This window comes from Erythrolamprus reginae, chromosome 6 (genome assembly GCF_031021105.1).
Source record: "Erythrolamprus reginae isolate rEryReg1 chromosome 6, rEryReg1.hap1, whole genome shotgun sequence".
NCBI classification, from domain to species: domain Eukaryota; kingdom Metazoa; phylum Chordata; class Lepidosauria; order Squamata; family Dipsadidae; genus Erythrolamprus; species Erythrolamprus reginae.
Window position 1 is genome coordinate 82,804,028 of NC_091955.1, and position 576,716 is coordinate 83,380,743.

Sequence of the window (576,716 nt, forward strand, 5' to 3'; positions counted from 1 at the left end):
AAATTAAATAAAATGAGCATTAGCAATAAATATATATTAACTGGAACATAGGAACTGAAGTTACTTGTAAGTTTATTGATGTAACCACAGGCCATAACATAAGCATACTATAAAACAATAACAGAATAGTAAGATTATAAAACAAAATAATAAAAAGTGTTAGATGCCAAGAAGGTTAAAACAAGATAAAGCTAGGACTACAACTGACAGCTTAAATATTTCTCAGCAGAGCAAAATCAGCAACCTAACTGCTAGTAGTTGTAAACACATTTCACACAGCTTCATAGTTTGAGACTCAAGCCACTGAGTTTTATTTATGTATTTATTTTATTAAGAAAATGTATAGGCCCACCCCACTCATTCAGAGTGACTTTGTGCAGCTTACAGAAATAAAATCATGATAAAATTCCTTACAAACCCCAAGTAATAATAATAATAATAATAATAATAATAATAATAATAATAATAATAATAATAATCAGAATTGAGGAGAAGCAGCTAGAGAAATTAGTGAAATACGAAGATCTAAAAATCGAGCTGCAACGACTCTGGCATAAGCCAGTGAAAGTGGTCCCAGTGGTACTTGGCATGCTGGGCGCAGTGCCAAAGGATCTCAGCGGACATTTGAAAACCATCGGAATTGACAAAATCTCCATCTGTCAATTGCAAAAGGCCACTTTACTGGGATCGGCAAACATAATTCGCCACTATATCACGAAGTCCTAGGTGCTTGGGAAGCGCCCGACTGGTGATGAAATACGAAATCCAGCATAGTGATCTCATTTGCTGTGTTGTACTGACATAATAATAATAATAATAATAATAATAATAATAATAATAATAACAACAACAACAACAACAACTATTATTATTATTATTATTATTATTATTATTATTATTATTGTTATTGTTGTTGTTGTTGTAGGTGATGGGTGGCATACAAATCTAAATAATAATAATAATAATAATATTATTATTATTTAGATTTGTTTGCCACCCATCACCTACCATCCATTTATTTTATTGTTTTTTCAAGTATGTATTAGTGGTATAAAAATATATAACAATGTTTATATTCTATCTATACAGTGTTCCCTCGATTTTCGCGGGGGATGTGTTCCAAGACCGCCCGCGAAAATCGAATTTCTGCGAAGTAGAGATGCGGAAGTAAATACACCATTTTGGCTATGGACAGCATCACAAGTCATCCCTTAACACTTTAAACCCCTAAATTACCATTTCCCATTCCCTTAATAACCATTTACTCATCATTATTACTGGTACTCGCCGTTGAATAAGACACAGTGATCCTGATATTTATAAACATAATTATTTATTAACAATAATTTTTTGTTGTTATTTATTTGCAAAAATTATTAGTTAGGCAATGACGTATGATGTCATCGGTCAGGAAAATCCGTGGTATAGAAAAAAACCCGCGAAGTATTTTTTAATTAATATCTTTTTAAAAACCGTGGTATAGGCTATTCGCGAAGTTCGAGCCCGCGAAAATCGAGGGAACACTGTATTTGACCCAGAGGTGGGTTACTACCAGTTCTAACTGGTTCTTTAGAACCATTAGTAACTTGATGATGATATCACAGAGCTGTTTCTGTGGCCACCGCCATCTTGGATTTTGCTTCTGTGCATGCGCAGAAACTATTTTTTTTTATTGCTGCCCGCACAGCACAAATCTGAACCAACCTTGATCTGGTCCTTCAATAGCACCTGAAATTTAAACCATTTGGAGAACATTACTAGGTTGCTTCACCCCACAAATCTACTTCCATTGAGCCAAATTAAATCCAGCTTCTTCCCAAATGTTCAATATCAGTGAAGGCTGGGAGACACATATTTTTAGGCAAGGTAGCTACTATAGCTGAGCAACCCTTCAATATGGGAAAGTTTTAAATAATTAGGTCTGAAAGTTGCTTATCTTCTGCTGGATTACATCCCAGGTTTGCAGATAAACCTTGCCCTTTCTCAAAACGACACTATATTATTCTTCCCTACTTCGGCAGTTGAAGCCCCAGTTAAAAAAAGAAAAAGAGAGAAAAGAAATACTCAGTCTTTACAGAATATAAAAAGACTTGCATAATTGGGGCCTTAGTAGAATAGTTGATGGGGGGAAAGATCATACAGGGGTTGGGGTGGGGAACAAACTGGGAAGACTACATTACCAAAAACATTTTTTGATATGGTGGAAGAACTTAATCTTATAGATCTCTGGAGAACATTTCACCCCCAAAAATAGATAGTTTACCTTTTATTCTTATCCATACAAAACCTACACAAGAATAGATATGGCCTGGATATCATGCGAACTTAGGAAAAATGTGGGGGGAAATAGAAATTATTATTGTTATTGCTATTATTTATTATTTATTAGACTTGTATGCCGCCCTTCTCCAAAAACTCGGGGCCGACCATAATTGCAATAAAATAACATGGATAAATACAAAACAAAGCAGTGGCGGGCAGCAGCCGTTGTGCCCAGATGTGTGATTCCGGTAAGGAAATCCGGGATGGGTGCGCAGCAAGTATGTGCGAGCGAGCAAGATTTCAGCTATTTTGGCCAATTTTTCGGCTGGAAATAAAAAGAAAACATTATATTAAAACTCCAAAATGCTTGTCCACAATGGAAGCAATTATGCACTACTCAAAAAAATAAAGGGAACACTTAAACAACGCAATATAACTCCAAGTAAATCAAACTTCTGTGAAATCAAACTAAGTAGGAAGCAGCACTGATTGACAATCAATTTCAGATGCTGTTGTGTGCATTCAATTTTGTGCAGAACAAAGCATTCAATATTGCATTCATTCAAATCTAGAATGTGTTATTTGAGTGTTCCCTTTATTTTTCTTGAGCAGTATAATATCCAAATACAATTAATAGAAATAAAACGATAAAATACAAGGATATTTTAGATGGAACTAGAAAACCTAAAAGCATAGAAGAGTTATGTAAACAAAATATAAATATTGACTGGTTTGCACAAATACAATCTTGATTTAAAATAGGCATGGAAGAAAATGGGGAAAAAATGGAACTAAAAACTCTAGATAAACTTCTGACAGGCCCAGAAAACAATATTATTTCCCAATTTTATAGTTACCTATTGCAATATGAAAGAACTGAAGATGTGGTCAAAGGACCCATGGTTGCATGGGCGCAAAATATAGGACCCTGGATGATTGGGAACAGGTATGGAATAGAAATTATCCAAATCGGTATCATATAAAGAGAAATATTATAAAATGTGTTGTAGATGGCATTTATCCCCAACGAGATTAGCAAAAAATGACCCAAATTTGACCCTGATTTGTTGGAAATAAAATAAAAGACAAGGCACCTTCTTTCACATGCGGTGGCTATGTCCTGAAATGAAAAGATTTTGGACTAAACCACACAAATGGATGCACAAAATAACCAAAGTATCAATAGAATTTACACCAGAGCTCCTCTTTCTGGGAATATTAAAAAAATACTATAACAAAAGTATCAAATATTTAGTATTACATATTACCACTGCAGCCAAGTCTACAGAGAGGGGTGGCATACAAATCTAAATAATAATAATAATAATAATAATAATAATAATAATAATAATAATAATAATATAACTTGCACAATAATTATATTTTGGAAAAACCCAGAAATACCTGCAGAAAGCATAATAATAAAATTTATGAATGTGCTGAAATAAACAGACTTACAATAGAATTACGGGGCCAAAAAGATTCGGACTATTATAATATATGGGAACAATGGTATCAGTGGATTGAACTTAGAAAAAAGAAAAGCAATAGCTAAAAAAAGGACCATAATATATAAATATGTAAATACAAATATGTTTGTAATCATGATAAATGAAATGAGATTAAGTGTACAGTAGTCCCTCACCTATCGCTGGTGTTACGTTCCAGACCTGGCCGCGATAGGTGAAATCCGTGAGGGGGAATTTATCGACTGATAGTACTTATTTAAGTATTTATATTGTAATTGTTTGGTAAGTTTTCATTGTTTTAAGTGTTTATAAACCCTTCCCACACAGTATTTATTTTAGATACAGTATTTAAATACAGTATTTACAATTTTAGATATATTTTGTTTTAAAAAAAAACCTGCCGATCGAGTTCGGCGGGCTGTTTAAATCTGCCGATCGACTTCCTCAGAAACCCGCGATGAAGTGAAGCCGCAGTAGGTGAAGCGCGGTATAGCGAGGGACTACTGTAATGCGTCAATGCTTAAACAAAAACTGAACTTTGTAACAATGTAGAATTGCTCAAAGAATTAGTGTAACAGTTTATTTTAAAGAAAAAATTTGAAAATTAATAAAATTTAATTTAAAAAAATAAATACTCAGCCTTTTTCTGTAAGTCTAAAATTTATAAGAAGGGTATAAGTAAGGAGAATCTGTTATCATCATCTGTAAGATATGTGGCTGCTTGGAGAACCACTTCGTTGGAACCACTTTTATCCCTACAACCAGGGGTGGGCTGCTAGCCGGAACACTAAATTGGGCTCACCGCCACAGCTTGTGAGTGCTAGTGAGGTCAGTGCGATTTTGCTTCTGCACCTGTGGAGGTAGCAAAATCACGCATGGAGATGCAGATGCGCCCGCGTTTCAGCAAGGTTTTTTGCTTCCGCGCATGCCGAAACACGGGCACACCTGCGGCTCCGTGCACGATTTTGCTACATACACAGGTTACACCAACACTCCACAGTCTGCATTGGTTGCCGATCAGTTTCCGGGCACAATTCAAAGTGTTGGTTATGACCTATAAAGCCCTTCATGGCACCGGACCAGATTATCTCCGGGACCGCCTTCTGCTGCACGAATCCCAGTGACCAGTTAGGTCCCACAGAGTGGGTCTTCTCCGGGTCCCGTCAACTAAACAATGCCGCTTGGCGGGACCCAGGGGAAGAGCCTTCTCTGTGGCGGCCCCGGCCCTCTGGAACCAACTCCCCCCAGAGATTAGAATTGCCCCCACCCTTCTTGCCTTTCGTAAGCTACTTAAAACCCACCTCTGCCATCAGGCATGGGGGAACTGAAATACTCTTTCCCCCTAGGCCTTTACAATTTTATGCATGGTATGTCTGTATGTATGTTTGGTTTTTATATTAATGGGTTTTTAATGGTTTTTACTATTGGATTATTTTGTATACTGTTTTATTATTGTTGTTAGCCGCCCCGAGTTTCCGGAGAGGGGCGGCATACAAATCCAATAAATCAAATCAAATCAAAATCACGCTGCCCCACAGCAACGAGCCCACTTCAGCGTTCCAGGTAATAGCCCACCCCTGCCTACAACCCTTATTCTAAATTATTAGAGTCAGGGTTTCTCTACCTGTCTGATAATTACATAAAATGCCTGGCTAGTTAATCATAGGCATGATGGCTAAATAATGAAGCAAATGTCAATTGAAAGGGTGAACTAAGGACAATTTAAAATAAGAAGTGGTAAACGAAGGAGTTTCCTGAATTCCAGGTCAAGAATTCTATTTGCTTTGGAGGCAAAGAGCGCTTTAGAAAACAACTGAAATCAAAGGCAAGGTGCAGCCAATGAGAGAAGAATCATGCATGAATAAAGTCATTACAGCAGTAGGGCTAGGCTGACTTAATAATATCCGATTGGAGCCTGAATATTTTTGCTGTTGTTCTTTCCTGTTTTAAAAAAAAAATCAGAACATTCTTTTCAACCTAGCTACCTTACATACCGTATTACGTTGAGGATCAGGTTGACGAGTGGGAAGGGAGATGGCAACAATGGGGATTTTGCAGTATTCTTCCTCTGAAGTGGGGAGGGAATGGAGATTTTGCAGTATCCTTCCCCTGGAGTGGGGAGGAAATGGGGATTTTGCAGTATCCTTCCCCTGGAGTGGAGAGGGAATGGGGATTTTGCAGTATCCTTCCCCTGGAGTGGGGAGGGAATGGAGATTTTATTTATTTATTTATTATTTGGATTTGTATGCCGCCCCTCTCCTAAGACTCGGATTTTACAGTATCTTTCCCCAGGAGTGGGGAGGGAATGGAGATTTTGCAGTATCCTTCCCCTGGAGTGGAGAGGGAATGGAGATTTTGCAGTATCCTTCCCCTAGAGTGGGTAGGGAATGGAGATTTTGCAGTATTCTTCCTCTGAAGTGGGGAGGGAATGGAGATTTTGCAGTATCCTTCCCCTGGAGTGGGTAGGGAATGGAGATTTTGCAGTATCCTTCCCCTGGAGTGGAGAGGGAATGGAGATTTTGCAGTATCCTTCCCCTAGAGTGGGGAGGGAATGGAGATTTTGCAGTATTCTTCCTCTGAAGTGGGGAGGGAATGGAGATTTTGCAGTATCCTTCCCCTGGAGTGGGGAGGGAATGGAGATTTTACAGTATCCTTCCCCTGGAGTGGGGAGGGAATGGAGATTTTGCAGTATCCTTCCCCTGGAGTGGAGAGGGAATGGAGATTTTGCAGTATCCTTCCCCTAGAGTGGGGAGGGAATGGTGATTTTGCAGTATCCTTCCCCTGGAGTGGGGAGGAAATGGGGATTTTGCAGTATCCTTCCCCTGGAGTGGAGAGGGAATGGAGATTTTGCAGTATCCTTCCCCTGGAGTGGGGAGGGAATGGGGATTTTGCACTTTCCTTCCCCTGGAGTGGGGAGGGAATGGGGATTTTGCACTATCCTTCCCCTGGAGTGGGGAGGGAATGGTGATTTTGCAGTATCCTTCCCCTGGAGAGAGATGGGAATTGGGATTTTGCAGTATCCTTCCCCTGGAGTGGGGAGGAAATTGAGATTTTGCAGTATCCTTCCCCTGCTATACCCACCAAGCCATACCCACAGAAATGGAGGGGGGAAATTTGAATTTCACCCCTGTGATTAGTTCTCACGTTTTGCCACCCTTGGGATTACAGTTCAGCATATTTGAAAGGGAAATGCGGTCCTGTACATATGTTTGATATCCTAAATCAAAATGTCACACTATCACTTTCTCAGTAGCAGAACAGAAGCCATTATCAAAGACATACTGTGTTTCTTGTAATTAGCCTTTTGGGAGATGGCGGTGTTTTGGATCATTTTTGCAGCTCGGGAATTGTTCTGCAACCATGCACAGATGTTGCTAAGCAGGTAATGCTGGGGGGTGAGCCGAAAGAAATTATTCCTGGCATGCAATGCACCAGTAAACAAGAATCTCCTGAACATTGCAACCTGAAAGGAAAATGGCAGGACATCAAGATGTTTTTATTTATTTTTTATTTTATTTATTTATTTATTCATTTGTCCAATACACAATACATATGGAAGAGAATAGACATGAGATAATATATATAAAGAAAAATATAAAATAGAGGAGAAGATATATGAAAGGAAGAAAATATATATGATATATGAGATAAAGGAAAGACAATTGGACAGGGGACGAAAGGCACACTAGTGCACTTATGTACCCCCCTTACTGACCTCTTAGGAACCTGGAGAGGTCAATCGTGGATAGTCTAAGGGAGAAATGTTGGGGGTTAGGGGTTGACACTACTGAGTCCAGTAATGAGTTCCACGCTTCGACAACTCGATTGTTAAAGTCATATTTTTTATAGTCAAGTTTGTAGCGGTTAATATTAAGTTTGAATCTGTTGCATGCTCTTGTGTTGTTGCGGTTGGAGCTGAAGTAGTCATTGACAGGTAGGACGTTGCAGTATATGATCTTGTGGGCAATACTTAAATTGTGTTTTAGGCGTCGTAGTTCTAAGCTTTCTAGACCCAGCATTGTTAGTCTGTTTTCGCAGGATATTCTGTTTCGAGTAAAGGAGTGAAGGGCTCTTCTGGTGAAATATTTTTGGACGTTTTCAAGGGTGTTGATGTCCAAGATGTGGTATGGGTTCCAGACAGATGAGCTGTATTCTAGGATGGGTCTGGCAAAAGTTTTGTAGGCTCTTGTGAGTAGTGTGAGATTGCCGGAGCAGAAGCTACGTAGGATCTCTAGAAGCCTTTTTTGCGATATTGTTGCAGTGGGTTTTAGCACTTAGGCCATTTGATATTAGTATTCCAAGGTCTTTTACTGAGTGTGGGTTGTCTGTGAGAATTTGTTTATTCAATTTATATATGAGGTTATGATTCTTTTTGCCGATGTGGAGGGTAGAGTATTTGTTGGTTGATATTTGAAGTTGCCAGGAGTTAGACCAATCTGAGACTAAATCGAGGTCTTTTTGGAGAGTAAATGTGTTGTCCGTGGTGTTGAAAAGTTTTACATCGTCAGCAAAAAGAACACAGTTGCTTGTGATATGATCGCAGAAGTCGTTGATGTAGAGAATGAAAAGAGTAGGACCTAGTACACTGCCCTGGAGAACTCCACTCTTGACAGGGACGGGGGTGGAAATGGTGCTTCCAATTTTGACAACTTGTTACCTGGAGAATTATAAGCTGGGAAGGGCAAGAATTAATTTCAAATAAACTTAAGACGTCATTGGATGACAGTAGAGACGATGGAACTTTCCACTACCTTAATCCCCAAAATAGCAATCCTGGGGCCTTCTGCAAAAGGCCATTGCGATAGCAAAAGGCCACATGAGTTGAGTAGCAGGCAAGATAAGCACGGATGAAAACTATAAGTCTGCGTGTTATGTATTTCCTAGGAGATTTCCTTGAGATTTACCAACAAATGTCAAGAACATTTCTGGCAGAGGCTTATTTTAGATATGTGCCCTGTCTATTAGGATTAACGCATGACTTGCAGGAAGAATACAATGGTGCAGATCATGGCATTTCCATTTGAAAAGCTCTCTGGGGTCTTTTTGTGTGTGTGTCAACCACAAAAGATTTCTTTTAAAAACAAGTAAACATGCCCAGGCAGAATAATAACAACACAGAGCTAAACTGCAGGACATATACCACTGTAATCCCCGCTGCGTTCTGTTTTGTTTAAAATAGGGTTGCACAAGCTTTTGATGGATGCCAATCCTCCCACTCAATTGGCTATTCTTCAATGTGGTAGGGAAGCTCCCTCCCCTCCTGTTATTGGTCCCTGCCCCCCTCCATGGTCTTTTTTTTTAAATAAAAAAAATATCACTAGTGCACCAGTTGTTGTTTTTTTAAGGTGATACCAAGTGACATTTTTTAACTAAAACTATACGAGGAGGAACAAAATAAAGAATGCTGTAGTTAAAACTGGGGTAGCAGTGATATCATTACAAAAGAAGAAATTAACAAAGCCAAGGAATAATTAAAATAGATTACTTTGGAAATGATCACTAAAGAGAAGAAGCAATAAATAATAAAGTAATAAATAAAGATGAGAAAAACAACAAAAACCATCTCTTTCCTATCACACCATGATTTTCACAAATAGTGGTACCTTTATTTGTTTGTTTGTTTGTTTATTTATTTATTTATTGATTGATTGATTTGATTGATTGATTGGATTTGTATGCCGCCCCTCTCCGGAGACTCGGGGCGGCTAACAGCAATAATAAGACAGCGTATAACAATAATCCAATACCTCTACCTAAGAATGCCTCTACTTAAGAACTTTTCTAGATAAGAACCAGGTGTTCAAGATTTTTTTTGCCTCTTCTTAAGAACCGTTTTCAACTTAAGAACTCAAGCCTGTAAAAATTTCCCAGGAAATTTGAGAGCGGCACGAAGGCCCGGCCAGTTTCCTGCCATTCCCCCTGGGTTTCTCTCTCTTCACCATACCATCTCCAAACGAAAAATGAACAGGCCAATTTCAATAATTATTAGGAATTGTGAAATTAGCTTTGAGGAAAATTTGCCAAAATTTTGCAAGTGTTATAAAATACTAGATTTTTTTTTTTTTTTACATAAACAGGCTGGTGTTGGTTACAGAATGATGGATGTGATATTATTTGAAAATTTTCTGGATAGAATATGTGGTTTTCATGATTGTTTCCATGTTTCATTTGTCACAATCTCTGGTAAGATTTGCAAATGAAATCTAGGCTACATTTTCTGTTAACAAATTAGAAATGGTGTACTTATATGATTCAGCCTGTACTGCATTTTAAAGTATTTTATCATTGCTTTAAACTGATCTTATTTTGAGTCATTATGACCTTGACAAAACTTCTTAATCTTTCATTTCCCTTGCAGAGGGCCACCATACATGAGATTGCTAGTTAGTTTTCTATCCAGACACCAGAAGAGTATCCAGAGGGTACAGAAAATAATTATCTAGGATAGCACTTTGTTGGAGATGCTACATTGAAAATACTTAAACATGTTTTTACAATGTCCTATACAAAGAGGCAGGTGGTGGCTCAGTGGCTAAGATGCTGAGCTTGTCAATCAGAAAGTCGGCAGTTCAGTGGTTTGAATCCCTAGTACTGCTTAATGGAGTGAGCTCCCACCGGACCAGATTATCTCTGGGACCGCCTTCTGCTGCACGAATCCCAGCGACCAGTTAGGTCCCACAGAGTGGGCCTTCTCCGAGTCCTGTCAACTAAACAATGTCGTTTGGCGGGATCCAGGGGAAGAGCCTTCTCTGTGGTGGCCCCGGCCCTCTGGAACCAACTCCCCCCAGAAATTAGAATAGCCCCACCCTCCTTGCCTTTCATAAGCTCCTTAAAACCCACCTCTGCCGTCAGGCATGGGGGAACTGAGATATTCTTTCCCCCTAGGCTTCTACAATTTATGCATGGTATGTTTGTATGTATGTTTGGTTTTATAATAAAGGTTTTTAGTTGTTTTAGTATTGGATTGTTACATGCTGTTTTTTTATCATTGTTGTTAGCCGCCCCGAGTCTACGGAGAAGGGCGGCATACAAATCGAATTAATAATAATAATAATAATAATAATAATAATAATAATAATAATAATAATAATTTAGTTTTTGAAGATAGACTTTGCCACTCTGATGCCATCTAGATACATCAGAATTACAATTTCCATTATTTCCAGAGGGCCAGGTTTTATAATAAGGGTTTTTAGTTGTTTTAGTATTGGATTATTACATGCTGTTTTTTATCATTGTTGTTAGCCGCCCCGAGTCCACGGAGAGGGGCGGCATACAAATCCAATAGATAGATAGATAGATAGATAGATAGATAGATAGATAGATAGATAGATAGATAGATAGATAGTCCCAGCTTCTGCCAACCAAACAATTCGAAAGCATGTAAAAATTCTGCACGAATCCCAGCGGCCGATAAGGTCTCCGGGTCCTGTCGACCAAACAATGTCGTTTGGCGGGCCCCAGGGGAAGAGCCTTCTCTGTGGTGGCCCCAGCCCTCTGGAATCAACTCCCCCTGGAGATTAGAATGGCCCCCACCCTCCTTGTCTTTTGCAAGTTACTCAAGACCCACCTATATCGCCAGGCATGGGGGAATTAAGACATCTCCCCCAGGCTTTCTTATATTTTATGTTTGGTATGTATGTGTTGTATGGTTTTTAAATTGTTGGGGTTTTTTAATGTAATTTTATTATTAGATTTGTTCCATTGTTATATTGTTTTTATTGTTGTTGTGAGCCGCCCCGAGTCTTCGGAGAGGGGCGGCATACAAATCTAATAAAATAGAAATAGAAATAGAATAGAAAAATGCTAATAAAAAAATAGCGGACTCGTGGCCCACAGGCTGGATGGCCCCATTTCCTCAATGTATTGAAGACCTAATTACATGTGTTATTTGTGAGTGGATTGTCTATAGACATAGAATTTGTATAGATAAATATGAGGAATACAGCATTTAAAAAAAAGATACTCTTATAGGTATTAGAAATGTACACATGCATACAGATTTGCATTAGATAATTAAGCCTGATGGATGATGTGCCTACTTCTTTAAAAAGCTCCCAACCACCATAACAGAACCTCTTAGCATAATCTATGAAATATCCTTCAGAACCAGCTCCTTGCCTAACTTAGCCACGGACATCCCTACCTTCAAAAAGGGTGATCTCAGCCTAGCTGGGCTCCTAAGCATAGTACATAAAATTATCTGCTACAATGTCCTACCTATCAATGAATACTTCAGCTTCAACCGCAGCAATACATGAGCACATGAAAGATACAAACGTGATTGCAGAAAATGCAACTTCAGTAACGGAGTGATCAATGCCTGGAATGCTCTACCTGACTCTGTGATTTCTTCCCCAAACCTCAAAACCTTTAACCTGTCTACTGTCAACCTCACCCCATTCCTAAGAGGTCTTTAAAGGCCATGCACAAGCGCACCAGTGTACTTACCATCCCTGTCCTAATATTCCCTTTTATTCATATCCATGTCATGTATTCATAATCAGGTTGATACTCGTATCTGTTATCTAATACATGCTTGATGAAATAAATAAATAAATAAAATTATATCTAGAATTGAAACTTTTAACAGCATATTATATGATGTGTCTTATTTTTTTACATTTTCCGTTGCATTTTTAAACATATTTTGAAGCATAGTATTTGTATAGTGTGTTTTTGTGTTTTGCTTTAGCTTTGTCTATTATTTTAAAACCGATTACACACACACACACACAAAAAATCCCCTATACATGTTTTCCATGCAGACACTAAACAAACTAGTCTGCTGTAGCTTTAGCAAGATGTGTTGTGTCACAAATTCCTAGTTGAAAGCTTAGCAACACCTGGATTCCAATGGAAAAGATTATTTGTATTCTCAGGGTTGAATTGTGGAATCCTTGGTGCGCTCTGGGCTTGTTGCTTCCTTGTAAAAAAGCTCGCAAACAACCACACTCACAGAGCATCAAGGATTCCACACAAAGCCTTAATTTTTTTTGGGGGGGAACGTGTTAGGCAAGGCGTTCTCTCTTAATCTTCAACTTCTACCTGCAAAATGTAGAAAGCAGGTCCTTCAGAAATGGCTCAGCCCTGCCTCAAAGCATTCACTTTGATCTGGAAAGTTGCATTAATTGGATTCAAGGCAGATGAGACTATCAAGAATATCAAGGCGCTTTGACATCTTCATTTGAAAGTGTTGAAGCAAGTCAACCAGATCTGTCTGGGGATTTTGATCCAGTGGGAAAGGCGCAATGAGCACGTACAATTCAAGAATAGAATAGAATAGAATAGAATAGAATAGAACCTCTACTTAAGAACGCCTGTACTTAAGAACTTTTCTGGATAAGAACCAGGTGTTCAAGATTTTTTTGCCTCTACTTAAGAACCCAAGCCCGGAAAAAATTCCCAGGAAATTTGAGAGGGGCACGAAGGCCCAGACAGTTTCCTGCCATTCCCCCTTTAATCCCAGCCACTGCAGGCTTTTCTGGGCTGCCGGAGGAGCCTTTCGATGGTGCTTAAGGAGGCTTTGGCAGTCCAGAGCAAACAGAGCATTTTCCTTTCTCTGGGAGCTTGTCAGCACCCAGAGAAAAGAAACACTCCTTTCGCTCTGGGCAGCAACTGTCCTCCTCCTCCTCTTCTTCCTCCTCCCACCCAAATTCCAAGCTTTTATTTCTTCCCTAATGGTTTTGCACGCATTATTTGCTTTTACATTGATTCCTATGGGAAAATTGCTTCTACTTACAAACTTTTGAACTTAAGTTCATTAAGTTCTTAAGTAGAGGTACCACTATATGTTTATTGGTCAATATGATTGGGCACATAAGGAATTTACCTCGGTTGCATAAACTTTCATTGTACATACAAACAAAGTAATACAGTAGTCCCTCGCTATACCGCGCTTCACCTACTGCGGCTTCACTTCATCGCGGGTTTCTGAGGAAGTCGATCGGCAGATTTAAACAGCCCGCCGAACTCGATCGGCAGGTTTTTCCAAAAAAAAAAAAATATCTAAAATTGTAAATACTGTATTTAAATACTGTATCTAAAATAAATACTATGTGGGAAGGGTTTATAAACACTTAAAACAATGAAAACTTACCAAACAATTACAATATAAATACTTAAATAAGTACTATCAGTCGATAAATTCCCCATCGCGGATTTCACCTATCGCGGCCAGGTCTGGAACGTAACACCAGCGATAGGTGAGGGACTACTGTATAATCATAAGATGCCAATAGGAAAAGGTAGTAGAAAAGATGAGAAAGATAATAGTAATACAGTCATGCTACATAGACAAATATCTGAAGATATAAGATAGCACTGTGGTATTGTGGTAATGTAATGTAAACAGTGAGTGGTTTGATACTGGAATCTCTGGATAAGGAAGTTAAAAGAAGCTCAACATGAACTCTGATGGGGGGGGGATGGAAGAGTGAAGTAACAAAACTACAAATTATAAGCATGGCACCGGACCAGATTATCTCAGGGACCACCATCTGCTGCACGAATCCCAGCGACCAGTTAGTTCCCACAGAGTGGGCCTTCTCCGGGTCCCGTCAACTAAACAATGTTGTTTAGCAGGACCCAGGGGAAGAGCCTTCTCTGTGGCGGCCCCGGCCCTCTGGAACCAACTCCCCCCAGAGATTAGAATTGCCCCCACCTTCCTCGCCTTTCGTAAGCTTCTTAAAATCCACCTTTGCCGTCAGGCATGGGGGAACTGAGATACTCTTTCCCCCTAGGCCTTTACAATTTATACATGGTATGTTTGTATGTATGTTTGGTTTTATAATAAAGGTTTTTTAGTTGTTTTAATATTGGATTGTTACATGCTTTTTTTTAATCACTGTTGTTAGCCGCCCCGAGTCTACGGAGAGGGGCGGCATACAAATCCAATAAATAATAATAATGATAATGATGATGATAATAATAATAATAATAATAATAATAATAATAATAATTTAGTTTTTGAAGATAGACTTTGCCACTCTGATGCCATCTAGATACGTCAGAATTACAATTTCCATTATTTCCATCTAGGGAGTATCCATTGAAGGAAGCTTTTTTTTTTAAGCTATAAAATTGAAAGTAGTGAGGAAACATAACGTGGCCAAAAAATCTATTAGAACCAGCCAGTCCAGATGCTTAAGAAATATGTGACTGCTGGCAGGAGGCTGTGCTAAAGAGATTTTGCAATAATGATGTCAGGCAACTATGAAAAGCTATTAACTATTAATGATTAACAGCTCTCAAAAACTCCGCTACCACTTAGATTAAGTCAGAGAGACCTAAACTAGCAGCAGCTGTCCAAACAGGAGATGAGCTGTATAATAAACCAGGGCTTTAAGAGAACTGTTCAGGTGAGACTAAACTGTTTCTTAGAGTAAGCAATTTAATTCTTTCCCCACTACTGATACTCTGTCGGCCTTTTGAGTTTTAATCCCCCCTCGTAAACCAGCAAGAAGGAACCAGGATTGACAACAATGGTTCGTAAAATATGGTGGGTACTAGTTTTCTCCTTGTTCAACATAAACCCCTCGCCCTGCTACAATGCTGACACTTTTCCCCAGTCAGATGTTCTCCAGATGTACTGAATTTCAAATCCCAGATTTTCTAAGCCAGTGCTGCCTAGGTTATTCTGCAACACTGAAGCAAACAGATTCAAGAAGTCTAGCTAATTATGACAACAAGCCAAAACAAAATTTAGGAAGCGGAATGGCCTCCATAAACTTTGAAATTCTTCAGAGCCGTATTTCTCAATATTGGCAAGTTTAAAAGATGTGTGAACTTCCATTCCCAGACTTTAGCAGCTGGTCATGCTAGCTGAGGAAATCTGGGAGTTGGATGTCCACACACCTTAAAGTTGCTAAGGTTGAGAAACACTGCCTTAGAGAAGGGCTCTCCAACCTTGGCAATTTTAAGACTTGTGGACACTCCAAGACCAGGGAAGTCTTAATACCACTCTACTACGCCCTGGTCAGACCACATCTGGAGTACTGCATCCAGTTCTGGTCACCACACTTCAAAAGAGACATTGAAACTCTGGAGAAGGTGCAGAAAAGAGCAACCAAAATGTTTAGGGGACTTGAAACCAAGACTTACGAAGAGAGATTGCGGGAACTGGGCATGGATAGCCTAGAGAAAAGGAGGGCCAGAGGGGACATGATAGCTGTATACAGGTATATGAGAGGTTGCCACAGAGAAGAGGGAGCCACTCTATTCTCCAGACCACCAGAGGGCCAGACGAGGAACAACGGCTGGAAGCTGACCAAGGAGAGATTCAACCTAGAAGTAAGGAAGAACTTCCTGATGGTCAGAGCGATCAACCAGTGGAACAACCTGCCTGCGGAGGTTGTGAACTCCCCAACTCTGGACACTTTCAAGAGGAGATTGGACTGCCACTTGGCTGGGGTGCTTTAGGATTCCTGCTCAGGCAGGGGGTTGGACTTGATGACTTGCATGGTCCCTTTCAACTCTAACAATAAATGAATGAATGAATGAATGAATGAATGAATGAATAAATGAATAAACTCCCAGAATTCCTCAGCTAGCAAAGGGAGTTGAAGTCCACAAGTCTTAAAGTTGCCACGTTTGGAGACCCCTGCCTTAGAGTATTTAAACAAAAGCAGGGAGGGGGAGATGGACAAAGTCCATCTCATGTGGTATAAATCCATCTCATACTGGCATAAGTAGTAAAACAACTGTTTAGCTTAAGACTTTAAGTCATTCCTTGACAATCAACCAACAGCATTCCTTTCTAGATCTCTTCAGTCGGAGGAGATGATTGCTTAATTGCATGTCTTCCAAACATCACAAGATTGTTTTAAATTAGGGTTGTCAGCTGATAGAGGTTTTTGTGCTTGTGGTTGTTGTTGAGTTGAAATGCTCAAATGCTATTGTTGAATTGAAATTGGGTGAAATTCAGCAGGAGAACCAGTAGCTGAGATTTTGGGTAGTTCAGAGCAGTGTTTCCCAACCTTGGCAACTTGAAGATATTTGGACTTCAACACCCAGAATTCCCCAGCCAGTGAATGCTGGCTGGGGAATTCTGGGAGTTGAAGTCCAAATATCTTCAAGTTGCCAAGGTTGGGAAACACTGGTTTAGAGAACCAGCAATTACCATCTCTGGCTGGCCCCAGTGTGGGGTGAGAACGGAAATTTTGCAACATCCTTCCCCCGGGAGTGGGGAGGGAATGGAGATTTTGCAGTATCCTTTCCAGTGTTGGGCTATGAGCTGGAACGCTAAATTGCACTCGCCGCTGTGGCTCGTAAATGCTTGCGGGATTTTGCTGCTGCATCTGTGGAGGAAGCGAAATCACGCACAGAACTGCAGGTGCGCCCATGTTTCGGTGAGGGTTTTTTTTGCTTCCGTGCATGCTGAAACACGACCGCACCTGCAGTTCCGTGCGCGGTTTTTCTGCCTCCATAGGTACAGCAGCAAAATTGTGTTGGTTCTGCAAGAACATGAGCCGCGGCACCGAGCGAGTGAGGAGGGAATGGAGATTTTGCAGTATCCTTCCCCTGCCACGCCCACCAAGCCACACCCATAGAACCTGTAGGAAAACATCTCCGGGACCGCTGTCTGCCGCACGAATCCCAGCGACCAGTTAGGTCTCACAGAGTTGGCCTTCTCTGCTTCCCGTCGACTAAACAATGTCGTTTGGTGGGACCCAGGGGAAGAGCCTTCCCTGTGGCGGCCCCGACCCTCTGGAACCAACTCCCCCCAGATATCAGAGTTGCCCGCACCCTCCTTGCCTTTCGTAAGCTCCTTAAAACCCACCTCTGTCGTCAGGCATGGGGGAATTGGGATTTTCCCTTCCCCCTAGGCTTATAAAACTTATGCATGGTATATATGTATGTATGATTGGTTTCTTAAATTAGGGTTTTTAAATTAACTTAAATATTAGATTTGTTGATATTGTCTTATTATTGTTGTTAGCCGCCCCGAGTCTACGGAGAGTGACGGCATACAAATCTAATGAATAAATAAATTTTAAGTTTCACCCCTGGTTGAAATGCTTATTTCTTATCTTCAGTGTGAAAGGTGGGGCTTGGAACTGCTTTGACAGGAGTGAGGGGAACACAAAACCTATTTAAGCATCTGCATGTTTGTTTATTTATTTTATTTATTTCTTTATTCAATTTTTATGACAACCCCTCCCCTTAGACTCAGGGCAGCTTACAACATGTTAGCAATAGCACTTTTTAACAGAGACAGCCTATTGCCCCCACAATCTGGGTCCTCATTTTACCCACCTCGGAAGGATGGAAGGCTGAGTCAACCTTGAGCCGGTGATGAGATTTGAACTGCTGACTTACAGATCTACAGTCAGCTTCAGTGGCCTGCAGTACATCACTCTACCTGCTGCGCCACCCCAGCTCTATATTACCCACAGGTATATCTCATAAGCAACATGAGGAATCACACTATCCTCAATTACTATTTGTTGTGGTTAGCTCTGGCCCAGCTCCTGCCCCAAGGACTGTGGATGTGGGGGAGACATCCACATGCCGCAGGCTGTTTTGCCCCCAGTGGAATCTGCTGATGAAGGCTCCTCTGACCAAGAAGACATGAGTGACAGGGAGGAGGAGAGTGTGGCAGACAGCTCAGAAGGAGATCAATTATCTAGTTCCTCCTTGGATTCAGAACAAGACTTAATGATATAGCCACGCATGTGGAGAGCGATGCATAGGCAACAACAACTGAGAGATTATTATCAAAGAAAATGAGGCCACCTCTGGTTGGGTGGGGCTGTGGTAATTAGTGAGGCTGCTATAAATAGCAGCCTGTGGGTTTGGCCATTGTGGAGGATTATCTGATCGTTGTGTTTCGTGACTGATTTACTGACTTTGACTTGTTGTGTGCTGATTTTTCCCCGTTTTGAAACTAAACCAGAGCAAAGTGTGTTTCACTTTGTGAAAGAAGAAGGACTGTGAATTGCCTCACAGCTGCAAGCTAAGTATCACAGAACTGATAAGGGACTTGTACAAATTACCAGTTTGTTTGGAGACGAGTGCTCTTTGCTATACCAAAAGAGGGCTTAGTTTAAGTGAATTTTCATTATAAAGAACATTGTTTTGAATTTTCAAACGTGTGTGTGTCTGAAATTTGTACCTGTGAATTTTTGGGAGGATTCTACCAGAGAGCCCGACAGAACACTATTCAAGGGAAATAATAATGTCCATTCATATGTACCCACCACGTCTATCCAGCTTCTCCATTAGTCTGCTTGCTTGTCTGGGTTAAAACAAGCATTGCTTCATTGTTTCATCAGTTGCTGAACTACAGTACCAAACCCAGGTCAACAGAGCCTCTGACGGGCAGAACTGCTGAGGGTCAAAGATGCTGTACCAAATTTAGTTAACTTGACCTGATCAAGTTGCCAAGTGTTTGTTGGTTTTCTTTCTTTTCATTTCCCTTGGTGTTTGTAAAAAGAAATGCTTCAAATCCTAGAAAATTTGAGGGCACTGGGATGAAATTCAGCATGACCGAGAGTTGCAAGAGGTTGAATATGACACCAAGGGCACCTTGCCAAGGCTTTACTACTAATGTTGCAAATGGTAAATATAAAGTGAGATCCAAGAAGCTTGAGATTGAGCTGCGTCAGCAAACAATCTAGAGATCTCCCCTCGCTCTTCTCCTTACCACTGCAAAGTGGAATCAGAACATATCAGTGCTGGAAAAAATGCCTAGGAAAGAAAATTTCATTCAGACCCTGACTAGCCTTTGAAGATAAGATAAAGAAAGAAAGAAAGAAAGAAAGAAAGAAAGAAAGGTTACCTTGCGATAAATGACAGAACTGAAGAAATACAAACCTTACTCTAGAGAAGAAAGCATTTGATAGCATGTTTCATTCATTTCATTTTATTGGATTCGTATGCCGCCCCTCTCCGTAGACTCGGGGCGGCTAACAACAGTAGTAAAAAACAACATGCGACAATCCAATACTAAAGAAGCTAAAAACCCTTATTTTAAAACCAATCATACATACAACGTACCATACATAAATTGTGGAAGCCTAGGGGGAAAGAATATCTTAATTCCCCCATGCCTGACGACAGAGGTGAGCTTTAAGAAGCTTGCGAAAGGCAAGAAGGGTGGGGGCTATTCTAATCTCTGGGGGGAGTTGGTTCCAGAGGGCTGGGGCCACCACAGAGAAGGCTCTTCCCCTGGGTCCCGCCAAACGACATTGTTTAGTTGACGGGACCCGGAGAAGGCCAACTATGTGGGACCTAATTGGTCGATGAGATTTGTGCGGCAGAAGGCAGTCCCGGAGATAACCTGGCCCGGTGCCATGAAGGGCTTTATAGGTCATAACCAACACTTTGAATTGTGACCGGAAACTGATCGGCAACCAATGCAGACTGCGGAGTGTTGGTGTAACATGGGCATATTTAGGGGAGCCCATGATTGCTCTCGCAGCTGTATTCTGCACGATCTGAAGTTTCCGAACACTTTTCAAAGGTAGCCCCATGTAGAGAGCGTTACAATAGACGAGCCTCGAGGTGATGAGGGCATGAGTGACTGTGAGCAGTGACTCCTGGTCCAAATAGGGTCGCAACTGGTGCACCAGGCGAACCTGGGCAAACACGCCCCTTGCCACAGCTGAAAGATGTTTCTCTAATGTGAGCTGTGGATCGAGGAGGACACCCAAGTTGTGGACCCTCTCTGAAGGGGTTAGTAATTCTGCCCCCAGGGTAATGGATGGACAGATGGAATTGTCCTTGGGAGGCAAAACCCACAGCCACTCCGTCTTATCAGGGTTGAGTTTCAGTCTGTTGACACCCATCCAGACCCCAACAGCCTCCAGACACCAGCACATCACATGTTTCATAGGGAATTGCTTCATAGGAGCTCTCTCTCCGTTTCCTGGATGCATTAGTAGTGTCTTATATCCTTTGTTCTCTTTATTAATCTCAGAATTAAATATGGCAACAGCGCTCAAGTGAACATTATTCTATTACTGCAAACCACTATAACTCATTTATACATCACTTGGTTAAAATGGGAAAAAAAGAGCAGTATTCTTTTTCCCCCCACTAGCTTCAGGGAGTCTAGGTTAAGAAGGCTGAAAAATTAACTCATAATGAGACTGAGTGAGATGGATTCAGTATCAGCTGCCATGTGGATGTCAGCAGATGATGGCATGTATGTGTTCTGCCGGTGTGTCTCAACCGCCCATAATTACAGGGTCCAGGAAGACACATACCACATGATAAAAGGAAAACCCAAAAGTTTTTATAAACAGAAAAACAGAAACAGCTCCCTTTTTAAATGTCAAAGGGATTTTCTGGTACACACAAGGCACGGGTTAAATGCAGTCCAATTGCTCACCCAATAACTGGGAAATTGAATCCAATTCTAAAGCCCAGAGAGTCCACACACACAATCCTGAAGAGCAAAAACCACGATCTTGACGAAACAATGAATCAGATAAACTGCCATGAGGCTAAAACATCAGGCTGCACTTTTATCTGTAGCACTAATTACAGCAGCCCCACCCAACCACAGGTGGCCTCATTTTCTCTTGTAATAATCCTTCAGTTGTTGTCTCCTATGCATCACTCTACGCATGCGTGGATGTGTCATTAATTCTTGTTCAGAATCCAGGGATGATACAGATGGATTTGTATGCCGCCCCTCTCCATAGACTGATCTCCTCCTGGGCTGTCTGCCAAACTCCCCTCTTCCCTGTCACTCACACTTCCTTGGTCAGAGGAGACTTCGTCGGCAGATTCTACTGGGAGAAAAACAGGCCTGTGGCATGTGGATGTCTCTCCCACATCCACCTCCACATTCCTTTGGGGCAGGAGCTGGGGCAGAGCTAACCACAACAGTATGTAATATTAACATTTCTCAAGGCCAGACAAGGAATAATGGATGACCAAGGAGAAACTTTCTGACAGTGAGAGTAATCAACCAGTGGAACAGCTTACCTGTAGAGATTGTGACAGTTCCAACAATTGAGACTTTCATGAGGAGATGGGACTGCCATTTGTCTGAAATGGTATAGGGCAGTGATGGCGAAGCTATGACACAGGTGCCACAAGTGGCACGTGAAGCCATATCTGCTGGCACATGAGCTGTTGCCTAGCTCAGCTCCAACGTGCATGTGTGTGCTGGCCAGCTGATTTTTGGCTTTCAGAGATCCTCCAGTGGGGTGGGCAGGGCATTTTTACCCTTCCCCAGCTCCAGGGATGCGTTTGGAGCCTGGACAGGGTGAAACACAAGCCAACTGGGCCCACCAGAAGTTTGGAAATAGGCTGCTTCCTGCCTGCAGAGGGCCTCCGGGAGGCGGGGGAAGTTGTTTTCGCCCTCCCCAGGCATTGAATTATGAGTGTGGGGACTCACGCATGCGCGACAGTGCACGCCCATGCTCTTTTTGGGACCTGAGGGAAAAAAGGTTCACCATCACTGGTATAGGGCCATGATGGCGAATCTATGGCACAGGTGTCACAGGTGGCATGCAGAGCCATTTCTGAGGGCACGCGAGGTGTTGCCCTAGGTCAGCTACAGCGCACATGTTCGCACTGGTCAGAAGATTTTCAGCCTGCCTGAAGGCGGGGGAGGGGAGGCCGTTTTCACCTTCTCCAGGCTTCAGGAAAGCCTCCTGAAACCTGGAGAAGGTGAAAAACAGCATAACGGGCCTATTGAAAGTTTTGAAATGAACTTCCAGCAGGCCCATTGGGTCCATTTTTCACCATCTATAGACTCCAGAGGCTTCAGTGAGGGATACATACATGCGTGTGTGGGGGGGGGGGTTGTGTATGTATGGGTGTGTGGAGGACATTGCATTATGGGTGTGGACACATGCATCCTTTTGGCACCCGAGCAAAAAAAGGTTTGCCATCACTGGTGTGGGGACTCCTGCATGAGTGGGGGGTTGGACTAGATGACCTACAACGTCCCTTCCAACCAGTAATGGGTAGCCAAAATTTTTAATGCCACACTGTGGGTATGTCTTATTTTATAGGTGTGGCTTAATGGTCATGTGATTGGGTAGGAGCAGCTTGCCGGCCATCTGACCAGGTGGGAGTGGCTTGAACGATCATCATCATTCAAGTGAACTGTTAAGTCCTCCACTTACAACCTTACCAGTGTCGCTCACTGGGGTGACAATTTGCTTCGTGTTTCCCGCGCTCTCCTTCCTGGGTCGCCCCCCCACCTCAGACTGGGTAGCTGGCAAACGGGTGCTGCCAGAGGCATAAATGCTGCCAGCGCCATTTCCATCCACGCCTTCTGTTTGCACCTCAGGCGGAAGGTGGCCGTGTGAAGCTGGAGGAGAGCCAGGCAGGAGAAAGGGAAGCTCGTCCGAGGCCAGGAAGGAGGAAAGAGGAAAAAAGCAAGGAGCGCAGACGCAGCAGCAGGGGGAAAAAAGGAGAGTTGAGCCGAGACTGGTAATCCAGGAAGTGACAGCCACCGATCATCTGGAGCTGCGCACGCAACTTCATTTCCGCTGGTGGAACTGCTTTCCACCCGATCCTGCCTGCTGCCCACCCTTGCTTCCAATTCTAGTAATCCAATCTAATCATGCCAATGCAGCAACTAACTCTGAGTTAGTAATCCAAGCACAAGTATGTCACTGCGGCATCTGCATGGTTATATCAGAGCAGAAATGTGTTGGAAATCTCCTCCGAATAACTCTTGCATTTGCATTTGAAATGATTGGTTTCAGCTGCATCAAATGGAAAGCATCTATAAATGTTGAAATTATATTTTGGATCGGCCTTTTTTCCTTCTAAGTCCCATAAAACAATGTTTCCCAACCTTGGCCACTTGAAGATATCTGGACTTCAACTCCCAGAATTCCCCAGCCAGCGAATGCTGGCTGGGGAATTCTGGGAGTTGAAGTCCAGATATCTTCAAGTGGCCAAGGTTGGGAAACACTGCCATAAGAATCCTGGCTGGTGCAGCCACAGTACCCTGAATAAAACTCTTTGTTTTATTTCTCTTTATCTGCAAGAGTTTCACTTCACGTCACCTAGCAGACTTCAAGTGTAGTTGCCTGACACAACAATGGATTTTAATCTGCGGGATCATTTTTAGACATGCTGGGGAAAAGAAGTGGAAAGAACAAACTGTATGATCAAAGGTAAGTTACAATTTATTGCAGTTGTTATGTCTCCTGAACGCATTCCAGGGAGCTAATTCACCTTTAAGCTTAGGAATTTGCAAATTAAACCCTACCATTCCAGGTGGGTATGAGTCAGCCCAACAGTTACTGTGGGTAACATTGTGAATGGTAAATGAGATAATGCTAGTCATGATCTCTCTCTCTCTCCCACTTTAAGTACAGCATAAAGCTTGATTTATTTCATCATGTTTAGATGTGGGGCAGGGTGGGGGCATGGGAAGACTTTTGTCAGCATAATTATCTGTTCTTACCACATTGTTTTTTTTTCTGTTGTAACTTGTAAAAAAATAAAAAGAAAGACCTGAACATGTTTGCTTTTCTGGTCCAATAAAAGTTTACATGACAAATTCTATTGTAACCATTTGAATGAAGATGTTTTGCGTGGTTTAAAAAAATGGGGTGGGGTGAGGAATTTAGGAGATACAATGTTCCCTCGATTTTCACGGGGGATGCGTTCCAAGACCGCCCGCAAAAGTCAAATTTCCGCAAAGTAGAGATGCGGAAGTAAATACACCATTTTTGGCTATGAATAGTATCACAAGCCATCCCTTAACACTATAGAATAGAATAGAATAGAATAGAATAGAATTTTATTGGCCAAGTATGATTGGACACACAAGGAATTTGTCTTGGTGCAAATGCTCTCAGCGTACATAAAAGAAAAAGAAAAAAAGAAAAGAAAACCCCATAATTACCATTTCCCATTCCCTTAACAACCATTTATTTACTCACCATTATTACTGGTACTCACCATTGAATAAGACACTTAGGGATCCTGATATTTATAAACATAATTATTTATTAACAATCTTTTTTTTTTGCGATAACAATGCTGATTGGCCAAGATTTCAGCCAATCAGCAATGGCAGATGAAAGTTTGGCGATGACGTATGACATCATCGGGCGGGGAAAAACGTGGTATAGAAAAAAACCCATGAAGTATTTTTTAATTAATATTTTTTGAAAAACCGTGGTATAGGCTATTCGCGAAGTTCGAACCTGCGACAATCGAGGAAACACTGTACTTTCAAAGATATTAAAAAGAAAATGTCTTTGGGGTATGCGGAACTCGCAAAGTTGACAATCTCCTTTCCCTAACCCTAATCCCGGCCACCAGTCCCCAGCTACATTAAATAATACTGGTCAACCCTGGTCAGCACTGGTCATCAGCAAAGGTAATGTGTCTGTTTAAGGGGTTTGATGTGCTGATTCCAAAAATATACTTAGTTTTGCTCTATTACATAAAGTTTCTGATATAGAAGTATTTTTGTTACTACATTGTTTCTACAATTTCAATATACTGTATGTGGTAATTATTGTTTTCTTAATGTCGCTAGTATATTTCCTATACCTTATAAGAATGATCTCTGCTCCGTGGAAACTATACCTGCTACAGAAAAAACTATATACATTTTTGAAATCAGAACAAAAAAATGATTCTGAAAAGTACAAGGTCAACTGTGATTATTACAACAAATATTTTTTTGTAGACCAGTGTTACTGTTTTGTTAATGTGGCCAGTATATTTCCTATACCTTATAATAATGATGCTGCTCCTTGGAAACTATACCTGCTACAGAAAAACTATATACATTTTTGAAACCAGAACAAAACATTGATTCAGAAAAGTACAAGGTCAACGGTGCTGATTACAAAAAATATGTTTTTGTACACCTGTGTAATTAGACTATTGGACAACTAAGTTTTATATGGAATATTTTTAAAATATAGTTTGCTGCACTATGATTGTTAACTGATTGCCAAGAGAAGGAGTTGAAGGAAGGAATAATATGACTTTTATTCAGCATACCCACAACCTATACTCTCTGAACAATGGCATATAGCTGTAATTCATGGTCTGATATTGTGCAGAAGTTAAGATTATTAATTTAGCATGAAGAATATCCACAAAACTATGGGTAAACTTAGACAAATCTTCACCTCAACTTAGCAGTGCTCTATGATTGATTGCAGGATGTCATCAGTAGAGTAGAATAGGAATAATAGAATAATTTATTGGTCAATATGATTAGGCACATAAGGAATTTATTTCTATTGCATAAGCTCTCAGTGTACATACAAACAAAGTAATATAAAATACCAATAGGAAAAGGTAGTAGAAAAGATGAGAAAGATAATAGTAATACAGTCATGCTACATAAGTAAATATTCGTAGATGTAGTACTGTGGTACTGTGGCTATATGCATATTGTAATATATGATACATATATTATGATATGGAAAATATATATTTTCCTTGATTTAAATTGCTGTTGTTATTCTGCGCTACTTTATTGTGTGCTGCCTTAAGACTCACAACTGGGATGGTGTACAAATAGAATAAATAACACAAAATAAATAAATATCCATTTGTTTAACTGTGGCTACTCAGGATTTCACTTATTTATTTATAAACATGTTCTGTCGGGCTCTCTGGTACACTCCTCCCAAAAATTCACAGGTACAAATTTCAGACACACACACGTTTGAAAATTCAAAACAATGTTCTTTATACCAAAAATGCAAATAAACGGAGCCCTCTTTTTGTATAGCAAAGAGCACTCGTCTCCAAACAAACCGGTAATTTGTACAAGTCCCTTATCAGTTCTGTGATACTTAGCTTGCAGCTGTGAGGCAATTCACAGTCCTTCTTTCACAAAGTGAAACACACTTTGCTCTGGTTTAGTTTCAAAGCGGGGGGAAATCAGCATACAAAAGGTCAAAGTCAGTAAATCAGTCACGAAACACAACGATCAGATAATCCTCCACAATGGCCAAAACCCACAAGCTGCTATTTATAGCAGCCTCACTAATTACCACAGCCCCACCCAACCACAGGTGGCTTCATTTTCTTTGATAATAATCTCTCAGTTGTTGTTGCCTATGCATCGGTCTCCGCATGCGTGGCTGTGTCATTAACTCTTGTTCTGAATCCAAGGAGGAGCTAGATAATTGACCTCCTTCTGAGCTGTCTGCCACACTCTCCTCCTCCCTGTCACTCATGTCTTCTTGGTCAGAGGAGCCTTCATCAGCAGATTCCACCAGGGGCAAAACAGGCCTGCAGCATGTGGATGTCTCCCCCGCATCCACAGTCCTTGGGGCAGGAGCTGGGCCAGAGCTAACCACAACAAAACATATATTGAATCAATTTTTAGTAACTTATAATACAAAGAAAAGGCTTGAAACTACTGTATTTTAACTTTTGAGAAAAAAACCCCTCCCACTGGATGAGAAATATTCACTTTGCTGACATTGTGTTTCTTCTTAGACAAAATTATTTAAGAGCAGCTTCTATATTGCTAGGTCCAATTTATTTCCACAAAATGACTGCTGAGATTAAACAAAAAAGATTCCTGTAGGTAGGAAAAATTAGCTGTTCAAATACAGAACTGATGACTTCTGCATTGGCATGTGAAAATGAGCCAAACATAGAGTCAGCTGGGTAGGGCATTAACTAAAACATCTCCTTCAGTTCTAGATGGTGACAAATGAAATATCCAGGTCATAAAAAGGCAAACATAACGTTCTGTTCTGTAATTAAATTCACTGGGTTCATGATGAAATACTGTGATTTAAGAAGAGTATCAGCAAACTGGCATGGTGAAGAGTTTGGAGATCAAATCTTATGAGAAAAGATTAAAGGAGATTTATTTTCCTGAAGAAGAAATACTTAAAATAATTCACTGTCTGTAAATATCTGAAGAATTATTATACTGTAATTGGAACAATATGGGTGTTCGGTTGATCCAGGTATTTGAATCTAAACCAATATTTAGGAGATTTCCCCATTGATAGTTGCTTAAGTCTCTCTCCATTGTACAAGCCAAAACAGCTCTGCCAGTGAAGGGCTGCAAAACCTTTTTACTACCACACTGTGGGCGTGGCTTGTGTGGGTGTGGCTTAATGGTCATGTGACCAGGTTGGAGTGGCTTGACAATCATGTGATCAGGGGGTGGCTCAAACGTCATGTGACTGGGTGGGAGTGGCTTGCCGACCAAGATAAGTTTTCAAATAGGTGCTTGGAGTCTTTTTCAGTTGATTAAGTCACATTATTGGAATGGCCACAAAAAGGACAAATGATAGACAGCCTTATTTGTTGAGGAGCCCAGTAACGTTTTAAGGTTTTGTACTGAACCCACAAGGTTCAGTATGATAACAGATTAGGCAAGTAGCTCAGTTTTCTTTAATTGCTATAAAGGTTCAGTTCTAGATAATGATTAAAATGATTAAAGCATTTATGCTATTTAATTATTTCCTACTTTAAAAGTAATTAAGGATCACACTAAGGTAATAGAGAAGGAAGGACAATAAAAAACGATTAAGTATTCAATAAATAGTGCATAAACTTTAATTTTTTTAATTTTTAATTTTCAAAAGTTTTACAGACAAACATAAAAACCGAAAGCAAAGAGATAAGTACATGCAATTAAAGGGAAAAAAATAAAGAAACAAAAAACAATACAATACAATACCAATAATACGAATAATGTAAAAAGAAAAAAAAGTCTAACAATGTTAATTACTTATCGGTATTATTGGCTTCCTTGACATCAATATATCCTTTATACATTCACCGTTGCAATCTTTTATGAAATATCTCATCACAATTTTATTGTTTTTAAGTTTAGAATTTTTTTCTTTTTTCAAGCCATATGTATAGCACATAAACTTACTACCCCCACTGTGCCCACCTGCCCATCACTGAACTCTACCTCTACCTGCCATGGTGGATGAGGAGGAAGAGTATCAAATGAAGGCTATTCTGGACTCTAGACACACAGAGGAAAATGTTTGGGATGCTTGATTCAGAGGAAAGTCTAACCAGAGATCGTTGGAGAATGCAACAGATGTGTGGGGCCTACAGCAATGATGGCGAACCTATGGCACGGGTGCCACAGGTGGCACACGGAGCCATATCTGCTGGCACGCGAGCCGTTGCCCTAGCTCAGGTCCAAGGTGCATGTGTGTGCCGGGCATCTGATTTTTGGCTAGCACAGAGGCTCTGGGAGGGCATTTTTGGCTTCCAGAGAACCTCTGGAGGGATGGATGAGAGCGTTTTTAACCTACCCCAGCTCCAGGGAAGACTTTGGAGCGAGCAAAACATGAGCTTACTGGGCCCACCAGAAGTTGGGAAACAATCTGTTTCTGGCCTCCAGGGGGTGGGGGAAGCTGTTTTCGCCCTCCCCTTCCAAAGAGCGTCCAAGGAGATGAGGGAAGTAATTTTTGCCCTTCCCTCCAAAGGGAAGACTTTGGAGCCTGGGAAACGCGAAAACATGAGTCTATTGGGCCCACTAGAAGTTGAGAAACAGGCCATTTCTGGCCTCCAGAGGGCCTCTGGGGGGCGGGGGAGCCGTTTTCACCCTCCCCAGGCATTGAATTACGGGTGTGGGAACTCGTGCATGCACCGAAGCGCGCGTGCACCCTCTTTCAGCACTCGAGGAAAAAAAGTTTCACCATCACTGGCCTACAGTTTGTTCGTCAGTTTCATCTGAAATGCCCAAGAAAACCTCGTTCACATGAACTGCCACCAAATCATGAGGCTTGAGCATCTCAGTATAAACAGGTTTGTATGTTTTCCAGAGTGGCGGGAGGACTGACAAGGCTAACAAGGGAAATGGTCTGGTCCCATGATGGCGCATGAGCGCCAGAGGTGGTATGCAGTGGCATGCGAGCCGTTGCTCCAGCTCAGCGCCACCATGCATGCCTCCCACAGGCCAGCTGTTTTGGGGTCCCTGCCGTGCATGCGCAATGGGCATGCAAAACATGAGCATATATGTGTGGGGTGGGGAAGCACAGGTTGCACATACATGTGCAGGAGGGTGGGGGCAGGCTGGAGGGGCTCGTGCAGGGGGAGATTGTACACGCATTGCATTATAGGTGTTGGAGTGTACACATGCGCACCTTTGGCACATGACAACAAAAAGGTTAGTCATCCCTGATCTAGACTCTACAGCAGTAATAGCAAACCTATGGCACGGATGCCACAGGTGGCACGCAGAGCCATATCTGCTGGCACGTGAACCGTTGCCCTAGCTCAGCTCCAACATGCATGTGTGTGCCGGCCAGCTCATTTTTGGTTTGCACAGAGGTTCTGGGAGGGCGTTTTTAGCTTCCAGAGAACCTCTGGAGGGACGGATGAGAGCGTTTTTACCCTGCCCCGGCTCCAGGGAAGCCTTTGGAGCTAGCAAAACATGAGCTTACTGGGCCCACCAGAAGTTGGGAAACAAGCTGTTTCTAGCCTCCAGGGGGTGGGGGAAGCTGTTTTCACACACCCCTTATGCATTGAATTATGGGTGTTTGCACTCACGAAAGCACGATAGCGTGCACACGCACTCTTTCAGCACCAGAGAGAAAAAAGGTTCGCCATCACTGCTCTAGAGAGTAAGGAACATTATTGCAAAAGAGATATACATGCTCCATTGCCTAGATAAAAAGGACTGAACTTTAAAACAAAACAACATGTGCAAGAGACTCAAACGGATGCCTCCCTAAATTACTTTGGGATGAGGAGGAGTAGGAGCACTATCAGACATGCAAGGTTACATTATTATGGCTAATCTCAATAAAAATAGCCTTCCTGAGGAGTTGATTTCCTGTCTGGTCTCTCTAGCAGGGCTGACAATAACCAAGGTCACAAACGCAAGCGACTGACAATCCTTTCTCTGAAGGCTAGCAAAGAGCCCAGACAGCAGAGAACAGATGAAACCTTAGTTATGGTTGATAAATCAGGGCGCTCTGTCATCATCAGAATTTTCCCTTGATGGGCAGGCGCAGTATTGGGCTGCCCCCGGTACGCCTGGGATCGCTGTGCCGGTAGCGGACACGGCAATGTGTGCGCATTTGCGTGACCCCACCACGTACAAGACTTTGCTTTCGCGCATGCATGGGAGCAAAGAAATTGGCAAAAATTGCCAAAATCATGCATAAGGATGCTTGCACGAGTGAGATTTTGGCAATTTTCAGGCTTTCTTTGCTTCTTTGCAAATTTTCTTTTGGCAAAAATCGCCGAAATCACTCGCAAGGATGCTCACACTTGCGAGATTTTAGTGATTTTCGGGCTTTTTAATATTTATTTATTTATTTATTTATTTATTTATTTATTTATTTATTTATTTATTTATTTATTGTTTGTTTGTTTGTTTGTTTGTTTCTTTCTTTATTTATTTATTTATATGCCGCCCCTCTCCGCAGACTCGGGCCGGCTAACAACAATAAAAAGACAACGTAAACAAATCTAATATTAAAAAATCTAAAAACCCCAATTTAAGAGATCAGTCATACATACAGTCATACCATACATAAATTTTATAAGCCTAGGGGAAGGGAATATTTCAATTCCCCCATGCCTGACGACAGAGGTGGGTTTTTAAGAGCTTAATTAGATTTGAATGCCACCCCTCTCCGAAGACTCTGCGCATACTTCTGCGCATGCACAGAAGCAAAGAAATCGGTGAAAATTGCCAAAATCCCACATTTGTGGGGCGGCATACAAATCTAAATAATAAAATAAATAAATAAATAAAATCTCATGCAGGGCTCTTTCCGCCCGCCTCTGTCCCCCATGTGCGCCCACGCCGACCCCCAGGACCAATCCGGTAAGGAAAGGTAAGTGTGGCCCTTCACTGGGCAGGTGCTATCTGTCGGAGAGCAGGTTCTTGACTTGAGGTTCTTCTGGACTCAAGGCTCCTGTTGAAACAGCAGGTGGAATTCATGGCCAGAGGACCTTACAAATGGCTTCTGTTGGTGATTCTGTCTGCATCGGGGGTGGGTTCTAACCAAAAGAAAGATGGCAACACATGCATAGTGCCAAATGTTAGCTTCTGCGCACGCGCAGAAGGAAAAAAATGAGAAAAAATCCCCCCCCCCCAAAAAAGATGGCAGCGTGCATGGACCGGCACCAACAAAACCTGTTCTGTGACATCATTACATCACCAGTGTGAAAATTGTCATAAGTCACTTTTTTCAGTGCCCCAAATGGTCATAAGTTGCTTTTTTGAAAAATATGTGAAAAATGGTCATAAGTCACTTTTTTCAGTGCCATTGTAACTTCAAATAGTCACTAAAATATGGTTGTATATTGAGGACTATCTGTAGTGGTTCTAATGAGATAGGTAAGCAGTCTTTTCAATTGTGATGATAGAAATGTGTAAAATAAATAAAATAGCTAGTGTGACATATAAGTAGTTCAATATACTGTTTTTAAATATGGAATTGGGACATAGAGCAGGAAATATTAAGGCAGCAGCCCTTCTTTGCTTTTCAACATCACCATTTGATATTCCAAGACATGGTTTTCTCAAAAGGGAAATTATATGTAAGTATTATGGTGGGTACCAATTAGGTTCCAGGAATTTCTGGTGAAGACATTCAGAAATGAAATATTGTAAGCTGCCCATCCCTGCAATAGGATGGGGGGCCAATACATTTAACAATAAATAAATGTGTTAATTTTTTTCTACCTGGAGTCTAGTAACATTTGTTTAATTTTACCTAAAAGAATGCCAAATTTATAAAATACGATTCCCCTTTTTAAAAAAACTGATTCTCAGGTTTGGGGTTAATGTGATTTTTTGGTTGATAACCTGTCATATTATTTTTTTGAATTGTTTGTTCTTTTAGTTGGCTGTTTCAGCTATTTTACTCATTTTATTGATTTTGTAAGTCTTTCTGAATGGCTGGCCCTACTAGAGTAAATTAAATTATTAGAGATTGTTTCTAATGGTGTTATCCTGATAAGAGGAAGCACTGTAATATCGGAACATCGTAATACATTCAATAAAATGGGATCAAGAAACAGAATGTGTTGCTTTTCTTCTTATTTATTTGTGACATCTTCATTATCATCAAATCAACAAAACTTATGTGACTGAAAAATTTAGGTTGGAAATGAAAGGGAAAAATATTTTCATGCTAATTTTAATTGGAATTCTTGATGCAATACCAAATTGGTTCACTAAATACAAGTTTTAAACTTATTGAATTTGACACCATTAATTTTCCAAAAGATGAAGCCATTTGAAACAGCTTACATTAAGTCATTATCTCCATCAGACGGGCTACAAGAATGGTGGAAGGTCTTAAGCATAAAACGTATCAGGAAACACTTAATGAACTCAATCTGTATAGTCTGGAGGACAGAAGGAAAAGGGGGGAAATGATCGAAACATTTAAATATGTCAAAGGGTTAAATAAGGTTCAGGAGGGAAGTGTTTTTAATAGGAAAGTGAACACAAGAACAAGGGGACACAATCTGAAGTTAGTTGGGGGAAAGATCAAAAGCAACATGAGAAAATATTATTTTACTGAAAGAGTAGTAGATCCTTGGAACAAACTTCCAGCAGACGTGGTAGATAAATCCACAGTAACTGAATTTAAACATGCCTGGGATAAACATATATCCATTCTAAGATAAAATCCAGAAAATAGTATAAGGGCAGACTAGATGGACCATGAGGTCTTTTTCTGCCGTCAATCGTCTATGTTTCTATGTTTCTATCATTCATAGATCCCTAAATAGAACCCAAACCACTGGACTCAATATCCAATCAATTAATGGCGTAGATTATTATTTGCATCGCCAAAGAAAAATTACATAGAATGTAGAATAATAGAGTTGGATGGGACTTTGGAAGTCTTCTAGCCCAACCTCCTATTTGAGCAAAAGATCCTGTCCCTTTTCAGACAAATGGTTTTTCAATCTCTTTTTGAAAGTCTCCAATGGTGGAACAACATCCGCAACTTCTGAAAGTAAACTATTCCATTGGTTGATTGTTCTCACTGTTAGGAAATTTCTCCTCAGTTTTAGTTAGCTTCTCCTGTTGGTTAGTTTCCAACCATTGTTTCTTTTCTTGTCTTTTGGTGTTTTGGAAAAGAGCTTGACCCCTTCTTCTTTGTGGGAGACCCTTAGATATTGCAACATTGCTATCATATCACCCCAGTCCTTTTCATTAGACTAGATATGCCCAATTCATGTAACCTTTCTTTGTATGTTATAATGGTTCATCCATTTTATTCCTAGAATCGGCTCCCTTAAATATTGAATTTGAGCCAGGTCTTTATTTGCTCAGTCTGTAGTGGCTTTGATGTTTTCCTACTAGATGAATGACCTTGGTTTGTATATTTCAGCTTGTCCTATTTCACACCCAAAACAGGAAAAGAGAAGAATCTACTTCATTTCAATGTTGATTAAACTTAAGGAGCTGGGGTTGTTTGCTTTCAGGCTATAAAATCTAACTTGCAATTGCTAGCCCTAGTTTAAACAAACCATAGTCCTGTAAGTTAAGATCTGTGGCCTTTTTTAAATGGAAAGTGATACTTCCTATATTCATTTATGGTAAGAAAAGGAGCATGGAAAACATGCAATGAAGGGCTGTAAAAAAATTTACTATCACACTGTGGGCATGGCTTATTCTGTGGGTGTGGCTTGATGGTCATATGACCTGGTGGGAGTGGCTTGAAAATCATGTTACCAGAGGTGGATTAAAGGTCATATGACTGGGTGGGAGAGGCTTACCGACCAAGGTAAGTTTTCAAATAGGCCACCATTTCTTTTTGACATCTCCAGTGAAGGGCTGCAACATTTTTTACTGCCACACTGTGGGCGTGGCTTGATAGTCATGTGACTGGGTAGGAGTGGCTTGCTGCCCATGTAACCAGGTGGGAGTGGCTTGACAATCATTTGACTGGGGTGGGTGGGAGTGGCTTGCCGACCAGGATAGGTTTTCAAATAGGCGCTTGGACTCTTTTTCAGTTGATTAAGTCAGTGTTTCCCAACCTTTTTTGAGCCGCGGCACATTATTCACATTTTCAAAATCCTGGGGAACATTGAGGGGGGGGGGGCGCAAAAAAGTTTGGACAAAAAAAATCTCTCTTTCTCCCTTTCGCTCTATTTCTCTCTCCCTCCCTCTTTCTCTCCCTCCCTCTTTCTCTCTCTCTCCATCCCTTTCTTTCTCCCTTCCTTCCTCTCTCTTTTGCTCTTTCTCTCTCCCTCCTTCCCCCCTCTTGCTGTCTTTCTTTCTTTCTTTCCTTTCTTTCTCTCTCTCATTCTGTCTCTTGCTATCTCTTTCTTTCTCTCTTCCTTCCTCTCTCTTTTGCTCTTTCTCTCTCCCTCCTTCCTCCCTCTTGCTGTCTCTTTCTTTCTTTCTCTTTCTCTCTCTCTCTCATTCTGTATCTCTTGCTATCTCTTTCTTTCTCTCTTCCTTCCTTCCTATCTCTTTGGCTCTCTTTCTCTCTCCCTCCTTCCCCCCTCTTTCTGTCTCTTTCTTTCTTTCTCTTTCTCTCTCTCTCTCATTCTGTCTCTCTTGCTATCTCTTTCTCTCTCTTCCTTTCTTTCTCTCTCTTGTTCTCTCTCTTCCTTCTCTGCGGAGGCCGGCAAAGCTTTTCCGGGTAGGCTGGCTGGGGGATAGGGCGCGCGCGCGCACGCACGCACCCCCGATGTTCCAAAGAACCTTCTCCGACCTCCGCTGTGAGAAGGTTTTCTCCGAGCGCTCGCCGGAGGAGCTGGAGAAAGGGGCAGATCGAGCGGGCGGGCGGGCGTCAGCGGCGAGAAGCCAGGGGCGCGAGGGGAACGGAGGCACTGGGGGGTGGGGCAGCTGCGGCGCCGGCCTCCGCACTTTCATCGCTCCCCACCCCAAACTCCAATGACCAGCTCCTTGCGCGGCACTGGAAAAGGGTGCTGCATTGCCGGCTTCTACCTGGTGCTGCCAGGGAATCTCCAGCTGGGCAGGGCTCTCCTTAAGCTCTCCTTTTTCCCTAGGAGCTTGGCGGCACACCTGGCTGTGTCTCGCAGCACACTAGTGTGCCGCGGCACACCAGTTGGGAAATGCTGGATTAAGTCACATTATTTGAATAGCCACACAAAGGACAAATGATAGCATTATTTTTTGTTAGCCGCCCCGAGTCTACGGAGAGGGGCGGCATACAAATCCAATAAACAATAATAATAATTATTATTGGTTGAGGAGCATAGTAACATTTTAAGGCTTTAATAATAATAATAATAATAATAATAATAATAATAATAATAATAATAATAATAATTAGATTTGTATGCCGCCCCTGTCCGAGGACTTGGAGCAGCTCACAACAAAATACAATATCACACATCCAATATGATAACAGATTAGGCAAGTAGCTCGATTTTCTTTAATTGCTATAAAAGTTCAGTTCCAGATAATGATTAAAAGTGTTTATGGGCAAAATCATACTTTTTAATTATTTCCCATTTTAAAAGTAATTAAGGATCATACTAAGATACTAGAGAAGGAAGAACAATAAAAAACTATTAAATATTCAATAAATAGTGCATAAACTTACAACCCCCACTGTGCCCCCCCCCCCAACCCTTTGGGGACAGCAGCCCATCACTGTCTGTTACCATTTCAAACTGACTATATTTTTCTACACGCATAAACTATATAATCAGTCACATTAAGCTCCAAAAAAAGAACGACAATTATCTAGCCCAGCCCTGGATGAGTAGTTTTCCCATGACCTCATTTATTGGTATTCAGCTTGTATAGCACAAGCTAGTATATGAATGCTCCATTTAGCTAACGTTTTTAATTGCTACCCTGATTGTGAATAGAAGAGATTGCATATCTTGAGGGAAAGAGAGAAAACAAAATAGACTTAGGTCAAACTAGCCTACTTCTTTTCTCTCCCCTGTAATCCCTGCTGATTGATTAGCAGTTATATGGTAATTTCCCACCTAGTCCAAAACATTTTTTTTCCAGTGTGACTTCCTCACACTCACTCTCTGTCACCACACCTTTTTGAGCAAATCTCACTCCCAGAGAAACCGTCTCAAAGCTTGCTTAAGTCTGGATATTGCTACGCCTCCGTCCCTCTGTTCACTCGAGTGAAAAGGAAGATAGATTTCTCAAAGCAGAGAGAAACCATTGTTATGAACTGGAGTGAATTCAGAATAAGGCAATGAAATCAAGAAGTGAGATTTTAAGAGAATTACAAATGAGGCAAACACTTGCTATTGAAGAAGAAGATTGTGTAGGGCAGTGTTTCCCAACCTTGGCAACTTGAAGATATTTGGACTTCAACTCCCAGAAGTACCCAGCCAGAGAATGCTGGCTGGGGACTTCTGGGAGTTGAAGTCCAGATATCTTCAAGTTCCCAAGGTTGGGAAACACTGGCGTAGGGCATACACAACCTCAGGGCCAGACTATTTTTTTTTAATAAACTTTATTAAATTTTTCATTAAATAGACAAGACTAACAAACATAACATTTAACATAAAATTCGGGTTGCAATTTCCCCACTTATTCTAGAAGTCAAATTTCCATACAGAGAAAAGAATAACTTATTAATACTTCAAATCAACTTATTACTTTGAATGAAAAGAAGAAATTCTATTTAATCTTATATAAAGAAACCTTCATTTATAGACTAAATAAAACACAAAATTTAAGCCATACATTCTTCTACATTTCTCATATAAGTTTTACTTTTACTTCTTCTTCTTATTTATCCATATATACACTTTATTCCAAATCACATAAAATTCTGATTCTTCTTGGTATTTTAACCGTCTTGTCATCATATCCATTTCAGCGCAATCTAATATTTTTTTAATAACCTCTTCTTCTTTGGGGATACTTTCCCCTTTCCTATTTTGTGCATATACAATCCTGGCCGAGGGACCGTCTTTTGCCACATACCCCTCAGAGACCAATAAGAGCACAGAGTTGGCCTCCTTAAGGTCCCATCGACTAAGCAATGCAGGTTGGCGGGACCGCAGGGGAGGGCCTTCTTTGTAGCTGCCCCGGCTCTCAGGAATCAACTCCCCGCCCCCGATGTCTGTACTGCTCCCACCCTACTGGCCTTCTGTAAGTCCGCGAAGACTTGGGTTTGCCGGCAGGCCTGGGGGCCATGAATTAACAACTATCATGGCCAAATTGTATGAATGAAATGCATGCATGTTGACTGGCTAATTTAATTATGGTTTTAATAAGGTTTTATAGTTTAGATTTATATTTGGCTTCTTTTTATTGTTTTGTATTTGTAGTAAGCCGCCCTGAAGTCGAATTAAATAAACAAAGTTAAAAATATGGAAAACACAAGATTGAGTGGAATGAGTTGATTTGGATGCATACCTTTTGAGCCAAAACATTTTTTTAGTCAAGGAGGGAAAGCAATATTCGTAAGAGAGATAATAAATACAAAGGCTTTTCGACAGTGTGATCTTAAACTGGTCATTCTCTATGTATTTCTCATTTGGATATGAACTTGGCTTCAATAATTGTTTCCAGATTTCATCCCTTTCTGTGCTTTTAACACAATGATGGTGTAATGTTTTAAGGGAGGGAGGGAGGGAGGGAGGGACGAAGGAAGGAAGGAAGGAAGGAAGGAAGGAAGGAAGGAAGGTGTTGTGATTCCGTCTGAGGCCCCTCAGGGAACGGCTGATCCTCTGCCGGCTTCCTGCTCAGAGGGGGAGGATGAGGAACAGGAGGTTCAGGCAGACGGGGAGGAGGAATCTCAGGCTGAGGGAGAGGGAGGACAGCCAGAGTCCCCCGAGGGGGAGCTCTCCCCAGCAAGCAGCCTGGATTCCTTAGATGAAAATGCACAAGCAATCATCGATCTCCGGCAGAGAAGAGCAACACAACGAAGGGGACAATTAGCCAGGTACTTTCAGCACTAAAGAGGCAACAGCTGGGTTTGGGTGTGGTGCTCTCTGGAAAGGCTGAAAAGGCAGACCCACCCTTCCTGGCTTGTGGAGTATTATCTTTGGGAGTCCTGGGACCTGGCTGTGATCTTTGGCGTCTTGGAATTCTGGTTTGTGACTTTGAATACTGAAACCTTGGGGGGAAAAGGTGTGGGTCTTATTCTCTACAGTGGTGGGTGTGCCAGCAAGAAGTCTGCTGTATTGTCTGGCCGTCAGGACTCTGCTGTGAAGTCTCATAGCCTGCCTGTTGGGAAGAACAGGTTTTTCTCTGTGTTTATTTTTCAAACTATAAAGTGCCTTTGTTTGTACCAGCGTGTCTGGCTGTTTTTTCCAGTTGGTGTTGAAGTCTGGGGGCACCCAGACAGAACAGAAGGAAGGAAGGAAGGAGGGAAGGAAGGAAGGAAGGAAGGAGAGAAGGAAGGAAGGAAGGGAAAGAAACCAAACAGAACAGAATTCATGTCAAATTTAACTGTTATTCTAAAATAAGTCTATGTTTTCCTGTTTCATGAATGAACTTGACAAATGTATCATTTCAAAGCTTCATCTGTGAACTCTTTATTTTTAAGTAATGTTTCACACTTCTGTTCATGAATTTGGAGAAAAAGAAAATTCAAAGGCCATGAAAGCCAGAATCAGTGATTGGTGGAGAAAACAATCAATTGGAGAGATGTTCCCTTACAGGGAAATGAAGCGCAGCAAATTGGATCACATGACTTGAACTGTCAGAAAACTTCCCTTTCTTTTTCTTCCTTCCTTCTTCCCTCTCTCTTTCCTTTTCCTTCCTTCTTTCCTCTTCCTTCCTTCCTTTCTTTCTTTCACTCCTTCTTCGCTCAGAAGAAAAATAAAGTTGCAAGCATATTCTGCTGGATATGAATAGAGGATGATAATGTACATTCCTGGAGCTATAATTAGCTTCCTTCTTTTTATCAGACCAATTATCAATAAGAGAACTTGGTTTCTTACTGGACTACTGAATTTACCCTTGGTCTTCTCCTAATTACTTCCTCAAGAATTTACCTAATACCATCTCAACTACCCTTGTTAATGTTCTGTCGAGGTCTCTGGTAGAATCCTCCCAAAAATTCAGATACAAATTTCAGACACACACACGTTTGAAAATTCAAAACAATGTTCTTTATACCGAAAATTTAAATAAACGAAGCCCTCTTTATGTATAGCAAAGAGCACTCGTCTCCAAACAAACTGGTAATTTGTACAAGTCCCTTATCAGTTCTGTGATACTTAGCTTGCAGCTGTGAGGCAATTCACAGTCCTCTTGCTCTGGTTTAGTTTCAAAGCGGGGAAAAGTCAGCACACAAAGGTCAAAGTCAGCAAGGCAGGCACGAAACACAACGATCAGATAATCCTCCACAATGGCCAAACCCACAGGCTGCCATTTATAGCAGCCTCACTAATTACCACAGCCCCACCCAACCTCAGGTGGCCTCATTTTCTTTTATAATAATCTCTCAGTTGTTGCTGCCTATGCATCGCTGTCCGCATGCGTGGCTGTATCATTAACTCTTGTTCCGAATCCAAGGAGGAGCTAGATAATTGATCTCCTTCTGATCTGTCTGCCACACTCTCCTCCTCCCTGTCACTCATGTCTTCTTGGTCAGAGGAGCCTTCATCAGTAGATTGCACCGGGAGCAAAACAGGCCTGTGGCATGTGGATGTCTCCCCCACATCCACAGTCCTTGGGGCAGGAGCTGGGCCAGAGCTAACCACAACAGTTAATAAGTTAGATGCTCTCAAAATAGACTGTTTACTAAAACTGAAGCAGCAATCCACAGGATAATCGAAGATAAATGTTTGTGCTTAATTCACCCTTCTTCAGTTCAAGATCTACCACATGCAAGGCGCGTGCATAAGTGCACTAGCGTGCTTCCCATCCCCTGTCCTATTGTCTCTTCTATATCTCCTATATTGTATCTACTATTCTTCTATTCTCTAATTCAGTGTTTTTCAACCAGTGTGCCGTGGCACACTAGTGTGCCGCGAGACATGGTCAGGTGTGCCGCGAAGAAGGAAGCTCAGGTTCCGGTCTTGCAATTTTTTGCTGAGAGAGAGAGTGTGAGAGAAAGAGAGAAAAAGAAAGCAAGAGAGAGAGAAAGAGAGTGAGAGAGAGAGAAAGCAAGAGAGAAAGAAAAGAGAAAGAGAAAGCAAGAGTGAGAGAGAAAGAGAGAGAAAGAAAGCAAGAGAGAGAGAGAGAGAAAAGGAGAGGAAGGGAGAGAGACAGAAATGAGCAAAAAGGGGAGGAAAAAGAGAAATGAGAAAATGATTGAGACAGAGAATGAGAGGAAAGAGAGAAACAAAAGAGCGAAGTGACTCTTGATTTAAAGCATATGATAAAAAACACCCAAAGAATAAGAGAGAGAAAAAACCCAGCCCTCACCTGTTTTTGGAAATGGTTCAAGGGTGGGGAGGAGACAGGGATGGGAAAAGAGAGGAGAGTGTCTTAGGGTGCCATTTTGTGTCATTTTGGTTGGTGGTGTGCCCCAGGATTTTGTAAATGTAAAAAATGTGCCGCGGCTCAAAAAAGGTTGAAAATCACTGCTCTAATTGATATATTCTATTCCTAAATTTTCACTTCTATTCTTTCTCTAATATATTTTACTCGAGTATAACCTCTATAAACTTCATTGTGTATTATTGGGTCATCGTTCAAGTGAATTGTTAAGTCCTCGACTTACAACCTCACCAGTGTCGCTTTTTGGGGTGACAATTTGCTTCGTGTTTCCCGCGCTCTCCTTCCTGGGTCACCCCCGCACCTCAGGCTGGGTAGTTAGGCGAATGGGTGCCGATCAGCTGTTGAGAAAAGAGGGGGGAGGAAATGGGCCCCACACAACTCCTGCCGGTGCTGGTCTCCCTGCCGCTTTCCGAGGAGGAGGAAGAGGATGGGAAGGGGGGATAATCAGCTGGAGCTGGGCACACAGCTTCATTTCTGCCAGTGGAACTACTTTCCACCCCGTCCTGTCTGCTGCCCATCCCTGGTCATAAGTGTGAAAAATTGTCAAAAATCACTTTTTTCAGTGCCGTTGTAACCTCAAACAGTCACTAAACAAACTATTGCAAGTGAAGGACTACCTCTACGTTCTTTGTGTTCATAAGAAGCTTCACTTTAATCCCGGATGGCTGTACAAATTGAATATATTAATAAATACATTATTAAAGAAGATTATTTGGTTGCAAAAAGGAGAAAGAAAACTAGCCAATAGTTAACAGAATGCTTTTTATCTATTGCCCAACTTTGCTCTCATTTCTCTTAATTTTATATGAGTTAACAGTTTTCACAGCTTCTCACTCCTGTAACTGTACAATTCAGGCAGCCCAAATCACTCTCACACACGTTACTATAAAAAACCAGATGAGAATAGCTTCAGGGATGAGAAGGGAGATAAAAAGCGGTACTATGTTAATGCCAAAAATCTTTTTCCAGATTATCCCGCAGCAAAACGTCTGTTGAAAAAGGATCAAAGTGAGAAAGGAGAATCGTTTTCTACTACCGAAGTCAAAACTGCAATTTATTAAAGATGTTTTTTCCCTAATTTTCTGGGAATTAAAAAAAAATTGTATTTGAAGATGCCCAATATAGAGAAGCAGGTCTGAGCACAGTTATGTTGGTAGACTTTTTGAGAACTCCATAGGTCTATAGGTGAAACAATTAGATGTAGATTTCATGTTTGTGCAGTGGTAAGGCAACAGACAGAAATATGAATTCATGTGTAGGTACAACAATATTCATATGTATATGCATGATACATATACAGTGTCTGTTCTGTCGGGCTCTCTGGTAGACTCCTCCCAAAAATTCACAGGTACAAATTTCAGACACACACACGTTTGAAAATTCAAAACAATGTTCTTTATAATGAAAATTCACTTAAACTAAGCCCTCTTTTTGTAGAGCAAAGAGCACTGTCTCCAAACAAACTGGTAATTTGTACAAGTCCCTTATCAGTTCTGTGATACTTAGCTTGCAGCTGTGAGACAATTCACAGTCCTTCTTTCATAAAATGAAACACACTTTGCCCTGGTTTAATTTCAAAGCGGGGAAAAATCAGCACACAAAGGTCAAAGTCAGTAAAGTAGTCAGGAAACACAACCATCAGATAATCCTCCACAATGGCCAAACCCACAGTCTGCTATTTATAGTAGCCTCACTAATTACCACAGCCCCACCCAACCACAGGTGGCCTCATTTTCTTTGATAATAATCTCTCAGTTGTTGCTGCCTATGCATCGCTCTCCGCATGCATGGCTGTATCATTAACTCTTGTTCCGAATCCAAGGAGGAGCTAGATAATTGATCTCCTTCTGAGCTGTCTGCCACACTCTCCTCCTCCCTGTCACTCATGTCTTCTTGGTCAGAGGAGCCTTCATCATCAGATTCCACCGGGGGGGGCAAAACAGGCCTGCAGCATGTGGATGTCTCCCCCACATCCATAGTCCTTGGAGCAGGAGCTGCGCCAGAGCTAACCACAACAAGTGTCCTACATTTGGCATAATGTTAGCCTTGCAGACAAGAAACTATTTTATCATAAGCGGCGTGATCTTTTGAAACTCATTGTGTTTAAAATGTTAAAATGTTTACTGCATTCAGTTTTGGTCCCCACGATGCAAAAAAGGATGTTGAGACTCTAGACAGGGTGCAGAGAAGAGCAACAAAGATGATTGGGGGACTGGAGGCTAAAATATATGAAGAACGCTTGCAGGAACTGGGTATGTCTAGTTTAATGTAAAGAAGGACTAGGGGAGATATGGTAACAGTGTTCCAGTATCTCAGGGATTGCTACAAAGAAGGAGGAGTCAACCTATTCTCAAAAGCACCTGAGGGCAGGACAAGAAGCAATGGGTGGAAACTAATCAAGGAGAGAAGCAACTTAGAATTATGGAGAAATTTCCTGACAGTTAGAAAAAATTAATCAGTGGAACAACTTGCCTCCAGAAGTTGTGAATGCTCCAACACTGGAAGTTTTGAAGAAATTGGATAACCGTATGTCTGATCTATAGGGTTTCCTCCTTAAGCAGGGAATCGAACTAGAAGTCCACCAAGGTCCCTTCCAACTCTGTTATTCTATTCTATTCTATTCTATTCTACTCTATTTCATTCTATTCATTGTAATTGCTATCAAGTCCTTTAATGAGCAATTTCAATATTTCAATATTGTTGCTTGACAAGGGCAACTGCCAAGCATTGAGTGGATACTGAATGAATTTGGGTAATTGCACTTTAGGAAAACTGTTCTGGGTTTCTGTTATGTTGGGTTTCTCATTAACAGCCCCCAGTGAGAGAGGAATCCAAATCAAATTAATCAAGTCAATGAATGAATGAATGAATAAATAAATAAATAGGTGTATCCCTGTTCAGAAACATTTACGGGCCATAATTTGCTGCATGTTCATGTATGGATGTATACAGGAGACATTTAACCCATATAAAGTGGCATTTGGCTCCAAAATGTTTGCCCAACCCTAGACCAAGAGATATAATTTCATATGGTCCTTATTTCCTCCAAAGTCATTAATATTATAAGCAGTGAAGTTTATGTTTAAATCAGAATTGATAGGATTATATGATTAAAGTGTTTATGGGTAAAACATACTATTTAATTATTTCCTATTTTTAAAATAATTAAGAATCATACCAAGATACTGAGAAGGAAGGACAATAAAAAAAGTATTAAGTACTCAATAAATAGTGCATAAGCTTACTGCCCCATTGTATGTCGTTGTCGACCCCCCCCCCCCATGGTAGGGGCAGCAGCCTATCACTGGACATATTGCTAATTTTTTCTCTTTGCCCTCGGTGTGGCCAGTGCGGGACTCAGTTGGCCCGTGAGCCACAATTTGTCTGAACAAATGTAACACTTGAATTATTCCAGTATCCAAATGATTATTTAAAACATGTATATGGACTCCCCTCATATCAAATTCTGGGCAATTCCCAGATTATTCAAAGTAGGAATGTTGAGAACCACGTGCATAGCTAGATGCTTGGCTGCATAGCTAGAGGTATAACAAGCAGGAAGAAGGAGATTGTGATCCCGCTGTATAGAGCGCTGGTGACACCACAGTTGGGATACTGTGTCCAGTTCTGGAGACCTCACCTACAAAAAGATATTGATAAAATTGAACGGGTCCAAAGACGGGCTAGAAAAATGGTGGAAGGTCTTAAGCATAAAACCTATCAGGAAAGACTTCATGAACTCAATCTGTATTGTTTGGAGGACAGAAGGGAAAGGGGGGACATGATTGAAACATTAAAAAAAACCCCAGTTAAAGGGTTAAATAAGGTTCAGGAGGGAAGTGTTTTTAAGAGGAAAGTGAACCCAAGAACAAGGGAGCACAATCTGAGGTTAGTTGGGGGAAAGATCAGAAGCAACGTGAGAAAATATTATTTGACTGAAAGAGTAGTAGATGCTTGGAACAAACTTCCAGCAGACGTGGTTGGTAAATCCATAGTAACTGAATTTAAACATGCCTGGGGTAAACATATATCCATCCTAAGATAAAATACAGGAAATAGTATAAGGGCAGACTAGATAGACGTTGAGGTATTTTTCTGCCGTCAGTCTTCTATGTTTCTATGTCAGTGTTTCCCAACCTTGGCAACTTGAAGATATCTGGACTTCAACTCCCAGAATTCCCCACCCAGCATTCGCTGGCTGGGGAATTCTGGGAGTTGAAGTCCAGGTATCTTCAAGTTGCCAAGGTTGGGAAACACTGTTCTATGTGATATAGTGAGACTGGACCAGATTTCAAAATCTAAAAACACAGACTCGCCAGATGTAAAAGAAGGCAGAGTTTTGAATCTTTTCATAGGTGTATAGAAGTAGGAAATTTTGATCGTCAATATTAGAATAGGGCATGAGAATCCCGCTGGCTACTCAGCGCAAATATTAGAATAGGGCACAAAGATTTATAATCTGAATCCAGTGGGTTTTTAGAGAAATCTCCTTTTCTTGGATTTGGTTGGGTTTTTTCTTTTTTCTTTTTAATATAACAATGTTACACCTTTGGAAAGTGTATAAGAAAGTTGGAAAATTAATGATTTTATGTAAGCATTTGGAAACAAGAGTAAAAAATTGAAAAAAACTGTAATTAATAAGGACTAAAGGTTCCATGAAATTCATTGGCATTATAGATAGGTAGGAGGTGAAGTATAAGAAGAAGAATAAATTTTTACTTCTTCCTCTTTTTCCTTTTTATATTTCCTTTTCTTCCTTTTATTTCTTGGTGTGTACCTTCCTTCTTATTATTATTTCTTCTTTTCTTTTTTTACCTTTCTTTTAATTTCTTTTCTATATAAATTTTTCTTTTTTTGCTAATTTATTTCTTAATTTTAAATTTTGTTTCCTCTTTGTTAGTTAAGTTTTATTTGTTTTTAATTCATAGAAACATAGAAACATAGAAGACTGACAGCAGAAAAAGACCCCATGGTCCATCTAGTCTGCCCTTTTACTATTTCCTGTATTTTATCTTACAATGGATATATGTTTATCCCAGGCATGTTTAAATTCGGTTACTGTGGATTTACCAACCACGTCTGCTGGAAGTTTGTTCCAAGGATCTACTACTCTTTCAGTAAAATAATACTTTCTCATGTTGCCTTTGATCTTTCCCCCAACTAACTTCAGATTGTGTCCCCTTGTTCTTGTGTTCACTTTCCTGTTAAAAACACTTCCCTCCTGAACCCTATTTAACCCTTTAACATATTTAAATGTTTCGATCGTGTCCCCCCTTTTCCTTCTGTCTTCCAGACTATACAGATTGAGTTCATTAAGTCTTTCCTGATATGTTTTATACTTCAGACCTTCCACCATTCTTGTAGCCCGTCTTTGGACCCGTTCAATTTTGTCAATATCTTTTTGTAGGTGAGGTCTCCAGAACTGAACACAGTACTCCAAATGTGGTCTCACCAGCGCTCTATATAAGGGGATCACAATCTCCCTCTTCCTGCTTGTTATACCTCTAGCTATGCAGCCAAGCATCCTACTTGCCTTTCCTACTGCCCGACCACACTGCTCACCCATTTTGAGACTGTCAGAAATCACTACCCCTAAATCCTTCTCTTCTGAAGTTTTTGCTAACACAGAACTGCCAATGCAATACTCAGATTTAGGATTCCTTTTCCCCAAGTGCATTATTTTACATTTGGAAACATTAAACTGCAGTTTTCATTGCTTTGACCATTTATCTAGTAACGCTAAATCATTTACCATATTACAGACCCCTCCAGGAATATCAACCCTATTGCACACTTTAGAGTCATCGGCAAATAGGCCAACCTTCCCTACCAAACCTTCCCCTATGTCACTCACAAACATATTAAAAAGAATAGGACCCAGAACAGACCCTTGTGGCACACCGCTTGTAACCTGTCTCTGCTCAGAATACTCGCCATTAACAATAACTCTCTGATGTCTATGCTTCAGCCAGCTTGAAATCCACTGAACTATCCAGGGATTAAGTCCAATCTTCACTAATTTATAAAGGAATTATTAATTAGGTTTTGGAATTTTGTAATTTGGCTAATTGGGCACTATTAGGAGATAATACCTGTTGGGTTGGTTTTCTTTTGGTTTTTTCCCCCCTTGAATCAGTCACTGGAGGTTGCTTGGTGTTTTGTTTTTTTCCCCTAGAGGTTTCTTATTAATGGGCGATTATCATTTTAAAAGGTTTTTGAATATATGTGAAAATTGATTTAGAAGAGATATGGAGAAATTTGAAACTTTATAGCCTATTCAGCTTGAGACAACTAAAATATTAAACAGCTTCAAAGAGGTTTTAGTTTTTAGCATTTTTGTATAACATAAGAAAGTGAGCAGCTATTTTTTTTATCCAGATGTTAAAAGTCAAGGTGGCAGCACTGGTTCGCGTATACCATAATTTGTAAAATGAATTTAATACAAAGTAACTTGATGTTATTGGTATTTTTATTTTAAAAAAATATATAATTTATTAATTTAATGAAAGAGGAAGGGGAAAAAAGGAGTATAAAATCAAAAGGACGGGAGAGGAGGGGAAAGGAAAATAAATTTATACTGATTTTGAAGGTACAGATTGCGAAAAATTACAAAAATCCATTATATTCCTTAATATATATACATTATTATACAGCAATTCACATTATTACATTAGTTCTATTCATGTTTCGATCTTAATTTACATTGCAATGAGCAGCTTTGTTATCTATACCTTATGTTGCTTGATAAATCTATTCGAAACATTTAAATATAGAAACATAGAAACATAGAAGACTGACGGCAGAAAAAGACCCCATGGTCCATCTAGTCTGCCCTTTTACTATTTCCTGTATTTTATCTTACAATGGATATATGTTTATCCCAGGCATGTTTAAATTCGGTTACTGTGGATTTACCAACCACGTCTGCTGGAAGTTTGTTCCAAGGATCTACTACTCTTTCAGTAAAATAATACTTTCTCATGTTGCCTTTGATCTTTCCCCCAACTAACTTCAGATTGTGTCCCCTTGTTCTTGTGTTCACTTTCCTGTTAAAAACACTTCCCTCCTGAACCCTATTTAACCCTTTAACATATTTAAATGTTTCGATCATGTCCCCCCTTTTCCTTCTGTCTTCCAGACTATACAGATTGAGTTCATTAAGTCTTTCCTGATACGTTTTATACTTCAGACCTTCCACCATTCTTGTAGCCCGCCTTTGGACCCGTTCAATTTTGTCAATATCTTTTTGTAGGTGAGGTCTCCAGAACTGAACACAGTACTCCAAATGTGGTCTCACCAGTGCTCTATATAAGGGGATCACAATCTCCCTCTTCCTGCTTGTTATACCTCTAGCTATGCTATACCTCTAGCTATATAATTAGTCTTACTGTAATTTGTCTGGCACATAATATATTTAGGTTAGTAAGGGGTTGTAATTTTTAGAGCGTATTTAGAGGCGTAGGGATTGAATAAGAAGGAGGAAGTGGGGTAGGGAGGGATTTGTCTGCCTCAATAGCAGACCTTGAGTTTAACGACTTATTTTGAAGTGTATTGTGATTGGAGAGAAAAAATAAATTAAAAAATGGTGGGGGGGGGAGAAGTAGGAAATTTTGGAAGATTTATTTATTTATTTATTTAGTTAGTTAGTTAGTTAGTTAGTTAGTTAGTTAGTTAGTTAGTTAGTTAGTTAGTTAGTTAGTTAAGATATTTATTAATTAGATTTGTATGCCGTCCCTCTCCGAAGACTCGGGGCGGCTCGCAACAATAGTAAAAACAATGTCAAAGAACAAATCTAATATTAAAAAGAAAACCATATAAAACCCCACATTTAAAACCAACACAACACATACATACCAATCATAAAATATAAAAGCCTAGGGAGGTGTCTCAGTTCCCCCATGCCTGGCGATATTAGATTTGTATGCCGCCCCTCTCCGTAGACTGCAGTTTATCTTGCAGGAATGCAAAATATCACTTCAGCTTCAGCGAGATGCCCTCTTGTTCACAGCTACCCAAAGCAGAGGCACCCACCACACATTCTCACTGCTAAATTTAGAAGAAAAAAGGTGCTGGTAAAGGATCTAGGAGTGGTTGTTGAAAATCAAAGCAGTGCCGTGGAAAGGAATGGAAATTTGAGGCAATTATAATAGCAATTGACTTAAGAAAGGATGAGTGAACGGCATTAATAATAAATCACTGAACTGTCATCGGATCAGCATAATTTGTCTTGTACAAAAATGCTGCTGAAAACTTGCAGTGGATCAACTCCAGCAGTACAAACAAACAAAGGATGCATTCACGTGTCATGCATATCTCTATCCCAGAGGTCCATCATGGTTTATTCAACTAACCCAGTTTTTCTATATTTGCTTCAGACATGGACCGGTACACTACTGTGTTTGTTCTGTAATGTGTGCCTGCCTGTTTTGTGAAGCCGGATGTCAATCAAACACAGGGAGACTGAATGAATAAGTATTACATAACCTGGGCCTATTGATAAAGATCCGTGATCCTGTTGCTGGTGAGATTGCTTGCAATTAGCAAGGGTGGAGGGGAAGGGGAGAGATCCAGGAAAATACCAATCGTCCTACTCAAGCACCTGAAGCCAGATGGCAATCTAAAAGCATACACCCATCATTCCTTAAGAATTTTCTCTCCGCAGACAGATCTGCTACAGGCATGAATGGGCACGAGGAAGCGTCACCCAATCCAAGTTGCAATTATTAGCTGCCATGTTTGGAAAGGAAACGAGGCAGTCTTGTAATAAACACGTTCTCTTTGCCATGTTAATATAAGGTAATATATAAAAGTTTTGCCAGGAGTTTCAGTATGGTGTTGTCAAAAAAACCCCAAACCTCAGCTTCATTTCATTTCATTTCATTAATTTAATTTAATTTAATAATTTAATTTAATTTAATTTAATTCAATTCAATTTAATTTTTTATTAGATTTGTATGCCGCCCCTCTCCATAGACTCGGGGCGGCTAACAATAATAAGACAATATTTAAACAAATCTAATATTTAAGTTAAATTAAAAAACCCTAATTTAAGAAATCAATCATACATACAGACATACCAAGCATAAATTTTATAAGCCTAGGGGGAAAGGAATATCTCAATTCCCCCATGCCTGACGACAGAGGTGGGTTTTAAGGAGCTTACGAAAGGCAAGGAGGGTGGGGGCAACTCTGATTTCTGGGGGGAGTTGGTTCCAGAGGGTTGGGGCCGCCACAGAGAAGGCTCTTCCCCTGGGTCCCGCCAGACGGCATCGTTTAGTCGACGGGACCCGGAGAAGGCCAACTCTGTGGGACCTAACTGGTCGCTGGGATTCGTGCGGCAGAAGGAGGTCCCGGAGATATTCTGGTCCGATGCCATGAAGGGCTTTATAGGTCATAATCAACCATTATCATAACATCATCTTTTACCATATTCCGTGAATACTCCTGATTTACACCGGTTGGTTATCCTAGGTAAGTGGTGCATGTTACTTTAAAATAAGGTAAGCCCTTATTGCTGCCAGGGATGGAGCACCTGGCCCATTGGCCTTTCTTAAGGTGATCAAAACAATTTTATTTAGGCCTGATTTTGAGCCCCAAGGGAATATTCAGCAGCTGTTATGAGTAGGTTTTTATTTTGTGGGTTTGGCTGTTTCTGTGGCTTTATTGGATTTTTGTGATCGTTCATTGCTTTTTATTTTTGCCAATTGTGTAGAATAAGTGTTTCTCAAACTTGGCAACTTTAAGATTAACAACAACAACAACAACAAGGCCTTTATAAGGCCTTGCCCTTGGAATACTGCATTCAGTTTTGGTCGCCACCATGCAAAAAGGATATTGAGAGTCTAGAGAAAGTGCAGAGAAGAGCGATAAAGATGATTAGGGGACTGGAAACTAAAACATATGTTGCAGGAACTGGGTATGTCTAGTTTAATGAAAAGAAGGACCAAGGGAGACATGGTGTTCCAATATCTCAGGGGTTGCCAGAAAGAAGGAGGACTCAATCTATTCTCCAAAGCACCTGAGGATAGAACAAGAAGCAATGGGTGGAAACTAACAAGGAGAGAAGTAACTTAGAACTAAGGAGAAATTTCCTGACAGTTATAACAATTAATCAGTGGAACAACTTGCCTCCAGAAGTTGTGAATGCTCCAACACTGGAAGTTTTAAAGCAGATGTTGGATAACCATCTGTCTGAAGTAGTGTTGGGTTTCCTGCCTAAGCAGGGGGTTGGACTAGAAGACCTCCAAGGTCCCTTCCAACTCTGTTGTTATTATTATAAATAGCAACAACAACAGAGTTGGAACTAACCTTGGAGATCCTTCTAGTGCAACCCTTTGCTTACGCAGGAAGCCCTGCACCATTTCAGACCAATAGTTATCTAATAGTTATCTTCTTAAGTGGACTTCAACTCCCAGAATTCCCCAGAATCTGATTTTATAGTGGACCTGTATGTCTCTCTTAGAAACTGCAAAACACAGAAAGATAAGTTGGGTGTTGCTGGGCCTTGGAGCAGGCTAAATCCTGCAAGTCTTTCCATGGGTCTCCCTTGATTACTAGATGGGAAGGACAGCATGGACTTTAGCACAGGGTGCCTCAGGGTAAGCGATAGCCTTGGGAGGCTTGGGCCAAATGAATCTGGGCTTACATAGGTTTCCCACTTGAGGCACCCTGTACTAAATTAAACTATCCTCAGGTTCATTTACCAGGGAGAACAGAGGATAGGCTTGTTAAATGAGGCTGTTTTGCTGCCAATCTGCTTTCATTGAGGACCTGTATACTGCACAAGTCAAAAAGAGGGCTGTGAAAATATTTACTGACCCTTGGCATCCTGGACACAAATTGTTTCAACTCCTACCCTCAAAACGTCCCTATAGAGCACTGCACACCAAGACAAGTAGACACAAGAACAGTTCTTTCACTCTACTAAACAAATAATTCTTTCAACACTGTCAAACATTTTACTAAGTCTGCACTTCTATTTCTACTAGTTTTTTTCATCATTCCTATCACCCATTTCTTCCCACTTAGCACTGTTTCTCTGTAACTTGTTGCTTGTATCCTAAAATTTTTATTAATATTGTTTCTTCATTGCTTATTTGACCCCTATGACAATCATTAAGTGTTGTACCACATCATTCTTGTCAAATACAGTGATACCTTGTCTTACAAACGCCTCGTCATACAAACCTTTTGAGATACAAACCCGGGGTTTAAGATTTTTTTGCCTCTTCTTACAAACTATTTTCAACTTACAAACCCAAGCTGTCGCCACTGGGATGCCCCGCCTCTGGACATCTGCTGCCAGCGAAGCGCCCGTTTTTGTGCTGCTGGGATTCCCCTGAGGCTCCCCTCCATGGGAAACACCACCTCTGGACTTCCGTGTTTTTGCGATGCTGCAGGGGAATCCCAGCAGCGCAAAAAAGGGTGCTTCGCTGGCAACAGAAGTCCGGAGGTAGGGTTTGCTAGCGACGGGAGCCTCAGCGAAATCACAGCATCACAAAAACATGGAAGTCTGGAGGTGGGGTTTCGAGGACTTCCGTGTTTTTGCAATGCTGCAATTTCGCTGAGGCTCCCCTCGCTGGGAAACCCCACCTCCAGACTTCCGCTGCCAGCGAAGCACCCGTTTTTGCACTGTTGGGATTCCCCTGCAGCATCACAAAAACACGGAAGTCTGGAGGTGGGGTTTCCCATGGAGGGGAGCCTCAGGGGAATCTCAGCAGCACAAAAACGAGCGCTTCAGCTGGCAAAACGGGTGAGTTTTGGGCTTGCACGCATTAATTGCTTTTCCATTGATTCCTATGGGAAACATTGTTTCGTCTTACAAACCTTTCACCTTACAAACCTTGTCCCGGAACCAATTAAGTTAGTAAGACAAGGTATCACTGTATATATTTTCTTTTATGTACACTGAGAGCATATGCATCAAGACAAATTCCTTGTGTGTCCAATCATACTTGGCCAATAAAGAATTCTATTCTATTCTAATGGACAGATCCATTACAGTTGTATCTTGAGGGCACCCTATACTCAAGTGTTTTTTTTTTCAGATACAAGCATAATTAATAAACTAATATATATGTGCAATGAAGACTAATGCATTTTTATTGGAAAAAAACCCCAAATCAATGATGCTTCAATAAAGCATTAGTCAATGAATGAATGTAGGTATATCTCAAACATTAGGTTTATTTAACAAGTAACTTCATGTATGTTTTTTTACGCTTTAGCCTAACAAGCTCACTCTAAAGCCATGTTCCCATTTCTAGTTTAATCTTAACTGTACTTCCTAGTTAACCCCTTACAAATGCGTTAGCTAAACTCATTTACTACAAGCCTCAGATGATGAGTATTTAATACACTGCTTAAGTCCAAATGGAAGCTGGTTTACAGTTTATGTAATAAAGTATTAGACTAATAGTATAATAATGTAATAAAAGTATAAAGCAATATAACCACACAATAGAACAGAGTTCAGCTCTGAGTGGATTCAAAAGCCTTCTGCATAAGCCAGGTTTTTTTTACAACTTTATAGGAAGTCATGACATTATATGTATGTAATTTACTCATATTGTTGTTTTTATTAGTAGCTTCCAGTCTTAATGCTTCCTGGAAAAAAAATCTGCAGTTATTATAATATTTATCTCAACTCTCCTCTAAATGTGCCAAGTATTTAAGTGTTTATTCTTAGAGCTGGCTAGTATTACAAATCTAGATTTAACTGTTAAAGCTAATTGAGTAATCTAGATTGATCTAGATTAAGGACTGATAAAGCTTGTCCAAATTAGTTTATCCCCAAACAGGGACTGCAGTGAGAAGGAAATGCCAAGATATATATCTTTTCTACATGTCTATATGGGTCACATTCACTGAAAAATTCCTTGGAATGGAAAACAACACATCCTTCCAATGGTAACAAACACTCCCAAGCATACTTACCTTCAGAGGACACGTACATAGGATCAGCATGCATGCTTTCAAGACCCATGCTTGCTTGTGCAAGTCATTGTTCCCTCTAAAAACAACATGAAAATAATTCCTACATGGCTGGGAAGTAAATAAGCAAGTAGAAACTGAATCGATTGCTTTCAGATTTTCAAATGGTGGCGTATTTAAATTTGGCTCAAAACTAAAATGTCCTAACTCGTCATAAATCAGTTTCAGATGGAAGTAAATTTCTGGAGATTGATTTGACGTATGTTTGATTGGAAGGGACTTTGGAGGTCATGTAGTGAAAATGTCCAAAGATATTTCACCAGAAGAGCCCTTCACTCCTCCACTCGAAACAGAATATCCTACGAAAATAGACTAACAATCCTGGGCCTAGAAAGCCTAGAACTACGGCGCCTAAAACACGATTTGAGTATTGCCCACAAAATCATATGCTGCAACATCCTACCGGTCAATGACTACTTCAGCTTCAACCGCAACAACACAAGAACACGCAACAGATTCAAACTTAATATGAACCGCTCCAAACTTGACTGTAAAAAATATGATTTCAACAATCGAGTTATCGAAGCGTGGAACTCATTACCGGACTCAATTGTGTCAACCCCTAACCCCCAACACTTCTCCCTTAGACTCTCCACGATTGACCTCTCCAGGTTCCTAAGAGGCCAGTAAGGGGTGTACATAAGTGCACTGGTGTGCCTTTCGTCCCCTGTCCAATTGTCTTTCATTTCTCTCACTTATCATATATCTTCTTTTTCTTTCATATATCCTCTCCTTTAAGTTCACTTTTATCCTTATATATATTACTACATGTCTATTTTTCTTCCTATGTATTTGTGTATTGGACAAATGAATAAATAAATTAAATAAATAAATAAATAAATCCCCTGCACCCTCCAGAAATCTGCTACATGTCCAGTCAACGAAGCAGTGGAAGTAATGTGCCGGTGTCTGGAGGCTGTTGGGGCCTGGATGAGTGTCAACAGACTCAAACTCAACCCGGATAAGACGGAGTGGCTGTGGGTTTTGCCTCCCAAGGACAATTCCATCTGTCCTTCCATTACCCTGGGGGGGGAATTATTGACCCCCTCGGAGAGGGTCCACAACTTGGGCGTCCTCCTCAATCCACAGCTCACATTAGAGAACCATCTTTAAGCTGTGGCGAGGGGGGCGTTTGCCCAGGTTCGCCTGGTGCACCAGTTGCGACCCTATCTGGACCGGGACTCACTGCTCACAGTCACTCATGCCCTCATCACCTCGAGGTTCGACTACTGTAATGCTCTCTACATGGGGCTACCTTTGAAAAGTGTTCGGAAACTTCAGATCGTGCAGAATGCAGCTGCGAGAGCAGTCATGGGCCTATCTAGGTATGCCCATGTTTCACCAACACTCCGCAGTCTGCATTGGTTGCCGATCAACTTCCGGTCACAATTCAAAGTGTTGTTTATGACCTATAAAGCGCTTCATGGCACTGGACCAGAATATCTCCGAGACCGCCTGCTGCCGCACGAATCCCAGCGACCGATTAGGTCCCACAGAGTGGGCCTTCTCCGGGTCCTGTCAACTAAACAATGTCGGTTGGCGGGCCCCAGGGGAAGAGCCTTCTCTGTGATGGCCCCGAGCCTCTGGAACTAACTCCCCCTGGAGATTAGAACTGCCCCTACTCTCCTTGCCTTTCGTAAGCTCCTTAAGACCCACCTGTGTCGTCAGGCATGGGGGAACTGAGACATCTCCCCCGGGCATATACAATTTATGAATGGTATGTGTGTATGTATGTGTGTTTAGAAAATGGGTTTTTTTTAATGTTTTTAGTAGAAATTTAGATTTGTTGTAAATTGTTTTTTCACTTTGTTGTGAGCCGCCCCAAGTCTGCGGAGAGGGGCGGCATACAAATCTAAATAAATAAATAAATAAATAAATAAATGAATGAATGAATAAATGAATAAATAAATACTACAGCAGCCTTAACCGCAGCAGATAGTCATTTCACCCCTATTCAAGTATCTCTACCGAAAGAAACTCCACTCTCTCCTGTGGATGTCTGTTCAATTATTGAACAGATTGTAAGGATAGAATGGTTTTTCTGATGCTCAGTCAAAATGTACTGGATGGTAATTTAAACTCATTGGTTCCTGTCCTGTGGAACAATTGTGAGCAATTCTTCTCTGATCTCTACGTGACAATCCATCAGGTATTGCAATGTAAGTCTAATGACTCCCCCACAATTATCTCCTTTTCAGACTAAACACACCCAAGGCAATTGAATCACTTTTCATAAGGTCCTCTACATTCTCTACCATCAAGTTATTTTACCCTGAACTTGTTTGTTTATCAATGGTCCTAGAATACAGTGTTCAGAATTGTAACTGTTCAGAGTCACTACAGGCTGCAGAGTGTTATTTATTTGTTTATTTATTTATTCATTCATTCATTCATTCATTCATTCATTCATTCATTCATTCATTCATTCATTCAATTTTTATGCCGCCCTTCTCCTTAGATTCAGGGCGGCTTACAACATGTTAGCAATAGCACTTATTAACAGAGCTAGGCTATTGCCCCCACAATCTGGGTCCTCATTTTACCCACCTCGGAAGGATGGAAGGCTGAGTCAACCTTGAGCCGGTGATGAGATTTGAACCGCTGACCTTCAGATCTACAGTCAGCTTCAGTGACCTGCAATACATCACCCTACCTGCTGCGCCACCCCGGCTCTATAGAAATGGCAGACCTCTCAGACTTTCAAAGAGGCCAAATTGTTGGTGCTCGAATGGCAGGCGCTAATGTAAGAGAAAGTGCCCGAAAGTTTGGCGTTTCAAGAGGTAATGTCTCAAAAGTAATGACTGCTTTTGAAAGAGAAGGGAAAACGTCTTCAGCCAAGCACAGGTCTGGTCAAAAGTCGAAGTTGTCTGAGAGAGACTGTCGGACTCTAAAGTGAATTGTTAAAGCGGATCGCAAGACCGCAGCTCCTAAAATCACTGCAGAGCTCAATAGACACATTACAGAACCCAATTTCCACAAAAACTGTTCGAAGGGAGCTTCACAAATCTGGATTCCACGGAAGAGCTGCAAGGTGTTTCCATTTTTTTTGTCCACCCCCTGTACATTACAAGCAGCGTGTCGTCATTGAATTTCTCACTGCGGAGAAAGAAACTGTTGGGAACATTCACAAACGTTCCACTTCACAAGACTTCCACTTGTTTGGGCCATTAAAGGATGACATTCGCGGAAGACATTTGAGGATGACATAAGGTTTCTAAAGAGTATCCTAATGAGATAATTAAATGTAAATGTTTGTGTCCTCAAGTAGAATTATCCATATTGATGTCGCTGATGATTTTAATCAGAGGCGCGTCTTAAAACCTTTGCATTTACAGGCATTTTTATTTCTGAAACATACCCGTCTGTTCCTGATTTCTTCGTCATTCACAAATCTACTAAGAATCAGGCAACACTATATAAATGGTGAACTGAGAATTTGGGTCTTGTCTGGGGGAAAAAAAGGCAGGCTGGATTAGCTATATATCCTTGTAACTTCATCAAGCAAGAAAATATTTAATTATAAAACATGGGCTGGGTGAGCCTCTTCAAAGCCTTAAATTCTGATGAAATCGTAAAATAAAGAATGACTTCAGATCTATAATATCCTACATTCATTACAGTAACTGAGCAAATTAGTAAAAATGGAGATGTAATTATGCTATAACATTTCCACTGAGGAATCAAAATTCAAGTTTCAAAGCCAAATATTGCCTTTCCATGCAAATTCCATGGAAAAGTTATACAGTGATCTCTCGATTAGCGCGGGGGTTACGTTCCAAGACCTCCCGCGCTAATCGATTTCCGCGTTATAGTGGTGCGGAAGTAAAAAACACCATCTACGCATGCGCGCCATTTTTTTTCATGGCCGCACATGCGCAGATGGTGGAGTTTGCGTGTGGGCGGCGGGGAAGACCAAGGGAAGGTTCCTTCAGCCGCCCAACAGCTGATCTGCTCCGCAGCGCGGAAGCAGCGAGGAGCCGAAGATGGGGTAAAGGCAAAGGGGAAACCCCATCTTCGGCTCCTCGCTGCTGCCGCGCTGCGGAGCGGATCAGGTGTTGGGCAGCTGAAGGAACCTTCCCTTGGTCTTCCCGCCGCCCAGGCAAAGGGGAAACCCCAAGATCGCTTGCCGCTTGCCGCTTGCCGTATTGCAGCTTGGAGCCTTGCTTCGCCTCCTTCGCTGCAATACGGCAAGCGGCAAGCGATCTTGGGGTTTCCCCTTTGCCTGGGCGGCGCTGGGGCCATGCGGAGCCGCTCATCTAGGGGGGCGTGGACCGGCAAGGTGCCCTCCGCTCTCTCTCTTTCTCTCCCTGTTACCGGTGTGGTATAAGAGAGAGAAAGAAAGAGAAAGGAGGGCGACTTGCCAGTCCACGCCCCCCTGGATGAGCGGCCCCGCATGGCCCCAGCGCCGGACTCCGCCGTTGCCTCCGCCCTTGTTCGGCTCTGCAGCTGAGAGGCCACGTCCACCCCCTCCTCGGTGTCCCCGGCACCCAGCATCCCCACGCTGCCTCCACCTCCCGGTAATGCGCCCGACCTCTGCCTCTCTCTTTCTCTCTCATATACCACGCCGGCAACAGGGAGAGAAAGAGAGAGAGAACTAGCGCGGACTTATAGAAACATAGAAACATAGAAGACTGATTATTATTTTGATTATTTTATTATTAATTATTTTTTAATTAATATTTTTTGAAAAACCGCGTTGCAGCGTTTCGCGCTAATCGAGACCGTGCTAATCGAGGGATCACTGTATAGAAAAAAATGCTGTTAGATTTGAAAAACAAAAATGAAACAAACAAGAGTTGGCCTTCTCCGGGTCCCATCAACTAAACAATGTCGTTTGGCGGGACCCAGGGGAAGAGCCTTCTCTGTGGCGGCCCCGACCCTTTGGAACCAACTCCCCCCAGATATCAGAGTTGCCCCCACCCTCCTAGCCTTTCGTAAGCTCCTTAAAACCCACCTCTGTCGTCAGGCATGGGGGAATTGATACTTTCCCTCCCCCTAGGCTTATAAAATTTATGCATGGTATGCTAGTATGTATGATTGGTTTCTAAATTGGGGTTTTATAAATTAATTAAATATTAGATTTGTTACATTGTATCATTATTGCTGTGAGCCGCCCCGAGTCTGCGGAGAGGGGCAGCATACAAATCTGATAAATAAATAAAATAAATAATAAAATAAATTGGGGTTTTAAGTTAACTTAAATATTAGATTTGTTTACATTGTATTATTATTGCTGTGAGCCGCCCCAGTCTGCGGAGAGGGGCAGCATACAAATCTGATTAATAAATAAATAATAAATAAATGACCTATTGATACTTCATAATTAGGAATTCAGCAAAACAGTTTTTCTATAGTAGTCCTTGACTTACAATTACAATTCAGTAGTCCTTCACTTACAATCACAAAACAATTAAATGAATCATTTAGTTATTAAGTGAATCTGGCTTCCCCTATTGACTTTGCTTATCAGAAGCTGGCTGAGAAGGCTACAAGTGGTAATTACATGACCCTGAGATAGTGCAATTGTCATAAATACATGTGGCAAGCATCTGAATTTTGATTATATGGCCATGGGGATCCTACAACAGGGGTGAAAACAATCATAACTCACTTTTTTCCAGTGCCATTGCAATTTTGGATGGTCACTAAAACAAATGGTTATAAGTCAAGGCTGTTACGTGTAGATTAGATTGGCAAAAATCAGAATGAGGCGATAAGCCACCTGGGAAAGTCAAGGGAAATCATCAAAACTATAAAAAAGCAAAAGTTAGAATATTTTGGACCTGTGATGCGATACCGAGAAAAATAAGCCATACTTCACTTAATCCCCCAGGGAAAGATTGAAGGCAAACCAGGTCCAGGCAGAAGAAAAAATTCATGTCTTCAAAATCTAACTGGTATTTTGTCACACACTAACTGAGCTAAACAACTGCAGAAGTATAACACCAAATCTTAGCATAGTACAGTACTGGCAAGGCTTCATTAAACCATAGTCCTTTTCTACATTGATAGAGACAGCAGCAGGCAAAACTTGATTAGTGTAGCCAATCACTCTATTGGGAAACATTTTACGTTCCCAATGTTTAGTTACATTTTCTGTAACAGACAGGCTTACATTTGTCAATCCCCCTTTTCCAGATTTTTCTCACAAAATGAAATAGGTTGTCTCAGTTTATGTTTCCCTGAAGACTTATTAGTAAAAATGGTCAGACCAAGGGGCTTTTTTTTGGGGGGGGGGGGAGGCCCCCTAAATTTAACTCCCTAGTAGCACAAGTTATTATTGGGCATCCTGCAAGGTACTAATCCTTTTTTATTCAAATATGTTGTGGAAATAGGAAGGAATTGGTAGCACCTTTTCTAAAATAACAAATTTGATTAAGAGGCATAAGCTGTTATTGGGTTGTTTCTGATTTTGGACTACTATAGACTAAGCTCTACTGCAACAATGTTGGAATATGGTATTTATTCCAGTATTCTTGCTGTTCTTTCCTGAAGATCTTCCATTAAAAAACCCCAATATTGCTAATTCACAATTTAACATGTGAAGAAGATTAAGCAATCTAATTTGACCTTGGCTTGCTTTAACAGATTCTACCTCAAGCTTATTAAATTGCTGCCATGCGGGTTACTAAACGCCATTAACTTTGAAGTAGATTTTTTTATTCTATAAAATCCTGTGTGTTAGTACTAAAACACAAGAAAACAGTAAGGTGACCAATTTTTTTTACAATGAAGAGGACAAAAAAATTAAGAAAAAAGTATAACATAAATAAATGAAACATTTATATCATTATGAATAAATAAAATTAAAACTAAAACTTTAATAACAAAAGCGATAAAACTTTACTAAATCTAAATTCAAATTATTTTACACTTGTGTTGAAAACAGGGTTGTATAAAATTTTATTAATGAATTAATAAAACATGAATTGTACTTACCTGAGTATAATATTCACTAAGAAAGAAATAATTTCATATTTCCATTAGAAGTAAACACAAAATATAATATAGTTGTTCTCCTGTGAAGTTCTCCTGTGCCCTGTTCATGCGTTTCATAATCATGTCTTTCCAAACTGTACCGTCATATGACACGTAACAGTTCAGCGTGGCATCTCTGAATACAGAAATTAACAGATTAGTTTTAAAATATCAAAAAAGAAGACAGGTAGGAGGACTTTTCAAGGAAGGACAGAACCTACAAAATGACTTTTATAGGTTCTGTCCTCCTCTAAACTAGGATTGGTCACCTTATAGAACACTCCCTGTATACTGTACTGAAATGGCAGCTAAATTAATATTCAGATTTCAAAAATATACAAGCATGATTGAGACCTTGCTAAATAATTTTTAAAAAATCAACATAAATTATGACATTTTTACTTTGTTACAGTGAATGTAAAATTAGGTAAACTGTCAACAGATGCTCTGTCACTAATCATAAGTATCTTTTTTGTTTTAATGCTTTTATTTGTAACGCTGATCTGTTGACTGTAATGAAAATTGATTCAAATTCAATTGCAAAAATCAAATTTTTAAAAACCAATCCACCATTTTTCCTGGTATAACTATATGCACAAAAATACACTGCTCAAAAAAATAAAGGGAACACTTGAAAAACACAATATAACTCCAAGTAAATCAAACTTCTGCGAAATCAAACTGTCCCCCTAGGAAGCAACACTGATTGACAATCCATTTCACATGCTGTTGTGCACATTCAACTTTGTATAGAACAAAGTATTCAATGAGAATATGTCGTTCACTAACAACTAGGATGTATTCTTTGAGTGTCCCCTTTAATTTTTTTTGAGCAGTATACATTATTTTCCATTTTTAACGTTTGCATTCTAAATTTTTTTTAAAGGAGCGAAGCTAAGCATGATGGGAAACTCTTTGAATTTTTCAGCAATAACCCTTATTGATCATGATTTCCCCCGAAGCCGCCAATAGTCCTCTACCGGCGTCGCGCTTTCATTGCACGCAGCGCGACCAAGAGCGAAGGGGGGGGAGGGGGAGAGAAGAAGCATCAGGTGATCTCTGGGTGAAAGAAGAAAAAAACCCACAACTCGTAAGTACCACTTTCCCCATTGCGCCTTCTTCCTCAAGGCATCATGGGAACTCGCAAAAGCCGCGCCGTGGTAGCTCGAGGCGTCAGAGAGCCCAGACGAGAACTACATCTCCCAAGCAGACCCGGAGGAGGAGGAGGAGGAGCAGCAGCAGCAGCGTTGACGCAGGCGTGGTGGAGCGCGGACGGAAAAAGGGGGGCGTGGCCTCGCAGTCTATCTCTCTCGCTCTCTGGCGGACGGGGAGAGAGCGAGAGCGAGAGGGAAGAAGAGTGTCGCCGCGCGCGCGTCTTTCGGGGGCGGTCGCCATTTAGCGCGGCCAGTTTTCCGCCCCCCCCCACTTCCCTCACACGGGAGAGGTGGCAGCGTGAGGGCCCATCCCCCACTCTCCTCACGAGCGGGGAAGGAAGGACAGGCGTGAGGAAGAAGAAGCCCCGAGTGGCGCGCAGGGCTGAGTTAGGCGCGGCGCCCCTTCTTGGGTGATTTTTTTTCCTCCGCCTTTTCCTCCCACTCCCTCAGGCCAGGGGTGGCCGCCTTCTCTTCGGGGCTGTGAGAACGAAGACCCAAAGGAGGGGCGGCGGCGGCCGTCCCGGCATCGCGTGAGGGAACGAACGGAAGACGGGAAGAGGTCTCGGCGGGCCGGGGAGGAGCCTAAGCGAGCGGGCCGAGCCGGACCTTCCAACGAAGGCAAAGGAGCTGGGCGAGACGACGGAACGCGCGCGGCCGCCAAGAGCCGCGGGCCTGCCTTGACTGCGCCACCCCGCCCCACCCGCGTTGGTTCCGGGGGGCTGCCGGCCTCTTGACTGCCCCCCCTCCAACTCCACCTTCGCCGCGCTGCTCCATGTCGGCCCTGCTGTTCGGCTCCCGGCTGCAGCAGGATGGATGCGGACACTGACCGGGGAGCCACGCCGCCTCCGCCGGCCCAGCCCGCTTCACCAGTCGCCTCGCCGCCGTCCGGTTTGCTCCACGCCGCCCGGAGGTTTCGGGAGCCGCCTTTGCAGCAGCAGCAGCAACACCAAGAATCGCCGCCGCCGCTGCTGCTTCTGCCGCCTTCTTCCGAGCAGCTCTCGGGCGCGCTCGCCGCCTCGCCTTGACTGCCCTCGCGTCAGCTGCTGCAGCGGCGGCAACTGCGCCTCCCCTTCGGCACCATCATGTCAGCGGACGCTCCGGAGAGCGCGGCTCCGGCTGCTCCTCGTTTCCTCGCCCCGCCGCCTCCCCCGCCCAAGAACGGCTCGAGTTCGGACAGCTCCGTTGGCGAGAAGCTCGGCGTGGCCGCTGCGGGGACGTCGTCCTCCCCGGGAGAGGCGGAAGGTTCCGAAGGGGCCAATTGCCGTAGCGAGGAATACCGGCGACGCCGGCACACCATGGACAAGGACAGCCGCGGCGCGGCGGCCACGGAACACCGCTTTTTCCGCCGGAGCGTCATTTGCGATTCGAATGCCACCGCTCTGGACCTTCCGCGGCTGCAGCCGGCGGCGCCTCCCCCGGCTGCTGCCGCTGCTGCCTCCGCCACCGTAGCTTCTCGAGGGAGCATCCCGCCCGTGTTGGGCTCTCCTCCCGAGTTTGTCATCCAGGCGAGCGGCGCTTCCGTCACCTCCAGCCAGGCCCCCGCGTTGCTCCTGCAGCCGCCCGCGCCTCTGCCTCCGGCCGTGGAAGTGCCGCCTGGTCCGGAGCTCTTGGTGGCCAAGGAGGTCCCCCCTTTACTAGCCAAGGAGGAAGGGATCGAAGCGGCTCCACTGCCCCCTACCAGTACGGCAGGAAGCGTTGCCGCTTCGGCCCGGGATCTGCAGGAAGAGCGGACCAAGCGGCAGGAAGATATCGAAGAGCTGGAGACCAAAGCGGTGGCTGTCTCGCCAGATGGTCGTTTTTTAAAGTTTGACATTGAGATTGGCCGAGGCTCCTTCAAGACTGTCTACAAGGGACTGGACACTGAGACCACAGTGGAGGTTGCTTGGTGTGAGCTGCAGGTACTAGAGTCGGCATTAGTTCTTTGGGGGGATTTTTTGATACTGAGTTGGTAGGCCTAAGGCAAGGGTAGCATTCCTATAAGCAGAAGATAATACTTTTCCAAACTTTGATATACGTGGTAAATGATTTGGTGACCATTAATTTGAACTCTTAAGTTGGAATTCAGTTAATTTCTTTGTGGTTGATTGAAAACACCCTGTCAAAGAGGAGTAGATTTTTAGCATTTCCCTTTTTTTCCCTTCTCTCTCTGCTGTTCTGCACCTCTCCCCCTTTTGCTTCCGATATTAAGTGACCACGTGGAGCAGGTTTGAAGGACTTTAGGAAGGAAATAGAATTGCTGAAAGATCACATTCTCTTTTGCTGCTGATGGAAACCTGGCAGTTGAGAGAACCTAATTGAATTATTTCTATTGTGTATGTTAAGGCTGCACAGAAATATTTAAATCAGGAGCTGAATTTGATTTTTGATTTTTGATTTTGTTTCTAAACTATAACCATTTCAAATACAATTATGGTTTTTGATGAAGTTATTCTTCTTCCAGTAATATCACCAAGTGCTCTGCCCTTTGCTGGGGGCGGAGTGACCTCACTTTTGCTTAAGTTTCTCTAATGGGTGGGATGTATGCCAATAAAATACCACATTAAGAAAGTAGAACCTAATTTTTCAGGAAAGTGCAACTTTTCCTGGAACCAAAAAACCCTACAATCAGCAGGATCTTCAATTAAAATGTGGGAAAACTGACAACTTCTATAGCCATTTCATGATATGGGACTGGGTTATTTGAGGGGCTGCCTTCTCTGATTATAATATCTGCAGGTCACAGGAGGCAAGTCTTCACTGTTGTGGTCCCCACCTTATGAAAAATTCCCCCCTCCCCGCACAAACACATATATACAAGGGAGGTTTGCTCTATCCCTGCTAATGTTTCAGAAGTCCCTTAAGACCTGGCTATTGTTACCAGGCTGGAGAATCCCTGGGCACCAGTGAAATTGTAAGATGGCTCCATCGTTGTAGATAGTAGCCACACTCTCCTGTGCCTTTTTATTTTTAATGATTGTTTTGTATAAGTAATAATGATCACTTCTATATATTTTTCCTTCATTGTTGTATGCTGCCCAGTCTCTTTTTGAAAGCTGGCCAGCCATATAGATTCAATAAATAAATTGCCTGTACAGCTACAATTGGTTGCAAAATTGCAGGCTAAGCACAGGGTACTTTATTTTTAAACCAAAATTAATTACTGTGATGGAATTGAGATACTTGATTCAATAATAGCTTTCTGAAATTAGGGAAAGATATAATGAATCGGTATCAAGTTTCAAGGTGCAATATTTTCTTTATTCACTGATATAATTCCTAACTGAAGTCTGTGCTGCACACTTGTATGAGGAGTCTTTAAAAAGTTATATTCATCACATATAGCTTTTTAGAAAGCATCTTGCTAACCATCATTGATTGGATATATAATTCTCAGGTTGGATAAATGGTTTCAAGGTCAGTATTTGAAACAGGCAGAGTAGAACAAATGATGTAGGGGGAGGGGACAGATGGAGAGACTAATGGTTGGTGAGGCTAGCTAACAGATGCATCCGATCCAAATATAGAAATTAGAATGGCTATTCACAGGTTTCTTATATTCTGTTTCCACAACTCTGTATGGTATTTGAATTGATTTCTATCTGATTTACATATTGTAAGTCAAATGTTTAAAGTGTTCAGATACTAACATCTGACTTATGTCAAAAATTTAGTTACAAATAGGCCGCAGCATCTATTTTATAAATACTTGCTCTGTGGTAAGCAGTATAGTGGATGATGGTTTGAGGATGTGTTCTTTTTTTAAACTTTCTATATTTTTAAAGGAAAATGTATTTTGAAATGTACAATCAAGTGTACAAATTGATAATTTCTGTGGAATGCAAGTAGTCCTCGACTTACAACACTTCACTTAGTGACCATTCAAAGTTACAACAGCACTGAAAAAGTAGCCTTACGGCCAGTTTTCACACTTACAACCTTTGTAACAGTCCCATGCCCATGTGATCAAAATTCAGGCGTTTAGCAACTGGATCATACTTATGACAGTTACTGTGTCCCAAGGTCATGTGATCATCTTTTGCGACTTTCTGACAAAGTCAGTGGAGAAAAATGATTCACTTAACTGTGTTACTAACTTATCAACTGCAGTGATTCATTTAACTATGGCAAGAAAAAGAAAATGGGGCCAAACTCACAAATCTCTCACTTAACAACAGAAATTTGGGGTTCAATTGTGGTTGTAAATTGAGGACTACCTGTATCACCTAATGCCAGTTGCACACAGAGAAATTGGATGAGGGCTGGTTTGGGAAACATAAAAATTGTAGCAGTTGGATATGCACCCAGTCCTAGAATCTATGCCTTGATGTACTTGCTTTTAATAACTTGGTGAAACTACTGTTGGATCTAGTTTATCTGAAGAGCTTGCTCATGATGTAAAAAGTTTGGATTTTAAATGAAATGATATTTCAAGGTATATTAATTTATTATCAAACAATTTAAATTGATTGAAAAATAATATGGCTTATCTCCTAGGATTTGAGATTTTGTTTGAATTTTCATTTTATTTAGCAATATTAATTACTTGGTATGCACTATTAGAATTACTGCCATACCTATGAATAAAAAGAAAAAGAAAATAGATTATTTTTGTACAGACACTACAATTTTCCATTTTCAAATACTGGTACATTTGGTCTACTTGTATTCCTCTTACCATAACATTCAGCAAGTCTTATGTTGGAATGATGGAACTTTTTTTCCATAAGGTACTTTATAATGAGAATATCAAATGATAAACTTTTAATTTTGCAAGTACAAAATTATTTTCATTTCAAAGTAAACATTCTGCTGAAAACTCTGGAAGTAGAGAAGACTATTGAAGGTTTAAATTATTTGGAAATTATTTTAAAATATATATTTTAAAAATAGGCTTCAAGGTACATTTTGTAGAATGGTCTAAAATGTTTTATTTATATATTTGTATGTAAAACTGGTGCAACCCTAAGACTCTTGAATTTTAGCAGTTTGGCAGCATGCTATCCAGTTGCATCATCAATAATTGAGAACGTTGTATCAGCTTTTTGGGGATTACGTGGTATGCAAGAAAGGATGCCAGATGCAGTAGGAGAAGTGCAGTTCTGTAGGCGATTTTTGAGTAGCAATAAACCCATTCCAATCTGATCCTGGCCTCTTTTATTAGTGGCTTGTCATCCTAGCCTGTTCCCTTTCCCCCCTTTCTCTATTCTTTTTTCAATTCACCTACAATATCCTCTGTATTTGGTGATATGGTGAATAATTCTTGCCTCATAAAGCAAAACGAGAGAAATGCTTTACGCTTCTTACTGGTTCATTCATTGTTTCTATATATTTTCAGGTTAATTCCTGATTGCGTATGTATTTCTGTGAAATGAAAGTGGGTGAGTGATAAGAAGTTCTGTTCTGAAGTTTTAGTCTGTTAGCTACAATGGACAGCTTCTGAATGGGTACTAAGTGGACACACTCGGTCTTGTACCTGAACCAGAATCCATTTGAACTGGGCTATATAACAAATTTGAATAAATAAATACCACCATAAGTCCTGCCCCCTTCCCTCTTGAGTACTTTTCTCTTTGCAGCCCTGTTTCACAAAAATCATGTAGCATTGCTGCTTGTAGGTTAAGGAATCATGATTGGTACAAGTCAGCTAGTAAACACTACATCCCATCATTCGCTTGTGGGCATTCTTGCAAGAAACAGGTAAGAGGCCCTTTGCATCGCAGTTGAGGATACCAGGAGGAAGAAGACATGTAATTCTGAAAGATTATTTTCAGCCGACAAGTTGCTTTATTTTAAATTTGGAAATCTGTTGAAATATGAAGGGAATCCTTCACATCAAAAGCATTAATATTTGAATAATTTAAATTCAATGCCTTGTCTCAACCTGTTTTTCTTACCCAGCTATAACTTATCTTTTGGAATACAGTTATAGGTTATGCTGCTTAACAACTAAAATGGTCTTCAAGAATATTGTTTAGCACTGATTTTTAAAGATAATGCCATATAGAGGCAGCTTATAAAAGCTTGGGACTATAGTTTAAATCTAATACCATACTTTTATTAGAGAAGGCACTTTCTGTTGACAGAAGTGATGACAGGTACTGTATGCCATACAGCCATGTATGCAGTTTCTGAATATATCCTCAAACTCTTCCCTCAAGGTCCTGTATTGCACATCAGGATATGACATGGGGACTGATGCAGATAGAAGATGAACAGAAAATCCATTGCACTATTGGAAATTGGTTAGCTGAGAGACCAAGACATTTACGTCCTATGATGTATCTGGTTTATTATATACCAGGTTAAATTTGTAAAATGTTAAGTGGCATTTAATTGTTCAGTAATATTTTGAGACTTAACCATGACCCAAATGCATTGGGCAGAACAAACCTCAAATCTCCATTGACCTAACAGAAGCGTTTGACACTGTAAACAGGGTAACTCTCTGAACCATCCTGAGATGGATGCTTGAGGAAGTTGATTCAGCTATTCCACAACAGAATGATAGGACCAGTCTTTTATGTCAGCTTTGCCATTTCTACTGGGGAGGGGGGATTAAGCACGGTTGTGTCCTAGCCCCAGTCCTATTCAATCTGTTATTGGCTTGCAAGTTGTCACATGCTATCCAGACTCTGAAGAAAGGAGTGTACGTCATGTACTGATTAGATGGCTTTTTAATCTCTGCTTGAATGCAGGGACATTCTCCACAGTCATGCAAGAGACCCTGTTTGCTGATGACTGTGTGTCTCTGGTGCACAAAGACAGTGATATATATTTGATACTGAACAAATTGTCAGATGCTGCTATAAACAACTTGAACAAGACTAAAGTACTTTAACTGCCCATGCCATGTATCAAGCATATAAAACCATAGGATTGGGTGGCATAGAAGCCGAATCAATCAATCAAACAAACAAAACAAAAAAATCACTGTTGATGATATACAGATGACCAATACTTTGGAAGCATCATTTTAAGTGATGGATCGTCAGATAAATTAATTTCAAGATCAGCAAGGCGAGCTAGGATCGAGGGCGGTTGCATCCTGGAGTGTTCAATCAGCATAATACCTGTATTTCCACAAAGTTGAAAATCTACGGAGCTATATTATCTCTTTTTTCTTATATGGATTTATTTACCAAATCTATACGCTGCCTCTCCCACTGTGTAAGTGACTCTGTGCAGCTCTGTCTATAAATCCTGGACTCTGTACATATATCAAACAATTCTCTCTTCTCCATTCATTGGCAAGATCACGTCTTCAGGCTGTAGCTCCTGGATTGTGTGAACTCCATCAGCATTGAGTCTCTGATTATCAGAATGCAGATGCAGTGGGTGGGACAGATCATCAGACCACCACATGCCTTGCCAGTTGCTGTATGATGTATTGGAGACTGAGGAAAGATCTTGAGGTTGTCTATGCAAGCATTAAAAAGACGATGTGAAAGAAGCCCTTCACCCCAGTGACATCCAGCAAAAGGAACTAGAAACTGTAGCTGCCAAGCCCTCCATTGGCTTTGAAGACAGACATCATGAAAAACTGATAGAAAACTTGAATGGCATCACAGAATAACACCTGTAATTATCACAATGGATTTCCAATGTCCCCATTGGAACTACACTCTGCACTTCCAGTCTGGGACTGCAGAGCCACCTGAGTGTCCACAGGTGAATTGCCCAAGAGCTTGTCTTCTTTGAACCTGAATAACTACGTACAGTATATATAACATTGAGTGGTGCCTTTAATGGTAAATTTATTCCCAAAGAAAGAAGAACATGAAGTATACAGTTTATTCTTTTTTTGTGTAAATAAAACAATGGCTATAGCCAGAAGCAGCGAAGTCTGATCTTTATTTTTATTGAATACTTTTTACGTGAAGTAGAAAATTATTTTCTTAATTCCCTCATATATGTGCTTTTATATATCAACTACTACTTTTAAGATAAGCCAGTATTTTTTTTAGAAAAAGAAAATTTAACCTGCCTGTCAGAATTGAGGATTTCCATTAAAATCTAAAAATCATTTTTGACTCGCATGGTGCATTTGATACTTAACAGCTAAATGGGACCATATGAGTTCTGAAAGCACTAGTTGAACTGCTGGATCCAATTTAGTTTGTTGAAATAGCTTATAAACGTATTCACAGTTCATGTTTTATATTCATGTGTTCTTATAAGTAGTGTGCAGCCCTGCTGAAGGAAGGCTAGTATAAAATAATACGTTATAAAATGTTAAAAAGTAAAGATAAAGTAAAATGCTGAAATATTTGTTAAAAACAAATAAGCTGGTCAGATTTTCTGTACTCTGTTATTGAGCCCAATGCTGCATGTATATGGAAGTGCTACATATTTTCCTGCATGAAAAATACTGATTTGAGGAAAATATTTCAGATTTTAGTATTGAAAAATGCCTTAAACCTGTGTATGTAGTCGTTTCACTGATTCTCTAATTAGTTTCTTTTATATTTAGAAATAAAATATCGGAGGTGGTTGTATATTCCCCTTATTTGCCCATTTTTCTGACAGATCTGTTCCTTTTTCATCTCCTGTTTCATTGGTACCTTTCAATCCTTTCTTCCACTTTTCTGCATTCTTTTTCCATTTTTTGCTTCCAAAAGATAGACAAATATTTACTGTTTCTTGAGGGATCCTCCTTCTGCCCTTAATATGATAGAATAAGCCTTTATTGTTTCAACCCTTTGATAGAAATTATAATAGCTTTGCATTCTATGCCATCTGAATTTTGAAGACTAGAGCAGGATGCTATCCTTTTTGTTTATTTGTCATCATCTTTTCAGGAAACGAGGGAAATACAATATACAGTATAACCACACCATTAAACTTGTCTTGGGAGCCTACACTTATCAATTGCATACTATCCTGCCTGATATGGCGGTGATGATGGCTATGGAATCATGGGTTCTGGTGCAACCTTAGCTTGCTTGTACTTAAATAAACAGCAGTTTAAAATTAATTTGTTAGTAAAAACAAACTAACAAAGATGCAGTTTACTCACTATAATTTAATTTGTTAATTTACAAATTACGATGAATGAAAAACAGAAATTTGTAATTTGGAGGTTGTACGGAAGAAGAAGGAAAGTTTAGAGACCACAAATTTTGGTGGACTCTAGAAAAAAAGTATTGTACTGTAACTATGGTTTAGTATTGGATTTGACTGAACGCTTTGTGTTTGAGAAGTAACTACACTGGGTGGATGGAAGTCTTGTCACTATTGACAGGGAGAGTAGTTAATTACAAGCCAAAGTTACTTTAATGTGTCTTTGTTGAGTAAACAAAATTTGGCTTGACACAATTATCATCTTAAGTATCGTTCAAGATTTTAAATAATGATTTGAATCATCAAGATAAATAATTTGTAACTATTTCTTTGCCTCAGTAAGTGAGGAAAACTAGCTATTATAGTAATAAAATTTTCTTTTTAATAGTATTTATAGTACAAATGCAGTTTATTTAAAACTTCTGGTCATCAAATTAATTTGTTAATGCCTTTGTTTTGACTGCTTATATACCTGTGAAAAACACTGAGTAAGAATACTTATTGAAAAACAAGTCATCGTCCAGTGTTGGATATGTTAAAGATTTGAAAAAGGAGTTGGAAAATGTTAAGTAAAGTTGTGATTTTCTATTACCAGTATATAGCAAATAACTAGGGATGTGCACAAATAAATGCTCATGTTCGTTTAATAGAAACATAAGCATCTTATATGATTATGTGCCATCAAGTCAGCACTAACTCTTAGCGACCATATGGACGTTCTCTACAATGACCTGTCCTCTCGGGGTGACTTGATAATAGTTTTTTAACATTTGAGGGGCTGCCATAAAGACAAGTGGATCAACTTATTTTCCAAAGCAATACTAGATGGAAACTTATCAAAGAGAGATCCAACTTAGAACCAAGAAGAAATTCCCTGACAGTAAGAATAAATTATCAGTGGAATGGATTGCTTTCAGAAATTGTGGGTGTGCCATTACTGGAGATTTTAAAGAAGAAAATGGGATAGTCATTCCAGAACGTTATAGGGGTCTTTGGCTTGAGCAGGGGGTGGACTGAAAGATCTCCTAAGTTCCCTTCCACTTGTAATTCTGTTTTGTTTTGCTTTCATCTCCTTTTCAATCTAGCAGAGTTTGACTCTGCTTTTCCCAGAGATATGCTGAAAGTCTTGAAGGTTGCATCTGTGTTTAAATGCTGTTTCACTAAGCTGAACTCTGGATTTATTCAATGACCCATTTGTTAGTTATTCAGTTTTTTCAGGAGTCTTTCCCAATGTTAAAATTGCAACGAATCAGTCTCTTGATACTTCCAAAATAGGTTTGCTCCATAGAATATCACAAGGAAAACCTGCAACGGTTTGATCTTTGTATATACAGATATGACATAGATTCTGACTGTCTTTTCCAAGGCTTCATTCCTATCCTCCTAATATCTTTTCTAAGGCTTCACCTTACTTCTACCAAGTACTAGTTAGTATATTTCTTTCCCACTGCTGGCTCATTTATTGTTAATGTTTGATTCTAAAAAGCAGAAGCCATTTCAACAGCCATTTCAACTGCTAATTCTAAGACTGTTCATTATGGTTATTGTTGTTAATTTGTTTTTTAATATTTAATATTAATTTTATTTTTTTCTTTGACTTTTATTGCTAGAGTTAATAGATAATTTGCAATTTATCCACGAGATTAGTGACGTTAGCACAACATAGGTTGATGTGTTTCTTTCTCCATAGTAAAACCTTCTATCATTCATCTGGGAATGCTTATTGAGACCCTGGAGTACAAGGTTTACCTTTCCCAGGAGCGTCAGGACAGTATTAGGGACATTGTGGCATAGGTTCTACACAGCCCTACTGTTTGTATCTCCCTGCTGTCCATGCTTCTGTGAAAGATGATCTTGTGCATAGACATTGTACCGTGGGCATGTTTGCACTCCAGGGAGCTTCAGTGGTTCCTGCTACCATTCCAGAAGTCTGGCAGGGGATCCTCCCTTACCAGACTTAGGCTCCCAGAGGATGTCAGAAGGTCTCTTCGCCAGTGGCAGTCCCCTACTCTTTCCCAGGGTTCTGTTTTTATCCATCCGGATAAGGTAATAGTCACTACCGTGTCTCTGATTGGGGGTCTCATGTGAAAGGACAGTTGGCCCAGGGCCATTGGGCCGATAACAAATCCAGTTGACCAATTAATGTTTTAGAACTCAGAGCTATTTTTCTTGCTCTTAAGCAGTTTTGGATTCAGCTGGCTGAATCTCACGTTCTGATCCTAACAGATAATGTGGCCACCAAGACGCATGTTAATAGACAAGCAGGACTCATTCTCTGGCCCTGCTGAGAGAGGCTCTATGCCTGGGGTTCTGGGCTGAGACATGATTCTTGTCCCTCTTAGCAGAACATATTTCTGGGGAGACTAACAAACAAGCAGATTGGCTGAGTACAGGAGAAATTGATCAAACCGAATGGCAATTACATCCTGAGGTTTTTCAGATTATAGTGGTATTATTTGGTCAACCAGATCAAATAGTTTCACAGTTTCACAGGTTCTACTCCCGTTTTCCATCCCAGGGAGTGGAAGCCGTCAATGCCCTTCAGACATCATGGTCCCATGTCCTTTTGTATGCCTTTCTGCCCCTTCCCTTGCTTTCCAAGGTCCTGTAAAAGGTAATACAGGAGCATGCAGAGATCATACTGATAGCGCCTCACTGGCCCTGTCGGGCTTGGTTTGGTGACCTCATGTTCCTTTCCCACACTTCTCCATTCAGGCTGCCATTGCGATAAGATCCACTCAGACAAGGGGAGATTGTCCTAAGATGCTTAGATAGCAGGTGGCTACGCTATCATCGGTTCTGTCTTGTGATAATTTCCAATCCTTAGGTTATTACCCTACAATTCACCATTTTCTCAAGGGTGCCGCCAATATCAGCCCTCCAGTAATTCACAGATTCCCAACCTGGGAACTCCCTCTCATACTGGACTCACTGACTGGTCTCCCATACGAACCACTGCAAGATGCTCATCTCAGTTTCCTGTCATATAAAGTTGCCTTTTTGTTAGCCATTATGTCTGCTTGTCATATTTCTGAATTATCTATCTTGTCGGTCCGAAAGGACTTGTGTATACTTCATTCAGACAGGGTAGTACTTCGATTAGATCCTTCCTTCATACCAAAGGTTAACTCCCTGTTTCATCCTACTTAAGAACTTGTCTTACTCTCCTGTTCATATTTGAGACATCCTCGAGAGAGAGTATGGCATTCCTTGGATGTCAGGCGTGCACTTAAGATTTATATTGATAGGACATCTTCCTTTCCTAAGACGGAAGCACTCCTGGTAGGTTTCCTTCCTTTTTTAAGGAATTCAAGTCTCACAGAGACCATTCTCCCTGAGAATATATGCAGCCACATGTAAGGCATACTGCGCCTGGTGTATTAAGGCGGCCTCCCTCTGCTAAAGGTATCAATTGGTCAAATCCTGGATTTCCTCCAGGACAATGGGCTATTACCTAACACTACCCGGAAGCAAGTGGGGCCCTGTCCTCTGCTTATCTATGGGTAGGTGGAATCCTTGATTCAACATCCCAACACCCAGCACTTCATCAGGGGTGCAGCTAACCTGTGTATACCCCCCATAGATATCCCACCTGGGATCTCACCAAGGTCCTTAATTCCTTGACTGGTAACCCGTACGAGCCTTTGAGGTTGGTCAGCCTGCACCATCTAAGATATAAGGTGGCCTAGTCCATTTTCTGATCTTCTGGTTTGCCTGTTGGATGGTTTTTTTGCACTTGGGGCTTCAGGGAAGTTTCCCTGAAGTCTCCAGAAGACGAAATGGCCTTCCCCAAGGCCGAAAAATAGCTGGCCGGCTCACACATGCACACGGAAGCTGATATAGGACAGTGCCTCACCTGCCCTCTGATATGGCTCCGTGTGCTACCTGTGACACATGTTCATAGGTTCGCCATCACAGCCCTAGGCCAATTCTGCAAGGAAGTAAAGCTTGTTATTAACTACCAATTCTCTCTAATAATAATTTCTTTTTAAAATGGTAAGCTTCATAGATAACATATGTGTAAACAGTACATAGAACAATATTTCAGGTATTTAGGAGTTGTCTTCCAAGCCTCCATTATGAAATCAGCCTAAACCAGTGCTTCTCAAATAGCAGGACACCCCCCCCCGGGGGGGGGGGGCGCATGAAGTGATGCCAGGAGGGGCTTGTGTGACCCCAGGGAATATGCATGGTCCCTCTCAATTGATTCCCCTAACCGAAAACAGGCTCCACTGAGTTCTGTGGGACTCACTCCCAGGTAAGTGGGTAGAGCAGCCTTCCCTAGCCAATATTTGCTTGAAGTTTATAATAAGTAAAATAATAAATATTAACACTAAAATTCCATTGGGCCCCAGATCAGAGAGTTGGGAGCGTGTTAAATGTTTACTATTTCCTGCGGCGGGTGGGGGGGAATTGGGAAGCACTGGCCTAAACTAGCCAAGTTGTAAGAATGTTGCAGCAATTATAAGATTCCATTGGACAGAGGGAAGACTTTATTGTAATTGCTAATTTTTAATTGCAAAATTGGCAGCAAAATTACTAGATAGAGTACAATTAGGCCTATATCCCAATTTAAGACCATTTGACCTTTTTCTCCAGTGAAGTCATCCTTTATGATTCCTAGATTCAAATGTCATGTTCAGGCTAGAGCCTTGATTAATTGGAATCAAAGCCAGCTTTTGGCAAGCTAGTTTAGCTGAGGATCTCATTGGTTTCAACAGGACTGTTGCCCTTTCTAGTATCTCACCATCATAGGTCATGAAAAAAGCAACATTATGAACAGACTGACATTCTGTGCTCTCTCTCGCTCTCTCTCTCTCCAATAATTGTTATTTTAGGCTTAAATAAAGTCGAAGAAGTAATAAAGCATTGGATTCAGGGCATGCAATGGCAAAATAACTTAAGCCAAACTATAATAATATATTGGCTTCTCAGAAAAATCCAGAGAATTTCTCTTGCACCCTATCTGTTTCACTTACCTCCCTGAAGTAGTAATAGTTCATTCTTAAGTGTCTACTTTAATAAGCTCACTTCAGCTTTTCAGTATTATAAAGGATCATTAAAAAAATCCCCCTAAATATAGTTATTACTAGAATTTCTGGAACTTCAAGAGGAAGCAGATAAAAGGAAAGGCAACCAGGTGTTTGTTGTCTGTAGGAAATGTACTTTTGGAGAAAGCACTAGAAGGGAAGAATGATTTGTTTAGTCCTGAAATATTAAGCTGAATCTTGTGGGAGCATGGAGTAATCCGGGAATATGGTGAACGTGAGTAGCGAATAGAAGAAAGAGAATAGATATAGAAGTATAGTATCTCTACAGATCAGAAATACATACTTTTTAATCAGGTAGACAACAGGAGAGTGTTCAATTGCAATTTTATATTGAATTGAAATGGTCTAATTCTTTATTTTCCTGCTGGTATTAACAATTGCAATATCACTTAGATTTATATACTGCTTCACAGTGTTTTGCAGCATTCTGTAAGCACTTTTCAGAGTTAGAATATTGCCCCCAACAATATGGGTTCTCATGTCACCGACAGAAGGCTAACTCAACCTTGAGCCGTTGAGATGAAACCCCTGGTGAGAGTCAGCCTGCAATACTGCATTCTAACCCTTGCGCCACCACAGCTCACAATTCAGCACGGGTTGAACTGCATATGGATATAAATAAAAATGCAGAAGGAAAGATTGCACCAGAGTGGGGATTATGGAACAAATAAATTCACAGTGCTGGTTTAATTAAACATGGCAAGTGCAAAAGGTATAGGCAGAAGCAGTAAATTAAAGTTTATGCTTTAGCGAAAAAGAACTGAAAGTCCTAGAAGGAAAAATAGGAGGATTATTGGGAAATAAGGTTCTTTTTAAAGAGATAATTAGGGGCAGGATTTTGGAGAAGTAGAGTCAGAGTTAGCCATTAAAATGTTTTTGGTATCTGGTAAGGATTCTTGGTAATTTTATGGGTGATCACTCTTGACTGTACCTTTTTACCAGTGGGGATGGCTAAAAGAATAATTAAAGCCATCTTTTCTAAGGTGATAACCTCTTAAATTCTAACAATTGGTTGTCTCTTAGTCTCTGGTTAACTAAGGTCTACCTATCTGAAAAGTATTAATTAGAGAAACTTGGTATAGGCAAATAAGGGAGCTTCCACTTCTTGTTTTAAAGATTACCGTATATTGACATCAGGATCTTTGGCTTTTTTTCTCGTGTTAATTCTAAATGGTAAGCAAAACGTTTTGCTATTTATTATTTTGGGGTGTTAAAAATAGAAAAATCAGAGACAAATGATATCATTTAACTAACAAGCCAGAAGTAGTGTTTTTATTTATTTATCTCAATGGCTTATCGTGCTGATCTTGAGAATCTGGGTGGTGTACAATGAAGCTGGAAAATGAAAGCAGCAAAAATCAAATAGAACAAAGCATATATGCAGGGCAGAATCTTGACCTACTGTCCATCAATCAAAGCCAAAGAAAGATGTTTTATGGCAGTTAACTGCCAGGAAAACCATATCCTGGAGATTGAGCACTGTACTGTACTGTAGGTAAGGCATGCTGTCAAACCTGACTCCTATGTTGTTCCAATGAAGATGGCCATACAATTTTGACACGTATTTGGGGTCAGGTATGGGGAATGATCAAGCTGTGTTCAGTGGAATGTTTATGTCTGATAAAATAGAATAGCTGTAGCCCTTAGCACTGTGATGCTGAACCTGTGGCACATGTGGCTCGCAGAGCCATATTGGTGGGCAAGCGAGCTCAGATCTGGTGAGCTGATTTTCGGGCCTTCTGGGCCCACTGGGAATCAGAAAACAGCCTGTTTCCAGTGAGGAAGGCCATGTTTGCTTTCCCAAGGCTCCTAGAAAGGCTCTGGAGCTTGGGAAGAGTAAAAAAACAGGCCTTCTGATTCAACCAGAAGTTGGCAAATGGGCCATTTTCTGCCTACGGAGGGCCTTGGGGGCTGAGGAGGAGGCTGTTTTCGCCCTCCCCAGGCTCCTAGAAAGTTTCTGAAGCCCGGGAAGACCAAAAAATGGGTGTGCCATTCTGTGCGGGGAGCTGGAGGAGGGAATTCACACACACATGCGGGGGGGGGTGTCATGGAATTATGGGTGTGATGCACGTGACTTCCCACAACCCCCTCCCCCTTTGGCACATGAACCAAAAAAGGTTAGCCACCACTGCCCTAGAGGCAGGTAAGCAAAAATATTCTAGAAATGTTTTCTGGTATTGTAAGATAGAATACAGTAATCCCTCACTACTTCACGGTTCGTCGTTCACGGATTTGCGACTTCACGGGTTTTCAAAGGGGGCTTAAATCCATTAAATCTATTGAAAATTTAAAATTCATTAAAAATTCATAAAATTCGTCTACAGTACTACTGTACTCTATTAAAGAAACTGGTAGGATATCACATGTAGTTCCAGCTGAGAAACATTATAGAATGACTGTTTAATGCAAAGGGTGGGTTTTAAAATTCCAAATACTCGTTAAATACATAAACAAATACCTTTCCTCTACGTCACGGAAATTCGTTTTTCACGGGTGGTCTTGGAACGCATCCCCCGTGAAAAACGAGGGATCACTGTAATATTGAAACCTGTCAGAGTTTCTTTTTGTTCCATCTAGAACTAAACAAAATGAAGGTGAGGTTATTTTGAGTGTTTTTTTCATGCTTTCCTCTTGCTCAGAATGGAGTACTGTAGTCATTTTTGAAAGTCCTCCATTAGTGGATTGGTTATTCTTTCCTCACTCCCAAGGTCAGGCCTATATTCTTTTACAACTGTTTACAAACTCAGGCTTATGGTTGTAGTCAAATTAGACATGCTTGGCAGTTTTTGTAATGTTGTCTTTATGAGCATTTGGCTATAAGTACATGAATAATGAATGAAGTCATTTCTTTATGTTCACGAAATTTAACAGGTTATCATAGACGGTGTAATAGCTGTATTGCATAATAGGTGGTTTCTATATAGGCATATGTTGTTTATCCCATGAGGATATAAAGTAGATGTTGTCTTTCAAATCTTAGTATCTCTTAATTTTAGATAAGCAATTGAACATACCTCATAAAACTGGTGGGGTAGGTATTTTGATGTAAGGGTGGAAGTCAAACGAAGTGAAGCTTTAATGTCAATTTGAATTCACAGTCTTTATAAAAGATTGGTATGTGTATGTGCTTCTCCAAATAAATATATTTGTTTTATGTGCAATAAAATCCATGAATAAAAATACAGAAATATCCAACATTTGAAAACATTTTCCAATTTGCTAACCTATATAAATCAAAATAAGACATAAGTAGTTTGTCATCATATGAATATGTGAAAATGTGAAATTTGAAAAGTGTTCAAGCTTTCCTTAAAAACATCAGTTATGCAGGGAAACTTTAAATGATAACATTTGAAGAGATACCTGACCCTACAGCCTTCTCCTCAATCTTTACAAAGCCATTAGAAATAATTTCTGTACTTACCATTCATTTTTCAAAATATGAAATAACCATACATTTGTATCTAGTTTAAACAGTAAAACAATGTAAGAGTCATTATCTTATGTGGGAAAAACAACAAATTTTTAAAAATGATAGAAAGCCACATAACCTTTTAACACTAAAAGTTATCCTTCCAGTTTAAACAAGATTTTTTTCCACTGAGTATCTAAATAAAACTACTAGAATGAGAAACGATTTGGGAAATTATGAAAGAAACCTTTTCAAAAGGTATCTTTCTCTCTGAAGAAGATGTTCCTTCAGTGGGGTGTTGAGGAATAGAAGGATGCCTAAAAAAACCAGCAGGTCCAAAGCATATAAACTTTAAAAGCTTTAATAAAATAAGCTAAGGATGCAAAGCACGGCTTCTGGAATTCTTTTCAAGAATTAAGACCTGCTTTGCTTTGAATGACTTGAGTGGGTTATAGAATAGAACACAATATTTGGCAACATTCCATGCTGTTATCCAGCTGCCTTTCCCACGGGGAAGCACTGGGATTTTTTTTCTCTTTAGCTCCTGCCAAATCCAGCCCAATTTTTAAATGTCACCTTTTGCCTGTTTCTTCCTCAACAGAATATCTGCTTCAACGAGTTTTAATTTATTTATTGTATTCATTTGAATCAATAGTATATAGTTTTGTTCTTAAAGAACTTTTGTGCTAATGTAAAATCCCATCCCCCATTATATAATTTATTTCCTGTTGTATTGGGAATTATAAAGAGATACCATAACTTAGACATAAATATGTGATCATCATAAGACTGTATAAAAAGTCTTTTATCTCTATCTGGGTCTGGGTCTCTGTCCATATGTCTCGCTATCTAGTCCCACCTCCCTCCCTCCCTGTGTGCATGTGAGTGTGTGTGTATGTGTTTGTGAATCCAGTAAAACAGTTGTCCACTGACATGTATTTGGAGAAAAAGGCAGCAGCTTCTGAACAGCTAGTTGATCTGAAGAAAGAATCAGCAGCTTTAATTATTCAAAAAGGGATATTCATACATGCTTTTCTGTGCTGTGAAAACCTCATCTGAAGGATTCATATTGTTCTTGATCTGAATGTGTAATGCGCTACAGAGAAGCATTGTAAGCCAAGATAAAATTTAGTAGTTTTCTTCAGGCTGAATGGGACTCCTACTTTTGGAAAGGTATTAATATGTCTCTTGTGTTTCTTGACTTTGTAACACTTGCTAATAAAGATGAGGACATTCTGTTAGATGCAAAGAGCTAAATCGGTTGTCCATGTCTTTTAAGGATCACAGAGTTGGCCTTCTCCGGGTCCCGTCGACCAAACAATGTCGTTTGGCGGGCCCTCTGGAATCAACTCCCCCCAGAGATTAAAACGGCCCCCACCCTCCTTGTCTTTCGCAAGTTACTCAAGACACACCTGTATCGCCAGGCATGGGGGAACTAAGACACCTCCTCCAGGCTTTTATATTTTATGTTTGGTATGTATGTGCTGTATGGTTTTTAAATTGTTGAGGTTTTTATATATTTTTATTATTAGATTTGTCCCATTGTTATGCTGTTTTTTATTACTGTTGTGAGCCGCCCTGAGTCTTCAGAGAGGGGCGGCATACAAATCTAATAAATAATAATAATAATAATAATAATAATAATTATTATTATTATTATTATCAGCAACTAAAACTGATTCAACAATACCAAATACAAACTTGGCTATCAGCTTTCTTATCATTGACAATTCTGAGTCATATTTAGAAGCAAGTGATATAATTTACTGAAACCTCAGCAAAACTACTGTATTGAGCTTCTGGGAGTGCTGCAATGAGTAGGATCTAATAAAAAATTGTTTTTACTCAGAAAAAATGTTGTCTGAGAATCTATAGATACATTAGACTAGTGGAAGGAAAGATTTTATTGACATAAAATAGACAAAAGTATGGATAATGAACTAGACACTGATTCTGTCAGGTCGGTTTTATCTTCACTTCTGAGCATAAATTAAATACTAGTTCAATACTGTCAAAATGTTTTTCATTAAAAAGATAGCAGACTTGCATATACTGAATTGCATGTGATTTGCTTATTTTCAAATTTTAAATGATATATTGTCTGTGTTAAAATTACTTATTTTAAATAAGGTTGATGTTACACCACTTTGAGTAGTTCCTGTTTCATTTAGACACTTCATAATCAAAGGTTATGGACCAATTTATAAATTATTTATTCTTGCAGTGAAGGGAAAGGAAAAGCACTTTGAATCCATTAGGGAATATTCCAGAATTCCTTAGCAGTACTATCCATTCTTTCTGACTGCTAGTAAATAAGTGATAGATTAAGTGCTGCATAGGCAACTCATACAAAACATACATTTAAAAGTTGTATTTGTGAGAGAATTGCAAAATAGTTTAGAATCAAAGGACTGAATTTGCATAGCTACAAACTTGGGCACAAGTCCAAGAATTTGTCTATTCATGAGAATTGTAGGTTACTCTATAATATTATTTGAGAAGTCTTCAATAAGCATGTTTTGACAATTCAGAGTGGAGTCTGAATAACTAGAGTAATTGACATTTGTCTTTGTCATTTTGTTTATTATTACTTGTGTTGATGGAAATGCATTTCTGTTGCTTCTGACCTGTCTGCATAAAGTTCCTATGGTTTATTAATTTTTGTGTTTCCCAGAGTGGTAGATCATATTAGGGGGAGCGGTGTGTGTGTGTGTTTCATTCCAAAGTGTTGTATTTTGTGGACTGTTTGGTTTCATCATTTTGTCTATTTTTTCTTTTTGAATTGTGCTGGTAATCTGTGTTTCAGTTAGTATTCTGAATTTTTAGAAATTTTGTCATTCTAAATAGAATTAGTCATATTAGTTCAGCCTACTTATATGGAAACTAAGTTGCTGTGGTTTAGAAACAAATGGCTGTGAGGATTTTAAAAAGTACTGTATTTGATTGTAAGGATTGTCAGTTTCATTTCTCAAGGGCAGTAGCTGGCAACTTTCATACAAATTAGAGTCATCTGCAAGTCCCAACTGTTTCCATGTAGTTGCCTTTTACTGGCATTTTTTATAATGAGCCTTAGTGCTAGAATGACATAAAATTTTCCCTTGGAAAAATCATCACGACAAATAATCTAATTCATCTAATTCCTCTCCTCCACACCCCCTTCACTTTACTCAAGAACATGGGATTCTGTTATGTAGCTCACAGGTTAGGGGTCTATCTAGAAATCTTTCTTCAATCTTCTGGAGCAAAGATAACCATAAAAGTATTTTAAATCGTGGATGAAAGAAAATTGTTCTGTTTTGAATTGGAATATTTTAGTGGCTAGAACAACTTACAGCAGGTTTAAACTTGAAGATTTATCTCTTAGAATCTCTCTTCAGTGCCTTTATTCTTTTACCAAGACATGTGAAATATTAAAATATACTTAACCATATTTAGTTTACCACTGATTGACCATAAGCATTTCCTTAACATCTGGGATATGGATGAATTGTTCCTGAAGGCACAGTTTGCATTCACAGTAGGGCAGTGAGTTCCTGCACTAATCATTTTCAAGTTATTGTAGTTGAGAGATTTCAATAAGAATAAAGGCCCATTTTAATCATTTGAACATATGGAAATAAGTAACTTTTTCCTGAGATAAGGAGCACTTTTGCTAACTTCCATTCCTGTTTCAGTCACATACACGTAGGGAAAAAGTCTAGAAAATGTTGCTGGCTATTTTAATTTGCTTTGTTACATGCACTAGTGAACATGATGTGAAATTAAAAGTACCATAAAAACTTAAGTGCCAGGCAACTCTACTGAAACAGCCTTTAATGGGAGAACTAGCATGGTCATAAATCTTATTACACAGTTCTTAAAAGCAATTCAGGTATGCAGTAAAACAGGATTTTTGCTATTGAGAACTGAAATGATTAAGAAAAAAAGGAAACATACCCCTCAAACGACTAGTTTGCTATCTATTTTGTAATCTGGGAGACTTAAAATTGTGCCTGATGATTTTTTGTTTTGCTTTCTGTTTAATGAGTCTAGTAAAATATGATTCTACATTTTTCAATTATATACTAAACCATTATTAACCCATAAGATGTACAGTTCAGTGGCTTAAGATGTAGAAAAGGATACAATTCTTTTTTAAATAGTGGATGAGCAGATCACTAAAAATATTGTTTTCATAGATTGGAATCTCTCCAGAGTTCATATAACGGTTAAATACTAAGCAGGCAAAATTATTAAATGTGAATCTATTTTGTCTGTGCATTTATATATAGCAGTGATGGCTAACCTTTTTGGTGCCGAGTGCTGAAAGCATGCACGTACACACCCATAATGCACTGTGCGTGCAACCCCACCCCCATACATGCATGTGTGACCTCCTGAATGCCCCCCAACGGTGGAGCTGAGCTGGAGGTGACAACTCACGTGTCGTGTCCGCAGAGAGGCCACACGTGCCAAAGGTTCAGCATCATAGACATATAGCATGACAGAATGAAAATGTGATATATAGATATTTATAAGCAACAAATATTGATGCTACTTTTGGTACCATTTTTGTATTAAGAAAGAAATGCAATTATTATGATCAGAGGTAGGTAATCTGTAATACTGTATTGTTCATAAATTTTAAGCACAAAATCAGTGCCTAATCAAATGTAAGATTAGACATCAGATCAAATTGGAATGTATAATTAATCTGTTAATGCCAACCTTACAAGTGATGAATCCTGAGTTAGAGTGTTTAGTAGAGTATTAATTTTCATAAATACTTGTCTATGGAAGCTGCTAAATAACTAGCAATTGGAAACCTTGGATTATCTATTGCAAATTGTCTGAAAATCTATCAGTAACTTTCAAACGTCCATCGGCTTACCCTGTACTAGGATAACATGTTTCTTTTGATTGAGAATAATCTGCTCTGTGAATGTCATCCTGGAAAGAGAATTTATGGAACTGTTGCAAATTTTTGAAACAAAGTTGGAATAAGAATGTTTTGCAAAATATGTACTATTGCAAAATGTCTTGCAAAAACTACATAGAGCAGACTTCCTGGTGGACAGACTCATCTTTCATAGTTTGTATATCAGATTTATGCCTGATGGACATACTGAAAATGATAGTTCACAATATCTAGAATATCTTTTTGTTTGAAGGCACCTGAAGAATTTATAAATTAATTTATGAATTTCATAAATTAATATGAAGAAATAAAAGTAGTCCTTGATCTATGGCCACAATGGAGCTCAGAATGTCTGTTGCTAAGTAAGACAGTTGTTAAGTGAATTTTACCCCACTTATTACGTTATTTCCACAGTTGTTAGGTAATCATCGCAGTTGTTAAATTGGTAACACCATTGTTATGTGAATCTGGCTTTCCCATTGACTTTGCTTGTCAGAAAGTCACATATAGTTGTATCATTAACTTTCCGGAAAGCCTTCTGAAAAGCCCTCTGCAATCGATAATAGAGCTCTGGATCGATCCAGAGCTCTGTTATCTGCTGAACATGCCTTCTGGAAAGCCCTCTGCAGCCTATAATAAATGGGCTGCAGATGCCTTCCGGCAGGCATCTGAAGGCAAAACAGCGAATAGTGGCAAGCATCTGCAGAAGAAGCAGTCGCAGAAGAAGGCGAGTTGGGGTGTGCTCCACCCGCACATCCCCGCCCTAGCTTATTTTTTACCTGTGTGCCTCTCCTCCACCCCACTGCACCCCAGGGTGGGCGAGGTCTTAATTAGGGCTAATTTTGTGGGTGGGGCTTAATTTGATCGCATGCGCTCAAAAAGGTGATAGGGACAGTGGTTAATGCTGCTGTCATCGCCTATCACCGCCTTTGCATGCCCTGTTTTCGGCCTCTGTGTGTTCCGTTTTTGGCCTCCGCATGTCCCATTTTTAGCCCATTCCAGATGGCGATGATTGTCACTGCATATACCTGCTGCCTGGAACAGGCCAAAAATAGGATGCACGAAGGCCGAAAATGGAACATATGGAGGCCAAAAGCAGGTCATGTGAAGGCTGGAAATGGGGCGCACAGAGGGCAAAAATGGAGCATATGGAGGTGGCGATAGGCGGTGACAGCAGTGATGGGTGGCAGCAATCTTCGCAGCCTGGAACAACTGATCAGCGGTATTCCGGGAGGCAGATCCAACCGCCAATCAGCTGCTCATGCTAAATCAGGTTGTACCGAAGCCGACCAGGCTGTTTGCTCATATCCTATGATATGAGAATCATAAAGCAATAAATCCCTTCCTACCAGTATTTATAAAGGAATATAGTTGTATCATTAAACATCAAGAATATATACCTTTAGAAGAATCATGCAGAACTATCTGGGAGGGCAGCTGATGTTTTACTAATTTGTACTCATTTCCTATTCTGCTCAGCAGAATGGGAACTTGTCTGGCTATAATAGTAGTAATAGCTGCTGTTGTTTTGAACACATACTAATATTTATTTGAGGATAGCAAAACAAACAGGCCAATTGGAACAACATCCCAAACCAAAACATGACTTAGAGACAAAGGGAAAGAATGCTAATAATTATTTCTGTTATTGTCTCCAGTGACAGGAAGTGCCTAGCAAGGTATGTATAGAACCATTTAGGGTTTATTTAATGAGTCTTTGAATCAGAAATGGTGGCTTACTCCTCAATACATACAAGGAAAGGAGCCAAAAAATGTGGCTGTGAATGACAACACAAAAATTTTGGAATGTATCATTAGCTGTGCCTCTTTGTTAGAGAGATTAATGTACATAAATGTGATAAACATGTTAATTATTAAACTACCTTAATATGACTAAAAGTGTTTATTCCTGGAAACTCGAGAAACATTTTGAATAAATTTTCAAAGGTTTATGCTAACTTTCAGTCAGAATCTGCTTTTTTGAAACTTAAAGCCATTACATTTTGTTCTGCCTTTAAAATGTCAAAGTGCAGTGATACCTCGTATTACGAACTTAATTCGTTCCATGATGAGGTTCGTAAGTTCATAAGATGAAACAATGTTTCCCATAGGAATCAATGTAAAAGCAAATAATGCATGCAAACCCATTAGGAAAATCCAAACTTTAAGGCTTAAAAAAAAGTGGCAGGCGGACAAAGTGAAAGCTAACAGAGTGGAGACAGACGCGAGAAATGGAGGTCCTAATGAAGGCTAATGCCACCCCAAATTGCTCCCAAAATCACCCCTCCAGACGCTTCGTACATTTCCCCAAATTGCTCCTAAAATCACCCTCCAAAACCTTCCTATGCCGCCCCAAATCACTCCAAAAATCACCCCTCCAAAAGCTTCCTACATTGCCCCAAATCACTCCAAAAATCACCCCATCAAACGCTTCCTACGCCACCCCAAATAGCTCCCAAAATCACCCCTACAAAACCTTCCTATGTTGCCCCAAATCACTCCAAAAATCACCCCTCCAGCCGCTTCCTATACCACCCCAAATCGCTTCCAAAATCACCCCTTCACCCGCTTCCTATGCCACCCCAAATTGAGGTCCTAATGAAGGCAAATGGAGTGAAGAAAGGCAGCAAGGAGAAACGAGGCATTTTGAAAGGAGAGGCAATTTTGGAAGACTTTGGAAGTGATTTGGGGTGGTGTAGGAAGTTTTTGGAGAGGTGATTTTTGGGAGCGATTTGGGGCGGCGTAGGAAGGTTTTTGGAGGGGTGATTTTGGGAGCGATTTGGGGTGGCATAGGAAGCTTTTGTAAAGTGATTTTGGCAGCGATTTGGGGCGGAGTAGGAAGCTTTTGGACGGGTGATTTTGGCAGCGAGATGGGGCAAAGGAAGCGGTAGGCTAGGGGTGAGTTTGGCAGCGGGATGGGGCGGCTGCAGGGAGCAGAGGAAATGGAGGGCTAGAGGGGAAAGTGGCAGTGAAATGGGGCAGCTCTGGTGTTCCCGCTGCAGGTGCAAGCAAAAGGAGGCGGGGAATCCCAGCGGGGGCGGGAAGAAAATGGAAAATCACGTCACTGGCAGTCACAAGGCAGGGGAATCCCTGAGGCAGTAAGAGACCCCACGGACCCGGGTTTGGTTCGTAAGGTGAAAATGGTTCTTAAGAAGAGGCAAACAAATCTTAAACACCGGGTTCGTATCTCCAAAAGTTCGTATGAAGATGCGTTTGTAAGACGAGGTATCACTGTATATACTTTGGCTCTATTGTTTGTGACATTACTTCAAATACTTGAAAAATGCTATCATAAATCTGCCTTCAATACCTTTGTATTGTACCTTTGTATTCCGTATATGCGCGGAAGCAAAAAACCTCACTGAAACATGGGCGCACCTGAGTCTGCGCATGTGATTTTGCTCCCTGCGCAGGTTTAGTAGCATAATTGTGCTGGACTCTGCTAGCACTCAGAGCCACAGGGGCGATCACACGCCACCGTTCCACCTTAGCAGCCCACCCCTACACCTGAGACATCAGAAGATGCCCTGCGAGGAGACACAGCTGCCAATGTGCAGGAAGGGGGGGATGAGGCCAAGTGATTATTTTGGGGTTCAAAAATAAGGGTCTTATTTTTGAGGGAACATGTTATATTATTACTATTATTCTCACTTTTCATATTACCTACTCCTATAGGACTATCACTAGTTGGTTGTATCATATGACTCTATCTATCTATCTATCTATCTATCTATCTATCTATCTATCTATCTATCTATCTATCTATCTATCTATCTTTATTTATTTATTTATTTATTTATTTATTTATTTATTTATTTATTTATTTATTTATTTATTTATTTATTTATTTATATGCCGCCCTTCTCCTTAGACTCAGGGCGGCTTACAACATGCAGTATTAGCAATAGCACTTTTTAACAGAGCCAGAATTTAAACATGCCTGGGATAAACATACATTCATCCTAAGATAAAATACAGGAAATGGTATAAGGGCAGACTAGATGGACCATGAGGTCTTTTTCTGCCGTCAATCTTCTATGTTTCTATTCCCCCCACAATTCGGGTCTTCGGAAGGATGGAAGGCTGAGTCAACCTTGAGCCAGTGATGAGATTTGAACCGCTGACCTACACATCTACAGTCAGCTTCAGTGGCCTGCAGTACAGTACTCTACCTGCTGCACTACCCTGGCTCTTGTATCTGATTGTATCTAATTGTTTATGATTTATCAGTTTATTGCTTGTATGTATACTGAGAGCTTATTCACTGGAGACAAATTCCTTGTGTGATTCATCAGATTGGCTAATAACGTAACATCTATTCTATTCGCTACCCTGTACTACACACTACACCAGTGATGGCGAACCTTTTTTTCCTCGGGTGCTGAAAGAGTGTGGCCTGCGCTATCGTGCATGCGCAAGTGCCCACACCCATAATTCAATGCCTGGAGAGGATGCAAACAGCTTCCCCCAATCCCCAGAAGCCCTCTGGAGACCAGAAACAGCCTGTTTCCAACTTCTGGTGGGCCCACGAGGCTCCTGTTTTGGCCTCTCCAGGCTCCAAAGGCTTCCCTGGAGCTGGGGGAGGGTAAAACACTCTCCTCCATCCCTGGAGGCTCTCTGGAAGCCAAAAACGCTTTCCCAGAGCCTCTGTATGAGTTAAAAATCAGCTGGCTGGCACACACATGCACATTGGAGCTGAGCTAGTGCAACAGCTCGCGTGCCAGCAGATATAACTCCGCGTGCCACCTGTGGCGCCCATGCCATAGGTTCGCCAACACTGCACTACACATTATGTGCTGTGCTATGCTATGCTATGCTATACTATGCTATTTATGTAGTTTAAGCACTTTAGGTCAATATAGCACAACTAATGTGTACATTTAAACTGTTACTTTCTTTTTCTTATTATAAACTTTAGTTTAGCTCCCTGAATGCAGTCTTTGCTGGTGTCCTTATATATATTAGATTAATTTTATGAAGCAACAGAATCTAGACCCAGGTTTCTATAGTAGTATTTAAGAGGCAAAAATAAATTCCATTTATAATGCGTAGATCACTTTTTGTGGCTTGCTCCATTCACTTTGAGCCATAATACAGTCTGCTTCTTTTCAACTTTTTTATGTTCAACAAATCCATCCACTATGGTTCATAGATATACTAAGCCCAAAATGTAATGAAGTTCCTTTTTTGATATTCTAAAGTTCTGCCTAGAAACGTCAAGATCTTTTAGAAACACATATATTTGCATACGAGTGATCTCTTTTTCTCAGGAAGTGGAAGAGTCAAGGCCAACATTTTCTTACTCGTGCTTTACATATACCAGAGAAGCAAAAGGAAGCTGAACTGAGTATTTGATCTTAGAAGTGATATTTGAATTGTTGATTGCTCAAATTTTGAAAGGTTTACCATCTACTTTAACTTCATTCTCATGTACTGATAACATAGGTATTGTGTTTCCACTACGTCATTTTTGTTCAGATTGTAGGACTGTTTGCCATATGATTCTTTTTATAGAGAGACTACTTTGAAGTAGAAAAAATGCATATGTTTGCATACTAAGAAGTTGCATGTTTATGTCTGCTACATATTGTAATAATTTCCAGTAGAAAAATCATTGCATAAAACATAATTTGGGTTTTCCTTTTCCGTTATTCTCAAACTCATTTCTTCCAAGTGTGCATATACTGTATATTATCCAATGGCTGACATAATCAGTAAAATAAATTACCATCTTAATTATTTACTTAAAATTTTCAACTAACTTTGTTTTTACACATTTCTCTAACTTTGTTTTACACAGTCCTCGGAGAGGGGTGGCATACAAATCTAAAAATTATTAAATTATTAAATTATTTCAATTAACCTATACAATCTTATTTGAGAATAAACCTTAGTGAAATTAAAGGGATTTACTATTAGTACACAACAATAGGTTCATATTCTTAAAGTTCATAAATCTTTTATAAAAAAACATTTCAATAAAGGCTAATTACTATACTGTTAGTTATAGCACACGGGGATCTGGTATTTGTTTTATGTAATTTATTAAACTTATATACTGCCCTTTTTGCCTGGAAGTGCCTCTGTACTGTTTTCAGTGTATTTCCATACTTACAATTATTAGTTTATTTTTAATTAAGTCTTAGAGAGATAAATACTGGTAATAGATTGAGAATGAGGACATTAATTTATATAAGAATACAGAACAGTATTTAGAGATTCTTCATATATTTATTTAAAATGGATCCTTTTTTATTCAGGAACACTAAATTGTGTACTTTGGATTTTCTGATAAGAGGTTGTAATAAAATTAGAAAGAAATTACCAAACTTTTTTAAATAGATTTTTTTAAAAGTTCTACATAAAAAGAATGTCTAGAGCACTTTGCTTTTTAGGAGCAAAGGAAACAAATGTTTCAACATTTATTCATCTCCTACCATTTTATGATGTATTCTTCCTCTTACATAATACTTGAAATAGCCAAACCAACTATTGTTGGCAGTTTGTGCAGGAAATTGCAGATGAAGGTAATCAATAGTTTACACAAAGAATTGAGAGACTGTTAGCAAGAATAGCTTTTCATGTCTTGTAACCTGTAATCTTGATCCTTAAATATTTTACGTTTGAGGCCAGCTTTTTCTTTAATATTCATTTGGGGCTCTTTATAATACATTTTTGCTGATTTTTTTTCTTTTAGGATCGGAAGCTGTCCAAATCAGAAAGACAACGGTTTAAGGAAGAAGCTGAAATGTTGAAAGGGCTTCAGCATCCTAATATTGTTAGATTCTATGATTCCTGGGAATCTACGGTCAAGGGAAAGAAATGTATTGTTCTGGTTACAGAACTTATGACATCTGGCACATTGAAAACGTAAGTATAAGCTAGTGAAGCACAACCTGAATTATCAAAAAGAAAAGAAAAGTAATTTTCATTTTGGGCAAAAACCTCCTTAAATATGGTGTGGAGTATTTTTCTTTGCTGTTTATGAAGAGGAGGTCAAAATGTTCCTGTTTGGCTTCAAAATTATTATCATTCTGAGGCTATTGCTGTTTTGTGAGCGGAAATATTAAGAGTTTTTTAGAATTTCATTTTGCAAGCCACATCTTGACCATACTATAGCAAATGCCCGAAATTCCAGGCCAAATGAGTAGCAAGGGAGTCCCCTAGTGGTCAGTAAAGCATTGGCAAATATTCATAGTATTTCAATAACATATACAGTGATCCCTCGATTTTCGCGATCTCGTTCTTCGCGAAACGCTATATCGCGATTTTTCCCACACGATGACGTCACTCTCTTCCTTCCTTTCTCATCTTTCTTTCTCTCTCTCTTTCTCTATCTTGCTTCTTCCTCTCTCACACTTTCTTCCTCCCTCTCTCATCTCTTTCTTTCCTTCTCTCTTTCTCTATCTCTCCCCCTCTTGCTCTCGAGCGGCGGGCGGGTGGGCGAGCGGGGGCATCAGCGAGGAAGACCCAGTGAAGGTTCCTTCCGCCGCCCAGCAGCTGATCTGCTCGGCAGCGCAGCGAGGAGCCGAATCGGGGTTTCCCCTTTGCGTGGGCGGCGGGGAAACCCCGATCTTCGTCTGCTCGCTGCTGCTGCGCTGCCGAGCAGATCAGCTGCTGGGCGTCCGCAGCAGCAGCGAGCAGACGAAGATCGGGGTTTCCCCGCCGCCCACGCAAAGGGGAAACCCCGATCTTCGTCTGCTCGCTGCTGCTGCGCTGCCGAGCAGATCAGCTGCTGGGCGGCCGAAGGAACCTTCCCTGGGTCTTCCCCGCCGCCCACGCAAACTCCACCATCTGCGCATGCGCGGCCATGAAAAAAAGGGCGCGCATGCGCAGATGGTGTTTTTGCTTCCGCAACCCTACATCGCGAAAAATCGATTATCGCGAGGGGTCTTGGAACGGAACCCTCGCGATAATCGAGGGATCACTGTAGTGTTAAAATATGCTTATATAGTAAAATCAGATCTTTCTAATTCTAAGTAGTTCAGTTTAACTATTTAAAACTAGAATTTCTTAATTGGAGGCACATTTTTGAGGTGTATGCATACTTTGCGGCTCCGAATATAGATAATTCAAGAATAGATGTGCCTGAAGACAGTACTTTAAAAAAATGTTTTCAAGGACTGCAAGAAGTTCATATAATATGTGATATTATATGATGGGCAGGGCTAAATATTTTGACTAGTTTGGGGAAGGCACAGGGAGTTAAATGTTGAGCATTGAAAAATGCTAAATCGTGCATCATTCATTTTACCTCTTAATTTTGATATTTACATTCTCTGGGGTCCACAGTTGGGCCACATTTAAACTGATAGATTACATCTCTGCTAAATATTGGAAAAGAATTAATGAGAATTTCAGAGAGTACTGAGAATACTCTGAATATTCAAATTAAGAATAATCTTAATGGTTTTTTTTTAAGTTATATTTACAGGATGCGTTCCAAAAGTAATGCAATTATTATTTTTTAAGTAACTTATTGAACAGATTTGCACAGACACTTAAAATTCTTCAAAGTACTGTCCTTGGGCCTCTGCACATTTTTTCCAGCGACTCTGCCATGACCGGTACGCCCCCTGGAAGGCGTCTTCGGGGACCTCTCACAAGGTCTTCGTCACGGCTGATTGGATCTCCTCTATGGACGAAAAACGCGCCTTGCTACAACGTGCTACGAGTCCACGAATGGAACCCATAGAAGAGATCCAATCAACCGTGATGAAGCCCTTACAAGAGGTCCCCAAAGACACTTTCCAGGGCACGTACCGATAATGGCAGAGTCACTGGAAAAATGTGTAGAGGCCCAAGGACAGTACTTTGAAGAATTTTAAGTGTTTGTGCAAATCTGTTCAATAAATTACTTTTTTAAAAATTGCATCACTTTTGGAATGCACCCTGCATATTCTCCCTCCAGGGTCTTCTATGAAGATCTTAAATGTTAGAAATTTTAGAAGGGTTATAGCTGGTATTTCAATCAAATACATTAGAAAATATTCTTAGCTAGTAAATGTCTGTGTTTAAGAATGGATCAGTGATGGACAATGTGGTGAGTCAACAAGTGATTTTATTGGTACCTGCCTGGCTTTCTATCGTTACCCTCCCTTTTTAAATTTTAGGCAGATTATTTTAATTAAAAGGCAAAATAAGCAAGTTGCAATATGCCTGAAAAATTACAAAGGGAGTATACTTTAGAAAATATATTACTTTTCAAAGCAAAACTGGTTTTATCTTAATTTTTCATCATAGAAATGTTAAGAAATCTTGAGTACGTACACTGAATATAATTCCTAGTTTGTTTTATTTAAGTATGAATAATTATATCTCACCTTAATCAATACCTAGGGAACAGCCAGATCTTCAGAACCTTATGAAAGTCTAATAAGGTTGGGGTCCTCAGGATCTCTGGAGGAATGTTGTTGGGGTTTTTTTTACATGCCTGGCAAAGCCAAGGAATAGACTTGACTCCAGGGACCAACAAGATTACATTTTTTTGGTGATGGGACATAGAATACAGTCCCTTTGCTAAACCTGATGGGTTGGGCAGAGACAGTGGGGACTGGTGATCCAGCAAAGATCCTGTCTCCATGCCATGTGGGGCTTTATAAGTGGTTTTAAAGCCACAGATATATTTACTGCTTTTAGCATGGAGGAAAAAACACTCTTTAAAACGGCTGAAGTGCTTCTTTGAACCTACAAGACCACAGAATAATTATGTGCATTTTGTGACTCTGTGTCTTGGAAGATCACAACCATTTTAAACCCTTAATGTGCTCAATGTTTTCACCATCTCCTACCCAGGGGTGATATTCACTTACCTTTCCTACTTGTTTGCAAATATGAGCGAGCGCATACATGCGACCACCTGTGCATGTGCTTTGCTCCCGTATGAGGCTTCAAAACATGCAGAAATAGAACAGTATAGCGCAGGTTGCCATTACCGGTTTCTCTGAATCGGCTGAATATCACTTCTGCTCCTACCCATTGGAGAGTCCTGAATGTATAACAAATGCAATTTTGTTTATGTTTATAGGTAAGTATTTATACAATTATTTTAAGTTTAAGGCTACCAGATTTCTTAACGATTCTACATTAACAATTTACAATTTAAAAAAGAAATGGAACTAATAGAGAAGAAATTTACAACCATTCCACAGGCAACACACTAACAGCAAAAAGAAAGGGACAAGCATCTTATCCCAAGGCCTGTGAGAAAACCACATTTTTAATGATTTGATGAAAGTTAGGATGGGAGCTCGATGAATTTTTGTGATAGAATTCCTGAGGACAGGAGCAAATTTTCTGGGTCTTGTTTAATTGACAGGCACCAGGGTGCAACCCCACCAGACAGGTTGGAATAATTGGTGATAAGAGTCCTACAGTTAGCCAGGCCCTTTGCAATAATGAGCTTTATAGGTGATAACCAGACCTTGAATTGTACATAAAACCCACATCTTCCTGTGCAATTTATTTATTTCTGGTGTCTTACACATTTAGAATCCCTTAACCATGCTTATTCTGATTTTAAATCTCATTTCTGTCCTTTCAGGAGTGTGTGTGTGTGTGTGTGTGTGTGTGTGTAAAATTGTGTAAAAGTGTGTATCTTCCTTTTAGTGAATATTGAGCTGAATCAGGAATTAAATAATTGTTAACTTTTGCTGTATTTACTGATCAGCTACTGATTCTTTTTTCTTTCTTTTATTCTAAACATGTTTGAGGAAGCTCTCTTTGTTCTCTTTACCATTATTCACTAATTTTTGGCTTATTGTGAGAGGAAATCCATCATTATGTGGTTATTTTCCCCTGTTTTTCCTGCTACTTCCAATTCCTTGTTGTGGAGCTAGTGTATTTGTCCTGGAAAATTCTGGCTGGATGACCTCTACATTTTATTGTGGGTGGGGTGGGGTGTGTTCTGTCACTTACAGTTCATTGGGATTTTTGCAGCACAGTTATAGTACTACACCACAGATATAGTAATACTATTTATTGAGTAACATCAACTCAAGAATTACTGATCTTATGATCTTATGGTATTGTTCTTAATCTTTCAAAGAAAACGCTAAAGGAGAATAATTGTAGTTCAGGATTGAAATGAGGGGTCCTTGGTGCTCTCTGAGCTTGCTTGTTTTCTTGCAATTGTTTCATTACCCAAACTAGGTAATATCATCAAAGAAAACCCTGTCAGCAAGACAAGACAAGAATTTGCTGAAAGGCTCATGCTTGGCAGAATTCACCTTCAATGGATTCCAGTGGGCCTTTTTTATTATTATTACCTTTAAGCCTCTGAAAGTTCAGGAGTTTGATTTTGGACAATTTCATTTTCCTCCTGATTGGGTAATCAGTACCTGAAATATAATAGTGCTGATTTTATTCCTTCTATACTTTTCTATTATTCCTAGTTGTCCTCGGTAATATTATCAAGTTGAATTCCCTAGATTTTTCCTTCAATGATTTCAACTGATACACAATTCAACAAATCTTACATTCTGCAAGACCCAACATAAGAAGTTGTACTAAATTTTTGCCAATTTTTCTCCCATACTTAACTCTTCAAAACAATTGCCAATTCCAGTTTTGTAAAAGTTTGAGCCCCACAGTTACCCTGCTAGAACTGATGACTTTACTCTATTGTATTTTTCCCAGTAAGCCAGCATCTTGTAAACAGAGCATACAAAGATAATTATAATTATAAGTATTATTTTTGCTACAAACCAAATTGCTAAAAATGAAAAAAATACATATTTAAGTGAGAAGCTGTATTACTATGAGGGCATACTCTGTGATTGAAAAACTAATGGCTTTTTTTTTTAGAAAAACAAATATTTTAGTTTTATTTATATATAATGGCCCCAAATAGTACCATATTTTTCAGAATATAAGATGTACTTTAGTTTTGAAGGAAGAAAACAAGGGGGGGGATTCAGTCTCTGCCTCCCAGCAATTTGCCTCCCAATAAACAACAGACAATACAAATGATATACATTGTTGTGTATTTCTGTGCATAGAAATAGCAAAGAATTGGAGAAATGTACATGATGGCAGTATATTAATGCCAGAAAGTTTTCTTTAATGTAGTCACACCAATTCCTCCCAGTTATTTAAATAGATCTATTCCAAACATGATTAAGTCAGGGTTTAACTCAGCTGCCTTATCTTAATACTAAAATAGGACACTGTTACATTTCAGACTACAGTATACTTGTACAGATGCTGTTAAGATTGATGTGGCTTTCTGGAAGTATAGATTATCTGTTATTTAAAAGAAGATAAAAAGCACTGGGCCTCTTCAGATCAAGCATGTATTTTAAAAAGCCTCTTCATTGTGTTAAGTTGTCTAGAACAATAATAAAGCAGTCTTTTAAAAAATAAGTCTAATAATTTGAACATTCTGTAGACATTTATAGTTATTTACTTACCTCCTTGCAGAAAACAACAAACAGCAAGTTTCAGCACAGCCTAATTAGCAAATTTTATTAGAAAATAAAATTCTGCCTCTACCTCCCAGCAATTTTAGATTCACTTTCAATTTTAGCACAAGCAGCAAATAGTTTCAGGCTGCAGGGATTGTCGTATTGTTGCCTGCCTGCTGCCTAATTCAGCTAATGGTTGAGAGGCCGATGATCAGTAGCTTGTGCTAATCAGACTCTGTGCTGTTTGCTGCAAGGAGGCAAATTGCTGGAAGACAGAAGCCAAAGGGGGGAGGTGACTGGACGGGGCTATACTTGGTGCTTAAGATACACCAAAGTTTTCACCCACTTTTTTGGGAGGGGCGGGATGTGTCTTATACTCCAAAAATATGGTATATAGTAATTTAAAATATTTTATCTCAAAACCCCAATGTAATTATATATGGGGGAAGTAATTTTTGTAATCCCTGTTGCTTTGAATTACCTAGCACCTTTTTTTAACCTTCAGAAAAAAAGTACAGTATTTGAGTATGTCTCATCTTTGGCCAGTGTCCCCTAATGGTCAGTTCATTGAACATGACTGTTTTTTAATACCCTATTTGTTAAATATTTATAATGTTATTGTGTAAACATGAGTTTCAAGATGAAGCTTACTTATATTTGGGTTGTTCTCTCCTAGATATTTAAAAAGATTTAAAGTGATGAAAATCAAAGTGCTGCGAAGCTGGTGTCGGCAAATACTCAAAGGTTTACAGTTCTTGCACACACGCACTCCTCCCATTATCCATCGTGATTTGAAGTGTGACAACATCTTCATCACCGGCCCCACAGGATCAGTCAAGATAGGAGATCTGGGCTTGGCAACTTTAAAACGAGCTTCTTTTGCCAAAAGTGTGATAGGTAAGTTCCAGTTCCATTTTAGAAGATCTCATTTGAAACTGTAATAAAATAAAATAAAATAAGCTTGCTTCTGAGCTTTTTCCATATCTCAGCTGTAAAGTCTCTGATATAATAGACCTTGTATATTATGCATCTTTGGTATTTGGATATATTGCTGGAAGAGTGCTGATACCATAGATTGTTACAATTAGCAGAACACTCTTGCTAAAACCATAATATATGCACTCTAGTTAAATATCTGTTGCAAATGGGAAACAATGGGAAACAAAATGGTGACACAAAACATACTTTTAAAAAAAGCAATCTTACCATCTAACCTTCAGTTCCTGGGTTTTGCGTTTACTTTGGATTTGCCAGATATTTTATTGCCATAGAACTGGTTTTAACGGCTCTGTTCTGCTATTTTCTGTGTGAAGGAAGCAGGCTAACAAGGGAGAAGATTGTCCTTTTTAGTCTGCACTTGTGTGTTTTTAAGAATGCAGTTCTTGTTTTAGATCTGCAGATATCTTGTCCTTGTCACAATGAAACATTTCCTGCTTTCCAGCCAGTCTAAAAACATTAAACATTAATGGTAAAAAAATATATGTGGAAATGACCAGTTTCCTGAACACAACATTACCCTTTCCATGTGTTGTGTTCAACTTTCAATTGGAAAATTACCATATTCTCAGTTTTTGTTAACAGTTGCGTTAGTATGCAGACTTTCAATTAAGACTTAGATACTAATTACTGGAACCATGGGAGGGTGGATAGGGATTTAAAAGGTTGTCTGTGAATTTGCATAAAACCTGGTTTGCCTGCAGGAAATAATTCTTTTCTTATTGTAAATATTTCTCGCTTTAAAATATCTCTGATTACATAGTATAGTTTTCTACCACATGAGAAACTGCATTCATTTCATACCTCAGAGATAAAGCATCTGCTGCAAACTGTTTTTTTTTAAATCAAGATGTTAATCACCCACTCTGTGTCTATAACTCAATCTCTTTATATTTCTGAGTATTTTTGCCTATAGGATTTCCCTCACTATTTCCTGTATCTGTAGTAGGCCTATTAAATGTACTGCAGGTGAAATGGTAAGTATGTGAAAAGGGCTCTGGTGAGTGGCCTTTGCAGAAATTTTTTTAAAAAATCCATTTTTAAGAAGGCTTTATTCGTAGACAGGTTTTTCATTGCAAGGCTTTGTTTAAAAGTGACACTATTAAAACCTAAATAAATGGAGCACTACAGGTCAGAGACTAGCTGTGGACGCTAATCAGCATTAATTCTTTACAGCAGAGAGCAGGCAGGTATGCTGGAGCGAGCATTGCACCTCCTTTCTCAATGGGAGGGAAGGTAAGTGTGGCTAACACATATTTGGTTTTCAGCCTAACTAGTCTCTTACTTTTATTTTTCTCCATTTATTTTCACCCTAGGATTCAGCAATCAAGTTTATCAATTGCTACCAAAACTTCTTATTTTATTCCTAATTCAATCTGAATTGTAATATTGATATAAATGGTAAAATAAACATTTACCATTCTTCACTTCTTGCAAAGACCTTGCAATGGAAGACCTATGGGATTCATTGACGAAAAAGAATGACTGAGGGTATCCTCCCTTTTCTTTTTGCCTCCACTTCTTCTTTTCTCACAGGTCTCCCCATCTGCTCCGTTCAGCGGTGAGTAACGGCAGCAGCCTCTGCTCGCTTTGAGACAATTAGAGTCTGAATCGTTCTTTTAATTTAAGGTACCCCAGAGTTCATGGCACCCGAGATGTATGAGGAGAAATACGATGAGTCCGTTGATGTATATGCTTTTGGGATGTGTATGCTTGAGATGGCTACATCTGAATACCCTTATTCTGAATGTCAAAATGCTGCACAGATCTACCGTCGAGTGACCAGTGTAAGTTTTCTGTATATATTTCTCTAACAGTAAGTCCATCACCTGTCACAGATAAGCAAGAACTGTAATCTTTGGGAGTGGATAGATAACTTTCAAGAGGCATAACAAGCAGGAAGAGGGAGATTATGATTCCGCTATATAGAATGCTGGTGAGACCACATTTGGAATACCGTGTTCAGTTCTGGAGACCTCACCTACAAAAAGATATTGACAAAATTGAACGGGTCCAAAGACGGGCTACAAGAATGGTGGAAGGTCTTAAGCATAAAACGTATCAGGAAAGACTTAATGAACTCAATCTGTATAGTCTGGAGGACAGAAGGAAAAGGGGGGACATGATCAAAACATTTAAATATATTAAAGGGTTAAATAAGGTCCAGGAGGGAAGTGTTTTTAATAGGAAAGTGAACACAAGAACAAGGGGACACAATCTGAAGTTAGTTGGGGGAAAGATCAAAAGCAACATGAGAAAATATTATTTTACTGAAAGAGTAGTAGATCCTTGGAACAAACTTCCAGCAGACGTGGTAGATAAATCCACAGTAACTGAATTTAAACATGCCTGGGATAAACATATATCCATCCTAAGATAAAATACAGGAAATAGTATAAGGGCAGACTAGATGGACCATGAGGTCTTTTTCTGCCATCAGAATTCTATGTTTTTTTATTTCTAAGAGTCTAAGCTGGAAGGAAAGAAGAGTTTTCACATGCGTATGAAAGGGCTGGCTTTGGTTACCTCCCACTTTGGCTAGTGTGATATGCTACACCTGGGCAGTTCTTGAAGGCTACTTGGAAGTGGCAACAGGTCCTGAATGGAGCAATTTAGAGAGCCATGGGTGAATCAGATTCCCCCCCCCCCCAATATAATAACCTCTACCTCAGTCGTGGGTTCTAAAACCTGTTGCTACTGGTTTGCATGTGTGCTTGAGCATGCACAAGACTTCTACACATGCACAGAATCATCTCGAGTGGGTGGGTGGAGCCTTTGGCTACCCCTGCTACTGGTTCACAGAATTGGGCCGAACTGGGAGCTACCTACTAATGCTCTATCCTGAGAGGTTGCATTGGTTCCATTTTTCTTCAACTTTTTTTTTTAATTAATTTTTTTTAAATTGGTTTATTTACTAAATTAACAACAAACAAAAAATACATAAAAGAAGACGTGCCCATCACCAATAAAACCCCCACCACCATTTAGGGGGTTATATTATTTACAATAAGATTCAATTTCTTCCTTAGCTCCGGTTTACATTTCTTTACATACAAAAAGTAATTGGAATTTATTTTTCACATTGTCGTCATAAATTCTACTTAAGATATAATTTTTCCCCTTATTCCATCGTGCCATCAGCTTCTCCAATTTATTTTCATCAAAGTTATTTAATCTTATTTCCATAATTTCGAAATGAATGAGGTCCACCATGTACCAGTACCAATTCTGGATTGTCCATTTATTGCTATCTTTCCACCCTAATACAACTACTGCTTGAGCGCTTTCCAAAGCTGCTGTTTTGATTTCTTTAAATTCTCGTAATTCCCCATATTTAACTAGTACTGCTAATTCTTTTGTGAATATCCAATTAATGTTTAGCATATTATTTATTTCATTCTGTACTTCCTTCCAAAATTTTTGAACTTCCACACATTCCCAGAGCATATGCATAAAAACTCTTTTTATTTGGCAACCATGCCAGCAATTTCCTTTCCCTTTCCTCTGGAAGTGTGCTAGTTTTACTGGCGTGAAATACCATTTATGTAAAATTTTCCTTCTCATCTCTCTAATTATTGTATTCTTTATCTTGTGTATATTTTCTACTACTTCTTCCATCTCGCTTTCATTAATCCGTAATTCATTTTGCCAATATCTTGTTAGGCCTTTAATCACTTCTTCTTCCATTTGTAATAGCATGCTATAAATATTACTAGCCTGTCCTTTTGAATCATTAATCTTTTCTTTTAATATTTTCTCTAGACAGTTTTCTTCTCTCAAAAATGCTTCTTTATTCTCACTTTTATTTAAATATTTACATATTGCATTAATCTGCAACCATTTTTGTTGGCCCAACCACCATTCGAAGCGAGTCAGTTTTCTTCAACTTGCCATTCAAAATGATGGTTCTCATCTTTAAAAAGCTTCATGGCTCTGAACTTTGCCATCTTCAGGACCACATTTGTTTCTTTTCCTCTCATAAAATCAGGTAAAAGAGGCTTTCTTCAGATGCTTTCATGGACTTTCAAGGACTTTGAAGATAAATTCTTTCAGTTCTTGCCCCCCTGTCCAACTACTTGAATTCAGAATGGCCAGTAAAAACTTTTCCAGCAAGCCTCTTTTTGAAGTTTTTTTAATTTGAGATTTAATTTGTTAAAATCCCTAATGCAAAATAAGGAATCTGCTTAATATTGCATGCGCATCCCATAATATTACTGGAGCATATACGTCTCACTATTAGAATTTCCAAATTAGAAATATTTAAATAGATCTGTGTAGGGGTGAATACAAAATGTGCATTACTTCAAACTTGAAACATTCTCTTAGAAGAACTGCCAAAATATTCAAGTTGGGCGTGTGGTTTGACAGAGCTAAAAGCTGAAACATTTCAGTTCTGGATTTTGGCTGAAACAAAATCTGGAAACTCCTGACTCTTCCCCTTTCTTTGCATAGCCTGGGCTTTAACATACCAGCCAGTAATCCTTGTGGCTTCCTTTCAATATCCTTCATGCCGCAGTTGATACAGAGATAGGAGGAGAGCATGTAAGGAAAAGAAGACCTGATAAAACTAAAACGGATAGTCATTAGTTTTGCTATTCTTGAAGCCAAGGACCACAATCAGGTCTATACAGCAATTCTACCCAGTAACCTGAATCTTCCCAGTGCTTCCTTTTTCTGCCTCCACTTGCCTGGTCTGGTTCTGTGACGTATTAGAAAACATGTACTCTGTTCACATTTCCATTTGCCTTTCTACGGAGTCTGACTGTTCATGTTTTGAGCTCAATAGAATATAATTGACACTAACTATTAGAAGAGTCTTGGGGCTTTAGGTAGGGTTAGGCTTTTTCTAGTTTTATCCAAAAGTCTAGGAGTAAATTTTAGATCTCTGGTACACAATGCATGTGCTTTGTCTTTAGGCTACGGGTTTTCTGCGAAATGTGTATCAACAAAACACTAATAGAACTGCAACTATCACAAAAATATTAATGATACAAAATTGCAGTTTCTTGTGTTTTTCTATGTAATGCAATCTTCTGGCTTTTTCTCTATGCATCCAATTGCAGGCAAGTGTACTGCAGTATTTATTTTGGGTGCAATTTAATAATACAGTTAGTGTGAGGAGCGTTGTGTAAATTATGCATTTATTTCTTCCTGTAATGTCTTTAATCAGTTACCATTATTTTTTCTGAAATATTCTTTAATTTTAAATGTGAGAAATAACTTTTCTAGGTTGAAAAGTATAGCATCTTCAAGGAGACAAAAAAGAAATTGATTTGGATTTGATAGATGTAATATATGCAGTTGTTTTTCAACAAGTGTACCGTGGCACACTAGTGTGCTGCGAGACATGGTCAGGTGTGCTGCAAAGAAGGAAGTTCAGGTTCCGGTCTCGCAACTTTTTGCTGAGAGAGAGAGAGTGAGAGAGAGAGAGAGAAAAAGCAAGAGAGAGAAAAAGAAAGCAAGAAAGAGAGAAAGAGAGTGTAAGAGAGAGAAAGCAAGAGAGAGAAAGAAAAGAAAAAGAGAGAAAGCAAGAGTGAGAGAGAAAGAAAGCAAGAGAGAGAGCAAAAGAGAGAAAAAAAGAAAGCAAGAGAGAAAGAAAGCGAGAGAGAGAGAAAAAGAGAGGAAGGGAGAGAGAGAGAAAAATGAGAGAAAAAAGGGGAGGAAAAAAGAGAAATGAGAAAATGATTGAGACAGAGAATGAGAGGAAAGAGAGAGAAACAAAAGAGAGAGAGAAGTGACTCTTGATTTAAAGAATAAGAGAGAAAACCCCCCCAGCCCTCACCTGTTTTGGGAAATGGTTCAAGAGCGTGTATATATACACACACACACAGAGGGGGGGAGGAGACAGGGTTGGAAAAAGAGAGAAGAGTGTCTTAGGGTATCATTTTGTGTCATTTTGGTTGGTGGTGTGCCCCAGGATTTTGTAAATGTAAAAAAATGTGCCGGGGCTCAAAAAAGGTTGAAAATCACTGGTCTAAACCTATTTGCTTCTTCAGATGGATGATTTTAGAAAAGGGTATATCTGTTCTGCCTCAGCAGATGGCAGTGTGTAGCTAACTTAGATTGAACTCAGAAGTTCAGCAAAGCAGCCCTGGTTAGTAAGTACTTCAGCAGGGGATTGATTGCCTAGGAATGCCAAGACTGAGAAGTCAGAATGCCAGAAGAAGGCAAGGCTCTTCTTTTCATATGTAATCAATGTCTATTTGATGGCATACTTTTAAAAAAATGTATGTATGTTTGCATACTTTTTGTTTAATGGTTTTTTTCCTCTGCCTGTTATCATTCTGGCTTTCTGAAGTATACAGAAATTGCCAGCAAATCTTTTAAAGTAATCACTGCCCATTAAACTGTGCATACTCAATATCCAGTCTCCAGTCTTCCCTTTTTAAGGAAGATTGTTGAGATGGGTAATGGACCAACTTTGCAGCACTCTAAATCATGGTGTCAAACTGGCGGCACGCAAGCTGGATGCATCACATGCAGGCCACATCCACCCCAGCTCCACAAAGGCGGGGGGGGGGGGGGCATTGCAATAGGTCATGTGATGGCAACATGACATAGTGAGTTTGACATCCATGCTCTAGATGATGCCGATAACCTGGGCCCCTTTTAATCAGAGTTCAGGGCTTGGCTCAAGGCAGAGCTTGGAATTAGAGATGCTTTTGAAGGAAATTTGCTTGTTCCTAAAGGCAGTTTCAGCCAGGAGGAAGAGATGATTGGTTTGATGGCCTCTGATATGTGGGGTGTCACAGGATTTGGTCCTCTCTCCCTTACTCTTTAATATGTGTATGAAGCCTGATGTTAAAAGGGATGATCATCTGATGTTTTGAGATGTGGTATCAATATGCTTATAGTATTGAACTTCATATCACTACTCCAGGTTGCAGGGGAGATGCTATTGGCATTCTGTCCCTTTACCTGCAAGCTATGAAGGTCTGAATGAGAGAGAACCGACTAAGATGAACCCAATTAAGGCAGTGGTGGTGTTATTACATTGGGTTTTCTATAGATGTTAGTGTGATCTCTGGGCAGGCAAACCTTACCCATGAAAGAGCAGGTTTGTGATTTGACTCATATTCCTGGACTCATAGTTCCTGCTAGAAGCAGGTGGAGTTGATGACCAGAGGGCTTTGCTGAGTTTCAGCTGGTACGCCAATTATGCCCTTACTTGATGTAGAAGAACCTGGTTAAGGTAACTGATTTTCACCTGGTTGGACTATTATAGGGTTTTTTATTTCGGCTGTCTGTAAAAATTACTTGGAAAGTGCATCTTTTCAGAATGCAGCAATCAGTATACTTTATAGCAAAGGGCCCCCAGAATACTGATTTTCTGAATCGTGCCCTAATTGCTAATGTGTTTCTGGGTACATTTTAAGGTGCTGGGTTTTATCTTTATGGCTTAGCATATTTGCAAAGCTGCTTGTTCCACTCGATCTTGTAGAGCACATTTGCTTATGATTAATGATAGAGCAAGGGTATATTCCTCCCAGTTTGGAACAGTTTGCCCAATCTACTGGTGATGTCACAATGATGTCACTGAACCGGATTGGTTGATGCCGGTCTGTGAGCACTGCCATCTTTTTTTAATTTGGGGGGGAAATTTTTAATAATTTTTAATTTATTTTTCCTTCTGAGCATGCGCAGAAACCAAGTTCTGGCACTGTTCATGTGGTTGCCATCTTTTTTTCAGCTTTGTTTTTTTGCGGGGGTTGAGGCGAGGAAGTGAACCAGCAACGAGATAAGTTAGAACCCACCCCTGCTTCCAGGATTCCTACATGCACCATTATGGCTCCCCAGGGGCTGTAGGGAAGCTTGCTAGGCCCAAAAGGGAGTGCGGAGGGATTCGGTGTCCCTTCGTGCCCCTTTTGGCATTCAGGGGGGCTGTAGGGAGGCTTGCTAGGCCCAAAACAGGGTGTGGGGAGGGGGGCTCTTCAAGGGAGAAAAAAAGAAAAAAACCCTCATTGTTTGGGGGTCCCCATGTGCACTGAGTTTGAATTGAGAGCTTATTGTAAGTGGCTGCTAAACTATCCTTGCTGTGGCTAAGCTAACCAACATTGGAGCTCTAAGAATTATTATTTATTATTATTATTATTTATTGGATTTGTATGCCGCCCCTCTCTGCAGACTCGGGGCGGCTAACAACAGCAGTAAAACAGTACAACAAAATCCAATACTAAAAAACAGTTAAAAACCCATGCCAGATGATCAATGGGCATGTTCTCTGTTTCAAAACGTCTGGTTTTTCTTCTTGCTACCAAAGATCTGGCTTTCTTTACAGGGTGGTGGGTGGGAGGGAGGGAAGGGTTAACCCTTTTGCTCACACTTTACCCTCACTGTTTTAATCAATTTTACATTTTACTCAAACCATGACATTTCCTGGCTCTTAACAGTCATGTGCAAGCTAGGAAAGAACATCTGAAGGCATGTGTAATGTTCTAACGTACAGAAGTTACGGTTAAATGTGTGGCAGAAAATGGCCTCTGGGTGTGTTTTTCCAAATGCAGTAAGTGAGGTGAATATGTGGTTTTAGAAGAGAAGAGATTTGTGTATACATACACATATAGTATATAAAGTAGATATTGTATGTTTTTGTGTGCTTATGTGTAGTATGTATGTACACATAGGATATGTATGTACACATAGGATTAAATAGTATATTTAACTATTCTACTAAACAAATAATTCCCTCAACACTGTCAGACTTTCTACTAAATCTGCACTTCTATTCTACTAGTTTTTCTCATCATTCCTATCATCCATTTCCTCCCATGTTGACTGTATGACTGTAACTTGTTGCTTATATCCTAAGATTTTTATTAATATTGCTTCTTCATTGCTTATTTGACCCCTATGACTATCATTAAGTGTTGTACCACATGATTCTTGACAAATGTATATCTTATTTTATGGACTCTGAGAGCGGCGGCATACAAATCTAAATAATAATAATAATAATAATAATAATAATAATAATAATAATAATAATAATATGCACCAAGACAAATTCCTTGTGTGTCCAATCACACTTGGCCAATAAAATTCTATTCTATTCTATTCTATTCTATTCTAGATGTTCAGTAGTAATAAATAGACAGGGAAATTGTATTTCTTTGAGGCCTTTGAGGCGAGGAGAGCCCAGACAACCTAACCTTAATGCTTGACATGAGTGTCATCACTCTTTTAAATAACCTGCTTTCTATACATCAATACAACATGTCATTCTCCATTTCCCCATCTTTAACTCCATATGGCTATTATACAGTTATGCCTTCTTTTCAACATAAAATCCCTCTTTCCTGTCTTATTATCCTTTGCTGGTGAATTTTAAAATAGACTAAAACATAGTTGTCCCCTTCTTGGCCATACGACAGTAATAAAAATATCCATTGCAATAATATTTTTATTAGAACAATAACATTCAGTAATAGTTACAGATGTTTGAGTTCATTTACTCTTTTTAAAAATACTGTATTCTGATTAAAGCAAGAAAAAGAGATGTTTTAAGCTGTCTTGGTTTTCTCAAAGTTCTTAGAAATCTTATCTGCTCTTTTCTCCAAGCAAGAAGCTCCACATGGTCCCAGACAAATGAGTGTCCAAATTTTGCTTGAAAACGTCCAATTATGGAACGCCCCGTAGGAGGAGGCAAATTATTCAGCTGCTTAAAGGTTCCCACAGTCAAGAAATTCCCCCTTATTTTCCTCCTTAATTTGAGCTTGGATCTTTCTCTGTAAAATTTATCTCCATTGGTTCTTGCCCTGCCCTTGGGAACTATGAAGAATTATGAGAGCCAGTTTGGTTTAATGGCTAAGATGCTGGCCAGGAAATCAGGGGACTGTTGAGTTCTAGATTTTGGATCAGCTCCTCCCACCACAAAGCCAAATCCACCTCACAGGGTTGCTGTAGAGAAATTGGGAAAGGAGAATTAGGTATGCCCAACATCTTCAGTTTTATATAAAATGGTAGAATACATCTAATCTAATAATAGAATAGAATAGAATTTTATTGGCCAACTGTGATTGGACACACAAGGAATTTGTCTTGGTGCATATGCTCTCAGCGTACATTAAATAAAATATACATTTGTCAAGAATCATGTGGTACGATACTTAATGATTGTCATAGGGGTCAAATAAGCAATGAAGAAGCAATATTAATAAAAATCTTAGGATATAAGCAACAAGTTACAGTCATACAGTCAACATGGGAGGAAATGGGTGATAGGAATGATGAGAAAAACTAGTAGAATAGAAGTGCAGATTTAGTAGAAAGTCTGACAGGGTTGAGGGAATTATTTGTTTAGTAGAGTGATGGCGTTCAGAAAAAACCTGTTCTTGTGTCTAGTTGTCTTGGTGTGCAGTGCTCTGTAGCGACGTTTTGAGGGTAGGAGTTGAAACAGTTTGTGTCCAGGATGTGAGGGGTCAGTAAATATTTTCCCTGCCCTCTTTTTGACTCGTGCAGTATACAGGTCCTCAATGGAAGGCACACATATACACACCCTTTTCAAGTATCTGGACACTGCTACTATATTTCCTTAGCCTTCTCTTCCTTAGGTTATATTCAGTTTTTTAAATCTTTTAAAATTAATTTAAATTATTTATATTAAACCCCATTCTTCATAGGATTTAACCTCTAAGGTTCTCAACATATTTTTAATTGTTTTCTGTATTTTTGTAGTTTCTTAGCATCCTTATATCTTGGAACTGGAAACAATATTCTAGATGCAGTCTGTCTGTACAGCATAGATAGAAAGAACTGTTACTTCTCATGATCTCAGTCTTGAACTTCTGTTAATGGCCTAAGATGTTGTTAGCTTTTTTGGCAGCTGCCTCGCATTGCTAACTATGCTTAATGTAATATAATGTAATGTTTACCAGAATATCCAGATCATTTTCATGAGTACTTCTTCTGATCCAGATACCTGTTTTGCATCAGTATGTCCATTTTTTTCCTACCTAAGTGCAGCACCCTACATTTCATTTCTCCGAGCAGCATTTATTGGATGGGATCCACTGTTCATATTTTGAGCCTTGAGCTGCTGTTCTAATGTATCATTCATTCCCCTCCAACTTTGTGACACTTGCAAACTTGATGGGTATTCCTCCTGTCTTCCTTTTTATCTGTACATGTCTAAAAGTATTGCTTTGGATTACTTTAATTTTGACTGGATTCGGATAGGATATAGTACTGCAAAATAAGTGAAGAACTGTCTTTTGTAAAGTTTGTAAAGTTCATCCTTTCATTTGAATAAAATCTGTTTTTAACATCATTTCATACCAGCTGCAGCATATAGAGGGAAATTTGAGCTCAGAAAATAACTAAACATGGCCCAGAGCTATAAAGTCAAACTTTTTAAACTGGTATAACTAAATAAAGAATTAAAAATTCATGTGGTAGTTCATGTGGCTAATTTTAATCATTTTAATATGCTTTCAAAGTTCTCTGATTTGACTTCTCTTAACAAAAACAAAATATGAAATCCCGAAATAGTTAAAGATCATAGTACAATTATTTGTGAAAACAATAAATAATGAAATTCCAAACCATTTTATAACTATGCTGAATACCTGAGGCTAGGAACTCAGGTATGTTAGTCTCTTGTATTTCCATACAAATGTGTTAGATCTGAGTGTGTTATTAATTTCCTGGAGCTACACTAAGTATTTAACCACAAATGAAGACATACTGTTTCAGTTTGTTAAGGACATTCTGTCCTTGAGTCTCTTGGATTTATTTTCTATTCTTTAATCCATAATATAGAACCAATTGATGGGATTGATAGGTTTTGAGGTTTTTTTGTCCTATGGCTATTCTATTTATCAAGTTTTTATTACATTTGTCTGTAAATTCCCTTCAATTGTTATATGTGAAGCACAATTATTATATTTATATAGTTAATAGTTCAGCTCAATGTGAAAATATCTTTCCAATATTTAGCAATATTTCCAAAATTTAGCTTTATATATATGGCTGAAACAGCATCCAGATAATATGGGACTGCCTTTTACACATATTCGCATTGTCCCCACCCTCCTTGTCATTCGTAAGAATCTGAAAACGCATTTATACTGTCCGGCTTGGGGCCATTAGACCCCAGCCTCTGCCCAGTGAATGTGTAGGATGTGTTAGTATGCAGGTGAATGTTTGTTTTTTTAAATGTTTTGCTTTTTAAGATAATTTTTAAATTATTTCTATTAATTGGATTAGTAGTGTATTATATATTGTATTTTTTATTGAAATGTTGTAAGTCTCCCTGAGTCCGCGGAGAAGGGCGGCATATAAGTCCAATTAATAAATAAAATATAATAGAGTAACTTGGGAACATGTAGATAATCAAAGGTCTTAGGTAAGTGGAAATTTCAGTATTGAGACAATTGTTAGAATACATATTATCTAGAGCAGTGGTCCCCAACGTTTTTTCCACTAGGGACCAGTTTCAGCAAGACAATTTTTCTATGGCCCGGTGGGGGCGGAAAGGGGTGTGGTTGGGGGCGGGATTAAGCATGGGGGTGCTGGTCCTCCCCGTCCCTCTTTCCCGCCATCGCCCTGTGGCCGGCAGAACCTGCCTCCCAAGCCCTCTTGCCCAGCGGGGGCTAAGCGCTGGATACAGGGGGTCAGTCTGGCCCTCCTGCCTCCCCCCAGCCAAAAATGCAAAAGCGCCCCGCAGCAGAAGCCAAAAGAGGCTTGAGCCTCTCGGTCCTTCCCGCCCCTCTGTCCATCGTCCTGTGGCCGGCAGAACCTGCCTCCCGAGGCCTCTTGCCCGGCGGGAGGCGAAGCGCTGGAGGGAGGGGGTGGTGGCATGAGGGCCGGCAGCTGCTGACTCCACGGACCGGTGCAACATGCCCCGCGGCCCGGTACTGGTCCGCGGCCCGGTGGTTGGGGACCCCTGATCTAGAGCAGGGATATCAAATCTGATTTTCACGGTATTGTCACATGACGTATTGCAGTTTTTCCCTTTCCTAAACCGGGCGTGGGCTTGGCCAGCACATGACTCCAACCCAAGGGCTGCTAGTTTGACAGCCCTCCTTTTTTTTGTTTCAAGGTTTTTATTTTGTTTTATATACAGTAGTCCCTCACCTATCGCTGGTGTTACGTTCCAGACCTGGCCGCGATAGGTGAAATCCGCAATGGGGAATTTATCGACTGATAGTACTTATTTAAGTATTTATATTGTAATTGTTTGGTAAGTTTTCATTGTTTTAAGTGTTTATAAACCCTTCCCACACAGTATTTATTTTAGATACAGTATTTAAATACAGTATTTACAATTTTAGATTTTTTTTTTTTTTGAAAAACCTGCCGATCGAGTTCGGCGGGTTGTTTAAATCTGCCGATCGACTTCCTCAGAAACCCGCGATGAAGTGAAGCCGCAGTAGGTGAAGCGCGGTATAGCGAGGGACTACTGTATACATTTCAGTCCATGAACAGTGTGGCACCTGGGTGTCATACATTCTAATGCAAATAAAAATATTAAAATTAATCATAGTTATTGCATTCAACCAACTTATATATTTCTAATAATAATAATAATAATAATAATAATAATAATAATAATAATAATAATAATAATAAACATTTATATCCATTTATAGTCTTCGGAGAGGGGCGGCATACAAATCTAAGTAATAAATAAATAAAATAAATAATCCATGTTTTAATATATTGCTCTAATGCCATTCACCATATTATTTAATCATGAATAATACCACCATTCAATTTCTAAGCTTCCCTCTTATTATTGCTTTTATTTTATTATCTAAAAATGTATACACTAATATTCCCCCTTTCTCTTATTTCTGTCTCTATTTTAACTTTTAATTATGTCACCCTTTTGTTAAAAGACATTTTCTTTCTATCCAACCTAATTTCTAATCATGCCACCATTCTCAAAAAGGGAAAGAAAGAGAAGAAGAAAAGCAAATCAGAACAACAATAAAAGAGAAATCCTTTCCTTTCTATCCATCGTCTCTTTAGTTGCTATGCCTTTTTTGACTTGCCTCCCGTATTCCCTTCTTGGATCTTTATCTCTGTTTGCATCTAATTTTGTACCTTATGATTCTTGACAAACATATATTTTATTTTATGTACACTGAGAGCATATGCACCAAGACAAATTCCTTGTGTGTCCAATCACACTTTTGCCAATAAAATTTTAAAAAGCTATTATTGTTGAGTAAACAAAACAAGAACAGTAGTAGGCTATGTTTTAATTTTTGTAAATAATGATTTAACACTGTTATTTATTAGGGCACAATATAGACCCAAAAGGAAGAAATTAAATGTGCAAGCCTCCCAGACTTTGTGGCTAATAATAGGAGTTTGTGTTTCAGAAGGAGCACTGAGCAAATGAACTGCCTTGCATGTTATTGCCCTGGGGTTGGAGGGAAGCAAGGTCAACTTTGTTTTCCATTGGGATCATGGGTTCTTTTTAAAATTCCTTTAATGGTTTATAGCAGCCTTCATCTAGTTCAAACTAGCACCAAAATAGCTTGGCAAAATAGTAATATAGACTTGTAAAAGCACTTTGTTTGTGCAGCTTGACTCAGGAATTCATAGGCCAACATAATTAATGATGAAGTCTAAAAGAAGATTAAAGTAATTCTCAATAAAATTCATTTCAGACTCTGTACTTAGGTCTCTGGTTTTGAAGAAATCCTGGGCACTATCTCAACTGTTACAGGTAGCCCTCACTTTACAACAGTTCTTTTACCATTCAAAGTTACGATGATACTGAAAAAGTGATGCATGACCATTTTTATGACACATTTTGCAGCATCCCCATGGTCATGTGATGAAAATAAGGGTGCTTGGTAACTGATTCATATTTATAATGGTTGCAGTGTCCTGGAGTCCTGTGAACATTTGCAACCTTCTGACAAGGAAAGGCAATTGGGAAGCCAGATTCATTTAACAACTGTGTTACTAAGTGGTAGCAGAATAGTAAACTATAGAAGTCATCACAAAATTTAATAAAATTAGTCTAAATAAAAGCTGTACATCATGGAAAAGCAGCAGCAAACACATTTTCTGTGCCTTCTTTAAAAAATATAATATGTATACATTTTACTTTTCTGTTTGGTCAATTTTTTAATGAAACTGTCACAGTAAATTTTGTGTATGTACGAAAGGCCCTATTCCCATTAATCAGAACAAACTCTTGCTTTTTCTGTGGCTCTCTCTTCATCCAAACTTTACTCAGAGTAGGCTGAGGGCAGACTAGTGTGGAGTTCTTTGCCTAAAATGATTGAGTTCAAAGTGCTGTTAGATACAACTACTCTGTCAAGTATAAGAGTACTAGAGTGATTTAAGTTGTATTCTCTGAAAGTTAACTAGTGTGACAATTATAGTCACAAATACAACAGTAAACATAACAATAATTTGATATAATTATTAATTTCTATTCTGTTCTAGGATGGAATAAAATGTAATGTAAAATCTTGCAAAGATTGCAATGGGAACTGAATAGGAAAGGAATTCTGTGACCTGGTTTTTCCCTCCCTTGTTGTTACTAAGTATGCAAAACAACTGATAGTAATCTTTCAAGAAATAAAAATATTTCATTTTCTCTTCTGTTTTCTTTATCTTTCTGCGTGATATTACAGTATATTGAATAGCACTGGTTCAAATTTCTTACCACTTTGTAAGAAGTTACAGGAAAGCAAATGGGAGGAGCTGCAAGCAGATTTACATATTGCATGACATTGCTGATGTGTTCTCTGTCTGGAGGGTCCTAGGCTGTGAAAGCAGTGTTCTCAGCAGAGCTCTGGCTTCTACAGACTGCACAGGATGATGGAAAGTAAAATTATAAATAAAGAGGATATGTTTCCTTTAAAGTTCGATGTCTGCTTTCCTTCTGCTGTGCGTTAAGTGTAACATTTAACAGTCTTTTCCGATTAGAACAAATTTTTTGTGCAAATTTTCTATAATAGTATTTCCTGATGGATTTTTCAAAGCGAGATTTTGGTCCGGTGTTTCTCATCATAAATTCACACTGTTTCTGTTGTTCTCACAAGGAGTGTGTTAAAGAGGTAAGAATTTCAATCACACAGATATGTATTTAAATCAGGATCTACTTGAACAATTATCAGATTATATCTAGATTTAATAATGACAATGCTTACTTTAAAAATTTAGTGTTTCTATATGTTCTTATATAGGCAGACTGATTTCATAAAGATGTTATGTTTTGTGAGGATCTGGTTAATTTGGTATGTTCCCTTCATATTAGAGTGTAATAGAAGGCCTTTAATGTTCAAAGCTACAATATACAACTACCAATATCTGTACTTTTATAGCTGTTTGATCTAGCTGGATTGTTCAGAATATTTGTTCTTCTACATCAATGGTTGTTAACCTTGGAATAAAGTTAAGTTGCAATTAGTATAGATTGTATGGGTTCTAGGACAACTCACATATCATGTGAGGCAGTATGGTTAGATTCTAACTATAACTGTGTGCAATAGAAAGATTCATCTTGTACAAAAAGGAAGGGCAAAATACCTGCTAATGCCCATGTTAAATATGTAGAAGACATTTTACTGCAGAATGAATGTTCTGTTTGGTTGATCTGGTAGGAGCTCATTTTGATGGTAGATAAAACAATTTATCTGTAAGCATACTATAAACAGTTATGAAAAAAGATTTTGATGCAGTGCAGAACAATATGTTACACCAGTCTTCAACACATCCAATGGGAAAGTTAAGACCTATCCACGAGAGAAATACTTTGATTATTATGATTTTTTAAAATAAACAATGAACACCAGATAGGATTTTAAAAGCAACTGTCAGCTGACATGTTTGCAAGAAGTGAACAAATGCAATAGATGCTCAGTCTGGGGGATTATTATTTCTTAAATTTTTAATTTCATACACACACACACACACACACACACACACAAAAAGACAGATAGACATAGATGTTGAAATCTGGTTTGTATTGGAGTTTTTTTGTATTGTTCCAAGAATGCTGATAGTAGGGGATGTTTTTTTTTAAGTTGGGGTTCTTATAGATGTGGATCTGTAAAGTGTGTGTGGAGGGAACATGATGGTAAAGGGTTATTTATAGTGCCTCAGTGCATACCTGCACACTAGCACACATGTTTTCATGAAATACTATACATTTCCTTATTATGTTAAACCTGAAAAGGTGTATTTCTGTATTGCCTATTTGAAAAAGCAGCATGCCTATCTCATCTATTTCAGTCTACATCTGTGTATGTTAATCCTTGAATTTTACTAACAATGTAAACAAATCACTGATTTATATGGACTGATTCTAGATAAATAAGTAAAGGAATTGGTGGAATATGAGTTAACTGAAATTCACAAAGATATCTAATAAGACTCAGTTGGTACTCGTTTGAAGAAAATGAATCGGACCATGGAGAAGATGGTTGAATGAAGATTAGGTGGTAATTTGTTGTTTACAATTCAGTCAAATCTGACCTTCATGATACAATGGATTTTACCAGGACTATCTATCAATAATGGTTTATTGAGTTCTGGTAAGCTAAGCTTATGACATTAGTACATTGTACTTAGCCATCTTGCTTCCTCTTGTGGTTTTCTTTTTGTTTTTAATTGCTCTCAATTTTTCCAAACAAGGAAATCTTCTCCAGTGGCTCATCGCATGGCATAAACCAAATTTGTAAAACTTAACTTCATTATTTATGTGTCCAGTGAGCACAATACTTGGGTGACTAGTGGTTTTTACTTCATCTGATATTATATTATATGCACTTTTGTAATACACGTTATTCTTGAACAATAGTAACCTAGATAATTTTCTGAAAATTATCTGAACTTTGCTGTGCAACCCTGTTTATATACTAATCATTTTTTTAATTTGAAAGACTGGGTTTAAAATATTCTTTTCTGTTGCTGGGGAATCTTTGAGTTGTGGAAATAAAATTTTCATATTCTATATACGTATGTGGTTTTGAATGCTATAGCTGGGGCCACATCTTTCTCTGTTTTTCACCAGTTAGAAACTTTTTAATACATGATTAAACATGTTAAATGTAGATAAATAAAAACCATGTTAGAAAAGAAATTCTTGATTCACTGTCTGGATGAAAAAATGGTTCTTGTGTGATATTATATGTGTAGGGGCATCTTTTGAGAGCAATCACCATATTTTAGTAATATAGTATGTAGATTCAATAAATCAAAACTCATTTACTACATTTTAATTGGGGAATAGCTTTAATTTTAATTACATTTGCACATTTAATTCAAGAAATGTGCTATTGGTGTTCATGTTCTATAATGAATAAAATATATGGTCACAAGATAACAATAGCCAATAGCCTTTTAAACTTTAATTAAACTAATGCTTTGGATTCAGTTTGTAAGTAATTGTTTTGGAAAATTTGGGAATGTAATGTATTTCTAGTCAGCAATTTCACTAAAGAAACTACCTCCATATTCAGGAATGTGTAGCTGTAGGTGACGGTTTCATGATCCTGGACATGGTTGCTTTAACGATCCAGATGTTCCAAAGTACTTCTTCTGAATGGAATCTACACCATGAGCTGCTCTAGATGGGACCAGCCTCCTAATGAAGGATAGGAGGGTGATGATCATGATCAAAATGCCCTGTTCTTGCTATGAAAGCTCAATTGGGAGTTCAACTGAGGCTTGAGCCTGCCAATTTTCTGCCTGGCCACCTGTCCTCTCTTTGCTTGTGAGACACATAAAAACAATACTGGCGTGGTTTTGTCTGACCCATAAAAACAATTGCCTGTGAAAGTCTCCATTGGAAACTTTAAAGGCAAAAAAAGTTCATTCAAAGGTAAGTTAGGAGCATAAATATAGAGTACAGCATAATAGATAACAGCTCGTTTTCCTAAAACAACTACCAAGCTATCATTTTTGGGATAAGATAAGAGAGAGAGAGATAACTTATATATGATAATGATTTTTTTTTTTGGTCTTCTTTGTTTCAGGGAGTCAAGCCAGCCAGCTTTGATAAAGTAGCTATTCCTGAAGTGAAGGAAATAATTGAGGGATGCATTCGTCAAAATAAAGATGAAAGGTAAATGTTCTTCAAGCATTGAGCAGTAGAAATGGGCTGTGTTGACAGTTTTGGTTGAAAATCTTTCGGATAATCAGTAATGCATCACTAGTACAAATGTTGGCAAAGTTTTTCAGAGCGAAATCCCACCTCTGTGTGTCTGCAGGCTTAGTGCAGCTGCCATTGGGATGGTGCCAGGCTGCAAGCAAAGAATTCAGTATTTAGCCCTGTCCCTTGCCCTGGGAACCCAGCTAAAACTCTGATCTGGCGATCTCCACCTGTCTACCTGTTCTTTCTTAGCTCATTGGCTGTACAAAAACGGGCAGTATGTTGTATTTGTCCACAGGTCCTAGTCTAATGACTGCTTCTTTAGTGTGTAATCTGTGAATGTGGCACTGATTTTGCAAGCACACATTAACATTTCTTTCAATCAAGGTCAATACACCCATAGTCTTTTTTCAAGTTGCACTAATTACTTTCTTTGTAGAAAAGGCATAATTTTCCAATTTGTCCTCTCTTGTTTAAAGAATGGATGAAGCATTAAAATGTATTGACAGCTTTTCATTTAATAATTAAGTAAAGACCTGTTGCCTCATCCATTGGCTATGGTATTGTATCATAATGGTTTTTCCTTCAGATTTTTTTAAAAAAATATGTGCTTCCTTTCTTTGGAGGGCAAAGTGGCATGAATGCAATTTGTCTTTGCATAAGAATTAAGGTTTTATTTAGGAGGAAAATCAGTTTGGTTCAAATAGTAAAGTTCGAATAATCTTTGTATTTAGTAGCACTGCTTCTGTGTCCCTAAATCTCCATCTCACTCATGGATCCCCTAAATTGTAATTTGTTCTCTTCTTTCTATAATTGTCAGATACGCTATCAAGGACCTTTTGAATCATGCATTCTTCCAGGAAGAAACTGGTGTGCGTGTAGAATTAGCAGAAGAAGATGATGGAGAGAAAATTGCTATTAAGCTCTGGTTACGAATTGAAGACATTAAAAAGCTAAAAGGAAAATACAAAGATAATGAAGCAATAGAATTTTCTTTTGATTTGGAAAGAGATGTTCCTGAGGATGTAGCCCAAGAGATGGTGAGAAAAATGTAGATTTTTGAGTTTTGGGCACAGTTTGGTCCATTTGTATTTTGGTAACAAAACTACAAAACTCAATAGTTGAAAAAAGAAGTGATACAGAAAGCTGTAATTCATAAGTGAATTACGTACAAAAATTCTTAACTGAAGCCATACATCTCTCCATTTAATACAAGAATATTTTAAATAGGCAAATAGCAATTCAATTTTGCAAAACTTTGAAGTAAATACTAACTGTTACGTTCGCTAAGACCAGCCACATTTCTTAAAATTTATTTTCTCCATTTTGGACATTGCCCAGTTCTGGTGCATATGTAATGCTTCAGACATGGTTGAGATGTATTCAGGTATAATATTATGATATCTTGCTTAGTTAAAAGCAATCAAATCACTTGAATACTTAGGTTTTTTTTAAATGCAGTTTAGAATTTTTCTTATCATATTCCAGCAGAACTTTAAGCAAAATATTTTTATTTTTTTCTCCAGTTAGTAAACTTCTACCCTCAATCTATGACAGAAGTTTCTAGATGTGATTTCTAAAGTTTGCCTTAAATAAAATACTTGACATTTTAAAAAAATCCAAAGTAAATCCATCTCAAAATGATTTACAGAGCAGGAGGTATTAAACAACAGAAATATAAATAAATCTTTCATTTCAAGTTCTATGGAGATTCTTAATTATCCAGGCCATGGTTGTTCCAGTGGTGCTTTTTCCAAAAAGCAATTGGACTGTTTTGTTTTGTTTTTCTTTGAAAATGTTTCCCCTTTTCTTGAGTTGTAACTAACTGACTCAGAGATAACAATCGTCTCTAAGAAGTCTATTGAGCAGATGTCTGTAATATAAATCTTTCCATTCTCCACTAGTCAGTTAGAACGGAACAGGTTTCTTGGGTGAGTTACCTTTTGGAAAAAGCACATTTGGGGCTTTCGTTTCAAAATCTACAAATAGAAATCAGTACTTGAAACAATAGCTGGTTGAATATACACCAACACCAACATTTAATTAAAATGCATTGAAACATTCAAGTCTTAAAAGCATCATACTTAAAAGTATGAACTGTTTTTCTTTCAGGTTGAATCTGGATATGTCTGTGAAGGGGATCACAAAACAATGGCTAAAGCCATAAAGGATAGGGTATCTTTGATTAAGCGAAAGAGGGAGCAGCGCCAGTTGGTGAGAGAAGAACAGGAGAAAAGAAAGCAAGAAGAAGTCAATCAGAAACAGCAGACAGAACAGAAAACACAAACAGGGGCTGCCCAGCAAGGAACAAAACAGGCCGTGCCTACTACAAATGTCACTGCTGCTCCCACCACTTCAACTTCTGTTTCTACCCAAGTTGAACCTGAGGAGCCCGAGGCAGATCAGCACCAACAGGTTCAGTTCCAGCAACCCAGTGTTTCTGTATTATGTAAGTACTTTCTGTATGTGTTGTCCAACTTCCATTTCCCCCTCACTCTTGGATAGTGGAGCCTAAATTGTCATTAGACATTAATGGTCAATTTTTGTAACTATGGGTGCAGTTTCTGCCTTGCTATGATGTTCAGAAATAGACACTGGTTCCTGAAGGGACAAAATGATTGCAACAGAAGCCAAATCACCATTGCTGGTTTCATATCTAGCATAGATAACCACCAATTGGCAGAATCAGTTGCTTCTATTGTAATCTAACCAAAGTGGAGAAGCCACTACCTCCTTACTATCATTAATATTATTATTAAACTCCAATAGTCACACAAATTGTGGTGATGTCCTCAGACTGGGCAGGATTAAATTTCCTCTATTTAGAAGATAACTTTTAAAAAACAAACACAAAAGGTTCAAAAGACACTTATTTCACTCTTGGGGAGAACAATCACTCTACTACCTCCATTACCAAATAGTCCAGGTACATTGTTAGCAATAAAAAAAAGGCTGGGAGAAGACTTACCCAGGCAAATTGTGATCTTTCCTGTTGGGAAGCCAGCAGAGAAGGTCACAAGTGGCGATAACACGACCACAGATGCTGCAATTGATCGTAAGTGCAAACTGGTTGCCAAGTGCCCTAATTTTGTTCACGTAACTGCAGGTGCACTACAATGGCCAGAACTTCCAAGACTGGTCCTATTCTTCACAAGATGAAGCTACTAAATTATTTTCCAATGCAACCAAATACAGAATATATCGCTGTCTTACTAGTATGTAAAGGGAAAGCCGTAGCATGTGGCATATGAGTAAATGAATCTAAAGCATTTGTGACTGCCACGGCCATCCTAACATATTTGGTTAGAATCAGATCCTAAAAAAATCTCCCAAGACGGAACTGCAGCTGAGTCCAGGTTAAGGGCTAATCTCTAGACTGACTCTGTTTGCCTGTTCTAATCTTCCCAAAATTACTTTCTAACCTCACTTCAAGAAATAGTCAGCTTCCTTGATCCATATATCCAGAGAGCCAACCTGATCTACTATTGTCTGGAATTTAGAATAGAATAGCATTGCATTGCATTGAATTGAATTGAATTGAATTGAATTCTTTATTGGCTAAGTGTGATTGGACTCACAAGGAATTTGTCTTTGGTATATATGCTTTCAATATACAGTACATGAGAATAAAATGCATTCATCAGGAATAAAAAGATACAACACTTAATGACAGTCAAGGTTACTAATAAGCTATCAAATCATACTAGGAAACAAATATAGTAATGAAGAGAAGAGTAATAGCAATACACTCTTGATTTGACAATGTTGTGGGAATTAGTTATTTACATGTAATCCTCGATTTATGGCTACAATTCATCCTGAGATTTCTGTTGCTGAGTGTTAAGTGAATTTTGCCCCATTTTACAACCTTCATTGCCACAGTTGTTAAGTGAATTTGGCTTTCCCATTGACTTTGCTTATCAGAAGTTCACAAAAGGTCATCTTCACATAATTCCAGGACACTACAACCATCAAAAATACTTGCTAGTTGCCAAGCGTTTAAATTATGATCACATGACCATGAGGATGCTGCAATTGTCATGTGTATGAAAAATGGCCATAGGTCACTTTTTTCCAGTGCTGTTGTCACTTCAAATAGTTACTAAATGAACTGTTGCAAATCAGATTTTTTTTCTGGCTTTGACTTCTTGGCAATTTCCACATCCGCTGTGCTTTTTTGATTTTCGCATTCATTCTTAACAATTTCTTTACAATCATTCTACAGTTTCTCTAGTCCCTAATCTATGAGGGTCAGGACAGCAAAGGACATCAAAGTGATTCCCGGTGTTCTCCTTGAAAATGATGGGCATATGTTCAAGACCATATTATGGAAACTGGTTGGCTTTCTTCTGCTGCTAAAATTTAACTTGAATCTAACATATGAGCAATTTGTGATCTATTGCACAGTCATGTCTTTGCTATTAATAACTAGACTCTTGCATTTCCTTCTACCAGTTACACATGGTAATTTTATTTCATCTCTGTGTACTTCAACTCAAGATACCCATCTATATATTGGCAATGTTTTGATTGCTTGAAGAATGTATTAGCATTAAAATAACATTGGATTGGCAAACATTAATAATTTGGCTGGGGAATGGACACATATAGGAAAAATTAATTCCTTCCTTTTTTCTTAAGATGGTTTACCAGTCAAAGCAGTGTGTTCTTTTATAATTATGTCAGAGACACAAAAGCTATGATTTCTTTTTTGGTTTACTTGGCATCCTTCAGCAACACACAAAGGCTGGAGGAAATAGCAGGTAAATCACTAGAATTGTATAAGCAAGAAGAAGACCAAGAGGAGAAATTACACATTGATATCTCAGTTATTTTCCTCCAAATTACAATTATCTCCTCTAAATAGCCTGATACAACTTCTGATCTAAAAACTAGACTTTTACAATATAAACAAAATTGTTACTACTGTTATCTGTGAGATTCTGTCTGTTAACTCTGTGTGATTAAAGTTTACCAAAAGAAACAAAAAGAAAAAACAAAATAAAAAGGAATAGAAAAGAAAACAGGCATCATACAACCAGTTTAGAGAAACAGACATACGGTATATATATTGAGTTCCACTAATATAATGGCTCTGAGAGGGTGGAGAAGAGAAAAGGTTTAACATATTTCTTTAAGGTCAAGTCCTTGAAATACAAAAGGCACAATGTCTGGGTTTGCTCTCAAATTTGATTGGAATAAATTGTAAAAATATTTCCTAGTAAACTTGCAACTCTACCCCCTCCATAGACCATGCTGCTGTACCATCCTGTCTTCCTGCAAATCACCACCACAGCACCTGATGGCAATATTTGTAATTTTAATTATACACTGCTGAAAAAAATAAAGGGAACACTCAAAGAACACATCCTGGATCTGAATGAATGAAATATTCTCATTGAATACTTTGTTCTGTACAAAGTTGAATGTGCACAACAGCACATGAAACTGATTGTCAAACAGTGTTGCTTCCTAAGTGGACAGTTTGATTTCACAGAAGCTTGATTTACTTGGAGTTATATTGTGTTGTTTAAGTGTTCCCTTTATTTTTTTGAGCAGTATATTATTTAAAATGTTATAATTAGATAAGACTTAATAGTGTAAGCATTTCAATGTCAACATCCAGCCTGTTAATCCAAAGTCAGTTTCTATTAAGGGGGGGGGGGAGGAAAAAAATATTTTCTTTGCACTTACAAGGCTTGAACTACCATTAAATTATGAACCAGTATCTAAAAATCATATTTCTGTTGTGTTTTACAGCTGATGGCACAGTTGACAGTGGCCAGGGTTCGTCTCTTTTTAGTGAATCATGTTTGAGTAGCCAACAGACAACTTCCTTCACTTCCCAGCATGAACAGTCTCTTCCAACACTTCCAGCCTCAGGATATTCAGTTCCTGTTGGTCAGCCACAGTCACAACAGCCTGGAGGATACCAGACCTCTACTGTGGTAAGTTCAAAATTAACAGAATGGCAAGAACGTTAACATGTTGTTCTATATTCCTGGATGGGTTTAGACCTTAGGTTTTCAGTCTGAGGTTTATTTATTTTATTTATTTATTCTTTGTCCAATATACAATACATATGGAATGAAATAGACATTAAGTAGTATATATAGGGATAGTAAGTAAAAAGGAAGAGGAGTGGATGAGAGGGAGAGAGTATATAGGATATATGAGAAAAGGAAAGGTAATTGGACAGGGGACGTTAGGCACATCAGTGCACTTATGTACGCCCCTTGATGATAGGTAATATAGAAAACTGTGTGTAAGTCTGTTGCGTGCCTTTCTCTAATACTGCTTTAAAATAGGAATGTTCTGAAAGGAAGCATAGCGAACTGAATGTGAAGCATTTGCTTACTGGCAATAAATGCACACACAGAGATATTTGACACTGTAGTTATGTTCAAGCATTGTTGAATTGTGGGCGGAATAAAAAATCATGGGATGGAGTTTCTGACTAAATGATGACATTTATAAAACATATGCTATGTGAATGTGTTGCAAGTTTTTAATTGCAGCTAAACAAGGTAAGAAAAGTATTAACCACTATAGAATGCTGCATGTAACCACGTCAGTTTTAAGTGAACCTCATGTCTCCATTTATTTATACCTCCCTTTTAATTGCTTATGGGCACAGTTACCTTTCCCACTTCATGTGTTCATTTGTGTTACCCTATGATTTGTATATTTCTCTGCTGGATTTTTAGAGAGGGTTTGGGGGTCTTCTAGAAGATCTCCCCTCCTATTCTATAGTTTTATACTTTTTAATGAAAAAATGCTACTTGTGGATTCTGTACTGACAAAAATTATAACTAGCTGTAGATTTGACCCCTAGCCAAAGATTGCAACATTTGAATAATCATATATTCATTTATATCATATTGATGCAGGTAGTTAGAGAAGGTAATCCTTTGCTGGAAGAGAAACATCACCATACATTTCAAATGCACTTATGAATCTTTGTGCCCTTTTAATCCAATTGCAACATTTCAGTTTTAAGTTTGACATACATAATTTTAGTTCCTCTGATTCTATTCAAAAATATTGTTAACAATAACCCAGTAAACAGTCTTCACATGCCTCGCTTCAAGGTTTAGTAATAATAAATAATACTAATTTATGATTCAGTAATCATAAAACATACTAAGAGTATGTTAATAGTTCTTCTGAACGGGCCAGTTTCAAATGAAAAATAGATTTCCATGGGGGGGGGGATGTAATTCCATCTGTTTTGGAAGTTAAACTTTTGAGGGAATATCACTGGAGAGATGACTTGGGAAGAAATAAATTTAAAAGCCTAAAAAAAAATTTGGCAGGTAGAAAAAACACTGGCTTCTGGAAGAGCTACTACATGACTTTTTTTAAAATTCTAAGTTGGTTCAATGAACAAAATAAGTAAATTATTATCTACCTTGGGAATGTAAACAGAGTATACAATCTTTATTTTCTAATGAACTCTTTTACCATATTGCTCATTTGTGAAATTTGTTTTAATTTTAAAATCTGAACATGTGCGGGTTATAATGTGAATCATTATTTGGTGTCATATAATCTCCAGTTGAATAATGTTGCAGAGATAATGCCTGGCAAGGCGCTATACAGGAGGCCATTCCAGTTAGAAAAGAATCAACCGAAGTGAAGAAAAGTGCTATTTTTGGGTGGGTGGGGGAGATAACTAGAGACAGTTATAGTAACATTTAATTGTTAACACTTAGAAGAAAGAGCTCTTCTTCATTAAGAGCTCATTTTCTATACTTAAACCTCCAATGGATCTCTTTAACACAATGGAGAACTGAACTTGGAGCAGATGCTTATTTTCCACTGTTTAGTAGATTTAGTTTTAGTGTAATTTAATAGTCAGAGGAAAACCTGAAGGCCTCTAAGGTGCACGTATTAATTTTGTGTGTGATGTCTGTCAAGTTTCTTCGTAACCCTGTCTGTTATAATCAGTATCAGTCTTTTGCCATGATTATGTCCCTGAGTTTCAGCGCATTAGTCATGTCATTTATGCTCATTTCTTTGTCTTTGGTGTTTTTCTTTAGCTTCAACACGGCTGTAGCATGTCAGTTTGTGCTTCCACTCTTTCCCCCTTCCTTCCCTCCCCGGTCCCTGACAGTGCTCCTTCTACCCTGCCATTAGCATTGTCTGCACCTCTTTATTCTTCCTGTCTTCGGACTACCCCGCAGGAAACTTTTGGCGAAAAGCTTTCCAAAGCCCTGGAGAGTGTCCTGCCCATGCATATCACCTTTCCACACAACCAACGGCGCTCCAGCCTGCCTTCCCTCTTTGTCAGCCCTGTATGTCACTTTCCTGACACGTTAAGATAAGTTACCACTAAATACATCCTGGCTTCTATTGGATTAGGATGAAAAAGGCACTAGGGTCTGTGCTATAGGAAAGCTAATTCCTCTCCTTCCTGAAGTTAGAAATTAATTTGATTAAAGCTTTGGGGAAACTCATAGGAGCAATCTGAAAAATGATTATATTATTTCAAAAACATATGGATGTTTTCTCAGTTTGGATAATAGCTAAAGATAAACATGTGGTCAACTTTTAAACACAACAGTTGATTTTCATTATTTGTGGATTCCATAATTGCAACTTACTCGTTAGAATTTATTTATAGTTGCAAAATCAATAATTGGGCACCACCACAAGTGGTGATTCATGGACATACAGAGTAGTGAAAAATGTGAGTCACCCAATGCACACTTTTCAGGATGTGCTAATTCTATATTTATGGTGACTTTGTACAGCATAACTTCTGCAGATAATGAGGATCCTCTGTGCCATGTTTTCTGGCAACCACATGGCCAACTTTTCTTGGGATAGTATGAAATAGTTTAATTTTTCCATAATTTTTTAAAAACATCTCTGCAATCCTGGATTTCCTAGCAGCTTCTAATTAAGCACTAGCCAAGGATAGTACAACGTAACATTTTCTCAGAATTGACCTCAGTCAATTAGGTGTTTCTCTCTGTTATATGATAGTAATCCGGAAAGTAGCAAAAAAACCTCTCCAGATAATTTGCAGCCAAATATCAAAAAGAAAAGAAAATGTCAATAGAAATACAAATACATATATTTCAATAAGATTGCAAAATTAATTCACAGGGTCCGCAGACTTAACTGTTACACAGGTTTGTCTAGTGGTGTATACATGTGTACTATATGTGTGTGTGCTCCTTTTCCTAAAATGGCTTTTTAAAGATACATTTTTATTAAATTTCATTATATGATAAAAATGTAGAAGAAACAAAAATGTGAAAAATAAGAAAAAAACTGAAAAATGAAAGCGAGAGAGAAATAACTTTCAGCTTTCTTCAGTACAGTACATTGCAAACATAATATAACATCCACCTTTTGCTTCATATTTCACATTTCAAGCCAATTCTTTAATTACAAAACCATTCTAATCATCAAAACCTAAAATCAGAGTTTAATTTTTTCAGTTTCAAGCAAGATACTTGGATTTTTTAAATTAAATAATTGGGGACGCAATTAAAATGGAAAATAATAAACATTACCTCTACAGTATATCTATAACAAATAGGACCTGTAAAAAAATATTGTACCATATTATTAATTCTTTGATGTATGGTGCCTTTTCAAATCAAATAATACTTCACTTTTAACTTACTTGCATTGAAATATATTTGCTATAGTAATTTACTTACTGTATTTTTTGGAGTATAAAATGCACCTCCCCCCCCCCCCCCAAAAGAGGGTGGGAATATTGGTGCGTCTTATACACCGAATACAGCCATTTTTGACCTCCTGAAGCCGATTCCTGCATCCACTTTTTGTAAAAATTGGCCAGTTTATAGCCAAAACAGGGTGCGCCAGAGGGTTTGAGGGGCCTGCAGAGTGCTCCTGGGGGCCGGGGAGGATAAACACTTTTTTGTTCTTTGAAATCTTGGTACATCTTATACACTGGTACGTCTTATAGTCTGAAAAATACAGTACCGTGTGCATAACTTTCAGGGCCATTTGTTTAATTATCCAAATAACTTTAACCTGTAACTGTTGAATCTCTGGTGCTGTCTGAACTTGGCTGTTTGCAGATGTTCTCCACAGTGGGTGGAGCTAGCACCCAGGATGGGTTAACCTCGTCCTTCAGCCTATGGGACTGAGTCTGTCAAATTGCAAAGCTCTGCCTCTGTCTCTAAGGGCCAGCTTTTGACTCAGTCCTCAGAATGAACAGACGTGTGGTCAAGATAATACCTTCAGTGCTTTTATCTGTCACCTTGATGATTTCACTGCTCACACCTAATTTCAAGTCATTTATGAAGAAGGTTAAATTTTTATGCATTTGGCTAGAAACAGTAGTGAAGAAGCAGAGAGCTTCATGTAGGCAATGGAAAGAAGGGAGAAACAATTTCTAAGCTTCATCTGTTCACTGCTATCCTGTGGGTTAAAGAAAATTATTCTTAAGACTCATATTTATGGATTTCAGGAAGGGAAGAAGCTTCCTCTTTCTTAAGTCTTTGTGCCATATTGGGCTCCAGGCCTACTCCCCGTATTTTTACACACTGGACATTTTTAATTTTAGTTAAGAACAGTAATAGATTTCTTGTTTAACGTCTGGGTTTGCAACTGGAGGTAAAAGTAAAGCTCTCATGATTCAAATTCAATATCTTGCAGCTACATGGATATATTTTCTTGGCAACATACAGAAGGGATTGAAATTACTATTGTTTTTTAGATAAGGAGAGGAAATTAGAATCACTTTCCTACAGTACAAGAAAACATTTTCCTCCATTCCCAAAGGATATGTAAGACTAATTGTCACCCCACATTTTTCTATGTCATAGGAGAATTTGCTGCTGCTTTTCCAGAACAATTGGAATTTTGATACATGGTCTCAATTGACCCTATTAGTATAAAAAAGAAAAACTGAGCATTTCAATCATATTGGAATGTGTTTAGCTGATAATTTTATAAGAGATAACATACCCATTCTGAAATGATCAAATGCAACACTTGACAAATGTAACCCCCAAAACTAGGTTTTAGAGATATGAATACAATGAATAATCTCTAGGCTTGTTGCAGTTTAAAAGCAGATTATCTTCCCATTTAGACAACTATTTCTCAGGAGGTGTATGTACTGTATTGCAATGTATGTATGTATGTATGTATGTATGTATGTATGTATGTATGTATGTATGTATGTATGTATTGAGAAATGATGGTCTTGATGCAAATCTAACAAAATGTATTTGTCTTAATAAAAAGATGATTGGAAAAACAGCTTCTAACAAAAGCAAATATTCCTATAGACAACAGTCTGCCATGGATGTATTTAATGGATTTGCATAACACTCAAAACATTTTGTGTGTTAAATATGACCTAAGTGTAGCCATTCTATAAGGTTACTAAAGAGAGCCATTTATTGAGCTGAAATGGTGATATGTTTCTGTAATGTCTGAACTACTTGTCTTGTTCATGTCAATGCAGCCTCAGTCCATGATGCATCGGTATGGGGGAACCCCAGCATTCCTAGATTCCCAAGTATTTTTTTCTACTGTTCATGAACAGCCAGGCTCTTTCTCACCACCACCCACCTGCCCTTCGGGGGTGTCCTTTTCTCAACGGCGCAAAAGTACTTCTATCCTTGAAGCCCAATCTTGCCATTTCCAGCCCTTGTTCAAGACCAGTCAAAATCTACTTCTCCCTGGTGGTAGTCCAACAATTTGGACACCAGAGACATTAGCAACAATGAGCACAACTGCTCATAACTTCACAAGAGAACATATTCAGGCTAACACTGTATTGAACTCAACTCAAACCTTGAATGATTACAGACCTGGACAAGCAACCTCAGAAGATGCTACAAACACATTGACCCAAGAAACATTATATTTAGTGGGCATGCACTACCCGTCTCAATTAACTGAACATTATGAGACACTATCTTATAATGCTGAAGGAACTGATCCAAACCTGGTGCAAGCTCCTGAACCGAGAAGTGTACAAGGTGGCCCTCTTCAGAATTCTGCTTTTGAATATCAAACAGGCCAGACATTTTTGGCAAGACAAATTCAAAATTTGAGATTGGATTCTGGAATGAATCCATTATTGCCAGTTTCCGGCATATCAACTCCGTTGAGCGCAGATGCCATACAGATGAATTTTCATCCAGTCTTTGTTCCACATTCTGCACCTGCTATACTCTCTCACAATGGTGATGGTCAAACAAGCATGTTTGAGTTCCACGTTCAAACTCCCAATGTAACTGCAGGAGAAAGTACAACCTTATCTCAGTGTGTTTATAGAAACCGTCTCACAGATTTTAACCAGGAGGAGTCTACTCAAAGAACTTTGCAGCCGGTTCGTCTTCAGCCTGTAAAAGAGGAACAGAGTAACTATATGAGTTCTGAGTTCATGATGAGTACAGGCAGTTCTGTTCTCCAGAGCTGGCTGGAAGGTAGCCAAGGGTATTCCAGTGACTCATCACAGTTAACTTCTTCTGATACTGGTGATTTTCTGTCGCCCCCTCCATGTGGGACATCTGTATCATACGGCACAGATTTATCTTTTTCTGCTTCCCAAATGGCTCAAAAGGCATTGCCAGATTCACAGATCTTCGTGCACTTTCCACAGGGAACTTCATCTGAACAGGCCCTCTCTGCATTGGTTTCAACAAGATCATCTCCATTCTATTCTCAGGTTACCACTACAAATGCTTCCAAATTTTCTTGGGTTTTTAGTCTTATCTTGGCCCTATAGTATAAGATTCTTTTATCCCTTCCCAAGATACTCTGGTACTGAGGGACAAATTGTTTCTTCAGGAATATGTTGCCTGTTGAAACCATTTTAGTCCTACCTTTTTAGGAACATGCTCAGGGGAAATATTATGTATAGTGTGTATTGATTGTAAGCAAATATTGATGGTAGGGCGGTATAACAGGCTATGTGTTATTATTTCATTGCATTAAAGTCTTTTTACTTATCTGAAGCTGAATTTGGAAGCTCAGGTAAGTGAAATTTAGTTTCTTTTCACCATCTGAAAATGAAAAAGCTGGAAAGTTTGGATTTTTGAGATCTCTTAGAAGCACTTGAATATCCATATTCATGTTTATAAAAATTAATCCAGTGTCTCCTTATTCAGATTGTACATTATGATTGCTTAAGGTAAAATCAACAGAAATGATGGTTCATATGTATGTTGTGCTTAGACAGAACATGCAGATATTTTGAACTTCGTAAAATAAATGTGCTGTGAATCCTAAATATTTAGTTATATAGAATTCAGGTCAACAAACCACTATAAAATTAATTAGGAGTAAGTGCAAATTAATGCAATTTTAGATGCTGAGCGATACACTATGTACCTATACTCAAATATAAAATTCACCACTTCAGCAAGAAAAGTAATTTTGCCTCCCAGTTTTCCATTTTCCAAGATTCTGCCTTCCTCCCCCATCTTAAACATTTCAGGAAATTTTACACCCCAATCCGTAATTGGCACCCATTGAAGATATGTATAAGTAATAATAGTAGTGAGACATGGGAGTCTGCCCTATCCATTCATCTTTCTCTTTGATTAAACTAAATTAGTTGCTGATCAATGTGGTCAAACTGTGACAATCAGGCATCAAAATGCCACAGAACTTGCTTAAATCAGACAGTAGAGGAACTGTATCATAATAAAGTGTGTGAATTATATGTACAATCTTTAACTGTTTGAAAAACTATACATAAAACAAAGTTATAAACATAGATAATAATCCCCCCCTCCAGTCTGCGGGAAAACCTCTCACAAAACTGGCCGCTGACCTAGATAAGCTAGAATCTCCACAAATATTTCCTGCATGCATTCAGCAATTCCACTTACAATATGAAACTATTTTCTTTTTAATCTATTATATCCTTTCTATTTATTTTTGCACAAGGATTGTTCTTTATGTTCAGAAAACTGCAAAACCACAAAGTTTCAGAGCAATGTGAGTTTAAGTAGACAATCGGTCAGAGTTAATTACTCCAGTATGTGTAGGAGCCTTTCAGGCTTATAGCAACCAGTAATAACTCACAATTGGAATGTCAGAATGTCACAGAGATCCCGAGGCCAAAATGATACCACGATGCATCAATGTCTCCCTCCAAAGCTGAACGATAATCTCCCACACAGATCACTCCAACCCTCCCCTTTTCAAGGTTGCAGCAGCATCATTAAGTCTTATCACCTGTGCCTTATAATCTGTTTCTGCGTTTGCGCAGCTGCCCTTGTCTTCCCAGCATTCTCCGGACCCGCGCATTCAGAATAGGATTACTCATTAAATCTTCCCCTTCTGATTCAGATGAACCTCTGGCTGGAGAGCTGACTGAATCCATTCCCCTCTCTGTCTCTCCAGGCCCTTCCTGCTCCCTGTCTCTCCCTGTCTCTGCTTCTGGTTCACTGTCTGATTTGTCCTGTGGCCAGACTGATCTTCTGTGAACAGACGGCCCCCACTTCTCTGCGTCAAAATCAGCTACCACAGGAGCTGGCCTGAAGCCAACCACAACACCATTTACCATTTAATTCTCCACATTCCAAGCAGAAATTTTGTATATGCTATGGCAGTTGCCAGACATTTAGCTCTGCTTCCATTGTACCTTTGACCAATCATGATTTTCAGCTAACACTTTTTAATAAGATGGAGGGCATTGAGACTAGATGGCCATAGGTAGAACCAAGGGGCAGCTTTACCTCAAGCATGTAAGGTGGGATCTCTAATGTAGTATTTCTCAACCGCGGCAACTTGGGGATGTATCAATTCTAACTCCCAGAATTCCCTAGCCAGGATGGGAATTAAGTCCACATATCTTGAAATTGTCACGGTTGAGAAATACTGTTCTAATTTAAGACAACCTTACAAACTGCTACGTGGGTACAGCCAATATAAATACATATAATATATTAGTATATTCAAGTTTCACACTCAAAGGTACCTTGACCCCAAAACAATATCTGTCCCTACCTAAACACTTTGTACTATTGGTTGGTACTTTATTGCTATTTCTTGTGATTCTAATAAGATCTGTGATGGGGAGTTGGTGGGTCTAAGAATCTTGGAAAATGGAGTGAAAGTATAAACAAATTGTACTTTGAACATTTCAAGATGGTTACCTAATTATCCGGGTGTATATTGCAAGATATTTCAAGAAATAGTATTTTATCCCCCTCAGGATGACTCCAGAACTGTTTTTACATTTCCCCCTTAACATGAACTTTTGAATACTGTATGCTTGTTTAATAAAAATTCTTACTGTATAATTCCTATATTTTCATTTTAGCTAAAAAAATACTCCCCTCTTTTGTATAGCTCTCCAACCCTTTTCTCTCCTGTCACTCATGTATTAAAACATAAATTCAGTTTTTTTTTCTTTTTTGAAAACATTTGTTGTACATTATACATTGAAATTCATTCCAATACATAATTCATTATATGGGAATGATTGCAAAAGGTGGTCATTGCCATTCCAGTTTTACATCCATTCATAACTGTGTAGTTTTGATTTTGCTTGCTTACTCATTCAAAATTTTTAAATGACTAACCCTTGGCTTTGGGTGCTTTTTCTGAAAAAAAAATGGCTGATTCTTACAGGATCTTTGGGAAATTTCTAATAAGGTTCTTGTATTTGTCTAGATTTGGCTAAAAAATACCATTATTTTACCTAACTATAGTTTAGCATTTTTTCTCATTGAGTGATAGATTAGGCTGATATAAATCTTTGAAAAACTGAAGGAAATTTAAAATTTTAAAATAGAGATCAGTAGCATTTTTCCTATAGATATTGAGTGTGTGCACCTATTTCTAGTACAGGTTATTTTTATTATTATTAACAACACACACACACACACTCACAAACACATATTGCATTTTTATACTAGTAACTGAATTTGATTACTAGAAAAATGCAACTGCTTAAAAGTGTTGCAGATGGATGCACTGTGAAGTCCTTTTTAGGCAATTGGGATTACTGCACAGTCCTAATTGATAAAAATGAAGTGCTTTTCCATTTCAGGCCAATTATTACTTTAGGTCATTATAGTTTCAATGTTCCCAATACAGAAATTTATAAATAGTCTGATTCTGATTCTCTTTCCCTTCTATGCAGATGCCAGGGCAGCCATCCTCAAATGAATCATCAGTGAGTGCATCATCACAAGTTTTGCAGCAAAATCAACTGGTAATGATGAATGATTGTTAGCCGTATCATTTTGTAGATTGAGGGACATCCCTCAAAGTATTTTCCTAGCACTTTTGGTGTTTTTCCTTTGATGCTGTAGATTCAAAAATGGGTTATACTTATGGAAATACTATAAATTTAGCAACTGGTCTGATGTAACAACCAGACTTTCTAGGTTTTGCACATTTTTCTGCTATCGATGCAGAAATATTTTCCATTTAACTCCACTCTTGCTTTAGTATTTTCATTTTCCTTAGGCATAGAAGCCAACATGGTGAGTTGGTACAGCCATTTTCAGCATTTTCAGGCTTGCCATCTATCAGGTTGTGCAGATAAAACCCCTCTTTGTATCATGCAAAAATAACTGTATACTGGACAATTCAATTTAATTTATTAGATTTGTATGCCGCCCCTCTCCGAAGACTCGGGGCGGCTCACAACAATAATAAAAACAATATTCCAGCGAAAAACAAATCTAATATTAAAAAGCACATAAAACCCTATCATATTTTAAAAAGCAAACAACATATGCATACCCAAACATAAATATAAAAAAGCCTGGGGGAAAGGTGTCTCAACTCCCCCATGCCTGGCGGTATAGATGGGTCTTGAGTAATTTACGAAAGACAAGGAGTGTGGGGGCAGTTCTAATCTCCGGGGGGAGTTGATTCCAGAGGGCCAGGGCTGCCACAGGGAAGGCTTTTCCCCTGGGGGCCGCCAAACGACATTTATGATGAGCCGGGGTGGCGCAGCAGGTAGAGTGCTGTACTGCAGGCCACTGAAGCTGACTTGTAGATCTGAAGGTCAGCAGTTCAAATCTCATCACCGGCTCAAGGTTGACTCAGCCCTCCATCCTTCCGAGGTGGGTAAAATGAGGACCCGGATTGTGGGGGCAATAGCCTAGGTCTGTTAAAAAAAAAAGTGCTATTGGTAACATGTTGTAAGCCGCCATGAGTCTAAGGAGAAGGGCAGCATAAAAATTGAATGAGTGAGTGAGTGAGTGAGTGAATGAATGAATGAATGAATGAATAAATAAATAAATAAATAAATAAATGAATGAATAGTTTGGTCGACGGGACCCGGAGAAGGCCAACTCTGTGGGACCTTATCGGTCGCTGGGATTCGTGCGGTAGCAGGCGGTTCTGGAGGTATTAAGTGTTAAGTATTACCGGAGGTATTAAGTATCAAGTATTAAGAACAATAACAATTGATTTCAGCTAATCAAAAGCTGGTTAATTTGGCTAAACCTGCTCTTAAATTGAAAAAGGAGAACCTTTTCCTCCATTTCTATTTGGCTATGAATATAAGTGACCAAACAAAATTTATTGGTTAACTAAGCAAATTGTATAGCTATCCAATTTACATACAGTATTTTAAAATACTGTTAGCTATAAAAGTTGATTTATAATTCCACATATCCCCAATGTTGAAGGGACTGGTTTGGGTTGATTGTGGTTGTAGCGCAGCAGTATTTGAAAACTACGATCTGCTCATTTTATTTTCATGTCAGTATGATTCCTGTTCATAGAATCCATGCTTGCAGAAGCCACACCTATTCCAAATCGAGTATTTTTTAAATGAAATATTTCTGAATTCATTTTCGTTTTTTATTTCATTTCTTCATCTCAGACTACCCAACAGCCAACCACCCCCCAGCAGGCTGGGCAATACCAAGTTCCACAGCCACCAGCTTCCACTGGAGCTGCTCCACTACAGCCAGTAACACAACAAGCACAAGTAATGCCTATGCCTCAGGTACCTGTTGGGACACAGGTATAGTACAACTTGATATTTTTAAGCCACCCTCTAGGCTGTCTAAAAATCTAAGTTTAGATTTTTATTTTCATGTGGATAAAAAAGACAGGCCAGCAGTGGAAAAAATAATAAAGATGTATTAATGAAAGTGGATGAAAGGAACATCAATTTATGAAAGGGAAAGACTTCCCTGCATGAATTTGTACATGATCTAAAATTATGTAATAGGATGGTTTTTGAAAAAAGTAGAGTGCCTTTGGTATGTATAATTTCGAGAGTGAATTGGAAACAATAGCCTGATAATCTAATACTGAACTTTCCTTAAAATTGCTCTTTTCTATAGCCTTTCTCCTTTAATCTTGGCTAAGTAACCTTCCTGCTAGTTTTACCAAATATATTTTTATTCCCTCTTACTAAGTAAAATGTAACAATTTTTTTCTTTCTTGCACTAATGCAGTACAGAACATGCTATCTGCAACCCTGCTTCTTAAAACCCTATCTCTATTTTTCTTTACTTCCCCAGCTTCCTGTTTCCCAAACAGTGCCGATCATCCAGGGTGAATCACAGTTACCTATGGGAGCACCTTCCCTTGCTCAGCCTTCAGCTGCCCCAGTCCTGTCTCATTTCCTCCCAGTGGGGCAGCCCATACAACCACCAATTCTTCCACAGTTCTCAGCCTCTCAGATGCCCATGGCAGCACCTCATGTGTCTGTAGCTCAGCCATGCTTCCCATCTTTATCCATTTCTATGGCAGCTGGCATTAACCAGCCATTGCTTACTCTAGCTACATCTGCTACAGCAGCTGCTATTCCTGTGGGCTCAACTGTTGTCCCTAGCCAGCTTCCAACTCTCTTGCAACCTGTGGCTCAGCTGACCAGCCAAGTGCTCCCACAACTTCTTCAGCCAGGTGTTCAATCCATGGGATTGTCTTCTACTCTGGGACAAACTGCTGAAGTTCCAGTTCCAACTACAGATGCTCTGTACCAGGTATTTGGGGAGTCAAGCAAAAGTCCCTCTCTGTAATCCCATCAGTTCCTCAATGTTTTCATCCCCATGAAAAATCTTGAATATGGGAGCTCTGCTTTATATGGAAGAAGAATAAATAGGAATATATAGTTTATCACTGTACATGGGAATCTTCTGATTTAAAGCTAAATCTGTGTCTTTAAAAAATCAGAACCTTTATTTTAAAAAAGCAGTGATGCTTTTATTTTAAAAGATAGCATTTATTAGTTAATAGTGTAAAAGCAGCTACTAATGTCTAAAAAAAGTTTAAATTTCTGTTTAAATCCCATGTACTGTCTCATGCTTAGATATAAGAAGGGATGTATAATAATTCAGATACTTCCTTCGAATTGCTTTATAGTGACAAGATGATTGGGAGGGATTTTGGCTATCAGTTTTCATCTCCTTAAAATAGAAGGTACGCTCTTTTGGGAGAACAAACAAGATAATTGTTTGGTTGATATTTTTTTTATTCTTGTTCTCTAATGTTATGTTGCTTTCTACATTGTGAACATATGCTCAGCATATTCTCTCTAATTTTAGAATATGAAAATACCATTTGCTTTTTTTATTTTGCCAAACATACCTTTAGAATTAAAAAAATAATGGGAGAAGGGGGTCAGATGAAATACAGAGGTGTTTTTTTAAAAAAAACAACCCTTCACCATGAGTAGCATAGTTCACCTTGAGGTTTAAGTGTTTGCAGCCAAAGCTCTTCTTTCAAAGAGGAGTAGTTGCTAGCTACAGAGATACAGGCTACATGATGGCTTGGAAGGTAAAGTTTACCCGAAGGCTTTATAGACAAGAAATAAGGCTTCTTGTCTATAAATAATTCTTAAATAAGGCTGTCTAAATTGGTGGTTGGGCAAAGACACACTTTTAACAACCTGGCTTGCAATTTCTCCTTTCTTGTCTATTTCATACTGTTTCATACCAGTCACACTAAAATAAGCTAACATGGCTTCCTCATTTATCACAGGGCTTCCCACCTCGGCTACCAGCACAGTATATTGGAGACTCAAATATTGCTTCCTCTTCTGTGGCTTCTGCTTGCCTTCCTTCTGCAGTATTGTCCCCTCCTTTACCCACAGAAGCATTGGCTCAGCCAAGCTATCTTGCTGCGGTAGGGCAGCCTTACATGGAACAGAATGTTTTAGTTTCTTTGGGCAGTCTAGGAGGACAGGTTCAAGTGCCCCAGTCTGCTTCCACCCAGCAGACAGCATTAGAGGTAAATGGATGAACTGCATGTTGTTGGGAATGTGCTTTAGAAACAGAATTTGAAAGCGTCAGTTGTAGAGCCAGTCCCGGTTTTCAGATTCCAGCTAATATTGTATGTTAACTTTCAAATGAATTTCTCTTACAGCAGAATGTGATGCCAATGTGGAAACCTTGTTGCCCCTGGCTGTGCTGTTGGGAAGTGAGTGGGCCTCCCAGATGCAAAATTACTTGCTAGTACTTCTCTCCTGGCTAGTAATGCCCTTTAAATAAGATACAGATTCTCTGTAGTACCTCTGGAAAAAAAAAATTTTTTTCCTCAGAACTCTTCTCTGCAGCCCTGTTATTAATGGAAGAGATTTGAATTACCCCTGCATTCTTCATTGGCTTTTCTGTTGCACATTCTGCTAAGTAAGATTTTTGGTTGCATGGCAAGCTTTGATGTCACATTAATCTCATGGTTGACTTCTTGAATTTGCACGAGAAACCCTCTGAAAGTTAACAGTTCGAATTCACTTAGATGCTTTAAAAGATGTAGAGAGTGCTTTTCAAAAGCTTCTAGTTGCATAGATGATTGGACTGTGATATCAGATTAAAATAAACAGTTTAAGAAGGTACTTCAATGTTCAGTTCTCTTATTGCAGAGTACAACTCCTGGAATCAGTCAGATTGCACCTCCAGAGCCTCAACCTTCAATACAGCAGCAACCTTCACAATCAACTCCATTAGTTTCTTCAATCGACAGGTAAATATTAAGCTACTGCTTTGGAAAGACACAGCTGTGATAGGAAAGAAACTGATATTATTATTCTCAGATTTGAGAATGTTTTTAGTTAATTTTGTATGTAAGCTAAAACTATGTTTTTCAAATTGGAATACATTTTCCGAGATACTTAGAACATGCAAGAACTCAATATATTCAGCATAATCACCTAATAATAACTTTCCTTTTACTCTTGAAGAAGATAAATCTTTCTTAAAGTAGATATCATACAGTAAAAAACTGCATAGTATTTATAATTTATTAAGCTGTTGTAGATATATTCATTTTGTTGCATGCTATTCCATTCTTTAAACAAAACTCCCACTTCCTAGTCCTGGAACAAAACATTCTGATTTTGTTCTGAATGTAAAACAAAATAAGGCTGTTCCAGTATGTTCTAAGTGTCCTCATTGGTTTGTTAATTTCTGAGTCATGATTAGATCGAGGGTTTGTTTTTTCCACTTTTTAAAATATGCTTCCAAGTTGACATTGCAGATATTAGTTCTGTCCCTAATGCTCTTGGCTAAGACCAGTGGAGCAAGGAGGAAAGTTGGTTGGAGAAAATGGCAGCTGTAAAAAAAATCACATATTTAGGTGCAGAGGAAACACTGCTAATAACAATGTTGAGGTTACAAATTCTAACTTACACAAAATAGTTTCTTTATTGAATGAAGACAAATATACGTGTCGTAGAATAATTTGGCAAGATCCAATCTGGGCCGGTCACCTGGACCAGAGGTTTAGCCTTCCAAGCTTTGAGACTTATGGTGGAGCTCATCCTCAAGGAATATTTCAGCAGAATTTCTCTCTAACACATTCTGGTAAGAGAAATGCTCCAGCATGAGTCTGAAAGTTCAGGAGGGTTGTATCTAGCTCCTTTGTTACTGAGCGTTAGTATACTGTTCGGGCTAAATGCAAAGAGTATGTTGCTTTTGGCTTGCTGTTGCTTTTTGGTAGCCAGATATCTTCACGTGCTTTAAGGAGCCGGTACCAAAGCTTAGCACCTAGAGAAGGATGTACAGTGATACCTTGTCTTACAAACTTAATTGGTTCCGGGACGAGGTTCTTAAGGTGAAAAGTTTGTAAGACGAAACAATGTTTTCCATAGGAATCAATGGAAAAGCGATTAATGCGTGCAAGCCCAAAATTTACCCCTTTTGCCAGCCGAAGTGCCCGTTTTTGCACTGCTGGGATTCCCCTGAGGCTCCCCTCCATGGGAAACTACACCTCTGGACTTCCGTTGCCAGCGAAGCGCCTGTTTTTGTGCTGCTGGGATTCCCATGCTGGGAGTCCCCTGCAGCATCACAAAAATACGGAAGTCCAGAGGTGGGGTTTCCCATAGAGGGGAGCCTCAGGGGATTCCCAGCAGCACTGGCAATGGAAGTCTGGAGGCGGGGTATCCCAGTGGCGGTGGTGGGTTTGTAAGGTGAAAATAGTTTGTAAGAAGAGGCAAAAAAATCTTAAACCCCGGGTTTGTATCTTGAAAAGCTTGTATGACAAGGCGTTTGTAAGATGAGGTATCACTGTATTTTGCTGCTGTTAGGATACAAAGTTGTACTATATAGTAAATTATACTACAGTGGTACCTCAAGATACGAACCCCTCGTCTTACGAACAACTCGTGATACGAACCCGGGGTTCAGAAAAATTTTGCCTCTTCTTATGAACTTTTTTCGAGTTACGAACCGGCGTTCAGAGACTGCTGGGAAGCCGCGCGGCTGTTTTAAAAGGTGACAGCCGGGCGGCGGGGCTTCCCAGAAGCCTCCCGAACGCCGGTTCGTAACTCGAACAAAGTTCGTAAGAAGAGGCAAAATTTTGCTGAACCCCGGGTTCGGTTCAGGGGGGTGCTGGCAAGCCCCCCAGGCCGGCTGCGACCTTTTAAAACACCCGCGCCGCTTCGCAGGTGTCTCCCGAAGCCGAACGCTAAAGCCGAATTTCTGCGTTCGGCTTCAGGAGACAGCTACGAAGCGGCGCGGCTGTTTTAAAATGTCACAGCCGGCCTGGGGGGCTTGCCAGCAGCCCCCCAGGCCGGCTGTCACCTTTTAAAACAGCCGCGCGGCTTCCCAGCAGTCGCCGAAAGCCGTTTTTTTGCGGGGGGTTTTTTGGTTGCATGGATTAATTGACTTTACATTGTTTCCTATGGGAAACAATGTTTCGGCTTACGAACCTTTCGTCTTACGAACCTCCTCCTTGCACCAATTAAGTTCGTATCATGAGGTATTACTGTATATGATGCTCTTTGCTGGACTATTATAATTATAGATTGCAAAAACAATTTAAGATGTTGCTTTCCTTATTTGATACGATAGTTTTAAAGAGTAACAATATCATAGAGTCACGTATGTAAAATTTATTTATTAATAGATAAATAACAGTATTTTATGATCTCTGCCAGATTTCTGTTGATTGGGTTATTGTTGTCAGTCAGTCTAGGTTATGAACTCTAAAAAGAGGGGGGGGAGCTTATTTACAGTTCTCATTGTGCCTTTAGGTTAAATATTCAGAACATTTTGTGTTTTATTCAGTATGAAATACAAAAATCTTAAAGGATTCTTCCTCCGCCCCCCACCTCCCAAATATAAATAGTTATATGTATACCAATATAATTTTCCATTGTTTTGTTGCTTGCCTTAATGAGAATGACATGGCCTGTTAAAATTAAAATATTTTTAAAAGTTGTAGATGTTGTTGTTCTCCGTCATGGTGGATATAGCATCCAGGAATGGCTTAAATCTGTCTGATCTCTGGTTGGACTGAATCTGTCTAAGCTGTTTAGGTGATGCCCTTGTTGTATAACTTTCATTTTTTTTCACCCGGTTGCTCAGCAAGGATGGTTCTGCCACCTTTCCTCTCAGACCTGGTGAAAATTGGTTGCTATATTCATTGCGAGGGTTTTAACTTTTCTTCTGGTACTGTGAGTTTGTTTTGTCTTGTAACATCTAAGACTGAATTGTGCCTTTGGGATTTAAATTGCAGTTGAGTGGCGGCTTGGTCTTCCTCAGGCAGAGGCTTTTTTGCCTGTCGGTGTAGGACTGTTTTGAAAGACTGCCAGCCACTTTTATTTCTCTGAGGGCTCTCAGGAAGGTCGATTGATTAAAGCACTATTTAGTCGAGGAGGATCGGGGGATCTGATCCCAACTGTCAGACATCCATATGATCATCGGCGCCTTTTATCACTCCATCTGGTGAACGGGGATTACGGCAGCCATTTTTTTGACGTCTACGGAGGCAGTCTGTCCATTCAGGCAATAATTGAGCAGTTGCCCCAATTTCTTTGCAAGCAGCCCTTTCTGGGGCAGCATGAGGATGCCACTGGGGGCAAAGTGGCAGCAGCAGCTTAACTAGCCACTAATCAATTGATCGTCATAGCATTGGGACGGCCGTACAACCACAAGATAGCGGCGGCCAATTTGTTAACATGGTGGTCATTTTGAGCCCGGGATGAGCAGTAACAGCTCAGCAACCATTCAACCATCTCCTATACACATTGATACCTCTTGAGAATCAATTACCTCATTGTAAAGGGTGCAAATACCATTTGAACTAGGCTCACACCACTTCCACTACACTGGCTGTATTCAACTGCTGACCATTCATCAGAAGAGCATTTGCACCCCCGGGTCATCAACTTTCCACACCCCACCAGGACATAGCAATAGACAAATGGCAGAGCCACGCCCCACAAGAACACAAGTTCTCAATCTCAAACTACTTAACTGTTATGTCATCTATAAACAGTTCAAGATACATTCACTTTCCACTATCTTATAGAACATTAGGGAGGGCGACTTCCTCTGTTCCATTAACCTTACAGAGGCATATTTACATGTGCCTATTGTTCTGCATCATTGACAATTTCTGAAATTCTAGTTTGCTGGAACTCATTACCAATATAGAGCAATGCCGTTTGGTTTGTCTTCACCCCCTAGAGTATTTACTAAATTGTTAGAAGCTCTGGTCGTAATGTTAAGGGCCACACGTATGCGTGTCCAGTGCTACCTATTAATTTAGTCATTTTCCCCTTCCCAGGCTCATGACAACTTACAAACAACCATCCAGGCCCTGAGGCATCACGGATTCTCCATTAATCTGGAGAAGAACCACCTATCTCCAACTACTAGATTATTAAATCTGGGAGCTGTAATTGACTCAGTACAAGATAGAGTATATATTTCTCCTGACCGCTAGGCTAGTATTCAACAGTTGGTTGCTACTATTCAGAGAGACTGATCAGCTCAGATATCTGCATTGCCCAACTTACTAGGCAAGATGGTGTCCACATTTGCCATTGATCCATGTGCCCGTGTTCATTCCCGGGACCTCTAGTGGTTTCTCTTGCCTTTTCCGAAGTCCAGCAGGGGCCCTTCTCCGGCCAGGGTGCATCTTTCACCGCACATCATCGTGTCTCTCACATGGTGGGAATCTCAGGCTCTTTCCAATGGCAGCCTGTTTTGAGAACAAGATTGATTGGTCCTGGCAACAGATGTAAATTTGACAGCCTGGGGTGCCCACATTGCTTCCCATGTGGTCCAAGGTCAATGGACTGAGCAGGACTGCAAATGCAGCATAAATTGGCTGGAGCTACAATCAATACATCTGACCTTTCACCATTTTAGTCCTTTGGTGACAAACCATCATGTGTTGGTGATGACCAACGAACACGTCAACTGTCAGGGAGGCATGCGGTCCCAGCCCCTGATGATGGAGGCCCGTCAACTTGCCCTTTTGGGGAACAACATCTTATCTCCCTTTGGGCGGAGTACATCTTGGGTATCACCAATGTGCAAGATGATTGGCTCAGTCAGTCCTCGGTGGACCAAGCTGAATGGTAACTGAAATTGGTGCTATTCAAGGAGCTGACAGGCATATTTGGTATGCCAGCAGTAGACCTCTTTGCTACTCTGATCAACGCACAGCTTAGCAATTACATTACCCAATTTGCAACTCTGGGGGCAGTACGGACCAACGCTTTCTGGATCCCATTGCTATTGTTCAAACAGCATTATTTTAGAAGAGGATGGTTAAACAATATACTTAAATAAAGAAAAAGAACCATCCCACCATAACTACCTAAAATAAAGAAAATAAAAGAACTGTAAAAGCAGTTTCATTTGTAAAATGGGAAGTATTACTAACAATCCTTTTTTTTTCTTTTTTAGCGCTCATTCAGATGTTGCCTCAGGCTTAAGTGATTGCAATGAAAGTGTTTCAGCATCCAGTGGTAGACACGAAGGGAGGACTACAAAGCGGCATTATCGTAAATCCGTACGCAGCCGTTCTCGTCATGAGAAATCTACACGTCCCAAACTGAGAATTCTTAATGTGAGTCACCTGTTTGTGTAATACAGATTGTATTGATTGAAATATAGCACTAAATACTGTGTTTCCACAAAAATTAGACCCTGTCTTATATTTTTTTTTAACCCCGAAATACGCGCTTGCCCTTACTGCCTTATTTTCCCCTTAATTGTTGCCCAATTAATATATGCATGAAATGCTACTTTTTCTGAGCCCTTAAGCCTAAATCTCCTGTAGGCTTCTTGTTTTGTTAGTGTTCATTTTCGTTTTCTCCATGCACTTTAGACTGGTGGCTCTGCTTCTCTCCCGCACATTACTTTCTGAGATAGAAAGAGGAATTGTGTCCCATCTAGATGACTACTGCACACATTGGTTAATAAATACTGCACTGGATTACTGAACTCAGGATATTTGTAGTTGATCTTCTGTATTCAATTTGTATTTTGAAAATCATTCTGTTTTTCCAGGTTTCAAATAAAGGTGATCGGGTTGTGGAATGCCAGCTAGAAACACACAACAGAAAAATGGTTACTTTCAAATTTGATTTGGATGGCGACAATCCAGAGGAAATCGCTTCTATAATGGTAAAACAGCTCATATGAGGAATTGGTAGCATTAGTTTTAGTAATAACCTACCTTATCATATTTCTGTCTTCAAATTTTTAATTTTGGTACATTTCCTCCCAAAATCTGTACTGTCCAGTCTATTACAGTTTTCCACTTCTGTTAAACAGTCTGCTTTTTTGTATGAAAATGGTTAAATCAAAATTTTAATGCAAGGATTATTGCCTTTTTTTCCTAAACTATCATTTATTTGGCAAGCAGCTGCTTTAACAGCTACGGTTTAAAATTCTGAAATCAAATGGTTACTGAGTAGTTTTTCGTTTAGTGACAAGTTTTTTCCTGTCATTACTAGTGTGTGTTTGCAAAAAAGATTATAGCAATGTCTATAATAAAATTTTCATATTTTTGTATTGCTTTTCTTTTCAAACTTGTAACTCCTTAAAGGAGAAGAAATTAAAATAGTGATTTATAGTAAGCAATGAAAAGTGACAGTTAAGGATCTCTATGCCAAATATAGACATATCTGGCTCTAGGGCTGCCACTGAGCTGCAAAAATCCACATGATCACAAATGGGTAGCAAAGTGATAAGGAAAACTGTTGCCAACCCAGATGTAGTTGTCTGGATGTTTACTATTGTTCTGTTAATACTCAATTCAACTATCATTTGTACCTTTGAAAATCACTTGCCATTGTTGGGCTAGAAGATAGATGAAGAAAGTGTATTTCCTAGAATGCTGTGTAATGCATCTTTTACAGGTTTTCTAGGATAGTGTTGCTATTTGCTCCAGAGGATCATCCTCTAGCAATTCTATAATTACTGTAATCCCAATTTTATATGCAGGTGCAAAATGAATTCATACTAGCAATAGAGAGAGATTCGTTTGTTGAGCAAGTTCGAGATATTATAGAAAAGGCAGATGAAATGCTCAATGAAGATCCCAGTATGGAGGCAGAAGGCGATCAAAGTATGGATGGTATTCAGAGCCAGGTAGGGGTTGACTTTGATGTCCTAGCATTTATCTTAAATTGTTTCTTTCCTATTCTTTTCCTTTTTTCTAAGCAGTCGTGACAAAAGGTATTTATAATCTGAAATTAAACCATCATATGAATAATTGTGGGTCTCTGTTTTCACTTCCAGTAGTATTGTCCATTTTATTTCCCCCCTTTCCTTATTGAAAGTTTGATGTAAGAAAAATATTTCTCAAATGTTTCAACTTTCAAAGCAACTTCAGTTTATTGTAGATTTTATTTCCTTCCTTTCCTTAAGGTTCTTTGCTTTGTTTCCACAGGCAGGAATGTGGGCATAAATATGTTCAATGGCAAGTAGCCTCTAGTATAGAAGTGTGTAGACTTCAACTCTCAGAATTTCCAGCTACATTTTAAATTTCTGATGGGTGAAAAACACTGACATAAGAAGACATAACACAGAAAGGGGAAATTATGAGGAAGAAAGAACTACAAATTTAGTCCATGTTAAGGTTGAATAATATGTCTTAAATTGCTTACCATCTGTAAGCAATTAAGGAGAAAGAGGAATGTGATGGAACCTTACCAGTCTTTTAGCAAAGATGATCGAATGTCCCACCCTCCATCTCATTTTGTATTGCTCCAACTTTCTGAATAGCCATTTCCTTTTATTTATTGTCTGCGTTGCAAATTGAAAAAGCAAATTACCGTAAGTGCCTAGGGAGAAGGTCAGTGAGGAAACTGAAGTTGCTTTGAAAGTTGAAACATTTGAGAAATATTTTTCTTACATCAAACTTTCAATGATTAGATGATTTGTTTAAATCAGTAATTTTCACCTGCACTAGAGTTGTCCAGAACAGCAAGCTGGGCAATATATAGATTTAATATGGTAAATAAATCTAAAGATACAGTTTTCACAGATTTAATAACACTTAAAAGCAAGTTACCAAAATATCAAATAAATTAAAATATTTACAATGGAACCCATGTGTATTTCAGTGAGCAGAGTTTCTATTCTGGGGTAACATATAAGTGGATGGAATATGGAGAGTCAGGTTAGTGTAGTGGATAATTCGTTAGACTGAAGGTCAGCTGTCTTTGGACCAGTCACTTACTTTCAGCTCAGGCCACTTCCCAGGCTGCTGTTGTAGGAAAAAATTGGAGGTAGGAGCATTATGTACACCATCTTGAGCCAAACCAAGAAAAGCGAGATAGAAATCAAATACACACACACACACACAAGTTTGAATTAATCATTATGACTATAATTCTAAGACTTTCCTTTGTTACAGAAATTGGATGGAGACTTCAAGCAACCAGATCCCGTTTCTTCCATGCCACAAAAAATAGGCAAGTACCATTTAATTCTACTATGATTTGGTCCCGGTGATTTTGATTTAGGATACTGTAGGGTTTCAACTACCTATTTTATTACAGTTAGTCCTAGCTTACTGCCCTCTCAGTCAGTAACCATTTGAAGTTGCAACAAGTCCTCAAATTTCCAGCTGTTCCAGCACATGGTAACAATTTGTGACCTTCCCTGCCAGCTTCCCACAATCGAAACCAATCGGAAGTTGGCAGGGAATGACACTACGATAAGCTCCCATGGCCCCCCTGTGCTCCCATGGCACCACGACCTGTTTCCCCTGGCTCCCTAGTTTGGGCATGGACTGCCTCAACCCAACCTCCCCCATGAGCATCAACCCACAGAATAAAAAACAGGGTCTTTTGCAGTCATGACATAAGCCTAAGATTGAAAATCAGGCGTGTCAGATGTTACATCTTTTCTATCCTGCTCTACGGAGTAGAGTGTTGGTCCCTGGCAGAAAACCACTTGAAGAAACTAGAAGCATTTCAAATGTGGATTTACAGACAGCTGTTACGTATAAGCTGGGTTAACAAAATCACAAATGAGGAGGTGATAAGCTGCCTGGGAAAGCAAAGGGAAATCATCGAAGCCATTAAAAAGCAAACGTTAGAATATTTTGGGCATGTGATGCGACACGCAGAAAAACAGGGCATCCTTCACTTAATCCTCCAGGGAAAGATTGAAGGCAAACGAAGTCCAGGCAGAAGGAGAACATATGGCTTAAAAACCTAAGGGACTTGTTTGGACAAAACTCAGTGGCACTTTTTTCATGCGGTTGTTGAAAAAAAATAGAATTGCCAACCTGATCACCAATGTCCAATGACGCATATAGTACAAGAAGAAGAATGTTGCAGTCATAGGATGTTGTGTTTTATGACTGCATCATTTAGCAGTGACAATGCTAGTTCTATGAGGACTACATGTATAGCCGTCCCGAGTCTTCAGAGAGGGGCGGCATACAAATCTAATAAATAAATAAATAAATAAATAAATAAATAAATAAATAAATTGAATTAGAAATTGGATTGCATGTAATTGCACAATTATAACCAATTTCTTTCTTTCTTTCTTTCTTTCTTTCTTTCTCTCTTTCTCTCTTTCTTTCTTTCTTATTTTAGGTGTACCTCCTAATTCATTTACTCAGGTAGTCCACTCTGCTGGAAGAAGATTTATTGTCAGTCCTGTACCAGAAAGTAGATTGCGAGAACAGAAATTTTTCACTTCCATTCCATCAGAATATGAGCTTTTTGATTCAGGTAAGTTAAATAGCATTCCTACACAAAATGTTTGTTCATATTTCCTTCCTTCCTTTGGTTTAATTGGGATTTTAAAAATAAAAAAGGGTGTAGATTATCCTGAGCTAAACATCCACCTTTCACCAGATATACATATCTAGTGGTTGAGAGCATCTTCAAAGATTCTCTTTGTTTAATTATTGACATGTGAAGTGCCCTTTTTATCTATATTGAGCTTTTAATTTGTCTTGTCTAAAGCTAGCCCAAACAATTGTGTTTTTCTGTTCATGATATCACATTACATTTTAAAATTAAAAACAAAATGAGATCCTAGAAAAGATTTAAAATACTGTCTCGTGAATTTTCAACTGTTTTCCATGTTGTAAAAACACCGGCCAACTATAATAGTGTTTAATGATTTTGTTAGTGTCACATGCTCTGACTATATTTTTTTCTGTGTCTGTACACACACACACACACACAAACATGCACACACACATTCTATGTTTATATTAGAATTGGATTAATTTATCGTAAGCTATTATACTCGTTCGTTAGGAAGATGGTACAGGTGGTTCTTGATTAACGACCACTTGTTCAGCAAACCATTTGAATTTATGAGATGTCTTTGAAGTTCTATCTGTGGCAGCACTCCCATGATCATGTGGTCATGCTCTGGGGCAAGTGTGTCAAATTCGTGGTGTCACATGACATCTGGTGACTTTTTTCTATTCGCTAAACCGAAGGTGGGCGTGACCAGCAGGTGACGCATCCGGCTCACAGGCCACAAATTTGACAGCCGTGTTCCAGAGGTTCAGCAACAGACCTGGATTTTCAACCATTGCAGTGCCTGTGTCTCACGATCATAACTTTTGACCTTCCCTGCCGTGTTCTCACAAACAGAGCCAATGAAAGTTGAAAGTTGTGGTCCTCTCAAGACATCACTTAATGGTTCGCTATAATTCACTGAACAATGGTAAGGGGACTGCAAGGGACTACTGTCGCTTAGATGCAGAGTCACAGGTTGTGCTTTATGTCCTCATTGCTCTGGTTCCAAATGCTGTTGTTAAATAGGGACTACCTATAGATGTGCAAACTACATTAGCAAGCATTAGGATTACATTCAGTGCCCTTCAGCATAAGTTTTCTGAAAAGATTGACTGTGTCTTTTTGCTTCAGGTGTTTCCACATCTCATGGTCCTGGGATGAATCTCTCACATTCTGCATCGTCACTCAGTCTGCAGCAAGCTTTCTCAGAACTCAAGCATATGCAGCACACTGAAGGACCTAGCACAGCTCCCCCAGTTTTTAACCAAGCTATGCCTACCTTTCCTTCTGTAGCTTCAGATGCCAATGGGCTGCCATCTACAACTGTAACTGCTTCGTCTGTGTCCCTTCCTCCCTCCACTAGTATTTCTTTATCGGCTACTCAGTCCACAGAAACGGGGCTTCCAGAGAGTGAAGAATTGCCAGTCCCAAGCTCTCCACCACCAGTGTTGCCTGGGTCACAGCTAAATAGTGGAGTGGCTTCGAGTGTCAGCGCACCTTCATTTTTATCAACAACTGTAGTCCAGGCAGCTTCTGCTACTGGAGAAATTGTTACTAGTATTAGCACGCCTGCTTCTCTGACGTTGCCACAAGCTGCAACAACAGGGCCTAGTGTTACAGTATCGGGTGTTATGGTGCCACCAGTGCCACCCCAGCAAGTTGGTAGCGCTGTTTCAACAACATCTCAAACAGTTCCTGTATCTATGGCACAGAGCATTGTTTCACAGTCTTCTCAGTTGAACACCAGCACTTCTGTTCCCAGCCTAGCAAAAATGGTAGTGGTTAGTGTGCTGCAGCCAAGATCAGAAAGTGAACAGGCATCAGAAAACCCACAGTTGTGCCCTACAGGTGAAGTACCTGTGCATGTTTCTGTACCAATACTCTCTACAGGAGCCTCAGGTACGTCTAGCAGCAGCTCCCATCAACCTCTGGTACAGCCACTACCCGTCCCACCTATAGTTACCTCATCTAGCTTTGCAACATCGTTGGGTGCAGTTTCTACCCCAGTATTATCCCAGGTCCCTTTGCCTGGTGCCCTACCACTGGCACAGCCAGTAGCTAATATACCTGTTGTCCAGCAGACGTTAATACACAGTCAGCCTCAACCAGCTCCATTACCCAATCAACCTCATACACATTGTCTAGAAGGGGATATTGACACCCAGCCCAAAGCACCTGGCATAGATGACATAAAAACCCTGGAAGAAAAGCTACGATCCCTCTTCAGTGAACATGGTGGAATTGGAACAGCTCACCCGTCTGTGTCCATGGAAACATCTTTAGCAATGGAGGCCCAAGGCATTCCCGGCTTACCAAGTACTACGGTTGCGCCTACAAAGCCTGTGGCATCCATTGCAAGTACCAGTATGCCACCAGCAAGTTTGGTGCTTGGTCCAACGGGTCTTCCTGTCATGACACCAGTTGCCACTCCAGGACAAGCAAGCACCCCGATTAGTTCCGTCTCAATGACGTGCTGTCCTGCACCATCAACAACTAAACCAGGGACACCTCCTTCAAAACCACCTCTTAACCGGGCATCGGTAAGGAATCCGGTATTTTTTTTTATCAAACATTTAAAATCACGTCAAATGAAAAGCCTGCTCAATATTTATCTATGCTTTCCTTGTTCAACCTTCATAAGTTTCTTAGCGTTAGTTCATCCATTTAACTCTTTGCTAAATATTATAAATATCTGTGCTTTCTGTATTTCTGGTTAGAAAAGCAAAGTAGAAGAGGAATAATAGATACCAAAAGTTATGAGCGAAGTGAAAGGAGGTGGACAGAGAAAATTTGTATCCACTTGACATAATAAAATTTTGGCTGGCTCAGTGAATTGGAATGGAGGGGAATTTGATTGGATAAAAGGTATTTCACAATATCCCACATAATTAAATTATATAAATTACCACAAAACATAGTGAGACCTACCAACTTAGATGGTTTTAAACCTGATAAATTTATGGAGGGATAAGGCTGTGGTGATTAAATATCATCATAGCTGTGTACTTTGTAAAGTTATATATCTGCCTCCTCAGCTAATACAGTCTAGTGGTTAAGACACCAGAAATCTCTTGAGTTTTAGTCCTGTCTTAGACATGAAATCCAGTTGGGTGACTTTGGATCAATCCCACACACACACAGCCCAACTCACCTCATCGGGGTTATTGCTGTGGGCAAAATAGGAGGAGGAAGGTGTATTAAGTATGTTTACCACCATGACTTATTTATGAAGATAATGAAGGTGGGATAAAAATAAATAAAATCTATGTACATGATGCATAGATACAACCCAAAATAACAGCTGTTCATTGCAAATGGTTCTTGCTTAACAGCTCCGTGTTCAGGGACTATCTGAAGTTACAACGGCGCTGAACAAATGGTAGTTACGATTAGTTCTCATATTTATGGCCCTTGCAGTGTCCCACTGTCATGTGATCATAATTTGTAACTTTCCCTGGCTTCTGACAAGCAAAGTCAATGGATAACTGGAAGGAAGTTGTAAGTCGGGGGTCATTTGAGGTTCTTGCATATGACCTACAGGGTTCTCTCCGAATGATGCCGGACTGCCATAACAGCCATTGCTAACCAATCCGGTCTCTGTACTGTAGCTATAATTCTGTGGGTGATCATATGTATATTCATGTGATTGTTTCCCTGCTAAATGTGCTTGTTAATGGCACTTTTATTTATAATCACCTGGAACTGAGAAATTACCAGGAAATTGAATGCAATAGGATGGAGTCTATGTCAGGCTTCAGTAACCAAGGAAAACATGTTAAGATTCTTCTGAGCAATTTTCCTTGTTGCTTTGTACCTGTAGACAGAACTCTTGCCAAACCAATGCACTCCCTTCACCTGGGAATGTGGACAAGATTTCATCACAGTCAATCTTTGAAGCGTAGTTTTCTGCCAATAAAAACTCAGCCATAGTATGTTTCAGAATATTGGTTTGTAGTAACATACCCCATACATGTGAATCCCTAGATTTACCAGTTTAAGATCTGCAATCACAGCTGAGTAATGTGATGTCTTTATTTAAATATATTTATTTATTTATTTATTTATTTATTTATTTATTTATTTATTTATTTATTTATTTATTTATTAGATTTGTATGCCGCCCCTCTCCGAAGACTCGGGGCGGCTAACAACAATATCAAAAGACAATGTAAACAAATCTAATATTAAAAACAATCTAAAAAACCCCCAATTTTAAAAAACCACTCATACATACAAGCATACCATGTACAGTAGTACCTCTAGATACGAGCTGCTCCACATGCGAGTATTCCAAGATACGAGCCACGAGGAGAGAGAAATTTCTGTTCCAGACCCAAGCTCAAATTCGGGATACGAGCTGAGCGTCCACTAGGTGGCGCAAGAATCCTTGCTTCTGGTTATCTCGGAGGGGGAAAACAAAGGCTAAAGGCATTTGTTCCAGATACGAGTTGTTCGACATACAAGCTCCCTTCTGGAACGAATTAAACTCGTATCTAGAGGTACTACTGTATAAATTCTATAAGCCTAGGGGGAAGAGAAATTTCAATTCCCCCATGCCTGACGACAGAGGTGGGTTTTAAGGAGCTTGCGAAAGGCAAGGAGGGTGGGGGCAACTCTGATATCTGGGGGGAGCTGGTTCCAGAGGGTCGGGGCCGCCACAGAGAAGGCTCTTCTCCTGGGTCCCGCCAAACGACATTGCTTAGTATTAAGTAGTATTAATATTAAGTGGGAGAGATTATGAACCACATTTCTTTGCCAAATTAAAGAAAACATTGATGCTGTTGAACAAGGAAAACTAATAGGTTACAGAGTTTTAAAAAAAATTGGATGGAGACCGAGTTTATTTTTAAGTTTTCTGGGGGAAAAACAATGAAGATCAAATTAACTCATTCTTTTTTTACATGGTTACTTACACAATAACCTTTGTGTTTTCTTATGTAGAGTTACACATTTCCCCAAGCTATCATATATAAAGATATATTGCAACAATTTCTAATGTTTTTTCTTTTTTTAAAAAGGATAATGAGATATCATTCCAGACTAAAGGTTATACAGCTACCTATTTTTGATGGAGGAGTGGAGAGGGAGATGTTCAAAACTTCATGCCATTCTTTAGACTTACTGCTATTACGTATAATGGAATTATCCAGAACTTTGTTGTTAGGCTGATATTTTGGTGCATCTGTTTTAACAAATGTTGGTAGCATAACTTTTCCCTTCTTGAATTTGCATGCTCCAGTATCTTTTAATAGAACCACCAATTTTATGGTTTCCTTCAGCATATTTTTAAACTTTTTCTTTCATTTGCATGGTAGCTAGACCGATCTCATAAACAGTTCGAATAACTGTAACCTTCAACTGTAACCTCACTCTAGCTAATCTTGCTTTGAATGTATTTATTTTTGAGTTAAGCATGTGACAACTACTTAACCAAAGAGAGTATGTACATAATACATGTTCAAACCCCATGTAAGATACAGATGGGGTTTAAAATAATAACTATTCCCTTGGTGCTTCTTATTAAAATACTAGAGGAGTGCATTAATCATTTGGGTTTGGAGTTCATTTTGTCACATTAATAAATTTGTCCAAATTAGCTTGGACTAAGAGTTTACCCAAGGTCTCTAATCTCTAATGAGATTTTTTTGCCTTTCATTGATGAGCTTGAGAGAACCACAAATTAATATGGCTTTCTTATTTTTTAACAGAATGGGATAAAATGTTTCAACCAGTGGTTTTCAACCTGGGGGACGGGAGCCCTTTGGGGATTGAATGACTGTTTCACAGGGGTCACCTAAGACCATGGGAAAAGGCAAATTACTTATGGTGTTTAAGAACTAAAGCTTCTATTCTGGTGCCTTGGAAGATATTTTTACTATCCAACCAATCAGGTATTACAATGGGAGTGTCCCTCTGACCTTCCTGCCAACCAGCTTAAAGCTCTGTTGGGAGAATTGGCGCTGGACTTATGGTTGGGGGTCACCACAACATGAGGAACTGTATTAAGGGGTTGCGGCATTAGAAAGATTGAGAACCATTGCTTTAAAGTGATAGAAATTGCTCAGCTTTAGATGGAAAGTTAGATACTTTTTTTTTTTAAGGGAAGTGCCAATAACTGATATTTGGACAGAACTTAACTATTTTTTTCATGAAATATATTCTGCCCAATAGGTTTCAGATTATTATCTTCCCCTCCAAAAAGGGATGCACGTTTTACTTATTATGATAAAAGGTTAGGGTCTTAAAATGGTTACTTTCTTTCTTGAGGTTTTGCTCTTGGTGTATTACTGATACAAAGAATTTCAACAATTAACACCAAGTTTGACCCCCAAGGTCAAACACAAGCACAATCCTGATGCAGCCCTCAATGAAATCAAGTTTGACACCATACTCCAGAATGAAATACTTTGGTTCCATGTGAAGTTTAATTTTTTGCTTCTGTCACTAAACTTTAATTTCATGTCTATCCATAGGCACTACCAGTAGGTTCTGAACTTCCAACTGGTGCTCAACCCAGTGAGCAGCTGCCACCCTTTCCGGGACCTACACTAACTCAGGTGCTCTACGGCTATCTGCTTCTCCTGTTTTCTCTTTCAACGAGCATCCTTCAATTAAACTCTATTGCATGATAGTTCTTCCTACACCCTCTTATTAACTGGGAAACCTTTTCTTGCATAATCTCACTTAATAATAGGGAGATTTCTTATTTAAAAATATTTTTATTTTCAGTCCCTCTCTCTCCCAATACAAAATAGCTGCTGAACTTTTCTGTAAACTGGTTTAAAGATACCAAGCTTCCTTGATATCAGTGCACAGTTCCATTTAAATGTGTTCTGACATTTGACGTGTATTAGCTATTGTATTTTTCCCCTTTACAAAAAGGTACATCCAATGAACAAAGTCCCTGTGCTTCATGTTCAGTTGGTAATGAGGACCACGTCAGGGAATTGAAATGAAAATACTGTGTGCCTGGTTTTGATAAATAATCCGCTACAAAATTTTGGGGCACTTATAAGCAATGTTTTTATAGGGAGCATTTTCTTCAAAGCCTCCTGATGATATGAGCCTTTTGAGTTCTGTGGATCTGGATTATAGGAATCGGTGGGATCATAGATGAGACCGCACAGTTATCCTGATGGGATACAGAATGGTTTATTAATTGCTTCGTTATTCTTTTTTATTTTCCTGTGTAATCTACAGTTCTTGTCTCCCATCCAAGTACTAACCAGCGCTAAGCCAGCTTAGGTTTGGAAGCCCAATCAAGGTTGAACATGCACTTTCATCTGTTGAAAACCATCAGTAGATACCGTATCTACATTAACTAATGCCAGAGAGAACTGAATGGATATATCATTTTAGAGTTAGTGTGACTAAGATGTTGGGCAAGAACTAGAGAGGGTTAAAGTTCACACTGAGCAATAGAGACCAACTGAGTCACTTTGGGCAACCTACCTCGTGTGGTTGCTGCTGCACTGACAGAAATAAGGACAATTCCTATGGAAGTGGCTTCAAGCTTTTAGAAGATCTCTCCTACCCACCTCTCTCTCTCTCACAGAGAGAGAGAGAAATATAAAAAGCAAAATCATATAAACTGAAATAGTACAATTTAAGATTTATTTATATAAAGTGTCTTTACTTAGTGTCTGGTTTTTAAAAAATATTTTCAATACTATTCCTTCATTACACAGTCCTAAAAGGGTTATAAAATACAATTGGATACGCTGGAAATCTATATATAAACTTGATCTTGCAAGTACAGTTAAAAAACTTACTAAAATTGTTAGTTTGTAAACTTAGTAGTAAATGCTACTGGATTTTTAAATCCTCACTGTGCATATTGAGGATAGGGCTCTGAATAATTAGATTCTTTCTTAATAGGCCTTTGATTGAGCCCCAAATCATGAAGGTTGTTTTCCATTTTGTGAAAGAAATAGAAGGCATTGGTGCCCCACTCCCCATTTCCAATTATTCTGCTATATAGCAAGAGTTGATATGTACACGTGGATTACCAATTTACATTAACTACTTAGTGTAATAAACATGGTTCAAGTAGATGTGATTGTAATTTTACTTGTGCATTTGCCACAGATAATTTGTATTTAATATAATGTAATGTAATATACTATTGTGCAAAATATGGTTCTTGAGAAATTTCTAAATGGCAGTATGAAAAATACAAAGGAGTAGGTAGGCATATTTATATCAGCTCAGAAAAAAGAGGTTTGTATCTTAACAGTCACAATGGCTCAGTAGATTTATTAGTGTACACCTATATTCTGCTTTAGTGTTTGCAATATATATTTCCAGTAAGATTGCTATAAACAAACTGAAGCTCATAAGCAATAAATGAATATAAAATTAGAGACTTCATACATATGCCAAATGCCTTTGAATAGGTTTGAACAAAAAGCTATAGTTTTGTGAATGTAAAGATGTGACTGTTGGGCTGTTTATTGCCTGTTAAAGAACCTGTGTGTATTGGGAGGCTTTATGGAGCAAAGTCTAATTATTTCTTCCTTGTTCTAGTCCCAACAACCTCTGGAAGATCTGGATGCCCAATTGAGAAGAACCCTAAGTCCAGAGATGGTTACAACAACTGCATGTGTAGGTTTTGACCAAAAACAACTTGAATATATTCTCATGCTTGTGACCTGATGCCAATTCTCCAGAAAATTTAAGAGGCCTAAGCAGATTTGCTGGCTATGTTTTGCTTGTCTCATATTCTGGAATTCCCCATGGGCTATATATGGTCTCTTGCATGTCATTTGTACTTCTGTCAACGTTCCTTCCAGGGTTGGGGATGAAAATTTTAAAATGTATGTTTTAAGTGTGGCAGACGTTTAATGAAGCATCCCCAGTACTTTACAAATTCCAACCTTTCTCCACCAATGTCAGTTGATTCTTTCCATGGGATATTTGTTTACGTACTTCAGTTGTATTCCGCCCATTCTCAAAAGGTGGGAAATACAGTGATACCTTGTCTTACAAACTTAATTGGTTCCGGGATGAGGTTCTTAAAATGAAAAGTTTGTAAGATGAAACAATGTTTCCCATAGGAATCAATGGAAAAGTGATTAATGCGTGCAAGCCCAAAATTCACCGGTTTTGCCAGCCGAAGTGCCCGTTTTTGCGCTGCTGGGATTCCCCCGAGGCTCCCCTCCATGGGAAACCCCACCTCCGGACTTCCGTTGCCAGCGAAGCGCCCGTTTTTGCGCTGCTGGGATTCCCATGCTGGGATTCCCCTGCAGCATCACAAAAACACGTAAGTCAAGAGGTGGTGTTTCCCATGGAGGGGAGCCTCAGGAGAATCCCAGCAGCGCAAAAACGGGTGCTTTGCTGGCAACGGAAGTCTGGAGGCGGGGCATCCCAGTGGCGGCGGTGGGTTTGTAAGGTGAAAATAGCTTGTAAGAAGAGGCAAAAAAATCTTAAACCCCAGGTTTGTATCTCGAAAAATTTGTATGACGAGGCGTTTGTAAGACAAGGTATCACTGTAATAGGAATTGTAAAGATCTGCAGGGCTTAAGCCACATATCTTCCATTTAATCCTCATCCCCTCTCCCTGAAACAAAGAAAATGAGAAAATTTTGCTACTACCCCCTCCTTCTTTCTGATCATCACCATGCAGAGCAAAAACAGTGGAGAATCTTTGAGTGTTTATTTCGGGTGGTTGAATGAATATGAGGTCTGCTTTTGCAGCCAGTGAACACATTTGGGATGTTGAGAACCTGTTGTGATTTCTTTAATGAAAGGACTGCTTTGGGATTAGTGCCACATTAGGCATGGGTGCTTATAACCGAATATTAAACTGATTTTCATTAATATTAACAGATATAATGCATTAAAAATAAGTAACATTTTAAAAAAAACTTGATATAGATGTAATGTACAAAAAATAACAAAATTACAATATGAAGAATTTCATATAATTGGAGATTTTAATGATAGTAGATATCAAAAAGGACAATAAAACTAATTTAAAAACTAAGAAAACACATTACCCAGCTTTCTGAACCTGTATTAGAGTATAATTTACAAAAAGTGTAACTATTAATTTGTTAGATGTATATAGAGATGAACTTATATAGAAATGGAAAAGAAAATATGTATTAAAGAAATCCATAAAAAAGAGCAATGGCACGTATACAAAATTGACCAGAAAATAGATTATAAATAGAAAAATCAAATACAAAATATAAATTGCAAATATATTTGAAAATATTTATATTATAAGTATATAAAATTATGTGAACTGATCTTGAGGAATAATCAAAATGGGACCTAGGATTCCCACCATTGTATGTTTGTATGTTATGTAATGTTTTTATGTATATAAATTTTTTTTAAAATACAGTTTCTGCCGAAACATTGGCCACCATTTTCTAAGGAAGCTCATATAAAATCCAAGGGATTTTTGGAAGCAAAAAGTGGCAAAGTGCTTGAGCTTTGCTTTGTGGCATGGCAGTTTTCAAGTTGTTATGATCTCTAATTTTAAAAGTCAATCAGATGTACACAGAGCCTAGTCAATATCAAGAGGGCATCATCTTAACTATCTCATGTCATAACTCTGTCTAAAATGATGCAGTCCAGAATCTGTTCAGAGTTCTTTTCCCTTGACAAAGATGAGAGGTGTGAATCTTTTTTACATTCAGTATTGAACATTAGCCGAACTATTTTCCTAATGGTGTCAATCTGCTACAGTGGATATTCATAATAAGTATTTTTCTTTTGTATCTGCACCTTAAGAAAAAAGATGGGGCATTTGAATGATGACATTGATAATTGTCCCAACCTACAAAAGAATTTAAAAAAGCAAATTATTATTATTTTTTTGCTGTGTTTTTATAGTCTGTGCCACCTGTGGCAACTTCCGCAGTTACTGGAATGGTATCCACCTCAGAACAACCCACGGATTCTGGTAAGAGTTCTCTGGTTATAATAATTTCTGGAAAGTAGTAGAAAGCATGCTTCTGTCATTGCTAAAACTGAATGTTTTATTTAGAATTGTTTTCTAATAGGGTTAGAAGTCTTTGTCACAGGATTATAATTTCAAAACTCTTTTCTTTTAGGATATGCTTACATTATAAACAAACAAAAAGTTTCTTAGCTACAGTATTTAAAATGCTTGAGTGTTATAGGTAGAAAATTTTATATATATATATATACAGTGATCCCCCGATTATCGCGAGGGTTCCGTTCCAAGACCCCTCGCAATAATCGATATTTCGGGATGTAGTGATGCGGAACTAAAAACACCATCTGCGCATGCGCGCCCCTTTTTCCATGGCCGCACATGCGCAGATGGTGGAGTTTGCGTGTGGGTGGGGGAAGACCGGGGAAGGTTCCTTCGGCCGCCCAACAGCTGATCTGCTCCGCAGCGCGGCAGCAGCGAGGAGCCGAAGATGGGGTTTCCCCGTTGCCCAGGCAAAGGGGAAACCCCAAGATCGCTTGCCGCTTGCCCGTTCGCCCGCCCGCCTGCTCGCTTGCCCGTTCACCCGCCCGCCTGCCGCTTGCCCGTTCACCCGCCCGCTCGGCTGCTCGCTTGCCGCTTGCCCGCCCGCCTGCTCGCTTGCCCGTTCGCCCGCCCGCCTGCTCGCTTGCCCGTTCGCCCGCCCGCCTGCTCGCTTGCCCGTTCGCCCGCCCGCCTGCTCGCTTGCCCGTTCGCCCGCCCGCCTGCTCGCTTGCCCGTTCGCCCGCCCGCCTGCTCGCTTGCCCGTTCGCCCGCCCGCCTGCTCGCTTGCCCGTTCGCCCGCCCGCCTGCTCGCTTGCCCGTTCGCCCGCCCGCCTGCTCGCTTGCCGCTTGCCCGTTCGCCCGCCCGCCTGCTCGCTTGCCCGTTCACCCGCCCGCCTGCTCGCTTGCCGCTTGCCCGTTCGCCCGCCCGCTCGGCTGCTCGCTTGCCGCTCGAGAGCAAGAGGGGGAGAGATAGAGAAAGAGAGAGAAGGAAAGAAAGAGATGAGAGAGGGAGGAAGAGAGTGTGAGAGAGGAAGAAGCAAGATAGAGAAAGAGAGAGAGAAAGAAAGATGAGAAAGGAAGGGAGTGACGTCATCGGGTGGAAAAATCGCGATATAGCCTTTCGCAATGATCGGGATCGCGAAACTCGGGGGATCACTGTATATATATATAATAATAATATATATGTAGATTGTTCTGAGTTCGGGTTTTGCCCCATGTAATATTTTGAGTGTCTATGCCAGTGTTTCCCAACCTTGGCAACTTGAAGATATTTGGACTTCAACTCCCAGAATTCCCCAGCCAGCATTGGCTGGCTGGGGAATTCTGGGAGTTGAAGTCCAAATATCTTCAAGTTGCCAAGGTTGGGAAACACTGGTCTATGGGACGTTTCGGTGAAATCACATCCACCATCATCAGGCTGAAGTTGTAAGCTTCGTGCTGCTGTAAATAAAGTTTGTTTGCAACTGCCATTTGTTCCTTATAAATAGTGGTGGGGGTGGAGATTATATATAAATATATATACAGTGATCCCTCAAGTATCGCGAGGGTTACGTTCCAAGACCCCTCGCGATACTCGATTTTTCGCAATGTAGTGGTGCGGAAGTAAAAACACCATCTGCGCATGCGCACCCCTTTTTCCATGGCCGCGCATGCGCAGATGGTGTTTTTACTTCCGCACCTGGGAAGACCCAGGGAAGGTTCCTTCCGCTGCCAAGCAGCTGAGGAGCCGCCTGCCTGCCCGCCTGCCCGCCGCTTTTCCGTCCGCCGCTTGTCCGCCGCTTTTCCGCCCGCCGCTTTTCCGCCCGCCGCTTTTCCATCCGCCGCTTGTCCGTCGCTTATCCGGCCGCCGCTTGTCCGGCCACCGCTTGTCCGGCCGCTGCTTGTCCGCCGCTCGGTGCACGATCGGGGTTTCCCCTTTGCGTGGGCGGCGGGGAATTCTGGGAGTTGAAGACCCAGGGAAGGTTCCTTCGGCCGCCCAGCAGCTGATCTGCTCGGCAGCGCAGTAGCAGCGAGGATCCGAAGATGGGGTTTCCCCGTTGCCCACGCAAAGGGGAAACCCCATCTTCGGCTCCTCGCTGCTACTGCGCTGCCGAGCAGATCAGCTGCTGGGCGGCCGAAGGAACCTTCCCTGGGTGCCGCCCGCCGCTCGAGAGCAAGAGGGGGAGAGATAGAGAAAGAGAGAGAAGGAAAGAAAGAGATGAGAGAGGGAGGAAGAGAGTGTGAGAGAGGAAGAAGCAAGATAGAGAAAGAGAGAGAGAAAGAAAGATGAGAAAGGAAGGGAGTGACGTCATCGGGTGGAAAAATCGCGATATAGCGTTTCGCAAAGATCGAGATCGCGAAACTCGAGGGATCACTGTAATGTATAATATGTATAATGGCTATATTAGTGCATTATTTTTCAATTTAATGTGATTTTGTAGTTAGGCTTTTTTCCCTTTGCTTTAATTATGTGTTTGTAGATGCTTTGGATTCAGTTCTGAAAAAAATGTTTTGAAAGTAATGGGATCATAAATGAAGTAGCCGATAGAAATACAGAACTTTGAAAATAATTCTGGCTGTTTTAATAAATGACTCCTAAATGCTGCTTTCATATTCCACATGCTTCAAAATAAAATTTTGGAATTGAATCCAAAGAATTATTTGTGCTAATAATGCCATAATATGCTAAAACCGGTTCTCAGACTCTGGAGTAGTCTGGATAGGTTCCCTCTTCTTCCTCCTTATGGAGATTGTGTTTAGCGCTTATCTGTACCCAGCAGCTCCCTTGCGTTAATTTAGCCAGTAGGATAGGTAGTAGCCACTCCCATATAGGCAAGCTTGCCAACAGCAGGTCAGCCTATGACAGCCAGGCCTAGCACCTAACCTGTAATGAGAGCCATGAAATACAAGGCACAAGGCAATTGAGTGCCCACGGTGTCTCCAGGTTTGGATAGAAAGAGTAGTAAGTATTGGAACCTGCCACAAGCATCCCTAGACTCTTTCAGCTGACCCAATGCAAAGATGAGAAACTGGCATCTATTCTCCAGGTTCTGACTTAATTTGATATAACTAAATATTTTCAGTGGATTTTTTTTTTTGCTCGGAGAATTTATTTCCTAGTGTTAAGGGATAGAGGCCTGTGTCTCATTCTCACGTTCTCTTTCCATTTGGTGTTTCAGGTTGTCAGGATGCAGAGAGCAGTAGCACCCCAGAAGTTGCAGTTCTTAAGATGGGCCGTTTTCAGGTATTAGCATGGAGTGTTGATTACCCCTTCTTTTACCAATAAATAAATGTGTGCCATTATAGTCCATTACCACTGCCAGGAAAGTTATAATTAGGAACAAAGCCAGAAAAGGGGAAGATTTCATCCCATCTCAAACTATCTTCCAGCCTTTAGAAACCCAAGACTTTCTGCCTCCCTCAAAAACAGACCAAAAGCAGTTAAGACCTGGCTTTTCTGGCAGGCCTGGGGCCGCTGAGCTCGCGGTTATAATCGTCGAGATCCGACCAGGGAATGATATGTATGGGTTTTAATTGTTTTAATGCTTGAGATGTTTTTAAGATTTTATTCTATTGTTAAGCAGACCAGAGTCCTTTGGGAGTTGGGCGACATATACATTTTAATAATAATAATAATAATAATAATAATAATAATAATAATAATAATAATAATATCTTAAAATTGGCTGAGATTAATAGTTCAGGATTAGGAACTGTTTTGCTAAACACTTAAAATAGGAAGAACAGCCCAATACCACAGCTCTGATCAAGTATTGATTTAGTTAAATTTATGACTGGTATTGAAGAGTGATCATTTTATCAATGAATAGTCAAATGTAATAATTGGCTTTTTAGCTAAATACACGTAAAGAGAAAACTATATTTAAAATTGTCATGGATTTTTCCATTAAGCTTTTGCCACATCTCTTGGGCCCTCTATAATGGAAACAAGGAAATTCTTCTTCATTTCTCTCCCTCTCCATATTTCTTTCACAACATAAAAAATGTATATTGTCATTTTTTTCAGTTGCGGGACCTAAAACGCTATACGCTTTATGTGTTTCTACAACTAAACTGAATTAATAATATCTCTCTTGCAATTAGGTGTCAGTGGCTGTGGACGATCAGAAAGGCAGCGAAAGTAAACCCAAGCACTTTGATACAACAACCTCAGAATCCTCATCTTTGTCTAGCAGCAGTCCAGAAAGCACTCTCGTAAAGCAAACCTCCAGTGGGACAGCAGATAATATCCCTGTCACTTCCGGGGATGCAGTGGATGGTGCACAGTCTCCCACCGTTCATTTGCAACCAACCAAGGTTGGACGCTTCCAGGTGACAACAACGACAGACCAAGTTGGTCGCTTTTCTGTGTCTAGAACTCAAGATGAGGTGTCCTGCATAGAGAGAGAGGTCCCTGAAGTGGTCCCTTTGTCCATGGACTCTGAGCAAGTGTCCTCTCCACTTACAACCCCTAAATCGGAATTTGCAGAGAGAAGGCCATCTCTGCATCTGAACGGGCCGTCCTCCGAATTGGAAGCTGCTTTCCTGAGCGGTACAGCTAAAGAGTTAGATGACGGTTCAGGGAGTCCTGATCTGATGCACCTCCCTGCCTCGAAAATCAGTCTTCCAGTCCAGAGTCTCAGCAACTCATTCAACTCTTCCTACATGAGCAGCGATAATGAGTCAGACATAGAAGATGAAGATTTGAAGTGTGAGTTGCGTGAGCTGCGGGAAAGGTAAGTTCTTAGGCAGGTTTATGGTAGCCGGTGAAAAGAAATACTCCCATCTCTGAATCAATTTTCTTTATCGGTGTTCTGTCGGGCTCTCTGGTAGAATCCTCCCAAAAATTCACAGGTACAAATTTCAGACACACACACGTTTGAAAATTCAAAACAATGTTCTTTATAATGAAAATTCACTTAAACCAAGCCCTCTTTTGGTATAGCCAAGAGCACTCATCTCCAAACAAACTGGTAATTGGTACAAGTCCCTTATCAGTTCTGTGATACTTAACTTGCAGCTGTGAGGCAATTCACAGTCCTTCTTCTTTCACAAAGTGAAACACACTTTGCTCTGGTTTAGTTTCAAAGCGGGGAAAAATCAGCACACAAAAGGTCAAAGTCAGTAAAGCAGTCATGAAACACAACGATCTGATAATCCTCCACAATGGCCAAACCCACAGGCTGCTCTTTATAGCAACCTCACTAATTACCACAGCCCCACCCAACCACAGGTGGCCTCATTTTCTTTGATAATAATCTCTCAGTTGTTGTTGCCTATGCATCGCTCTCCGCATGCGTGGCTGTATCATTAACTCTTGTTCTGAATCCAAGGAGGAGCTAGATAATTGATCTCCTTCTGAGCTGTCTGGCACACTCCCCTCCTCCATGTCACTCATGTCTTCTTGGTCAGAGGAGCCTTCATCAGCAGATTCCACCGGGGGCAAAACAGGCCTGCAGCGTGTGGATGTCTCCCCCACATCCACGGTCCTTGGGGCAGGAGCAGGGCTAGAGCTAACCACAACAATCTGATGCAAGAGTAAATAAGTCTTAGGACTGAACATATTTAGAATTTTGAGTGTTTGTGAAGGGCACACTCACAAAATGGCTATCATGGGACAGTCGCCTAATTATAAAACTTCCATGATTATACCTTGGCAATTGCAAACCATTAACCAGAAGACAAGCTAGTCTGGGATGCTCATTAGCAATCCAAGAAATTTTTGCTGGGCTCACAAGAATTTCTGCAAATACAAATGATGCTGTAGTCTGATTCTTTGACTCGCAACATCTTTTAACCTTTTTAATATTTTTTAAATAGGTCAGGGGGGTATGAATCTCCTACTTATATGTCTTATAGCTAAATCTCTCCAGATTATTTTTTTGTTGGAATTATCTCTGGAGTTTTGGCCCAAGGCAAGCACTTAAAGCAGTTAACAAAACTTCAAACCAAAAATAAGCAGCACACGGTCGCATTTGTGTCAGAAGTACCTCAAATGCTTCTGGATTGAAAAGATTAACCAGGGATATCACTGGGGGATGCCCATTTGGGAGCTCCTCTCACTTCCCCGCTACTGTGCTCACTGAAGTGGTGCTTATCCAATTGCTATTACACACTTTCGAACTGCTAAGTCACAGGAACTGGAGTCCATGATGGGAACACACTCCGCCACGCAGCAGCCCTTGAGTCTTGAACAAGACTAAGAAGCTAAAGAGTTAAAATGCAAATTAAAATGCTAAAGTATATTGTATTTTATTTTATTGGATTTGTATGCCGCCCCTCTCCGTAGACTCGGGGCGGCTAACAACAGTAGTAAACAACATATGACAATCGAATATAAACAGTTAAAAACCCTTATTGTAAAACCAAGCATACATACAGACATACCATGCATAAAATTGTAAAGGCCTAGGGGGAAAGAGTACCTCAATTCCCCCATGCCTGGCGGCAGAGGTGGGTTTTAAGAAGCAAGGAGGGTTGGAGCAATTCTAATCTCTGGGGGGAGTTGGTTCCAGAGGGCCGGGGCCGCCACAGAGAAGGCTCTTCCCCTGGGTCCTGCCAAGTGACATTGTTTAGTTGACGGGACCCGGAGAAGACCCACTCTGTGGGGCTAACTGGTCGCTGGGATTCGTGCAGCAGAAGGCGGTCCCTGAGATAGTCTGGTCCAGTGCCATGAAGGGCTTTATAGGTCATAACCAACACTTTGAATTGTGACCAGAAACTGATCGGCAACCAGTGCAGACTGCGGAGTGTTGGTGTAACATGGGCATATTTAGGAAAGCCCATGATTGGTCTTGCAGCTGCATTCTGCACGACCTGAAGTTTCTGAACACTTTTCAAAGGTAGCCCCATGTAGAGCATTACAGTAGTCGAGCCTCGAGGTGATGAGGGCTTGAGTGACTGTGAGCAGTGACTCCCGGTCCAAATAGGGCCGCAACTGGTGCACCAGGCATATATTCTGCATGTGAATGCACATGTTTTATATTTTATTTGAAAATGAATTAAACCGTTGAAATTAAATAGGGGGGGGGGGCAAACAGCAGCAGATATTTTACATCCACCCCCCAGGTCTGGCCTCTTAAGTGTGTTGAAAGGGCCATGTGATTACTAATTCTTGGAATAGGGTCCCACATCTGTACATGGTGATCCATGAGTGAAGGACAGGCTGAAACATTAACAACATGAATCTCCATATAATGGAGGATATAAACTAACTAAAATTAAATGAAGAATTATATTAAAAACTAAGACCAAGGACATAGAGTCAAAATCTTCTTATTCCCCCAACCACCTCCAGCATAAGAGTGCTTTTCTAAGGGCCCCAAGCCAAACCAGGTTTCAATGACTTTCCAGAAGGCCAGATGGGTAGGGGCAGTTCCCTAAATTACTTAAGAGGTAATACAGCAGTACAAAAACATCAGTCTGGGATAATATTATGTAACAGACTCACAAATCTATAAGTATGCCATCTTTTCATTTTGCAGGCACCTTAAAGAGATCCAGGAACTTCAGAGTCGTCAAAAGCTGGAGATTGAACTCCTTTACACAAAGTTGGGCAAAGTACCTCCAGCAGTAATCATCCCTCCAGCTGCTCCTCTCACAGGCAGGAGAAGAAGACCTACTAAAGGAAAAAACAGCCGGTCCAGTCGCAGCAGTTCCCAGGGTAATAAGAGTCCACAGATTTTGGGTAAGCTTTGTAAAAATGTAGGAAAAGTTGTCGGTTTTGGTGCAGTTGATTCAACACCAAGTTGAAGGAGTTGGTGTATTGGTGTATTGGTGACCTGTTTATGTCCATTTAATTTGCTACAGTTTCAATTTTGTTTCAGCCAAGCCACTTTACATGCACATGTGTGTGCGTACACACACACCAAATTTATTAATCACTCATCTCCCTCACAGAGGGGGAATTATTTTCTTAAAATTGGCCGCTTATTTTATCATACTTCAGTAACTCACCTCCTTAACTTAGGTGTCTTGACTATCCAGAATTCTCAGTAAAGGCTTTGTTGAAGTAGCTCAACCATACCCAAGTCCTCCCCTATTTATTTTTGTGGTGTCTGTAGAGACCATGTGATTGGATTCAATTTTATGGCTGTTTTTACAGTAGTGGTTAAATCAACTGTGGTTATTAAGTGAATCACATAGTTGTTAAACAAGTTACGTGATCATAAATCACATTATCCAATGGGAAGTTTTTTGAGCCCTACCCTAATTTACTATCTTATGACAACTGGATGCTGCAACCAATTGTAAATGTGAGTCAGTTGCCAAATGCCCCCAATGTTACCATATAATCAGAGTGTTGCAGCAGTAATAATTTCAAGGACAAGTTGTGAGTAGCTTTTTTCAAGTCCATCGTAACCTCAAACAGTTGTTGAGCAATCAGTCATAAATTGAGGACTATCTGTAGGTCCTTCAATCTCACTTTCTGGATTTATGGGCTGTTCGGATATATATGCAGAGTAACGCAGGAGGACTAAATAAGATACCAGAATATATTGTGGCAATTAATGAACCAGATAAATGACAAAGATATATTTGTAGAAAACAATAGCTTTATTCTTCAGTGCAAAATATCTTCTGCTTCAGTCTTCTATATACAGGAGCTTTACATCAGCTATATTCAGCTTACTTACAAGTAGATACTCAACTGATCTAGCTTATAAGTAGATACTAAACCAATCCAGGTTTTTTCGTATCACTATTACTACTCTGCTCAATATTTAACTCATGGTAAAACTGCTCCAGCCAGCCAACTAACAACTACCACTATCAACAGCAAACAACAGCAGACAGAAAAAACAATCCTGGTGAAGTTGATTTGCATCTTAGAATGCTCTGGCCCAATCAGGTTGCAGTTCACACCCTATGACTCGGCATTAGCATGCTTACATTCTACTTTTACCTTATATTATGGCAATACAACGAAATATCACCCAGGATTGCTAATCCTGACACTCCTTCTGATATTTCATTGAACAAACATTCATTTGTTCTACCATTTTACATATTTTACATCTGGTAAGGGTTTTGTTAATCCATCAGCTATATTACATTGTGACTCTATATAATACAATTTTAACATTCCATTTTTAACCATCTCTTCTACATTTTGGAATTTCACCACAATTATGTTTAGTCCTCGCTTTCATACATTCTGCTTTAGCAAGATGAATACACGTTGGTGAATCTTCAAATACTGGTATGGGCATTTTAATTCTTTCTCCAAGGTCATTGTGCCTAAAGTGGGACTAGAATTCATGGTCTCCTTGTTTCTAGCCTGGTGCCTTAACCAGTATTGACTAATCATATGTGAACACTTGCAACCACAGCCTTCTAACTAGAGATTGATGGTTTCTCAAGGAATTTTACTCTTGTAGCTTCAGCCTCAATTGATAGCTAATGCAAACACCTGTCATTAGAGTTCATGACTGAATTTTAACATGACTTCGCTATGTTACCAATGCCTTAACTTCTGCTCTCCTCTGTCCCTGCACAGGAAACCTGTCTGCTCAGAGTGCCCCCTCAGTTCTACCCCAGCAGCAGACCCTGCACCCCCCTGGGAGCATCCCTGAAACAGGACAGAACCATCTGTTACAGCCACTGAAGCCGTCTCCGTCTAGTGAAAATCTCTATTCAGCTTTTACTAGTGATGGGGCCATTTCTGCGCCAGGCCAAGGTAAATTTTGTAGATGAGTGATCCCTAATAGGGAGTTTCAGGGGGGCTTATCTGCCCTGCATCAGAGAATGGCAAGATTCTTAGAGCCTGGCAAACCCTGACAAATAAAATTTAGGAGAGGATGATTGACCTTCTTCGATTAGATGAGGGTGGAGGAGTAAAGCTTAAAGCCGATGCTGAAGGAAGGTTTAGCCAAAATAAGATCGACTCGTCCGTCCCACTATAGGTTAGTTTGAAACCTAAGCTTTCTGGACGATTTGAACAGTGTCCTCTGATAATTGATCCCCCCCCCCTTATAAATAAATGTACAGTTTCATTGTATAAACAGATCAGGCATGTGAAATAAGGATGAAATAAGGAAGCAAGTCATTGCAGCATACTGATTTAAACCTTATACAGCTTTCAAATTGCACAATATCATGCCTTAATGTGCTGTTGCTCTAATATACATTACTTGTGGCATGCAGATGGATTAAATGCATGCAGTTGGATTAAAGTAGTTGTGTTCTGGTATCAGAAACAACATGATATCGGAGACGCGATTATCTGGGGTTGGGTGAGTGGGTGGGTCCTGGTTTCTTGTGTCTTGTGTGAAAGCTCTCAATTGGTTGAGGTTCTTTCTCCTGTGTCTTGCTAATGCATTTCACCAGTCCAGCTTAGAGTTCTCTAACATCTTGTAGTTGTGTTCTATCTCCTGTCCTTGTTCTTCGCCCCTTTTTTCCTGTTTTTTGTTTTATCACAGGCTGTGTGAAGTTTAACTGTGCATCTGAGCGGGTGACATTCAAGCCTGGTGGCAGGAGGACGCGATTTCTGAGTACGCCCTGCTTGGCTCTTTGTGTGTAACACCTTTACTCCTTCCTCGTCTTTTTGTTTTGGCTACTTGGATCTGTTATCACATGCTGTCCATTTACATCTGCCTTCTTGTATCTCTCTGACCTTAGGGCTTGGCTGAGAAGTGTAGCTTGCAGAAAAAAGTGTTCTGAAATTGTTACCCCTGCTGCTCAGCTAAAAGGTTCTGGTGGTAGTAGTGGTTTCATATGATCCTTCAGGTTACCAGGAGACAACCTTAGGATTCCCAGCCTAGGCCTTTAAACGTCTCTGAGGTGTACAGAGACAAGATATGCCAGACAGAGAGGTGCTAACCCCTTTCCTAAAGGACATGACAGTTATGTTGAACATGAGAAACTAATTCACACAACTCTGAAATGAACAGATTGTTGTTCATCTGTCTGGGCTTATTTTTGTTAACCCAGGTAAACAAGCACACACAGATGTATGAGTATAGAACTGACGGAACACAACAGCAGTTCAGCAAGATTAGGGGGATATATCTGCCCCAGGAGAAGTGGTACAAAGGTTTTTCCATTGATGTGCTTCAAATTAAGAAGATAATTTCCCCTGAACATTATGTAGCCAACTACTCACAGTTCAGTTAGAAACTAGAAAAAAACCCTGATCTTTCGCTACCATGATTTATAAAAAATCTTGGAAAGCTAGAACTGATTCTACAAGCTGCATAAAGATATGGTTGGTTTAATTTACAGATATTTACAATCCTATCTTCTCATCAATATGAGTGATGTGTGGACAGATGTTCATGCATAGAATTGGGTCAAAAATATTTCTACCCTTGAATTGATTTTAGAGGAAAGTTTCTTCAATCAGTAATTGAATTTTATATGCCTTAGTTTCTGAGCCCGGACAGGATCTGTTAAAAGGTGATTTAGCCAATATTGGGGGGAAATTATTAAAACCATACTAAATTGCAGTAAAATAAAAAAATTCAGAAAACAGTTATTGTTTTGAGGATAATTAATAGCAAGGATGTGGCTAATTCACATGTATTGTTGCTCTATGGGATTTTTGTCGGGAGTTTTTTGGTAAATAAAATAGTCTGTGAACTATGAGCCATGTGGGAGAAAGGTTTGGGGAGCCTAAAAATAATGAAAATTTATAATGCCTTCAATTTGGCATCGTTTGATTTCTGCTGACCCCTAAAACTTGGCAATGCTTGTGGAAGCATGGCTTCAATTTTTAACAGGCTTTCTGTTTTCCCGAGGCCTGTCTTTTTTGTCAATAGATTGTATAGGGAAAAGGTCCTTCCTAGCAAATATGAAGCTGATCACCTCTGTTGCAAATAACACACGTCTTTATACACCTGACATAAAAGTAGAAAAGGTTCAACAGGTTCCTTCTTAACTTTGGATGGCACTGACCTAGGAAACTTGAAATTGATTTGAGGACTAAATGTATTTAATTTTATTTTAGAAAATTTATATAGCTGCCTGTTCACCCATGGCAACTCAAGGCAGCTTTCACATGAATATAAATGGGCCAATCATAGTTTCAGTTACAATAAAAACAGCAAAATTCCCCACAAAACAGTTGTTACTCTTTTTGAAGTCAATTAAAAATATGAGGAAAGGGTACAATATTGAATTCCGTTCAGATTATCAAAAAATGAATTGAAATTGCCCTATATTATTTTTTTTTTAAAAACATCATTGCCATAGTGTACTTGAGAAATTCTAAACAAGTATGTACTTTAATTGATCTATTGTAGCTCTTGAAACTGGTCCTGCTGTAAGGTCACTCCAGAATTAAAAGCAGTGTCATCAAATGATGATAACCTGTTGTGTTTTCCTACTTTATCACCAGGTACTTTAGGCTACTTGCTAATACTGTGTTTCTCACTGTTTCTCTTTAACCAATTGCTTTCTCTTTGTGCTTTAGGGAAGATGGTGAAAAAAGTCTGCCCTTGCAACCAGCTCTGTAGTAATTATTTCATTTTTGGTTACCTCTGAATTCTGATTGCTAAGCTATGTTGTTTTGTTCAAGGCCATACAGTTTAACCTCCCTGAATCTGTCTTAAGCACAGCATCTATTCCTTCTGATACCTTTTTCCCTTCTAATAATATGCATTTCTGCATTATTGCAGAAGTAGACTTAGACACCCTGTTACTACTACAAAGGATAACTTTGATCATCACTTCTTGGAGATTAATCATGATGCTCTAATATATAACCTCTAGTCCTTGGAGAGGGGGCAGCATATAAATCTAATAAATAAATAATATTGGCTCTAGTAATTTCCATGTCATATTAGAAGGCACATTCCCTTTTTGAAAGCAATTTGGTTGCAATAATTATTCAAAAGGGAATTTCTGCAAGCACTGATTCAGCTGCATATGATTAGTATGTTGTCCATATCTTAAAGGACCACTAGCAAGCAAACAAATAGTTTCAGGGTGACCCGACCTTCAGCAGGGGTGTCAAACTCAAGGCCCACAGGCCAGATCCAGTCTGTGGGTTGCTTAAAGGTAACCCGCGAGGGTGGCCTGGAAATAGCAAAGGACCAGCCTGCGGTGCCTCTGGCAACCCAAACGGGGAGCACCCATGCCTTATTTTGGCCAGTAAAGTGCTGCAGGAGGCTATCCATGCTGAGAATGGGGTATGGTGGGGCTACTGCGCCCCCTCTCCCGCATCCCATTTTGGCCAGCAGGGTGCAGCAGGAAGCGTACATCCCATCTCACCCAACCCCAGCCAGCCTGCGAAGGAGCGTGAGAAAAAGTGTCAGTAATAAAGGTACAAGTATTTCTCGGGTTATAACCATTCATTTAGCAACCATTCAAAGTTATAATGATGCCGGAAAAAGTAACTTTGAAACGGACCTTGCTCTTACCACCATCACAGCATCCACAAAGTCACATGGTGAAAATTTGGGTGCATCTATTTTCGAGAGTTGCAGAGTCCCAGGTCCATGGGATCACCATCTATGACCTTCCCAGCCAGCTTCAGACCACAGAGTCAATGAAGGAAACCAGATTCTCTTAGTGACCGCCTGATCCATTTAACAACTGAAAGCAATTCCCTTAATAAACATGCTCCCCCAAAAGGTTGGAAAATTGGGCAAGATATGCTTAGCAACCACCTTGTTTAGCAACAGAAAGGCTGGTCCCAATGGTCATACTTTGAGGACTTCCCGTAGATGGAGTGAAGCACTTTGGCAGGATTAAGGAGGAGAGAGATTCGAGAGATTGAATGCAGTGATGTAGCCATGGAGGGAAAGAGCTCCATTTATTCTTTAAAGATAACAGCCAAAAATCCAATTCTGTAATATTTGCTGTGACTGAGCAAGATTGAGGGGAGGTTGTGTTTTTTTATTGACACTGATCCACATGCTTTTCAGACTCTTCTTGATGGCTGGTTTAACAGATTAAAAATTGGTTGCTTTTAACAATTGAGGTCATTTTTGATATGGTATAAATCCTTTTTATTTAATTATCTTAGAGCGTTTCTGAGGCAATTGGGTGCATGCTGAACAGCCAGCGACAGAGAAAGATTAGTCACACCTGAGAATTCACGCCATCAACTTATCCCCAATGTCTTGTAGGCACTGTACCTAGCAATGTATCTTTTATGGCCATCAGGAAGGGGCTGAAGAATATCTTCTAGTCCCTGCATGAAACTGATGACAATGCTTTTAGGCATGATGTGACGGTGGTTTTCTTTTCTTCACTATTGTGTGTTACCTGTGCTGGTGTGTGTCTGGCTGTTTATCAATTAGATTTATGTCTACGTTACAGCCTATGTCTCTTATTGTATCAAATATGCATGTTACACAGTGATTCAATACTACATTCATTTCTCCCACCTGGGCAAAGGATTCATTTTCTCCATTTCCTTGTTTGCATGTTTACCCCCTTCTGCCTGTTAAATTTGGGGGAGATGGTGACCTCTTACGTCATCTTAGTCACCCACCTTGCTTGCTTATACTGTATTTCACAGTGCGGTAACACCTTGCCTCACTGTTACCACAAATAAGGACTTTTATTTCTCCACTTGCATTTTTATCAGGTCTAGGGATCCAGAATCCAGTTATTTATTTATTTTATTTATTTTATTTATTTATTATTAGAGTTGAAAGGGACCTTACAGGTCATCAAGTTCAACCCCCTGCCTGACCAGGAAATCCTATAGCACCCCAGCCAAATGGTAGTCCAATCTCCTCTTGAAAATGTCCAAAGTTGGGGAGTCCACAACCTCCGCTGGCAGGCCGTTCCACTGGTTGATCGCTCTCACTGTCAGGAAATTCTTTCTTATCTCCAGGTTGAATCTTTCCTTGGTCAGTTTCCAACCATTGTTCCTCATCCAGCCCTCTGGTGCCCTGGAAAACAGTGTGTCCCCCTCCTCTCCGTGGCAACCCCTTAAGTACCTGTATACAGCTATCATGCCCCCCCTAGCCCTTCTTTTTACTAGACTATCCATGCCCAGTTCCAGCAACCTTTCCTTGTATGACCTGGTCTCTAGTCCCCATATCATTTAGTTGCTCTTTTCTGCACCCTCTCTAGAGTCTCTATATTGAAGTGTGGTGACCAGAACTGGATGCAATACTCCAGGTGTGGTCTGACCAGGGCCTTATAGAGTGGTATTATTACCTCTCTGGTCTTTGGAGTGTATCCCCCTGTTCATGCAGCTTAGGATTGTGTTGGCTTTTTTAGCTGCTGCTGCACATTGCTGGCCCATGTTTAGCTGGTTATCCACTAAGATTCCAAGATCCCTTTCACAGTCACTCATGGTGAGTGTGGTATTATTGTCTGTAACCTTTAACTATTAATTTCTAAGCAATAGGATCCAGTTGCCATAATATACAATGTCACAGAGACTAAGATTGTGCAGCAGTTTGGATCGTAGGCAAAAAATGCTTAGGAGTACACGAGGCCCGATCCCTAGCAATCCTACCCTGTTTGGATATGGAATTGCAGGCATATGTAACCCATGCCATTCACTATGACACATACACACAGTAACGTCACAGTGAAACCAGGCCTTTTTTGCTTGTGAAAGTTGCAAAGTTTAAGCGTTATACACGTTGCCTGTTTTGTCACTTTGGTCAGTCTTGCCTCCCACTGAAAGATGCATGCGACTGCTCACAGATGTAACATGTATGCCGTTGCAAGCTCCAAAACACCTCTTTGCTCTCAGATCCAAAGTGCTGCTCAAATTTTTCATGCCTTCCTGACTTTTAAAAATAAAACTTAGATTCCAGTGCTTTTTAAACAACAGTATTGGGAGTACAGTAATACCTCGTCTTACGAACTTAATTGGTTCCCGGAGGAGGTTCGTAAGGCGAAAAGTTCGTAAGACAAAACAATGTTTCCCATAGGAAACAATGTAAAATCAATTAATTTGTGCAAGAAAAATCCCCCGCAAAAACGGCGCTCCACTGGGCGCCGGCGCCCGGCTGTTGCCTTTTGAAACAGCCGGGGGGCTTCTCAGCGTTCTCCTGAACACCGAACCAGGAAGTTCAGCAAAAGTTCGGGTTCAGTGTTCGGGTTCAGGAGAACGCTGAGAAGCCCCGCCGCCCGGCTGTCAGCTTTGCAAAAGAGCCACGGAGCTGTCGGCCGGTCGGGAGGCTCAAACGGAGGTGGGGAATCCCAATAGGGAATTCCATGGGCGGAGCTTTGACATCACGAAGACGTCCTTCCTGGAGTCCACGTTTCGGCCGGCCAGGAAGGATGTCTCTGTGACATCAAAGCTCCGCCCATGGAATTCCCTATTGGGATTCCCCACCTCCGTTTGAGCCTCCTAACCGGCCGACAGCTCCGCGGCTCTTTTGCAAAGCTGACAGCCGGGCAGCGGGGCTTCTCGGCGGCCATCCAAACTTTTGCCGAACTTCCGGGTTTGGCGTTCGGGCAGCAGGTTCGTAAGATGGAAAAATTTCGGAAGAAGAGGCAAAAAAATTCCGAACCCCGGGTTCATATCTCAGAAAGTTCATATGACGAGGGGTTCGTATCACGTGGTACCACTGTATTTTCATATATTTTTCCACATTACATGTCCTGTACAAACCTATACAGTGACCTTCCTGGGTCCAGATTCTATGTTATAAATTGATGAACAGATCTCTTTTGGTTATGGGTGATTTTTTTCATAGCACACAGCACATTGAAGATTTGGGTTAGAAACATAGAAGATTGACGGCAGAAAAAGAGCTCATGTCTGCCCTTATACTATTTCCTATATTTTATCTTAGGATGGATATATGTTTATCCCAGGCATGGGATGCTGAAGGGTTTTTTTTTATTCAACTAACTATTACAAGCAATAATACTTTTCCATGTCATTTCAGCAGATTTGCCACTGGAAAGCCTTTGGCATACACCTGTGGATATATTGGACTTTTCTTTATTCTTATGATCTGATTCTAGCAAGTGCCATATTTTTTAACCAAGTAGCTCCCTGTGTTAGATGTATTGAGATCATTCCGTCCCATGGTATGAATGGTGTGAACCCTTTGGAACTAAATACGCAGGCTTCTCCAGAAGCCACCTTCTCAGTTTGAAGCAGAGGAGATTGTTTGCCATAGGTCATTTTTGGTGTTGGGATATGAATTCAGTGGGCTCTTAGTACAATTTTGTTTCGTGATTACTGCCAGTAACACAAGTATTTCTTTCCAGTAATGTGTTCTTGAGGTTTCAGATTGTCCATCTGCAGAACAGAGTGGTTATCCTGATGAATATACAATATCTTGGTATTGGACTGAGTGGGTAGACTTGGCAAATGGGTTAACGGAGCATAATGGGTGGCTTGTAGACAAACTTCCCAACAGCCTGGTTATTAATGCCCAATGTTAATCCACTTGTCTGTGGAAAACGGCAACTTTGCAGACCACCCACTGATCTGAAAAATAACATACAATTACACAATTAACTTAATAGCAGAAGAAACTGCTAGCTGAGCTCTAAAATCCTTCCTTTTTATTATGTCCAAGTAGACTTCGTATGCATGGCTTTTTAAATCCTTGCTCTTATTTTGCATTGTAACTCTTGGTGGCCTCCAGGCAATTTGGTTTCAATCAAATTTAACTGATAGCTGCTTTCCTTTTTCTAGGGACCAGCAGTACAAACACTGTTGGAGGTACAGTAAACAGCCAGACACCCCAGTCTCAGCCCCCTGCCTCTAGTCGGAAAGGAACCTTCACTGATGACCTGCACAAACTAGTGGACAACTGGGCTCGTGACGCTATGAATCTGTCTGGCAAGAAAGGAGGCAAAGGACATGGCAATTATGAGGCAAGTTTAGTGTTTTGGTTATTCTTCTATTTATAACACTGACTTTTTAGATTTCTATGTTTTATATTGGCTGTTGTTGTTTTTATTGTTATGTGCCATCCACAATTCTTGTTGAGGGAAGATGGATGGCTGTTTAAATTTGATTGATTGATTGGTTTCAATTAATCAAATTTAAATAGCCATCCATCTTCCCCAAAGAGAATTTTGGTTGCACAGCAAAGAACTATGGCAGGTGGACCAAGGCAGTCATAGAATGGACCTTCCTTGATAAAAAAAAACCCTTGAAGGAGACCTAAAACAAGACGGATCGGTGACATAAGCAAGTATTGTGGGTCCAACTGGGAAAGGGAAGCTCAGAACTGTATTGATGGGGAATATGCAGAAGAGGCCTTCATCCTGCAATGGGAAGATGATGATGGCGGAGAATAGGATTAGCATTAGCATTTAGATTTATATACCTCTTCACAGTGCTTTACAGCCATTTCTAAGCAATTTACAGAGAGTAAGCCTATCGCCCCCAATAATCTGGGTCCTCGTTTTACCGATCTTGGAAGGATGGAAGGCTGAGTCAGCCTTGAGCCTACTGAGATTCGATATGCTGGCAGCTGGTGATCAGCAGAAGTAGCTTGCAGTACTGCACTCTAACCACTGTGCCACCGAGGCTCTTTCCGAGGAAAAATTAATACTGCAATGGTGCTTAGAAGTTTGTGAACCTATTTGAATATTCAATATTACTGCATAAATATGACCTGAAGCCGTGATCTCATCTCCACTCAATTCCTAATGCTAGATAATAACATAATTAAACAAATGAGTGAAAAACATTGTATTAGTTTGATTATACAGTAATACCTCATGATACGAACTTAATTGGTGCAAGGAGGAGGTTCGTAAGACAAAACGTTCGTAAGACGAAACATTGTTTCCCATAGGAAACAATGTAAAGTCAATTAATCCGTGCAACCAAAAAAACCCCCGCAAAAAAACGGCTTTCCGGCTGTTTTAAAAGGTGACAGCCGGCCTGGGGGGCTTCCCAGCACCCCCCCGAACCCGGGGTTCGGGGGGGTGCTGGCAAGCCCCCCAGGCCGGCTGCGACCTTTTAAAACACCCGCGCCGCTTCCCATCTGTCTCCTGAAGCCGAACGGCAAAGCCGAACTTCCGCGTTCGGCTTCAGGAGACAGCTGCGAAGCGGCGCGGGTGTTTTAAAAGGTCGCAGCCGGCCTGGGGAGCTTGCCAGCACCCCCCCGAACCCCGAACCCGGAAGTTCGGCAAAAGTTCGGGGTTCGGGGGGGTGCTGGCAAGCCCCCCAGGCCGGCTGCGACCTTTTAAAACACCCGCGCCGCTTCCCATCTGTCTCCTGAAGCCGAACGGCAAAGCCGAACTTCCGCGTTCGGCTTCAGGAGACAGCTGCGAAGCGGCGCGGGTGTTTTAAAAGGTCGCAGCCGGCCTGGGGAGCTTGCCAGCACCCCCCCGAACCCCGAACCCGGAAGTTCGGCAAAAGTTCGGGGTTCGGGGGGGTGCTGGCAAGCCCCCCAGGCCGGCTGCGACCTTTTAAAACACCCGTGCCGCTTCGTAGCTGTCTCCCGAAGCCGAACGCTAAAGCCGAACTTCCGCGTTCGGCTTCGGGTGACAGCTGCGAAGCGGCGCGGGTGTTTTAAAAGGTCGCAGCCGGCCTGGGGGGCTTCCCAGCAACCTCCCGAACCGAACCCGGGGTTCAGCAAAATTTTGCCTCTTCTTACGAACTTTGTTCGAGTTACGAACCGGCGTTCGGGAGGCTTCTGGGAAGCTCCGCCGCCCGGCTGTTACCTTTTAAAACAGCCGCGCGGCTTCCCAGCAGTCTCCGAACGCAGGTTCGTAACTCGAAAAAAGTTCGTAAGAAGAGGCAAAATTTTGCTGAAGCCCGGGTTCGTATCACGAGTTGTTTGTAAGACGAGGGGTTCGTATCTTGAGGTACCACTGTATATTAAGGAGAATGATCCAAAACTACATATTTGTGTGAGATAAAAGTACATGAACCCCTAGGATTATCAATTCATTTGAAGGAGAAATTAAGAGTCAGGTCTTTCAATCTGTGTCATGATAATTAGTGTGAACATGGGAGGGTTTCCTCTATTTAAAGAACAGAATTAAAAGTATGATGTTTAGTACAGAAGGATGTAGAAGTGTGTCATGACTGGAAAAGGTTAAAAAACTATTTCCAAAGAGTTTGAACTCCCACTAGTCCTCCATCAGACAGATTGTGTACAAATAAAAGCAAGTCGGCAGTGTTGTTGCCCTTCCCAGAAGAGATCAACCAAGTTTGTACCAAGTGCAAAATATATAATATCTAAGGTACCAAAGGCCTCTCTTTCATTTGCAAATGTCAGCCTTTGTGAGACCCTCCATCAGGACAGCACTCAAGACCAGTGATATGCATGGTGGGAATATTATTATTATTATTATTATTATTATTATTATTATTATTATTATAATTAGATTTGTATGCTGCCCCTCTCCGAAGACTCGGGGCGGCTCACAATAACTAAACAATATCGCTTGGTGGGACCCAGGGGAAGAGCCTTCTCTGTAGCAGCCCCAGCCCTCTGGAACCAACTCCCCGCAGAGATTAGAATTGCCCCCATCCTCCTTGCCTTCCGTAAGCTGCTTAAAACCCACCTCTGCCGCCAGGCATGGGGGAATTGAGATATTCTTTCCCCCTAGGCCTTTACAATTTTATGCATGTATGTTTGGTTTTTATAATAATGGGTTTTTAACTGTTTTTAGTATTGGATTATTATTATATGCTGTTTCATTACTGTTGTTAGCAGACAGACAGACAGACAGACAGACAGACAATATGGTACAAATCCAATAATTAAAAACTAAATTTAAGAAACCCGCTATCATTAAAAACAATCAACTACCCAATCATAACCACACATAAATCTTACTAGCCAAAGGGGATATATCAATTTCCCCATGCCTGGCGACATAGATAGATCATAGATAGGGAATACAAGGAAAAAGCCACTATCTAAAAAGAACGCTGCTGCTAGTCTACGTTTTGTGAAAGATGATGACAATCAGCCAGAAGGCTATTGGAACAAATGTTCCATGAACAGATGAGACCATAATGTAACTTGGCTTGAATAAAAAGGGTTGTGTTTGGTGAAAGGCAGACATTGCCTTATGCATTGCCATAAGAACATTGCATAAGAACATTATCCCATCTGTGAAACACACAAGTGACAGGATTGTGGTTCGGGTCCACTTTGTTGCTTCTGGACCAGGACAGCTTGAGAGAAGTGTGAATTCTGAATTCTTCTGGCAAATTCTACAGGAAAATGTCAGGGTACCTAGCCGTGAAATGAAACTCGAGCAAGAACGAGTCACGCAGCAAGAGAGTGAGCCAAACCACACAAGTTGTAGGATCAAAGAATGGTTCAAGTAGAAGAAAGTTGAAATGTTTTGAAATGGCCAAGTCAAAAGTCCCAACTTAATCCTATAGAAATGTTGCAGAAAGAACTGAAGCACGCAATTCATACAAGGGAAGCCAACAAAATCCCTTAGTTGAAACCCTTCTGTAAAAGAGGATCAGGCTAAATTTCCTCCAGGCTGATATGCAGGATTGATCAACTGTTAGCTGAAATTATTTTGTTGCTGTTATTACAGACCAAAGAGGACACATCAGTTACTGAAAGCAAAGTTTCGTACATTTTTACCATATACAAATATTTAGCTTTGCATCATTTTCGCCAATAAATCAATGAACAAACACGTTTTCGGCTGTGTGATTATGTTCTTTTTATGTAACTTTACAACTTGCATGAATAAACAGATCACATTTGGGTCATATTTCCTCAGAAGTAATGAAAATTCAAAAGTGCTCAGAAAGATTGAAGCAGCACTGTCCAAGTGCCTTAGTTACTTTTCAGGGTCATGCTTGGATAGAGTTGATTAAAGAAATTTGTTTAGCAACTCCCAGCTTGATTTTGGATTGAGTTCCATTGTTTGTTTGTTTGTTTATTTGTTTATTTATTTGTTTGTTTATTCATTCATTCATTCATTCATTCATTTATTGGATTTGTATGCCACCCCTCTCCGTAGACTTGGGGCGGCTAACAACAATGGTAAAAACAACATGCGACAATCCAATACTAAAACAACTAAAAACCCTTATTTTAAAACCAATCATACATACAAACATACCATACATAAATTGTAGAAGTCTAGGGGGAAAGAGTATCTCAGTTCCCCCATGCCTGACGACAGAGGTGGGTTTTAAGGAGCTTACAAAAAGCGAGGAGGGTGGGGGCTATTCTAATCTCCGGGGGGAGTTGGTTCCAGAGGGCCGGGACGGCCACCGAGAAGGCTCTTCCCCTGGGTCCCGCCAAACGACATTGTTTAGTTGATGGGACCCGGAGAAGGCCCACTCTGTGGGATCGAACCGGTCGCTGGGATTCGTGCGGCAGAAGGCGGTCCCGGAGATAACCTGGCCCGGTGCCATGAAGGGCTTTATAGGTCATAACCAACACTTTGAATTGTGACCGGAAACTGATCGGCAACCAATGCAGACTGCGGAGTGTTGGTGTGACATGGGCATATTTAGGGAAGCCCATGATTGCTCTTGCAGCTGCATTCTGCACGATCTGAAGTTTCCGAACACTTTTCAGAGGTAGCCCCATGTAGAGAGCGTTACAGTAGTCGAGCCTCGAGGTGATGAGGGCATGAGTGACTGTGAGCAGTGACCCCCGATCCAAATAGGGCCGCAACTGGTGCACCAGGCGAACCTGGGCAAACGCCCCCCATCGCCACAGCTGAAAGATGTTTCTCTAATGTTTCTCTAATTTTGTTTGTTTCAGGGTCCAGGAATGGCAAGGAAGTTCTCCGCACCAAGCCAGCTCTGCATCTCGATGACATCCTCTCTTGGTGCTACCCCTATCTCTGCAGCATCAGCTACCTCCCTAGGTCCCTTCACCAAGGCCAAGTGTCCCCCTCAGCCATTTGGTTATCCAACAGTGCCCTTTGTAGCCCCCTGGAGCGGGACGGGTGGTCCAGCACAGCAGCCTTTAAACCAGTTCCAGCCTGTGGGAACGGCCTCTTTACAAAGCTTCAACATCAGCAACTTACAGAAATCTATCAGCAACCCCCCTGGCTCCAACCTGCGGACCACTTAGTGATCCCCAGCCACATTGCTGGGTAGACCTTTGGGCAGGAGCTGGGGCCTTGAATTAACTGCTAGGCTCTTTGTGCCCAAAAGGGATGGATGCCCCCCCTCTAACCATTGCTCTCTGCACTCAGTAAGTAAAGCCCCCCTTTCGGAAGATGGGGAGAACGTGATCAGGATCCTCAAAGGACGGCACATGCTTCCTCTTAATTCTTGTATGTGGCAGAATGTAATAAGGATGGAAATCACCACGCAAGTCAGCAGCCTCTGACTGTATAAAATCCACACGACTTAAGAGGCTGGATCCTGTGGGTTGGGAAGAAAGTTGTTAGCCTTCGCATGAATCTTGGTATGCCGTGTGCTTTGTTCCGAAGAACTAAGCCCAGGGGGAAAGCTGTCCATTTTTTTTCATCTTGTTCTATTCTTTCCTTCAAAGCATCACAGTTCCTGAACGAGTGAGCGCACAGATGGACATGCAGAATAGCCCATGCTTTGAGATAAGTTTTTCCTACTTTCAGGGAAAAGATATTAACAGCTTTGACAGCAGCATTAGAGCAATTTAAAATGTTTAGAAGAAAAAAAAAAGTAATAATTAAAAGTTCCCTGCGGACATGTACTTACCATCAGTTTTGATGTGGAAACACTGTGATATATAAATGTTGTTGGACAACAGTAGTTTAAAAAAAAAACGAGTGGAGTATAGAGGGTTAAACAGTCAAAAAAGAAAAAAATGGGAAAAAAGCTAGCTATATCCTGAATACTTATTGGAGACACTTTAACTTTTTTCCTTTTTTATTTTCATTGTATTAGATAAATGTGAATGTATAATTGTATAAATTAATGTACTTGAATACTTGTCTGTTCTCCCAGTATGCTTGCTGGATATTTTAGTGCCTTGGACTTTTTATTGCTTCTGCAGTTAGCATCACCCGCCCGGCAGACTTTAGTCAGACCGAGGGAAAAGGAGAGAGGGTCATTTTGGACATAGCCACTGAAATACCAAAGGCCTAAAACATGGGATGGTTATACTGTAACAGTGTCTGGAGGAGGTGTTGGAGGGGAGCTACTGCAGCTGTATGTGGAAAAGGTAAAGCTATAGAGAGGTGGGGGGGAAACCAGCAATGGATATTGGTAGAAGGTACAGAGATGATGACATGTTCTGTAACCAGAGTTAAAGCTGGGCCGAATGTGAACAGAGAGAGAGAGAGAAAAGAGAGGAAGGGGCGGGGAGGAGAAAGGCTTGTCTAAGGGCAGGCTGACTGAAAGCTACAAAGGGTTTTAGGAGGGTCAACATGTGTTCAGAAACGGGAGTTTATCATTCTGGGGAGCATGAAAAGTCTCCTGGGCTTTGCTCTCCGTAAGTCTTTTAATTCTACCTAGGAAGGGCAGAAACAGCTATTCCATGTTGCGGGTTTCATTGCCAAGGACAGATTACACTTGAAAACACTCAGAATCAAAAATAACTTTGTTTTTTGTTAAACGTCTAAAGGACTTAAAAAACTTGGTACCAAGACTGTAACTACGTTGCCTTCTAGTAAGTAGGTGGGCCGTATCGCCTACTTTCCACTCAAACTGGGTTCCTAACTTGACCTACAGGTTCTCTATTCAAATGACACTCTGCAACCAACTAGTATTACTCTGCATTGCTGCAGCAGGCTGTGAAGGGTCAAAGTCCTTCTATTTTGTATTTGGGAGTAGCTTTACTGCTGGTCTAAAAGTTTGTATACTAAGTAAAAAAAAAAAATGTCTCCCCTTTCCTCCCCCCCAAAAAAAGGTTCCTTTAAGGTTAGCAGGGAATTTGTTCTTTCTGTACTTGTTCACGCTACCCTCAAACATATGCACAGGTTTGTCTTTCCATCCCTTTGTCTCAAGTTGAAGTTTAGAATGGCTTTTGTCGGGAAGGGAGGCCTCGGCATGGTGGCTGGAAAGCGGAAGACCGGAGTCTCTAAGGTAGCTGAGCTCCAACCCCCTTTCCGACTTTAAAGTCCCCATTGTGACGGAATATATGGGGAAGCTGCGGCTTCCTACTGTTAATGGAGAAGCTTTTTACTTTCTGAGTTTGTGGCCCATTCTTCAAAACAAGAAATGAATTGATATGCAGAAAGTATAGAGAATCAGTGATGAACGGTGCCACTTCATGGTTAGAACGATCAGCTGAGTGTTACACGAGGATGGTATTTTGGTTTAATATGTTTGAGGTTGGATTTTTTCACTTGGTTATGCAAAATACTGGTTTTATTTACCATTGATTCCCCTCCTGTGGATTAAATAACTGAGGTCTAGAAGAAATAACTAATGCTACTGAACTGTTAAATTATTTTGTGTTAATATTACACTTTTGAGTACCTTTTTTTTCCACAAGATCTGTTTTCTGAATTACAGATGTTTTCTTTACATTATTTAACAATGTACACTGTAAAAAATAAAAAATAAAAGAAATTCAAACCTTGGGCTTCCCTGGCCGTAGTTAATGGTATGTTTTGCACTAAATCCAGGCATTGCGCTTCATGTACAATTGCGCTTTGTGCTGCAGTTTGTTACCTTCTTTGTAGATATTTAATGAAATCATTCAAATAAACCAAACCTGCTTTTGTTGAGCTGTGGTATTTCATTTTCAGTTGGCATTTGCTTCGTTCAGGGCCCTGAAGCTTAACTCTCGAGTGAGCTCCTGCTGCTGTCAGCAACAGTGACAGGGCAGATGGTTCATCCATTCTGAAGCCGGGGTTGCAATCTCTGGCTGGAAACCCATCTGGCTAAGGCCAAGAGGAAGAATGATTTGAGCTCAGCGAAGAACCTCGTCTCCAACCAATAGTTATATTCAGAGGTGGGCTGCTAAGGTGGAACGGTGACATGTGCTCGCCCCTGAGGTTCTGAATGCTAGCGGAGTCCAGCACAATTGTGCTACTGCGTCTGGACAGGTAGCATGTCCGCGCGCGATTTCGCAATCTGTCCAGGCGCAGTAGCACAATTGCGCTGGACTCCACTAGCACTCAGAGCCACGGGGGCGAGCACACGTCACTGTTCCACTTGAGCATCCAACCTCTGGTTATACTATTACTTGTAAGGCTTAGCTATATTGATGCAGGGCGAGGGTTGGGATTTTTTTGTTTCATTTTTGTAGACTTCAAAAGGGCATCATGAAGTTTCAAATGTATGATGTATGTAGAAGGACTGGCAAGTTGCATTAGTAAATTCAACATGGCTTAAAGTCTCATGTTTGGAAACACTATACCTGAAAGTACTGTATTTTTCGGTGTATAAGACACACCTTTTTCCTCCCTAAGAGGCTGATAATTTGGGTGCGTCTTATACGCTGAATGTAGCTTTTTTTTCCAGCCCTAACTAGCCGCTAACGATCTTCCCAGCTCTTACCTTGCAGACTCTTTCATTGTTTCTCTCTGCGAAGAATGTTTTCCTAGCCCTAAGTCTGCAGATTTTTTTCAGTTGTTCTAACTTGCTCCAGGTAAGTTTCTTTCCAGTGCTAACCAGATGCTAACAATGTCCCCAGCTCTTACTGGCTTGCAAGCACTTTCATTGTTACTCTCTGCAAAGAAGAATGTTTTCCAAATCTTTGCAGGGTTTTTCCATTGCTCTACTTGCTCCGACTGTTTCTTTTCCCACCTCTTACTGACTTGCAAGCTCTTTCATTTTTACTCTCTCTGAATAAAGTCCTAAATAATGTGCTGAAGCTGGTCAGACTAAGGACGCTAGCCAGATGAATATCTGGTAAGCAAATTCTTTTCCCTATTTTCCTCCCCAAACAAAGGTGCATCTTATGCTCTGAAAAATATAGTATATATGTGTGCCAGAATTCAGTCTGTCCATGATTCAGTGAATGGGAAGAAATGGTTTCAAAGATTGAAGTTTTTAATTTTGAAATGTAATAACCGGCAGAAACATACTGGTTAAAAACAAAAATAATTATTTCCAATATTGTCTCACGCATGTTTGCATCACCATTGAAATTTTCATTCCCTCCCAATGAAATCCATGGTTCTTCAAGATCTCTCCGTCCCTGCACATTTTTTTTAAAAAAGCTTTATTCCATAACTTTTATGCCACACCAAAGAAGAATCTACCTTTTTTTTAAACCTATCCTTGTAAAACCTTCCTTGGGACACAGTCTCTCATTCTAAGACATAACCTCACATCGAGGTGTGAAAGAAGGAACCCTGTGTAGATACTAGACAATTAATCGAAGAGCAAGCCTTAAAATTGAAGTATTCATTCAAGGTATTGAAAGGCTTTCTAATTTGCCCTGTGATCACATTTGGAATTTCACATGGTAGTTTTTCATTTTTATGGTTTACATGAACTAGTTTCCACTCTAGTAAATTAGAGTCTTAAGAGACTCTAGCATAGGGGTCACCAAACTTGGCAACTTTAAGACTTGTGGACTTCAACTCCCCAAATTCTCCAGGCAGCATAGCTATGTTGGCTTCTTCTGGGAGTTGAAGTCCACCATTATTACAGGAATGGAAGACAGTGGCCTGGGCTACAACTTAGTTTTAGTATATAATACTGTTTACCCCAAAATAAGACATCCCCTGATAATAAGCCCAATCGGGCTTTTGAGTGCATGGTAATAAGGCCAAGCACTTATTTCAAGGTTCAAAAAAATATAAGACAGGGTCTTATTTTCGGGGAAACAAGGTAGTGTACTCAAACTCCAACTTTTCTCTGATACTTTTATAATTACTGTATGGAATAGTTACTGCAGATCTTGCAAGAGTCAAATTGGGAGAATTCCTAAAGATTTCTTTTAGCCAAATAAACATTTCCGTAGCAATCTTGGCAGTGAAGAGATGAAGGAGAACAAGGCAGTTATACAAATGGCCTGTCATTTCCAGTTGCTTTTAAAGAATGAATGAATGTAACCATTTTTCCAATAGGAGCTACTGGGCACCAGTCATATTTATTGGGCTATCCCCTGCTTCAAGACTGGAAGTTGTTTCTTTGGCCAAAAATGTTCATTCTTTATAAAGTTGAGTCTTGGAATCTGGAGTGTATTTCTTGACTTGCCGTTTAGCAACTCCCATCCTTGTAAAATATAGCACATTTTCCCACTTCAATTTCTTAGGGTTTCATAAATATACCTATGTAGTTTTATTGGCAATAGTACGTTTAAAAAAACAGCTTCCAGTTTACAGCTCCTGCATTTCCAGACAATCAAGTACTGAGAAGATCCAATGTTGCTTAGCTTTTAAAAATCAGCTAAGGGGCATTTCCTTTTATCTCTTCTATTTTAAGTTGCATATTGTAAAATAGATTTATAGAGATAGGAAGCTAGATATACCGTAGCAATCATAAGGTGTCTGTCTACTATATTGTTTGCCAAGGATCCAGTGGAAAATTTCATGTGTCCACTTGGATATTTACATGAATCTTAAGCTTCCAAGAAAACGTAGACTATCTCCAGCTCACCTCCAATGCCCACTGATGTTATTCACCTGGGAAATATTAAGATTGCTCTGCAGTCCCGATCACGAACCAAAAAAATACATTTTTAAAACATCCTTAGGTTAAAATCTACTTGTGACTAGCTAACATGCACACAAATAACTGCCACAGAATAAAGATATAAACAAAAGCCTGTGTCAATAGTGATAGGAAGAAAAAAAATGTGAATGTCTCTTGAAACATTTCATGAAATATTTCAATGCATCCTGAAGCTTCATTATACACAGGATTTATAGCATTCTTGAGAGTTCAAATAATTTTGGTTTAATTTGCATATCACAACATCGTTGGAAATTAAGGAAGTTTATTTGAAAAGAAGGAGCAAGGGAAGATATATAAATGATATGTACATACATTACATAACATCTTACATGTGAGATCTTCCTAAGTCAATGACATTTGTGACATAATTAATGGGACCCTTTTCGATGTTATCTTAGATATTGGTCAAATGGTCCTACAGACAGTTGACCTGGAGATGGGGAACCTATTTCAGCCTGATGCCTCGCAGAAAAAGATGCTTTAAATATCCTTCCTTTTGCAACAGAATACTGATCCAATTTTCATGTTATATTGCAAGAATTATTAGGGGAAGAGTCACTCAATTTAATTTATTTATTTATATTTATTTATTTATTAGATTTGTATGCCGCCCCTCTCCGAAGACTCGGGGCGGCTAACAACAATGAAAAGACAATTAAAACAAATCTAATATTAAAAATAATTTTAAAAAACCCAATTTAAAGAACCACTCATACATACAAGCATACCATGTATAAATTCTATAAGCCTAGGGGGAAGGGAAATTTCAATTCCCCCATGCCTGACGACAGAGGTGGGTTTTAAGGAGTTTGCGAAAGGCAGGGAGGGTGGGGGCAACTCTGATATCTGGGGGGAGCTGTATATAAAATACATATATTTGTGCAAATCCCTTAAGAAAATATGAGTTGAATACAAAACCAATAATCTGCTATCTCTCCTCTCTACCAAGATATGGTAGAGAATCCAGAGACAGTTTACATGGCAATATTTTGCTCTTCTGTCTATTTAATGCAAGCAAGCACAATTCAGAGTACACGATTTCATGAGATACTGCATTAAATTATAGTTTGCAAAATTAATTATACTGTTCTAATGACTGATTTTTGTTTGCTCAAGACTCTGTTAATGGACTAATAAATAGACACCATAAAAATTCCAAGAGTATTTCTTTCCCCCATCCCAAACATACACTTAAAAAATCATGCTTTTCTATACTTCTAAACAGTAAACTTTCCCAATGTATTTTCAAGTTGTACTTCTTTGAGGAGATGGAAATCTTAGTTTTGCTGGTTTTGTTCGTTAAAAAAGAAAAGACAATTATAATTTAAATTAAAAATGTTTTTTCCTGATCATCAAATTCATATCCAGGTGAGACCATTATAACACATTTATATTTAGAATATATTATTACTAAAATTGCTCTCTTCTAATTGGAATGAAGTTAAGAAAGTACCTTTTTTAAATTTTAAAATAGAATTACATTAACACTTGTAATATTTAATTTTTAAAACTAGAGTTGAAGTGGAATTTCAAGCCATTAGTTAAATACTGCAAAGCAATGCACTTTTTTTTCTGTAACAAAATCTAGAAAATATACTTTGGTCTGCAATTTTATTGGACTAAAATGTATTCTGAATTAAAACCCTCATGTGCTGAAGTCTTAAGTGCTTCCTACGTAGGCTCCAGTCTTCTTTTTTTCATTCCTCGGCCTTTTTGGTAGGGGCTATGTTCAGCTGAAATAAAAAGCACTCATTCAGAAAAGGACTTCCTTTTTAAAAAATATTTTTTTTGCCTAATTTCACCTAGTTTTTGTTTATCTACAATAAAATGTGTTCTGTTTCATTTATCACCACTGCATTTTAAGCGATTTTACTTTACAGTTTTACTGACTTGCATATACAGTGATCTCTCGATTATCGCGGGGGTCACGTTCCAAGACCTCCCGCGATAATCGATTTTCCGCAGTATAGTGGTGCGGAAGTAAAAACACCATCTGCGCATGCGCGCCCTTTTTCCATGGCCGCGCATGCGCAGATGGTGAAGCCGGGGAGCGATGAAAGTGCGGAAGCCGACAAAGATTGCTTTGAATGTCGGCTGCCCCCGCCCCCCCAGCGCGTCCGGCGCCCTCGCCGCTACCGCCCGCCACTCGCCCTCCTTCCCCGCCCGCCCGCCGCTGCGCCCTCCTTCCCCGCCACCCACGCAAAGGGGAAACCCCGATCTTCGGCTCCTCGCTGCTGCTGCGCTGCCGAGCAGATCAGCTGCTGGGCGGCCAAAGAAACCTTCCCTGGGTCTTCCCCACCGCCCACGCAAAGGGGAAACCCCGATCTTCGGCTCCTCGCTGCTGCCGCGCTGCCGAGTAGATCAGCTGCTGGGCGGCCGAAGAAACCTTCCCTGGGTCTTCCCCGCCACCCATGCAAAGGGGAAACCCCGATCTTCGGTTCCTCGCTGCTGCCCGCTCGCCCGCCCGCCGCTCGAGAGCAAGAGGGGGAGAGATAGAGAAAGAGAGAGAAGAAAAGAAAGAGATGAGAGAGGGAGGAAGAGAGAGTGAGAGAGGAAGAAGCAAGATAGAGAAAGAGAGAGAGAAATAAAGATGAGAAAGGAAGGAAGAGAGTGACGTCATCGGGTGGGAAAAACCGCCGTATAGCAAAAAAACCGTGGAGTATTTTTTAATTAATATTTTTTGAAAAACCGTGGTATAGCGTTTCGCGATAATCGAGACCGCGAAAATCGAGGGATCACTGTAATGCATAGGCTGGAGTCACTGGGAAATATGAAGATTTTTTTTTCTCTGGACTCTGCAGGATTTAGACATGGTTTAGATTCCCGTCCAGTTTCATGTACTGAGCTCTCCTATTTCACATACAACATGCCTCATTTTGCCGCATTTTAGCCGCTTTTCTCAGAGGAGACAATAAGTCATTTGTTCTCCCTTATTACATGCATTCGTCATACAGCCTAATTCAGTGATGGCAAATCTTTTTTGGTTCGTGTGTCGAAAGAGGTGTGGGGGGGCCAGGGCGTCCAGGGAAAAAGCGTTTTGAAATTCCCTGATATTTCCCTGACATTTCCTTGTAAGTTGTGGTTCAGTTAAGGCGCGGTTGTAGATGACGCCATACCAAATGGCTAAGCCATGGAGAAATATCGGTAGCAAATTGTTACCACAGTTATGCTCATTTTTGCTTGACTCTGCCAGGCAGTGCGATCCATTGGGTTTTTCTCCATGATTTTTCCCTGACTTTTAAACATTTTAATACAATGGTACCTCTACTTAAGAACTTAATTCGTTGTGTGACCAGGTTCTTAAGTAGAAAAGTTTGTAAGTAGAAGCAATTTTTCCCATATGAATCAATGTAAAAGTAAATAATGTGCGCAAACCCATTAGGAAAGAAATAAAAGCTCGGAATTTGGGGGGGGGGGAGGAGGAAGAGGAGGAGGAGGACAGTCGCTGCCCAGAGCGAAGGGAGTGTTTATTTTCTCTGGGCGCTGGCAGAGATTTATTCTCTCTCCAAGCGCTCAGAGAAAGGAAAATGCTTTGTTCGCTCTGGACTGCCAAAGCCGCCTTAAGCGCCACCGAAAGGCTCCTCTGGCAGCCCAGAAAAGCCCGAGATTGCCGAGATTAAAGGGGGAATGGCAGGAAACTGGCCGGGCCTTCTTGCCGCTCTCAAATTTCCTGGGAAATTTTTCTGGGCTCAGGTTCTTAAGTAGAAAATCGTTCTTAAGAAGAGGCAAAAAAATCTTGAAAACATGTTTCTTATCTTGAAACATTCTTAAGTAGAGGCACTCTTAAGTAGAGGTACCACTGTAGTTTGGTTTTTCCCCCCTAATTTATTCTGTTTTTTTCACAAATTTCCTGATATTTCCCTGATATTTCCCAAACCATCGATTTCCCTGATAATTCTGTTTTCCAGGTTTGCTGGACATTCTGGTGGGTATGCTAGCATGCGTACACATGCCCACAACCCCTTCCCTCCGCCCCCCCGCGCTGCTCCCCTCGCATGTGCACAGGCCTTTCTGAAGCCTGGTAGGCAGTGGTGGGCTCCTACCGGTGTGGTCCAGAATGCCGCACAAGTACGAACCCATTGATGATGCAATTTCCTGGCGTATCTGTGTCAGAAGAAGCCCTCCCGCTTGTCCTCGTCTTAATGCCGACCTTTATTCTTCATTAGAAGCAGAGCTGAGAAGTTCCTTCTCAGGAGACGCCGGAAAAAAATTCTCGAAAATTGCATCAGTGGGTTCCTACCGACGTGGCACTCTGGATCGCACCAGTAGGAACCCACCACTGCTGGTAGGTGAAAAAAAATGCCCAAACGGGTAAAGCAGAAGTGCATTTTTCCAAACTTCTGGTTTCTACACTGGGGGATTTTTTTGGCTCCGGGGTTTCAGGGACACTTCCCTAAGCATCCGGAGGATGAAACGGCCTTTCCCAAGGCTGAAAATCAGCTGGCCAGCGTGCGCATGCGGACTGGGGCTGAAACATGGAAAAATCTCACATGCCCTCCCATATGACTCCATGTGCCACCTGTGGCACACATGCCATAGGTTCACCATCACGGGCCTAGTTAATATAGACAAAAGTTACTTGTTTTTGCTACCTCTTTTACAGTTTACCTGGTGCGTAAGACTTGGGACTGAAGGACAGGTGCCAAGAAGGAGGTTTTATATTTGATTGCTGGTGATTTATTCTCTGTGGGGTTCGGCTGCGAGTCATCATGGTATGCTGTGCAAGAGGTGAACGTAAGCACTGGGCCGGTACCGCCGCGGTATCGTGATCAGACCCTTCCAAAGGAAAGTCCCACAGTTCTGGATCATCTGTAACCAGTCAGGTATTAAAAATAAAAACTCAACTCTTGATCGTTCCGTTATGCGCCTGATTACCAACGGCTCTGGATTGTAATGGAAGCCGTGATACTCCGGACCAAGCTCAGACATGCAAATGTTTAATTCTTGACTGTGGAGAGTCTCAGCCCTCTACCTGGTCCCACAGGTGCTTTTTCAAGAGGCAACCAGATTTTCTGCATTTTCTTTGAAGATGTTTCGCTTATGAAAAAGATTCTGGGACGAGAAGCGAAACGTCTTCAAAGAAACTTCCAGCAGACCTGGTGGGTAAATCCACAGTAACTGAATTTAAACATGCCTGGGATAAACATATATCCCAGATATATAAGATAAAATAAGTATAGTATACAGTGTCCTCTCGATTTTCGCGGGTTCGAACTTCGCGGAAAGTCTATACCACGGTTTTTCAAAAATATTAATTAAAAAATACTTTACAGTCTCCCCCCCCCCCCCCTATACCACGGTTTTTCCCGCCTGATGACGTCACATGTCATTGCCAAACTTTCATCTGCCTTTAAAAAACATTTTTTTTAATAAACTTTAATAAATAAACATGGTGAGTAATAATCTAAATGGTTGCTAAGGGAGTGGGAAATTGTAAATTTAGGAGTTAAAAGTATTAAGGGAATAGCCAAAAATAGTGTATTTACTTCCGCATCTCTACTTCATGGAAATTCGACTTTCGTGGGCGGTCTCAGAACACATCTCCGGTGAAAATCGAGGGAACACTGTATAAGGGCAGACTAGATGGACCAGGAGGTCTTTTTCTGCTGTGAATCTTAGAAACATAGAAGTCTGACGGCAGAAAAAGACCTCATGGTCCATCTAGTCTGCCCTTATACTATTTTCTGTATTTTATCTTAGGATGGATATATGTTTATCCCAGGCATGTTTAAATTCAGTTACTGTGGATTTATCTACCACGTCTGCTGGAAGTTTGTTCCAAGGATCTACTACTCTTTCAGTAAAATAATATTTTCTCACGTTGCTTTTGATCTTTCCCCCAACTAACTTCAGATTGTGTCCCCCTGTTCTTGTGTTCACTTTCCTATTAAAAACACTTCCCTCCTGGACCTTATTTAACCCTTTAACATAGTTAAATGTTTCGATCATGTCCCCCCCTTTTCCTTCTATCTTCTATGTTTCTATGAAAAACCTACAGTTGCCTCTTGAAAAAGCACCTTTGGGAGTTTAAATCTTGAGTTTTTCTAGAAAAGGGGAATGTGGGTAGCAACTTTTCACTATAAGTGGCCCCCTGGCTATTTCTTCCTTTTGCTACAGTCCTTCCCACAGTCCGCATTCAATATCAAACCAGGTGTGTTGGGGAGGACTTGCCTGAGAAAAGGCTGCACATTGTACTGTAATAATTGGTGCTGTGAATACTGTTGTGAGTGGTCCACATCACGGATTTCGAGGACCAGGAAACAGATGAGTACTGGCATCGGAGGCCAGTGTTCTTGTCACCCAAGTCTGAGAGAGTGAAGGGGAGTTGGAGACTGGGGAACCACCAGAGACTGTAGAACCCCCAATTATGGTACTGTCTGACTCAGAGGACGATGAGGACTTTGAGGATCAGGACCCCCTATTAGATGCAAGGATAAGGAGAATGAGATCTAGACATGAATATCTCACAAGAAGGGGTTCTTGGCGTTAAATAGATCTATGGGACATTTGGCCACACCTTGGCAGTATATAAGGACAGGCTGATGGGAAAGGGGATGTGGCAAACAATGTTCCCCATCATGGAGGAAGGTGCTGAGAGCTAAGAGATGATTTCTGCTTCCTCGGAATGCCTGTTAAACTCTCTGGAATGTGAGTGTAGTTAAAAACCACAGACCCATCATTAACGGAGATTTATGACTTGATCTGGCTGGCATCCTGGACTTTCCTTAGAGGAACTGGGCCGGCATGAAAGTCCTTCCGTAAACCCCTGTATTGCAGAAATTATGTTATCAAATTGTCTATGGGTTCTTTTGAAACAACGTGTGTCTGGGTCTTTACTTCTGATAATTTATTCGGACAGGAACAAACACCATGAGAAAACCATGAGTTAATCACCTTAAAGCAATCTTACACTCACCTCGAAGGAATTCTTCATCCACAACAGATTCCGGTTGTACAGAAGAGTTGCATTCCAAGGCCGGGGGAATGGACCCACCTGTATGCAGAGAACAGAATTGCTGAAAAAGTCAAACGGTTACCCATCTTTCAAAATTTGAGGGAGGGAGACAGCAGCAAGGTAAATTGGTGGTGGCCAAAGGACATATCCTTATCTTTTCCTTATCTCATTAAAGGAAAATTGGTGGCAGCTCAACGGTGCAACTCCAACTTCTCAGAAAATAACAAATTAAGAAAAGGGATTTTATTCTGTCCCTTTCCCTTCCCAGGTTCCCCTCCCCAGCACTTAAGAACTACAGTGGAGGACCAGTCATCACTGGACATATTTGCTATTGTCTTTGTACCCTCTTTACCTTGATCTTTAGTGCTGCAAGCTGAAACATCTGACAGGGTCTGCTGCTTCTCCTGCATCTGCTCTCTGAACTTCTGTTGAAGCTGCTTCTGTCGTAGCTTCCGATGGTGAGTTGCATCGTTATCCAGGGGCAGTGAGATCCTGTGATAACAGAATATAAACCAAGGGGGATTATCTCTGTGGTTCATTAATAACATTTCCTCACGTGGGCACGTTTATGGCATATTAAGAAACATAAAAACATAGAAGACTGACGACAGAAAAAGACCTCGTGGTCCATCTAGTCTGCCCTTATACTATTTCCTGTATTTTATCTTAGGATGGATCTATGTTTATCCCAGGCAAGTTTAAATTCAGTGACTGTGGATTTACCAACCACAAAATATTAAATTTTCAATTTCATGTAGTGGTGGGCTACAGTGCAATTTTGCTGCTGCACCTGTGAAGATAGCAAAATTGCACAGGTAAAACCTCGCTTAAACACGGGTGCAGCAGCAAAATTTTGCTGGTCCCGCATGAACTTACAAGCCACGGCAGTGACTGCAATTTAGCATTCCGGCTCATAGCCCATCGCTGATTCCATGATACTTTTCTTCTAATAATAGCACTTAGCAATTGCACTTAAGACTTATGCTTAACAGCCCTCTCTAAGCGCTTTCACAGAGTCAGCATATTGCCCCCAACAATCTGGGTCCTCATATTATCGACCTTAAAAGGATGGAAGACTGAGCCAACCTTGATAACTTACTTAATAATTTACTTAAGATCCAGGAATACCAGTGTAAATTCATGAGAGAGCTATTCATGCTGGATAATAAATTCTGAAAGCAGAATGTTAATACAATCAGAACGGTAATAGTGGGTTCTAAAATAGGTTGCTACCAGTTTGTGTATATGCTTGTGCGCATGCGCAGAAGTGTCCTGGGCGGATGGGTGAAGCCTCCTGCTGCCACTGCTAGTGGTTCGCAGAACTGGGCCAAACTGGGAGCAACCCAATGCCCAATGAATCAGAGGGCATCAGACTGAACAATGCTGCCATAGAATATATATGCCGCTTGGATGTGTACTTTACCAATGTTGTATCCACTTAGGAAATAGAAAACATTTGGACCAGGGGTCTCCAAACCTTGGCAACTTTAAGACTTCTGGACTTCAACTCCCAGAATTCCTTAGCCAGCAGACCCCTGATCGTTTTTCCTGACAGAATTCACAAAAGCAATCCCGCATTACTTTTTCTTTCCCTCTTGCCAGAACAAAAGTAGAATATCTGACAACACCCAGGAATTTCTTGCTGAATTAAAGTTTGGAATACAGTGGTACCTTACGAACTTAATTCGTTCCATGACCAGGTTCTTAAGTGGAAAAGTTTGTAAGTAGAAACACTTTTTCCCATAGGAATCAATGTAAAAGCAAATAATGCGTGCAAACCCATTAGGTTGTAGATGGCGCCATACCAAATGGCTAAGCCATGGAGAAATATCGGTAGCTGAGGAAGCAAATTGTTGCCACAGCTATGCTCATTTTTGCTTGACTCTGCCAGGCAGTGCGATCCATTGGTTTTTTCTCCATGATGTTTTCCTGACTTTTAAACATTTTAATACAGTGGTACCTCTACTTAAGAACTTAATTCGTTGCGTGACCATGTTCTTAAGTAGAAAAGTTTGTAAGTAGAAGCAATTTTTCCCATATGAATCAATGTAAAAGCAAATAATGCGTGCAAACCCATTAGGAAAGAAATAAAAGCTGGGAATTTGGGTGTGAGGAAGAGGAGGAGGAAGAAGACGAGGAGGAGGAGTCGCTGCCCAGAGTGAAGGGAGCGTTTCCTTTCTCTGGGCGCTGACAGGTTTATTCCGTCTCCAAGCGCCCAGAGAAAGGGAAATGCTTTGTTTGCTCTGGACTGCCAAAGCCTCCTTAAGCGCCACCGAAAGGCTCCTCTGGCAGCCCAGAAAAGCCCGAGATGGCTGGGATTAAAGGGGGAATGGCAGGAAACTGGCTGGGCCTTCTTGCCGCTCTCAAATTTCCTGGGAAAGTTTTCTGGGCTCGGGTTCTTAAGTAGAAAATGGTTCTTAAGAAGAGGCAAAAAAATCTTGAGCACCTGTTTCTTATCTTAAAACGTTCTTAAGTAAAGGCACTCTTAAGTAGAGGTACCACTGTAGGTTCCCCCCCCCCCTAATTTATTCTGGTTTTTTCACAAATTTCTTGATAATTCCCCGATATTTCCCAAACCATCGATTTCCCTGATAATTCCGTTTTCCAGGTTTGCTGGACATCCTGGTGGGTATGTTAGCATGCATACAAATGCCCACAACTCTTAAGTAGAGGCGTTCTTAGGTAGAGGTAGCACTGTACTTTTGACAGTAACTTTCTAATATCCTGATGAAAAGTCTACAATTTCAAAATATGTCCCCAGGAGAAAAACAGCCCCTTAATTATTATGAGCCGCGCAGAAGTCCTACTGGAGTTGGGCGGCATATCAACGTCACAAATAAATAAATAAATCTAATGAAGCCTCTAACCTGCTTTGGTTTTGTTCAACAGCGTTCAAAGGAGAACCCAACTTGTCAGATTTGGTTGGGGTTGGCAAGGAGAAGGACTTCTGGTCTTCGATTCCCTTTTGCAAGCAGCTGTCATATCTTGCCTTCTCGACAGTGGGATCAAAGTCCTGCCTTTTAACTTTGCTCAAATCTAAAGCCGGAGGCATCTAGCAAAAGGTTAAAATGAAAAACAGCCATTCAAGCAGAGAAACTCAGAAAATAGTAAAAGCATTTCACAGAATTTATCAGGGGGAAGCTGCCCAGGAAATAACTCCCCACCCTAGTCCAGAAGTGAAGCTACCAGGTAAACAAGTGGTATTTGATGCAGAAGTCGCATCTCCACATCACACTTTTAAATTTAGCCAATGCTGTAAACTGCACTAATGTGGCTTTATTTATCTGTTTAAAGCAAATTACAATGATTCTTAGTTCCGTGTACCCTGTAGATCAACATTGGCGTCTTTTGATTTTTATGACATTTTACTCATTAAAAACATTTATATAGACACCCATCTTATAGCAAACTCTGGGCAGATCCTAAACAAAAATTAAAAACCATTATTCAATGTAGGAGGTGCACCAGGCTGTGCCCGAGGGAGGGGTCAAGCGCATCATCAGTCTAGAGTCCTTTTGCGCCCACATGAGGTCTAAATCCAGCCATTCTTGAATTCTGTTGACTCTTATCTACCGTCAATTTACTTTGACCTCTTGTTGAGGGTGTTAGTGTGCAATCATTTGAATTGCATTGATTCCTGATTTTCTTCGTTCAGCATTAAAACCGTGTGTTTGTGTGTGTGTGTGTGTGTGTGTGTGTGTGTGTGTGTGTGTGTTTGCTGAATTTGAAAATTATATATACATGAAGGTCTTGGCATATTCGGGTTTCTTCCCGTGTAAGTTTCAGAGATTTCTGGCGACGTTTCGACAAGGTCCCACTCGTCATCTTCTGGCTGGTGCTTTTGTCCTTGTGCTAGGGCGAACACAGCGAGACCTGAGCTGCCTTCCCTCTATAAATATTGGTGGGTGGGTGTGGAGGGCTGGCTCAGCAGCTGCAAGCTGTGTTGAAACTTCCTGGTGAGTCAGTGGGGTAACACCTGGGGCTATTGATGTTTTCGCTGGCAGAGGCACTGCGGGCTGGCCCTATTTTCCAGGGCAGCCCCGTGGGCCAGATCTGAGCACTCCGCGGACCGGATCTAGCCTATGGGCCTTGAGATTGACACCCCTGCCGTATACCAACACCAACCGGAAGGAACCAGAGAAGCACGAGGAGAACCATCTTAACCCAGTGCCTCCTGCCCAATCCAGGGTACCCTGGTTGAAGGTATCAAAACCCGCTGAGGGCCAGGAAGGGCACAATGGCTGCACCGCTTTCATTCTGAGCGCTCCGAAGGCTAATGCAACCAATGTCATTTTAGTCAGTGGTGACATCCAAATTGTTTTATTACAGGTTCTGTGGGCATGGCTTGGTGGGCGTGACTTAGCGGGTGTGGCAAGGGAAGGATACTGCAAAATCTCCATTCCCATCCCACTCTGGAGCCAACCAGAGGTGGTATTTGTCGATTCTCCGAAGTACTCCAAATTTCCCCTACTGGTTCTCCAGAACCTGCTGGATTTCACCCCTGGTTTTAGTTCTGTTTTCTGGTCCGAACTCAGACTGAAAAGGATCCAGATAATCCGCTATATCCAGGGCCATTTGTAACTGTCATCCAACAACTAAAGTGATCCAATTATAGATTTTAAAAAAGTAAATAAATTATGGTTAAAGTTGTGGCAATGACAAGGGATATTGAAAGAGGAATCTTTCGACACCTTTAGAAGCGTATAGTGTAATCTTCGAAATGATCATGCAAAAATAAATACACACTTAATTAACCTTACTTTTAGGAAAATAAATAAACCAGCCAACCACAGGCTCAAGGTAATTTATCCAAAGTGTCATAAAGTAAACACACGCTTAATTAACCTTACTTTTAGGAAAACAAACAAACAAACCACAGGCTCAAGGTAATTTATCCACAGTGTCATAAAGTAGAAAACAATATACAGTACTCTAAAGTCCACATAAAAATTACATGAAGGCACATGTGTTTTTGTGCAGGTTACAGAATCTTATTCAAAATAAGGCAAAAAAATTACTTGTTTTATAATTCTTAGAATGATGATATAATACTTTTGGTTTAGTTCTGAATAATAACGAACAAAAGAGAGAACATTTCTAGTAGAAAAAAGCCAAATGGTGAAATCTAGTGATTGTGAAAAAGAATAAATGACGCAAGTTACTATTCATTTTACAATTTGGGCTCACTCCACAATTTGGCATTTTTACTTTCTGTGAAACCTGCTCTCCCCTCCCTCCCCCCCACTCCCCCACCCCACATACCTGATGGGGAAGCTTATTCACTGAGCGCAAGTAGTCCTTATCCAAAATACAGTTCCCAAGAGCATTACCAAAGCACCTGAAGAGACAGATGGCTGCTTCTTAAAACATAATTCTCTATTTCACAACAAAAAAAATATTGTATGCCTCGGTTACTCTTACCTCATTGCCCTCTTCAATCCATCTGTGACAGCCTCTTTCCTTGCTTTTTCAAGGGACAAGGCCTTAGATTTCAAGCCTTCGCTTACTCCATAGCCAACATCTTCATGGTAAGCTCCATCCTGCAATATGGGTAGGTTATGCTACCTTCCCCCTTACTATAATTACCTTCACAATTCCTTTCTTTTTTAAGGAAAAAAAAATGAACGGATGACTGAAGTGAATTAAGTTTTTCTGGAATCTACAAGGATTTGGCTACTTAATCTGCAGTATCCCACCACTTCAACCCAGAATATCTCCGGGACCGCCTTCTGCCGCACGAATCCCAGCGACCAGTTAGGACCCACAGAGTTGGCCTTCTCCGGGTCCCGTCGACTAAACAATGTCATTTGGCGGGACCCAGGGGAAGAGCCTTCTCTGTGGCGGCCCCGACCCTATGGAACCAACTCCCTCCAGATATCAGAGTTGCCCCCACCCTCCTTGCCTTTCGTAAGCTTCTTAAAAACCCACATCTGTCGTCAGGCATGGGGGAATTGAAATATTCCCTTCCCCTAGGCTTATAAAATTTAAGTATGGTATGACTGTATGTATGACTGATCTGTTAAATTGGGGTTTTTAGATTTTTTAATATTAGATTTGTTTACGTTGTCTTTTTAGTGTTGTTAGCCGCCCCGAGTCTGTGGAGAGGGACAGCATACAAATCTAATAAATAAATAAATAAATAAATTTTAAGAACATAAGAAGAGCCCTGCTCAATCGGGCCAAAGCCCCTTGAATCCAGCATTCTGTGTCGCACAGTGGCCCATCAATTGTCCATGGGGGTTTTGAGCAGAAAGAGAAGGGAAAACCCTCCCTTTCCCTTGACCCCCAACAAATGGAACCCAAGGGAATTTTAATTCTTCAAGGCAAGTGTATCTTTGGCCTATAACAAGGGAGAAAATATGTGAAATAACTTCTTCAGCATTAAATAATCCCTTTCAACCAGTAATAGAACTGACAATAGTAACAGTTTTATATAACAACAGGGTCTCTGCACCTGACTATAAATAGAACCTTCAAGAGTTTTTATGGTGCACATTTGGGTATAATTTAACTCAGCGGTCGCCAACCTTTCTGTTTTGGCGGCCCAGCAAGGAGGAGGGATGGTTCCATTCAAATGGCAGGTGGACGCACTGTTGTGCACAGCTAATGTGCGCCACTCTCACAAACCGAGCTGCACATGGAAGCATGAGCATGTTGCTGCTTGAGCAAGTGGAGATGCATGCATACGCTCACCCACTGTTTGTATGGCCCAGTTCCGAACAGGCAGTGGTAGTAGCCCATGGTCCGGGTTTGAGAACCTCTGATTTAACTGTCTGTCCCTAAAAAACCTACCTCATTAGAATACCCACCCACATATCCATGCTTACCTTAAGCTGAATTTTCACAAAGGCACAAACACCCACATAGAATTTGCCATTATTTAGGTCAACAAAATCTGCGAGAGGAGGAAGAAAAAAGTTACACTAATGACTAAGGCAAGAGGCAGTAACAGAAATATATAAAAATGCATGAGTTGGGGGGGGGATTTAAAGAACCTATGGTAGCTTTTATTTTTGAAAAGAAAACTAAGGCTAAACATAGTATAAATTCTATAAAGAGGAAGCAAGAAAACACGCTTAAAACTAAAATTAAATTCAGTGGTGTTTGGTATTTTTTGGAGTATAAGATGCCCAGGAGTATAAGACACTGTTGTGGTTAGCTCTGGCCCAGCTCCTGCCCCAAGGAATGTGCAGGTGGATGTGGGGGGAGACATCCACATGCCGCAGGCCTGTTTTGCTCCCGATGGAATCTGCCGATGAAGCCTCCGCTGACCAAGGAAGCATGAGTGACAGGGAAGAGGGGAGTTTGGCAGACAGCCCAGGAGGAGATCAATCATCTGTATCATCCTTGGATTCTGAACAAGAATTAATGACACATCCACGCATGCGTAGAGTGATGCATAGGAGACAACAACTGAAGGATTATTACAAGAGAAAATGAGGCCACCTGTGGTTGGGTGGGGCTCCAGTAATTAGGGCTGCTGCTATAATTAGCAGCATGTGGGTTTGGCCGTTGTGGAAGAATATCTGATCGCAGTTCTTCAGGAATCCTGTGTTGCTGTTTTCTGGACTTGGTTGATTTTTCACGCCTTTGAAACCAAAGCAGAGCAACGTGTGTGTCTTAATGACTGCTTAAGGGAAATTGTACAGACTACCCGGTTGTTTTGGGACGAGTGCTCTTTGCAATACAAAAAAAGTGCTTAGTTTATTTTGAATTTTGTGATAAAGAACATTGTTTTGAATTTTCAAACGTGTGTGTGTCTGCAATTTGTACCCTTGAATTTTCGGGAGGCTGCTACCAGAGAGCCCGGCAGAACAAGACACATGGGGGGAATTCTGCCTACCAGGTATGAATCTGGCTAGTGTCCTCAATTTGGTCAGCTTCAGTGCATTCGTTTGCTATTTTTGAGCACGCACATGCACTTTTAAACTCCTGGTTGGGATAAAAAACATCTTCTAAAGCAGAACTGATATCGGAGAGAGAAGCAATGGGAAAAGCGCAAAAGATCATTTCACTCTCTAGCGCCTCATTGGGGCTGAAAAAAAGCTTCGAAAAAGCTGCATTTGGAGTATAAGACCCACCCAAATTTTCAGCCTCTTTTGGGGTGGGAGGAAGTACATCTTATACTCTGAAAAATACAGCAAGTCTAAGTGCTATTGCTATTTTATATTCAAACGAACTCAAAGAATTCTTGGCCACCTCCTACTTCAAGGACTCAAGTTGCCTAGGGAAGAGAGGCAATTCCCTAATTCCTCATTCCTACAATGGATAGAAGAGCATGATAGAAGATACACCAGGGACATCTGGGAAATAAGCAAAACTGCTTCCTGACTTTCTTTACATGAAATCTATTACCACTTAATTGAAAAAGCTTCCATGAGCAGAGCGGTATTGCAAAACTCCCAGCCTTTTCTTTTACCTTTCATTAGAGTCGCCTTTTGTTCTGCCGGTGTGTTTCAACTGCCCATAATTAAAGGGTAATTAGTCCAGGAAGACACACACCACACGATAAAAGGAAAACCCAAAAGTTTTTATAAACAGAAAAACAGAAACAGATCCCTTTTTAAATGTCAAAGGGATTTTCTGGTACACACAAGGCACAGGTTAAATGCAATCCAATTGCTCACCCAATAACCGGGAAATTGAGTCCAATTCTAAAGTCCAGAGAGTCCACACACAATCTTGAACAGCACAAAAACCACGATCTTGATGAAACAATCAGATAAACTGCCACAAGGCTAAACCAGCACGCTGTTCTTTTTATCTGTAGCACTAATTACAGCAGCCCCACCCAACCACAGGTGGCCTCATTTTCTTTTGTAATAATCCTTCAGTTGTTGGTCTCCCATACATCACTCTACGCATGCGTGGATGTGTCATTAATTCTTGTTCAGAATCCAAGGATGATTCAGATTATTGATCTCCTCCTGGGCTGTCTGCCAAACTCCCCTCTTCCCTGTCACTCACGCTTCCTTGGTCAGAGGAGGCTTCGTCGTCAGATTCCATCGGGAGCAAAACAGGCCTGCGGCATGTGGATGTTTTCCTCACATCCACCTGCACATTCCTTGGGGCAGGAGCTGGGCCAGAGTTAACAACACCTTTAGGGTGGGAATATTTTTCTCACATTTTCAACCGAAACTAGTTTTTATTGGACTCACCAACGTTCTGCTGAGTGACAGAATGAGCCCAGCCGTTATATCCAAACATTTCATTGGCCAGGCTGATGACTCTGTGTCCCTCTATGTAGCAAACCTGAGAGCAGAAAGAAAAGAAATACGTTTTGCTGCAGCCCATCAAAGATCCATTTTTATTTCCTATTCAAGAAGGATCTGTAGCTATATAATTTACCGTACTTTTCGGAGTATAAGATACAATAACAATAGCTTTTAGACTTGTATACTGCTTCATAATGCTTTTACAACCCTCTCTAATCGGTTTGCAGAATCAGCAATTGCCCCCAATAATCCGGATCCTCATTTTACCCATCTCGGAAGGATGGAAGGCTGAGTCAACCTTGAGCCGGTAGTGAGATTTGATCTGCTGAACTACAGCTAGCATTAGCTGACATAGCCTGCAGTGCTGCACTCTAACCACTGTGCCACCCTGGCCCCCCAAAAAGTGGGTGGAAATGTCTGTGCATCTTATACAGTAAATGTTGCTAAAGCCCTGCCCATCCACCTGCCCCCCCCCCTTCAGCCTCTGTCTCCCAGCAATTTTATCCTCTTGCAGCAAACAGCGGGGTCAGCTTCAGCATTCAATCATTCATTCATTCTCTGCTTCAATCATTTTCTCATTTCTCTTTTTTCTCCCTTTTTCTATCATTTTTTTCTCTCTCTACCTTCCACTCTCCCCCCTCTTGCTCTCTCTCTCTTTCTCCCTCTCCCTCTCTCTGAGAATGCCTGCCCCCACCTCTCCTGCAGCCCCCTCGTTGATAGCTGGGACGAAAGTGCTCTCAGCTAAGGGACTGTGAGAGGGGCGAGGCAGGCATTCTCAAAGCGCTCAGAGCGGCTACCGGCCGAATGAGGAGGATGAGAAGCCGTAGCCGCCAGCGCTGCTGCAGGAGGACCCATGTCCGAAGAAAGCCGGTGAGAGGGGTGGATTGGGCAGGCGGGCGGTAGCGGCGAGGGGGCCGGAGGCGCTGGGGGGGCGGGGGCAGCCGACATTCAAAGCAATCTTTGCCGGCCTCCGCACTTTCGTCGCTCCCTGCCCTAATTTCAAGCCCGGCTTCTTGCGCTGCCTTGAAAAAGGATGCGTGGGGGTAGTTTTTGGCTGTCCATAGCCAAAAATGGGGTTTTTACATCCGCACTGCTATTTCGCGGAAAATCGACTTTCGCGGGAGGTCTTGGAACGTAACCCCCGTGAAAATCGAGGGAACACTGTATCAGCTGTTCCAAGCAGCTGGGATCGCTGCCACCCATCGTCGCCACCCATCGCCACTGTCACCCATCATTGCCTCCGCGCGGCTCATTTTCGGCCTCTGTGCATCCTGTTTTCTGCCTCTGCATGTCACATTTTCGACCTCCGTGTGTCCCATTTTTGGCCCGTTCCAATGGCGGGGAGAGGTGGCAGCGGCAGGAAATGGATGGGACGCATGGAGGCCAAAAAAATGGGGCACGCAGAGACCGAAAACAGGATACACAGAGGCCAAAAATGGGGCACACGTTTGTGTTGATAGATGCCAGAGGCAATGGGTGGTGATGGTGCCAGTGGGCAGCAGCAATCCACGCAGCCTGGAACAGCTGATAGGAGATATTCTGGGAGGCAGATCCACCCGCCAATCAGCTGCTCGTGCTAAATCAGACTGTGCTGAAGTTGACTGTTTGGTGCAAGGAGGCAAATTGCTGGGAAGCAGAGGCAGATTTTTTCCCCTTGTTTTCCTTCCCAAAAATCTAGGTGCGTCCTAGCAGACCTGAGAAAGGGGTGGCCCGCAGGCCGCATCCGGCCCACCCGCTGTCTGTGACTGGCCCGCCCGCTATCTGTGACCGGTTCGCCAGAGGTCAGGGTCCGCTCCAGTGCGAGGTAGAAAGAGTTCACTGCGTCTGCCGGGACTCCTCCGGTTCCTGCTTTCCTCATGATTCATCAGGAAAGCAGGAACCGGAAGAGTCCCGGCAGGCGCGGTGATCTCTTTCATCCTTGCACTGGAGCAGACCCGACCTTCTACCGACAGCGGCCGAGCACAGAAACCACGCAAACACTCCAGCGCAGAGACTGTGGTTCACTGTGTTGCCATAAAGCAAACAATTAGGGATCTGTAGAGTGGGTCTGGGTGTTTAGGTCAGGCCAGGGTCTGGGTCTTTAGAGTGGTCAGCGCCGAAAAAATTCCCTAACAGTATGAGTTAATTATATTAGTCCGGCCCTCTAAAACCATCCCAATTTCTCATGCAAAATTAATTGTCCAGAGCATCTTATAGTCCAAAAAAATATGGAAGTTTCTAAGTGACATAACACAGCGAAAACCATAAAGAAGCAGGTAACAAAATACATTTTAACAGGGCTTATTTTTTATGTTTACCAACTTGGAGACGGACACTGTTTCCACATAAATAGCTCTCTACATAAGAGCTATGTATAAATATTAAAGTGATCGAGTGGACTCTATTTCAGGAGTAAAAACTGGTAATATCTTTGTAAAATCTAGGCCACAGTGTGGGATGGGATATGTAGGGAACAAGGGTGGGATTGGGCATTATATGCGTCATACCCCTTTAAATATAGGAAAAGTTGTTAAAGATTCAGTGTCACAGAATAAGAGATCCTTTGTACAACTAGTTTGGCAATACAGTGTTGTGGTTAGCTCTGGCCCAGCTCCTGCCCCAAGGACTGTGGATGTGGGGGAGACATCCACATGCTGGCCTGTTTTGCCCCTGGTGGAATCTGCTGATGAAGGCTCCTCTGACCAAGAAGACATGAGTGACAGGGAGGAGGAGAGTGTGGCAGACAGCTCAGAAGGAGATCAATTATCTAGCTCCTCCTTGGATTCAGAACAAGAGTTAATGATACAGCCAGGCATGCGGAGAGCGATGCATAGGCAGCAACAACTGAGAGATTATTATCAAAGAAAATGAGGCCACCTGTGGTTGGGTGGGGCTGTGGTAATTAGTGAGGCTGCTATAAAGAGCAGCCTGTGGGTTTGGCCATTGTGGAGGATTATCTGATCGTTGTGTTTCGTGACTGCTTTACTGACTTGGACCTTTTGTGTGCTGATTTTCCCCCGCTTTGAAACTAAACCAGAGCAAAGTGTGTTTCACTTGGTGAAAAAAGGACTGTGAATTGCCTCACAGCTGCAAGCTAAGTATCTCAGAACTGATAAGGGACTTGTACAAATTACCAGTTTGTTTGGAGACGAGTGCTCTTTGCTATACAAAAAGAGGGCTTAGTTTAAGTGAATTTTCATTATAAAGAACATTGTTTTGAATTTTCAAACATGTGTGTCTGAAATTTGTACCTGTGAATTTTTGGGAGGAGTCTACCAGAGAGCCCGACAGAACATACAGTCAGTCCTGGAGTTACAACAGTTTGCTTAGTGACCGTTCAAAGTTACAATGGCACTGAAAAAAGTGACTGACCTAACAGGATGGCAACAACGTGACCAACATGGCTCTGTTAATAAATCGAACCTTAGATGAGAGAATTGGACTGGAATCTGGTTTATTTCCCAGATGCTATTTGGGGCACTGACACGAAGTGCTATTGCTAGTACCGATTTTCAACAATCTGGTCTGATGATGCTAGCTGTTGACAGTTATATAGTACATGTTTTTTTTTTAAAGTGTTAAAGCATCTTAATATGCTACTGCAAGCCTGCAAGGGTCCCATCTCTGGGGTTGAAAGGATGCTTTTCAATATAAAGTAAATCTCTAATCTCTAATTTGTACCTTCTGTCCTCCTCCGGCTTGTCGGCTACTGATGTATTCCGGGCCCAGCCTCTGCCGCAAAGCAGCCTGAACAGCCTGATACTCAGCTGCTGTGTATTGGCACTTCACAAACACACACACACAAAAATCAACAGATTAAAATACCTTTCTGTCTTCCTGCCTCTTCTGGTTGTTTCCATTTCAAGATTTAATTTGCTCGCACTTAGTCTTTGTCAAGATGGAAGAATAAACTGCACTGTTTATTTATAGTCATAAATTATAAAATGATAAAAATAACGTTTTTATAGAATTCACTCCTGAACTCTCACTATCTTAATTCAAATTGAAGAGATAATTGCATCAGCATATTGCCTAGTAATCCTCACCAAGAAGCAACTTATGAATTCATCCCCCACCACCAAAGCAAAGAAGCCATCAAACTGCAAAATTGTACAAAGACTTCTTTGTAAAATAGTCTCAATAATACCCGACCTGTACTTTTTTTTGCATAGATACAAAGTACATTGGAATTATTTCAGAAAGACTGATTAACACCAACCTGATTTTCATCCTGTTGCTATTAAAAATTCTAAATAGGTTTGCTACAGATTTTTTACGATCAGTGGTGGGGTTCAATTTTTTTTACTACCGGTTCTGTGGGCGTGACTTGGTGGGCATGGCTTGATTGGTGGACATGGCAGGGGAAGAATACTATATCTCCATCTCCAATCTCCATTCCAACCCCACGCTGCTCACAGTCACTCATGCCCTCATCACCTCGAGGTTCGATTACTGCAACGCTCTCTACATGGGGCTGCCTTTGAAAAGTGTTCGATAACTTCGGATCGTGCAGAATGCAGCCGCAAGAGCCATCGTGGGGCTTCCTAGATTCGCCCACGTTTCTGCCACACTCCATGGCCTGCACTGGCTGCCGATCGGTTTCCGGTCACAATTCAAAGCGTTGGTCATGACCTTTAAAGCCCTACATGGCATTGGGCCAGAATACATCCGGAACCGCCTTCTACCGCATGAATCCCAGCGGCCGATAAGGTCTCACAGAGGTGGCCTTCTCCGGGTCCTGCCAACCAAACAATGTTGTTTGGCGGGCCCCAGGGGAAGAGCCTTCTCTGTGGCGGCCCTGGCCCTCTGGAACCAACTCCCCCCAGAGATTAGAACGGCCCCCACCCTCCTTGTCTTTCGCAAATTACTTAAGACCCACCTTTGTCGCCAGGCATGGGGGAGTTAAGTTATCCTTTCCCCCTAGGCTATTACAAGTTATGCATGGTATGCTTGTGTGTATGTTTGGTTTTTTATAATAAGGTTTTTTTAGTTGTTTTTATTAATGGGATTGTTCATGTTGTTTTACTACTGTGGTTAGCCGCCCCGAGTCTGCGGAGGGGCGGCATACAAATCCAATAAATAATAATAATAGTAATAATAATAGTAATAATAATAGTAATAGTAATAATAATAATAATAATAATAATAATAATAATAATAATAATAATAAAAAAATCCCCATTTCCTCCAGTTGGGACTCGGCAGGCAGAGAATAGATGGGGGCGGGGCCAGCCAGATGTGGTATTTACCGGTTCTCTGAACTATTCAAAATTTCCACTACCAGTTCTTTAGAACTGGTCAGAACCTACTGAAACCCACCTCTGATTACGCTGAAGTAGAAACCATATTCTTATTTTTAATAAATGTTGCACAATGCCTGAGAATCTCACATAGCTGCAGCGAGATGAGCAGCAAACTAACTAATTAAGTAACTAAAACCAATTATATACTGACCTGTCCAAACCATGTATTGGGTGTGTCACTGGCGTTGCCATTTCCATCTCTTGCCATGTCTACCCTGGACATCCCTCCAAAAAAATATGTAAAATATTGTTTATTGGCCAATAGATATGTGATTGGACACACAAGGAATTTGTCTCTGGTGCATAAGCTCTCAGTGTACATACAAACAACAAAATAATAGTTCATCATAAGTCATAGGATACAATCATGAATTGTAAAATACAAGCAGCAAGTGATAAATCATAAGATACCAATAGGATAAGGTAAGTTCCATTAATACATTTGAACCAATATTAACCCCAAATATTGCAACAAATTAATGTGAAGATATTTCTTCAGAATTAGCAGAGCAGAACATCTGCAGATTTTGTTTTTTTCTCCCAGAACTTGACTTTTCCTAATAAATGCAAAAAATAGCATTTTATTTCAGTAAGAAAATATAATGCACCTGAAACTAAGAATAGCTTTCCCCATATTCTATGGTACTAAGACTCCTTGACCATTCTCATGACTGAGATGAAAGGGAGGGTGTTTTCCTCATTATAAAAATTTATGCAAATATACATGCATCAATTAATTTCCATTAAACCAAAGCAATACATATTTCAGAAAGGAGCAGATTTGTCTATTTCAACCTAAATCTGAACAGAATTACTCTGCAACAAATGCTGAGAGAAAGACCGCCTAAGCATAACAATCTGGCATTACTGAGTATTTGCACTACATCTGCCATAAATTCTGATAGGCACAGCCTGTCAGAAGTTAAAAAGCTTTGAAAAGCACTAAGTTGCTTACTCTGAAATACATGAAAATGTCATTTTGGTTCTACATGCATACCATACATTTCTCCATCATACATACATATGTATACATATGCATACACATACACACACACATATATATATATATAAAGTGCATACATACATACATACATACATGAACAAAACGTGATCTGAGCTACCTTCCTTCTATAATTACTGATGGGTGTGAAGTGCTGGCTTGAGACTTCCTGGTTATTTGGTGTGGTAACACCTTGAGTAATTGATGCAATTGATGTATGCAGATTAGTTGATGTTTGCGGATTAGGGGTGATATCCTGAGTAGTTGTGGCAGTTGGAGCCTGTAGACTACTAGACAGCTGTTTTGTAATGTATGTCTGTGGTGTAACATCCTGGGTTTTGGTTTGGCTGCGAGTTTGTTTGTTTCGTTCATTCATTCATTCATTCAATTTTTATGCCGTCCTTCTCCTTAGACTCAGGGCAGCTTACAACATGTTAGCAATAGCACTTTTGAACAGAGCCAGCATATTGCCCCCACAATTTGGTTTATGGTCTGGTCATGTGTTTATAGTGTGTGTGTCAGTTTGCTTTGTGTGCGTGTCGGAGGGGGGTGCAGCAGTTGGAGGCGCTGTTGTGGTTTGGTTTCTGGGTGGTGGTTGTATTTTGTCTGTAAGTTGGTGTGGGTTTGGGTCTGGTGAAGGTGATTGGTGGTGGCATCCTGTGTTGTTCTGGGTCTGGAGTCAGTTTTCGTGGCTGGGATACATTTATTGATAAGGGCTAGTTTCCAGATGTCTGGTAGGCAGGAGGTATCGCCACATGTTCCAAAACTGAACACTCCAACAAAAGAATAATCATGAAAGCCATTGAAATAGAGAAACACCCCCACAATATGAATAAACATGATGATATCTCCCATCTACCAGACATCTGAAACTAGCCCTTATCAACAAACAGTCTCAAAATGGGTGAACAGTGCAGTCAGGCAGTAGGGAAAGCATGTAGAACGCTTGGCTGCATAGCTAGAGGTATAGCAAGCAGGAAGAGGGAGATTGCGATCCCACTGTATAGAGTGCTTGTGAGACCACATTTGGAATACTGTGTTCAGTTCTGGAGACCTCACCTACAAAAAGATATTGATAAAATTGAACACGTCCAAAGACGGGCGACAAAAATGGTGGAAGGTCTTAAACATAAAACTTATCAGGAAAGACTTCATGAACTCAATCTGTATAGTCTGGAGGACAGAAGGAAAAGGGGGGGACATGATCGAAACATTTAAATATGTTAAAGGGTTAAATAAGGTTGAGGAGAGAAGTGTTTTTAATAGGAAAGTGAACACAAGAACAAGGGGGCACAATCTGAGGTTATTATTATTATTATTATTATTATTAATTATTTATGAGATTTGTATGCCGCCCCTCTCCGAAGACTCAGGACAGCATACAAATTACCGACTCGGGGCGGCATACAAATTGCAGGTTAGTTGGGGGGAAAATCAGAAGCAACATGATAAAATATTATTTGACTGAAAGAGTAATAGATGCTTGGAACAAACTTCCAGCAGACATGGTTGGTAAATCCACAGTCACTGAATTTAAACATGCCTGGGATAAACATATATCCATCCTAAGATAAAATACAGGAAATAGTGTAAGGGCAGACTAGATGAACTATGAGGTCTTTTTCTGCCCTCAATCTTCTATGTTTCTATCCCAGCCACAAAAATTGACAAAATTAGAAAAGGAGGTAGCACAAGATCAATGATGTACTGTACAGTATACCAAAACAAAACAGATAAACAATTAAGAATTTTGAATGAGAATTTGGCAATTGATATTGTATTATATTGTATTCTAATTTGAAGGTATGTGAATTTGTATTTCTGTAAGGTGTGGAGGGAAAAAATAAAACATTTATACCCAAACATACCTGAAAATAGGATTATTTGGAATGCAAAGGGACCGAAGAAACTTGGAATGAGGCTGTCACGCAGCTCTGACGGAGAGGGACAACCGTTGAGCCCTTTTTTGCCCTCCGTACAAGGCAAAGGGCACCACCCCGTCCCGGAGCAAAGATAACGAAGCCCGAAGCCACCAAAGAGCCGCCTTGGTTGGACTCCCCTTAAGATTAAAAAAAAAAGGCAGGCGAACTTCCCGCTCGGGCCGACTGCGCTTGCGCTGGACCGCCTCTCGCGCTCTGGGAGGGGAGGGGGCGGAGACTGGAAGGACTGGCATAGGCTCCAGAGGTAAGCAAAGTTGGCTCTTCGATGACATATGGACTTCAACTCCCAGAATTCCTCAGCCAGCATGATCAGCTCAGGAATTCTGGGAGTTGAAGTCCACAAGTCATCGAAGAGCCACAACTTTGCCTTACCCCCTGGCATAGACTGACATGTCTGGGTGCCCCCCACCAGGCATTCTCGGAGAAGGCGGGAGAAAGTTTCGGGGAGCAAGCTTCTATTGGTTTAAAAAAAAAGGTGAGAGGGGGGAAAAGGGAGGGTGAAGGCTCTCATGATTGGCAGGAAAGGGGTGGGTGGGCCGTATGAAGCGCTACGCCGAGGTGAGTCAACGTAACGGGAAAAAGAGGAGGGGAGGTCAGGGCGTGGGCTGCCCGGGCCGCGAATTGATAGACCGTCCCAATTGACTTCCGGCCCCCCCTCCTCCCACTTCCTCCTCTTGCTCTGAAAAGGGGGGGGCGAGCCACGGCGGGGCGTCACACGCCAGCGGGCGGGGCTGGCGACGACTGGACGGGGGGGGGAGCGCGCGGAGCGGGGCGGAGCCTGCCTGTCTTCGCGACCTGCGCCGCGGGCGGGAGCCGCTGGACTGAGGCGAGGAAGGCGCTTGCTTGCCCGAGCGGCCGAGGGGTGCAAGCGGGGCGAGGAAAAAGCGGGCTTGCTCCGGGAACGCCGGCTGGACGGCTGACAGGTATAGGCGGGGGGGGGGGGGCATTTGGGGAGCAAACGGCCTGGCTCTTACCCGAGACCGAACTAGCTATGAGGCGAGGGATCCTAGCAATGGAAGGGGTGGGAGAGATGGATATGCGGGAGGGGCCTGCCCGCCTTGGTGTGGCTCCCGCCCGGCCTCCCCTCCAGCTCAGGGCCCTACGGAAGAAGAAGGTGGTGTCCCCCCCTTCAAGGCCTGCCTGGGTATCCAGGGTCCCTCCTCTTCGTCCTGGCTGCCCGCCTTGGAATCGAGTGGCCGAGCCCACCCCCGGTCCTCCCCGTCCGGGAAAGAGTTCCCTTCCGAGCCCTCGGTTTCCCCCCCCCCCCCCGCTATAAACCTTGGCAATTATAAAGAAATAAATTATAAAGAAATAAAATAAATCCGTGGAAATTATGGTCCCCACCTCTCTCTTTTAAAAATAAAATAAAATAAAACAACCGGTGGTTCTTAGGGCGAAGCTTGCCAGCCACAGCCCATCATTATTATCCCATCCTGGCGATGATTGACACAGAGCCTTGGAGGGGCGGGAGGGGGGCAAATAAAATATTGACACACCTTATCATACTTACCGCGTGCACCAGCGTGCCTTCTGTCCCTTGTCCTAATGTTTCTCTCTTACTAGTATCACGTACATAAACACTGTTATATCTTGGTATACTGTACTATCAATCCATACTTGACAAAATCAATCGGATAGAGAGATAGGGATAGATTGATAAGTAGGTAGGTAGGTAGGTAGATGATAGATAGATAGATAGATAGATAGATAGATAGATAGATAGATAGATAGATACCGTAGATAGATAGATACCATAGATAGATAGATTAGATAGCTAGAAAGAAAGAAAGAAAGAAAGAAAGAAAGAAAGAAAGAAAGAAAGAAAGAAAAAACTGTCAAGCCAGCCCTTCCATTTGTTCTCTTTGGACATTAATGCTGCTCGCTGGGATCTCTGAAGGAGATCTGGATTGGGTCTTATTGGCTGAATGGATATAACAAGTTGTGCATCACATGAGCAGTAGGATCCTTTGGAGATCCTAAGCGGGTTTAGTTTTTTGATGGGTTTATAGCAGCGGTCCCCAAACTACGGCCCGCGGGCCGGATGCGGCCCGATGAGGTCTTTTAACCGGCCCAGGGCGGCTCACGAGATTTAACTGATCAATATAATAAGCTCCCGAATCTCCTGTCCACTCACCGCGGTCGGCTGCTGAGCGAGGAGAAGGTGGAGAGGCAAGGGGGCGGGGAGGAAAGCGGGCCTGCAATTGGCCTATTTATTTCTCGCCTTTAGGGAGAGAAACTGTTGCTGCCCTATGGCAGAGCAGCAACAGTTCCTCTCCCTAAAGGCGAGAAATAAATTAGCCAATTGCAGGCCCGCTTTCCTCCCCGCCTCCTTGCCTCTCCACCTCCTCCTCCGCGGTGAGTAGACGCGAAATTCAGAAAAAGGCGATGGCAATTGAAAAACTGTCCACTGAGTGTGTGCGTGGGGGGAAGGCGGCTGCTTGAAAATCCCTGACCTCCCTCACCTCCCCCCCCCCCCACGGCACAAGGCAAGCACACCTCGCCACTGACACAGGCTGCGGGGACCGCCCTGTCCCCCTTCAGGGCCTCTTTGACAGCTCTCGGCATCAGCGGACGCCATGGCATCGTTGTTGTTGTAGCAGCCACCCTGCACTGGCCAGTAAAGTCAGCTGCCCGAGAAAGCAGCGCAGGAAAGCGGTGCATTTAAAAAGCGCAGGGCAGCCGCCGCAAAAACAACGGCCCAATGGTGGCCGCTGAAGCCGAGAGCCCGCTCTCCAGCCTCAACACCAGGCTTCGGGCGAACAGAGCTGTGCGCTGGCGGCGGGAGCTGTTGGGGAGGGCTCTGCCGGGAAGGGCTGTGTCAGCGGCGAGGTGGCCGCGCCGGCATTGTTCCTTCTAAGCTGTTTGCGCGACCACCTCGCACAGAAACATTTGCCCCTTTGCCCCGCCCCACCACCCATTCCTGCAAGTAGAGGTCGGGCGTGTTACCGGGAGGTGGAGGCGGCGTGGGGCCGGACGCTGGGTGCCGCGGGGAGGACAAAGGACTGAACGTGGTAACTGCCTCTCAGCTGCAGAGCTGAATGGGAGCAGAGGCAACAGCGGAGCCCAGCGCTGGGGACATGCGGGGCCGCTCATCCAGGGGGGCGTGGACCGGCAAGCCGCCCTCCGTTCTCTCTCTTTCTCTCTCATACACCACGCCGGCAACAAAGAGAGAAAGAGAGAGAGCGGAGGGCGGCTTGCCGGTCCACGCCCCCCTGGATGAGCGGCTCCGCATGGCCCCAGCGCCGGACTCCGCCGTTGCCTCCACCCCCGTTCCAAAGAGGGGAGGGGGGGGAAGAAAGAAAAAAGAGCTCCAACTTGGCGGAAGGCAGGAGGGCAGAACCGAGCGTGCTGCAGCAAGTTTGCTTGGCTTTCTGGGGCTTTTTTTTTCTCCCCCTCCACCACTCCACAGTCCCAGAAAGCCAAGCAAACTTGCTGCAGCACGCTTGGTTCTCCCCTCCTGCCTTCCGCCAAGTTGGAACTCTTTTTTTCTTTCTCCCCCCCCCCCTCTTTGGAGGTGCAGATTTTTTCCCCCTCTTCCCAATCAGCAAGCGCGCGTGTAGATAAGTCCAACCACTTCCACCCCACCACCCGTTCCTGCAGGAAGAGTTCGAGCACGCTACGCGGAGGCGGCGTGGGGCTGGGCGCTGGGCACCATGGAGGGCGAAGGGGTGGACGTATGTTGGTCCTTTGAAACCGCCGCCGTCTCCGTTCGGGTGAATTCAGGGGGTTAGCTGGAGAGGCGGCGGGGGCGACGGCGAAGTCCAGTGCTGGGGCCATGCAGAGCTGCTCATCCAGGGGGCCGTGGACTGGCAAGCCGCGCTCCGCTCTCTCTTTCTCTCTCTGTTGCCAGCGTGGTGTATGAGAGAGAGAGAGAGAAAAAGGAGGGGAGAGAGAGAGAAAGCAAGAGAGAGAGAAAGTGAGAGAGAGAGAAAGAGGGAGAGATAGAGAGGGAGAAAGAGGGATAGAAATCGAGGGAGAAAGAAAGAGGGAGAGGGTGGGAGGGAGAGAGGGAGAGATAGAAATAGGGAGAGAGAAAGAAAGCAAGAGAAAGAGGGCAAAAGAGGGAGAGAGAAAGAGTGAGTGAAAGAGACAGAGAAAGAAAGAGAAGAGAGAGAAAGAGGGACACAGAGAGAAAGAGTGAGAGAGAGAAAAAGAGAAAGAGAAAAATGAGAAAATTATGGAGAGGAAACGAGGGAGAGGAAAATGAAACAAATGAGAGAGAAGGAAGAAAAGAGAGGGAAGAGAGAAGTAGAGAGGAGGGAGGGAAGGAAGGAAGGAGAAATGGAATGAGTTTCTTTATTTAAGTTTAAATTTACTTGTTAATAAAAATGTATAAATTACTTTATTACTTAATTACTTCTTATTTTAAATATTGTATTTGTTCCCATTTTGTTTTTTACTTTAAATAAGATATGTGCAGTGTGCATAGGGATTTGTTCATAGGGGTTTTTTTATAGTCCGGCCCTCCAACAGTCTGAGGGACAGTAAACTGGCCCCCTGTGTAAAAAGTTTGGGGACCCCTGGTTTATAGATTCGTTCTTGCTTACGAGGCACTTGTTTTATTTTTTCTGCCACGAATAGACACTTTGAAATAGTAGATAAGATATTAAAAGTGGTGATATTTTTTTAAAAAATTACAGATTAAGGGTGCTGAAAGAGATAGGGTTACTTGGTGGGGGATTCTGACAGCTCTTGTCATTTTCCCCTTTTAAAAATCCTATTAATAAAAATCCTATTTAAAAGTTTGCCTTGATGCCTTTGCCAATTTAAATTGACAAAGGCGTCCAGAAGGAGTTGGGCAGCTTATATGTCTAATAACTTAAATAAAATAGCACCCTTATAGATACAGAAGTCATCTGTTGAGAATTATGTATGTATCTTGTTGCATAATGTCATATTAACTTTGATAGAGGTAGACATCATTTTAAAACTCGTTTGAAATCACTTTTCAAAATTGCACAGCAATTAAACTTGGAATTATATCATTCAGAATAATGAATTGGAATGTTTTAATTTGATTTGATTAATCCAAAAGAGAACCACTTTGTTAGATGTCTGTTGTTTCACCTATTTCACTTGTTTTGTATTAAGTTATATATTGTAGACCTTTGTCTCTGTTCAGATAAGATGTAGCTATTTTGGGTTAGCTATAAAGCAAAGCAAACAGTTTTCTTATTTTTTTTAAAAAGCAGACTAAATGTAGTAGGTCCTGTCATAAAAGGGAGATGTCTATTTTTACTTTACCTTCTAGAAAACAGTGTGAGTGGTTTGCTATGTTTAACATTGATTTAGGTATCATTTGTTATATTTCAGGCCAGAGAGAAACTATGAGAGGAAGGAGGGCTACCCTGAATTTAATACCTTTTTGTTCCTACTCTAACAGCACACTTCAATATGTGATAATAGCCTGCTTAAGCCACTGCTTAGAACAAGGGGTAGCTGCTGTCTAATGACTCACTGCACTTTATGAAATCCAATGCACTTGAGCCACACAAGAAACAATAAATGGCATTGCGTGTAGTATGAAATCAGCAGCTTTCTGCTCTTTGTTCACGAGGAATTGTAGTTCTGTTCGGAGTTCCTTTATTGTCTAGTGCAGTGATTTTCAACCTTTTTTGAGCTGCGGCACATTTTTTATATATACAAAATTATGGGGCACATTGAGCGGGGGGGGGAAGTGGGGGGGCTAAAAAAAGTTTGGACGAAAAAATTATATCTCTCTCTTCCTCCCTTTCGCTCTATTTCTCTCCCTCTTTCTTTCTCTTCCTTCCTTCCCCTCTCTGTCCATCCCTCTTCCTTCCTTCCTTCCTCTCTTTTTTGCTCTTTCTATCTCTCCCTCCTTCCCTGCCTCTCTTTCTCTTTCTTTCTCTCTCTTTCTCTCTTGCTTTCTCTCTCTCTCTCTCTTTCTCTCTCTCTTGCTTTCTTTTTCTCTCTCTTTCTCTCTCTTGCTGAGCTTCGCGGCACACCTGACCATGTCTCGCGGCACACTAGTGTGCCACGGCACACTGGTTGAAAAACACTGGTCTAGTGCTCCAAGGATAGCAAACAGCCACCATTTACAGTAAATGTTTCTTTGCATCTGGTCAAATTGGGGCTTGAAGAAGGAGAACAACATATGATACATGTTCCAATAATCTCAGAAGGCTCATCCTTTTTTTTAATTAATTTTTATTCAATTGTATTAAAAGGTATAATCCAAAAAAGTATATACTGTACATTAGCATACTTGCAATATTGCAATGCACAAAGAAAAAAAAAGAAACAAAACGCATACATATCAAAATGAACAAAATAGAAAAAAAATCATAAACACAATTTTTACAAATATACAAATAACATATAAGAAAAAAAAGTATCTTATCAATATCCTCTTGAGAGATTTCTTTCTTATGACAAAATTTATTTGGGCAGGGAGAAGGCTCATCCTTTTTATCTGTTTTTATTTCAAGCAGCAAATCCAGTCCTGTGACCAAAGGCTTCCTCCTCTCGCTTCAGGCCTCCACTTTGCAATTTTAGATCATCTTTTTTTTTTTTTTTTGGAGTTAACAATTTTTATCTGGTCTTTTCCTTGCTAACAGGAAAGCATTTGACAATAAGCCTCATTTTCCATTCCAATTTATGTTATGCCAGTAGAGGGGAAATGAGCCTCTACCCAAAATTAACATTCGTTTACGATATATTCTTGAGCCTCGGTTTTGTCTAGTTCCCATGATGCTTCTGTTATTTAGTAGTTTTATCCTTTAAATCAGTGGTTCTCAACTTGGGGGTCGGGACTCCTTTGAGGGTCGAATGACCGTTTCACAGGGGTTGCCTAAGACCACGGGAAAAAACAAATTTCCTATGATGTTAGGAACTAAAGCTTCTAACCTGGTACCTTGGAATATATTTTTACAATCCGTCCAATCAGGCATTTACAATTGGGGTGTCCCTCTGACCCTCCTGCCAATCATCTTAAAGCTCTGTTGGGAGAATTGGCGCTGGACTTACGGTTGAGAGTCACCACAACATGAGGAACTATATTAAGGGGTCATGGCATTAGAAAGGTTGAGAACCACTGCTTTAAATGCTTAATTGAAGGAAATTTTGTACAGCCAATGTGTTATTTTAATCACTTCTTTATTTAGTATAAAATAAAAGCATGTTCTGAGCTACAGAACAGAGTATTTTTGTCAGAAGTACCTTAAAAGTTATATTTTTGGTAAGTATTGGTTCATCCTTTGTAAAGTGGACCATGTGAAAATGAAGCCTTATTTGAAAAGAAACCATCAGAAAAACAACATATATGATAGGGGGGAAACGTGCTCTTTCTAATGAAATAAAAATGAAGATGATTGAAGGTGAGAAAACAGAGCAATTAGAAAAATATGTGCTCTTTCTAATGAAGATGATTGAAGGTGATGAAATGGCTCTCTGTTTTCTCACCTTCAATCATCTTCATTTTTATTTCATTAGAAAGAACATGTTTTTTTCTATCATGTATGTTGTTTTTCTGATGGTTTCTTTTCAAATAAGGCTGCAAATATCAGTCAAGTGGACACCTGGTCCACTTGGCAAAGAATGACCCAATAAAGAAAATGTGAAAGAATTTTATTTATTCATTCATTCATTTTATTGTATTTCTATGGCGCCCGAAGGATTCTGGTACAGAGTGGTACAGTAACTTCAAAATTAACATTAAAGAAAAGCTTGAAATCTTAACCAAGTTATGAGTCTGCATAGCAGAAATAGTAGGATTAAATAAAGTTAAGGAACCCATCTGGAATCCTATTAAGCATCAGGAAAATATTCAGTGACTTATATGATGGATAGTTCTATCATATTTTGTTTGTACTGTATTTTGTTTGTAGTGCAAAACCAATGGGAAAGCCAGATTCATTTAACAACTGTGTCAAGAAAGTTGTAAAATGAGGCAAAACTCACTCAATGTCTCACGTAGCAATGGAAATTTTAGGTTCACTTGTGGTCATAAGTCAAGGACTACCTGTAAGGGTGGGAAAGAAGATAACTATCTTTCTATTGCTTGTGAAATTACCTAATGGAATATGGATCGGTTTTCTCCGGGTCCCGTCAACTAAGCAGTGTCGTCTGGCGGGGCCCAGGGGAAGAGCCTTCTTTGTGGTGGCCCCGGCCCTCTGGAACCAAGTCCCCCTGGAGATCAGAACCGCCCCCACCCTCCTTGCCTTTCTTTCGTAAGTTGTTGAAAACTCACCTTTGTTGCCAGGCATGGGGAAATTGACACCTCCCCTAACTACTATTTTATGTATGGTTTGATTAGGGTTGTGTGACTATTTTATTAATAAGGGTTTTTAAATTGTATTTTTAGATATTGGATTTGTACTTTGTTATTATTCTTGTGAGTCATCCTGAATTCTCGGAGAGGGGTGGCATGTAAATCTAATATATTATTATTATTATTATTATTATTATTATTATTATTATTATTATTATTATTGGCAATGCCTCACTCTCAGATATGGCTCCGCGTGCCATCTGTGGCACATGTGCCATAGGTTCTCCATCACTGGTATATACAATGTTTGTGTATCAATAGTTTAATGGAAATGTTTTCACAAGGTGTTGATGATCAGAACCTGAATATGTATCAGAAAAGCCTATTTATACTTTTCATTGTTTTGCCTAACTTGTACCTAAATGACAGGATATAATTATGAGAACACTGATAGAAATATTACCGTATTTTTCAGAGTATAAGACGCAGCTTAGTTTTGGGGGAGGAAAATAGGGGGGGGGGAATCTACCTACCAGGTATTCATCTGGCTAGCATCGTTAGTCTGATCAGCTTCAGCACATTATTTTATCTCCTGGATAGGGCTTTAATAAAACCTTATTCAAAGAGAGTAACAATGAAAGAGCTGAAAATATTGTTAGCACCTGGTTAGGGCTGGAAAGAAACATTCTGAGCAAGTAGAGAAATAAAAAACCTGCAAAGACTTAGGGCTTGGAAAACATTCTTTGCAGAGAGTAACATTGAAAGAGCTTGCAAGGCAAGAGCTGGGAAGATTGTTAGCATCTAGTTAGGGCTGGGAAAACAAGCTTTGAAAAACGCTACATTCAGAGTATAAGATGCACCCAAATTTTCAGTCTCTTTTAGGGAGGAAAAAAGGTGTGTCTTATACTCCGAAAAATACAGTACATTTTCTTGCTGTTTTAATGGACCTTTAAAGCCCTACATGGCATTGGGCCAGAATACATCGGGAACCGCCTTCTACCGCACAAATCCCAGCGGCCGATAAGGCCCCACAGAGTTGGCCTTCTTCGGGTCCCGTCGACCAAACAATATCGTTTGGCGGGCCCCAGGGGAAGAGCCTTCTCTGTGGCGGCCCCGGCCCTCTGGAACCAACTCCCCCCAGAGATTAGAACGGCCCCCACCCTCCTTGTCTTTCGCAAATTACTTAGGACCCACCTTTGTCGCCAGGCATGGGGGAGTTAAGTTATCCTTTCCCCCTAGGCTATTACAAGTTATGCATGGTATGTTTGGTTTTTTATAATAAGGGTTTTTTAGTTGTTTTTATTAATTGGATTGTTCATGTTGTTTTACCACTGTTGTTAGCCGCCCCGAGTCTGCAGAGAGGGGCGGCATACAAATCCAATTATTAATAATAATAATAATAATAATAATAATAATAATAATTATTATTATTATTATTATTATTATTAGTATTATTATTATTATAATATTTCAGCCCCACGTTCTTAACAATAATCAGTTCCAAAATGCCATTAGTTTATAGAATTGCTGTTTTCATTTGAAAGTCGTAATCTTTAGTATCTGTTCAATGATGAGAGCATGCTTGCTTATGTTGTTGCTTCACATCAAAAATAAATGACACTGAATTTCCTCATGCTAAATAGTTCTGTAATAATATTTAGGATAATCTGTGTTGCCTACACCTTGTCTGTTCCTCCATGGACTCTTTGCACATAGTTTGTGTCTCTTTCCTGCTCTCCTCGCTGTGTTTTTATCAGGCTCTTGCTTTGCTTGGATGTGCTTTTAGAAAGCTCATCCTATTGCACCAAACAGCCTTGGCTTCTCCACCCACAGCGATTCTATTTTTTTAACTAGTGAGTGAGAAACAAAAAAATGCCTCTGTGACAACTCTAATTTGAATGTGCCTTGACAAACTGTATAATTAAGTATTTTTGTGTGCAGATCTTGAGAACAAACAAATCCCAGCTCCCAAGAGTTAAAGTCAGGGTCTGTTTTCCAGCACTGACTTCCAAGTGTGTATCCCCATCTGGAGAGGTGATACAGTGCAGCTTAGCCAAAGCAGAAGGAAATAGGAATCTATCTGTAATTAAGAAGGACACACAAACTACAGTGGTGCCTCTACTTACGAACTTAATTCGTTCAGTGATCGGGTTCTTAAGTAGAAACGTTTGTAAGAAGAAGCAATTTTTCCCATAGGAATCAATGTAAAAGCAAATAATGTGTGCGATTGGGGAAACCACAGGGAGGGTGGAAGCCCTGTTTCCTCCCAGGAGATTCCTAGAGAGGCCCCACAGGGGTTTCTCCCCACCTTTTCGAGCCCTGTTTCCTCCCAGGAGATTCCTAGAGAGGCCCCACAGAGGTTTCTCCCCCCTTTACAGCCCTGTTTCCTCCCAGGAGATTCCTAGAGAGGCCCCACAGAGGCTTCTCCCCGCCTTTTCCGGCCCTGTTTCTTCCCAGGAGATTCCTAAAGAGGCCCCACGGAGGCTTTTCCCCGCCTTTTCCAGTTACAGTTTTGGAGGCTTTGTAAGTGGAAAATGGTTCTTGAACACATGGTTCTTATCTAGAAAAGTTCGTAAGTAGAGGCATTCTTAGATAGAGGTACCACTGTATTTGAATAATGAGAACAATTCTCATTATAACCTCAGAATGAGGTTTTAATAATACTGAGTAATTCTAATAGTCTTAGATGTTATGTTATTGACATTCTGTCTTACTCTGCCAGTTCAGGTTCAGATTTTTAAAAAAAAAAATTGGGCTACTCTTTGAAGAAAGTATGAAATTATATATAAAGTTAAGAGGGTAACGTTTACACTCACATAATCCTGTACAGAACCTGCTCTGTTCTACACAATTGAGGAATCCTCTGATTTTCATTCCTGCTATAGATGCAGACTTTTACTGATATTATTAAACCCCGATTGTCTCTATGAAGCAGACCAGTACATAGAAATAAATTTCCTTATGCTCATTTTCTGCAGACACATAGAAGCAAAAGATAATTCTTTTCAGAATTTGAAGAAGGCAATGTTAACACTAAGTCTTAGGAGAGGGACGGCATACAAATCTAATAAACTATAACTATAAGTGTTAGCTTCAAGTTCAATATAGCATATTTCTATATCTTGCCTGCCAAAGACAATTTACCAAATTGTAATGAGTAATGGTAACCAGTGCCATTATTTTTCCTTTCCATCTTCTCTTGTACTCCAAATGTCCCTCGGGGATATGCAAACATTTGGATTCAAATAGAGCTTATTCAAAGCAGTTTGAATCAAAATATTCTGCACATCATTCCTTTCCCTTCTGACAGCCTAAATATATTATTTCAAGATCTGCTTCTATCTAAATTCCATTCTACATTCTTTCTTTAACTTCTCACCAATTAGAAATTGTACACTTTCTACACCAGGGATGTCAAACTCGATTTCATCAAGGGCCGCATCAGGGTTGTATTTAACCTCAGGCGACTGGGGTGGGCGTGGCCAACTCAATGTCACTCATGTTGACACCTTTGGTGGCCTGAGCGATCTGCCAGTGAAAACAGGCTCCTGGGCTCTGTTTCTGGCTGCATCAGCCTCCTGCAACTTTCTGCCAGCGAAAATGGAGCCCAACAGGGCCTATCACAGCCCTTGTGAGGCCTGTTTTCACTGGCAGAGGCAACACAGGCCAGTCCTTAACTGTTTCCGGGGTGGCCCTGCAAGCCAGATCTAAGCATCATGCAGACCGAATTTGGTCCTTCAGTTTGACATCCCTGTTCTACATTTTCACTTTAATTACATTTTTATACTGGTATATATTGAATAATCTGAAACAGTTGATTGGTAGATTTTCATTGAACTAAGGGCGTTGCTTTTTATCCTTAACAATGATTTCATTATTTTTTTATTTATTTGATTTCTGTAGCTACCCCTCTCAACCAGTGACTCTGAGTGACGTATATCATAAGTGGCACAATGCTATTAACCATGCAGTAGTTGTGGTTTAGATGATGTTTTTAATCTGTTAAATGTTTTGATCCTATAAAAGGAACAAATCTTTTATTTAGAGTCTTATAAACATCACTGCCATATGTCACTTCTGACATATAATTTGCACTATGGTATCTGAAATATTTCTAGCAGTCTCTCCGATAGATGGATTTTTTTTACTTCAATTTAATAACAAAATTCTAAATTTCAGCATTAAAATCTGATGACTGATGCTTAAAAAATTACAAATCTTTGTACCACAATTTTTAAAGGCATGATAATTGAATTTATGTTTCTGCCTTTATTTATCATGGTCTTCATATCCGGGCTCTTTTATTTTTATATATGTGTGCATAAGGAGCTAATTAATAAATGTTACAGTGCACAGGAGTAAAGACAGAGAGAAATAAAGTAGATAAGCTTTCGAGTATAATATGATTCATATTTTACAAATACTCCTGAGGGAGATTCAAAATAATTTTAAAATATTTAATTTCCTTTTCTAAATAATACACCATGTTTTTGAAGTCTTAGTAATATAAGAAAATTTAAAGCATATTGAATTTAATAAGCTCTGTAATAGATTGTGGGAAATGAGATATTGATATTTTTATTTCTGTTTCAGATGATTGACATCAAAAAACTATGATTTCAGGAATGAATGCTTGGACCTAATATAAAAGTAACTGGCCTTAAACAGAATCATAGAAAGAGAATCTCCAGTCCTAATCAAATTACATCCAAAATTCAATCATGTATGGAAGTGCTCGGTCAGTTGGGAAAATTGAGCCAAGTAGCCAGAGCCCTGGGCGTTCACCAAGGCTGCCACGTTCACCGCGATTGGGCCATCGCCGAACCAACAGCACAGGGGGCAGCTCTGGAGGTAATGCAGGAGGTGGAAGTGGCAAGACACTTTCAATGGAAAATATCCAGTCCTTAAATGCTGCCTATGCCACATCAGGCCCTATGTACCTAAGTGAACATGAAAATGTGGGCACAGAGACACCTAAAAGCACCATGACCCTTGGCCGATCCGGGGGTCGTTTGCCTTACGGTGTTAGAATGACTGCAATGGGAAGTAGCCCCAACATTGCCAGTAGCGGGGTTGCCAGTGATACTATTGCATTTGGAGATCACCATCTTCCTCCTGTAAGCATGGCTTCTACAGTGCCTCATTCACTACGCCAAGCTAGGGACAACACAATCATGGACCTGCAGACCCAACTGAAGGAAGTACTCCGGGAAAACGATATCTTGCGGAAGGATGTAGAAGTGAAAGAAAGCAAACTTAGCTCCTCCATGAACAGCATCAAGACATTTTGGAGTCCTGAGCTGAAGAAAGAAAGGGCCCTGAGGAAAGACGAAGCATCCAAAATCACGATTTGGAAAGAACAGTATCGGGTGGTTCAGGAAGAAAATCAGGTTAGTAAACTCAAGACTTAAGTAGGGGGCGGAGGGAGTGGGAAAATGCAGTCGTGATAGTAGCTACGTTTTGAATAATTCATCGCTGTGAAATTCCATCATGAAGATAATAATCCAATCTGACTGGTTTTTAAAAAGGCAGAAAGATTCTGTCTTAGCTTTTTCTATATTGCCTGGGAGTAATTCCATGTCAAGTGGACCAATATTAAAGATCATCCCCACCTTACCATCTCAGATTTTGATGAAATTTGGCACATAGTTTCTTTATGATATAAAACTATGCTGTGCAAAATTGTAGTTCAAAAGATTAAAAATTGAGAGTTCTGGGAGACCTCAAGTAAAAGGTTGCAAAATGCTGAGTCAGCAAAAATGACATTTTGGGCCAACTTCCAGAAGCTGTAAACGTGGCAGTTTCAGTAGTATGTTGGAGGTATTTAGAAAACCTGCACACCTTGTAAGGCTTTATAAACTGGCAAAACCCCATGTACCCAGTCCTCTTACTTTTTACATGGTTCAGGCTCAAACTTTGCAAAAAAACCCAAATTTACAGCAATCTTCAGGCTACTGTAGTTTCAAAACTACTTGGCCTTTCAGATTAATTTTTGGCAGGTGTACTAAGTACACAGCTACAAAAAGGACTTCCAATTTGCAGCACTTTCCTTCAAGTTATTGAAAAAATATAAGAGTTCAAAGTTGGTATTTAATGGGTTTTTGCCAAATTTTGGCTGTCTTTGATGCCCTGTTTGATCCTGTAGGACAGCTTCAATCCTCTTCAATTTAACACCATTAGAAAGAGCAGAGTCTCTTCTTTAAGAATATGTTGTTTTATGTTTGGTGTCTCTTCATATAAGGATTGGGAAAATGTCCTCAACTGTTTGTGGGCAGCCTGTGATTTTTCCACTGCACGCATTATTTGCTTTTACATTTATTCCTATGGGGAAAATTGCTTCTTCTTACAAACCTTTCTACTTAACAACCTGGTCACGGAACGAATTAAGTTCGTAAGTAGAGGTACCACTGTACTTACTTCAGGTTTTCAGCAAAACCACTCTGATAGGGAGCCATTGGTTCGCTGTAATGACCATGGCATTTCCTTAACAACCATGGATTCACTTAAGGACTGCTGTAGTTTTCTTAGTGACTTGCAAAAAAAGGTCTAAAAGTGAGGTTGGTCATGCGATCAACCTTTGTTACGACCTTCACAAATCATGGATCAAGCTCCATTATGCTCAGAATTTAGAATCATTAGGTCATGCTTGCTTGCGTTTGCAACAGCCAAAAATATTCAGACAGAACGGGCATTTTAAACCACCTCCAAGTGAGATTGAGATGGGAACAAGAATACTTTGCTTCTTTCTATAAAGTCCTATTAACCTCCTGATATTTGAACCGAACCTTCTGAGACAAATTTCAAAGGATTCTTGAAAAAGACCATTTTTGAAAGGGGTTTTTTTTTACGATTGAGAAAAAAGAGAGCAATGAGATGTTGAGTTTAATATGAGCTGTAAATAGAATTTATTTACATAAAAAGCCGTAAATATAATTTGTTTATGGATTTTAGATTTTTGATTAACAGCGGAGAGCTATCCTTAATAGCCTCTACAGAAGGTTAAAATTGAAGAAAGGCAAGAGTTTCAAGCAGTTTTTTGGCTTCAGCCCCGTCTTAAACTGGAGATATTAGTCCTCATTGCTCACTTCGGGAAACTATTTAAAATAAAGCTTTTCTAGAAGGAATCGGGGGAATAAATGACACAACTATGCTTTTTGTATTAAGGTAAGCTATTTGTATATGGAATGAAACCAATTGGATGTTAAGTTTTTATTATGTTTTTTATGATATAAAATGTCAGGAATCTTTTAATTCTGACAATTTATGAATGAGTGAGTGAGTGAGTGAATGAATGAATGAATGAATGATGAATGATCCTCCTTTAGTTATAAAGGATAAAATATTTCTTTTTAATTTAAAAATACATGAAAGGCTATGGTTCTTTGTTCAGCCAAATATTATTCAACAGAAGAGGATACCATGGCCTTTCTATATACTTCTGCACACCCTTTCTAATTGTTCATTTAAATCTCACTGTAATTACCACTATAATGATAGGCCTGTGGAACAATGGTCAAAAAGGAAGGGTGTTATTTAAAAGCAGGATGAAATATATAATGAGATGTGTAAGCTTGGTGTCTTAATTTGTCGGTTCATGTCTAATTGAATTGTTTTACACCCTCTATACCTCTTGCATCTAGTGATTTCTGCCCGCTATACTGAAGACCTGAATAATGAAATTTACTTTAAAGAAATAGCCCCACATAGACTTTCAATTATTTGAATATTTTTAGATGAGCTCAAGCCACGGTTATTGATGAAAGTAGTAATGTAAAGCAGTCTTGAATAAATATCTGCCCTAAAATGAATTGAACACAGTTTTCACTGTTTCTTATCAGTGTTGTCAATGTTGAACATGTAGACTGTAAATTGTTGAAGTTGTCGTTCAGCATTCCTGGTTTGGAAATCTTAATACAAAGAGTTAGTGTTTAAATATGATAGCAACATTAGATGAGATCAGGAGTTAGATGTTAGGTGCCAAACTCATGGCCCGCGGGCCGGATGCGTCACGTGCTGGCTCCGCCCCCACCCTGTTTAGCGAAGGGGGGGAAACGTGTTATCGCCGTGCCAATGCGAGTTTGATACCCCCAAATTAAATACTTTCTGCTGAAGAAACTGAGTTTGCTAACTCATAAGTTACTGTAGAATTATCAACTATTTTGGTATTGTGTTATGATCAATGTAAAGTTCCATGTTTTTATGCCTTATAAGAAAGGAAAAGAAAATTTATTTATTTTATTATTTATTATTTATTACTTAGATTTGTATGCCGCCCCTCTCCGAAGACTCGGGGCGGCTCACAACACGTGGAAACAAATCATAAATTATCAGACCAATTTCACTTTCATCTTCTTATACAAATGGTATACTTAGAATGTTCAGAAAACAGAAGTACAGTAGTACCTCTAGATACGAGTTTAATTCATTCCAGAACGGAGCTCGTATGTCGATCAACTCGTATCTGGAACAAATGGCTTTAGACTTTGTTTTTCCCCGCCGAGATAACCAGAAGCAAGGATTGTTGCGCCACCTAGTGGAAGCTCGGCTCATATCCTGAATTTGAGCCCGGGTGTCAAACAGAAATTTCGCTCCCGTCGTAACTCATAAGTTGGAATACTCGCATGTGGAGCAGCTCGTATCTAGAGGTACTACTGTATAGGTAGTCCTCGACTTGTGACCACAATTTAGGATAAAATACAGTTAATAGTATAAAGGCAGACTAGATGGACCATGAGGTCTTTTTCTGCCGTCAATCTTTTTCTATGTAATTTCTGTTGCCTAAGAAGCCTAAAGTTTCTGTTGCTAAGTGTGACAGTTACGTGACACATTTTACAACTTTTCATTGCCAGCAATAAGTGAATCACTGCCGTTGTTAAATTGGTAACATGGTTATTAAGTGAATCTGGTTTTCCCGTTGATTTTGGTTGTCGGGGGGGGGGGGCACAAAAGGTAATCACATGGCCCCAGGACATTTCAACGGTCATAAATATGAACCAGTTGCTAAGTATCTGAATTTTGATCATGTGGCCATGGGGTTTCTGCAGTGGTCATAAGTTTGAAAAACAGTCATGAATTACATTTTTCAATGAAAGGTCACTAAATGAACTGTTATAAATTGAGGACTAGCTGTATTGTAATATTAAACATTGTTTTCGCACTGGGGTTGCCCGTTTTTTAAGAATTAGAGCCCTCCTTTCCAATGCAACACTTCTACATACAGTACTTGTCTAATGTAATATCAGTATTGGTGTACTGCTTTCCATAATATCATTTATACCTGTACTTTAGCTAATAAAACTCTTTTTCTAAGTATCCAAGTGGTACAATGATATACGGCACAGCATGAAAAAAAAATAGTTATCTGACCATAATGAAGCTTTTATTTAGTGAACCTTGCTTTACCCAACTTTCCATGCAATGGACTATATTTCTGCAGTGATTTACATAGCTTGCATGATTATGTAGTGATGCAAATTATATAAATTAATGCCAGCCAGTAGGTTAGGCCATCACAATGACCCACTTCATTCATTCATTCATTCATTCATTTATTAGATTTGTATGCCGCCCCTCTCCGTAGGCTCGGGGCAGCTAACAACAATAATAAAAACAAGCATATAACAAATCTAATATTTAAATTGCTAAAAACCCTTATTAAAAACCAAACATACACACAAACATACCATGCATAAATTGCATAGGCCTAGGGGGAAGGTATATCTCAATTCCCCCATGCCTGACGACAGAGGTGGGTTTTAAGGAACTTACGAAAGGCGAGGAGGGTGGGGGCAATTCTGATCTCTGGGGGGAGTTGGTTCCAGAGGGCCAGGGCTGCCACAGAGAAGGCTCTTCTCCCGGGCCCCACCAAACAACATTGCTTAGTTGACGGGACCCAGAGAAGGCCCATTCTGTGGGACCTAACTGGTCGCTGGGATTCGTGCAGCAGAAGGAGGTCCCGGAGATATTCTGGTCCGATGCCATGAATAGGTCATAACCAACACTTTGAATTGTGACCAGAAACTGATCAGCAACCAATGCAGACTGTGGAGTGTTGGTGTAACATGGGCATATTTAGGGAAGCCCATGATTGTTCTCGCAGCTGCATTCTGCACGATCTGAAGTTTCCGAACAATCATATTTGACAATCATTTGTAAATTACAAATGTAACACTAAGATGTCGTTTCATTGTAATTCAATTTTTTTTTTGCCAACTTTAGTTCTTCCAAATTTACTATACAATTCTAAATTTAGTCCCAACGTATTTGCGTTGGAATAAAACTAAGGGGGAAAAATGGTGCGCTCTAGATGATTTAGACTATAAACTCATATGATCTCTAGCCAGGAATTGAGTTTTATTTATGAGCCAGCTGTTATTTGGTTTGCAAGCTGACCTTTTCCCCTCCTGAGTCCATAATGTAACAAAAACCCAGGTGGAATATATCAAAACATATGCCTCTCCTTTCCTTGGTTATATGCCATGTGCTTGGAGATAAACACATTTTGATTCTCCATTCTGTATAACACTATGTGTTATACACCTATGCAAGCCCTTTGTTCAGAATCTTCTACAGCCTGAGTAGATCTTTTGTTCATAATTTTAGTGCAGTTTTTAATAAACATAGTAAAAACTTAACACATAGTAAAAGTAAAAGAAAAAAGAGTCCAGAAGATTGTGGGAAAAAGGGAAAAAAAGGAAAACAAAAGAAAGGCAACAAAGGCTGTAATAAAGAAGTGGTTTCCAACTTTCATTACCTGGAGCATAAGCTAACTTTTCCTCCTATTTTAGAGTTAAAAATACAAAAAGGCTTCTCTGCATAGTGTAAATTTTAGCAATCTAGAAATCGTATCTTCTCCAGCCTAATTCAGGAAAAAAACCTATTAGGAGTTACCAGAAGTCTCAAACAAATAGTTTAGCCCTGATCAAATAGTCCAACTTTATATTCCTTATTTTTGTTCTGCTCAGTCTTGAACTTTAAATCACTCCTATGACATTTGATCTTTTATCAATCTTTGGCATTTAAAGGGAGTCCTCAAAACTTTCATCAGCCTATTTTTTAAAATCTCATAAAAAGACATCATCTTGGATTTTCTTGTTGCAGCTGTTCCGTGTCCAGATCCTTGATTTTCTATATTTTTCAGGTAACAGTTTTGTAAAATTTTTCTCATCATCTCTTTAAAAATTATCTATTGAAATCTGTATCCTTACTAAGATATTAGTTATTAATATGTCAGACAATGTTTCTAAAAACTAAGATAAGAAAAAGTTATAGTCAGCTTAGCCAGGTTAACTCTTTTCTGCCTGGGCCTTTAGTTCCCCCTAGTGTCCATTTACAACATTTATCCAGCCTCAGTTCCTAATTTAGCTTTCATTTCGTTTCAGTCATTTCCAGTGAATATATTATTTAATTATACTTCTTTTTAAAATGTTACAGCAAAAATAACCAATATTCCAAATGTCTCTGGTCTCCCAATCTATACTGATCAAAGAAATAAAGGGAAAACTTAAACAACACAATATAACTCCAAGTAATTCAAACTTCTGTGAAATCAAACTGTCCACTTAGGAAGCAACACTGATTGAATATCAATTTCATTTTGTTGACACACATTCAACTTTGTACAGAACAAAGTATTCAATGAGAATATTTCATTCATTCAGATCTAGGATGTGTCATTTGAATGTTCCCTTTATTTTTTTGACCAGTGTATTTTAAACTTTCTTAAATCAAAACCTATTTTTCCTTTTTGCTAAGGGTATATTTTAAATTCTTAAGTCTCCATTTAAAATTGTTTAAACCCAAAGAAGGTGAAGCTCACCAGGTGTCCAATGAAGCTTATCGTTTTGAAGGTCTCTAAATATCCACATGGTGGTTAAATTGAACATTTCTGAATACAATTAGAAAGTGAGTTTGGCTGCCTTAGTGTTCTTATGAATGGCTGTATCTTCTGATAACAAAGATGTCATCTCCCTTGGTTCCTGGCACTGGAAGTCTGGTTTAACCAGATTTCTCCGTACTGAAGGAGCGGGTCCAGCAGTCACATGGGTTGCTCATGTCCAATCCGGTGGAACTGAGCCTAGTATTAAAAAAGCTTGCCGGATCCGCCCCTTCCCCAGAATTCGCTCAGTTCGCATATCCTGCGGTTGTATTGTGATAGCTCGTTCAACATTCTAACACCTTCCCTTCGATCTTTCCTTCAAAAAGTAGTAAGATTTATTGTCTTTATTTAATTACTTGCACTAATTGCGCCAGCCGTTTAAAAGAAAAAAGAAAAAAACGCGGCTTGGCTTTCTTTACTTGGGAGAAGTTGCGGTTTCGTTTTCCCCCGGCGGTTTTGCCGGTTACGATTCCTGCGGCCGCTTGTGGATTCTTCTAATCCTTTGGCCTGGAGGTCCTAGTGCAAGTATTTATACATTGAAATATTGCTTATTTATTGTATATATTATATTTAAGGGCTTATAAAATACCTCCTGCGGAGTGAGACGCCTTCTAGTCTCCTGGACTTAGTCGATCGCTTTTCCCTTTAGAAATTCTCAGCAGCGATCTTTTCGGCGCGAAGGCCTTCGCGCCCTTTTTTAAAAATCTAGGCCTCTCGTGTTGGCCTTCTGCCAGCCGCGTAGGCCTCAGTCCACCGCGTGGATCCGGGAGCGGGCCTTGGGGGTCCCAGGCTAAATTCTCCACCGGCTAAGCCTCCAACCAGAGTGCCTTGGTTTACTTAATTACAAAGTTTAGGGAGGCTGGCCCCGCTGGATTTGGGGGCACGAACTCTGGGTTTGCCCAGATTGTCCTCACGTTTCAGCAGCTTCGAGGCCTCGAAGCAGGATCCATTCCTCTTGGGAAGCCCTTGAAATCTTCTCCTTATAATTCAGTTATTGGCTCAGCCTTGTCTTCTGTTAATTGTCAGACTATGGCTACCTTTCCCAAGAGAGGCACAACTAAAGGTCCCAGAGAGGCCAGGCCTACAGGCGATGAGATTACTAGTATCCCCCAGGCCTCTTCCTCCTCTTCTCCAGGGGCCCGCCCCTCGACCAAGGTCACCAGGGCCGAGAAGAGAAGGGACCTAGCCCTACAAAAGATCCATGACAAATCAGCAAAACGTTTAAAAGTGCAGGCCCAAGTAATCAGCAGCCAAGACCCACCAGAGGCCTCTAGTCTGCCTCCTTCTGGGGTCCCTGTGTTATCTCTGGATGAGCCAAACCTAGACAGACCCCAACCTAACCTATGGGGCATAGGTCCAGAGGAACCAGATATTATTGAAGATTCCCCCCAGCCAGGATCCTCCCAGGCCTTTAGGGATTCTTCTGCCATTTCTGCTGATATTTCCAGTTTACCTCCTGAGTTCCAATCTATTTTTGCTGTGTTGTCCAAAGCCATTGATGCCAAACTCTCCTCCATCAATGAGCCTCCTTTACCTCTTCCTCCTTCTCGTTCCTCCCGCCCCTTGGGTTCTTCCCCAGCGGTCAGAGCTCCTACTCAGGATGATTCAGAATCCTCCCAGGATGAATATGAGGATGTAGAGGAGGATGAAGACCCTTTTCAGGGCTTATCAGAGGATGAGGAATCCCAAATAAAAGTTCCTCCTCCAATTACTATTTTTCCCTCTCAACTATTCAAATCTCTCCTCCTCAAAGCTAGAATTTCTACGGGATTAGCGGCCCAGGAGAAACAAGCCTCCACTTCCACTGATCCCCCGGAGGAGAATTTACCTTACTTCACAGAGGAACAGGAGGATAACGAGGTAATTCCTATGCCTAAATTGTTTAAAGATGCCTTACTCAAACAGTGGGATTTTCCAGCCTCTGGCCTTAATCCCTCTACCAAGGACAGAAAGTTGTATAAACTTTCCTCTTCCTATGAAGAGCTTCTATCCTTTCCCAAACCAGATGAACCTGTCAAGATTCTTCACTCGGCAGCGGCTGTGCCAGGCGAGGCGGAGGAAGTCCTCCGCCCAGAGGACAAGCGCATCGAGCTAATGCTCAAAAGAGGATTCACCGCTGATTCCTGGTCCATTAAAAGTTCTGCAGCGGCCTCCTTCTTCTCCAGAGCCATGCTGCTGTGGCTTCGCCAACTTCAACAGCACATTCCTCCCGATGACTTGAGAGGTCAACAAGACTTCAACAAGGTCTTGGCAGCTGCCCAGTACGTGGCTGATGCCACCTTGCAATCTACTAGATTTTCTGCTAAGTCTATTGCAGCCTCTACAACAGCAAGAAGACTCCTATGGATTCGCCCTTGGCAAGCGGGAGTTCGCCAAAAGTGGCAGTTATCCCAGGGCCCCTTAAAGCGCGACCTTCTCTTCGGTGATCTTCTGGATCCACTCCTCACGGAGACCACGGACAAGAAGAAGGTTTTGGGTCCAACCACGAAAAAGGTTACCAAAACGCAGTCCTTTCGTCGCCCAGGGCGCCAGCAAGATCAAGCGGCTTCCTATCAGAGATCTCCAGGTCAGTATTCCCCCCGTTTTCGTTCCCAAGGTAGGAACTCCAGGGGTAGAGGGTTTCGTTTCCAAAGGGGAGCTTCCTCTAACAGGGCTTCAAAGAAACCTAGATGGTAATCTTGCCTCCATTCCCATAGGGGGTCGCCTAGCTCATTTCGCCTCAAATTGGCGTCTCACCTCCAAGGACCCTTGGGTCATTGACACTGTTCAAACAGGCCTTCTCTTAGAATTTATTTCTCCTCCCCCTAAACGTTTTATTTCCTGCCCTTCTCCCAGGTCATCCTCAGATTGTAACCGTATGGAGGAGGCCATTTCTCATCTTTTGTCCATCAGAGCCATTCAACCAGTCCCTGCCGGTCAGAAGGGCCTAGGTTTTTATTCCATCCTATTTATGGTTCCAAAGTCCTCCGGAGGTTGGAGAGCCATTTTGGATTTAAAGAAACTAAATCTATTCATCAAATATAGGAAGTTTAAAATGCACTCCTTGTCTTCCATTTTGGCCGCCATTCACTCAGGAGATTTCATGGTCTCCTTAGACCTCACTGAGGCCTACCTTCACATTCCTATAGCCAAATGCCACAGAAAATTTTTACGTTTTTCCTTTCAAGGCAGGCATTTCCAGTATAGAGCGATGCCTTTTGGCCTTTCCTCGGCCCCTCGGGTCTTTACAAAGCTCTTGGGGTCCCTGGCGGCCTATATCCGGGCGTCTCCCATCCACATTTTATGTTATCTTGATGATATTTTAATTCATGGGAACTCCCTAGAGAGAGTGGAAACAGACCTGGCTGTCACCATGTCAGTCCTTCAGGACCATGGATTTTCCATCAACTTTGATAAAAGTCACCTCCAACCTTCCACTTCCATTTCTCACCTGGGATCCATTATTGATTCAAAATCTTCCCAGGTTTTTCTCTCTCCCGAGAGAAAACTCAGCATAGTGGAGTTAATTTCTAACATTTTATCTAATCCTTCAGTGTCCATAGTTACTCTATCTTCCCTTTTGGGGAAGATGGTGTCATGCATAGGCATCATTCCCTGGGCTCGCCTTCATGCTAGGGAACTCCAGTGGCTACTGTTGCCTTTTCAGAGATCGGGGCACAGCAACTCAAATCGACGCATTGTCATCCCACTGAGTGTTCGCAGATCCTTCAAGTGGTGGAAGTCTCCGGCCATGGACAGAGGATCCCCGTTCAGGTGCCCGGATCAATTTGTCATCACCACAGATGCCAGTCTATCGGGATGGGGCGCCCACGCCCAGGGGATGATAGCCCAGGGCACGTGGTCCCCGGAGGAGGCTTCCAGGCCAATCAATTGGCTAGAGTTAAGAGCCGTCTCCCTGGCTCTGAAGCATTTCTCTCCTCGCATTCCCAACCGGCACGTTCTCATTCTCACCGACAACATTGCCACAAAAAGCCATATCTGCAGACAGGGGGGCACGAGATCCAAGGCTCTCATGAGGGAGGCCCTCAAGTTGGGCCTTTGGGCGGAAAAACATCTCCAGTCGCTCCTAGCCGATCACATCTCGGGGAGTCTCAACGTCCAGGCGGATTGGCTATCCCGAGCAACGATAGACCCAGGAGAGTGGAACCTCCATCAAGACCTGTTCCATCAAATCGCCCTCAGATTCGGCTTACCAGTCCTGGATCTCTTCGCGACCAATGCGAACGCCCAGCTCCCTCGCTTCTATTCCAGATTTCCATCCCCGGGAGCGGAAGCAATCAATGCCCTCCGGAGTCCATGGCCTCCAGGCCTACTCTACGCATTTCCTCCGATTCCAATCCTCCCGGACGTGATTCACAAGGTCCTCACCGAGAGGGCCCGAGTAATCTTAATCGCCCCTCATTGGCCCCGCCGGCCCTGGTTCGCGGATCTCCAACAGCTGTCCGTCCAGGACCCTTGGCGACTCCCCGTTTCGGGGGATATGCTGCGGCAGGGGGCCTCTTTCCATCCAGACCCGGAGTGGTTCCACCTCACCGCCTGGCTGTTATCAGGAGAGATTTAGAACTGCGTGGTCATGACCCCGATTCAGTGGAGGTCATTTTAAAGGCCAGGAGGGGCTCGACCAATCGAATCTACGACCACACGTGGTCCAAGTTTCACCAGTGGTGTCTACAGGAAGGTATCTCCCCTCTGTGCATCCCCATTCACAGAATTATTTCCTTCCTTATGCAAGGCTTCCATAAAGGACTTTCCACCAGCACCCTCCGGCGTCATCTGGCAGCCATTTCATCTGTCCTAGGGGGTCCCCGCAGACAGCCTCTCCGATCCTTCCCTGAAGTTCAGGAATTCCTCAAGGGCATAGCCAACCTCAGACCTTCCAAGGTCCACAGGTATCCATCCTGGGATTTGCCACGGGTTCTCCACTCCCTCACGCAGGCACCATACGAACCCCTAAAATCGGCGTCCCTCAGGTACCTATCCTTTAAGGTAGCCTTTCTGGTGGCTATTACTTCTGCCCGGCGCATTTCGGAGCTGGCTGCCCTCTCGATCAGGCAGGACCTTTGTCAATTTCATCAGGACAAGGTAGTCTTGCGACTGGACCCCACCTTCTTACCCAAGGTCAGTTCCATGTTCCACAGATCTCAGGATATTGTACTACCTTCCTTCTGCCTCCAACGAGACCATCCATTGGCAATTAGATGGCACACCCTGGATCTCACCAGAGCGCTGAGAATATATATCCAACGCACAGGACCCTTTCGGAGGTCAGAAGCACTTTTTGTAGCCTATCATCCCAGAGTCATGGGGGCCAAAGTGTCTTCAACAGTAATAGGCCGTTGGATCAGAGGGACTATATCTAAGGCCTATGAGTCGGCCTCCCTCTCAGTTCCAAGGAACATCACTGCGCATTCCACCAGGAGCGCAGCCACCTCAGCCGCTTGGGCGACTCAAGCCCCGTTGGAGGAGGTCTGCAAAGCAGCCACTTGGGCCTCGCCAAATTCCTTCATCAGGCACTACAAAATTGATTCTTACGCTTCAGCGGACGCTGCCTTCGGCAGAAGGGTACTCCAATCCGTTATCTCACACGATAGCAAGCTAATCCCACCCTAGGGACCATCTATTGGGTATGTCCCATGTGACTGCTGGACCCGCTCCTTCAGTACGGAGAATAGGCGTTGAATTGCTTACCTGAACGCCTCTTCTCGTACGGTGAGCGGGTACAGCAGTCACTTCCCGCCCTTGTATGTGTCTTCTTTACCTTTTCTATATCTTTCTTCCTCTAACAATGAGAGTTGAACACTACAGAGCTTCACAACTGAGCCTAGTCTATGGATTCGCGAATTCTGGGGAAGGGGCGGATCCGGCAAGCTTTTTTAATACTAGGCTCAGTTCCACCGGATTGGACATGAGCAACCCATGTGACTGCTGTACCCGCTCACCGTACGAGAAGAGGCGTTCAGGTAAGCAATTCAACGCCTATTTTCTTTAAAGATTTTTCTTTCTTTTCTTTATCTTCTGTTATACATATACAATTCTTTTGAGTACACTTATGTCAGGCTTTTTTTGGTAGCTGTCATGGAGCACAGGTTGCATTTCCATGTTATTTCTCAAAACTTTCATATGATCAGTAATGCTTGTCAACCCTTCAAAGTAGACTAGATCAGAAAATAGACTCTTTTAAGTTATGAACTACTAGAATTCTGTTGTTCCAGAACCTAATAATAGAATCTTTAACGCTTAGGCAGATTTTCTGACTGCCTACATGCATTTAAAACAGAATCAAGAGGGAGTAATCTTGGGGGGTGGGGGTGTTTCACTCCCACTCCCACCTGCCTTTCAGAACTCTACTGATGTTTTGTTCTTCCATCCCTTCCAGAGTGTCTCCTTCCTCTTCTACTTGTTCTTACCTTTGAATCAGTCTTGCAGGACAAAGTGAAATGATAGAAATGGCATGGAACTATAGAGCTGTTTTCTGAAATATAAGCAAATTGATTCCGGTCTTTCTTCCATTTGATTATCAGTCATATTCAGCAAAAATCTCCCTGGTAACATTTTATTTCATGGTTACTTTTGTGGTTAGCTCTGGCCCAGCTCCTGCCCCAAGGATTGTGGATGTGGGGGAGACATCCACATGCCGCAGGCCTGTTTTGCTCCCGGTGGAATCTGCTGATGAAGGCTCCTCTGACCAAGAAGACATGAATGACAGGGAGGAGGAGAGTGTGGCAGACAGCTCAGAAGGAGATCAATTATTTCTCTCCTCCTTGGATTCGGAACAAGAGTTAACGATACAGCCACGCATGTGGAGAGCGATGCATAGGCAGCAACAACTGAGAGATTATTATCAAAGAAAATGAGGCCACCTGTGGTTGGGTGGGGCTGTGGTAATTAGTGAGGCTGCTATAAAGAGCAGTGTGTGGGTTTGGCCACTGTGGAGGATTATCTGATCGTTGTGTTTCGTGCTGACTTCGACCTTGGTGTGTTTCACTTTGTGAAAGAAGAAGGACTGTGAATTGCCTCACAGCTGCAAGCTAAATATCTCAGAACTGATAAGGGACTTGTACAAATTACCAGTTTGTTTGGGGACGAGTGCTCTTTGCTATAGAAAAAGAGTGCTTAGTTTAAGTGAATTTTCGTTATAAAGAACATTCTTTTGAATTTTGAAACCTGTGTGTGTCTGAAATTTGTACCTGTGAATTTTCGGGAGGATTCTACCAGAGATCCTGACAGAACAGTTACTGTGACAGTTGGGTATGTACAACCTTTTGAAAATGGATGATTCATCTTGATGAATCTTTTTGGTTGATGGAAAATCTAACACTAGATCAATTTAATTTTATTTATTTATTTAATTGGATTTGTATGGACTCGGGGCTGTAACTCATGACAGATCTAACTAACAGTTCCCTTAATAAAAGTAAACAGGCATACCGTACACCAGAGATGGTATTCAGCAGCTTCTGACCAGTTCTGGCAAGCCAGTAGCAGAAATTTTGAGTAGTTTGGAAAACCAGCAAATATCACTTCTAGCTGGCCTCCGCCCCATCTATTTTCTGCCTTCCAAGTCCCAGCGGATTGGCTGGGTCTTCTTTCGTTGCCCTGCACAGGAGAATGGAGCTGGAAAGCAGGTTAGCGGGATGGGGAAGGAATAGAGATTTTGCAGTAACCTTCCCTAGGAGTGGGGAGAGAACGCGGATTTTGCTATATCTTTCCCCTGCCACATCCACCAAACCACACCCATGGAACCAGTAGTAAAAAAAATTAATCTCACCCCTCTTGTACGCTATGTTTCTTTTTTAACTACAGTGTTCCCTTGATTTTCGCGGGTTCAGACTTCGCGAAAAGTCTATACCACGGTTTTTCAAATATATTAATTAAAAAATACTTCGCGGTTTCCCCCCCATACCACGGTTTTTCCCGCCCAATGATGTCATATGTCATCGCCAAACTTTCGTCTGCCTTTAATAAATATTTTTTTAATAAACTTTAATAAATAAACATGGTGAGTAATAATCTAAATGGTTGCTAAGGGAATGTGAAATTGTAATTTAGGGGTTTAAAGTGTTAAGGGAAGGCTTGTGATACTGTTCATAGCCAAAAATAGTGTATTTCCTTCCGCATCTCTACTTCGGGGAAATTCGACTTTCGCAGGCGGTCTCGGAGCACATCTCCCGCGAAAATCGAGGGAACACTGTATATTCATACATGTTTTTATAATCTTCATTCAAATTTTGGATTTGCATTCAAATTTTACAATTTAGGAACGTTAGAATTTGCACTTTTGAGATGCATTCATTAGGTATAATTCCTTAGATATTAAAAAAGCTTCACGTGATTTGTCATAGCCTCACTTTTTTCGGTTCTAGTTTAAAATCTCCGTTAGTCTTTTTATTGTGGTTTTTATCCTCCAAAAGTAATTAGTTCCTAATATTCATAACAAGTTCTCAGATTCCCTATTTCAATTTGGCTGATAAAAAAATATGCTGATCGTGAATAAATGTGAAATCTGTCCAAACTTCATAGTTATCCTGACTTGCAAATGACATATTCAAGAGCATTCCTGAATGAGCAACATCAAAAATGGAAGAGAGAAGGTTTAAGCAGGGATTTATAAAGTTGAATACTAGATTGGCTGTGATCCAATAAATTATTTTCTGAAACATGTCTTTAAAAGGGAATGGAAAATGCAAGTAGAAACTGCCTATAAACAGTAGTACAGTACATCCTTTTCTTAGGCAAGTAGTGGATCCAAAACACAGCCTAAGGATTAATTATCTCAATGGATAATTGAATAAGCCACTTTTGGTAAACCCTTGCCAGTCAAGAAGGATACAGGCAATCTGTGGATGATCACTTTTTATGTCAAAACGTACTACCTAGATTGGTGATTAAATGAAACACCATATAAATATACAGTGATGCCTCGTCTTACAAACGCCTCGTCATACAAACTTTTCGAGATACAAACCCGGGGTTTAAGATTTTTTTGCCTCATCTTACAAACTATTTTCACCTTACAAACCCACTGCTGCCGTTGGGATGCCCCGCCTCCAGACCTCTGTTGCCAGCGAGGCACCCGTTTTTGCACTGCTGGGATTCCCCTGAGGCTCCCCTCCATGGGAAACCCCACCTCCAGACTCCCGTGTTTTTGTGATGCTGCAGGGGAATCCCAGCAGTGGAATCCCAGCAGTGCAAAAACGGGCGCTTTGCTGGCAACGGAAGTCCGGAGGTGGGGTTTCCCAGCGAGGGGAGCATCAGTGAAATTACAGCATCACAAAAACACAGAAGTCTGGAGGTGGGGTTTCCCATGGAGGGGAGCCTCAGGGGAATCCCAGCAGCGCAAAAGCGGGTGCTTCGGTTGGCAAAAGGGGTGAATTTTGGGCTTGCACACATTAATCGCTTTTCCATTGATTCCTATGGGAAATATTGTTTCGTCTTACAAACCTTTCACCTTAAGAACCTCATCCCGGAACCAATTAAGTTTGTAAGACAAGGTATGACTGTACATCGTGAAAATTGTAATATTAATATGACTACTCATCCTAGCAAAGCTCTCCTTCGCTTTAGGAAGTCCAGAATAATCCATTCCAGGAAGCAACTGCTGGTAGGGGAGAAGGAGAATTGACTCTTAAAAAACTATAATTATTTTTAGAGAATGGCTAAGCCCCTGCAGTCCTTTTGCCAAGTCAGTCACATATTAGTTTTCCAGACATAGTAGGAATTAATCTAAACATTTTTTTTTCTTTGAGCCCATCAGTTATGGCCTTCGCTGGAAATCTTAACTGCAGGAAATGAGTGGGAATGCTGTCTTTGCTTGCCATATGTTGATATACCGCTAAAAGAAACATGCACAATTACAAATAGTATAGGCCACTTCATTAAAACTAGGTTGCTTAGCAACATATGGAAAGGTATGCCAAGTTCTTATGCTCTCTGTAGAATCGTAGTTCCCATGTTATGGATGCAGACAAAAGATAAACTGATATTGTATGTTGGCAATGACCCCGGAACAGGAGAAGTGAACAAAGGAGTATTTATTGATTTTATCTTATTTAGAAGCTGCAGACCCATTTATTATTTGATTTGATTTGATTTGATTTGATTTGATTTGATTTGATTTGATTTGATTTGAATGCTGGTCCAAATAGGGCCGCAACTGGTGCACCAGGCGAACCTGGGCAAACGCCCCCCTCACCACAGCTGAAAGACGTTTCTCTAATGTGAGCTGTGGATCGAGGAGGATGCCCAAGTTGCGGACCCTCTCTGAGGGGGTCAATGGTTCCATCCCCCAGGGTGATGGACGGACAGATGGAATTGTCCCTGGGAGGCAAAACCCACAGCCACTCCGTCTTATCAGGGTTGAGTTTGAGTCTGTTGAAACCCATCCAGACCCCAACAGCCTCCAGGCACCGGCTCATCACATCCACTGCTTTAACTCTGGATGGCTGACAACATTAAAAAACTTGACAGACGTAGCTCCTTAAATGTTTAGTGTTGTATGTCCTTATTTGTCCTTTTGAAAATTCAATTAAAAATTTTTTTAAAAAAAAACTTGACAGGTGTACAGACAGATAGATCAATCTAGTACAGTGATGGTGAACCTTTTTGCCCTCAAGTGGTGAAAGAGCATGGGCGTATGCTATCGTGCATGTGCAAGTGCCCACAGCCATAATTCAATGACTGTGGAGGATGAAAAAGCTTCCACTGCCCCCCTCCAGACCCTCTGGAGGCCAGAAACAGCCTGTTTCCCAACTTCTGTTGGGCCCAGTAAGCTCGTGTTTTGCTCTTGCCAGGCTCCAAAGATTTCCTTGAAGCAACGCCCTCCTCCATCCTCCCCGGAGGCTCTCTGGAAGCCAAAAATGCCCTCCCAGAGCCAAAAATCAGATGACTGGCACACACGTGCATGTTGGAGCTCAACTAGGGCAATGGCTCAAATGCTAACAGATATGGCTCCGCGTGCCACCTGTGGCACCCGTGCTATAGATTCGCCATCACTGATCTAATATTTAGGCATGAAGCTGGAAGCCAGGAAGACTCTTGAGTTCTAATTCTGCCTTATGTATGAAAGTCGATTGGGTAATTTTGGACCAGGTATTCTCTCTCACTCCAACTTACTCTTTGGAGGAAAGTAGTAGCAGGAAGGTCTATTAGGTATGTCCTCCGCCTTGAGTTACATAGAAACATAGAAGTCTGACGGCAGAAAAAGAGCTCATGGTCCATCTAGTCTGCCCTTATACTATTTTCTGTATTTTATCTTAGGATGGATATATGTTTATCCCAGGCATGTTTAAATTCAGTTACTGTGGATTTATCTACCACGTCTGCTGGAAGTTTGTTCCAAGGATCTACTACTCTTTCAGTAAAATAATATTTTCTCATGTTGCTTTTGATCTTTCCCCCAACTAACTTCAGATTGTGTCCCCTTGTTCTTGTGTTCACTTTCCTATTAAAAACACTTCCCTCCTGGACCTTATTTAACCCTTTAACATATTTAAATGCTTTGATCATGTCCCCCCCTTTTCCTTCTGTCCTCCAGACTATACAGATTGAGTTCATTAAGTCTTTCCTGATATGTTTTATGCTTAAGACCTTCCACCATTCTTGTAGCCCGTCTTTGGACCCGTTCAATTTTTTCAATATCTTTTTGTAGGTGAGGTCTCCAGAACTGAACACAGTGTTCCAAATGTGGTCTCACCAGCACTCTATGTAGCGGGATCATAATCTCCCTCTTCCTGCTTGTTATACCTCTAGCTATGCAGCCAAGCATCCTACTTTCCCTACCACCTGACTGCACTGTCCACCCATTTTGAGACTGTCAGAAATCACTATCCCTAAATCCTTCTCTTCTGAAGTTTTTGCTAACACAGAACTGCCAATACAATACTCAGACTGAGGATTCCTTTTCCCCAAGTGCATTATTTTACATTTGGAAACATTAAACTGCAGTTTCCATTGCTTTGACCATTTATCTAGTAAAGCTAAACCATTTACCATATTACAAACGCTTCCAGGAATATCAACCCTATTGCACACTTTGGAGTCATCTGCAAATAGGCAAACCTTCCCTACCAAACCTTCCCCTGTGTCACTCACAAACATATTAACATAGTTAGTTATAAAAATAACAGGCAGTATATAAATAATCTCCAACACAGAGTACATCCTCCCCAACAGTAGATGTCTATAAAACGTATACTGTACTAATAAGGGTATACAGTGTTCCCTCGATTTTCACGGGTTTGAACTTCGCGGAAAGTCTATACCACGGTTTTTCAAAAATATTAATTAAAAAATACTTTGCGGATTTTTTCCCTATACCACGGTTTTTCCCACCCGATGACGTCATATGTCATCGCCAAACTTTCATCTGCCTTTAATAAATATTTTTTTAAATAAACTTTAATAAATAAACATGGTGAGTAATAATCTGAATGGTTGCTAAGGGAATGGAAAATTGCAATTTAGGAATTTAAAGTGTTAAGGGAAGGCTTGGGATACTGTTCATAGCCAAAAATAGTGTATTTACTTCCGCATCTCTACTTCGCGGAAATTCGACTTTCGCGGGCGGTCTCAGAACGCATTCCCCGCGAAAAGCGAGGGAACACTGTATTGGAGCTGTAGCCTTTTGATCATGATGTAACAATGTTCATGATCAGGGTTAATTATTTCTTATTGTTAAACATAATACAAAGCAGAAAAGTGATTCTTCTTTCTGATTAACAGAACATGACTCCCATGCCCCCCCCCCAAAAGAAAATAATCTGGAAAGTTTTACCACCAAAGAGGAAACAATGAAATATATATTCTGCATAAATGCTCACATATTCTTCACTGCAAATTAGTCAACTATTAGTAAAGAAGTTTTTAAACATTGAGCAAATTATAAAAATTAACATTTGGCTGGATGGAATGTATCCCATTGTGCATATTTTTTAAAAAATCCCTGTAGAACTAAAAGCCAACATTAAATGACAACTGAAGGCGGGGTTGAAATGAAAAGGAATAATTTGCCATATTTGACCTCCAACCACCACCAGGATATACTCAGGATGTGAATCTTCCCTGCAGGAATATGTGATCATTGAATGTGTATCTTAAATGTCAGGTCTGTAGTCTGTCTTTTATAAGGGGCAAAGGAAAACATTAGGACTATTTAATTAGTCTTTCAATAAAAATAGCCCAGAAGGAACATGGGGGAAAAAAAATAAGACATAAACCAAACCTGATGGAATAATAGGCCATAGCCTTTAACAAGGGAGCAAATAATGGAGAATAGAGGGCTGGTCACATTGCAAAAGGGCCCAGGAGCTAAATAGAAAACAGGGTTATAAAACTGTAACTAGAGCTTAGTGTTAAGGAGATGCCGAAGGCAAATAAATGTTATGCTTATCAAAATAAATCCAAAATCGAGACTTAAATCAGGGATTTCATAAGACTGCCTGAACGGGTTGAGAGAACTTTGGTTCCAAAGTTGCAGTTTCCCAGGCAAAACTGGATGTGCAAATTATTAATTTTTTTTTTGGGGGGGGGGGGAGGAAGGGGGTGTTTCCAGACACACAGCTCAAAGAACAAGTTGCAGGTGTGGTGAGGAAGATCTTTGCCCAGATTCATCTAGTGCATGGGCTATCAAACTCAACAGAGTGCTTAAAATGAGCCTGCGGGGCCATCCTGGAAACAATGAAGGACCAGCCCATGGTGCTTCTGCCAACCAAAACAGCTCAGGAGGATTGCGCACAGCCCTCCCAGGCCCTGTTTTTGGCCAGAACGGCCTCTTGCAACCGTCTGCCAGAGCTCGGGGGGAGCTCTGTTTTTGCTGGCAGAGGGCCGTAGGAGGCTGTCCTGGTCAAAAACAGGGTCCTAGGGAGTGGCATGGATAGCTCCCCCAAGCTCCATATTTGCTGCCACACCCACCTTGGCCTGGCCATCTCCCCCCCAAGGTCAAACACAACCCTGATGCATCCTTTAATGACATTGAGTTTGACACTCCTGATCTAGACTATCCATTGTCCCCTTTCCTAGATTGATAGCGCTTCCTTTGGGGACATAGAAAGTGAACCTCCTGTGTTGTGGTGCCTGCCCTCCACGACAGCATTCTGCTGGCATTTCAACCAGCCCTGATCCTATTGTCCTTCGAATGAGTCTTGAAGATTAGGGCTTTTTCTCTAAGCCCCAAAAGAGGTTGGAGTATGTGGCCATTCGGGATGAACTGGTGTGAATGTGTGTCTTGATTTTTCTTGATATGTCTTTTCTTTCATGAACTACTCAAGGCTCATTTATACCACCAGGCATGGGGGAGTTGAGATATTCTTTCCCCCTAGGCCTTTACAAGTTATGCATGGTATGTCTGTGTGTATGTTTGGTTTTATAATAAGGGTTTTTAGTTGTTTTATTATTGGATTGTCACATGCTGTTTTTATCATTGTTGTTAGCCGCCCCGAGTCTACAGAGAGGGGCAGCATACAAATCCAATAAATTATTATTATTATTATTAATTATTATTCTTTCTTTTGTTGGCCCTGTTGATTATGCTTTTGTGTTGTCCAGGGTCACTGTTGATTTGGGTGTCCATAGAAATCTAATTTAGAAATAAAACAAGCATCTAAAACCTTTGCTGAGATTTATGACTTTTGGAAAGTAATGTGATATTGGAAACAAATTTTTCTGCGTGCCTCTGTATTGAGACCAATCCCTTCAAGAGATTCTTTCAGCTTTCTTTGACTGCTGTCCCATTGTGGTTTGTGTCTGTCTTGTTGTAGCTCATATTTTCTGGAGCAGATAGGGGAGGTTTCTTTTCTTTGGAAACATATGTTTGGATAAAACCACAGAGCAAGTTGTGAGTACATCTGTGCACATGTTTTGTTTCATTGCTGTTAGAGAAAAGATTAAAATTTATTTATTTATTTATTTATTTATTTATTTATTTATTTATTTATTTATTTATTTATTTATTACTTAGATTTGTATGCCGCCCCTCTCCGAAGACTTGGGGCGGCTCACAACACGTGGAAACAAATCATAAATAATCTGACAATTTAAAATATTAAAGATTTAAAAAAGACCCCATATACTAACAGACATACACACAAGCATACCATATATAAATTAAACATGCCCAGGGGAAGATGTTTCAGTTCCCCCATGCCTGACGGCAAAGGTGGGTTTTAAGGAGTTTACGGAAGGCAGGAAGAGTAGGGGCAGTTCTAATCTCCGGGGGGAGTTGGTTCCAGAGGGCCGGTGCCGCCACAGAGAAGGCTCTTCCCCTGGGGCCCGCCAACCAACATTGTTTAGTTGACAGGACCCGGAGAAGGCCCACTCTGTGGGACCTAATCGGTCGCTGGGATTCGTGCGGCAGGGGGCGGTCTTGGAGATATTCTGGTCCAATGCCATGAAGGGCTTTAAAGGTCATAACCAACACTTTGAATTGTGACCGGAAACTGATCGGCAGCCAATGCAGACTGCGGAGTGATGGTGAAACATGGGCATACCTAGGTAAGCCCATGACTGCTCTCGCAGCTGCATTCCCAAGCTAAGAGACTACCCACCCGCCCCCTACCAAATATCTTTGTTTCCAGTCGTGATCAATACTGGGATATAAATCTCAGCTTGTTGGAAAGCTTGAATGTGATTAAAGATAGATGGAGCCAGCAGAGATTTGCTTTTAAGGTCATGCCTAGAGAGCAAATAATTGTAGAGAATCAAGTGATGAGGAAAGTATTTTAGTCATTCAACAATACAAAACACTGTTTTTTTTAAATCACACTGAACTACTTTAGTAGCCATGGTGAACCACTGCATAGAAAGAAATATGTTAATATGGAAAAAATGCAAAGCCCCGATACATTTGCATGAGTCATTTCACCAAAGAACAGTTTTTTTAAAAAAGGTTTGGCTTGTTTCAAAGTAGTGTGACCTTCCTGTATGGAAATATTAAAAGTATGCAAATTTAAGAATCACGTGGACAGATTTCAGGGAGTTTGAATAAAGTAAATGATATCGTACAAATACCTTCTATACTTGCATGCATTTCAGGGTCTGTCTACCACTTAAGGTGTAGGTCTCGTTGAAGAAAGGTAAGAGAGAGAATCATTTGTTTCTGAAAATGATATTATTATTATTATTATTATTATTATTAGTAGTAGTAGTAGTAGTAGTAGTAGTACTACTACTACTACTATAATAAGGAAATGCAAAGGAAAAAATCTCACATTGGACAGGAATTGAATAGCACGAGAATAAATTATAAGTATTAATAATACATAAATAAAGACATAGGGAAACTTTCTAGTAGCACATTTTTCCTTCTTTTTGGTAATTTTCTCCAGCCATTAACCATAACCTAGAGAGAAGGAAAGAGAGATACGGTATGTTAAACATTTACGTTAAAAATTCAATATTATTACTACATAAATTTGAATTCATATTCCAAATGCCTGAATTTGCTCTGCTGTTTAATATAATACAGTGGGGAAAAATTTTGCTCGTTAGACTTCTGTTACAGATATACATAATCGTTGAAGCCATTGCTGCATGTTAGAAACATAGAAACATAGAAGTCTGACGGCAGAAAAAGACCTCATGGTCCATCTAGTCTGCCCTTATACTATTTTCTGTATTTTATCTTAGGATGGATATACAGTGATCTCTCGGTTAGCGCGGGGGTTACGTTCCAAGACCTCCCGCGCTAACCGATTTCCGCGTTATACTGGATGCGGAAGTAAAACCACCATCTGCGCATGTGCGCCATTTTTTTCATGGCCGCACATGCGCAGATGGTGGAGTTTGCGTGTGGGCGGCGGGGAAGACCAAGGGGAGGTTCCTTCAGCTGCCCAACAGCTGATCTGCTCCGCAGCGCGGAAGCAGCGAGGAGCCGAAGATGGGGTAAAGGCAAAGGGGAAACCCCATCTTCGGCTCCTCGCTGCTGCCGCGCTGCGGAGCGGATCAGGTGTTGGGCGGCTGAAGGAACCTTCCCTTGGTCTTCCCGCCAGATCACTTGCCGCTTGCCGCTTGCCAGTCCACGCCCCCCTGGATGAGCGGCCCCGCATGGCCCCAGCGCCGGACTCCGTTGCCGAACGCCGAAACCGGAAGGGGCGAGGTGGGGGAGAACGGGAGGCTCAGCATTCCGTCAGTCGCAGCGCTGGCTGTCAACTTTTCTTTTTAGCACTGGGGAGGCAAGTCAGCTCCTGCCCAGTTTTAAAAAGAAAAGTTGACAGCCAGCGCTGCGGCTGACGGAATGCTGAGCCTCCCGTTCTCCCCCACCTCGCCCCTTCCGGTTTCGGCGGTTTCGCAGCGCTGGCTGTCAACTTTTCTTTTTAGCACTGGGGAGGCAAGTCAGCTCCTGCCCAGTTTTAAAAAGAAAAGTTGACAGCCAGTGATTGTTCCGCTGCCGCCAGCATGGCCTGGCTGGCAGCGCCCAGGATCACTCGGCTGCGGGTGGCAGGAAAGCGAATGTCACGGGGCTGGGCTCGGCTCCATCCTCGGCTCCCCTCCTACCAACCCCGCCGCGGAACGCTCCATTCTGTTCCCTGCCGGCCCGATTGAGCGGCCGGCGGTCTCCATTCAGGGAACAGAATGGAGCCTTCCGCGGCGGGGCTGGGGGAGCCGAGCCCAGCCCCGTGACATTCGCTTTCCTGCCACCCGCAGCCGAGTGATCCTGGGCTCCTTCGCAACCTCGGAGAGCTTCCTGGGCATGAAAGCTCACGAAAACCAGGAAGCTCTCTGAGGTTGCGAAGGAGCCCACGATCACTCGGCTGCAGGCGGGAGGAAGGCGAATGCCACGGGGCTGGGCTCGGTTCCATCCTCGGCTCCCCTCCTACCAGCTCCGCCGCGGAAGGCTCCATTCTGTTCCCTGAATGGAGACCGCCGGCTGCTCAATCGGGCCGGCAGGGAACAGAATGGAGCGTTCCGCGGCGGGGCTGGGGGAGCCGAGCCCAGCCCCGTGACATTCGCTTTCCTGCCACCCGCAGCCGAGTGATCCTGGGCTCCTTCGCAACCTCGGAGAGCTTCCTGGGCATGAAAGCTCACGAAAACCAGGAAGCTCTCTGAGGTTGCGAAGGAGCCCACGATCACTCGGCTGCAGGCGGGAGGAAGGCGAATGCCACGGGGCTGGGCTCGGTTCCATCCTCGGCTCCCCTCCTACCAGCCCCGCCGCGGAACGCTCCATTCTGTTCCCTGCCGGCCCGATTGAGCGGCCGGCGGTCTCCATTCAGGGAACAGAATAAAAAAAAAATTATTTTTTAATATTTTATTTTTTTAAATAATATTTTTTGAAAAACCGCGTTGCAGCGTTTCGCGCTAATCGAGAACGCGCAAGTCGAGGGACCACTGTATGTTTATCCCAGGCATGTTTAAATTCAGTTACTATGGATTTATCTACCACGTCTGCTAGAAGTTTGTTCCAAGGATCTACTACTCTTTCAGTAAAATAATATTTTCTCATGTTGCTTTTGATCTTTCCCCCATCTAACTTCAGATTGTGCTCCCTTGTTCTTGTGTTCACTTTCCTATTAAAAACACTTCCCTCCTGGACCTTATTTAACCCTTTAATATATTTAAATGTTTTGATCATGTCCCCCCTTTTCCTTCTGTCCTCCAGACTATACAGATTGAGTTCATTAAGTCTTTCCTGATACGTTTTATGCTTAAGACCTTCCACCATTCTTGTAGCCCGTCTTTGGACCCGTTCCATTTTGTCTATATCTTTTTGTAGGTGAGGTCTCCAGAACTGAACACAGTATTCCAAATGTGGTCTCACCAGCATTCTATATAGCAGGATCATAATCTCCCTCTTTCTGCTTGTTATACCTCTAGCTATGCAGCCAAGCATCCTACTTGCTTTCCCTACCACCTGACTGCACTGTTCCCCAGTTTTGGTCCTCCAGTCTGATATCTTCAGCAAAGTTTCTCTTTTCCAGTGTTGTGCCAAATTAGTTCTTGCTGCCCATCAGAATATGTTTTAATAAATTGTGCTAATATTCTTCCCCCCCCCCCCCCTGAAATTATACTTATCCAGAGGTCACATTCAGAAAGGAGAGCAAGCTGCATGACATCATCCCAGAATTGGGCATCATTTTGGAACAGCCACAATTCATTGCAGCCGGTCCCAAAATGGTGTTCAATGTCTGAGATGGTGTCAGAAGGCTGTACAGTGAATCAGCTGCTTTCTGAAGGATATCTACGGAAAAAGGTAAATCTCCAAAACATGATGGAACGGAGGATCGGGAACCAGCATGGTGAGATATAGGCCCGAGGCCTGGAAGAAGGGTGCGATGGTGGGGAAAGAGCCACAGGTGCACTGTAGCATCCCTGCAGTCGGTCATAAAGTGGGTGGATTGCCAAGTGACTAAATTTTGTTCCTGTGAGCGCAGGGATGCTGCTGTAGCAGCCGTACGTTCCAGCAGGCCCCTCGTAAGCCTCTTTGCTCAGCTCGAAAATAATTTCAAACAGCTGCTGAATGAACAATCATAAGTCGAAGATTAGTTATATTTCTTTGGAAGTTTTGCATCTGCTTTATCATACAGTTTTAATTTATCCCATCCGTTTCGTATTTCAATCAGTTTATATATATACCCTGACAAGTGATCTTGACATATTTAATATATATATATATATATTCTGCCGGTGTGTCCCAACCGCCCGTAATTACAGGGTAATTAGTCCAGGAAGACACACACCACATGATAAAAGGAAAACCCAAAAGTTTTTATAAACAGAAAAACAGAAACCAGCTCCCTTTTTAAATGTCAAAGGGATTTTCTGGTACACACAAGGCACAGGTGAAATGCAGTCCAATTGCTCACCCAATAACTGGGAAATTGAGTCCAATTCTAAAGTCCAGAGAGTCCACACACACAATCCTGAACAGCAAAAAACCACGATCTTGACGAAACAATGAATCAGATAAACTGCCATGAGGCTAACACACCAGGCTGCCTTTTTGAGACAACAAGTAAATACAAACATGTAAGAGATCCAATATCAAACACTCTAAAAAACTTAAATACTAAAAACATATAATTTAAATTCTAAGACCCCAATATATTTAAAAATCAATCATCCACATTCATCCACCCAGGCTAGGGTAGATGTTAAAATTTCACTGGCCCCAGTCCTGCTGGCAAAGGTGCATTTTTAAGGACTTATGAAAGACTGGAAGGTTGGGGGCAGTACCAATCTCCAGGGGGATTGATTCCAAAGGGCTGGGGCCGCCACAGAGAAGGCTCTTCCCCTAGGCCCCGCCAGACAGCATTGCCTGGTTGATGTGACCTGGAGAAGGCCAAATCTGTGGGCCCAGACCTGCCGCTGAGATGCATGACACAGAAGGCAGTCCCATAGATGATCTGGTCCAATGCCATGCAGGGCTTTATAGGTCATAACGAATTCTTTGAATTGCGTTCGGAGACCAATCGGCAGGCAATGCAGCTCACAGAGTGCTTGAGAAACATGGGTGTATCTAGGAAGGCCCATGACTGCTCATGTGGCTGTATTTTGCACCACCTGTAGTCTCCGAACGTTCTTCAAAGGTAGCCCCATGTAGAGAGTGTTGCAGTAGTCGAACCTTGAGTTGATAAGGGCATGAGTGACTGTGAGAAGAGACTCCCGATCCAAATAGGGCTGCAACTGGTACAATGGGTAAACCTGGGCGAACGTCCCCCTCGACACAGCTGAGAGATGGTGTTCTAAGCTCAGCTGTGGATTGAGGAGGATGCCCAAGTTGCGGACTTTCTCTGAGGGGGGCAAAAGCTTCCCCCCCTAGGGTGATGGATGGATAGGTGGGATGGTCCTTGGGAGGCAGAACCCACAGCCACTCCATCTGTATTCCTGTATCTGGTAAGACTGTCACCTGCTAAAGTTTGTTTGTTTTGTTCAGTAATTTTGTAGACTCAGCAGTTAATGTATTAACAATTTTATTACATTTTGTAATTATTACATATTGAATCTATTATTTTTTATTTTAAACTGTTCTAAGATGCTATTCATTAGAACAGTGTTTCCCAACCTTGGCAACTTGAAGATATTTGGACTTCAACTCCCAGAATTCCCCAGCCAGCGAATTCTGGGAGTTGAAGTCCTGATATCTTCAAAAAACACTGGTCTAGAACAATAATAAAGCAGTCTTTAAAAAATAAGTCTAATAATTTGAACATTCTTGTACATTCTGGGAGTTGAAGTCCAAATATCTTCAAGTTGCCAAGGTTGGGAAACACTGCATTAGAAAGACAAGACTCAAATTTCAATATCAGTAAAAAATAACATCTCCCGTTTTATCAAGTCATTGTGTGTTTTATGGTCGGTTACACTGGAAGAAATTACATCTGATCTTTCTAACATAGCTATTCGAACAGTTCCAGCATGTGAAATTGTATTTTTATTTTTTGATAGCATTGGAATATCTCTTCCTATTTGCTTTCATAAACAACAAAAAATGTTCCTGTTCTAGGAATCTAATAAAATGTGTTGATGTCAAGGTGTTTCTGTTCTTTTACTTCTGTTTCTTGCGTTTATTTTGACTATTTTCTGTTCGTGTAGACATGAACAAAATGTTCTTCACTTGACCTAATCAAGCTGAAAAATGTTCTACTGACAAGCTACTTATCTGTAAACATTTTTTAATCTCTTTTCTACTCTATTGCTTTTGAGATTATTTAGTAATAGAGTAATTTTAAAATCAACTTTTTAATGTAAGTATTTATTAGATATGTGTCCTTTTTTAGATATTCTGTTCAATTGTTCTATATTGAACACAATATGCAATAAACTTTATTGATTAAATACCTGACCGTATCAAAAAATTCTCCAAAAAATTCTCAAAATACAGTACAACATAGTTCATATTGCGTTATGGTATTTATAAAGTCGGGCAGCCCAAATATGAGGAGATATATTAAGTGCCTGTTCTTCAAAGTGCATTTTGGGTAGAAATTGCACTTATATACCACTCCATAGTGTTTTATAGCACTATCCGAGCAACTTACACTGTCAACATATTCCGAAAATCTGGGTCCTTGTTTTTCTGATTTCAGAAGGATTGAAGGCTGAGTCCACCTTGAGCTGTCCGGGATCAAACTCCAGGCTTTGGACAGATTTAGCATGCAGTACTACATTCTAACCACTACACCTCCCGTGGCTTCTATGGATGAGACAGATTAATCGCCACTCTGTGTAATCTGACACATCCATAAATAAGGTCTTCACCCAAAAGTTTGGACATTTTAATTGTGTGGTGACATTCTATTGTAAACTTGGTTCAGCCATTACTGCTGGAGTTGGCATGGATTTGCCAACCTTTAGGAAGCATTTTAGGTTGGTGTAGTATATCTTTTAAATAGGGATCATTTGTAATAATAATTATAATCATAATAATAATTATAATTATATACTGTAATAATAATAATAATAATAATAATAATAATAATTTATTAGATTTGTATGCCGCCCCTCTCTGAACAATAGTTCTGATTGTTTGCCCGATTGTTTCCAGCTACAAAAAAGGCAAGCGCAGTTCTGGGATGTATCAAACTAGAGCAAGTTCAAAGGATGGTGAGTGGTCTGGAAACCATGTCCGATGAGGAACGGTTAAAGGATCTAGGGATGTTTAGTCTGCAAAGGAGAAGACTGAGAAGAGACTTGATAGATGTCTACAATATCTGAAGGACTGTCACAGAGCAGAGGGATCAACATTATTCTCATTAGCACATGGAAGGACTAGAAACAATGGAATGAAACTGCAAGGGAGTAGATTTAGATTAGATATCAGCAAAAACTTTCTAACAGTAAGGGTGATAAACCAGTGGAACAGTTTGCCACAGGAGGTGGTGGGCTCACCTTCATTGGAGGTCTTCCAAAAGTGACTGGACAGTCATCTTTCTGGGATGGTTTAATGCAGTGTTTCCCAACCTTGGCAACTTGAAGATATCTGGACGAATTCTGGGAGTTGAAGTCCAGATATCTTCAAGTTGCCAAGGTTGGGAAACACTGGTTTAATGAATCCTGCATTGAGCAGAGGGTTGGACCGGATGACCCCGGAGGTCCCTTCCAACCCTACCCTATGATTCTATTATTGTGGTTGAAACTGAAGACGTCGTTGACAGGTAAGCCGTCGTAAATCTGTATTGTATTTCTTCTGGCTGAAACGAATATTGATCCGGATGTTTATTTCTCAGCACATGCAGATGACTATTCAAGCTCTTCAGGACGAGCTTAGGATCCAGAGGGACCTGAACCAGCTTTTCCAGCAAGACACCAGCAGTAGATCCAGTGAGCCGTTTCTGTCAGAACTCACAGAAGAAAACTTCCAGCGGCTTCACGCAGAGCACGAGCGTCAGGCCAAGGAACTCTTCTTGCTGCGCAAAACCCTGGAAGAAATGGAGCTGCGCATCGAGACTCAGAAACAGACCTTAAATGCCCGTGACGAGTCAATTAAGAAGTTGCTGGAAATGCTGCAGAGCAAAGGGTTGTCTGCAAAAGCCACCGAGGAAGATCATGAACGCACAAGGAGGTTGGCGGAGGCTGAAATGCACGTTCATCACCTGGAAACCTTACTGGAGCAAAAGGAAAAGGAGAGTAGCTTGCTCAGAGAAGTGAGTTTATTTATATATTTTTATATATATATATATATGTCACATGTTTTTTTTTGCTGAATTTGAAAATTAAGGGAGACTAGGATAGATCTATTTCGGCCTTATTTTGGCCTCATCAGCTAGCCATACCCACTGGGACTTGAGCCTGCAACCTTTGCCTTGTAAGGCAGAGAATTATCCTCTAGGCTACAGTATCCAATCCCTTCAGCTCTGCACCAGGGAAAGGTTACATATTTTTGTGTCGAATCACCCTGGTGTATTGAAGGAACATCACAGCTCCTTATTTGCCTCTCGGCCCAACCCAGGGCCATTTCCAAGGCAGTTAATTTTATTGATAGCCAACAATTCTATCTGTATATGTCACATGTTTTTTTTTTGCTGAATTTGAAAATTAAGGGAGACTAGGATAGATCTATTTCGGCCTTATTTTGACCTCATCAGCTAGCCATACCCACTGGGACTTGAACCTGCAACCTTTGCCTTGTAAGGCAGAGAATTATCCTCTAGGCTACAGTATCCAATCCCTTCAGCTCTGCACCAATATATATATATATTATTTTATGACGCTCTTCTCCTTAGACTCAGGGCGGCTTATAACAAATTAGCAATAGCACTTTTTAACAGAGCCAGCCTATTGCCTCCACAATCCTCATTTTACCCACCTCGGAAGGATGGAAGCCTGAGTCAACCTTGAGCCGGTGATGAGATTTGAACCTTTGACCTGCAGATCTAGCAATTAGCTTTAGTGGCCTGCAGTACTACACTCTACCCACTGCGCCACCTCGGCTCATTTATTCATATAAATTCATATAATCCACCTAATCCTGCACATTTTTCTTCTCTTGTTTTGTTTAGGAACAAGCACTTGCATGTTTTTCATACCCGTTGAAAGCAACATACATCTTAGTATCCAATCTGAACATTCCTGAGTGCAAATTTCTTTCTTATTCATAATTTATTCTGATCTCACATGTCATTTGTTACATTCTGTGTGTAGGAAATTGTATGTATCTGGGAATAATATCAAAAGTATTTTTTTAAAAAAGTTTGGAAGCTGAAATTTGAAGTTTTGGGTTGTGAATATCCATATATGTTTAAGCCTGGATTCAAACACGGAGGGGGTAACAGTCAAGAACAGGTCTAAAAATAAAATAAGCAATATATTTATGAACTTTACTTTTTTGTTCTTTAAACATTTATTCTTGAGCAAGAAATATTATTATTATTATTATTATTATTATTATTATTATTATTATTATTATTATGTCAATACAACACAGCAAACGAGATCACTATGCTGGATTTCGTATTTCATCACCAGTCGGGCTCTTCCCAAGCACCTAGGACTGTGTGATGTAATGGCGAATTATGTTTGCCGATCCCAGTAAAGCGGCCTTTTGCAATTGACAGATGGAGATTTTGTCAATTCCGATGGTTTCCAAATGTCCGCTGAGATCCTTTGGCACTGCGCCCAGCGTGCCAAGTACCACTGGGACCACTTTCACTGGCTTATGCCAGAGTCGTTGCAGCTCGATTTTTAGATCTTCGTATTTCACTAATTTCTCTAGCTGCTTCTCCTCAATTCTGCTGTCTCCTGGGATTGCGATGTCGATGATCCATACTTTCTTTTTCTCCACAATCAGGATGTCTGGTGTGTTATGCTTCAGAATACACCAGACATCCTGATTGTGGAGAAAAAGAAAGTATGGATATTATTATTATTATTATTATTATTATTATTATTATTATTATTTAGATTTGTATGCCGCACCTCTCCGAAGACTCGGGGCGGCATACTGGGAGCAATCAGGAATTTATCCTATCTTTATACAATAGCAAGTCTATTCTTGGTGTTTATAAATAGAGCCTACCTGAATCACCACAATCTGTACATTATTCTTTTATTTGATTTTACTGGGAAGCTGTAAATGATTGTCTACTGATATTTAGAAAACTAGAAATCTGGGCAACAACAAAAAATAAAGTTCTATAGTTTCCATAGAAACAATGACTTTACTATGAAGGATATTTGAAACCATTTGCTGTTTTGCATCATGTTTTGAGAGGAGTAAGCATATATTGTTCATTGATTTTCATATAACTTTATGATTAAATTTATAACTTTAAGGCAAAACAGCTGAATTCTTTTGGACAGAACACATTCATATAAACGAAATCAGACATCCAGGACTGCCTGATTCTTTGCCAGCCGGTTGCATAGTAGAGGGGGCTTCCTGCCCATCTGAAAGAGAGGGTTACATAATGGGGCTTCCCCTGCCCCCAGACCCTCTCTAGTGCCAGGCTCCTCTGCCCCAGGGAGCCTCAATCAGGGCCAAGCCTTTGGCAACGGATTGAGGTAAGACTGTTTTTTAAGGGGGCGCAAGACACGTGAAGCCTCCTGCTACTTTAGCAGCTCCAATCCACTGCAAAAGCAGCTACAATTCTTGCACTTATATACCAAAGTATCTTCTTCTCCCCCCCCCCCTCACTGGGCATGGCAGGGCTTCCTGCCCATCTCCCCCCCCATGTAATATGACCCCCCCCCCAAAAAAATAAGGCCAAACCCTTATTTCGGGATTCAAAAAAAAAAGATAGAATCTTATTTTCAGAAAAACACAGTAACACCAAGACTGAAAGATAGTTTTATGAGTTTGTTCAGAGGTAAAAGATGATGAGATAAATGTTTGTAACCTTAGAAGTAGCAAAGAGTCATTAAACTTGTTCATAATTGTAATTCATTTTGGAGATCACTTAGAAACATAGAAACATAGAAGACTGACGGCAGAAAAAGACCTCATTGTCCATCTAGTCTGCCCTTATACTATTTCCTGTATTTTATCTTAGGATGGATATATGTTTATCCCAGGCATGTTTAAATTCAGTTACCGTGGATTTACCAACCATGTCTGCTGGAAGTTTGTTCCAGGGATCATCTACTCTTTTAGTAAAATAATATTTTCTCACGTTGCTTTTGACCTTTCCCCCAACTAACTTCAGATTGTGCCCCCTTGTTCTTGTGTTCACTTTCCTATTAAAAACACTTCCCTCCTGAACCTTATTTAACCCTTTAACATATTTAAAGGTTTCGATCATGTCCCCCCTTTTCCTTCTGTCCTCCAGACTATACAGATTGAGTTCATGAAGTCTTTACTGATACGTTTTATGCACTTCTTTTCTCTCTTTTATTATATTTTTCTTTTCTTCTCTTTTGCTTTTCTTTCCCTTGCACATTTAACTCCTCTAGTTTTTTTCCCCTTTTCCCCTTTAGTCTTGATGCTTACACCAATATTTAATACCTTATGCTAATATTTAATGTAATTTAATATTTATGGATGTTTCATTATGAAAATCGCTATAAAAATGGGAGGAAAATGAATGCATGATTTGTTTGTCATTATTCTAATCCAAGAATAATTGTGGTCTAGTGCAAAACAGTTTCTAGTGTTTTAGTCCAGGCATTTTTTATTTTGCTCCTTCTTAACTACAGAGCACTTATGTCAGCTGCACTTTAATTGTTTTGATGAACAGTTCCTTGTTATCACTGTGGAAAGAGCTGTCGTCATCAGTAACTAGGTTGTTGCTACTCTGGGAATGTAGGAGTATTGCTGGCACAGATGCTTTATCAGCTTAAGTACATAGCAGATTGTTGCTGTTATTTATTAATCCTGTTTTTTTCAACTTATTTTGTCCTTCTGGAAGATGAAAGTTTGATAAGATCATTGCTAATAGGTATTTTAAAATTTTAAAGTTCCTTTAGCTATTACTTTTTATATGCTTTTTTGCAGAAAATTATTGGTGTGCAATTCACTATAGCTGTTTCTCGTTTGTATAAATAATAATAATAATAATAATAATAATAATAATAATAACCGTAGCCGTAAGAGGAAAGAAAATCGAATAATTTATCTACAATCCCAGAAGTCTGATGCTATTGTGTTTAAGTACCTACTTAATATTTATTCTTCTTAAACAGGAGATGCACCGTCGTTTTGAAAATGCTCCTGATTCTGCCAAAACTAAAGCTTTACAAACTGTTATAGAGATGAAGGTAAGAAAAGAAACTAATTCTATCAAATGGAATAGTTTTTTCCCTTTTATTTTTTGAATTTTCATCCTGACTTCTTGTACAACGTACTGATTCCTTTTAACATCTCTGCTATTGTCAGGAGAACTTTAGAGTATTGTTGTGTAAATGTGCAGGACTATTTATACCTGGTTTATACTATATATGTGAAATGAATCTCTACCTATTCTTACTTACCGTCATTAATTTTTTTAACCTATGCCTATTTTGTTATGAATTCTAGATAATTGTTTCATAGGAAGGACTTTAATATAAAATAGTTTCAATAACAAGGAAATAAGGGTTATATTTGAAACAGGAAAAAATTATTACAGAAAAAAATAAAGAAATAGTACATCTTTTTCTAGATGATGTTCCATTCCTTTTGAAAGGACTTGTATGTCAACATCGCTATTTTCATTGAATATACAGATAAATACTTCTGACCGTGTTGCAGAAATGTGTAAATGTTTTTCTGTTGAAGGATTTTTTTTTCTTATTTGCCTCCAAGTTCTCAGTGTATTCTCAGTGTTATTTCTGGTTTCAAAATGTCAGTTTCCATTAGCGTATATCTGTTTTCTGTTTAAATTGTAGATGTCTGGAGATTTTCAGTCATCCAGGTCATAGTTGTTCCAAAGGTGTTTTTTTCAAAAGGTAATTGAACTTTCTTGTTTCTGCCTTGAAAATGTTTTGCTTCTCATCCAAGAAGCTTCTTCAGTTTTGCTGAATGATGGAGAATCCTTCCATTCGCCACCATTCAGTCAGAATTGAAGAAACTTCATTGATGAAAATCGAAACATCTTCAAGGAAAAAACAAATAAAAGTCCAGTTGCCTTTTGAAAAAGCACCTTTGGGTTAAACTGTTGGTGCCTATTTAAAAACCACAACAGTTAAAAATTATGCATAGCACAGTGCTACATTGAGAGGTTTCTCAGATATAGTCCCTTAATTCAAATTTGATAGCAAATTATTATTATTATTATTATTATTATTATTATTATTATTAATTAGATTTGTATGCCGCCCCTCTCCGGAGACTCGGAGTGGCTTACAACAACAAAACAATACAAATCCAATAGTTTAAAAAGACAATTTAAAAACCCTTAATATAAAAAACAATCATACATCTCATACAGACCATACATGAAGCAGGGAGGGCCCATGGGAATCAATTTCCCCATGCCTGACGACAGAGGTGGGTTTTAAGAAGTTTGCGAAAGGCAAGGAGGGTGGGGGCGGTCCTAATCTCTGGGGGGAGTTGGGGCCACCATAGAGAAGGCTGTTCCCCTGGGTCCCGCCAGACGACATTGTTTCGTCGACGGGACCCGGAGAAGGCCAACTCTGTGGGACCTAACCGGTCGCTGGGATTCGTGCGGCAGAAGTTGGTCTCGGAGATATTCTGGTCCATTGCCATGAAACCAACACTTTGAATTCTGACCGGAAACTGATTGGCAACCAATGCAGACTGAGGAGTGTTGGTGTGACATGGGCATACCTAGGGAAGCCCATGATTGCTCTCGCAGCTGCATTTTGCACGATCTGAAGTTTCCGAACACTCTTCAAAGGTAGCCCCATGTAGAAAGCGTTACAGTAGTCGAACCTCGAGGGCATGAGTGTCTGGCCTTTTTTTTTTTTTGAGGAAACTAAACCAATGTTCTATGTATAACAAGAATGGTGGAAGGTCTTAAGCATAAAACGTATCAGGAAAGACTTCATGAACTCAATCTGTATAGTCTGGAGGACAGAAGGAAAAGGGGGGGACATGATCGAAACATTTAAATATGTCAAAGGGTTAAATAAGGGCCAGGAGGGAAGTGATTTTAATAGGAAAGTGAACACAAGAACAAGGGGACACAATCTGAAGTTAGTTGGGGGAAAGATCAAAAGCAACATGAGAAAATATTATTTTACTGAAAGAGTAGTAGATCCTTGGAACAAACTTCCAGCAGACGTGGTAGATAAATCCACAGTAACTGAATTTAAACATGCCTGGGATAAAGATATATCCATCCTAAGATAAAATACAGAAAATAGTATAACGGCAGACTAGATGGACCATGAGGTCTTTTTCTGCCGTCAGACTTCTATGTTTCTAAACTAACACTTTGAATTGTGACCGGAAACTGATCGGCAACCAATGCAGACTGCGGAGTGTTGGTGTAACATGGGCATACCTAGGGAAGCCCATGATTGCTCTTGCAGCTGCATTTTGCACGATCTGAAGTTTTTGAACACTCTTCAAAGGTAGCCCCATGTAGAAAGCGTTACAGTAGTCGAACCTCGAGGGGATGACTGGTCTTTTTTTGTTGTTGAGGAAACTAAACCAATGTTCTATGTATTTGAAGGATTCTAAAATTTCTTCTATGGAACGTGGACTCCGAGATTTGGAAGAAGAAATCCAAATGTTGAAATCAAATGGTGCACTCAGCACAGAGGAACGAGAAGAAGAAATTAAACAAATGGAGGTGTATCGTAGCCATTCCAAATTTATGAAAAACAAGGTAATAACTAAACAATGTATCTTAAAAAAATTGCTTACAATTCCCCAAAAAACTAATTCATTCACTGAATCACAGAATGGATTAAGGATTGGTGATCTATATTCTCTACTAGAGTTCCTTCAAATTAAGTGAAAATGCTTAAGCAAAGTCGTAAACCTATGTAACTGTAATTTAAGATTGGTGAGCCAAATTTGATTGAAGATGTAGAAATCAATTTAGGAAAATCAAATTGCATCAGCATGATGAAACAAAACTGTGTATTGTTCATACTCTGGCAAAATACCCAAGGACATTTCTTGCATAAGTTAATGTAAACAACTGTCCATGATGTAACAAAGCGTCTTGGAGAAATTGATGACTTTGAAATTTAAGACACGTAAGGGTGGAAGACTCAAAAGGTTACAAGTGGTCATTCATTGCCCAAACTATAATCAATATAAATGTTTTTAAAGTCTGCTTAATGCTAGAGAAAAAGGGAGGAAACACCCTGGGCTTTCTTTGAAAAATGCTGAAATTGGGGTCTGCATTATAAATTGTTGATTGTATGCTAATTAACTTTGGGCATTAGAATAATCAGATTAAAATGCATAGCATAGATTTGCTTGCCTTATTTATGTAGCTTCCAATCAATTCAGCATTCATTAAGATATTAAACTGAGCTGAAAACCATGAAAGGAAGTCAACTAGCAAATCCAAAAAGGGGTTTTTTTCTTTTAGAAGATTATTTATTTATTTATTTTATTTATTTATTGGATTTGTATGCCGCCCCCTCTCCACAGACTCGGGGCGGCTAACAACAGTAATAAAAACAGCATATAACAATCCAATATTAAAACAGTTAAAAACTCTTATTATAAAACCAAACATACATACAGACATACCATGCATAAAATTGCAAAGGCCTAGGGGGAAAGAGTATCTCAGTTCCCCCATGTCTGGCAGCAGAGGTGGGTTTTAAGAAGCTTACGAAAGGCAAGGAGGGTGGGGGCAATTCTAATCTCTGGGGGGAGTTGGTTCCAGAGGGCCGGGGGCCCGCCACAGAGAAGGCTCTTCTCCTGGGTCCCGCCAAGCGACCTTGTTTAGTTGACGGGACCCGGAGAAGACCCCACTCTGTGGGACCTAACTGGTCGCTGGGATTCGTACAGCAAAAGGCGGTCCCTGAGTTAGTGTGGTCCAGTGCCATGAAGGGCTTTATAGGTCATTATTGTTTATAAAACATGGGTGGATAATATGGTTACTTGATGCCACAAAGATGCATCTAAGACTCCTGAGAGGGGGCACAATTCAACAATTTGCCCTAAGTCCCAAGGGATTGGGCGGCATAGAAGTCAAATAAATAACATAAATAATTCTGTAGCTGAAGTGCTCACTGGAAGGTATCTTGTCTCACATCACTTAATAAAAACACAGTGTCCCTGAAGACATTCTAAAGGATGGTTGTACATTAAATCCAGAAATGGACTGGGTACAAATGCAGCAAATAACATGTAATATAAATTTGGGGGGGGGGGGGGGGGGGACGACACTTAGCAATCTTGTTTCCTTACCTTGGATCAACTGCAGATTCCAGTTAGTTTTCAAGAGCAGCATTGTGTAATACGCATCACTATCGTCTTATCAAAAGGAGACTCCCAGAGTCCTTTGAGAGTTGGGCAGCATATAAATTTAATAAAATAAAACTAACAAATAAATAAATTAAAGGCGATAAAAATTACCAGATCACCAGAATACCAAGGACTGAGAACCATGTTTTGGATCAGAGGTCTTCAACCTCTGACCGTCAGGAAGTTCTTCCTTACTTCTAGGTTGAAGCTGACCAAGGAGAGATTCAACCTAGAAGTAAGGAAGAACTTCCTGACGGTCAGAGCGATCAACCAGTGGAACAACCTGCCTGCGGAGGTTGTGAACTCCCCAACTCTGGACACTTTCAAGAGGAGATTGGACTGCCATTTGGCTGGGGTGCTTTAGGATTCCTGCTCAGGCAGGGGTTGGACTTGATGACCTGCATGGTCCCTTTCAACTCTAACAATAAATAAATAAATAAACCTTGACAACTTTAAGCCTGGAGAACTTCAACTCCCAGAATTCCCCAGCCAGCTGGCTGGGGAATTCTGGGAGTTGAAGTCCTCCAGGCTTAAAGTTGCCAAGATTGGAGACCCCTGTTTTAAATGATGTCATCTAAAAATGGGTGAAGTTCAATAGTTGTGGCAATACGAGTTTAGGATACGAGTTTAGGAGGAATTTGTTATTCTGAGAAACTGGGTTTTAATCACGACGGGTCTGCTAGCTGTTTATTTGTTCATCACACTTTAGTGACAGGTTAAGAGGAAAACTTGGATGCATGGATCCAAGGGATGCTTGGCTGCATAGCTAGAGGTATAACAAGCAGGAAGAGGGAGATTATGATCCCGCTATATAGAATGCTGGTGAGACCACATTTGGAATACTGTGTTCAGTTCTGGAGACCTCACCTACAAAAAGATATTGACAAAATTGAACGGGTCCAAAGACGGACTACAAGAATGGTGGAAGGTCTTAAGCATAAAACGTATCAGGAAAGACTTCATGAACTCAATCTGTATAGTCTGGAGGACAGAAGGAAAAGGGGGGACATGATCGAAACATTTAAATATATTAAAGGGTTAAATAAGGTCCAGGAGGGAAGTGTTTTTTAATAGGAAAGTGAACACAAGAACAAGGGGACACAATCTTTGGTTAGTTGGGGAAAAGATCAGAAGCAACATGAGAAAATATTATTTTACTGAAAGAGTAAGTAGATCCTTGGAACAAACTTCCAGCAGACGTGGTAGATAAATCCACAGTAACTGAATGTAAACATGCCTGGGATAAACACATATCCATCCTAAGATAAAATACAGAAAATAGTATAAGGGCAGACTAGATGGACCATGAGGTCTTTTTCTGCCGTCAGACTTCTATGTTTCTATGTTTCTAAAACATTTTTGCTCTGAATGTAAAAGAATTAACAATGTCGTGGCAGGTAGAGCAACTGAAGGAAGAGCTAAATGCCCGAGAGGTTCAAGGGGAGGAACTGAAAAAAAAAGTGGCCGATTTCCAGACAGAGATCTCTGCCGTAAGATTGAAGTTTCTTTAATACGGCGGCGCTCTGCTAGCTTTTCTGGGGTGGCTTTCCTTTCCTTCCTTTACCCTCTGCAACGCTAAAGAGCAAGAAAACTAACCGTTCTGCATCTGTCCTCATTCACACCTGGTTGATATATTACAATGTGTAATCTACTCCTTTGAGCCCCTGATATTAGTTGCCCAGCTTTAAAGATCACTACATTTGCATGAATTGTAATTTTTAGCACTTAGAATACAAAAGGTAATCGTCACAGCATGGTTTGTAGCTGAGATGCACGTACAGTGGTACCTCTACTTTTGAACTTAATTCGTTCCGTGACCAGGTTCTTAAGTAGAAAAGTTTGTAAGAAGAAACTAATTTTCCCATAGAAATCAATGTAAGAGCAAATAATGTGTGCGATTGGGGAAACCACAAGGAGGGTGGAGGTCCTGTTTCCTCCCAGGAGATTCCTAGAGAGGCCCCACAGAGGCTTCCCCCCGCCATTTCCGGCCCTGTTTCCTCCCAGGAGATTCCTAGAGAGGCCCCATAAAGGCTTCTCCTGCCTTTTCCGGTTACAGTTTCGGAGGCTCGGGTTTGTAAGTGGAAAATGGTTCTTGAGAAGAGACAAAAAAATATTGAACACCCACTTCTTATCTAGAAAAGTTCATAAGTAGAGGCATTTGTAGGTAGAGGTACCATTGTATTAAGCTTTTGAAATTAATAGTACAACCTGCCCGTTCTAATTTGAGCAAGCAGAGGTAATCTTATTTTAATAAGGTTGCATAGTTTTAATGCACTGTTGGGGGCAATAAATATGAATCTTTTGTTGCTTGAACTTCCTGGAATGATGCTTTTTTACATATCACGCATGGGCACATTTGATGTCTTTCATAGTTTTATGATTTATTCTGCGCAGAAAATTCAATTTCTAGTTCTAGTAAAATGTAATTCCCTGATGTATATTTAAAAGAGGAATTTTACCATTTTAAAATGTGTGAATTAATCTGTGGTCTTGAATCCATTCCTTTATAGGGGTGGGTGGGAGGGAAATAGATTTTTTTTTGTTTTAAATCCGACCTTTTTTATATATATAAGTAACTCAAAGCAGCAAACATACTTAATACTCCTTCCTCTTCCTATTTTCCCCAGAACAACAATCCTCTGTGTTGCGTGGGATTAATAGAGAGCAATTGGCCCAAAGTTACCCAGTTGGCTTTCATGTGTCAGGCAGGTCTAGAACTCACAGTCTTCTGGTTTCTGGACCAGCACCTTCATCAATATTCCAAAATGTGTGTGTTTGAGACGCTTGATTTGTTGATTTTCAAAGTTTCTGAACTTTGTATCCTCCTACAAATGTTATCTAGTAGTCATTTTCTATGCCACCCTGAGTTTGCGGAGAAGGATGGTATAGAAATCCAACCAAATAAATATATAAAAATAAAATGTTGTGTAGGAAATAGGAAACTATTGTATTTTTTTCATCTTCAAAAGTAGGTCTTAAGGCAAAAATAAAGTGAAGTCACACCTGTTCTTGAGGTCAGGTAATAGATAGTATTTATAACAAAGGAAGAGAAAATACTCCACTTTTTAGCATCTTGATATTACTATTAGAGCTAAAGATGTTTTTAAAGAACTTGAAGTACAGTGATCCCTCGAGTTTTGCGATCTCGATCTTCTCGAAACGCTATATCGCGATTTTTAAAAAAACATTAATTTTAAAAAAACCCACTTCCGCGTTTGGCTTCGGGAGTCAGCTGGGAAGCGGCGCGGCTGTTTTAAAAGGTCGCAGCTGGCCTGGGGGGCTTCCCAGCACCCCCCCGAACCCCCAACCTGGGTCTTCCCGGCCGCCCACGCAAAGGGGAAACCCCGGCTCCTTGCTGATGCCCGCCGCTCGCCCGCCCGCCAGCAAGAGGGGGAAGACCCAGGGAAGGTTCCTTCGGCTGCCCAGCAGCTGATCTGCTCGGTAGCACAGCAGCAGCGAGGAGCCGAATCGGGGTTTCCCCTTTGCGTGGGCAGCGGGGAACGCAAACTCCACCATCTACGCATGCGCGGCCATAGGAAAAAAAGGGCGCGCATGCGCAGATGGTGTTTTTACTTCCACAACCCTACATCGCGAAAAATCGATTATCGCGAGGGGTCTTGGAACGGAACCCTCGCGATAATAGAGGGATCACTGTATAATGAAAGATAAAAAAGACTATTTATTATTTCAATTCCTTCCAAGGGCTGGCTGGGGTCAGCAATATGATACCCACAGATATAAAAAGATATTTTGCCCTCAAAAGATTTTACCCAAAATGATGGCATGAATTGAGACTGCGAATCTTCATCCGATTTTGACTTCGTTGCTCAATTTTATTGCATGAAATGTCATAGGATTTTAATGTTCTTGTATGAAATCTAGCAAGATTTTGCCATTTTCACATAAGGTTTTAAAAGATGGCCAGACTTTAGCTACACTTCAGCTAGTAGCTAATTATCCCCAAAAGCCTTGAAAATAACCTTGGAAATGAACTGAAACTAAGTTTGCCTGTGTATGTTGCTCTGGTTTACATTTATATGTTACCCTGCGTCTCTTGAGGTCCGAGGAAGCATATACAGTGATCCCTCTATTATCGCGAGGGTTCCGTTCCAAGACCCCTCGCGATAATCGATTTTTCGCGATGTAGGGTTGCGGAAGTAAAAACACCATCTGCGCATGCGCGCCCTTTTTTTCTATGGCCGCGCATGCGTAGATGGTGGAGTTTGCGTTCCCCCGCCGCCCACGCAAAGGGGAAACCCTGGCTCCTCGCTGATGCCCGCCGCTCGCCCGCCCGCCAGCAAGAGGGGGAAGACCCAGGGAAGGTTCCTTCGGCCGCCCAGCAGCTGATCTGCTCGGCGCAGCAGCAGCGAGCAGACGAAGATCGGGGTTTCCCAGCCGCCCACGGAAAGGGGAAACCCCGGCTCCTCGCTGATGCCCCCGCTCGCCCGCCCGCCGCCCGCCACCCGCCAGCAAGAGGGGGAGAGATAGAGAAAGAGAGAGAAGGAAAGAAAGAGATGAGAGAGGAAGAGAGTGTGAGAGAGGAAGAAGCAAGATAGAGAAAGAGAGAGAGAAAGAAAGATGAGAAAGGAAGGGAGTGACGTCATCGGTGGAAAAATCGCGATATAGCGTTTCGCGAAGATCGAGATCGCGAAACTCGAGGGATCACTGTAAAGCTAAAGTGAAAAAAGATGTGAAGTAATAATAATGCAGACATTCTAGTGATAGCTTTCATCAAATCTGAACAATTTCTGCTTACTAAAAACCTGGGTTTCTTTTCCTATCTTTTCTTTTATGCTATGACTTATTCCCCTGGTATTTGGGGCTTTTTCAATTTTGGCTTTCCACAATTGTGAGGCTTAGTGGGTTATGAAGGAAGTTGTTTACTACAACTATACAGTCTTATAATCTTCTTCCTATGAAGGAGTTTTCTTTTAGGAATGCTTTATTCTCCCTTCCTCAAAAACTCTTTAAACTTACACCAAAAAAAGCATGCTTTTTTCAGGTTTATTATTCCTTTATTCAGATTCCTTGAGCTGGCTTGATGCCATACCTTTGAGATTTGCTGGAAATGTGGTGCTAAATGTGGTGCTAAAATGTGGCGGTAGGGAAAGCAAGTAGGATGCTTGGCTGCATAGCTAGAGGTATAACAAGCAGGAAGAGGGAGATTATGATCCCACTATATACAGTGCTGGTGAAACCACATTTAGAATACCATGTTCAGTTCTGGAGACCTCGCCTACAAAAAGATATTGACAAAATTGAACGGGTCCAAAGACGGGCTACAAGAATGGTGGAAGGTCTTAAGCCTAAAACGTATCAGGAAAGACTTAATGAACTCAATCTGTATAGTCTGGAGCAGTGTTTTTCAACCAGTGTGCCGGGGCACACTAGTGTGCCGTGAGACATGGTCAGGTGTGCCGCGAAGCTCAGCAAGAGAAAGAAAAAGAGGGAGAGAAAGAAAGCAAGAGAGAGAAAGAGAGAGAAAGAAAGAGAGAGAAAGAAAGAGAGAAAGAAAGAGAGAAAGAAAGAAAGAGAGAGAGAGAGAAAGAGAGGCAGGGAAGGAGGGAGAGATAGAAAGAGAGCAAAAAAGAGAGGAAGGAAGGAAGAGAGAGAGAAAGAGGGATGGAGAGAGAGGGAGAGGAAGGAAGGAAGGAAGGAAGAGCCGGGGTGGTGCAGCAGGTAGAGTGCTGTACTGCAGGCCACTGAAGCTGACTGTAGATCTGAAGGTCAGCAGTTCAAATCTCATCACCGGCTCAAGGTTGACTCAGCCTTCCATCCTTCCGAGGTGGGTCAAATGAGAACCTGGATTGTGGGGGCAATATGCTTGCTGTGTTAAAAAGTGCTATTGCTAACATGTTGTAAGCCCCCCTGAATCTCAGGAGTAGGGCGGCATAAAAATTGAATGAATAAATAAAATAAATAAGAGAGAGAAAGAGGGAGAGAAAGAGGGAGAGAAATAGGGTGAAAGGGAGGAAGAGAGAGAGAGAGAGAGAGAATTTTTTTGTCCAAACTTTTTTTAGCCCCCCCCCCCCCCATTCCCCTCCGCTCAATGTGCCCCATGATTTTGTATATGTAAAAAATGTGCCACAGCTCAAAAAAGGTTGAAAATCACTGGTCTGGAGGACAGAAGGAAAAGGGGGGACATGATCAAGACATTTAAATATATTAAAGGGTTAAATAAGGTCCAGGAGGGAAGTGTTTTTAATAGGAAAGTGAACACAAGAACAAGGGGACACAATCTGAAGTTAGTTGGGGGAAAGATCAAAAGCAACATGGGAAAATATTATTTTACTGAAAGAGTAGTAGATGCTTGGAACAAACTTCCAGCAGACGTGGTTGGTAAATCCACAGTAACTGAATTTAAACATGCCTGGGATAAACATAGATCCATCCTAAGATAAAATACAGAAAATAGTATAAGGGCAGACTAGATGGATCATGAGGTCTTTTCCTGCCGTCAATCTTCTATGTTTCTAAAGTGGATTGAAGCAATTTCCATAATGCTTCTGGATGCATTCTTGCCATTTGATAACGCATATTCTCATACTTGGTCCTTCCTATAGATTGGTCAAGTGAAACAGGAACTATCCCGGAAAGATACGGAGCTGCTGGCTTTACAGACAAAATTGGAAACTCTCACCAACCAGTTTTCTGATAGCAAGCAACATATCGATGTACTCAAGGAATCCCTCACAGCAAAAGAACAGAGAGCTGCCATCCTGCAAACAGAGGTAACGGACATATCCCTAATACCAGGGAGTTCTGCACAGTGATTTAATTATTGGGTTGGGCTGTGGAATGTGCATTCTTTCCGTTTTGGTTTCCTTCAGTTCTTCTTAAGTTAGAAGGAAAATCTGTCACTTCCTAGTTCCAAACTTGAATATCTCTTTAAATCGCAAGAAAGGGTTGAGAAAATAAACAATCTGGTTGTTTCAGCAGTGTCCACTAGTTAATCTATAAACATAGTACGAAGATAATAGTTCTCTCCCATTGTTTATCACTTGCAGCTGGTGACAAACTCTAGAATACTGATGGCGAACCTATGGCGTGGGTGCCGCAGGTGGCACGCGGAGCCATATCTGCTGGCACACTGGGCCATTGCCCTAGCTCAACTCCAACATGAATGTGTGTGCCAACCAGCTGTTTTTTGGTTCACACAGTGGCTCTGGGAGGACGTTTTTGGCTTCCAGAGAGCTTTGGGGGAATGGGGGAAAGGTTGGGGACCGCTGCTCTAGAAGATCTCTTTGATCCCTGGACATTGATAATTCTCATAGTTTTTTATTAAACTGAAATCCCAGTCTCAGTTATTGATATTTAATTAGGAATATCTCATTTGTTATCATCCATAAGCCTATCTTTCCTGATGTGATCATTTAGGTCCCAATGAGTAGAAATACACTGCTCAAAAAAAAAAAAGGGAACACTCAAATAACACATCCTGGATCTGAATGAATTGAAATATTCTCATTGAATACTTTGTTCTGTACAAAGTTGAATGTGCCCAACAGCAGGTGAAATTGATTGTCAATCAGTGTTGCTTCCTAAGTGGACAGTTTGATTTCATAGAAGTTTGATTTACTTAGAGTTATATAAGTAACTCTAAGTGTTCCCTTTATTTTTTTGAGCAGTGTAATATATTTTCATCCAGCGTCAAAACTGGCTCTCCAGTCCTACCTCTACTTTGTGTCCTTTAGTCTATGAAACACCCTGTCCTGTTTATCAGCTACTAAACATGTCTGCATCGAAATTATTTATTTACTTACTTACTTACTTACTTACTTACTTACTTACTTACTTACTTACTTACTTACTTACTTACTTACTTTATTTATTTATTTATTTATTTATTTATTTATTTATTTATTTATTTATTAGATTTGTATGCCGCCCCTCTCCGTAGACTCAGGACGGCTAACAACAATAATGAAACAACATGTAACAAATGTAATATTTAAAATAATTAAAAGACCCTTATTTAAAAACCGAACATACACACAAACATACCATGCATAAATTGTATAAGCCTAGGGGGAAGGGAATATCTCAATTCCCCCATGCCTGACGACAGAGGTGGGTTTTAAGGAGCTTACGAAAGGCAGGGAGGGTGGGGGCAATTCTGATCTCTGGGGGGAGTTGGTTCCAGAGGGCTGGGGCCGCCACAGAGAAGGCTCTTCCCCTGGGTCCCGCCAAATGAAATTGGTTAGTCGACGGGACCCGGAGAAGGCCAACTCTGTGGGACCTAACCAGTCGCTGAACCTGATTAAAGGTAGCTTCCTCTTAATCAGCGACTGTATCGTGTTCCAAATCCTCATTTCAGTTCGTAGTCGAAGACAAATGTTGCTTAATTTAAATGCTAGTATAAGACATTTAGAATTGACGCTGAATGAAATATGAGATGAATTGACATTGGGAAAGAGTTCATTTTAATTTGCAACTTGCTGTCAGTCTTGAAATTAAATATGTCAAAACTGATACAAATACAGTGTTGAACATTTGTCGGAATTGCTTTTTCAGCTCTGTGCAGCATTTTAAAAGTCTTGGCTGTATTCTGCTTTATCTTTTATTTACAAATGCAGGAAGTGCTTGATTAATGATCGCAGTTGGGACCAGAATGTGGATCACTGAATGAAGTAGAAGTTAAGCGAGTTGACACATAACTGCTTCGCTCAGTAACCACAATCCTGGCCCGCTTGGTTGTGGTTATTAAGCAATTGCAAGGGTTGTTAAGCAGCTGGAATAAGAAGCAATGGGGTTCCTTGGGGAGATCCTATAAGGCTCCACTCGGGAGATGAAAATGCAAGCAGGATTTTCAACCCGTGAGCAATGACACACTCATGTACAGCTTGCTCCCGTTCCCCCTTACCATGCTGATTGTGCTTGGATCTCATCGAACTCTTTTCTCTAGAGGCTGGAGGAAAGAGCTGCGTGCTGAAGGGATTTAGCTTCCCTCTGTACATGATAATGAACTTTTTTGGGATGCAAAAACGAAGCTGGAGGATTTCGGGCTCCGTTTCTGGACTCTACGGAAGGAGTCCAGCTCCCTTCCATGCATGGAAGCAAATTCCTTCAGTGGGATGCAGGAACTGTTTCAGTGCTTCCCCCCCCCCCCTTCTACTTGGGACGTAGCTCTTTCAGCCAGCCCCAAATTCATCTAGGCAGGAGATAAGAGCTTGCAATTTTTTCTGGCAACTCTCCCATTGACAGCTGGCAGAAAATATTGCAGTCACATGATCATTTGTAGGTGAGGACAAATTCTAGAACAGTGATGGCCATCCTTTTATTTTTTTTGCTCAGGTGCCAAAAGGGGGTGTGACAGCGTGCATACCCACATTTTATTTATTTATTTATTTATTCAATTTTTATGCCGCCCTTCTCCTTAGACTCAGGGCGGCTTACAACAGGTTAGCAATAACACTTTTTAACAGAGCCAGCCTATTGCCCCCACAATCTGGGTCCTCATTTTACCCACCTCGGAAGGATGGAAGGCTGAGTCAACCTTGAGCCGGTGATGAGACTTGAACCGCTGACCTTCAGATCTACAAGTCAGCTGCAGTGGCCTGCAGTACAGCACTCTACCTGCTGCGCCACCCTGGCTCACCCCGCCACCCCACATCCATAATGCAATACCCTCCCCCCTCACGCATGCATGCGCCAGCCCCCCCATGCTGCCCCTCCCCGCCACCACGCATGCGTGCAGGCCTCACTGAAGCCTCCGGACTTCCCATAGGCCCGTTGGGCCTTTTTTCGCCCTCCCCAGGCTTCAGGAAAGCCTTTGGAGCCTGTGGCTAGCGAAAAACAGTCTCAACGGGCCTACCGGAAGTTCTAAAACGAAATTCTGGTAGGCCCGTTGGGCAGTTTTTCGCTCTCCTCAGACTTCATTGGGCCGTTTTTCACCTTCCCCAGGCCTCTGGAGTCTATGGATGGCAAAAAACAGGCCTACCCGGAAGTTCATGTAAAACCTCTGGTAGGCTCGTTAGGCCCAGGTTTTTTGCCATCCACAGGCTCCAGAGGCTTTCTTGAAGGCTGAGGAGGGCAAAAACAACCTTCCCCCACCCTCTGGAAGGCCGAAAATCAGCTGACCAACATACACATGTGCGGTGGAGCTGACATAGGGCAATGTCTCACATACCCTCAGATATGGCTCCGCGTGCCACATAGGTTTGCTATTTATTTATTTATTTGATTTATATGCCGCCCCTCTCTGAGGACTTGGGGCGGCTTATAACATATAAAAACAACAATTACAGCAGTTAAACCCAATTAAATTAAAATTAAACAAACACAAATTAAACAATCTAAAAATCCCAGGTGTGTTAAAAATCAGTCATACCCATTCAAAGAACAATCATACAAGTATTTGTCGGCCAGTGGGCTGAGATCTAATCGCCCTAAGCCTGGCGGCATAGGTAAGTCTTAAGATTCTTGCGAAAGGTGAGGAGGGTGGGGGCAGTACGCATCTCCGGGGGGAGCTGATTCCAGAGGGCCGGGGCCCCCACAGAGAAGGCACTTCTCTTAGGTCCCACCAAGTGACATTGTCTAGTTTACGGGACCAGGAGAAGGCCGACTCTGTGGGACCTACCCGGTCACTGAGACTCATGCGACAGAAGGCGGCCCCACAATTAATCTGGCCTGATGCCATCTAGGGCTTTATACATCATTACCAACACTTTGAATTTTGTCCGGAAACCAATCGGCAGCCAATGCAGTCTGCAGAGAAACATGGGCACATCTAGCGAGGCCCATGACTGCTCACACGGCTGCATTCTGCACGATTTGTAGTGTTTCTTCAAAGGTAGCCCCATGTAGAGAGCATTGCAGTAGTTGAATCTCGAGGTGATAGGGGCATGAACCACTGGGAGTAGAGACTCCCTGTCCAAATAGGGCTGCAACTGGTGCACCAGGCGAACTGGGGCAAACGCCCCCCTTGCCACAGCCGAAAGATGATGGTCCAAAGGTGCCAAGCACCTGAATCCTAATCATATGATCTTGGGGGGGGGGGGGGGGTGTGACATTTTGCGATGGCCAGGAGTACTTTATACAGCACCCTTTCTGAGGCCATTGTAATTTAGGATCATCACTGCCTTTCGTAAGCTGCTTAAAACCCACCTCTGCCGCCAGGCATGGGGGAATTGAGATACGCTTTCACCCTAGGCCTTTACAATTTTATGCATGGTATGTCTGTATGTATGATTGGTTTTTATAATAATGGGTTTTTAACTGTTTTTAGTATTGGATTATTGTTATATGCTGTTTTATTACTGTTGTTAGCCACCCCGAGTCTGCGGAGAGGGGCGGCATACAAATCCAATAAATAATAATAATAATAATAATAATAATAATAATAATATCATCATCATCATCATCATCAGTTATAAATCAAGTTATACATGGTATGTTTGTGTGTATGCTTGCTTTTAATAATGGGGTTTTTGGTGTTTTTTAAATTATTAGATTTGTTACATTGTCTTTGTTATTGTTGTGAGCCGCCCTGAGTCTACGGAGAGGGGCAGCATACAAATCTAATAAATAATAATAATAATAATAATAATAATAATAATAATAATAATAATTGCTGGTAATGAGTAAACGGTATGCATAAAATTATCAATTACATGTTAGGATTCAAGTCTTTAAAAGAGAAAAGTTTATTTACAAAAATCCTTTAATCCTGACATTGAAAAATGAATGACAAGGAATTGGCTATTTGGTTCTATGTTTTAAATAAATAAATATCATAAATATAAGGGGGGGAAATCAGGCATTCTTGTGGCTTTTACTCAGTGGTATTGCCATTGGCTAATATGTTTCTTTGACGTGTATTTTTGGGCCATAGATTAAATATATGTCCTTGCAGACCAGGTGTTCTGAAAATAAAACATATATATGTGAGTGAAACGTCCACTGCATTTTTAAATGGGAAATGTTCGATATAAACATAAATAATAATATTTTTATATTTGTGTATGTCTCATTGCTTCCTTATGGCTAACTACAATTATGTATATTAGCCATAAGAGGGCGCCAGTATATTAGTTATTAAAATTTGCCTTTTGTTAGAATTATCAGAATAAGATTACATAGATTGCAAATTCCTAATTGGGAAACAGTTTGCAAAATACGATATGATCATTTTCATAGCTAGTTGAATTCTTTCTTATCAGTTAAATAATGCATTGCTTTGGTTCTGAAATTTGAAATATCCTAAATTGACAAAATTCTAATATTTTTGCATATTGATTTATATTATGACTCAAAATGCTTTCCCCCCCCTAAAATTAATTTGATTTTTACACAACTTACACTGTTCTTTAAATGTTTAGCCTAACAATTTGCAGTTACCTAATTTAAAGTCTTTCTAGCAGTTTCAAGAGGGGCAAGACAATCATTATATAATCTCTTGCTGAATATTTCTCCCAAGAGTCAAAAAGAGAAAACAAAAACTGTACAGATATTGTATGATTTGATTTGATTGATTTGATTTTATTGGATTTGTATGCCGCCCCTCTCCGCAGACTCGGGGCGGCTAACAACAGTAGTAAACAGCATATGGCAATCCAATATAAACAGTTAAAAACCCCTATTGTAAAACCAAGCATACATACAGACATACCATGCATAAAATTGTAAAGGCCTAGGGGGAAAGGGTATCTCAATTCCCCCATGCCTGGCAGCAGAGGTGGGTTTTAAGAAGCTTACGAAAGGCAAGGAGGGTGGGAGCAATTCTAATCTCTGGGGGGAGTTGGTTCCAGAGGGCCGGGGCCGCCACAGAGAAGGCTCTTCCCCTGGGTCCCGCCAAGCGACATTGTTTAGTTGACGGGACCCGAAGAAGACCCACTCTGTGGGACCTAACTGATCGCTGGGATTCGTGCAGCAGAATGATTTTTTATTTATTTATTTATTTATTTATTTAGATTTGCATGCCGCCCCTCTCCGCAGACTCGATGCAAGTTATATGTAGAGAGCTTCTGTAAAGCATCATAAGGGGGGAAAATTGGTCTCTAATGGTATAGGAATGGAGATGACATTTCTTAAATCTTTATTACAGATTATTCTGTGGTCCAATTTTTTCATTGGCCTTTAAAGCAGTATGGACTTCTGTTACTTAGTACATAAATATGTATCTGCAGCGAGAAACATAAATTAATAACAGCTGCCAGTATGTTTCATATTTGCCAGTGGCCAAGAAATTCAATATGTTCTCTGCATAATGAATTTCTTTGGGGTAATTAATGAATCAATGATGTGAATTACCACAGATACCATTGGATTTATAAATTTACAATTTATGTTTTCATGTGGTATGTCTATTTTGTTTTAAGTTGCCTAAAGTTGGCAGCGACTTTTGTAACTGCTTTGAAATGCAAAATGTCTTGAGCTTGTTTATTCCAAAAGGCAAACAGGTAGAGAGAATATTGTAACAAGTTTGAATTTCAAGAAAGAGGCTTTATAAATAGGCCAAAGAACTTAGGATATTTTTGCAAATAAAGCAAAATATAAATCAACATTTATTTTGGCATAAAATGCTTCATCTATATTTAATTTTATTACTGTGCACGTGATTCCTTTGGCTCACAAGAATATTGTGCCAAATAGCTTTCTTAAAATACTTTTTTGTTTGTTTTGGGATTTTTTTTTAAATGCCAGCTCTTTGGCCTACTCCTTCCGTAGAAACATGAATTCAGTGCCGAAGAAATTTATTATTTTCTCATGTGAAAATATTTAATAACATTCCACTTTTGTTTTTTCTGCAAAGTAAATCTCTGTACTTCTATTTGATATTTAAATGAACACTCACTATGATTTTGAGTTTTAATTTTGCACATACGCATGCGCGCATACTCACATTTACTTTAAAAAGTACCCCTTGGTTAATGACTTCTTGTTTAGCAATCATTTGAACTTGCCTGTATATTTGATTACAGCTTTCTAATAAATCCCTTTTCCCTGTTTGCCTAATGTACACAAAATAAACTAGAAAATAATAATTTAGTTATATTGTCTAAGAGTCTGAACTGCAGTGATAGTAGAGTACATCAGCTTGGTAGTCAAAATTCACTACTGTACCATTTAGGATAGGAAGAACATTCAAAGATATAGTTTATTCCAGTTTCTAGTATAACAAGATAATTTCCCCTCTTCTTACAAACTTATAAGAGGCCTGTGCATGGCCTCTCATTAAAAACACAAAGTACCTATGCAATACTTACTGATATATCCAAATTAATACCTGGGAGAAGAGTACAGTGGTACCTCTACTTACAAACTTAATTTGTTCCGTGACCAGGTTCTTAAGTAGAAAGGTTTGTAAGAAGAAGCCATTTTTCCCATAGGAATCAATGTAAAAGCAAATAATGCGTGCGATTGGGGAAACCACAGCGAGGGTGGAGGCTCTGTTTCCTCCAAGGAGATTTCTAGAGACCCCATAGAGGCTTCTCCCCATCTTTTCCAGCCCTGTTTCCTCCCAGGAGATTCCTAGGGAGGCCCCGCAGAGGCTTCTCCCCGCCTTTTCCGGCCCTGTTTCCTCCCAGGAGATTCCTAGGGAGGCCCCGCAGAGGCTTCTCCTTGCCTTTTCCGGTTACAGTTTCGGAGGCTCGGGTTTGTAAGTGGAAAATGGTTCTTGAGAAGAGGCAAAAAAATCTTGAACACCTAGTTCTTATCTAGAAAAGTTCGTAAGTAGAGGCATTCTTAGGTAGAGGTACCACTGTATATCATGACCTTCTGAAAACACAGTAACACTGAGATTGTCCGTGTTTCTGTGAGAAGACTTTTCCAGTATGAGCCGGGGTGGCGCAGCAGGTAGAATGCTGTACTGCAGGCCACTGAAGCTGACTAGATCTGTAGGTCAGCGGTTCAAATCTCATCACCGGCTCAAGGTTGACTCAGCCTTCCAAGGTGGGTAAAATGATGACCCGGATTGTGGGGGCAATATGCTGGCTCTGTTAAAAAGTGCTATTGCTAACATGTTGTAAGCCGCCCTGAGTCTAAGGAGAAGGGCGGCATAAAAATTGAATGAATGAATGAATGAATGAATGAATGAATGAATGAATAAATAAATAAATAAATAAATAAATAAATAAATAAATAAGCAAGCAAGCCGCTTCCTAGGACCTATCAGGGGTCAACCAGAGAACCAGGACTTTGCAGATATGTAGGCAGATGACATCCAATACCTTGAATTGCATCCAGCTGCAACCTGGTCAGCCAAAATATGATCACGGGATGGCAGTATGCAGACACAATAAGAAATAAGTATGCCTCCACATCCCCATCAAATTGCCACAAGTTGCCACCTTAATACAGACCAGTAATGGGTTGCTAGCCAGTACGCACCACACCGTATACCGGTAGCGAAAATTGAGCTCCACGCGCAGCTCCAGATGACTGACAGGCCCCGGCATGTCTGAATGAGATTTGGCTTCTGCACATGCTCAGGAAGCGAAATCTCACAAGAGGACATGTGCGCTAGAGAGATTTCGGCGATTTTTGGTGGGTTTTTTTGCTTCCACACATGCACAGAAGCAAACAAAATCCGCTTCCTTCGCATGTGCAGAAGCCAAATCTGACTTGGAGGCACACACGTGTGCGCCAATCACCCAAAGCTGCGCACACATCGCACTGGTAGCGGTGGTAAGTAGAACCCCTACCTGATACAGACCCTTATCTGTGCTTAATTTGATTGCTCCTCTTTCTCCAGCGGGTCTATGGATGACTCTTTTGTCACTTCATTCCCCATGGTATATCTGAAAATCGGAGACTTTGATTAAAGGCCAACATTGTTTGTTTATTCCAAGATTGTGGCTTCAACAGAATCATAAAGCATAGCCATAGGAACTACTCTAAACTGGGTCCATCGGTCGCCTGTCGACTGAATAAATAGGTCTTTCTCCCTATAATGGGGAACAGCAACAGAGAACCCCAAGTCCAACAGGGAGGGATCTGCCCTTTTTATTTAGTGAATCTTAGGGAGGAAGAGAAGAAGACAAATACCATACACATCAGTGGTGATATTCCACTGGTTCGCACCAGTTCAGGTGAACTGGTAGCAGCGCAGTGGGAGGCTCCGCCCACCTGCCCGGATGCTCTGCGCATCCACAGAAGCACCTCACACAAGGGAAGTAAGCCCACATACACTTTGAAAAGTGTTCGGAAACTTCAAAGCGTGCAGAATGCAGAGCAATCATGGGCTTCCCTAAATATGCCCATGTCACACCAACACTCCGCAGTCTGCATTGGTTGCCGATCAGTTTCCGGTCACAATTCAAAGTGTTGGTTATGACCTATAAAGCCCTTCATGGCACCGGGCCAGATTATCTCAGGGACCGCCTTCTGCCGCACGAATCCCAACGACCAGTTAGGTCCCATAGAGTGGGCCTTCTCCGGGTCCCGTCAACTAAACAATGTCGGTTGGCGGGGCCCAGGGGAAGAGCCTTCTCTGTGGCGGCCCCGACCCTCTGGAACCAACTCCCCCCCCAGAGATTAGAACAGCCCCCACCCTCCTTGCCTTTCGTAAGCTGCTCAAAACCCACCTCTGCCATCAGGCATGGGGGAACTGAGATAATCTTTCCCCCTAGGCTTCTACAATTTATGCATGGTATGTTTGTATGTATGGTTGGTTTTATAACAAGGATTTTTAGCTGTTTCAGTATTGGATTTTTACATTCTGTTTTTGTCACTGTTGTTAGCCGCCCTGAGTCCACGGAGAGGGGCGGCATACAAATCCAATAAATAAATAAATAGCGAAGGTAAGTGAATACCACTCCTAGTACACACGTATAAATCAGTTATTTGTTAGCAATGTTTGCTTGCTTATTAAAAGCATTATAGTGAGAAGAAACGGGGTTTGTTTGTTTGTTTCCTGTGACTGAATCCAGGTAGATGCACTTCGGCTGCGCCTGGAAGAGAAGGAGGCAATGTTGAACAAAAAGACTAAGCAAATTCAAGAGATGGCGGAGGAGAAGGGAACTCAAGCCGGAGAGATTCATGATCTCAAGGATATGCTTGATGTGAAAGAACGCAAGGTTAACATTCTTCAAAAAAAGGTAGGCTTACCAAACGTTGTTTTAAAAAACGAACTCTCTTCTTTTCACCAGAATGTAACAATAGCCTTAGCTGTAAAGTTACTTTCTGAATCTCCTGACCAGGGGTGGGCTGCTGACCCCACCCGGGGGGGCAGGGTGCACAGTGGAGGTAGAAAAAAATGGAGCTCCTTTTAAAAGAATCAAGCATACAATTTTTTTAAAAGTTTTGTAAAGAGTTTGACATGGTTTCAGACTGTTTCAATGAAGTCTGTAAAAACTTCCTGACCGCTATTCGTGTGAACTGTTTGCTAATATTAATTGAGAGAAAATAAGTAGCGTGACAGCTTGTACAAGAAATAAAATAGATTTATAGAATAAAATGTCCTACAGAGCTTGTACGTCTATGTTACAAGCTTTACTATAATTTTAATAAGTCCTCTTTAATCTTTTTCCCAGGGTGTGTAAGAGGGAGAGAGCAGACACAATAGAATTGATGAAATATGCATGCAGTCTCCATTACTTTTACATAGCTGAGACAGTTTTACATTTTAAATTGATTTAAATAGAATATTTCTCTTAGAAAGAGGTTGTATTTCTATGGGTGTACCGAATGGCATTTTTAGTTTGCCTTTTATTGGTTTCTTCATGGTTCTATTTATTTTTTAAATTCACACATACACACATGCTATTTTTTCCAGACAAACTTAAAAAGGATTATTTTTTTCTTTTGTGTAGTATTTTTCTATTTGCACTATAGCAATTTGAGGTTTCTATACTACAACCATCAGTCCTCCATCGGTGTGTACTAATTTTTCCTGTGTTTTTTAATTTTTTCTATCCACAAGAAATTAAATAGGGCAGTAATAGCTGATTAGACATTTCTCACAAGCAATTACGATAAATGCCATTCTATGAGGAATTTCCCATGTGGATTTCTGTTACAGATTTCTGAACTTTGTAATAAATCATTGACTTGGAAAATAGAATTGATGTTTCAATTAAAGTCAGTTTGGGGACATGTGTTAAAATAATAGAGATTCCTACTTACTTGCTGGCACAGATTCTAAAATTAGACTTTCTCTATATGCCTGTAAAGAGCCTTTATTTCTGATTAAAGATACATATCTTAACTTAGTCTTCCGCTTGTTTAGCTACTTAACTGAAAGGGACTTAGTAAGACTTAATTTAATTACAGTTGATTGATTGATTGATTGATTGATTGATTGATTGATTTTGTCCAATACACAATGAGGGTTTTAGTGGGTTTACACATAGTAAAATACATGATGAAGGTTATAGAGGAGATACTCATAGTAAAATATATCTAAGAAAGAATAGACGTTATAGGAATAGAACGTATCAATGAAGGAATAGAAGAAGAGATATAGGAATAGAAGAAAGTATAGGAGATATAGGAGAGCAATAGGACAGGGGACGGAAGGCACTCTAGTGCACTTGTACTCGCCCCTTACTGACCTCTTAAGAATCTGGATAGCTCAACTGTGGATAATCCAAGGGTAAAGTGTTGGGGGTTTGGGGATGACACTATGGAGTCCAGTAATTAACTGTTCGTTCAGTTGGCTCATAAAATATGGTGATAGCTGTTGGTCACATCAGGAAGATACCTTGGGACACTTTAAATTCTTGACAAATACATCATAAACTTGAATGGAAAGGAAATCCTCTAAATCCTAACCCTAACCCTATCTATCCAGGAAACTGAAAGCCATACTACTGATACCATTAGTTTCTCTAATCAGAGTGAAGCAGGACAGGACAAGACAGAATTATTTCTTTGCAAAGTGTGATTGGACACACAAGGAATTTGTCTCCGGTGCATAAGCTATCTGTGTACATAAAAGCTATAGGTGATAAATGTTTATAATAGTCATGATAAAAATACATTTATCATAAATCATAAGAGACAAACACTTAGTGACAGTAATAGGATACTAAGTAAGCAGTCAACATAAATCATACTAGGAATCTAAATTAAACAATATAAATTGTAAAGATACAAGCAACAAAGTTAGAGTTCTAAGTAGGGAAGGAGATAGGTAATGGGAAAGATGAGAATAATAGCAAAACAGCCTTATTAAATATTTTAACAGCATTATAGAAATTAGTTGTTTAGCAGAGTGATGGTATGGGTGGGAGGTGAGATGAACTGTCTTTGTGTCTATTTGTTCTGGTGTGCACTGATTAGAAAGTGCCTTCTTACTCAGGCAAGCATAGAAGATCCTAAGCGCTTCATGCTTTTGGAGGCAGAATTTAGCTTGAGACCAAATAGCTGGATTTAGTTGCACAAAGGCAGAAGAAGCCCTACAGCAGTGGTTCTCAACCTTTCTAATGCTGCGACCCCTTAATACAGTTCCTTATGTTGTGGTGACCCCCAACCATAAGTCTAGCACAATTCTCCCAACAGAGCTTTAAGCTGATTGGCAGAAGGTCAGAGGGACATCCCCCACTGTAAATGCCTGATTGGTCGGATTGTAAAAATATGTTCCAAGGTGCCAGAATAGAAGCATTAGTTCCTAACACCATGTGAAATTTGTCTTTTCCCATAATCTTAGGTGACCCTGATGAAACGGTCATACAACCCCACCAAAGGGGTCCCGACCCCCAGGTTGAGAACCACTAGAGCCTTGGGGGGGGGTGTTCCTGTGTTCCTCCTCCTTGTTGCCATTCCTCTGCCTCTAGAGCCATAAAATCTGAACTTCAAAAATCTGGATGACCACCAATTATCAACAAGGAGAACTTTCTGTATCTAGTGGCGGTCTGGATTTTTGCAGGCCAGACATTTATTTATTTATTTATTGGATTTGTATGCCGCCCCTCTCCGCAGACTTGGGGCGGCTAACAACAGTGGTAAAACAACATGAACAATCCAATTAATAAAAGCAACTAAAAAACCCTTATTATAAAAAACCAAACATACCATGCATAACTTGTAATAGCCTAGGGAGAAAGGATAACTTAACTCCCCCATGCCTGGCGACAAAGGTGGGTCTTAAGTAATTTGTGGCGGAATCATAGGACCCCAATAAAAGCAATGGCTGAAGAGACTAGTGGCCATGACATCTTTTACTACTACTCTCTACTAGAGAATACCAATTAGGATTATCGGATCCTGATAACTGTGGCCCCTGAGTTTTTTGTTCCGTATCCTTCCCTTCAGATTGAAAATCTTCAGGAGCAACTAAGAGACAAAGAGAAACAAATGAGCAGTTTGAAAGAAAGAGTAAAATCCCTGCAAGCTGATACCACCAACACTGATACGGCCTTGACTACGCTAGAGGAAGCACTTGCAGAAAAGGTAAGTCTGAAAGAAAGGAGGTAATGTTATTTAAAGATTGTGCCTTCATCACTGTAGACCAGGGGTCCCCAACCACCGGGCCGCGGACCAGTACCGGGCCGCGGGGCATGTTGCACTGGTCCGTGGAGTCAGCAGCTGCCGGCCCTCATGCCGCCACCCCCTCCCTCCAGCGCTTCGCCTCCCGCCGGGCAAGAGGCCTCGGGAGGCAGGTTCTGCCGGCCACAGGACGATGGATGGGACAGAGGGGCGAGAAGGACCGAGAGGCTCAAGCCTCTTTTGGCTTCTGCCGCGGGGCGCTTTTGCGTTTTTGGCTGGGGGGAGGCAGGAGGGCCAGCCTGACCCCCTCTCTCCAGCGCTTAGCTCCCGCTGGGCAAGAGGGCTTGGGAGGCAGGTTCTGCCGGCCACAGGACGATGGCGGGAAAGAGGGGCGGGGAGGACCAGCATCCCCATGCTTAATCCCGACCCCAACCACGCCCCTTTCCGCCCCCACTGGGCCATAGAAAAATTGTCTTGCTGAAACTGGTCCCTGGTGGAAAAAACGTTGGGGACCACTGCTGTAGACAATCTGTTTGAGAAGTAGCTCTCTGTGTCACTTTTCATTGATTTTATTGCTTGAAATGAAGAAAAATATAAATGCATACCATGGCATTAACAATATAATATGAAGTTATTAATCCTGGTAATGGTAAAAAAATTAAAGGAAAAGGAGAAAATTTATGAAACAAGCTGACCCTCTTCTTCCTCCAAGTTGAAAGGAACAAAAATGAATTGAGATAATGACATTGTCAAGGTTGCTTATTCAAGTGGAATCATGGAGTCCGTAGGATTTTGATGACCTTTAACATTGAATAATGAAAATAATCTTGTGTGACAATTTTAGTTTTTTACTAGACCAGAGGTTGGCAACTTTAAAACTTGTAGACTTCCAATTCCCAGAATTCCCAAGGCAGCATGGCTGGCTGAGGAATTCTGGGAGTTGAAGTCCACAAATCTTAAAGTTGACATGTTTGGAAATCCCTGCATAAACAACCAGTGATCTTTGGGTCATTGTTTAGAAATGTTTCCTTGCCAGATTCTGCATTATCATAAGTCATGGCAGTTTCTAATGTATTACATTCACTGGAAAATTTATTAAAAATTCAAGGAGACATTCAGATATGTATATATGCCTTGCAAGTTACCAATTGTTGACCACAGAAAATGTTTATGATACTTTGTTGAAAATTATTTATGATCAATACTCTGGTTTCTCTTCGGATCATATAAATCTTTCACCTTTTACTAAAGAAAATGATTTATGATCATTTTATGTCATAAATGTTTTATAAAATTTGCCAAATTTTAATTCCACTAGAGTCATGGGTCCCAGATATTGGACACATTCTCTAAGTTAGCCCGTTTGAGGTACCGTGGTTCCAAAGGTTTTATCCTAATTTTGCACAAAGGATACAGACACGAAAGATTTAGTAGTATATAGATTTTTCTGTAGAGAAATGATAAGTATGCTATATTAGGACTCAGTCACCTATACAGTGAACCCTCGATCATCGCGAGGGTTCCGTTCCAGGACCCCAAGCGATGATCGATTTTTCGCGAAGTAGCGGTGCGGAAGTAAAAACACCATCTGCGCGTGCGCAGATGGTGTTTTTACTTCCACTGCCGCCCGCCCTTCGCCCGCCCACCCCGTTGCTCGCGCCTGGGGTGCGCGCGCGCTTGGGGACACCCTAGCTCCGCTTCCCAGCTGGGAAGCGGAGTTGGGGTGTCCCCAAGCTTGCGCGCGCCGCCCGCCCGCCCACGCTGTTGCCGGCTCCGCTTCCCAGCTGGGAAGCGGAGTTGGGGTGTCCCCAAGCGCGCCGCCGCTGGGGTCTTACCGGGGCAAGAGGGGGAAGACCCAGGGAAGCCTCTGCCCGGCGGGGAAACTCCACCATCTACGCATGCGTGGAAGGGCATGCATGCGCAGATGGTGGAGTTTACTTCCGGGTTGAAAACTAGCGATATAGCCCTTTCGCGATGCTCGAGGACGCGAAACTCGAGGGTTCACTGTACTGCAAATTGAATTCTAACCTCTTTTGCTTTCGCTTCTCTTTACCTTAGGGAAAGAATTGCAGCTATTGACATCTTAGTGTGATTACAGTCACTCTAAAGTGAATTTATAAATTTGTAAATAGCTATTTCAAAGTAATCTTTCCATAATTTGCTTTTTTTAAATGGTTCTCATATATAACAAAGCCTGACGCCTCCGTTGTGAAGCTCCTTTCTTAGCAATTTATAGCATTATGTTGCATCCTTTGTCTTATTTGTTAACGTTAGTAATACCTTTTTTTTAGAAACAACAAGCCTTCTGTCTCAATTCTTCAGGTTCTGGACATAAAAATCCTTGCAAGTTATTTCGTAAATTCATTTATTTCAAATGTTGACCATTTAATGGTTTCAAAATAAAATGATTACAAGCATTTATTTAGAACCACATTTCTCTATATCCTTTAAAATTGAGTAAATTCAATTTACCTGTATTCTGAGTGAGATGGTAACTCTGGAATCAACCATGTTTATGTCCATTAAAAGATTATGGGTTTTTGACAATAATATTCTGTTTTTGCCAGGAGCGTACTATTGAGCGACTGAAGGAGCAGCGTGACAGAGATGAGCGAGAAAAACAAGAGGAGATTGACAGCCATAAAAAAGATATGAAAGACCTTAAAGAGAAAGTCAGCATCTTGCAAGCAGATCTTACAGAAAAGGAGGTTAATCTCAGAGATGCATATATACATTTTGGAATTGCAACATTAAAACGGGCTTAGAATAGTTTCGTACCTACCAATACTGGTTAATGATAATGGTTCAACTCTGAATTTAGATATTTCAAATGTAATCTAAAGTCTATTGAGAAAATGGACCAGAGGGAGGATAAAGATACAGGACTCTGAAAACGAATAAAGACAGCACAAAATATACTGGGCTGAGAGTCCTTGGAATGCCACTGAAATAGGCTGTTCCCAGTAGCCACTTGTTGAATGGGAGGGTACCCAAACTAGGCCCTCCAAAAACTAGCTTATTGCTCTCTTATTACATGGGGGTGGGAGGGTGGGAATCAATGGGAAGAGGTGTTCCTCCAATCCATGGAGTTTGAAAACTGATTAAGTTTCCTTGCTGAGAAAAACTTTAGAATCCGTCTGTCTGTATAGTGTGGAGGACAGAAGGAAAAGGGGGGACATGATCGAAACATTTAAATATGTTAAAGGGTTAAATAAGGTCCAGGAGGGAAGTGTTTTTAATAGGAAAGTGAACAGAAGAACAAGCGGGCACAATCTGAAGTTAGTTGGGGGAAAGATCAAAAGCAACATGAGAAAATATTATTTTACTGATAGAGTAGTAGATCCTCGGAACAAACTTCCAGCAGACATGGTAGGTAAATCCACAGTAACTGAATTTAAACATCCCTGGGATAAACATATATCCATCCTAAGATAGAATACAAAAAATAGTATAAGGGCAGACTAGATGGACCATGAGGTCTTTTTTTGCCGTCAGACTTCTATGTTTCTATGTCTGATTCTAAGCTGCCAACTAAGTTAAATGAGTTATTGCCTCATTTGCATAAATTTGTGTCAAAAGTAGGGAGGATGCAAAACATTGAAATATTTCAGTTGTTACATGTTCTAAAAGTTGTTTACAGCTCCAAACAAATCATGCTTCAGTGGTATTTTCAGTATTTCACATGGGAGCACTTTCAGTGTGTAACTTTTTTAAAAAGAAAATCCATCTAAGCCAACATAGTAGCTGTGGCCATCCATAAGCTATAACAAAACAACAGTTGCTTAAATCTATGCCTTAAGCCTGAAGAGCCCTTGTGTACTTTGCACTATTGTTAGAGACAATCAGGGCTCCACGACTGAATTGTTACAAAAGCTCCTGAGTTGCAAGTTGTAAATGCGAGGACCACTATTCTTGCAATACTGAGTTAGTATAGTTTAAGTTGCTCTATTGCGTTTTGGGCTATGTGAGCTAATGAGTTGTAAATGGATTAATGTAAAAGCTTGAAAGCATGGGTTTGGTTTGCCTTTTCCTTGTTTAAGATTAGTGATAAGCATGAAAGAGTGCAACAGCCCACAGAAAGCCAAAGTAGAACACAAGTGTGCGAAGACCAACAGAGCAGTAGTTTTTTGCAGGGCTTTAGCTTGTGAAAATGAAAGATTTTCTACTGCTTGCAGTCAGTTCTTAGTGGAATTTTTAAAATAAAAATGATTACTTGGTGATTTTTTCCTGCAGAATGGATGACAGACACTGATATCTGTGAACTTTGGATGAAAAATTAGAAAAGGAAAGACTTATTAGAAAATCCCTGAAACATTCATTCATTTATTCATTCTTTCATTCATTCATTCATTCATTCATTCATTCATTCATTCATTCATTCATTCATTATCTACCTTGTAACTTAAAACACTTCAATTTGGACTATAACAATAGTACAGTACAGTGTTCCCTCGATTTTCGCGGGTTCAAACTTTGCAAATAGCCTATACCACGGTTTTTCAAAAAATATTAATTGAAAAATACTTCCCGGGGTTTTTTTTATACCACGGTTTTTCCTGCCCGATGACGTCATATGTCATCACCAAACTAATAGTTTTTGCAAATAAATAACAAAAAAAATTTATTGTTAATAAATAATTATGTTTATAAATATCAGGATCACTAAGTGTCTTAGTCACTGGTGAGTACCAGTAATAATAATAATAATAATAATAATAATAATAACAATTATTATTATTATTATTATTATTATTTATTAGATTTGAATGCCGCCCCTCTCCGTAGACTTGGGGCAGCTCACAGCAATAATAAGAACAATATACGGTAACAAATCTAATAATTAAAAAACTAAAAAAAACACTTATTTAAAATAAAACATACACTCAAACATACCATGCATAAAATATATAGGCCGGGGAAAATGTCTCAATTCCCCCATGCCTGACGGCAGAGGTGGGTCTTAAGAAGTTTACGAAAGGCAAGGAAGGTGGATGCAATCCTAATCTCTGGGGGGAGCTGGTTCCAAAGGGTCGGGGCCACCACAGTGAAGGCTGTTCCCCTGGATCCCGCCAGCCGACATTGTTTAGTCGACGGGACCCAGAGAAGGCCAACTCTGTGAGTAAATGGTTGTTAAGGGAATGGGAAATGGTAATTTAGGGGTTTAAAGTGTTAAGGGATGGCTTGTGATACTGTCCACAGCCAAAAATGGTGTATTTGCTTCCGCATCTCTACTTCGTGGAAATTCGACTTTCGCGGGCAGTCTCGGAACACATCCCCCGCGAAAATTGAGGGAACACTGTATATATGGAATGGAACAGATTGTAGAGTCAAGTAGAGGTGAATTGAATTATTATATATTATATTATATTAATTCGACTTCTATGCCGCCTAATCCCAATGGGACTCAGGGCGGCTAGTTGAATTGAATAATCAACTAGCAGTATGATGATTCAATTCAGAATAATATTGCAGTATGGTATTCAAGTCTATGAAAGAACACAAAAAATGTTTGAGAATGAGAGCCATATCTGTTGATGCATTTATTGTCTTGTAGACTACTCTCCTGGATTTGAAGGAACACGCCTCTTCATTAGCCTCAGCAGGATTGAAAAAAGACTCTAGACTGAAAACATTAGACATTGCTTTCGAGCAAAAGAAGGAAGAGTGCCTGAAACTTGAATCTCAGCTGAAAAAGGTAAACATGATATACCTGCCTCCTGTGTCCTCATAAATGAAATTTTAATTATGGCTTTAGCCTTATTTCATGGTATCATTGTTACGCAGAATAAGATGTAAAATTATTACTGCACTTCTGTTTGGGAAGAAGTTCATTTTCATATGATTTTTAAAATCAGATAAACTTCTTTATAGTACATATAAATATTCAAAAGGTTATCAAATAAGTACTATTAAAGTAGAAGTAAATCATTTGAACATGTGTATATGTTGAATAAGGGTTGAAAGAGATTTTGATACTCTGTTTCCCCCCCAAATAAGACATCCCCTGATAATAAGCCCAATTGGGCTTTTGAGGGACAGGGTCTTATTTTCGGGGAAACATGGTAATTGAAAGTCTGCAAGTCAGAATTGTTTAAAAAACCTCATATTATGAACTAGGGAAGCTACTGAAAATCTTTATGACAATACTTCCAATCTGGAATGTGGGCGTTGGGTGAAATCACCATTTAAAAAGTTGGGGAAAAGTCCAATTCTTTCCACAACCACAGACTTCCATAACTAGAAATTAGCTTTAAAAATGTATCTTAGCTGGCAGGGGAGATAGACACCTGTCTTATACTAACTAACTTGTCAATAGTATTTCGACACTAACCAGCCAGTAAAATTTTAAGTCAATTTTAAAGACAGTAACCTCCTGGAGAATGTTTGTGGTCAGATGCGTTTCATCCATTTGTTATAATTTTCACATATCATTTGTAGACTTTATTGGGATTCCCAGGAAACCCATAAGATATTAGAGTGAAGTTGTCCAGACTAAGATCTGAATCTCTTAAGATATTCAAATGAAAGCAAAAACTGGCAGCCGTTTTCACAAAAATGTAAGAGACGCTTCAGTAGAAAATTAAGAAATATTGTAGCATAATTTATACAAATTATTTAAAAGAAACAAAAAGACTTATGTTGCTTCTAGGATAGGTGAAAATATTCAATATAAAAATATGGCTAGTATTGGACAGTGATACATTAATAACTCTAAAAAATACTTTATTATGCTGGGCTACAACCACAGCAAATATCTGATTTTATGTGAATATTCTATGAGATAAGGGTACATTTTTTTTTGTGTTCAAGAATTAATGTAACTTAGTGTAATAAGAAGTGGGCTCTATTTTTGTATGAAATGGTTCTCTTTTCTTTCTTTCTTTCTTTCTTTCTTTCTTTCTTTCTTTCTTTCTTTCTTTCTTTCTTTCTTTCTTTCTTTCTTTCTTTCTTTCTTTCTTTCTTCCAGAATAGACTATTTGGTAGTATGGATGCGCGAAATAACTCTTAGAATGTTTTTTTTCTCAAAAGGCTTACGAAGCAACCATTGAAGCCAGGGCCAATCCAGAGATGAATGACAGATATCAGCAATTCGAAAAAGAGGTGGCCCAATATCGAGAAGAATCTGCCAAGGCTCAGGCTGAAGTTGATCGCCTGCTGGAAATCCTAAAAGAGATGGAAAATGAGAAGAACGATAAAGATAGGAAGATAGCTGAACTGGAAAGGTGAGAAGGGTGTAAGAGAGTGGGGAAGGAAAGACAAATTTCGTATTTATTGAGCTTTATTTAAAAAGCTAGGCGTGGGTATACCCTAAAAACAATGTTTTTTAATGGTTGAGAAGTCTGCCATTTTTTGACTATTCTGAAAGATAAATTCAAATTTTGGGATGCGGTCTAGTAAAGTATTTATTTTATGAAATAAAATTCATTCTTTTTTTTAACTAGAGACTTCCTTAATTTACTTAATGTGGATTTGGTTATACATTTTACTCGTGGGCACAGTTTAAGATTTGGTAGGTTTTATAATTTAACTACCATCTATGGAACTACCTATCTCCGTATGAATCTTTCTGGACATTATGGTTAGTGGCACAGGTGGTCTAAATACTTTGTTTGCCAGGTACAAAGCCTTTTCCTACTGTATCCAAATTGTAAAATGCACAGAGAGCTGCACTCAATCTCCAGCCTCTTTAGCGAAGACTTTAATGTTTAAGCCAGTTTAATAGTGATTTAATCACTTTTATAGTAGTTTAATTGATTGTTTTATATTTTAATTATTGATACCTTTGATATCATATGGGCAGAAAAGCAGGCCGCAAGCCAGTAAAATTATGTAGGTCAAAGTCAAAAAGTTCCATTTTGAAATTTTGAAATCTCACTGAGTAACATTTTAAAAAAATGTTTCCACTTAATCCTTGAAATGAAATAGCTGCATGGAATTGCTATTTCTTATCTTCTGTATTATTCTTTCATTTGATATAATATTTCAGTCTGTCTACAGATTGATCCAGAAATCTAAACTTAACCCCTAGCCCTAGACCAGTGGTTCCCAACCTTTTCTTGGCCATGCCCCACCTAAGCATCTCTAAAATCCTGTGCGCCCCTCCCAAGTGATAATCAATTCTTACTATTCAAAAAGTGAACTGCTACTCACATGGAGGAAGCCTAAAAGGCCATTAACTTGGTTAAACAAGGTTCCAATTGGCCCCATTAAAAATTAAATTGCCCCCCTGTGGGGCATAGGGCCCATGTTAGGAGCCAATGCCCTAGACAACAGAAGGCAAGTATATTATAGGGCAGTGATGGTGAACCTATGGCACGGGCGCCACAGGTGGCATGCGGAGCCATATCTGCTGGCAAACAACCATTGTCATAGCTCAACTCCAACATTCAATTCAATTCAATTTATTAGATTTGTATGCCGCCCCTCTCCGAAGACACGGGGCGGCTCACAACAACAATAAAAACAATATTCTAGCGAAAACAAATCTAATATTAAAAAGCACATAAAAATCCTATCATATTTAAAAAGCAAACAACACATGCATATCCAAACATAAACATAAAAAAGCCTGGGGGAAAGGTGTCTCAACTCCACCATGCCTGGCGGTATAGGTGGGTCTTGAGTAATTTACGAAAGACAAGGAGGGTGGGGGCAGTTCTAATCTCCGGGGGGAGTTGATTCCAGAGGGCCAGGGCCGCCACAGAGAAGGCTCTTTCCCTGGGGCCTGCCAAACGACATTGTTTAGTCGACAGGACCCGGAGAAGGCCAACTGTGTGGGACCTTATCGGTCGTGGGATTCGTGCGTTAGCAGGTGGTTCTGGAGGTACTCTGGTCCAATGCCATGTAGGGCTTTAAAGGTCATAACCAACACTTTGAATTGTGACCGGAAACTGATTGGCAGCCAATGCAGGCCACGGAATGTTGCAGAGACGTGGGCGAATCTTGGAAGCCCCACGACGGCTCTCGCGGCCGCATTCTGCACGATCTGAAGTTTCCGAACACTTTTCAAAGGTAGCCCCATGTAGAGAGCGTTGCAGTAATTGAACCTGCATGCATGTGTGTGCCAGCCAGATTATTTTTGGTTCACACAGAGGCTCTAGGAGGGTGCTTCTGGCTTCCAGAGAGTCTCTGAGATATGGGGGAGGGCATTCCCCCCCCCCTCCAGGGAAGCTTTGGAGCCTGGGGAGAGCGAAACCCAAGCCTACTGGATCAACCAGAAGTTGGGAAATAGGCTATTTCGAGATTCCAGAGGGCCTCCTGGAGAGCGAGGGAAGCTGTTTTTGCCCTCCCCAGGCATTGAATTGGGCACTCGTGGATGCACAATAGCGTGAGTGCACGCTCTTTCAGCACCCAAGGTAAAAAAGGTTCACCATCACTGTTATAGGGAGAAGCTGTTTATTTAGCATTACCAATTCTCCTGTTGAGGTTGATAAGGAAGTGCAAAGTAAACATTTTATTAAGAACACATTAATAAATTCTTAGGATTGGATTACCAGCTCAGCTTTGTCTTTGGATGGTACTTATCCTACTTACAATCAAAGATAGTTTTAAGGTGCAGAGGCCTTTCTTCACCTGTTATCTTGGAAAGCACTTCATAGTGGCGGGAGAGGGGAGAGTTTTCTCATAGCTTTTTTCCCATAAGCAATAGAAAATCAGTGTGATCTCTGATATATCTATTAGAATCAACTTTTAAAATATTAATTTTTTATTATTTATTTCTTAGCATTTTTTGGCCTAATGAAACGGAAAAACAAAATAAACCCTTTTTGCTTTCAGTTTGCTTTTCCATAATCATTTTTCATTGATATTTATGTTGCATTTTTCTTTCTCCGGCTCTTGGGTTGATTTATTGTATGGTTCCTTTGGCAATGCTTTTCTCAATAAGCATATTTCATGCAATCTATCTTCCTATTCAGGGTTCGCCCCTGCATCACAGCCCGTAAGAAAGGGCTTTATGGAAGTTTGTAGGATATGGAATTTTGTTCAAGGCTAATTGTTTCTTTTCTGTGAGATGTGGTTTTTATACTAATCGGCTACAGTTTTTCTTGGGGTTTTGAGTAATTATTATGTGTATATTCATTGCGTCTTAACAAGGCAATTTTTATAATAGTCTAGTGGCAGGGAATTACAAGGTCTTCAGAATGATTTGCATTTTTTAATCTTGCCCCTTATTCGTTTGTAATATTTCTGTGAATAAAATTCCCAATAAAATTCCTATTAATTTTAAATCCATGTGCAAATAAGTACAAATAATTGAGGAAACTATTGTAAGAGCATAGTGGAGCATAGAGTATTTGCAATATCCTATTTGTATGAATCAAGGGAGGGGTGTTTTTTTTTACTATAAAAAACAAATATAAATAAAAATAAATAAATAAGGCACTGGAAATGAGAAATGGATGTCTTGAAAATGAAACATAGATTTCAGGAAATATGAAAAAGTTAGCTAGCTTTCCATGAAATGATATAGCTTTTAGTAAAGGGAATATTACAAAGTAAAGGGTTTTGCTTTATTAAAATCACTAGTTTTTATTATTGTTAAAATTTCATTATCAAAGTGATACTTTGTTATCTAGCTCATAAATTCATTTATCATTTAAGGGATTATGATAACACAGAATCTGAAAACTCCCTTGTACGGGTACATACTGCATATAATGCAGTACTTTGGAATATGTATGCACACACAATTATACCGTAGCATATATTGTATTTTTGGGACTATAAGATACTCCAGACTGTAAGACGGATATTAGCCTTAAAGGGGGGGGGGGGGATCTGCTTCTGCCGCCCATTCGCCGCCACTGCGGTCTGTTTGCCATGACCTGTTTGCCGCTGCAGCCTGTTCTCCGCCAATTGTCGTGAAAAGGCGGCGGTGATTGGCAGCAGCGGCAATCCCCACCCCCTAGAGGAGCTCCTCGGTGCTGCACCGACCGCCTCTCCCACCCGCCGCAATATTCACTCTATAAGATGCACAGACATTTCCACCCATTTGCGAGGGGGGGGTGCATTTTATAGTCCGAAAAATATGGTATTTGATTTTTAAAATATAAGGTCCGCATTTAATGTTAAAACTACAAATATAAAATTGCCGATTGTTGCAGCCTTTTTGTCATCAGGAGTGAATGATTTATCAAACAGATTCTAAGCTGTTTTGCTCTGTAATTCAACCCAAAGCCATTTCTTGACAAAGAATAAATTTAACTTTTCACAGTTTTAAAGGAAAGTAGATATATACATTTATATTATACTCTCCTTTATTATAAGCAAGTAAGTGATACATAAAAAGGAAACACTGACTGCTATCTCTGTTTTTAAATTCTTCTTGCTTAGATGTGGGAGGGGGGAGATTAAAACCTAAGTATCCCAACTAAACTGATTTCCCATGCTGATTACAACAATATTCAGGGAAAAATTGGTGATACGAGAACAGCTTTCCCAGCATAGAGGCCAAAAGATTGTCAGTCCAGTAATAATCTTCAGTGACAAGGTTTAAGTAAAAGAAACTTGACCCATGCAGATCAACTTGAGTCAAAGCTGGAATAACATGGTCTTTTTCTGTTCTACTAGAATTAAAGAGATACTAATATACAGCTTCTCTACAAAAAGTATGAAGCATATCATTGTACACAACTGTGATAGTTCAGCCAAAAGAAATGAAAGAGTATATCATTTATTCAGAATAACCTTTGTGGTGTCTTGTCGGAATCCATTGACAAATTAAAAGCTACAGGGCAGTAGGAAAATCAAGTAGGATGCTTGGCTGCATAGCTAGAGGTATAACAAGCAGGAAGAGGGAGATTGTGATCCCCTTATATAGAGCGCTGGTGAGACCACAGTGGAACCCCGACATAAGAGCTGCTCTACTTAAGAGCAACTCGAGATAAGAGCTGGGAGGGGAGAGATATTTTTGTTCTACTTACAAGCCCAAATTCGAGATACAAGCGCCAAGGAGCTGTCTCCTGAAGCCAAACGCTAACTTCCGCGTTCGGCTTCAGGAGACAGCTGCGAAGCGGCGCGCATGTTTTAAAAGGTTGCAGCCGGCCTGGGGGGCTCGGGGGGGTGCTTGCAGCTTTCTTTCTTGCTCTTTTTCTTTCTCTCTTTTACCTTCCCTTCCTCTATTTCTTCTTTTCTTTCTCCTTCCCACCTTCTTCTCTCCCTCCCTCCCTTCACTCATTCCTCTCTTACTCTCCCCTTTCATAAGTTTCCTTGCTTCCTTCCTCTGTTCCTGTCCCTTCCCCCTTTCTTTCTTTCTTTCTTTCTTTCTTTCTTTCTTTCTTTCTTTCTTGCTCTTTTTCTTTCTCTCTTTTACCTTCCCTTCCTCTATTTCTTCTTTTCTTTCTCCTTCCCACCTTCTTCCCTCCCTCCCTCCCTTCACTCATTCCTCTCTTACTCTCCCCTTTCATAAGTTTCCTTGCTTCCTTCCTCTGTTCCTGTCCCTTCCCTCTTTCCTTCCTTCCTTCCCACCCTCCGTCCATTCATTCACCCATTCCTCTCTTGATCGCTTAAAGCCGGTCCCTGGTGCAAAAAGGGTTGGGGACCTCTGTCCTACAGGATTGGGTGGCAGAGAAGTTGAACATATGTAAATTTAAAAGTTTAAGAAAGTTTACAAGTTAAGTGAAAGAAACTTCATTATTCATTTATATGTACATGTACATTTCTTCATTAAAAACATGTCTTTCTGCATAATTTAGACTAACTTTGTGAGTTTTTTGAGGGCTGGAACCAATTAAAATTATTTACATTAATTCCTATGGGGAAAAGTCGTTCGAGATAAGAGCTGCTCGACTTAAGAGCCCAGGTCCGGAACGAATTAAACTCGTATCTCGAGGTACCACTGTACTGTGTTCAGTTCTGGAGACCTCACCTACAAAAAGATATGGACAAAATTGAACGGGTCCAAAGACGGGCTACAAGAATGGTGGAAGGTCTTAAGCATAAAACTTATCAGGAAAGACTTCATGAACTCAATCTGTAAAGTCTGGAGGACAGAAGGAAAAGGGGGACATGATCGAAACATTTAAATATGTTAAAGGGTTAAATAAGGTTCAGGAGGGAAGTGTTTTTAATAGGAAAGTGAACACAAGAACAAGGGGACACAATCTGAAGTTAGTTGGGGGAAATATCAAAGGCAACATGAGAAAATATTATTTTACTGAAACAAACTTCCAGCAGACGTGGTAGATAAATCCACAGTAACTGAATTTAAACATGCTTGGGATAAACATATATCCATCCTAAGATAAAATACAGGAAATAGTATAAGGGCAGACTAGATGGACCATGAGGTCTTTTTCTGCTGTCAGTCTTCTATGTTTCTATGTTTCTAACCAGTCGTTGCTCTTTTCATGTTTTTAGGAGTTTGTACTTTATTCTTAAATCCATGGATTAATACCAAATGAGCAAAACAAACATTCAAAATTACCGCTTTAAAAATAAATGATCTAAGCAATGTGAATTTAAAATTATTTAGTTGAAATGATAAAATATCCTTATATACAGTTTTATTCTAGCTTTGTATAAAGATAAGTTTAACATCTGCCAGCTGTCATTATTATTTATAGTAATAAAAAATTGCATACAAGTTACACATTTTTGAGACTTGGAAAAGAGGTATAACATCTAGACCCTATAAGTAACCTGGAAAGTACAGATGTTTGAAGAAAAAAAAGCTTATAAAAATGATGGCATTATTTTGAAACAAGATGTTAACTAATCTTGCTTGTTTAGGCCTGCTATATTTGGGGAAAATCCTTGGATCTTTTAAAGACAAGTTTACTTACACTGGCTTTTAAAGGTGTGTTGTTTGTTTAAACATTGGTGCACAATGAGCAATTTCTTAGGAAGCAGTAAATCAAACTTCACCCTCAAAAATTGTGTATATCTTCATTACTCATGTCTGTGGAAGCAGTTAAAAAGCTAGTAAGCTCCCATTTGTGGTTTATTTAGGGTTAGAAGCAAAATCATATTTCTTGGTTTCTTTACAATTTTACCAAGCCAGAAGTGTTACTCATAAATAAATGCAGCATATGGCTCTAGATTATTATTAGAGGAAATCTCAGTTCTCACATAGTGATAAGCAGATCAGCAGTGAACAATTGAAATTTATACTTGGTTTTATCCTTGTAGAATAATCTAAATATGAGCAGATAAGCTATCTGTATAAAACACCTGCACAATCATTATTTTTTATTTCATGTTGACTACTGTCTTGCAATCATAAGTGTATTATATATACCACACTGAAATTTAGTCCAGCTTTTATTGAATTGCTGTATAACAAATTAAAATTGTTTTGTTGCCAACAATTCCGTTGGCATTAATACAGAATCTTTTAATTCATTCTTCTTTGAAATCTCCAGTATTTGTTTGAGTCAGAGATACTTTATAATTCTTCTAATTTCCACCCCCCAAAAAGCTATTTCTGCAATTGTCCAGATGAAAAGTACTAGTCTTCAGAAATCTTGAATAATAGGTAATCTGAGAATAACATGAAATACTGTACAGTGATACTTCCGGGACGAGGTGTGTAAGGTGAAATGTTTGTAAGATGAAACAATGTTTCCCATAGGAATCAATGGAAAAACGATTAATGCACGCAAGGCCAAAACTCACCCCTTTTGCCAGGCAAAACGCCAGTTTTTGCGCTGCTGGGATTCCCCTGAGGTTCCCCTCCATGTGAAAGCCCACCTCCGGACTTCCGTGTTTTTGTGATGCTGCAGGGGAATCCCAGCAGGGGAATCCCAGCAGCGCAAAACGGGTGCTTCGCTGGCAACGGAAGTCCAGAGGTGGGGTTTCCAGCAAGGGGAGCCTCAGCGAAATTGCAGCATCACAAAAACACAGAAGTCCTTGAAACCCCACCTCTGGACTTCTGTGTTTTTGTGATGCTGCGATTTCACTGAGGCTCCCCTCACTGGGAAAACCCACCTCCGGACTTCTGTTGCCAGAGAAGCACACGTTTTTGCACTGCTGGGATTCCCCTGCAGCATCGCAAAAACCCGGAAGTCCGGAGGTGGTGTTTCCCATGGAGGGGAGCCTCAGGGGAATTCCAGCAGTGCAAAAATGGGTGCTTCGCTGGCAACAGAAGTCTGGAGGCGGGGCATCCCAGTGGCGGTGGCTTGGGTTTGTAAGTTGAAAATAGTTTGGAAGAAGAGGCAAAAAAATCTTAAACCCTGGGTTTGTATCTCGAAAAGTTTGTATGACGAGGTGTTTGTAAGACGAGGTGTCACTGTATTTCTTATGAAGTCTAATATTCATATATTACTTAAGACTGTTGACTCGTTAAATATTCTAAGTTCCCCTGAAGCTTCATGAGCAACATAACGAAACCTCAATTTCAGCTAATCTCTCTCCTCTTATTAAATTTGGCTTCCTCTTTGAGATAATCTTTTCAAATAAATACCAGACTTGACTGAGGAGCAGCCAAAAGAAACTTGGTATTGTCAGGATTTTAACTTTCCTACTAAGATGTCTAAGATAAGACCAATTCCTCAGCAGTAAAATCTTAACTTTTCATTGCGATCCACACAGTGTACTGAGTATCCTTTCAGTGTTACCGGTGGGTGGCGAGCCCTGAAATAGTTTTTATTTATTTATTTTTATTTATTAAATTATCTGCTTGCTCATCTCGCTGAAGGTGACTCTTGAATCACATGTTATGCATGAAAATATATAATTTAACTAGAAAGCTCTTTCGTTCATTGAGAAACTTTCTTAAATATTGAGAATGTCTTACTTTGCTTTCTGGCTCTGCTTTCTGATGCTATGCTTTTTTTCTGTCACTTTTTCTTGATGTGTAAAGTTTGTGGAGTGTGTTTCTCATTAAATCTTTCTCTGCCTTTCTCTTTCTCATTCTCTACCTGGACTTGCTGCTTATTTCAGCCTCACTTCAAGGTCAGTATGTTAATTTAAAGATTTTATTAGACTGTTTTGTCTGAAATTTGTGATGGAAGCACTGCAGCTCTTTCTTTCTTTTTAAGAAAATCTTAAACTGACGATTTTCTACACAATAGAGCAGTGTTTCCCAACCTTGGCAACTTATTTATTTATTTATTTATTCGTTCGTTCGTTCGTTCGTTCATTCATTCATTTATTGGATTTGTATGCCGCCCCTCTCCGTGGACTCGGGGCGGCTAACAACAGTGGTAAAAACAGCATGTGACAATCCAATACTAAAACAGCTAAAAACCCTTGTTATAAAACCAAACATACATACAAACATACCATGCATAAATTGTAGAAGCCTAGGGGGAAAGAATATCTCAGTTCCCCCATGCCTGACGGCAGAGGTGGGTTTTAAGGAGCTTACGAAAGGCAAGGATGGTGGGGGCTATTCCAATCTCTGGGGGGAGTTGGTTCCAGAGGGCCGGGGCCGCCACAGAGAAGGCTCTTCCCCTGGGTCCCACCAAACAACATTGTTTAGTTGACGGGACCCGGAGAAGGCCCACTCCGTGGGACCTAACTGGTCGCAGGGATTCGTGTGGCAGAAGGCGGTCCCTGAGATAATCTGGCTGGGGAATTCTGGGAGTTGAAGTCCAAATTTCTTCAAGTTGCCAAGGTTGGGAAACACTGCAATAGAGAATAATGTGTTTTATTCATATTGGCAGTGTTCCTATTACTGTGATAAGTAGGTGAGGGTAGAACAGATAGTACATTAAGGATCAGCTTCTTCCCTCACCATCTCGTTGACATAGCTTTCATCTTACTCATATACATTTTTCTTTCTTTCTGATCACGAAGAAAAGAGGCCCATTGCAAAACCATTTGCCAGTCACTGCAGTTTTATTATTTAGTTTGATCGCTTATTATCAACGGTTTATTATTAGCTTTGGGTTCAGTGGCTTGTACAATTTCATTTCAAAAGCTGTCATACTGCAAACGTCGTAACAAACCCACCCTAATCTCCCCTACTTACAGTTTGCTATGAATTATACCTGGTAATCAGGTCTTTGAAAAAAATTACAGTGTTCCCTCGATTTTCGTGGGGGATGCGTTCCCAGACCGCCCACAAAAGTCGTATTTTGGTCTTAAGTATAAAACATATCAGGAAAGACTTAATGAACTCAATCTGTATAGTCTGGAGGACAGAAGGAAAAGGGAGGACATGATCGAAACATTTAAATATATTAAAGGGTTAAATAAGGTCCAGGAGGGAAGTGTTTTTAATAGGAAAGTGAACACAAGAACAAGGGGACACAATCTGAAGTTAGTTGGGGGAAAGATCAAAAGCAACATGAGAAAATATTATTTTACTGAAAGAGTAGTAGATCCTTGGAACAAACTTCCAGCAGACGTGGTAGATAAATCCACAGTAACTGAATTTAAACATGCCTGGGATAAACATATATCCATCCTAAGATAAAATACAGAAAATAGTATAAGGGCAGACTAGATGGACCATGAGGTCTTTTTCTGCCGTCAGACTTCTATGTTTCTATGAATTTCCGCGAAGTAGAGATGCGGAAGTAAATACACTATTTTTGGCTATGAACAGAATCACAAGCCTTCCCTTAACACTTTAAACCCCTAAAGTGCAATTTCCCATTCCGTTAGCAACCATTTAGATCATTACTCACCATGTTTATTTATTAAAGTTTATTAAAAAAACATATTTATTAAAGTCGGATGAAAGTTTGGCGATGACATATGACGTCATCGGGTGGGGAAAACCGTGGTATAGAGAAAAAACCCACAAAGTATTTTTTTAATTAATATTTTTGAAAAACCATGGTATAGACTTTTTGCGAAGTTCGAACCCGCGAAAATCGAGGGAACGCTGTATTTGGTTTAACCTTAAAAAAGAGTGCTCATTTTTATTTGCTAAAATATTTGGTGTGATCCTGTATTTGAGGGGAATGTTAGTTAATGGCTCGGTAAGTGTAATACCACAAAGTAATAAATATTTTCTGAGTCTCAATCTTTGAAAAAGCATGTGGATACAAGAAGAAAATGCTTTTATGCAGCTAATCATAACTACTCAATCAGTTGAGCATCCTTTTAAAAAGAAAGCAGGTTGGTTTAATGATGGATGTTTGCAAAATGACTCCCAAGAATATCGACTTTTTTAAAAAAAATAAAGTTTATTAATTAACAAAGGATAAATGGGGAAGGGACGGGAGGGGTATATAAATTTAAAAAGGGATGAGAGTGTTTGTTACATGGTATTGTATTTCAAAGTATATATCTTACATTGTAACAAAAATTCAATATTCACATTTGTATCTTATTACTATCAATATTTCATTTATCTAACTTATCCTATAAGGAATAAGAAAAGGAAAAGAAAAAAAAATTGTAATGAGGGAGAGAGCGGGGAAGATCTGCCTAAGTAGCAGACGTTATCAGGAGATACGACATGGTGTAATAATATATTATTGGGTGTAACAGTAATATATCAATAATAGGAATAAAAAAAGAAAACGAAAAGAAAATATATTTATATAAATATTGGAAAATAAGAAAGGTGTAACTCGGTTAGTATAGAATAAGGTAAGTAATTAAGTTATAATGTTATAGTATGAACGATTGTTTAATTAAGTTTAAAAAACAAGTAAAGGGAGTAATGTTGTCGGAATCAGGTTGTAATCAAATTTTTGGTTTTTGTTTATTTATTTATTTATTTTAAGTGTCGGTATTGAAATTGTTTTATTAATCAATGGTATTTTGAGTTCAAAACGTTGCAAGATAAGAGTAGTATATTAGGTTACAAAATAAAAGTTAGATTTTTTTTTGCAGTAATCCATTTATACCAATTGTCCCATATATTATAGTAATCGGAATATTGAATATGTTGTTGATGTGAGCCGCCCCGGGTCTATGGAGAGGGGCAGCATACAAGTCTAATACATAATAATAACGATGATAATGTTGCCACTCACATGTTTCCTCTTTGCAGGTTTCAAGAATGATTGAAAGGGTATTATTAAAATTCTACAAATATTTGTATAAGCAGGCTTACAATAAAAGTCTGTATTGAGCTATCCATCACCCTCCCTCTTGGTATTAACTCCTCTTACTCATGTATAGGGGAGGATAAAGTTGGGAAGCAAAACTAACAGTAAAACTCCCTGTTTTCGTCACATATAGTGGGAGAAAATTTTAAAACACTGTTGTGGTTATTTCATAGTCTGTGTATGCTATATACCTTCCAGATATTTAGCGTGTCGCTTTATTAATGCCATATGGAAGAGGATGGTGAAATAGGGCTGGCAAATCCCAGTCTTATACTAGGTAGATTTGTTTCAAGTCAGATCCTATAAAATGCTTTAAAGTAAAAGACCGCAAAGGAGAATGTTTTAATCCAAACAAAACAGCACCTTAATTTTCTTAATTTGTAAGAAGTGAGCAGGAAAGGGACCTAATCATATTTCACTAGCTAAATGTGAACAATGCTGAACATATATTTGCTTAAAGGCATAGTGCCAGAAGTTTCCACTGAAATTTAGTTGCTAGGGAATTTTTTGATATTTATTTATTTATTTATTTATTTATTTATTTATTTATTTTTTGATTTGATTTGATTTGATTTGATTTGATTTGATTTGATTTGATTTGATTTGTATGCCGCCCCTCTCCGGAGACTCAGGGCGGCTAACAGCAACAATAAAGCAGTGTACAATAGTAGTCTGATGTTAGAAATAATTAAAAGACCATTAATATAAAAAACCCAAACATACATACATACATACCATGCATGGAATTGTAAAGGCCTAGGGGGAAGAAGGTCTCAATTCCCCCATGCCTGACGGCAGAGGTGGGTTTTAAGCAGCTTACAAAAGGCAAGGAGGGTGGGGGCAATTCTAATCTTTGGGGGGAGTTGGTTCCAGAGGGCTGGGGCCGCCACAGAGAAGGTATGTAGTATGTAGTACATATCTAAAGATTCTGCAAAAAAACAAACAAACCTATAGTCTTATCTCTGGAAGGGAGACCTCAGCTGATTATTTGTAATTATTTTGCAAAGATAAGATAAATAACTTTTAAAAGTAAATTACATTTAGAACAAAAGCCTTTTCAACATCCTGACTGGATAAAAATGCTACTGTAAAAATAAATGAATCATAGGACTAGAAACGGTCTGATATTCATACATTTATTTACTATACAGGTCATGTTTGACTTATAACTTTTGTCTTGCTAAATGCTTCTACAGATGGTTCTTTAATTATAAATAGGATAATTGAGTACCAAAGTATTGGGACAGGGGAGATTTTTTTTTTCTATTAAATGATACTATTTTTCCTGGCATTGAAAGAAATAGAATTTCATTGAAAAGAACTTCATTAACTGTATTCTAGTTCTCGTACTGTTCGATGCTTCTACTAAGACTTTTAATTTTATCATTAATCCTAAACAATTTATTACAATTAAACTTTGCCTTCGGTACAACTTCATTGAAAACATTATTATTTGGTGTTCAACGTAGGTTTCATTCTTGGATTTCTAAAATCAGAATTAGCTTTCATAGCTTTGCTACTATAAAAATCTTAATTAATAAATAAAATATTTATAATATTTTTAAAGTAACCACTTTCTTAAAATAACTGTCCAAGAAAAAAACCCAGTGTAAGAAAAAAAAGTAAGTGTAAATAGTCATTCGCTTTACTTTGGTAAACAGTTAAAATTAAGTGTTTTACAATATATCCAAAATGTACAGATTTTAAGCCTGGTAAATCAGCATCTTATTTACACATCTCATCACGAGGAATTATAGATAGTTCTAAAAGATTTACAATCTTTTTGTTTTCTAATGCTGTAGTTCAGTGACTCCCTTCATATACAAAATTCTAAGAATTATAGAAATGAAAATGCTTGTAGATGTCTGTACCTTTGAATTTTATTACAATCCTTTTTAAGGATTAGGTGCAAAATTGTCTCTGACCATTTTCAATTCTACTTCCTTTTTCTTTCCTGTATAGTATGAAATTCGTTTTTAAGATTTGAGTTTCCTGGTTTCCGGAAATAAAATCCATCCAATCTTCTCTAAAAACCCATTTGGGACTTCTTCCTGGCACACATACAACAGGCTAGTTATAGCTTTGTGACTTTTAAAAGAACAAACATTGTTTTTATTGGCATTGGGTGCCAAGTCTTATAAATGCAATGGAAAAAAGAACATCAGCATAAGAAAATGACAAGGACTTGGGGCAAAAGTTGAGAAATAGAACTCCTGTTCGACTTACAAGTTTTCATCTTAAAAGTGCCACATTAATATTTGTCCAATGCACAGAAGCTTTTTAACGTTTAACTTTTAATATTGGAGATAGCTCAAAAGAAATGGGAGATGAATTTTAATATTCGTGCAGAATGCAGCTGCGAGAGCTATCATGGGCTTTCCTAAATATGCCCATGTTACACCAACACTCTGCAGTCTGCATTGGTTGCCGATCGATTTCCGGTCACAATTCAAATGAATTCAAAGTGTTGGTTATGACCTATAAAGCCCTTCATGGCATCGGGCCAGAATATCTCCAGGACCGTCTTCTGCCGCACGAATCCCAGCGACCGGTTAGGTCCCACAGAGTTGGCCTTCTCCGGGTCCCGTCGACTAAACAATGTCGTTTGACGGGACCCAGGGGAAGAGCCTTCTCTGTGGCGGCCCCGACCCTCTGGAACCAATTCCCCCCAGATATCAGAGTTGCCCTCCTTGCCTTTCGTAAGCTTCTTAAAACCCACCTTTGTCATCAGGCATAGGGGAATTGAGATATTCCCTTCCCCCTAGGCTTATAAAATCTATGCATGGTATGTCTGTATGTATGATTGGTTCCTTAAATTGGTTTTTTTTAAATTACTTTTAATATTAGATTTGTTTATATTGTCTTTTTACTGTTGTTAGCCGCCCCAAGTCTGCGGAGAGGGGCGGCATACAAAGCAATCAAATAAATTAATGAATAAATTAATGAATAAATTAATAAATAAATTTTAACCATATTACAAAGCAGATATTGCCATATGTTCATTTTTTAATACAGGGACATAAGCAAGGAGTTGAGAAGAATTCTGTTTCACTCTTGCAGGGATGCCTTTATTGCTGTGATCTTAAGAAAAACAAAGGCTTTTATCCTTTCTCCTCTTTTCTTTTCATCCCTGCTAAATATTTTTCCATGGTGTCTCTTAAGGGTTTGCTATCTGCACTTCGTATCTCCTGCTCTGTGCTGTGTGCTATTGTCGGTGCAAAAACCCCTCCTATTCTCTGCAGCAAAAAAAGCATGTTCCCCAGGGTCATGCCCCCCAGCATCGCTCCACGCCCCCTTCAGGGAGGGCCACTCCGCTATTTAGGAAACACTGGGGTAATGAAACCAAATGGAGGAGGAAAGAACCTCCTGTTCATTCTAGAACCCTTGGGGGGGGGGGATCAGAAACAGTGAATGCGTTCCTTCACTACGATGCATTCCTATTAAAAACAAAATGCAGGAGACTGTGTTCATATCTTCCTCACTTTTCTATTTAACCTTCCTTCCATGATACTTCCCCCTTTAAAATTTGGTGCCTTGTTTTTAATTTATTCTTCCTTGGAACGATCTATATTTCCATCTTTCAGATTGTTATTATTTTTCTGTGATTGCTAGTACAGCGTCCTTGTCCTACCTTGACAGAAATTTTGTTGTTGAATTTTGCTTTCCTGCTTTCTGCACAAATGGCACCCTATAAAGTTATAGGGCTAGACCAGTGATGGCGAACCTATGGACACGGGTGCCACAGGTGGCACGCGGAGCCATATCTGCTGACACACGAACCGTTGCCCTAGCTCAGCTCCAACATGCATGTGTGTGCTGGCCAGCTGATTTTTGACTCGCACAGAGGTTCTGGAGGGCGTTTTTGGCTTCCAGAGAGCCTCCAGGTTTTTTACCCTCCCCTGGCTCCAGGGAAGCTTTTGGAGCGTGGGGAGGGCGAAACATGACCCTACTGGGCCCACCAGAAGTTGGGAAAACAGGCCATTTCTGGCCTCCAGAGGGCCTCCGGGGGGGTTGGGGAAGCTCTTTTCGCCCTCCCCAGGCATTGAATTATGGGTGTAGGCACTCATGCATGCACGACAATGCGCACGCATGCTCTTTCGGCACCCAAAGAAAAGAAGGTTCACCATCGCTGGGCTGGACCCTATCTGAAGACATTGATTGGTTATCTTGCACCCATTTGTAGTCATCTCAGTAAACCCTCATTCCTCACAAACATATACAGTGGTACCTCATGATACGAACTTAATTGGTTCCAGGAGGAGGTTTGTAAGGTGAAAAGTTCGTAAGACGAAACAATGTTTCCCATAGGAATCAATGTAAAAGCAAATAATGCGTGCAAATCCTTCAGGAAAATCCCAAACTTTAGAAGGGAGGCGAACAGAGGGCAGGGAGGAGCAGCTAAAGGGGGCGGGTGGAAGAAGCAAGGCTAGGCTAAAGGGTGAGTGGGAAGGAAGAAAGGCAAGGGGGGCGCCCCTCCCTTTTCTTTCTTCAAAAGACACCCTTTCAGTGCCTCTGCAAGCACGCTGTTCTCTGCAAAGTCTTTCCCCCTCCAAGCCGCCCCTCCCTTTTCTTTCTTCAAAAGACACCCTTTCAGTGCCTCTGCAAGCACGCTGTTCTCCTACTTTTTTTTAATGCAAAGTCTTTCCCCCTCCAAGCTGCCCCTCCCTTTTCTTTCTTCAAAAAAGGGGAAAAAAAGAAACCCCTTGATCCCAGCAGCAGCAGCTTGGGTTCGTAAGGTGAAAATAGTTTGGAAGAAGAGGCAAAAAGATCTTAAACCCTGGGTTCGTATCTCGAAAAGTTTGTTAGAAGAGGCGTTCGTAAGATGAGGTACATATGTATTTCAGGGACTCGTTCTCCAATTTACAGAATTAGCCTCCTTCATATTTTTACTATATCAATACTCTCTTTGCAGCCACTTTGAGAATTGCGGTGCTGGAATATTGACATCATTTTACTTTTTTAACCTCTATATTTAACAGTTCTAGATGCAGAATGAAAGAATAGAAAGGCGTGGCTTCTTAAAATAGGACATATAGTGTACATGGTGTGTTTTTTTAATTTGGGTGTTAAGGAACATTCCTGAAAATACAGGAAACATGAATAAACAATAATATAAATCAATCCAAAGTTGTCCTTTAAAGCAGTGTTTTTCAACCAGTGTGCCGCGGCACACTAGTGTGCCGTGAGACATGGTCAGGTGTGCCGCGAAGCTCAGAGAGAGAAAGAAAGCAAGAGAGAGAGATAAAGAAAGCAAGAGAGAGAGAGAGAGAGCAAGAGAGAGAAAGAAAGCAAGAGAGAGAAAGAGAGGGAGGGAAGGAGAGAGAGAGAAAGACATAGAGGGAGGTAGGGAGGGAGAAAGAAAGAGAGCAAAAAAGAGAGGAAGGAAGAAAAAGAAAGGGGGATGGAGAGAGAGAAAGAAAGAGGAAGGAAGAGAGAGAAATAGAGTGAAAGGGAGGAAGAGAGAGAGAGATGTGACCCAGGGTTTCGTAAATGTAAAAAATGTGCCGCGGCTCAAAAAAGGTTGAAAACCACTGCTTTAAAGCACAATTTATCACGCTTAGCCTATCATATTTTGAACATGTCCCACTTCCTTGAGAAGTCCACAGTGCTGGGAAGAGTGGAAGGGAAGAGAAGAGGATAATTGGTAGCAACTCAAATACGTCCATCTATCTTCCTACTGATCATCCTCTTATTTTTCCTTCCATTTTTGTAATCAAGTTCAGTAATAACTTAGAGATCTAGAACAGGACTCTACAACTTTGTCAACTTTAAGACTTCTGGACTTCAACTCCCAGAATTCCTCGGCTAGCAGAGATGGCTGAGGAACTGTAGGCGTTGAAGTCCACAAGTCTTAAAGTTGCCAAGGTTGGAGACCCCTGACCTAGAAGGTGAAGCTGGGGACTAATCATCTCATAGAAAATGTATCTGTGTGGCCATTGAGAGTTGATGCTGACTTGACAGCACCTAATCAATCAATCAGGCAGGCAATCAATCAAGCCTCTTGCAAATCTTCAAATGTCTTTGCCCATCTTTCCCCTATTAGCTTCAGATTTCCTAGCTAAATCTGTAGAAATTTTTGTTAGGATTGCTAAGTGAGCTGTGAAATAATCACAAGTTCTGTACCTTCCATAAGAAACATTCCACTTATTTTCCTATCTCCAGAAGATCTGTTTCCTACTATCCTCTTTTCTGCTTTTAGTTTTTGGTTCCCTCCTGCGACGAATCACAGATATTTGAGCTGTTGGAACCAAGGGAATAAAATAATAAACAATGAAAAGAGCAGGAATCCCCAATAGCCACCTTACTGAAAAGAGTAGCAAATTCTATTGAAGATTGTAAAAATGAGTAAATTTGTCAATCACCTGCTGAAATATTGTAGTTTCCTGATTTTAAAATTTTGTATTTCTTACTAGCATATAGTTTATTTTATTTTATTTATTATTAGAGTTGAAAGGGACCTTACAGGTCATCAAGTTCAACCCCCTGCCTGAGCAGGAAATCCTACAGCACCCCAGCCAAATGGCAGTCCAATCTCCTCTTGAAAATGTCCAGAGTTGGGGAGTCCACAATCTCCGCTGGCAGGACGTTCCACTGGTTGATCGCTCTTACTGTCAGGAAATTCTTTCTTATCTCCAGGTTGAATCTTTCCTTGGTCAGTTTCCAACCGTTGTTCCTCATCCGGCCCTGGAAAACAGTGTGTCCCCCTCCTCTCCGTGGCAACCCCTTAAGTACCTGTATACAGCTATCATGTCCCCCCTAGCCCTTCTTTTTACTAGACTATCCATGCCCAGTTCCAGCAACCTTTCCTCGTATGACCTGGTCTCTAGTCCCCTTATCATTTTAGTTGCTCTTTTCTGCACCCTCTCTAGAGTCTCTATATCTTTTTTGAAGTGTGGTGACCAGAACTGGATGCAATACTCCAGGTGCGGTCTGACCAGGGCCTTATAGAGTGGTATTATTACCTCTCTGGTCTTGGAGTGTATCCCCCTGTTCATGCAGCTTAGGATTGTGTTGGCTTTTTTAGCCGCTGCTGCACATTGCTGGCCCATGTTTAGCTGGTTATCCACTAAGACTCCAAGATCCCTTTCACAGTCACTCATGGTGAGTGTGGTTTCGCCTAATTTGTATTCATGTTTTGGGTTTTTTTTGCCTAGGTGCAGGATTGTACTCTTCTCTACATTGAACTTTAAGTTAAGTTAAGTTATTAAGTTAAGTTATTGAGATAAAATCATGGGGATAAATTGTTTCTCTGGCCACTTTAGAGTTTTGTACAGCTGGTAAAAGATGTGATCTAAATATGACATTACACTTCTAGTTTCCTTCCATAGATGGCATACTTGCAAAGAGAAGAGCCTTCCATATCTTATATATGTCAAGAAACCTCTCCGGTTAATTGTCAAGAGATCAGATAGGATGCAGGCAAGACCGTAATCTTCTCTGGGTCATCGGCCAAAGCAAGCAAGGTCAAAACAATATCTAATCAAAGAATATCCAAATGTCTAATAATATACATAGCTGAATAGTCATTATTTGGGTAACGGCTTTTAAAGCCTCACTTATCTTAAAACAGCAATTCCTAAACGTTGTTATATTACAGATGACTATTCTGGTTTTCGTAAGGGGCATTCAAAAAAACTTCTCCATAGTAGGAGATTCATGATATAACACATGCACAAAGACATACAAAGACACACACACAAAGATATACACACAATCAGATAAACAAACCTGGATACTTAAGATAGCATTTTCAGGGGGGCCTGTCCCATTGCTTCTCTTCCAGTAAAAATGTTCCAGTCTTAATTGATGAAAGATCTTAAGGGCCATTGGCATAAGTAAAGTAGCATTCTTAGACACAGAGTGAGAACTTTTGTCTTCACCCTGTTCATTCATTCTTCTGGTGAGAAAACAATCAGCAATTCCATCACCATATGTTAGATTGTACTGCCGAAAAACAAATCATTTCCACATTGAATTTCTTTTAATTGCTTTTTTGCTTTCCTTGGTGGTCTCACGGATTGTCTGAAAATGACTGCGATCTACCATCTCCTTGGCTTTCAATCCAGGTTAGGAAGACCTATTATAAAGGCATTACTGCTAATGGTTTTTTTTATAATGCATTTTTCATGTCATTCTGAAGGGTTGTGGGGTTTTTTACTGCTTACTTTTTTCCATGTTATGTTTATATTAATGCAGCTGGATTTCATTGTCTTTCGGTCCTAAAAGGGCAGAAAGTTGTCATGCCCTGGTCTGTAGGAATTCCATCTCCCTGACCAGAAGATCCTTCTGAAAGTCTGAAGATTTTAATTACTTGCTGCTACATTTGTGTGGTTGAGACAGTGTAGGGATACAATCAGGATATTGTGCATCCTGCTTCACATAGTCTCTCTTGCTGGGATGGTTTGCCTTCAAACTACATCACACTTATTATCTTGGGGAAATTAAGTGATCGTTCTCATGTTGCCCAATCAAGAGTGGCCCAGAACACCCAACTGACCTGTTCCAACCCTGGATATACAGCGTGATAGAAGTTGTGTATGTTATTCTGTTCAGTTGTGTAAATCAGCGTTTCCCAACCAGTGTGTAGTGTGCTGCGAGACATGGTCAGGTGTGCCGTGAAGCTCCTAGGGAAGCTCCAGCTGGGCGGGGTGGTGCCAGTGCCGGTACCTCCGACCTGGAGCTCCCATTCGCAGCTACCCCCGGCTACTGCCCGATGCCGCTGTTGCCAGCGCTCTCCTGCTGGGCCCCAAAGAAGGAAGGCGGGAAAAAGGAGAGAGAGAGAAAGAAAGAGAGATAGCGAGAGAGAGAGAGAGAAAGAGAGAAAGAGAGACATAGCAAGAGAGGCAGAGAGAGAGAGAGAGAAAGAGAGATAGCAAGAGAGAGAGAGCAAGAGAGAGAAAAAGCAAGAGAGGGAGCAAGAGAGGGGGAAGGAGGAAGAGAGAAAGACATAGAGGGAGGGAAGGAGGGAGAGAGAAAGAGAGCAAAAAAGAGAGGAAGGAAGAAAGAAAGAGGGATGGAGAAAGAGAAAGAAGGGAAGGAAGAGAGAGAAAGAGGGAGGGAGAAATAGAGCGAAAGGGAGGAAGAGAGAGATTTTTTTTGTCCAAACTTTATTTTAGCCGCCCCCCCCCCCCCCCGCCCAATGTTCCCCAGGATTTTGAAAATATGAATAATGTGCCGTGGCTCAAAAAAGGTTGGGAAACACTGGTGTAAATAATATGGATGTTGGAGGGACTATCCGTAAATCCATTGTCTTGGAAATATTTTTTTTTCCAGTCAGGTTTGGAATGTCAGCTGTTACGAACCTCTCCAAGGGAACATGCCAGTGAAAAAGATCCAACCCAAGGTCCTTGATCGATCTGGGTTTTAGAATGTGCTTGAGGAATTCCTCCTTATCTGTTGGTGACATTTTCAAAGTCCTGACTCATTTGAGAAATTTGGAGATAGGCCAAGCAAATGATACTGCCGCTTTTTAAATGGTCAAAGGGAACTGAGAGGACATGGCAGAGGGTAAGACTACGAGTGGAGGAATTCTTGCAACAAATTGATTCAATTGATGATCAAAAGAGGTCCTATACCCATGCCTTCATTGCATCTGCAAAGAACATGACTGATGCTCCTCTACCACATTGTTTAGTATCTTCTCGATTAAGATTCTGCAAATGGCAGACCTATTACGATTAATTTTATTTGCTCTTTTCAAAGTTTATCTGATTTTCCTCAATTGGGAATCTTATAACCTTAACTGAAACAAAGTACAAGAAGCCGCCCGAGTCTACGGAGAGGGACGGCATACAAATCGAAGGAAGGAAGGAAGGAAGGAAGGAAGGAAGGAAAGAAAGAAAGAAAGAAAGAAAGAAAGAAACTTCTGTAACTTCTTGTTTGGATCTGTGCCCAAAGGATCTTTCAATCATGTAAATCCTCATCTGAAATCCAAGAACTATATATTTGGGGTTCAGGTTTAATATTCTTTTCCTTTGCTGGAAAAATACAAAAGAGCACAATATAATGTTGGAACTTAATTCCACAAATACATGTTTAGATTTAAGTTATTTCCCTGTCTAGGATTAATGTTGTTTTTTCTCTTTTTCCCTGTCTCTCTCGCTCTCTCACTCCTTTTAGTGCAGCTGCTAATGGATTTTGAAGATTAAAGGGTTCTGTAATTTGTGGTATAGGAGCTTTGTTCGTGAATAACTTCTATTCATTTCTCTTTCCCCTTTTAACCTATTGTTCTGTAAGGATACACAACACAGAAAATAAATTGCTGTTTCCTGACAGGTCATTAGAAGTTCTACCTCCCAAGTGCATAGATTTTTTTTTTAAAAAAAAGCTTGTCTTTGATCAATATTTAAACTTTACTTTTTGTATTGTGAAGGGATGCACAACTTCCATAGTTCAACTTAAAGCTCTCTGAAGTGAAGGACATACTTTTAAAAGAATTTAAAGCAGCTCTGTGTTAGTAAATCAACACAAGTACTGTATTCATTTTAAAAGAAAAATGCATTACATAGAACCGTTGACCTTAGCAGTCATCCTATTATTGAATACTAGTAGAATTCAGTATAATTAAATTCTGCAGAATCATTTAGTTTTTTATCAGACATTTAGTGTAACACAAGTGGGTTTCAGGAGAAAAGGGAGGGAAGGGGGGGGAGAAGAAATATAGTCAGGTTACAAGCGGTGTGCCACAAGGGTCTGTTCTGGGTCCTATTCTTTTTAATATGTTTGTGAGTGACATAGGGGAAGGTTTGGTAGGGAAGGTTTGCCTATTTGCCGATGACTCTAAAGTGTGCAATAGGGTTGATATTCCTGGAGGCGTCTGTAATATGGTAAATGATTTAGCTTTACTAGATAAATGGTCAAAGCAATGGAAATTGCAGTTTAATGTTTCCAAATGTAAAATAATGCACTTGGGGAAAAGGAATCCTCAATCTGAGTATTGTATTGGGCCCAGAGGGAGGAGTTCCTCTCTCTGAAATTTGCCCAGCCGGGTTTCAGATATGGCATCAACCTCGACCCCGGGGAAGGGGGGGAGGAGTGGCTATTATAGCCAGGGAGAGCCTTTGCCTGCATAGACTCGTTGCTCCGGAGATTGCGGGTTGTGAGTCCCTCCTGGTGAAGTTGGACTTAGGGGTTCAGGTGGGCTTGTTTCTCACGTACCTGCCTCCCAGCTGCGTGGCACAAGCCCTGCCTGTGCTGCTCGAGGAGGTAGCCGGGCTGGCGGTGGGGTTCCCTAGACTTATTGTCTTGGGAGACCTCAACCTGCCGTCGCTCGGCGAATCCTCTGGATTGGCACAGGAGTTCATGGCCACCATGACAGCCATGGACCTGACCCAAGTAGTTCAGGGTCCGACTCATGAGGGGGGGCACTCACCCGACATGGTATTCCTCTCTGAGCAACTGAGTAATGGTCTGAGACTAAGGGGCTTAGAAGTGTTGCCTTTGTCATGGTCAGACCATTTTCTACTGCGGCTTGACTTCCTGGCTCCAATCCTCCCCCGCAGGGAGGCGGAACCAATTAAGATGTTCCGCCCCAGACGCCTGATGGATCCAGAAGGCTTTCAGAAGGCGCTTGGGGTTCTTCCAGATACACTCGTCCGCAGTCCGGCAGAGTCTCTGGCTGAGGCCTGGAACAAGGCGGCAGCAGAGGCCCTTGACCGTATTGCGCCGTTGCGACCTCTCCGTGGCGCTAGACCCCGTAGAGCTCCATGGTTCAACGAGGAGCTCCGGGAGTTGAAGCGCCAGAAGAGACGTCTAGAGAAGCGATGGAGGAAGAGTAAGTCCGAATCCGATCGAACACTTGTAAGAGTTTTTATTAAGACTTACAAAGTGGCGCTCAAGGCGGCAAGATGCGCATATCATTCCGCCTTGATTGCATCAGCGGAATCCCGCCCGGCCGCTCTGTTTAGGGTGACCCGCTCCCTTCTTAATCAGGGGGGAGTTGGGGAGCCCTTACAGAGTAGTGCCGAGGACTTTAACACGTTTTTCGCTGATAAAATCGCTCGGATCCGGTCCGATCTCGACTCCAATTGTAAAACAGAGTCGACTGACAACGAGTCAGTCGAGGTGACTGGGGCTAAACGTCTTTGTCCATCTGTCTGGGAGGAGTTTGACTTGGTGACACCTGATGAAGTGGACAAGGCCATTGGAGCTGTGAGTTCTGCCACCTGTTCACTGGATCCGTGTCCCTCTTGGTTGGTTTCGGCCAGCCGAGAGGTGACACGGAGCTGGGCCCAGGAGATTACCAACGCTTCCTTGGGGAGGGGAGTCTTTCCAACACTCTATAAAGAAGCGCTCGTGCGCCCCCTCCTCAAGAAGCCTTCCCTGGACCCAGCCGTACTCAATAACTACCGTCCAGTCTCCAACCTTCCCTTCATGGGGAAGGTTGTCGAGAAGGTGGTGGCACTCCAGCTCCAGCGGTCCTTGGAAGAAGCCGATTATCTAGGTCCCCAGCAGTCGGGTTTCAGGCCCGGATACAGCACGGAAACTGCTTTGGTTGCGTTGATGGATGATCTCTGGCGGGCCCGGGACAGGGGCTTGTCCTCTGTCCTGGTGCTTCTTGACCTCTCAGCGGCTTTCGATACCATCGACCATGGTATCCTTCTGCGCCGGCTGGAGGGGTTGGGAGTGGGAGGCACTGTTCTCCAGTGGTTCTCCTCCTACCTCTCCGGTCGGTCGCAGTCGGTGTTAGTGGGGGGTCAGAGGTCGACCTCTAGGTTTCTCCCTTGTGGGGTGCCTCAGGGGTCGGTCCTCTCCCCCCTGCTATTTAACATCTACATGAAACCGCTGGGTGAGATCATCCAAGGGCATGGGGTGAGGTATCATCAATATGCCGATGATACCCAGTTATACATCTCCACCCCATGTCCAGTCAACGAAGCAGCGGAAGTGATGTGCCGGTGCCTGGAGGCTGTTGGGGCCTGGATGGGTGTCAACAAACTCAAACTCAATCCAGACAAGACGGAGTGGCTGTGGGTCTTGCCTCCCAAGGACAATTCCATCTGTCCGTCCATCACCCTGGGGGGAGAAACATTGACCCCCTCAGAGAGGGTTCGCAACTTGGGCGTCCTCCTCGATCCACAGCTCACATTAGAGAAACATCTTTCAGCTGTGGCGAGGGGGGCGTTTGCCCAGGTTCGCCTGGTGCATCAGTTGCGACCCTATTTGGACCGGGAGTCACTGCTCACAGTCACTCATGCCCTTATCACCTCGAGGCTCGACTACTGTAACGCTCTCTACATGGGGCTACCTTTGAAAAGTGTTCGGAAACTTCAGATCGTGCAGAATGCAGCTGCGAGAGCAATCATGGGCTTTCCCAAATATGCCCATGTTACACCAACACTCCGCAGTCTGCATTGGTTGCCGATCAGTTTCCGGTCAGAATTCAAAGTGTTGGTTATGACCTATAAAGCCCTTCATGGCACCGGACCAGATTATCTCAGGAACCGCCTTCTGCCGCACGAATCCCAGCGGCCAGTTAGGTCCCACAGAGTGGGTCTTCTCCGGGTCCCGTCAACGAAACAATGCCACTTGGCGGGACCCAGGAGAAGAGCCTTCTCTGTGGCGGCCCCGGCCCTCTGGAACCAACTCCCCCCAGAGATTAGAATTGCCCCTACCCTCCTTGCCTTTCGTAAGCTACTCAAAACCCACCTCTGCCGCCAGGCATGGGGGAATTAAGACCTCTTCTCCCCCTAGGCTGATACAACTGTATGTATGGTATGTTTGTACGTATGTTGGTTTTATACATTAGGGGGTTTTAAGTTAGTTTTTAGTATTGGATTTTTACTGTATATTGTTTATGACTGTTGTTAGCCGCCCCGAGTTTTCGGAGAGGGGCGGCATATAAATCCAATAAATGAAATGAAATGAAATGAGTTCTGTGTTAGCAAATACTTCAAAAGAAAAGGATTTAGGGGTAGTAATTTCTGACAGTCTCAAAATGGGTGAACAGTGCAGTCAGGCAGTAGGGAAAGCAAGTAGGATGCTTGGCTGGATAGCTAGAGGTATAACAATCAGGAAGAGGGAGATTATGATCCCGCTATATAGAATGCTGGTGAGACCACATTTGGAATACTGTGTTCAGTTGTGGAGACCTCACCTACAAAAAGATATTGACAAAATTGAACAGGTCCAAAGACGGGCTACAAGAATGGTGGAAGGTCTTAAGCATAAAACGTATCAGGAAAGACTTAATGAACTCAATCTCTATAGTCTGGAGGACAGAAGGAAAAGGGGGGGACATGATCGAAACATTTAAATATATTAAAGGGTTAAATAAGGTCCAGGAGGGAAGTGTTTTTAATAGAAAAGTGAACACAAGAACAAGGGGACACAATCTGAGGTTAGTTGGGGGAAAGATCAAAAGCAACATGAGAAAATATTATTTTACTGAAAGAGTAGTAGACCCTTGGAACAAACCTCCAGCAGACGTGGTAGATAAATCCACAGTAACTGAATTTAAACATGCCTGGGATAAACATATATCCATCCTAAGATAAAATACAGAAAATAGTATAAGGGCAGACTAGATGGACCATGAGGTCTTTTTCTGCCGTCAGACTTCTATGTTTCTATATGCACAGCAACATATATCTGCTCGTGTTACTAGCATGTCTCCAATTATTCTTATTCTTCTTCAACAGTAGCACCATGCTTGGACAAATATTTCCATTTTTTTTCTTTTATTGATGTGGCTTTCCAACCCATTTCTGTACTACTACTACTACTACTACTACTACTACTATTATTATTATTATTATTATTATTATTATTATTATTATTATTATGTCAATACAACACAGCAAACGAGATCACTATGCTGGATTTTGTATTTCGTCACCAGTCGGGCACTTTCCAAGCACCTAGGACTGCGTGATATAGCGGCGATCAGTAATGCTAAGCCAGCAACCAGCTGTACCACTCCTGCTGGGGTCACTTCCAGGCCATGAGACTTCTCCATCCAATTCTTTAGAACATTGCATCTGAGAACATAAACACCAAGAAATGATGGGAACTGACAGGAATTGTTAGGATTTACTACTGAAGGAGGCACACCATGATCAGAATTACTCAGACTAGTGTAAAACAGTGATTGTGAACCTTTTCTTCCTCGGGTGCCAAAAGAGCGTGCATGTGCACTATCACGCATGCGCGAGTGTCCACACCCATAATTCCAGAATATCTCCGGGACCGTCTTCCGCACGAATCCCAGCGACCAGTTAGGTCCCACAGAGTTGGCCTTCTCCGGGTCCCGTCAACTAAACAATGTCGTTTGGCGGGACCCAGGGGAAGAGCCTTCTCTGTGGCGGCCTCGACCCTCTGGTACCAACTCCCCCAAGATATCAGAGTTGCCCCCACCCCTCCTTGCCTTTCATAAGCTCCTTAAAACCCACCTCTGTCATCAGGCATGGGGGAACTAAGATATTCCCTTCCCCCTAGGCTTATAAAATGTATGCATGGTATGTCTGTATGTATGATGGTTTCTTAAATTGGGGTTTTTTACATTACTTTTAATATTAGATTTGTTCATATTGTCTTTTTACTGTTGTTAGCCGCCCCGAGTCTACGGAGAGGGGTGGCATACAAATCTAATTAATAAATAAAATAAATAAAATAATTCAATGCCTGGGGAGGGCAAAAACAGCTTCCCCGCCCTCTGGAGGCCCTCTGGAGGCTGGAAACAGCCTGTTTCCCAACTTCTGGTGGGCCCAGTAGGCTCGTGTTTCACCTTCCCCAGGCTCCAAAGGCTTCCCTGGAGCCCGGGGAGGATAAAATTGCCTTCCCTCATCTCCCGGGAGGCTCTCTGTAAATCAAAAACGTCCTTCCAGAGCCTCCGCAAGCCAAAAATCAGCTGACCAGCACAACTATGGCTACGTGTGCCACCTGTGGTACCCGTGCCATGGGTTCGCCATCACTGGTGTAAAGTCTCCTGGTATTTCAGAAGCAGTCTAGAGGATTTGCCTCCGACTGTGAAATCTGTTATAGAACCTTTCTGAAACTTGACTCGGATTGTTTCTGGTTCTCTCTGTCCTCCTAGCAAGGTGGTTTCTGTTTGAAACTTGGATTGAGTTTACAGCCTAAAGATAAACCGTATAAATTTTTAATATGATTGTAGCCCAGATAAAAGCTACTTGTGAGGCCAGGATGTCCAGGCATTGTTTTTAAATTCTCCTCCTTTACAAGTGAATGCTTCAGTGCCTCTTTGCATTCTTATATTTAGCTCATCAAAATGATGAATCAATACCACACTACCATAGCAGCATAGATAGAATGTAGAAGAGGTTGAGAGGGTTGGTACTTTTAATATCATTTAATATCATTGGGCTCCAACTACCACCCCGGACAATATTTATTTATTTATTTATTAAATTTGTATGCCGCCCCTCTCCGCAAACTCGGGGCGGCTCACAACAGCAACTGAAAAACAGTGTAAAATACAAATTCAATAATTAGAAAGCTAAAAACCCATAATTTAAAAAGCATACATACATAAACAGTATAGGCCTGGGGAAGATATTTCAGTTCCCCCATGCCTGACGACAGAGGTGGGTCTTAAGGAGTTTGCGAAAGGCAAGGAGGGTGGGGCTGTTCTAATCTCAGGGGGGAGCTGGTTCCAGAGGGTCGGGGCCGCCACAGAGAAGGCTCTTCCCCTGGGACCCGCCAAATGACATTGTTTGGTCGAAGGGACACGGAGAAGGCCAACTCTTTGGGACCTAATATCTTCACATCTCGCTGTTTTAGAAAGGTGCACAACATTCTCAAAGACTCTTCTCATCCTGCTTACAATCTTTTTGGACTGCTGCCTTCTGGCAGAAGATACAGAACAATTAAAACTCAAACCACACGTTTTTCTGAACAGTTTTTATCCCAGGGCTATAATTGCACTTAACAATGTCCTAGGGGGTCACCATCAGTGAACAGCTGGACAATACTACTTGGTCTGTTGTGTGGATGTTGGATGGTTCAGGTGGGAAATTGTGGCGGGTTTATTTATTTTATTTATTTATTCGATTTTTATGCCACCCTTCTCCTTAGACTCAGGGCGGCTTACAACATGTTAGCAATAGCACTTTTTAACAGAACCAGCCTATTGCCCACACAATCTGGGTCCTCATTTTACCCACCTCGGAAAGATGGAAGGCTGAGTCAACCTTGAGCGGGTGATCAGATTTGAACCGCTGACTTACAGATCTACAGTCCGCTTTCAGTGACCTGCAGTACAGCACTCTACCTGCTGCGCCACCCCGGCTCTCTCCAGGGTTGAGCATGTTCTTTCGGATTGTTATGTAGGTTGAGCTTGGCCTTTGGCGTCCTACGAATTTCTTTGCTTGGGTATACTGTGTATATACATACAATGACAATATAGTATTTATTTAGATCAAATTCCTGGACAGAAAGTTCTGGTAGTGGAGACTAACTCTGGTTCAGGTGCTGAACCAGATGGAGAAGGCTTGATGGCATTGCCCAGCCCTCATTTAAAGAATTGCCCTCAGATAAGGTCACAAGCATTTGCTGTCTTGGAAAACTGCCTTTTTAATTTTGGCGGCCAGTGGAGCTAGCCTATTATTCAGTGTACAGTCTATGTCATGCATGAAGGCAAGCTAATTTTGCCTCCTGAGATCTCATGTCTACCACAGACTGTCTCTCTTTCATCTGAGCCAAGGCATTCCACCCACATTACAGACACACATCCTATAGCTTGGAGCAATATTTGCACTCTCTTGATGCCTTCAGAGCACTGGCCTTTTGCTGAATAATTACCAGTTGTGGGAGAGATCAGTTCCTGTTTTGGGGACAAGAGTTATCATTGTAGCAGTTCTTAAAAGAGTTGTAACCACCATAAGGATTTGCTGTGATCTAGAAAATTAGTGGTGTCCAACTCGCATTAAGGGAGATGTTTAGACACAGCTGTGACAACCTTCTGGATTTCCTTCAGTGCAATCTTTGCCAAGATTGTTGAGCATGTACTTGGTCACAATACCCAAGCACTATGGATGTCCAGGAAGATGTGGCATTTGGGAGGAGGATCTGTTCTTCCCATACTTTGTGCTCGCTCACCCATCTCCCAGAAAGTTCACTATTCACCCATTGATGAGAATCAACTAGTGAAAGAATTTGATGGCAGCTAAGAAGATTAGTGAAAAATGTTCCTGAAGCACAAGGAAGATTCATCAAAATTCCTAAGCTTAAGAATGTTCCAAATGGAGTTTTGCACAGCTACCGTGTTTCCCCAAAAATAAGACATTGTCTTAGAAACATAGACTGACGGCAGAAAAAGACCTCATGGTCCATCTAGTCTGCCTTTATACTATTTCCTGTATTTTATCTTACAATGGATATATGTTTATCCCAGGCATGTTTAAATTCAGTTACTGTGGATTTACCAACCACGTCTGCTGGAAGTTTGTTCCAAGGATCTACTACTCTTTCAGTGAAATAATATTTTCTCATGTTGCTTTTGATCTTTACCCCAACTAACTTCAGATTGTGTCCCCTTGTTCTTGTGTTCACTTTCCTATTAAAAACACTTCCCTCCTGAACCTTATTTAACCCTTTAACATATTTAAATGTTTCGATCATGTCCCCCCTTTTCCTTCTGTCCTCCAGACTATAGAGATTGAGTTCATTTCCTGATGCTTAAGACCTTCCACCATTCTTGTAGCCCGTCTTTGGACCCGTTCAATTTGTATTAATTTTTGCTCCAAAAGTTGTGCTACGTCTTATTTTCGGGGGGTGCCTTATATTTCTCAAATAAGGCAAATTCATAGGCAGAAAAGCTGACACCCCCAAAGAAAGTGTACCATACGGTACACTGATTACGGTACAATACCTGTCAGTATGGCACACACAAACGATGGCACTTATATGGTACAACAGTATACTCCCGCTATTGCAGCTTCCAGCCACCAGAGGAACTACAGTCTACGCACTGTAGTGGAGACTGTAATGGCAGTGAGACAGCAGCAGACTGTGTCTGCTGTACTGGACGGTACAAAGCGATGGAAGGGGCCAGCAGGGGACGCCACATTATTACGGTACCGCTATGAACAGCTTTGAATGGTACCGTATGTTTTTCCACCATACCGTATGTAAACTTGACTACGCCTTATTTTCGGGGGGTGCCTTATATCAGCAAATTCTGCAAAACCTCTGACATGCCTTACTTTCGGGGTACGTCTTATTTCCGGGGAAACAGGGTAGAGAGTCCATTTGTGGGAACTCATAAGTGGCTACTCAAGAGAACCATAATATTAATCAGTAACCAATTCTTCTTCAACATGGATCCTCAAACTACAGCCCGAGGGTCGCATGCGGCCTGCCGAAGCTATTAATCCGGCATGCAGGACCACAAGGATCCCCTTTGGCTGACCGCGAGACTTACCTTCGTGACCCCCGCCGGCTGGAACTGAAATATAAAGCCAAAAATTTTGGCCTGCAGAGATGAAAAATGGGGCACACAGATTCCCCAGAAGGCCAACAAATGGGCAAAAACTGCCTGTTTTTCACCTCTCCCACCTCCAGAAGATAGATAAAGAGAGAGAGAGGGAGAGAAAGAAAGAAAGAGGGAGAGATAGAGAAAGATAAAAGAGGGAGAGACAAGGAGAGAGAGAAATAAAGATTCAAGGAGCCTGAGAATTGCTGCAAAACTGAGTTTTCTGAAATGGACCACTAGACTCCTAAACAAATGAAAAAATGATCTAGTCAAAAAAAAAAACCTATCAACCAAAAGAGCAACATGCAACCATAAGTAAATAAAATACCCCCAGGAGCAAAGCAAAATAATCTGGCTTGGATTCTTGAATAGGAATTAATTGTATAATGTGTTACATACACATGCACGTAGATTTCAGGAGTGGTCTGTATGTGTTCATTGGAATTATGATCTGGACAGCTACTGTTGAGTCAAAGTCTATAAAAGATGAATTTCCATCCTTCATAGAATTGCAAACAATTGCAAAATTTACATTTCAGGGACCAGCATTTATATGTTCAAATGGGAATAAAAATAAGCAAATTGTTTTCAGTTATAGGTCAAATCCCACATATGTAATTTATAATTTATTTATTGGATTTATATTTTATTTATTTATTTATTTATTGGATTTATATGCCGCCCCTCTCCGAAGACTCGGGGCGGCTAACAGCAATCATAAAACAGCGTACAATAATAATCCAATATTAAAAACGATTAAAAACCCATTAATATAAAAAACCAAACATACATACAGACATACCATACATGAAATTGTAAAGGCCTAGGGGGAAAGAGCATCTCAATTCCCCCATGCCTGGCGGCAGAGATGGGTTTTAAGTAGCTTACGAAAGGCAAGGAGGGTGGGGGCAACTCTAATCTCTGGGGGGAGTTGGTTCCAGAGGCCCGGGGCCGCCACAGAGAAGGCTCTTCCCCTGGGTCCCGCCAAGCGGCATTGTTTAGTTGACGGGACCCAGAGACTAATTAGAGTAGTAAAAATTATTAGACTTAGTTACTTCTAGAAAGGAGATAACAGAAAGAACTGTTAGTTATTTCTAAAACTGGAGAATCGGGTATTATTTAAGTTATCTGTGTTGAGTGAACATTTTCTTTACAGCACTTGCTATTTTCAAATATATGTGGGTTGCGCACGTGTTTGAATATTTGATTTCCTATTTGTAGGCAAATTAAAGATCAGAATAAGAAGGTAGCAAATTTAAAGCATAAAGAACAGGTGGAGAAGAAAAAGAGCGCACAAATGTTGGAAGAAGCAAGAAGGCGGGAAGACAATCTCAATGACAGTTCCCAGCAGTTACAGGTAACATCATATCATATATATATATATATGTAATGCATGAATTAAACTGCTTTGCTTTGCTTTAAAACTTACTCTGAATAAAGGATTGCTTTATATTTAAAGATGCAAGTTTGCCCTCATAAAATTCTAAACTTCTGAAAACAATAAGTCATTTGGCTGTAACATTTAATCTCTATTTCTCTTTCTCTCTCTCTCCCTCTCTCCCTCCCTCATACATACACATGGATTATTCTGTACAGTAGTCAGTTTTTAATTCAGTCAATAACCAGCCTAAAACAAAAGCATTCAAACAAGAGTTAAAAATACAAAGCGTTTCAGGTGGCTTCTTTGATAAAAGAGTAAAATATTGTGACAAAAAGTAATTTAAACAAAACTGTGATTCTAAAATAGTAGAAATAGTAGCAACACTAAAATACTAAATCTAAAACTATTGCATCTGATCAAAAGAGAAGCATACATTTCCTTGGCACAATGAAGTATTTTTTTACATATATCTTCTGAAACAGCTAACAGTAAAACATTGAGCTGAGCTAATGTTAGAGCCCTTCTCGGTTTGGAAATGGAGATAAGATTTAAAAATCTGGCAAAACAAAACAAATTTCCTGCTGAGTTATTGAGAGATACACAAACTTCAATAAATATTATCAGACTTACAGTATCTTTCTAAGCATCCTGATACTCCTTCATTTTACATTTATTCAGTATATATTTCCTCCCATTCGTCAGAATAATTACAGGTGCTATAGATGAGTTTCTGTATAATAGATGTTGTGTTCTAATGAAATCTATGTGTGTATCTAACAGTTCCATGGCAAAAATGTAGATCTGATTACTACTCCAGCAGTAATAGTTTACAGTAGCTCAAAATAGGTTGTCCTATATCTAGGCTTACTGACTGGCTCACACCAAATTCAGTAAGATTATAGGCAAAAAGCCCAAACCTTTCGCCAGAAACCTACCTAAGGGATTAATATATAACCTAGCATATGATTGATTCTTAGGTGATGATTTATTGGTAGCTAATTGTATTGTGATAACAACAGTTGTCACTTTCATTTCATTAATTTTTCCAGAGGATTTATTGAATAGTAGTGTAGGTGTTTTTGTGCGTATATTTCTAAATGTGTAATATACAGAATTGATTTAAACATCAAATTAAATGTTTATCTGATTATATTATAATATTAAGGGCCGCCAATTTTATGTGAGACAGAATTATCAATGTTCTATATATTTCACATTTTTGAAAGTGGAAATTAACCGGATTAATTTTAATTTACTGGATTAATTTTACGTACAAAAATAGTTGCTTCTTGACACCAATGCAGAGTACATGGAAATCTGCTACATAGCTTTGCTTTTTTTATTCCTCATGTTTCTACGTAATTATTCAGATGTATTGTACTTGGAGAAACAATTCTTTGCAGAATTGAAGATAACTAAAGATACTGAATGTGATAGTCTAAGGTAGACAACCTAATGAGTATTTTTCCTGTCTATGTAGTCAGAACAAACAGCATGCTATAATTTTCTAGGACTGTCTTTTACAGACTGAGTATAATTCTATGGCTTTTAGGAGCGTTACAAGAATGTAGTCAACAAAGCTGCAGAAGACATAAAAGAAATAGCATTCTTGACGCCGTACTAGTTACTCTATGAAGGTCATTCAATTGATCATCTTTGTTGATGCTCTGATATGAACACTTTTTAGCTCTTAGAACCATGTCGCATTCTGCTCTTCTCTTTCCTAATACACATCCATTAACAGTAACTAGGAAATGAACAAATCTTTCTACTTCGGTTTTACATTTTCACTGCATTCTACTTTCTTACTAGTTTCCCATTTTAAAAAAAGGACCAAATTATTATATATAGGAATGCATTTCTTCTAATGTTTGGATTTTTTTTAATATTCAATTTTGTCATAATATGTACATTTTTGTCCGATAGTTTCTCAAAGGTAATAACTAACATTTTTTATTATTTGCTGTTAATAGAAATTAAGAAACTGGTACCAGGCTTTAGTTTGCAAAATGATCAGGAATTCAGATTTGACATCCCATCATTTTCAATTCCCTTTTAATGAAAATCAAGGCTTTTCTGCTCCACTCTTTTCCCTGCAATGTTTTCCTATCTTAATACTGTGTTTTGAACATGCATATTTCACACAACTAACATCCTCACTCTTATGGACATACTGTAGGTATCTTTCATTCAGAAAAGTCTAGCGGGCCCTAATTTAAATACCATTCATGGTAATTACAATGCTCTGTAGGATTCTACAGTTAGGGAATTATTCTGTCATTCACTTGGCAGAATCCATAAGCCTTGGTAGATGATCATTTTATCATAACAGGAAATCAATCAAATCTTTTAATACAATCATAGACCAGCGTAAGGAAGGTATAACAGCTAGGAAAAAGCAACTGTTTACAAGTTCAGAAACAGAAAACGATCCAACATTTGCTATAATGCATTTCAAGTTTTCAAATTTGATTAATCATCTCTAGTTGGTTTAATGCATGAATATTTAACGTAGCATTTTAATCTGTAAACACGTGTTTTAAACATAATGTTGGTGAGAACATTATGTTCTTAGTCATATAGAACAGGATTTTTCAAATACAACTTATCTTATATCTTTGTCTTCAATTTTTAACCTTTTGAAGCGGATCAATTATCTTTACATGAAAGGGGTTGAGAAATCTCAGTATTGTGGGTATTTTTTAAAGACAGTTTTTCTTAAGCCATTTACATCTCATGCTTCTTCTGGTTTCTTACTTTTGAGCTGTCTGATTGAGGAAAGGTTAATGCTTGCTATACCTTTACATCTTCTGCCTACTAACCTGAATTGCATGTGAAGACGTGCTTTTGCACAAAAATCTACCCATCAGTCTCTAGCTGTCTTAACACTAATTGCACTGCTATTGCTCATCTCAGTTTGCTTACTTTGGTCTTGGCTATGGATTTACTCCAGCTCTTCCTTCACCTTACATCTGTGATTTTCTTCTGTATGAAAACTTAACTTTGTGGAATTTCCATTTTTGGAAACTCCCTTGTGGATGACCTAGCACTTGACATGTGCTCTAGAAGCTACTTCATCTGGTGTCCTATCATTTTCCAGGATAGTTTGCATAAGAAGGATGATCGAATTGAGGAACTAGAAGAAGCACTGAGAGAGAGTGTACAAATAACTGCAGAACGGGAAGTGATATTAGCTCAAGAAGAATCAGCCAGGACAGAAGCTGAAAAACAGGTTTGCTATGGTCAACTGGTATTGATATTTCAGGTTAACATGGGTAACACAAGTAAAGGAAATACAGTGATACCTCGTCTTACAAACGCCTCGTCATACAACTTTTCGAGATACAAACCCGGGGTTTAAGATTTTTTTTGCCTCTTCTTACAAACTATTTTCACCTTACAAACCCACCGCTGCCACTGGGATGCCCCGCCTCCGGACTTCTGTTGCCAGCGAAGCACCCGTTTTTTCACTGCTGTGATTCCTCCTCCGGACTTCCATGTTTTTGTGATGCTGCAGGGGAATCCCAACAGGAGAATCCCAGCAGCGCAAAAACGGGTGCTTTGCTGGCAACGGAAGTCCAGAGTTGGGGTTTCCCAGTGAAGGGTGCATCAGTGAAATCACAGCATCGCAAAAACACCAAAGTCCTCAAAACCCCACCTCCGGATCTCTGTGTTTTTGCGATGCTGCGATCAGGGGAATCCCAGCAGCGCAAAAACGGGCGCTTCGGCTGGCAAAAGGGGTGAATTTTGAGCTTGCATGCATTAATCGCTTTTCCATTGATTCCTATGGGAAACATTGTTTCATCTTACAAACTTTTCACCTTAAGAACCTCATCCCAGAACCAATTAAGTTAGTAAGACAAGGTATCACTGTATATTAAATAATGTGATGTATAATTATTTTTTCCCCATATATAAATCTTAGGCCTGAAAACAAGCCTTCTCAGTAATGTTATCCAATTTCACTACGTAAGAAGCATTCAGAATCAACTTTGTTTTAAAAATGTGTTAATAAATTACTCTTGAGCATTGTTAGACTGCCACTTTTATAAATGGCTAATGGCATGGTCTCAAAATATTTAAAAGCTTCCAAATTGACGACTCCTGAACTAAACCACATAAATAATATTCAAGACAGTAAGGTAGAGAGAATGAACCAAATAAATAAAGTGGAAAAATATGACAGGTACAGCTAGTATGACAAATAAACCAGGGGGTGAGGGGAGAAAGGAAGGAAGTTGTAGAATTGGTAGTGTACCATACGTTCTGTGTTAGCAAAAACTTCAGAAGAGAAGGATTTAGGGGTAGTGATTTCTGACAATCTCAAAATGGGTGAGCAGTGTGGTCGGGCGGTAAGGAAAAGCAAGTAGGATGCTTGGCTGCATAGCTACAGGTATAACAAGCAGGAAGAGGGAGATTGTGATCCCCTTATATAGAGCGCTGGTGAGACCACATTTGGAATACTGTGTTCAGTTCTGGAGACCTCACCTACAAAAAGATATTGACAAAATTGAATGGGTCCAAAGACGGGCTATAAGAATGGTGGAAGGTCTTAAGCATAAAACGTATCAGGAAAGACTTAATGAACTCAATCTGTATAGTCTGGAGGACAGAAGGAAAAGGGGGGACATGATCAAAACATTTAAATATGTTAAAGGGTTAAATAAGGTTCAGGAGGGAAGTGTTTCTAATAGGAAAGTGAACACAAGAACAAGGGGACACAGTCTGAAGTTAGTTGGGGGAAAGATCAAAAGCAACGTGAGAAAATATTATTTCACTGAAATAGTAGTAGATCCTTGGAACAAACTTCCAGCAGACGTGGTAGATAAATCCACAGTAACTGAATTTAAACATGCCTGGGATAAACATACTGTATATCCATTGTAAGATAAAATACAGGAAATAGTATAAGGGCAGACTAGATGGATCATGAGATCTTTTTCTGCCGTCAGTCTTCTATGTTTCTAGAGGACTAGGCCATTGTTTCAAAAAGTTAGAATCCGTTTGGTGCAGTAAAAACTGAAACCACAGTACAGTAGATCCAAAAACACAGTAGATCTTAAAAATTGTTATGAGGTCAGATCCCTTTCATAAATACGTTGTTTGATTTTCCCCCCCAAAAAACTATAGCTCTCAGCTATGAAAATAAATCTCACAAAGAGCATTTTCCCACATATAAATAGAATATTGTATTCGAAGAAGAAATGGGGGGGGGGGGGATTTGCTTTAATCTTGACCCCACCCCACCCCACCTCTGAAATGAAACTGTAATTCAAAGAGGATGAGGTCAGCAACTTCCCTAGCAAGCAGCTGTGTTTTGGGCCAGCTGCAGTTTTCAGGTCATCTTTGAAAGTAGCCCCATTGGGTATCTCTTTGTGTTGCCAAAGGTTTGGCTCGCTATGACATTCACCTGCTGCTCCAGAAGGAGTCATAAGTCCATGAAATACCCTGGATCACCCACTGACTCTTTTGGGGGAAGTTCAACCCCATCAAGAACTATTGATGCAATTTCCCCGGAATTAGAGTGTTTCTGTAAGCTGTTTTATTTCACCTAGTCACAGTTTCCAAGCATTGGTCAGGAGTTCCTACTCATTGATTCTTTGACCTAGAGCAGTGATGGCAAACCTTTTTTTCCTTGGGTGCCGAAAGCGCACGTGAGCACGCTATTGCGCGCATGTGAGTGCCCACACCCATAATTCAATCTTCCCCATGGGCCCCATCTCCATGCGCATAGGGGAGCCTGGGGAGGGTAAAAATGGCCTCCCCCAATCCCTGGATGCCCTCCAGAGGCTGAAAACACCCTCCCAGCGCCTCCACATGAGCCAAAAATCAGCTGGCTAGAGCGCACACGTGTACTGCAGCTGAGTTAGGTCAACGGCCTTCATGCCAGCAGACATGGCTCCGCGTGCCACCTGTGGCCCGTGTATCATAGGTTCGCCATCACAGGCCTAGAGGCATGATATAAAGTTGGGGATCCTTGGCATATTGAGGTTCCTGAAACATACTAATGTTAACGAAGGTGACTTCTCCCAATAATTTCCTGTAGTTGTTAAGTAAGTTAGAAGAGAATTTATTTATTTATTAGATTTTAGATGAATAGCTGAAATAAGGAGTTGGTTTGATATTTGTTTGTTTGTTTGATTGATTGATTGTTTGATTGATTGATTGATTTGTATGCCGCCCCTCTCCATAGACTCTGGGCGGCTAACAACAATGATAAAAACAGCATGTAACAATCCAATTAATAAAACAACTAAAAACCCTTATTATAAACCAAACATACCTTTCCTGATAATACTAATCAGATAAGTTTTTCGAGAAGGAATGAAACCTTTTCAAAATTTCCAGTCCCCAACCTGTAGAAACAATTCAGAACAATACTATGGGCATTTGTATTGAATGTGCAACATGAAATAGGCATGAATTGGTGGTGTACCATAATGTTCATAATGCCGAAAGGATGCACACGAGCACTATCATGCATGCACAAGTGCCCGTACCCATAATTCAATGCCTGGGAAGGGCAAAAACAGCTCCCTCCCACACCCCGGAAGCCCTCTGGAGGCTGGAAATGGCCTGTTTCCCAACTTCTGCTGGGCCCAGTAGGCTCATGTTTTGCCCTCCCCAGTCTCCAAAGGCTTCCCTGGAGCCGGGGAAGGATAAAAACGTCCTTCCCCCATCCCCCCCGACGCTCTCTGGAAGCCAAAAACGCCCTCCCAGAGCCTCTGTGTGAGCCAAAAATCAGCTGGCCAGCACACACATGCACACTGGAGATGAGCTAGGGCTAGGGCAAAAGTTTGCGTGCCAGCAGATATGTCTCCGCATGCCATAGGTTCTCCATCACTGGTATAGATGCATCTGTGCATGTATACAACACACATGAATGCAGCTACCGTGTTTCCCCAAAAATAAGACAGCCTCTTATATTAATTTTTGCTCCCAAAGATGTGCTGCGTCTTACTTTCAGGGGATGTCTTATTTTTCCCCCAATTAATTGTATCCTGTATCCTGCTGCAGCAAAAATGCATCCAAACACGCAGCCGCATGTTGGATGCGTATTGGATGTGTTTTAAAACTAATTGATGCAGCGTTTGGGGATGCAATTTATGGACAGCAGTGTTATATATGTTCGGTTCAGGAATGTTGCGAAACGAAAGGTCTCCTATGTCTTACTTTCAGGGGATGCCTTATATTAGGCAATTCTATGAAACCTCTCCTATGTCTTACTTTCGGAGGTGACTTATTTTTGGGGAAACAGGGTAGGTCTTTTCCCACCAAGGTGGTATCCATTTATCTATTCCTACTCACAATACTCTGTGTGTGTATGTCTCTCTCTCTCTGTATACATACATACATACATACATACATACATACATACATACATACATAATTGTCATTCTGAAGGCCTCTAATAGCTTAGAAATAATTAATGAGCAATTTCCATAAGTGATTAGAAAGTGAAGCTTGGGAACTTAGTGTCTTTTAAAAGCTAATCCCACCCTTTCTCAGTGGTCAACCCTACAGAAACCTTTGTCCCACAAAGTCTTCAGCTGTCCAGAGCACATGAGGGTGAACACGTGTGAGTGAGCATATTGTCTTCTTACCTAGAGAAGTTCCAAGAAACGGATCTTCTCACTGGTTCCTTGGTTTCTGCTGCAGTCATTGGTCCTGCTTTCGTGGAGCTGTCTTTAGTTTGTCATACCTTTCCCAGAAACCCCTGAAAAACATTTTCTTTAAACATGATTATTTGTCATCAGTACCTTATTTGTTTTTTTCTTTTTCTTTCATTTTTTTAAACATGATAATTTTTGCCATAGGGGACTAGAAAAGACACACAAAACAATATTTCTGAATGATGTGCCTTCAGTTTTAGGAGTCTTTCCTATACAGTAGTCCCTCACCTATCGCTGGTGTTACGTTCCAGATCTGGCCGCGATAGGTGAAATCCGCGATGGGGAATTTATCGACTGATAGTACTTATTTAAGTATTTATATTGTAATTGTTTGGCAAGTTTTCATTGTTTTAAGTGTTTATAAACCCTTCCCACACAGTATTTATTTTAGATACAGTATTTAAATACAGTATTTACAATTTTAGATTTTTTTTTTTAAAAAAACCCTGCCGATCGAGTTCGGCGGGCTGTTTAAATCTGCCGATCGGCTTCCTCAGAAACCCGCGATGAAGGGAAGCCGCAGTAGGTGAAGCGTGGTATAGCGAGGGACTACTGTATATATAGGCTTCAGATGTGAGAACCCATGTTCTTCGCTTTTCTGGAAAAATGGAGACCTTGTCCGCCAAAGACTTTAGCAAACCTATAACTCTTCAGCGTTCTCTTTTCCATGCTAAAAAGCTCTTGACAGCACATTCAAATTGATATGGCTGACAATACAACAGGAATAACATAAACAACTACAATATTTTTCATGAGTTTTGAATCAAAGTCTAGTTTTTATATTTAAGATTCTTTCAACAACTTTAGTTTGAATAAGCCATAGTGTAAAATTAGCTTTTTTTAAAAAATGATCTTCAAACTTATCTTCACTATTTCATTCTTCAGTGTTTAAATCCTGTTGACCTTTTTGTCACATTTCTAAGTTTTGTTCATTGATTTTTTTTAAATGATCTTCCGATATAACTCTGTCCCAAATTTTATCTAACCAAAGTATTCCAATAGTTTAATCTATGACATATGTTCCCTCTGTCTACAGTGTACTATAACATTGAGTAAACTCAAATAGTGTTATCAAATTATCATCAATATGTAAATTAATCATCTAATGCAAAAGAGGAATCTACTGGCTCAGACATGGGTGAAATCTCTGGAGAATTTTCCTGTTCTTTACACAGTAAAGAGCAGGAAGTGAACAGAGACGTCTAGAGCAGGGGTCTCCAACCTTGGCAACTTTATGACTTCTGGACTTCAATTCTCAGAATTCCGCAGCCAGCACAATTCTAGGAATTGCAGTCCACAAGTCCTAAAGTTGCCAAGGTTGGAGACCCCTGGCCTAGAGCTTTCTTCCTCTTCTTCTTCTTCTTCTTCTTCTTCTTCTTCTTCTTCTTCTTCTTCTTCTTCTTCTTCTTCTTCTTCCACTTCCTCCTCCTCCTCTTCTTCTTCTTCCTCCTCCTCTTCCACTTCTTCTTCTTCTTCCTCCTCCTCCTCCTCCTCCTCCTCCTCCTCCTCCTCCTCCTCCTCCTCCTCCTCCTCTTCTTCTTCTTCTTCTTCTTCTTCTTCTTCTTCTTCTTCTTCTTCTTCAACATATTCCAACAAATTAGGCAGGCAGGCAGTTGTACTAGAATTAGTTTTTGGGATGTGTTCTGCTGTTTTTTGGGGTGTTCTTGGTGTTTTAGGCTGTTGGTTTTTTTATTGACATTATTAAATTGATTTAGTTCTCTAAATCAAGTTTTACTCTGAAGGACTTGGGCAAATTAAGAATGGAAAATCTTTTGAAGCTCTACAATAGCCTTTTAGTTTACCAACAAAACCCATAAATCCAGTTATCAGCTTCATATCAAGTTTCTGACTTTGCATAGAGGAATTATTTTTATTTAAGTAAACGTTTCAACGTTACGAGTTAAATCAAGCAGCTGTTTTAGTTAAACAGACAGTTTTATTTAAGTAGAGGCCCAGATGCAGGGAGGGTTATATTTGGTGCCAGTTTATTGTCTTTTTCAGGTTTTTTTTATCCCTTCTTTTTTCCATTGCTTAACAAGCCACAACTGCTATTTCTTCTCTTCGAATCTGGAAAGGTAGATAGATTTGAAGAATGGTTTCTTTTTTTTTCTCCAGTGCGGAAATTTTTTTAGGGTTGTTGTTTTTTCCAGGATTCGGGCCATAGCTTTGCCGCCATATTATTTGGAACAGCAATCTTCAAACTTGGCAACTTTAAGACTTGTGGACTTCAACTCACAGAATTCTCTATGCTGGCTGGAGAATGCTGGGAGTTGAAGTCCACAAGTCTTAAAGTTGACAAGTTTGAGGACCCCTGATTTGGAAGATCACATTGAGTTCATACTTTCTGCATGCGGAGAATCAGATGCTCTCTTGGTGAACTCTTTGAGGTAGTTCAGAAAAGAAAGCAAAACCATGAATACTACTAATACTACCTTTTGTTGTGGTTAGCTCTGGCCCAGCTCCTGCCCCAAGGACTGTGGATGTGTGGGAGGCATCCACATGCTGCAGGCCTGTTTTGCCCCCGGTGGAATCTGCTGATGAAGGCTCCTCTGACCAAGAAGACATGAGTGACAGGGAAGAGGAGAGTGTGGCAGACAGCTCAGAAGGAGATTAATTATCTAGTTCCTCCTTGGATTCAGAACAAGAGTTAATGATACAGCCACGCATGCGGAGAGCGATGCATAGGCAGCAACAACTGAAAGATTATTATCAAAGAAAATGAGGCCACCTGTGGCTGGGTGGGGCTGTGGTAATTAGTGAGGCTGCTTTAAATAGCAGCCTGTGGGTTTGGCCATTGAGGAGGATTATCTGATCGTTGTGTTTCGTGCCTGCTTTGCTGCGTTTGACCTTTTGTGTGATGATTTTCCCCCACTTTGAAACTAAACCAGAGCAAAGTGTGTTTCACTTTGTGAAAGAAGAAGGACTGTGAATTGCCTCACAGCTGCAAGCTAAGTATCACAGAACTGATAAGGGACTTTTACCAATTACCAGTTTGTTTGGAGACGAGTGCTCTCTGCTATACAAAAAGAGGGCTTGGTTTAAGTGAATTTTCATTATAAAGAACATTGTTTTGAATTTTCCAACGTGTGTGTGTCTGAAATTTGTACCTGTGAATTTTTGGGAGGAGTCTACCAGAGAGCCTGACAGAACACCTTTATTGTAATATTACTATAATATACCGTATTTTTGGAGTATAAGACTCACCTTTTTCCCCTCTAAAAGAGGCTGAAAATTTGGGTGCGTCTTATACTCTGAATGTAGCTTTTCGAAACTTTTTTCCCACCCTAACTAAGTGCTAACAGAGGTGCTAACAGTGAGTGATCTTCCAGGCTTGCTAGCTAAGCAGTCTTCCCTTTGCCTGCTTTTTTCATTGCTGCTCCCTCCGACAATCTGCTGAGCCTTTTTTCAGCCCTAACAAAGTGTGTGCTAACAGTGAAGCCATCTTCTGTCCTTTGCTAGCAAGCGAAATTCTGCCTTTTTTTCACCCATAACGAGGTGTAAACAAGTGAAGCGATCTTCCCTTTGCCTGCTTTTCTCATTGTTTCTCTCTCTGAAGAGAAAGAGAAGTTAAGTGTTTTAGAAACTGTTTTTTTTATCCCCACCTAGGGGATAAAAAGCAAGCACCTGCACTCAAAACCAGCAAACTAATGTGCTGTAGATGACCATATTAAGGACTAGCCAGATAAATACCTGGTAGGCAGATTTCTCTCCCCCCCCCCCCCAAATTTTCTCAGCCAGCACAATTCTGGGAATTGCAGTCCACCAGTCCTAAAGTTGCCAAGGTTAGAGGCCCCTGGTCTAGAGCTTTCTTCCTCCTCCTCCTCCGCCTCCTCCTCCTCTTCTTCCTCTTCTTCCTCTTCTTCCTCTTCTTCTTCTTCTTCTACATATTCCAACAAACTTTCGTCCCCTAAAACTAAGGTGCGTCTTTTACTCCGAAAAATACAGCAATCTTGGAAGTCTGAAAGCACTTCCCTGTCTTTCCTTTCCTTATCAGAGAACTAGGGAAGGTCTCTTCTGAGATGCTTTCTTCACCACCATTCCTTCTATAAGCTGAGCTATCTCTTGTCATACTTGGCTGCGGCTCTTCTTCCTGTCTCCCAAGCCCATTATAGCATGTCTCTTCTTAAATAAAACTGTAAGAAGTTAGGAAATGTATCTGTTGAGGTTGCAGTACATATCACATTTAGTCTGTAAGCCCCAAAGATTAGTTTCAGTAGCCAAGTCAAACAATCTGTTTCCAAACAATGAAATGTACATTGAAAATGAGGATCATCTTCCACTCTCAAAAATATTTTCATAATAAAAAGCTTTCTTCAACTTCTCCAGATATTTGTACATTAGATTAGCATGTTTGTTTGTTTTTCATAGGAGTCCTAAAATGTTGGATATTTATGTACATTCTACCTAAGAATGCCTCTACTTACAAACTTTTTTACATGTTCAAGATGTTCAAGACTTTTTTGCCTCTTCTCAAGAACCATTTTCCACTTACAAACCCGAGCCTCTGAAACTGTAACCGGAAAAAGTAGGAGAAGCCTCCGTGGGGCCTCTCTAGGAATCTCCTGGGAGGAAACAGGGCCGGAAAAGGCAGGGAGAAGCCTCCGTGGGGCCTCTCTAGGAATCTCCTGGGAGGAAACAGGGCCTCCACTTTCCCTGCGGTTTCCCCAGTCACACACATTATTTGCTTTTACATTGATTCCTAAGGGAAAAATTGCTTCTCATAGATTTTTCTACTTAAAAACCTGGTCACGGAACGAATTAAGTTCGTAAGTAGAGGTACCACTCTATTTATTTTATTTTATTTATTACATTTGTATGCCGCCCCGCATTGTTAGTTCTGTCCATGTGACTTCTACTGCATATCTGGAAGCTGGTAATGGTTGACCTTAAAACGCATAACTGGCATTACTGACGAAACACATAACTGATATAGCTATAAGTCAAAGTCAAATAAAAATTACAACTTAAACATGTAACAGTATATTTTATGTAGATCTGAAGGAATACAATTTGATTAAACCATGTTTCAGAATATTCTCAAGTTCTGTGTCTTTAGTAGTCCATTTCTATTAAAAAGAGTTTCAACACTTGGATCTTAAATCAAGAAGCATGAATTTTTAAATATATCCAGACTCACTTATTACTCTGAAGGAATTGTATTAGATGTTATATAATATTAAGCATATGGAAGAGAGTGTTTTGGAGTTTCTTTGTCAGTTGTGCTAAAAGTATCTCATTTCTACATTGCTTCCACGAAGTGTTGGTAACTTGGTGCCTTATAAATTAATGTATTTTGCAGGGTCTGTTGAATGCCCCGGTATCTGTGGTTTTCCTTTTTAAACTAATGCATAAACATCTACTACTTCTGCTGTTAAATGCTTTATCATCTGAGAGATAATATTTCAATATGCTCTGCTTCTTATTGTTGAATAATTGCCATAATCTCAAATTGAGGCTTGTCTACTACTGGTATATGTTAAAGTTTGGGTGATGGCCAGAAGAGAAAACAAGTACTTAGCATTGGGTTTTGAGGTTTGTAAATCTTAGTCACTCATAGAACTGTTAGCAATTTTATAGGAAAATATGTTCACCAATCATTTTAAAGAAGAGAGAGTTGACTTGGCTGAATTGCATTTTTAGTTCTAATATGATTACAATTCCATTCTGAATGGCTCAAAGTTGACTCGGTCTTTCCTCCTTCCAAATTGGGTAAAATGAGAATCCATATTGTTGGGGGTAATATGCTGACTCTATAAACCGCTTAGATTATGAAGTGGCATACAATGAGGGTGCTGCTAAGTCCCTGAGTGGAACGATGTCTTCAAAGGGACTTAGAGCAACCCCAGACACGTGGGGTCACTCACGAACGCGAATCCTAGAAAGAAAACTTGGACACATTTCTCTCCGGGTGAAATGACACAGTATTGAGCCGTGCACCTCCTTTTATTGGGGGGCATATGCAAATGGGATAGATTATACGTACATGTCAAGTGATATACAAACATCCAATAACGTAACTCTAAGATATGACACAACTTCCGAGTCCTTCCCATCTCTATATGGCACGTAACTAGTTTCTACTAAGCAAATGTCTCTCATGGGCCAATTTCCTGGGACCTTTTGTTGTTAATATGGCTATCTCCTGTTTACCACAAAGCAAGGTCTTTTTATCGCAGTCTTCGTCCTGTTTACCCCAGGGAATGTAAATGGTGTCTTTTGATCACACAGTTCTTTTCCTGTTGACACATTCTTGTTATTCGAGGAGAGTCACTGAATCGTTTTATGGCCAGTCACTTCCTAAGCAGATTTTACCAGAAATCATCACCTCGTCACCTCGAGGTTTGACTACTGTAACGCTCTCTACATGGGGCTACCTTTGAAAAGTGTTCGGAAACTTCAGATCGTGCAGAATGCAGCTGCGAGAGCAGTCATGGGCTTACCTAGGTATGCCTATGTTTCACCATCACTCCGTAGTCTGCATTGGCTGCCGATCAATTTCCGGTCACAATTCAAAGTGTTGGTTATGACCTTTAAAGCCCTTCATGGCATCGGACCAGAATATCTCCGAGACCGCCTCCTGCCGCACGAATCCCAGCGACCGATTAGGTCCCACAGAGTGGGCCTTCTCCGGGTCCCGTCAACTAAACAATGTCGGTTGGTGGGTCCCAGGGGAAGAGCCTTCTCTGTGGCGGCACCGGCTCTCTGGAACCAACTCCCCCCCGGAGATTAGAACTGCCCCTACTCTTCCTGCCTTCCGTAAACTCCTTAAGACCCACCTTTGCCGTCAGGCATGGGGAAATTAAACATCGCACGTTTAATTTATACATGGTATGCTTGTGTGTGTGTCTGTTAGTATATGGTTTTTTTAAAATCTTTAAATATTTTAATTAATTGGATTATTATGATTGTTTCACTTGTTGTGAGCCGCCCCGAGTCTTCGGAGAGGGGCGGCATACAAATCCAAATAATAAATAATAATAAATAAATAAATGCAGACTCACTTTGTGACCTACGTGCAGTCCTGTTCCTGGCTAATGGAATCGGAGTGTATAAGGCATTTGTTGTTAGAAGTCCAGATATCAAATCCTATCCTAACATTATGCTATGGCAGCTACAATACAGGTCTATTGCTATATTTTGACCGGGAGGGTTGTGCTTAGAATATAGTCATAGAGCAAGAAATATTCAACTAAATTTGTTGCTATGTGAGCCAATCTCTGGAAGGTGGAGCTCATACTTTCTTTCTCTGATACTGACCCTCAAATCTATTTAGAAAGAAATCCCTCTAGAACAAATTTGCAGGACTTCAGGAAGCCAGAAGGGGCAGGATTTAAATCAACCATGTTATGGTTATATGTTCTATGGCTTAGGTCTTCAAGCATGGTTGGCTGGAGAATTCTGGAAGTTGAAGTCCACAAGTCTTAAAATTGCCAAATCTGGGGACCCCTGTTGTATGGTTTGAGCGTTTTACTGGTATTGTAAGCCACCCATAGCTGTGTTTTAAAAGGAGTGGCATACAAATCTTTTAAACGAACAAATTATTTATTTATTTATTTTATTTATTCATTTGTCCAATACACAAATACATAGGAAGAAAATAGACATGTGGTAATATATATAAGGGTAAAAGTGAACTTAGAGGAGAGGATATATGAAAGGAAGAGAATATATATGATAGGTGAAAGAAAGGAAAGACAATTGGACAGGGGACGAAAGGCACACCAGTGCACTTATGTACGCCCCTTACTGGCCTCTTAGGAACCTGGAGAGGTCAATCGTGGAGAGTCTAAGGGAGAAATGTTGGGGGTTAGGGGTTGACACAATTGAGTCTGGTAATGAGTTCCACGCTTCGATAACTCGATTGTTGAAATCATATTTTTTACAGTCAAGTTTGGAGCGAATGAGTGTATCAAGAATGAGTGAATTAGCATGCATTCCTCTAATGACATGATATTCTTACAACTAGCAATATAATTTGGCAATGCAGATCAAATTGACTTACCTTTTCTATCCACTTGTGATAATCTTGTGAGGTTTTTCATGAACCTGAGAAGGTTTTCCTTTTTCTTTCATTTTCCAGGAAAGTGAGGGCATAGACAAACAAATCTGATTGAGAGCTGTTGCTTGATTGTGCTTCAATATTGATTCTCATTCCATCCCATATTTGCCTTTCCCAATAGGACAGGGGTGTCAAAATCAAGGCCTGGGGGACTGGATTCAGACCGCAAATTGCTTAGATCTGGCCCATGTGACCACCTTGGAAACGGCAAAGGACAGGCCTGCAGTGCCTTTGCCAGCAAAAATTCCATTTCTGGAGCTCCATTTTCACTGGCAGAGGGTTGCAGGAGCCCATCACAGCCAAAAATGGAGCTCACGAGGGCCCTTCTAAGCTCCATTTTGGCTGCCAGAGGTTGCAGGAAGCCGTCACAGCAAAAAACAGAGCTCGGGAGCCTATTTTTGCTGATAGAGCCTTCAGGCCGCCACGGGCATCCCCGATACGAGTATTGAGCTGGCCACGCCCACCCCGGTACCCCATGATTAAATAAAATCTTGATGTGGCCCTCAATGAAATCGAGTTTGACAGTCCTGCAATACGAGATGGTATTTCACCAGAACTGTTGTTTCACGTTGCTGTCTGCAATGTGACATTATTTATTTATTTTATTTGTTTTTATTAGATTTGTATGCCACCCCTCTCCGTAAACTCGGGGCGGCTCACAGCATACAATGAAACAATTCATAACAAATCTAATAAATTTTTAAAAAATTTAAAAACCCCATTATTAAAACAGACATACACACAAACATACCATACATAAATTGTATAGGCCCGGGGGGGGGTCTCAATTCCCCCATGCCTGATGGCAGAGGTGGGTTTTAAGGAGTTTACGAAAGGCAAGGAGGGTGGGGGAAGTTCTAATCTCCAGAGGGAGCTCGTTCCAGAGATTCGTGGCCTCCACAGAGAAGGCTCTTCCCCTGGGACCCGCCAGACGACATTGTTTAGTCGACGGGACCCGGAGAAGTCCAACTCTGTGGGACCTAATCGGTCGCTGGGATTCGCTGGGACATTAACGAGGAAGACTCCAGGGGTATCAGTGGTTCTATCCTATTGAATTCATCCAGGCTCCAGGAAGAGGCTTGACAAATAAGTTTGCCTCTGAGTAAAACGTCTTCCATATCTATCTTTCTTTTATTGATTTTAGGTTTAGTTAGATAAAGAAGAGATCTTTTTGTCCTGTTTCTGATTTCTTCAAACTAACTTGTGCTGGTATTTTTCTCCTTTAGCAATCTACTCTTCCTTGCAATTTATTTTGACCTGCATCAGATACTCTGTCCTGATGGTCCACCAAGGTGCAAAATGGTTCAAGACCTGATAAATAAATAAAATGGCTCCGTCCACTGCCTTTAATCAAACCATAGAGATAAGCAAAATGGAATAGAATTCCAGCATCAACACAAAACTTCAATTAGTTACAGAACAACCGTCATTTCATATAAACTAAATCTTTGCTCTGAGCGAGAAAATTCTGTTCAAAAATTCTGAATATGCATAGGATAATTATTTTAATATATTTGAAAATGTGCTAGTGCAGTTTTGTTGAGATGCTGAAATTAGGAACATTGGCTTTGTAATTTTTTGTAATGTAACCTTTCTCTACATTTTAATGAAGATAGGGCATAAAAGATTTATTATCAATTATTATAAATTAAAACCCAACAGTGAATAGACACATGTGTAATAAAGAAGTGCTGCCTGTAATTTATAATAGTATCAATATATGTTATTTTAAACTAACCGTGTTATTTCAACAGGGGTAAATTGACCATTTGCAATATTTTTGTTCCATCACGCTATAACTCTGGTGAATGGCAAATACTGTTTCATAATCACATACTTTCTCTCTTCTTCCTCTTTATCATTCTTAAATTCCTTAGGTAGAAGAGTTGATGATGGCTATGGAGAAAGTAAAACAAGAACTGGAATCTATGAAAGCAAAGCTGTCCTCTACTCAGCAGTCTCTGGCTGAGAAAGAAACCCATTTAACCAACTTGCGGGCTGAACGGAGGAAGCATTTGGAGGAGGTGCTAGAGATGAAGTATGTCTTTGTTTCCATTAATATTTCATTCTCACTTCTCCTTTAAGGATGATGGGTTAACTCCTGTTCACATTATTGGTACAAAAATTACTTAAATATCTGTTGTCAATAGTAATGGCAACAGATGTTTAAGTAATGTTTTTTTTTTTTAAATAGTTTTTATTATATTACAAAGATAAAAAAGGAAGAGCAAACATATCTTATTTTACATCACTATTTCGACAATCGTACTTATCTTCTTAATTATTTTGTACAGATATTCCATGTCATTTCAAAATAAAGAGGTTATTATATCAATAATTAAGCATAAATTCTAAACTTTCTGTCTAAATGTTTTGTACATTCTTGCCCTTCCTTCACCCATACTCCCTCTCCTTGAACTGTTTCGTGACAGTTCAAAATTTCTTTAATTGTTGGTATGCGGCATATGGCGGCCGCGGTTTTAACAGATTTTATTCTGACATACACTTTATCTAAGGTCAGTTTGGATTGAGTTTGATACCAAATCAATTGAAGATTTTCAGAATCTGGTGTTTGCTCACTATCAATGTTATTTCCATGTATCATCTTGTTTTAGTTTTAAATTATTATTTTTTTCCTTGTTACCCATTCGTAAAAAAATTCCCAAATTTCATAGTATTTTGAATCTTCTTTGTTTTTGGGTAAGTCTGTCCATTTCTGCACAATCATATATTTTCTTAATGATTTCTCTTTCTGATGGTGTATCCTCTTTTTTCAGTTCTGTGCTATTGTAATTCTTGTGGCTGTGATTATATGCTGAATCAGATAGAAATAATCTTTTTTTAAGTTTTTGATCTATTATGCCCAAAAGAAACGTCTCTGGTTTTAATTTTAGTGTGATTGTAGTAATATCCCGAATCCATCCTTGAATGTTTTAATATTGTCATAGTAATGACAACTTTTTATAAATGGAGTTATATATAAAAATAGAGGATATTCTAATAAAAGGGGGTTTTTTTCGGTCTTGACACCACATGTATTCTTATACATAGATAGTGTTATTTGAATGAGTCCTTGTCTGAAATTTGAAAATACAATAGTTTATTGGTGGGTGTGCAAACACTGTTTTAATGGGAAAAATAATAGTAAATGAAAAGGAATGGAAAGAATAAAAAGAGAGAAGAAAAAGTAGGAATACAATGAAAAAGAAAATAAATGTATAAAGAAGTGACTTTCATCATAAGTATAATTTAGCAACTCTTCACTACCTTTAAGGTTACAAAGATTAACTTCTTCATCCCATATCCCAAATGTCATCTATAAACAAATCCATAAATCATTTTCTTTTTAATCCTTGGGTCAGCAGAAGATCCACTAAGGTTCTCCAGAAGTAAAGATATCTTATTTTAACTTTAACCAAATAAACCAACTTCATATTATTTCCTTTTACTTCTAATAGTCTTAATCTTTAGTTCATTCAAATATCATTGTCCAGACTCCTATTTACCAATGGCAACTCTCTTGCCTGGATTTAATTTCTGCATGTTCACACTCATACAGATTATTTTTAAACTTAATGCATTATTCAAGAATGCTGTTCACATCCTTCAAATTAGCGGGTAATGAACAATAGAGTTGGGTATCATAGTACGGAGACTTGTGTATTTCTCTACAATGATTTACAGCATTCTGTTGAGTTATTTACAGTATCAGCATATTGCTCCTAATACTCTGAGTCAGTCTTAAGGCTGTTAAGACTAGCCTTAAGTCAAACTCCATTAGTTTTACATAGATATTAAATAATATGGGGAGAAGATAGAATGGGATTTTTTAAAAAATCTTAGTGATAATTGCAAATTCCCCATCTCAATGTATCTTTTTTAACTTCATACCATATCTTAACATGGTTATTTTAAAACGATATACAATTCAAATTAGTCAAATAACACCCAAATATTTAACTTTTTTTACTTTAAAACTTTTTTACCAGATTGTCTTGATCTTGTAATCATTTTTGCTAACATCTGCTTTTAGTTTATTAATCTTAAAACTTGTTAGTGCATAAAATCTTTCAATTTTTTAATCAAAAAATTCAATCCCTTTCAGAGGGTCTTGTAAAATCAAATTCAAATCATCAACTCTGAATTTCAAATTTTAATTTTTAATATTTAGATCCACTATCTTCTCATCTTGTTTAATTTCTATGCAAAATTTCAAGAACCAAAACAAATTAACAAAAAAAAAACTTGTCTTGTCCCTTTCTGAATTTCACAGGGTTTAATCAAATCATTGAACCACATCTTCAAATGCTTTAAAGAGAAATTGCTACTTCGAATTGTCCATAATTTTCTCAGCATCTGAGATCAGTTGAAGCTTGTTTCAATATTCCACAGACTTTATATTCCCCATTTAATTTGTTGTTTGTTCTAAGTGGTTGATGAAAAACAAATTCTGAAAAATGCAACTAGTAGTTATGTTATAGAGATACCCGTGTTTCCCCGAAAATAAGACACTGTCTTATATTAATTTTTGCTCCAAAAGTTGTGCTACGTCTTATTTTCGGGGGGTGCCTTATATTTCTCAAATAAGACAAATTCACAGGCAGAAAAGCTGACACCCCCAAAGAAAGTGTACCGTACGGTACACTGATTACGGTACGGTACCTATCAGTATGGCACCCCCACACACAAACGACGGCACTTATATGGTACAACATTATACTCCCGCTATTGCAGCTTCCGGCCACCAGAGGAACTACAGTCTACGCACTGTAGTGGAGACTGTAATGGTGGTGAGACAGCAGCAGACTGTGTCTGCTGTACTGGACGGTACAAAGCGATGGAAGGGGCCAGCAGGGAACGCCATATTATTACGTTACCGCTATGAACAGCTTTGAATGGTACCGTATGTTTTTCCACCATACTGTATGTAAACTTGACTACGCCTTATTTTCGGGGGGTGCCTTACATTAGCAAATTCTGCAAAACCTCTGACATTCCTTACTTTCGGAGTACGTCTTATTTTCGGGGAAACAGGGTATTTCTTTTGCCATGAGTGTATCTCATTATGTTTTGAATTCCAAGATCCCTGAGAATGATCCTTTGGGGGGGGTGGATGTTAGTTTAGTTTAGTTTTATTGGATTTATATGCCGCCCCTCTCTGAAAACTCGGGGCGGCTAACAACAATCATTAAAATATACAATAAAATCCAATACTAAAAGCAAATTAAAACCCCTTAATATATAAAAACCAAACATACATACAAACATACCATGTATACAGTTGTAACGGCCTGGGGGGGGGAAAGTCTTAATTCCCCCATGCCTGGCGGCAGAGGTGGGTTTTAAGTAGCTTACGAAAGGCAAGGAGGGTGGGGGCAATTCTAATCTCTGGGGGGAGTTGGTTCCAGAGGGCCGGGGCCGCCACAGAGATGGCTCTTCTCCTGGGTCCCGCCAAGCGGCATTGTTTAGTTGACGGGACCCGGAGAAGACCCACTCTGTGGGACCTAACCGGCCGCTGGGATTCGTGTGGCAGAAGGCGGTCCCTGCGATAATCTGGTCCGGTGCCATGAAGGGCTTTAAAGATCATAACCAACACTTTGAATTGTGACCGGAAATTGATCGGCAACCAATGCAGACTGCGGAGTGTTGGTGAAACATGGGCATACCTAGGTAAGCCCATGATTGCTCTCGCAGCTGCATTCTGCACGATCTGAAGTTTCCGAACACTTTTCAAAGGCAGCCCCATGTAGAGAGCATTACAGTAGTCGAACCTTGAGGTGATGAGGGCATGACTGGCTGTGAGCAGTGAGTCCCAGTCCAAATAGGGCCGCAACTGTTGCACCAGGCGAACCTGGGCAAACGCCCCCCTCGCCACAGCTGAAAGATTGCTCAATATGTTAATGATGTTGGAAAATGAGATTCTTTCTGCTGTTCACTTCTTAAGATTTTGCTACTACTGTACTCTTTGTTTCCATTCTGTTTTCAGAGTCTTCTTACCACTGCCACTCTTCCTGAGTTTGTTTACAGAGTGGGTGTTATGAACAGTAAGATGGTGCTGTAAAAATTTGGTTCTCATTCTAAGGCAACCCCAGAAAAAGCTAGCACATCAATTCCAGTTGCAGGTTGTGGAGAAGAAAACCTGTCTTATATTGTTTTAATTGAGTTAAAAGCTAAATATTTATAGTGGGATGGAAGACCCCACTCAGGAAGCTTTTTAATCAGAACAGATGTCTGAATTCCAGTCGGCTATACACAACTTTGGAGTCATTTTTCCTCTGGCATTATTAGATTATAAAATGCTTATAGAAATGTAGCGTAGGGAGTAAAATCTCATGTGCTTTTTGGAACGCTACATTTGCTGCTGTTGTTAAGAAGTCTCCGAGATGCTTTCTGGATGAGCAGAAGTTCGATTCCTCGTGGTAATTTTTGCAAGAGGAAAAAAAGAGAGCTTTGGATAGGTGTTACTTGACTGCAATAGAAAATAAACATCAAGTAACTAAATAATAAGGTAGTGCCAAGAACCTGATTTGAAGACTGTAAAACTGTGATTCAGAGTATCTGTGGGTGTGCCCATAGCTCTTGTCAGGATCATCTGAAAGCAGCTACATCTTCTGGCCTCCAACAACTGCCTTCCCTTTGAATTTAAATTACTATGCAGCCCTGCCCCTGTGTGTCTGTTAGATATTTTTGTTGGTTTCTTAATACAGTAGTTGCCTGGCTAATGCTAGCAAAAAAGTATAAAACACAACGGATGCATGTTCAGAGCCAAGGCGTTTGACTTTGAACTCTTCAGTAACTTTCCAAAGAATATAGAGTAATCCCTCCTGTACGATCCAAAGACCGTAGATCAGAAGAACATTCCACTGTAGGCCAGCTTTCCATTTAGGTTATGTGTGAACTTTAAGTGAGCTGCCCCGAGTCTGCGGAGAGGGGCGGCATACAAATCTGATTAATAAATAAATAATAAAGTGCCAGGATGAAGGTTTGCCACTGCTGGTTGCTGTAATCTGACCCACTAGTTGCTCTAGCATTTAGCTAATGAACTACAACCGGTTGTGCTGTGGTTTGTTGTATCTATCATCCAAAACATGGAATTCTGTGGAGTTTTTTATGTGTGTTTGGAACAAGCCTGGGAGCTGTGCCTGGTTGCAGGAGAGAATAGCGTTTGTGGTTGTAGCCACATAGACCACCAAACTGCATTCCTACATTGAGAAGCAACAATATTCCAGTTCCTGGAGCATAAACACAATATTGCTCCCAATCTCAGGTGATATTGATAAAGGAGAATATTTGTAAATGCAGGCTTGAAATGAGGGGCTCTTGATGCGCTCTTGTTGCTTGTTTTCTTACATATTACCCAAATTAGGTAATATCAGTGCTTCTAAGGAGTACAATTTGATGTCAGTTTATATTCTAGTGTCGGGATTGTGAATCTATGGCATGCGTGCCACAGGTGGCATACAGAACCATATCTGCCAGCACGCAAGCCATTGCCCTAGTTTAGCTCCAGCTGATTTCTGGCTTGCACTGAGGTTCTGGGAGGGTGTTTTTGGCCTCCAGAGCACCTCCAGGGTGGCAGGGGAGGCCATTTTTGCCCTCCCCAGGCTCCAAGAAAAACTCTGGTGCCTGGGGAAGGTGAAAAACAAGCCTACCGGGCTAACTGGGATTCAGGAAACAGGAGCAGGGGGCTTCATGCACGGGGGGGGGGCAGTGGGGTGGTTGGGCACGCATGCAAGGTGGGGAGCAGGAGATGCCCACAGGTGCAGTAGCGCATGGGCACGTATTTTCAGCACCCAAGGAAAAAAAGATTCACCATCACTGTCCTAGTGGCTTGCCTGTCAGTGTTTTTTGTTTTTTTGTTTTACTTTTTTTTAATTTTAAAAAGTTTTTATTTACAAAGATACAATAAATACATTTAATTACAATTAACAATATAGACATGTCAAAATAGGTGAAATGGGTAGTTGGAGATTAAAACAATAGTCAGATCGAATTATAGTCTAAACAATATGCATTTGACAATAGACAGAATCAAATAACCAAAAAACTCGACAGATAGAGAGAAAAGAAGGAAAGAAAGGAAAGGGTGGGCGGGTGTAGGGTAGATCTGTATTGAAATTGTGAACTAGGTATATTTTTCAGTAGCTCATTTCCTTATAACTAATATTTTAAGATTGTAGATAAATAAGAGAAAGTGTTGAATAAATCAAGATAAAGAGGTTTTAAGAAAGCCAGTCTAATTTTAGCATATATGTCGATGTCTCATACGTCCATTTAAAAAAGAAAGATTTGATACCAGATTTGTATCCGTTTAAATACATAACAGTTCTTAACATTTATTAGGCAAGTTGTTCTTTTTTTTCTAACCAACGATAAAAGGGATCCCAGCAGTTGTTGAATGAGGACTCAGTATTATTTCTAATTTCCATAGTTAATTTGGTCATTTCTGCACAGTATTTGATTTTTCCTATTATTAAGTCATCTTGGGGTATGTCTTCGTTTTTCCACTTTGTCAGTGTTGATGGGAGTGGGATTTTTTTTAATTGGGTTGTTTGCTTCTTGGCTTCTTTGGCAGTTGTTTGATTGAAGTCTTGTTTACTTGATAGCTGGTCTAATGTTAACTTTGGAGTTAATATATACTGATCTGGGTTGCTGATTGCTGGTGGAGAAGTACTTTGGTCTTTTTGGGCTGAATGATAGTGTCTTTTGCACAGTCTATAGATGTTGTTAATATCCATGTGTCTCTATTGATGGTTGATTTGTCAGAGTATCAGGCTACCAGACATTCCCTAACATTTTTTGAACTTGGCTTGGGCTAAGATGATCATATTATCCCAATTGAAACTATGGCTAAAACGGTCTGTATGTTGTGAAATTAAATTTCAGGTGAAATAGCAGAGTGATCACACAGCATAACTCATGATTGATGGTGTTAAGCTAATTTGAAATATCAATAGATCTGTGTCGCCAACCCCTTATTAATTAACCTCTGCCTTTGGTCTCAGCAGAAACCCATTTATTTTCATAAATATTACATGAGCATGAATTTTTTGAGTCATTCCCAATATGTTCTTCTAATAATGCTTCCAATACAGTTTTTCAATTTTTTTAAAAAATGTCTTGTTTGAGAACCTTTAATTGGTTCTAGCATCTTTAGCTACTACGAGATTTTTTAAGAGAGGTGAATTACAGTGGTTTTAAATACATAAATTAAAATTGCCAGAATTGTTTCTAACTCTTTTAGAGAACCTTATAGTAAAACGTTGCAAATGTAGAAGATTATATTACTTATTCCTTGTTCTGTTGAGCTCTCTGTTAGAATCCTCCCAAAAATGCACAGATACAATTTCAGACACACACACATTTGAAAATTCAAAACAATGTTCTTTATACCAAAAATGCAAATAAACAGAGCACTCTTTTTGTATAGCAAAGAGCACTTGTCTCCAAACAAATTGGTAATTTGTACAAGTCCCTTATCAGTTCTGTGATACTTAGCTTGCAGCTGTGAGGCAATTCACAGTCCTCCTTCTTTCACAAAGTGAAACACACTTTGCGCTGGGTTAGTTTCAAAGCGGGGGGAAATCAGCACACAAAGATCAAAGTCAGCAAAGCAGTCACGAAACACCACAATCAGATAATCCTCCACAATGGCCAAATCCACAGGCTGCTATTTATAGCAGCTTCACTAATTACCACAGCCCCACCCAACCACAGGTGGCCTCATTTTCTTTGATAATAATCTTTCAGTTGTTGTTGCCTATGCATCGTGTTCCGAATCCAAGGAGGAGCTAGATAATTGATCTCCTTCTGAGCTGTCTGCCACACTCTCGTCCTCCCTGTCACTCATGTCTTCTTGGTCAGAGGAGCCTTCATCATCAGATTCCACTGGGGGCAAAACAGGCCTGCAGCATGTGGATGTCTCCCCCACATCCACAGTCCTTGGGGCAGGAGCAGGGCCAGAGCTAACCACAACATTCCTGATCTTTTTTTACGGTATATAGACACTTTCACAAAATGCAGGGTTTTTTTCCTTTGTTTTATAAAGTCTGAAAATTTATATACAGACCTTCAGGGATCCTTGAGAGAACCGACCAAATGCCAAGCCTTCCTCTGGCTACTACAATACATGGACAGAATCAGTATTATAAAAAATGATTCTGTATTTCATTACAGCAAATAGATGCTTTTGAAAATCACTCATAGTAAAGGGCTAGACTTTTATCTTCCCTGTTTTGTTTTCCTCTGTGCAACAACTGAAGGTTTATTACTAGGAAGCTTTCCTTACATCACATTTTTTCAATTACTGACAATTTCCTTTAGAGGACTTTCAAAAGGGATTTTGCACAATATGTAGCAACAGAAAGACAGACTAGCTGTAGTTACTGCACGCTTCCTTAACTTTTTGCAAAAATTCTTATGTTTACTTGTGGTCCAATTTAATCAAAAGGAAAAAGTACAAATCACCTTGGATTTTTGGCTGCATTTTTTGAGGAAGTGCAACATAAGCATGTAAATTTAAGCCCACATCAAACTAGTGCATATTTATGTAAGGGCACCACATAATACATGGACAGAATCAGTATTATTACATATATTTCACCTTCAGATGTCTTCACCCACAACTAAAATGGTCATAATACTTTAGGACTTCCATAGGCTTGCTGTAATTTTACCAGAGACATTCTTTATTAAAGAAAAACTACCTGTTCCTCGGGGTATCATTCCCTTTCCCATAAATATTCACAGCACTTACTAGCATATATAAATTATTAGTGTGCTACATATTACCCTGCACTATTTAACAGAATTTCCAAGTAAAATTAATCTCTTGGGTTAAGGCTCGTCATTATTGATTTAATGTAGAATTACAATAAATACTAGCTTTTTAGTAGTTGCCAATTCTATCCTGGAGATGTAGTCTAGTTAAAACTGGAAAGAGAAATCTCAAAGTTTGTTTTACACATATACCATATTTTTCAGAGTATAAGATGCACATTTTTACCCCCCACCAAAGAGTGTGAAAACATGGGTGCATCTTATACACTGAATATAGCCCCACCCAGCCACCCCCACCCTTTGGCCTCTGCCTTCCAGCAATTTACCTCCTTGAGCAAACAGAACAGAGCCTGTTAAACCAAGCAACTCATTATCAGCTTCCCTACCCTCAGCTGATTGAGGCTGAAGCAGGCTGAAAGTCAAAGTGAAACTAAAGCTGCAAGGAGGCAAATTCCTGGCAGGCAGAGGCAGAATTTTATTTTCTTATGCTAATCAGACTGCTGAAACTGGATGCAAGTAGGTAAATCAATAAGTATAAATGTCAAGATTTGTACAAGAATGTTCAAATTATTAGACTTATTTTTTAAAGACTGCTTTATTTATGTATTTATTTATTTATTATTTAGATTTGTATGCCGCCCCTCTCCGCAGACTCGGGGCGGCTCACAACAAAGTGAAACAATTTACAACAAATCTAAATTACAGTTTAAAAATATTTTAAAAACCCAACTTTCTAAACAAACATACATACAGACATACCATTCATAAATTGTATATGCCCGGGGGAGATGTCTCAGTTCCCCCATGCCTGACGACAAAGGTGGGTCTTGAGGAGCTTACGAAAGGCAAGGAGAGTAGGGGCAGTTCTAATCTCCGGAGGGAGTTGGTTCCAGAGGGTCGGGGCCGCCACAGAGAAGGCTCTTCCCCTGGGGCCCGCCAACCGACATTGTTTAGTTGATGGGACCCGGAGAAGGCCCACTCTGTGGGACCTAATCGGTCGCTGGGATTTGTGCGGCAGCAGGCGGTCTCGGAGATATTCTGGTCCAGTGCCATGAAGGGCTTTAAAGGTCATAACCAACACTTTGAATTGTGACCGGAAATTGAAATTTATTACTGTTCTAGACCAGTGTTTCCCAACCTTGGCAACTTGAAGATATCTGGACTTCAACTCCCAGAATTCCCCAGCCAGCATTCGCTGTCTTGTGAATTCTGGGAGTTGAAGTCCAAATATCTTCAAGTTGCCAAGGTTGGGAAACACTGTTCTAGACAACTTAATAAAATGAAGAAGCTTTTTAAAATAAGTGCTTGATCTGAAGAGGCCCAGTGCTTTTGTATCTTCTTTTAAATAGTAGATAATAATCTATACTTCCAGAAAGCCACATCAATTTTGACAGCATCTGTACAAGTATAGTCTGAAAGGTACCAGTGTCCTCTTTTAGGACTAAGATAAGGCGACTGAGTTAAACCCTGACTTAGTCATGTTTGGAGTAGATCTACTGTATTTAAATAATTGGGAGGAGTTAGTGTGACTACATTTAAGAAAACATTCTGGTATTTAATATACTGCCATAATGTACATCCTCCAATTCTTTGCTATTTCTATGGGTCAGGCACACATGCACATGAATACACAGCAAACAGTGTATATCATCTGTACTGTTTGCTGGGAGGCAGTGGCAGAATTTCTTTTCCTTGTTTTCTTCCCCCCAAACTAAGGTATGTTGTCTTATACTCCGAAAAATACAGTACAGTAGTTTGTTTTTTTTAACGAGCAAATTTGTAACAAAAAACACAACATATGCCATACCAAAATTACCTTGCAATCTGTTTTAAGTCATATATTAAGTCTATAATTTTTTTTCTAATTGATATCTATTTTCCCTTAGATTCTTTAAAAAATATGGTACTGTAGTTGATACAGATTTTGTAAAACAGAGGAAGATTAAGCCTTCTTAATAGAAATCCACAGAAGTGTTTAAAAAAAACCAATTTTGTAACGGATGATCTTTAAAACTAATATGATTGGATATACAGTGGTACCTCGTGATACGAACCCCTCGTCATACGAACTTTCCGAGATACGAACCCAGGGTTTGGCAATTTTTTGCCTCTTCTTCCGAACTTTTTCCGTCTTACGAACCTGTCGCCCAAACGCCGAAGTTCAGCAAAAGTTCGGGTTTGAGTGGCCGCCGAGAAGCCCCGCCGCCCAGCTGTCGCCTTTTGAAACAGCCGGGGGGCTTCTCGGCATCCTCCCGAACCCGAACGCCAAACCCGAACTTTTGCCGAACTTCCGAGTTCGGCGTTCAGGAGGCTGCCGAGCAGCCCCGCCGCCTGGCTGTCGCCTTTTGAAACAGCCGTGGGGCTTCTCGGCGTACTCCCGAATGCCAAACCCGGAAGTTCAGCAAAAGTCCGGGTTCAGCGTTCGGGTTCAGGAGGACGCTGAGAAGCCCCGCCGCCCGGCTGTCAGCTTTGCAAAAAGCCGCAGAGCTGTTGGGCCGGTCGGGAGGCTCAAACAGAGGTGGAGACGTCCTTCCTGGAGTCCCAATTTACAATTTTAAAATATCTTGGATATTTGCCTTAATTCTGAAAATAATAATAATCTTATCTAGCAAATATCATGAAAATTTTGCAGGCCAAAACAAAATCATTTGCTCATCCTTTCATTCAAAATGGAAGATCTTGACAGAGGATATTTGTGCTTCCTGTTCTATACGTTTACATGCCTAAATAAATTTTTCGAAGCGAATATGTGTTCAACGTACTCCTCACCATATGTCTGCCTTGTCTTCAAAGAGGTGGTCTAAAGGGCTGAGTTAGAATTAAAGGCTGCAGAAAGAGAATACTTCAACCACTGGCATCTTCACAAACTGCACACAAAATGTGCTAATTTGGAGGTCTTGGCTTTGAAAATGTAGAGCTGGTTTGGGGTATAATTTCATAGTCTTCGTGTCAAATGAGGCATGAACCAAACTGGCAAAAAAACCAGTAAAGTCGCCAATGTAGCTCATTCTGCATTTTCTGCAGACAAGTTGTCAATGAATGGTACAGCTTCAAAAACATTGGGATTAATCAGAACTGTAGTCAAGCAATATTCAATGCCTTTTTGAGCTGCAAGGCATAATAAATCGCACACTATCAAACTAAAAAGTATAATAAAATCCTGTAGCTGTATTTAAATCAGCAATATTTGCCCACAAATAAAAAAACTCCAAATCTCCATATATGGTTAATCAAGTAGCTCTACATATATGGCTTAATATTTCACAGTATGATAATGTTGACCACTATAGTTTACCGCTCCTTTGCAACCTGGAGTGTTGTAATATGTCATTTGTATAGAAAACTTAGATTTACAGTCAGTGTATTTTGAAAATCATTCTTGGCTGATAATTTATTCTTCAAGAGAACAGTTTGATAATCCCTACAAGAAAACTTATAGCTCGTCTAATCGTAGTTGGCACCATATTGTTATTTTAAAAACACACCTAAAATATGAAAGCCACTTAAAGAAGAGATTCACAGAATCAATTTTTTTTTAAAAATCTGCTTGTGGGCACTATTGCCATCACCACACTGATCCTGATCTCTCATCCCATACATTTTCTTCCAATACAATATGTTCAGAAATGAGATGTGACCCTAAATCTATACTTTAAAAACTTTAAAACTTTTTAATGAGAAGATAAGTCAAAAACTAATAGAAGAGTATTACTGGAGCTCTTTCCCCAGTTCTGAATCAATTGGCATCTGTTTGGAAGGTTGTTAATTGTCCAGGTCTGTCTGGACAAAACTGTTTCCTCTTTTTTTTTTTACACAAATACAATCATGATCATACATGCATTCTCCATGTTATAGGGATATATTTCATATTCTATGGGAATGGTCAATTTAAAAATGTTATGGGAAAATTTAAAGTCAACCTATTTATTTTCTAATACATATTATTATGCAAAAAATGTGAAGATTTAAAAACTGTAGGAAGTAATTCATCACAGTGCTGTATGCATACAGAACTTTATTCTGTTAAATGTGAAATTTTACTAACCTTAGACAAATAAGAGAAGAATGACCAACCCAACAGTAGAGCCCTCAAAGCATGTCTTTGGTTCGCAGGACCCTCAGGCCTGATAGCGTAACCAGATCTTGAGGGGCTTCCAAATATCAAAAAGCATGCAGCTAATCTAATCTTGGGAGTAGGGCCCATGGTGGAGAAGGAGCGTCTCTCTGGACTCACCAAATGTAGGTCTCTAATCCATTTAGAGCAGTGGTTCTCAATCTGGGGGTCGGTTGAGGTTGCCTAAGCCCATGGGAAAGGACAAATTTCCCATGGTGTTAGGAACTAAAGCTTCTATTCTGTTGCCTTGGAACACATTTTTACAATTGACAAATCAGGCATTTACAGTGGGGTTGTCCCTCTGATCTTCCTGCCAATGGGCTTAAAGCTATGTTAAGGGGCGTGCACCAGTGTGCCTTCCATCCCCTGTCCAATTGTTTCTCCTTATCTCATTTATCTTTTCTTCCTTTCAAATATGTTCACCTATACTTTTATATCTTTTCTTCTATTCTTTTCTTTATTTATATTATTACATATCTATTCTCTTCAATGTGCATTACGTATTGGACTAAATAAATAAGTAAGTAAATAAATAAATAAATAAATGAAATGTTGGGGGAATTGGTGCTAGACTTTTGGTTGGGGGTCACCACAACATGAGGAACTGTATTAAGGGGTCGCAGCATTAGAAAGATTGAGAACCACTGATTTAGAGTAATCAATTCAACTATCTCCGCCTTTAGAATGAATGTCTTTGGAACATAATACAGTGGTACCTCGACATACGAGTTTAATTCGTTCCAGACCAGAGCTCGTAAGTCGATCAACTCACATCTCGAACGAATGCCTTTAGACTTTGTTTTTCACGCCGAAATAACCGGAAGCAAGGAGATTCTTGCGCCACCTAGTGGAAGCTCAGCTCGTATTCCGAATTTGAGCTTGGGTGTCGAACAGAAATTTTGCTTGCGTCGCGGCTCGTAACTTGGAATACTCGCATGTGGAGCAGCTCGTATCTAGAGGTACTACTGTAGAATTCTTTATTGGCCAGGTATGGTTGGACACACAAGGAATTTGTCTTTGGTGCATTTGCTCTCAGTGTACATAAAAAGACGCCAAGCAGTCTGTTACACTTGTGTTTTTGCTCATATGCATAACACATAAAGAGAGAGACAGAAAAGGGAAGTATTCTTAATCTAGTATGCTCGTTCCTAAATTTCCTTTGCCAATTTTTCCTCTGGTGCATATATAAACTCTGTCTGTGTACGTATTCTCAGCAGAAATAAAACAAAGATTATGATAGAAACTGATAGTTTAAATAATCCACTTGAGAATGTTTTCTGTAGGGACCAAGACTGATTAGATGAAAATGATACTCATTATAGTGTGGTTATCTTTAAGTGTCCATAGATGACGTATCTGAAAACCTGTAAAATACATGTTGCCAATGAATATGGAGATGATAAAATCATAGCGAACGCTTACAATCAGCCAACTCTACCGTTATTCTGCAGATCGTTATCTATTTGCACATTTCTGTCATTTAAAATACTAGAATACCACCCTGGTTTTGTACCTCTTCAAAACAGAGAGCTATAATTTTAAGACTGGTTAAAATAAAAGCTCCACTTCAAAGCAAACCCAGAACTTACATGCCATGATGAATCACTCCATCCGAAAATATTTTGTTTTCTTGGACCGTAGGAAATTTTTATGTTCAAACTCCAGCAGCATAATAAATCCAGAACTAGGAGGTGAATTCTATTCTATTGTATTGGACATCAGAAATTGGATTTTAAAAAGTTAGAGCAATTCTATCAGAGAAAAGAAAGATGCTAATACAGTTCAAGGAATCTGATTACAAGCCTTGGTTACAACTGGGTGGAATTGGCAAGCAGGAGGCAGGGTGATGGCTCTGTTAGTAACAGTATCACTTTTGAAAAAAAAACCCTAATGTGGTTACTTGCTTCTTGGCAAGAAGCCACTGTCTGTTCTTAATTTCCCTTTTTGCTTAATTTGCTCCTTGAATTTCACATTTTTCCTAACTGCCCATCTAGTCGTCTCCACTTCTATAATGTATGTTTAAGATTTTATTTTATTTTTGTAGCAATGTTTGTTTTGGGGTGGGGTTTTTTGATATTGTTTTCGGTTACGGACAGCCATGCTTTATTACATGGATGGATGGATGGATGGATGGATGGATGGATGGATGGATGAATAGAAGAGATAGAGATATTTTACTTTCCTCGTTCCTAAATTTCCTTTGCCAATTTTTCCTCTGGTGCATATATAAACTCTGTCTGTGTATGTATTCTCAGCAGAAATAAAACAAAGATTATGATAGTTTAAATAATCCACTTGAGAATGCTTTCTGTAGGGACCAAGACTGATTAGATGAAAATGATACTCATTATAGTTTGGTTATCTTTAAGTGTCCATAGATGACACTTAAATAGAACATAAATAGAGGAACATAAATAGAATTCCCTACCAAACAACAACCCTGTGAGTAGGTTTGGCTGAAAAAGTAGGTTCACCCAGAATCAATATGTGAGTATCAATCACTTAGGATGAACTTACATTTTGATCTCCCCAGTCTTATCCAGCTTCTGTTCTTCCTAAATGAAAACTTAGTCTATATTAGAAGGGGAAGAGTGATCTGAGCCATCATAGCTTTAGTATGCAATACCTTCAGCCCCTTTCTGTATTAACACATTATTTTCAATCAATCCTCTCCTAAAAGATAAAAGAGGTGGGAACTCAGAAACAAAATTTCTTGGTAGCTGCCTTTATAACTCTTTTAAAGTTATAAAGTCTTGGCTTTTCCAGCAAACATCTGGGGGCTAACTACCTTGGAATTTACATTGCTATTTTAACCTAGAGCAAAGTTTCTGATAGGTGGCACATATGTAAAGCAGTACAGTAATGAGTGACCCAATATAGCCCAATTGATATCTATTTATTTTGTTGTGTTCTTATTCTAAAAGAAGCAATCCTGATATGTTTGTGCACCTTCCTTCTCCAAGGTGGTTATATAAATTCTGTGACTGATCATTTTCTGTTCTGAACTAAACAGTTGGATATAGAGCAGGGTTGTCCCACCTTAAACACTTTTAAGACTTGTGGACTGGTGAATTCTGGGAGTTGAAGTCCCCAAGTCTTCAAGTTGCCATGGTGGGACACTCCTGGTCTAGACCAGGGGTCTCCAACCTTGGCAACTTTAAGACTTGTAGACTTCAACTCCCAGAATTCCTCAGCCAGCCGAGTTGGCTGAGGAATTCTGGGAGTTGAAGTCATGGTAAATGATTTAGCTTTACTAGATAAATGGTCAAAGCAATGGAAACTGCAGTTTAATGTTTCCAAATGTAAAATAATGCACTTGGGGAAAAGGAATCTTCAATCTGAGTATTGCATTGGCAGTTCTGTGTTAGCAAAAACTTCAGAAGAGAAGGATTGAGGGGTAGTGATTTCTGATGTCTCAAAATGGGTGGGCAGTAGGAAAAGCAAGTAGGATGCTTGGCTGCATAGCTAGAGGTATAACAAGCAGGAAGAGGCAGATTGTGATCTCCTTATATAGAGCGCTGGTGAGACCACATTTGGAATACTGTGTTCAGTTCTGGAGACCTCACCTACAAAAAGATATTGACAAAATTGAACGGGTCCAAAGACAGGCTACAAGAATGGTGGAAGGTCTTAAGCATAAAACGTATCAGGAAAGACTTCATGAACTCAATCTGTATAGTCTGGAGGACAGAAGGAAAAGGGGGGACATGATCGAAACATTTAAATATGTTAAAGGGTTAAATAAGGTTCAGGAGGGAAGTGTTTTTAATAGGAAAGTGAACACAAGAACAAGGAGACACAGTCTGAAGTTAGTTGGGGGAAAGATCAAAAGCAACGTGAGAAAATATTATTTCACTGAAAGAGTAGTAGATCCTTGGAACAAACTTCCAGCAGACATGGTTGGTAAATCCACAGTAACTGAATTTAAACATGCCTGGGATAAACATATATCCATTGTAAGATAAAATACAGGAAATAGTATAAGGGCAGACTAGATGGACCTTGAGGTCTTTTTCTGCCGTCAGTCTTCTATGTTTCTATGTTTCTAAGTTGCCAAGGTTGGAGACCCCTGGTCTAGAGCAGGGGTAGGCAAAGTTGGCTCTTCTATGACAAGTGGACTTCAACTCCCAGAATTTCTGAGCTAGCTTGTTTGGCTCAGGAATTCCAGGATTCAAGTCCACAAGTCATAGAAGAGCCAATTTTGCCTACCCCTGGTTTAGAGGGTTAAAGAGTGTCCATCTGTTCCATAAGTGTTGCTTGAGAAGACAAAACAACGAGGAATTAGTGGATGGCTTGGTCTTTTGTCTCACCATTGGCAGCTGACAGAAATGCTGATGAGGTGACAATGAAGAAAACATCTGCTCTCCTGATGGATGGAAGAACATAGACAATGGACAAACCTTATTATTCTCTTTAATAGAATCTTGTTCAAGAAATAATAAGTATCCTTTCCTAGATGCACGCCAGTAATTTAACTTACTATTAACAGATACTTGGGGCAATATATTTATATAGAATATACAAAATAATATTTCTACTCCCCTGCATACAATGTGGGCACCCGTCCTCTGGAGTGAATGCCAGGCAAGTAGAGGAAAACAGCAGAAGTGGTTTCAGTTTGTGCAATTGTTTATAAAAAACAGATGTGGAAAGTTTAATATTAATTAAGCGCATCCCATGTGATGTCTGAGAGGAAAAAACATTGCGTTTAGCATTGCGAGCGTATTTGCTTCACTGGAAATCACATTGCATGGTTTCCTGTTGTATGGATCTGTATAGTTTCAAAGCCGGGTATTTTAAGAGGAACTCCATACATAGACACGAATGTGTATATTTTACTTCAAAAGGCGACTACAATGGTTATAGGAAATGGCATTTTTCTTTATAAGAATCTGAAGTCTCATGTTGGGACTGAGAAAGTTCCAGAGTACCTCCGGAACCGCCTGCTACCACACGAATCCCAGCGACCGATAAGGTCCCACAGAGTTGGCCTTCTCCGGGTCCCGGCAACTAAACAATGTCTTCTGGCGGGCCCCAGGGGAAGAGCCTTCTCTGTGGCGGCCCCTGCCCTCTGGAATCAACTCCCCCCCGGAGATTACAACTGCTCCCACCCAACTTGCCTTTCATAAACTACTCAAGACCCACCTATACCGCCAGGCATGGGGGATTTGAGACATCTTTTCCCCAGGCTCCTTATAATTTATGTTTGGTATGTATGTGTCGTCTGGTTTTAATATGATAGGGTTTTAGTTATTTCTTTTAATATTAGATTTGTGCCACTATAATATTGTTTTTATCATTGTTGTGAGCCGCCCCGAGTCTTCGGAGAGGGGCGGCATACAAATCTAATAAATTATTATTATTATTATTATTATTATTATTATTATTATTATTATTAAATGGTGGGTGAGCAAAGACCCTCTAAAGAACTTAATATCTGAATAAATTTGAATCTGAAGTTATTTTTTGAGTTTTTTTTCTTTTCTCTTGTTTTACCATACTGTCCATCATGACTCTTTTACATTACTTATCCATATAGCTCAGCTGAATATGAATAGTACAGTGGTTTTATAGCCTTGGGCGATAGTAGTGGTGGTTGTTGCATAATATATATAGAAACATAGAAAAAGACTGACAGCAGAAAAAGACCTCATGATCCAGCTAGTCTGCCCTTATATTATTTCCTGTATTTTATCTTACAATGGATATCTGTTTATCCCAGGCATGTTTAAATTCAGTTACTGTGGATTTACCAACCACGTCTGCTGGAAGTTTGTTCCAAGCATCTACTACTCTTTCAGTAAAATAATATTTTCTCACGTTGCTTTTGATCTTTCTCCCAACTAACTTCAGATTGTGTCCCCTTGTTCTTGTGTTCACTTTCCTATTAAAAACACTTCCCTCCTGAACCTTATTTAACCCTTTGACATATTTAAACGTTTCGATCATGTCCCCCCTTTTCCTTCTGTCCTCCAGACTATACAGATTGAGTTCATGAAGTCTTTCCTGATATGTTTTATGCTTAAGACCTTCCACCATTCTTGTAGCCCGTCTTTGGACCCGTTCAATTTTGTCAATATCTTTTTGTAGGTGAGGACTCCAGAACTGAACACAGTACTGTGTTCCAAATGTGGTCTCACCAGTGCTCTATACAGTATGAAATCATAGCTGGCTTTCATTCACCTGGAGTTTTTCCCAAAAACCTAGGAGGTCGTAATGTATCGGCATAGTAGATCCAAGCATTGTGGCATTTTGTAATTGACAGATGGAAATGTTGTAAATGTGCAGATTTTCAAAGTGCTGGACAATGCTTTTTGGTATGGCATCCAGTGTGTCAATAACTACTTGGGACTACTACAACCAGTTTATGCCATAATCTTTCAATTTCAGTTTTCAGGCCTTGATACTTTCTCCATTTCTTTGTCTTCTAGTTATTCACATTTTCTTTTCAACCACAGTGCACCAGGATTATCTAAGTTGGTATTTGTAATTATTAGTTTCTTATAACTGTGACCTAACTCTTATACCTTGCCAAGACTTCCAAACATCTAGGTTCATTTTCCCATATCCATTAGCTCTTTAGAGAATTTTTTAAAATCTGTTTTGCCTTTTTTTTTACTGCAAATGTTAGCATTATATTCACAGTTATATAACGCGTGAAAACATGTGTTTATTTGTGTTGTGATTCCGTCCGAGGCCCCTCAGGGAACGGCTGATCTTCTGTCGGTTTCCTGCTCAGAGGGGGAGGATGAGGAACAGGAGGTGCAGGCAGACGAGGAGGAGGAATCCCAGGCTGAGGAAGAGGGGGAACAGCCAGAGGCCCCCGAGAGGGAGCTCTCCCCAGCAAGCAGCCTGGATTCCTTAGAGGAAAATGCACAAGCAATAATCGATCTGCGACAGAGAAGAGCAACACAAAGAAGGGACCAATTGGCTAGGTACTTTCAGCACTAAAGAGGCAACAGCTGGGTTTGGGTGTGGTGCTCATTGGAAAGGCTAAAAGGCAGACCCACCCTCCCTGGCTTGTGGAGTATTATCTTTGGGAGTCCTGGGACCTGGCTGTGATCTTTGGCGTCTTGGAATTCTGGTTTGTGACTTTGAATACTGAAACCTTGGGGGGAAAAGGTGGGGGTCTTATGCTGTACAGTGGTGGGTGTGCCAGCAAGAAGTTTGCTGTATTGTCTGGACATCAGGACTCTGCTGTAAAGTCTCCTAGCCTGCCTGTTGGGAAGAACAGGTTTTTCTCTGTGTTTATTTGTCAAGCTATAAAGTGCTTTTGCTTTTACCAGCATGTCTGGCTGTTTTTTCCAGTTGGTGTTGGGGTCTGGGGGAACCCAGACAGAACAATTTTCAGTTACTAACTGTTAGTACTGCTTTTATTGAACAGTAGTATTCTTGCCTTCTTGCTGGCATAAAACTGTAGAAGGTTACCATGGTACTCAACTGCTTTGAAACTCAACGCATTTTGACGCGGAAATTTTCTCCTGGTATTCATTGTTTGTTGGGTACTCAACGTACAAGCGAAAATGTTAGTTGCCTTGTGACTCATTGCATTATTCCTTATGGGAAAAAGATGTTTGGTGCTCATTGTTTTTTGTCATTGTATCTCCCAGAACCAATTAATGATGAGTACCAGTGTACCAGTGTAATTTTATTTATGGCTTTTTAAGATATTTTGTTGGATAGGGCAAGCTTGCTCAGAGTTGCTAGTATAATGTGAGTACAGATGGGCAAGGCCTCTCTAATTAAACAACCAAGGTATGTTGGTTAAGAGGCCTAGCAAGAGAGTAATAGCCTGAGATTCTCACACCCTACTCCGGGCCATGGGGTGGACTTTATGGCACCAAGCGGCTTGCGCATGGGTGAGCTGCAAGTGCCGGTATTACTGGGCGCTTAAATAAAAAAACCCTTATATAGAGCGCTGGTGAGACCACATTTGGAATACTGTGTTCAGTTCTGGAGACCTCACCTACAAAAAGATATTGACAAAATTGAACGGGTCCAAAGACGGGCTACAAGAATGGTGGAAGGTCTGAAGTATAAAACGTATCAGGAAAGACTGAATGAACTCAACCTGTATAGTCTGGAGGACAGAAGGAAAAGGGGGGACATGATCGAAACATTTAAATATGTTAAAGGGTTAAATAGGGTTCAGGAGGGAAGTGTTTTTAACAGGAAAGTGAACACAAGAACAAGGGGACACAATCTGAAGTTAGTTGGGGGAAAGATCAAAAGCAACATGAGAAAATATTATTTTACTGAAAGAGTAGTAGATCCTTGGAACAAACTTCCAGCAGACGTGGTTGGTAAATCCACAGTAACCGAATTTAAACATGCCTGGGATAAACATATATCCATTGTAAGATAAAATACAGGAAATAGTAAAAGGGCAGACTAGATGGACCATGGGGTCTTTTTCTGCCGTCAGTCTTCTATGTTTCTATAATTAACCATTTCAGGCTGGCCAAGTTTCTACCTAATAAACATTAGATTTCATTTACAGGAATTCACAAATTGCAAACTCATAGGTTATGTCCTACAAAGCCCTTCATGGCATCGGACCAGAATATCTCCGGGACCACCTTCTGCCGCACGAATCCCAGCGACCAGTTAGGTCTCACAGAGTTGGCCTTCTCCGGATCCCGTCAACTAAACAATGTCATTTGGCGGGACCCAGGGGAAGAGCCTTCTTTGTGGCGGCCTCGACCCTCTGGAACCAACTCCCCCCAGATATCAGAGTTGCCGCCACCCTCCTTGCCTTTCGTAAGCTCCTTAAAACCCACCTCTGTCGTCAGGCATGGGGGAATTGAGACTTCCCCTTCCTCCTAGGCTTATAAAATGTATGCTTCGTATGACTGTATGTATGTTTGGTTTCTTAAATTTGGGTTTTTAAATTAACTTAAATATTAGATTTGTTTACATTGTCTTATTGTTGTTAGCTGCCCCGAGTCTACGGAGAGGCACGGCATACAAATCTGATAAATGAATGAATGAATGAATGAATAAATTAATGAATAAATAAATGAATAAATAAATGGGAGAATATTAGTTGATTGATCGATTGATTGATTGATTGGATTTGTATGCCGCCCCTCTCCGGAGACTCGGGGCGGCTAACAACAGTAATAAAACAATGTACAATAATAATCCAATAAATACTAAAAATGATTAAAAAACCCATTAATATAAAAAACCAAACATACCTACAGACATACCACACCTGAAATTGTAAAGACCCAGGGGGAAGGAGTATCTCAATTCCCCCATGCCTGGCGGCAGAGGTGGGTTTTAAGGAGCTTACGAAAGGCAAGGAGGGTGGGGGCAATTCTAATCTCTGGGGGGAGTTGGTTCCAGAGGGCCGGGGCCGCCACAGAGAAGGCTCTTCCCCTGTGTCCCGCCAAGCGGCATTGTTTAGTTGACGGGACCCGGAGAAGACCCACTCTGTAGGACCTAACCGGTCGCTGGGATAGGTGCAGCAGAAGGCGGTCATCTGAAGAAAGCAACTTTCAACTTTGGATTAATTTCTAAACAGAAGATGGACATTCACCAGCACATAGTTTCCTATTACTTTCAGTGCAAGGTAGGCACGCAGCATGCCTGTAGACTGGCCTGGGGGGAGCGGGGGAGGAAAACTACATATTTAGAAGAAGAATTAGGGAAAACAGATGACTCTTAATTAAAAGAATTTGTCAGCACTCCAGAAGTTTATTTCAAAATTTATTGCCAAGCTTTCAGTGTCCCTTCATATTTTGCTTCCCGTGACATATTTCAAGGAAACCAGAGTGTGCTGTTTTTAAACTTGATTATAGGTTGAATACTGCCAAGTAATTATCTGCCCAGAAATTGCTTTTCTTTCTCTTTTTTCCCCTTTTTTCTTTATAAGTATGCATGAGAGAGGAAAGCTTGCTCAGAGTTGCTAGTATAATTAACCATTTCAGGCTGGCCAAGTTTCTACCTAATAAACATCAGATTTCATTTACATTACCTGCTTCTGGATCTATAACTGTCTGTATATTTCAGTCTGGCTTCCCAACGTATTGAAATTCTGACCACTTCTTTACTTTTATTGTGAGTAGCGCCAAAATTACGTTCAGATGTATTTAAAACGTGGCAGCTTTATTACTCTAATCGCTTATTAAATTGTGTAACTGATTATCAGTTATTAAATTGATATAAATTGTGTAATTAATTGCAAAAATAAACAACTAACTCACTGTAGCAACATGGTTAAATTTCAGCTGATAATTGAGAATTTAAGCTCAATTTTAAAAAATTCAGTTGACCAATTCAACAAAGTTGTATTGAAGATAGAGACGCATAATGGAGAAAATTTGCAGACTTGCCTGCGGGATGAGACAGGTTGGCCCATTAAAAAGAGCTCTGCTACCATTGAACCAATGTGGGTCATTGCCACAAAACAAACAGCGGAAAACAATGGAGTATGACACAACTGATGGACAGGAGAGCAGAGTGTCATAGAAAACAATGGAATTTGCTGACAGGGTTAATGAGGGAGTGGTGGTACCTGAGCAGCCTATCCTGAGATCCTGCACAGTTGTCAGTGGAAGTCAAGGATGTTGACAGAGAAGAATCAGGAAGTTGGAAGTCAACTGGGAACCCGTGGTACCAGCCAATGGTTGAGCGTGGTCCAGGATGCTAATAGTGAAATCAGATCAGGCTGAAGACCTTCATTGGGGGCCCTGAATCAACAATTAGCTTGACCAAGTGTATGAATGGTATGTATGCATGCTGTTGAATCATTCTATTGCAAGTTTTAATTAGGGTTTTAGAGGTTAGATTTTATTTTTTGACTTCTTTTCATTGTTTTTGTAATTTATATTTTTGTAAGCTGCCCTGAGTCCTTCGGGGTTGGGCAGCATGGAAGGATAGATAGACAGACAGACAGACAGATAGATAGATAGAGATAATGATGGATGGATGGATAGATGATAGATAGATAGATGATAGATAGATAGATAGATAGATAGATAGATAGATAGATGATAGATAGATAGATAGATAGATAGATAGATAGATAGATAGATAGATAGATAGATAGATAGAGATAAATAAAGGTAGATAGATGATGGATGGATGGATGGATGGGTAGATGATAGATAGATGATAGATAGATAGATAGATAGATAGATAGATAGATAGATAGATAGATAATGATGGATAGATGATGGATGGTAGATAGATAGATAGATAGATAGATAGATAGATAGATAGATAGATAGATAGATAGATAGATAGATAGATAATGATGGATGGATGGATGGAAGGTAGGTAGGTAGGTAGAAAGATAGATAGATAGATAGATAGATAGATAGATAGATAGATAGATGATAGATAGATAGATAGATAGATAGATAGATAGATAGATAGATAGATAGATAGATAGATAGATAGATCAGTTTCCTATCGGTTCCTCCTGGCCCTGCAATTTTCTTGTTGACCTTTGTGCCTACCTGTGTAAGAATATTGGAAGGACTCTTTGATGCCTAAGCTAGCTGACTGGCTACTCTGTCAGTTTCTGCACCTGCTAGCAGTTCTAAATGGGGTAGGATATTGTTTGAGGAAAGATGTGGTGGAGGTGGCGCTTCGCACAAATGAGAGATGACCTGTTCCCATTTGAAGATGCGAGGGAGAATTCTGTGAATATCTGGCTGAGAGACGGAAGAAACCAACATTCCCCTTTCGTGTTATCCTTACTCATGAAATAGAAGGAGAGAAGCCTGCAAATGGAAGTAAAAATAAGAAGAAGTGCTTCATCTGACTTTTTAAAAAATGGAAGTGCAAGAAACGGTGTGATATTCTCCAGCTACCCACCACCAGAAAGAGAAAGGAAGCACTTGACATTTCCAAGTCAAGACTCCCTATCTGACCCGCTTTCCATTGTTTCTGAGTTTCTAGCTCCTGGTGGACCTGTCCTGCTTTTTGACTCCTAAAGTGGTTTATTTGAGCTCCGCCAGACCAGACTTTGGAATTTATGACTAACATCCCTGGCAGATCTCTCTTCAGATACCCCTCTCTCTGCCACAGCACACAGGCAGAGCTGCTCTCCGCTGCAAACATACTCTGGCTAGATTTACAACCTCTCGCATATGTGTTATCTCTGTTTATGCTCCCTTGTTGAATTGATTTACAGTTAAGCTAATAAAAGTTCTGAGAACCGGTATGCCGTTCCTTCTAGCCTGCTCACAGCTGGACACCCAGGAGGAAGAAGCCCAGAGCTTAACCTGTGCTCTGAACGCATAGATTTCTGACTCTTTTGCCCTGCAACAGGGCTCATTTGTTCATCTCGAGGCTTCATACTTGTCTGCAGTAAAGATGCTAATCTAGCTTGAGTTGTGTCTGGGAGTCTTCTTGCCAAGCCCAGCTGAGACCTGAATTAAGGGTCTGATTTATTACCAAAACTGGGTGTGAAGCCGGAGGTGAAAAGGGGTAGCTCTGGGTTTGTATTGATTCGGAAAGTACAAATCAGATAATATTCACTTGAACTAATTTTTCCTTGTTATTTAAAATATGTTCTCTCCTGGTTTTTGCCACACAATCATGATCTACTATACTGCTCAAAAGAATAAAGGGGGACACTCAAATAGCAAATCCTAGATTATTATTATTATTATTATTATTATTATTATTATTATTATTATTATGTCAGTATTAATGCTGGATTTCGTATTTCATCACCAGTCGGGCGCTTCCCAAGCACCTAGGACTGCGTGATGTAGCGGCGAATTATGTTTGCTGATCCCAGTAAAGCGGCCTTTTGCAATTGACAGATGGAGATTTTGTCAATTCCAATGGTTTTCAAATGTCCGCTAAGATCCTTTGTCACTGCGCCCAGCGTGCCAAGTACCACTGGGACCACTTTCACTGGCTTATGCCAGAGTCGTTGCAGCTCGATTTTTAGATCTTCGTATTTCACTAATTTCTCTAGCTGCTTCTCCTCAATTCTGCTGTCTCCTGGGATTGTAATGTTGATGATCCATACTTTCTTTTTCTCCACGATCAGGATGTCTGGTGTGTTATGCTTCAGAATTCGGTCAGTCTGAAGTCGGAAGTCCGACAGTAGTTTTGCTTGCTCATTTTCGACCACTTTTTCGGGCTTATGATCCCACCAGTTCTTTGCCACTGGTAAATGGTAGTTCCGGCACAGGTTCCAGTTGTTGTTGTTGTTGTTGTTGTTGTTGTCGTCGTCGTCATTATTATTATTATTATTATTATTATTATTATTATTATTATTTTAGATTTGTATGCCGCCCTTCTCCGAAGACTTGGGCGGCTCACAAGATAACAATGAACGTATGAATGTAATATTCTCATTGAATACTTTGTTCTGTACAAAGTTGAATGTGTACAACAGCATGTGAAATTGATTGTCAATCAGTGTTGCTTCCTAAGTGGACAGTTTTGAGTTCACAGATGGATTGATGGATGGATGGATGATACAGTACATACCATATTTTTCAGAGTATGCAGGGTGCGTTCCAAAAGTAATGCAATTGAAGTAGAAAAGAAGTAAAGTAGTAAAGAAGGGGTTTAATTGAATAGTAAGGACGAAAGAGCAGAGTATCACTTGCAAAGTGAGATATGCTCCATCTTTTTCTAGCAACATTTGAATACTTCTCACAAGGCGCTCTTAAAGTTATACCATTGAATAGAGTTGCAAAGATAGAAAGTACATATCAAAACATAAAACTGTTGTCTTCAGTTTTCCAGTGAAATTACAGAATAAATGAGAAAGCATGGAAAACACAGAAAAAAAATAGAGACACGTTAATTAACCTTTTATTAAACCAATTTGCTGTAAGAGATGATGGTGATATAAACCTGATTTTTTTTAGCTCTAACGAAAGGCAATACTCTGCAGAATTTCAGAATAAGTCGTGGTATTTTTCCACCTCTTTTGAAGAATGGAGGTTTTTCCTGCAGCCACGGTCAGCCATTCAAAATCCATAGCTCTTCAATGTTTGCCAGCAATATTTTAAATTAGATGACATAGTTGCAAAATGTATTCAGATCTATTGCGTTTGTAACCTAGCAGTCCTTCCTATTTGTTCCAACCCAATGAAACCTTGGAAAGAATTTACAGTATGCAAAGGGACACCAATTGCAAGATAACTCTCTAAAAGCAGAACAGAACTCAATGTGGTGTGTATGGAGAAGCCAGCAAAAGCAATGTAGAGTTCAAAAGTCGGTTGGATCAAACCAGGAGCTGTGGAAAAATAAAATGAGCTTGGGGAAAAATCACAGTGCATCGCTATAGAAGAAACAATTGGGCAACAACTCAGAATATTGCAGGATGTTCCATTCAAAGCTCTACTTCATCATTGTCATTTACAAATCTACACGTAATTCAGATCTCTAAATTGGTGGATTTTTTTAAAATAACTTCAAACAAATATAACAAATTTTGAAGTCAATTTTTCCCCTTTACACAAATGAAAACAAAATTATGACCAGTTTATTTTTTGGCTTCCAGTTATTTTCTTAGCAAGTTAATCCAGATGAGCACTTTAAATATGATTCCTATTCATTTAAAGTAGCTTTAAAAAAATTAATAGAGAAATTTGCATTCTAAATTCTCCATAAAGTATCTCCTTCAAGTACAGCTTGATTTTATGGCTATGTCCATGTAATTTTAGAGCAACTATACAAAAGTGGTTTGTAATTGCCTTCATCTGGATGGAGGTGTTGGGTTGTTGTTGTTTTTTCTTGCTTCCCAACCTAGCCTATAACCCCAAAAGTCCCTGGAGGGGTCTCATTCAAGAGGCCCAACCTGTATAGCTTCCAAGCCAAGGCAAGGTCAGCCACTTGCTGAGAGAAATATTTATAGGTAGCCCATAAAATAGTTCTCAACTTCCTTTATTTATAAGGAGTGGCCTATTAAAGTTAGAGATAGAATTTACCAGACAGTCTTGATCTGATAAATATGCTATCTGGATATCATACCTGCTGTTTTTAAATTCCTTTTAAAGTTCCTATTAATCATATTTGTCAGGTGGGAAAATGGGGATAAAATCTTATTTAAAGCTATCCTATTGATATTTCTAACATTCGGTAAACATCTTCAGAGATGGAGAGTTTGAAAGCTGGACTCACATTTGGTCATTATGAACACCTAAGTGAGAAGCAATATCTAGTCTGGGAAATTGTGGGAAAGAGAATACTGTCATAAGAGAAACATAGAAACATAGAAGATTGATGGCAGAAAAAGACCTCATGGCAGAAAAAGACCTCATGGCAAGATGATTATGCATAATAGAGATGTGTAGAGAAGTATAGAGTGATATATAAGTCTAAGTTCTATTGCTATTGCTGTTTCTTCAAACAAAACACCAGACTACCTGCGGGGCCAGCTCCTGCCTCATGCACCTCAGCGACTGGTTAGATCCCACAGAGTCAGCCTTCTTCAGGTCCCGTCGGGCAGACAATGTCGGCAGGCAGGGCCTAGGGGAAGGGCCTTCTCTGGCGGCCCCAGCCCTCTGGAACAAACTCCCTCCGGAGATACATACTGCTCCCTCCCTTCTGGTCTTTCGTAAAGCTATGAAAACCTACCTCTGCTGGCGGGCATGGGGGCCATGAGTGACGAGATTGTCTCCAGCCGATGTTATAAATGATTGAATTGGATGAATGTGGATGACTGAACATGGGGGTTGTCTAGATTTTTTAGTAATTTTGTACAGTTCTTTTTAAAAATACAGTACAGTGATACCTCATCTTGCAAACCCTTCGTCATACAAACTTTTCGAGATACAAACCTGGGGTTTAAGATTTTTTTGCCTCTTCTTCCAAACTATTTTCACCTTACAAACCCAAGCCACCACCACTGGGATGCCCCGCCTCCGGACTTCTGTTGCCAGCGAAGCGCCCATTTTTGCGCTGCTGGGATTTCCCTGAGGCTCCCCTCACTGGAAACACCACCTCCAGACTTCCGTTACCATCAAAGCACCTGTTTTTGCGCTGCTGGGATTCCCCTGCAGCATCACAAAAACACGGAAGTCCAGAGGTTGGGTTTCCCATGGAGGGGAGCCTCAGGGAATCCCAGCAGCACAAAAACGGGCGCTTTGGCTGGCAAAAGGGGTGAGTTTTGGGCTTGCGCGCATTAATAGCTTTTCCATTGATTCCTATCAGAAACATTGTTTCGTCTTACAAACTTTTCACCTTACAAACCTCGTCCCGGAACCAATTAAGTTCATAATGTTGTACGCCGACCTGAGTCGCCTCGAGAAGGGCGGCATAGAAATCTAATAAATAAATAAATAAAATCTTAATACAATTTTAACAGATCGATGGGCCTACTAAAGAGATGATGTTTTGATCACAGTCATGCTTGGAAATGCATGGATATTGTAAGTTAAATCAAGAGCATTGCCTGAGAAATAGAAACCTGAGGAATACTAATTAAAGTGAAGCTTTTGTTATGAAAAGAGATTAAACATTCCAGCATGTTTTACAATGGGAATTAGGAAACTATCGTCGAAGATACTTTCTTACTTGTCTATTGCCATTTCCCAACATGCAGCAGCCAGATTTTTTTTTTAAAAACAAAAATGTTTCCTAACATTCCTATAGAGGTATAACAAGCAGGAAGAGGGAGATTATGATCCCGCTATATAGAATGCTGGTGAGACCACATTTGGAATACTGTGTTCAGTTCTGGAGACCTCACCTACAAAAAGATATTGACAAAATTGAACGGGTCCAAAGACGGGCTACAAGAATGGTGGAAGGTCTTAAGCATAAAACGTATCAGGAAAGACTTCATGAACTCAATCTGTATAGTCTGGAGGACAGAAGGAAAAGGGGGGGACATGATCAAAACATTTAAATATATTAAAGGGTTAAATAAGGTCCAGGAGGGAAGTGTTTTTAATAGGAAAGTGAACACAAGAACAAGGGGACACAATCTGAGGTTAGTTGGGAGAAAGATCAAAAGCAACATGAGAAAATACTATTTTACTGAAAGAGTAGTAGATCCTTGGAACAAACTTCTACTAGACGTGGTAGATAAATCCACAGTAACTGAATTTAAACATGCCTGGGATAAACATATATCCATCCTAAGATAAAATACTGTACAGAAAATAGTATACGGGCAGACTAGATGGACCATGAGGTCTTTTTCTGCCGTCAGACTTCTATGTTTCTATGTTTCTAAGTTCTAAGAGATAAATTTTAAGAGATTCATTGCTAAAGAGTGACATGGGCACATGGAGGGTCTATCTCTTGCTATGACCTCATGCCCCCCATTTCCTTCCATAGGATAAAGCTTTTTAAAAACCTCTAATTTGCTCGGGTATAACACAAGGAAGGAAGGAATAAACTTTTTTCCTGTAATTGGGAGTTAAAAGTATGGCGTATTTGTATGTCTAACTCCCAATTACCAGAAAAGCTTTGATGTGTAAGCTATTTTTAAAGTAAATAGCCACAACACCTTATAGCTACACTGTATAGTTAGCGGTGGGGGCTAAGATAGAATGTCTGGTTGTAACTTCCATGAGTGTTTTCAGACAAAATTAACAGCACCTTTCCTAGAAGAATTTCATTTGGATTAACTTTTGCCTCCAAAACAAATGAGAGTTGTTGTTGTTGTTGTTGTTGTTGTTATTATTATTATTATTATTATTATTATTATTATTATTATTATTATGTCAGTACAACACAGCAAACGAGATCACTATGCTGGGTTTCGTATTTCATCACCAGTCGGGCGCTTCCCAAGCACCTAGGATTTTATTATTATTATTATTATTATTATTATTATTATTATTATTATTATTATTATTATTATGTCAGTACAACACAGTAAACGAGATCACTATGCCGGATTTCGTATTTCATCACCAGTCGGGCGCTTCCCAAGCACCTAGGATTTTATTATTATTATTATTATTATTATTATTATTATTATTATTATTATGTCAGTACAACACAGCAAACGAGATCACTATGCTGGATTTCGTATTTCATCACCAGTCGGGCGCTTCCCAAGCACCTAGGACTGCGTGATGTAGCAGCGAATGATGTTTGCCGATTCCAGTAAAGCGGCCTTTTGTAATTGACAGATGGATTTTTGTCAATTCCGACGGTTTTCAAATGTCCGCTGAGATCCTTTGGCACTGCGCCCAGCGTGCCAAGTACCACTGGGACCACTTTCACAGGCTTATGCCAGAGTCGTTGCAGCTCGATTTTTAGATCTTCGTATTTCACTAATTTCTCTAGCTGCTTCTCCTCAATTCTGCTGTCTCCTGGGATTGCGATTTCGATGGTCCATACTTTCTTTTTCTCCACAATCACAATGTCTGGTGTGTTATGCTTCAGAATTCGGTCAGTCTGAAGTTGTTGTTGTTGTTGTTGTTGTTGTTGTTGTTGTTGTTGTTGTTATTATTATTATTATTATTATTATTATTATTATTATTATTAATTAGATTTGTATGCCGCCCCTCTCCAAAGAACCGGGGCGGCTCACAGAATAGATACAAACATAAGCATGTAGCACAAATCTAATAATTTAAAATACAACTAAAACACCTAATGTAATACGCAATCATACAGTCCAGTCATACCATAAATTACATTTATTGGTCAGAGGTGCAAGGTCTAACTGCCCCCAAACTGGCAACCTAGATGGGTCTTGAGGCTTTTGCAGAAGGCGAGGAGGGTGGGGGCATTATGAATCTCTGGGGGGAGCTGATTCCAGAGGGCCAACACCCCCAGAGAGAAGGCTCTTCCTTAGGCCCTGCCAAACAACATTGTTTGGTTGACGGGACCTGGAGAAGGCCAACTCTGTGGGACCTTATCGGCCGCAGGGATGTATGTGGCAGGAGGTGATCCCGTAAGTAACCTGGTCCAATGCCATGTGGGGCTTTGTAGGTCATCACCAACACTTTGAATTGTGTCCAGAAACCAATTGGCAACCAGTGCAGTCCACCGAGTGATGGCGAGACATGGGAATATCTGAGTAGACCCATGACCGCTCACACGGCCGCATTCTGCACGATTTGAAGTTTCCAAACACTCTTCAAAGATAGCCCCATGTAGAGAGCATTGCAGTAGGCGAACCTTGAGGTGATAAGGGCATGAGTGACCGTGAGCAAGGACTCCCTATCCAAATAAGGCCACAACTAGTGCACCAGGCGAACCTGGGCAAATGCCCCCCTCGCCACAGTTGACAGATTATGTTCTAAAGGAGGACACCCAAGTTGCAGACCCTCTCTGAGGGGGTCAGTGATCCCCCCCCCAGGGTAATGGACGGACAGATAGAATTGTCCTTGGGAGGCAGAACCCACAGCCACTCCGTCTTGTCAGGGTTGAGTTTGAGCCTGTTGACACCCATCCAGACCCTAACAGCCTCCAGGCACTGGCACATCCCTTCCACTGCTTCGCCGTGATCTTATATGTTCTGTATTTGGACTTAACTGTTTTATCTTACAGTTCAAAAGCAAAACAACATATGTTAAAGTGGGCTTGTAATAGTGGAAGAAGTAGAAAGTCCTTTATCCTAGTCAACATAGTGTCTTTGTAATTTAAATATCTTCTAGAGAAGTCTTGATTTCCAAGGCTAATAACTATTTTCTTTTTTAAAACTTCTACCTTTATCTTATTGCAATCCAACACAACACTTCATGTTGCTCACAATGTGAGAATGGGTTTAAAAACCTGTTACTTATTTGAGATGCATAGGCACAAAGTGATGCTTGTGTTCAGAAAATGGACGTTGAAGTCACTGATGAATTGAAAGCTACACTATGTTTAACAGCTATTAATTAGTAATTTATATCACTCTCCAAGGAATTGCTCATTTATACTTTTCCAAATTCAGGTCCAATTAAAATAAGATATTCTTAAAAAAAAAAAAAAGGAACAGTCTTATATGAATTTAACGGTTTGTGTTTAATGCAGTTCATACCTGAATGTGTCAGTCTTGTTAATGATGATTGAAGTGAAGGATAATAGTTGCATTCTGCAAATAGATAATAAAAATGTAATTGCCATTATCTCTAGACTGTACTTTTGATCATGACATCAACTTTCCCCGTTCTTTTTTTAAACCATTTCTTACTTTCAGTGACGTCTTATTTACTCAGGTATTAAAAGTCCTTCATTTTATCCATTAAAATATTGATCCTCATGCTTTTTTAAAATATTGGCTAAAACCAGTCTACTTTAAGTTGCTACTTTGGGGTCACCAGTATGGAATAAAATCATTAAAACACTGAATATCAAAAATATTTTACAGTTACAGAAAAGTTAATGGGGGAGAAAGCTTAGCTGTGTGCTATATTTCGTGAGCAGCAATATCAGTAATTCGGTTTGGTATGTTTTTTGTTCATTTTATTTATTTATTTATTTTATTCATTTGTCCAATACACAAATACATAGGAAGAAAAATAGACATGTAGTAATATATATAAGGGTAAAAGTGAACTTAGAGGAGAGGATATATAAAAGAAAGAAAATATATATGGTAAGTGAGAGAAAGGAAAGACAATTGGACAGGGGACGAAAGGCACACCAGTGCACTTATGTACGCCCCTTACTGGCCTCTTAGGAACCTGGAGAGGTCAATCGTGGAGAGTCTAAGGGAGAAATGTTGGGGGTTAGGGGTTGACACAATTGAGTCCGGTAATGAGTTCCACACTTCGATAACTCGATTGTTGAAATCATATTTTTTACAGTCAAGTTTGGAGCGGTTCGTATTAAGTTTGAATCTGTTGCGTGCTCTTGTGTTGTTGCGGTTGAAGCTGAAGTAGTCATTGACCGGTAGGACGTTGCAGCATATGATCTTGTGGGCAATACTCAAATCGTGTTTTAGGCACCGTAGTTCTAGGCTTTCTAGGCCCAGGATTGTTAGTCTATTTTCGTAGGGTATTCTGTTTCGAGTGGAGGAGTGAAGGGCTCTTCTGGTGAAATATCTTTGGACATTTTCAAGTTGATGTCTGAGATGTGGTATGGGTTCCAGACAGATGAGCAGTAGTCTAGGATGGGTCTGGCAAAAGTTTTGTAGGCTCTTGTGAGTAGTGTGAGATTGCCTGAGCAGAAGCTGCGTAGGATCAGGTTAACAACTCTAGAAGCTTTTTTGGCGATATTGTTGCAGTGGGCTTTAGCACTTAGGTCATTCGATATTAGTATTCCAAGGTCTTTTACTGAGTGTGGGTTAGCAGTGAGAGATTGTTTATTCAGTTCGTATGTGCGGTTTGGATTCTTTTTGCCGATGTGGAGGGTAGAGCTTTCGTTGGTTGATATTTGAAGTTGCCAGGGGTTAGACCAGTCTGAGACAAAGTCCAGGTCTTTTTGGAGAGTGGAAAAGTTTCCCATATCGGGAACCCAGACATTATTTGTAACAATTCCTTCCTGTTTCTTTCTTGTTCCGCTAGAACAGGCAAGATTTTTCCGCCCTCAAATGTAGTGTTAGTGTCTCTCTAGGGTACTTTAAGGAAAGAAAAGTTCAGTGTCCACAGGCCATCCGTCTTACTCTGTCCCTCATTCACCCTTCCCATCACCCACCCGCCTTCAAACTAATCAGCCAAACCCTGGACGCTTTGAAATGTTTAGTAAGAAAACAGTTCTGTTTTGACAGACAGTAATTACAGCAGCTGTCTGAAGGCAGATTTTACAGCTCTTTAGGGGATCCCTTATGAAGTTGATGTACTTTTATACAAACAGGCTTTGGGACAAAAAGATTGAACAGTGTCTCTCAGCGGGAGAGATTGAGAGAAGAACTAGAACTATCACAGAGTAACCTCAGAGTGAAGTCTGGGGTTGCCCACAAAATCATATGCTGCAACGTCCTGCCTGTCAAAGGCTACTTCAGCTTCAACCACAACAACACAAGAGCACACAACAGATTCAAGCTTAATATTAACCGCTCCAAACTTGACTGTAAAAAATACGACTTTAGTAATCGAGTTGTCAAAGCGTAGAACTCATTACCGGACTCCGTAGTATCGTCCCCTAATGCCCAACACTTTACCCTTAGACTATCCATGGTTGACCTCTCCAGATTCCTAAGAGGTCAGTAAGGGGCACACATAAGTGCACTAGAGTGCCTTCCGTCCCCTGTCCTATAGCTTCTCCGATATCTCATATATCTTCTCTTCTATCCCTATATCTTTTCTGCTATCATCTCATAGATATATTTTATTCCTATATTTTCTCTTCTTTCTTTAATGCATTTTACTCGAGTATATCCTGTATAATCTTCATTGTGTATTATTGTGTATTGGACTGAATGAATGAATGAATGAATGAATGAATACATACATTCATACATACATACATACATACATACATACATACATACATACATACATACATAATACAAGGCACCCCACCTTTCACCAAGTAGCTGCCCCTCTCAGTTGAACCAAATTTATTTCCATAAGTACGTTCTTGATTTTCCAAGCTAAAAATGTAACTGAGGTTATGTACACAACAGCTGTCATTAATCTTTATTGTTGCAACAACTTGTTTGCTCAGGTGACCTGTGGGTTCCATCATTTACCATCCATTTGTTCTCCACAATTATTGGAAGAAACTGTTAGTCGTAACACCTAAAACAATCCCAATATGCAAAAGCAGTGTAACAAGCCACCAAACACCAGGAATAATCACTCTTGAGCCTGCTAGTTGTGTAAATACCAGCTTATCCCTGTCTCACATACGCGTTGATAGGAAAATATGACACTTGTGATTAAAACTTCTCGGTCTGTTTTTATTTTATTTTATTTCTTGAAATCGATTTTGGAAAATTAAGTGACTAAAACATTCCCTTTTTGTCTTTTTTAAAAAAAATACCTTTCTTGTCATGGTGTTTATAGACTCTTAATCTTTATTGCCCCCCAGAATTTAATTCTTATTTTAAGAATACGTTACTCTGTTTTTCAGTTAACCTCTTAACCCATGTCCAGGAAAAAAAGAAATCAGCATGATTTTTGTTAAAGTATGCATCGTTCTCCTGTGAAGTTGCAGGAAACAGAAAATTTTCTGTTGGTCCTTTGAGAATTCTTCTGCAATCAGATGAAAAAGCAATTATCTTTCTTAAGAAATACTGGCACCACGTGAAATGTATTAAAGGTTGATTCCTTAGAGTCTTTGTAATAAAGTTTGGTTGTCATGCTACAACAAACTTAATGTGCTCTTGTTGTTGCTTTATGCTGTTTCTTTTGGTAGATTGATAAATTTTACTCAATCTTTAATATTAATTTCCAAAGAATTATAAATATGTATACACTGTGGTTTCCTGGAAATTTTTCATTTTGTTTTGTTCTGTTTTAGGATTTTAGTAAATGAGCACAACTCAAACTAATCAAAGGCTGAAAAAAATATTATGTTTTAAACATGTTGATCCATTTAAATGACCTTAGTCCATAAAGATGGGTTTCATTTTTCGGTATTGCTATCTAGGAATGCATCAGTCCTGGCTACAAGAACCTCATAATAGTATTTGGGTTGCAAGGGAGGTTTTGGAGTGTAGTATTTATATTAGTGTTTTCTACTTTCTAAATTATCCCATTTTAATCAGCACTTACAACAATTTATCATATGGTAACTGAGATCTTGATAACTTTATAAACAAACCATTTAAATGTTTTTAACATAGCTTATAGCAGTGATGGCCAACCTATTTTTCTCAGGTGCCAAAGGGGTGTGTGCACTCGCAACAGCATGCGTGGATGTGGCCACACCCATAATGCAATGCCCTCCCCCGCCCTCAGGGCATATGCGCACAATGCCGTTTTTCACCCTCCCCAGGTGCCATGGGTTCACCATCACAGGATTATAGCAATCACACATGTATTAAAAGACATGAAAAGCTCTAAACCTTTCTAATAAATTGTCACATTTACTTACAGGTTACATATAAACATAGCCATCTTTATTGCATACACACATGAGTGTGTGTGCATGCATACACACACATGCAGAGAGAGGGAGAAAGGGTTGGAGTGACTGATTTATAGCCTTAATGTGAGAATAGTGAAGCATGTCCTCATGAAAATACATTTTTGTTTTGCACAGCAGTCAAAAGCTTATCTTAAGAATAGGAAGGTCTTAAGCATAAAACATATCAGGAAAGACTTAATGAACTCAATCTGTATAGTCTGGAGGACAGAAGGAAAAGGGGGGACATGATCGAAACATTTAAATATGTTAAAGGGTTAAATAAGGTCCAGGAGGGAAGGGTTTTTCTTAGGAAAGTGAACACAAGAACAAGGGGGCACAATCTGAAGTTAGTTGGGGGAAAGATCAAAAGCAACGTGAGAAAATATTATTTTACTGAAAGAGTAGTAGATCCTTGGAACAAACATCCAGCAGACGTGGTTGGTAAATCCACAGGAACTGAATTTAAACATGCCTGGGATAAACATATATCCATTGTAAGATAAAATACAGGAAATAGTATAAGGGCAGACTAGATGGACCAGGAGGTCTTTTTCTGCCGTCAGTCTTCTATGTTTCTATGTTTAGAATACACTCTTGCATTGATTTAGCAGTTTTAAAAAGTCAAGTTCCTAACAACCAAAGTCCTTTTTTTTGTTTGTGTGTCACAAATTTTCTGTATGTCTTGATAATAGATCCAACATATAGGTATTCTTAATTTAGTTTTAAATGTTTCCCAGGCTACTTGATGGTTATATGGAGTATTTTAAAAGTTAGCAGCTATAGGATGTGAACACCAGCAACAAGTTGCACCAGTGTGCTTCAGACCTATTATTTCACTTAAATAATTGCAAGGCTGCCCAGGTGCCCTGATGTAAAAGCTGTTCACTCAGACAGGAAATTGTATCTTGTTCTGAGGTTTATTTTGTAATAAAATCCATAGACCTGAGAGGAATGGAGTTGCTGGGCCATAAATCATTTTATGAGTGGACTGTTCTGACCTCAGGCCATTGAATTTTTTTCACGTCATTGCGTTGTGGGAATAATAGAAATGTAACCAACACATGGTCTTGACCCTTGATGTATCTTTAAGTAAGAGACCAGTCTATAAAGTCATATCTGTGATGTCTTTGTAGTATTGGTTACACATTTGAGGGGACTCCCTCAGAGACTCTACAGGGAGTTCAAACTTCATTAGTATCTCGATAGTTTTTCCAGAAATGTGGAAGTACCGGTAATTCTTAAATAGTTTTTTAAAATCCAGAAATAATTCATGTCTAACGTTTCATATAATTCCAATCTTATTTATAAATGAAAAATATTTAGCCGTGTACCTATGTACCATTACCTCTTCTGACAGACATTAATTATAATTTATAGTAAATATTCAGACAGTGAAATATATCTGTAACATGGCAATCTTTTGAAATTTTTAAAAAGTTGCTTGAAATGTTGAAAATCTGGAACATGCAAAATTATAGTGTGTGGGGGTTTTTTATGTTTAAATGATTTATACCGCTTGTGTATGTGTTTTTGGAATTTTTGGAGCTCAGGAATATAATATCTGGGGCTCTGAAAGATAGATTCAGGAAATATATAGACCATGTTTTTTCCAGCTGTATTTTAAATGTGAGCAATATTTTAAAGGATTCTTAAAATACTATGCATGCATATATTATTTGCTAAATGATCAGACTGCCTCCATCTTCACATTTCAAATTCCACTTGAGCAGAATAACAAATCTAGAACATACGTTGCTGCATGGGTAGACTCAGATACAAAATGAGAAATACCTACTATCAGGGATGGGTTCTGGATCCTTTTGCTGCTAGTTTGCTCAGGGTTGCACCGTGTGCCTCCACAGCAATCAAAAAATAGTTTATGCGCAAAAGCAAAAATTAGCTTCGGTACATGCGCAGAAGCAAAATTCAAGATGGCGGCACTCAGGAAACCACCGACAGAACCAGCTCTGTGATGTCATCGCTGAATAACTATATATCTTTACTTATTCCATACATATTTCTTAACCCTTATGTATAATAATTGCCATTTAAGAAAAAAATCCAAGGGAAGATACAATATAATGAATAGGTAATGAAATAAGTTAATGTGATTTATGCCCTTGGAATTTGAATAACGTGGGGGTGGGTGGGTGTTAGCCAGTATTGTTATAGTTAGACTATAGTCTACTAACATAGACTATAAACATATAGTCTATGTTTCTATGTTTCTATGTTAGACATAAGGCATGAAATAGTTGATATAAATTGATATCTGATGTTTGAAGATAAATAAATTTGGATTTCTTCTTAAAGGGCATCTTGATATTTTAAAGGGAGTACAGAGCAGGGCAAGATACATTTGTATATTTTGAGCAAGTGAAATTAATCAGTTCTTTTCTTTCTTTCTTTCTTCCAGACAAGAAGCCCTTCTAGCTGCCATTAGTGAAAAAGATGCCAACATTGCTCTCTTGGAGCTTTCGTCCTCTAAGAAAAAAACTCAAGAGGAAGTCGCTGGATTAAAACGGGAAAAAGACCGCTTGGTTCAACAGCTGAAACAACAGGTACTTTTTGCAGTATTCTGCTTTTAGTTGATCAGGAGCAAATGCTCTTGATTCCTGCTTACTCCAGCAACCTGTTGTCGAAGCGTTGAACTCATTACCTGACTCAGTAGGGTCAACCCCTAACCCCCAACATTTTTCCCTTAGACTATCCACGATTGACCTCTCCAGGTTCCTTAGAGGTCAGTAAGGGGCGTGCATAAGTGCACCAGTGTGCCTTCCGTCCCCTGTCCAATTGTCTCTCCTTATCTCATTTATCTTTTCTTCCTTTCAAATATGTTCACCTATACTTTTATCTTTTCTTCTATTCTATTCTATTCTTTTCTTTACTATTATTATTACATATCTTTCTCTTCAATATGTATTAGGTATAAATAAATAAATATAAATAAATAAATAACCTCTTTCTTCTAGAGTGGAATATCTCAACCTTGGACATTTTAAGATGGGAGTTGGAAATCTGGGAGTTGAAGTACACACATCTTAAAATGCCCAAGTAAGAGTGATAACAACTGCATTGAAAATGTTTTTGGAAGAGATAATTGAACAAACCACTGGAATTGGACTAAATTCATAGGAGCATTTCAACTCAGAACAACTTCATTAATAAGTAGTTGTTACAGAGAGATGCAAAGGTCCTAACAAGACCCTGAAAATTGGGGCAGAATGGAATTATGTAGCTGTTGCACAGTACATGTGGTTCTTTTGGAGATAATGGAGCTGGGGCAAGAATTGTGGCTATTGAATTGGAAAGGAAATGGAAGTGTGTGAACAGTCTGGTACCCCGCAGGGTTCCTGGGTACAAAGAGGATAAAGTTAGGAAAGGATAGTGTGTATCTACACAGTGGGAAAAGAAAACCCAAGAAGAAAATAAATACTTCGCTTGCCCTGACAATTGGCCAACTATGCATAGTTAATACCCTTGATTAACTCAAATGGGGGAGATACAGTAATAACTGTATTTAGTTATGGCATAACTTAGCCATCCTCACCATAGTAATAACGTGAAATGTAATATAGGCTGTGACCTTTTTAATCACTGAATAGTAGAAGCAATTGTCAGAAAGTAATTTACTATTTTGCTGCATGTCAACAATGTTTGAAGTTCATCAAAGAAGAGAAAAGGGGGACATTAAATATTTAAAGTAAATTTTACTTATATGGTTGGCCTCAAGACCGAAAGAGAAACTATTATTTTCTATTTTTGACTTACATAATCAGTAAAGTTTGGTTCACAAGATCATACTGTATTTATATGCTGGAGTTTATCTGATTGGATCCTCAATAAATGTATTGCTGGCCAATAGATTTCCAGGCATCCTTCAAAATGTTGGTTTTAATCCTCAAAGCAGAATCTGGCTTTGTTTCCAGAAGACCACTTCCTCCCTGCAGAATTATCAGCTTTTTGAAGTAGGCCAAATCAGGAGACAAACTTTACAGGACCTACTGGCACTCTACTTTATTGAAGTTGGCTATCTACAATAATAGAATCTCGAAATCCTAGAAGTGTTGTGGACCAAGGTGGGGCAATGTTAAGTTTTGTTCTCATCTTTTCTCATTTCTTCCCAAGTTTGCTTCCTTCCTTCCTCTCTTACATGCTTACTGTTGCCCTAATAGCATTCCTTCTCCAAGGTCTTTCTTGTGGTTCTCTATAAGAACTGACCTCCATGCTTGTCCTACTTGGGGATTCTTTCTCTTGTTCATTTATAGTAAGTAAGATGGGTGGAGATCCAAAGTCAGGCTTTTTTCCAAGACATTCTTCAATTTTCCTTTGATGTCTAACCCTGGGTCATTCCATAAGACCTTCAAGACAAAACTCTTTCACAATGACTTTGGAAATTAAAATAGTCAGAGTCATTGAAGTTTGTGTTAATTAACTATCCTGTTGACTTGGATTTTTCATTTATATTTCATTGGGTTTTTCTTCTTTGATTCTAACTGGGATTTTTTGTTTTGTAAACCACCCTAGATCATTTAGAGACAGTTGTACATAGGCTTAGTAAATAAATAATTATTCTGGCCACATCTGTTTTTGAGAGCACCACTCCTGGTATGAGTATACATATCTGCTTTAAATCAGTGAATATATTTTACAAGCCATTACAACAATAATGCATCTCAAATAAAAGGTTTCCACTTGGTAACATATAAAAGAAGGCATGTTTGATCTGCCAGGGGAAGAAATTTAACAGCATGAGCACTCAAGCAAATAAAAACTCTGCTCTGGAAGCAGAATTACAGTTAACTCAGTTTGTAGTCTAACAAATTGAATTTTAATATAAAAAAGAACTGTTTCTGATCAGGAGGGCTACATCTTGCACAATATGGATATACCAGTTTCACATAGGTTTATTTAATCTTCTCCAAAAGCATGAGTTGTTTTATGGTATCTCATGATCTCATTTTTTTTTTAAAAAATAGTTTATTTACTATTAAACCCTTCATACCTAACACAGGAGGTTCTTAACAACCACAGTAGGAACCAGCATTTCAGTGCTAAGCAACACATTGTTAAAGGAGTCATCACATGATCAGACCCAGTTTTACCATTATTGTCACTAGGGTCATTAATCAGACCACATGATCATTAGGTAAATCTGGCTTTTACCTAATTGACTTTGCTTGTTGGATGCTCACTGAGAAGGTTGCAAATCACCATCGTGGCTGCAGGACATTGAACTGCCTGCTATCGCACGAATCCCAGCGACCGATAAGGTCCCACAGAGTTGGCCTTCTCCGGGTCTTGTCGACCAAACAATGTTGCTTGGCGGGCCCCAGGGGAAGAGCCTTCTCTGTGGCGGCCCCGGCCCTCTAGAATCAACTCCCACCAGAGATTAGAACTGCCCCCACACTCCTTGTCTTTCGTAAATTACTCAAGACCCATCTATACCGCCAGGCAAGGGGGAGTTGAGACACCTTTCCCCCAGGCTTTTTTATATTTATGTTTGGGTATGTATATGTTGTTTGCTTTTTTAAAAATATGATAGGGTTTTATGTGCTTTTTAATATTAGATTTGTTTTCGCTGGAATATTGTTTTTATTATTGTTGTGAGCCGCCCCGAGTCTTCGGAGTGGGGCAGCATACAAATCTAATAAATTTGAATTGAATTGAGTGGAAGTCAGTTGCCGAGTACCCAAATTACGATCATATGACAGCAAGGGTGGTGCATTGGTTTTTGGGTCATAAGTCATTTTTTTCGAGGCTGTTGTAACTTCAAACCATCATAAATGAATGGTTATTTAATTGAAGATTAAAGTAGAACCTCTGGTCATGAGCATAATGCATTCCATAACTTTTTGATAAATTTCAGGTAAAATTCCTAACAAAAAATATTTCTGGTTTCAATTCAACATGTTATTGTATCATTTCTACCAACCATGACATAATTTTTGTCCAGTACTTTTTTGCTTCTCCACCTATGATAGTAAGATCCTAGTATTTGGTGACATTTCCAACATTTCTCTGATTTGTCCTTAAACATTCTTGCCGGTGGTAGATGCCATTTGTAAAATATTTTATACAAATTCTCTTTATATGCCATTGGCATTAATTTATAATCTCTATCCTACAACAAAATTCCATTTATCCAAATCTATCGTATAACTAAAACCCTTTGCCCATGCTATCATTGTTGCTTTTATTTGTTCTTCTTCCAAACTTACCCTTAATAAATAACTATATAATTTCTTTATTGGCGTTTCTTCTGTTCCTATTAGGATTTTATCTATTTCTGTTAATTCTTTATAAAAGCCCTGCTGTTTAACATTTTTCTCCTATCTAGATGGTATCTGCATATACATATACCATGTTATATCGATCTCTGTCTCTCTTATTTCTTCTTTCATTTTGAGCCCATTTTCCTCATTCAAAATATCTTTGTACTTAACTATTGTTTCCATAATATTTGGATATGTTAATGCTTCCATTGTTGAAAGCCAAACTGGTACTTTTGTATAATATTATCCTTTAACCTTCTCCCACACCAATAATAAAGCATTTCTTATATAATGTCTCTGAAAATATCCATGTATCTTATTTTTTCCATTCTATAAAATACCATGCCACCCCAATTGCAAATCATGTCCTTCCAAAAATAATAGCTTTGTATTCCTCAATACGATCCACTCGTATCCACTGCAGTTTGTTAATGTAGTTTCCAGTTCGGTAGTTCAAAACCTCCTTTGGTCCTTTAATCTTGCATCATTTTCAAGCCGATTCCTGCTTGCCAAATAAACTTGTAAATTGTCTTATTTAATTCCTCAAAATGTTTATTTTCCATTTTACTGGAATTGTCTGAAATAAAAACAATAATCTTGGCAGTATATTCAGTTTAATTGTTGCCACTCATAATTGCAAATTCTTCCATTTTTCTAGATCTGTTTGAAATTGTTTAGCAATTTATAATAATTGTCTTCCTTAATTGTTACACATCTTGCTGTCAACTGGATTCCTAAATATCTCACTTTCTTTACAGTTCAGATTGATGTTCTCCTATCAATATGTCCAAGTCTTGCACTAAATCTCCCTCATCTTTATCTTTAATTCTGAAAACTAGGATGCTTAACTTCTGCCAAATAAATCCTGAGGTTAATAATTCTCCATTTCCCAAGAATATACAAATATGTATTAGTTAAAATTGAAGATGTTCTGTTTTATGTTCCTTGTTTCTGTATCGCAAAAACTGTCTGCTTAGGTTTCAGCCTTACATCGGATTTACAAGAATCTGGCTTGGAAAATACTGGATTCAGATCAACTTCTTCTTGATTATCTCTTCTTTCTCATTCTTTCCAGATGTTTAAACTGCTGCAAAATTCTGATACATTTATTTCCTCTTTAAAACCTGTTTTCTCCTTCCTATATTAGCTCCTCTGCCTATTATGATACCACTGGGATTTCATAAACTTTTGGCTTTCCTGGTCCTCCCTCAAAACCTCCAGTTGTCAATAAATCAAGCTAAAGGTTGCAGCTTTTTTCTATTACCTCCTCTCCTCTTACTTTTCAAGCTTCTGTCTATGATTTCTGCTATTTCTTCAACTGAACTTCCTGACCTACAATAATGCCATCATCTTTGACGAGAGAGGGACACATAAATGAAAAAAAAGGGTCAAGTTTCTCTTTGCAGGAGTTTCTTCCCCTCTCTCCATTCTTGTAGTGTGTATACACAAACACACACACACACACACTTATTTTTTCCCAATCCTCTTTTTTGGGAAGAGGAGTGAGTAGTAGTTTGCTGTCAATTTATGTAATAATCCAGTCCAGGATACTATTATAGCAGAAGGTTACACAGAAACTGATACCAGCTGGGATTGTGCAAAATGAAGTTAGTTTGGCCTCTACAGCAGTCATTTCTGTGGGTCAGAGCAAATGCAGAGTAAACAGAAGGAAAATAGGCAAGGGGAGATATATTTTTTTCCATTCTCAGTAGTTTCAGGATAAGGATGAGCGAGGGGAGTAACAGAGAAAGACAGAGAAAATGTAACCTCCACTTCTTCCAAACAGCTCTTAACCCCATCCATATATTTTGACATGCAGATTTGTAATTAACAATAAATAACAAATTTGGTGATTGATGAAGTTGGGCTGCAGAATCATCTTCGCAATGGCCCAGGAAGCGATTCTCCCGAATTTGCACATCTAAACGTGAGAAAGGGGAGTGTAATCCCCCAAAATTAAAAATCTAAACTCTTCAAACTTTTACCAATTAATTTTTGCAAAAAATATCGTTCATGTAGTGTTGAAAGTTACTGTTGTTCAATCCCCAACAGGATCACAAAGTAATTATTTTATTATATATAGCTAGCTGGCAAGGGTTTTTACATAACTTGTGGCAAAGCGCCATCAAACAAAACCATCAAATGGTTTTCTTACCAGTTTTTGAGAGACATTTCTTTTTTTAATTTGGTTTTTCCCTTTAAAAACAACATAGAAAAAACAACATAGAAAAACAAACATAGAAACAACTAAACACTTTTACAGCTTTTTTGTAACATTTTCAGTATTATTTACACTTTCAAGTACACTGCTGTTTTTGTTTTGACTAACTCTGTTTCTATACATTTATATATTAAATGGATTGACTCTCCTTTTATGTTTCCAAATTCTACTCCATATTTTCTTTTATTTATTTATTTATGTATTGTTAGAGTTGGAAGGGACCATGCGGGTCATCAAGTCCAACCCCCTGCCTAAGCAGGAACCCTATAGCATCCCAGCCAAATGGCAGTCCAATTTCCTCTTAAAAATGTCCAGAGTATTGGAGTTCACAACGTCCGCTGGTAGGTAGTTCCACTGGTTGATCGTTCTGACCGTCAGGAAGTTCTTCCTTATTTCCAGGTTGAATCTCTCAGCTTCCAGCCGTTGTTCCTCGTCCAGCCCTCCGGTGCCCTGGAGAATAAAGTGATCCCCTCCTCTCTGTGGCAACCCCTCGTATACCTGTTGACTGCTATCATGTCCGCTCTGGCCCTCCTTTTCTCTAGGCTATCCATGCCCAGTTCCCGCAGTCTCTCTTCTTTATTATGCAATTCCATTCTTGGTTTACATGTTTTGGCACTTTCTAAAAATTTTCGGACAACCATTGAGGATGTGGGAATACTATCAGATTTCCAATTTTGTGCGTAGACTATCCTGGCCACAGTTGTTATGCATAGCCATCTCCTTTGTCTACTGGAAAACTAGCCATGTTGAACTTCTGCATCAGATACAGGCTCTTGGCAATATTAATCAGCAGGCTTAAGGAAAGTACTCATTTTATAATTCAGCCAAATCTTATTACTTTTCTGAAAGACACAATAGCAAGGCCAAGTAGAATTCTTTCCTTAAATAATGTTGCTATCAGCAGTGTTTACAAGGTGCAGACAAAGGGACATTCATGTGTGCATGCATAGCTGTTTCTGGGCTCTTGCAGACAGCCTGTGTTGAGCTGACACTGAACAGTCCCCATCACTTTAGAATCCAGGAATTTCGAAGTATTGGGAAAGGATTTTTTTCCCCCTTGCAAAAAATAGTTCCTGGAGTTAGGGTGGGAGGGTGGTGAGGATAATCTTTTCTTCTTATGTATCACTGATATGTGATGGATGGATGGATGGATGGATGGATGGATGGATGGATGGATGGATGGATGGATGGATGGATGGATGATAGGCAGGTAGGTAGGTAGGTAGATAGATAGATAGATGGATGGATAGATAGATAGATAGATAGATAGATAGATAGATAGATAGATAGATAGATAGATAATGATAGATAGATGATGGATGCATGGATAGACAGACAGACAGACAGACAGACAGATAGATAGATAATGATAGATAGATGATAGATGCATGGATAGACAGACAGACAGACAGATAGATAGATAATGATAGAGGATGGATGGATGGATGGATGGATGGGTGGATGGATAGATAGATAGATAGATAGATAGATAGATAGATAGATAGATAGATAGATAGATAGATAGATAGATAGATCGATCATACAGATATCAGAACAGCAACAAAGATGATTATGGGATTGGAGGCTAAAACGTATGAAGAACGATACCAGGAATTGGGTATGTCTAGTTTAATTTAAAGGACTAGGGCAGTGGTGGATTGTTACCGGCTCACCCTGGATCGAGTGAACTGGTAGCGATGGCTGCTGGAAGCTCAGCCACCCAGATGTCCCTGCACAATGCTATGCACGCACACTCCTGATAGCAACTGGTAGTGAAGATAATTGAAACCCCCTACCGGACATGATAGCAGCAATATTACAATATCTAAGGGGCTGCCACGAGGAAGGGGAGGGGGTCAACTTATTCTCCAAAGCACCTGAAGGCAGGATAAGAAGCAATGGGTAGAAACTGAGGGTTGGACTAGAAGATCTCCAAGATCCCTTCCAACTCAGTTATTTTGTTATTCTGATGTAGCTTTGAACTCAGGTATATAAAATAGGTACAAAGAAGCACAAACAGTAGCTCCGTTGAAGATAGGTTGATTAGTCTTAGTGAGATTTGTTGCCATTTCAGTTAATTTCAGGATGGTTTCAACAATTCTTTCGTGATTTTTCTTTTAAGGCAACGTGTTGACATTCAGCAGCTGAATAAATCTAAGTCCATATGATCCTTACACATCTTTGGTTAAGAATCAGGCGTCCCTGCTACTGGGTGTGAAAGGAGTGATAATGTAACCCAATTGAAATTCTCTCAGCCTGCTTCACTGCGCTTTTATGATAAAGTCCTTTTCTCATTGTCTCTCCGCGATTCTCACTTGTCAAGTGCTGCCTCCTGGACTGTCATTACAGAAGCTAGTCTGGTTTTGAAGTTTCAGATAGTAAATGCTAATAGATATAAGTTGCAGTTTCAAGTGTGCAAAATTGGAATGCCGGTCTTCATAATGTCATAATGAAAAGACAGGTAGAATCCTATTATACAAATTGAAATACAAGACCAGCTCTAAATTGGGCGGGGTGCAGATTTAGAATCCTGTACCTATAGGATGTGTGCAATCCTTGAATCTATTTTTGCAACTTGCAGAGTCTTATTCAACTGAGTACTGTAGCTGAGTTCCCACCATTTTGTTTGGCCAGTTGGTCATCACTATCGTCTAATCAGTAAGGCCCATACTCTACTAGACTTTTTTATGCCATCTCTCAGGCCTACACCTGTTTCTCTTGGATGTCTGCCTATTCCCATGTCTCTTTCAGCAGGTGAGAAGAGCAAGAGAGAGTATTTACCATCATTTCATCTTCCCTTTAGACAACATTATGGACTTGAATTCGGTAGGACATTTGATAGAAAACCAGAAAATTAAGATATCTTTCTATAGATCAGGGGTATTAGAAATAAGAATAGTTGAGTAGTTAACTGAGTTTGGGGTATCTACTCTTCAAGAATGTTTAAGTTAAGGATTGTTTTATTCAGATTCAGATTCACTTTTTACTATATTAGAAAAGTAATTTCATTCACTTTTATTTATATATCCAAATATGAATATGGATATGTAACACCTAGTATAAAGTGACCAGATCATGGGTTAGGTAAAGTGGAACAAAATAGCTAGCCTGTTCTTCCTAATGAAGACATAGCTGGCTTTGGCGGTGTCCACAGGGCCCCTGTCTTGTAGGCATTGCTGGAGGACTGGAGGGAGTGTGGGTCCCACAGCATCAGTACCGGTTTGGCCCGTCAGTTTGGGGTGCAGAGGCGACTTGGATTGGCTTGCCAGCTTGCAGCAAGCCCAGCAGCAGGAGGGCCGGGCGGGCAAGGGGTATCGCGGCGGGGTGCTGCGGAGCCGGAGCGAACAAGCGCACTTCTGCAAACTGGCCGCCCCAAAAAATCGGGACTTTTTAAAAAGAATGCGGGACACGGGAAAAATTCCTAAAAAGCAGGACGTCTGGTCACCTTAATCTAGTATGTCTCTCCTTAAGATTAGAAGTGTATTTATACTCCCAAGTTATGTAGATTTCTTCTTCCATCTTTGCAATGTTGGCTGCTTGTCAGTCTCCTTTTTATTCCTTGTGATGATCTTCATTTGCAGTGTTTGGTATACATTTAAAATTTAAAAAGCAATTTAAAAAACAAGATGGGAGACAGGAAGATAGTTTAAAAATATTATTTTGGACATGCCTAGAAGTGAAAGGACATTCACTAGCCAGTGATGATAGCAGTCAGAAGAAGATTTATTGAGGCCATTAGTGTATTTGTTGTGGTATATCTGTTGCAAAGAAATATTTTGTTTTGTGCCTGTCGGGCCTCAAATGTATTATTTATGCCTTAGAATAGTGTTAATATTTCCTAGGAAATGTTTGCCATGGCAAATCTAAAAAAATCAGCTTATCAAGAGTCGCTCTTGAAAATGAGATTTTATTGCTCATGTTGTTTTATTGTATGTTGGAAGAAAAATAAAGAAAAATTTTATAGCCCCCCCCCCCCCCCAATGGGCAGCAAATAAATTTTAAAAATAAATAAATGTAATACGTTGCTATTTACTACTTTAAAACGTGGTAAATCAGTAGCATAGCCTTGCCTTTGTGGCATTTGACATTGAAATTCAATTTTGATTATTTTCTTCACAACAGGATTGAGGAAAGGACAAATTTAGTGTGTTAATGGAAAGCTTAAAGCAGAAATGGAATAGATAATCCAGGCTCTGGCAATTAAGGGACATTACACAGTTTTTCAGTGGAGGTTGTGCGTTTAGTTTATACATTTAGATTAAAAAAATTCTACATCTGCTTGTAAATGCATAAAGCCGGTGGTGGTGGTGTTAGTTGCGAAGTTGTGTCCGACCCATTGCGACCCCCTGGACAGCGTGCCTCCAGGCCTTCCTTTTCTCTACCATGCAGTGGCTACTTTGAGGTAAATATTCTTTGCCTCTGAGGTGATCCAATGAGAGTTTGTCCCTTCAGCACTACAGCATCAGTTACGCCCTGCGTTCAGGTTCTTCTAAATCAAACACAAACTTCAAAGTAAAAGAAAGAAGAGGTATTTCCTCAGGGTGGAAAAAACCCACAACCAAAGTCAGTAAGGGCAGGCTATCACGGAGGAGGAAACTGCTGCATAAGAAGGTACATCGGTACTCTTTGATTGACAGACTGTAAGCGAGAGAGAACTCATCATAACAACATGAAGCAAACCATATGTTTTTCTTCGGAATCTTTTTGGGCAAGAAAGCTTAATCTAAAAGGCATAATGAAAATATTTTTCCATGGCGATACTGTAGAGGAAGTTCTGCCTGATTGGATAATGATGATTGGATAATGCTGGGTTCTTACAAGAAGATGTAATGTGCACCACTTATTTGAGACATTTCCGCAAAGGGTTGTCTGCCCTCATACTCATATTCCTATTAAAATGTCACATGCCCGTTAAAACATTCTACATTAGTTCTGCAGATACAGAATTGTCTGTGTTAGGCTCAATAATCCAGTGTTTCCCAACCTTGGCAACTTGAAGATATCTGGACTTCAACTCCCAGAATTCCCCAGCCAACGAATGCTGGCTGGGGAATTCTGGGAGTTGAAGTCCAAATATCTTCAAGTTGCCAAGGTTGGGAAACACTGCAATAATCAATGGCTGATCATCAAATTATTTAGCAACCATATCAAATTAATACCTATTACTTTCTCCTTTAGCGCACTTGACCATGATATGAATACATATGTTAACTACAGCATTGCACTACAAAATTGTTTCCTAACCTTGGCCATTTCAGAATTCCTTTCAATAGTCGTGCTAGCTGCAGAATTCTGAGAGTGGAAGTTCATACATCTGGAAATGGACAAGGCTGGCAACATTGTCTTATAAAAGTAAACATTGTCTTATAAAAGTAAAGAAACTAGAAAATATTATTTTTAAAAAATATTCAATTTGCTTGATTCAACAAAAAGAAGATGTCCATTGAAGTCAGAAAACAACTTTTCTCTCATATAGATAATACTTTTTATTTATTTTTATTAAATATTTTTATTGGCTTTTTTAAAGAAAGAAACAAAACACAATAACAACAAAAACAAAAAAGAATATGCAGCAAAGACAACATATTTACACATATTTACATATTTACAGTTACATTTCTGTTCTTCAGTTTCCCTATTTTTGGTTTAATTTACATTTATCTTATTTCTCATTTTCTATCAATCCAATTATAAAACTTATCCCACACAGTGTAATATTCTTCTCCCTGTTTGTTCTGTAACTCTAAAGTAAGTTTACTCTATTTTGGGCATTCTAGTGTTTTTTTAATTACCAGATCGTTAGTTGGTACGTTTTCTTTTTTCCAATTCTGCTCAAAAATCAAACAGGCTGCCGTTTAATACATGTACTGTCAAATAATAGTTAGCCTTTTTGCGTTGTCCTCTGATTATTCCTCATAAAAATATCTCGGGCTTAAATTCTAATTTGAAGTTTAATATCTCTTTTACCATATTTACCATATTTTGAACCATTTGTATGCCGCCCCGAGTCTTCGGAGAGGGGCGGCATACAAATCCAAATAATAAATAAATAATCCAGAATTTCCTTGATTCTAGGCATAACCACCATATGTGGTAGTAAGTACCATGCGTTGACTTACTTTTAAAATTAGCCTAACTATATCATCTTCCCCATCAGCCATATTCATGAACCAAAGATGTACTAACTTTCCTCATCACTACAATCTTTATTTGAGCTGCAGTTTTCTTTAGGACTCTTAGCTTCTATAGCCCTAGATCAGACCTGGGCAAGATGTGGCCCGAGGGCCGGATGCGGCCCACCCACTGTCTGTGACCGGCCCACGGAGGTCGGTCCAACTTTTCTAGATAAGAACCGGGTGTTCAAGATATAATATATAATATATAATTATATATATAAAATATATAATATAATTTATAATTATAATATAATTAATTCAGTTCTACCCAATAATATACAGTATTGGGTAGAACTGAGTTAATTATATTAGTCCGGCCCTCTAAAACCATCCCAATTTCTCTTGCGGCCCTATGGCAAAATTAATTGCCCACCCCTGCCCTAGATGTAGCTTTTAACTCGCCTTCTATCGGAGTCAAGTCTTCGGAGAGGGGCGGCATACAAATCTAATACATTAATAATAATAATAATAATAATAATAATAATAATAATAATAATAGAATAGAATAGAATTTTTTTATTGGCCAAGTGTGATTGGACACACAAGGAATTTGTCTTGGTGCATATGCTCTCAGCGTACATAAAATAAAATATACATTTGTCAAGAATCATGTGGTACAACACTTAATGATTGTCATAGGGGTCAAATAAGCAATGAAGAAGCAATATTAATAAAATATTAGGATATAAGCAACAAGTTACAGTCATACAGTCAACATGGGAGGAAATGGGTGATAGGAATGATGAGAAAAACTAGTAGAATAGAAGTGCAGATTTAGTAGAAAGTCTGACAGTGTTGAGGGAATTATTTGTTTAGTAGAGTGATGGCGTTCGGAAAAAAACTGTTCTTGTGTCTAGTTGTCTTGGTGTGCAGTGCTCTGTAGCGACGTTTTGAGGGTAGGAGTTGAAACAATTTGTGTCCAGGATGTGAGGGGTCAGTAAATATTTTACCTGCCCTCTTTTTGACTCGTGCAGTATACAGGTCCTCAGTGGAAGGCAGGTTGGCAGCAATTGTTTTTTCTGCAGTTCTGATTCTCCTCTGAAGTCTGTGTCGGTCCTGTTGGGTTGCAGCACCAAACCAGACAATTACAGAGGTGCAGATGACAGACTAATAATAATAATAATAATAATAATAATAATAATAATAATAATAATAATAATAATAATAATAATAATCTCCATCGTAAAATAATTTTCTTGGATTTTGGGTGATTTACTTGAACACTAAATATTTGAACATTTTAAACAAGCATAGGCAGAAACAACTCCACTTCTGTGTTAATATTTAATTTTTAGTTTAGTTTAATTTAAACTGGTTCTGAAATGACACCCATGATCTAGAGTAATTACAAATTGTTAAGTTTGCAAATAAACAACAAATATTCTGTTCAAAGATAACCTGTTGGTAATCTGCTTTATATTCCAGATCTGTATATGAACATGGAAATCAAAAGAACTGGTGTTATATCATATCACTAGCTGCTATTTTCAATAAAATAATTATCATATTAGTTTAGAGGATTCTTGACAAATTTTTTGAGATTTATTAATAGATTTATCACAATTACTTCTCATTCTATTACATCATCATATTTTTGCAAAAGATTAGAACATTGCAGTAACCAATTTTATATTAATGTTGTTTGACCTCCTTCTGTAGCTATACTTGTAAAATAGTTTCTCACAGCTTATTTTGTCTGCGTGAAATGTCTAATTTTTGGCATCAAGTAACAAATCTAAATGTTCCAGGAAACAGGGAACGAAAGAAAACCTTTCAGCAAAAGACAAATAGTGAAAAAAGTTCATTGCTGTGCCAAAGCATTAATAGCTTCTTCTTAATTGCCATTAGTCTTCCTTATCAGAAACCAAGAAACATTCATTTATCCAAGTTTTTTTTCTTTATTCTTCAGAGAGGAAACAAATTATTAGTCAACATAGGCCTGCTTTGGCACTGTTAATTTGGAAGCTACAGTTTATCATTTAGATATTATTATTATTTTTATACATTTGTGCATTATATTATATACAGTGTTCCCTCGATTTTCGCGGGTTCGAACTTCACGAAAAGTCTATACCACGGTTTTTCAAAAATATTAATTAAAAGATACTTCGCGGGTTTTTTCCCTATACCACGGTTTTTCCCACCCGATGACGTCATATGTCATCGCCAAACTTTCGTCTGCTTTTAATAAATATTTTTTAAAATAAACTTTAATAAATAAACATGGTGAGTAATAATCTAAATGGTTGCTAAGGGAATGGAAAATTGCAATTATGGGGTTTAAAATGTTAAAGGTTTGTGATACTGTTCATAGCCAAAAATAGTGTATTTACTTCCGCATCTCTACTTCGTGGAAATTTGAGTTTCGCGGGCGGTCTTCGAACGCATCCCCTGCAAAAAGCGAGGGAACACTGTATTTTATGTACAGTATATAAATTATATGTTCACACACATGCATACATAAGGTAAATGCTGTATTTCAGCATTACACAAGTTACATTTTAAGATCAAATTACTCTTGTTAAATAGTAAAGATTGTTCAAAATTAAGTATATTTCACTTCAAGCAATTGTTTTCAAATTCCTAATTTTATCTTACTCCTTTTACTAAATGCCACTCTAATTAGCTCTGCATTGTTCCATAATCAGACAAAAACAATTCCCAGGAAAAATCTCATTTTAACTGCTGCTTTCAAATGGAGACGTTCCCAACCAGCCTTTATGAGCACATCCAGCTGTGAAGTGGCAACTTGCGCTATCAGTCTAATGTCACTGAATTATGTCCAGAAGGCCTTTACAAAACATCTCTGCATTTCATCCTTCAGCACCCAGTTTTCTTCAGCTTTGCTTCTTCATGCTGGGAAAATGGAAATTCAATTTGCTTCTTTAAAGGCTTGTGGTGGCTTTATTGATGGTATTGAGATTAGGATCTGTGGTGGCGCAGTGGTTAGGATACGGTATGGCAGGCTAACCTCACTGTCTCAAGGGGGACACAGCCTTCTGAGGTCAATAAAATGAGGGTCCAGATTGTTGGGGACAATATGCTGACTACTATTATTATTATTATTATTATTATTATTATTATTATTATTATTATTATTATTATTTATTAGATTTGTATGCCCCCCCCCTCTCCAAAGACTCGGGGCAGCTCACTACAATACAATACAATATACAGAATACAAATCCAATATTAGATAAAAAGCTAAATTTAAAACCCATAAATATTAAAAACAATCGTTACTGCACAATCATACCATTCTCATGTATTATAGTCAGAAAAAGGTGGTGGTGGGGGAAGATTATTATTATTATTATTATTATTATTATTATTATTATTATTATTTATTAGATTTGTATGCCGCCCCTCTCCGAAGAGATAGTGCCCCCCCATGCCTGGCGACATAGATAGGTCTTCAACATTTTGCAGAAGGCGAGAAGAGTGGGGGCAATTCGAATCTCCGGGGGGAGTTGATTCCAGAGGGCCCGCCAAACGGCATTGTTTAGTCGACAGGACCCAGAGAAGGCCAATTCTGTGGGATCTGATTGGCTGCTGGGATTTGTGCGGCAGAAGGCGGTCCCGCAGGTATTCTGGTCCGATGCCATGTAGGGCTTTATAGGTCATTACCAACCCTTTGAATTGTGACCGTAAACCACTTAGAGAGGACTGTAAAGCACTGTGAAAATGGTACATAAGTCTAAGTGCTATTGATATTTGCAGTACCAGGAAATGTATCAGAGCCAGTGGTGGGTGGGTTGCTGCCAATTTGGACCAGTTCTTTACAACTGGTAGTGAAAATTTAGCGCTGTTCACTGAACCGGTAGCAACCTCTGACAGTCCATGCTCCCAAACTAGTCCTCCAGTCTCCTTGGCTTGCAAAAAACCTGTGTGCACAAGCTTATGTGCATGCACAGAGGGTAATTTCCAGGTGTTTTTGCACGACATGATTTCTAACGTGATGCAACTGGTAAGAAAGGTAAGTGCAACCCACCCCTGATCAGAGCCATAAAAAATAACATACCGATCAAGAATTTAATGTAATGAACTTGTATGTGACTAATATCAGGTTTAAAGGTTGCTTTCACAATCCTTCACATTTTAATAAAGGAAAATTACTTATTTTCAAAAGGAAAGAATTTGGTTATGACAGACTTTGTTCCTTACTTAGATCTATATCAGCAGGTGCCAAGCAATTTAAATACCAAGCAAAAATATTCCTCTACTCCAAATTATTTGTATGGTTAATTTATACCTAAATTATTTATACCTATATCATATTACTCTGAATAAGGACTTTTACAATTCCACCTTCTATTTTTTTCTACTATATCTTAATATATATACTATCTTTTTCTGCTTTGTTATTTTTTACTGGTTCTGTTATTTTAAATCACTATATAAATCACTAGATTACAATAATTGGATGTTAAAAGTATATAAAAATAAGAATAATAGTTTCATTTCCCAGTACATTAAAATACAAGAGTCACCGATTGTGTTAACTGCCTTTTATAATAGGGCTGATTCTGGTTCCTGCCTGCAAGGAGTCCATCAATAATCTGCCGCATTATAAAGGAGAAGTCAATGACAAATCAGTTTCTTTCTGTTTTGAAGACACCTACTTGGCTGTGTTCATAAAATCATCAGGAGTTACACTTAAACTGGGGGACTTTATCTTTCAATGAAAACTGATCCTCATCTATTCAAGATCAGTGTGCATTTATTTTAGCTTTCCAGCTGTAGTTATTTCCATAACCTCCGCTGGATAACACATTAACATTATACATGAAATGTGAAGTGTGCATATACATAAGTGGAGAAAAGTTTAAGAAAACTGCAAATCTTCAGAACTGCATAAATATAAAATCTGTTTTCTCAGCCTCCTGCCCCATTTTCCTGCTGTCATATTTCTACCTCTTTTCTGGAAAGGAAAGGGGGCAGATGGGCTAGAGATGGAGAGAGGGGATAGAAAACCAATAGATTTCCCATTCAAAGAACTTTCATTCTGGCTTCGTAAAAAGTTATTTTCGGAAAGGGCTTTAGATTCTTGTGTTGCTTACCCATCCTCAATCTTTTAACTTTCTTTAGCACATTTAGAATAGAATTTGTATTGGCCAAGTGTGATTGGACACACAAGGAATTTGTCTTGGTGCATATGCTCTCAGCGTACATAAAATAAAATATACATTTGTCAGGAATCATTGGTACAACACTTAATGATTGTCATAGGGGTCAAATAAGCAATGAAGAAGCAATATTAATAAAAATCTTAGGATATAAGCAACAAGTTACAGTCATACAGTCAACATGGGAGGAAATGGGTGATAGGAATGATGAGAAAAACTAGTAGAATAGAAGTGCAGATTTAGTAAAAAGTCTGACAGTGTTGAGGGAATTATTTGTTTAGTAGAGTGATGGCGTTTGGGAAAAAACTGTTCTTGTGTCTAGTTGTCTTGGTGTGCAGTGCTCTGTAGCGACGTTTTGAGGGTAGGAGTTGAAACAATTTGTGTCCAGGATGTGAGGGGTCAGTAAATATTTTACCTGCCCTCTTTTTGACTCGTGCAGTATACAGGTCCTCAATGGAAGGCAGGTTGGCAGCAATTGTTTTTTCTGCAGTTCTGATTATCCTCTGAAGTCTGTGTCGGTCCTGTTGGGTTGCAGCACCAAACCAGACAGTTATAGAGGTGCAGATGACAGACTCAGTGATTCCTCTGTAGAACTGAATCAGCAGCTCCTTGGGCAGTTTGAGCTTCCTGAGCTGGCGCAGAAAGAACATTCTTTGTTGTGCTTTTTTGATGATGTTTTTGATGTTAGGTGACCATTTTAGGTCGTGAGATATGATAGAACCTAGAAATTTGAAGGTCTCTACTGTTGATACTGTGTTGTCTAGTATTGTGACAGGTGGAAGGGTTTCTCTTAAAGTTTACCACCATTTCTACGGTTTTGAGTGTGTTCAGTTCTAGATTGTTCTGGTCACACCACATTTAGTAACTCATCCAAACGTTATCTGAGAAACAAAAACATCCTGGTTCATTGTGATGGAGTGTGATAATAATAAGGCAGTAGCAACTACTCATAGATTCAAATTTGTAACAAAATGAATGGTTTCCAATAAATTTGTAAAATGTGCTAGAGCAGCACTTTAATTATGTATTCCTGAAAATGAAAGGTGGTCTTGAAAGGGTGGAAAGTCCACATCTACCCAATACGACTATTGTTGGGAACTCTGAGAGCTGAAGTCTACACGTCTGAAAGCTGTTCAAAAGTCTGACTTTATAATTTATATGTCAATCAATCAATATCAACTTTATTTGATTAGTCAATCGACCATATCAAAGCGAGGAAAAGGACCACATCGGTCGTCATAAAACTGTGACTGGTTAAAATACAATAAAATTGGCTAAAATAGATGGAATTTGAATAAATAATAAGTTAAAATGCAGTACAGTGGTACCTCATCTTACGAACTCCTCTTCTAATGAACTTTTCAAGATAGGAACCCGGTGTTTAAGATTTTTTTGCCTCTTCTTCCAAACTATTTTCACCTTACGAACCCAAGCAGCTGCTGCTGGGATGAAGGGGTTTCTTTTTTTACCCCTTTTTTGAAGAAAGAAAAGGGAGGGGCAGCTTGGAGGAGTAAAGATTTTGCATGCTTGCAAAAGCACTGAAACGGTGTCTTTTTAAGAAAGAAAAGGGAGGGGCAGCTTGGAGGAGTAAAGATTTTGCATGCTTGCAAAGGCACTGAAACTGTGTCTTTTGAAAAAAGAAAAGGGAGGGGCGCCCCCTTTGCCTTTCTTCCTTCCCACTCACCCTTTAGCCTAGCCTTGCTTCTTCCACCCGCCCCCTTTAGCTGCTCCTCCCTGCCCTCTGTTCACCTCCCTTCTAAAGTTTGGGATTTTTCTGAAGGATTTGCACGCATTATTTGCTTTTACATTGATTCCTATGGGAAACATTGTTTCATCTTACGAACGTTTCACCTTACGAACCTCCTCCTGGAACCAATTAAGTTCGTATGATGAGGTACCACTGTATAATATGCTAAAATTGAGTATAAAACATGAGAATATAACTCGTGCAAAGGATTATATTAAACAAATCTAAGATACTGATATGAAATATTCTTAAGTGAGTTCATCTCCTTTGCATGCCACCCCAATATGTTCTATAAAATGTATTCTCATCTGAACAGCCCTGACTATAATCTTAGCGGTTCTAGAAACTACATATATATTTGTACCCTGAAGAAAATATGATAATTGTTTATTACAGTCCCAGTGTATGATTTTGTCACGTAGGGGCTGTAAATACTGAGGTCTTACTGAGGAGTATAGTTTACAATTGAGTAGCACATGTGCAATGTCTTCTATTTCTGGTGCACCACAAATGCATGTTCTCTCAAAATATGGTACTTGGTGGAATCGTCCATATTTGACCATAGAATCTAACTGCTCAAATCTTGCTCTAGTGAGTGCTGCTCTATGGTATTGGGTCAGACCCATTGTCAGGTATGATTTATATGTCATTAATGATGGTGATGATTATCTTATCTATTCAGTCTTTTCCAACTCTTGGCGATTCTATGGGCCTGATGCAGCAGTGGGTTGCTCCTGGTTCGCCCCAGTTCTTAGATAGACACGGGAGGCTTTGCCCACCTGCCCACAACGCTTCTGCGCATGTGAACAAGCGGTGGTGCATGTGAACCTGTAGCAACAGGTTTTAGAGCCCACTACTGGCCAGATATCTCCAAATCTTCTGATCTTACACTAATTCTTTGAGTTGTTCTATGCTTTGGCTGGTGTCAGCTTTGATAGTGTCCAGCCACTGTGTTCGTTGGTGGCCTGGTTTTCTTTTACCACTAATTCTTCCAAGTATAATTGTTTTTTCCAGTGAATTCCTCTGCATGACATGGCCAAAATATTATCTCCCATCTGCTTTAATTTTTATGTTCACATATGCAATGTACATATGTGGGAATAATTTGTGTTTTCCTCTCTGGAAAGAGCATAATGTGGTCATTTTAGTGTCCCTCATTTCCTTCCCACAGAATTTAGGAATCATCCAGATGCCTAACCAAGAAATAGTATTACAAGGCTGTTAACTGCAGCTGGTAACGGGATCTAAGTAAATAAGATATAACAAACAGGATACCCAAATAAAGTCTAGGAGAATGAAGTTCTACAAAGTAACTTTTTACTTTACGGAGAGGGGCGGCATGCAAATCTAATAAATTATTATTATTATTATTATTATTATTATTATTATTATTATTATTTTCCTTATCCTTTTGCTTTTCTTAGTAACTGTGTGTGTTTATATTATATTGTATTTTATGAGTACAGTACATATAGTTTTTCCAACTACTGTATAAAGTCAAGATAATGCAATATTGTCCAAAATATCTCACATAAAAGCCTACAATATTTTAATGAAATATAAACCCCTTAAAGTTAAATAAATGAAAATTTAGTCCATAAGGAGTTGGGCGGCCTATAAATTTAATAAATTAAATTACATTAAAATAACTTTATTGATCCTCTATCAGAAAATAATCAGTTCTATTTTATGAATATTGGTAGAACGTATTCATTTTTAGAAGTACTTTGATAAATCCAGGTTGCGGTTGGGTCTGTGAAGATACCTATTACAGCAATATAACATACAGTAGGACCTCTACTTACAAACTTAATTCGTTCTGTTGACCACTTTCTTAAGTAGAAAAGTTTGTAAGAACCATTTTTCCCATGGTAATCCACGTAAAAGCAAATAATGTGTGCGATTGAGTGAAACCACAGGGAGGATGGAGGCCCTGTTTTCTCCCAGGAGATTCCTAGGGAGGCCCCACAGAGGCTTCTCCCCGCCTTTTCCGGCTACAGTTTCCTCCCAGGAGATTCCTAGAGAGGCCCCACGGAGGCTTCTCACAGCCTTTTCCAGCCCTGTTTCCTCCCAGGAGATTCCTAGGGAGACCCCGCAGAGGCTTCTCACAGCCTTTTCCGGCTCTGTTTCCTCCCAGAAGATTGCTAGAGAGGCCCCACGGAGGCTTCTCACAGCCTTTTCCAGCCCTGTTTCCTCCCAGGAGATTCCTAGGGAGACCCCACAGAGGCTTCTCCCTGCCTTTACCGGCTCTGTTTCCTCTCAGGAGATTGCTAGAGGGGCCCCACGGAGGCTTCTCCCTGCCTTTTCCTGTTACAGTTTCGGAGGCTCGGGTTTGTAAGTGGAAAATGGTACTTGAGAAGAGGCAAAAAAAACCTTGAACACCCGGTTCTTATCTAAAAAAGTTCGTAAATAGAGGCGTTCTTAGGTAAAGATACCACTGTACTTTGTAGCTAGAACTATATATCACAAATATACTGTATGTATCCTTGAAAAAACATTTTTCCTCCTTATGCTGTCCTTTCCAGGCAAGATTGGGAAATTAGAATGGACCAATTATGGTGTATTAACTATAACTTGTCCTGAAATTTTAGTCAGTTGCTATCTTCACTTTTTGAACAATTTAGTCAGTCCATAATTGCAGCTGTTATTTCTTAAATTATACCTAAATTATCCCCTGCTTTCACATTTTTGATTGTCGTCATCCAGATAGTGCACTCTCCGTGGGCTTACCCAAACTTAATGATTGCCAGATACAGACAATAAAATCATCTGCTATAGATAAGAATTCATATTTATTTTATTAACGACAATATTTATCGTGAAATAAACCATAATATTCAGGCACTATTTTTAAAATCTTATCCTTAAATTTTAGAATTTCTGAACATTGAGAAGATATATTTATTTGGATCTTATATTACATTGATTGTTTAATCTAATATTGATTTCATTTGCAAGGTCTTGTGCCCATATGTCAAAATCTCCTTGCCCTAAATGGTAATGAAGGCCTTTCACAATCTGGTGTTTTATGAAAAAATTCTTAGTTTTGCAATAGTGATTTGTCATTATATGAAAACTATTTTTCAGTTGTGTGCTGGAAAATACCTAAATCCACTTCTGATTTTTTTAGTATTTATGTTTAATTTACAATCACCCGTTTAATTTTCCTCTTTGAGTACAACTCCATTGTTCTCTGACAATATTTATATCTATACAGTAGTCCCTCGCTATACCGCGCTTCACCTACTGCGGCTTCACTTCATCGCGGGTTTCTGAGGAAGTCGATCGGCAGATTTAAACAGCCCGCCGAACTCGATCGGCAGGTTTTTTTTAAAAAAAAAAATCTAAAATTGTAAATACTGTATTTAAATACTGTATCTAAAATAAATACTGTGTGGGAAGGGTTTATAAACACTTAAAACAATGAAAACTTACCAAACAATTACAATATAAATACTTAAATAAGTATTATCAGTCGATAAATTCCCCATCGCTGATTTCACCTATCGCGGCCAGGTCTGGAACGTAACACCAGCGATAGGTGAGGGACTACTGTATTCCTTATTTGCATTGTCTGTAAATCACTTGATTACTCAGATGACAAAATAATGACTGCATACAAAAATGCACAAATCCCCACCCCACACACTTGTGTCATCAAGAAAAGATTAATATGTATTAATCCAGCCTTCTTCAACTAAGCTTCTGTGGAACTCTTGGATTCCAGAATAGGTTGCAAGGTTGAGATAATGATAAAAGAATAATAAACATTGTTTTTGAACTTTTCTCACTGTGGAATGTGAGCTATAGATACCACTTTTTTTCTTCTGAAACCTGAAAAATATTTGAAATGTTCTGCGAGGATAGAACAGTTAAAGACTCTAAATACATCAAATTCCTAAGGAGCACTACACATCTTTGCCTTACTCACAATTCAGTTTAGAACTGTCCGCTAAAGTTTCCATGTCCAGGTTCCAGGTAGCATCCAAACTAAATCAGATTCCACTTTATTGCTAAAGTATTCCTCAAAGTTCCAATTTATTGCTGGAGCCATACTGGCACCTACACTGGGAAACCCGAATCTGAGCTTCCCTCCCAGTTGAAAGCTGACATCCCTTGCCCCCCACCCACAAACTTGTCACATCGCCCACTCAGGTTGTGCTAGCATGGCAACTCCTCCTTCTGCTTCCGCCCAGGTGGTGAACGTAGGATGGCCTTGAACTTCTCGAAAAAATGCATTGTGGCTGCATCTGCTCCCTCATGAAAATCACTTCTCTCAAGTTCACATAAACATCAGACCTTCTACAGATAGCGTGGCCAGCCATTGATTTATCACCAACTTCTGCACCAGCAATTGTCACCAACTTCTGCACTGGCTTGACATTCCATTTATTCTCATGCATGCTGTTGTCAGCATCTCACCAAATAGGATGTTTATAGTGTGATGTATGTGATAGGAAAATTCTACACTCTTAATTAAATTTATTGCAATCGACAACAGCAGATTTCTGAGTAGGGGGGAGCATATTTACAAGGAGTGGGGTGAGACACGAGGCAGAAAAGTCATGAGCTGGAATGTGGGAACAGGAATCTAGAACAGGGGGGTCAAACTTGCATTTGTGAAATTTCCGTCTGCAGCGTCACATGACATATTTTGAGTCTTTTCCCCTTTGCTAAACCATGCGTGGGTGTGGCCAGCGCATTACACATCCAGCCCACAGGCAGCTAGTTTAATGCCTCTGCTCCAGGATAGCCATTAGGTAAGGCTACTATAGGTTTAATCTGACAAGATTCTATCTATTCTATATAGTACATTCATAAAGAGAATTGAACTTTGATTTGATTGCGCCAAGCTTAGAACTACGTCGCCTAAAACACGATCTAAGTATTGCCCACAAGATCATATGCTGCAACGTTCTACCTGTCAATGACTACTTCAGCTTCAATCGCAACAACACAAGAGCACGTAACAGATTCAAACTTAATATTAACCGCTCCAAACTTGACTGTAAAAAATATGTCGAAGCGTGGAACTCATTACCTGACTCAGTAGTGTCAACCCCTAACCCCCAACATTTTTCCCTTAGACTATCCACAATTGACCTCTCCAGGTTCCTTAGAGCAGTGTTTCCCAACCTTGGCAACTTGAAGATATTTGGACTTCAACTCCCAGAATTCCCCAGCCAGCAGGGAATTCTGGGAGTTGAAGTCCAGATATCTTCAAGTTGCCAAGGTTGGGAAACACTGCCTTAGAGGTCAGTAAGGAGCGTGCATAAGTGCACCAGTGTGCCTTCCGTCCACTGTCCAATTGTCTCTCCTTATCTCATTTATCTTTTCTTCCTTTCAAATATGTTCACCTATACTTTTATATCTTTTCTTCTATTCTTTTCTTTATTTATATTATTACATATCTATTCTCTTCAATGTGTATTATGTATTGGACAAAATAAATAAATAAATAAATATCCCTGACACTTATTAATGTAATGAACCTATTAATGTAATGAATATATATTATAGATTTAAAAGTGTAAATTAATGTTTTAGGAAATTGAAATTTTCTTTTATCTGTTTTGTAGACTCAGAATCGCATGAAACTGATGGCAGATAATTATGAAGATGATAATCTGAAATCATCTCATTTCAATCAAACTAATCACAAGCCCTCCCCAGATCAGGTAAGACTATAGTTCTGTTTTTTATTTTCTTTGTTACTAATCTGTTACTACTGAAATATGCCCGTTTTTTAATTGTATCTAAGACCAGGATCAGCTCTTCTGAAATAGAATCGAAGAATAGTTTGTTGCAGTTATATATACAGTATTTTCCTTTTTTATATATAATACAGTATTGGAATTCTCACTTAGCAAATCATTAGATTTCATTATTTCAGAACTCTTCTTAGGACTATATTGGTGGACTGATTGCTCTTATAATAATGGAGTTTATCTTTATTATGATGACTGACAAATTATATGACTAAATAAATAGCTGAATTAATTAGCGTCTACTTCAAATAAAAGAAAATATAAAATTGTACTAGGTCATTCAGGTAACCAGAATGCAGTGTTACAGACATTATAACAAAACGTTGCCACATTCAAGGAAATTAAACTAATGATCTGATAAAAGCAATAGTAGATAAAGTACATCCGAATTTTCTAGACACTTCATCGAATCTTAGAATTATATGTGAGGACTATTTCAAACTGCCACTTCCTTTGGAAATATATATGCTCAAATAAGATCTGTGATTTATTGCTTATTCTAAGGGAGAGATTGGCTGACTTCCCCATGGCAAAATCTCAGTTTTTGTACTTAATGATCATAGACTCCTACCTTACAAGTTTAATAAAAGCTGATGAAAAAGAAATTAATTTATAATTTCTGATGCATGGGCTAGCTTCCTCTGTTACTAACTAAACTAAAACATGATTTGGATGATATAAAATATGGCTTAGCAAACACAACAGCTAATGCAAGAGAACTTTCTAACTGGAAAAGCATTAGCAGTAATATAAGATGGCCAGCTTACTGAAAATATTAATACTGGCTCAAAGAAAACGAAGAACTCATGGATTTTTCCACTATAGTTCTCAGTGGCCTGGGGAGATTAATGAGGTTTTAGCCATTCTAGTTGATAAAATATGTTATAATAATATTTAGATTATCATGAATAAATTATCCAAACATAACAATGATTCAGAACAGTAGGATAGAAAAGTATGCTAAAATAGTGCTCCCTTTCCTATTACAATATTCCTTTGAGTGATTTAAATACTAACCAGATCTTTATTTCATTCCCATGCTTCTCTGGTTCTTTCCCCCCTTGTCTTCTCTCAACCAATAGGATGAGGAAGAGGGTATTTGGGCATAGCCAATCAGATGCTCTTAGTTCAGCCATTTTGTTCAGAACGGTGAGAATTGGCTTTATTTACCAGTAGAAAAATATCCAATGGTCACTTTTGCATCTTGCTTCTGTGTGATTATGTGGTTTAGTGTCTTTTCCTTTCCCTTTTAAATGTGGTCTTTGCATGTTGAAGTCATTCCTACTTTTTTGTTGTAGCTTTATTGTTTCGTAATTTATGCTAGCTTTGAATTGTTTTGTGAGAATACTCTCCCAAAGCATGCAGTTGGATTTGCAGCAAAGCAATAGCATGATTCACGAAGGAACAATGGTTTCCATTACAATTTAACAGCACAATTTGAACGTGGTTTCCAATATTTATGTTTAGAAAACTTTTCTGACCTAGTGGTGTGTCCCATCTTTTTATTCTTAAATTACACATCGATAAAAATATTTTATCTCCATCGCTTATGTTATAATTCGTGAGCAAAATGAACTATGCTGTTGACATTGCTGTATGTAAAATTATGTAAAAGGTTCATTATAATAAAATTAGAATGGAAGATGAATAATAATGCACCGGATTCTGTGTACACATGTTGATTTATTAAATCTATACAGTATATTGTTATCCTAACCCAGATACGTGAGGTTAAATTTTAGTAAGACAATCTGAGGATTATATAAGCAATCCCTTTCGTACAGAAACCCGTTTAATTCAAGCTCCTTTGTGATTTCATAGTGTTTGAAGTTACTTTTTTGTCATGTCTCTATATGTATGTTTAAACGGTTTGTAATAATAAGTGAACTATATTGCTGAAGAATGCTAATAAACAGGAAGAGATGAGGTAAGTTAATTAGTCCAGATACATTTTTATTGTAAAAAAAGAAAGTAGCAGGTAGGTTTAATGAATAATGAGTAAAGTGCAGCTGAAGGAACATACTCGATTTTTGGTATTGTATTAGAATCAAACTCAATATATAGGGAGCTCATTTTGTTGGGGAAAGTTCATGTAAGTATATCCATAGTCGTATTTCTTTCTTCATCTACTTTGTAATAATATATTATTACCAGAGAGAAAACAGTGGGACATTTTATGACTTTAAGACTTACTAAGCTCTGTGCTATGGAATAAATGATACAATTGAAATAATAATATTTGAATCCAAGTTGGAGGACAGTAAGATGTAAGAATATGAAAGTCAGATGAACAAGAAAGATTGATTGCTTGATTGATTAGTAACTCTACTCAAATGTTTTCTTGGTTCACTTGCCCATGATCATTTACAGTGAAAAAAAATTCAACATCAGCTAATATAAGTTACTATTATCAGATAAAACAGTAAATAATAGTAAAAAGAACAACATTCCCATAGCACCACCATAGCTGCATTGTAGAGAGAGTGATAAAATTAAAAACTGAATGCTTGATCGTAAAAATAAAGTTAGCCACTCAGGATGTACCTTAGTAAAAATGAATTCCCTGTTCTTGGTACTGAGAAGCATTTTATTTAAATAAATTTGATAAAAATGTTAAAAAATATGATTTAAAATTTAAAAATCCATTTTTTAAAAAAAAAAAAATAGTTCTTTATAACCAGGCTTTTTTCCTGACAACACTTTAATAACCCCATACAGCAGTATTTAGGTTGGGGAATTCTGGGAGTGGAAGTCTAGATACTTCATTCGGTGGCTGAAGTTGAGAAATACTGTACAGTGTTCCCTCGATTTTCGCGGGTTCAAACTTCGCGAAAAGTCTATACCACGGTTTTTCAAAAATATTAATTAAAAAATACTTCACGTTTTTTTCCCTATACCACAGTTTTTCCCGCCCGATGACATCATATGTCATCACCAAACTTTTGTCTGCCTTTAATAAATATTTTTTTAAATAAACTTTAATAAATAACCCTGGTGAGTAAATAATCTAAATGATTGCTAAGGGAATGGGAAATTGCAATTTTGGGGTTTAAAGTGTTAAGGGAAGGCTTGTGATACTGTTCATAGCCAAAAATAGTGTATTTACTTCCGCATCTCTACTTCGCGGAAATTTGACTTTCGCGGGTGGTCTCGGAACGCATCCCCCGTGAAAATCAAGGGAACACTGTACTTCCATACAGGATGAATTAAAAAGTCTAACTTAGTAACAAGTGGAAAGTCATTTCTTTAAGTAGATAGGGGCCAAACTATAGTAGCGATGTAAAGTGCATCTCTGTGTATGTAATGGGATTTATATATCCCCATGTAAAGCACATCATAATGATTTTTTTCAGGAGGGAATCAGGACTTGGATCATAGATAACAAAGTGAAGTTGTATATCAATTCATTGAGAGGATTGCTTGGTTGGTTGCTTGGTTGTGGGGTGGATTTGATTTAAATCAAGTTAATTTAAATTATGATTGAAATCAGTAGTAAAAGGGCTTTATTTAAATCAAGTTGATTTAAATGATAATTTTAAAAGAGAAACTTTCATCTCTATCCCGCAGTGGCTCTCCTCTGACCCGCTGTTGACCTAATGACATTCCCAATATTGCAGAATATATAGCTTCATGCTACGTAACTAAGCTCCATCTCATGCTGAATAAATTAAATTATTAATTTATCTTAAATAGAAAACTGTATTTACATAGATTTTTACTCCAAAAGCATTTTATTTAAATAAATTTGATAAAAATGTTAAAAAATCTGATTTAAATTTTAAAAATCCATTTTAAAAAAATTAAATCATAATTTCTATCTATTTCTGGTTGGTTAGTTGAAAAGTGGAGGTCATAGGGTCAGATATATCAAAGAATAAGGAAGATAACAAAGAGGATTAAGTGATTAACTTCAAAGAGAAAATAAGTTTATGCTGAATAGAGGAAATTTAAAAATTATAAGAACATCACAAAGTCATAGATGTTGCAGAGGTAATTAACAGGCAACAAACTGGAGAGGTAGAAATATATTGAAGTATATGAGAGGAATACCATTTAGGAAAAATGTGTTAATGAAGATGGAAGTTAACTGGACTGTATTAGTTATCTCTGTAGGGTACCTCTATTAACAAATTTAATTCGTTCCGTGATCAGGTTCTTAAGTAGAAAAGTTTGTAAGAAGAATCAATTTTTCCCATAGGAATCAATGTAAAAGCAAATAATGCATGCGATTAGGGAAACCACAGAGAGGGTGGAGGACCTGTTTCCTCCCAGGAGATTCCTAGAGAGGCCCCATGGAGGCTTCCCCCCGCCTTTTCCGGCCCTGTTTCCTCACAGGAGATTCCTAGAGAGGGCCCACGGAGGCTTCTCCCTGCCTTTTCCGGTTACAGTTTCGGAGGCTCGAGTTTGGAAAATAGTTCTTGTAAAGAGGCAAAAAAATCTTGAATACCTGGTTCTTATCTAGAAAAGTTTGTAAGTAGAGGCGTTTGTAGGTAGAGGTACCACTGTACTTTTATTTTAAATCAGTACGTGGGAAGCTAACATGTTGTATATATTCTTATCTTTATATACAAGAATGCCTCTGGGCCTCTCACACAATTCCTATAACTTTCTTATTCAATAGAAATGGTGAGTAGTTTCACCTAAGTGCTTTATTTGGGCTCAGTCACATGGTCACAATCTTGGCACTTGGCTTAGTGGGGATTTTACTATTTGAGATGGTTGGCTTCGTTCTAGAGATTTATGAACTTGGCATGCCTATCCAAATCATGGGATATAAAACTTGTACCAAGGGCCCGAATCTAATTAGAAATGTGGACCTCAGATTCTATTTCTCCTTTAAACATGGAAGCCAACTCAGTGAGTTTGGGTCATCAACATCAGGGTGCAAGACAAACCAGCCAATGAACAAACACACTACGTCATACACTGAGAGCTTTGTGCTAAAAACTAAGGCAGGCACAGTAAAAACAAACAAACATAAAGTATCCTGCAAGTATCTGAGACCTACACTAAGAACATGTTCTGTCGGGCTCTCTGGTAGACTCCTCCCAAAAATTCACAGGTACAAATTTCAGACACACACACGTTTGAAAATTCAAAACAATGTTCTTTATAATGAAAATTCACTTAAACCAAGCCCTCTTTTGGTATAGCAAAGAGCACTTGTCTCCAAACAAACTGGTAATTTGTACAAGTCCCTTATCAGTTCTGTGATACTTAGCTTGCAGCTGTGAGGCAATTCACAGTCCTTCTTCTTTCACAAAGTGAAACACACTTTGCTCTGGTTTAGTTTCAAAGTGGGGAAAAATCAGCACACAAAAGGTCAAAGTCAGTAAATCAGTCACGAAACACAACGATCAGATAATCCTCCACAATGGCCAAACCCACAGGCTGCTATTTATAGCAGCCTCACTAATTACCACAGCTCCACCCAACCACAGGTGGCCTCATTTTCTTTGATAATAATCTCTCAGTTGTTGTTGCCTATGCATCGCTCTCCGCATGCGTGGCTGTATCATTAACTCTTGTTCTGAATCCAAGGAGGAGCTAGATAATTGATCTCCTTCTGAGCTGTCTGCCACACTCTCCTCCTCCCTGTCACTCATGTCTTCTTGGTCAGAGGAGCCTTCATCAGCAGATTCCACCGGGGGCACAACAGGCCTGCAGCATGTGGATGTCTCCCCCACATCCACAGTCCTTGGGGCAGGAGCTGGACAAGAGCTAACCACAACAGAATATAGGATACATTAATGGAGTTAATAAATGTCAATACTTAGCACAGTTGAAATTCTTATCAGCATGTAACTAAATATCTTGTGATAGTCGGTTTCTACAATTTGCTTTGAAGCAAGGTTAGGAAATTCAGCAGCAAGCTATATTTTAAAAAACATTTTAAAATAAATAAATGAAGAGATGCGGCTACGGCAGAATCACTTTTTTTTTTAGGTAAGGGATGCCTGTTAAAAAAATATTTTTGCCTCTTGAGAAAGACCGCAACCCTCATTGATGGGAGCTCTAGAAGGTATGTAGGTGGTGCAAGGATTTGTGATCTGGTCCATCAGCCCTGTCTATTTGGCAGGTGCTTTTGTATCCTCTCAAGATAAGCTCCACCGCTGTGGGAAGTGGTGCAGCTCTTGCTAAGTGGCCAGCTCAAATTAGATGTGGGAGAAGACTAGAGATAAGACATACTTGCTGGTGAGGCAAATGAGTCCCAAGGGAAATAAGCAAACTCTTTGGAGACTCCTGCTAGGCTCCAAACCAGCAGGGTCAGCACATTTCCAAAGTAAACTATACTCATCAAATTAGGAGGCTTCCCACAAGTGATAAAGACGTTGATAACAGTAAGGAAAACAACTCCAATTCCAACAACTCCCAGTTATTAATATAGTCTCCATCTGCAAAGGCCAAAGTGAAAGATGCAGAAAGTATTCAGGCAAAAAAGTTCCACTTTCAGTGGGCTTTTGATATATCGTAGCTATCAACAACAAAAAAATACTCCATGGGAGAAAAATATGTCAGTCATCTCAATAAAAACATACAGTGATACCTTGTCTTACAAACTTAATTGGTTCCGGGACGAGGTTCTTAAGGTGAAAAGTTTGTAAGACGAAACAATGTTTCCCATAGGAATCAATGGAAAAACGATTAATGCGTGCAAGCCCAAAATTCACCCCTTTTGCCAGCCGAAGTGCCTGTTTTTGTGCTGCTGGGATTCTCTTGAGGCTCCCCTCCATGGGAAACTCCACCTCCCGACTTCTGTGTTTTTGCGATGTTGCAGGGGAATCCCAGCAGTGCAAAAACGAGCACTTCGCTGGCAACGGAAGTCCGGAGGTGGGGTTTCCCAGCGAAGGGAGCATCAGTGAAATCGCAGCATCGCAAAAACACCGAAGTCCTCAAACCCCCACCTCCAGACCTCTGTGTTTTTGCGATGCTGTGATTTCACTGATGCTCCCTTACGGAGGTGGGGCATCCCAGCGGCGGTGGTGGGTTTGTAAGGTGAAAATAGTTTGTAAGAAGAGGCAAAAAAATCTTAAACCCTGGGTTTGTATTTCGAAAAGTTTGTATGATGAGGCGTTTGTAAAACCGAGGTATCACTGTACTTGTTTGCCTTGTTTTTAATCAGTGAAGAGCTATTCAAATGCTCCCTTGTGTTTTAATTTTTCTTCTGTAACCGAAGACCGTTGATATTTTCCACCTAGGTTCCTGGTGGTGTTTATTCCACGGTGGCTCTTTAATACAGCGCTAAGATATTAATCCCAACGTTGTACTATAAACAGGGTTCTACCAGGGAAAGGATTTTGACACCACTAATCTAAAGCTTTCAGCTCCTCCTATTGCATGGCCATTAATCCATTCACAGAGTGTTGGAAACATAGCAAAGGGGCGAGAACAATTGTGTGTATTCATCAACACTGTTGAAAATAATACCAGCACCTGTTTCTGTTGACTGAGAGATTATCACACTTCCACATTCATTATTAGGGTTAAAGGGTATGGTTGGAAAGATACCTTATGCCTGCTGACAAGCAGCAGGTGCAGCCATAGTTTCTGCTTGCAGGGAACATTTAGGCAGCTAGAGGTTTGCCATCAGTCGTCTTTGCTGAAGTTCTGTAGATCGTTTGTCACAAATTTCATTTTACGTTGCACAATGTTTCATTGGTAGTGACCAAAAAGTAATGATGTGGCTCCCTGCATTTTTCAAAAGTAGTACTGTATTCTAAAGCACAGTAATTTTGGGGGGTTGTATGAAATATGAATTTCAAAAAAGTCCTTTTTAGTTAAAACAGGGGTCGGCAACCTTTAAACACTCAAAGAGCCACAGAGGTCCTAACCGGAAGCCCCCTGTTCAATTTTGGAGCCGACCGGAAGTCTGGTTCCCCCACCATAGAGTTTATTTATTTATTTATTTATTTATTTATTTATTTATTTATTAATTATTTAGATTTGTATGCCGCCCCTCTCCGAAGACTCGGGGCGGCTCACAACAAGATAGAACAAATCATAAATAATCCCAATAACATTAAAATGTTTAAAGATTTAAAAGAACCCCATATACTAACAGACACACACACAAGCATACCATGTATCAATTGAACATGCCCGGGGGAGGTGTTTCAATTCCCCCATGCCTGACGGCAAAGGTGGGTTTTAAGGAGTTTACGGAAGGCAGGAAGAGTAGGGGCAGTTCTAATCTCTGGGGGGAGTTGGTTCCAGAGAGTCGGTGCCGCCACAGACAAGGCTCTTGGGCCCGCCAACCAACATTGTTTAGTTGACGGGACCCGGAGAAGGCCCACTCTGTGGGACCTAATTGGTCGCTGGGATTCGTGTTGTCCTAGCGCGGCATCCTTTTTCTTCTACTTGTCCTAACCGAAAGCCCTATCAATTGTGGAGCCAACCAGCAACAGGGAGCCACAGCAGAGAGATTAAAGAGCCACATGCGGCTCCAGAGCCGTCGGTTGCTGACCCCTGAGTTAAACAAAAATTGACTCCAAGTTTTCTGAGACTGGATCCACACATACCTTTCCCTTGCCCAGTTATTTTTGCTTAAATTAAAGTTCATTAAACATTCCCTCTGTTTCTGTTTCAAGGTGTGATTGAATTATTTTCTGTTATTTTAGGTAATTCAGCCTCTTTTAGACCTTGATCAGAATCGTAGCAAGTTGAAGTTATATATTGGACATTTGACAGCCCTATGCCATGACCGGGACCCTCTGATTCTCCGTGGACTCACCCCTCCCACATCGTACCACCTGGATGAGAATCGCGCAGCTTGGGAGAAGGAGCTGCAGAAGATGACTCTGGAGCAGGTCAGAATCTGATGTTTTCGTTGAGATGCTTTTTTTAAAAAAAATAATTTTTATTGTTTTTTATAAGAACAGTATATCAGTAAAATATTCACACAACACATAACAGTGTGCTCAATGCCTAAAGTGCCCACCACCAAACAACATTCATACCCCTCCACCAAAATAGGGGCATATTTTCTATATACCATTTTAACTCAAGAGCAATACAGTGATCCCTCGAGTTTCGCGATCTCGATCTTCGCGAAACGCTATATCGCGATTTTAAAAAAAAATTTAATTAAAAAAACCCCCACTTCCGCGTTTGGCTTCGGGAGTCAGCTGGGAAGCGGCGCGGCTGTTTTAAAAGGTCGCAGCCGGCCTGGGGGGCTTCCCAGCACCCCCCCGAACCCCCAACCTGGGTCTTCCTGGCCGCCCACGCAAAGGGGAAACCCCGGCTCCTCGCTGATGCCCGCCGCTCGCCCGCCCGCCAGCAAGAGGGGGAAGACCCAGGGAAGGTTCCTTCGGCCGCCCAGCAGCTGATCTGCTCGGTAGCGCAGCAGCAGCGAGGAGCCAAATCGGGGTTTCCCCTTTGCGTGGGTGGCGGGGAACGCAAACTCCACCATCTACGCATGCGCGGCCATAGAAAAAAAGGGTGCGCATGCGCAGATGGTGTTTTTACTTCCGCAACCCTACATCGCGAAAAATCGATTATCGCGAGGGGTCTTGGAACGGAACCCTCGCGATAATAGAGGGATCACTGTATATCTGTTTACATATTATAAAGTCATTCTAATTTATTCTTTATACCTTGGTCTCGAATTCTACCAACCACGTATCCTCTTACCTTGTCCCATTGTCCCATCAGTTCCCCGCAGATTAATTTCATTGGCCGAATTCATTCTCCTATCCATAATCTCAGACTGAATATGACCCACCATTGAGATGCTTAAACTGGGCATGTCAATTTCTTGGTTATGTCTGAATTTTTTTTTCTAAATGAAAGTTTGCAAAAAAATTTTAGAGTAATAAGGGTACTTCAAGGTGTCATACTGCTATTCGTAAACAATAGGAATTCAGAAATAATAATAATAATAATAATTCATTCATTCATTCATTCATTTATTTATTTATTTATTGGATTTGTATGCCGCCCCTCTCCGTAGACTCGGGACGGCTAACAACAATAATAAAAAGCAGCATGTAAATCCAATACTAAAACAACTAAAAAACCCTTATTTTAAAACCAAACACGCATACAAACAAACATACCATGCATAAATTGTAAAGGCTTAGGGGGAAAGAGTATCTCAGTTCCCCCATGCCTGACGGCAGAGGTGGGTTTTAAGGAGCTTACGAAAGGCGAGGGGGCAATTCTAATCTCCGGGGGGAGTTGGTTCCAGAGGGGCGGGGCCGACACAGAGAAGGCTTTTCCCCTGGGCCCCGCCAAACGACATTGTTTACTTGACGGGACCCGGAGAAGGCCCACTCTGTGGGACCTAACTGGTCGCTGGGATTCGTGCAGCAGAAGGCGGTCCCTGAGATAACCTGGGCCAGTGCCATGGAGGGCTTTATAGGTCATAACTAACACTTTGAATTGTGACCGGAAACTGATCGGCAACCAATGCAGACTGTGGAGTGTTGGTGCATTTTTGGGAAAGCCCATGATTGCTCTCGCAGCTGCATTCTGAAGTTTCCAAACACTTTTCAAAGGTAGCCCCATGTAGAGAGCATTACCGTAGTCGAGCCTCGAGGTGATGAGGGCATGAGTGACTGTGAGCAGTGACTCCCAGTCCAAATAGGGCCGCAACTGGTGCACCAGGCGAACCTGGGCAAACGCCCCCTCGCCACAGCCGAAAGATGTTTCTCTAATGTGAGCTGTGGATCGATAATAATTTATATTTGTGTGCCACTCCTCTCCAAGGACTTGGAGAGGGGCGGCATACAAATGGCAATATATTGCCATTGCAGGATTCAAGAGTAGAATTCCATGTTTCTTTCAGCAGAATGTATAGAAAAGCCCCCAAATTCAGTCCAGTCAGCTTAACCCATATTAGAATAAGTAAAATAATATCTATTAAAGAGAAAAATTTTGGGAGGACATTTTATCCAGAGTGTAAAATTACTTTACTGCCCAACTTCCAAGAAAGTTGAAACTTCCTAGCTGATATATGTCACATTGCCCTAGACATGCCCAAAGACCCAATTAAATTTTTCCCAGGCCCGCCCTAATTACGGTTAACCGCAGTTTATGGAGAGTAAGATAGTTTAAAAGCCTGAGACTTGTTCATATATTACTGAGCTATTAATCATTATATCCAGACAAGGCTAAAGTATACCCTTTTTTATAAATGGGTTCCAAACATTTCTAGTGCTTAAAGTATAAATGAGAAAATCTGCCCTTGAATTAACCTGGAATAGAATCTTCAGTGTGTTTGTATTGAATTTATATAAAAGGGATTTTACAAGTGATCTTGAAATGTGCTACTGCAATATTTCAGCAAAATATATTATATTCTCCTTTTAAATCTGAAATATCCTTGTTAGTCAGGCTGCAAATTACAACAAATCAGTATTTTTCTCCCTGTTTTTCTAATCTAGAAATTCTAGATACTATTTTTATTATTCTGCGTATGAAAAGCTTTGTTTTCAAGAGGGTTTTTTGTTAAAATATCTAAGTGAAACTTCAGCAAAATGTCATGAGCTCAAAACAGGATAAAACACAAGGTATATATCAAGAGCTTGACAGAGTCTTGTATGGCTAAAACAATTTTGCAAGAGTAAACCACTTGTTTGGATCTTGTAGAATGGATATGGATCCTAAAATGCATGTGCACATTTAGTTTGCTGATAATAAGCTTTATGTTTCAGTTTATATTTCTTCATTCTCCTTACAATTGCTAGATAACTAATGATGTGGAAAGTCTGTTTCACCCCAGCTTCTTGTTTCTTTTACTTATGGCAACAAAGCCTCTGATAGGACTTGATATTTTTTCAGGGTGTGTTTGTTTCTTACGTGTATTTATATATTTATTTGATTTCTATCCAACTTTTATTGGTACAGCTCAAGAAAACATTATATAGTGCTGTGCAAGATAGAATAGAAATCAAATAAATACATAAATGCATGCAAGGAACATACATACTCGGAAAAGATATCAAGTCATATCAGAAGCTTTGTAATAATCCTATTTTCCACAGGACAACAATTCTCTCAGATAGAAAATAGAAACATAGAAGTCTGACGGCAGAAAAAGACCTCATGGTCCATCTAGTCTGCCCTTATACTATTTTCTGTATTTTATCTTAGGATGGATATATGTTTATCCTAGGCATGTTTAAATTCAGTTACTGTGGATTTACCAACCACGTCTGCTGGAAGTTTGTTCCAAGGATCTACTACTCTTTCAGTGAAATAATATTTCCTCACGTTGCTTTTGATCTTTCCCCCAACTAACTTCAGATTGTGTCCCCTTGTTCTTGTGTTCACTTTCCTATTAAAAACACTTCCCTCCTGAACCTTATTTAACCCTTTAACATATTTAAATGTTTCGATCATGTCCCCCCTTTTCCTTCTGTCCTCCACACTATACAGATGGAGTTCATGAAGTATTTCCTGATACATTTTATGCTTAAGACCTTCCACCATTCTTGTAGCCCGTCTTTGGACCCGTTCAATTTTGACAATATCTTTTTGTAGGTGAGGTCTCCAGATGCATTGGGCTGAAAGAGAAGGACTAGCCCAAGGTTGCCCAACTGTCTTCCCACACTTTTCTAGTACAGCACCTTGACCAATACATTAAACCAGAGGTTTTCAAACTTGGCAACTCTAAAACTTATGAACTTTAACTTCCAGGATTCTCCAATCAACTATGCTTGCTGGAGAATTTGGGGTTTGAAATTCATAAGCCTTAAAGTTGCCAGGTTTGAAGACCTCTGGCATAAGCATTACTTTATCAGAATTCCTTTGTATACTTTAGTGCAGGAGTCCTCAAACTTGGCCACTCTAAGACTTATGGACTTTAACTTCCAGAATTCTCCAGTCAACTATGCTTGCTGGAGAATTTGGGGGTTGAAATTCACAAGCCTTAAAGTCGCCAGGTTGGAAGACCTCTGGCATAAGCATTACTTTATCAGAATTCCTTTGTATACTTTAGTGTAGGAGTCCTCAAACTTGGCAGCTCTAAGACTTATGGACTTTAACTTCTAGAATTCTCCAGTCAACTCTGCTTGCTGGAGAATTTGGGGGTTGGAATTCACAAGCCTTAAAGTCGCCAGGTTTGAAGATCTCTGGCATAAGCATTACTTTATCAAAATTCCTTTGTATACTTTAGTGCAGGGGTCCTCAAACTTGGCAGCTCTAAGACTTGAAGACCACAAGTCTTAAAGTTGCCAAGTTTGAAGACCTCTGCTTTAGTGGAAGGAAGTTTTTATGCTTTGTAGCTATTACCACTAAACTAATAGAAAAATAAAGCATAGAATTGGTATTAGAAAACTTATATAATTTTAAAATTAATAATCACAACAATAGTAAAAATGGAAAGAAAAGGGCAAAATCTTACCCTGTTCATGAGGGGGAGGAGAAATCCAACGTATAATTTATCCAGAAAAACATATTTTCTTTTTTTCCAACTTTTGACAAAAAATAAATACATCAGTAGTCTTTTGCTATAGAGGTAAATTTCTCTGGTATTCTATTTTAATTCTTTTAACTAACCCCACTGCCTGAAAAATCCACAATGCCAAATCCTGACAATATAAATAAGAACATACACATGTATAATATTAGAGGAAAAAGGGATATCTGAAGAACACAGAATTTGGAACAAGGTTTCTTGCATAGAGTAAATTTAAGATACATATCTATTTTCACTTTTCTTACAAATAGAGCAACTTGTGGCCAAATAAGTGTATTCCCCAATGTGTTTCAATGGTTGGTTCCTTATTTAAAATCCACCCTTTCTCAAGTAATGTCAGCTGCTGCTACCTCAGCATTCATGAAATAATACGTCTTCCTGACCTCCAGATAACTGTATTCTTTGGTTACTTGAATAAATCAAAACCTCTGTTAGCCAGTAACATAAAGCAGAACATTTAAGCATATATAGATAATCATATTCTAATCCCTATACAAATATGTAACAGATAAAGACATAGGAATCATATTATTCCAAATCAGTACCTTGTTACACCTTTTAAATTATATTTGCTTTCTATATCAGGAGCTCAATTCCATTTTGTTTACTTTCTTATATTGCACATTAATGTATAGAAAGTGAAGGCTGTGAATGTAATGAGACAGTGTTCTAATTTTCCCATTAATAATAATAATAATAATAATAATAATTATTATTATTATTATTATTATTATTATTTATTGGATTTGTATGCCGCCCCTCTACGCAGACTCGTGGCGGCTAACAACAATAATAAACACAACATGTGCAATCCAATAATAAAGAACTAAAAACCCCTATTATAAAACCAAACATACACACAAACATACCATGCATAACTTGTAATGGCTTAGGGGGAAGAGCTATCTCAACTCCCCCATGCCGGGCGGTATAAATGAGTCTTGAGTAGTTTACGAAAGACAGGGAGGGTGGGGGCAGTTCTAATCTCCGGGGGGAGTTGGTTCCAGAGGGCTGGGGCCACCACAGAGAAGGCTCTTCCCCTGGGGCCCGCCAAACGACATTGTTTAGTCGACAGGACCTGGAGAAGGCCAACTCTGTGGGACCTTATCGGTCGCTGGGATTCGTGCAGTAGCAGGCGGTTCCAGAGGTAATCTGGTCCATTGCCATGTAGTGCTTTAAAGGTCATGACCAACACCAATGACCAATAGACCTCATTAAAACAACACCCCTTCTTTCTTCCCAGTGTGTCCATATTTATCTGAAATCTATGTGTCAGGGCTCTGTATCTCCAAGAGTCCAAAACCCTCTTAAAATCAAGTTTTCACAAAAACATTTTCCCTCTTTCCTGTGACGTGCAATTCATCTTGTGCCATCAATCCACCTAGAAAATTCAGACCATGTTCCCAGAAGCCAAATATCTCTGGTCAACATCATCTGGATAGCCCGTCGTTCACTTGTATTATTATTTGGCCCTGTGCTGATTGATCCGGGACCGCCTTCTGCCGCACGAATCCCAGCGACCGATTAGGTCCCACAGAGTTGGCCTTCTCCGGGTCCCGTCAACTAAACAATGCCATTTGGCGGGACCCAGGGGAAGAGCCTTCTCTGTGGCGGCCCCGACCCTCTGGAACCAGCTCCCCCCAGAGATTAGAACTGCCCCCACCCTCCTCGCCTTTCGTAAACTCCTTAAAACCCACCTTTGCCGTCAGGCATGGGGGAATTGAAACATCTCCCCCGGGCCTATACAGTTTATGTATGGTATGCTTGTGTGTATGCTTACTTTTAATAATGGGGCTTTTAGTGTTTCTTTTAAATTATTAGATTTGTTATATATTGTTTATTATTGCTGTGAGCTGCCCCTAGTCTACGGAGAGTGGCGGCATACAAATCTAATAAATAAATAAATAGATTCCCATGATCTAGGTTTTTAGCTTTTTCCATAGTTCTCAAAAGTTCATTATAATTTTATATCTGTTCTATTCAGTACAAATGATTCCTATATAGATTAGCAAGAAATAGTCAATATCAGTGGGTTTTAGGTTGATTAAAAACACACACACTTTCATGGCTGCTCAGTATTCAGTGCTGAGTTTAGCAAGCTTCCTGTTGGGATAGGATGGGTGCAGTTCCACCAACTATGGAAAACAATTGTAAGTCACTTTTTTCACTGCCGTTGTAACGTTGAACTAGGTGAACTGTAGCAAATTGAGGACTACCTGTACCTAACGAAACAAGGAGCTGCAGCTGATTTCAGTATCTATTCTGATTTCTGACAGTCTCAAAATGGGTGAGCAGTGTGGTCGGGCAGTAGGAAAAGCTAGTAGGATGCTTGGCTGCATAGCTAGAGGTATAACAAGCAGGAAGAGGGAGATTGTGATCCCTTTATATGGAGCGCCGGTGAGACCATATTTGGAATACTGTGTTCAGTTCTGGAGACCTCACCTACAAAAAGATATTGACAAAATTGAACGGGTCCAAAGACGGGCTACAAGAATGGTGGAAGGTCTTAAGCATAAAACGTATCAGGAAAGACTTAATGAACTCAATCTGTATAGTCTGGAGGACAGAAGGAAAAGGGGGACATGATCGAAACATTTAAATATGTTAAAGGGTTAAATAAGATTCAGGAGGGAAGTGTTTTTAATAGGAAAGTGAACACAAGAACAAGGGGACACAATCTGAAGTTAGTTGGGGGAAAGATCAAAAGCAACGTGAGAAAATATTATTTCACTGAAAGAGTAGTAGATCCTTGGAACAAACTTCCAGCAGACGTGGTTGGTAAATCCACAGTAACTGAATTTAAACATGCCTGGGATAAACATATATCCATTGTAAGATAAAATACAGGAAATAGTATAAGGGCAGACTAGATGGACCATGAGGTCTTTTTCTGCCATCAGTCTTCTATGTTTCTATTCAGATTATACGATTGCCTCCAAATAACCTGTTATTTTTTAAACAAATCTTAAGAGGGGAAAACTGATTCTTGATTTGGCCGTTTAATGAACCTGAGTGCAGAGATTGAAAAAATGTTCTTCTTCTTCTTTCCTTGCAGCTTCACCATGAGCTGGAAAAGGCCGAGAAGGACAGCGCGGAGCTACAAGAGTTTGCGAATGCCATTCTCCAGCAGATAGCCGATCACTGCCCAGACATCCTGGAGCAAGTTGTCAATGCACTTGAGGAATCATCGTGACTGAAGCCAGCGCTGCTTCTCCGCCGCAGCCTGCCACGGGGTCAGGCCCTCCCAGTTCAAGGAGTCATGAGAATAATACGGCATAGGAGAAGGGGAGGGGGAGGAAACACTCCTGGTGCACCTTTTTATAAACAAATGAACACAAACTGGTAATTCCTCCAGTCGATTAATGCCTGCATTCATCTTCTTACTGCCTTTCTCCAGTCGGAATAGATGCCGCTACCGTTACTTTCCCGTCGGCTCTGGGTTGTGTCTGCTCTGAAATTTGCCAAGACTAGAAAGGGTGACGAGGCACTTGGCTTCGTTTTGCTTTGCAAGTCATGAAAATCTACCGGCCCGTGTGGGGAATTCGATGTCCTCTAATAGTGTCTTACAATTGGCCAACATCCGTTTAGCTAGGTTTTGCTGCTTATGTCTCAGTAGGAGGATTGATCCTAAAAGAGAGGTGGGAAGGCGTCCCCCATTCTTAGTGATGCATTCTGTTAAAATAAGTACGGGACACGTTCCTGTGTTTTCCTTATTATTCTGTGGGCCTCATTTTTGTTTACCAAATGAGCTATGAAATCTGGTGGCTGGTTTCTTCAGCTTGTTTTCTTCCCATTTTAGTCAACTTTACTACAACGCTGTTGTTACCTTTTTGGTTGAACTGTATCCTTCGCGCCCTCCTCCCGCAACATTTAATCTGTTTTCTGGGTTCTTGGGGAGTTGGGTCATGTCCACAGTGGTATGTTGCAAAGCAATGAAGGGCTGTTCTTCTACAGTGCACCCTCCGAGGCTGTCGCGGTATCCAGTGAGTGCACGCGCGCCCGGCGGCATAAGATTTGATTTCTGTGCATGGGCAGCAAGGAAAATCCCATGTGAGGATGCTTGCGCCAGCAAGATTTCTGCGATTTTCACCGATATTTTGGCTTCTGCGCATGCGCAGAAGCAAGAAAATCAGCAAAAATGGCCGAAATCTCACACGAGTGTCCTCATACAAGGTTTCGCTTGCTTGCTGCGCATCTGCAGAAGCCAAATCTCACGCAGGGGCGCAGGGACACGCAGCTGTGTGCGCATCCCAAAATTTCCTACTGGGACGGAGCAACTGACCGCACCAACTGCTGCCCACCATTGTTCCAGAGCCTCCATCAGTGATTGAGAGATCAAAATAGCTTCTCTACCTGGTATTAGGTTAACATACTGCAATTCACAGCCGAATTAGGAATCCGAACATTCATTTGAATCACATGAATAATGAAAGCACATTTTGACTAAGGGCACTGCTAGTTCTATGCATAATTTATTCTTAAAAACCTTCCCTGGAACTAACTTCGCTTTTGCTATATTCTTACCTTCGTTAAACTAATTTCCTTATTTCAGGCTTCAGGGTCACAAGGAAGCTTTAGAGCATAAATATGCTCTTTCTTTGACCAAGAATGCAATGTCTACAATACAGTCTTAAAGATTTTTTCTCCCCCTTCCTTCCTGGATGCTCTATATTTCATTCTTCATCTCTAAGGCCCCCTTTTCTTCACTGCCTCTACCAACATGACTATGTTCAGATCTGGAAAGCCAGCTCACACGACGTCATGCGTTCCATTTTGAAAGAATCTGCAGTTGGGCAAATTAGGCGTTCGTGTCGTCTTGTAGATGCTTCAGAAAAACGGATTGGGGTATAAATAAGCTTGGTTTTGAATTATAAACAGTCTTTTCTCCCCATGGTTTTCCTAATGAAGGGTTCGTATTGCTCTTAGTTAGCACCTCCATGGTTTTAGAGATCTGTAATGATAGCTTTAGAAGCAACCAGAGCCTCTAGTTAATGCTTTTGGACATAAAAGAGAAGAGACCTGAGTGATCTCAAGTTGGCAGTTGCCTTCACCGGAAGGCACATAGACAGCAACTACACATTGCATGCACCCATGTCTCATATCAAAGCCACATCTTTGGCCCTGTTGCTTGAGTGGCATATTTTGGTAGGACCTGTTGCTTTGAAAGCTTCCTTTCAGGTTTTCCTCCTTCATCCCTAATTACTCACTGTAGGAATTTAATGCTGCCTATAAAACCATCTCAGCCTTCAGGCCTAACATTTGCCACCAGTGCTCATCCTATTGAGTTATACGGTTGGGTTTTCAGCTGCCCTGGTTGCCTGCTTTAAAATAATCCATTCTCTGTAGGAAAAAGCTCTGGAATTTCCTTATCTCTCTTTACTTCTGCTTGTAAACTTAGCTGATTTTCTCCTCCAAAGCTTTTTGTTCTGTTTTGTTTGAAGGGGGGGGGGGTTCCTGAAAAATTGAGACGATCCTTCGTGATTGTTCCTACATTCTCCTGTGCTTATTGCCCTGTTTATGCTTAATGCTCCTTGAGCATTTAACTCTTCCCCTACATGTGGCTACACCAACGCAAAACAGGATCTGTTACAAAAGATATAATATTCTGAGAACTTCTTAAAAGTTCCACTGCAAAGAAATGGTGATAGCTCCTATTGTTTGCATTTTCTTTACCACATTCTGGGGAGGGGGATTTGTTAAATTACTCTTATTAGTATAGTAGCTGTTGAAACCTTGCTATTCTTACAGAGCTCCGGTGTTGCTCTTCCTTCTTGTATAAAATCTTTTCCCTCTATCGTGAATCCCCTTGCATTTTAAGGATGGATCTAAGCCTTCAATAAAAACCTGGGAGAGAGAAAAATGCACAAACAGGTTCTTATCTGCAAACAATGATCTAACAGCAGTAAAATATTGCAGGTGATCTTGATGCCATTTGAAAAAAGGGCCTGTCTTCACCACTCTAGGAACTGTGGGCCTTAAATACAAGGTGTTGGCCATGAGTTTGTAGAACAATTATTCCGTTTTTGGCCATGTCATCTGGGAATTGTGGACCCTCCAATCCCGACCTCCCTAGAGGTTATAAGGTTAGAAGTACAAGGTTAGAAGAGCACGATATTCTTATTTCCTTTTTACCATCAAGTAGAAGATGGTTAACCATCTCCATTGGAAGACAAAATGAAATGCTCAGACCTACATCTGGTAATCAGATATTTCACTGAACAATCACAGCTTTCCTAAGTTTTGATATCTTTATGGTCTGCTACAAGTAAGACCTTTAAGCTTTTGTGTCCAGAAAATATAACCTGAAACGTTTTTCTGGAAAACCATTCTTTTTTTTTAAATGTGCCTTGCTACTCACTTCAGTTTTACATGAATTTTATTTAGATTAGCCATGTTAATTGATTTTATTGGGCAACAAGGCTTGTCTGTTTTGAGAACTGTTTTCCTTTTCTTTCAAGCTCTGAAAAGCTGATTTTCTGTTAATAAAATATGTTCCGTGCCCCCCAAAGATACTAGAGAGAATTCGAACATATTAAGAGCTTCTTGAAAGATGAAGATAATTTCTTGTGCCAGCCTCGTTGGATTGTTTAATGATCCAGGTTTTCACTCCAATTTCATCAAAACCAGATTTCAAACATTTTTTAAGAGGAAGAGGGGGAACCTCAGCTTCAGAATTATGCAGTTATGAAGAAAACAAGGGAGATGTCAATGTAAAACACCTTTCTTTTTTTAATGATTTGTTACAATGGCTACTTTTGGCCCTTGTTTTTATGTAGGAATGCCAAGTGGTATCTGAGAAAACTCCTAAAGACTTGCAATAGCTAAAGAAACAAAGAGTACAGCAAAATAGATGGCATTTTTTAATGTGGTGAAGTCAGTAGTATTATAAACACCTGTTTATCAATTCTAAAATTCTGCATCTGAACGTAAAATAAACTTCTAATCTCATATGAGTAGATAGCCATAGCATGGAATCCCGGAGTGACCTTATCAAATGGAAATATCACAATTGTTGGAATCCAAGAGGTGCTACTTTAGCAAAAAAAGAAAGCAAAATATCGAATACATTCTCCTCTGGAAAAGGTGACAGACCAGAGAAAAATTGGGCAGTGGATGGTTGAGGGCTGCCAAAGTTACCAAGACAGACTCTTCGCTTGCCAAACACTCAGTCTTTTATCAGTGCAACCGGTGCTGTTTTTGTAATAAAACGTTTTTTACTTTTTTTTTCTCACATATAAAAGAAGCTGTTACCTTCTGAACAAAATGGCTGCCTGTTGACATTTTTTTTTTAAAAAAACGAGAGAATAAAAGCATTTTTGAACTTTTTAGTGTCAAAGCGTAAACATAAGAATACTGATTTTTTTTTTTCCCCCAGTACATGTGGTGAGTGCTGTAACCCTGTCATCATTGGTATTCTTAAATCTTTCAGGGTTGTTGGGTTGTTGTTGTTGTTTTTTTAAAAAAAATTCTGTTTTGTTTTCTGCTTGTCAATTTACTGTCTGTGTGATCCTCCGACTGGGGCAGTTACTGACCGTGTGTCTATTGTCTGATTTTAAATTTAAATAAAAAAAAGGTAGAGTAGAAATGGAAAAGTTGTACTTTAAAAATATAAACACTAAATGTATTGTCCAAAGGAATTCAAATATGAGTAGGCAAAGTTGTGAACTCCTCTTTTTACAGTTTGTCTTAGGCCAGGGGTCCTCCAAACATGGCAACTTTTAAGACTTGTGGACTTCAACTCCCAGAATGCACTTGCTGAGGAATTCTGGGAGTTGAAGTCTACAAGTGTTAAAAGTTGCCAAGTTTGAAGACCTCCATCTTAGGCAGTCCCCAATCTTGTTCATTTTAAGCATGGTGGATTGGAATTCTGGAAGTGGAAAGTCTCTAAAATCGGCAAGATTGGGAAGCTCTGATCTAAGGAAACAGATGATTTAGGTTCAAGTTACCTTTTAGTTGCCTTTGTCATACTTGAGGAAGACCAGACCAGTGTGGCCTTCATAGGAACATTACTAACCCTTGATTTCCTCACTGTATCACTACGGTAATACAGTGATACCTTGTCTTACAAACTTAATTGGTTCCGGGACGAGGTTCTTAAGGTGAAAAGTTTGTAAGACGAAACAATGTTTCCCATAGGAATCAATGGAAAAGCGATTAATGCGTGCAAGCCCAAAATTCACCCCTTTTGCCAGCCAACGTGCCTGTTTTTGCGCTGCTGGGATTCCCCTGAGGCTGCCCTCCATGGGAAACCCCACCTCCGGACTTCTGTGTTTTTGTGATGCTGCAGGGGAATCCCAGCAGCGCAAAAACGGGTGCTTCGCTGGCAACGGAAGTCCTGAGGTGGGGTTTCCCAGCGAAGGGAGCATCAGTGAAATCGCAGCATCGCAAAAACACCGAAGTCCTTGAAACCCCACCTCCGGACTTCTGTGTTTTTGCGATGCTGCAATTTTGCTGAGGCTCCCCTTACTGGGAAACTGCACTTCCGGACTTCCGTTGCCAGCGGGCCATCCCAGCGGCGGCAGTGGGTTTGTAAGGTGAAAATAGTTTGTAAGAAGAGGCAAAAAAATCTTAAACCCCTGGTTTGTATCTCGAAAAGTTTGTATGACGAGGCGTTTGTAAGACGAGGTATCACTGTATATATGAAGTCCCTTTACAAGAGAAATAAATTAGTCCTGCAGTCATTTATTCAAGTTTCCTAGTTTATTTAGTAGTGCAAATTTAAATTGAAGGGATGAATGGAAGCTGGCATTCATGCTTTGATTATTATTATTTTTTACACATAAGTTATGTTTCCAATGCCTCTGCCAAGAGTTCCATTGTTTCTTTAAAAATACAATCTTAAAGGGCTTGTCATTGTGGTAGGAGATTTCTACCACTGCTCCAGGGTTGGCTAACATAAATATGCATAGCAAAATTAGATGTATTATTGCTGCTAATCATATCTTACAAAACATGAATGTACTTTCAAACGTTTAAACCTGGTTAGTTTGGGGAATACCCCTCACCTTTTCCCATTTGAAATAGCCAGTGTTTCAGCAGAGGTGTATCTGATTTACTATCAAGTGTTCCTGCCAGAATAAGAACGCTGATTTTATTGCAGATGGTTTGTAATTTCACCCTTGGGACATTCTTATTAATGCTGCATCTTAAAAGATTTGAGCCAAGTTTAATTCATAATTGCCTTTACCTTTTTTTCCCCCATCTGTTTTTGGCTTAGATGAAGTAATGCATCTTTCAGGCATTCAACAAAGAGCTGGGGTGGCACAATGGTTAGAGTGCAGCACTGCAGGCTACTTCAGCTAATTGCTAACTGTAGTTCAGCAGTTCAAATCTCACCACCGGCTCAAGGTTGACTCAGCCTTCCATCCTTCAGTGGTGGGTAAAATGAGGACCCAGATTGCTGATTCTGTAAACCGTTTAGAGAGGCTATAAAAGCACTATGGAATTGGCATATAAATCTAAGTGCTATTGCTATAATGCTATTCAACAAATAAACTAGAATTTGTCCTGAGCATCTCCTTAAATAATGAAAGGTCATAAGTTTGACTTACCTGATTACTGATGGTTGTACATATCATTTTAAGGATATGATCACATTGATTCAAGTGAGAGAGGCTCCTATAACCTGAAATGCATGCTGTTCATTCATCCCGGCCAAAATAGTTGGTTATTTTCATCAGACGTAGTTCGTGATGAACTTAGAACACCAAGTTCTGTTTTATCAAATGAATCAGGAAGACAGCCTAGTGGGCTGTAAGAAGGGTGAAGAATTGTGGGATGGCTCTCTGCCCCCCCCCATGCTTATATACTGCAGATGGGCATAGGAAAGATGGGCTATTATTTTTTTGTCTACTTGGAAAGTGATAAGTTGCACTTTAATAGAGGAGGAGACAACTTTTGCATATATAGTCTGACATACGTTGAGTTCCTTTTGGAAGGACTAGCAGTGGGAGATAATAGATGTCTGTAATACAAGTTGCATATGCTGCCTTCAACATATATGTGTTTAATTGATGGAGTCATGTTACTGACCAGATAATGAATTGCAAAGAAATTGTGTTATATATTCAACTTTGCCTTGATAATATAAACATTTTTGTTCAGCTGTTTCTTTTTTATTAACAAAGTTCATGAGGAGATTATAAACTTGTTTAAAAATTAGATGGTATGTCCTTTTTTTATATTAAAAAAAAAAAGCCTTCGTACAGTAAATTTTAAAGTCTCCTATTCCAAGTTGTGAAATGTTCAAAGGGATGAGTTTTCTGATGGCACACTTCTTACAATATACAGTGTTCCCTTGATTTTCGCGGGTTGGAACTTCGTGGAAAATCTATAGCATGGTTTTTAAAAAATATTAATTAAAAAATACTTTGCGGGTTTTTTCCCTATACCACCGTTTTTCCCACCCGATGACGTCATATGTCATCGCCAAACTTTTGTCTGCCTTTAATAAATATTTTTTTTAATAAACTTTAATAAATAAACATGGTGAGTAATAATCTGAATGGTTGCTAAGGGAATGGGAAATTGCAATTTAGGGGTTTAAAGTGTTAAGGGAAAGTTTGTGATACTGTTCATAGCCAAAAATAGTGTATTCACTTCCGCATCTCTACTTCGCGGAAATTCAACTTTCGCAGGCAGTCTCAGAACGCATCCCCCGCGAAAAGCGAGGGAACACTGTATGTGGTTATTATACAGAAGATGTGTAGATCTGATAAGAGCCATCACGCAAGAGAGTTGGGAACCAGCATTCCTCCACTTTGGTACTTAAGGCACGTTGATTATACCAGTGCTTAACCATAAAATGATACATTGATCTTTATTTTTAAAAAAATTGTTGGATGGAATTGTCTTGCCCTTTTAGCACCACAAAGGATGTGCTCATCTGTGTATATCTTTATGAATATAGGTTTTTCACAACACATGGTCCCATATGCTTCTGGTCCTCGCAATTTTCTTCACCACGCAAAACAATGTCTGCTGATCTCTCTCTGCTTCTGGTGCCCATCACACATCTATTTATTTTGTGATATTTGCACAAAAGAAACTTTTTTCCCCCTACACAATTCTGGCCAGGAAAAATTCAGGGGGCCTTAAGATTGTGGCTTGTCCCCTTTGATAGGACAATGTCACTCTCATAAACTGCATCCTCACTTTCTCTACTAGAACAGAGTTAGTTTCCTTAATCTAATGGTAATTTCCTTAGTTAGTTTCCTTAATCTAATGGTAATTGCCGTGGTTTCAAGAGGTATGTTGAGATTCTAGAAAAAAAGTGCAGAGAAGAGAAACCAGGATGATGATGAAGAAAAACGGTTATAGGAACTGGGCATGACTAGTCTAGTGAAGAGAACGACCAGGGGAAACATGATAGCAGTGTTCCAATATTTATGGAGCTGCCACAGAGAGGAAGGGGTCAAGTTGTTTTCCAAAGCACCTGAAGGCCAGACAAGGAATAATGGAAAAAGAACAAGGAGAGATTCAACCAACGACAGAACAATCAACCAATGGAACAGCTTGCCTTCAGAAGTGGGATTGTCATCACTGGAGACTTTCAAGAAGAGACTGGATTGCCATTTGTCAGAAATGGTGTAGGGTCCCCTGCTTGGGTAGGGAGTTGGACTAGACCAGAGGTCTTCAAACTTGGCAACTTTAAGACTTGTGGACTTCAACTCCCAGAATTCTCCAGCCAGCATAGCATGTTTTTGCTTCTGCGCATGCGCAGCAGATTTTTTGCTTCCATGCATGCAAGATATTCTTAAGATATTCTTTCCCCCTAGGCCAGTGATTTTCAACCTTTTTTGAGCCGCGGCACATTTTTTACTTTTGCAAAACCCTGGGGCACACGGGGGGGGGGAGCTAAAAAAAAGTTTGGACAAAAAAATTCTCTCTCTCTCTCTTCCACCCCTTCACTCTATTTCTTTCTCCCTCCCTCTTTCCCTTCCTTCCTTTCTTTCTCTTTCTCTCCATCCCTCTTTCTTTCTCTTCCTTCCTTCCTCTCTTTTTTGCTCTCTTTCTCTCTCCCTCCCTACCTCCCTCTATGTCTTTCTCTCTCTCTCCTTCCCTCCCTCTCTTTCTCTCTCTCTTTCTCTCTCTCTCTCTTTCTTTCTCTTGTTTTCTCTCTCTCTTGCTTTCTTTCTCTCTTGTTCTCTTTCTCTCTCTTGCTTTCTTTCTCTCTCTCTCTTGCTTTCTTTCTCTCTGGGCTTCGCGGCACACCTGACCATGTCTCGCGGCACACTAGTGTGCCATGGCACACTGGTTGAAAAACACTGCCCTAGGCCATTACAAATTATGCATGGTATGTTTGTGTGTATGTTTGGTTTTACTATAAGGGTTTTTAGTTGTTTTATTAATTGGATTGTTAGATGCTGTTTTTTTATCATTGTTGTTAGCTGCCCCGAGTCTGCGGAGAGGGTTGGCATACAAATCCAATAAATAATAATAATAATGATAATGATAATAATAATGAAGGAAACAAAATCGCCAAAATCTCGCACATGCACCCCCTCGCAAGATTTTGCTTCCTGCACTTGCACAGAAACAAAAAACATGCTGGGACGCATGCACACACACGCAAGATAACTGAAGCTGCGCACAGAGCATACCGGTAGCAGCGGTAATGGGAATCCACCGCTGGATACTTCTGTACTCATCATTAATTGGTTCTGGGAAGTACGAGCCCGGAAAAATTTCCCAGGAAATTTGAGAGCGGCACAAAGGCCCGGCCTGTTTCCTGCCCTTCCCCCTTTAATCCCGGCTTTTCTGGACTGCCAGAGGAACCTTTTGGTGGTGCTTAAGGAGGCTTTGGCAGTCCCGAGCGAACAAATCGTTTTCCTTTCTCTGGGCGCTTGGAGAGGGAATAAACCAACGCCCAGAGAAAAGAAACGCTCCCTTCGCTCTGGGCAGCGACTGTCCTCCTCTTCTTCCTCCTCCTCCTCCCACCCAAATTCCAAGCTTTTATTTCTTTCCTAATAGGTTTGCACGTATTATCTGCTTTTACATTGATTCCTATGGGAAAAATTGCTACTTACAAACGTTTGTACTTAAGAACCTGGTCACGGAACAAATTAAGTTCTTAAATAGAGGTACCACTGTGTAGCTTTTTATGCTTAATCCTGTGAGGTCCTGAATAGCTTGTCCACGTGTTGAAGAGTCTACTTTAAAACAGACCCTTGAATCTAATTTCCACAGAATAGAATAGAACTCTTTATTGGCCAAGTGTGATTGGACACACAAGGAATTTGTCTTTGGTGCATATGCTCTCAGTGTATATAAAAGAAAAGATGCATTTGTCAAGAATCATGTGGTACAGCTTCTATTCCCGGTGCAGCAAACCATAGTTCATTACAAGAGTTGAAAGATGGGATGGATGCTAAGAGTAAGGCCGGTCTGTCAACCCAAGTAGCCTTTTTAAAAACGAAATGGAGAGAGAGAGAGATAGTGCTGTGTTTGCATGTCTCTTGGAGATGGATGGTTTCCCACTTAATGCCGGAAAGTATAAACAACGTGCTTTGTTTTTGTTTGCCTTGAAAGACTTTCAGATAAGTGCTCAATAACAAGACCTGCAACAAATCTACAGCTAAAAGCCCAACACTGCATTTAATCCCAGAGCTAACTTTCAATTCAAGCCATGCCTTGAAAGAGAGTGCGCTTTGTGTTTGGGATGTGCTTTGCTTTGGCTTTGTATAGGTTTGCGATAAGGATTTACAAGGAAGCTACAATGTTAGATGGGGCAGGCAGAGCTGGCAATAAACCTCTGGCCCCCATGAGATGGGAAGTGGGACCAGATTGATTGGTAGGAAGAAGGTGGAAGGTGCAATAAAGGAGCGGGTTTCAAAAAAAAACCTTTGTTCCTATCACAGAAGTAAAATTTCATTACAGTATCTAATGCATTTTCAGCATTCTTGGATGAATCACTTTATTTATTTATTTACTTACTTATGTTTATTTGTTTTGTCAAGTACATATTGGTGGTGTATACATGATACTAGTAAAAGAGAAAAATTAGGATGGGGGACGGAAGGCACGCTGTTGCATTAATGCACTATGAAAACAATGGTGCATTGTATTCAAACTTGACAACTTTTAAGACTTGTGGAATTCAGCTTCTGGGAGTTGACGTCCACAAGATTTGTATGCCGCCCTTCTCTGAATTCACAGAGTAAATATAAAAATACAGCGTAAAGTACAAATCTAATGCATTAAAAAGCTATAGCTAAAAATCCTATGTATTAATCAAAAGGTACAATATATAGAATGTAGAATACTGTATTCTCTTGGCCAAATATGATTGGAAACACAAGGAATTTGTCTCCGGTGCGTAAGCTCTCTGTGTACATACTAATATAATCATAAGATATCAATAAGAGAAGTAGCAGGAAAGATCTGAAGGATAATAATAATAATAAGGATATGTTTGTTTGTTTGTTTATTGGACTTTATTGTTCTGCAAAACTCACTTTTTGTGAGATAAGTAGCTTTACAAATTTGATTAATAATGAAGGACTCAATAGGTAGATAAAAGTGCCAAATCTAATCTAAAAATCTCATTGACTGTCCAACCAATCATAAATAGTAATTGACAAAATCATCATCAATCAATTGCAAAAGGCAGTTTTTCTTGGAACAGCTTACATCTATTACCTTTTTTTAGTGCTGTTGTAACTTCAGATGGTCACTAAACAAATGGTTCTTAAGTGAAGGACTACCTATAGGTAGGATGCTTGAGTCTGTAACCACACCATACAGTGTTCCCTCGATTTTCGTGGGGAATAAGTTCCGAGACTACCCCTGAAAGTCAAATTTCCACAAAGTAGTGATGCGGAGGTAAATACACCATTTTTGGCTATGGACAGTATCACAAGCCATCCCTTAACACTTTAAACCCCTAAACTACCATTTCCCATTCTCTTAACAACCATTTATTCACCATTATTACTGTACTCACCATTGAATAAGACACTTAGTGATCCTGATATTTATAAACATAATTATTTATTAACAATAATTATTTTTTTTGTGATAATAACACTGATTGGCCGAAATTTCAGCCAATCAGCAATGGCAGATGAAAGTTTGGCAATGACGTATGACGTCATCGGGTGGGAAAAACCGTGGTATAGGAAAAAAAACGTGAAGTATTTTTTAATTAATATTTTTTGAAAAAACGTGGTATAGGCTAATTGCGAAGTTCGAACCCGCGAAAATCGAGGGAACACTGTATTTCTAACTCAAGCTGAGATAAATCTAGATTGAAGGTTTCCTTCTTCCAAGCGTTCACCTTTCCTTCCCGCCTTATGTCCATAAAGTATTGACATATATATTTTAGCTTAGTCTGAATAACTATTTTTGCAAAGTCAGAATTTTCTTGTAACCTTTATGTCTCTATGCAGCTATTTATTCAGACATCTATATTATACATTACCAATAAGATTCTTAGAAACCAGCATGCTTATAGGATATAATAAGTGCATTTTTCAGTTGGTTCAAATTCTAAATGCTGGAAGATTTATTTTACTCTTTAAAAGTGTCTATGTAATACAGTACCATGGATTGAATTTATAGATTTATTTATATATTTATTTATTTATTTATAGATTTATTTATTGATTGATTGATTGATTGATTGGATTTGTATGCCGCCCCTCTCCGGAGACTCGGGGCGGCTAACAGCAACAATAAAGCAGTGTACAATAGTAGTCTGATGTTAGAAATAATTAAAAGCCCATTAATATATTTTTAAAAAAACCCAAACATACATACATACATACATACCATGCATAAATTGTAAAGGCCTAGGGGAAAGAGGATCTCAATTCCCCCATGCCTGACGGCAGAGGTGGGTTTTAAGCAGCTTATGAAAGGCAAGGAGGGTGGGGGCAATTCTAATCTCTGGGGGGAGTTGGTTCCAGAGGGCCGGGGCCGCCACAGAGAAGGCTCTTCTCCTGGGTCCCGCCAAGCGACATTCTTTAGTTGACGGGACCCGGAGAAGATCCACTCTCTGGGACCAAACTGGTCGCTGGGATTCGTGCAGCAGAAGGCAGTCCCTGAGATATTCTGGTCTGATGCCATGAAGGGCTTTATAGGTCATAACCAACACTTTGAATTGTGACCGGAAACTGATCGGCAACCAATGCAGACTGCGGAGTGTTGGTGTAACATGGGCATATTTGGGAAAGCCCATGACTGCTCTCGCAGCTGCATTCTGCACGATCTATATGCCATGCTTTACTAAATTACTAAAGAAAAGCAAAACCATGAGTTGTGTAGGCCAGTGATTTTCAAAGTTGGCAACAGCAGTGGGTTGCTCCAAGTTCAGCCCGGTTCCGTAAAAGGGTAGCAGTGGCAGGAGGCTCCACCCACCACCTGGGATGCTTCTGTGCAAGTAGTGAGTTCGAAATCTTTTTACTAATATGAGGGTCGCCCAGAAGGTAATGCACCAATTATTTTTTCTCAGGCTACAGTAATGGTACGAATGCGAAACTTTAGATATACATTATTTGAATTGTCAGGATTGTGTGTTTAATTTTTTGTTTCTTCAGACAGATAGCGTAGCTGCAGCAGTGTTTCCAAATGCCGTCTGTAAGTGATGTACATTACAAGCAGCGTGTCGTCATTGAATTTCTCACTGCGGAGAAAGAAACTGTTGGGAACATTCACAAACGTTTGTGTACAGTTTATGGAGAATTTGCATGGATCTGAATGGATGCCATTCATAAAAGACATTTTGAGGATAATGAAGAGGTGATTCGCACAGTGCAGAAATGGCTTCGTGACCAGAACAAGGAGTGATACCGACAGGGCAGACACGCCCTTGTGTCTCACTGGAGGAAGGGTATAGAACGGGACGGAGATTACGTGGAAAAATAGGGAGTACAGAAGAAACATCTTTCTTATGTGTAAGTTTCATTGTGTTCAATTGTTGAAGAAAAAATTGTGGTGCATTACTTTCTGGGCGACCCTCGTAGTTTATGCACTTGTGTGTGACACTTCTGCACATACACAGAAGCGTTCTGGGCAGGGGAAACCTCTCACTGCCAGCGCTACTGGTTCTAAGAACTAGGCTGAACTGGGCCAAACTGGGAGCAACCCACCACTGTTTTGCGCATGTGCAAAAGTGTTGTGTGTGCACACGCAAGCACATGCGCAGATGGTTTATTTATTTATTTATTTATTGGATTTGTATGCCGCCCCTCTCCGTGGACTCGGGGCGGCTTACAACAGTGATAAAAACAGCATGTAACAATCCAATACTAAAACAACTAAAAAACCCTTATTTATAAAACCAAACATACATACAAACATACCATGCATAAATTGTAGAGGCCTAGGGGGAAAGAATATCTCAGTTCCCCCATGCCTGATGGCAGAGGTGGGTTTTAAGGAGCTTACAAAAAGCAAGGAGGGTGGGGACAACTCTAATCTCTGGGGGGAGTTGGTTCCAGAGGGCCAGGGCCGCCACAGAGAAGGCTCTTCCCCTGGGTCTCACCAAACAACATTGTTTAGTTGATGAGACTGGGAGAAGGCCCACTCTGTGGGACCCAACTGGTCGCTGGGATTTGTGTGGCAGAAGGGGGTCCCAGAGATGGTTTTAGAATCCACTACTAAGATGTGCGGTCTTAATCTCCCAGGCTGGCTGGTGAATTCTGGAAGTTGAAGTTCACACATTTTAAAGTTTGTTTGTTTGTTTGTTTGTTTGTTTATTTATTTATTTATTTATTTAATTCAACTTCTATATTGCCCAATCCTGAAGGACTCAGGGCAGCTTACAACAATATAAAAAAAGATACAAATACAATAAAAAGAAGTCAAATATAAATATCTAAGACTATAGACCCCAGTTTATAAAACCCCACAACTTAACAGTCCAATCAACACAGTTTCTTAGTTTGCACACAAAAACATTAATACAGACCACTCCAAACACTTGCTTATCAAATTATTTGCTCCTATACCATGAGTGAATGTATCAGGTTATGTAAAATGCTTTGGCATCTTCAGAAAGGCTACTCTTCAAATAATTAAGAGATCATTACAAGAATAGGCTCGTGTGCTGCATGACGAAAGGGTATGCCATACAATATATATCTTTTCAGTGGATAAAATAGCTTTTCCCAAACTTGATGGCCTCCAGATGTGTTAGACCTCCACTCCTATAATTCCACAATCAGCATGGTATTTGGCTATGCAATTGAGAATTCTGGCATTTGAAATCCAACACCCCTGGAGGGCCTTAAGTTGAGGCATGCAGAAATAAACCATTTCTGTGGATTTACTCTCTCCTTGACAAAGCTGGGACTGCTCACCCACTTCTTCCTTTTCATCATCCATCACAGATGACCTTACATAAAGAACAGTTCGCTGTACTATAAGAATGACATCTAAGCACATCTTAGATAAATCTTTGGGATGGGGGATTTCATCTTTCCCAGCTTTTAACTATCCTTGGATTGATAGGGTAGAAGAATTTGTACTGGCAGCCAAAAATAAATAAATAAATAAATAAATTTTATTTATTTTATTTTTTATTGATTGATTGATTGATTGATTGATTGATTGGATTTGTATGCTGCCCCTCTCCGTGCTTGCAGAATGCCAATTATTTCTCTCTCTTTTAAAAAAAATATATTTTATTGATTTTTATAATATAAAAGAACACATACAACATAAAACAGTGTACAGTAGAGTGAAATGTGTTCCCACCACCCAACAACATTAATTCAGTCCCTCCATCAAATGAGGGTGCACTAATTTATAATTTTTTAAAATCAGGAATATCAACGTATTTACAAAGTGTAAGGTGATTCCAATTTGTTCTTTATGGCTCGGTCCAATTATTTCTCAACATTCAAAATGTACTGTGTTCTTTTTATAGAGAGAGAGAGGCAACATGCATTTGCTTTGATATCCTCCTCCATTCTCTATTTTGGCTTATTTACCTTGCATACTGGTTCCAGTTCAGCCTTGGAACACCTGGTACTACAAAGTCTGTGTCACATGATAACTACATCCAAAAGTGGACCAATTGTCTGGGAGGGGGCGTTGGCTTACCTGAATGCCTTTTCTCAGTTGGTTACGGAATAGTCCTGGAAAGGGTTGCTACAGTCTGATCTGCCTAGTTGCTAAGTCTATATAGAAACATAGAAGACTGATGGCAGGAAAAGACCTCATGGTCCATCTAGTCTGCCCTTATACTATTTCCTGTATTTTATATTTTTCGGCCACTCCTCTATGCCTCTCTGCGCATGCCCCAGTTTTCAACAAAGTGATGGCTGAAAGGAGAATTGCACATAATGTTAGAGACAAGGAGGCTCCAGATCCCACGAGCATTGGACTATCCCGCAGCCAACAAAGAAAAGGCGTTCAGGTAAGCCAGCGCTCCTCCTTCAGTATGGTTGTGAAATAGTCCAGGAATGGGATATACCGGTAATAAAGCCTGGTAACTTCTATGGGGGATACAGCAGTGGCCTCATAACTGTTCTGTCGGGCTCTCTGGTAGAATCCTCCCAAAAATTCACAGATACAAATTTCAGACACACACACGTTTGAAAATTCAAAACAATGTTCTTTATACTGAAAATTCAAATAAACTAAGCCCTCTTTTGGGATAGCAAAGAGCACTCGTCTCCAAACAAACTGGTAATTTGTACAAGTCCCTTATCAGTTCTGTGATACTTAGCTTGCAGCTGTGAGGCAATTCACAGTCCTTCTTCTTTCACAAAGTGAAACACACTTTGCTCTGGTTTAGTTTCAAAGCGGGGGGAAATCAGCACACCAAGGTCGAAGTCAGCAAGGCCGGCATGAAACACAACGATCAGATAATCCTCCACAATGGCCAAACCCACAGGCTGCTATTTATAGCAGCCTCACTAATTAACAGAGCCCCACACAACCACAGGTGGCCTCATTTTCTTTGATAATAATCTCTCAGTTGTAGCTGCCTATGCATCGCTCTCCGCATGCGTGGCTGTATCATCAACTCTTGTTCCGAATCCAAAGAGGAGAGAGATAATTGATCTCCTTCTGAGCTGTCTGCCACACTCTTCTCCTCCCTGTCACACATGTCTTCTTGGTCAGAGGAACCCTCATCAGCAGATTCCTCCGGGAGCAAAACAGGCCTGCAGCATGTGGATGTCTCCCCCACATCCACAGTCCTTGGGGAAGGAGCAGGGCCAGAGCTAACCACAACAATAACTGGATGTCCAATTCAGTCAGGTAGACAATTGCTTCTGGTGTTGCTTTATGCAGATCTTCTAGGGAACGAGAGAACGCATGTCATGGGCCATTTTGCACAAGACGTTTAATAGTTCGTATATCAGCGCCATAATGGCAACAAGGAGGATTTTTCCATCACCGCTGAAACAGGGCAGAGGCACCTCCAGGATCACACCAGACATAGACACACCAGACACCGCAAGGCTGGTCAAAACTAGGTGGTTTAGTACGTACTTACATTTGACATTTTGCTAGGGACAGAAGTGTGGCACATACGTATGTACAAGTATGTATGAGGGTTGCCCAGAAAGTAATGCACCACATTTTTTTCCTCAGCCTAATCATACGAATGCGAAACTTGGAAGGGTGAGGAGGGGACAACAACACTGATCTTCATCCAGAAAAGTGTTAGGAACCCTTCATAACCCTTCATTAGGAATCGCCTCCTGCCGCTTGAATCCCAGCGACCGGTCAGGTCCCACAGAGTCGGCCTTGTCCAGGTCCCCTCAACTAGACAATGTCACTTCCCTAGGGGAAGAGCCTTCTCTGTGGGAGCCCCAGCCCTCTGGAATCAACTCCTCCCAGATATTCGTGTTGCCCCCACCCTCCCTGCCTTCCATAAGAGCTAAGACTCACTTATGCAGCCAAGCTGGGGTCATTAGATTCTACCCCTTGGCCAATGAATGTATAGTAAGTTTGTTGAATGGGGCATGTGCATGTTAATAGGGTTTTTAGTTTGTTTTTTAAAGGTAATTCTTAATTTTAACCTTAATTATTATCTCGATGTTATACTGTTTTTATATGTTGTGAGCTGCCCCAAGTCTTCGGAGAGGGGCGGAATATAAATTTAATAAATAAATAAATAAAATAAATAAGCTTATCAACACATACATACAAGCACAGACCTAATCTGGCCAGCAGGCCTTCAAGCTACGGAAAAATGTCAAAGGTCAATTTGAAAAGTGCTTTATTGCCAACAATCTCTGAGAATTGAACCAAAAGGACCGGGACAGAAAGGAAGAGAGGATATGAATCAGAGGAAGAAGAGCACAGATCGCTTCTACGTACTGTTTGACTTGACAAGACCTCCCATCATCTCTGCCTTAACGATAGCCATAAAAATAAGGACTGATGGTGGAGCCCACTGAGGTTGTGTTATGGCCCTCCAGCCATGTCATGTTGGTTAAAGCTGATAAAACAAGGATGTTAAAACTATTTCTGGGTCCACACACACCCCTATTAAGCAAACAGAAACCAGATACTCTTGTGTTAGTGTCTTTCACAAGGCCTATTTAGCTGCTTCTGTTGAGCTGGAGCTTTGATGTAATGACTGGTTTTCTCCATGGCCATGGACCTTTAGTGCAACTCAATAACAACTCCATTATATCAATTATTTTTCCGCGCTAGAACTCGTAGTTCCATACAATATCTATATTTTTCCACCACTCCCCTGCTCAAAATACAGTACTTGAATTACTAGTTTATTTTATTTATTTATTTATTTATTCATTCATTCATTCATTTATTCATTTATTTAATCATTCATTTATTTATTCATTCAATTTTTATGCCACCCTTCTCTTTGAATCAGGGCGACTTACGACATGTTAGCAATAGCATTTTTTAACAGTGCCAGCATATTGTCCCCACAAATCTGAGTCCTCATTTTACCCACCTCGGCAGGATGGAAGGCTGAGTCAACCTTGAGCCCATGATGAGATTTGAACTGCTGATCTACAGTCAGCTTCAGTGGCTTGCAGTACAGCACCCTACCTGCTGTGCCACCCCGGCTCATAGTTACATATCATTTACTAAGTATCATTTAATGACACTACATATCATTACATATCTGTCGTCTGCACCTCTATAACCGTCTGGCTTGGTTCCGCAACCCAACAAGACTAACACAGACTTCAGAGGAGAATCAGAACTGCAGAAAAAGCAATTGGTGCCAACCTGCCTTCCATTGAGGACCTGTACACTGCACAAGTCAAAAAGAGGGCAGGGAAAATATTTACTGACCCCTCGCATCCTGGACATCAATTGTTTCAACTCCTACCCTCAAAATGTCGCTGCAGAGCACTGGACACCAAGACAATTAGGCACAATAACAATTTTCTCCCAAACGCCATCACTCTGCTAAACAATTCCCTCAACATTGTCAAACTATTTACTAAGTCTGCACTACTATTACTACTAGTTTTTCTCATCATTCCTATCAACCATCTCCTCCCTCTTATGACTGTAAATTGCTGCTTGTATCCTTAAGATTTTTATTAATATAGATTGTTTCTTCATTATTTATTTGTCTCCTATGACAGTCATTAAGTGTTGTACCTCATGATTTTTGACAATGCATCTTTTCTTTTATGTATACTGAGAGTATATACTGTATATGTATTTACATATATTTATATATATATATATATATATATATATATATGTATGTATGTATGTATGTATGTGTATATATATATATATATATATATATATATATATATATATATATATATATATATATATATATATGTATATATAAAGAATTCTATTTACCCTACACTTGGAAAAAAATATACCTTGCATAACAATTTTTTCAGCATCTTGCTCCACTATTAAACATGCTTTTCTATCCATACTTTTAATTTTAAATCTGATGAAGCTTTTAAGAGAGCACCACTAGGGTACTACATTGGAGCAGAATATTAAGATAGAGGCAATCGCTTAATTATGCTTGACTCAAGCCACCTAAGAGTTAAAAGATCATCACCAACAAAATGAATTAAATTCAGAAGCTGAAAACAGATGCTTTGGTCGCTTACTTTCTTCCATGTACAGGGTTCAAAAGACGGCTACATTGATCCATTGGAACAACAACAGCCAAAAACTGTCTTATGATGCCTTGTAGGCTAACACGTTCATTATCGTCTGTGTTTTGGTGAATCAAAGTTCACCGTTTATGCAATATTAAATCAGACTTTAAGGTGCCACAAGACATTGTGGTCATCTAACCACCAAATTCACAAACGCATTGGTCACTCAGTACTTCCTGATTGCTCATCAGTCTTTACCAAGACTTCCATAGGAACCACAGCTTACATATACTGACACATACTTTCAGCCACTGAAGTATTTTGTTAATACCCACACAATACCTCTTGGGTTTAGCTCACAAAGCTTTAAAGCCACCTAGAGTCCCTCGGGAGATGGACGGCATACAAACTGAATTGCCATATTTTTCAGAGTACTACCGTAAGACACACCTTTTTCCTCCCTAAAAGAGGCTTGAAATTCAGGTCCATTTTATAAGTCCTTCGGGATGGGGCGGCCTAAAAGTTGAATAAAATAAAAAATAAATAAAATAAATAAATAATCTGTATCTTTTTTCCCCCAGCCCTAACTAGGTGCTAACGATCTTCCCCAGTTCTTACCCAATTGCAAGCTCTTTCATTGTTACTCTCTGTCAAGAATGTTTTCCAAGCCCTAAGTTTTTGCGGGGGTTTTTTTTCATTGATCTAACTTGCTTGAAATGTTTCTTTCCAGCCCTAACCAGGTACTAATGATTTTTCCCAGCTCTTAACCGCTTGCAAGCTCTTTCATTGTTACTCTCTGTCAAGAATGTTTTCCAAGCCCTAAGTTTTTGCGGGGTTTTTTTTTTCATTGATCTAACTTGCTCCAAATGTTTCTTTCCAGCCCTAATCAGGTGCTAATGATTTTTCCCAGCTCTTACCCGCTCGCAAGCTCTTTCATTATTACTCTCTGTCAAGAATTTTTTCCAAGCCCTAAGCCTTTGCGGGGGTTTTTTCATTGCTCTAACTTGCTCCAAATCTTTCTTTCCAGCCCTAATCAGGTGCTAATGATTTTTCCCAGCTCTTACCAGCTTGCAAGCTTTTTCATTGTTACTCCTTCTGAATAAGTTTTTTTAAGCACTAACCAGGGGATAAAATAATGTGCTGAAGCTGACCAGAATAAGGATGCTAGCCAGATGAATATCTTGTAAGCAGATTCTTTTCCCTATTTTCCTCCCCAAAAACTAAGGTGTGTCTTATATGAGACATGAGAAAATATTATTTTACTGAAAGGGTAGTAGATCCTTGGAACAAACTTCCAGCAGACATGGTAGATAAATCCACAGTAACTGAATTTAAACATGCCTGGGATAAACATATATCCATCCTAAGATAAAATACAGAAAATAGTATAAGGGCAGACTAGATGGACCATGAGGTCTTTTTCTGCCGTCAGACTTCTATGTTTCTATGTTATATTCCAATGCGTCTTATACTCCGAATACGGTAAACTAACAAACAGCGCTTAGACTTATATACTGCTTTACAGCCCTCTCTAAGCAGTTTACAGAGTCAGCATATTGTCCCCAACAATGTGGGTCCTCGTTTTACCCACCTTGGAAAGATGAACAGCTGAGTCAACCTTGAGCCTGGTGAGATTCGATCAGCCAAATTGCAGGCAGCCTGCAGGCAGCAGAAGTAGCCTGCAGTACTGCATTCTAACCACTGCGCCACCATAGCTCTTTGTATTTCCCCCAAAGGCTAAATTACAAGAGGAAAGGCCACATTCTCACAAGCAGATCTTGCTGACATGCGTATAGTGGACTCAGATGTAATTTGAGGTAGCATTTAAAAACCAAGTTAATCACGCTGAGAAAGGTAAAATTACCCAAATGTTTGCTCGCAAGGAGTTTTCCAATGCTATTTCTGTGCTCTAGCCCAGGATACAGAAGTTTGGATTTTTAGTTTTTAAGGTTCTCAGCAATGGCTATCTTAGCCGGAGAATTATGAAAGATGAAATCCAGACCTCTAGAAAGCACATATTTCAGCAAAATCACTATGCCAGTCTGGCTGTGAGACCTGGCTATGAAGAAGTGTTCAATCCTGATGCTCACTGTAATCAGAACTGCAGAAAAAACAATTGCTGACGACCTGCCTTCCATTGAGGACCTATATATATATACTGCACGAGTCCAAAAGAGGGCAGGGAAAATATTTACTGACCCCTCACATCCTGGACACAAATTGTTTCAATCCCTACCCTCAAAACATCGCTACAGAGCACTGCACACCAAGACAACTAGACACAAGAACAGTTTTTCCCCGAACGCCATCACTCTGCTAAACAAATAATTCCCTCAACACTGTCAGACTTTCTACTAAATCTGCACTTCTATTCTACTAGTTTTTCTCATCATTCCTTTCACCCATTTCCTCCCATGTTGACTGTATGACTGTAACTTGTTGCGTATATCCTAAGATTTTTATTAATATTGCTTCTTCATTGCTTATTTGACCCCTATGACAATCATTAAGTGTTGTACCACATGATTCTTGACAAATGTATATTTTATTTTATGTACGCTGAGAGCATATGCACCAAGACAAATTCCTTGTGTGTCCAATCACACTTGGCCAATAAAAATTATATTCTATTCTATTCTATGATTGTGATAAACTACTTTAGTTCAACCAAAGTTATCTCATGAAAGCCTTTGAGTTGAATACTGAGCTAAAAGAAGACAAATATATGATATATCATACAAACACGCATCTAGCAAGTTTAGCATGATTAAAGAACATTTCAGCATTCTTTGTTATGGCTAAAAGCTTCTGCTGTCTTATAAGAAACTGCTTCCAGAAAAGCCGTGTTTGCATGGGTCTGTTCCCTGCTTAGCATCAGGCTAATTGTCCAGCTAAATGAACAAAGTTCCGCTTTGCTCAAACATTCGTTCTCTAAATATTTGCAACATTCCCCAAGTGCGATTTGGATGAATGATGCTGCCTCTCTGTCTTTGCAATTGCACAATTAAGATTAAACCCAAAGAAAATAGAAACCGGGCCCTTGGGAGGCGCATGGATTCTACAAAAGCTTCGCATTCTTGGCAATGTCATATATGTTTGGGATTGATGGAGAAAGGCCTCACCGTAAGGCCGTACCCAGCAATGAAATCTACTTACTTTTCCTATTGGTTCAGAAGCTTTGCACATGCGTGCCATTGCCACACACGATTTTTCACTCTCTGCGCATGCACAAAAGACTTTGTGCATGCACAGAAGGTGGAAAACAAGAAAATGGCGATATCCAGATGGATGGGTGGAGCCTCGTGCTGCCATTGCTACCAGTTATCCGAATCGCCAGCAGCCACCACCACCACCGTTATGCCTGCACCAGGGCGCACCGGTAGGATTTCACCACTGGCCATACCCTATAATCATAGTATTTGGCAAAGCAGAATAGTTAGATGAAGAGAACCTGGTTCAGTAGACCAGTGTTTTCCAACCTTGGCAACTTGAAGATATCTGGACTTCAACTCCCAGAATTCAGAATCACTAAGGGGCGAGTACAAGTGCACTAGAGTGCCTTCCGTCCCCTGTCCTATTGCTCTCCTATAACTCCTATTCCTTTCTTCTATTCCTATATCTCTTCTTCTATTCTTTCACTGATATGTTCTATTACTATATCTTCTTTTCTATTACTTCTTAGATATATTTTACTTTGAGTATCTCCTCTGTAACCTTCATCATGTATTTTACTATGTGTATATAGATATATACCCACTAAAACCTTCATTGTGTATTGGACAAAATGAATGAATGAATGAATGAATGAATGAATGAATAAATAAAAAGTTGTCAAGGTCAGTTCTCCAATCCTAAAAGGGCTGTGATTTGGGACTTCAAACAGCCAAACAGAATGGACTATGTAGTCCTGGGCCTGGTTATGTGATGCAGTTGAACTACAGCTTATACACCTAGGGAGAGGATGTAAACATCAATTTGAGGAAAATGAGAGAAGGTAAATATTATTAACCGTGCCTGGCTTTGCTTTGAAGTGCACTTGAGTAATGACCCCTGAATCGTGAAGGGTATCTTCCACACAGCAGTGATGCTTTGTGGCCCCCAGATCTCAAAATGGAAGGACCATATTGCCTTTCATGGCAATTCTTGTCAGAAATAAGTTTATTTCTGGAGACAATATTACTGTTAGCGAACCAAACCGGCATTCCGAGCAATAAAACAGGGCAAAGTTGGCTCTTCTATGACATGTGGACTTCAACTCCCAGAATTCCTGAGCTAGCATGATTGGCCCAGGAATTCTGGGAGTTGAAGTCCACGAGTCATAGAAGAACCAACTTTGCCTACCCCTGGTATAGGGTCTCTCCTGCACCAGCAAGGAGGTTGGAATATAAGACCCAGAGGGTCCCTTCCAACACAAACTATAAGCAAATGATGGCTTACCACAATGCGTGAATCCAACTATAAAAAAACACAAATGAAAGATTTAGATTTGTTGTTGAGATGGCACACACCGAAGAAAATGTTGAGATGGGGGGGGGGGGATAGACCAAAGACTGTTTGATGTGGTTCTGATCACACCCCCTCCAGCAACAAGCATTTCATCAAGAGGAAATGGGCAGATGCTTTCACAATACTGCGACAGCTGCCTTTTGATGCCAAGTTTAGCTTCTTATCTATACTTAAAAGGTTTTTTTAATATTATTTTTGAGAAAAAAAATAAGGCTCCAGTTGTCATACGGCCAATCATTCTCAACTGGACAACTTTTTAATCTGAACGAGATAATTACACGTTTCGCTGGTTGTGGAAGAGTACATAGTAATGTAATGTAAAATAATATTTATAACGCCGTTTGTACTCACTTGCAATCACTTTAAACTAAGTTTTCAGAATAGGGTATGTCAACTTGATGTTGAAAGTGCTGGAAGAGTGAGGGTGAGAGCCTCAGTAGCCTTCTCCATCCTGGTTTCCTACAGATGTGTGAACTGAGAGATCTGGAAAACATCAGGCAGAAGTAAACTGCTACTTAAGGATAACAACAACAATATCATTCATTGTCAGGAAGAAGGAAACATAATAGTGATTTATCACTTAATTAAGCACTGGAATACTGCATTCAATTTTGGTCGTCACGATGGAAAAAGGATGTTGAGGCTCTAGAAACAGTGAAGAGAAGAGCGACAAAGATGATTAGGGGACTGGAGGCTAAAACATATGAAGAACTAGGCATGGCTAGTTTAATGAAAAGAAGGACCAGGGAGGAGATGATAGCAGTTTTTCCAACATCTCAGGGGTTGCCACAAAGAAGAGGGAGTAAAACTATTCTCCAAAGCACCTGAGGGTAGGGCAAGAAGCAATGGGTGACAACTAAACGAGGAGCGAAGTAACTGAGAACTAAGGAGAAATTTCCTGACAGTTAGAACAATTAATTAGTGGAACAGCTTGCCTCCAGAAGTTGTGATTGCTCCAACACTGGAAGTTTTTAAGAAGATATTAGATAACCATCTGTCTGAAGTAGTGTAGGTTTCCTGCCGGAGCAGAGGGTTGGATTAGAAGATCTTCAAGGTCCCTTCCAAATCTGTTGTTATTGTTATTGTTGTTGTTGTTGTTGTTGTTTGCTGATCCCAGTAAAGCGGCCTTTTGCAATGGACAGATGGAGATTTTGTCAATTCCGATGGTTTTCAAATGTCCGCTGAGATCCTTTGGCACTGCGCCCAGCGTGACAAGTACCACTGGGACCACTTTCACTGGCTTATGGCAGAGTCATTGCAGCTTGATTTTTAGATCTTCGTATTTCACTAATTTCTCTAGCTGCTTCTCCTCAATTCTGCTGTCCCCTGGGATTGAGATGTCGATGATCCATACTTTCTTTTTCTCCACGATCACAATGTCTGGTGTGTTATGCTTCAGAATTCGGTCAGTCGGAAGTCGGATGTTCCACAGTAGTTTTGCTTGCTCATTTTCGACCACTTTTTCAGGCTTATGATCCCACCAGTTCTTTGCCACTGGCAAATGGTAGTTCCGGCACAAGTTCCAGTGGATCATCTGTGCCACAGCATCATGTCTATCCTTGTAGTCAGTCTGTGCGATCTTTTTGCAGCAGCTGAGTATGTGATCGATTGTTTCATCTGTATCTTTACAGAGTCTGCACTTTGGATCGTCTGTTGATTTTTCAATTCTGGCTTTGACAGCATTTGTTCTATATTATTATTATTATTATTATTATTATTATTATTATTATTATTACCTATCAAGGGATCATTTTGATTTTACAGATAGTTCCTTGACTTAGAAACATTTGTTTAGTGATCATTCATAATTATAACAGCATTGAAAAAAGTGACTTATGACCAGTCCTCACCTTTGTGACATCCCTATATTCATGGGATCAAATTCAGGCACTTGGCAACCATCATGCTCAGCAACCAGAATGATAAAGGGACTAGAAACTAAAACATACGAGGAAAGGTTGCATGGATAGTCTAGCAAAGAGGTGGTCCAGGGGGGGACATGATAGCTGTCTTCAAATACTTGAGAGGCTGCCACAGGGAGGACGGGAACACATTGTTTTCCAAAGCACCACAAGCCAGACAAGGAGCAACAGTTGGAAGCTGTCCAAGGAGAGATTCAACCAGGAAATAAGGATGAACTTTCTGACTGTGAGAGCCATCAACCAGTGGAATGGCTTGCCCATAGAGGTGGTGAACTCTCCAACACTGGTGACCTTCAAGAAAAGACTGGACTGCTAATTGGACTAGTGTGATGCAGGGTCTTCTGCACCAGCAGGGGGTTCGACGAGATGACCCGCAAGGTCCCTTCCAGCTCTAATGAATGAATGAATGAATGAATGAATGAATGAATAAATAAATAAATGAATGAATAAATGTATGTATGTATGTATGTATGTATGTATGTATGTATGTATGTATGTAGCCCCTGGTATCATGCTATCACCATTTGCAATCTTCCCAGCCAGCTTCTGACAAGCAAAGTTAATAAGGGAAGCCAGATTCACTGAACAACTATGTGATTCACGTCATTGTAATGATTCACTTAACAACCACAGTCATGCCTGACTCAGGCTTTAACAATCGCTTTGCTTAACACGTCTAATGCAACGTAATACTCTAATGCAAGTCAAGGACTACTTCTACTAGTAAAACAAGTCAATTCCCACATTTTAGAATATTTGAGTGACTGTTGAGTTGGTGTATTGAAACGGCCCAAGACAATTTTAACAATGAAGTGATTGTTGTTGATGATGTTACCTAACTGATGACATTACCTAGTTTGGTAATGAAATGTCTGCAAAAAAAACCCTCTACCAAGTTCAGAGAGCACCAAAGTCTCCATTGAAACCTCTGTCTGTAACAATAGTGCCTTTAAATAATCGTACAGTACATTGTTTTTAAGGCAAACTCTTTTTTTAGAGACTAGCAACTTATTTGTTTACTCCAAAATACTTCTTTCCAGAACTTAAACAAGTTCTGGTGTATCTAGCCTAGATGGTTCTGTTGAGTAGAGGCCTGGATTTTTCCACAATAAAATAAAGGCACATGTTTCAGATATAGAGGAATAAGTTGCAATTGGAGAAATGATAACATTTCCATTCGAAAATGGAAGAAAGAGCAAATTACATTAAAACAACATTCCTCAAGGTTGCTTTCTCAACCTTGGCAACTTTAAATTGTGTAACTTCAACTCTCAGAATTATCCACGTAACTACTGCATTTTAGACTGTAGTACATATGGGCATGGATAAATCTCTGGCTAATTTTCCAAATGCACATTGTAAAAATGAAGTTTGTACCGAGAACTTACAAAAGTGAAGAAAGGGAAGCAAAAAATTGCCCAGTTGAGAAGCTGTAGTTCAACGATAGATCTGAATAGATAGACGATAGATACAGTAGATAGATAGATAGATAGATAGATGGATGGATGGATGGATGGATGGATGGATGGATGGATGGATGGATGATGGATGATAGATAGATGGATGGATGGATGGATGGATGGATGATGGATAGATAGATAGATAGATAGATGGATGGATGGATGGATGGATGGATGATGGATGATAGATAGATGGATGGATGGATGGATGGATGGATGGATGATGGATGATGGATAGATAGATAGATAGATAGATAGATAGATAGATAGATAGATAGATAGATAGATAGATACAGTAGATAGATAGATGGATGGATGGATGAATGGCTCCTGATCAGTTTCCAGTCACAATTTCAAAGTGTTGGTAATGACCTATAAAGCCCTTCATGGCATCGGACCAGAATACCTCCAGAACCGTCTTCTGCCACATGAATCCCAGAGACCGATTAGGTCCCACAGAGTTGGCCTTCTCCGGGTCCCGTCAACTAAACAATGTCGGTTGGCAGGCCCCAGGGGGAGAGCCTTCTCTGTAGCTGCCCCGGCCCTTTGGAATCAACTCCCCCCAGAGATTAGAACCACCTCCACCCTCCTTGCCTTTCGTAAATTAGATTAGATTTATTGGATTTATATGCCGCCCCTCTCCGCAAACTCAGGGCGGCTCACAACAATTGCTAAAGACCCACTTAAGGCGTATATAGTTTATGCATGGAATGATTGCGTTGCATGATTTTAATGTTGGGGTTTTAAATGTTTTTTAACATTAGATTTGTTATACTGTATTATTTTGTTGTGAGCCGCTCCGAGTCCATGAAGAGGGGCGGCATACAAATCTAATAAATTATTATTAATTATTATTATTATTATTATTATTATTATTATTATTATTATTACTATTTCCTGTTGTAATGATCTGGTTCGCACCAATACATGTGACTCCACTTTAGAATTCCAAGCCCTACCTCTGTTGTCTGAGAGGGATGGGAACTGCAATTGCAAAGACCGAGGGGGGCAAGATGTTGTAGGCAGCCAGTTTATGCCATTTATAGACATCGGGAAGTGTCCTGCGCTTTGTTATTGATTAAAAAGGAATGCTTCTCTCCCAGGAAACTTGCATGTCTCATCGTTGGTGTTTCCCAGAAATCGGACCAGACGGTTTGCCTTTCATGATCCAGTGTAATCTAAGAAATGTTTTTTAACTGAGAGCAGATGAGAAAACTTTTCTACCGTGTCGGTGTTCTGGAAATTCCCACGAGCCACATCATGCCAAACTCTTAGGCTTGGCTAAACCGGAACACCGTTTTCCATGACTCCACAGGTCGGGGTGGAAAAATTGTAGAGAGGAGACATGGGTTTTTTTGGGTCCCGATTCCAAAAACAAAAGAGCCAATCGGTTTTTATCACACGGGTAGACAAACTGCTTTGGCACTTTAAAAGCATTCGGGTTAGGAGGTGTCACTCAGAATTACCCTTTTGGGGCCTGCCAATCATTCCCAGGACATACAGGCTTTTACCAGAGTAGAGGTGGAGAGAGGGGGGTTGATTCCCGCACAGAAAGAGTTGAAAATGGGCTGTTTGCAAGGCCAGATAAGAGGGGATGCTAATTGCTGAAGGCTTTCTTTTAAAAAGGGGGGGGGGATTCAACAGCAGGGTAGTGATTTTTAAAAGTTCCTTCTTCTTCTTTTTTGTTTGTCTTCCTGATAGAGAACGGAATGGCTTCCTCTGTTCCCTAGTTTCTATCCTGTTGGAAGCCTTCCAAATTGGGGGTGGAAGGGCAATTAAGTGATTTCTTATCTTTTTCCCAGCCCTGCTATTGCCTTTTTCGAAACAAGAACGAGGAGGATGGCACAGAGTAAAATGTATGTTTAAGTACTTTCCACAGTACTTGAAGCAATCTCGCTTTCTGTCTGAGCTACCGGTGGACTTCTTCAAGACCCTTCTCTACAAAGACCGTGGTATGTGCCACTTAAGGACTGTGGCTTGCAAATGGCCACTGCAACCCCCCCCCCTCCAACTGTGGAATTCTTCTCCCCAAAGTAGATATTTCACGCCTATTCTATGATCCCTTAAGTCTCAGGCAAAGGACTTTTTCTTTCTCTAAAGCGTTCATTTTTTAATAGAAAATGGCGATAAGATTTCATTACTTTAAGGAGCATTCCGCTTCAAAGCTTTTATGTGGTTTTTTTTTTTAAAGTTATTTTCCCCGTGATTCATACTGCTCTGGATTCATATTTCTGCAGAGATTTTTTGTCATTTTTAAAAATACCATAACCGAAAGTCCAGTTTGAAAAGCAATATATACAGTAGATTCTAGAATAGAGTAGGGTAGGGTAGAGTAGAATATAGCAGTAGTAGGTATCAAATGTCATCTACTTATGATTCCTCACTTGGAGAAGTCCTCTGTGTAACAACTGTGCCATAGTTGAAAAACATGACCTCCAAAGAAACATTTAAGTGGACTGGAAATGTGTAGTCCTATAAATACAAGAATAGAATAGAATAGAATAGAATAGAATAGGACCTTGGAGATCTTCTAGTTTAGCCCCCTGCTCAAGCAGGAGAACCTATACCATTTAAGAAAAGTGACTGTCTAGTCGCTTCTTAAAAACCTAGTGATGGAGCGCCCACAGTTTTTGAAGGCATTTGCATTACTTATTTGTTCTTATTTGTTGTTATAAAGACACACTGGACCATCTCGCACGAATCCCAGCGACCAGTTAGGTCCCACAGAGTTGGCCTTCTCCGGGTCCCGTCGACTAAATAATGTCGGCTGGTGGGACCCAGGGGAAGAGTCTTCTCTGTGGCGGCCCCGACCCTTTGGAACCAGCTCCCCCGGGAGATTAGGATTGCACCCACCCTCCTTGCCTTTTGTAAACTTCTTAAGACCATCAGGCATGGGGGAATTGAGACATCTCCCCCGGCCTATAGATTTTATGCATGGTATGTTTGAGTGTATGTTTTATTTTAAATAAGTTTTTTTTTAGTTTTTTAATTATTAGATTTGTTACCGTATATTGTTCTTATTATTGCTGTGAGCCGCCCCGAGTCTACAGAGAGGGGCGGCATACAAATCTAAATAATAATAATAATAATAATAATAATAATAATAATCTCTTATGTCCATGGATTTCCATGATCAGAAACTGATTTGTGGTGGATGAAAGTGTTTCTAACTGGATCACATGAAAATTCTCCCTTATTTTGCTTTGTTTCACTTTCCAATTTTGCACTGCACCATGCATTTTGTTATCTATTTACATTGCAGTGATGAAGAAAGCTGTTTCCAGCCCAGAAATTGAGCCCTGTCTTAATGGAATCCTGTATTATAACCAAAATATAGAAACATAGAAGTCTGACGGCAGAAAAAGACCTCATGGTCCATCTAGTCTGCCCTTATACTATTTTCTGTATTTTTATCTTAGGATGGATCTATGTTTATCCCAGGCATGTTTAAATTCAGTTACTGTGGATTTATCCACCACGTCTGCTGGAAGTTTGTTCCAAGCATCTACTACTCTTTCAGTAAAATAATATTTTCTCATGTTGCTTTTGATCTTTCCCCCAACTAACTTCAGATTGTGGCCCCTTGTTCTTGTGTTCACTTTCCTATTAAAAACACTTCCCTCCTGGACCTTATTTAACCCTTTGACATATTTAAATGTTTCGATCATGTCCCCCCTTTTCCTTCTGTCCTCCAGACTATACAGATGGAGTTCATGAAGTCTTTCCTGATACGTTTTATGCTTAAGACCTTCCACCATTCTTGTAGCCCATCTTTGGACCCGTTCAATTTTGTCAATATCTTTTTGTAGGTGAGGTCTCCAGAACCTTCACCTATAGTAGTGAAGATGGACTTCTGGCTCTGATCCTTTATTATATACTTTTTTTCAATATGCTCTGTATAACCTCTTAATTTTTGCTTGGAAATTTCCCAGATTAACTTGAGGCACAGCTCTCATGGTTAAGGCATTCTACTTAATGTTTAACTTTTACATACCTTCCCTATTTACATCCGCACACAATGCTTCTTGACTTCTTTTTCGCACACACATCCAACTATTGTTCTCAGTCTTCTTTCTGTGAAAATATTTATAGATGCTCAGCGTATGACATTCCATTCTACTTAATCTACTTGATTCCTGGCTGAAGTACACCTAGATTCCTTTACTTGCAACGCAGACTTAAAGAACCATTCTGTTGTTGAAGGAAGCACACAAAATGTAGTTCAAGCTTTCTGAGATTTTAGGAAGAAGCTTCCCCAGTTCATGAAAAACCTACCTAAATACTTCCATACCTCTCCTTCACCTGTACAGTGGTCAATCTATCTTTCTGGGTATCTGAACAATGTCTCATACAGGATAGGGAACAAAAAGGATAAGGTGCTAAAACCTGTGATTGCAAATAAATCTCTGCCCTTCTTTCTTTCTTTCTTTCTTTCTTTCTTTCCCTTTCTTTCTTTTTTTCTTTCCCTTTCTTTCTCTTTCTTTCCCTTTCTTTCTTTCTTTCTCTTTCTTTCTCTTTCTTTCTCTTTCTTTCTTTCTCTTTCTTTCTTTCTCTTTCTTTCTTTTTCTTTCTTTCTTTCTCTTTCTTTCTTTCTTTCTTTCTTTTTCTTTCTTTCTTTCTTTTTTCTTTCTCTCTCTCTCTCTTCTCCCTCCCTCTCTTTCTTTCTCATTCTTCTTTCTTTTTTTTCTTTTAGGTTGCTTCTCTCCATGGAAACTAACCAAGGAGAGAGAAGCAACCTAGAACTAAGAAGAAATTTCCTGTCAATTAGAACAATTAATCAATGGAACAACTTGCCTCCAGAAGTTGTGAATTCTCCAACACTGGAAGTTTTTAAGAAGATGTTGGGCAATCATTTGTCTGAAATAGTATAGGGTTTCCTGCCTGAGCAGAGGGTTGGATTAAAACATCTCCAAGGTCCCTTCCAACTCTGTTATTCAATGTGAATTATCTATTAGCTAGCTAGCATCTTTCTTTCTATCTATCTATCTATCTATCTATCTATCTATCTATCTATCTATCTATCTATCTTCCTATCTTCTTTCTATCTATCTATCTATCTATCTACTATCTATCTATCTATCTATCTATCTATCTTCTATCTATCTATCTATCTATCTATCTATCTATCTTCTATCTATCTATCTTCTTTCTATCTATCTATCTATCTTCTATCTATCTTTATCTCTCTATCTATCATCATCTAATCTAGAAATTCCCAATCTTCCTTACAAAGGAACTCTGGATGGTGTACAAGTAAAATATTAAAACATAAAAATTGTACATGGAATTAAGATAAGAGGCAAAGATAGTTAAAATTCAACATTAAAAGTTAATTAAAAGGCGGGGGGGCCTTCGGGGGACCATGGTTGCCTGCTTCTCCTGTAGCCCTCACATGAGTCGGCAGAGCCAGGACTTTAGACATTTCTGGAAGGCCAGGAGAATGGAGCCAACCTCACCTCGTGGAGGTGGAGAGAAAATGGTCCAAAAGGACAGGGGCAATGGCAGAGACGGCTCTCTGAGCCACAGTGGTGCAGTGGTTAGAGTGCAGTTTTGCAGGCTACTTCTGCTGATCACTAGCTGCCAGCTGTCTGTCAGATCGAATCTCACCAGGCTCCAAGTTGACTCATCCTTCCATCCTTCCAAAGTGAGTAAAATGAGGACCCAGATTGTTGGGGGCAATATGCTGACTCTGTAAGCCGCTTAGAGGGGGCTGTAAAGCACTGTGAAGTGGTATACTGTATAGCTAAATACTATGCTTCCCAGACCCCACCAGTCAGAATTCTTCAACTGGTGGCATCTGCAACATATTTTCTCTGCCTGATGGGTGGAATGGATTGATGTGATGAGACAAAGATAGTTCCTTATGTAACCTGGTCCCATGCCAAGAAGGACTTTAAGGGTCCAATGTTGAATTGGACCTGGAAGCAAACCATCTTATGCAACTTGCGCAGCAAAGGTGCCACATGTGTCACTCCTTGGGTGCTCACACAGCCACATTCTCTACTGCAGTGTTTCCCAACCTTGGCAACTTGAAGATATCTGGACTTCAACTCCCAGAATTCCCCAGCCAGCATTTGCTGGCTGGAGAATTCTGGGAGTTGAAGTCCAAATACCTTCAAGTTGCCAAGGTTCGGAAACACTGCTCTACTGCCTGAAGCCTCCAGACACTTTTCAAGGGTATCCCCATGTAGAGCATAAATGCTATCCTAAAAAGATAGCTGTCCTATGTCACTAACTGTTTCTCACACAAAAAAAGTGTGTAATGGCGTGGACAGGAGAAAAATGCTGGAGTAAACTTCCTTTTGGAGCAATGCTGAAATCCTGAGTAATCACCACATGTGTCTGATATTATATGGGCAACTTAGAAAGCGCAGATGTGCTGTAGAATGACGCAACACAATTTGGAAACTGAGTAAGAGACAGAGCTTTGAGATCATTCATTTCTCATCCAAACAGTCTACGAATGAAACAGATGCACATTGTTCTGTTTGCTCTTCCACTACTCAGCGAAGTAACCTGTAATTGCCCCAAGACAATCAGATAGTAAATATTTAAGTATTAAATTACCTACCCAATTGGACAACCTGTCTAGAAGAATTCCAACAGGAAGGGGTGTTTTAGCTTTGAAGAGGCTTTTGCTTGAAGCCTCCTAAACACAGAGGCCTCGTCCTTATGCGTCTTAGCCATGGGTAGCCAAGCTGCACTGCACATACCAAGGAATAATATTCTGGTTCCTCTAGATACCTGGGAGCTGAAGTGTTAAGTTTTTGCAGACATGCCGGGAGGCCAACATCCCATCTCATAAACACATTTACCTTGGGGTGAGAAATCCTGGCACCAAGCACTTGCTCCAGCCAGGGCAAAGCGGAGGCAACTGTTTCCCTTTAATTAGCTGGTATTTGCTTGAAAGCTGTTGCGTTGTTGTTCTTGTTATAACCTTCTGAAGACAATGATTCCTTCTTTCTTGCTCAAGCGTGATGAAGTAAAATACTAATTTTCCCTATCAGGTAGACCCCTTATTTCTTTCACTGTACAGAAGAGAAGTCCAGCTGAAAGAGGGCAGGAAGTGAAGAGCAACGTAGCTTTAAAAAGATGGACAAAAGTTGCAATTATTTTTATTCCGATCATCCAGTTGGTATTAAGGGTCCTCGGAGAGGGGCGGCATACAAATCCAATTAAATCTAAATCTATTCAGTTCAAAATGTCAGGATCGATACTTCTGGGTCAAGCAAAATTACTATTATTACTATTATTACTATTATTACTATTATTACTATTATTACTATTATTACTATTATTACTATTATTACTATTATTACTATTATTACTATTATTACTATTATTATTACTATTATTACTATTATTACTATTATTATTATTTATTAGACTTGTATACCGCCCCTCTCTGAAGACTCTGAGCGGCTCATATTAAAACTCGGAAATAATTCTCGGATTATTCAGGATGGAACCGGGACAATTCATATCTCAAATCATCGGCCTTTTCTACAGACACGAACTTGTGTGGCCCGCGACACCATGAATCTTCCACACATCATACAAACCAAGGTCAATGAATTAGAGTCAATGAACCATGCAAGATCGAGTTCCTTCTCTAACCATTTCACAATACGTCTCCTGAAACTACAGGGAATACAATAAGCAATAAAAACTTTTTAATAAAATTAGTTACCTTAAAAAAAGAAAAAGGGAGTGTCTATGGAGATTCTCAGTCATCTAAGTCAGAATGCTTTGGAAGTTGAGTGGCATATAAATTAAACTAATAAATAAATTTTCTGAGTCAGAATTTCTTTAGGGCATATAACCAGCTGCCATGTCTCAGATTGTTTTGCATCACAAATCAATACAAACATAGAAACATAGAAGTCTGACGGCAGAAAAAGACCTCATAGTCCATCTAGTCTGCCCTTATACTATTTTCTGTATTTTATCTGGATATATGTTTATGTTTATCCCAGGCATGTTTAAATTCTGTGGATTTATCTACCACGTCTGCTGGAAGTTTGTTCCAAGGATCTTTCAGTAAAATAATATTTCCCCCTGTTGCTTTTGGTCTTTCCCCCAACTAACTTCAGATTGTGCCCCCTTGTTCTTGTGTTCACTTTCCTATTAAAAACACTTCCCTCCTGGATCTTATTTAACCCTTTAACATATTTAAATGTTTCGATCATGTCCCCCCTTTTCCTTCTGTCCTCCAGACCAGCGTTTCCCAACCGGTGTGCCGCGGCACACTAGTGTGCCGCGAGACATGGCCAGGTATGCCGCCAAGCTCCAGCTGGGCGGGGCGCTGCCGGTACTTCCGTCCTGGGGCTCCCGCTCGCAGCTGTCCCCCAGCTCCTGCTCGATGCCACGGTTTTTGGCGCTCTCCTGCTGGGCCCCAAAGAAGGAAGGCAGGAAGAAGGGGAGCTCCACTCTTCGCGCCTTTTTCCCGCCTTCCTTCTTTGGGGCCCAGCAGGAGAGCGCCGAAAACTGCGGCATCGAGCAGGAGCCGGTTGACAGCTGCGAGCGGGAGCCCCAGGACGGAAGTACCGGCAGCGCCCCGCCCAGCTGGAGCTTCTCTGGCGTCGACGGCAAGTGTCCTTTGTGGCCCGGCGGGAGGGCACTGGCGATGGGAGTGGGGGGGGGCCGCAGCGGCCGCAGGCAGTCGCGAGGAGATGGCGGCGGCGAGAGGGAGCGCTCTCTCTCTCTCAGCTGACTGCAAGCGGGAGCCCTGACGGTGGCGGTTGGACGTGCTGCTAGACGTCGTACATGCTGGCGCTGCGGGCCTGGCATATACGGTGTCCAGCAGCACGTCCAGCTGCCGCCGTCAGGGCTCCCGCTTGCAGTCAGCTGAGAGAGAGAGAGAGAAAGAAAGAGAGACATATAAGAGAGGCAGAGAGAGAGAGAAAGAGAGACATAGCAAGAGAGGCAGAGAAAGAGAGACAGAGCAAGAAAGAGAGGCAGAGAAAGAGAGAGAGAAAGAGAGACATAGCAAGAGAGGCAGAGAGAGAGAAAAAGAAAGAGAGACATAGCAAGAGAAAAAGAGAGACTTAGCAAGAGAGGCACAGAGAGAGAGAGAGAAAGAGAAAGAAAGAGAGACATAGCAAGAGAGACAGAGAGAGAAAAAGAGAGAGAAAGAAAGATAGCAAGAGAGGCAAAGAGAAAGAAAGAGACATATAGCAAGACAGTGAAAGAGAGAGAGAGAGCAAGAGAGAGAGAAAAAAGCAAGAAAGAGATAGCAAGAGAGACAGAGAGAGAGATAGAGCAAGGGAGAAAGACATAGAGGAAGGGAAGGAGGGAGAGAGAAAGAGAGCAAAAAAGAGGAAGAAAGAAAGAGGGATGGAGAGAAAGAAGGGAAGGAAGGAAAAGAGAGAAAGAGGGAGAAATAGAGCGAAAGGGAGGAAGAGAGAGGGTTTTTTTGTCCAAACTTTTCTTTAGCCCGCCCCCCCCCCTTTCAGTGTTCCCCAGGATTTTGAAAATATGAATAATGTGCCGCGGCTCAAAAAAGGTTGGGAAACACTGCTCCAGACTATACAGACTGAGTTCATTAAGTCTTTCCTGATACATTTTATGCTTAAGACCTTCCACCATTCTTGTAGCCCCTCTTTGGACCCGTTCAATTTTGTCAATATCTTTTTGTAGATGAGGTCTCCAGAACTGAACACAGTATTCCAAATGTGGTCTCACCAGCAGTCTATATAGCGGGATCATAATCTCCCTCTTCCTGCTTGTTATACCTCTAGCTATGCAGTATACTACATGATATCCTCAGGTGCCTCAAGGATTTTAAATCCACAGTCCACATGGAATTGGGCAGCCTACAAATTGAAATGATAGATAGATAGATAGATAGATAGATAGATAGATAGATAGATAGATAGATAGATAGATAGATAGGAGCCAATAGGCGATCTTGTAGTGTTTCAAGTGCTGGAGTGTTTCAACTGGAGATGAGATATTGAATTCTATTCCATCCTTTGGCTAGTTTTTCTCTCTCAACCAACTCACCATACAAGGTTGCAGGTTGCAGGTAAATAGGAGATGGGGACATGATGTACAATCTTCAGTTGTGAAAAATAATGGTGGAATATACAATGGTAATGGGTATATAAATATCAAGGTCCACAAGCAAGCACGATGTTTCTATTTTCAGCACAGTTAGAACCAAATTTTGTTTCATTGTTAGGGCTTGCTTACTAATTTAATATTTAAAAAACTAATTAAACCTATCTCTAATTAGAAACCATAAAATAAACCAGCAGAGTTAATGGCATTAATAGCAATGGCATAAAAAGTTGCCAGTAACAGTTAGCAAAATCTCCGGGTCTCAGGAATCTGAGATTACTTAGCATACTTTCCATGCTAGAATGGATTGGCCTGAAGTCAGAGTGTCTGTTTCTAGCTTGCGCAAATTCAATAAGGACAGAAATCTGAAAGCAGACGTATCCAGATTGTTGGCAAACACAATGCATTACAAGCGGATGCTGTGCAAGTTAACATGCACGAGACACAGAAGCAGCTTTTTCTTGTGTGCTAGAACTCCCAGCATCCCAGCCACAAGGCCCAACCCAGCGGTGGTCTTCAGTTGGTGGCCGGCTCTTCTATTGGTAGAATCCCAGCGACCGATAAGGTCCCACAGAGTTGGCCTTCTCGGTGTCCCGTCGACTAAACAATGTCGTCTGGCGGGCCCCAGGGGAAGAGCCTTCTCTGTGGCAGCCCCGGGCCTCTGGAATCAACTCCCCCCGGAGATTAGAACTGCTCCCACCCTCCTTGTCTTCCGTAAACTACTCAAGACCCACCTATACCACCAGGCATGGGGGATTTGAGACATCTTTCCCCCAGGTTCCTTATAATTTGGTATGTATGTGTTGTCTGGTTTTAATATGATAGGGTTTTAGTTATTTCTTTTAATATTAGTTTTGTGCCACTATAATATTGTTTTTATCATTGTTGTGAGCCGCTCCGAGTCTTCGGAGAGGGGTGGCATACAAATGTAATAAATAATAATAATAATAATAATTATTATTATTATTATTGTTGTTGTTGTTGTTGTTGTTGTTGTTATTGCAGAAGTGACAAATCAATGGTCCAGGATCACATCCATCCCCCATTGTCTTTTCATTTTTTAAACTTTTGAATTAGGAAGCAAACCACTATAAAAACCAAAAACTCTCTTCCTTAAAGTAAGAAAAATCCTAAAGTTACCAGTCCCTTGTAAGATTTATTTTACTCACCTTGCATCATTTTTGTCCTCCAGAATTCACAGAAGTTCTTGGTTCTCAAAAATGTGGAGAGAGATAAAGAGAGAGACAGAGAGGGTGGGAGGGAGAGAGAAAGGGAGAGAAATTAAATTTAGAAATAATTATGGAGAAAATTAGATATGACAATCTAAGGCAGTGGTTCTCAACCTCGGGGTTGGGACCACATTTGGGGGTCGAGCAACCATTTCACAGGGGTCGTCTAAGACCATGGGGAAATAAAAATTTCCCTTGGTGTTAGGAACTAAAACTTCTATTCTGGAGCCTTGGAACATATTTTTACAATCTGACCAATCAGGAATTTACAGTGGGGGTGTCCCTCTGACCTTCCTGCCAATCAGCTTAAAACTCTGTTGGGAGAATAAGCACTAGACTTATGGTTGGGAGTCACCACAACATAAGGAACTGTATTAAGAGGTCGCAGCATTAGAAAGCTTGAGAACCACTGATCTAAGGTGTCTTTTTATTTTTTTAATCCAAGTACCACATCATTTGGCTATTTAAAAACACCACCACATAATTTTGGAAGTTAAGGACTTTACATTGGAATTATTCTCTCAGATGCTGACAACTATTTTAATCACAAAGTATCTCTGTCATCACAGAAGAATTAAGAGTATAAAAATAATTTTTTTGAAGTTTGTCAGAATGAGGATGAGAATGCAACTACTATACATCTCTGTTGTTGCTTATAGAATTACAAAGTAAATGACAAAAAGTAAAATACACTAAAAATTCAGCTGAACTAAAAAAAATCTCTGAAAACTCACCTGAAAAAAAAAATGGAAAGGGTGCTGTTGGAAGTTGCTATGTACAAGCAGTTACTAACATAGTAAGTACATCGCTTTTATATTATAAAAGTCAGAACTGATAGTATTTTTTTATTTTATTTTATTTTATTATTTTATTTATTTTATTATTTTATTTTATTTTATTTTTTTATTTTATTTTATTTATTTCATTTTATTTTATTTTATTTTATTTTATTTTATTTTATTTTATTTTATTATTTTATTTTATTTTATTTTATTTTATTTTATTTTATTTTATTTATTTGTATGCCGCCCCTCTCCGGAGACTCGGGGCGGCTAACAGCAATAATAAAACAGCATATAATAATAATCCAATACTAAAAACAGTTAAAAACCCATTATTATAAAAACCAAACATACTTACAGACATACCATGCATGAAATTGTAAAGGCCTAGGGGGAAAGAGCATCTCAATTCCCCCATGCCTGGCGGCAGAGGTGAGTTTTAAGCAGCTTACGAAAGGCAAGGAGGATGGGGGCAATTCTAATCTCTGGGGGGAGTTGATTCCAGAGGGCCGAGGCCGCCACAGAGAAGGCTCTTCCCCTGGATCCCGCAAAGCGACATTATTTAGTTGACGGGACCCGGAGAAGGCCCACTCTGTGGGACCTAACTGGTCGCTGGGATTCGTGCAGCAGAAGGCGGTCCCTGAGATAATCTGGTCCGGTGCCATGAAGGGCTTTATAGGTCATAACCAACACTTTGAATTGTGACCGGAAACCGATCGGCAACCAATGCAGACTGCGGAGTTGTATGCTGCCAGGGTGTGTAGAATGCACTTCCATTCCATTCAGGATTATTTTTACTGTATACATTTGAATGGCGCTGAGCACATTTCAAAATAACCACACGATTCCACCCAGCTCTCCTTCACACATAGGTCCCTCCATGCTGTCCTGAGCGGATTGTTGGAAGCAATGAAGGCACAAGGGGACTTTCCCTTCCTAGCCAGCTGCTTGGAAACCACCAGCATTCAGAAAAATCAGTAATGCTTCCTTTTGCTAGAAGAAAACAGAATCCTCTCATCTGTTACCAAGCTGAGCTCAAGTACCTGGGCACAAAGTCACACAGTGCTACTGGAGTTGTTGCATGAACATAAGCTGTGAAACACATCAGTATACTGGAAGACAGAAGGAGACACTTGCTTTAGAATATAGTGGAATTCTTTATTGGCCAAGTGATACTCTCCAGTACCACTTGATACTGGATACTGGATACAAGTTGACCTCTCCAGATTCCTTAGAGGTCAGTAAGGGGCGAGCATAAGTGCACTAGTGTGCCTTCCGTCCCCTGTCCAATTGTCTCTCCTATATTTTATATATCTTTTCTCCCATCCATATATCCTTCCTCTACTCTTCATTGATGTATTCTATTCTCATATCTCTTCTTTTATCCTTTCCCTGATATTTACTACTACATGTTTTTATTCTCTTTAACTTTCAATTTGTATTGGACAAAATAAATAAATAAAATAAATAAATAAATAATAAGTGTGATTGGACACACAAGGAATTTGTCTTAGGTGCAGGGGTGGGTTCTGGCTCACCTGGCTGCTGGTTTGCTTCCTCACACAAAACCCAGCTTCTGCGCATGTGCGGTGCTAAAATGGGAATGATTGATTTTTAATGAACTTTGGGTTTTTGGATTAGTTAGTTTTAAATTTTAATTGGATTCAGGATACTATGTATCGCTTTTTATATATCAGAAACTTTATGGGGTAGAACAAAACTAAGTGTATTTTTGGAATCAGCTCATCAGACTCCAAAAAACAAACATATTAACTTTGCTGTTGATTTTTTTGTGTTGTCCAGTGCTATTTGACCGTGTTGTGGGAATTCGTTGTTAAGCAGAGTGATGGCATTCAGGGGAAAAACTGTCCTTGTGTCTTGTTGTTTTGGTGTGCAGTGCTATAGAACATCTTTTTGAAGGTAGAAGTAGAAACAATTTATGTCCAGGATGTCAGGGGTCTATAGATATCTGTAGATTTAAGCCCATGTGATAAGAAGATGTTCTCTGCTTATAATTTATATGCTTCTTTGACAACAGTAATGGATTCTGGACCAAAAGAGTTCCTCAAACATTGACAAGTGAAATCAGGACAGATTAAAACATTCATTATTGTCCAGCATGCTAACATGCCCATGAAAAAGTGACTCCAGTTAAAGTTAAAGATGCCTATTTAGGATATCTCCTAAGATTGCTCTCTATATGGGGCTACCTTTGAAGAGTGTTCAGAAACTTCAGATCGTGCAGAATGCAGCTGCGAGAGCAATCATGGGCTTCCCTAGGTATGCCCATGTTACACCAACACTCCGCAGTCTGCATTGGTTGCTGATCAGTTTCCGGTCACAATTCAAAGTGTTGGTTATGACCTATAAAGCCCTTCATGGCATCGGACTGGAATATCTCCAGGGCCACCTTCTGCCGCACGAATCCCAGCGACCGGTTAGGTCCCACAGAGTTGGCCTTCTCCGGGTCCCGTCGACTAAACAATGTCGTCTGGTGGGACCCAGGGGAAGAGCCTTTTCTGTGGCGGCCCCGACCCTCTGGAATCAAATTATCTAAGATCTCCAGGATAGTCTCAAGTTTGTAGTTTAGAGCAGCTGTGAGCTTGGGAATCACATTTGGATTTGTCACTGGTTCTAACTCAAGCAGTAGCAGTATCATTCTAATTTCCAAATAAATTCCTTTTTTGCTATTTTACAAATCATTAACTTTTATTTCTATTGTTGCTGGAAGGAGAATGGCTGCTGAGAGGACATCACTAAGCGCTCTCTTATTCCAACGAGGTTTCTTTTAAGGTACCACATAATCATTGGACATTGTACAGCATTTAAAAATCATTATCACCACCACCCGACATTTAAGCACGTTATCTTCTCCAATGCAAGAGGAAGAGGAGGAGAAGGAGAAGGAAAAGGAGAATAGGAAGGACAAGGAGAAGAAGACGAAGAGGGAGGAGAAGAAGGAAGAGGAGGAGAGGAGAACGAAGAAGAAGGGGAGGAGGAAGAAGAAAAGAAGCAGGGGGGAGGGAGGAGTAGGAAGAAGAAGAAGAAGAATGGGTGGAGGAAGAGAAGAAGCAGGAGGGGAGGGAGGAGGAGGAAGAGGAGGAGGAGGAGAAGGAATAGGAAGGACAAGGAGAAGAAGAAGGGGGAGGAGAAGAAGGAAGAGGAGGAGAACGAAGAAGAAGGGGAGGAGGAAGAAGAAGCAGGGGGGAGGGAGGAGTAGGAGGAAGAAGAAGAACCACCAACAACAATAATTTTCTTAAGCTGCAGTTTGTGCAGCTCTGATCATTAAGCTGAGATTGAGGCAGGGGAGGGGGTGGGGATTGTGTCTCTGCCACCTTGTGCTCTCAGAAAGAGCCGAGCAGAGAGCCAGGTGGCGTCAGGGGCAAAACATGGGGGGGGAGAGAGACCCCCGAGTGTCGCCTCTGCATGCACAGTTCCACAAGAAGACAGGGACCTGCTGCAACTTACCAAATTAAAACAGTCAGGGCTTGGTGAGTTGTGTGTGCGCGTGCCCGTGAACCTGTGGCTGTTTCAAACAACCTTCGAAGATCTGGATGAGGAGAGATTGCCCAGGAAGAGCAGAGGGGATCTAGGAAAGGAAGCTGGAGGAAGAAGAAGAGGAGGGGGAAGAGGAAGAGAAGGAAAAGAAGAAGAAGAGGAAGAAGAGGAGGAAGAGGAAGGAAGGAAGGAAGAGTCTTTGGAGAGGAGCGGCATACAAATCTAATAAATAATAATAATAATAATAATTATTATTATTATTATTATTATTATTAAGAAGAGGAGGAGGACAAAGAGGAGGAGGTGGGGAGAGAGGGAGGAGGAGGAAAAAAAGAAGAAGAGGAAGAGAGAGGAGGAGGAGGAAGAAAAGAAGAGGAAAAAGAAGAGGAAGAGGAGGAGGAAGAGAAGGAGGTGGGGAGGGAGGAGCAGGAGGAAAAGAAGAAGAAGAGGAGGAAGAGGAAGAGAGAGAAGGAGGAGGAGGAAGAGAAGAAGGAGGGGGAGAAGGAGGAGGTGGGAGGAAGAGGAAGGAGGAGGAAGAGAACAAGGAGGTGGGGAGTGAGGGGGAGGAGAGGAAGAGGAGGAGGAAGAGGAAGAAAAGGAGGAGAGGAGGGAGGGGGAGAAGAAGAAGAAGAGGAGGAGGAGGAGGAATTAGGCAGGAGAACCAGAAAACGACAGCAGGCAACAAAACACCTCAAGGGTTGGGAAGAAATGGTGCCCGTTGTGACAGGCGAATGAATGGGGGGGGGGGGGGGAGAGGCCTCAGTTTGCTCCCCGGACAGCAGCGAGAGTCTTTTGAAGCGGGGGCCTCCAATCTTGGCCATCTGAAGCCTGGAGGACTTCAACTCCCAGAGTTCCCCAGGCAGCAAAGCTGGCTGGGGAATTCTGGGAGTTGAAGTCCTCCAGGCTTCAGGTGGCCAAGGTCGGAGCTCCCTGTTCTGGAGGACCCAGCAGTGACCCGGCGCGGGGCGGGTGGGGGGAAGCGCCATTTCTGGTTGCGCTGGGAGGTCTGAGGGTCGGGCGGGGCAGAGAGGAGGGCGAAGGTGCCGGTGTGCGTGTGGGGGAGACTGCCCGGGCTGTGCCCAAGACCGGCGAGGCGGGCGTGGTGGCGGCGGGGCGCCTGTGGGGAAGGGAAGAGGAGGAGGAGAGGCGGGCGCGGGGCGTGAGGGGAGGCGGGCCGGAGCCTCTTCGGGAGCCCCCGAGGATCGCCACGCCACGCCTTGCCTGCCACAACTCCGCGCGCCGCAAGCAGCAGCAGCAGCAGACGACGACCAAACTTCAGCGGCCCCGTCTGAGGCGCGGAGAGTCGAGCGGGAATCCCTGGCGAAGGAGCCAAACCGGCGCCCCAAAGCGGAGGGAAGCGGGGACAGAGGAGAGCTCCAGCCACAGGGCCTCCCCGCCTTGACCTTGCCTCATCCGGCCGGGCGCCCTTGCCCTCTCCTCCCCTCCCGCTCACCTGTCGCGCCGCACCGCCGGGACTTAACTCGAGAGGGGCGGCCCGAAAGCGGATCGCATCGCCGGCTGGGCGTCGCCACATGCAGGTAGGGGCGCCCCCCTCCGAGCGAAGCGGCTCCCTCACGGCCGGGATCCTCGGGCGGCGGCGGCGACTGAACGTTTGCTGGAACCCAACTTTAGGCGAGATGAAGCGCTTTTTTCCCCGCCTTTGCCCGCGTTCACACGTTGCGCGCTCCCACGGGAACGCAAACACGTGTCGGCCGCTGCTGAGGCAGGCAGAGAAGGGGCAAGCCTGTGTCGAAGGGCTTATTTCGGGCCGGGCTTTATTCGGGATTTGGGTTCTGGCTCCGCTTTTCTTCGGTGCGCATCTCTGTCAGGAACGCGCGAGTTGGGTTTCTGTGGAAAGCGCGCGCGGAGTGAGTGTCAGCGTCTTTCCCGTTGACGGGGGAGTTTTTTAAGGAATGTCTGTATGGCGAGCCTCAGTCCTGCAGGTCAGGGTTGACCCAAAGGCATAAAAATTAAATCAATTGATTAATAATAATAGTAATAAAGGTGTTTTTCTTTCCTTTTTCAAGAGGCTACTGGACTTTCTTCGGAAGGTGAAGAAGCTTCTGGATTGGGAAAGGTTGACCCAAAGATATATAAATTAAATTGATTAATAAATAATTACAATAAAGGTCCCCCCCCCCCCTTTTTCAAGGGGTTGAAGGACTTTCTTCAGAAGCTGAAGAAGTTTCTGGATTGAGAAATGAAACCCAGAAGCAAAACCCAGAAAGTTCTGTTCCCTTCTTGAAAAAAAGAAAAGCACCTTTGCGGGTCCCCGTAAGGAACCATTGTGCAGTTGTGTGTGTGTGTGTAGGGAGGGGGACTTGCTCCTGAAAGCGAAAAATTATCTTGTAACCTGCCAACTCCTTCTCTGCAAAACCATATGGGCTACACATCTCCATCAGGGCAAATAGGACAATAGATGACTCTCTAACAAACTTTGCAAAAAAAACAACAACACCGCAGCTGTTCTCACTTTCACCAGCCAGGCAAAATCTCTGCACCTTTGTTTGAGAGCACTAAGCTGCCCTGGAATCCCTGGGAAGGGGGCTGGGACGGTGGTGAGGTCGGCACAGAGAAAAAGGGGCTGACCATTAGGGCTTTTCGGGATGATGCCAAATGCAAACCCAACGGAGTTTTAGGGCAGGGGTTCTCCAACCTTGAGGACTTGAAGCCTGGAGGACTTCAACTCTTAGAATTCCCCAGCCAGCTTTGCAGTTTCTTTGCAGAATTAAGATGTCCTGTGTCCAGTTTTTGGATGCTACTTGCTATAGATGAGGAAACCTCGAATCAACAGTTGTGGCAACAGCTTTGCAGTTTCTTTGCAGAATTACTTTTTCAAGGATTCAGCAAGGGGTGTTTTTGTTTGCACGAATGCAGTTCATATAATTCAGCATCAGTTCTGGAATAACTTTCCTCGGTGGGATTCCCTTCACGCACTCTATTATCACCCCAGTGCCGAAGAAGCCCACCATCAAGGAACTGAACCACTACAGACCAGTTGTTTTAACATCTGTATTTAAGAAAACCGTTGAAAGGCTATTGCTCTTCCACTTGAAAACCATCACGGATCCACTGAGCAAACAGATCAACAGATGATGCAGCTCTGCACTACATCCTACAACATCCTTGAATCTCCAAAGAACTACTCAAGCGTTGCTAGCTGGGGAATTCTGGGAGTTGAAGTCCTCCAGGCTTAAAGTTTGCCAAGGTTGGAGACCCCTGGTTTAGGGGATCTGGGAAGTGAACTTTCCCCTTTACAATCTTACTGGAGGACCTTGGAAAAAAAACATCCTCAGCGCCCACCTAAAAGCCATTTTAATAGATCAGCCTTGGGATCTTTCAGTTGTGTGTTTGAAAGAGATCCTGACGGGTATCTGGTAGAGAGTAAAGGTGTAGGATTTGTCCAAAAAAGAAGCAAGAGTAGCAAATTATAATTTGCTGTCACTTACCCTTCCATCCCCAAGGTACCAAGAATCTGCAACCAATCCTCTTTTTAAAAAAAAGAAAGTATGTATGTATGTATGTTTGTATGTATGTATGTATATATATATTTATTTATTTATTAGGTTTATATGCCACCCTTCTACATGTTCTATATGTTCACCCAACATGTAGAAATAGGACAATATTTAGAGCAGTGATGGCAAACCTATGGCAAGGGTGCCAAAGGTGGCACATGGAGCCTTATCTGCTAGCACATGAGCCGTTGCCCTAGCTCAGCTCCAATGTGCATGCTGTGCCGGCCAACTGATTTTTGGCTCACATAGAGGCTCTGGGAGGGCATTTTTGGCTTCCAGAGAGCCTCCAGGGGGATGGGGGAGGGCTCCAGGGACCTATTTGGAGCCTGGGGAGCCGCCCCGAGTTTGCGGAGAGGGGCGACATATAAATCCAATAAATCTAATCTAATCTAATCTAATCAAAACATGAGTCTACTGGGCCCACCAGAAGTTGGGAAACAGGCCATTTCTGGCCTCCAGAAGGACTCCAGGGAGCAGGGGAAGCTGTTCTCGCCCTTCCCAGGCATTGAATTTTGGGTGTGGACACTTGCGCATGCGCGATACTGTATGCACATGCTCTTTTGGTACCCAAGGGAAAAAAGGTTCACCCTCACTGATTTCGAGTATAGAAGAACGACTGAGGGGTTTTTCCTTAAGGTGCAGGATTATAATAAACTTTGGGCTCTTTTTGAAATCCGATTCTTTTGTTTCTAATTTATTTGCATGTTAAGGAGTGACAACCCTTAAAGTGGTGAGGAGTGTGGAGACAACTTGTAAAAATGGCTGGGCTGAGCTCCTGTCTGCTGCTTGGGGCTTCCCTTCTGCTTGGGTGATGGAAGTGGTCTCCAGCATTGAGGCTCCTGGAGGACATTTGGCTCTGCTTGGCCTCTTTTCATTTTGGGTGGTCCTTCTTATCCCATGTTGGGCGACATCCAGAATTTCCAACAGGATGATGACTTGACAGATGAATAAAAGCAGTGCCACAACCTTTGATACAGTGCAGCTGTTTTTGAACGATGCTGTTAAGGATGCTTCTGGCTCTGATCATGACTTCAAGGTAGAGCGAAGGAGATTGCTGTTCTCCCAATTTCAGGCTTCCAGTAGAACCACAAAGGTCTGGGCAACAAGTCTGGGGGTTTATAGACATCCCATTTGGCCTTTGGCAAAGGAAGGATGCTAGCCTAAGAACAAGTCATTGCCTGCATTGAGCAAAGCAATTTATTAGGTCCTTGGGGACTGGTCCTTTCTCCTTTTGCAGTGAGAACAAGGTTAGCAGGGGTGCTCAGGTTAATTTAATTACTGAAAGAGCCCTGTGTAAAAACAATGGAAGAGAAAAATCTTATCTGTTACACAAAGAAGATCTTGGTTCAGAAGCAGGTAACACCCAACCTACAAGCATGGAGAGATGTCTAAGATGTCTTTAGAAAGCATAAATCAAGCGAGATATGGTGCTGTTTGGACCTCAGTCATATAATTCCCTAACCATCAAGACAAAAATAGAGAATCATGTGACCTGATTTTGGGACCACTTAGATTCTATTTTTTTTTTGTAATTGCAAATAGTTGACTGTTTTCCTTTCTATTTTCTTAATAAGTGTCCATTCTGAAGGTCAATTTTTATTTATTTATTTATTTATATTTATTTATATATATTTATATTTATTTATTTACTTACTTACTTACTTACTTACTTACTTACTTACTTACTTACTTACTTACTTACTTACTTAGAGTTGAAAGGGACCATGAAGGCCATCGAGTTCAACCCCCTGCCCAAGCAGGAACCCTATAGTACACCAGTCAAGTGGCAGTTCAATCTTCTCTTAAAAATGACCTTTATTTATATGCTAGTAACAGTGTGAAATGGCATTTGGGGACTAGAGTTGTCTTTAAACTTGGGAATTATTCCCAGAACCTAAAGTATGGTGGCACATGACAACTCAGATCTGATTGTCTTTGATAAGGGGTTGACTTGAAGAAAGTCAATAGGCCAATCGCCCAATGCTACTATCTCAACTTACCTCTTGTGGCTGTTTTAAAAATGTATAATTAGAAATCCAGCAATGGTTCTTGTAGGTACATATATTTATATATTTTGTCAACTTTATGTTCTACTTTTCTTAAATCATCTACAGCAGAAACTGCCAATCTCAAGCTTCCCAAAGGATGGTCTTTCCATTTCTATAATTTTCACACAACACGAATATCAATTATGTGAGGCTGTACTTTTGGAGGGTATCCACTGCTGGTGGCTGTTATGCTGAGAAAGTCAAAGTTATCTCTGTGTTGTAGCAGGGCTGGTCAAAGATAAAATAGGCTCCATTCAAGCCAACCACATTTGGTTAAATAAATTGGGGTGGCTTTTAATATACAGCAGAGCTGGGCTTGATATATGTCATATTATTGCCCTGTTTATACAGGGGTCTGTATACACATTATGACAGGCTTTTGGCTACTAGATTTAAGTACAACTTCTGCTCTTCCCCCTTATCTGTACTTATACAGATAGTACTTCTTCTCATATATATGCAACAACCAGCTGTATTTGCCTCCCCAGCTTTGTTGACTCAGTTGTAAACAGTATGATTGATGCTGCTTCTGATAGTGTCTCAACAGATGGCAATTGTGGTGTGTGTTGCAGGCACAACCGACTTCCCCCTTTCCTTGAAGTGGAATATACTTCTTGTTTCAGATTAAGTTATTGAATTAGGGTAGTTTAGATTGCTGTGGTCTTTGAAGCTGAATATGGCCTCTTACTGGTATCATAATGACTTAGACATACTTTTTTGGGGCAGTAAAACTGTCTTTGGGATATAATATGTCAGTCTGGGAATCTCCTCTACAGCAGTGTTTTTCAACCAGTGTGCCGACGTGGTCAGGTGTGCCGCGAAGCTCAGAGAGAGAAAGAAAGAAAGAGAAAGAGAAAGAGAAAGAAAGCAAGAGAGAGAAAGAGCAAGCGAGCGAGAGAGAAAGAGAACAAGAGAGAGAGAAGGCAAGAGAGAGAAAGAGAACAAGAAAAAGAAAGCAAGAGAAAGAGAGAGAGCAAGAGAGAAAGAAAGCAAGAGAGAGAAAGAGAGGGAGGGAAGGAGAGAGAGAGACATGGAGGTAGGGAGGGAGAGAGAAAGAGCAAAAAAGAGAGGAAGGAAGAGAAAGAAAGGGATGGAGAGAGAGAGAAAGAAAGATGAAGGGAGAGAAAGAGGGAGGGAGAGAGAGAGAAATAGAGTGAAAGGGAGAAAGAGAGAGGGAGAATTTTTTTGTCCAAACTTTTTTTAGCGCCCCCCCCCCCCGCTCAATGTGCCCCAGGGTTTCGTAAATGTAAAAAATGTGCCGCAGCTCAAGAAAGGTTGAAAATCACTGCTCTACAGTATTTATTTATTTATTTATTTATTTATTTGATTTTTATGCCGCCCTTCTCCTTAGACTCAGGGCGGCTTACAACATGTTAGCAATAGCACTTTTTAAACAGAGCTAGGCTATTGCCCCCACAATCCGGGTCCTCATTTTACCCACCTCGGAAGGATGGAAGGCTGAGTCAACAAAAGTATACAAAAAACACTGCACAGGAAAAATCCAGAATGTAAGAGGAAGGTTTACGGTTGTCTTCATTTCTTGTTTTCTTTATAAAGGGATGTTTTATATGGAGGGGCAGTTTGCTAGATCAGCCGAGACCTGCAATTTGAAGTGGAACAACTCAAGTCTTTGGGGAGAAGCAAATCTGTTTTACAGAGCTGCAGGATTATTTGGTCTGATTTATAGAAGTCTTTGTTTCCATTCCGTGTTGCGTCTTCAACGTTGTTCGACTGCAGCTTTTAAAACCTCCACTCTACAGTTCATTTGAGCGTCTGGTTACGAGAGAAAGATCTTGAGATAATGGCTCTTGAGTTAAGTAGGGCTGGTACAGTGATAGCGAACCTATGGCATGGGTGCCACAGGTGGCATGTGGAGCCATATCTGCTGGCACACGAGCTGTTGCCCTAGCTCAGCTCCAGCGTGCACGTGTGTGCTGTCCAGCTGATTTTTGGCCCACGCAGAGGCTCTGGGAGGGTGTTTTTGGCTTCCGGAGACCCCTCAGGGGGATGCGGGAGGGTGTTTTTTTCAAGGTTTGTAAATAATTAAAGTCCGTTAGAACTTTAATCACCGCTGAGGCGATGGATGGAAGCCCAGTCATTTGTTCAAAACAAGATTTCTTTTATTACAGTATAAAAGTAGAAAATAAACATGTCTCGATGGACAACATAATAAAACATGTCTTCACATGATAGAGGTAGAATGGAGAAAGAATGCTTAGAGTGAAGAAGAAGGATGTGATGTTAGATGTGGCAGGATATTACATCATAATAGGAGGATCTTAATAAAACACACTCAGTTAACTATTTAATTACTGAATGTCTCTAGGGCTGTCAATATTCAGCGTGACAGTTTTTACTGTCCCCTGGCTCCAGGGCAGCCTTTGGAGGCTGGGGAGGGCGAAACATGAACCTACTGGGCCCACCAAAAGTTGGGAAACAGGCCGTTTCCGGCCTCCAGAGGGCGAGGGAAGCTGTTTTCACCCTCCCCAGACATTGATTTAGGGGTGTGGGCACTCACACATGCGTGATAGCGCATGCCCACGCTCTTTTGGCACCTGAGGAAAACGAGATTTACCATCACTGGGCCAGTAGATGTTTAGAACAGGGCTCTCCAACCTTGGCAACTTTAAGACTTGTGGACTTCAACTCCCAGAATTCCTGGCTGGTTTAGAAGGTTTGAAAGAGGTGTGGGTTGCAAAGCAAAACATAACGAGCAATAGGTTCAAACCCAGAATATAACGTCTTGGGTGAAAACCTGGGATGATTTGATCAAGAGAAGAGAGAGGTCACTTGAGGGGAACTTCATTTAGTGACACTGTATTACTGACACTCTCCAAGTGACACACTCACCTCAAATTTTAGAATAGAATAGAATTCTTTGTTGGCCAGATGTGATTGGGCACACAAGGAATTTATATTTGATCTTATCATTTTTGGCAAGTTGTTGTGATTCAGCCTGAGGCTCCTCATGGACCGGCTGGAGCTCTGCCGGTTCCATGCCCAGAGGAGGAGGACAGTGACCAGGAGGGGGAGGACCAGGCAGACGGGGGAGAGGAACGTCAGGAAGAGGAGGAGGGAGAGCAGCCTGAGACCCCCGGGGGGGGGGCCTCTCCCCAGCTAGTAGCCTGGATTCATTGGATGAAGACGCACAGGCTATAATAGACATGAGGCAGAGACGTGCAGCTCAAAGAAGGGGCCAATTAGAAAGATATTTCCATCCCTGAATTGGCAACAGCTGGGTTTGGGTGTGGTTCTCCTCAGCAGGGTTGAAAAGGCAGGCCCGCCCTTACAGTCTTGTGGAGAGTTATCAACTGGGAGTCCTGTGACCTTGCTTCGATTCTTGGCGTCTCTGATCTTGGCTTGTGGCCTAGAAGGCTGAAAGAGTTGGGGGAGGCGTGGGTTTTATTATCTCCAGTGTTGTTTTTGCCAGCAAGAATCCTGTTTTATTGCCTGGCCTTCGTGAAACCTCTGTGAAGATTCATCGTGTTCCTGTCTGTAAGAACAGTTTTTGTTACCTGTGTTTGCTTTCCAGTATATAAACTGCCTTTGCTTTTTACCAGTGTGTCTGGATACTCTTTTTGGTTGGTGTTGGCATCTGGGGGGACCCAGACAGAACACAAGTGATATTATCATTTGTTGAAAAAAACATTTAGAAGAGTTGAGGTTTTTCTACAGCATGTAAGTTAAAAGATAATGGAAGAAAACTAAGACAATGTTAGCCAAAGAGAGGACAGGTCTACGCAGTCTGTATCCAGCCTATGCATCTGTTGAAATGTTTGGCTTGTCCAATATAGAAAAGGAAACTATATGACCTCACCAAACACCAAACACATCCTCAGCAAACCAGAAATTATAGCTGTTATGTATATAGTGTTCAGGGATAAAAATCATTGTGCAAGTATATACTGTAATTGGTTTCTCAAAACTTAAGGTGTGAATAAGAATGCCCACGTTATTAAAGGTGAGCTTGTTTTTATCTAACTTTTATATATATAAAAAAGCAAATATCATATTTTTGGAGTATAAGATGCATCTTTTTAGCCCCAAAAAGAGGGTGAAAACTTGGGTGCATTTTATACACCGAATATAGCCCCACCCAGCCACCCGCATTCTTTGGTCTCTGGTTGATCTTTGTTATGAAATAAAGTATAAATTGTTATCCTATGGCCATGTGTTAAAATAAATACTCACAAAATATTTAGAACAGAATAACATATATACAGATGAAATTTGAAAAATTAGAATACTGTATCGTGCAAAAGTTTATTTATTTCAGTAATGCAGTTTAAAAGGTGAAACTAATTTATTTATTATTTATTTTATTTTATTTTATTTATTAGATTTGTATGCCGCCCCTTTCCGTGGACTCGGGGCGGCTCACAACACAATAAAACTATTCATTACAAATCTAATAATATACAATTTAAAATTTAAAATAGTTAAAAAAACCCATTTTTAAGCAGACATACCTACAAACATACCATACATAAATTATATAGGCCCGGGGGAGATGTTTCAATTCCCCCATGCCTGACAACAAAGGTGAGTTTTGAGAAGTTTACGAAAGGCAAGGAGGGTAGGGGCAGTTCTAATCTCTGGGGGGAGCTGGTTCCAGAGAGTCGGGGCCGCCACAGAGAAGGCTCTTCCCCTGGGGCCCGCCAGCCGACATTGTTTAGTTGACGGGACCTGGAGAAGGCCAACTCTGTGGGACCTAATCGGTCACTGGGTCGCTAATGTATGAGAGAGACTCATTGCATGCCAAGCAAGGTAGTTCAAGTCCTGATTTGCCATAATTGTGAAGATTATGGGGTACAGCTCATGAAAAGCCCAAATCCTCCATCTCAGAAAATTAGAATATTACACGCAATTAATAAAACAAGGATTGTACAAAGAACAATATCGGACCTCTGAAAAGTATAAGCATGCATATGTACTCAGTACTTGGCTTGGTCCGCTTTTGCAGTAATTACTGCCTCAATGCGGTGTGGCATGGAAGCTATCAGGCTGTGGCACTGCTAAGATGTTATGGAAGACCAGGATGCTTCAATAGTGGCCTTCAGTTATTCTGCATTGTTCGGTCTTGTGTCCCTCATCTTTCTCTTGGCAATGCCCCATAGTTTCTCAATAGAGTTCAGGTTAGGCGAGTTTGCTGGTCAATCAAGCACAGTACTGTAATTCCATGGTCATTGAACCAGGTTTTGGTGCTGGACAATGAAGTCGGCATCCCCTTAAAACACGTTTGTGGAAATGATGTGCCGGTGTCTGGAGACTGTTGGGGTCTGGATGTGTGTGTCAACAGACTCAAGCTCAACCCTGATAAGACGGAGTGGCTGTGGGTTTTGCCTCCCAAGGACAATTCTATCTGTCCATCCATCACCCTGGGGGGGGGGAATTATTGACCCCCTCAGACAGGGTCCGCAACTTGGGTGTCCTCCTCGATCCACAGCTCACATTAGAGAAACATCTTTCAGCTGTGGCGAGGGGGACGTTTGCCCAGGTTCGCCTGGTGCACCAGTTGCGCCCTACTTGGACTGGGAGTCACTGCTCGCAGTCACTCATGCCCTCATCACCTCAAAGTTCGACTACTGTAACGCTCTCTACATGGGGCTACCTTTGAAAAGTGTTCGGAAACTTCAGATCGTGCAGAATGTAGCTGCGAGAGCAATCATGGGCTTCCCTAGGTATGCCCATGTTACACCAACACTCCGCAGTCTTCATTGGTTGCTGATCAGTTTCTGGTCACAATTCAAAGTGTTGGTTATGACCTATAAAGCCCTTCATGGCATCGGACCAGAATATCTTCGAGACCGCCTTCTGCCGCACAAATCCCACAGAGTTGGCCTTCTCCGGGTCCCGTCGACTAAACAATGTCGTCTGGCGGGACCCAGGGGAAGAGCCTTCTCTGTGGTGGCCCCAACTCTCTGGAACCAACTCCCCCCAGATATCAGAGTTGCCCCCACCCTCCTTGCCTTTCGCAAGCTCCTTAAAACCCACCTCTGTCATCAGGCATGGGGGAATTGAAATTTTCCCTTCACCCCTAGGCTTATAGAATTTATACATGGTATGTTTGTATGTATGATTGGTTCTTTAAATTGGGGTTTTTAAGATTATTTTTAATATTAGATTTGTTTACACTGTCTTTTTATTGTTGTTAGCCGCCCCGAGTCTCCGGAGAGGGGCGGTATACAAATCTAATAAATAAATAAATAAATAAATTCCAACCACTGCGCAATCACCGATAATGTATTGCGCTTTTCCTACACTGATAATGAAGGCACTTGAAGAAGCTACTCTGTTATTGTTTTCAGGGACCACCTCAAACTTCAACATGAACCCGATCAAGTTCACAGGATGTCACTTGTCATCTCCTTTTTAAATATCGTATAAACCATAAATTCTTATCCAGATTTCATAACTACTTTTTTGGCGTGCCCATTTTACTCATAGCCTCTATATATGCAGTCTCTGCTAAATAACTCTAGTATGTGGACACTCTTGTGGTCTGTTAGGTAGAGAATTCTTACCTAACCCAGCCCCATGGGGAAACGTGATGGGGAAAACTGATATATCTATTAGTTGATGTGAGTCACTCATACTGACATGTTACAGAGGTGCTTAGGGGAGTAAACCCACACTGCATATCGGACATTAATACAAGAATCCATAAAAAAATCATTAAAAGAGTCCTCCACTCTTCTACTTGCAACAAAATACCTTATTTCACCAGACTTGACATTTGGGACTTAGATAGCTTAGAGCAGTGATGGCGAACCTATGGCACGGGGGCCACAGGTGGCACGCAGAGCCATATCTGCTGGCACACAAGCCATTGCCCTAGCTGAACTCCAACCTGCATGTGTGTGCTGGCCATCTGATTTTTGGCTTGCACAGAGGCTCTTGGAGGCCGTTTTTGGCTTCCAGGGAGCATCCAGGGGGATAGGGGAGAGTGTTTTTACTCTACCCTGGCTCCAGGGAAGGCTTTGGAGCCTGGGAAGGGCAAAGCACGAGCCTATGGGGCCCACTAGAAGTTGGGAAACAGGCTGTTTCTGGCCTCCAGAGGGCCTATGGGGGGGAAGCTGTTTTTGCCCTCCCCAGGCACTAAATTATAGTGTGGGCACTCGGCACATGCGCAATAGCACGCCCGCACGCTCTTTTGGCACCCAAGGAAAAAAAGGTTCACCATCACTGGCTTAGAGATACGTCACCTTCGATCTAACCTAAATGTAGTTCATCAAATCATCTACCCCAATGTCCTACCAATGAATACGTCAGCTTCAACTGCAACAATACACGAGCACACAATAGATTCAAACTCAGTGTAAACTGCTTGAAACTTGCAGAAAATACGACTTCAGCAATAGAGTGATCAATGCATGGGATGCACTACCTGACTCTGTGGGTTTTTTTCCCCAAACCCCAAAAACTTTAATCTTAGCCTACGGTCAACCTCATTCCTAAGAGGTCTGAAAGGGGTGTGCAAAAGCACACCATTGTGCTTACTGTCCCTGTCTTACTGTCCTATTGTCCAAATTTACCTGTACCTACTTTGATTTTGAGGTTGACTCAGCCTTCCATCCTTCTGAGGTGGGTAAAATGAGGACCCGGATTGTGGGGGTAATATGCTGGCTCTGTTAAAAAGTGCTATTGCTAACATGTTGTAAGCCACCCTGAATCTAAGGAGAAGGGCGGCATAAAAATCGAATGAATGAATGAATAAATGAATGAATAAATAAATAAATAAATAAATAAATAAATAAACTAGTAATTCAAGTACAGTATGCCGCCCCGAGTCTTCGGAGAGGGGCGGCATACAAATCTAAGTAATAAATAAATAAATAAAATAAATTTTAAGCAGGGGAGTGGTGGAAAAATATAGATATTGTATGCAACTATGAATTCTAGCACGGAAAAATAATTGATATAATGGAGTTGTTATTGAGTTCCACTAAAGGTCCACGGCCACGGAGAAAACAGCTCAACAGAAGGAACTAAATAGGCCTTGTGAAACACACTAACACAAGAGTATCTGGTTTCTGTTTGCTTAATAGGGGTGTATGTGTGTGGACCCAGAAATAGTTTTAGAATCCTTGTTTTATCAGCTTTAACCAACATGACATGGCTGGAGGGCCATAACACAACCTCAGTGGGCTCCACCATCAGTCCTTATTTTTATGGCTATCGTTAAGGCAGAGATGCCGGGAGGTCTTGACAAGTGAAACAGTACGTAGAAGCGATCTGTGCTCTTCTTCCTCTGATTCATATCCTCTCTTCATTTCTGTCCCGGTCCTTTGGTTCAATTCTCAGAGATTGTTGGCAATAAACCACTAAGGAGAAGGGCGGCATAAAAATTGAATAAATAAATAAATAAATTTTGTTAATGTTCATACCAACACCTCCTGTCCTGTACATGTTTTGACAAATGAATAAAATAAAGATGAGAAGCAAAGCTGTGCGTGCAAAAAGTTAAGCTTTTGGTACCCATAGAATCAATGCAGCCAATCCATATTTCACACATATGGAACAACATGGAACAATAAATGTGCCAATTATTAATGAAAGCAGGTTTTCATTGCCGAAGAGATCCAAGTGGCAATTCAGAAGAGGAGGCCAGAATTGGACAGGCAGACTGGCTTCAATCCAGACCTAGATTTCCTGCCTTTCTAGGCTTCCTATCTCATGTTTCTGTGCCCAGGGGGGCCAAAGAGAGATCCCCCTTCTCTTAGAAAGGGGTACCTTCCAGTTCATCTAGTTCATGTAATACTATATAGCACATTCCTTTGGCTGTTTTATACTTGCTCAATTCATATATTTTATTTTCGGATTAACTCTTAACTGCAGAGTATAAAGTTGTGGAGGTTTTGTGTAAAGCTTCTCGCTTTCAATTTAAAAAAAAAATTCTTTGCATATTTTGCCCTTTAAATAAGCAGCGTTCAAGTACTTCCCATTAGCCAGTGATGGCGAAACTATGGCATGGGTACCACAGGTGGCACGCGGAGTCATATCTGCTGGCACACGAGCCGTTGCCCGAGCTCAACTCCAATGTGCATGTTTGTGCTGGCCAGCTGATTTTTGGCTGCACAGAGGCTCTGGGAGGGCGTTTTTACCCTCTCTTGGCTCCAAGGAAGCCTTTGCAGCCTGGGGAGGGCTCCAAAAATATGAGACTATTGGGCCCACCAGAAGTTGGGAAACACGCTGTTTCCAGCCTCCAGAGGTCCTCCGAGGGGCAGAGGAAGCTGTTTTCACCCTCCCCAGGCAGCGAATTATGGGTGTGGGCACTCGCACACGCTCTTTTGGCACCTTAGGAAAAAAAGGTTCACCTTCACTGGCCTAGATCAAGTCCTTTCCCCATGGGCATTTTTCTGTGGCATGAACTTAGAAACATAGAAGACTGACGGCAGAAAAAGACCTCATGATCCATCTAGTCTGCCCTTATACTATTTTCTGTATTTTATCTTAGGATGGATATATGTTTATCCCAGGCATGTTTAAATTCAGTTACTGTGGATTTATCAACCACTTCTGCTGGAAGTTTGTTCCAAGGATCTACTACTCTTTCAGTAAAATAATATTTTCTCATGTTGCTTTTGATCTTTCCCCCAACTAACTTCAGATTGTGTCCCCTTGTCCTTGTGTTCACTTTCCTATTAAAAACACTTCCCTCCTGGACCTTATTTAACCCTTTGACATATTTAAATGTTTCGATCATGTCCCCCCTTTTCCTTCTGTCCTCCAGACTATACAGATTGAGTTCATGAAGTCTTTCCTGATACGTTTTATGCTTAAGACCTTCCACCATTCTTGTAGCCCGTCTTTGGACCCGTTCAATTTTGTCAATATCTGTTTGTAGGTGAGGTCTCCAGAACTGAACACAGTATTCCAAATGCGGTCTCACCAGCATTCTATATAGCGGGATCATAATCTCCCTCTTCCTGCTTGTTATACCTCTAGCTATGCAGCCAAGCATCCTACTTGCTTTCCCTACCGCCTAACTTCTCTTTCTCATTTAGCATGTGCCTCGCCAGCATACTGTGTTACAGTGCCTTATTTCGAGGGAAGGACTATTGCACATTTCCCACAATTGTGCAAAAATATTTATTATATTTATTTATTTATTTATTCGATTTTAATGCCGCCCATCTCCTTAGACTCAGGGCGGCTTACAACATGTTAGCAATAGCACTTTTTTTTAACAGAGCTAGGCTATTGCCCCCACAATCCGGGTCCTCATTTTACCCCCTTGGAAGGATGGAAGGATGAGTCAACCTTGAGCCGGTGATGAGATTTGAACCGCTGACCTTCAGATCTACAAGTCAGCTTCAGTGACCTGCAGTACAGCACTCTACCTGTTGCGCCACCCCACATATTCTGAGGTCAGGTCCTGATTGATAATGTTCATGGAGAGTTCCATCCTTATCCTGAGAATCCTATTGGAAAAGTCTCCTTCTCGTTCTCCTTCATGTGTTCTGAAGATCTATAGTGGTGCTTTGAAACTCATCAAATTGGGTACTCAACACCTGTTGTGGTTGGCTCTGGCCCAGCTCCTGCCCCAGGGAATGTGGAGGTGCAGGCAGGGGAAACGTCAACATGTCCTAGGCCTGTTTTGTTGCCAGCAGAGTCAGGGAGTGCAGTTTCCTCGGACGAAGAAGAAGGTGGGGGTGACTTGGAAGAGGGGGGCTTGGCACACAGCCCAGGAAGCCAATCTCCATTATCTTCGGTCGATTCGGATGAGGAAGTGTTAGACCCACGCAGGCGCAGACTTATGCATCGAAGAGACCAACTGAGGAAATATTACAGGAGATAAGAGAGGCCACCTGTGTTTGGGTGGGGCTCCAGCAATTAGAGCTGCTGCTATAAATAGCAGCGTGCTAGTTTGGCCCTTGTGGAAGTTTATCTGATCGCAGTTCTTCAGGATCGTGCCTCGCTGTTTCTGAACTTTGTTTGTGGATTTTTCATGCCTTTGACACCAAAGCAGAGTAAAGTGTGTGTGTGTTTCACTTCGTGAGAAGAAGGAGGGCTGTGACGTTTCTTCACAGCTACTAGCTAAGTACTTAAGGACTGATTAAGGGACTTCTACAGCCGACAAGGTTGTTTTGGGGAAGAGTGCTCTTTGCAATACAAAAAGGGTGCTTTGTTTCTTTTGAATTTTGTGATAAAGGACATTGTTTTGAACTTTAAAACGTGTGTGTGTCTGAAATTTGTACCCGTGAATTTTCGGGAGGCTTCTACCAGAGAGCCTGGCAGAACAACACCTTTTGACGTGATTTTTTTTTTAACCCCAGTATTCATTGTTTGTTTGGTACTCAACATACAAATTAAAACTCGTCGTTGTCGGCTGCCTTGTGACTCACTACATTATTCCTTATAGGAAAAACTTGTTTGGTACTCATTATTTTTGGTACTCGTCATACTTCCCAGAACCAATTAATGATGAGTACTGAAGTATCTAGGGGCGGATTCCCATTACCGCTGCTACCGGTATGCTATGTGCGCAGCTTCAGTTATCTTGCGTGTGTGTGCATGCGTCCAAGCATGTTTTTTGTTTCTGTGCAAGTGTGGGAAGCAAAATCTTGCGAGGGGGTGCATGTGCAATATTTTGGCGATTTTGTTTCCTTCATGCATGCATGGAAGCAAAAAATCTGCTGCACATGCGCAGAAGCAAAAAATCTGCTGCACATGCGCAGAAGCAAAAAATCTGCTGCACATGTGCAAAAGCAAAAAATCTGCTGCACATGCGCAGAAGCAAAAACATGCTGGGGCGCGTGTACACTCAGGCAAGATAACTGAAGCTGCGTGCGCAGCACAGCGATCGCTACTGGTGTGCCGTCCTTTACCGTACCAAAAGCAACCCACTACTGGAGGTATTTCAATAATAATTAGGTAACTCAAATACAGTGGTACCTCTGCTTAAGAACTTAATCCATTCCGTGATCAGGTTCTTAAGTAGAGAAGTTCTTACGTAGAAGCAATTTTTCCCATAGGAAAAAAAGCAAATAATATGTGCAAAACCCATTAGGAAAGAAATAAAAGCTCGGCATTTGGGTGGTAGGAGGAGGAAGAAGAAGAGGAGGAGGCGGACAGTCGCTGCCCAGAGCGAAGGGAGCATTTCTTTTCTCTGGGCACTGGCAGAGGTTTATTCCCTCTCCAAGCGCCCAGAGGAAGGAAAATGCTTGGTTCGCTCTGGACTGCCAAAGCCTCCTTAAGCGCCACCGAAAGGCTCCTCTGGCAGCCCAGAAAAGCCCGAAATGGCCGGGAATAAAGGGGGAATGGCAGGAAACTAGCCGGGCCTTCGTGCTGCTCTCAAATTTCCTGGGAAATTTTTCCGGGCTCGGATTCTTAAGTAGAAAATGGTTCTTAAGAAGAGGCAAAAAAATCGTGAATACCTGGTTCTTATCTAGAAAAGTTCTTAAGTAGAGGCATTCTTAAGTAGAGGTACCACTGTACTTTGGACACCTAATGAGAAGGAAGGACTCACTGGAGAAGAACCTAATGTTGGGAACCATGGAGGGCAAAAGAAGAAGGGGACGACAGAGAACGAGGTGGCTGGATGGATTCACTGAAGCATGAGATTAAGTGGACTCTGGGGGATGGTAGAGGACAGGAAGGCCTTTAGGAACAGTGTCCATGGAGTTGCATGGGGGTCATACACAACTTCACAACTAATGACAACACCGAGGCTTGTCTAGTTAAATCGGTGGCATCCAAAGATTGAATCAAATTGATATGTTTTTATATGCTACCGCACGAATCCCAGCGGCCGATAAGGTCCCACAGAGTTGGCCTTCTCTGGGTCCCGTCGACTAAACAATGTCGTCTGGCGGGCCCCAGGGGAAGAGCCTTCTCTGTGGCGGCCCCGGCCCTCTGGAATCAACTCCCCCTGGAGATTAGAACTGCTCCCACCCTCCTTGTCTTCCGTAAACTACTTAAGACCCACCTATACCGCCAGGCATGGGGGATTTGAGACATCTTTCCCCCAGGCTTATTATAATTTATGTTTGGTACGTATGTGCTGTTTGGTTTTTAATTATGATAGGGTTTTTAGTTTTTTAATATTAGATTTGTGCCATTATAATATTGTTTTTATCGTTGTGAGCCACCCCGAGTCTTCAGAGAGGGGTGGCATACAAATCTAATAAATTATTATCATTATTATTATTATTATTATTATTATTATTATTATATCTTCTGTATCATTTTGTATCGTACCTCGCATTGTTGTTAGTCAGACTGAAAAGCATTTGTAGGTGTAAAGTTGGAATTTAAATAGAAATAATTTTTAATTAAAAAAAAAACTGGTATGAATTGACATTAAAACGTCCTATGTCCAGTTTTTGGATGCCACTTGCTATAGATGAGGAAACCTAGAATCAACAGTTGTGGCAACCACATTCGTATGGGTCTGAAAGTTAGATCCTTGATCTTAATGTTCTTTCCCTTTGAACCCTGGGGTGGGAGGCTGGATCTGTTTTTCCTGTAAATAGCCTAATTGTTTCTGCTTAACAGCTTACCTGAGTAAACTTGAATAAGCGCCAATTCTCCCAACTTGCATGTTTACCTATCTAAATTTAAACTATCCAGGCAGTTTTATGCATCCCTGGTTGACATATTGTGAGGTTTGATTTTGTGGTTCTGGCTGCTGTTGCAGCGTTTTCTGGTCTGTTTTAGGTTGACCGTGTTTGGCTGTTGCTACAAACTTTTCTCTAGGAGATCTTAGCTTTTGGTTCCGTTGTGGGCTTCGAGATGCCAGTTCTCCCACTGTTTGTTGAGTTTGATTTTCCTCTGAAGAAAAACTGGACTGTTTTCTGCCTTCAATTTGCTACCTCCTGCTGAATATATTTATCACAGTGGGAGCTGGAATCCTCCCACATACCATATGAAGTCTACAGCAGCTTGCGATCCAAGGCTAATGATTCCACAATGGGAATAATATCTTTTCTCGTGATGTACAGCCTGGATTGGAGTGATGAGATTTGCAACTGCTAAATTTTATGCCTATTAGTTTATAACTTGGCATTCTCTTTCTGTTTGGCAATGGTAGCTTTGGAGTTTCGTGGAGAAACATTTACCCTGCCATCTAGGAGAATGTCTCTGTTGATTGATTGATTGATTGATTGATTGATTGGATTTGTATGCCGCCCATCGCCGGAGACTCAGGGTGGTTAACAGCAATAATAAGACAGCGTATAACAATAATGCAATACTAAAAACAATTAAAACCCATTATAATAAAAAACCAAACAGACATACCATGCATAAAATTGTAAAGGCCTAGGGGGAAAGGGTATCTCAATTCCCCCATGCCTGGCGGCAGAGGTGGGTTTTAAGTAGCTTACGAAAGGCAAGGAGGGTGGGGGCAATTCTAATCTCTGGGGGGAGTTGGTTCCAGAGGGCTGGGGCCGCCACAGAAGGCTCTTCCCCTGGGTCCCGCCAAGCGGCATTGTTTAGTTGATGGGACCCGGAGGAGACCCACTCTGTGGGACCTAACTGGTCGCTGGGATTCATGCAGCAGAAGGCGGTCCCTGAGATAATCTGGTCCGGTGCCATGAAGGGCTTTATAGGTCATAACCAACACTTTGAATTGTGACCGGAAATTGATCGGCAACCAATGCAGATTGCGGAGTGTTGGTGTAACATGGGCATATTTGGAAAAGCCCATGATTGCTCTCGCAGCTGCATTCTGCACGATCTGAAGTTTCCGAACACTTTTCAAAGGTAGCCCCATGTAGAGAGCGTTACAGTAGTCGAGCCTCGAGGTGATGAGGGCATGAGTGATTGTGAGCAGTGACTCCCGGTCCAAATAGGGTCGCAACTGGTGCACCAGGCGAACCTGGGCAAACGCCCCCCTCGCCACAGCTGAAAGGTGTTTCTCTAATGTGAGCTGTGGATCGAGGAGGACGCCCAAGTTGCGAACCCTCTCTGAGGAGATCTGCTGCTCCCTAAAAATCCATCAGCTGCACGTCTGTGGAGATTCTCTGTCTGCAAGGAGTATAAATCCTTCCATTCTTCGCAATCCAGTCAGAGTTGAAGAAGCTTCTTGGATGAGAAGTGAAACGTCTTCAAAGAAAAACCAGAAAGTCCAGTTGCTTCTTGAAAAAAAAAAACACCTTTGAGACATCAGGTGTATGGTAAATGCTGTAGTTTGCCAGATGGGCTAAGTTGTTTGATAACTGTCATGTACCACGATTCTGTTTTGACATTGTGGTGTATGCTGTCAGTTCAGTGCAACGAAAGCAGTGTTTGATTCTGAAAAGTACTATGTATGCTACCTGTCTGAAGGCGAATATTTATAATTTTAAAAAAGAAAATTAAATTAAAAAGAAATACTTTTTGGCCATTCCCAATTAGGAACAGGAGAAAATATTTCTGGCTCGAACCAAAAACCTTTTGTAGTTTTTCCATACAAGACAGTCCTTAACGTACGGCACGTTCATTTAATGACTGCTCGAAGTTTAGGCAGCGTTGAAAAATGTGACTTATGACCTGTGCTCACATTTGTGACTGTCTCACTCTGCTGCCGCTACCAGATCTTCGGACCACCAGCGGCCGCTGCTACTGGGATGCTCAAACTGGGCCAAATCGGTAGCATTTCAGCTCTGCCCTGGCCATGCTCACCCCTGGCCCCCATGAGACACAACCCTGATGCAGCCCTCAATGAAACGGAGTTTGACACCCCTACTTTACAGTAACACATCTCATCCTTTTAATGGTCTGTGTGCTGAACAATTTACACCACCTTAGAAACTGCAGTGCGAAGTAAAACGATGAATTGACATTTTACAACACAATCAAGAGGAGAAGGCAGTTAAACAACAATGTTGTAATTCCAGCAGCCTCTAAAATCAGATGCTTAGCCAATTGAATTAGGCTGCCTGCGTTGCCATTTGTTGTATTCTGGCCTGGCTACAAGCAGAGCTCAATGTGCTACAGTTTTATCAAGCTTGCAGAATTGGCCAACAGCTCAGCTTTTCTTTTCAGTCTCTGCTACTAAGGCTGCCCTTCTAAAATGTCAAATTTAAATCAGTAGGTTTGCCCTTAAGGGGGAACCTCCGAGTCCTGTATGTATATCCTCATGAAAATAATAATATTTGTGTTCTGCCGGGCTCTCTGGTAGGAGCCTCCCGAAAATTCAAGGGTACAAATTTCAGACACACACGTTTGAAAATTCAAAACAATGTTCTTTATCCCAAAAGTCAAAATAAACTAAGCACTCTTTTTGTATTGCAAAGAGCCCTTGTCCCAAAACAACCGGGTAGTCTGTACAATTAACCTTAAGCAGTCATTAAGTACTTAGCTAGCAGCTGCGAAGAAACTTCACACCCTTTCTTCTTCCAAGGAAGTCACACACACACATACACACACACACGTTGCTCTGCTTTGTTTTCAAAGGCGTGAAAAATCAACAAAGTCCAGAAACCAGCAACACAGGATTCCTGAGGAACTGCGATCAGATACTCTTCCACAACGGCCAAACCCACATGCTGCTATTTATAGCAGCAGCCCTAATTACTGGAGCCCCACCCAAACACAGGTGGCCACTCTTATCTCCTGTAATATGTCCTTTCTTGGTCTCTTCTATGCATAATTCTGTGCTTGCGTGGGTCCAAGACGTCTTCATCCGAATCAATGGAAGATAATGGAGATTGACTGCCTGGGCTGTGTGCCAAGCCCCCCTCTGCCGAGTCACTCCCACCTTCTTCGTCCGAGGAAACTAAACTCTGAACTGACTCTGTCGGCAATAACACAGGCCTGTGACATGTTGAAGTTTCCCCTGCCTCCACCTTCACATTCCCTGGGGCAAGAGCTGGGCCAGAGCCAACCACAACAATTTGTATGTTGCCTGGCAGCTGTCCCAATTAGATATAAATCCAATAAATCTAATCTAATCTAATCTATACTCTTCTATACATTCTGATTTTTGTGAAAACAGGTTCATAAAGGAGAAATTAGTCTGTGTTCTATTACCCATAAGAGTTGTGTATCTAGGAACATTGGTTCCTGGGGAAAATCCACACGGAATAACAACTCCTTTTAGACTTAGCTTCCAGTGGCAAGTGGCTACGTTTGGCACAATTGTCATCTCATCTGGCAAGGCAGATCTTACATCAGATCTTCCTCTACAATCTGTTGTCATTCAGATGTGTCAGATTTTATCTCCCAACACATGTGGAAAATATTAGCCTGGGATAGCTTGTTTTGCCACATTGCAACGTATTTGCCTGCAAATTATTCCCAGGACACCGTGTACGAGCCATCTTTCTTCTACTTAGTCTCGTGAATTGTGACCTGAAGGGGTTGTTTGGCAGAAGGGGGTTGGAGGTAGCGATGGGGACGGTTGCAGGCATGCTACTAAAATTTACTTTCCGCTTTGCTGCAAACCAGATGTGCAAAACCGGGGCGTCATCCGTGGTAATGTGGCAGTCTAACTTGCTTCATTGACATTTCTGCCCAGGCCGGACTGAGAAGTATGAACCAGGAAGCGAAGATATAATACTTCAATGCCCTGGTTTATCAAGCACCGGGGGAAATTAAAAGGATCCAGGCAACTCAAATGGGTATAAGAATTTATTGGAAGCGTAGGCTGTCTACTAAATAAGGAATAATTTCCTGACGGTCAGAACGATCAACCAGTGGAACAACCTACCAGCGGACGTTGTGAACTCCAATACTCTGGACATTTTTAAGAGGAAATTGGACTGCTATTTGGCTGGGATGCTATAGGGTTCCTGCTTAGGCAGGGGGTTGGACTTGATGACCCGCATGGTCCCTTCCAACTCTAACAATCAATCAATCAATCAATCAATCAATAAATAAATAAATAAATAAGAATCTGAACTACTAACAGTCCAGGAATGGGTTCCACTTACCTTTCCTACCAGTTCGCATCACACTTTTGCGCGCATGCACATGCTTTGTTCATGCGCATGCCCCCGTTGTGTTGCTGCACAACACCCAAAAATGACCCTCTGCGCATGCGAAGAAGCCTTTTCACATGCACAGAGGGGGGTTTTGCAAGCCGCGGCGACCATAGCACCAGTTTGGGAGCGTGGACCCGCTGGTCATTGTTGCCTGTTCAGTGAGCGACAGTAAATTTCCGCTACCGGTTCTAAAAAAGTCCAAGCTAATTGGTGGGAGATTCAGGATGGGATGGATTTAGATTTCTTGTGGGACTTGCGACTGATGTATTCAGCCCCTTCCTTGGACTCGGGACAGTCATCTCCTACACCAATAATGGCGAACAGGTGGTACATAGAGCCATATCTGCCAGCACGCAAGCCATTGCCCTAGATCAGCTCCAGCATACATGTGCGCACCAGCCAGCTGGTTTTTGGCTCACATGAAGGCTCTGGGAGGTCATTTTTGGCTTCTGAAGGGCTTGGGGGAGATGGGGAAGGGCATTTTTGCCCTTCCCAGGCTTGAGGGAAGCCTCTGGCACCTGAAAAGAGTGGAAAACGGGCCTACCAGGCCCACCAGAAGTTGGGGAACAGGCTGTTTCTGGCCTCCAGAGAGGCTCCTGGGGGCAGGGGAGGCAATTTTTGCCCTCCCCAGGCTTTGAAATATGAGTGTGGGCACTCGCGCAGGCGCAATAGTGTGTGCACATGAGCTTTCGGCATCCGAGGGGAAAAAAGTTTGCTATCACGGTCCTACACTGTCATAGCACAGAAGTTCAAAGGAAGATAAACCCAATCTACTATTCTTATGTGTGGCTCTCACTTTTTGCAATCTGTAAGCTGGGAGGCTGTTGTGGTCCACCAGCAATCTGTGCAGCTGAATAGCGGATCCTGCTCAAGAGAAGACCAACTTGGTGATGCACCAGCGGCGTGTGCAGCTGTCACCCGAGTCAGATAGTGGGGAGGATGGCAAGGACTCGAAGCCAGAGGCAGAGGTTCAGCCTGGGCCTTCGGAATCTCCGGCACCTCACAGTAGCGATAAGGAAGAAGAGGCTTCTCCTCTTCTTGATGCAAGAGTCCGTAGAGCTGCTAAGGGACAGGAATGGTTACTCCAAAGGAGGTCTGTGAGGGCTAATTGGCCACTACCATAGTCTCCTTAAGGACATCAAAGGCAGCTAACAAACCGCAGAAAACAACGTCTGAGAAACCTGTCTGATCACAGAGTCTGAAATACCTCTGCTTTGTTTTCCCTGCTGTCATTTCCGTTATCAAGAACTGTGTCTACACATTTTGCCAACTCTCTGAAGCTACTTAAGATACCAAGACCTATTTGCTCTTCATGGCTTTAAAACTCTTTGAACTGATACCAGCTATTAATGAAGATTAATTAGTAGCTAGGCGCTTGTTTGTAAATTGGTGTGTGCATATTCACTGCTAAGATGTTTATTAGGTGGTGTCTGAATTAAATAAGTGTGTACAAACTGGGTGTTATTATTATTATTATTATTTATTGGATTTGTATGCTGCCCCTCTCCGCAGATTCGGGGCGTCTAACAACAATGATAAAAAACAACATGTAACAATCCAATTTAATAAAACAACTAAAAACCCTTATTATAAAAACCAAACATACACACAAACATACCATACATAACTTGCAATGGCCTAGGGGAAGGAATATCCTAACTCCCCCATGCCTGGCGGCAAAGGTGGGTCTTGAGTAATTTGCGAAAGACAAGGAGTGTGGGGGCCGTTCTAATCTCTGAGGGGAGTTGATTCCAGAGGGCCGGGGCCGCCACAGAGAAGGCTCTTCCCCTGGGGCCCACCAAACGACATTGTTTGGTCGATGGGACCCGGAGAAGGCCAACTCTGTGGGACCTTATCGGCCGCTGGGATTCGTGCGGTAGAAGGCGGTTCCGGATGTATTCTGGCCCAATGCCATGTAGGGCTTTAAAGGTCATTACCAACACTTTGAATTGTGACCGGAAACCGATCGGCAGCCAGTGCAGGCCACGGAGTGTTGTGGAAACGTGGGCGAATCTAGGAAGCCCCACGATGGCTCTCGTGGCCGCATTCTGCACGATCTGAAGTTTTCGAACACTTTTCAAAGGTAGCCCCATGTAGAGAGCGTTGCAGTAATCGAACCTCGAGGTGATGAGGGCATGAGTGACTGTGAGCAATGACTCCCTGTCCAAATAGGGCCACAACTGGTGCACCAGGCGAACCTGGGCAAACGCCCCCCTCGCCACAGCCGAAAGATGATGTTCCAATGTCAGCTGTGGATCGAGGAGGACGCCCAAGTTGCGCACCCTCTCTGAGGGGGTCAATAGTTCTCCCCCCAGGGTAATGGACGGACAGATGGAATTGTCCTTCTTGGGAGGCAAGACCCACAGCCACTCCGTCTTGTCTGGGTTGAGTTTGAGTTTGTTGACACACATCCAGGCCCCAACAGCCTCCAGGCACCGGCACATCACTTCCACTACTTTGTTGACTGGACATAGGGTGGAGATGTATAGCTGGGTATCATCGTTATATTACGTTCTTGGTGGGGACAGAACAGAGGCAGGGTGCATAGCCATGATCCAGTCTCCCCAGTTAAATACTAAAAGGATGGGAAAGACTTATGATAGTCTATGCCAGGGGTGGGCAAAGTTGGCTCTTCTATGACATGTGGACTTCAGCTCCCAGAATTCCTGAGCTAGCATGATTGATTCAGGAATTCTGGGAGTTGAAGTCCAGGAGTCATAGAAGAGCCAGCCTTGTCTACCCCGGTCTATGCTCTTCCTAAAGCCGAAAACCAGAACCGTCTCGTTTGCAAAGGACAGGCCTGAAGAAGCCGTGTATTCCCTGTTTGTGGTAGACCTCAGTTTCCTGTGCTTGTGCTGCACTTTAGCTGGGTTGCTTGCTAACAATGTCTTTGTAATTGGTGGGATTTGCTCAGCCGTTGTTGGAATGATTTGATCATGTGGTATTTTAAAACGTGTAGTTATAACCAATGAGTTATTCACCAATGAACTTGACAGGGTATCAGAAATGAGTCTCTATACAAACCATACTTTCCTTTGCTTCTTCAGCTAGCACAAATGTTGATCTTCTTCTTCTTCCTCTTCTTCTTCTTCCTCTTCCTCTTCTTCTTCTTCTTCTTCTCCTCCTCCTCCTCCTTCTTCTCGTCCTCCTCCTCTTCCTCCTTCTTCTAATGTGATTCGTAGGTTACTAAAAAGCACCTTCAGCCCTCATGGAGATCAGAGGTGGGTTTCAGCAGGTTCTGGACCACTTCAGAGAACTGGTAGCAGAAATTTTGAGTAGTTCAGAAAATTGGTACCACCACCCTACCCTCAAAACGTCACTACAGAGCACTGCACACCAAGACAACTAGACACAAGAACAGTTTTCCCCCGAACGCCATCACTCTACTAAACAAATAATTCCCTCCACACTGTCAGACTTTCTACTAAATCTGCACTTCTATTTCTACTAGTTTTTCTCATCATTCCTTTCACCCATTTCCTCCCATGTTGACTGTATGACTGTAACTTGTTGCTTATATCCTAAGATTTTTATTAATATTGCTTCTTCATTGCTTATTTGACCCCTATGACAATCATTAAGTGTTGTACCACATGATTCTTGACAAATGTATATTTTATTTTATGTACGCTGAGAGCATATGCACCAAGACAAATTCCTTGTGTGTCCAATCACACTTGGCCAATAAAAATTCTATTCTATTCTATTCTATTCTCTGACTGGCTCTGGCCCCATCTATTCTCTGCCTACCAAGTCCCAGCTGATCGGGAGGAAATGGGGATTTTGCAACTACTTTCCCCTAGAGTGGGGAGGGAATGGAGATTTTACAGTATCCTTCCCCTGCCATGTCCACCAAGCCACGCCCACAGAACCGGTAATAACAATTTTTGAATCCTACCACTGATGGGATGTCTATATATGCATGCCCATGAGTGCAGCTATTGGTCAAGGCTGAGAACCATAGTTGGGATTGAACTTCATTAAATGTTCTTTCTCGCCTTCTGCCCAAATTCTAGATATGTTCTGCTTGAGTCATTCTACTTCTGTAGCAGTGAAGGGCTACCAAAACTTTTACTATCACACTATGCAGGGCGCCCTGCATTTTCTTTCAACATCTTTCAGTGCAAATTGGGTGCTCTGGGATGGAGCTCCATTTTCAATACCCCACTGCGTTCCCCCACATCCGGGCAGTAGCCCACCCCTGTTCTGTACTTACATGAGGGTGAATAAAGTTGCTAAGTCTCTCTAAGATAGGTGTCTCCGACCCTGGCAACTTTAAGCCTGGAGGACTTCAAGTCCCAGAATTCCCCAGCTGGCTTGAAGTCCTCCAGGCTTAAAGCTGCCACGAGTGGAGACCTCTGACGTAAGACATTTAAATTGATTGTTCATGCAAAGTTGTAGGGACTGGCTTGGATGGGTGAGTTTTATCCCTTTCCCTCCTATTCTCCTGACTCAGCCTCCTTTTGTACTATCGTCCTTTACTGTTGGAACACCCTCCTCTTTCAAACAGTAAATAAAACAGAAACCTGTGCAATAAAAATTCCAGGGTTGTTTTGTGACCTTGCTAGATTTCAAGATGAATTATAACTCTAAATGCATTTTAAAGCCTTTAACAAGAGGATTGTTCAGGGGTAGGAATTTGGTGGTTTTTTTTAATTGCTTTGCTTTACAATACAGCTGATGCTATAGTAAAGAAGCCATGAATAAAAGTGTTTTCTGTGCTATGAGAGCAATTTGACCTTGGTTGATTTGCAGATTTTAACAGGGAATGTACTAGTAAGAGATCAAGGTATGTTTTGGTTTTTAATGTTCTTAAGTTTCACTTTGGCAATCGGAATACATGATGTAATTGCTCTAGGTCACAGGCCAATTTTTTCTTTTTATTAACTCTCTGGAAAGACTTGGAAAAAGGAGTTTATAATTAATGAAGTTCTTTATTAATGAAAAATAAAGAAATGTACTTTGCGTATTTCAGAAGGATATTCAGGAGGATACGAAACACAGCAGCAGGGGTGCAATCCAGCAGGTTCTGAAAGGGTCTGGAGAACCGGTAGTGGAAATTTTGAGTAGTTCAGAGAACCGGTAGTGGAATTTTTGAGTAGTTTGGAGAACCAGTAGTGGAAATTTGAGTAGTTCGGAGAACCGGTAGTGGAAATTTTGAGTAGTTCGGAGAACCGGTAGCGGAAATTTTGAGTAGTTCGGAGAACCGATAGTGGAAATTTTGAGTAGTTCGGAGAATCGGTAGTGGAAATTTTGAGTAGTTCGGAGAACCGGTAGTGGAAATTTTGAGTAGTTCGGAGAATCGGTAGTGGAAATTTTGAGTAGTTCGGAGAACCGGTAGCGGAAATTCTGAGTAGTTCGGAGAACCGGTAGTGGAAATTTTGAGTAGTTCGGAGAACCGGTAGTAGAATTTTTTTGTAGTTCGGAGAACCAGTAGTGGAAATTTTGAGTAGTTCGGAGAACCGGTAGCGGAAATTTTGAGTAGTTCAGAGAACCGGTAGCGGAAATTTTGAGTACTTCGGAGAAATTTTGAGAGTGTGACATGAAAGTACCTTTCAGTACTTTCATCCCATTGCAAGCTTCTGAAAGGAATAATAATTAAAGCTAGAAATCTCTTTTATTTCCATAGCAGAGTTTTAATCAGATTTATCTTCACAGATTGTATCTTAGAAAAGGAGAACTTTGCCTGTACAGGAGCAAATGTACATTGGAAACCTTACTACTGTGGCTCTGAAATGAAATTTCGTGCTATTACATTTCTGCCAGAGTGATAAAAAATGATCCATAAGCAGTTTTGAACTGCATTTGCCAGTTTGGCTTAACTCTCAAATTCCAATCAAATCATATCACTACTTTTGTAAACGTTCTTGTGGGCGATTGAAAAATGAAATTATATAGATTTTATGTTACGTAGAACAATAAATAGAGTGCTCATCGTTTGATTTAATGGCGCTTTGCCTAGGGATTTCTAGAAAGTTTTACAACATAAAAACTCTTAAACATCTCGTAAATCTGAAGTTATGGTGATGATTGTAATCTTATTTTTATCATTTTTGTGGGGGGTACAAAATTGTCTTAATCGAACTCTCCAACAAATTGGAAACGTAGTATCAGCTGTAGCCGTAATTCAGATTCCAGTTCATGTAATTTTTCATAGAATTGATATCTCAAAATGATCCCAACTCCAGAATGTGGCCACCATTTGCATTTTTCATGTTAAAACACCCCCTCCAATACTTATGCATGCAATGACAATTTGATAACAGGTCTCTAAAACAGTGTTTCCCAACCTTGGCAACTGGAAGATATCTGGACTTCAACTCCCAGAATTCCCCAGCCAGCATTTGCCCAGAATTTGGACTTCAACTCCCAGAATTCTGGGAGTTGAAGTCCAAATATCTTCAAGTTGCCAAGGTTTGTTTGTTTGTTTGTTTGTTGGTTGATTGATTGATTTGATTTGATTTGATTTGATTTGATTTGATTTGATTTGATTTGTATGCCGCCCCTCTCCGCAGAGTCGGGGCGGCTAACAACAATGATAAAAACAGCATGTAGAAATCCAATTAATAACACAACTAAAAACCCTTATAATAAAACCAAACATACACACAAACATACCATGCATAAATTGTAATGGCCCAGGCGGAAGGAATATCTTAACTCCCCCATGCCTGGCGGCATAAATGAGTCTTGAGTAGTTTACGAAAGACAGGGAGAGTGGGGGCAGTTCTAATCTCCAGGGGGAGTTGGTTCCAGAGGGCCGGGGCCGCCACAGAGAAGGCTCTTCCCCTGGGGCCCGCCAAACGACATTGTTTAGTCGACGGGACCCGGAGAAGGCCAACTCTATGGGACCTTATCGGTGGCTGGGATTCGTGCGGTAGCAGGCGGTTCCGGAGGCAATCTGGTCCCATGCCATGTAGGGCTTTAAAGGTCATGACCAACACTTTGAATTGTGACCGGAAACTGATCGGCAGCCAATGCAGGCCACGGAGTGTTGAAGAAACGTGGGCGAATCTTGGAAGCCCCACGACGGCTCTCGCGGCTGCGTTCTGCACGATCTGAAGTTTCCGAACACTTTTCAAAGGTAGCCCCATGTAGAGAGCGTTGCAGTAATCGAAGGTTGGGGAAAAACTGCTGTAAAATATTGATGGTCCCAGCCAGGCAACATAAATGGAAGCTGCCTTGATTTGTTGCTAAAACATAGCAAATACCAGTGCTCTGGAAAAGTAAGTGAAGTATAACTCTCTCCACAATGCAGGGTCAGGAAAAAATTTGGAAGGAAAATATAATTATCGCTCCAGGATTTTGGCTTTATTAATGATCAGTGCTCCCTACCCTTCCCAGTTATGAAAACTGACTCTAGTTCTTACGACCACAAGTGGCCAAATATCCCTATTTCTCTCACAGAAGAGAAAGACCACTTCCTAGCGTCCTCGCGCTGTGGCACTGATTCAGGTCTGACTCAGAAAGGAAGCAGAGGCCGTAGTTAAGTCACCTACGTCATCACTTCCTGCTGCGCCCCCCTTAAATTTTACCTTGGCGCACAAGCAAGACATTGAATCGCTTAAAGCAACCCTGGTATCAAAAAAGGACAAAGGACCATGGTGAACTTATCTTATTGGTGTTTTTTTTTTTAGCAAGTTGCTTTCGCAGTGCACATTTATCGGAGATAAAATCATCATCCCCAACTACATAAAATTGGCAGTGATGGCCCAGTTTAAAAGACCTTATTGGCCTGAGTTGACTACATGCTTACACAATTATCCCTGGTCTGGAAAAAGATCTAAAACCACAATGGCTAAGTATAGAGGCTTCTAAAATATCTTCATATATACAGTGGCTGAATACACAAACATCTCCCGTCTCTCTTCTAGTTACAACAGCAATATTTTCCATAGGACTCATGTTGACATAGGTTTTCTCCCTGCAGTCCTGCTTATCTTCAGAAATAAACTCTTGAGCCTGGATTTGTTGAATCGCACTTCACCTCTGTCTGAAACACAATATTAGCAGTGGCAAAACTTCTTGTAATATGTAAAGAAGAAAAGTTATTTTCCTCCCCACAGTATAAAAAGTGTTCAGTTAAACATAGATTCTAACCACTTCAAACACCCTGGGAACATATCGGTAATACGGCATGCCCATTCAGATTTCAGATGAATTAAAAACCCAATAAAGTTATGCAGTTATGCAGGAATATCCACAGTGTCGGGGCCGCCACAGAGAAGGCTCTTCCCCTGGGTCCCGCCAAACGACAATGTTTAGTCGATAGGACCCGGAGAAGGCCAACTCTGTGGGACCTAACCGGTCGCTGGGATTCGTGCGGCAGAAGGCGGTCCCGGAGGTATTCTGGTCCGATGCCATGAAGGGCTTTATAGGTCATAGCCAACACTTTGAATTGTGACCGGAAACCGATCGGCAACCAATGCAGACTGCGGAGTGTCGGAGTGACATGGGCATCGTTTATTTTATTTTATTTTTTATTTATTTATTTTGAATAGACATAATATATATAAAGAAAAATATAAAATAGAAGAGAAGATATATGAAAGGAAGAAAATATATATGATATATGACATAAAGGAAAGACAATTGGACAAGGGACGGAAGGCACACTGGTGCACTTATGTACGTCCCTTACTGACCTCTTAGGAACCTGGAGAGGTCAATCGTGGAGAGTCTAAGGGAGAAATGTTGGGGGTTAGGGGTTGACACTATTGAGTCTGGTAATGAGTTCCACGCTTCGACAACTCGATTGTTAAAGTCATATTTTTTACAGTCAAGTGTGTAGCGGTTAATATTAAGTTTGAATCTGTTGCGTGCTCTTGTGTTGTTGCGGTTGAAGCTGAAGTAGTTGTTGACAGGTAGGACGTTGCAGCATATGATCTTGGTCCATAGATGCTTTTAAGACGTGATTTACTTAACGTGGATGGTTGAATATCATAATAGGCTAAATTGTAAGGTTGTGCAAAGCATTCAAAACAGGGATTTTGCAAAGCATTTCTCTAAGTGTTAAAGAGTCAGTGTCCTTTCGAAAAAACTATGAGTAACTATGGTTGCCTACAGTGGTGCATATACACCTCTCCTCCAATTGCCAAAAAAGTAGCATCAGCTATAAACATATATATATAATTGAGAAAACATTAAGTCTTGATGTTAACTAGGATCAGCTCCTTGCCAGTCCTGGTTTTGTACCCCCCGTAACGCTTGCTCCCATGTGAAATAAATGTGATGATGTTTGAAGCGGAATGAAAAAGATGTATTTATGTTTGCAATACAAAATATCTGTAATGAAAATCTGATTGGATCTATGGAATCAAGTACCTAATCAAGTAAATGACACACATTAATTAATTAATTAATTAATTAATTCATTCATTCATTCATTCATTCATTTATTTATTTATTGGATTTATATGCCGCCCCTCTCCGAAAACTCGGGGCGGCTAACAGCAATTGTAAACAGTGTACAATAATATCCAATACTAAAAGCAAATTAAAAACCCCTTAATATAAAAAACCAAACATACATACATACAAACATACCATGCATACAATTTCCCGCCTAGGGGGAAAAAGGAATTATTAGAATTAGAGGGACCTTGCAGGTCATCAAGTCCAACCCCCTGCTCAAGCAGGAAACCCTACATCACCCCAGCCAGATGGCAGTCCAATTTCCTTTGGAATGTGTCAAGTGATGGGGCGTTCACAACCTCCGCTGGCAGGCTGTTCCACTGGTTGATCCCTCTCACCATCAGAAATTTCTTCCTTATTTCCAGGTTGAATCACTCCTTGGTCAGCTTCCATCCATTGTTCCTGGTCTGGCCCTCTGGTGCCCTGGAAAATATTGTGACACCTTCCTCTCTGTGGCAACCTCTCAAAAATCTGTATACTGCTATCATGTCCCCTCTGGCCCTCCTTGACTATCCATGCCCAGTTCCAGCAACCTCTCTTCGTATGTCATAGTTTACTCAAGTTATATTAATGGAGTGGTTTGTACACAAGAAAAAAAAATAACTAGAACAAACCAAAATCCAAGATTTTCCTGTAGCTAATCTAAATATTTGATTAGCTCCATAAGAAATCTATTTTTGGAATGCTTAATGGTTTTTACAAAAATATAGGTAGAATTCTATACTACATTAACAATTCAAAGTGTTGGTCATCACCTATAAAGCCCTTCATGGCACCGGACCAGGGTATCTACGAGACCACCTTCTGCCGCACGAATCCCAGCGACCGGTTAGGTCCCACAGAGTGGGCCTCCTCCGGGTCCTGTCAACAAAACAATGTCGTTTGTCAGGGCCCAGGGGAAAAGCCTTCTCTGTGGTGGCCCCGGCCCTCTGGAACCAACTCCCCCTGGAGATTAGAATTGCCCCCACCCTCCTTGCCTTTCGTAAGCTCCTTAAAACCCACCTCTGCCGTCAGGCATGGGGGAACTGAGATATTCTTTCCCCCTAGGCCTTTACAATTCATGTATGGTATGTTTGTATGTATGTATGTTTGGTTTTACAATAAGGGTTTTTAGTTGTTTTAGTATTGGATTTACATGCTGTTTTTTTTTACTGTTGTTAGCCGCCCCGAGTCTACGGAGAGGGGAGGCATACAAATCCAATAAATAAAATAAATTAAGGAGAGAAGTAAATGATTCAAGATAATTTGATTGGGTCTTGTCCTACCGAAAGTTTAGATTTCTGGATAAACCTTGAAGACCATAATTAATCCGCATCTCTATCTAGAGGCAGTTCTAGATTTTTATTGCCCTTGCAGATGTCATGCAGATTACATGTAGCTTGAATGCATCATATATACCTTTTGTGCAATAGTTGGCTAACTTCTTCCAAGACCTCTAGTTACAAACATCCTACCTAATTGTCAGCAAAGGACCCCTTTGTTTAAAGTTTCTCGGAGCTTGAAGGAAGTGTGTAGCTTAACACCTCAGGCTAACATTGGGAACAGCATATTGGCATATCTGCAGTTCCTATATTTTGAGAGGAATACTCTAAATTTCTTTATTTCTTTATTTATTGGATTTGTATGCCGCCCCTCTCCGTGGACTCGGGGTGGCTAACAACAGTGATAAAAACAGCATGTAGAAATCCAATACTAAAACAGCTAAAAACCCTTGTTATAAAACCAATCATACATACAAACATACCATGCATAAATTGTAGAAGCCTAGGGGGAAAGAATATCTCAGTTCCCCCGTGCCTGACGGCAGAGGTGGGTTTTGAGGAGCTTACGAAAGGCAAGGAGGGTGGGGGCAATTCTAATCTCTGGGGGGAGTCGGTTCTAGAGGGCCGGGGCCGCCACAGAGAAGGCTCTTCCCCTGGGTCCCGCCAAACGACATTGTTTAGTTGATGGGACCCGGAGAAGGCCCACTCTGTGGGACCTAACAGGTCGCTGGGATTCGTGCGGCAGAAGGCGGTCCCGGAGATAATCTGGCCCGGTGCCATGAAGGGCTTTATAGGTCATAACCAACACTTTGAATTGTGACTGGAAACTGATCGGCAACCAATGCAGACTGCGGAGTGTTGGTGTAAATACAAGCCTGGGTTATGGGCCTCCAGGAGCAACACCTGTGGCCTGTGAGTTTTCCCGCAGAGGGAACTAGTACTTGGATTCTTCTCCTCTCTGTGCTATTATGGTGCTTCCCTCAGGAATGTCTGCTATGGCCATACTAGGTTGCAAAAACTGGCACGAGGTCAGGACATGAAAAAAGCCTTCTCCCTTCTTGCAAAGCCAAAACCTGTATGTGTTTTTGCTGTTAATAGAGATCTGGGAACATTTTGTACTCGGTTCTCAGAAAGGCATAAAACCTATTATGCACGAAACCCACACAAGGCCGTGGAACAAATAACAATATAACAAATAAAAATGCATTGGGTAGCTTGGATTATTTTAATTTATTTTTATATTAGTAATAATCGGAGTGGTTAATTAATACGATCATATTGGTATTTGCATTAAGAAACTTCAGATCGTGCAGAATGCAGCTGCGAGAGCAATCATGGGCTTTCCAAAGTATGCCCATGTTACACCAACACTCCGCAGTCTGCATTGGTTGCCGATCAATTTCCGGTCACAATTCAAAGTGTTGGTTTTGACCTTGATGGCATCGGACCAGAATATCTCCGGGACCGCCTTCTGCCGCACGAATCCCAGCGACCGATTAGGTCCCACAGAGTTGGCCTTCTCCGGGTCCCGTCGACTAAACAATGTCGTCTGACGGGTCGCAGGGGAAGAGCCTTCTCTGTGGCGGCCCTGACCCTCTGGAACCAGCTCCCCCCTGAGATTAGAATTGCCCCCACCCTCCTTGCCTTTCGTAAACTCCTTAAAACCCACCTCTGCCGTCAGGCATGGGGAAAGTGAAATAACTTCCCCAGGCCTATATTGTTTATGTATGGTGTGTTGTGTGCATGTTTTGAAATTATGGGTTTTTAGTTTAAATTATTAGATTTGTATTACATTGTTTTGCCACTATTGTTGTGAGCCGCCCTGAGTCTACGGAGAGGGGCGGCATACAAATTTAATAAATAATAATAATAATAATAATAATAATAATAATAATAATTTTTGCTGATGGGTCTTGCTCTTTTTTTCCGCCATTGAAACAGCAATGACTTTTAATTTAATTTAATTTAATTTATTTAATTTTATTGTGCCGCCCTTCTCCTTAGACTCAGGGCGGCTTACAACATGTTAGCAATAGCACTTTTTTAACAGAGCTAGACTATTGCCCCCACAATCCGGGTCCTCATTTTACCCACCTTGGAAGGATGGAAGACTGAGTCAACCTTGAGCCGGTGATGAGATTTGAACCGCTAACCTTCAGATCTACAAGTCAGCTTCAGTGGCCTACAGTACAGCACTCTACCTGCTGCGCCACCCCGGCTCATTTTAAGCAACATTTCTAGTGATCCTTGTTGATAAATCAAAAGCTATGTATCAACTGTGCCCCACATTAAATCCTCATCCCTTTTCATGTTTTAATTCTGCTTGAGGATGTTGAAAACCCGAAAAATCTTTATAGATGAGATTGAGTATATCCAGAGAAGAATCTGAATTAGATTTCGAAGAGGCAGTCTTCGGAGAGGGGCGGCATACAAATCTAAGAAATTGAATTAATAAATTGAATTGTTGCAAAGTTGTCTTAGGACAAGTCAGTCCCAAATAATACAAGAAAAACCAGAGAGAGAAAATGGCAGAAATCTTTTAGCAAGGATTAAAAATTCTGTGCCTGTTGACGAAGACTTTGGATTTCTAGGGGAAAGGAAACATATGTTATTTTTAACATGTCTTCGGCTTCTTGTATTTCTTCCAGTCGCAGGAATGCTGCTTTGGGGATCTTGAGACCCGAGCGAGGTTGCATATTACTTGCATTACAACTTCTGGGCCTGTTTACCTAAAACGTTTACATCCTGTCTTTCCATGATAACAGGCAAAGGTTAAGCACATACATGTACAAAATCCAACCTGATACAATTTTGCCCCTGAAGTTTGAAAAACTAAGTGACTTTTTTCCAGTAATATTGCAACTTTGGTCACTAAATGAACAGTTGTAAGTTGAGGACTTACACCGTAGGACTTAAATCTTACCTATAGTTTTCCTTGTGGGGAGGGGTGATGATGGTATTGATCTACAACTTGCAAGACTTGCCCTCTGAAAGGAACATTCCTCCAGAAATTCAAATGCTTTCCATCTACTTGCCTTTGTCTAAAAATTTAGCTCTTTCTCCCAAGCTTTGGGTTAGAACAATGCTTTTCTATTGTTTTATGTTACTCTCCACCCCCACCCCCCCAGGAAGAAGTAAACATTTCACGTTCTACCCCCCCCCAACTCTCCGATCTGGGCCTCAGTGGAATTTTAGTGTTAATATCTACAAGACCGCCTTCTGCCGCACGAATCCCAGCGACCGGTTAGGTCCCACAGAGTTGGTCTCCTCCGGGTCCCGTCAACTAAACAATGTCGTTTTGCGGGACCCAGGGGAAGAGCCTTCTCTGTGGCGGCCCCGGCCCTCTAGAACCGACTCCCCCCAGAGATTGGAATTGCCCCCACCCTCCTTGCCTTTCGTAAGCTCCTCAAAACCCACCTCTGCCGTCAGGCACGGGGGAACTGAGATATTCTTTCCCCCTAGGCTTCTACAATTTATGCATGGTATGTTTGTATGTATGATTGGTTTTATAACAAGGGTTTTTAGCTGTTTTAGTATTGGATTTCTACATGCTGTTTTTATCACTGTTGTTAGCCGCCCCGAGTCCACGGAGAGGGGCGGCATACAAATCTAATAAATAAATAAATTTAGAGTATCCCTATGGAGCAAGGCCAGCTTAAGTTCATGGCTACTGAGGCACCCGCCAAGAACAAGAACCCATGTAGGCGCCCTGCCACGCCTGACCACCTTCTCTTCCGGGCTCGGAGCAGCATGCAACTGGGAAAACAGTCCCCCCATCTGGGGGAATCGATCGAGAGAGACTATGCGTGTTTCCCAGATTCATACGCGCCGGTATCACTCCATGCCCTCCCAAGGCGGCATACCCCACTATTTGAGAAGGACTGGGTTAGGGAGTTTCTTGTATCGTTTAGGTTAGGAGTGATATGGGATGGTATCCTACAATTATTTCCTCAGGGTGACTCTGTTCTTTTTTTAAATACCATATTTTTCAAAGTATAAGACACACCAGAGTATAAGAGGCACCTTAGTTTTTGGGGAGGAAAATAGGGAAAAGAATCTGCTTACCAGGTATTCATCTGGCTAGCGTCCTTAGCCAGCACATTATTTTATCCCCTGATTAGGACTTTAAAAAAACTTTATTCTGAGAGAGTAATAACAAAAGAGCTTGCATTATTAATTTACATCATTATTACATCATTAGCATCTGGAAAGAAACATTGGAAGCAAGTTATACCAATGGGGAAAAAATCCTGCAAATACTTAGGGCTTGGAAAATATTCTTTGCAGATAGTAACAATGAAAGAGCTTGCAAGCTGATAATAGCTGGGAACATTGTTAGCACCTGGTTAGGGCTGGAAAGAAATGTATTTGGAGCAAGTTAGAGCAATGAAAAATCCCCTGCAAAGACTTAGGGCTTGGAAAACATTCTTCTCAGAGAGTAACAGTGAAACAGCTTGCAAGATGATAAGAGCTGGGAACATTGCTAGCACCTGGTTAGGGCTGGAAAGAAATTTATTTGGAGCAAGTTAGAGCAATGAAAAAACCCTGCAAAGACTTAGGGCTTGGAAAACATTCTTCACAAAGAGTAACAATGAAAAAGCCTGCAAGGTTGGGAAGATCGTTAGCAGCTAGTTAGGACTGGGAAAAAAAGCTACACTCAGAGTATAAGATGCACCCAAATTATCAGCCTCTTTTAGGGAGGAAAAAGGTGCATCTTATACTCTGAAAAATACAGTAATAGTTTTCTTCCTTTTTAATCTTGTGAAGCCCCCCAGTCTTTTTTCAAGATGGGCAGACTAGAAATTTTAAAAAACTAACTACTTAACTTCTAGAATTCCTGGGCAGCAGCTAAGGATTTGGAAAGCTGTAGTGCCAGTAATCTTGAGGCAGATTAGATTGGAGATAAATTCCTTAAAGAGAAGGATCAAACATGCTGAAACGATTCTCATATGTAAAGTCATAGGACTTCACCGAGCTGATCAGTGTAAAATGCCCAAAGTGGTACAGTTAGGTAGGGGCTGTGCAAAAATCTTTTATTTTCAAAATCCTCTCTACATTAGAGAACTGTCATCCATGTCAGATAGCTTGGATAAAGAAACAGACACTGTGTAGAGCTAAGGCTATTTTTTCTATTAGAACAGTGACAGAATCAATTTGAATGTACTTCTCTTCTTTTTTGGTTTATCTATGTGAGAATTTGGAGGGGGAGGGCTGTTAGAGGTGTTTCCATGAACTAATTTATTGGACTGTGTGTTCAAGCCTCATTTATCTCAGTTGGCTTGTCAATGGACGTTTCCTCTGGCCCTTCAAGGACATTTTATACATTCACTATTGGTATAAGGTTCTAGTTTGTATGCAATAACATAAGCATTTTGGAGGTGAAATTGGGATTATTATTATTATTTTTTTGCCATTGTAACATACTTCTGCCGCACGAATCCCAGCGACCGGTTAGGTCCCACAGAGTTGGCCTTCTCCAGGTCCCATCGACTAAGCAATGCCGTTTGGCGGGACCCAGGAGAAGAGCCTTCTCTGTGGTGGCCCCGACCCTCTGGAACCAGCTCCCCCCAGATATCAGAGTTGCCCCCACCCTCCTTGCCTTTCGCAAGCTCCTTAAAACCCACCTCTGTCATCAGGCATGGGGGAATTGAAATTTCCCTTCCCCCTAGGCTTATAGAATTTATACATGGTATGCTTGTATGTATGAGTGGTTTTTTAAATTGGAGTTTTTAAGATTGTTTTTAATATTAGATTTGTTTACATTGTCTTTTTATATTGTTGTTAGCCGCCCTGAGTCTTCGGAGACAAATCTAATAAATAATAATAATAATAATAATAATAATAATAATAATAATAATAATACTAGCCCATATGTACCAAAAATAACCAATGAGAGCAAGCAGTGCGGTATGTGACAGGAGCATAAACTAAAACCATATCCTAGCCAACTTCTTTCCTTCTGTTATTAAAAAAAAAAGAAAGAATGGAAAAATGTGTATACGTTTGAGACAAAAAAAAGGAATCAAGAAACATGATATAATTCTCTACTGTAAAAAGATAATTGCTACAAATGTAGTTAGAAAGCAATGAAAATTTACAGTTAAAAAAAGGTAGAGAAATTACAGAGATTTTGAAAGCAGAGGGGATGGGAATAAAAGTGAAAGGGATGAAAATTTAGGACAAAACTGACCTGACTAAAATGCTAGAAAGTTGACTGGCACACACATGCATGTTAGAGCTGAGCTAGGGCAACGGCTCGCGTGCCAGCAAATATGGCTCCACGTGCCGCCTGTGGCACCCCTGCCATAGGTTTGCCATCACTGCTTTAGGGGGCCGTTCAAAGCTTTCATCCAGCTGCAGAGGATGCTCCTCCTTGTCCAGCGGAAAGTTTGTCACACCGTTCATGGCTACCGTAGCGCCCGGCAACAACAAGAATCCACACAGCCACCCCGCCCCACCTAACCATCTTCTCTTCCAGGCCCAGAACAGCATGCAACTAGGAAAACACTCCCCCTCCAGGGGAATCGATTGAGAGGGACCATGCATAAGAACATAAGAAGAGCCATGCTGAATCAGGCCAAAGCTAGAGGTATAACAAACAGGAAGAGGGAGCTTGTGATCCCCTTATATAGAGCGCTGGTGAGACCACATTTGGAATAATACTGTGTTCAGTTCTGGAGACCTCACCTATAAAAAAATACTGACAAAATTGAATGGGTCCAAAGATGGGCCACAAGAATGGTGGAAGGTCTTAAGCATAAAACATATCAGGAAAGACTTAATGAACTCAATCTGTATAGTCTGGAGGACAGAAGGAAAAGGGGGGACCTGATTGAAACATTTAAATATGGTAAAGGGTTAAATAAGGTTCAGGAGGGAAGTGTTTTTAATAGGAAAGTGAACACAAGAACAAGGGGACACAATCTGAAGTTAGTTGGGGGAAAGATCAAAGGCAACATGAGAAAATATTATTTTACTGAAAGAGTAGTAGATCCTTGGAACAAACTTCCAGCAGAAGTGGTTGGTAAATCCACAGTAACTGAATTTAAACATGCCTGGGATAAACATATATCCATTGTAAGATAAAATACAGGAAATAGTATAAGGGCAGACTAGATGGACCATGAGGTCTTTTTCTGCCGTCAGTCTTCTTTGTTTCTATGTTTCTAAGCCCATCGAGTCCAGCATTCTGTGTCACACAGTGGCCCACCAATTGTCCACGGGGATCTTGAGCAGAAAGAGAAGGCAAGACTCTCCCTTTCCCCTGACCCCCAACAAATGGTACCCAAGGGAACCCTGCCTGCCTCAACCAACATAGAGGCAGCACATGGACATCCGTTTCAATAACCCCGTACACTTGGGGTGACGTGTGCCCCCTGGCAATGCACTGTGCCCCCCCCCAAGGGGGCACACCTCATTATTTGGGAAGCACTGGCTTAACGACTGTTGCAAAAAAAAGGTCATAAAAGCAAAGGTCCAGTCACACGGTGATCTGCTTCAAAGGCATCACAAGTTACCACTGTAATTGCCAGGCTCAATTATGTCTGTAAGTTAAGGAGTACTGTACTTGTTCGTGTAATTGTCCCTGTTCAGATTACAAAGGGCCATTATTACTTCGTTAGACAGACCAGTACAAGGGTAACTGGATGAGAAAGCCAGATCAGGGGTTGAAACAGCAGTGGACTTATCAATTTGATTAGTGTTGTTTGTCTCTCCCGCAATCTCAGCCTCGAACCGGAGAAGTTCCCAAACTATTTTTCTGTACCTGATTACTTTTTCCTCCTTGCCCAAAACAGTTTTTACCTGTGAAATGTTGATATCTCAGGATCCTGGCTAAGGCGAAGGAAGAGATCGCTTACCAATCTGGCAGCTTGTCTTTTCAGCTAGTCTCCTATTCAAATTGGAGTTTATGATTCCTGTTCCTCTGTGAAAGAGAAGTGAAATAATTACCGGGACACTTGATTCTCCTGCTGCAGCTGTGGAAGGTCCTTGCTGAATCTATCCAGAGCGGCATCCAGCAAAACATAAAGAGAGACAGAAAATGAAGGGATAAATGCTAAGCGCCTCCAATTCTCTCCAACTAATCCCTTAAAATAATTGCAGCCCCAAACTTCTGGTCTCCAGCAAATTTTCCACTCGATTAAAGGCTTTTGTGAGGCTGGCAAAAGACACCCACAGACTTTCGCATTGTGGTGTTCCCTGAAATTTCCAGCTGGGATTCTTTCCCTTCAAAACAGGATTTTAGTAAAACCATTATAATGGGCTTAGCCACAGAAAAGCATCTCAGCTGCGAGGCAGGGTTAGATTAGCATCAGCAGCCTTGATTTTGGCATATAATATCTGTGCATCTATCACACTACTGTGTTGCAAGTCATCCTTGTATCCATCATTCATGTACTGTACCAGACACTTTTGTATTCGGTCCATACATTCATTAAGCATCCATTAATTCTTGACCTTTTATCTTTTTTTAGCACCAGATGCTTCTTAATACTCCCGTTCCTGCTGAATTCAGTTTACTTTTAGGTTTACTTCCTTGGAAACATAGAAACATAGAAGAGTGACGGCAGAAAAAGACCTCATGATCCATCTAGTCTGCCCTTATACTATTTCCTGTATTTTTATCTTAGGATGGATATATGTTTATCCCAGGCATGTTTAAATTCAGTTACTGTGGATTTACCATCCACGTCTGCTGGAAGTTTGTTCCAAAGGATCTACTACTCTTTCAGTAAAATAATATTTTCTCATGTTGCTTTTGATCTTTCCCCCAACCAACTTCAGATTGTGTCCCCTTGTTCTTGTGTTCACTTTCCTATTAAAAACACTTCCCTCCTGAACCTTATTTAAACCTTTAACATATTTAAATGTTTCGATCATGTCCCCCCCCTTTTCCTTCTGTCCTCCAGACTATACAGATTGAGTTCATTAAGTCTTTCCTGATACGTTTTATGCTTAAGACCTTCCACCATTCTTGTACCCCGTCTTTGGACCTGTTCAATTTTGTCAATATCTTTTTGTAGGTGAGGTCTCCAGAACTGAACACAGTATTCCAAATGTGGTCTCACCAGCGTTTTATATAGCGGGATCACAATCTCCCTCTTCCTGCTTGTTATACCTCTAGCTATGCAGCCAAGCATCCTACTTGCTTTTCCTACCGCCCGACCACACTGCTCACCCATTTTGAGACTGTCAGAAATCACTACCCCTAAATCCTTCTCTTCTGAAGTTTTTGTTAACACAGAACTGCCAATACAGTACTCAGATTGAGGATTCCTTTTCCCCAAGTGCATTATTTTACATTGGGAAACATTAAACTGCAGTTTCCATTGCTTTGACCATTTATCTAGTAAAGCTTGACATGTCCAGATCTCACTTCATAAAACAACGTAGGCAGAAGCTCTTATACACAGCTGGTTTTGTTCCTTTCCACAAACCAATTCCTCACAACAGACCACATACAGCGCTACCCATTACCTTTTTAACCGGTGTTTATATATCTTAAAATGTCTCCATCTATTTTGCCATTTTAAGTAAATATTCTATCAAGGAACACACATTCATCTATTTGCTCTGGATTCTCCCACTCTCCACATTGATGCTTAATTTACAATTGTTCCCTCCATTTCCCTTTCCAAAACAACTACCACAATCCCCATATTTAGTAAACACTCAACTGAGGTACACAAATTCATCTACTTGTTTTAATTTTTGGCACTGTAGAGGAGTGGTTGCACGTACGATTGGTTGCACAAATATCAACACATAGATGCTCCTTGGAAAGGATTGTGAGGTTCCAAGAAGCAGCTGGCAATTTCTAGTACGTTAATTAATTAAGTCATTCAACTAAAGTCATCACGTTCTGAACTCTATTTTGCTGTCCTAAAGTATGGGATCTCTCAAATAGCAATAGCATTTAGACATATATTACTTTACAGCCCTCTTTAACCAGCATATTGCCCCAAACAATCTGGGTCCTCATTTTACCAACCTCGAAAGGATGGAAGGCTGAAATCAACCTTGGGTTGGTGAGAATCAAACTCCTGTAGTGAGCAATGAGTTAGCCCTGCAGTATTGCATTCTAACCCCCGTGGCACCAGGGCTCTAAATAGCGCTCACATATATACTCTGTTGTCTGGCGGGGCCCAGGGGAAGAGCCTTCTCTGTGGCGGCCCTGGTCCTCTGGAACCAACTCCCTCCAGAGATCAGAACTGCCCCCACCCTCCTTGCCTTTCGCAAACTCCTAAAAACCCACCTCTGCCATCAGGTATGGGGGAATTGATTTTATGTATGGTTTGTCTGCGATGCATGACTGTTTTTTTATAATAAGGGTTTTAAACTGTCCTTTTTTAAACATTAGACTTGTACTATGTATTGTTGTTGTAAGCCGCTCCGAGTCTCCGGAGAGGGGCGGCATACAAATCTAATAAATAATAATAATAATAACAACAACAACAACAATAATAATGATGTTAGGTGTAGTTCAGCAGTTCAAATCTCACCATCGGCTCAAGGTTGACTCAGCCTTCCATCCTTCCAAGATGGATAAAATGAGGACCTGGATTGTTGAGGGCATATACTGATTCTGTAAACATTTATATGAAGCGGCATATAAATCTAAATGCTATTGCTATCTTCAGTGCTAAAGGGAGTGGGATTTGCTCTCTATATACAGTGGCTTGCACTGTCAATGTTAGCAGTCTGGTCAGCTCCACAATTGATAGAGCTTTTGGTAAGACTTGGGGCGGCTCACAAGATGCAAAAACAACACAACAAATCTAATTAATTAAAAATTACTACTAAAATCCCATATATATTAAAATCAGTCAGCCAATTCGTTCACAACCACACATTACATCTCGTAAATGGTGTGTGTGTGTCCTGATCCAATTGTCCCATGCCTGACGACATAAATGAGTCTTGAGACTCTTACGAAAGGCGAGGAGGTGGGGGCAGTGTGAATTTCTGGAGGGAGCTGATTCCAGAGGGTTGGGGCCACCACAGAGAAGGCTCTTCCCCTAGGCCCCGCCAGATGACATTGTCTGGCCGAGGGGACCCGGAGACGGCCAAGTCTGTGGGACCTAAATAACGTCTGGCTCCCTATTTCCACCAGCAGTCCTTTCGGCAAGACACAGCCTTTGATACCCATACTTACCAGAGGTCCTATTATCACCTGTATGGGTGATTCTATCTATCCATTGCAATGTTGCATCCAGTGGCTCCTTTCTTAAGCTATATGCTGTGTTCCTTGTGAATGAGCGCTAGGAAATACATATTTTGCCAGATGTTCTAAACAGCTGTAGACATTCAGAACAACTCTGAAACTTTCTGGAGGTTTCCTTTCATTCTGAGCCTTTCAAGGTGTTCTGTCGGGCTCTCTGATAGGAGCCTCCCGAAAATTCAAGGATACAAATTTCTAGACACACACACGTTTTAAAATTCAAAACAATGTTCTTTATCACAAAAGTCAAAATAAACTAAGCACTCTTTTTGTATTGCAAAGAGCACTCAAAACACCCGGGTAGTCTGTACAATGTCCCTTAAGCAGTCATTAAGTACTTAGCCAGCAGCTGTGGAGAGACTTCACACCTCTTTACACACACACACACACACACACACACACACACACACACACGCTGCTCTGCTTTGGTTTCAAAGGCGTGAAAAATCAACAAAGTCCATCACACAAGATTCCTGACGAAACTGCAACAGATATTCTTCCACAATGGCCAAACCCACATGCTGCTATTTATAGCAGCAGCCCTAATTACTGGAGCCTCACCCAAACACAGGTGGCCTCCCTTATTTCCTGTAATATGTTCTTACTTGGTCTCTTCTACGCATAATTCTGCGCTTGCGTGGGTCCAAAATGTCATCATCTGAAGCTATAGAAGATAAGGAAGATTGACTGCCTTGGCTGTGTGCCAAGCCCCCCTCTGCCGAGTCACTCCCACCTTCTTCTTCGTCCGAGGAAACTAAACTCTGAACTGATTCTGTCGGCAATAACACAGGCCTGTGACATGTTGAAGTTTCCCCTGCATCCACCTCCCCAATCCCTGGGGCAGGAGCTGGGCCAGAGCCAACCACAACACAAGGTATAGTTCTATTCTAGGTTTGTGAGTGGAAGAAACTAAATTAGATTTAAAATTCAGCTACTACCAGGAAAACATCCACACAGCAGTTAGTTCCAGCAGTGAAGTGTTGTTGAAAAGCCACAGTTTTGCTTTAAAAATAACATGTGGACATATTTTATATTATTGGAACAAAAGATTAATCTGCCAGATGTTGTGCTGCCATTTGTGCATTTATTCATGCTGGTCCATAAACATTTGGGTTCTACTGAGCCCAATTGGCCATACAAGGCTCTGCAGCATTAAGAAAACTAGCTGGTTGGAAATAGATTTAATGCTTGAAATCCCAAAAGAAAGTTTTGTTCTTTTAAAAAATAGGGAACTTATCAGACAGACTGATATTATGGATAATCCCAGCGACCGATAAGGTCCCACAGAGTTGGCCTTTTCCGAGTCCCGTCGACTAAACAATGTCGTTTGGCAGGCCCCAGGGGAAGAGCCTTCTCTGTGATGGCCCCGGCCCTGTGGAATCAATTCCTCCCGGAGATTAGAACTGCCCCCACCCTCCTTGTCTTTCGTAAACTACTCAAGACCCATCTATACGGCCAGGCATGGGGGAGTTGAGACACCTTTCCCCCAGGCTCTTTATATTTTAAGTTTGGTATATATGTGTTGCTTGGTTTTTAAATATGATAGGGTTTTATATGCTTCTTTTTTAATATTAGATTTGTTTCGCTATAATATTGTTTTTATTATTGTTGTGAGCTGCCCCGAGTCTTCAGAGAGGGGCGGCATACAAATCTAATTAATAATAATAATAATAATAATAATAATAATAATAATTATTATTATTATTATTATTCTTATTATTATTATTATTATTATTATTATTATTATTATTATTATTATTATAACGTTATTTTCATTCATTGCACTGAAATAAAAAGTATTCTGTCTGAATGCCCGAGAATCTACGTTCTTGTTTTTGGGGGAAAGCAATTGCAATGCCTTTGTCTCTGATTATAATGACTTCTGGCAGAGGCTGAGGCTGAGAGAGCCAAGGTTTCCCCCCCCCCCCCTTCAGCACTTAATCTCTTGCAGGTGTGGTTTACAGACAATATGGAAGGATAACATGCAATCTTGGGAGTTATGAAGGTGATTTGGATTCTGTTACAGGCACCGCTAGAAACTTCATAAGCAATAATGGGCAGCCAAAGATTTTACTGCCACACTGTGGGTGTGGCTTATTTTGTGGGTGTGGCTTGATGGTCACGTAACTGGGTAGGAGTGGCTTGCCAGCCATGTGATCAGGTGGGAGCGGCTTGAACGATCATCATCGTTCAAGCGAACTGTTAAATCCTCGACTTACAACCTTACCAGTGTCACTCGCTGGGGTGACAATTTGCTTCGTGTTCCCCACGCTCTCCTTCCTGGGTCGCCCCACCCACCCCAGTCTGGGTTGCTAGGCAAACGGGTGCTGCCAGAAACATAAATGCTGCCAGTGCTACTTCCACCCACAACTTCTGCTTGCACCTTGTTGTGGTTAGCTCTGGCCCAGCTCCTACCCCAAGGACTGTGGATGTGGGGGAAACATCCACATGCTGCAGGCCTGTTTTGCCCCGAGTGGAATCTGCTGATGAAGGCTCCTCTGACCAAGAAGACATGAGTGACAGGGAGGAGGAGAGTGTGGCAGACAGCTCAGAAGGAGATCAATTATCTAGCTCCTCCTTGGATTCAGAACAAGAGTTAATGATACAGCCATGCATGCGGAGAGCGATGCATAGGCAACAACAACTGAGAGATTATTATCAAAGAAAATGAGGCCACCTGTGGTTGGGTGGGGCTGTGGTAATTAGTGAGGCTGCTATAAAGAGCAGCCTGTGGGTTTGGCCATTGTGGAGGATTATCTGATCCTTGTGTTTCGTGACTGCTTTGCTGACTTTGACCTTTTTTGTGCTGATTTTCCCCACTTTGAAACTAAACCAGAGCAAAGTGTGTTTCACTTTGTGAAAGAAGGACTGTGAATTGCCTCACAGCTGCAAGATAAGTATCACAGAACTGATAAGGGACTTGTACAAATTACCAGTTTGTTTGGAGACGAGTGCTCTTTGCTATACCAAAAGAGGGCTTAAGTTAAGTCAATTTTCAGTATAAAGAACATTGTTTTGAATTTTCAAACGTGTGTGTTTCTGAAATTTGTAGCTGTGAATTTTTGGGAGGATTCTACCAGAGACCTTGACAGAATACACCTCAGGGGGGAGGTGGTCACATGAGGCTGGAGGGGAGCCAGACAGGAGAAAGGGAAGCTTCTCCAAGGCCAGGAAGGAGGAAAGAGGAAAAAAGCAAGGAGCGCAGATGCAGCAGCAGGGAAATAAAGGAGAGCCGAGCCGAGACCAGCAATCCAGGAAGTGACAGCCGCCAATCAGCTGGAGCTGCGCAGGCATCTTCATTTCCCCCAGTGGAACAGCGTTCCACCTCGTCCTGCCTGCTGCCCACCCCTGATCATAAGCCCTCCCAGCAGACTGGGATGTTGCTATCATTCTGCTAATGCCATATCTGCTGGCACGCAAGCCGTTGCCCTAGCTCAGCTCCAGTGCACATGTGGGCGCCCGCCAGCTGATTTTTAACCTGCACAGAAGCTCTGGGAGGGCTTTTTTGGCCTCCGGAGGGCGTCCAGGGGGCAGGAGAGGGACGTTTTTGCCCTCCGTGAAAGCCTCTGGAGCTGGGGAGTGTAGAGGACAATGCAGAGCAGAGAATTCTATGAGACTTTTTATCAAGCAAGGGAATAAATCTCTAATAGTGACACTGGTTGCCGCCTGATTTAAAAAGCAAACAATAATTGATGCTCCTTCTGCTGGAAAAAACTTTCTGATATTTAGCTCTTCTGTGATATTCTGGTGAATCCTCCTTTGTATAAGAAACCTTTAATCTCTGCATTGGCTGGCAATCCTGACCTGGCTCATGGAACCTTGGAATGATTTTGGATTACAGTGTTCCCTCGATTTTCGCAGGGGATGCGTTCCGAGACCGCCCTCGAAAGTCGAATTTCCGCGAAGTAGAGATGCGGAAGTAAATACACCATTTTTGGCTATGGACAGTATCACAAGCCTTCCCTTAACACTTTAAACCCCTAAATTACCATTTCCCATTCCCTTAACAACCATTTACTCACCATTATTTTTTTTTAAAATAATTTTTATTGGTTTTTCTTAAAATAAACAAACACACATACAAACATTAAACGTAAAGTGGGGGTGCATTTCCCCCGCTTCTCTTGAAAGTATAAATTCAAATACAGAAAAAGAATACATGATTGAATATATGTTAAATATTAAAAAATCTAATAAATTTGAGTTAAAATTTTCAAAATCTTAAGTATTATGCATATATAAAGTAAATTTCTTAATATATTGCTTATACGTAAACTGATATATCATAATCATCAAACAATACATTTAATCTAATTTTAACTACTATACGTGTATAAACCAAAATTCTTTATATATTGCTTATATGTAAACTAATATACCATAATCATCAAACAGTACATTTAAACTAATTTTATCTATTATACGTATATAAACCAAAATTCTTAGTATGTTAATATGTTACTTATACATAAACTACTATACCATAATCATCAAGAAATACATTTACTCACCATTATTACTGGTACTCACCATTGAATAAGACACTTAGTGATCCTGATATTTATTTATTAACAATAATTATTTTTTTTGTTATTTATTTGCAAAAATTATTAGTTTGGCGATGGCATATGATGTCATTGGGTGGGAAAAATCGTATAGGGGAAAAAACCGCGAAGTATTTTTTAATTAATATTTTTTTAAAAACCGTGGTATAGGCTATTCGCAAAGTTCGAACCCGTGAAAATCGAGGGAACAATGTGTTCCCCTTTGTGTTCTTGTTAATAGCAAATCATTCGGGCAAGTGTCTGAGACTCTGCTTTGTTTACATGGTTTGACTGTTGTCATTATTGGCTTTGAATGAACTGTGAATTAACATAGCAACTAAGTCAGTAGTTGAAACCAGATGTAGGACAGGATCTTATCATGAGAGCTGGGGGGTACAGCTGCATAACCCTGAGAAAAGAATCAAGTCTCTTGCAGAGTTGAAAACTACTGCTCTTAATCACCTTTGGCCTTTGAGGCAAAAGTCCTACTGGTTCGGTTGCACAGTGGTTAGAGTGCAGTATTACTTCTGCTGATCACCAGGTGCCAGCAGTTTGGCAGATCGAATCTCAGTAGGCTCAAGGTTGATTCAGCCTTCCATCCTTCCAAGATCAGTAAAATTAGGACCCATATTGTTGGGGGCAATATGCTTACTGTCTGTAAACCGCTTAGAGAAGGCTGTGAAGCACGAATCCCAGCGACCAATAAGGTCCCACAGAGTTGGCCTTCTCCGGGTCCCGTCGGCTAAACAATGTTGTTTGGCGGGCCCCGGGGAAGAGCCTTCTCTGTAGCGGCCCCGGCCCTCTGGAACCAACTCCCCCCAGAGATTAGAACTGCCCCCACCCTCCCTGTCTTTCGTAAACTACTCAAGACTCACTTATGCCGCCTAGGCCATTACAAGTTATGCATGGTCTGTTTGTGTGTATGTTTGGTTTTATAATAAGGATTTTTAGTTGTTTTATTAATTGGATTGTTACATGCTGTTTTTATCATTGTTTTTAGCCACCCCGAGTCTACGGAGAGAGGCGGCATACAAATCCAATAAATGAATGAATGAATGAATTAATTAATTAATTAATTAATTAATTAATTAATGCTATTGCTATATACTGCTCAAAAAGATTGTTTACCTAATCAGACTTTAACAATTGCACAATATACTGCACTATCAAAACCAAACATGCAATTTGGTATCTTACATGATACATCACATTAAGGCTGTATCTCTTTAACAACATTTTTAAGGAAATCATAACACACTGACATTAACTGTATTTACAGGTGATAATAATGGGGTTCACTCGGTGTAATAAAACTAAAACATTTGACCACATTTGCGCCACAGTGTGAAGCAATAGCCATCTCGAGGCTGTTGAACATATTTACCAGTCAATACGAAAACAGATGTTCTTTATGGTTAAGGGAGGCAGAAGCTGTTTAGAATAAATAGAGAGGATCTCATAGGTGAAGGAATTCAATCTCCAACTACTCTGAATTTTATTTGAACAAATTATTTTAATCCCATTTATAAATCTGGAGGTACAAGGGTCTGTTTATGGAGAAAACTGTCAGGAGTCTCCAAAGTGATCAGTATCAAGCCCCAAGGGTTAACCAACAGAGCTAACCTTCTCCAGGTCCTGTCTGCCAAACAATGTCGGTTGGCGGGGCCTCGAGGAAGAGCCTTCTCTGTGGTGGCTCTGACCCTATGGAACCAACTGCGCCCAGAAATCCACACTATCCCCACCCTACCGGTCTTCCGGAAAGCCATTAAGACATGGCTTTTTTGCAGGCCTGGAATTAGGTTGATTGCAAGTATGCATGCTTTTTTATGCCATTGCTGTTTTATTGTATTGTTGGCTTTTTTGATTAGATTTTAATTGCTTTTGATTGTTGTTGTATTTATTTCTACTGTTAGCCACTCAGAGTCCGTTTTGCAGTGAGCGACATATAAATAGAATAGAATAGAATAGATAGATAGAGAGAGAGAGAGAGATAGAGAGAGAGATAGAGAGATAGATAGAGAGATAGATAGAGAGAGAGAGAGAGAGAGAGAGATAATAGAGAGATAGATAGATAGATAGATAGATAGATAGATAGAGATAGATAGATAGATAGATAGATAGATAGATAGATAGATAGATAGATAGATAGATAAGACTATCCAAGAGATCATTAGGGTTCATTATAATCAGCCAAATTTTCAGACTGGATTTGTCATTCTCAAAGACCAGGGATAGGCAGACGTTTAATAATGGGGGTTTTACAAGTTTTTTAAATTTATTAGATTTGTTATGAATTGTTTCATTGTATGCTGTGAGCCGCCCCGAGTCTACGGAGAGGGGCGGCATGCAAATCTAATAAATAAATAAAGGGATTCCCAGATTTTTCAGTACGTACCTTTCTGACTTTTCCAAAATATCATCCCCCCCCCCCCGCAAAAAGTGTTAAATCTGGCTATCATTTGATGTATGCATGTATTGCATTGGCAGTTCTGTGTTAGCAAAAACTTCAGAAGAGAAGGATTTAGGGGTAGTGATTTCTGACAGTCTCAAAATGGGTGAGCAGTGTGGTCGGGCAATAGGAAAAGCAAGTAGGATGCTTGGCTGCATAGCTAGAGGTATAACAAACAGGAAGAGGGAGATTGTGATCCTGCTATCTAGCGCGCTGGTGAGACCACATTTGGAGTACTGTGTTCAGTTCTGGAGACCTCACCTACAAAAAGATATTGACAAAATTGAACGGGTCCAAAGACGGGCTACAAGAATGGTGGAAGGTCTTAAGCATAAAACGTATCAGGAAAGACTTAATGAACTCAATCTGTATAGTCTGGAGGACAGAAGGAAAAGGGGGGACATGATCGAAACATTTAAATATGTCAAAGGATTAAATAAGGTCCAGGAGGGAAGTGTTTTTAAAAGGAAAGTGAACACAAGAAGAAGGGGACACAATCTGAAGTTAGTTGGGGGAAAGATCAAAAGCAACGTGAGAAAATATTATTTCACTGAAAGGGTAGTAGATCCTTGGAACAAACTTCCAGCAGATGTGGTTGGTAAATCCACAGTAACTGAATTTAAACATGCCTGGGATAAACATATATCCATTGTAAGATAAAATACAGGAAATAGTATAAGGGCAGACTAGATGGACCATGAGGTCTTTTTCTGCCGTCAGTCTTCTATGCTTCTATGTATGTATGTATATATGTATGTATGTACGTATGTATGTGTGTATGTATGTATGTACATGAATGTTGCTTCCTAAGTGGACAGGTTGATTTCACAGAAGTTTGATTTACCTGAAGTTATATTGTGTTGTTTAAGTGTTCCCTTTATTTTTTTTTAGCAGTTTATATATGTGTGTGTGTGTGTGTGTCTAGCTTTCTCTACTCCACTCTTCCCAGCTTAGGGTTACCAGACATATGGCAAGAGGACATGTCCTCCTTTCTGTACTCATGGCATCCATCCAGTTGGCACAGCTTTAAAATCAAACATTGTCTGGCTTTTCCAGCATCTTGGGGACGTCAGGGGGAAGGGTTTCACAACAGTAGTCCTTCCAACTTTTCTGTATCTTGACCTTGTAAATTGCTCCTTTCTTTCCCTCCTCTGTAGCTGGACTCAACAGCCTAGATTTATGTTATGTAATTTATTTTCTGATTCCAGCAAATTGGCTTCAATCCAGCATCTACAAATGTATGGCTGGTGTAGTCTGTAGATAACGTGACTCATCGTGGAGGGGAGGGGTGAAATTTGAAAAGCAAGTCACCATCAATTCTACGTTATTGCTAGCATATGTTCTTGAAAGTAAAGATTTGTTGGAAAAATATTGCAAATGAAAAAACGGGTCTCTTTTTTTTTATGCTGGAAAAAAATAATTTCATATACATGCATGTATTTTTGTAGGGTTTTGCTGTAGTTGTTATCCCAGGTAGCGTGTCAGCCAAGAATGGCTTAATGCAATGCTCAGTTGACTTTTGGTTTGTAAACTTATTTTTGATTTTAGCAACTTGTATGATTCAAGTTATTGTGGCCTATTGAAATAATCACACTTAAAGTATATGAAAGCAACTGCGATCTGCAAAGAAGTAGATGATAACTGTGCATTTTGTGCAAATCCAATCAGCTGTACCTTGAATAAGCAAACCATGGTTTAGCATACTGTATGAATCTCCCTGCATTTGCAGGAAATAAAAGAAAGCAAATGGTAACATATGAGTAGACTGCAAAAGCTGAAAGCTTGCATATAGGTCGTCCTCATGTTATGACCATAATGACTCCTGCGTCATCACTGTCATAACTTGTGATAATTGATTATCATAGATTGGGTCATCCATATGACTGACCTGATTTTACAACAACCCTGTTTGCTATGGGCTGGCTTTTTATTTATTTGTTTGTTTGTTTTGTCAAGTACATATTAGAGGCATATAAAGATATAATAACATTCATGTACATGATACTAGTAAAAAAGAAACATTAGGACAGGGGACGGAAGACACTTTGGTGGACTTATGCACGCCCCTTACTGACCTCTTAGGAATTGGGAGAGGTCAACAGTAGATAGTCTAAGTTTTGGGGGTTAGGAGTTGATACTACAGAGTCTGGTAATGAGTTCCTTGCATCAACTACTCAGTTACTTTTTCCTGCAGTCGAGTTTGGAGTGGTTTACATTAAGTTTCTATCTATTGTGTGCTCGTGTGTTGTTGTGGTTGAAGCTGAAGTAGTCATTGACAGGAAGGATGTTGTAGCATATGATTTTATGGGCTATGCTTAGGTCGTATTTAAGGCGACGTAGTTCTAAGTTTTCTAAACCTAGGATTGCAAGTCTAGTTGTATAGGGTATTCTGTCGCGAGTGGAGGAGTGGACGGCTCTTCTGGTAAAGTATCTCTGGACATTTTATAGAGTGTTTTGCCGAAATAAATGTTGGCTTTGGGCAAAACTGTTGTAAAATACAGTCACATGACTTCAGGGGAGGTCCTCACCATCCGAACTTCAAATATAGATTGTAAGTATCCTCAGGAAGGTCTGCCTTAACTTTGATCAGACACTAAGAAACGGGTTATAAGTGGAGGACCGCCTTTAGCTGGAGTAGTAAATTGCATCTTCTACTTGATGGCATCTTGACACACCATCATTTTCACTTCCCTGTGGTTTACTATATAGAAGCTCAGGCTGTCTGTGCCGGTGGTCGCAAATATCTCTGAACTCAGACATGCGAAATTCAATGGTGACAAAAGTGTAAGGTTCTACATTTAGGCAAGAAAAGTTAAATGAAGTTGAGGCGGTATTTGGTTGGATTTATTATTCACTGAATACGATGCACTGAAGTTTGGAAGCTTGATGTATACCGAAAGTAACTAATTTGGAATCAGTAATTTTTGGGGGTGATTATATCTGTTTTACTAACACCATACTGTTTTTATTGTAGCATGAATAGAAAGTATTTTGCAATGTATTGAAAACGTTTGTGTGGAGGGGAAAAAAATTTCTCAGAAAAGTTAAACGCACAGGTGTAGGTCAGTGATGGCGAACCTATGGCAGAAGTCCCAGCCTGGAGAAAGCTGCCTCCCACTCAGCAGATGCTGATTTATACTAAAAGCTGCCATCACCTGAAATATAACCATGGCTTATTTGCTTTGCAAACCAGAATTGTCTTTTATTGATTAGTTTAAAAAAACCCACACACGTGGGATCTATCTACCATTGTAGGATATAATAATAATAATAATAATAATAATAATAATTATTATTATTATTATTATTATTATTATTATTATTATTTATTAGATTTTTATGCTGCCCCTCTTCAAAGCCTCGGGGTGGCTCACAACACAATACACAATGTACAAATCCAATATTAAAAAAACAGATTAAAACCCTTATCATAAAAATTAATCATGCAACCCAAGCAAACCATACATAAATCATAGTAGCTAAGGTGAATATCAACTTCCTCAAGCCTCATGATATAGGTGGGTTTTTAGGAGCTTGCAAAAGGCAAGGAGGGTGGGGGCAGTTCTAATCTTCAGGGGGAGTTGTTTCCAGAGGGCTGGGGCCGCCACAGAGAAGGATCTTCCCTTTGGTCCTGCCAGACGGCATTGCTTAGTCGACAGGACCCGGAGAAGAACTCTGTGGGACCTAATCGGTCGCTGGGATTCGTGCGACAGAAGGTGGTCCCAAAGTTATTCTGGTCCGATGCCATAAATTATCAAGAACCTTGATTGATTGATTCAGACAGAGACAGACCCACACATATCTATTGTTAGTGTACAAAGAAATTGTTTACATACATCATATTGGTACTAATAAGAGAGAAACTTAGGACTGGGACGGTAGGCATGCTGGTGCACTTATGCACGCCACACTTGTGGGAGCTGTCCTACCATTTTGGATATAAATCAAGAACCTTGATTGATTGATTCAGACAGACAGACAAACACGTATTGGTAATATAGAAAGAAATTGTTTATATACACGATATTGGATACTAATAAGAGAGAAACAGGACAGGGATGGGAAGCACGCTGGTGCACTTATGCATGCCACTTATTTCTGGGACGTGTGGATGGGTTCCCTGCCCGCTGAAGTCGTCTGGACTTTTATTATTTCCCAACGATCTGAAACCCACGAAATCGCAGGGAAAACGAAACGAGCCCGCTTAGTAATAATGAATGCTTTTGGTGCCCGCGTGCGCTCTTAACAGCGCTTCTGGAGAAGACAATCCGAATTGAGGCGTCCCCTTGTGTAAACGCCTAGACCCGCGGCAGACGTGATGCGGCTCCTCCCCTCAAACTGGAAGGCAATGCTGCCCCCTGCCGTCCGAGCCGGACCTCAAGCGAGCGCAGCCCAGAAAAGCGCGCGAAAGGCTCCACCTCCTACGCTTGCTTTTCGCTGCCAATCACGGGAGCCTCGTCTGCCTTGCTTCGCGAAGGCCGCGTTGGGGGGGGGGGGGGAGAGAACGCTGAGGCACAATGACCGCAGCGAACACCCCCCCCCCCCGCTTCTTTTTAATGTACAGTATTAGAATGCAGAACGACAAAGCGCTGGAAAGGGATCCTGGAGGTCTTCTAGTCCAGGGGTAGGCAACGTGGGTTCTTCTATGACATGTGGACTTCAACTCCCAGAATTCCTGAGCTAGCATGATTGGCTGAGGAATTCTGGGAGTTGAAGTCCACGCCTCATAGAAGAGTCAACTTTGCCTACCCCTGTTCTAGTACAATCCTCTCCTCCCCAACCCGACGCTCAATCTCTCTTGTGCTTCTTTAAACTTCCTGGATCATGGTCAACTCTATCCAACCACTATCTGCTCAGTAATTTTCTTCCTCTTAACTCATTCATTCTTTTTTTTCATGATAGTCATTCATTCTCTATTACCAAACCACTTCAAAATACTTCTTTCTCTACTAGTCACTCGTCTTTGTAATGAATCCATGCTTAGGCATCAACCATTCATTCTTGATCCTATGTCTTATTTTAAGTAGAATAGAATAGCGTAAAAGAGTTGGAAGGGACCTTGGAGGTCTTCTAGTCCAACCCCCTGCTTACGCAGGAAACCTTACACCAGAAAAATGGTTATCCAAACACTTTCAGCGTTGGAGCATTCACAACGTCTGGAGGCAAGCTCTTCCACTGATTAATTGTTCTGTCAGGAAATTTCTTAGTTCTAAGTTGCTTCCTTCTTTGATTAGTTTCCAACCGTTGCTTCTTGGAGAATAGTTTGACTTCCTCTTCTTTGTGGCAAGGGACAACCGTAGAGATACTGTAATTGTTCCTGGGCATAATTATTTTATTTTATTTATTTTATCTGCACTACTATTACAACTAGTTTTTTCTCATCGTTCCTATCACTCATTTCCTCCCACTTATGATTGTGTGACTGCAACTTGTTCCTTGTATCTTTAAGATTTCTATTAATATTGATTGTTTCTTCATTGCTTATTTGACCCCTTTGACAATCATTAGTGTTTTACCTCATGATTCTTGACAAATTTTCTTTTATGTACACTGAGAGCATGTGCACCAAGACAAATTCCTTGTGTTTCCAATCACACCTGGCCAATAAAGAATTCTATTCTATTCTACTCTATTATTTATTTTATTTATTTATTCGAATTTCTAAGCCGCCCTTCTCCAGGAGACTCAGGGCGGCTTACTGAATAAAATCAACACAAAATATTGGTATAAAATTATAACCCCAGCCTTTATGACCCAAACCCGAACAATTAAACCCATGTTCCGTCTTCTTCCAAACCGGGGTTTCCTAGTACAGTAGATGTGTTGGGACTACAATTTAGTAATTAGACTTCTCAACTTTAGCATCAGTGTGTGACAAAATAAATCAAGTTTGTTATAAGCTGAGGGAACTCTGATGCTTTATCTCCGTGAGTCCATATAGAATAGAATGGAATAGAATAGAATTATTATTATTATTATTATTATTATTAATATTATTATTATTATTATTTATTAGATTTGTATGCCGCCCCTCTCTGCAGACTCGGGGCAGCTCACAACAGTGATTAAAACAATACATGGTAACAAATCTAATAATTAAAATCTAAAATAACAATTTAACATTAAAAAGTCTAAAAACAAAAAAACCCAATATATAAAATACATACACACAGTCATATCATGCACAAAACTACATAGGCAAGGGGGGGGGATGTCTCAGTTCCCCCAAGCCTGACGACAGAGGTGGGTTTTAAGGAGTTTACGAAAGGCAAGGAGGGTGGGGGCAGTCCTAATGTCTGGGGGGAATAGAATAGAATATACAGTAATTTTATTGTCCAAGTGTAATTGGACACACAAGGAATTTGTCTTGGTGCCTATTAATTAAACCCGTGCATATAAATCTGATAGATAGATAGATAGATAGATAGATAGATAGATAGATAGATAGATAGAGAGAGAGATAGAAAGAGAGAGAGAGATAGATAGATAGATAGATAGATAGATAGATAGATAGATAGATAGATAGATAGATAGATAGATAGATAGGCTCTCAAGTGTACATAAAGAAAAAGATAAATTCATCAAGAATCATAAGGTACAACCAGTACTACTGATACAGCTAATTGCACGCAGTTCCACATCTCTGGCATGCATGCATGCATCCAAGCATCATTTATATCTGTGCATGTGCAGGAAGCAAAATCTCACGAGGGAATACGCGTGTGCGAAATGTTGGTGATTTTTTTGCTTCGGGGCAGGAATGGAGCAAAAAACCCCACCAAAATCTCACACGTATATGCATCCCCTTGTGAGATTTTGCTTCCTGCACATGCGCAGAAGCAACATCTCGCCTGGATGTGCACGCCCACGCTGGAGACACGAACCTTTGCGCAATTAACCGTACCGGTAGGAACCCATTAGTGGGTACAACACTTAATGATAGTCCAGGTACATATAAGCAATCAAATCATATTAGGAAACAGTCAATATAAATTATAAGGATACAAGCTACAAAGTTACACTCATATACACTCCCCTGAGCTCAACGGGATTGGGAGGCATAGAAGTCAAATAAATTAAATTAAATATCCGTGAATGTGAGCAGTTAGCTTTGGTACTGTTGTTACCCCGGTATGAAATTTGTTTGCCTTAACAATATGCTTGGGGGGCTTATCTGAATCCATTTGAAAGACATGGCATTGCCACAGGATTCAGCAGAATTAACAGAGGTGGAAAGGGACCTTGGAGGTCTTCTAGTCCAACCCTCCACTCAAGCAGGAGGTTCTCGAAGACACTTCTAGAAGTGCAGACTTCTGGCACAAAGTGGAAGTTGTGAGAGTGCAAGCAATTTAGGGAAATAGGCTGCTGAAACAGTGTAAGTAGGACAGATATTTGGGGCTGTGACATTTATACTGTGTAATACTTGGAAAGAAAGCCTTTGCTATAAGAAATAATTTGAAATATTTATGGCGTAGTGGCAGCTAATTTCATACAAAAAACCAGAGTATACAAATACAGGGAGATATAGAAGGCTGAAGAAAGATATCATTTTTCTTGTTTTTCAAAAATATTCTAAAGTAGAGAGAGAGAGAGAAACATTAGACAAAACGCCAGTGTTTTTCAACCTTGACAATTTAAAGATATGTGGACATGCTGCCTGGAGAATTTTGGGAGTTAAAGTCTATATCTTAAAAGTTATTAATATTGAAAAACACTCTCCTACATGATAGAAATGAAAGCTCTTGAATTTTACCTCTGATAATGCTCTATGAAAGTCTGCATAACCTTAAAAATGTTAAAATGGTATCAACAGTCTCGAGATTAAAGTCGATTACCATATTTTTCAGAGTATAAGACGCAGCGTTGTATAAGGTGTACCTTAGTTTTGGGGGAGGAAAATAGGTAGGGGGGAATCTGCCTACCAGATATTCATCTGGCTAGCATCCTTTTTTTTTTTTTTAAATAAATTTATTAAATATATACAATAAAAACCAAATACAGAAAGATAAAAGAGATATACATATTGTACATTTTAACATTTACACTCTACTTATGTAGTAATTGGGGAGTGGGAGAAGGGGGTTGTGAAGGGAGGGAAGTAGATATAGAAGGAAGGGGGATAGGGAAAAGAAGGAGGGGGGATAGAGAAGCGAAAACCAGCGTTAGAGCTGGGTCTTCTGGCTAGCATCCTTAGTCTGGTCAGATTCAGCACATTATTTTATCCCCTGGTTAGGGCTTAAAAAACTTATTTGGAGAGAGTAACAATGAAAGAGCTTGCAAACTGCTAAGAGCTGGGAACATCATAATACTTGGTTAGAGCTGGAGAGAAACATTCTGAGTAAGTAAAGCAATGGGAAAAAACCCTGCATAGACTTAGGGCTTGATTTATTTATTTATTGAACACATTGAAACTTACACACAAGAAAGAATGGTGTTTCTTCCTATTTTTCCACGTAATCTCCATCCCGTTATATGGCCTTCCTCCAGCGAGATACAAGGGCGTTTATGCCCTGTCAATACCACTCCTTCTGGTCATGAAGCCATTTCTGCACTGTGCAAATCACCTCTTCGTCTTCGTAATGGCTGCACCCTCTGTTCCCAGAGACTAATCGTACTTCTGTCGACTGCATTCTCCACAAGCTGTACACAAACATTTGTGAATGTCCCCAACAGTGTCCTTCTCCGCAGTGAGAAATTCAATGATGACACACTGCTTGTAGCGTACATCACTTACAGACGCCATTTCGAAACACAACTGCAGCTACACTATCTGTCTGAAGAAACGCAAAATGTATACACACACTCCTGACAATTCAAACAATGTATATCTAAAGTTTTGCATTTGTACCATTACTGTAAGCTGAGAAAAAAAATGTGGTGCATTACTTTCTGGGTGACCCTCGTAGTTATTGAATGTGCAGCAAAACCTTCGCTTTTTGTGCTAATATTCTTTACAGCCCTTTGTTCCCCCTGGAGTTACTGTTCTAGAGTCTTTGACCCCTGTGGAAATGCTCAGTCAGAAGGTCAGTCACTTTTAGGTCAAAAAGTGGGATGTTTCTGCATTTCTCCCGGAGCAGAATGATGGGGACGGAGGTTCCATCTGCTTTGTTGACCGGCTGGCCTCTTGTACAGCTAATTGTAGAAATAATAGCGAATGAAGAGATGTCATTGCCCAAGTCTGGACCGCTGGGCCTGGAAATACGTTCTTTCTATTTATCATTGGAGGCCAGCTGATACTCGGTGCGCATGTGCAATTATAAGAGCCCCACCACAATTAGGCTTGAATGAGTGGCTCAGGGAGTAGAGCCATAAATCACTGGGCCCATTTCTCAGCTGCGTCCTTCCTGTCAGTATCCATTACTAGTGAGGGCCACCTGCTGTCTTTCGTGGTCTTTGCCTTCTGTTGTTATCCTGCCTCCATGTCCGGCCTTCCTTTTAGCTGCTAGGGACACTCTAAGAGTGGTTTTGGGATCTGCATCTTTCCAGGCCTGTTTTTCTCTTCAATGGAGGCGTCTTTATATTTTCTCGTATTTCACCCGTTTTTGTTCTTTTCATATTTATTTATCACAATTACTGATACTTTTTGACTTCCAACCATTCATTGAGCGATCGTTCAAAGTTACAACGACCCTGAAAAAAGTGACTTATGACCACATTTCACACTTACGACCATCGCAGTGTCCCCATGGTCACCGTGATAAATATTCGGAGATTTGATATCTGCCTCAGATTTATGAAGGCTAGAGTGCCCCAAATTAACTTTTGGACAAGCAAAAATCAATGGGGAAGCCAGATTCGCTTAACAACCGTGTTAAATGTAAAGCAATTCATTTAACAACGGTGGCAAGAGAGGTTGCAAAATGGGCTAAAACTCATTTTACTATCTGACTTAGCGACATAATTTTTGGGTTCAATTGTGGATGTAAGTCGAGGATTGCCTGTACATCAAAATATTTAGCCTGGTCGTCGGTCGGGGATAAAAGCGAAAGAAAGAAAAAGACTTACTTGAGTAAGAACAATGTATAGAAATGGTGAATGTAGCTATGTAATAGCTACGTAATAGTGAATAGCTACGTAATAGGTACGTAATAGTGAATAAGCATTACGAGAAATGTAACACAGATTTGTCACACAACGTCCAATGTTTTTAAACATTTTTGTGTTTGTCATGTGTGTTTATAAATAAAGAAGCTTTTTCTACTAAAAAAAACATTTAGCTTGTGAAAAATGGTAACTAGAGTTAGGAGCATGTTTAATTAGACTAATTTCCAGAATCCTCAAAATGTCGCCTACATCCCCAAAGAGGTTTTATTCTGCTTTTTGGACAGAGGTCATGAGTAAGATTTTGAAAACACCTTCAATTTATTTATTTTATTTATTAATTGGATTTGTATACCGCCCCTCTCCAAGGACTCAATGCAGGGGCGAAAGGCTCCCAGTTTATTCGTGCCTGTCAGTCATCAGAGAGCCGGTCGCGAAAGGAATGCAAGGCTCCGCCCACCCGCCCGGAAGCCGCCACTTGGATTCAATGTCGTTTGGCGGGCCCAAGGGGAAGAGCCTTCTCTGTGGTGGCCCCGTCCCTCTGGAACCAACTCCCCCTGGAGATTAGAATTGCCCCCACCCTCCCTGTCTTTCATAAACTACTCAAGACTCATTTATACCACTAGGCATGGGGGAGTTGAGATATTCCTTTTCCCCTAGGCCATTACAAGTTATGCATGGTATGTCTGTGTGTATGTTTGGTTTTATAATAAGGGTTTTTAGTTGTTTTATTATTGGATTGTCAGATGCTGTTTTTATCATTGTTGTTAGTCGCCCTGAGTCTACGGAGAGGGGCGGCATACAAATCCAATAAATTATTATTATTATTATTATTATTATTATTATTATTATATATCTGCGCATGCATGGAACGCTTTGTGCATGCGCAGAGGGTAAAAAACCCAAATGGCGCCATCTGGGTGGGTGGGCGGAGCCTCACACTGCTTTTGCGCCCGGCTCTCCGACGACTGACAGGCGCGAGCGAACAAGGAGCATTTCCACCCCTGCTTCAATGCTTTGGTTGGGAAAACAATAACAATGCATCTCCAATTCATCTCTTTTAGGAAACTAGGCTTTCTACCAAGTCCGACTAATATTCCTCTGGATCAATATTGTCTCCGCTCCGTAAATAGCATTTTAGGGCTTTAGCCAGGAATCCTTTTGTTTTGTTTTTCTGACCAGGCACTGAACCTCAAACCTTTTGTATGTGAGGCACGTGTTTTCCCGCTGAGCTAGGCACCGTCCTTTCAGCCCGGCCACCAAGAGTAGAGATTCATATTGATAAATGCTGATTTTAAGGCAACCACGCTGCTTTCCTTTCTTTTCTTCCTCATCTCTGGAAATTGGGGGAAGGGGATGAAGGAAAAGACAGAATTTGCTCTAAATTTGTGTGAAAGCTCAATGCTAATTTTAGCGCGGTTTGCATTCGACAATTAGACTAGAGGAGGAGGGGAAGGGGGAGAGAGGGAGAGAGGAAGAGGATTGGGGGAGGGAGTTCATTTAGCTGCTTTGCAAGAGAAATGGCACCGGAGACTAACTTCTGCCAGAAAAAATGGTCTGCGCTTCTGCCCTCCGTCCTCTCTCTCTGTCTCTTCCCTTCCTGACTCCCTTCTCTCCGATTCTCCATGCAGCTTTATGGCCAGAGTTTTTTTGACAGAAAGACTCTTGCTGGATGCTGCAAGGGGAAAAAAACAAAGTATTATGCAATCCTGCCAGCAGGCTTGGCACGCCGCCTGGAAGACATCCTTAGGGGTCTTCCAATCTCGCATCGGCTCTTCCAGTAGAGTTTATTGATTATCTTTTCTTCGCAGACAGCGGCATGAAAGAGCAGCTGCCTATAGAAAGTGGGCTTCACCGGAGGGGAGAAAGAAACAAAGATTTCGCTTTGGAAGGAACTAGGCCGCCCGTCTTCTCTGGCCCAGCAGATCTGGCAGAACGCACTTCTTTGTAATGCACTGCACTGAGGGGGCAGCGGTTTCTATTTTCAATTCTTCCTATGCTTCCTCTCCCAACGGCCTTCAAGTAGAGGCAGAGACGTGCCGCATTAACTCCTCAGTGCCAGTCTGGTTCTTTCTGAAATAAGGTGTAACCAGTGAAGGATTGCAAATTTCTTTTACTAGCACACTGTGGGCCTGGCTTAATTTGTGGGAGTGGCTTGCTGGCCATGTGACCCGGTGGGAGTGGCTTGATGATCATGTGACCGGGGGTGGCTTAAAGCAGTGTTTCCCAACCTTGGCAACTTGAAGATATTTGGACTTCAACTCCCAGGATTCCCCAGCCAGCAAAGTCCAAATATCTTCAAGTTGCCAAGGTTGGGAAACACTGGCTTAAAGGACACGTGACTGGCTTAAAGGTGGCCAACTTGATGTCACTCATGTCAAGGGTTTGGATTAGGGTTAGGATGCTTGGCCCCTCCTCACCTCAGAAAGATACAATTTCCCTATCTATTTACTATTACCGAACATCCAAAATATACTATTTAATTCTATATATCTATGCCATATATGTACATACATATTACACACAGGCACACACAGCTCTTCTAAAATTATACACATCCAACCTCATTTACTACAATAGGAAAAACATACCCAGAGCCCAAAAGGGAAAAAAGGAACAAAATTTTTCTACCGGTTCTGCGTACCTGATCATACCCGTAGGAGCCCATCACTGGGTGTAACTGTGTATTAGGGTTAGGCTATCTGTAAAATGACAGGTACGCCACCTTTATATAACCCAGCGTTTCTCAAAGGTTTTTTTTCAAAAGGCACCTGGACTTATCTTTGGTTTTCCTTGAAGGCGTTTTGCTTCTCATCCGAGAAGCTTCCTCGGTTCTTACTGAATGGTGAAGAACGGAAGGATTTGTATTCCTTGCAGCCATTCTGGTCGTTAGCACTCTTTCTGGGAGCCTTTGAGGCCACTTGGAGGTTTATCTGTGTCCTCATGGTGCAAATGGGTGCAAATCAGATGACTGCAAGGAATATAAATCCCTCCACGCGCCACCCTTCAGTCAGAACTGAAGAAGCTTCTTGGATGAGAAGCAAAACGTCTTCAGAGAAAAACAGATAAAGTCCAGTTGCCTTTTGAAAAAGTACCTGTCAGACAACCGTGACCTGATAACTGAGAATCTCCATTAACTCAGGGTTTCACAACCTCAGCTACGCATGGATTTCAACTCCCAGAATTCCCCAGTCTATGCTTCTTAAAGTTTCCAATTTTGGGAAATCCTTATATAACCAATAGGCCTCCTCATTTCAGTAGGTTTTCAGACCAATTTGTTTGCTTCTGATAATGTTCTGGGTGCATCTTCTTCCGGGGTGGCGCAGCAGGTAGAGTGCTATACTGAAGGGCCACTGAAGCTGACTGTAGATTTGTAGGTCAGTGGCTCAAATCTCATCACCGGCTCAAGGTTGACTCAGCCTTCCATCCTTCCGAGGTGGGTAAAATGAGGACCCGGATTGTGGGGGCAATAGCCTTGCTCTGTTAAAAAAGTGCTATTGCTAACATGTTGTAAGCCGCCCTGAGTCTAAGGAGAAGGGCGGCATAAAAATCAAATAAATAAATTAATTAATTAACTTATTCCCAGTGTCGCAGCTGAGAAAGTACCATTTGGCTACCCAAAGATTTCAACTGAGGATTTCTCAGTTTAGCAGCTACACCAGACGGCTTCTTAACCAGATTTAGTAATATGACACATTCTGCTTCTCAGGCCATCAGACCCAGAGCTACTGTATGTCTTCGTTTTTTTCATTATTATATCTTGTACACTGCTCAAAAAAATAAAGGGAACACTTAAACAACAGAATATGACTCCAAGTATTCAATGAGAATATTTCATTCATTCAGATCTAGGATGTGCTATTTGAGTGTTCCCTTTATTTTTTTGAGCAGTATATTTTCAAGGGAATATTTCAATCCCAGTTAAATTGAGATTCTATCTATCTATCTATCTATCTATCTATCTACCTACCTACCTACCTACCTACCTACCTACTTATTTAGTCCAATACACAATGAGGGTTTTAGTGGATATATATATATATATATATATATATATATATATATATATATATACATGCAAAACATTACACAGGGCAAAACCCGAACTCAGAACAATCTACATATATATATATATATATATATATATATATATATATATATATATATATATATATATATACACATAGTAAAGTACACGATGAAGGTTATAGAGGAGATACTCATAGTAAAATATATCTAAGAAAGAATAGAAAAGAAGATATAGTAATAGAACATATCAATGAAAGAATAGAAGAAGAAATATGGGAATAGAAGAAAGGTATAGGAGATATAGGAGAGCAATAGGACAGGGGACGGAAGGCACTCTAGTGCACTTGTACTCGCCCCTTAATCTATACTATACCACAACCTTGCCTGCTCTCCCATTTTCAGCGTCATGTTGCATCATTTCATTTTTAAAACGTCTGTGTGTAAGCGCACACATATACGCAGCAAAGAATAGCTGGGGCATTTTGTTTTTGCGCAGAATTATGTCAATAAAAGAACAATGCATAAGCTTGTGGGTAGGGTGTAAGATGCAGAAAGGAACAGCATGCACTGAATGGCACAACCGAGTAGCTGGCATTGTGTACAGAAACATCTGCAGAGCATCTGAGCTGGATTCTCCCAAGTCCAGATGGGAGATGTTGTAGTTAGCTCTGGCCCAGCTCCTGCCCCAAGGACTGTGGATGTGGGGGAGACATCCACATGCTGCAGGCCTGTTTCCCCCCCCTCCCTCGGTGGGATCTGATGATGAAGGCTCCTCTGACCAAGAAGACATGAGTGACAGGGAGGAGGAGAGTGTGGCAGACAGCTCAGAAGGAGATCAATTCTCTAGCTTCTCCTTGGATTCAGAACAAGAGTTAATGATACAGCCACGCATGCGGAGAGCGATGCATAGGCAACAACAACTGAGAGATTATTATCAAAGAAAATGAGGCCACCTGTGGTTGGGTGGGGCTGTGGTCATTAGTGAGGCTGCTATAAATAGCAGCCTGTGGGTTTGGCCATTGTGGAGGATTATCTGATCCTTGTGTTTCGTGACTGATTTACTGACTTTGACCTTTTGTGTGCTGATTTTTCCCCGCTATGAAACTAAACCAGAGCAATGTGTGTTTCACTTTGTGAAAGAAGAAGGACTGTGAATTGCCTCACAGCTGCAAGATAAGTACAGTATTACAGAACTGATAAGGGACTTGTACAAATTGCCAGTTTGTTTGGAGACAGTGCTCTTTGCTATACAAAAAGAGGGCTTGGTTTAAGTGAATTTTCATTATACAGAACATTGTTTTGAATTTTCAAACGTGTGTGTGTCTGAAATTTGTACCTGTGAATTTTTGGGAGGATTTTACCAGAGAGCCCGACAGAACAGGAGATTCCACAGAAAATTGTGGAGGATAACAGAACTAAGTTCCTGTGGGACATTTTGATCCAGATGGAAAGATATTGGCCAATCGTCCAGACATCGTTCTAGTGCAGGGGTCTCTAACCTTGGCCACTTTAGGACTTGTGGACTAGGGCTGAGGAATTCTGGGAGTTGGAAGTCCACAAGTCATAAAGGTTGGAGACCCCTTTCTAGTGGAGCAGAAGAGAGCAGTCATGATAGTATGCGAAACTCAGGAAATACCAGAGTCTGAAAGATGAACTAGAGCAGATGTGGAAAAAGCCAAGTGGTCCTGGGGTAGTAGGGATACTTGAAGCTGTGACTCTTAAGCTGGGAGAGTGGTTCCAACAGATACCAAGAACAATGTCCAGAAGAAGGAACGTGGTTTTGCATGCTACCTGCATCCCATCGATGGGACTTCACTTGTTTGCATGGCCTGGTTTCTGGCATGCTGCGGACCAGGGCTGGTCCACAGACTGGGGATTGGGGATCCTTGTTCTACGTCGGTGATTCTCAACCTTTCTAATGCCGTGACCCCTTAATACAGTTCCTCGTGTTGTGTTGATGCCCAACCATACGTCTAGCACCAATTCTCCCAACAGAGCTTTAAGCTGATTGGCAGGAACGTCAGAGGAACACCCTCACAGTAAATGTCTGATTGGTTGGATTGTAAAAATATGTTCCAATGTGCCAGAATAGAAGTTTTAGTTCCTAACCCCATGGGAAATTTGCCTTTTCCCATGGTCTTAGGCGACCCCTGTGAAACAGTCGTTCGACTCCCAAAGGGGTCCCGACCCCCAGTTTGAGAACCACTGTTCTAGGTGGTTATTAAAGACAGCCCCACGTAGAATCCCCTCTTTGGGGGGGGCATTTGGACCATAATACCATCTTGGTTGGGTTTACAGATTAGTTTTATTATACCGTATGTATTTTATTGCATTTTAATTATATTATTTTTATCTTGATGAAGTTTGGGACTGCACTGGTCTGTAAATGTGATTAATAAACTGGTTAATTTAACTTTGGTCTGACAAGTAAACCCAAGCCAAAGTTGACTTTGGGTTTGCAGGTGCTAATTCAAAACTATAGTTTTTGAGGGCTGCTACATATGAGACCCTGAGCTACAAAACAACTAAGCCACCACATTCTCTCTATAAGTGTGTGAGAAGTGAACTTTTATTCACAACATTTAAAGTTACAAAAAATTTGCAAATTAGAACTGCTGGTGCCAACAGAGACTGTTTTCACAGGATGGATGGGGGATGGAACCGTTTCATGAAAAGTGCCGTATGTATAATTAACGTCTCACAACTTCCTTGCTTGCCTGAGTCCAAATCACTTTTTAAGATTCAGTACAATTTATTTTAAAATATAACCAATCTGCCAAGCTAAACATACTTCATACAAAAGCCTGAACTGTTTCTGTTTTTTTAAAAAAAAATTTAAAAAAACCAAACCTCAGTCCTGCATTGTCTACCTTTGAAAGACTATGGCTAAGGTCAAGCCTTCTTATTTTAATAGGCTTCATATTTTCTTCGGCCACAGATGTATTATAAATTTAAAAACTCCCACCCAGAGGCCAAGGGGGTGGGACAGAAGCAACCCTTGCACTTCCCTCCAAGTAAAAGAAGATGGATGTACTGTAGTGTCAAGCTCAATTAGATCCAATTGTGCTGGCTTTTGCCAATGAGAACAATGCAGCTTTTGTGACCGGCTCGCAACAGAAAGCCTGGAAGGTTTTAAATAAAAGCAGCAGTCTAGGCCAGCCTTCCTCAACCTGGCACCCTCTCTGTTGGGACTTCAATTCCCGTAATTCCCATCCACCATCACAACCCTGACACCAAAGTGCATAACTTCTGCATTTGGGGAGAAACTAGATTGGCGAAGATGGGGAAAAAACCTGCTGCAGTTCTCAATTTCTCTTTAAGGCAACAACAGAATCCCTGGACATAGTTCCCTCTAAGCTGAGCAGTGAGCAATCGCTCACTTAAAAATCACCATCAGCTCAGAGTTTCCCAAACCTGCCCAGAAGCCGAGAGGGGAAGAGTGAGAGGGAAGGAGAGAGAGAGGAAGAGAGGAAGAGAGAGAAACAGATAGAAAAAAGAGAGGAAGGAAAAGAATGGGAGTAAGGAAGAGAGAAAGAAAATCAAAATCTAGTTTGAAACTAGCTCAACTATTTAAGTGGCATTTTGATATTGAGAGTTGCCCTATTATGAGCTCACTGTTATAGACACACAGTATTTATTTATTTATTTATTTATTTATTTATTGTTTCTGTGCCACCCAGTCCCGAAGGGACTGCCGCTCAGAAACTATACTTTTCTGCCCACCCCCCCAAAAAATTACAGGGAACACTGTCCCTGGACAAAGGTCTCCTCTCCCTGTCTCCTTTTGTCTTCTTTTCCAGATGAAAAATGGCTTTCTTTTCTCCCGTATGGAAACACTAAAAGTCGAGGTATTAAAGATAACGCTGCCATAGAGGGTTATGCTGAAGAAGCATTGGTTTCCTCCAGTGAAGGGCTGCTATTTCTTTTTACTACCGCACTGTGGGTGTGGCTTATTTGGTGGGCGTGGCTTGCTGGCCATGTGACTAGGTGGGAGTGGCTTGACAGTCATGTGACCCGGGGATGGCTTAAAGGTGGCCAACTTGACGTCACTCACATCAAGGATTTGGGTTAGGGTGCCTGGCCTCTCCTCACCTCAAAGAGATACTATTTACTATTACTGAACATCCAAAATATACTATACTGCTCAAAAAAAATAAAGGGAGCACTCAAAGAACACATCCTAGATCTGAATGAATGAATTATTCTCATTGAATACTTTGTTCTGTACAAAATTGAATGTGCACAACAGCAGGTGAAATTGATTGTCACAGTGTTGCTTCCTAATTGGACAGTGTGATTTTACAGAAGTTTGATTTACTTGGAGTTACATTGTGTTAAGTGTTCCCTTTATTATTTTGACCAGTATATTTAATTCTATGTATACATGCCATATGTGTACATACATATTACATACAAGCACACAAAAATATACATTATGCCCTCATCACCTCGACTACTGTAACGCTCTCTACATGGGGCTACCTTTGAAAAGTGTTCGGAAACTTCAGATTGTGCAAAATGCAGCTGCGAGAGCAATCATGGGCTTCCCTAAGTATGCCCATGTTACACCAACACTCCACAGTCTCCATTGATTGCTGATCAGTTTCCGGTCACAATTCAAAGTGTTGGTTATGACCTATAAAGCCCTTCATGGCACCGGACCAGAATATCTCCAGAACCACCTTCTGCCACACGAATCCCAGCAACCAGTTAGGTCCCACAGAGTTGGCCTTCTCCAGGTCCCGTCGACTAAACAATGTCGTTTGGCGGGACCCAGGGGAAGAGCCTTCTCTGTGGCGGCCCCGACCCTCTGGAACCAGCTCCCCCCAGAGATCAAAATTGTCCCCACCCTCCTCGCCTTTCATAAGCTCCTTAAAACCCACCTCTGTCGTCAGGCATGAGGGAATTGAGATATTCCTTTCCCCCCAGGCCTATACAATTTATGCATGGTATGTTTGGCTTTTAATAAGGTTTTTTTAGCTATTTTAAATATTAGATTTGTCATACGCTGTTTTATTATTGTTGTTAGCTGCCCCGAGTCTACGGAGAGGGGTGGCATACTAATCTAATAAATAAATAAATAAATAAATAAATAAATAAATATACTACTTAAACTGTGTATGTATGTACACACATACACGCATGCACAGCTCTTCTAAAATTATACACATTCAAACTCATTTACTGCAATAGGAAAAACATACCCAGAGCCCAGAAGTGGGGGGAAAAGAAAAAAATTCCAATTTTTTTCTACTGGTTCTACATACCTGACCAAACTTTTTCTACCGGTTTTGCGTACCTGATTGTACCTGTAGGAGCCCATCACTGGTTTCCCCAAACATGCACACCTGTGACATAGACTTACCTGGAAGTGAGCGAGGGAAGAGAACTTCGCCTTTGGGAAGAGAACTGCTTCAACGCATGGCAGACCCCAGCCCTTGAAATGCAAATATACGGGAACTGGTGGCCCACCCCCCTCCCCCGGAGGAAAAGCAGCTTAAAGACAGCCAGGCCTGGAGAGGAATGTTTAAAAACAAAAAAAAAAAAAAAGGAAAATAGCCACCCCTCCTCTCTTCCATAGGGACCCTCGCTACACAGCAGGATTCAGTCTGCATGACTGAACAGGCAAGCAAGGACAGCTCCTTTTAAAAAAACTTTACCGAACAATGGATTCGCCTCTTTCCACCATTTCAAATTCTCTACCCCTCCCCCTTCCTTTTCACCACTATCCCTAGTTTATAAAAATGCTGCGCGAGTTGGGAAGGTGAGTTAGTATTTTGTATACTGCTCCAAAAAAAAAAGGGGGACACACACACTTAAACAACACAATATAACTCCAAGAAAATCAAACTTCTGTGAAATCAAACTGTCCACTTAGGAAGCAACACTGATTGACAATCAATTGTTGTCAGCACATTCAACTTTGTACAGAACAAAGTATTCAATGAGAATATTTCATCCCATTCAGATCTAGGATGTGTTCTTTGAGTGTTCCCTTTATTTTTTTGAGCAGTGTATTATACTCTGGAACAGAGGTCTTCAAAAACTTGGCAACTTTAAGACTTTGTGGTCTTCAATTCCCAGAATTCCTCAGTCAGCCATGATCCTCAGGTATCATTTACCTCAGAGGTCTTCAAATTTGGCAACTTTTAAGACTTTGTGGACTTCAACTCCCAGAATTCCTCAGCCAGCCATGATCCTCAGGTATCATTTACCTCAGGTCTTCAAATTTGGCAACTTTAAGACTTTGTGGACTTCAACTCCCAGAATTCCTCAGTCAGCCATGATCCTCAGGTATCATTTACCTCAGAGGTCTGGAGAATTCTGGGAATTGAAGTCCACAAGTCTTAAAGTTGCCAAGTTTGGGGACCCCTGCTCTAGAAATATTTAACCTTCCTCCCAGTTTTTTAAAAATCATTCTGTAGAGAATTTTAGAAAAAAGACTGCTATCAAGAGGAAAAGTCAGAGAGGAGTTAAGAAGGGACTTCCCCAATCCAATTTAGGCTATTTTAACATCCAAATTTGGCATTTATTTTTATTTGAAAGCCTGGGTTACAAAGATTCCAACCGTCCCCCAGTTTCTCCAAATTCACTCAACTTATTGTGTAATAAGATAAAAGGAAAAACTACGTGTTGTCCTTAGTAACTGAGACAGTGTGTTTCATTGTTATGCCAACAGCACACTAAAAACGATTAGCCGGCAGTTGCAGGTACAAACTGTTATGTACAGGTAGGATAATCTAGTTCTAAAGGTCCTTTCAAACCGAACCATTCGCTGAACCATGAACTTCTAATTTGGAACTTACTTACCCTTTTATGCTCAAAGGACAAAAGCGTTCACTAGATTCACTAGACCAGAGGCCTTCAAACCTTGCAACTTTTAAGACTTGCGGACTTCAACTCGCAGAATTCTCCAGAGTGCATAATGGTTTGCAAAATTCTTGGGAGTTGAAGTCCACAAGTCTTAAAGTTACCAAGTTTGGGTCAAATTGCTCATTAACCAAGGAAGGAGGGGATCACAAATAATTCTCCTCACAACTTTGGATATTCCTACGTTTTAAAAGGACAAAGACACACATGCAACATTGGTGTTTTTTTTAAAAAACATACTTCATATTTCCATTTTTATTATATAAATATCAGTTTAGCCTTTTACTGTAAGAATATAAAATGTTTTAAAGAGGATCTTTAATTTTATACAAATTCATAAACAGTACATTTTATTCCATGATGGGGGCGGGGGGAGGGGGGGCTGTAGTTTCTGGGCTTATCCAAATTTCACATTTCCTAGAACTGTGTGGAGAACTGGAAGAATCTACACCGGCCCTTCCTCTCCCCTCTCCTCTCCCCCCCTCCCCATATCAATTTTGCTTTCTTCAAAGTTATCTTGATCCTCCTTCAAAGACAAGCATCAAGAAGTGGCTTTCATTTTAAAGGCAGAATAGAAGTTGACTTGAAGTTGGACTCCCCCCCCCCCCCCATTTAGGGCAGTGTTTTTCAACCAGTGTTCCGTGGCACACTAGTGTGCCGTGAGACATGGTCAGGTGTGCCGCGAAGCTCAGAGAGAGAAAGAAAACAAGAGAGAGAGAAAGAGAGAAAAAAGAAAGAGAGAGAGAAAGAAAGCAAGAGAGAAAGACAGCAAGAGAGAGAGAAAGAAGGAGAGAATGAGAGAGCGAGAGCGAGAGAGAGAAAGCAAGAAAGAAGTGAATGAGAGAGAGCAAGAGAGAGTGAAAGAAAGAGAGAGAGAAAGAGAGGGAGGGAAGGTGGGAGAGAGAAAGACAGAGGGAGGGAGAGAGAAAGAACAAAAAAGAGAAAGGAAGGAAGAGAGAAAGGGATGGAAAGAGAAAAAAGAAAGGGAGAGAAAGAGGGAGGGAGAGAGAAACAGAGCGAAAGGGAGGAAGAGAGAGAATTTTTTTGCCCAAACTTTTTTTTACCACCCTCACCCCCCCGCTCAATGTGCCCCATGATTTTGTAAATGTAAAAAATGTGCCACGGCTCAAAAAAGGTTGAAAATCACTGATTTAGGGGGCAGCTGCAAGTCAGTCTCTTCTGCTTGCTCCTCTATGGGCGCTTCCTTATCTGGAAGCTACCTACTTTGATCTAAGTAATTTGAGAAGGGAAGGCATGAGTTTGCATATATTTAAAGAAACAAGAGTCCCTACTTTCACATTTCTTTCATCGTTGCCCAGTCACTAATTTGGACGTCCCCGCGTGTTTCCATGTCTTTGTGCTGTAAGAGTGAGAACGCAAAAGCACTGGTGGGTTTCCAAAACTTTAGCCAAAAAAAGGAAGAGGCGTCAAATTTCCTAGTCGCTTTTCCGCCTTCCTCTTCCTCGCTCCAAATCATAAAACCCCAGGGGAAATCTTACCAGTCTAGGCACACCGTATTTCGGTTTCAACTTCCTCATAAACATTCCAAGGTTGAGGGGAAGGAGAAAAGAACGAGAACCCAAACCCGAGGTAGCCAAATGTTTATATAGCGATAATATACTTGAGTTAAAATTCACAAGGGTAGCCACTTCAGCTGTCTTTCAAACTTATTCCATGGATGGAGAGGATAAGAGAACCAAATAAAACAGCTAAGGTATAAAGGGAGGCGAGGGAGGGAGGGCTGCAGAGTTGTAGAAGGCATTTTGTTGCACTTCTGCTGATGATTAATTCCATCACTCTGCCTCCAACCCTCCCAAAAATTAAACTGTGGCTGCTGTTATTATTATTATTATTATTATTTTTTTTAAAGATCAGTTTCCCCAAAATATGAAATAAGTAAGGGGGGAGGGGGGGGAGCCACAGAAATATAACAAGTAAAAAAAGATGATTCAACTTTGTAATGGTTCCAGCAGCAAAGGGGAAAATGGTGATGATGTGGGTTGGATACAGCATTAAAATGAGGGGTTTTTGGAGGGGGGGGGGGATGTGGTGGCCTTCTAAGCAACAATGAGCAAAGCGAACACATGCCCCAGTTGACGCTCCCAACTAATAGCATTTCTAAAATTAAAAAAAAAGCCTCTCTTCTCAGTAAAAGACTTAATATTTCTAATCTCAAAACGGGGAAAAAAAGCAGAAGGCAGGACCAACAGACAAGGGTTCTAGAGTTTAGGAGAGGTAGAACAACAGGGCCAGGAAAGATTTGTCCTTTTCAGACAGGAAATTTTCTGCCAGTCAATTGAGCTAGAAAGGCCAATGGCTTGAGTTGGTGATAAGGCAATGCCCAAGTCAATTTGGGATCTACAGGTTGCCTACGTTATTAAGGAAAAGGGTGGCAGACTACAAAAAGCACGGCGTTGGGGGGGGGGTGTTGATGGACAAGCACAGGTGAAAGGGACTAGTAAGAGGCGAGGAGCAGGTTCTCATGAAATTAGAAAGGGAAATAGGGTAGGATTCTCTCATCCCTAGTGCAGAAGTTAAGTGAAATCGGATTGGGGTAAAGGGGGGCTACGTCCATCCCCTGTGCATAAACGATTGAGAAGCTGCATTTCCATTGTTTTAAAAAAATATGGTGCTGTATCCACCCACAGGGAAGGCTGCTGTAGAGTGCAGTTGTCTCCCTCTAATGCAGAGGAAGGAGTCAGGAAAAGCAGTACAGGTAGTCCTCAACTTATGACCAGTTGCTTAGAGACTGTGGACTAACTGGCGTATACTTAAGACCCATGGTCGAAGTTCTGGCTGCCACCCTCCCTGTGTGCATGTGATAGTACTCGGCTCAGCAACCGGCCACATTTATGGTGGGTTTGCAAGGGGCCACAGTTCACGCGACCCCGTTGTCAGGATTCTGATGGATGCCCTAATTAAATCATGGGCCAAGCTTCGCCTATTCCACGAGGGTTTTGCTGAAAAACCCGCATTTGCTGAACCAGTTTTCAGAAAAACCGAATCCAGACCACCCCTGACTTGCTTAACGACTAAAGATTAACAAAAAGGGCTGTCAAATCAATCACTTTATAACCGTCATGGAGTTAGGGCCAAAACGGACCCTGCCCATCGCGATAATAACTTGAGAACTACCTGTACGGTCCTCCCCCTTTCTCTCACCTCCACTGTGCGGGCACAGAGGCCAAAGAGCCAAGACAGCAATAGCACTTATATACCACGTTCACAGTGCTTTTTAGCCCTCTCTAAGCGGTTTATAGAGTCAGTATGTTGCCCCCAACAATCTGACCCCTCAGTTTACCGGCTTTCAGAAGGATGGGAAGGTCGAAAGGTGCTTTCTCTTCCTTCCCCAAACCCCTTTGGAGGACTACCGCCTCCTCCAACCCCCCCCCTCCACTTTTCTCTACTGCAGCAGTCAGTCGGTTGAATCCTTCCGGGTGGGATGGGGCTCTCTCCGGGCGTCCCCTCCTCTCACCTTACTTTTTCACTCTCAGTCATTTGCCAGAGTCCCAGATTGAGCACCTTGAGGCAGGGCAATTGAGTGATGCGTTCCAGGCCCCTCTTAGTGATGCGGGTGCAGCCGTAAAGGTCAATGCCCGTGAGCTGGCTAAGGTGCTCAGCGATCAGCTCCAGGCCTTTGTCAGTGATGCGGACGCACTGGCCGATGTTGAGGGTGCGCAGCCCGTGCATCTGGCGCACCATGCGGTTGATGCCCTCGTCGCTGATGTGGCAAGAGCAGAGGGAGAGCGAGCGCAAGCCATCCAGGCCCTGTGCAATGTAGGCCAAGCTCTGGTCGCCGACCTTGTCGCAGAAGGAGACGTCCAAGCCCGAAAGGCGCAAGCTGCCCATGGCCAGGTGCATGATCCCGGTGTCGCTGATGTTGTCGCAGGAGCGCAAGTTCAACGTGCGCAAGCTGCCCATGTGGGACAGGTGGAGGAGCCCGGCATCCGAGATCCCCCCGCAAAAGCTGAGGTTGAGCTGGCGCAGGCGAGCGAGCCCCCGGGCCAGGTGCTTGAGGGAGAGGTCGCTGAGCTTCTGGCAGTCCTGCAGCGTCAGCTGTTCGAGGCCCAGGCAGCCCTCGGCGGCGCTCCGGGTCATGCCGGCCAGGTGCCCAATGCCCACGTCGGACAGGTGCCGGCAGGAGCGCAGGTTGAGACTCTTGAGGCGCTGGAGGCCCCAGGCGATGAGCAGGAGGCCCGTGTTGGTGATGTTGCTGCAGCCGCCCAGCTCCAGCACCTCCAGGCCTTTGAGGTACTGGGCGATGCGGCCCAGGCTGCTGTCGGTGATCTGCTTGCAGAGGCTGAGGTTGAGGGCGCGCAGGGAGCCGATCTCGGCCACGAAGGCGTGTCCCAGCCCGTTGTCGGTCAGGTTGTAGCAGCCGCTCAGGTTGAGGCTCTCGATCTCGGCCATGCCCTGGATCACGTAGCTCAGGCTGCGGCGCAGCGACAGGATCTGCACCCGCCGGATGCCCCGCGCCGCCAGGCTGGGGAAGAGGGACGGGTTGGCGCGGCGCAGGTGCAGCTTGGCCTCCACGCCCCGCCAGACCGAGCGGTGGTAGGCGGCGTCCCGCCAGGCCGCGCACACCTGCGCCACCCGGCCCTTGTCGCGCACCTCCAGGTAGCCGAAGATCATGGCCAGCAGCTCCGGGAAGAGGCACGAGACGTGCGTCTCCATCGCCCCGGGCCCGGATCGACGGCGACGCCTCCGCCTCCCAGGGCCCGGCGTCCTCGAGCCCGCTCGCCCTGCCCGCCGCGGCCGGGCCTTCACATCACCGCCAGGGCGGGTTGGGCCGAGGAAGGAGTCCGTCGGGCCTCGGCCGCCGCCGCCTCTTCTAGCCGCGCCACGCCAAGCAGGCCGCGCAGCCGCCTCGGTCCCGGCTTCGGGCGGCCCCACGCCGCATCGTGGCTTCAGCCCCGCCGGGCGAACTCCGGCCTCAGCTTCTTCTGCTGCTGCCGCCTTTCCCCCTCCTTTGTCTCCCCGCCGAGTTGCCGCCGCTTTCGAGACCCGCCTCTCTCTCGCCTTCTGCCTCCGGTCGGCAGGTTCCGACTCGCTCGCTGCCTGCCGGGCCCCGGCGCCGCGTTCGAGCCGGGGCGGAGGGGGAGGAGGAGGAGGCTGGGCTGGGCCTGTGGTTGGGCTGCGCCACCCCTCCCCCCCGGGCCGCCTGCGCAATGGTACGCTCCGGAACACTCCGAGCCGTCGCCTTGACAACAGCGCCCCCCTTCTCTTCCTCCCTTCCCCCCCTCTCCTCTCCCTTTTCGGATTAACCCTTACGACGCCCGCCCAAAGCCCGGAGGGGATGGATTCCTTCATGGCAGGAAGACTATAGAGAGGAAAGTTTCCCCCTTGTCTCCGGCGGTTGGCCGAGGACACGGGTAGGCAAAGTTGGCTCTTCCATGACATGTGGACTTCAACTCCCAGAATTCCTAAGCCAATCATGCTAGCTCAGGAATTCTGGGAGTTGAAGTCCACGTGTCATAGAAGAGCCAACTTTGCCTACCCCTGACCTAGAGGTCTTCAAACTTGGTCGCTTTAGGACTTGTGGACTTCAACTCCCAGAATTCTCCAGCCAGCATAGCATTCAGGGGAAGGCAAAGTTGGCTCTTCTATGACATGTGAACTTCAACTCCCAGAATTCCTGAGTCAATCATGCTAGCTCAGGAATTCTGGGAGTTGAAGTCCACGTGTCATAGAAGAGCCCACTTTGCCTACTCCTGGGCCAAGAGGTTATCCCGCCCGATCTTGGGAGACTTGTTTTAAAGTGTCCCCAACGCTGCCGTGACGTGTCAGACTAGGACGAGGCGCATCGACGTTGCTAAGGGGATCTTTCAAGGAAGGACGGTGCCAAAAGCACACCAGGAAAGAGGGAGATCTGTGCTATCCTCCCCCCCTTCCCCAGTTCTTCCCTTTCTCTCCACCCCCCCCCCCCCGCGAGAATCCTCAATGGATTTGCCTGATTGGAGATAAATTATTTTTTTAGTCGGGCTAAAAAGAGTTCGCCGGCAATGGATGGGGCTGGAAGGATGGCTCTCGAGTAATTGAAACGGACGGGCAGTTATTATTATTATTTATTATATTTGTATGCCGCCCCTCTCCATAGACTCGGGGCGGCTAAATTGTGTTTGAGGGGAAGGCATTCCCCATTGGATTAAACCAAAGGGTAGGCAAAATTGGCTCTTCTATGAGGCGTGGACTTCGACTCCCAGAATTCCGGAGCCAATCATGGATAGCTCAAGAATTCTGGGAGTTGAAGTCCACATGCCATAGAAGAGCCAACTTTGTCTACCCCTCGGATTATCCCATGAGAAATGCCCCTACACTATACTATCTATACTATATGTGTGTGTGTCTGTATGTCACATGTATTTGATGAATTTGAAAATTAAGGGAGACTAGATCTATTTGGGTATATATATATATATGTATATGTATGTATATCTATGTGTGTGTGTGTGTGTGTGTGTGTATGTTTGTGTGTGTGTATATATATACACACACACATACACACGTATACATATTTTTACTGATAGTGAAAAGGAAGGGAGCCTAGTTTAGATCTATTTTGAAATTCAAATCCCAGTAAGGGTATGTCTAGCTGACATGGCCCTAAGAAGGTTGAAATAGATCTATACTAGGCTCCCTTTTCACTATCAGCAAAAATATGTAACCATGTAAATTATAGTTGTTGACTATAAAAAAAAATCTGGCTTGGAATGGCTCCTGCATGGGGCCGAGAGGCAAAAGGAAAGCAATGTTATTTCCTCCCATATTTGGGAATACCAGGATGATTTCGACAGAAAACAATCAAATATAGTATATATACATATATTAAAAATATATATGTACTATGCTCAGGGGTGGGCTACTGCCTGGACGGGGGGGGGGACGCAGTGGGGTAGCGAAAATGGAGCTCCACCCCAGAGCACCCAATTTGCACTGAAAGATGTTGAAAGAAAATGCAGGGCGTCCTTCATAAGCCATAAGTGGTAGTAAAAATTTTGGTAGTCCTTCACTGACTATCCTATTCGATCCTATACAATAAACCAACTTTATTGGCAACTTTAACATTGTGGGCACCACCTCCCAAGGGAATTTTGTGGGAGATTGAAGTCCATGCACCTTAAAAGTTGCCAAAGTTTGGGAGGGGGGGAACAGTAAAAAATGAATCAAAATGTTAAGAGAAATAAAATGTAAAAAAGCAGGGCGGACGCAAGCAAATGCAAAATGGCCGTTGGGTACAAGGTTGCTTTTGAAAATTAATTGGCTTTGGGACATGGCTGCAACCAATTGGCCACAGGGGGAGATGGAGTCTAACACATTTCCAGAGGATTCTGTTGTGAAGGGCTGTCCTGGTGATTGATTTTCTATCTGCACTCTAATACAAGGGTCTCCAACCTTGGCAACCTCTGATTATGTAATGTGGTTTTATTAAATGTGTTCTAGTTAGGTGTGTGTATTGCCTACTGTCTGTCTTTGTTAGTTGTATATGGCTTGCTGTTATGCCCTTTGTTAAAAGGGAATTATAAATAAACTATTATTATTATTATTATTATTATTATTATTATTATTATTACTATTATTACTATTATTATTATTATTAAGTTTTACAAGATGAACTCAGATATTGGTTAAGCCATACTCTTCTTTCTTGTGAGTTTGACTTATGGCTTTCGCGGATTCATCCATTATACTTTGTAAACTATGGTTTACTATGTCTTCATATAACAAGCAGTACGAATAAATCATAAATCTTTTTGGAATCACACTTAACTAGGTGTTTTAAATATTAGCTAATGAACGAAAAAGCCCTGTGAAAATGAGTTAATGAAGTTTGGTCTTTGAACATGAAGGCCTCAGAAAATAGATGAAATCCACACGAAACTTTTGCATAATTGCTTTTAGTGAATCTTTCACTCATTTCTTTCTTGGGAAGGAATTCAATATTCAACTTCTTTGAATGATTTAACCCTTAAGTGTGCAGTCCTCTCTACTATTTTCATTCTAGCATATCTTTCTGTTTGTAAATAAGGCTAGAAGGGACCTTTGAGATCCGAGGTCCCTCTCGATCGATTCCTGGACTGGGAATGTTTTCCCAGTTGCATGCTGCTCCGAGCCCGAAAGAGAAAGTGGCCAGGTGGGGTGAGGAGACTGCATGGGTTCTTATTGTCCTTGGCGAACCTCCTGCAGGAGAAGGAGGAGCAACCTATGCAGCTGGGCAAAATTTTTGAACGACACCCCTAAGACCTCCTTCCATACCATTTGTTGTGAGTGCCTGGCAGAGGCAGTGCTTACGGACCAGGCCGGAACCCAGGGGTGGGCTACTGCCCGGACGGGGGAGAACACAGTGGGGTAGCGAAAATGGAGCTCCACCCCAGAGCACCCAATTTGCATTGAAAGATGCAGGGCGTCCTGCATAAGCCACGCCCACAGTGTGGTAGTTAAAATTTTGGTAGCCCTTCACTGCCGGAATCATAGTTCCCTCTAAGCTGAGCAGTGAGCAATCACTCACTTAAAAATCATCATCAACTCAGAGTTTTCCAAACCTGCCCAGAAGCCGAGAGGGAAAGAGTGAGAGGGAAGGAGAGAGAGAGGAAGAGAGAGAAACAGATAGAAAAAAGAGAGGAAGGAAAAGAGAAAGAAAAAGAATGGGAGTAAGGAAGAGAGAAAGAAAATCAAAATCTAGTTTGAAACTAGCTCAACTATTTAAGTGGCATTTTGATATTGATAGAGTTGCCCTATTATGAGCTCACTGTTATAGACACACAGTACAGTATTTTATTTTGAAATTCTCTGAGGCAAAACAGGGTGGGTTTTTTGTTTGTTTGTTTGTTTATTTATTTATTTATTTATTTATTTATTATTTCTGTGCCGCCCAGTCCCGAAGGGACTGCCGCTCAGACACTATACTTTTCCGCCCACCCCCCAAAAAGTTAGAGGGAACACTGGCCGGAACCCCAAAACATTGGCTTGATTAAGCTGGCTTGGCTCTGTGTCAAAACACTAAAATTTCATTGGGCCCCAGATCGGAGAGTTAAGGGAGGCGCAAAATGTTTACGTCTTCCTGGAGGGGGGGCATAACAGAAAATAATTGAGGAGCACTGCTTTAGAGGGATCTTTTTGATGAATTTTTAAGTTTAAAATTGTAATTGGATTGGTGGGTATTGGATTTGTTATTATGTACTGTTTTTACCCTGTTGTGAGCCGCCCCGAGTTTGCGGAGAGGGGCGGCATATAAATCCAATAAATCTAATCTAATCTAATCTGACCCATTTCCTTGCACCCTAACACCCTAACATTTAGTACAAAAGAAGGTAGTGATGTATCTTTTCGCTAGGATTGACATTGCATTAACATTACTCATACCTGGCAAACGATCCAGGGAATTAAATAAGTGAGGCTGAACAAGGGCCAACCCAAAATGTCGCTTCTTTATAAATGATGTGTATGCATTTCCTGCCATACTCTTAAGGGTTTTTTTTTCAATGTCTAACTGATAAGTTTCCTTGCTGAGAGTAATTGGGCTGATATTAAGATTCTTTAAAGTGTCTTAAAATAGCCTTTAAAAAAAACCAAGTTCTCTGAGTATCTTTCCAACATGAAGAGAGCTTATACTATAAGGATATTTCCTATGCCCAGAATCCTTTACTCAGTGGAAGCTAATTTGAGCAAGGTCTTTCAAGAAGAGACAGCCATCTGCCAAGTGATTACTTGGTGCAAATGTAAGCACTTGGCAAGCTACTTAACAGCATTTTTTGAAGCCAGAGGACAGGATTTTACTACATTTCCTGTGGCTAGGGTCGATCCATAAATTGTAGACAGAATTTCTGTAATATGAAGGAACTGTTTATAAAAGTTGACTGCTGCGTGAATGGTGGTTTTATACCACATGCATAGCCACAATGTGGCTTATTTGGTTTAAGTTTTGTGTTTGTGTGTGTATTTGTTTTTAAACGTAGGCATTCTGGTTTGCGAAGCCTGGTTTATTGTTTAGCATGGTAGATGAACCCAGTGAATTTCACTTCCTCAAGTCAGCAACATTGGCTCCAAGTAAAGGAATTTTGGTTTTACAGTATTTAAAAGCCAAGGACACCAAGCATCAACTGCTTGACCGACAGACAGATTATTGCATGTTCTTTGTGGGTTAGTGTATTTTTTCCTATCACTATTTGTTTTTTTAGTGAAAACTTGCTGTACTAAAAAAACGTGACAGTTTTGAGCGAAGTGTGTGCATGTGTGATGTATATATTTATGTCTTAATGATTTAGATTGCAGATTTCACAAATCATGATTGCTGAACCTAATCCAGGAACTAGCATAATGTATGAATTCACCTGCCCACTTTGCTTTTTTGAGACATTTTGTGTTCAAAATCTCTTTGGGGTTGGGAATTTGTATCAGAAAGTAGGCTTATAGAAAAATACTTAGAAATCATCCCTGTTTGCCCATTTTATTAACATTTGGCATCCATAAAGATTGCTGTCAATTAACAATAAATACATTAATAAGATAAGACACGTATACTGACTTAGAAGTTAAGTTCTAGTACGTGAATTAATATGTTTTTGTCTTCTGCTTGGCATATGTTAAGAATAAGGAAAAATCCCTGCAACAGAATTTTGCTTTATCCAAATAGCAGCTGTTTGCAATTTTTCTGAGCTTCCAGAAAGTCATTAAGACAGATGGGGCAATCGAAATATACATTAAGAGGGTAATTTATCAAGGAGATGTTCATTTTGACTGCCTTGCTCAGCATGACCTTTGCAAATGCCCCCATCTCCTTAGTTCTGATAGGATTTTTGATAGGTTTAAATAGGTACCGCCACTGTGTTACAGCTTGCTCTTTGAGACCTTGGGCATCAGACATCTCTGTAGAGATCCATATGTCCTTCTTGGCATTCGTCAATCATTGATCACCTGTTTTCACAGTAGGTAAGTGGTCCTGCTATCAAATTGCTGTTCTTGATTTGTGTGAGGTTTTTGTTTACATTTATTCGGAATATGCTGTCCTTTAGTTAAATCCAGTGTTCCGTGACCTGTCCTTGTCCCATGTGACATCTTTCCAGCCACTTGAAGAGTGCTGTCATACCCTATCTTAGCCTTCTCTTCTCAAGTCTAAATAGAACTCGTTGTCTAGTCACTTGATCATCTTCATAGACATTCTCTGAACCGGTTCCAGTTTTTCTGAATCAAAGTGTGTGTGCCAAAACTGTACAACCCAAGCAAAATAAAGTGCAACGATTATTTCTTAAAGCCTGGGAATATTTTTGTGGATGCCACCCAAAATTGCATTTGTAATTTTTACAGTCAAATCACACATCGCACAATGTGTGTTCCCTTTGAAGACAGTTGCTATTCCAAGATTTTAAACCCCCCCCCCAAACAAATACCATTATTTAGACTTCTGCGTCATATGAAGTCATGTGTATGTAGCAGAAGCCATTTTTTTGCTTTGATCTCCCTACTTTTGATTTTTTGTTTTCTTATCTAAGAACTTTGTGTTTGCCTTTATTGTAGTTCTATAATTCTGTTGTGCCAACTGAAGAAGCTCAAACTGCCCAAGGAGCTGTTGATAAAGTTCTTTTTTAGTTTGTCATCTGCACCTATATAACCGTCTGGTTCGCTTCTGCAACCCAACAAGACCGACACAGACTTCAGAGGATAATTAGAATTGCAGAAAAAAACAATTATTACCAACCTGCCTTCCATTGTGGGCCTGTATACTGCACGAGTCAAAAAGAAGGCCGTGAAAATATTTACTGACCCCTCACATCCTGGACATAAATTGTTTTAACTCCTACCCTCAAATGACGCTATAGAGCACTGCCCACCAGGACAACTAGACTAGACACAAGAATATTTTTTCCCGAATGCCATTGCTCTGCGAAACAAATAATTCCCTCACCACTTTCAAACTATTCACTAAGGCTGCATTATTATTTCTATTAGTCTTCTCATCATTCCCATCACCCATCTCCTCCCACTTACGAATGTATGACTGTAACTTGTTGCTTGTATCCTTACGATTTATATTGATATTGTTTCCTGATGGCTTATTTGTACCCTATGACAATCCTTAAGTGTTGTAAACTGTTTACTTTTTCATAATATGAACCCAAATATTTTCATCAACACATACCCTCAATAAGGGTAGATGTTGATGCAAATGTATGCTCAATATGGGTAGATGTTGATGTAAATAAGGCATCAACAGCTATCCTCAACTTTTTATTTTTTCATAATAATATGAACCCAAATATTTTTTTCTTAGACACTGTAGTGCAACCCACACTTTGCCAGCTGTCTGCCATTCAGATAACGCAGGTGGTGGTCCAGGTAACCTAATCTCTCTTGTGGACGCCATATGGGTAGCGATTCACCTACGGTATTCCTTATCTTTCCAGTTCTCTTTCATGAACTCAAAAGACAGTTGAAAACACCATCTGAGCTTTCAGGTTTCTTTCTAGCTTTTCAGTGTTCAGAGTACATAAAAATGTTCACCATCGTATCATTTGTCCCCAGTTGATTAGCATTAGAATAACGGATCGATGTAGGAAGTTGTTATTTCACATTCCTGACATATGACAACTAGATACAAGAACAGTTTTTTCTCCAAACGCCATCACTCTGCTAAAGAAATAATTCCCTAAACACTGTCAAACTATTTACTAAGTCTGCACTACTATTACTGCTAATTTTTTCTCATCATTCCTATCACCCATCTCCTCCCACTTATGACTGCATGACTGTAACTTGTTGCTTGCATCCTTAAGATTTTTATTAACATTGATTGTTTCCTGATTGCTTATTTGATCCCTAGGACAATCATTAAGTGTTGTACCTCATGATTCTTGACAAACATATATTTGCTTTTATGTACACTGAGAGCATCTGCACTTATGTACACTGAGAGCACCTGCCCTAAAACGTCCCGTTTTATGTATGGTTTGTTGGGTTGTATGATTGTTTTTATATTATGGGTTTTAACTGTTCTTTTTTTTAATCATTGGATTAGTATTGTGTATTGTTGTGAGCCGCTCCGAGTCTACGGAGAGGGGCGGCATACAAACCTAAATAATAATAATAATAATAATAATAATAATAATAATAATAATAATATATTTATTAAATTTAATAAATATATATTGAACAATAATAATAATAATAATAATTTAAAAAAAATAACAATAAAGTTCCTTGAGTGTCCAATCAAACTTGGCCAATAAAGAATTCAATTCTACTCTACTCTACTCTACTCTACTCTACTCTACTCTACTCTACTCTACTCTACTCTACTCTACTCTACTCTACTCTACTCCATTCTATTCTAGCTGATGGACCAGTATAGATTTCTTTAGACCAGGGGTCTCCAACCTTGACAATTTTACCACTTGTAGACTTCAACTCCATGCACTGGCTGTGGAATTCTGGAAGTTGAAGTCCAGAAGTGGTAAAATCGCCAAGGTTGGAGACCCCTGCTTTAGAGTAATTTTGATAGTGGGTTTACCATGCCTTTCCCCCCCTTGCCTTTTGACCTTCAGAGAAATCATCTCCTCTTCAACGGTATCTTTTTCTTTCCCAGAAACACCTGTAGCTTATCAGTTTTGCAAGGTCCCTGCCGGCTGCTTTTAAATTTGTAAGGTACAAAGTGTATTTTGTGTTTCTTGCTTAAGCGTTGGTTCTTGGGCTTACTCCTTTGTTTCTTCTTCCTCGTAATGAGCTTTCTCTCTCAGTTCCTGCAGTAGCGTTTGCTTTGTTTTAATCTGATAAATTTTTAATGTCTCTTAGGAGTTTAAACATGGCTCCTTTCTGCTGCAACCCCCTTTTCCCCCAAGGATCACTGCAGATTTTCAGTTCCTAGGAATATGTGATTTTTTTTCTCCAGGTAAGAAGATGCTACAAGTACCTGAAGTATCCTGTTCATTTGTCTTCCTATATGATACCAATGCTATCAAACATCTGTTATTTGTTCCTTCCTTAGCCTCTTAGAACAGTCAAGTATGCTATGTTGACTTTTCTTTTGAGCTGCTTGAATTTCTATGTCAAACGGTCTTGTTAATTCATGCCTCCGAAACTAGCTGCCTTCTATGCCTTTGGTCTCTGCGTCAGCCTGTGCTTACTCAGCAGAAAGCACCCAACTCCAAAACCCGTAATAAGAAATCAACAACTCTTAAGATGTATCCCTTGCAATTAGTAGTAACTCAGGAGGTGATGTTTTCACTCCATATAGCTGATCAACAGGCCTTCAGAAAGGAGTTAGTTTGTGGCTCTTTCCCCTGATGATCTTAGCTACCAAAATCCAGGTAATTTTTTCTTATGTCCTTCCTTAGTTTTGCGTGTTTCCTGACAAATCAATTGGTTGTTTTCATTTTGGAGTACAGTGTTCCCTCACTTTTCAAGGGGGATGCATTCCGAGACCGCCCACAAAAGTCGAATTTCCGTGAAGTAGAGATGCGGAAGTAAATACACTCTTTTTGCCTATGAACAGTATCACAAGCCTTCCCTTATTTATTTTATTTATTTATTATTTAGATTTGTATGCCGCCCCTCTCCGCAGACTTAACATTTTAAACCCCTAAATTGCGATTTCCCATTCCCTTAGCAACCATTTAGATTATTACTCACCATGTTTATTTATTAAAGTTTATTAAAAAAAATATTTATTAAAGGTGGACGAATATTTGGCGATGACATATGATGTCATCGGGCAGAAATAAACGTGGTATAAGGGGAAAAAACACAAAGTATTTTTTTAATTAATATTTTTGAAAAACCGTGATATAGATTTTTCGCGAAGTTCAAACCTGCGAAAATCGAAGGAACACTGTATTAAGTTCTGTGAAATAAACCCTTGTGGTTTGTGAATAATTTATGCCTGGGTATTGTTGTGATTCCGTCTGAGGCCCCTCAGGGAACGGCGGATCCTCTGCCGGCTTCCTGCTCAGAGGGGGAGGATGAGGAACAGGAGGTTCAGGCAGACGGGGAGGAGGAATCTCAGGCTGAGGGAGAGGGAGGACAGCCAGAGTCCCCCGAGGGGGAGCTCTCCCCAGCAAGCAGCCTGGATTCCTTAGATGAAAATGCACAAGCAATCATAGATCTCTGGCAGAGAAGAGCAACACAACGAAGGGGACAATTAGCCAGGTACTTTCAGCACTAAAGAGGCAACAGCTGGGTTTGGGTGTGGTGCTCTCTGGAAAGGCTGAAAAGGCAGACCCACCCTTCCTGGCTTGTGGAGTATTATCTTTGGGAGTCCTGGGACCTGGCTGTGATCTTTGGCGTCTTGGAATTTTGGTTTGTGACTTTGAATACTGAAACCTTGGGGGGGAAAGGTGTGGGTCTTATTCTCTACAGTGGTGGGTGTGCCAGCAAGAATTCTGCTGTATTGTCTGGCCATCAGGACTCTGCTGTGAAGTCTCATAGCCTGCCTGTTGGGAAGAACAGGTTTTTCTCTGTGTTTATTTTTCAAACTATAAAGTGCTTTTGCTTTTACCAGCGTGTCTGGCTGCTTTTTCCAGTTGGTGTTGAAGTCTGGGGGCACCCAGACAGAACAGGTATATTGTGTGATCCGAGGAAGATGGGCTATTTAACAAACCATGGGTGAAACATGGCTTGCCATAATACATGAGTTCAGTTTACATGATTTTATAACTTTTTTTCTCTTTGCTATGTCTTACACATTAGTGTACAAAACACTATGGGATCACGTTTATGAAAAGTTGTCTGTGTTACTGATGGTTTTCAGTTTATTTCTATGAGGAATATAGTGCAAGCTTTTGCTGCATCTTATCCTAATTATATTTCTAGTCAACAAATACTGTACTTGTAGATTTCTTTCAAAGGGCCAGTTTTGTTCTAATATTAGCTCTGGGTTTCGGTTGGGTTCTAAACATCTAACAAGCCATATTGACTATGCCGGAATCAAACAAACCAAAAACATTTATGGTAAACCGAAGAGCTACTACATAGCTCCAGGGCTGTTTGTAAACTCCAAATCGCCTTTCAGTAGTCTTTGGAGACGTCCCTTTGAACATGATTGTTAAAAACTGACCAGGCATTTTCTTTCAAGAAAAAATGCAGTTTGAATCCTAAAATAAAAATATCACAACATTTAAAAAGTCAAAAATGTATTCCAAATGATCCCGCCCATATGTGTGATGGAGGGAGATTGTGATCCCACTGTATAGAGCAGTGTTTCCCAACCTTGGCAACTTGAAGATATTTGAACTTCAAGTCCCAGAATTCCCCAGCCAGCATTCGCTGGCTGGGGAATTCTGGGAGTTGAAGTCCAAATATCTTCAAGTTGCCAAGGTTGGGAAACACTGGTATAGAGCACTGATGAGACCACATTTGGAATAGTACTGTGTTCAGTTCTGGAGACCTCACCTACAAAAAGATATTGATAAAATTGAACGGCTCCAAAGACGGGCTAGAAAAATGGTGGAAGGTCTTAAGCATAAAACTTATCAGGAAAGAACTCAATCTGTATAGTCTGGAGGACAGAAGGGAAAGGAGGGAATATGATTGGAACATTTAAATATGTTAAAGGGCTAAATAGGGTTCAGGAAGGAAGTGTTTTTAATAGGAAAGTGAAGGTAAGAACAAGGGGGCCGCAATCTGAGGTTAGTTGTAGGAAAGATCAGAAGCAACGTGAGAAAATATTATTTTACCGAAAGAGTAGCAGATGCTTGGAACAAACTTCCAGCAGACCTGGTTGGTAAATCCACAGTAACTGAATTTAAACATGCCTGGGATAAACAGGCATGTTTAAATTCAGTTACTGTGGATTTACCAACCAGGCCTGCTGGAAGTTTGTTCCAAGCATCTACTACTCTTTCGGTAAAATAATATTTTCTCACATTGCACATATACTGATACAATATATCCATCCTAAGATAAAATACAGGAAATAGTATAAGGGCAGACTAGATGGACCATTAGGTCTTTTTCTGCTGTCAATCTTCTATGTTTCTCACTCCTTTGAATGTTGTAGGGTTAATCATTATATCTTGTGGACACGATGAATAGATTGTCACACTGCCTGAACATAAAACTCTTTTAAGATTCTCCCTCCCCTGAAGAGTGGTTAGACACATCTTCACTGCAGCTACATGAAAATATGTGAATACTGTATTCAAATCTTGTAATTTGGGGGATTTTTCCCCAAACCCCAATCCATGAGAGCCGTAATTGTTTTTGCATACAAACATTTTATTCTTGGCCCCCTTCTCGGAGCATGACTTCATTTAATAATAATATTTATGGCACACAAATCTTGGTAGCAACAGTCCTGTGGAGTCTGAAGATCTTAAATGTCAAATTGCATTTATCACAAATACATAGTTTTCACCTTTCAAGAGCCAAGCTCCCAAATATGACCACACACATTCCAGTTTAACTACTTTGAAAACTTTCCAAAAGATAAAGCTGCTATTTTAAAAGTTTATAATTTACATTTTAACCCCAATCCAAACTGCGCTAATCTTCAAAGGGAGCTGAACTTTATTTATTAGTTACTGGAGAGAATGGATTATTTTACATGTAAGTCAAATGGACTAAACAGTGTTTTCACTCATACTCTCTATTATACTATTTGTGTGGCCATGATGAGGTAACAAGATATGTATTTCATTTTAGATTCACTATTAAAAGTCAACTATTGGTATTAGTGGGATGGTGTTTGAATAGGTTGTTTGGAAATTCAGTGATACCTTGTCTTACAAACTTAATTGGTTCCGGGACGAGGTTCTTAAGGTGAAAAGTTTGTAAGACGAAACAATGTTTCCCATAGGAATCAATGGAAAAGCGATTAATGCGTGCAAGCCCAAAATTCACCCCTTTTGCCAGCTGAAGCACCCGTTTTTGCGAGGCTGGGATTCCCCTGAGGTTCCCACTTCTGTGTTTTTGCAATGCTGCAGGGTGAATCCCAGCAGGGGAATCCCAGCATCGCAAAAATGAGCGCTTCGCTGGCAACGGAAGTCCGGAGGTGGGGTTTCCCAGCAAAGGGAGCATCAGTGAAATTGCAGCATCGCAAAAACACCGAAATCCTCGAAACCCCACCTCCGGACCTCTGTGTTTTTGTGATGCTGCGATTTCACTGAGGCTCCCCTCGCTGGGAAACCCCACCTCCAGACTTCCATTGCCAGCAAAGCGCCCGTTTTTGCGCTGCTGGGATTCCCCTGCAGCATCACAAAAACACAGAAGTCCGGAGGTGGGGTTTCCCATGTTGGGGAGACTCAGGGGACTCCCAGCAGCGCAAAAACAGGTGCTTCGCTGGCAACGGAAGTCCAGAGGTAGGGCATGCCAGTGGCGGCGGTGGGTTTGTAAGGTGAAAATAGTTTGTAAGAAGTGGCAAAAAAATCTTAAACCCCGGGTTTGTATCTCGAAAAGTTTGTATGACGAGGAGTTTGTAAGATGAGGTATCACTGTACAGTTTTTATATCTACTTACTCTCTATAGTACTCTCGAGGTACTTTCTGTGGCTTACCTAAGAACAATAACAATGAGAAGAGAGACCCATTTTGTCTTGAAGATGAAGTGCTAACCCTATATTGAGAATCAATCATTTGTAGTCACTCTTTCCCAGCTGGAACTGATTTATTTATTTTAAAAATGGTATTAGCCTTGCCTCTTGTGAATATGGTTTAAATCAGTGTCTTTCGAAACTTGGCAACTTTTAAGATGTGTGAGCTTCAACTTCCAGAATTTCCCAGCAGTATGCTGGTTAGGGAATTCTGGGAGTTGAAGCCCACACATCTTAAAGCTGCCAAGGTTGAGAAATACTCCTTTAAATCGTTCTGCAGCAACTCACTGTATCTGCAAACTATTATAGCCCAGCGTCAACTCTATTCCCTTCCAAGCCCAATCCAGGAATGCTGGGTCTGTTTTTTTCGTGGTATATCTGTTTCCAAACATTGTGGTATCTTTCCATTCGATGAATGCATACAGAAGAATTTGTTTTTATTTGTTTGTTTGTTTGTCAAACATGTACAAGAGAGCAGGTACAGTGGTACCTCTACTTACAAACTTAATTCGTTCCTTGACCAGGTTCTTAAGTAGAAAAGTTTGTAAGAAGAAGCAATTTTCCCATAGGAATCAATGTGATTGGGGAAACCACAGGGAGGGTGGAGGCCCTGTTTCCTCCCAGGAGATTCCTAGAGAGGCCCCATAGAGGCTTCTCCCCACTATTTCCGGCCCTGTTTCCTCCCAGGAGATTCCTAGAGAGGCCCCACGGAGGCTTCTCCCTGCCTTTTCCGGTTACAGTTTCGGAGGCTCGGATTTGTAAGTGGAAAATCGTTCTTGAGAAGAGGCAAAAAATCTTGAACACCTTATCTAGAAAGATTTGTAAGTAGAGGCATTCTTAGGTAGAGGTAGTACTGTAAAGGTATAAACACAAACATAAGCAAAGTAAGTATAGATAAATGAGGACAATAGGACAGTAAGACGGGTTCAGAAGGCACGATGATGCGCTTATGCACGCCCCTTACAGACCTCTTAGGAATGGGGTGAGGTCGACTGTAGACAGTCTAAGGTTAAAGTTTTTGGGATTTGGGGAAGAAACCACAGTGTCAGGTAGTGAATTCCAGGCATTGATCACTGTTGCTGAAGTCGTATTTTCTGCAGTCGGGTTTGCAGTGGTTTACATCAAGTTCGTATCTATTGTGTGCTCGTGTATGGTTGTGGTTGAAGCTGGAGTAATCATTGACAGGTAGTACATTGTGGCAGATGATATGATGAACTACTTTTAGATTGGTTTGAAGGCGACCTAGTTCTAAGTCCAAGATTTCAAGTCTGGTGGCGTAAGGTATAGAGTGATCCCTCGTTTCGCGGGGGATGCGTTCCAAGACCACCCGTGAAAAACGAATTTCCGTGAAGTAGAGGAAATATATTTTTTTATGTATTTTAACACTTTTAAAACCCACCCTTTGCATTAAACAGACATTCTATAATGTTTCTCAACTGGAACTACATGTGATATCCTACCACTTTCTTTAATAGAGTGCAGTAGTACTGTAGAGGAATTTTATGAATTTTTAATGGATTTAAAATTTTCAATGGATTTAATGGATTTAAGCCCCCTTTGATAGCCCGTGAAGTAGCGAATCCGCGAAAGATGAACCGCAAAGTAGCGAGGGATTACTGTATTCCTGTTGCGAGCAATTGAAAGCAAGCTTGGGGGGGGGGAATGGGATGAACACTTCATATAAACAATCAACAACAGGAGGAGGCTGCTTTTCACATTCAGTCCAAGCGCAAAAAAGATCTAGGAAGAAGAGATTCAAACAGAGAGACCATTCCACCTTAATGAATGAATAGTGCTGGAGGTGGTTACCTTTATGCCATTAGTTCTCATTGACTCTCCTCCTTGAAATCAGTTATTCTTGCTTCCTTGAATGGGTTCTGCAGTATGGATTGTCAGGTAAATAGTGCAATAGTCAGGTAAATAGTGGCTTTGTTTAGGCATCATATTAAATCACAGTATATGAGAAAGATACTGCTTGAGCTTCTGAATTAAGCATCCCCCTGCCCCCTCTTTACCTGTTACCTTCACTTGCGGAAGCATTTATTTCCTGGTTTAAACTAACCATTTGTCACTGCTGTGCTAAATCCTGATTTTAGTCAAGGCCGTTTTATCCAACACAACTTGGGAAGAGATTTTAAATTTATAGTCTTGAGCATCACATGAAGGCTCTCTTAGTTTGTTAAAACTATTCATAATGGCCTTATTCACTTACTGCACTAAGTTGAAGCAAAAAGAATCCATTATGCCTTGACCCCAACATGTGAAAATAGTCATTGTGGTTTAAAGCAATATTTGGTTGGTTAAACCAGGCCTGAAATTTTCTTTTAAGAGTGACCAGAGATTATTTGAATTTAAAATCCTTGATTAAAATGCAACGACAAATCACTCCTCGTGTAAAGAAAAACTATATTTGACAGGAATCCTTATAATTGTGTGGGAGGGGGAAAAATAAAGTTGAAAATATGAAAAGTAGAGGTTTTTACTTTTGCACATTCTAGCTTCTATGTCAAGGATATCAAACTCAATTTCATTGAGGGGTGCATCAGGTCTGTGGTTGACCTCAGGGGGCCGGGCGTGCATGACTGACAGGGTGGCTGTCTCGCTGACTGGGTGGGCGTGGCCATCTTGATGCCATTCTCTGGCATGTTTTCTCTTTGCATTGGGTAGACTGAGCTGAAGCAACTCAGGTAGATCCAGCCAAAGCTATGCCGACCAGCCCCTTACATTTTCCAGGATGGCCCCATGGGCCAGATCCGACCAAACCTTGGGCCACATTTATCCCACAGGTCTTATATTTGACACCACTGTTCTCTGTTTGCTTGAACCATGCTGACTAATTCAATTCAGATGACCCATATAAAGTTGCAAGGATTTGATCAACCATGAGATGACAGCAGAGAGATAGAGAAAACTCTTAACTCTTTGTTGCCCTCTACTGGCTGAATCAGCCTCTTAATTAATGAAATTTGTCAACTCTCAGCCTTTGAACTAGCTCTTTGTTACTGGAAAGATCAGGCAATATGATTCTGTTTGGCCTACATTAAATTTGTTCCAGTAATGAGCGCAAAAATGTAAGCACTGTTCTTGTTTCATAAAATAACAGGATAATTCTGTTGTGTGCCATTTTTTCCTACCATGATTTTTACACACATATCATATTGTTGGCAAATCCACAATAACGTTGGCAAATCCAGAGTAACTGAATTTAAACATGCCTAGAATAAGCATATATCCATCCTAAGATAAAATACAGGAAATAGTATAAAGGCTGACGAGATGGAGCATGAGGTCTTTTTCTGCCATCAATCTTCTATGTTTCTACGTTTAATACATAACTTGTTTGAATGGTTTAAATTGTATTTTCAACTTTTTGTTATTTTAGTAGTTTCAGAGAAAAGCACGGAAATTATGAATGAAGCATAGATCTGGTAGCCCTGAACAGAGAAGAGCCTTTGTCTGTCTGTCTGTCTGTCTGTCTGTCTGTCTGTCTGTCCCTACCTATCTATCTATCTATCTATCTATCTATCTATCTATCTATCTATCTATCTATCTATCTATCTATCTATCTATCTATCTATCTATCTATCTATCTATCTATCTTGGGCGTCCTCTTCGAGCCACAGCTCACATTAGAGAAACATCTTTCAGCTGTGGCGAGGGGGGCGTTTGCCCAGGTTCGCCTGGTGTACCAGTTGCGGCCCTATCTGGACCGGGAGTCACTGCTCACAGTCACTCATGCCCTCATCACCTCGAGGTTCGACTACTGTAACGCTCTCTACATGGGGCTACCTTTGAAAAGTGTTAGGAAACTTCAGATCGTGCAAAATGCAGCTGCGAGAGCAATCATGGGTTTCCCTAAGTATGCCCATATTACACCAACACTCCACAGTCTGCATTGGCTGCTGATCAGTTTCCGGTCACAATTCAAAGTGTTGGTTATGACCTATAAAGCCCTTCATTGCATCAAACCAGAATATCTCCGGGACCGCCTTTTGCCGCACGAATCCCAGTGACCAGTTAGGTCCCACAGAGTTGGCCTTCTCCGGATCCTGTCGACTAACCAATGTCATTTGGCGGGATCCAGGGGAAGAGCCTTCTCTGTGGCGGCCCCGACCCTCTGGAACCAGCTCCTGCCGGAGATTAGAATTTCCCCCACCCTCCTTGCCTTTCGTAAACTACTTAAAACCCACCTCTGCCGTCAGGCATGGGGGGATTGAGACATCTTCCCCGGGCCTATACAGCTTATGCATGGTATGTTTGTGTGTATGTTTTGCTTTTTAATAAGGGGTTTTTAGTGACTTTTAATTATTAGATTTGTTATACATTGTTTAATTATTGTTGTGACCCGCCCTCAGTCTGAGGAGAGGGGCGGCATACAAATCTAATTAATATTATTAATATTATTATTATTATTATTATTATTATTATTATTATTATTATTATTATTATCTTATCTATCTATCTATCTATCTATCTATCTATCTATCTATCTATCTATCTATCTATCTACCTATCTACTGTATTTATCTATCTATCATCTCCATCCTTCATCTAATTCCACCATTTGGTTCAGAAGGGGCAATGCGTTATGGGTGTAGGCAATGGTGCACGTGCGATAGTGTGCCTGCACACATTTTCGGCACCCGAGGGAAAAGAGGTTCACCATCACTGATCCAGAGGGTGCCAGGTTGGGGAAGGCTGTCTAGAGCAGTGTTTCCCAACCTTGGCCACTTGAAGATATTTGGACTTCAACTCCCAGAATTCCCCAGCCAGCATTCGCTGTCTGGGGATTTCTGGGAGTTGAAGTCCAAATATCTTCAAGTGGCCAAGGTTGGGAAACACTGCTCTAGAGAGATCTTCAAGATGGCAGGATCACACTGAAATATATATTTCAGGTCAAATCTAAATGATTCAGCATGTAGTTTTCTACTCGGGTACATGCGTCACTATCCATGACAGTATGAATAACACTGAGGAATAAACAAAGATAGCATCCCTGACTGATAACAGGACTAGGCCTGGCGGGCAAAATTTTCAGTAGAATATCTCTGCCTCTTTCTTCTTGCTACATTTTACCTCAGGAGAAGATATAAGAGAAAAAACATTTTTAGTTCACTGATATCAATAGTCCTGCAACGGGGAGCTCATGTAGAGACCTGAAATGGAGAAGTAACTGTTCGGTTTTAATTGATTTGTTACCTGTTTTAAAGTATTTGAATCTCTTGGATCATTTCAAATGCCTCGTAGCAAAGATAAAAGTTTATAGGTTATGACCTATAAAGCCCTTCATGGCATCGGACCAGAATATCTCCGAGACCGCCTTCTGCCGCACGAATCCCAGCGACCAGTTAGGTCCCAGAGTGGGCCTTCTCCAGGTCCTGTCAACTAAACAATGTCGTCTGACGGGACCCAGGGGAAGAGCCTTCTCTGTGGCAGCCCTGACCCTCTGGAACCAGCTCCCCCCGTAGATTAGGACTGCCCCCCACCCTCGTTGCCTTTCGCAAACTTCTTAAAACCCACCTCTGCCGTCAGGCATGGAGGAATTGAGACATCTCCCCCAGGCCTATATAATTTATGTATGGTATGTTTGTGTGTATGTCTTGTTTTTAAATAAGAGGTTTTTAGATATTTTTAAATAATAGATTTGTTATTGTACATTGTTTTTATTATTGCTGTGAGCTGCCCCGTGTCTACGGAGAGGGGCGGCATACAAATCTAAAAAATAAATAAAAGTCAACGGAGAAGCCAGATTCCCTTAACAACTGTGTCACTAAGTTCACAATTGAAGTGATTCACTGAACAACTGTGGTGGGAAAGATCGCAGAATGGAGCCAAATTTGCTTAACAACTGTCTTGTTTAGCAACAGAAATTTTGCTGCGGTTGTAAGTCAAGGACTTCCTGTATTGATAAGTCAGGGATATATTGCCCAGGAGAAGCAGTTTTTAGTAGTAACACAAAACTCTCACTCAGAGGCCTTCAAACTTGGCAACTTTAAGACTTGTGGACTTCAACTCCCAGAATTCCTCAGCCAGCCTTGATCCTCAGGTATCATTTACCTCAGACGCTTCAAACTTGGCAACTTTAAGACTTGTGGACTTCAACTCCCAGAATTCCTCAACCAGCCTTGATCCTCAGGTATCATTTACCTCAGAGGTCTTCAAATTTAGCAATTTTAAGACTTGTGCACTTCAATTCCCAGAATTCTTCAGTCAGCCTTGATCCTCAGGTATCATTTACCTCAGAGGTCTTCAAACTTGGCAACTTTAAGACTTGTGGACTTCAACTCCCAGAATTCCTCAGCCAGCCTTGATCCTCAGGTTTCATTTACCTCAGAGGTCTTCAAACATGGCAACTTTAAAACTTGTGCACTTCAATTCCCAGGATGCTTCAGTCAGTTATGCTGGCTGGAGAATTCTGGGAGTTGAAGTCCCTAAGTCTTAAAGTTGTCCAGTTTGGGGACCTCCTGCTTTAACTCTTCACAATGTTTCTGCCATTTATGAAAATCTTTTGATTGGAAAAACCTGTCTCTGGTCTTCAGGAGAGGGAAAAGTTGAGCAGATGGATGCCAGGAAGGTGTCCAAATGCCACATTGTGCAAGGCCCAATGTTTCTGTGGCTCAAGAACCTGGATCAAAGAACATGCAGAGTTTCTGTGATTTGGTGTTTTTTTGGGGTAGTATGTTCTTAGACTTCCATCTGTTACAACTTATAAATTATGGTTTCTGGCTTGAAGTAATAGTTAATCCTAGCCAAATATATTCTGTTAAACAAATAATGTTAAAGGAGCCATTAGTGAACCGGGCACTAAGTTATGGTTTAACTATGATGTACTGTCTTAGGCCATAACTGATTGCTTTTGCTTATGGTTTGTTGACTAAGCTACAGTTGCGTAGAGTCAAACAACACACTAAGCCAAGATGAATCAAAGCGGATTATAACTCAGTCCATTGTATGACTTCAGCCATTGTGGTTTGATAGCTGTGGGTTATAGTGTAACCTGTTATATGAAGTTGCCAATTGCAACTCAACAGATAAAACATAGCTCAATATTAATACAGTATGTGTGAACCCAGTGGTTAGGTTAATAAATTACAGGATGTGCTATTTGCGCTAGATTTACCATCCTGTCCCAATCCAATCATTATGCTTTATAATCCTTAATTTATGATTTAGAGAGAGAGATGAAAATCACGTTCACTGTTATTTTAGTTCAGGAGAAATTGACCTACCATATTTTTCAGAGTACTGTATAAGACGCACCTTTTTCCTCCCTAAAAGAGACTGATAATTAGGGTGCATAAAGCCCTTCATGGCATCGGACCAGAATATCTCCGGGACCGCCTTCTGCCGCACGAATCCCAGCGACCGGTTAGGTCCCACAGAGTTGGCCTTCTCTGGGTTCCGTCAACTAAACAATGTCGTTTGGCAGGACCCAGGAGAAGAGCCTTCTCTGTGGCGTCCCCGACCCTCTGGAACCAGCTCCCCCCGGAGATTAGAACTGCTCCCACCTCCTTGCCTTTCGTAAAGTTCTTAAGACCCATCTCTGCCGTCAGGCATGGGGGAACTGAGACATCTCCCCCGGGCCTATACAGTTTATACATGGTATGTTTGTGTGTATGTTTGCTTTTAATAATGGGGTTTTTAGTGTTTTTTAAATTACTAGATTTGTTCTTACATTGTCTTTGTTATTGTTGTGAGCCGCCCCGAGTCTACGGAGAGGGGCGGCATACAAATCTAATAAATAATAATAATAATAATAATAATAATAATAATAATAATAATAATCTTATACTCTGAATGTAGCTTTTTTTCTTCAACCCTAACTAGCTGCTAACGATCTTCCCAGCTCTTACCTTGCAGGCTCTTGCATTGTTTCTCTCTGTGAAGAATGTTTTCCAAGCCCTAAGTCTTTGCAGGGTTTTTTCCATTGCTCTAACTTGCTCCGAATAAGTTTCTTTCCAGCCCTAATCAGGTGCTACTGATGTTCCCAGTTCTTACCAGCTTGCAAGCTCTTTCATTGTTACTCTCTCCCAATAAAGTTTTTTTAAAGCCCTAACCAGGGGATAAAATAATGTGCTGAAGCTCACCAGACTAAGGAGGCTAGCTAGATGAATACCTGGTAAGCAGATTCTTTTCCCTATTTTCCTCCCCAAAAACTAAGTTGTGCCTTATACTCCGAAAAATACAGTAACTCTGAGCTTCATGAAGTTTTTCATGTGTGTCCTGATATCCATCTCCAATCCAGTGTCCTTTAGATGTGTTTGTGACCATATCGAAAGCAACTGTGTTCTTTTTGCCGACGATGTGAAACTTTTCAACACCACTGATAACACACTCACTCTTCAAAAAGACCTGGACTTTGTCTCAGACTGGTCTAACACCTGGCAACTCCAAATATCAACCAACAAATGCTCTACCCTCCATATTGGCAAAAAGAATCCTAACTGTACATACGAACTGAATAAACAATCTCTCACTGCCAACCCACACTCAGTAAAAGACCTTGGAATACTAATATCGAATGACCTAAGTGCTAAAGCCCACTGCAACAATATCGCCAAAAAAGCCTCTAGAGTTGTTAACCTGATCCTACGCAGCTTCTGCTCAGGCAATCTCACTCTACTCACAAGAGCCTACAAAACTTTTGCCAGACCCATCCTAGACTACTGCTCATCTGTCTGGAACCCATACCACATCTCAGACATCAACACCCTTGAAAATGCCCAAAGATATTTCACCAGAAAAGCCCTTCACTCCTCCACTCGAAACAGAATATCCTACGAAAATAGACTAACAATCCTGGGCCTAGAAAGCCTAGAACTACGGCGCCTAAAACACGATTTGAGTATTGCCCACAAGATCATATGCTGCAATGTCCTACCAGTCAATGACTACTTCAGCTTCAACCACAACAACACAAGAGCACGCAACAGATTCAAACTTAATACAAACCGCGCCAAACTTGACTGTAAAAAATATGATTTCAACAATCGAGTTATCGAAGCGTGGAACTCATTACTGGACTCAATTGTGTCAACCCCTAACCCCCAACATTTCTCCCTTAGACTCTCCACGATTGACCTCTCCAGGTTCCTAAGAGGCCAGTAAGGGGCGTACATAAGTGCACTGGTGTGCCTTTCGTCCCCTGTCCAATTGTCTTTCCTTTCCTTCACCTATCTTATATATTCTCTTCCTTTCATATATCCTCTCCTCTAAGTTCACTTTCACCCTCTTTTATATTATCACATGTCTATTTTTCTTCCTATGTATTTGTGTATTGGACAAATGAATAAATAAAATAAAATAAATAAATAAATAAAAGATCACAACACCCAAATTTTCCAGTGAGTGTAGTCTGGGAAATCTGGGAGTTACAATTTCCATACCATCTGGAAAGCACTAAGTTAGGAAAAGTTGTTGTATTATTTCGGAGGGCATTCAAATCCTATGACATAACTAATCCAAAGTTTTTTCTCTCTCGCCACCCATGGTGGTCTTTGAGACATTTTAAACAACTTGCCCCGAATTCTTAACTTCTATGTTTCATTTCTTTTAACACACTCTCTGCTCATCATTTATAAAGCATTGTTCGCTCATGTATGCAAGACCTTCTATCAGCGGTAGGTATTTTTATGGCTGTTTTCGGCAGCTCATCTTTTCTAGCCCGAAGACATCTGACACTGCTGGCTGCTTCTCTTGGATTTTTCCTTTCCCATCGAATTCATTCACACGCATCTTTTTCTCTGCTGTTTTCTTTAAAAAAAAACACACTGATCTAACCCACACTGATCTTAATACTGCTCATATTGCTTTCTGGAATTTGTGCTGTATAATATAAAGCTGCTGGAGATGAAAGTAATGACATTTTTGATAGCTTCAGGAAGCCTGAAAAGGTGACACTCTGGAAGCTGTTTTGCCAAATTGCCCATAGCCATAATGTGGCTGGTTTATTTGTGGCTTGGTATGTTATAAATAAACAACCATTGTAGGCTATCAGCTATGGTTTGTGGCTTGAGGGATGAACTCAAAAATTGTTTATCCCATGAACTGTTGCAAAACAGCTGTGGTTTACGAGAATCCCAGGCAATAACAAGGACCTGAGATAACTGGGAAAGACTATTATGAAAATGCAACTGGCAGGTAGAAAGGATAGGAGAAAGTTCATTCAAGCTTTTTCAAAGAAGCCGTTGGGTGCTTAAGGTTTTAATCCTAGACACCCAAATACAAAGATTGAATTCTACTGCTTACGCTAGCTAATGTATGTTAAGGCTAACTGATAGGTTTGTTTTAACCACTTTGTCATGCGATCCAAAAATAGTTTTGGCTATACCATGTTATAATGTAAACCACGGCTTCCAGACTAGAATGGAGGAAAAATTCTAAGGAAAAAATTAAATTCAAGAAAGATGTAGGACTGGTGGAATGATGCTACATTTGGGGATAAGGTTGAAATCTTTGCACCTTTTTTTTCTTTCCAGGTTTGAGAATTAAATAAAATAGTTTGAGGATATCTGTTGAAGGCTTAATGTGTCATTTTAGGTGATATTTCATTCTTTTTTTAAAAAGTCTTCGTTGGATTAAAGCTGGAACTGTACATCACTTGCACTCATATTTTGAAAATAGAACTCATCAGTGTAGAAACAGTTTATTCTACTTTTTAAAATATTTTTTAATTAATTTTAAATGTTAAACTATACAAACTACATACATACAACATAAAAACAGTGTCCTGTGAAGGTGCACCCATCACCTGACAACATACATATATACCCCACCACCAATTGGAGGGTCTGTACTAACATCTTTAATATTCTTCTAAGCTGGAATCTGCATTCTATTTACATATCAAAGAGTGATTCTAATTTATTCTTTATGGCTAGATCACAAATTCTACTTGTCATGTAACCTCTCACCATTTCCCATCGTTCCATCAGTTTTTTCAATTTGCTTTGAAATTATGGAGGTAAAGATAAATACGTATAATGAAAATAAATTGAAACAGTTTATTCTACTAATAACCCAACAATTAAGGTTTTATACTGAAACATCAGTTTTAAGAAATAGGTTTGAGTGAAATTTATGTATGTCTGCTGCATGTTGATATACTCACATCGTGGGAGTACGGTTTTACTGAACGTGAAGCTACAGTTATGAATATGGGTATTGTCATCAAATGAAAATTTACTCACCAAGCATTATTAAATTATGCTCCATGAGAAAGAAACTCACAAAGACAACATTACACTTCTGGAGCAAGATCCCATCATCCAATATACTAAAGTCCAAGAAATAGAAGAGTCAGATCCTACCAACCTCAAGAGGTGCTTATAACCACCACCACCCCGCCATCCAAATCTTCCCTGTATACTCATGCAATGCACGGCCATTGAACTTGTATCGTAACGCACCTGTCCTCTTGAATTGCACAACTATGTTTTTTTGTCATGCTTTCAATTAAAAATGGTAAGAGTTATAATCAGCATCTTCAATTTACATTCTCAGTGTGCTCTCCCATTGACCAAATAAGCTACAGAAGGTGCTATTTTATCACCTAGGTAACTGCTAATATTTTACAAGAAACAGGAAATCCAGAAGCATGGGCATACTAGAAAGTGTGTGTGTGTGTTATATTGCTATTAAGATGCTTGTCTTAAATAATAATAATAATAATAATAATAATAATAATAATACTTTATTAGATTTGTATGCCGCCCCTTTCCGAAGACTCGGGGCGGCTCACAACAACGATAAAAACAATATTATACTGGCACAAATCTAATATTTAAAAAACCCTAAAAACCCTATCATAATTAAAAAGCAAACAGCACATATATACCAAACATAAATTATAATAAGCCTGGGGGAAAGGTGTCTCAAATCCCCCATGCCTGGCGGTATAGGTGGGTCTTAAGTAGTTTACGGAAGACAAGGAGGGTCGGAGCAGTTCTAATCTCCCGGGGGAGTTGATTCCAGAGGGCCGGGGCCGCCACAGAGAAGGCTCTTCCCCTGGGGCCCACCAGACGACATTGTTTAGTCGACGGGACCCAGAGAAGGCCAACTCTGTGGGACCTTATCGGCTGCTGCGATTCGTGTAGTAGCAGGCGGTTCCGGAGGTACTCTGGTCCAATGCCATGTAGGGTTTTAAAGGTCATGATCAACAATTTGAATTGTCTTGCACTCGGGAGGCTGAGAGTTCAATCCTAGGCTGAGGTTTCTCTATCATGATGCAAAGATACTGTATTTCCAAAAGATATTTTATCTTTGCATCATGATAGAGAAACCTCTGCCGTTGCCTAGCATTGAACTCTCAGCCTTCTGAGTGGGAGGCAAGCATCTTATAGCAATAGCAATAGCATGGGGGAGTTGAGACACCTTTCCCCAGGCTCTTTTATATTTTGTTTTATGTTTGGTTTTTTAAATAATGATAGGGTTTTATATGTTTTTTTAATATTAGATTTGTTCTACTATAATATTTATTTTATTATTGTTGTGAGCTGCCCTGAGTCTTCGGAGAGGGGCGGCATACAAATCTAATAAATAATAATAATAATAATAATAATAATAATAATAACAACAACAACAACAACAACAACACTTACACTTATATACTGCTTTACAGTGCTTTATAGCCCCCTCTAAGCAGTTTACAGAGTCAGCCTATTTCCCCCAACAATCTGGGTCCTCATTTTACCCATCTCGGAAGGGTGGAAGGCAGAAATCAACGTTGAGCCTGGTGAGAATCCAACCCCTGGCAATCAGCAGAATTAACCTGCAATACTGCATTCTAATCAATTTGCCCCCATGGTTTCTTTTGACTTTCTGACTTTAACCGCTAGGCTTCCATGCCGCTCAGTAGCGAGGCTTAATAAAGAATGAAAGTAAATATGGAATAAATTCTCACCTTTAAATGGATAAAAACTGCACTAGTGGATATCCTTTTGATAAAACCAATTAGAATTAAAAGCAAGGAAGGGAAGGGAAGGAAGGGAAGGGAAAGGAAAAGAAGGAAAGGAAAGGAAGGAAAGGAAAGAAAGGAAAGGAAGGAAAGGAAGGCAAGAAAAGAAAGAAAAGGAAGGAAAGGAAAGAAAGAAAAGGAAGGAAAGAAAGGAAAGGAAGGAAAGAAAGGAAGGAAAGGAAGGAAAGGAAAGGAAAGAAAGAAAAGGAAGGAAAGGAAAGGAAGGAAAGGAAGGAAAGGAAGGAAAGGAAAGAAAGAAAAGGAAGGAAAGGAAAGGAAGGAAAGAAAGGAAAGGAAGGAAAGGAAAGAAAGGAAAGGAAGGAAAGAAAGGAAGGAAAGGAAGGAAAGGAAAGGAAGGAAAGGAAAGAAAGAAAAGGAAGGAAAGGAAAGAAAGAAAAGGAAGGAAAGGAAAGGAAGGAAAGGAAAGAAAGGAAAGGAAGGAAAGGAAGGAAAGGAAAGAAAGAAAAGGAAGAAAAGGAAAAGAAAGGAAGGAAAGGGAAAGAAAGGAAGGAAAGGAAAGAAAGGAAGGAAAGGAAAGAAAGAAAAGGAAGGAAAGGAAAGGAAGGAAAGGAAGGAAAGGAAAGGAAGGGAAGGGAAAGGAAAAGAAGGAAAGGAAAGGAAGGAAAGGAAGGCAAGGAAAGAAAGAAAAGGAAGGAAAGGAAAGAAAGAAAAGGAAGGAAAGGAAGGAAAGAAAGGAAAGGAAGGAAAGGAAAGAAAGGAAGGAAAGGAAAGGAAGGAAAGGAAGGAAAGGAAAGGAAGGAGAGGAAAGGAAAGGAAGAAAAGGAAAGAAAGAAAAGGAAGAAAAGGAAAAGAAAGGAAAGAAAGGAAGGAAAGGGAAAGAAAGGAAGGAAAGGAAAGAAAGGAAAGGAAGGAAAGGAAAGGAAGGAAAGGAAAGGAAGGAAAAGAAAGACCAAAGCTGGATCAGACAGTGCTCAGGACATGAGTCTTCATGTGAAGAATATGTGAATGTTGATCCCAAAGACTTTATACTTTAACAGTCAGGCCTCTTGGGTGAAAAAGACCAAAGGAACCAAAAAAAACCCCAAACATGTTGCTAAATCCAAATCAAAACTCCATGAGGAACAAAGAAAACAGGATAGGGTAAATATCACAGTGAACAAAAGTCCACCACTTTCAACCAGGAAGGAAAATAAGAGTGCATATTGTGGAGGCACTTAATGGCAGGACCTTAAGCCAGATACAAAGCAAAGTCACAAAGCTTTATCAACCTGACCCGCAAGAGGGTCAGCAGGAGACTAGATTAGTAGAGCTTCATCGAGGAAGGCTAAAGTTCACCAGGCAAGCAAGCACCGTTTTGCCTATCAGAAAGTGAATCATAAATCAGATCAAGATTTCTGACATCCATGTGAGACATCAGTAGCTGTTTCCAGACTAGCCTCAAGTGCTCTCCAGTTTACAAGTTTGGGATGGGTTGTACTTTTTTTAAATTGACTTGGATTTCTCAGTAAACCTTCACCTAACCCTTCAACAGAGGGATGTTATCAAATTTGCACGGAACGTTAGTATTGTTTTGGCAAGGCCACGTTTGGAATATTGTGTCCAGTTTTGGTCACCATGATACAAAAAAAGATGTTGAGATTCTAGATGTTGTGGTTCAGCCTGAGGCTGCTCAGGGACCGGCTGTGTCTCTGCTGGCTCCATGCCCGGAGGAGGATGACAGCGAAGAGGAGGGGGCTGAACAGTCGGACGGGGGAGAGGAAAGTCAGGAATGGGATGAAGGAGAACAGCACGAGAGCCCCGGGGGGGAGGGGGGGCTCTCCCCAGCCAGTAGTTTGGAGTCATTAGGTGATGACGCTCAAGCCGTCATTGACACGCGACAGAGACGGTCAGATCAAAGAAAGGAGCAATTAAAGAAGTATTATCAGCACTGAATTAGGAACAGCTGGGTTTGAGTGTGGTCCTCCTTAGCAGGGTTTAAAAGGCAGGCAAGCCCTTGAAGCCATGTGGAGTGTTATCAGTTTGGAGTTGCCTTATCCTGTCTTGTTTCTTGGCGTCTCTGTTCCTGGCTTGTGGCCCAGCAGCTTTGGAAGACCCGTGGGAGGTGTAGGTCTGCTATCTACAGCCTCGGCTTGGCAGCAAGAATTCTGTATTGCTGCAAGGACTTTTGCCTTCGTGGATATATCTGAAGATACAGCGTTTTCCTGTTTGTAAGGACATTTTCTGTTACCTGTGTTTTTCTTGAATTTTATAAAACTGCCTTTGCCTTTTACCAGTGTGTCTGGCTTCTCTTTTTGGGTTGGTATTGGCTTCTGGAGTGACCCAGACAGAACACTAGATAAGAGTGCAGAGAAGAGCAACAGAAATGATTTGGGAACTGGAGGCTGAAACATCTGACGAACCGTTGCAGGAAGAGAAGGATTAGGGGGTGACATAATCAGCAGTGGGTGGCTACTGGTACAGCCTGGACCCACAAAATAGTGGCAGTGGGAGGCTCCACCCCGGACACTTCTGCACATGCGTTGCGCGCGTGTGAACCAGTAGCAATAAGATTTGCAATCTGTTGCTGGACATGATAGCAATCAATATTTGAGGGCATGAAGTATGTGTGTGTGTTTGTCTCTCTCTCTCTGTGTATACCTATTTCCAAAGCACCTGAGGGCAGGACAAGATGTAACAGATGGAAACTTATCCAACCTAGAATTAAGGAGAAATGTCCTGACAGAATGGATTTCCTCCAGAGGTTGTGGGGGCTATTTGTTCAGAATGGTGCTATATGGTTCTGTGTTAGCAAAAACGTCAGAAGGATTTAGGGGTAGTGATTTCTGACAGTCTCAAAATGGGTGAACAGTGCAGTCAGGCGGTAGGGAAAGCAAGTAGGATACTTGGCTGCATAGCTAGAGGTATAACAAGCAGGAAGAGGGAGATTATGATCCCGCTATATAGAGCGCTGGTGAGACCACATTTGGAATACTGTGTTCAGTTCTGGAGACCTCACCTACAAAAAGATATTGACAAAATTGAACGGGTCCAAAGACGGGCTACAAGAATGGTGGAAGGTCTTAAGCATAAAATGTATCAGGAAAGACTTCATGAACTCAATCTGTATAGTCTGGAGGACAGAAGGAAAAGGGGGGACATGATCAAAACATTTAAATATATTAAAGGGTTAAATAAGGTCCAGGAGGGAAGTGTTTTTAATAGGAAAGTGAACACAAGAACAAGGGGACACAATCTGAAGTTGGTTGGGGGAAAGATCAAAAGCAACATGAGAAAATATTATTTTACTGAAAGAGTAGTAGATCCTTGGAACAAACTTCCAGCAGACATGGTAGATAAATCCACAGTAACTGAATTTATACATACCTGGGATAAACATATATCCATCCTGAGATAAAATACAGAAAATAGTTTAAGGGCAGACTAGATGGACCATGAGGTCTTTTTCTGCTGTCAGACTTCTATGTTTCTATAGTTTCTCCTGCTTGAGTAGGGGGTTGGACTAGAAGACCTCCAAGATCCCTTCCAACTCTGTTATTCTGTGTTCTCTTTTATCTAAGTTTGAACTACAAACAGGACAATTTCCTGATTTTTTTGTTGCAAATTTCTGGGGCCAATATCTTACTATATTTTCTTTTATGTCCACTGAGAGCATCTGCACCAAAGACAAATTCCTTGTGTGTCCAATCACATGTGGCCAATAAATAATTCTATTCTATTCTATTCTACCACTGTAATAGTTTCTGTGCACATTCTGAGTCACCTTCTTTGATAGAAAATAGGAATAGGATAAGTACCACTGTAACCTGCTATAGCACCGTAATTTCTATTTTTTCAAAGCTTATGGTGCCTAATTCTAAACAATTACAAAAACAATTGATGCATCTTCCAAGAATATTTTATTCTATTAAGTATAAAACGTAAATTTTTATTCTGTTTTTTGTTGTTAAAATTCCTGCTATTTTAGTAAAACACAAATCTGTTGTTGTTTTTCCTTGATTTATGAACCTTTGCTAAAATCCTCTGGCTTCCTCTCAATTAACAGTGAAGTATTTATAGCAACATTTGCTAGCATTTATTAATTCACATTCTTTATTGTGGGTTTTCCTCTCTTCCCCAAGCATTTCTGCCTATGCTTAAACTGGCTAGGATCTCGTGTTGCAATCCCCAAAAGTGCCACATTGGAAAAGTACTTTAAACTATGTCCATGGAGATTCTCAGCCATTTTGCATGGTTGTCCGAAAGGTGCTTTTTCAAGCACTGGGTTTTGTTTTTTCCTTGAAGACATTTCAATTCTCATCCAAGAAGCTTTCTCAGTTCTATAAGTAACTTTCGGGCAGAGACCCAATTACTGTATCTATGTTTATCCTATATAAATTGCACATACATAAATACAGTAATGCTGTATGTTCTGCACCAGAAGTTTTCAGACTTGGTAGCTTAAGATGTGTGGACTTCAAATTTATTTGTTTGTTTGTTTGTTTGTTTGTTTGTTTGTTTATTTATTTATTTGATTTGATTTGATTTGATTTGTATGCCGCCCCTCTCCGTGGACTCGGGGCGGCTAACAACAGTGACAAAAAACAGAATGTAAAAATCCAATACTACAACAGCTAAAAACCCTTGTTATAAAACCAATCATACATACAAACATACCATGCATAAATTGTAGAAGCCTAGGGGGAAAGATTGTCTTAATTCCCCCAAGCCTGACGGCAGAGGTGGGTTTTGAGGAGCTTACGAAAGGCAAGGAGGGTGGGGGCTATTCTAATCTCTGGGGGGAGTTGGTTCCAGAGGGTCGGGGCCACCACAGAGAAGGCTCTTCCCCTGGGCCCCGCCAACCGGCATTGTTTAGTTGACGGGACCCGGAGAAGGCCCACTCTGTGGGACCTAACTGGTCGCTGGGATTTGTGCGGCAGAAGGCGATCCCTGAGATAATCTGGCCCGGTGCCAAATCCCAGAATTCCCCAGCAAGCGTATAAAACACTACACTGGTACCTCTACTTAAGAACTTAATTTGTTCCGTGACCAGGTTCTTAAGTAGAAAAGTTTGTAAGTAGAAGCAATTTTATTCCATAGGAATCAATGTAAAAGCAAATAATGTGTGCAAACCCATTAGGAAAGAAATAAAAGCTTGGAATTTGGGTGGGAGGAGGAGGAAGAAGAGGATGGGGACAGTCACTGCCCAGAGCAAAGGGAGTGTTTCTTTTCTCTGGGCGCTGGCAGAGGTTTATTCCCTCTCCAAGCGCCCAGAGAAAGGAAAATGCTTTGTTTGCTCTGGACTGCCAAAGCCTCCTTAAGCGCCACTGAAAGACTCCTCTGGCAGCCCAGAAAAGCCCAAGATGGCCGGGATTAAAGGGGGAATGGCAGGAAACTGGCCGGGCCTTCATGCCACTCTCAAATTTCGTGGGAAATTTTTCCGGGTTCGGGTTCTTAAGTAGAAAATGGTTCTTAAGAAGAGGCAAAAAATCTTGAACACCCGGTTCTTATCTAGAAAAGTTCTTAAGTAAAGGTGTTCTTAAGTAGAGGTACCACTGTATTCTACATCCTCCGTCCTTTTGATTAGAATATTCTCTGTACTTGATTTGAAATTAATTGGAAACAGAATACTCAACCCCAGGCATGCATACAGTTTGCATTATCCTCCCTTCAAGATAATAGTTGAAAAACTGTAGCATCATGTTATAAGGAGACAAAGTCTAACACAGATTCACATAAGTTTTTTTTTTATTCCTAGGTAAAGAATATGAGACTGTCCTGCTTTTTATAATGTGTTTGAAATCTTAATCACATACGTTATTTTTTTAAAAACAAGACACTAATTACACCAATTAAAATGCAGTAACAACAATAAGTATCCTGAGAGAAAGGACATAACTATTTTTATATGAGAAATGCATGTGAAAAATCACTATCCTGGCAAACAGAATAAGAGATACAGAATAAGGAGCAAGAAGATAATAAATTAAACCTTTGCTCTAGAAAAGTTTTGCCAATATCTACTGTTGGGTCCTTGGTGCTTTCTGAGCTTGGCTACATTCTTACAGATGTTTCATTATCCAACTAGATAACTTAATCAGTGCTGGAAGGGAGTGGGATTTATGATATCTAGTTGGGTAATGAAACATTGGCAAGAAAACAACCAAGCTCAGAAAGCAACAAAGACCAGAAATTGAATCCTGAGCTATATGTATTCTCTTGTATTGGGATAACTACTGTACCCATGTTATCTAAAAGATAAAATATGGAATGAAAGATCCCACTGTTATATGCTGGTTACTGCAATGCTTGAGTATTTTTTTTTTTTTTTAAGTATTAAAATAGAGCTCATTTGGGTCTAAAAACATTTTGCTGAAAGGAAAGGAAAGGACCCCCTCGGAGAGGGTCCGCAACTTGGCCGTCCTCCTTGATCCACAGCTCACATTAGAGAACCATCTTTCAGCTGTGGCGAGGGGGGCGTTTGCCCAGGTTCGCCTGGTGCACCAGTTGCGGCCCTATTTGGACCGGGACTCACTGCTCACAGTCACTCATGCCCTCATCACTTCGAGGTTCGACTACTGTAATGCTCTCTACATGGGGCTACCTTTCAAAAGTGTTCGGAAACTTCAGATCGTGCAGAATGCAGCTGCGAGAGCAGTCATGGGCTTCCCCAGGTATGCCCGTGTTACACCAACACTCTGCAGTCTGCATTGGTTGCTGATCAATTTTCGGTCACAATTCAAAGTGTTGGTTATGACCTATAAAGTCCTTCATGGCATCGGACCAGAATATCTCCGAGACCGCCTTCTGCTGCACGAATCCTAGCGACCGATTAGGTCCCACAGAGTGGACCTTCTCCGGGTCCCGTCAACTAAACAATGTCGGTTGGCGGGCCCCAGGGGAAGAGCCTTCTCTGTGGCGGCCCCGACTCTCTGGAACCAGCTCCCCCTAGAGATTAGAACTGCCCCTACCCTCCTTGCCTTTTGTAAACTCCTCAAAACCCACCTTTGTCTTCAGGCATGGGGGAACTGAGATATCTCCCCCGGGCCGATACAATTTATGTATGGTATGCTTGTATGTATATCTGCTTAATAATGATGTTTTTTAAATATTTTAAATTGTAAATTATTAGATTTGTCATGAACTGTTTTATTGTGTTGTGAGCC

General features: G+C 40.7%; 5 protein-coding genes and 1 long non-coding RNA gene across 24 annotated transcripts in view; 3 read left to right on the top strand and 3 right to left on the bottom strand.

Moving 5' to 3' along the window:
- Positions 1-62,210: 62,210 nt before the first annotated feature.
- On the top strand, positions 62,211-183,824 carry WNK1 (WNK lysine deficient protein kinase 1). Of its 11 annotated transcripts, XM_070756460.1 has the most exons (32): positions 62,211-64,036; positions 91,235-91,407; positions 97,618-97,838; positions 99,567-99,724; positions 116,885-116,973; positions 117,821-118,040; positions 119,113-119,449; positions 122,761-122,948; positions 125,043-125,297; positions 128,462-129,673; positions 133,106-133,177; positions 134,807-134,950; positions 135,456-135,920; positions 136,918-137,166; positions 137,798-137,898; positions 143,076-143,238; positions 143,682-143,798; positions 144,621-144,767; positions 146,038-146,095; positions 147,233-147,370; positions 148,529-149,937; positions 153,871-153,954; positions 155,924-156,001; positions 158,243-158,312; positions 161,507-161,571; positions 162,432-163,063; positions 165,812-166,014; positions 167,827-168,006; positions 168,749-168,820; positions 170,740-170,781; positions 175,900-176,081; positions 180,923-183,822. In XM_070756460.1, the coding sequence occupies exons 1-32, from the start codon at positions 63,221-63,223 to the stop codon at positions 181,235-181,237; spliced, it is 8,655 nt and encodes a 2,884-aa protein (XP_070612561.1). In that variant the 5' UTR covers positions 62,211-63,220; the 3' UTR covers positions 181,238-183,822. The 11 variants fall into 11 exon arrangements, with proteins under 11 accessions (XP_070612561.1, XP_070612551.1, XP_070612552.1 ...); XM_070756450.1 differs by lacking the exons at positions 125,043-125,297; positions 128,462-129,673; positions 168,749-168,820 and having other exon boundaries at positions 180,923-183,824; XM_070756451.1 differs by lacking the exons at positions 125,043-125,297; positions 128,462-129,673; positions 168,749-168,820; positions 170,740-170,781 and having other exon boundaries at positions 180,923-183,824.
- Positions 183,825-188,323: 4,499 nt separating this feature from the next.
- Positions 188,324-211,355, bottom strand: RAD52 (RAD52 homolog, DNA repair protein). Its single transcript, XM_070754860.1, has 12 exons — positions 211,050-211,355; positions 208,333-208,406; positions 206,560-206,661; positions 202,843-202,936; positions 200,512-200,579; positions 199,106-199,224; positions 198,947-199,022; positions 196,552-196,736; positions 194,037-194,176; positions 193,646-193,723; positions 191,338-191,538; positions 188,324-188,462 (listed from the first exon to the last, which is right to left on the bottom strand). Exons 2-12 carry the CDS (start codon positions 208,402-208,404, stop codon positions 188,401-188,403), a joined length of 1,197 nt encoding a protein of 398 aa, XP_070610961.1. The 5' UTR covers positions 208,405-208,406; positions 211,050-211,355; the 3' UTR covers positions 188,324-188,400.
- A 535-nt stretch (positions 211,356-211,890) lies between these two features.
- Positions 211,891-425,620, top strand: ERC1 (ELKS/RAB6-interacting/CAST family member 1). Of its 7 annotated transcripts, XR_011559525.1 has the most exons (20): positions 211,891-212,044; positions 223,945-224,741; positions 254,386-254,802; positions 258,776-258,850; positions 261,211-261,366; positions 264,368-264,460; positions 269,534-269,701; positions 279,842-280,009; positions 283,167-283,304; positions 285,908-286,048; positions 288,895-289,035; positions 290,370-290,563; positions 322,944-323,079; positions 326,204-326,335; positions 340,713-340,873; positions 380,040-380,184; positions 404,748-404,846; positions 406,019-406,085; positions 413,555-413,743; positions 421,412-425,406. XR_011559525.1 is itself a non-coding variant. In XM_070756464.1 (19 exons), the coding sequence occupies exons 2-19, from the start codon at positions 224,073-224,075 to the stop codon at positions 421,547-421,549; spliced, it is 3,360 nt and encodes a 1,119-aa protein (XP_070612565.1). In that variant the 5' UTR covers positions 211,891-212,044; positions 223,945-224,072; the 3' UTR covers positions 421,550-425,620. The 7 variants fall into 7 exon arrangements, 3 of the variants coding, with proteins under 3 accessions (XP_070612565.1, XP_070612567.1, XP_070612566.1); XR_011559527.1 differs by lacking the exon at positions 326,204-326,335; XM_070756464.1 differs by lacking the exon at positions 406,019-406,085 and having other exon boundaries at positions 421,412-425,620.
- Positions 425,621-446,180: 20,560 nt separating this feature from the next.
- Positions 446,181-456,341, bottom strand: LOC139169061 (uncharacterized). The gene is made up of 3 exons (XR_011559419.1): positions 456,081-456,341; positions 453,260-453,339; positions 446,181-446,366 (listed from the first exon to the last, which is right to left on the bottom strand). It is a non-coding gene; the product is annotated as an uncharacterized lncRNA (long non-coding RNA).
- Positions 456,342-466,023: 9,682 nt separating this feature from the next.
- The window catches only part of WNT5B (Wnt family member 5B), a 169,276-nt gene continuing 58,583 nt past the window's right edge, over positions 466,024-576,716 (top strand). The window contains exon 1 of one of the 3 annotated variants that reach the window (XM_070756470.1): positions 466,024-466,374. In XM_070756470.1, coding sequence (XP_070612571.1) covers positions 466,369-466,374 — 6 coding nt within the window. In that variant the 5' untranslated portion in view covers positions 466,024-466,368. Of the gene's footprint in view, positions 466,375-552,003; positions 552,024-552,393; positions 552,442-576,716 lie in introns of those variants that run through there. The other 2 variants (XM_070756471.1, XM_070756468.1) reach the window with 2 other exon arrangements.
- On the bottom strand, positions 538,397-543,319 carry FBXL14 (F-box and leucine rich repeat protein 14). Its single transcript, XM_070756467.1, has one exon. It carries the CDS (start codon positions 542,816-542,818, stop codon positions 541,616-541,618), a length of 1,203 nt encoding a protein of 400 aa, XP_070612568.1. The 5' UTR covers positions 542,819-543,319; the 3' UTR covers positions 538,397-541,615.

Excerpts from the sequence above, each read along its gene's own strand:
- WNK1 (XM_070756460.1), top strand. The coding sequence starts at position 63,221 with ATGTCAGCGGACGCTCCGGAGAGCGCGGCTCCGGCTGCTCCTCGTTTC. Across the intron at positions 119,450-122,760 it reads ACCCAGTGTTTCTGTATTAT|CTGATGGCACAGTTGACAGT; the intron begins GTAAGTACTTTC and ends TGTGTTTTACAG. Across the intron at positions 153,955-155,923 it reads CGGGACCTACACTAACTCAG|TCCCAACAACCTCTGGAAGA; the intron begins GTGCTCTACGGC and ends TCCTTGTTCTAG.
- RAD52 (XM_070754860.1), bottom strand. The coding sequence starts at position 208,404 with ATGTCCAGGGTAGACATGGCAAGAGATGGAAATGGCAACGCCAGTGAC. Across the intron at positions 193,724-194,036 it reads TTGCAGCACTAAAGATCAAG|GTGGGTCCATTCCCCCGGCC; the intron begins GTAAAGAGGGTA and ends CTCTGCATACAG. Across the intron at positions 191,539-193,645 it reads GGATGAAGAATTCCTTCGAG|ATGATCCAGAACTGTGGGAC; the intron begins GTGAGTGTAAGA and ends GACTGGTTACAG.
- ERC1 (XM_070756464.1), top strand. The coding sequence starts at position 224,073 with ATGTATGGAAGTGCTCGGTCAGTTGGGAAAATTGAGCCAAGTAGCCAG. Across the intron at positions 264,461-269,533 it reads TCCAGACAGAGATCTCTGCC|ATTGGTCAAGTGAAACAGGA; the intron begins GTAAGATTGAAG and ends TCCTTCCTATAG. Across the intron at positions 280,010-283,166 it reads TTAACATTCTTCAAAAAAAG|ATTGAAAATCTTCAGGAGCA; the intron begins GTAGGCTTACCA and ends CCTTCCCTTCAG.
- FBXL14 (XM_070756467.1), bottom strand. The coding sequence starts at position 542,818 with ATGGAGACGCACGTCTCGTGCCTCTTCCCGGAGCTGCTGGCCATGATC.